Source organism: Phasianus colchicus, chromosome 8 (genome assembly GCF_987193195.1).
Source record: "Phasianus colchicus chromosome 8, bPhaCol1.hap1.1, whole genome shotgun sequence".
Lineage (NCBI taxonomy): Eukaryota > Metazoa > Chordata > Aves > Galliformes > Phasianidae > Phasianus > Phasianus colchicus.
Genome location: NC_143443.1, coordinates 16752897 through 17322572, shown reverse-complemented (window position 1 = coordinate 17322572; position 569676 = coordinate 16752897). Strand labels below are relative to the sequence as shown.

The window sequence follows — 569676 nt, the reverse complement described above, 5'->3', positions numbered from 1 at the left end:
CAAAAACAGTCGGCAGGTTCTCAATAGACTAAAGGAAAGAAAAGGGGCAGCAGTCAGCAAGACTTGTTTCTTTCCCAACAGAAATCATAGCAGACTGATCAGAATTGACTACAGAAAAGGCAGCAATTCTTTGCACAATGCTGTGGACAACTAACTCAGCTCATATTTGCTTGACACAGAAACAAAGACAAGGTGGCTTTCCAGAGCAAGCTAAATCACTGAGACACTTAGACCTAAGCTCTCCACTACAGAACACTTTGAAAGTGCTCACTGCAAAATTACAAATAACACTAACTTATTGTGCTATGAGAACTCACTCCAGAATCAAAGCTTCAAAATAAGGTATCACTGCCCCTCTGGCTGCAACCATTACTGTTTGAGATGGAAACTATGGCCAAAACCATTCTGGACATGTAAAGGTGCTCTGAACACCAGTTAACAGCGAGCTAATCACCTCCATATTCTTTTCTATTCCTCTTCTTTTAAACAAAGTGGCTATGCATAGCAATTGCAGTGCTCAGTGGGGACACCTGATCACCAGTGTGAGCTAGCTTGGGAAGTGGCAGAGGGACCTGGAGAAGTGGGCCCATGAAAACCTAACAAGGTTCAATAAGGCCAAGTGAAAAGTGCTGCACTTGGGTTGGGGCAACCCCAGGTATTTATACAAACTGGGAAAAGATCTCCTGGAGAACAGCCCTGCAGAGAAGGACCTGCGGGTCCTGGTAGACGAGAAGCTGGACATGAGCCAGTAGTGTGCGCTTGCAGCCCAGAAGGTCAACTGTGTTCTGGGCTGCATTAAAAAAGAGGTGGCCAGCAGGGAGAGGAAGGTGATTGTCCCCCTCTACTCAGCTCTTGTGAGGCCTCATCTGGAGTACTGTATCGAGGACTGGGGCTCCAAGTACAGGAAGGACATGGAGCTCTTGGAGCGAGTCCAGAGGAGGGCCACTAAGATGATCAGGGGGCTGGAACACCTCTCCTGTGAAGAAAGGTTGAGGGAACTGGGCTTGTTTAGCTTGGAGAAGAGAAGGCTCCAGGGAGACCTTGTTGTGGCCTTCCAGTACTTGAAGGGTGCATATAAACAGGAAGGGGAACAGCTGTTTACAAGGACAGATAGTGATAGGACAAGGGGGAATGGTTTTAAACTGAGTCAGGGGAGGTTTAGGTTAGATATTAGGAGGAAGTTTTTTTTTCACACAGAGGGTGGTGACACACTGGAACAGGTTGCCCAAGGAGGTTGTGGATGCCCCATCCCTGGAGGCATTTGAGGCCAGGCTGGATGTGGCTCTGGTCTGCAAAAGGCATAGTTGCTTAATTTTCACAGACCTAAGACTGCTCTAGATTCTAGTCTCACAACTAGATGGGATGCAGCTGGCAATAGCTGGTGCCTCTGAGGGCTTAGTCTAGTTGCTTCTACTGTGTAAACCTGTGTCAAACAGTTGTTTCACAGCAGACATTCCTTTCCTCGTGTAATCTGCTGACAGTCTCAAAATCTGCGATGCCTGGAGAGGATTAAGTATTTCATCTTTACTGTAGTGAGATGTGCAGGAAAAGGGAATCAAAAGCAACTCCACTGCTTGAGTGTTGAGGGTTTTGCTTTCTGTTTATTGTCTTTTAATAATCAAGCTGGTGCTCCTTCATTGCTACCAATGCAGGATGTGAGCAATATAAAAAACATCCACTTCAGATAATTCTGCTTTTCCGTACAGTTTTGGAACAGCCAAACTCCATTAACTGGACTAATTTGCAGGACTGTTCTCTTTCCACCATCCCTTTGAAAGATTTCAGAAATCATCTGTTTGGGCCATTTTACACGCATAGTTTCACTCTCTAGAGATCTTGTTCCAGCCCCACTCCTTTTTGTGCGTATGTGTGCGCAATTCGGCAAAACTCTGTTCTGCTCACTGTGGGTCTTGTACAGGTTCCAAGAACAATGTTGTAGACTTCTTTATATGTTTGACCTTAGAAAGGAATTGTTGAAATCTCCCTAGCACCTTCTGCCATATACTACCTACCAAAAATCTCAGGGGAAAAAAGTTAGGCAGATGATGTTCCACACAAAAAGATCTGGGCAAAAAAGATTAAATCAATCATTGTACCTTGGACTGTATCAGAAATAGTGCTTAAGTTCTTGCTAAAGGTGAAACAAACTGCTGATGTTATTTCCTGATCCCAATGAACGATTGAAAACATGTTTTTCTAACCACTTCATGCTGCACGGATGCAGAGCCCCTACACTTACAGAGAACCGATCACAAAACAGTCCCTCTTGGCACTGCATATGCCCTATAACCAAATATTTAATAACTGAAATGCATAAACTCACTTGGGAGTATGGATGATCACTGTCTTTACACGGAGATCTAAGCTTCCTCATATGAAATAGGTGGAATAAGCAGTTTTATATGAACTGCTACTTGTGAGTATGTAGGAAATACACTTATTTGGACTTGTGCAACAGAACTCCTACTTTCCCACACAGTTTTTCATTGCCTTCACCAGAAAACTCGGGACAGGGGCTGATAATTACCTACAGATACTGGTATAACTAAAATAAACCAACTATACTACTTAACAAAAGAAGAGAGCTCCAACATACTAAAAAACATACTTCTTTCCCCTCCTTGCAAACCTACCTCGCTGCTGAGGGCTGTAAACTTGCAGAGAGAAATTATGAGATTGTCAAATACATCACTGAGGCCATAGTGAGCAGAAATCATTGCACATTTCCTAGGGGAAGAAGAACACAGAAAACACTGTAATAACTTGGCAGAGAGGTCTCTGTACAAGACAGCAAATCAGACTGCCTCTTCGTTGACATTTTAGACCTTCCTCTCTACCAACTCGTAACAAATGCTCGTGTATAGAGTCCATTATCCATCATATAATCAAAATCATCTTTCAGTCTTGGACCGCTGATATTTGTCTGTGATTATGCCAGGATCACTTCCAAGAATCAAGTCCAAACAGACAAACTACTTGCAGCTGAGCCAATATGCCAAATTTCATGTCTTGACATAAGAAGTTGCTGACATTAAACCTTCAACTAAACCTGCTGTTTCCAAGAGACGGTGGCTACAGTAGCATATTAACAGAGCTTTAAAACTACACTTAAGGCATGGCTTGGTCTGCATTCAAGCACAACCAGGGTTTTTTTCAATGCAGCATCTCAAAGATAACAACATCACTGATCAGAAACAGGAAAAAGGTAAAAAAAAAAAAAAAAAAAAAAAAAAAAAAAAGCAAAAACAAAAAAGCAAAAACAAAAACAAACAAAAAAACCCAAGCAAACAAAAACCAGAAAGAAACAAACAATTTCTATCCCATCCAGCCACAGCAATGGGCTCATATACACAAGTTCATGAAAGGTTTTCTTGATATCCCAGGACTTTGTCAGCATCACTATGCAAGGTAGTAGTATTTTCCCTTCACTTTTAAGCAGTACAGCTGTGTCAGCAAGTCTTCTAAATGTAACTATGCCGGAATTTAAAAATACATACCCCAAAGCACTCAAATTTACTGCAACACACCAGTCAAACCAAGTGGCCAGTTGCACTAAGAAAGGCCAAGATGAGGCGAATCAACATTAACAAAAGAACAAATCCAGGAGAGCATAGGCCACAATTAAAAAATAATAATAATAATAAAAAAAAGCTCTTCAATTGCTAGGAAAAGTAACAGCTGGTATTCATTGTGACCTCTTCAGCAGACAGACAAGATAATAATCAAACTAAGATTTCTGGGTTTCACAAATGTTAAGACCTACCTGAAACCAGAGATAGCCTTCTGGATGATTGTTTCTTCTAAGCTCTTGTCAAAAACATAAGAAAGTGCTGCAATGGTTGGCCCCCATGTCATGGTGAAGAGATCATGGTCATAGCTTCCAGGGGGCACATGGAGAAATATTCCCTCATCAGTGGCACCACGATGCAGCAGGACATTCCAGATATAGTTTTCCTTCACCAGGCCCGTCTGTTCCTCTGGCATCACTATCTCATCATTTCTACAAGGGAGGAAGGCAGAAAGATTGAATTTTTCATTCTGAGCCAAACATAACATTTACACAGTACCTTTCATTACATGGTCCCAAAGTTAATTGATATCTACTCTGGAGTGATTTTACCAGTTCCTGCAACATTCTCTTTTCTAAAGCCTGCTTGCTTCCTTTGCCCCTCTCCAATACCTTGGATATAAAGTGTGGTAGCTCTCAGGAACTCTGGGTCACTACAGTGTTTAGTATGGAAGAAGCAGCTACCTCCTGCAGGTGGAAAATGCAACATATTCTGTAGTTAAATGTTGGAAAACTTCTGACAGCATGCTAGTGTAGCTTCACATTCCCCACCTCTCATCCACTCGGAGCACTATGCATATCTCATTGCTCTCAAATAAATAAAAAATTTGTTATACCACAGCAGTCAAATAGTATGAGCAACTTTGTATAGGAATAAGAATATTCAAATTATGTCAAAATTAAATATCAGAAAGCCAACAAATTCAAAACAAAGCAAGAAATCAAATGTGTAATGGGTGACTCATACCCAGGGTACTACAGCTCCCTACTCTAACTTGATTAAAACTATGCAATAATAAAACAATTATGATTAATGCCAAGTAGTACTTGAAATCTTGGGTTAAAATACATACTCCCTAAACTTGGGTAACATTGCACAAGAGATAATTCTCTCCAAATGACCAAGTAATTGAGGATAGTCTCAAATCTAGTCAAAATATTAGACTAGGCAATCCAAAAAACAGAGGTCAATCTATAGAAATAAAAAAAATAATGTACTTCAGTTGCCAAAGAAGCAATTTTCATGTGCTAACGGTACCTATAAAAGAAATACCTTGGTTTACGCATAGGAAATAAGCTCTTCTCAGTTTCAGGTAGCTGTGTTATTTTGACAAGAGCAATCATTACTGAGATTACACAGGAAAATGTGTTAGTAGTCAGTAGCATACTTTTTTTTCCAAACAAATCCTTTTTTTGTTAGTATTAACAGAAGCAAGTGAATGAGTTTTACTTGGAAGGTCTCAGGAAATTCTCTACTCAAAAGTGAAATGCTAAGATCCTGAAGAGATCATGTATTATTCCATACAGATTATAGTCTAATTTATTTTCCTAATAATACCCCTCAATTTCAGCTATGACAGTACGATAATCTCTTTGGTGTGGAGCAGTAGCCATTGATTTAGGCATTGATCACAATGGAAAAGCTGAGTTATTTGGTGAAGGAAGGATAGAAGCAGACTGGAACAAAGTCAGAATCTCACTGAAAAATATGACAATATTCTCAGGATACTACTAAAACAACATTAACAACACTCTCAGGAAAAAGAGGTCAATCAAAACCAGAACTCTATTTGATTGAAAGACTGAGTCAATTCAAACAATTTCTAGATAGTTGGTACAGGCAGCATCCCCATCTTCCTGGATAAGGCTCAAAAGAGAGGCCCAACATAAGTACCCTGTCCTGCTTCCAGCATGTCATTGCCTGCAACTGCAGATTGAAACCAGCTGAGAGTCAAGAGTTATATCCTGTCTCCTCAGAGACATAATCCTCTCAGCTTCAAATTTGCAGTGTCTGGATTTACTGATAGGGTAGATTTCTGAGTTATTACTAAAACCCCCCCTCAGAGTTACTTCGTGCCCAAAAAGGCTTCAGCCACCAGGAATTCTCTTCAAACACTGGTCAGAATGCCAAGAGCTTCAGGGATGGCAGAAGAGATTGGGTGTACAAAGTAGACTCATATGAAAAGCTGAAAAGCTTTTGAAATGAAATATGCTACTAAGACCCGGACAGTTATGTCAAGGCAACAGTACTGTCCTGGGGATGAACTGCTATCTCTGGCACTGCACAAATGTTCTGAAGAAATCTAAATGCCTGGCCTGGAGGACAGAGGCTTCTTAGTTTAAAATTTCTCATCTGTTGCTCAGCCATTATTATGCATGTTGAAAGAAGTTGCGTATTTTTTAACATTAGCTTAAGTGCTGTGGATTAAAATACCATGGTGAGAATCCAAAGATACAAGTCTATTGTAGACTTGCTTGTTACTCCAGTCCCACATGGAACTGGAAGGTGGTTTGAAGCAAATATGATCAGTGAGCCTCTCTCTGTGGTCACTGAAGATCTCACAGACCAAATAACTCCAAATAACGTTTTATCGCATACAAGGAGATGTCAGGTTGATTCTTACTTGATGGCATGGTACATGTCTTCCAGCATGTCTTGTTCAAAGTCCTTGCCTCCATTCACACCTTTCAGGTTTTTCCGAAACTCCTGGGGAAAAAAAAAAAACCAACACTGATGTAACTCTCCTAGTATCTCCAGATTGAACTGCTTGGCTTCATTCAGTACTCCACTTGCTTTCTATAGGACCAGAAGGAGATTTTCCTGCATTCTTCAAGATGCATCCTCAAAGTTCAAAGACAAAATGCTATTCTTAGCAGCATGGCAGTGCACAGCAGCTCCTGCCTCTACTCACCCTACTCTGAAAGAACAAAGATAACAGAACACATGCTTAGCTGAAGCTGGACATCAGTGACAGGTCTGTATTGCACACTGACAGTCATAGGACTTGAACTCTCTCAAAGCCCTGACTGTCGAGCTGTTGAAAAGTTCAGTGATCTTCTCATTCTTACTCTGTCTTAGTTTACCATTTTTTCAGGCACAGAAGCCTCTTGACTAACTTGCCAATCTGTCTTGCTAAGCACAAAGTCCTGTCCCACAGGACTGTCCCTTACCTCTAGCTCTCCTCTCCAATCATACTCAACCTCAGTGCTGTCCACCAGCTTACTGCATACATGAGCCATGAATACCAGGGGAAATAAACAAACAAAAAAACCTCTGAGAATGCCAGATATTTCTCTGCTAACAAAACAAGAGTAGACAGGTGCCTATGCTGCTAGCACTCACCTCCAGAGTCATTGGGACATTCTGCTTGCGGACATTATGGTTGTGCTGGTCAGTGTTCAGCATAATAACTGCATAGGCCAGGGCAAAGCAGGCATCACTATTAGCAAATGGGGATCCATTTGATTTCTGAAAGGCAAATACAGGCACAAGTCAGTTCTACAGTAACAGGGATATAACAGTGATCAAAATAACCATTTTTCTATCCACAGCACTAAATAATCTCTTGGACAAACTAAAAAATAAAAATAAAAAAATAAAAAATCAGGCTATGGTTATAGTTTTCAAAAAACAAAATGGAAATGCATGTACAACTGTTACCTCCTACAAAATAACAGCTACTATCTGCAGCACACAGTAAGCTTATATATCAGGCACTGGAATGGGCTACCCAGGGAGGTGGTGGAGCCACTGACCCTGGAGGTGTTCAAGGAACGTTTGGATTTTGTGTTGAGGGACATGGTTTAGTGAGTACTGTTGGTGATAAGTGGATGGTTGGACTGGATGACCTTGAAGGTCTTTTTCCAACTTTGGTGATTCTATATAGGCAGTCTGATTTGTCAGGTCCATCAAGGCAGATGCAAAAGAAACAGTGTTTGAGCTTTCTACCCAGCAAGTACACACCCTCCAATGCTCTGTGAAGGCTTCCAACAGTCTCTGGATTACAGGTGCCTCCCCTGGTAATCGGAAGGCCTCTAAATAAAGTCGTAAAGCTTCATCTAGTCTTAAACCTTGGAAGCTGAAAGTCCTGCAACAAGAATGAAATGCAGTGAGAAAATGAAATGGGACAGTAAAGACAGGATAGACTTACTGACTACAGTCTTGTTTGGTTCAACATCAGAATGGCAGATTTCACTGAAAATAGATAGTAAAGGAGGATGAAGAACAAAGAAAAATACCGTGAGCAGGCAAAATACAGCAAAGAACCACTAATAATTACAGAAATTCTGAATTATCTTGGTAGTCTTCACAAAGAATGGCCCTACTGAAAACAATTTGAGTGTCATACTATCATAAGCATCTCAGGTGTTAGCCATATATGAGAGATGTACAGAATTAAGGCATGCTAGTACACAGAGAACCAAGCAATATAGATCCCATGCCTCCAGGAACTACTGTTGTACTACATTTTAATTTATCACTGAACTCAACTTTCACTCCTTCATGATTAAAGAGATACATAAAGATACTCACCCAACAAAGCTTTCCAGTAAATCTATGTTCTTACGATCACTCACAAACTCCCCAATCATCTTCTTGTCCAAGCGAGGATTCTCCCGTAGCCATCTGGCCACCTCATTATTGTTGATGGGAGTGGCAAGAAGGTTCTTCTCCTGCAGGAACTGTATCCCTTTCTTTGGCTTTTGGTTGAACTGCTCTGTTCCAGTTATCAGGAGCTGAAGAAAACATTCTGACAATTACAGCCTTGAAATGCATTTCTTACTTTAGATTGTTCTTAGCATTTGAAGCAAAAGCATTAAGTAGAAAACAGATTAACCTTAGCATGATCAAGTTTATCACACTGTGTGAGTGGGAAAGGCTAACCAGGGACAGAAGATCTGTATTCATCACAAGAACTCAGCATCAAGTCATACTCAACAGACTAAATATGAAAAGCTTAGAAGTTTCACTGAGCAATTTGCTCTGCTACTCCAAATGACTCACCTACTCCAGTACATAAACAGTGCAGAGAAAGGACCTTAGCAAACATATGGGCAAGATCAGCTCTCTCCAGCTACATTGGAAGCACTAGACCATGCTCTTGTCCGTCCCCTTTGGCTCCAGGCTCTCACATTCTACCTCACTGCATGGCACGTAACAAGAGTCCTCAGTTTTTAATCAATGCGAGAAAGAAGTGCTACAAAAGCATAAGCACTAGACAACATTCTGCATGAGACGTGCTTTCAAGAACCATGCTGATGCTCTAGCATGGCAAGGCTACCTGGAGGCTGGAAAGAGTGAGTACATTTTTAGTTCAGAAGGGAATAAACCGGACAGTACCACAGTCAGTGTAATAGAACACCGGACTGAGAAAGGGTTAACTGAATTTTCTGTTGGTGTTCAGAAAAACCAAAAGCACAAATAACCGTATGAACTTTACTAAGGCACTAGAATAAATGTCAGTTCCATGTTAGCGCCTATCACGATCAAACTGCTAGTGATGACCTAGTGAACTAAACTCATGACCATCATGATTACTAGCTCCCCTGGGTTCTCAATAACTGAGAAGCCACCAAATTTTCTGATTCCTGCCTGTGAGCACGCCTGTGTGAACATCTTCAAACATCAGTGAAACACGTAACTCCTGAAGCAGCACAGACAGCACAAGAAACCCAGTGAGGGTGTAATATAATAATAACCATTACTGCCCCATTATGTTAGGTCTGAAGGGACTGAGGCACTAGGAGCATTTCTGCTCAGCAATAAATCCTGTAGAACAAGCCCCAAGGGTATTCTATTGTTATATAGAACGTAACAGAACTTGTTTTAAGACCATGTGAAAGGAGATCAAACTGCTGGCCATTTGCACTGCATTTATAATCACATCAATCCTACAGCCTCTGAGCTTCTGGTCACCGCCTTTGGAAAAAAAAAATAAACCATTCCATCCGATGCATAATGTGTTTTCTGCTTTTATTTAGCTTTCTCAGCCTTCCAGTTGTGGTAATTTTTTTTTTATTTTTATTTTTTAGTTAAAGGAAGCAGAACAAGCTAGTGCCATGTCAGCATCAACATTTCTTAAGTTGAACGTTGTGTATGCCCTGTTTACACACTTATGATGAAATCACTACCAGATTTAGGGTCAGAAAAGGATTTTCCTTGGGCAAACTAAGAGAGATTGTGACAGTATTTCTGCATTCTGCTGTAGTGTCCTGTACTTCTTCTGGAAGCTCCTGGAATTTTATTTAGGGAACTCCCAGCTATTGCAGGGACTAGCCACTGGCAATGCTCTTAATTTCTTCTAGCCTTGTTTTCCACTATACTGAAGCTGGAGTCTCATTAGAAATTTTCATTTAGAAGAGTAGAAGTACTATACAAGGTATCCCTCAATAACTGAATTTCACACAAAATTCATCACCAAGGCTGCCTTGAAAGCTAGATCTAAAGCAACACAAGAAGTTACAACTTAAACAGTAACCGAAATTAGCTAATGTCAAAACTCAGCAGTTCCTCTGAAGACTCTGCTGACAAGCATCTTCCCTAATGTGCTCAAGAAGTCATTTAGCATTATCCCAGAACAGCACTGCAATGTAGGTAAAGAACTAAGATCCTCAGCGCTGCAGCAAACTTTTTAGAGAGAAACCAATGACTTAAAATACATTCATATCTGGAGGCTCACAGAGTGGATCACAAAGTAGATTGGTATGCCATTAGCAAAAGATCTGTTGTAATTTCTTCAGTATTTGTTCAAATAAACTTAAGAGAATACAATCATCTCTGATCAGAGATGTACAGAGTTTAAACGGTAGCCTAGATTAATGAAGCTAAAAAAAAAAAAATTACATTAGACCAGCTTTACCACAATCAAGACAATATTTTCAGTCATCTTCATGATAAAACAAATATGAGACTAAACAGAATACTAAGCTAGCTAGCACTACTGCTACTGGCCTCTCAATATACTCCCCACTGACAACTTTGACAAGAGTAGGCAATGTGCCCTTTTTGATGGAATTTGCTGATTAACCCCATATAATGAAAATTAGACACAGGAACTTTCCTATCCAGAATTCAGGTGAATCTGCCTCATACACTGGGACAAGAAATTTTTCCTAAACTCCTTGCAACTCAGCACAACTAAGTAACAAGAACAGATAATAATCACTGCTGTCTCTGCAGTACAGTGGAATTTTCAGTAAGTTACTATTTAACTCTTACCAGCAGCGACTGGAACTCAAAACTTCTGAGACTTGACCAGTCATACAAAGCCTACAGGGCACAGGCAACAAGGAGAACACACCATAACACATCCCCAAACATACCTTCTTTTTGTTTTTAATCTGCATAAGCTCCTGTGGGCTTGGAAGGATGCAAGAAAATCGGGTAGGCTTCTTGGGGATACTCTTCTCAGCTAGAAGAACAAATTATGATTACAGTCAAGAACATCCCTAGAGAAACAAGACGCCCAACTGTCACATCACAGTTTTCAGTCATAGAGCCTTGCTGCAACATGCTGCCTTACAGATGGCAGTCACATTCCTACTATACAACTACTACACTGCTCTACTCACATTTTCAGCAGCACAGCTGTACAGTAGTTTCTTCTCCTGGACAGTTTTACATAATCATAAGAATTAACTTTTTGGCTACTGTGATTACTCACATTACTAATTCCCTGGAAAATCCCTGACTACCTTAAATTATAAACTTTGGGATGAACATCATCCATTTTTGCTCCAAAGCGGCCTACCAGATCTAAACCCTCTCCCAGAAGAAACTGAACTATTAGTAGGCATACATAGAACAAATATAAAACAAATAGTCACCAGTATATTTCTTTCCAGTTATAAGCACAAAATAGCTGCAGTAGTCTATGGCATAGTAAAAACAGCCAGCAAATGTCAGGACCACTCTCAGTATACACACACTCAGATTTAGGGCCCTGCAGAGTTTATTACCTGTCTCACCTCCTCCTTCCAATTCCAGGCCTTGCTTCATCTGATCAGCCATAAGGCAACCACTGGTGGGAGGACATGCCCCACTCGGCTCTGAGACTACAGTAGTGGATTTTCCCTCACTGTGTGCTCTCTCATTATCTACAGAAATTAAAAACAAAACAAAAATTCTCACAAATACATAAGCCAAGGAAAAAGATATCAAAGAAATAAGGAACTGACCACTCAAAATTGTGCTTATTTAAGAGATTTTCCCCTCTCCAGTAGCTGTAGCTACAGCAGTAGCTGTGATTCCTCAGTGTTCTCAATACTTTGTTTACATTAATCCCACAGCATGCTCCCCTTTTCTTGTGCCTGCCAGTTTTGGCAGGGCCTTTATATAAAACTTAATGAGGTGCACATTTTAATATCTCTGAATTTTATTTCCACCATATTATTTACTCAAACAAGCAAGACAGGGAATGGGTGCTGGGCGGCGTGGGTGCTAACCCAGGAACTAGATACCTCACTTCTTTATGTGAGACAAAATCATGAGAGACAAAGTAGTTTCATTGCTATCACTATTGTGATAAGCATCAAAGCAACAAACATAGCAGACATCTGTCTTATTTCCATAGGAAAATAAGGAAAAGAGCTTCTCAGTACACTAATGCTCAAACAGATACAAATCGAGGTCAAAGAAGAAGCTGGCAAAAAAAAAAATTCTAGTCTTATTCACAAGTACATATTAAGCAAAGTCAAGCTTGGTAATTCTTTTTTTCCACTCAGAGACATGAAAAAGCATGTGCTGTTTTGATCAATTAGCAATACAAAATTTAACTACCTGTTCTAGTTTCTTAATTTAACAAAAAAGAGATTTTTTTTTTGCTTAAGATTGTTAAGATTATTCCATCTCTAAGAGGTTTCTAAATCCTCTAAAAGGTAAGATCTGAAATAGAAAAAAGTATTAAATCATTCTCAAACAGTGAACTGAGGCCCTGTTCTGACAGGCAGGTTACAAAGACCAGAGGGTAGTTACAAAACATGAAACAGGAAAACTGAAAATATATTTATGAAGATTAATACACAGATTATCAGAATGAGATTCATGTGTTTAGCACAATATTAAGCTTAATATCGAAATATCAAGGAAGGGTATCTTACTATTGCTCGATTCTTTGGTGCTGTTCATTGTTTCTGGGCCTGATTTGGCAACTTCCTTCTCTTGTTGATGTACGTTATTCAGCACTTTGGCCTGGCAATGTGCCTCTGTGCTATCTATCACTGTTAGCAATGCCTCCATAGACAGCAGGTGGACTGTATACAACTGTCCAGAAACTGGAAAGGCATTCTGGGAAAGAAAATGCACAAGTATTAGACAACTTTTATATATATATATATATATATATATATATATATATATATATATATATATATCCACAATGAGGAAGGGACATTCCCCTTTCAGCTTTGTGAACCCTAGATCATACAATAAAACCCTCTAAAATTTCCATGTTTGATATTTACCTAATAAATATTTCATCATTTTCTTATGGTTTATCGGCTGTGCTATTATACATTTCATGCTTATTTTCTATTCTGCTCCCAAATATTAAATAGCATTCTTCGTCTCAAATTGCTCACTTAGAATCCTTCAACCATTCCTACTCGCAGGTTCTGCTTATATGTTTACCATGTTATGACTTACTGACTTTCTCTTCCACATACCCTTTCCCCTCCATGTTCCCCCAAGCCCGTGCAGGAAGCTAGCAGCCCAAGGAAGGCCAAAGGACAAACCAGACTGTTGAGCACCTTGGAGAGCAGCTTGGTGAGCTCCTCAAAGAGGTTGGCACAGTAGTAGTCACAGTCATAGTTGATGTAGAGCTCAGTCACAAAGCTGGGAATCCTCCACAGCTGAACAATGGCTTCCAAGGCCATCTCCTTCATTTCATAGGGCATCTTCGGGTTTTCCACAGTGATTATTTCCATCAACTTCTTGATATACATCTGCCAGAAACAGAGGGCAGCTCAGAGAAAGGAAAGCAGCACAGTGAATACTGTTGAGGTCTACAGAAACAGATGTAAACATTATCTTCCCACATGAGCTGACATTACCCTATACATTCAATGTTGGCTCATTTGGAAGGCATCTGTAAAAAGGTTTCATATAATTCTATTATTTAATGCATCTGAATCTACCATTGTTTAAAAAAAAGAAAAAAAAAAAGAAAAAAAAAAAGAAAAAAAAAAAGAAATGAAAGTAGGCAACTACAGTACACTAGTCTCAAAGATGCTTCATTATCTAACAAGACAAGGAATACCTAGCCTACCCCCATTACCCACTCAGTGGTTTTCAGACTGCAAATGATTGCCTAGGCTTTAACAAGCCTGAGGAACTATTACTAGGTACATACTGAAACACAAAAAAACTCACCTCCAGCTGGAATTTCAGATGCTCTCTCATACTCTCAAAGAGGAGAAAACACACCCTGAGGGAGGCAGCATACAGATTGAGCCGTTCAACACTCAGTAGCTGAACAAGAAAGACAAAAAGCCTTAAGAATTACAGAGGCTACACATTATGTGCTATCAGTACTGGTACTCATGACAGTCTTGAGATCAACACGTGGTCTCCCACAGCAAATATTTAAAACAGACAAGAAAAACAAAACAACCCCTTATTCAGCCTCCTGGTCTCATTTTTACTAAGGGAGAACAAATATCCTTAATTTCTTTCTGCTTGCGATAACGCTATTTTCCTACTACAATGGTTTTTTTTGCAAAGTCATCAGATTATTTTTGTGGAGAAGTAACCTGGGAGAAGAACTGCCTCCAAGATGGCCCTTGTGCTGTTACTAGCTAGGTACTGCAAAGGTTCTAACTACTACTAAGATAGTAACTTGCATCCATAATTACCTCAAAACCAACTATATCAATATGTCATTATCCCTAATGAACAGTTCATTCAAATCAGCTTCATCTTCCTCAGCCCTAGACTAAAGAAAATGGCTCACGACAACATCTTTGGCTTTGCAACACCACCGTTTCACTGGTGCAATTCAGAACTCTCACTGCAATACAGCAGAAAGCTTCTTTCAGATTGAGATCCATCAAAGCTCAGAAGCTATACTCCAATAGACCGTTTGATCCAAATTAGTATCTAACTCTCCAGTGCCAAACCCCATGCTAGCGCAAGTCAGACTCACTTGAAATAAATGTCGGCACAACTCTTCCTTCACAAGTCCTAGGAGAGACTGGCAGTTTGCAATGGGAGCAGACTCCAGAGCTACCGTTAGCAGCTGCAACCCCATGTGGATCATCACCTCAGAGTTGTGGCGATCAAGAGGGTTGGTAAGCGAGATAAGAAAGCGAAATAGTTCTCTAATACATGGCAATCCATAAGGGACCAGTGCTGCTCCTGAAGGAAAATGAGACACATCAGTGTTGTTAACAATTGTTCCTAATTTTTTACGTTATCTCACAAGAATTACAAATGAAATCATCACAGACCAGCCGAGGAACAGGAATTTATCACCTTCAGAGCAGAAAGTGACACAGAATAGTGGAAAGCAGAACAGACTTCAGCAACACTGCCATCTCTCACCTTCTTTTTGGGAAGACTGAGTAAAACGTACTCCTCGGGGATTTACATAGTCCATGTCATGAACTGAGGCAGAGTCAGAATGTTCTGCTACAGAAGTGCACTCCTCTAAAACCTCAGGGATAGATTCAACAGAGGCTGACTGGATCTTCTCCTCCCTCAGACTTTCATTCTTCATTTATATCAGTCATTCAAGAAGGAAAGAAAAAAACCAAAACAAATTAGAAGGTATTACATAGGATAATCTGCAGCCCTCTCTTTCCAACACTTTCATTTCCATCTAGTTCTTAGCTATTTTATTTTATTCTATTCTAGGCTATGAGACTAGAATTTGACTTTGAAGATACTCCCACAATCAGTTTTTACTGCTCCTGAGGCTAGGATTTAGTTCTTTTTTTTTGTTGCTTTAAATACTACTTAATCTCAGCATATGATTTCTATCTATACCTTCTTTGCATTTTTACCACTCAGAGCACCTGTAGTTCTAAAAAAAATATATATTTGTGAATTTACAAATCACTTATAGTGAAGATGTTTTACTCTGACCCTAAGCCTGAAAATACAACATAAACGCTGCGACCAAAAAAAAGAAATAGAGCGTGTGCGTATTAAACCCACAACTAATGATGCTGGGAGTTACAGCTCTTCCTTATCAGCAACCATATACCTGGAGTTCAGGCTGGTTTTGATTATCACTGACTTTGGCCTCATTTGAAGGCGTTCCTGCACGGAGCCCCAAAGAAGTGACTGGGTCCAAGTCCGTCAGGTCTTCCTTGGAGGCGGTCTGTGAGGACATTTCCAAACCGCTGTCTGTAGCAGGGCTGACTGCAGATGAAATATTTTCGGAGCTTCCAGAGGAACTGGGAGAAGGAGCATCTATGAAAGTAACTCCGCTTGCTGATGAGAAATAGAAGCAAAAAGATCAGCATAATTTTGTACCTCAGCCTCAAGTTCATACAGTGAGTACAGCAGCAAAGGCTTACTTTAATCAGGGCATCACACTACAAATTATCTCAGATACTTACATATTAATGTAGAGAACATAGAAAATTAATGCAGCAAGATTCTGTAAGTTCTCCAAATTAAAATACAGTAGTTGGAATCTAACAGACTCAGAGAATAAGGTAATTCATATCATTAAACAAAGGGTGCAGAGGGTTTCTCTCATTGAGAAGAAAGTAGAAAATAGCCCCAAAGGTGTACTTCGCACTCTGATAGAATTGCACAAGCACTTTAAAGACTTGCATCAAGTCTTTGTCATTCCTTCAAAGTGAGATTATTATTATTATTATTATTGCTATTATTGTTATTATTTTTAACCTTAACTGGAAGGAAAGATCTATTTCTTTAAAACACATAAAAGAAATAATTGCAATAGAATCCACATAAGTCTGAAACAGAGTAGTGAGTATTTTTACTATTTCTAAATGCAAGACAATGCTGCAAGAATCTAAGCCTCCCTTTAAGAGAACTTAATAAATAAATAAATAAACAAACCAAATATTTTCAAAGAGAAGATACACTCAAGAGCATGGTAATCAAACAAAGATACAAAGAAGAGTTATGTATTTACATGTGAAATGCATATGGCTTTGCATAGTGGGATGTTTATTGCTGACTTGATTTTTGGAAGTCCTAAATAAGTAGCAGGATGTTACTTAATTTTTTCAAAATGTAATGCATTAATACAATCAACTTTGCCATTTTGCACAATTAATACACTGTTAGCCCTACAATCATTCACAATATTTTTAATAGGTTTCTGCAATGAAATAAGAGTCAGAACTACGTATTTTACACAGCTATTGTTTCAAACTTCCTGTCTGCTTCCTTTCACTGTTAATGTTTATGTCTGAGACGTCAAAATGTAGAGCGCACAAGAAACAGAGTACTTTTCAGCCAGAGGGACTCATCCAAAAGAGAGGTTTAAACAGCTGTTACTATTTAGTCTATTACACAATAATAGGATATAGAAGTCCCCCAGCATTATGTTCTCAAGCTCACAGTACTTGTCACAGACTGCATCACTTCAGCAGGCTGAATTGAAGCACACGCCAAAGAATTAATGTGTACACTCAACAGTTTCCTGCACACAAACTCTTTCCATGTACTGTTCTACCTTTTTTTTTTTTTTCCTCTACATAACTTTTCATGCCTTTTTCTATATCATAGCCTCTATTCTTCCCCTAACAGTTTTAAGTGTCCCCATATTTCCCTGTCTCAATGCGCGTAGCCCTGTGACTTTTATTAAATGTCATGGATTACGGGTGCACACTTTCTATCTTTACACTTGTAGTGAGAAATATGTTCACTCACCTGTTCCAGATACGCAGATCTCTGCACATCCCCTAGTTCCACCTTTATCTCTTTCCTGGTCAAACTTTGCTCTTCTTTCATTACCATCACCCCCACCCTCTTTGATTCAACATTTAGTACATCCTTCAGGAGTACATGATAGAATATGCCTCTCAGACCAACAATCTCCTATTGCAGACAACTGCATCATACAGTCTTTTTAGCACTCGTTTCTCCCCAGATTCAACTCCCTTAGCTCACCCCTTTCCAGAGTTTTTGTTCTCAATTTCCTCACATACCTGAGGCAACCTCCATCTCCTCCATACCAAGTAGTTTCATACAACCTCAGCCTCCTTTTAAGGTCTCCTTTCCTTTCCCTATAAACTACTGTGAGGCTCACTAAAGGCAGAGAAATGCTGTCATATTAGCAAGGGGGCTGTGCTTTCTGTCATCAATGCATATTCTATTTCCTTCAAACTTTTTCTCCTGGACCTGAAGAGCTGCAACACATTTATTGCTACAGACATCAAAAACTGAAATTTAAAAAAGTATAATGCAGATAAACTTGTTAAGAGAAATTAAAGGAAGACATTCCAAGATAGCTCTGAAACAGATGCTGTCTGGTCTCTGGAAATGGATTTCAACCTACCTGTGACATTACTAGTGCTGGCTGCTGGTTGTTCTGTTGCAGGAGAGACCTTAGTTACATGTCGAGGGGGCCTTGGTGATCTCTTCTGCTTTTTCCATTTTGATGACTCACTCATTCCTCCAGCTCTCATTTTCAACTGAAAACCATAAACCATTAAGAATATCAGTAGAGCAAAATCAGACAGAATACTGAACTATACAAGTCAACCTCAAAGCTGTCTCAAAACTCTCAGACAACAGCAGTCAAACATACCACACAAATTAATCAACACAAAATCATGCAAACCAGCCCCTGACTCCCCACTATTATCCAACACTCTATGTCTGAAACAAGGGACAACTTACTGCACCTACTCTACTAGCACTTTTTGTCTCAATTTACTCTTCATCTTTGAGTAATTCCATGTTCTCCTTCTTCCAGCAACCTCTTTTACTATTACAAAGTGTTTATGTAATGTTTCATTCACTCCTGGTGCACGATACACTACAAATACCATTCTGATGGTTTAGAAATAAGCCATGTTCTCATTTCACCTCCTTCCATCATTACTCCTCTTCAGTTCTAAATCCAACTTAACCCACAGCTTTTTCATCAACCCAGTTGCTACTACTAGTTCTTACACAAGTATTGGGCAAACAAACCACAGTAAGAGCAATGTACACTGTGACACTTGTGGCAGATTGTGACAGTTATTGCAGGCATGCATAGATGTTCCAAAACTTCCTAACAACACTACAATATTTAGTTACACTGACAATAGCAATAGCAGGTTTGAAAATAGCTTCCTTCTAAAACAGTTTTGTCTGAGTGCAGGGAATACCTGCTTCTTACTCTTGAGTTTGGGTTAAAAGTCAACTTTTCTGATGCTGTTAGATCTCCTCAATTTGGTGGTGAAAATTTAAACACTGAATAAATTCCTTGCAGGTAGTGGAAACCATTCTGTAAGTCCCAGTAGCAGTCCCTACATGGTATTCCTCTCCAAAAAATTATTTCAGATTATATTTTAGACTATAAAATTCCTTATTTCTTATATCCTTAGAGTCAGATTTTTATTATCTAGAAGACAGCTGCAACCCTTACTCTAATCCTTTTTTCCTGAAATCTCTTTCTTTTCAACTACTACCACTCTTAAATATCAATATGCCTTCTAGATTCTGACACTGTTTTTCCCTCTCTTCTCTTTTTCCATCTTTACTTTTCTCTGTCTGTAATTATTCTCATTCAAACAAAGCTTGTGAAAATGTTATGTCCCAGTGTAGTTTACAATTTGTGTAACTTCTTTGCACCACAAGTTCTATTTGTTTGACAACTAATCCCTAAGTTTTAGCTATGCTACAGTTTCTTTCAGCTTATTAACAATAGATTCAGACCTACTTTGATTTTCTTCCAAATTTTGTAGCAAGAATATCCCTCTAAACTTCTAACAAACACTTACATAGCAAGCACACAGCCAAAACTAAAATTGTGTAGATTTGTGAATGTAAGTCTTACAGGTCACAATCTTTCAATGTAAAAACTGTCTGCCATCTCATCTTTCCTATTCACAAGCACAAAGAGCTATATAAAATACTTGTTATCATTAATTCTTGCCAGTTCCTACTACTTCAAGTCTATCAGTTTCACCTTCCATATTAAAATCTCCCCAAGACTTAAATATTATCAATAGCTTTATTCATAAAAGGCTGCTAATTGGACAAGATAGTTTTATTTGACCAACCAATTATTCTAGAAATTGCCATATTTAAGTTCCAACCTTTTTAGTAACTGATAAAAGAGGATCAGAAGCCTTCTATAGTCTATTTCACCAAACTGCTTCAAGTATGAAGGAAATACGGAATAATTTTATGTTAAACTCTTAAACACTTGTTTCACATAAATACAAAACAACAAAATTGCTTTTAACTAATTAACCACTTTTAACTGCTTTTAACTACTACATCCTGTTTATGAGGGTGGACAGTGATAGGACAAGGGGGGATGGTTTTAAACTAAGATTTAGGGGAGATTTAGTTCAGATTTTAGGAGGAATTTTTTCACACAGAGGGTGGTGACACACTAGACCAGGTTGCCCAAGGAGGTTGTGGATGCCCCATCCCTGGAGGCATTCGAGGCCAGGCTGGATGTGGCTCTGGTCTAGCGGTTGGCAATGCTGCCCATGGCAGGGGGGGTTGAAACTAGATGAACTTAGAAGTCCTTTTCAACCCAGGCCATTCTATGATTTTATGATCCTGCTGTCAGTTAAAAAGTTAAATGTTAATAAATAATAATAAAACAAAAAAGAAATTGAACCAGCAAAACAGCACCAAGATATTGTTCGGGGCTAAGCATGTTTGTACCATACCTTTTAGCATCAGCCATGCTCCTGAGAAACAACTTTTGAAACATCCTACCAGAAGGTCTGTGCTGACAATCTGAACACTACTGCCAATCTCCCCTTTCACACAAGAGCATAAACCAACTCAGATCAACATTAGCCCTTTTGAAAAGGCGTGTGCAATACACATTTATACTGAGTGCCATATGCATTGCACTAACTCCAAGATTCTTCCATTTGAGGTTTATAAAGAGCATATGTCCACTGGCTATCATTTTGATGAAGCTATGCATCTTTGGAGATGAAGTCACAACAGCCTCACACGGACATCAAACCATTTAGCCAGGGAAGCAAAATGGCTGCTTTTTTTCCCCATCCCAAACTTTCAATTAAATTTTAAAGCATTCAGTAGTAAAGTATTTACATTTATGTGCTTACAGACAAGCGCGATTACCAAGTAGGTCTTTTTTTATCTCACACCATTCGGTATTCTACAGCCTGCACAAATAGGTTTTCTGAAGATTAACTATCAGGATTACTTAGGGCTACTCCCCATATCTTTCTTTGGCCCCTCTCTTTTGCTATGCCACAAAGATAAGATAGCAAAACTACAGTGACAACTGGATAGTTTAAAAAAAAATTGCAGAAACATCACTTCAACAGAAATGTTTTGCTGATGTGAATTGACTACATGCTGCTTTAACAAACTCTAAGTTTGTAGATGCTAAAACAATACATGTATCATGTATCAAAAAACAGAAATAACATCTTCTTCCACTCTATATTTTGTATTGAATTAAAACGATCAATATCTTGCTTCTTATATTTATATTCTCCAGTTTCCCCTTGACCAAAGGAATACTTTTCTAATGCTCGCTTTACCTTCAATACCAAAGCATTTCCTGATTGTGCTAGAAAGCTTAGATGCATGTTAACAGGCTGAAATTATAAACCTAAGATTTCCTTCTTGACTAAAGGTTACAGGCAATGGCATTTAATAGATCATTAGAAAAAATCCGGATTTTAAACATCATCCAAAACCCTCCTCCTTTCTAACGCTCAGTCATACGATAGTTGCATATTTTTTTTTAATCAGTGTCCTTCACATTAGATTAAGCTTGTACTCCCACAATATATCCACTCTAAATCTGCATTTAAAATATTTTCCTTAGAAATCAAAGCAGAGTGCACGCTCAAAGTTACTGTTCATCCATCTTGGGATTCAGAATAGATTCCATTACATTTATCTTAGTTATCTTTGAATAAAGAAATATGTACACAAAATGCTAGAAGAGAAAAAAAAATACAAGACACAAGACTCCTAATGCTTTCTCCAGTAGATGAGGTTTTTACAGCAATGCTCTATCTCAAGGTGAGGGAAGTCAAAATGCAGTACTACAAGGTTCTTTCAAGGGTCCATGAGATTCCATTTTTCTACAAACCACCTTACCTGCACTCGTTTGTTTTTCCATAACATACTGTAAGCCTCAAGAGAAAAGGGCAGGGGCCAATGATTAGTAACTAAAGTGATTTATACTAAAACATGAGCTCATTCTAGATGCAGCATGGAACTGGTCAGCACACCAAGTAGCGTTCAAGACATGAAAGCATGCAGAGAGAACGCAGTCCATGATCCAAGTCCTGAATACACTAATGCAGTCATCATCTCACCTACTTGCCTGTACAACAACCACTAATCAGATTTATCTTTGGTAACTATGAACAAAAACCACTCCCCAGATCCTGACTCACACCTCAAAATCCAGTGTTTAGCTACAGTACCTTCCTACCACAAAGGGAAATGTTTCTCATCTTTTTTTCCATGTAACTGCATAAATCCACAAGTCTCCAGCCACTGTCTTTCCAAATCACCTCGGACTATAGATACAGGACAGCTAAACAGCAAAGACCTCTCTAAATCTTCAATCCAGCTCCTTATGGTCCAAATAGCATTAAAGGCAGACAAGAAATAAAGCTACATTAAGTTCATGAACCAATATAGAAAACTGAGAAAGTCTCTTCTAAGATAGTTTCCCAGGGCTTCTGTGACCAGCACAAAAGCAATCAGAACGCCTACAGTATTTCTTTAGAAATTTCAGAGGGGAACTGGCAAAGTCTAAAATGTTTCATAGTTCACTTTGGCCCCACTCACTCCCCATTAGCAAATGCTTATGCTGTATTTGAACAACACTAATTTCAGTAAAAAACATGACCAAAAGAAATGGAAAATGTACAGTAGGTTCCTTAAAAAAATCAAAACCAAAAAACCCTTCATAGAGCTGGAGTCTATAGCTTTTTGTCAAGTAAAAAAGCTCAGAGATTCACTTTGAGTACAAATGTCCAAGGCATGTTAGGTCGGCATTCTGTTACATCAATGATCAACAGCTAAAAAACATTCAAGCTTAAATGCAGGTTGCTATCTAAAAAAATGTTTCTTTTCTTCAGTTTTTCACCATCACAGAAAACCCAAACCTTGCCCATTCCATCCTACTCCTTTCCTTCAGAAGATGCCACAACCGTGCCTTAGATAGCACTCACCAGGGTCTTTGCCTCCCAAGCTGCAGCCACAACACTGCAAAGCAATCACTGCATGCATTCTCCCCAAAAGCCATGCTGTGACAAATGAGTGAAGGAAGAGTTGCTACACATAACAGGAGAATCTCTCACACGGTGTTTACAAGAGAAGGAAGAAGGGAGTAAGGTCAGAAGGGAGAAGGGAGGGAGAGACCTTCAGGTTCTTAAAGAGCAATACCCTCTCTAATTGGTTCAGGGCTTTGGGCTGTTCCCCACTACTTAGTTCCAGTTTGTTGAGGAGACATGAAGAGATCTGTGAAAGATAGGCAAATGCATGGTTTAAACAAGGAAAAATAAACTCAAAGAGACAAATAACGTGGCAGAGTGCTAGGCTGCAGGGAAGACTCCCGCCATGCACAGCAAATACACAGTACAAGGTAACTGCACAGATCAGACACAAGGCAGAGAATCTGAGCTTGGAGCAGCCATCCCTTGATAAGGGAAGCCTTCCCAAATTTAAGTTAACCTTCACATTAGACCCCTTCTGCACACAGACCATGACAAATTCTGTACCTGCAGTAAATTAAACTGATCCTTTTTAGCTTCCCTTAGGCTAATCTACCACCAGCACAGATCTAGTCACTTTTCTTCCACAGCAAAGGAAACAATCGTGTTCTCATTACATTACTACACAGGAACTAAAGCACCAAACTTGTTTTGGATTACTAAAAGTAAGTATTCAGACTTTCAAAACACAGCTATATTGGCTCCGAAATGTACATTTATGAAACACAGATACTTTTATCAAGTCATCTGGGAAAAAAAAAATTATAATGCTACAAACAGTATAATTAAGCAAAGTTTAAAGAGGCTTTTTCTTCTCTAGCACTTTTTTTCTGCCCAATTACTTTTAACAGTACAATCCTTTATATTTATTGACATTTCTTATATGGAGTAGAAAGAATATATATGTATACAAGTATACATAGAATTCCTTAATTGGACCTCCCTTCACATAACAAGCTGTTAGACTTACAAGCATGTGAGGCCACATTTACAGTATCTGTTATATTGAACCCATCTGCTAAAAATGTACTGGATGGAAGGAAATAGTGCTGATGAACAAACCCTGATATTTAACTTCAAAAAACTGTTGACTTAAGGAAAGGGGGAAAAAAAAAAGAAGAAAAGAGCAGTCTACTTTGATTTGCCTTCTAACTGAGATGGCATTATCCACCTGAACTAAGGTTTTCACTACAGAATGCTGCCCCTTCTAGAAGCTACCAAGGGTTTTTCCACAATAGCTCGATTTCATGCTGCTTTCATGCTGTTTCACCAGCCTCAAAAAATTCCTTTTTACTTTCCGGGCAATTATATTTTGAGAGCTCAGTATTAGACCTGTAGTGAATAAGAAAAGATGAGAAAAAAGCTGGAGAGAGAGCAGAAGCAAATTATCAGAAGACACAGGCATCAAGTCCCAAGATTCGTTGGGTTTTCTAGCCCATAGCAGCTATGATTGTTCCCACAAACCAGAATGACTACCGAGGCAGCAGTATACTTAATAAGATTCACTACTGGACCACGGGGACATAATCCTACAGACTTAAATGAATGCAGTTCAACATGCTCTTTCAGTGAACTATAGACTTAAGAGAATGAAGAAATACATAGATGAAAATAAGTAATACAGAGATGAGCACAAGCCCAAGACAAGAAAGAGCTGAACAGCCAGCACAACAGTTAGTCTTACCTTCTTCATGTTAGTTCCCATGTAGCTTTTAGGCTCTTCCTTAAACTGAGGCAACCTGAAAGACAAAAACAAGACAAAATACGTCAGTTTTGGGGGGTTAAGAAAGGAGGAGGAAAAAAACAACGGTCTTTCTAGTCACGCTGCAGCTAACTGAAAAGTAAAATTAGGTTTTCTCCACAAAAAAAGAGTCCTCTTGATTTCTTTTCCTGCCAAAAAATTTCTGAGGGGAAAAGCAGGGCTAAGTGAGAGGTGCTTCACATGCTATTTGGCTGTTTCTCTGTGAAAAAGAAGGAGGCAATACTCAGAAAGTAAACAGCCAAATCATCCTTTTAGGCACTGCCTTTGTCTTGCTTCTATCTCTTGATATCCATAGGCCTCATCACAAAGGACAGAGTTTTTACACATTAAGAAATGGAAAGCATTATCAATTTCACATAAGCATTTGGAGAAAAAGTGTTATGTTCTCTCCTCTTTGATAACACTTGATTCTCACTTGATTCTGCCCCACATCTATCCTGTGCATTGAACAGAGCGCAGAAAGGAAACAATACTTGAGAACTTATTGGAACTGAGTGTGGCAATGGAAAAAAAAAAACGTTATGAGAGCTGTGTTTCAGAAACAGTCTGACTGTAATCTTTTCCTACTGTGACTATTCCTATATCTGTATGTTTCAATTTTAGAATACCCAGAGAAAGACTGATTACTTCACAAGAGTGGATAAATAGTTTTTAAGTTAAATAACTTTCTTGAGTTTAGAAGAAGTAATCTCAATAATTACCTGAAAGTTGCTGAAAAAGGCAGAACATTTGTCCAAAAGACACATGATCTCAAGAGTATAAAATTCTCTTTGATGCACAAGGTCAAAACTCTGAACTTGAAACTCAACCTGTGACTATCCAACACTACATTATCCATTCTTTCTCCTGGAGAATATTCTCTCTCCTGAAGAGAACTGTATTTTTAGAGCACTTTCTTCTTTTTTTTTTTTTTCTTCCACATTTCTATGTCCTCAAAGAACTGGTTTCCTATTCTAAAGCTCTTCATTACTTAGCTGTCCATCTCTCCTCAAAGGACACCTTAAGCCGTGCAACCTTCCCTACCTCAGTCTCCCTGAAGTCTGACAGGGTCAGCCCAAGAGAAAACTGCCAAATCTTTCATCCCCTTCCACCTCTAAATAATGACCATTTGGGATGATTTTTCTGAGGGTTCTTAAGTGGAAGTGTGGAATCTTTCTGTCCTTAGAGGGCCATCTCAGCAATGCTGAGGCAAACACAAGCAGGTTTACCTTGTGAAGAGCAGCTGCACCATGTCGACCAGAGTGTGCTCTGCAGATTTTCTCAATAACTCTGCGAAGACAAAAACAAATAACACAGGTGTCATTACTCAGTGTGATATTATCAAGAGGCTTCTTCAAGCAGACTCCCCTCCGAGCCTTGTTTACAGAGATTACAGCAAATTTATTAAAACCAGCTCCAAAACTGCATTACTGCAAATGGGAATATAATCACGAGGTGGCGCCACAAAGCCGAGGAAAAAAAAGGAGTCCAAAGTTACACAGTGAACTCCTAACAAATTTTCCATGAAGCTGTAGAAAGACACGCTAATATAAAGCTCAGCAGCTTTCCAGGGCTGCATGTTCTGTAATAGAAGTAGTTAAACAATACTGAAGAAACCAGATCATTTCTTAGGAGTAATCGCAGTGAAAATACAAAGAAACTTACCACTGAGCCTCATTTCAAAGCATATGCGGAAACAAGACTGCATGATCTCACACACAGATTCATTGGTGAGGTGGGCTCCCACGGGAGTGAGCAGCAAGGTCCTCAAAACCTGCAAAGAACAGAGCATACACTTCAGATGGTACCAGTGACTCTTGCATGCACTTCCTAGAGAAGGCTGGCTTCCTCAAGGACTCACAGAATTACAAGCAGAAAACCTAAGGGTTTCAGCAGTCATTTCCAACTGACTGCTGTCCCCAAGACACAAACGGATTAGGAGACAAGAACGATCTCCCAGTCCAACTCTAAAATTAGAGACCTAACATGCTGCATGTTACCTAAAGTGTAAATTCAGCAACTAGCTATCTATCTATAACGAAATAGACCAAAACAGGTTTGCCTCTACGAATAATTTTTCTCAAAACTAAGTTTCTGGGCTCCATATGTTTAATTTATCCCTCACAAACGCAGGCCATCCACAAGGTAGGATTATTAACGCCACCGCACTATCAAGTGTGCTTGATTTAACATCATTTCATTTAATCATTTAATTATTTTCATTTGAAAAAGCTTTTACCACAGGTATATGAGCCATCTGTTTAAAAATAAAGTCTGTTGCTAAGCTCAAATAGAGTCAAAACACCGCTGCCTCCTCCTCATCTCCGTGTAACAGGATATGCCCCACCACAGGCAGCAGCCATTATGGTAATTACCTTTTCTCTGCACTTACCTGTAGGATCTTCATCAAGACAACCTCATCACTGGCATGATCTGTACCCACAAATCGGGCATGAGTGACAGCATCTGCCATGTTCTCCATTCCCTCAGCTGTGCCTTCATGGCTGGGATCTGAGTAACAGAACAAAAATGTAAGACAGGGAAAAGCCGCCTACAGCCTACCACCTCTGTGGGGAGACATCTACACAGAGATACTTTGCTCCCATCTGGTTCCTTAATTTGCATAACTCAGAGTGAGTTGCCCATTCAAGAGAAAAATTCACCCCCTAGTAAAAGAAAAACATTGTAATGGGAGCTTTCAGCAAGACTTTATCAAGAACCTACTTAGATTTGCAGAAACACGCAGCCTAACATTTGCAAATGTTTTTACAATTGCAAAAACATGTAATCTAACAAAGAAGAGAATTACAATTTAGTTTGTTTCTGGCTCCACATTTTTTAGACATTAACTGCTACGATTACCTCCCATTCCCTACAATGCAACACAATCTGCTGTTCAGTACACTCAGTTCTTCCTTGGGAATGAAGAGAAAACATTTTAAACACAGGGAACCTCAAATTTACCCCCATAAGGAGAAAATACCAAACAGGTTCCACTAGATTGAGAAGGAAAAATTGTCTCTTGTTCTACATCCCTCCTAAGGAAAAAAAGTTAGGGAAGGAATGGACCAGTGATTTTCCCCAGAGAAAACAACAGACACGATCACAGTTTAGATATCAGAGCTGCAGGCCTCCCGCTTCCATCATTCATCACAGCTCCTTCTCTCTATTTCAGTCTTTTGTAGCTACAAACAATGGTGCAGTTGAGAGAATGTTTAGGACAAGATTGTTGCTAGTAACCGTATCTTGTGCCACATAACAGTGGCCTCAGAAAAGTTGCCTCCGGCTTTGATTTCATTTTCACTTAAACAATACAGCACTGGGCAAGAATCTTGTTACCTTCCTACTTAAACAGTTGTTAGAAAAGAAAGACGACAACCTAAACACTAGTTAATACCTCATTAATTGGCAATGGGGCTTCTTGAATTCCAGCAAGAATGAAACAGACAGAGGAACCAAGTGAGACCTTGTACACTTTGCAGACTCCCTCTCTGACTCCAGTTGCATTCACAGTCACAGGCTAAACGCCACGTATTATAGAAAACTGCTCTTATTGTGATCTAAAGAGAGCAGCCTCTACCGCACCCTATGGGTTCTGAAGGGGTGTAGGATAAGAAACTTCTCGTAGTCACACAGAACTCAAGTTCTACCTGCGTACCTAAGAATTTAATTAGTCTGCACAGGAAGAACACTCTTCTTTCCTATGTCTTACACACCCCTACTGAGAACAGAGCTTGCCTACTGTTGACAAACTTCCGCATATGCACACAAATTTTGCATAGTTCAGAATAAGTTTGCCTCCTGATTCACTAGCTAGTCAAGCCTCAGTGACTTACAGGAGGGGTTGTTCTAAGACCAAGGGCCATTTTTACCTGCTTCATCAATTAAATGGGGCAGAAATCAGTGGCATTTCAATGCCAGCACGTACAATAGCATCAGTACTACAGTGGCAAAAAGTTGAGCAAGCAGTAGAAGGAAAAAAAAAAATGATCTGCATCAAGAAAAGTTTCCATATGCAGAACATGCCGAATCACTTCACTGTAAACTCTTCCAGCAGGTCTGCATTCCCCTAGGTATAGGGATATATTTTTAATATGTTATGGATATATAGCCTGTGTGAAAAGGCAATGCAAGCAAGTTGTACGTATGCTTCTTTAACAGACCTATGACTTTGCTGTTCTAGCCCCTGTATTCAATGCCAGTAAACACACTTCTCCCCCAAAACACATCACGCCTGACTACTTCATTCCTGGTCCCCTGGAACAGCTCTACAAATTCGGGTCAATTTATAAAGCCTCTTGAGTTCAATTAAAAGCACAGACACTTCCACTTTGCAGAAACAAGACAGAGAAAAGCTCAACATGCTTCTTTGTTCCCTGGTGAGAAAACAGAACGAAAAGATGCATTAATGCCTGCTCAGAATCAATAATACGAGAAGTTTATGTGAAGTAAGACACCCTTTTGAAAACTACAATGCAAAAGACCCCATATAGACTTAGATTGTTTCATATGGGGTATAATTCCACAACAAGTAGGGGAAAAAAAAGCAGAAAATTCAGCATCTTAACCATCAGGGAAATCCAGATGGGTGCTCAGTAAGACCTTTAATGCAACTGAAATAAGTCACTAAGGAGACAGAGAAGGCAGAAGGGAGAACAAACTTCAAGCTCCCCAAGCAGAAAGTCCTATTTCTGGAATCCAAGCAACACCTACTTGCCCACAGATCTATAGTCCTCAGGTATGTCAGGGAAAGTTAACTTTAGAAATGGAGCCAGAAGCTGCTGTGGACACACTAATAATAACAACACAAGCACATACCTTTTCTGCAGAAAATGCAACAAATAAAATTCTGAAATTCAGCCACTAGTTTTCCTACAGGTCATATTTGAGCTCATCAAAAATGCCTGACCACCAACTGTAGTGCAGAACTGCTGAGTAAGGAAATAACTAATCCAAGGGATACAATCAATAAAATATCGTATTGTCAGAAAGTTTTCTTGTGATTTAAAAGTTACTATGCCATTTATTGAATGTAACACAGCAGTAATGTAAAACAGCAGTACTTACTACAGAGTAGAGGATGATCTCAGTAATGCTAGCTACTCCTTTCAAAACACATGCATAGTTACTACAAAGTCATCCAATCTAACTAAACTGCTGATGCATGCTATACCACCAGTGAACTGTTGCATCCAACAAATTCAGAATAGATCTTTGCAATTCAGACTAATAGACATGTAAAGTCTAGAAGGCTACTCAATAATTATTCTTAATTTTAAGTAGTTTTAAAACATGCCTCTCAGCAATCCTGGCCTGGAAAGCAGACAGATAACCATCTGGTGACATGTGACACAATAAGAAAAACAGTGAAACAGCACACGGATTAGCCATGAAATGTTTTGGAAAAGGGAAAAGAAAGAAGCTTTAAACAAAGATAACCTATCAAAGGAGTTTGGCCCTTTCACTGCCAACTGCTTTTAGGCTCACTATGTGGAGCAAAAGCCATCCACTCATGAAACAGACACAGCTAATGACACTCTAGGAAAAAGTTCTGGTTTCACCAATCAATTATGCAGCATCAGAAAGCACCATAAATATCAGCTACACTGAATTTTCCTGACTGTAGTTCATGCTGGAGCTGTTTCTTCCTTGTTCTGTACAGTTCAAAACAGGTTTGTACATTAAGGACAGCTCTAAGCCTTTCCCATCTTTGGGCTTTAGACAGTCTTTAGACTACTTTTAGTGTTATGTTACAAAGAGAAACGTAAGACCAAAAAGCTTTAATTTAACAACACAACCCTAGCCAGATGTTCAGGCAGCACCACTAATCCCAGCCTCACTGGTATCTGGAACAGCACAAAGGACAAGGACACTGTGAATGTCACCTAAAGCAGGAACCGAGGTCTTCATTTACCAGCCCAGTGCCACAACAAAAGCCTGGCAGAAGGTCTTTCCTACTGTCTACTACAGACACATGCTCATGCACTGCTACAGAGATACACTCTTCCCAGAGTAATCTAATAAATAATCTAAAAAACAAGTATTCAAAAGATACAAATTCTTAACCACTCCTTCCTGTTTCTGCCTCAAATCAAGTATTTGTAACCAGCTGAGCATGCAGACATTTGTCATTTGACAAATGATGTGATATGATATCAACCTGACACCATCCAGATCACATCCAATCTAAAATGTTTACGTTACTGCTTAGTCCTTCAGAAAGATGCATTTCATAGGCTTATTTACTAAGATTCTTTTATTGTTCTACAAAGTGACATCAATATCTCATCATTTTGGTCATTTCCTGCCATTTAATTATACCCAACACTGCCCACTAACTCACGCCTTGATGCCAGTAAATGTAGTTAACAAATTCCTGCAAGATCCACCTTTCTTCATGCTTATTACAGAGAACAAAATACTTAAAAGAGGAGAGGAAAAAAATTCAAACATGTTCTTAAAACATAAGGGAGGAAAAGAACTAAGAGAACTGGACTTGAGGGGCAGGAGGAAGTGGTAAGAGATGTGAGATTATGCATCAACAACCATCGTAGATTGTAAATTCTGTAATTCACACAGGTAAGACCAAAAGGTACTGACAGAATTTACAGAGAAAAGTCAAGCATGGCTCATAGCAAAATGACACACTAAAGGCAGAGAGAAAGCAAGTTAATGAGTTGCTACAAGCCAGCTGAGCCACAGCAACTGACTACACATGCATGTTATTAGCCTTTCACAAACATCAAGAAAGATGCACACATCCCAAAGACCGTGGAAAAATAAAGTGACTGTATTTTACTTCATACTGGGACAAAGAGTATACATAAGAACCATTAACTGATACACTTAAGTCTGACTGGGGTAAAGGCAAGACTCTCTTTGCCACAACACTTACAGCAAGTTAAGAGTACTGGTACACCATTGGATAGGGTCCTGGACTGGGCAAAAACATCCTTACTCTAGAGCAGAAATGTTGGTCCACAAAATTAAAACTCTTCACTGCTCATGTGCTTGTAACGCTACAGTCCTTGGTGATGTTTTCTCAAGCCTGACCCTTTTACTCAGATTGCATCTAAAAGTCTGAATTGTACTTGGTGAATACCAAAGCTCAGCAGTGTGCTGTAAGCAGGTCTGCGTCAGGGCAGATCAGAAGCCGTGGCTTTGTTTCCAGCCTTTAGTACTGTAGTGCCATGAAAGATCAGCAGGAATAATATTGGGAAACTGCAGATGCATACTTCCCCAGTATTAACACCAATTTTCCTCATTAAGACTGCAAACACACAACCTGGCCAAAAACACATGGCAAGGAGATGCATTTGGCTGGCATTTTGGTAAACCCCAGGAAGCCACGTTACATACCTATCAGTGCATATGAGAGGAACTTATTCACAGAGGTGAGGGCCAATCCAGTTATAGGACCTGTAGTGTCTTCAGAACGGATCACTTCCAGGAAAGGCCGAAGAAAGACGTTGGGTTCAATTTCAGATAGCTCTATTAAAATAAAAATAATAATTAAAAAAAGACATTACACTTAACTCCTTAGATTTCATTTTGATTTCTTTTTACAAATCTACAGCAAGCCTAATCTATGAGGAAAGAAGCTTGCAAAAGCTTTGTTTTAGAAGACTGGAAGGTCAGGATTGATTTTAAATATTATATATTTCTAAAAGCAATGGTTTGGGAAGCTTGCTATTTCTTTCACAAACTGAATGATCTTCTGAACAGTTTTTTGGAGCCTTTTAAAACAAATCTAACTACAAGAACATTCTGCAAACACAGAAGCAGTGCTACCTAAATTTACATTTTAATTAATTGGCAGATACGCTTGCATTTTTCTAGCAGCTCCAATCATGTGAATTATGTAGAACCTATCCCACCCTCCGCCACTTCTGTAACATTCTACTATACGTACAAGCCCATACTAATCACATGCAGAATATAAGACCAAAATGGATCTCTTGCAACAATTTTCCTGAATAAAAATTGCATTTCTGTAACATAGCATGTTTTCTTGGTGAAGACAAAAAAAAAAACCATAGACAAACAAACAAACAACAACTAGAGTAAGTGGAAAAAATGACAGCACAAGGGATGAATATTGGACAACTCCTGAGGAGGACCTAGGAAAAAAAAGCATTAAGAAGGAGGTGAAGTCAACCACAATACAGCCAGTACAGAGGCAAAGAAGAGAGTATTGAAAGTGACACAGGTAATCTTGAGGCCAGAATTTCTGCAGTACAGATCAATTTAAGTACAAACACTTGGCTCAACTTGCTGAAACCTTTTATTCCTAATTTTATTATTCCTAATAAAAAAGTTATCAAGTCTAATGGCTCACAATATCAGAAACATTGGCTTTTACATTTTCAATGATACAGTATTTCAATTAGGTGTCATAAGAGCTTCTTTGGTACTGGGAAGAAAAGGCCTACAATTTCTGAATCGTTATGAGAGAAAGAGTTTGCAATTCCTGAATCTTTAGTTAAGTTACTGGTTTTATACTTGCCAACACAACCCAATAATTTTATCTGAAAAAAAAAAAAAAGTATAAATTATCTTAGAATCAAGAAGATTTAAGTTCTCTTTTATCACATTTCCTATTCTTTAAGTATCAAGGTAAAAAGCAAACAGAAAGCATCTCAACGAAGACCTTTGAAAAAAATATTGTGGGGAAGCAAAGGAGTAAGAACAAAAGTTTTGTTGATGTTTTTGTTGTTGCTAATTTTTTATGTTTTTCTGCTTTAAAGTGTGCTCTCCACAGACTTAAAAATGCAATAGTTTTGCAGTTAACTGAAACAGAACTGCAATTAAAAGAAGGAACCTCAACCCCTCACCTTCCAGCTACTAGTTCAACTCAGGCCAACTATTAACTTCCGAGAGGTTAAAAGGAATGTGATGATTCAATCTTTTTGGCTTAAGAACAACTCCCCCAACTCATCAGATAATATTCTGGTGTGGCATTACAATTGTGTCACCTCCCGATAGCTCACAGAAATGCAGAGGATCATAAGACATGCTTTCATCAATATTTATTTAAGTGTGCTTTGCAGAGCACTTGTCTGTGGTTACAAGCATTTGGACAACATCAAATATAAGAAGACAGTAGGGACCAACATTCAAACTCAGCCTTCCTTCCCCAAAGCAGATCCTTTCCATAGGGACTCTATTTTTTTCTTTCAGTTGGAGTCCTACGAAGGACAAGATGGATGTAAATCTTGTGAACTGGCTGAAGACCAGATTCCCCTGTAGTTAAACTGGAAGTCTCCTCTTCCATAAAGATCCACAAAATGGTTTGTCATAATTAGGGTATAACTTTAACACATGCTGTTGATTACACAGCAGCTCTGGCCAGCTTCCCTGACACTCAGAGACATCAGCTTTTATGGTAACAGAGCATTTTACATTAAGCTCTCTGAAACAGATTTTGCGCATGCTGGAAAACTGTTTCAGACTGGATAGTTGCTGCTGTGTCATCAAAAAAAATATCAAAAATATAATACACACGAAGAGAGTATTTGTAATGCAACATTTACCCACCAAAGAACTACTCTCTGAGAGTTCTAAATGTCAGTGAAATGCCGATCACATCGTTAATTCCATTTTGCCAAAGTTTTATCTAGTAACATTTCTCATAATACTTTGGTAATGAAGGAACATGTTCATTAAAATAAATTCTTCTATTCATAAGTTAAGACTACATGAAAGAGAAGCTTACAGGCATCTAAAGAGAACCTGCTAGGTCACATGAAATCCGCAGCTTTCTTAGCCATCTAACTTCGAAAGCAATGCAGTGCTCTCCTGAGTAAATACGTTTGCAAACAAATAAATTCAGAGATCTTCAGGAAGGGCAGTAGAATAATTGTAATTTTTACAATTCCTTTCCCAAAGCAAAGTATATGAAGTACATACTGAATGCCTGAAGTATGTACTTGAACTTTCATAAAAATTTTCCAAAAAAGCAGCTGATTTCTCATCGCATTGATTCTGCAATGTCAGAACCTAGCAGAGCAAGTGAGAAAACCACAACCACTGAGAGCAGTGCTGATAGAGATGCTTCTCCAAATATACTTTTCAGCAAGAGATATTTTGCAGTGTTTGAATTAGAAAACATGGGATGCTACTCTGCTTAGATAACTACATTTAACTGCAAAAAAAAAAAACCTACAAGCCTGACCTCAGCCTAAGATACTGCCAGAGGTAAAAATGAACAAGCATACACAGGAGATCCAAGCTTCATTAGAGATTCCTACAGGAAGCCTTCCTTGTCAATCCACTCTAAGCTAGAGAAAACAATATTAAAACAAAATCTAGTCTTTTATGAAGAGCCCAGGCTGTTTTAGGGACCAGAAGGAAAGCCCATCCCATTCTTTTAATATATGATCCATGGGCCCCTTCACTGAAATTTCAGGGAAGCCAGCAGAGACCAGCACCAAGACTGCGCCCCAAAATACTCGCTAACCCAAAGTACTGTGTAGAAATCAAAAAGTAGGGGAGGAATACCTTAAGCAGCATATCAGAAAGCCAACTCCAGGCTGGCGATTTTAATATGAGGACAGAATTCCTCAAAGACCACAGAGCTTTCCCTCCCTCAACCTATGGATTATTTGCGCTTAGGCACACATGTCTATAAAGATATTTAAACAACTAATTCATGTTTAAGCACCTAGCTCCCACCCCAGCAATCCCACCCAGCCATTCGGGCACTTCAGCAAACAAGCATCGGCAGACCTCTGGCGCTGCTCGCTCCTGAAGCACAGGAGCAGGTCCCTCTCGGAAAAGGTTTCTTATTGTTAGCACACTGTTGGCACATTCCTGATCTAAAATGCTCACACAAGCTGCTTTCTCTGGCAGTTAAACTCTTCACTCATGAATGACTCTTATCAGGATCGGCTATGCGTTCCGAATCAGAGTAAGTGAACGAGAAAAAATTGTTTATGACAAGTTATTTCAACATCATTTGTCCCCAGGACAGGCAACTGCAACTCAAACCGCATGACCTAGACTCCTCTTAGGCAGCAGCTGTTGGCCTTTGACGCCCAGCCTTCAGAAAGGCTGTTTGAATTTTATCCCACGCACCCCTCCGAAGCAGACGCGCTCAGACAAGAACGATGCTTAAGCACTGCCTATGCACTGTGCTGCACAACGAGCAGGCATTCTACTTCCTTCTCAAGATGAGAAAAAGACAAAAATAACACTAGCAGAAGAGAAGTCCAGCAATTCAGGACTTCTGCCTAGAAGCGTACTGAATTTATGGCACAGATAAATGAGGCACCCAGCAAGCATGTCACGGCTCACCTTCAAAAACATTTTCTGCAGACCCTTCTGGTCTTACACTCTATGAAGCTTATTCTTGGTTCACCCACTAACCACCAAAACTTTTTGTCTTTTTAGCCAAGGTGAGAAATCACTGCATTCTCTCTAAATAGGCTAAAGAAGGAAGTACAGTTTCAAGTAAAAAGGACAATGTTGTATTTGCCTTTTAAAACATAGGAAGGCAATCAGTAGCCATGCTCCTCAGACTTTCAAAAGCATTTCTAAAGTCTGACTGCTGAACTAACTTGCAGCTTATTCTCCCTGAGATACAAATGTAGGATCACAGAGCAAGCAACAACTCCTTTGACTGAGCCTTACGACTATCCATGAGTTAATTTAGAAATTACCAAATCTATCAAACAAAGTACTGTAACTCACTCCTTCCTAAAAATCTTCGTGGCATGAGTTTGCTGCACACAGAGTAAGTTAGGCAGCAGCCACAGAACAACATATGCATATCGGTTCTGGGTCCCTTGGCAAAACTACAACTTCGTCAGCTCTGCTGCTGATGAATGGGGGATGCACACATTTCACCACTCTGAAAACAGATTCTGAAGGCTGACTTGTTACACATGCCATTCTGCACCTGCAGTGAAAGGCACGCTCTGACTTCTTCCAGCTAGGAAGTTTTGTCCAATAGCTTATTCCAGTTAACCTTCATAAACTGGCCCTTAGTTAATATGTGATTAAAAAAAACCTAATCCACATTAATTTGTTCCTGGCCATATGCTCCCCTCCTCACAGTCTTGGTACAGACAAGGTTTCAAGTGAAAAGACATTTCCACCTTCCAATCAGAGCTTTTGCTGTTGTTTTGGTCTAGATCAGCCACTATTACACAATTTAAACACAATGTTTAAATTAGGATGAAGCACATATTCTTCTATAAAATTTCTCACTGCAAACAAAATGGATCACTACATACAGCTATCTGGCTACAGCCAGACCTAGCAGCTATTATGATTTAAGAAATTTATAGTCCTACTTCTGAACATAGCGATGGCAGAGTCCATTACGTTTTATGTATCAGGAGAGGTCATCTGACATCCTACAGAAACCCCGAAACATCACTGCACAGCCTCAATCTAGGCTCTTAATACACAGAGAGAACTGGGTTCTGCACCTGCCCAGGCAGACAGCTCGGGGGAAGCTGAAGAGCTAGGAGCCTTGGTCCTCATTTTCCAGCTACCCAAGTACTCCAGGCTGCTCTGACAGACCGCGGGGATTGCACCTCGCAACATACTAGCCCACCATGGGGACTTGTATCAGCTTGTATCTCTGAAAGCAATACTCTGTTGCAGTGTTACCACAAGTTCTATTTACAATAGAAGAAAATAATAAATACAAAATTAAAAGACATTCAAGCCAATGACAGAGAACTAACTGTTCTTTTTCATATGCCTGTAAAATAACACTCTTCAAACCTAATTCTCTGTGAATTAAAATGGTCATCCAGGACCACCACATCAAGAGGAAACAGTGCCATTCACAGCCACACGTGAATGCAAAGCTAGAATTACAAATTCAGTTTGACAGGGGGAACCCTGAGCTGCCAAGTCTGTTCTGTTTGCCTAATTTCATTACAATGGCACAAATGCTTTCATTTGTCACACTTCAGCTTCATGTGTTTATCTCCCTTTCATTAAACATGACTTTAACAAATGACTACTCCACAGTGCCAAGATCTCAAGAGCCCCTCAGAATTGAGATTTTGTTTTTCAGAAGGGTGACAATGCATACTGCGCATTTGGCAGTCTTGATATCCTCTGGTCAGGGTGACATAAACCCAACTGAAACTCTGTCTCTTATAGGAATTACTGACCTCTATCAACAAAGCAGGAGCACTGACAGTCCCAGCAGAGTTAGCCATCAGTTATCAGGGTTTTTAACTAAAGCCATAATCCAAATTCAGCTGTTCTGACCACCCATTACAAGTTCCTGGACAATTTTTCACAGCAGGTACTTACTCTGATATCCTCAGCCAAAATTACACTGCAAACTCCAACTGTGCTGCCACTGTTAATTCAAGTGCTTTTTACCCAGCCATAGTATTCTGCTCCAGAGGGAGATACACTTATGTGATATTATGAAAAGCAGAAGCTCACTTTATTCACAATGAAAACAAATGTCATCAATAGGAAGTCACAGGAATCACAGCGTGCAAACATTTGTGGTTTCCACTCAGATAAAGTCTAGAAACAAAAAAGATTTGGGATGATTTCCGAGCCCACCACAACAACTCAGTTTTCTTTGAATTTTTAGTACCAGTCATACAGACATATTCCTGCATGCAGAACTGAAGTTGTTGAAGCAGAGGTTTATTTCAAAAGTTGAAGTTGGAAGAATTTGTTTAATTCTGCTCTCATTTCTTAGCATTCTGGAGACAGCTGAGATTGGCCAAACTGTTTTTTTTTTCAATTGTATTTGACACATATTCAGTGTATGAACTGCACAGTAATATGGCACAGAGGTTGAAGGTCACTAGTAGAAGGCCTTGCTATGAATCCCAGAATGTTTCCTCTCACTCTGTGACCTGAATACCTCTAGAAGAACCCGACTGATAAAAGGTAACAAATCAATTATCCTATCCTACACAGTAAAAACCTATTGTTTCCATACTGGTCTCCACAAGAGTGCTTAGAGCCACTGTCAACAGTAACACCCACCTACCTCTTAGTGTAATTTCAATGCTAATCCAGGCCTGTCTTCTAGAAACTTTTCCTCTTACCTCATACTGGAAGATAAGCACTACGCCAACACCTGATTACAAGAGCACACTGCAGAGAAAGATTAGATCAAGATCCATGGTTTGGAAAGCCACATATGCAAATTCAACAAAAACTGACTCAAGTTCCTATGCCTTTCTGATGGGCCTTCTCCCATAGGAGAGCTCCCAAGCTCTGAACAACTTCCAGATGAGAAAAATTATCCTTCACACATGCCTAAAAGCAAAAGGTCCTTCAATAAGCTATATCTCAGTTAATTTCACAGGTAACTGGAAGTGCAACTTTTTTTAATAGAAAAAATATCCCATAGCAGTAGAATGAAAAGGCCAAGAAAAATAAATAAACTATAGTTTTTAAGACAACTTACACTCATTGCAAGAGTTTTCAGCATAACATTTTTGGTAGAAGACAGTACTGAAGCACCAGTAACTTCCCAGATGTCTGTAAAGGAACACCACAGTGCTCATAGCAGTTTTTGGAATCTGGAAAATATGCTAATCCCTACACAAAGATCCTCCTTTCTTCTAATAGGCTCAGCATAGCAATAGCTGCTGGTAAATAGCAAAGCTCTTCAGCTGGTAACTGAAGAAAGTGTCAGCTGCATGGCAACTTCTATCCCTGAGCCATGTGGAAGAACAGAACCACAGCTGGAGATGACCAACACACACTCCTCCAGCTTCACTCATGGACCTGCGTACTTCACTGTCCTGGCAGGAGGTTTGAAAAGCTATTTTTACAAGCAGATTATACTGCAGTTAAAAGAAACATGACAATACATGTGTGGATGAGATGCAAGTGTTATTTCACAATTCAGTAGGATCAGCAAAGATGCAATAAAGCAGCATCATCCATTTATTTATAATTCCCTTAAGTTGTTGCCAACATCTGGTGTCCTTACACACTGCTGACATAGAAGCAACCATGTTTTTGGACTTACACCTAGCTCAATTTTTTGAATCAACTACTTCACGAAGAACCAAATTTAAAGTTTAAGACTCACTGTTTATCTTTTTTAAGCACAAAAATAAACAAATCAGTATTCTATTGCTAAATAAAAGTCAAGGATTCATTCTGACAGAGGTCAATGCACGGCATAAAAAAATCACCGTCTTCTAGTATAGGAAACAACCAAGAATCCAAGTTACTGAGCCTAGTCCATAGTAGTTTTCTGTTAACAGATCTCAGACAAAGAACTTCCTCCTCCTCACTACAAAGACGACAGTATTCACCACACTAAGCAAGCAGCACCCATTACTGAATTGCAGAGAAAAAGTATTTAATTTACAAAATCTGCAATAAAAACCTTTACAGCTTAATGAAAGCACATCCCTGAAAGACTGGTAAGCTTCACCTTTTATCTCTGTTTAGAGCCAGATGAAATTATTCCAAAAGATTTCTTACAGAAAAATCAACACACAGGACACACGCCAGCTCTCGCGATAAACCTGCACAACCTCTGAGCTTCAAAACCCAGGGGCAGTCCTCAAACGTAGAGACATTCGACTCTAAATGAAATTACTAAATCAAACTAAACCAAAGTAAAAAGCAGTCATCCCGTGACAAATTCATCCGCCCTTGACCAAACACTGATAGTTATTGATCTTGCTGCTGTTGTGAATTAGAGGCAGGTTTCCCAAGGTTCTCTCCTAATACAAGAAAGAGAGAATGGCCACACTAACAAGGCCGACTAGGCTAAATGAAACCTACGGGGAATTGCATTGCACAGCCAAGTCCTGAGGATGGACTGATCTGTCCATCTTACTGACAGCACAAGTTTGATGTGTGTCATGTTTAAGCACTCTTTTTCCTCCCTAAAAGAAATTGGCACATGTCGAAGGAAGAGCAATTAGGTTGTGATACTTTACAGAACTCCATTCAGTCACCGTACTTGCTTTGCCATGGTATTTTATACACGTCTTGCACAGTACCAGGTCCAAACTAAGTAGACAATTTAAAAGCCCAAGAGAAATTAAAACTTTCTTCCCTGGTATTTTAAAGCTCAGAAATTCTCCACAGCCTTGTGGAGCTGCTATGAACAGCTTTCTCATTGCAAATTCACCATATTGTGTAAGGAAAAGCTTCTCTATTTCTAAGAGGCTGGGAAAAAAGAATTACATTTTTATCATCAATTAGCTGTCTGAACATTACCTCGCCCTGTTTACTCCTTCCTCAAGGGAAGCTGATGAGTGCCAAAGGGAAAAATTAAAAGAAAATCGAAGAACAACAAATCCCAAGCAAGCCAATACATTTCTCATGTTGCCAGAGAATCTAAAAAGCATCAGTGAAACAGACAAAATCCAAAGAGTTAAATGAAAAAAGCCTGAGGGGCCAAGAGCAAAGAAAATCTTTTAACAAAAAAAATGTCTCCAAGGTTTAACGTACCCTGATGTTATGATTTACACAAGTACTTCTGTCCAACCTGAACCAATCTAGGAGATATTATGCTTCATCTTGCTATTACCAGAAAGTACAATTTCTAAGTACTTATGGCAAAACACAGAATTCAAGTATCAATACCCTAAGTTGCCACTGATGAAAAATGGGAGTCTCAAGAGAACAGGGTTCAAGACTTTGAATATTAGTTTCAAACCTATAGTGACAGGAAAGAGAAGCAAAAGGAAGAGAAGACTCGCCTGTTGGCAGTCAATACCATTACTACCTTAAGACATCAGAACAACAAATACATTAAGTGACTTTTCATTTTCCTTCTGCAGTGCTGAAGCAAGCAGTGAACACATACAAACAAAAGTAAAAAAACAGATTGCTGCCTTTGAAGCACAGCTTAATTCCTAGAGCGATGAAAACAAGTGAATATTGTGTTCTTGAGGATGGATGGAGAAAAGAATTTATCCACACTACTCTGTGCAAGACTGGGTAACTTTAGTATACACTAGCACTACATCTTTGAAGAAAACAATGGTTCTACTCTCTATAAAGTTGCCAAATAAGCCTCTTTCAGACTATCACCAATATTTTTTGTATACTATATGCCAGTGCCAGAAGAAAGCATTAGAGTGCTTCAGAAGCTCAACTGAGCGACCCTGTCCTGGCCTCAATAAAGGCTTTTGCTGACTGCATGTTGTCCAGCACATGACCTGAAAGTGATAGCACAGCACAAAACTTTTATTCATACAGGTAAATATGACTGCTTGTTGAAGTCAACATCCTGCTCACACATTTACACAGGCTTCTTCAATCCCTCTCTCCCTCCCTTAGGACACAAAGCTGCCTGGCTCTCCTAAGTGAAATACCCAATGGTCAGTGGACACTACTCTGCTTTAACCTCCTATCTCTAGAATTTCTACTGCCATGACCTTTGGGATGGAATCATTATGGTTCCAGAGTGTTCCCAAGACCTGGTAAGAAGCCAGAGACAGAATAATTTTGTTTAAATTTCTTAAAAACCATAGAATTTGCTCTAACAGGATATAAGCACATACACGTCACAAATGCACTGAGCATCAGACTGGTGGCAAGCTTCTTGGCCATAGGTAGATACAGCAGCTTTACTCTCAGCCGCTGCTACTCATATCAGTTTCTCATTTTTGGGCAACTCACTTCTGCTACATCTCCTCATGGGAAAGGGAAAATATTTGGCCTTGTAAATGCTGTGCCGTCAGGTTACCTGGGAATAATCTCAACAAAGCAACTCACACTAAGAGTGATGCAATGAAGGCTTCCTGTCCTATCACCCCAATTTTTTCCCAGCTTAAAAGTTAACTAAGACCCTTGATGAAAGAAGCTACTTTTCAAGTTCAAATATAAGTTAGGAAAATATGGTGAGCACCGTACATCAGTGAAGACAGAAATAAATTGATTTACCACACAGAGAAACAGTAGCTCAGAGCTCGGTTTGTGACAACACATCAAGGAAATTAAGAGGCACATATTGGAGTCAGGACTAGTAATAATGTGGCAGTGCTGGGACACTCGTTTTTAATGAGGCAGTGTTTAGGAACTCTACCATAAAGCTTCAAATTTTAGGGGAGCTGATGAATAAGGAGGAAACAAACATTTTTTTTTCCAAAGCAGCAATTAAACAGTGAATTCTCATGGCCTCATCAGAACAAAACCACTTGATACAGAGCAGTATCTTGTTCAGCTTTGAGGCCAGCGCTTAAACAGAAAGTGACTTTAGGTAACAGAAGGACTTAGAGAGCTCTTCCAAAAACTTGGGATGAAATCCCAAGGCTCTGGGAGAGCAATGCAAGCACCTGTTTTCGTGAACAGTCAATTTTTTTACGCTGCATACTTCACACAGAAGCTGCATTATTCTGGAGAAGCTGCATTCCAGCCAAAAGTGCACAGTTAATGTTTTTTGCAGCCCTTAGCCTTCAGTGATGGATGACCATTTTATAATGAAATACTTTATGCTCAATCAACTTACAAATAACGGATGTTTTATCACACTGAATTAAAAAGAATGTTTTTAACAAAAAAAAAAAAAAAAAAGCATCAGACAAAGGATCGGTGATGAGCAGAAGCAAAAGTTATTCCTCTTAAGGGTGGCTAAGGGAGAAAAATCCAAGTGATATTTCACTTTAACTCTTTCACTGCTCTCCAGTTACATGTGGAAACGATGCATACAACAATATTTACTCTACTCTGAAAACACCTACATATAAGTCCTAGATTAGACTTCTGAGACATTAGTATATAAAGGCCTCTACAAAGAAGTTTGAGTCTGTGATGTATCATTCAGGTTTTCACAAAGTTAATGCTATTAACTAAGCACCATCTAAAGATAAATCTATTAAAGTACTTTCCTTTCTCATGCCTTCTTACCTCCATTCAGCATTACCAAAATCATTCCTCAGACAACCCTGAATTAGCTATGGTGTTCTCTCCTCCCAGCAGTGCTTCCATCTCTCAATGATGGTCAATAAAACAGAGAAGTACCCTGTACTCAAGACTACTGCCACTTCTAGGTCAAGGTTTAGCAGTAAACCTTCAAATTCAACTGATAGCCTTGTTCAAGATTCAGCGCTTGCTGTTAGACAAGAACTGTTGTTGATATATACTGCAAGTCAAGAAATCCCACAGCTTAACAAGAATACACTGGAGTCAATACTAGCCCTTGAAAAACCCCACAATGGAAGTCCTCATGCTTTCAAATAACTAGCACAAAAAAAAGTTTCCAAACACATCAGAATGTCTATTCAGCCTCCTATTACCTTACACATTTAGGAAAAGAGCTCTTTCTACTAGTAATAAAGCAATGGAAGAATACAGTTAAGTATGAGATGTGGTGGACACAAGTTGCAGTATGGGAAATAGTCATTAGAAAATATGAAAGACATTTTCTAAAAACATGTGGTTGAACACCACAGCAGTTTGCCCAGAGAGGCTCTGGGAGCTCCATCCCTAGGCGTATCCAGAATTCCTGAACACAATCTGACTTCCAGACTGGTCCTGCTTTGAGCAGAGGACTGGAGCAGATGACCTCCAGAGGTCTCTTCCTACCTATATTATTCCAATTCCAACTTCTGCTCACTGTGAAAGAAAGCAAAAACAAACAAACAAAGCTTTCTAATATTTTGCATTACAAATGCAGCCACTGCAACGTTCACCAAGCTAAAAGGTTCCCTTCCCAGGTCTTCTACTGGTTAGTACAGACATTAATTAAATACAAAATAGGAGCTTGTTTTAGAACTATCCAGGTTCCGGATCACAACTTCAGATTAGAAAACTTCCTTTAGTCACACTGCAACCATTTCAGCTTCCACTAAGTTCAGAGTCAATTTATGGAGACATTCCACTACTGTTTGAAGCACTGAAAATATCAATCAGTCCATGATTGCAGACATGAAGCCCAGCTCTCCTCCCCTCCCCATTCCTCAGCTGAAGGCAGGCACTCAGTGAATCGGACTAAAAGGAGAATAGAGTTTCCACCACCTGCTTCAGCTTTTAAGTATCCAACTGAAACTGCTGCAGTCCAGCGTCAGGCAGTCTGAAGGTGGCATTCTCCTGCTCTGTGAAGGACTGAATTGCAGTACAAGAAGAATCAAAACACAGAAATAAGTGTAAAGAACAGCAACGGACAAGGGATGCTACTTAATTTAATATGGACACAGAGAAAAAGAAGCTGAAGACACTGTGCTGCAAAGTACCACATCTCCCTTACAAGCGAGCATCTCATTCACCCTCTGCCTAAAGCTGAAGGCTATGGGCAATGTTGAGTATGCGTTATTTTCACTTTTGTGACATCCTTTCGAAAAATGATTTAAAATATGACTGCACATCACTGCGTGCTTTGGAATCACCTTATTACTGGAGTAATAGTAACAGTTACAGACTAGGGTTATTTACCTGAATAATGTAAGGATTTTAACTTAGCAGTTAACAGTTTAAATTCAGTCGATATTTTCCACTAGCAGAAAGGCTTATGGAGATATATAACAAGTTTGAAACTGTTTTAAAGAAACTAAAACACCTCCTCCATGCACCCCATCCACTCCTAACCTTACTTAATCTTATACCAATACAACCATCGATTGAGACCTAATTCTTCTTCTTCGAGCTCTCAAGTCTTCCTTGGCCACAGAAACAGCTCACTGAAATTTCACAAAATGTTGGAGAGCCAGAAAGCAGAGTGGAGAAAGGGTTAATCCACAGCTGGGAGAAAGTTTCCCTGGAAAATTGGAACACATGCTGTGGCTGTGACTAAATTTCACACTGGTTCTGTTGAGTACAAACATCCACAACTGTGTGCATTTCAGAGAGTCAGAGAAAAAGAAATGCTCCTTATATATTAGCTTCACCTGCTAGGTTCCTTCAAATTGATAATGACATGCTCTGGGGAACAGCAGAATCCTTCAGATGCACTTCACATTTCAAGCGGAGATGAGGCCAAAGGGGGGAAAAAGTTATTAAATTGAAGGAAGTAGTTCTTTCCTTCCTTGCTCCCACATTTTTTTTTTAACATACTGAAAAGCCAAGCTATGGTCTCTGTGTGGGCAGATTTCACCACTTAAGACTACATATGTCAACACAGAGTCACCTGAGCTGAGATTTACAACACATCAATTTTAGGCAAGAACATAAAGAGGAATCACACAAAGTGTGATGCAGGAAGTGTCTGTAGGAAGAACATTGCCCTAAGCCCAACTGAAATTTCTGCTAAAAAAATCATGACTGTGGGTCTCTTTAGCCCCTCTGAGATGGCTCCATGTGCACTCACATTTCAAAAAGAAAAGAAGTGTTGCTTAATGAACTACACCATTGTTTTTTTTGCCCCTATTTCTGAATACAATTCTGTTCAGATACATATGGACCATTTTCTAGCCACACCTCTTTGACAGGAGCTTGTATTTGCAGAGTGGTCTGATTAGAGTCAATCACTGTTTCAGTTTTCATTATCCATCTCCTCACATTAAAGTTTGCAAAAGACCCTCAAAGCAAGGAATAAATCACTTGCTTTCACCAAGGTTACATAACAGACTTTTCTGCTGTAATTAAGTACCCAGACTCCAAATTCATTTTCACTAATGGGCACACAACTCGTTTTTTCTAATTAAAAAAAAATCTTCCATCTTCCACTACTCTCTACTTCCTATAAAGCTAAGCAAGGCTCCAAGCAAAACAGAAAAGATTCATCCCTTAGTCATATCATGTGAAAATAAATGTACTTTTAAAGTTTATTTTCTTAGCTAAACTGCAACGAGGTGCTCTTTATATCCTTTTACACATCCTGACAGTGATTTGTACTTCCTGCCCCAGCTGTCTAGCACAGTACTCACAAGCAATATGTACTCACATTAACCTCTGAATTTCAGAGACTGAAGTACTGACCAGCTACAGACCTAATCTCATTCTATCACAGGGAAAAAGGCCGCCTACAGTATTACACTTTTCTATATTGGATGTTCTAAGTTATGCTGGCTCAGCTCAAAAATCAGGGTAAGTGCCAGGCAGGCCTCAAACAAAAGGGTACAGACTGAATTCAGTGAGGGAAAGTGCTGAGTCTGGAACCCAGGGAGGTGCAAACCCAGGCACCACAAAGGCTCACAGTACGGTGGGCTGCATTCAGCACAGCACTGCTGGCAGCTCGAGAGGTGATCCTTCTCTTCCACTTACTGCCAGGCCTGGTTCTGGGCTGTCCAGTATAAGACTGGAAGGTTTTATTTGTGGCTTCCGGAGCTCGAGGCCATCAAAAACAGAATGAGAGCTGGAGAACTCACTCAGCTGTTCTTTTTAGGTACCTCATGCTGCGGTGAGCAAGGAGAGGAGGGGCAAATTACTTCACAGTGTATCAGACTCTACAGTCTTTCTTCCTGCACTTACATGCACACACGGTGATCAGAGAAGTGTGGATGCCTGGCAAGACAGATATGAGATTAAAAACCAACCTATAATTCAAGACGTCAATATTTGTTATTAGCTATGTCACCTGGGAAAGCTCTAAAAGTATGTTTGATTTGAGGTGTGGTTCTTTTTAATTTCTGAGATTTCAGGCACTAGAGGTAACTCTTAGAAAGGAAAATATGGAAGTTATCTTAACTTTGAAATTAACTTTTGTACCACCTTAACTTTTTTGATAACTATTATCTCGTGAGAAGCAGTCTCCTGTATTTTCCAGTTCTCCTTGACACTGTAAGCAGCTGCCTTGCTTAGAAAGAAGCCAGTCTTCAGAATTTATTAAATCAATTAAAAAATGGTTTTAGAGCTTCCATAATTCTGTACCTGTTTGTTCAAAATGCTATCCACTGTTTACCAACATGAATTCATAGATATTTTGTTTACATCAGGAAATGTTTTGGAAGGCAGCATTTTAAAATACCAAGCCCTCCCTTTATTTAGGACTACACAAATTAACGTATGATGGCATTCCAACAGAATTCAGCCAAGAGTTCCATCAGCTCTAACTGAACTAATGGGTGAACATCAGTCACTAAGCTGTGCTGTTACCCACTGCATAGCTAATGCTGCATTCTATAAATAAAAGCTTTTGCTGATCTGTATCCTAAATAACTCCTGCAACCCCCGAACGAAACTCAGCACGTACAGGTGTGTAATATTTGGATGGCAAGCAACTAAGAGAAAATAAAGAAGTTTTGAAGACTAACAAATAATGATTACCATCTATTTAAAATAAATTCTTCTCAGTTAAGCAATAGTCTCAGAAATGATTTGACTAATGACTGAACAGCCACCAGATAACCTAACAAGCAGACCTTCCTGCCTCCACCATATTCTTCTTACACGTCACAATTAAGCATCTTATGGTGCTCTGCATGAAAAAATCAACTTTCTTGATGGAATATGTCCTAGTGATTTCTTTGCTTTCTAGTACGTTTTTAGAGTAATGATCAACTCAACAATCCAGGATACAAGAGACTTCAGAGGATATGAGAAACCTCCCATACAAACTGGAGCATCACTCTTCCAAACTCATCTTTGGCACTGTCCCAGTAGGCACTGAGGAACCGTGGCAGCACTGGCAGACGCTGAGGAGACAGTACCTCACAGTAGAAGAAAAAGAAGTGTTGGAATCTACAGTTAAAATCTCAAATCTAGATAAATCAAAACAACATGAAAACAATCGGATATGTCATTAAATTGGCAGCAATTAGCAATCTTACAATAGTGCACAGCGCAATCCTCTTTCAGAACCAATGCAAATACAGGATAAAAAAGACCAAATACATAAGACCAAAACACACACTTCAACAATCTTTGTGATTAGCTTATTTTGCATTTCCTCATCTACAACCAGATTTATTCTATCAGAAATTGTATATGGTCTCTGAAGAACTAGTGCATGACCTTGCATCCTTTATGAGAAGTCACAGCTGTATTCCCACATTGACTGATAAAGACAACTGAGCAGGCAAGCAGAGTCCCATCCCCTCTTCAAACCAGGCTAGACATTTAACTCACACTGAAAAATGATTTGCTGCCATCGCAATTAAGCATTTCTGGGTTTCTGTTACATGGTTCAAAACAGAACAAGCCCAAAGTGCCACACAATTTTGTACCACGATCCCAAGTGACAAGAGGTAACAACAGCACCTTGAGGCCTCATACACCACAAAACCAGAAGATTATGAATTTGTGCAGAAAGCTCAGCACCAGAAATTTAAAAAAGAAAAAAAAAAAAAAAAGGAAGAATAGATAGGAGTTGTGGAAGTAGAATAGCAGAGAATAGCAAGTTAGAAAGCTCAGGAGCACAAGGAAGAAAAATATCTTGTTGGAAGAACTTATGGTAAACATATCAAAAAAGCAGATACTGTTAGTAACAGACTGGCACAGAGTTACAAGGTGGTCAATAATTTATAATTATATTCAATTTTTCCCCTCTTGTCTTTTTACACTAGCACGACACCAACATGTATCTTCCAGTACTCTGCCCAGGTGAGCATTTCAACTTGCAATGCAATTTGCCATTCGTATGAACACTAACAAAGTCAGGAAGGCAAAGAGCAAGTCTGACTTCCACAAAGATCATCCCTATTCATCCTGGTACTCTCTAGATAGAGCATTCCACTTTTTTTTTTTTTTTTTTTCCCCCCTGTGGAAACATGGTAAAAAAAAATCGTAGTGAGAAATTGCTTCTGAATTTACAACAAATGCAGCTCAGCACACTATTCCTCACAAGGCTTTGCCTTTCCAGCCCACAGCCCCGCTTAACATATTTGCCCCTTTGCACCACACTCAGGAAGGATTAATCTGGCCACAACCCAGTTCACTTTCCACCCTGTTACACATTAGTGGCCCAGCCTTGCTGGGTCTGTATTTTCACCCTTTCTCTGACATGTGGGTTAAATAACCTTCTTCCAAGATTCTTTCAGTCTGAAGGAAAGCTTTATATTTCACATTTTTAACTAAAAAGACTGAAAGTACAGTAAGCAAATGATAGGCATCAAGAGCTTAAAATCTTTACATTTAAATCTTAGTCTTTACTTGCCAGCTTTGCATGGCCTCTTCAGTTCATGCTAAGGTAGCTTTTAGGATGAGTGAGGAAACCTGCACTGCTCACAGAGCAGCACTTGCAGCCCATCACCTCTAACAGGTGCTGGTCAGACAGATCGTTACCCCACCTCCCATCACTGCCCAGGTCCCCAGCTGACAGCTGCTGAGTATAACTTTTGATGCCTCGTTCCAACCATGTCAAAATGGGCACATCACCAGTGCTGAGGTGGGAAAGTTATCTCTTTGTGGCTACATACCCAGATATTTGTCCAGACCACTGTTTTCTGCTCTGTTCCTTTAATCACTTCTTTATCTAAGCTAGCAAATAACAAACCAAAAACTCTTCCGGAGACATCCATAATGTGCATATGAAAGAGAAGCTGTTTTTCCACAGCATTAGAACTGGAGCCTCAGTTATTTGGAATAGCAGATTAATGCTCATTAGCTTAGTACTAATTAACAGTCTTCCTCCTCTACAGCTTGGATGTTTGCAGAAGGGATAATAACTGGCACACCGCACTGGGAGGATCAGAACAAATGACTAAAAGGACCTACTTTCTCCTTGCAGAACTGCAAGGAGCCTGAGCACCAATAAGTGCAGTGCATAAATGTATCCACACTTCACCCAATCCCTTAATTCTATTTTTAAGCCTCATTTAGGTTGAAAATACTTCTTAGTACATGCTGCGTCCAGCTAGAAAAATCATAACTAGTAATTCAAAAAAGGTGAAGTCCATTGAACCATATGACCAGTATCCCTTGCTCTCCCTGTTTCTTCCCGGCTTGTCCTGCAATTGTGTCCCAATCTACCAGCATTAACACAGATACACAGCGGTATTTATTTGATGCCTATTCCACCAGGCTGTATTCACACTAAATCCTCCATGTGTATTTAATAAATCACACTAGTTAGGTGGGCAGGATTAGTTCCAAGTCACCTAATGACTATATCATGAGCTGCAGTATTAAAGGGATTAATATTAATCTTAGCCATTTCAATTCGCCGCGAGAGGCCAGTCCCTGCTCCAACAGGAGCCGCAGCAGGCAGCACAAGAAATTCTAAACAAGAGCACGAAGATTAATGAGGGCTTCCTCATTCTGCCTGTGAGTCTTCTATACCAGGATCCGGGGCAGCGAATCCCCAGCAAAGACAGGCTCATAAATAAACACACAACACCACAAATACTTGGAGCAGCTGAGCCCAGCATAGACTTGTTTTCACTCCCTATCTGCGTCCCCTGTAACCCACACCTCCGAGCACACTCAGGAATTTGAAAGGCTTGCACAGCAGCTGATTTGTTTTCTTTCACGTAAAAGCACACACCTCATTACTCATAATAAATTATGCTTTTTAAATGAGTTTGCAGAATGAGCAGCTAAAGCGAGCTGCCTGACTTCCACACTGCAGCAGGGGAATCTAAGAGGGCAGCTCGCAGCACTGAGGTTAAAAAGGATGTCAGCCTCCAGCGGATTTGACTTACTTTATTCCTGGCAAGAACAAGCATTACAAGCCAGAGGAGTTCTTAAGAGCTGAGAGAAAGTCCATTCTGTGGGGCTAGTATTAAACTCATACATAAAAATGGATTTCTACAGCTAAAGCTGTTTCTGTGACAGCGTGCTATATTTCATCATACCCCCAGCAAAGCTCCCAGACAAAGTAAGGGTCTTGGCCTCACTTTCATTGACATGAAAGAATATCAACTATAATCATTAGCACAAAAATTCCAGAAGTAAATCTTGGTCTACTGCAGATTTAGACGTAGTGGAGTGATGAAAAAGGATAAACCTTTTATAGCTCAGTTAATTCAAAATGCCACGGAAGCAACAGAAGTCAAACAGCTGCATCCTGGAGACCAGTTGGGAAAAAAAATGAAGAGGCAAAAGGAGGAGTTGAGTCAGCAATATTCCCTGCCTTCAATGAAAAGATCTAGACCCTAAAAAAATAGGCAGAGATCAGGTTAAAGTGGAGCATAAGCCTGTCACAAGCTATTAACAGCTCAGCAGGGCCTCCAGGCACAACAGCAGCCTCCAAAGCTGCGCCTGGGTACAGCACAGAGCTGAGCACAGTGCACCCACTTGGAAGCAAGCGGCTCACAGCAAGTGGGACAAGAACAGGCCATGGCAAAAAATATCTGGAACTTGTTGGACCACTGTGTAAGCGGTATAAGGGACTGGGGCGTCCAGGTTTATAAACTAAACATCAGCAAACTAAGTGGGGCTGCACCCCATGCAGATGTGAAGATAGGAAGGGATCCATTCGCTGCACCACCGACCATTCCAAGGCAGAATGGAGCAGGGATGGAGCTGACATTTCCAGTATTTGCCTTTGACTTTCACATGAGAAATCTCTGGCAGCAAGAAAGCACATACCTCAGTCTTACACCTGTTTTATTTTTTTTTCTTTAAGGAAAGCACAACAGGGGGGGAGGTGAGAGAGGGAATAAATCAAGATCCCATTAAGATGCAATGCACAAAAGTTTTATACTCTCCAGCAGCCCTGAAGAAGAACTCAAGTCCCAGCGTACCTTTTAAAAGGTGTGCAAAGGCTGTGCAGCTGACACCATTTCATATGCTTGAGGAAGGATTTTGTTTAGTGGGTCGTGCTATCTTGGAATGAATGGAACATACATCCCAAAGGGGCACTGAGATAAAGGTAGACTCTTGAGTGTATTTCTCAGCACAGGTAACCAGATAGCCAATGCATCCTTACAAATGTTTAACAGTTTTTAACTCCAGAGTAGCTACCTTAAAAACTGACAACTACCGAGTTTGAAATTTCACTTCTGTGAGGTTTTGAGTAAAAATCTCATGATACAAAATGGTTATAGAACATAACCTCTGAGGAATAAGATAGGAAATACCCATGTTTGAAGGTTCTAGGCTCATATTCTTAAATATCATCAAGTTTAGTCCAAAAGCAGAAGAAACACCTCCCAAACTTCTAGTGCTGCAAGAAGCTGGAGCCATTCACCTGTCTTCAGCATGCACTGTGATGCACACACACACAGCACCAGCCAAAAGAAACAAATGTGTATGCCCTATATTCCTGAGACTGTATGGGAGTCATAAGTCATTAATTTCGTTTCCACATTTGCTCTCACCCTATTTGAAATACACACACAAAAACCCCAAGACTGTATTAGCTCACTTAAAAAATTCTGGGCTCTCTTAAATGTGTCAGGCTTTGTCAAATGGACTTCTAACACACAGGTCTCCACAAGAGAGCCATCCAGCCTGCAGCCTGCCTTTTGAGCAGCAAGAGCTCTAACTCCACTAACTTTGCTGACACAACAATGTGAGCAAGAAATTGATTTCTACATAACAAGTTTTATTTCTAAAGGCCTTTGGTCTTCAGAACCAAAAATGATAAAACACTTTTGTATATTAAGCATCTCCTAGGCTGTTTGCTTTCTGGGGTGTTATGGCTTGGGGAGAAGCAGTTTGTTTAAACGAGGGAAGCAAGACGTGCAAATCTGAGCCTTCTGAACTCAAACCCCATTAGTACTGCTGAGTAAAACAAACCATAACTTTCACCTTATTTTACCAAAACAATAAAAGCAAACTGTGCTCACAGCTTCATAAGAGGGGTAGGTGGCACGGTATTTTTAGCACTTTGGCAAGGACAAAGACAGTCCCGGTACCAGACATTCTTGCAGTGCTAACAGGCTGCAAAAACCCTCATACGAAAGATGCTATTCAGACCTGTGGACACTGTATAAATATAGGCGTATGTGAGAACTATTTCTGTGCACGATAGCAAATTTTTCCTCCCCATGAAGCCCTCTATAGATGAAACCATTCTGCCTGCTGCTGTGTCCACAGTCCATTCTGCACAGAAGGTCAGGCCCATCCAGTGGAGCTGCATCAGTCTCCTGGAATGCTGAAGTCCACATATTTGCCATTCAACATGAAAACTGCTTTTCAAGTTCAATCAGCTATAAATGTTGCTTTGTTTTAATTTTCCACTGAACTTCCTGGAACCTATTATCAGACTGTCAGGGATGTATATTTAGCAATGGCAACACGGCCTCTTTGCCACTGCCCCACTGCTCATGTCACCTCCAATAAACAGAAAAACAATACCCCCAGCAAATGACATTTTTTGCAGGCTATTTACTGCCAGTGCGAGGTAGCGGGTAAAAGTGGAAGTGCATGGTAAGCCTTCATTCACTTTAAAATAAATAAATAAATAAAAATCAAGTGATCCCCAAGGACGGAAACAAAGGGAATATTAATTTACCACTTACATTTTAAATCACACCTACCTCCTTGAGCCGATATCCACGAGACTAAGTGAAAAATGTTAGCAGAGAAATGATGATTCAGTGAAACTACATACCTCACATCTGCAATTGTCTAAATTTCAGAATCCTTTAAAACAGTCATGCATGAAAGGACTGCATTTGCATAAACAATTATTGTTATGCAGTGTTGCTCAAGTGCCACCTGTAACCACAAACAGCCTCTTCTCCTTTCTCTGCTACTCAGTTGCATCAGGCCTCCTCAACAATCCTCATTCAAACCAAAGGACATAATTAATCATGTGTACATACAAAATTAAATCTGTTTCACAAACAGCAGAAAAAGTGACATAAAGTTGCAACAAAAAATGAGAAAATTAGCAGTCCAGCCCTCAGAAGCGCCACATATGCAAAAGCTGGCATCTCTAAGGCTGTGGCTACTGTAGGTTTTTCTTCTTCAGCCACAAAACTTTTGCAACTAAAACAGCCAGCCAGCTTATCCTGTAGAGCAGCACACTGAAGTCCTTCTCCCTACGGCTCACTTAGGAAATTCCACTGCCTTCAATGTAAGTATTTAGCCTAGTTTTAGGGAAATACCTAGCTTTGGTATAACTTCAGCTCCTCTTGGCTTGAATTTGTAGCTTTACACAATACCTCGAAAGACCAGGCCTCATTACTAACTGGGTTCATTGAATGGCGTAACAAATTAAGTGCTAAGAACATCCACCAAAATATACACAACATGGTACAGGAAGATCTATGTAAACATTCAGATCCAGTGCAACCAGAATAGTAAATGGAAATTCTACATGAACTCAGAGCGGAATCTCTTTCCACCTTTCAGATAATTTATAGCTTAATGTCAGCTAAACATAGTAACTAATTCCATTTGTCCACTGAAAGTAAATTCTTGGCTGCTCTTCCAACGTCATTGCAGACATTACTGTCAATCCCCAAACTGTGGCCTGTCCAATCAAAGTGTCAGCACTTACCTGCTGCTCAGCGCTCTGGACACATGGACTGTCATATCAGTCAGTGACTGATCAGGCGCAGAAATCAGATAGAGCCTTCTCCTGACAACCAGACTTGATTAGAGTGCAAGCTATGCATCAGGCTTCTGAAGTCTAACAAATGCACGCCGACTTCAGCAGAAGGCTGCTTTACTGCTTTTGACAAAGCCACTATCATTTTGGCAAACACGTGATAAGAACAACAGTAGCTGTAAAAAACACTCTCCTCTCCTTTTCTGTGTTTAAATGATTTAAGGTTGAAACGGTTTAAAACCCAACCCAAGGATCAGAAGTCCTCTCTATAATCATGGAGGAAAATAAATAAATAAATAAAAAGCCCAAGGAGACACAACAAGCATCCTGAGTTCGAATTCCCACTACAAAGTCTAAATACAGTGGTAAAGAAAGGAGTCATTTTAGGAGTAAAACTGATCTTTCTCCAAATATAAGTCAATTTACAAAGTACAATGTATCAATTGAAAAATACTACAGAAACAAAATGTTTTAATTCACTTTACAGAAGCTACTCAGTAGCTGAGTCTTCCACATACAACATTTTTTAAGCTACCTCTTTCCTGACCTGCAGATGAATTTCTTCAAATTCACACTTAGAATTCTAGATGCTGCCAGTCCTGTGTCCCTGTCAGACAGAGCTCCATACAAGACGTCTAGCGTGCTCATCTACAGGGAAGAGGACACAGACATCTTGTCAAGACACTGTTTCCTTGGCAAGTCCCTAGTCCCACAGCAGCACTGAGCAAATGCAGGCTAGGAAGTATGACACCATGCTATTTCTAGCTCACACCAATCACTTCAAAACAAGCAACATGGCCTCAATAAAACAGGTCCAGCCAGTACTAAGTTTATCAGTAATAATGTCAAAGCTCCACAAAACTTTTCTTCCCACCACAAGTGCAAAAAGCCTATGCCAGGATGACCTTAGATTTTTTTTAGCTCATGAGTCAAGTTTGCCCATTGCTGTCATCTTCTAATACAGAGCATGAGTCTGGCAGCAGGAAATGACTCCAGAAGCCACAGCTGTTGCTGAGTCCAGCCTGCATCTTCCAGCCCTGACAACTACTTCATCTCCTTTTTGATCAACATGCACAAAACTAACCACTAAAAAAAGATGATGCCCCAAACCAGCTAACAGCAAGAAATTTCCACCATTCACATCTCCACTTCAAAGACAGAGGAAGTCTATGAAAAAAATCCTGACTCCTCTATCCGTCTGATTTGGAGCTCAGTGCCTTTGGCACTTGCTTCTCTAGCACTGCGCATTCACAGAGCTGCACCAACGAACCATGCTCAACAGTCCAAGAGGCCAAGAGAAAAAAATCAGCTCAGTCCATCACAGCACTCAATAATAATTGTTTTTTTCCGGCAGAAATATTTTTGGATAAAAATAACTGCCTGCAAATCCCCACCGCCATAAAGACTCAATGCCACTGAGAGCGAGATTATCAAAGGCTTTCCAGCCAATAATCCCCCACACACATCTCCCCCAAAAGGAAAAAAGGTTACTAAAATCCACTGCCCACAATCACCTTCCAGTTTCCTTCTCAACAAAAAAACCATAACCTCAGTGAAAAGACAGAGTGCAGAAGCACATCCACCTGAATTTTGTTTTTACCTCCTATTAGCTCTCTTCGCAAAGTTAAAACATATGATAGAACTGAAAAGTCAAAACTGCTGGTAAAGAAATCCCCTTCTCATTTCCATTTATTTCAACGTGCCACACACAGAAAGCTGACGTTGCAGTCGAACATCAAATTAGACCCCCAAGAAACCAAGACAGCCTTCTTAGGTGTTTGTACCACAGAATTCCTAAGGAACCCTGAGGTTTTAGCTGTGCCTCCCCGTTCCGTAAGCAGCAGCAGTACTTCCTTTCTCTTTCATTTTTAACTGAAACATTTATGCATGCCCAAGATTTAAAAACAACTGGCCTAACTATAGGTTGGAGTCTCTGAGAACTACTGAAATACAAAGGGTATTATTAAAATAAATACATTACACAAGTAGATCAATTTAACTTAATCAATTAAGTTTAATTAGTCACCAGATTCCTGCAAATTCTTTTCAGTGAAATCACTGTTGGACATAGATCTGCACACACAGCAGCCCAGTAACTGTAGCTTTGCAGACCCCCAGTGTAATGTGAACAACAATCTGAGAACAGACCCAAGTACACTGCTTTCCAACCACTCTGCTCCCACCAAACTAGGAAAATCTGCAGAGGAGCCCCCGTGTGAGCAATAACTAGTTCTAATCAATCTGATCATCTGATCAATAAGAGGTAAAGATTCAGCAGCAACACTGCATGAATGTAAGGGAACGATTATCCACTTCCCAATGCCAGTTAAATTGTTCACACACTCAGGAAGGAAGCAATGAGTTCTCTTCGCCAACGAACGGATGTCAGAAGCAAGCATTGAGCATACAAATCTGATTACCCCCAAAACTTATTCCATTGTCTCCAATCTAAGTGAGAGAAAGGGAAACAGCCTAATGAATAAGAATGAGACATTCATTAGGCATCTATTTACACATTATTATTCAATACTAACTTTCAAAACAGACTATGATAAACAGGAGAAAGATAATCTATACTTGGTATTATGCAGAAAAATTGCTGTGCTTTAAATTCATCTCTTCCTTTAAAACAAATTAACATTTAAAGTATAGATAAATTTTTACCTGTGAGTAAAGTGATTGCTTACAGAAGGGGCTTGGGTTGGGGGGGTTACTTGCACACAGTACAACAACAGCAAAGATAACAGAAAACTGGGTATTTCCATGCATAAATAAACACATTATTGCAGTACCTTCTGTAAGACTTGCATACGTACATCTAATTTACCAATAATCTTTAAAAACTCAAGAAGAACTGAAAAAACAACACGTGTAGAATTCTAATCTGGGGACAAAAGTACATACCCAACTTTTCCATATTGTCTTTCATCTCACACTTTACCCTTCACTTACTTATTCTGCCTACCAATACACGTTCAGTGCTAAGAAACAACCTGTTGACATTTCCAAGACTAGAATGAAAACTTCATACTAATGCCCGCAGGCTGTGCATCGGCAAATCATCAAGCTCTGCCTAGCAAAAAAATGAAATTAGAAAGGCACTCTTAATCAGGAACAAGGACTGCTGGCCTCAGCCTCTCCTCCACTTCATAATGCCTATTATCTAACTGAAAAGGAAAACTTTGATCCTAATGGTTTCCGACACCTGATGAGAATAAAGAAACACAAAGGGACCTGGTGATGTGTTATTTAACGCATGACTGTTTTAATAGGGCTGTCTAATTTTTGGAGGCACGGGGCCCATATCCAATGCCCCTCACAGCGACCCATCAGCTATTTGCCACATTCCATTCACCACATCACATGACTGCGCTACTGGCAGTTCCCAAAGGTTAGTTTAATCTACTTTTCTATACTATTATAGTTTCCCGGGTTAGAAAAGGTTAATTAGAGGCAGAGCTGAGAGCAGAACAATTTGCTATATTGCAATATTATGAAATTTTTACTGTTCACAGAAATCTCGGAACTAAGCATGAGATCCAATCAGTTACACAACAATATTGTACTTCGCAAATCTGTGTCTCCCAATGCATTACAAACACTGGTGTCTTTTACCTAATTTTTCCATATATGAAATTTAAGACACACTACAAATGAACATTTATAGTTCATCTGTGTAAAAGCTGACTTAAAAAAAAAAAATTGATACATCTTCTGTTAGAGCAGGGTTTGTTCCAGTATGAGCATTTATTTTAACCTTGACTACCAAAACCCTCAATGCAACCTTTCACTAAGTAAAACAAAATTTCATTGTATTGCTCCAACTCCTTTCTCAAACACTAATATGTAGAGACACAGTAAGCCTAATTTGTATCCCACAGAAAGTACCATAAGCAGAAGGACAAAAAAAGCACCTTAAAAATTTCTGTAACCACAACTTTGTCCTCAGCATCACAGGAAAATGTTACATGACTGCTTTTTCTTTAAGTATCTTCTTTAAACCTAAATTCAGAAGCACAAACATAATAATGATAAAGGTATGGAACTAATGAATAGCACACGGGAGACCAAAGCTATCACTGATCTGAGTGCTTAAAAAGAAAGAATCTAGAATGATTAAGAAAATATTTCTTATTTTTTCCTTTATCTGAATGCTGAGGGCATGACTTGACATTATACCTAATCCAGTTCACCAGAAGGCTGCCACTGAAGGAGCAGTGCAGTTCCGCAATGCATATTTTTGCCACTTCTTTGCATCACATAGAGCAATCACATAATAATATAAAGTCATACACTAAGCTGATCTGATGATGAATGAGGACAGGGGCAAAACAGCTCTACTGTGTTCACTTCTGACAGGGATGCACGAAGAAGTATTCTGGAGTAGAAACACAAACAAACAAGAACTAGTAGGGACAGCAAGGTCAATTCATCTAAATATCTTGGTGCTGGATATACCAAAGATCCCAAAGAGCAACCTGAAACTTCTCCATGGAAGTTGGCTGTACAAGAGAAGAGATGGCTACCTCCACTGTTGTAGCAGTGCTCACCTCAAGTTTCTGGCCACTTATAAAGGACAACTTCTTTATTAGAACTTACTTTTGCCATTTGTGCCTGGGCTGCCTAGATTGTCTATCCCCAAGTTTAAAAAAAAACTTCATCTTCCATTAAAACCCACTCCGCTTGGGATAAAACCCCTGCATCTCCATTTTCAGTGTAAAGAAGCTTACTGATATATTCCCAGAGATCCATTTTGTATTTGAGATCTTACACGTTCACACAGGACATACTGATTTTCTTGTCACACAAGAAACTAGATAAACCCTAAGGTCCTGTATAAAATCTGTTCTTAAGTAGGGAACCAGAGCAAGTATTTGCTCAGATAAGGGTGAAATGCTGTAATTATTTGGTGTTGAAGGAGAAGAATAAAGACCCTGTTTCACTACACTGTTTCAACAGGGATCAGGATTACATCCACACTGATCTATATGACCACCAAAAACCCTCACAGCAGACCAACTGACAAACAACTGCTTGCAAACCCTAGTGGTCAAAGTTAACGCAGAGACACAAAGGCTGCAGCTCAAAAGCCAGTTTTGTATCTCACACAATGCTTCTGTCAACACTCCTGAGCCCTCAGCCTGATGAACGACATCTGTTTGGGACCCTCCATGCACCCAACATATTGCTGAAAGCTGCTAAAGCAGGACAACAGTTGCACCCTCCTTCACACTAGGTATAAGCCAAACCTGTCATTCTCTGTTTAAAGCACCATTAACTGGCCAGATTTACAACTTCTAACCAGCCACTCCAAGGCTGCTCATTGTAAAAACCTCTGGAAACTTGCAGACACTTGCTCCTTTAGTCTGGGCTGCATAGATAACAACACTGCATCCCAAAAGACCACCTCTCTGCCTGCAGCCACAAGTTGTTTCCTAGCCCATGCAGGCACCAGAATCACACATTTGTCTGTCTCTGATTCTGGTAACACGAGCAGCAGCAGGAATTATACTATCATTCTAACCATCTGATTTATGTGTAGAAATAAAGTTTTAACATATTAGAAAACCTAAACTCAAAAAAAAAAAAAAAAGAAAGAAAAAACCAAACCCTCAACAACATTGAAAAACACACACACACAAAAAAAGAGAAACCACAAACACACACCTTTAAAAATGTGACCTTCAGAGTTATGTGGGTGACTTTAAAGAAAATTCACAACTATTCTTTCTCCATCTGGTCATCTACCAGTCTGTGAATTCTGGAACATCATCGTTGTGTGACAATTTACACAGTGACTGCACTATACATTCTTCTTTACAGACATGTATTAGTAACAATAGAAGAGATGCATCAAATTAATCAAAATTTCAAAAAGGAAGAGAAAATCACAAGATGTCCTTCAAGTGCCTTTCACTGCTAAGTCATCTCTGAACAGGTAAGAAAAGTGACTGGGATGAAGCTGGAGCTGTCAGGTCAGGCAGCTGCCACTGGCCTCCCCTCCTACTCAAATACCAAGGAAACGGCCCCTGCACACATCCAGGGGGTGATGGCTGCTGGTGTCATTCCAAGCATTTTCCAAGGAAGACAACGAACAAAAGTTACTTGAAAGAGATAAATGTATGTAACTCATAAAAATAAATCACATCCCACTTTGTAACAAATTAACAATTAATTCTTTATGTTTCCAGACAGCTCATTAAGCATTTCTCTCAGCTTATTTCAAATCACATCTGGCCTTTATTATCAGCACAATCAGGACTCTGCAGGCCAGGTTATCCATACAAAAGGCAATTACCACTCATGTTGTTTCAATTTTATTCATGCCTTTTCAGTTAGCTGTTACCTCAATGCTTGCTGAATGCCCTCCCCCATCAGTTTTCTGAGGCTCCACAAGTTTAGGTGAAACATATTTAAATTCATCATTGGAAAGAAAAAAAAAAAAGCCCGATATACTGAAGTCTCTTAATGCAATCACCAAGAAGGACTAGCTTTATGCAGTTTGCTTCCTTTCCCTCTCATTCTGACTGATTAACTGCGACCTTACGTTTAAATTTGCTACTCGGGTCAAACCTTTTTGGAGGCCTGGCTCCTCTATAAAGCTCCAAGGTTAATCTTCAGCAGATTCCATTACAGTCCATTCAGCTATTCTAGCAATGCTGTTTGAACACGCTTTCTCCACAGTGCAGGTCTTTTTCCAAGGTGGTGTTAGCTGTCTTGTTATTTTGAGAAAGCAGACTATGTCCTTTTCTTCAGCCCCCATACCCACCCCTCCTCATCCTGGACAATACGGAGCCCAGCGCAGACTTTACTCACCCCAAGAATGAGGAGTATGAACAAAGCAGGATGGTTACTAAACACAATGACAAGCAAGCTTCCTTTTGCTGCTGTCAAGCTTGATTCATCTTTGCCCACCATATTTTTTCAATTTAACAGCAAAAAGCTGCTTGCACAGAAATGATAAATATCACATTCATGCAAGTGGTTGCCACAGTAGTTTTTCACTAGCTTTTAAGGGGACCTTACTTGGCTAGCAGACAGCATACCAAAGCTAACTTCAATGTTGGACCATCACCTTTCAGCTTAAGAATACCATATTCAAGAATTTAATTGTATTCTGGCTTTAAGGCCAGCAAGAATCAAGACTTTTCAACAGCAGCAAGCAAGCAGAGCCTCAGACATCAGACCCTAGGGCTCCTAACAACTGCCTGCTCCTCTCACACTGGGGCTAGGAGCTCTGCAGGGAGCAAGCAGCTTAGCCTGTACCTACCCAGCCAATGTACTCTGCACTGTACTGCCAGCCGCGATGGAAGGGAACTGTACAATCCAGGCCCTGACAGTGCTGCATTATCTGTGCTGAATGTACCTTGTGGAGGCAAAACCTAGCATGGCAGAAGTTTACAAAACTACTTTGTACATAAAACTCTACTCAAAATACACCACATAAGGAGAATGACTTCTAGACATCTAGCAATCTATATCAGAAATGTATATAAATGCAGTGACAACGGCTAGGGAACAGACTTCTTATTCACAACTAGCACAAGTGAGCTGACAGACATTAGCAGTGTAGGCAAGCTTGAGCAGCAAAAAGACTACCTCTGGAGAAACTGCTGTGATGAAAGGAGCACTCCATCCAGCCTGGCCCAGCCCCTGCAGCTGTCTGCTCCAACTTTCTCCAAAATTATCAGCTCCTATAGCAGATTTAAAAGAAACATAGCCACTCCATAGGCACTCCAGCATGAAGCACAGCAGATTATAAGGAGGCACAACTCCTAACCATTACTCTTATGTAGACATACACTATTGTTATGGATAGTTACACAACAAAAACTTCACCCTGCCAGCACAGTGTTTTGCTAACCAGAATGGTTTACAGTATTATATAAAGACCACAGCGTGACTGGCCAGATCTCATCTCTCAACTGCCTCAGTCAACAGAAGGTACCCTGAGCAAAGAAAAAAACTTCCTTCTCCTAAACATTTTCCCTTCACCCACACTGAAAGAAAGGAAAGGACAGGGACTTTGCAGCTAGCTCAGTACTGAATGATGCCTGGGACTAACTCTTGGTTGTCAGGTGAGCAAATTACTGCCAGCCCTCCCTGAAGAGAGGGGCTACCTCTCTCAGGCATGTGTCTATTCCTCTCCCAAAGACAGCAGCACATCACATTGCTTTTTCAAAGCTGAGCTGCATATAACTGTACTAAATAAATAAATAAATAAATAAATAAATAAATAAATAACCTGCATTAGCTTCTCAACGATTTAACAATGGGGATTCCACCACTTCAATGGCAGGATCAGAACAGGAGGAGCTCAAAATGAAGTATTTTGCTGTCTCGCCATAAAGGACTAGTGCCACGTGGGCAACTGCAGCATGCCCAGATATGACAGCTCTTCAGTCTGAGCCCCACACCGAGGGAGCAGCCAAGGCTCAAGGCAGCTCTGCAGTTGCACCATTGCAGGCAGCCTGATCAGTGACACAAAAAGATGCAACATGTGCAGCACTGTGCTGGGTTGCCCCCCCAGTATAGCCAAGGGTTAATATCCAGATGGCAGGGTTAGTCTTTCCAAGAGATGCATCACTGAATTGAATGTAGGTTAAAAAGGTTTGTACTGAGCTTTATGTGCCTCTGAATCCTGGGGTGACTCTTGCTCACTAAACGCCGATATTTGTATGAATAAAAATGAAGGGATTTAACAAATCTTGTTCCTGCACACAGTTGTCAAAAAATCTGACCTTTAGAACAGGAAAAAGAGAGGGGATTAAAAGGTTTAAAGAAGAGGCAGTGGCTGCCTCATGTATAACAAACCTTTGAAAAATTATGAAGCAGTGAAAAATCCCCTACAGGTCCCAACAAAATGTGCCCAATTTGCATTCCTGCAAGACTTCCATACGCACCACTCTGCCCCTGTGTGTACACAGGCAAATAAATCCCTAGGAATAATACAACTGGGACCTGAATCTGATCTCTGATATATTATTGCTCCAAAGCTCCATTCCAACTTTCATAAACGGCTTTTTTTTTTTTTCTTTTTGTTCCAGATAACTAAATCAAAAGCAGCCCTGATAAGCTTTCAAAGCAGGGAATGTGAGGAATGGTTTAATGAATGTTACAACTCAACCTATCACAGACTGCAGAGCGTTACAGAAGAGAACAGAGAAGAAGGAAAAAAAAAGCACACATGACACTCCACGTCTGGAAGTCTCATAAATTCAAATCCAGAAGCACCTGCCTTTCTAAGCCCCTTTATATTAAGCCCAACAAAAAAATCAGTGCTGACTGTGCAAAGGGACATAAAGAATGGGAAGTGAGAAGAACTGTGTCTGACAAACACAGGGGTTTCCAGCTGAAGAGTTACATTAGTTGTAAAATTTGACACAGAAAGATTATGGTCTTAATGGGCTTACACGGGTACAGATAAGAAATACATTACAGAAAGTAACAGTAAGAACATGAGCCACAGAAAACAAGCTGACAAAAATTTAGAAAAGTGTACTCTTTTTTCAGAGCAGCTTCTGTGGCATTTAGCCCTAGGTACTGCTTGTACACTATGAGAAATTCAGACAGATTTGCAGTATAGGACCTTAGTTACACATGCACAGAACATGCTTCAGAAGTCATTGTCCTCGTCACAAGTTTTGTCTTACTTTCACTGCTTTTTCTATGGCCAAACAAAAGTAATTATTTTCTCAAAAGCAATAAGGCAGCTGCAGCATAAATATTTTACACCACTCTCTTGCAGCTAATAAAGTTATGTGTAATTTAAATTTGCAAGCACGAAGATTAAGCTAAGCTAATATCTCAGGTGACTTTTATAAAGTGGAATTTCAGCTCAGAAAATAGCAGACACTAAGGTATCTCACAAAGGCAATGATCATCTCCATATCACCTTTTAGTGGTTCAGGAGGAAGAAAAAGGTTAAGAAGAAAGTACATTCCCAATTAGATTCTGTTTACCTATGTCTATGTCCCTCTTTGGTCCATTCATCACCTTCTTGTCTGCATTCTTGTAAAATCTAAAGATTCAGCATCAAACTGCTGTATTTTCCATCAAATTAAACAACTGACATATGATCATTTACTACCAGTAAATAAGGTGCAAGTACTATATAAGCTTTCAGTATTATCTAGACAGTTGCAACAGACTGATGTAGAAAGTAAAATAGTTATACTTACAGAGATTAAATGCTTCCTATTTACGTGACAACACCCGTCAACACAGCTAGATTAGAGTTACAAGCAATTCTACAGTCACACCGAATAAATCATCATGTGTGGACACATTCAGAGCAAAGCAATTTTTATTGTGGAAGAGTGGATCCTACAAGAAATCCATGCAGGAAAAAATGTTCCTCTAGAAGAATTTTAACTGTTCCAGTCACTTTCCTCACTGCAGCAGCTCCACAGCCTCCTGTCTCTCCAGAACTGTAGACTGAGCGTTCTTCTGTTTTTCACCTATTAATGAATACGTGTCTCTCCTTCTCTTCCAATTTTATCTACCACAAACTAACTACTGTTGTTCTTCCAGCCACAATTTCTGACTCACACCTTGTTCACTAAATATCACAGAGCATGCCATGCAAGTGATACGTAATAATTAAAAATAAGCAAAAGGACACTTGTACATTTTCCACTGCTTCAAAGACATTCAGTCAGCTTGCTGACTGACAAGACAAAGAAAATGGACTACTTCCCACAGACTACAAATGCTTTGGTTTTCTCTTCATCCCTCATGCTTATTTTCAAATTGACATCCTTCTTGTACACCTCCCAGTACTACTCCACATTTCATTGTATGATAATTTATAATTTCAAAGCTCACAGCAATTCATCTCTTTTTGCATTGGTCCTTCTAGATTTCATTCAAACCTCAGTAGCTGCAATTCCTTTTTTAATATCACCATGCAATTTATTTAATATGCTGCGGACAATCATAACTTTTTGCCTTAGTCCACAGCACAACTCTGTCATTTTAAAAGAAAATATAAATGTCAGGGTAAGGAACAACATTCTTTTATTAAATGCTAATGGACACATGAGCAAAAATAATCTTTTGCATATATGATATGTTTGACTTGGTTGCTGTTGTGCTAAATACATGATTAGAAAGTAGTTAACCATAGTACAAACTACTGACAGTTGATGCACAGAAAAGCAAACAACTATTCCCCAGTACCAGATAAGCAGATGACACGGGTATCATTTGACATGATATTTCACCTGCAATCACATGAAGTTCAAGCCTTTCAGCTTTATTCCAGGATGAGCCAGGCAAAAGACACACAAGCAAACACTATACTGAAAAGGCTTAAAAGGTCAGCACCTGGTCAGTCTGAAGAGGAACAGAGACTTCACAGGGGCAGACCAAATCTCAAGCGTTCAACACAGGAAGATGTAGGATAAGGAGCAAGAAAAAGGAACAGGTCATTAGAACAATAGTAAGATAAGCATTGAGTTGGCTTTGGTTTTGTTTTGTGGTTTGTTTTTTTGTTTGTTTTGTTTTTTAATGCACTGCTCAGATCCACCATTCCTTCAGCTGAGGTTTACAGCAGAAATAATAAAATAAACCTGATGGCTTGCAAGTATTTTTGAAGAACAGCATACATGGACAGAACTGTTACTTGATCAGCTACGCGGGTTTTATTCAGAAATTTGAAGCATAGAATTGTGTATTTTACTCTACTGCTTTGAACTATAGATAGTTTTCAGACAGCCTCTAGACTAAGTCCGCTGCACCCTGCAACAAATCAATCATTTCAATGATTCCAATATTATATTAGCTCTTCCAAGGATAAAACTGAAGCTCATTAGTTGGAATTTTGTAAAGAAGGTTTAAACAGACTCATCCGTGCTGAGAAAACTTCAGCATTCATGTAACACTTTCTAAGCAGTTATTTACCCCCAGTGTCCTTGGACACAAATTCCCTGCCTCCACATTTGTGTGGTATGTGGTGCACCTGTTGGCTGCTAACCCCACCCAGCCACAGCCACATCCCAGGGCTGCAGAGCAGAGCTGCAGGGCAGCAGCCCCCAGGCAGCGACGGTGTGCAGACCTGGCAGGGTCTTCCAGCTTTCCTAAGTTTTTCAGCAGGCAGACAGCAAAAACAGAAAACACTACAAAAAGTACGCTTCAAACAGTAGAGATGGAGTTTGTGTTCATGGGTGTTTTGTTTTTTGTTTTTTGTTTTTTTTTAATACTGTTGTTTCTCTCAGGTTGTTGTTTTTTTGTTTGTTTGTTTGTTTTGGTCAGCAGTGCAATTTGCCTTGAGAGCTGCATCATTATCACACTGGTTTGGGAAGCTTTATCCCTTTGCCAGTCAGCTTTTGCTGGAGAAAACCTTGTAATTGGCATTTTCTACTCCTATCCATCTTCTAAAAAGCAAATGCCCACAAAAGAAAAGAATTTCAGAATGGGCTTACAGCCTTTTTTTCCTCCCCCTCTGGAACCATGTGGGCTAAAAACAGTCATGTTTCTAAACAAGTCGGGATTCTTCTGTATTAACATGTCCCAAAATTTTTGAAGCTTTTCTTCCGTATTTGATGTCACGCAGGGAGATCTCCTCTGCCCTACTTTCAATAGGAGCTTACAGCAGAACAAACTTGTGTGCCACCATTACTTAAACACCACTGCATCAACTCTCTATAACTGCAATCAATAATATCATGTCTGGAAATATTGCCACCCAATGAACACGCAACAACAGAGCACAGCTAATATCTCAGACCCTGCTCATACGTTAGCCACACTGAAAGAAAAAGATAAGTCTCAGAAATATAGGAAATAGTTATTCGGACGAAAGGCAGACAACACTTCCTTTCCCAGAACAATCTGTCTCCTGCCCTGACAACCCGTTCCTGCTATATTTACCCAAGCAAATTTTGCCGGTGATATATTTCCAGATGCACTTGAGCCACATGTCGCTGTCAGTCAGCCCAAGCACAGAGGAATCCGGGCAGAGCACAGCTCCTAGAAATCACTACATGTTAATCCATGCTTCCTCTGTCGCTTGGCTTTTGAGTTAAAGGAGAAAAAAAAATGTGTAAAGCATTATTCTCAGTTTATTTTGGAAGCAGTTGTGAGGACAAGAGGTGCTTCATCTGATACAGCTATTTACTTCAACTGCTTTCTTTATGGCTGATAGAGACACCTGAATAGTAGAAAAAAATCTGAAGCATGCAGTTAAAAATAACTGGTTGTTTCAACCAATTAATACTGGTTGTCTAGAAAGCATTGTAAGGCTGTCTGAAAAAAGGCTGGACACTAAACAAGGAGCTTACAGCTCTAATCTGCTATGGGAGAATCAGCTCCTCACACAGGGAGAAAAAAAATGGTGCTGTCTTTGTTGGAGGAAAGCAACACAGATCAAGCGAGGAAAATCAGTTCTAGTTCAGACAGCTCAATTTAAAAATGTTGACCAGTTAAAGCAAGGTGAGTTGTGAAGAAATAAAAAGAGGTTCTAATTAAAAGCTAGCTCTGTTTCTTCTGAGCTAAGCCTCTTTGCTATTTTAACCATCATATTCTTCCTACATTCTACCATATACTTCTGATCTCTAATCACACAGCTAAGTTCGTATGTTTCAGTTTCATAGAACACCTTTATAGCAATTCAGCATGAGCCAAGGTAATTAAGTTCCCTGAAATTCTTTTGAACAAAGGTACTATCAAAGTCTTCTTCACATCTGTGCTTTTAAAAGATGCTCCTCACAGCTTCTGCCCCCTTCAATATGGCCTTAATTCCAAAGTGCATTTTCTGAGATTAAAGCAATGGGAAACAATCAAACAAAAATAACCCAAGTCACCTCTAAGAACTAGGAGAACAACTCGGTTATTGCGTTGGTATCAGCCAATGGGGACATGGTATTTCTCAGCTCTAGGCACTACGATTCTTCCAGAGAACATGGGAGCTAAATCAGTGATGCAGGAGGAAAGGTGAACTGAGGAGCTGAAAGGGTTTAGAACAGTAAATATCTTTCCTTTGGTTCCCTCCTCCCCTTTTCTGGAAAGCACAGACAGGCAGTTTCAACCTTTTCGGGGTTTATTTAACTGGCTTAACAGAGGGTCCTAACAGGTCACAAATAAGCTTTTTAAATAAAACGCACAAGTTGAAATAAACAGTGGATATATCAAAACTCACAGCCAGACCAATTTTATTACCTAAAGTGGAATTAAAAATCATTGCAGCTTTCCTTTAACAGCAGATTCACACAAGATCTCTTCAGCTAACCAGATACAAATAAAGGTTCCTCAGAACGATAGCAGTTTTGACACATTCATCTAAAACAAACACATGAAAAAACCACCTCAGTTTGTATCTAACACTCCTATTGCGTAAACATAAGTACATCCTTTAGAACAGTCTAAATTATTTGCTAGAGCATTAAACTATGAAAAATTTTTTTTTTTTTTTTCTAGAGACATTATTTCTGCTTCATTAAATTCTATACATTACTGTACTGTAGCTCCCTTTGCTTTCCAAATCTGCAACGCTTGAATAACTTTCAAACGTCTGACTGGCACCTCATATAAGAGGAGTAGAGACCAGCATGACAAGAAAGAAAATGAGGTGGTATTGAAAGACGTTAAGAAACACTGGCTGGTGCCGAGAAGGATCAAGTGAAATGTGGGCAAAATATGAACTGCATTACATTTTAGAGTTTATTAGCAGCCTCATACAGCTGCTCAAATTCAGGCATCTAATACAGGGATGTGAACAGCTGGTACCATCACCTGCTGCTCCTGCAGAGTGAAAGCGAGTGTGTGACCTTCCCCTGCAGCACATGGGTCTGCTGCATGTGAACAAGCACCAGCATGGACTGTGAAACCCAATAGCATAAAGAACCACCACCCAAAATGAAACTACAATTTAAAGGCAGCTGATAGAAAATGAACTTTGAGATTCTGAATGGATTGATAGTAAAGTGAAACAATAAGCAGCTTGCAAAACGTAGGTTGATGCTGCCTCTAATACAAACAAAAGTACCGAACACCCATGAAAGCAAGCATTCCAGGATGCTATATAATGGTCTCCCCCCATTACTTCACTCTACATTTCTCAAGCAATTTCTTTTTCTTTAAAGACAATGCTCTTTTTTCAATTATTAAACTACTCTGTTAGAGATGCTTCACTGCTTTCTAAAATGTCCAGATCTTTTTATTTCTTCCTCTCCTGTTTCCAACACTTTGAGAAAGTAAAATTAACTAAATACTTTCCCAAAGAAAACATTACCTTCTTATTGTACTGAACACAGATATTTCTTCTTTTACGCCCTCAGTGAATCAGAAGCCTTCATGATGCAAGCATTCGCACTCCTGCATCAAGCAGAGTAGTTCTCCTATTGTTCAGGACTGAATGCTAACAGTGCTGACAGAGAAGGTTAGTAGCATAAATTTCTTCCATTCACATTGATGAGGTCAATTGGAACATATCCAACTGTGGAAAAACAGCCCACGGTTTAATGTTATTTCACCTTCATTAAAGCACTGCTGTATCTCTTCACCAAACCAAAAGCTAATTTCCCCACAGTATCACACCACTCTCGTTCCAACTGAAAAAGCCTCCTCCTGTTGACCACAACAGCCCAGTAAATATTTGGGCAAACATACTTCCTACACCTTTGTGTTCATCACGAAGGCCACCATGGTGAATATTCCCAGCTCATTCTCCCAATTGCACGTATCAGTGTCAGACTGAGGCACAACGCATCTAAGAGAGGAGAACCACAGATGTAAAAAGTATAGTGCTTGTTAGATCTTAAGGCTGACTAAATACATTCGCATTTCAGTCTGTAAAAATCCGAATGTTTTAACAAAGAGTCATATACAAAAAGCAAAACAAAGTATTTCTAAGCAATGGGAAAACCCCAGACTAAAGAGAAAGCCAGTTGATGATGTCTCCTCCCAAGCTTCTGTGACAGCCATCTTAGTTATTACAAAGCCATTACAGGCCACTATAAACAAATCTTGCTTTGAAGAACATCCAAGTTCCTAAGTGCAGTTACTAAAGATGCTTACATAAGCAATCATATTCTACCACTGCCAAACTTTTTATTTCCAGAATAAAGCCCCACCCCTTGGCTATCCTCAGAACTCACAGACTCTCTTTCAGTACACTGTGATCAAGATGACAACCACATCTTGATTTACATCATCAATGCCTCTTATATTTACAGTTTGCCACATAATTACTTAAGCAGTTAATAAAGAGGTAAATGGAAGCTAATTCAACAGCCACTTGGCAGATTTCTTCACTGTATCAAGAAAAATGATAATTTATTGAAAAGTAACAGGAGTTTAACAACAAACTTCCCCCGAATTAAATTAAATCCAATTAAAAGTTAGCACCATTGTTCTGATGTCTCTCATCTCATTTAAATAACAATACCACAACACACACATCAAGAACTACTTACAGTCATGCAAGAAATCACACTCCTGCACTGAGAAAAGACGACATGCACATTCAGAAGTAGACTGCTCTGTTTGTAACCTTCTGCTAGCCACACTGAAACAGTACGGTAGTAGGCCAAGGAGAGGACTGAAAATTAGAACCTCTGCAGTGCTTATAATAGGATATAGACAGATGATCACATCAAAGTACCACCAACACTGAACAATTTATCCTATTCTGCTAACTGGCATTAATCAAGTGCATCCCTTGAGCATTACAGTTGTGTAATTGTGAGTACAGCGCAAAATATACTAGCATAAGCTATCATGGAAGTAGTTTATCTAAATGAAACTCACTAAAATATAGATTTTAACAGGAAAGCTAAAGCCAACATCACTATCAACTTCAGATCCATTGCACTTATGTCCAAACGCTCATCTAATATGTTTTCCTTTTGCAATTTTGCACAATTCCGATTGGTTTTTTTTATCAGTGTTTTCATCAGCTTTCACAGAGTTATACATCTCTTTCCACATCATGCTTGCATAAAGTAGTAGTTAGAAATGAAGAACTTCATGCAAAAAGCTCGGGCACGTTCTTTTCAGGAAGTTCAACTGATGCAGTTGTCCATCCATGTCCTTAAGCTAACCAAGAAACGTGCACATCTAATTAGGAGTTTAAAGAAAGAACGAGTTGCTTTAATACTTACAATGGCATTTCCAAGTCACATGAGCATTTATATTCTAAAATTTTGTGACAATTTATTTACACATAGGAAATCAGTCATAGTATATCTCTCTTAACAAATTCACTCCCAAGCATTTACCCTAGAAAGCATGTGCTGGCAACACCAACAGCTGACCGAGTGGTTGGCAACCCAGCCCAGGGCTGGAGCTAGATGGCCTCTGAGGTCCTTTCCAACCCAAGACATTCTATGATTTTATGAACACTGGAATGAATACATTTCAAACTCAACCATGACATGCAATCTGTTCACCTCAGAATCCATCACGTAACAAGACGTAAGACCCTAACTTTAAGCTACTACTTTATAGACAATACATGACAAACTTCCTGTTCTTTGCAACATTTAGAGGAGCTGTAAGGCAAGTCATTTATGTTATCCAAAAGATTATAGGAGTTACAGAAGGACTGGATGCAGCTGGAGATGTTAATAGTTGCTTCCACAGCTTAGAATGAGGAGGTCTAAATGAGAAAACATTTTTTCGTAAGTGTAAAAACTCTTCAGCGAGAATCTACTGCACAACACTCAGAGAGCAGACAAACAAGGCATGTTTACCTTAGAAAGAAAATCAGCAAGTTTACCAACAAACAGGTAAGCCTCAAACTGCACTACTTTACTACTAACATCCCCTAATCCATTAATTTGCTATTTTATGACCAATTTTATCTTTTTATACTTTGTTTTTATACTTACCTTTGAATCCCTCCAATTCAGGCCCTTTTTCTGGCTTTTATTTCCACAACTACTGAGAAAAGCACCGCATCACAAATCCCTGCACTACCCCAAGAACAGCACACTTTGCCCAATGTCTTATTCTTTCAAATCTCAAACCTCTTCAAATTCACATCTTGCTATATGCCTTATTAGGGGTCAGCCAACAATGGTTTGTTTGAAGGAGAAATTGAGGTAGTCAATAAGAAAAACCTTTGAGTGCTTAAAACCTTTGTATACTTAATGACTTCTCTCTGCTTCCACTTTCTAACGCTACAAACTTTCTGAGGCAAGGAATGTTTTAGTATGTACACTGTGTGTGTATGATCAAGACTTGGAAGTCCAATCACATATTACTTAACTACATAAACATGCACCTACACTTTCTGATGCAAGTTTTGGTTCCCTGAAGCTAATAACCTTCGAGCCACTCTTTTAATAGGTCAGATGACAGCAGTTTAGGGAAGAAAGGGGAAAGAAAACAGAAGGAAAGCTTCTAGATCAGGAGAAGAGCTATATATTTAATAAAGTCCTAGAGTTCAACAATTTCACATATATTTCTGCTTCCAGAGGGCTATTACTACCATGCAAGTAGCCTTACTGTCTCTTAATTGGCCAAAACCACTTTTAACTGGTCTCAAATGACCACAAAGACAGCACAATCCACAAAGACAACACATCAAAAACACCCGGAACAAAATCTCCATGGATGACTTAAGAGGAACCTTAACTTCAACAGAGCATCTGGCATTGCCTTTCTACCAAATCAAACTGCAATTTATTGCCCACTAATGTATGTACATTAGGCCATTTCCTTTATGGCTCCACTTCACACAGAAGCAGTAACTGAAGGAAATAATGGAGTGCCCAACAAGTGGGAAAATAATTGCTCAACAAGCGTGGAACAAGAGAGAGTCAGTTGCACACCGTGCACATGTGGCAGCTCTTCAGAGGTAACAGAAGGCTGGTGTTACAGAACAAGCACACTGCGGGAACTCTGCCAAGCAACAGCCAGGAGCGCTTGTCCATCTAAATCCTGGGGTCCTTAAGGATTAGGGGTCAGGAAACAATTCCTTCCAACAGCACCACCTCCTGCCTGTACCTGCCATTCATTAGCCTGGCATAGACAGTAGACAAGGTCCAACCTCTCATATAACACACACAAAGAACTGTACTAAAAGGAGGCTAAAGTGGTATTGCAAGACGGTGGTACAGGACAGTAGAAGGGACAGCCTGGATATCCTGGCTTGAAGAGAAATGCAGAAATACCTTATCTAAATACCATCTTCCAGTTTTTAGTTGTGGGTTTGTCCCATTCCCCCCCTCTTCCCCTGAAAATATTCCCAGAGCTGCTCCATTTGCTTGGATTTTTTTTCCTGCAAGTTTCTTAGGACTCCCAAACACAAAATAAAAGATGCACTGAAGTTCTCAAACTAAGGCTGCCACACAAATTATCAAGCCCTTTCTGCCCTATTCAGTCTTAATTATCTAGTCTGTTAAAAGCTTCCTCTTCCCAGGAGTCCCACCTCACTCACAAACTGATGATGAAGGCTTCAGTGAACAACTCAATGACACAAAAAGTATGGCTCCAAACACACTCTGCACAAATGCTGCCCCACAAATAACAAAAGAAAAAACCTTGGAAAAGGTTACAATGCTTGCCCTAGAGCATGTATAAGCTTCAAGAATACTAATTAGACAGTTATTTTTCATCGAGAATATTGCTCCTCTTTCTTCCTTTATATAAAAAATAAACTAAATCTTAAGTGAAAAGACAATGTTGGTGTTAGTTCTGGGTTTGAGAAGTTTCCATCTCACAGGTCTTCTAGTGCAGCTGCCCATTCCTAGGGCACATTAGCACCACTCTTGGAAAACTGTCTTAGAAGGTAAAGAACAGAATTAGCAATCACTCAGAAAGAGACTGGTTTATGACCACACCAGTAACACTAGGAAAATCTATGCCAAAAATATCAATAGAACTATCTGTGGGAAACTCAAAGACCTTAGCCATAAGACAGCCCTTTGATGCATCTGATGCTGCAAAGAGATTAGAAGGAAGATGCACCTCTCTCAGAGAGGGTACCTGGAACTTCCTGCAGCTTCAAAGCAAAAATACTGCATTGGTTTACATTCTCTCTGCACTTGGAAGGATGCCTGCTTTCACAAAGATTAGGAACTTGCTTTTAGAATGACAATTTTTACTGCAAAGCCTGAATACAGTACACAAGAATCAAGTAGTCTGGATTCAGTCTGCAAACAAAGCATCAGATTAAGAGTGTCACTATCATCTTCCTATTTTTTATAGAAAGAAGATGAGAGAAAACATTCAAAGAACTAAATTACCACTTCTGTACACCATGTTAGATCACGTGACATAGATTAAAATTGCCCTGCCACCCATTAATAAGTACAACTGAATCGAAGTTATGCAAGAAACCTTACTTTATCAACTTTTTATTTTTATTTTTTTTTAACCATTCTTGCACACTTTCCATTGGACTCAATGATCCTTGTGGGCCTCTTCCAAATCAGGATATTCTTAAAAAAATTGTGAACAATGCAACAAAAGCAAAATGTTAGCCAGAGTTGCTTGGTACTCCGAAGTACAAAGTTAACATGTACAAATACCTGATACTAAACAAATGAAGATAATTTTTCTTTTTAAAAAGTAGTCACAGGAACAGAAATAATCTAGGAGTGTAGATAGCCTTATAGATCTTTTCTTATGAAGCTGTCATTAAAGCTTTTTTTTTTTTTTTTTTTTAATTTCTGCTCCAGATAACATTGCAATCCTTCAGTGCAAACAAATGGACAAGTTTCCCAGATACAGTCAATCAGTATTTGCTATATGCTAGTACGTCCAGTCACTTTTTGCAAAAATATGGCAATGCTCTTAACTGCCAACTGCAAAGCTACAAGCATTACAGCCCTGTGATGATATCATTTATTTCCTATTCTTCTTTAAAAAGCATTAATTTTTCCAAATTTCTTCACTTAAATAGACTGCAATACATGTCTCAGAGTCTATTTAACTGCACTGAGAACACTACTTCTTAAAATGAGATCTTACAAGTTCAGACATTAATCCCAAATCAGGATAAAATTTCTGTATTTTTTCCATCGGAATGTCAGGTTTTCTCTAAAAACCATTTGCAGTGATCAGACATGAGAAAATGAGCTTGCAATCAAATCTACATTCCAGAAAACTGATGGCAACAGTAACAAGTATATTAAATCAGTACACTGGGCAAAGGTTCTCCTATGGTTACAGTCATTTGACCTTTAGCCAGCTCTTAATGCCCCAGCCAACCCTCTAAAGATGGAGATTTGCAGCAGCTTCTTGTCTGAAATAAGCCATGAAAAGATTCTTCTGAACCCACTATACAAGCATTCATTTAAAATGTCATGAATGTGCATGAAATCAGAGTGCTTCTAACAGCTTACTTCGCAGCTTCTGTTTAAATGCACTAACTCTGAACCACCAGAGGATAAAAGGACTCAAACCTTCCAGTCTGGCACTCATGGCCCTAAAATATACACAAGTACCTCTTCACAGGTGTGTTTACCTAGTTTAAACCTTATTTAAATAGACTCTTGATGCACACACTTTTCACAAACACCTGCTTCTCCCACTGCTGACTTGTACAAGGCTGTTGCATTCAGTCATCTGCTGTCCTAAAGCCATCCTACACACCAGCAAGCAGTAATTCAGTCATGACAATCCTGCTTACTGACTCATCCTTCCAATCAGGGCAAACCGCTACAGATGTACCTGCTTTCACCTGCACATCATATTAGAATGGTCTGAAGACTTCAACAGCCACAGCAAGATTTAAGCAAACTCAATCCTTAACAGATCATAAAAAAAGAGGCTTATGATGAATTTGTACTTCCAGACATCATTGGTTATAAAACCTCTCTCTGCTGAGCTTACATCCTAATGCTGAAACACTCAGGAAAGAGAAGATGCTTTATTAGCACTGGATGTCAAGAAGAAGCTTCCTCTTGTTGACCTAAAACCATAACAAAACTGACAGCACAAAAAGACTTCAAGATCCAGACATATCTTCTAGACTATTGAATATACTTTAAAAAGTAGTGAAATTAAAGTTGTGGTGGCAAAAACCCTAGATCCAAACTTGTATCAATTCTAAGGCCTGTATTAAATTTAAAATAACTTTTAAACCTAGCTTTATTCCGATTTTGCAAACATGAACAAAGCTTGATACTCATTGTTTGCACGCAGTCAGAACTGAGGACACCGATCCATAGTTTAACTAAGCTCTGGAAATATAAGATACCATTACAGACAGATACCATTACCATATACAGTGCTCATCCTAGTACAACCATTCAACTAATAAATTTATTTTGAAGTCATGCATACAACTCAAGATGAGAGTACCTCTATTTTTCTATTTCCATGCAGCTGCTATAAATAATAATTGAAATATATGCAGCATGTAAATATAAAAATGGTATTAAAAAAATGAGAGCGGATCAGAACAGACATGTTCATTTTCCTTTATAAATCTACACCAAGTTGCAACAGAAATTAACTTTCTCTGTAAGAATTTTAAAAAGCAACGTTATTCTCCAAAAATCCAAGGTCTTTCACTAGGTACACTGAATGGCAGAAGCGAAGTTATTCCTACTATAACCATGGGATTGTTTGTGCTGATCAAGAACACCTCTAGATGTTTCCTTCAAGTGCCCATTTAGATATTACAGTGGGATGGGATACCACTAGGTTGCAGGCAAGAACTTACTGGTTTTGGTTAATCAAACAAAACATTTGTAATTTACTTATTCTTGTGGAACAACACTTTGAAATGGGAATCTTTAGCTGCGGGAGGTATACGGTGCATCTATATACCCTTGACTGGGGTATTTCAGCACCACAGGCATGACAGAGTTAATACCCACTAGCTCAGAGGAGAACAAAAGGTACTCCACTGCAACATGCCTAACATTTACATTGCCTCTCTTTGCTCATTAAACAGGTTTTGGTTAAATAATGAACAAACTGTATTACAGACTCCGATGAGAATTCCAAAATTATAAATCAACTGGTAAAGCCCAGAGGAGAATGAAGGGAGTGGGAGGGAAGGAAGGATAATATTGACTAATATAAAGGGCGCAGCTTGACAGTGGATATTCCTGCCACACCTGATCAAACATGCTCCATGGGGGAGGGGAAGGGGGGGCGAGAGCAAGAGGGGAGATGGGACAAGGCAGCCTGAAATTTGCATCCGGAACAGATTAAAATGGGTTCTTGGGGGATTGAGAAAATACATAATATATATTACTATAAATGCAAAATTGTACTAAAAGCTAACTCAAATGTCAAAGATTACAGCTTGAATAAATTTAAATATAAAAGCAATGCGTTTCCATGAGCTAATGAAAGAGACATGAAAGGAAGGTCTAGGAAAGAAAAAAAATAAGAAAAAACTAAGTTTGGACTTTTCACTGCCTGAAAAATGAGGCAGGAGGCTCTATATCCAAGTATTGCTTGGAAAACAGCACATGTGTAAAACTGAAGAAAAAAAACACACCAGTGATGTCCTATCTCAAGCCACTAGTCTGAAAATAGCGGTCATTGAAGCTGAAATTACCTATTTAAAAGAATCCCATTTAATCAAACCACCATGCTATGATCATTATCATATATAAGCAACTACTAGCTCAGTGTAAACTTCACCTACGAGACGACTGAACTCACAGTCTCTAAGTTCTCAGTACATTAAACTTTGCTTTCTCTAACACTAGCAGATATTTGGCTTGCGCTTTCTCCAAACAAGTCAACAACAATATTTGCATCCAGGTTCTACAGATAAATAGCCAACCCTTGATATTTATTCATATTGCATTTAATCAAGCAACCTCATCTTCTTGCTACGAAGTGGTATTTGCAGGGCAAGGAATTTCAAGAGTCTCATCTTCAAGAGAACTTTATCTCACAGAAGGAAGAGATTTGTGCCAGGAAAACATCCACCCAAGATAACTTTGGAGATAGTATGCACATCCTACAGAATATGACTGAGCTTACAAGACATAAATCCAGCATGTCATTTAGTCTGTGGAAAGGCAGAGCATCCAGAACAACAAAGACACTATCCAGAAATACACACTGTGCAAGATTGTCTACAATGTAATGACCTGACAGATGAGGCTTGCCTATAGCCAAGGGAAATGCTTCAGGCAAAGGAGGAGGGGAAAAGGAAAAAAAGAAAAAAAACAAGAACTACATTTGTAGGCAGCCACAAAAGAGGAAGGAAAAAGGACTTAAATGCTGGCATAGGTCCTCAGCACTCCTGTTCTAGTAAATATTCTTCTTAAGGGATTCCAGGCTCACCACTGACATAGGAACAGGCACACTCCACAATCAGAAATGAAAAAAGCCCATCTCAAACTTACGCTGAATGTAGTTCTAAACACCCACTGTGATAATGGGATCAGAAATAAAGCTTACTTTCAAATACTGCAAATAAGAAACTCTGGAAAGAACCAGCAGCACAGTATTAGCTCACCTCCTGACTCTCAATATATACCAAGGTTAAACAGCTGCTCCTGAAACCAACAACAGAGGAAATCTAGATGGAAATGGAAAAGTGAACTGGAAGTGAAAACCTGGTCAGAACCAGCATCGCAGCCACAGACTCCACTACTGCAACAGTACAGAGTCCCAGGACTTTTTGGTGTAACTGGTCACAAAGTAAGCCATTCACTTTGAGATTCAAGAGATCCAAGTGGAAAGTGATCTCTATTCTTCGCTTGCTACTGGTAATGAATGATGAAACCCAACAAAGACTGTAAGGAGAAACCAGATAATCTGTTTGGCAAGGTGCCTCTCGTTTTCTTGTTGCTCAAAGATTGGAAAGCATAAACAAAACACAAGATTATACATAATAATATGCCAGATTTCCTATTATTATTATATTTCCTATTATAATATTATTATATCACTATAAGCTTCAGTATAAAGAAAAAGCATGCACATAGACACACATATATATACATAAACACAAACAATACACACACACATATACAAGTGGTACTATTTCTCTAGAAAAGCACATAGGTATTTGCCCTTTTCTCATTATTTGATATATCTGGATAGTAAATAAGACAAAATAGTATACCTGGACACAGACTGAAAGAAAAAATTTATTTGCATGTACTGAAGCAAGTACACATACCTGCTGATTTCTGCATAAGCTTACCTGTTATATTATTCAGCACTTCTTTTAAGACACTAAAGCTATGCAGCAAGGGATCTCTTTCTTCATCCTATAAGTTATACATATGAAGAAAGCCATTAATGAAGCAAATATACTTCTGAAGATGCATCTTAATAACGGGTACGTAAAGACCTTGCCTTCATACCCAGGGGAGTATTATGGGTTGAGTTTATCACTATCAGACTATTTACTCCATCAAGATCAAGAGAAGTATTTTTGTTTTCCTTCTAGCACTATCCTATGTTATACAGCTCAAATGTCAAAGAATAGGTTCAAGACAGTGAAATCCACTTTGGGTTTATTGTCCTTTGAAGTATTTCTGATTAGTCCTCCACTGTTCAATAAATTTCAGAGCAGATCTATCTCATACCATATTTAAATGGCTCATCTGGATTTGCTATAATGTTAATCTATGCAGATTGTAATGGGAACAGAAATACAATGACATTTGGTGCCATTAAAATAACCTGAAGAATGAATAAACCTGAAGAAAGGATGAATAACTGCATCCTTTAGCTTTATTTTATCTTTATGTTATTAAAGTAAGTTTCTCCATACTGTGTACATCCACAGCCACACCTACTACTGGGTGGCAGTGAGCACTAGCGAAGAAATGCCTGTTAGAAGGAACAAGGGCCCTGCCCTCTGACAAAATGAAATCACTATGCTGGATGACAGCCATCTGCTTATCAGTTGGCATTCTGAAGTGCACCACAGATTCAGTACACCACAGGCACACATCTTCACTGCGGAAGCCAAAAGCCGACTACAGCATTATTAGACTTAGAAACATTGTATTCATGACTTTTAACAAAACAGGTATGAAACTATAAGCAACTATTAAAAAAAGAAAAAAGACTTCTCTAAACCAAGCAGTTTCTGCCACAGCACAAATCAGTAGCAGCAACCCAAGGCAACTTACCAGGTGTGTGTGAGTGCTCCATCGGGCATTACGCTTGATGGCTCCCACCACTGCATTGATTTCGCCTTGTACAATGTAAATGTTTTTATCCACCATCTTGACAATCCTGAAAATAAAGATAATTCAAATCAATCTCCAATTCTCTTAGTCATTCCCCTCCTCAGACAAAACATCAAGATGGATCTAGTTAAGCAGGAGGCCTACAGAGATGCAGAACACTTCTACAACTTGGTTTTCTAAATGAAGACACGTACAGTTTTTGTCAAGAAGACGATGAAAGAAGAGCACTTTTCCACAGAACGCATTTTCAAGAACATCAGAGCAGATCGTTAGTTAGAATAGCAGCATGACTTCATCAAGGCCCAGCCCTCATTTTTTCCCGGTACATTTAGGTGCAGAGGAAGGCAGTGTGAGGTACCGGGACGCACTTCCATGACAATGCAACACCACACTCACTCCTGCACTTACACAAAGTCCTGCAGACCTACACAGAACACAACACTAATCTTGTACTGCTACATAAGCATCAGTGGCATAAATAAGGCAGCTAGAGGGAAACTCTTCAGGACTTTGACAAAATAACATCATGTATAAAATGCACTGATTTTCACACCTGCTTCATTAGAAAGGCTTGAAGAAAGAGAAGGAGGACAGAAAGCAAGGGTAAAGCCCCACGAAGAAACGAGAAAAAAACTGGATAGGTCACGGGGAGAAAAAGTGAGAAAAGTAAAAGGCAGACATCCACACTCATACAGACTGAGGACTTATAGAGAAAGTCTTACATCTGGTGTATGTGGAAAGAAAGCCAGAAAAGCAAAAGCATACAAGCAAAAGAGAAACGTTTTTAAGGACCTGAGAAAAAGAAAGAACAGTTTACAACAGGGTTATTCTCTCTATTCTAAGCCCAGACAAAGAGAAGCATAAACAAGTAAGAATGAAGAGGAATGAACAGACATGACTGCTTACAAAAAATAAACAGGACTTATAAAGAGACCAGAGTTAGATGAGACCATGTCTGAAGTACAAGAATACAAGAAATATTTAGTGGAACTGTATCTAATCATGAGACTTTTTTCAGAAGATGAGAAAAGAAAATGAGGAATCCAGTTTGAATTCCCAATAGGATGTCCATAGGAAAGCAGCTGAAACATTAATCACAACACTTCAAACTAGACAGGTGCACTTCCAGATCAGACAAGCACACTTAAAGGACTCCCCTGGGGTGGGGGAAACAAAGGACAACAAAGATTTTTGCCCACATAGAAAAAGCAAAGCAGGAAAGGACAGAATTTTTGTAATTACTCCAAGCTTCAGCAGCACCACAACAAAAATTTCAGAGCACGTTACTGGATATGAATTCCCATTAATTAACATGTTTGAGTTATCAACAACTCTTCAAATTTTCTCAGAGCAAAACAGACTACTTCGCTAGAGGACTCTGTAAACAAGAAAAAAAAGTACTGTAAAGAAGATGCCTTATCAAGGGAGAGCATCAGATTTGTTGTTCCCATTTTTTACCTTCTCAACAGGATGAATAATCCTACAGCAACACCATTTCTTTCTTTATTCCATTATTTAGAATAACAGCACTCCTAAGTGTTACACAGTAAGTTAGGGGCAAAGACAAAAACACTTCATAGCACAGGAGCTGTCCTAACAGTCCAGATCAGTGCTACCAGATAATTCAGAAAAGCAACTGTTTGTGCCACACAGTTTGCTTGTGCCCAGAAAAACAGTGGTTTATAACCTCCTTCCACACCTGCATCTAACACAACCACAGATATTTCCTTGTGATTTCTTCAGTGCTTGAGATGTTCCCATCCTTGACAGCTACCCTCCTTCATGCATCTTTTATGCAATATTTTTTTTCTACTTCAGCTTGTCACCTTTGTTTTAGTGTAAAATGGGAGATTTTGTCTCCCTTGGTGAATTCCTCACTCGACAACATCTTCTTTTTTGATACAACTATATAGGATGTTTCAGAGATCAACATTCCAGTCCATGAAGGTGCTTTTGAGGAAATACAACGTACACGCAAATCTGCCAAAAGCCAAGTTGTTGTGTCTTCACCGTTACAAGATAACACTGAGCATGTAAAGCCTGAAGTACCAACCCAGGCATTCAGCAGTGACTTCTAGAAGCAAAGTCCCCCCTAACCTGATTTGGAAAAGCATGTAAAGATACACCAAGCACTTATCACATGCCTTGCACACACACAGATGCTCAGCAGTTCTGCACGACTTTGGCATTTAAAACAATGCCAAAGCTTAAATGCTATTCTGCTACAGGAATTTGCCTGTAGTGCTGTTATTTCTCTTCTTCTACCTTTAACCTAAAAGAATAAAGAACAACAAGCTGGCTAAACTCAGTCCTCCCTGAATGTACAAAGTTTATAATGCTCAGCTTTCCACAAACCTGGTGCTACCTCCAGTCAGCGAAACATGAAGAGGACAGACAACTTTCCAGCACACACCTTTTCCTTTACACTTACTGTGAAATTAAACATGCTAATCCTTTCAAACAAGGGTATAAAAAAAAATCCATGTTGCTTGATATGACCTTCCTAACATACTACAATCCTGTAATACTTTTTTTTTTTTTCCTCCAAAGTTATCCTTTCATCACTAGCTATTTGAGAAGACTTGATCAGAATGCACTCTTATTTTTTTTCCCCTCACCATAGATTACATTAAATGCAACTTTATTCAAAAACTGCACACACAAATGCACACTTACTGGTCCAACACAAGTGAAACCATCAATCATGCTGGAAAACCCAAATTCACACTTGAAGCTATGGTTATCACACATACAGCACACCGCACCACAAACACTGGGTAAAGGTGGGAGAAACTTCTGCTTCATATTTAAGCTCTCCATTAACCAAGCAATATACAAACACGTTCCAAAGCAAACCACGTGCAACTGTCCTCATTCATGGCAGGGATCTTTGCAGCTGCGTGCTGGAGAATGAACAAGAAAACAGTTGCAGGGGAAAAAAAAAAGGCCAGAGCACTATTTTCAGAGAGATGCATCTTGTAAGCTTAATCTTTTGAACACATCAACCACTCAGCACATGCTTAGAAGTTTAATTCAAGGAATGGAAATTGTTTCTGTAGACTCTGTTCTTCCTGAAGCATACCCTTTTCAAACTGTCTGACATCTTTCAAGCAACAGCCGCTCACAGAGCTTAGAATTGGTGTTCTATACTAAAAGAAGTTTTCAGATTGAAATTAATGCTTGAATTGAATTAACACAAAAACCTATTTCCCTCTCACAAAGGATTCATACGCCTGCTGAAATCTACAGACCCGTCCTCTGATTTTGCTCCTGCTCAGAACTTCACCAGGCAGCTCCACACCAACACAGCTGACCATCATTCACAGTCCCCCTCTAAGACGGTTAGGAACTCAAAGAGTAGAACAAGGCAGACATCTAGGCATTTCATTGAACACCAAAGTCTAACCTTCACACGTGTGTCACTTCAGCAACCCTCTATGGACAGTGATGACCACTATTCTGAGACTCTTGAAATGGTATCAGGTGTTAAACTTTCACATAAAAACAGTGACAAGATTTACATCTGCTGATGTTATCTCACGTGCACTGCATGCTCCACTGCTCAGCCCTGAAACATACTGCCCCAACTTTTTCTATTGCCATAAGAAGTCACAGGTACGCTTCTAAGAAACTCTTCTTCCCTGACAGGGAAACGTCTGCAACTCTTCTGGAAATCAAGTTAGTTAGCATTAAAAGTGACACAGTCTGGCAGATCTCCATCACTTCACTTCTCCCTGTCACAAACTTCAGCGTTCAGCTATGCTAACTAACTCAAATCCAGTGAAATCACTACAGTAAGTTGCAGTAATGAAAAGTGCATACATACTATGCATACAGAAAGGTAGTACTTAATAACAAGCTTCTGCTGAGCAAAATCTGCATTGTTTACGATAACGCAGGAGTACAGCCTCTGACCTAGCCTCTGCATCGTGTCCCGACACAACATTCTGCTACCACAACAGGATACACAGCGCTTCCCAAACAGCAAATCACAAGAGCTTCTCACCCAGCTGCAAGCTCGCTCAGTTACCCAGGAGCCAGGTGACAGCAAAGCCTTTTCCTCCCTTCAAAGTGCCCACGCCAGTTACGTGAATCTCTCGCCAGGAAGTTAAACCTGATGTGTTTGTTTCTGTTTGTTTGATTTTTTCACAACAGCTGCCGTACAACGAACATCACAGGCAGAGAAGGTCGGAGAGCTGGAGGTATTCCTGCAAAGGCAGGTCTGGGCAGTTAGACGCGCGCTCTGAAACACGGCCAGCAGCGGCAGGGCAGCGGCGACAGCTGACAAAGGTGGCACCGGCTTCTGCAGGCCCGCGCCTTTAGCTGCGATAGCGCCAGGAGGAGACACCTCCCGCCCGGCTGCCAAAGCCGAGGAGCCGACCTGGAAGCGCGAAGGAGGGGCTCTCCCCTCGGCCGCTTCCTGCGCCCGAAGCGACGAAGCGCGGTGCCGGTAAGCTCGGGCCTCGCACCCCACGCCGCTGCGGCCCTCCGTCCCGCACGACCGCCGCGAGGTGCGGCCGCAGCTCCGCCGCGTGACCGAGCGCAGGGAGCGGGGCGCCTCGGCCCGGTCCGCGGGTCCCCCCCGGGCCGTTCCCGCAGCCGCGGGCGGTGAGGCCCGCCCGCCTCGGGGGTTCCCGGCTCCGCCCGAGCCCCCCGCCGCGGCCTCCCTCCCGGCCCGGCCCTCGCGTCGCGACGCTATCGCGACAGGCGCTCGCCGCCCGGCACTGACCCCCGCATCCAAAATGGCGGCGCCTGCTCCCCGCGGCGGCGGCCGCTTCACACATCGGTCGGGCGAGCGGGGGCTCGGCCCGGCCCTGCCACCGTCCGTCCGTCCGCCCGCCCCTTCTTCCCGGCGGCGACGGGCGAGGCGGCCGCGCGCGGGGTCCTCCCGGCCGCAGGCAAACGGAACCGGCTCGGCTCCGCTCGCACTGACGTGGAAACGGGCGCACCCCAACCCGCTGCCTGGTTACTGCGCCGACGGACGGCCCGCGGAGCCAACCCCCGCGCGGCGTGGCGGCCCGCTGGCTGGGTCGTCCAATAGAATCACGGGTTGAAGCCGGAGGAGGCGGGATATCCAGTGACAAGCCAAAGAGAACCAATGGCGGCAAAGAAGGTAGAACTAGCAGGGCCGCTAGCCAATCGTGAGGAAGTCCTGCCGCCGAGGGGCGTGGCCAAGCCTGCGGGGAGCAGCAAGGGCGGTTGACGGGAAGCCGGGAGGCGGGGTTGCCCGCGCAGGGCATTGTGGGCCGGGCCCCCCTCCGCGTCGCGCCCGAGGCAGTGCGGGCCTCCGCCTCACACCATCCGGCCCGGCCTCGCCCCGCCCCTCCATCTGGTCTGCAGGTAGCTTACAGTTTTATAGCGCTGGCAGGTCAGCGTTGAGGCTGCTGTGCCGGATATTGGACTGATCAGAGCACCCGCCAGCCTACAGCCAAACCTTAACGCTGTACGTGTAGGAAAGCACAAACTGAAGGTGAAGGAGAGCAGAAGGGCCAAACCGTGTCATCGGCTGTCAGACCTACAGCTTCATCTGCTGCGCTTTGGCTAAAGGAGCGGAGTGCTTCAGACAGAAACCTAAACGTGCAACAAGAACCATCCCTGGCCAGCCCAACCCAGCCGTGAGGTGGGCCCTATCTCCACCCTCACAGACAGCCTGACACCATCAGCTCCCTCCTGAGAGCACGGCCCCATGTTGGCAGGGATGCTCTGAGGATGGCCACCCCATTCTTCTTGGCCTGCAGGAAAAGCTACCCAAGTACTGCATGAGCAAGAATCAGAGCATCTGAGGCTGAGACCACACTCATCTCCCAGTTCTGTCAATCGGAGGTCCAGATATTTGCTCCAGCTGGTACTTACCTGATGATAGGCAGAGTTCAGAGCTGGAAGGTTAAGCTGTAATTGCAGTAAGCGGCCACATACATTCCTCAAAAGTGGAACAAGAAACTGCATGTTCTGGCAACAGAGGTACTGTCTCATAATTGGCAGCTTTTAGCTCAAGTTCCTCAGCTAAAAAACAGGTGGTCAGATACCCACTGCAGAAAGACTGCAAAAGCTACCAGGGCAGCAAGCAAAGGCTGGCAGAGCAGGATGTCTCTTTGCTCATGCACTTTCCTCCTGCCCTGCAGCAGCAGCAGCTGAAGTGCCCTGTAGCACCCACCAGCCATTGGGAAGTTCCCAGGGACCACTCACTTGCCCACCAGCTCCCCTCTCAACAAAGGGGCTGTCTGTGGCACAGGCCAGACCCCCTCCCAGCTAAGCCTACCTCCCCTGCCAGTGAAGGGGCTGCAACCTCTCCATACCTACTGTCCCTGCCCAGAGAGCTGCAAAGTGTTTATGGAAGCCTGTCACGGAGCTTGAAACCAAGCCAGCCAGGAGCCTTCTGCTTCACCCAAATGCATCTTAGTGCATTAATAAAGAGCAAACATTGCAGTGTGCTTTGCATTTTTACTCACGATCCAGTACTGCATTGTCTGGAAAGAAAACAATACAGCACAGCCCCATGGTGTCTGGGAGCAGCAAGTTCACTCGCATGCACCAAGCACTGTGTCATCCAGCCCTTGGGTAGTCCAGCACCACTCCTGCACTGAGGGAGTGCAGGCAAAGGATCAAGAGATGGGAAAGGCCCACGTTGTTTTATTCCCAAGGCACTGGTTCTTATACACAGCACAGGATAGTCAAACTCAAGATCAGAACAGCAAAACGTGCAAATCCCTCAGATTCCTGCAGTCTGGGCAGGAAGGGGTTTGACTCAGAAGGCAGAAGCAGTCACCATGGCTAGGAACTGTTTGCAGACGCTGTCCTCAGAGATGAGCATTCAAAACAAATGTCACAGTCGTTCCCAGCAGCTCCCCCTTTCCAGAGCAAGCTCAGGTAGGTACCAGCCCACAGCCAGCTGAAAGCTCTCCAAATGGAAACTGGTGTTCTGCATCTGGTACAATCTGCTCTCAGGCCAGGACCTACAGCTGGAGCAGCAGAGCTGAACTGAGACACTCAAGAACAATCAAACCCTTCTCTGGCAATCATACAGAACACAGTATTGAAGCTGCAGAGCAGCCTCCTTGAGCTGAAACATCCTCCCGGCTGTTCTACATAGCCCATGTCTTAGCAGCACTTCCCAGTGATGTGAAACTCCCAGTGTTTTCCATGTTCTCTGCTTGGCCACAAGCAGCCATGCCTTTTGGCAGGAGCAACCTAACCTCAGTTAGTCATATCTTTGTCACCTCTTGGCGAGGCTACAGCTATGTGATACACCTGGGCATGAGGCCCACAGCACTTGGCAAATGCCAGCTGGACAAGCACACTGCAGTGGGAGCCCTGACTACCACAAAGGCATCAAAGCCACTCTCTGCCTCTTGGCCCAAGAGGCCAAACCATAGCGTCACTACTGATCTTCAAGGCGCTTGATGACATGAATCCAACATGGCTAAAAGGTTAGTTAAGACACAAAGGTGGAAACCATGACCAGCACACTCTGAGAGCAGCAAAACCAGGCAGCTGCAGGACTGGATCTGCCTGTAACAGAGACAGGGCTTCCTCTGAGAACACACTCCTCCCAGACAGTAAAAAGAGAATTATACCTAACCTGCTTTGTGATTCCCTTCTTCTGCATGTCCTGTCTTTCTGACAGTTCAGTCTCAGTTTAGTTTGCTTTTACTTCTTTTTTTTTCCCTTACTTACTAATTAATGTGAAGTAGTAACATCTGTTTCCTGAGCTCAGGTGAAGTCCTTGGTCTCTTCTCCAGCAGTGAATCCTCCAGCTGGTGAGATGATATGAACTGCAGCTCAGAATGTTCGGCACCAACCACAAGAGCTGCTGCTACATTTCATCAGCAAATGGAGAGCCCTCCCTCCCAGAGAGATGGTTCCTGCAAGAGGATGGCTGCAGGAGGCTGCCCCAGAGAAAGCCTTCCTGTTCCCATATTGTCTTTGTGCTGCACTCCACAGGGAACAAGGCTGAGATGGAATGCTGGTTCTTATTTCCAGTTGCCCAAAGGAAATAGCTAAAAATACTTTTGTTTCATCATTACTTTAGAGCATAAGTACTGTCTGTATTTGTTGCAGGCTACTCACAGTGGAAGGCTTGGAAGTTTGAGAGGCGATTCACATAATTCCCTTTATTGCTGCAGACCATGAGCTGGGTTTTCTGCTTCCCTTAGGCACGTAGTGAGAGATACGGACTGTCCTGGGGAGTGCCAGTGCTGCTGTGCTGTGCCTGCTCCTCGGGGAGGTTAAAATCAGAGGTGGGAAAAGACGTGGTCTGGTTTGCCTTACTGGAGGCACAAAGCAGTGAGGCAAATGGGAACCTCAGGTTGCTACTATTAATAAATGTGGTAATTTCTCATGAGCTTTTCAACACTGACAGCTTCTGTCAGGCTTTCCCACACCCCTGCACTGCCACGTTAGTGTGTTTCTAAACAGCAATCCATAGTGCCGTGTGTTCTTAACCCCTCTTCACAACCGTGCATTTCCCCTACATTTTTATGTGCCACATGATGCATTTAGCAGGCTCCCTCGGTACGTCTCATAAGTCACCGGGTTAAAATCCACTCCTATTCTCACATTATTTCCTAATCTCTAAAACACGTCGGTGGAAGAGCTCCAGGCTGACCTTTGGCACCATAAGCCGGCGCACGGGTCAGCACCGAAGCGACCCGAGGGAGGAAACCCGGCCGCAGGACCGCGCATCTCTCCTTCCCTGCCCGGCGGCGGAGGCACGGCACCCCGCGGTAGGGCCTCCAAGGGGAAGCCGAAGCGCTCCGCTCCCGGTGCGACGAGAGCTGGGATGAGGCGGGCAGTAACTAACGTGCAATCTGCATTCCCGACAGCTGCCGCCGCGCCGTGCGGGGCTGCGCGCTCAGCAGTCGGCTGTGGGTCCAGACGCGCCGGCCAGCCCCTCCGGGCCGCAGAGCCGTGCCCACCGGCAGCGCCGCGCCCGAACCCCCCGCTCCCCTTCTGCGGGGCGGCCACGGCGGCGAAAGCCGTGCGGCTGGGCGGGGGCGCGGCCATCGCGGCGAAGGCGTGATCCAGCGCCCGCCTTTGCGAATCGGAGAGCCGGCGGGCGGCGGGATGCAGACGATCCGTGCGGGGATTGGTCGATGTGGAAGCGGGGCGGGCGCGGGGCGGGCGGTGATGGACGGGGCGGGCGGCGGCGGGCGCGCAGCTGGAATGGGGCGGGCGGGAGCGGGGCGCCCGGTGCAGCTGGCGGGGGGCGCCGGCCGCCGCCATAAAGTGAATGGGCCGGGTGAATGGGCGGCAGTCGGCCGGCGCCCTCCGCCCTCCCCGTGAGCCGCAGGCCGGCAGCGAGGCGCAGCGTGCCGGGGAGTCGCGGGGATTTACTTTCTGACAGCTGCGGAGCGGCCCGGGTAGCGGGGCAGGGGCAGCGGCGTCACCCCGTTCGCAGGATTAAGGCCGCCGAGCCGAGCCCGCATCTGGAGCTGCTGTAAGTGCCACTCCGTCAGACACTTCCCGGGAACGGGGTGGTCCGCCGCGCTTCCCGGGGCGCCCTCGGTGCCCGTCTGGGTGCGTCCGGAGCTGGCGCGGGGCGGGAGCATCCTTGGGGCGCTCCGCTCGGCACCGCAGCGCCGTGCCCGGGGCGGGAGCTGGGGGACAGCGGGCGAAGCGGGCCCTACCTCTGCCCTGCTCGGGGCCGCGGTGCTGCAGGTCCTGCCGTCCCGTTAGGCTGCTCGGGCCCCTCCCGGCAAGCGCTCCCGGAGCCCCTGGCAGTTGCTAAACTTAGGCATTTTCCACTGGGGCGAGCGGGGCCGGGGCTGTTTAAATTAGCCGGGGCTCGCTGTAAATAACGGCGCTGCGGGCTGCGGCTCAGCTGTCTGCAGGGTCCGGGGCAGCGGGACGTGGGGAGACAGCGCCTGGGAAAAGCACAGCAGCACGACGGCGTTCGGACAGTTGGATAAATGATATTTATGTAACGGGCTGGCGCCTGTTTACAGCAGAGCCGACCTCCCTGCAGCTCCGGGGTGAGGGCGAGCCGGCCCGTGGCTGCGGGTACCCTCCGGGACAGCGGAGCCGGCCGGGCTAAGGGGGAAGGAGCGAGGGAAACGCCGACCTCCGTCGGCGGCTCCGTCGGCAGCTGCGGGGGAAGGAACGGGACCGGGCAGCGCCGAGAGGCTCGGAGCAGAGCCGGCGTCGGGCTCCGGGTTCTGGCACGGGCTCCTTCACCTTCCCGGCGATGAGCGCGGCGCGGGGAAGCCGTTACCGCCGGGGGCAGAGAGCGGAGCGGCGCCCGACGGAGCGCGGCTGTTCTGCGCTCAACGAGAGCGGGCCCGGGGCGGGGGCTCCGTTTCCCTGCTCGCAGCGGGGCACGGGGCGGCTCGGCGGCGGCTCTGGGAGCGGCCCCGCGCTGCAGCTGCCGGAGCGGGCTCGGGGGGGTGGCGGGGCCCGGCCCGGTGCTGCCGAGCGGGGCACACCTGTCGGCCCCGCACCCCCGCCGCGGGACAGCTGAGCGGGACGGGACGGGCGGCCCCCCCGGCAGCGCTGCTGGGCTCGGTGCCGCGGCCCCGGCTCACTGCCGCCCGGCGGGCTGCGGGGGGAACTGGTGTGAGCTGGTGGTGCGGGAAGCAAAGAGGGCAACCCGGCGCTCCCCTACCGCTCTCTGCACCCGGCCTGCGGGATGCGGTGTGAAACGGCTTCGTCCTCGCTCCGACTTAGGGAGATGCTAAAAGCCGCAGCTCGGGAAGACGTCTTTCAAGAGCGTCACCCTTGATCGTGTCCTGCCGCACTATTGGCGATGGCAGCGAGGTCTTTCACGAGTCCCCTGGTCCCTCGAAGGGACGGACGTTTGCATAAGCTGCGTGGTGCCTTCTTACGGGGACAAAGAGCTGCTGCTGGCTCCGGAGGGATGGCGAGGCATGGAGCTGCTGCCGGACCTCACTGATATTTGCAGAAACGGGGCAGGAGGTGGTTTTTGTTACCAGATGGTCGCACTGTGCCAGGTGTCAGGCGTTGTGTGAGGGCTCAGGGCAGGGGCAGTGTTTTCGGTCTGCTGCCGGCATTGTACGAGGGCCAGCCTTCATGAAACACAGCTATATCCTGGTAACTGAAATGTGTATTGTCCCAGGCACTGCTTTGACAACTTGCAGCTCTGCTTTGGCAGAGAAATGTCTGCAAGCCTCACTTAATATCTGTTGTCTTTTGAAAGGGTTTAATTCTGGCAAATAATAGATGTGAAAACTACGCAACAAATTTGCTTGTGCACCTTATAGGAAGGTCAGCAAAAAAGCAGCATCTTTTCTGTCTGTCAGATGCTACCAAAACCATGAGATTGAGAGGTAAGGCTAACTTTGGAGGCTGCCAAGAAGAAGAAGAAGAAGAGGGGGGGGAAGAAGAAGAGAAAAAAAAAAAAAAAAAAAAAAAAAAAAAAAAAAAAAAAAAAAAAACAGAAACCCAATCTGGGAGAGCGCACCGAAAGGAAGATGAGATGTGCCGGGGACATGAGCTCTGTCTCGTGACCTGGCACATGTGCCCCAGCTCCGGGGACAGGGGAGGTCCTGGGTTGGGAATTAAGTCCCTGTAGGGATGGCTGGTGGCCTTGCACCATGTGCCCTACAACGGGGCAAGACTGCGGAGCTGGGAGCAGGAGCTGTGGCACTGCTGCCTGCCTGAACACAGGAGGCTGTGGTTTGCGTAGGGGCTGGCCACTGGGAGAAGGTCCCCGCTTGCCATGCAGTGCTGGGGTGCAAGGGCATTAAACTCTGCCAGCTCCGGAACCTGACTTTGGGCTGGGGCACGGTGCTGGGCTACCCACGGCTTGCCTTCCGTCTGCACTGCCTGCCACCACAGCTGGGGCCGGGGAAAATCCTCCGGCAGTGTGGAGCTGGGATGCAGGCAGCCGGAGAGAGAGGATTTGTGCGGCTGCACTGTGCCTGCTGTCCTCCCTTTGTGTGCCGGCACCCCTGCCCTCCGCCTGGCTCACCTCTGAATATTAATGCCTCTGGCAGATTGGATAATAATGTGACTGGGAATTGAATGAAGCTGGTTATTAGCTCTTAGTTTGCATGGGACATTTAAGGCAGCCCTGAGGCTGCTGCTGGAGGCGTAGTGGGTCAGGCTGTGCTGCAGCAGGGATGGCTCTGCACCGATTGGGACTGGCAGTGCCACCAGCTCCTGTGGGGTCTTTGTGGATAGTCCCAGGTGTGCTAGAAAAAGGGGACATGGCCTGGTGTCACAGAGGAGAAACCGAGCTCTGGCAGCGCTGAGCACCCTGCAGCCCTGAGCCAACAACACCACCTCACTATGATGCTCTGCACTATCTCCCAAAGCATGGCTCCACCAGAAAATAGGCACTTACACTCTTTTTATCCATGCACAAGAGGAGGGAAACTGGAGTTAAAGTGCAGGAGCTGCTATTAATTTTGTACATCTGATTCTTCAACCTTTCAAGGTATTCAGAAAGGCATTGAGGTGCTCCAGCTACTCGTGATTTCAGCTGGAGCAGACCTGCATTTGTCCAATTAACCCCTCAGAAATTACCATCCGAGCTTCTGTGAATGAGCCACCTGTTTGCAAACCCCATCCAACAAGTTCCCAGCATCCCAGAAGCCAACAGCCTCAGACTTGTTAGTGTCCCTAGAACAGAGCATGTACTCGGCTGTTTCTCACAGCCCTCCTCCTGCAGCCCCCTTTATTTAAATAAATGCCATAATTTGCTGCTGGCAGAGCCTCAGGGAGGGCTGGGCTGGAGGGCTCAGCTTCAGCAGCACTGCCTGCAGACAGCACAAAGGGGAACCAAAGGCACCACCGTCGGGGCTGGGAACCCTCAGCCTCTTCTCCCAGTACCAATTCTGCGAGGCCAATTTGTAGGAGATGCCGACAATAAGCATACAAAGAGATGCATGAGAGTTCAGCCATAAATCATGCTGACCTGTCTGTGTGTGGACGTTTTTATTTACTTGCCTTTCTGAAAAACAAATAAACAGAAAATGCCTCCCAAATAAACCAGCTCCCCGCTTGGATTTGAACACGCTTTAAAAGAAATCCCTTTTGTTTTAGCCATTTTTATTTCCTGTTTGTTTCTGAGCTTAGACTTGACAATGAAAACCACATGAAATTCCCTTTTTGTTCCATCAGTTTTATTTTTGGTGCCACAATATCCAAAACTTCCAGTTCTGCAGATTTTTTTTTATTTTTTATTTTTGGTGGCTGCACATTTATTGCAAGGTTAATTTTTTAAAGCAAATGCATGGGTTTTTTTGTTTTTGTTTTTTTCCCGTAAAATGAAAGCCAGGCAGTCAGGAGGACGAGGTGTACCAGGGTGTTAAAAAATACTCGTACATGTGAGTGATATTCGTTGAGCTGTAAGCGCCGTGCTGGTGCAGCTCCATACCTAACGGGAGCAATCCCACAGGCGAAGAGCGGAGCAGCGCACGACTGTGCGTCCCGTTAGATGCGTTTCACAGCATCGTTCTGGCAGCGGGCGCTGGAGCTCAGCTGCGGCGGGGCTGGTGGCTGTGCGGTGCTCAGCGCGTTACCCGATGCGGGCTGCCGGCGGATGTCGGGGTGCCGAGGTGTCCCTGCGGCGAGGGACTGCGACCCAAGCCGCTCGCAGAGCGCCCGCCTCCCCCTGCCCCGGCCCTTTGCTCTACACTGCTTTGATGCGATTGCCCGCGGGCTGGGCTGAATGAGTAATGACGGATCTGCAGCTTTCTTCCTTACCCACCCAAATGCCTACCTCCCAGGGCTCTGTGTGGGATGCAGCATGGAACAGATGGAAAAAACTAAGGATTAAAAAAAACAAACGAACAAAAAACACAGTCTTTGCACACAGTCCCCAGGCAGCGCGGTGCATCTCAGGACCCTGACATTCAGAGCCGAGTTTCGCTGCTTCCCTCGTCTCTGTGCCCACAGATTCACGGCACACGGCAATTTGCTGTGGAGCCCTGAGCCCGATCCTGCAAGCACAGCCGCTTGCACAAGGCTGCGGGGCTGGGGCCGGCCGTGTTTGCAGTGGGGAGAGCTGATTATCCCCTCGCTCCCCGCTGCACGATGTCTGGGTAAACAGGCTGACCTTCAGGGCATGGTGCAAGGGCCATAAAGGCGGGGGGGCAGGGAGGTGGTGGTGGGAGCTCCAGCAGCTGCCCAGTGTCTCCCAAACCAGGGCTAGCAGTTCTGCACATCCTTTCCGTGCTTCCTCAGGAAAGCACCCTGAGCTCCTCACTTGCTGCGTTCAGACAGCAGTGGAGCTGGGCAATGGGACGTGCATCCCTCGCAGCCATTCGGGCTCTGCCACCACCCCACCGCCAGCCCCAGCTCCGCACAGCTGTCCTACAGCAGCAGTCCAGCTGCGGCACCCAAGAAAGATTCTCTCTAGCTGCTGTTTTAGCTAAGTTTTGTTTATGGCCGAGTCAAACTTCTGCGGGCAGGATTTATGGCAGAAGCACTGACTGACGGCTTCACAGAGCGCCAAGGTCGGAGCCGCATGCAGGGTGCGACGTGCTGGCGGCATGGCCGGGCCTCCCGACCTTCAGCCCGCCTGATTAGGGGCTTTCTTCAGCTTGTTTACTAATTGTGAGAGCCGCTGACATCCTCAGTAGCGGCTGAGTCATCTGTTGCCCTCCATCTGCATACAAAGCTCCGAGGCAGCCGGAACCGCATTGCTCTGGCTGTCTCCCGGCCCACCCCCCCTTGATGGGCCAACTTTACAGCCGCACAGATACCCAAAAGCACCGGACCACCTCCCTTTAATTGCTGCAGCAATCACACCTGTACACACACTGAGCAGCGGGTGTGTAGGCACGCTGCTGCCAGGCTTGGTCACCACAGCTGCTCTGCTCCTGCACAGATGTGGGCAAACGTGCCATGTGCACAGAGACCTGTGAGCAGAGCCCCCTCCCTGCTCTGTCAGCTGCAAGATGCTCACTGCCAAATTTCTCCCCTAAATCAGCCTCTTTCTGCCCTGACCGGAGCAATCCATTTCTCTGCACCCTCTGACTGCATGCAGCTCCCAGCACTCCTGTGCTCGAAAGCTTGACGTTGCCAGCAACTTTGTGCAACTGCAATTTGTCATGGCATAACGGAGCCTCCATTGATTTATTTTGTTCCAGATGCCTAACAAACAAACGGAGCTGTAACAAAATGCAGCTTTATTAATGTAACCAAAGAGCCTGTCAGAGGGACAAGCACAGCCCTGGCTGATGGAGTCAAGGTGCTGCACCCAGGAAGGCAGCTGGACACAGCCCCATGCTGCAGCTCCTGCAAGAGTACGAGGAGTGCAGAAAAACCAGCTTTGTAGGAAAGCAGGCAGAGCTTCCCCCCTGCACTGTGACTCGTATCTGCAGCCCTTGGGTGCCATTTCAGAACCACAAGGTAGGCTAAGGGCAGCTCTGCTAGGGTGCCTGGCCATACCGCTTTGGCACGAGCTGAACGAAGGCACTGAGTGAACCCTCTTCTACCCAGAACAACCATTTGGCTGTTTTCCTCTGCTGCAGCTGGGGGCTCACCCTCACCTCGTGGGCTGACCCCAATCCCGCAGGGCACGTCAGGCAGTGTCCAGCAAGGCTGTATGTTTCCCTAGTAGCTCTTATCTGATGATCTATCTGGAAGAACTTAAAGGAATTTCACTTCATTGCCTCTCCCAGTTCAAACTGGCTTTTTAACATCATTTCTGCAATGAGGAATGGCATCCCAGAGCAGCTAAGCAATGTTACCTATATCACACACCAAATTGGCAGCAGCGCATCTCCCCATCTTCTCCCCACCCTGGTCTGAGTTATCAGAAACTTCTCTGGTAATGGAGAGAGAGGATGGGTATGGAGCAGCAGCCCTCACAGCCAGCCCACATGGGACACATGACAGCGTAGCATGCACTGCCCACAGCGCTCTTGCGGCTCAAATAACAAGTTCCAAGCAATGAGACACTGAAAACCTTAGGGACACCTGGCATATCCTGCTGATGAAATAGAGAAAAAAAAAAAATTTCAGGCTTTGAAGTAGTACACGCTGCTATGAAAACGCCTCACCCCAAAGCTCAGGGGCTAGCACCACACTGCAAGGAATAAATAGAAAAATTATGATAAGCAGTGACTCAGCAGTCAGTGGTCCATCAGTGAGCTCTGCACACCTGGAAGCACTCCTCAGGCAGCCCAGGTCAGGAGGCAGGTGGGCAGGCATGCTGCTCCCCTGTCCATAATGGGGCTGCACAATGGGTAACCATTTTGCTTCTGCTGTTTATCTTCCAGTGATAAACGGTCTTGCCTGGTTCCTGCTGCAATTCCATTAAGATTAGAGATGTAAAGTTACACTGTGAGGTTTAGAAGCAGATGACCCTGGTTTCCCTGTGGTCTCGAGAAAGAGAAGATTTACTCTTGTCTCACATTCCATCCTTGCTCTCTAGCTGCAGGAAGGAGCCCTTGCAGGCAGCACATCAGCCCTCAGTTCAGTGCATCGTTCCTGTGCCAGGTGCTCTCTGGCACTGGAGACCCTGACCTGCAGCACTAGCATAGCACTGTCCCTGCATGAGCACGTGGGTTGGGAGAGGACAGGGCAGCCCCAGCATCTTTCCCTCTGATATGGAACAGAGGCAGGGGCTGCCCCACTGCAGCTCAGCCTTCCTGGGACCCAAGTACAGCAGGCAGTTCAATTTCCTGACCACATGGGTAAATAACCAAGAGGTGGAGGAGGATGCTGGCAGCCCAGGCAGTAGGCTCTTGCTGAAGCACTGCACCCAGACAGACAGGCTCTCCCACAGGCAGACCTGCTGGGGCCTCAGCTCTGCAGGCACGTGTGGGGACACGGAAATCACAGAATCACAGAATTGCCAGGGTTGGAAGGGACCTCAAGGATCATGAATCTCCAACTCCCCTGCCACACACAGGGCCACCAACCATCCCACCTAATGCTAGACCAGACTGCCCAGGGCCCCATCCAATCTGGCCTTGAACACCTCCAGGGATGGGGCATCCACAACCTCTCTGGGCAGCCTGTTCCAGTACAGCACTCCTGTCAGTCCCCAGGCCTCCCACCATGGGCAGCACCCAAGGCACCACTATAGCTTCACTTGGCTTGCAGTCAGCCTTGATGGTTTCTTCCCACTCCTCCTCCTCAAAAAAAAAAAAATAAAATAAAATAAAACACCACAGACAAAAAAACCACAGGTGACTGAGTCTCTGCTCCTGGACGATGGAGCCACTTGTCACTGCGATCCAGGAAAGGAGGTGACAAAGACCGCATTTGATCTTTTGGGCTAAGTGAGCATGCCAGCATCACTGCCCCTTGTGCCTGCTGCTGCTGCTTCCTGCCAGCGGAGAGGATGCATGGGCTGGCAGCTCAAAGGAAATGCCTACTTTGTGTGAACTGGGAACCCGTATCTCAGGAGCAAGGAAGTACAGAGGTGGAAGGAGCTACAGCACAGGCTGAGGTCATAGCTTATTTTACAAAACTGAAAGCTCTGAGCAAGTCTGGCTCCATGGAACAAGTGCAGAAGGCACCCCTAACAGAATGGTTCATAAAGTGAGAAAGATGAAGGCACAGATAGAATCAAATCTGATGCTATCCAAAGACACTTTTGAGGTGCCAATTCCAGCAGCTCCCTGAGAGCAGATACACAGTTTGGTAGAAATGCCAGAAAGGCTTATCACTGACTTTCTTAATGTCTCTGCCTATAGTGAGATCTAGCCAGTATGGAAAGAAAGCTCCTTTAATTAAATCCAACAGAGCTGTATACTCTGGGGTAATATCTACAGCCTTTGTGCTGGCCCTGGGGAACACAGGTGAGAGGCTCTGCCCATGGCAGCCCTCCATGGCCACACTGAGCAGATCCTGCTCCCTTCTGTTTGTTGTACCCACAGCAAGATGAGAGGGCCCTGCTTGGTGCCACCACATAGGGCGCATGCAGTGGGTATGCAGTCACACACATTCAAAGTTCCCTCTCTGAAACTCTCCTAGTTTTAAGTTCAGTTCAAAGAGCAAACTTGCTCATGAGTCAGAAGCGCTAGTTTCAACCTGAGCGTGGGCCATGCTTTAGAGCCAGTGTTAGCCTGATTCCACAGCACATCTCTGCAGCAGGCCACTTGACATATCATGCCTAGTCCTAAATACCGCAGCTGGCTTACCCCAGGCCTGATGTCTCATATTGTCATTTACACCTCCACACAACCAGCTGTGAGGTGCTCCTCTCCTGGCTTCATAGCTCCAGTTCGCACAGATGAAACCTGTGCAAGACAAGCACAACACTTCAGGCACACAGGACACCACATGGAGGATGCTGTCCTGCACATAGAGCGAGGCAAAAGGCTGAATTCCTCCTTAAATCTGGTCCAGTGCGGAGTCAAGCCCTCAAAAAGAGGAAATTGTGCTTGACAGATGCAATCATATGCAAATGGCTGTAGAAGAGGGGAAATTATCATCTACAAACATTGGGCAGAAATTCCATCTGCCGCCGCCTCAAGAAGGGCTCTTAATAAATTCTGAGACAGCAAAGTGACACACATCTTAATCAAGACTTAATCCAGGGAATTAATTCACTGTGCGTTTCTGCATAATTCCAAGAGCAATGCTAAAAGCCATGGCAATATCAGCAGCAGATGGACTCCCCCTACTCCCTGCAAAGGTATTAAAGAAAACACAGCCCCATCACATCATGCTGTGTGCGTACACAGCACAGAAAGCAACAGGGTTGTGTGTACATGGTCTGCAACCAACAAAGGTCACCAAAGGCTGGGGGAAGTGGTGAGCAAGGAGCTGCTGCTGCACAACCCAGGACAAAACGCTTGCAGGAGGCAGAGCTCTGGAGAACTGGCGCTGGGTCCTAGGGAGATGCTGCTCTCAGGGTGTGTCGGAGCCAGCACCAGGGTTCAGGAGCAGTGGGATGGGGGAGCTCCAGAGAGCAGGGGGAAGCACTGAGGCTCTCACCTGCAGCAGACACCAGCAGGGTGAAGCACCAGCTTCCAGCCTCTCCGCAGTCTGGAAGCGCTTCACAGGTACGATCTGGCCTTGCCGAGGCCCCAGCAGCAGCCCTGCTCAGAGTGACAGGAGGCTTTAGACAGCTCTGAAAATACATTCTTAGTCACTGTCATCCAGCTCCAAAGGAGGTGCGACAGCTCTGTTATTAATCTCTTGTTTACATGTTTAAGCGCTCACACAGCCCAGCTGAAATGCGACCTTTGCTCAGTTTGGTCCTGGCACACGTGGACTTGAGGGGCCGTGCAGCCCTCCACCAGCCATTCAGTCTCCACCACTGCCCGTGTCCTTGTTTTAGAATCCCAAGTGCCCGGTCCCAGCAGCACGCACCTGCAGCCACACTGCGTCAGTGGCTGAGACACATCAGCATGAGGAGCTGCTGCAGGGCCAGGGACTGGAGGGGTGTCGAAAGATGCAGGTCCTGCACCCAGCTGCTCTTCTCCAGGCCTTCAGGAGCCATCAAACCAGCATGTCCCTTGGTTACCATCGTGCCACACGCAGCAGCATCATGAACTGAAACCTGGACTTCAGGACTTACGGGTCCAGCTCACTTGTCCAGCTGGCAGGGCTGGGCTGCTAGCACCTAACACTTCTTGCCTGCTTCTGTGAGCCCCCAGTGCTGTACTACAGGGAGAAGTACAAGATAAAATAATTGACCGTGGGACAAAGAATGATGAAATAGGGCAGTCGAGAAGCCACAGCAGTGGGGTTGGGGGCAACTCTCAGCTGGGATGCTGTCAGGTCAGCCCATGGACACAGACAGCACTGGGGAGGCCTTTGGCTGAGAGGTGCCAGTGCTTGTCCCCAAGCACCCAAGGGCATGTAACGCGACTCCCGTGTTAACTCAGGCTCCAGAGGTCCTCATTTACCCGAAACTATTCCACTTGCAGTGACAGAGCTCGTGGCAGCTTCTGCGCAGTTTGGCATGCCTTCCTCCTGGTGCCATGCAGTTTTCTGCGTGTGCACGTCTGACTGGCTGTGCCCATGGTATCAGGAGAGCCTCAGGGCCCTGGGCACTGCCTGTGTCTGAGCAATTTGCTGGGAAGTGAAGGAAGGCCTGAGGAAGCTGCAAAGGGAGGCTGGGAGAGCGGGATGTCTGGGGTAGGTGCTAAAAGCCCTTGGCTGGTCCAGGACCACTTCCTCAGATCTCCATTACACAGCATGCTCCAGCGTTGCTATTTCAGTCTGAATGTCACCTATAAATTGGAGGCTCTTTCTCTGAAGGCTGCAAATAGAAGTGTCACTAGATGATCTTTGATTTATAGGGGAGCTCAGCAGAAAACCTGGCATCTCCATTTTCCAGGAGACCCAGAAGGGGTCCAAGGATCACACGGGGATCCTCGGCTTTCCCTAGGCCTCTCCTCAGGGACTGGCCAGTCCCTTTTCACGCAGGCAGGAAGAGCTCATGAGCACAGATCCAACTCCCTAACCACCCTGTGCCTCTTTTTCAGGTTCCTCCTTCGCCACCACCTATTCCTGCCCCATGGATTTCAACCTGCTGGCGGATGCGGAGGCTCGCAGCCCAGCCCTGTCCCTCTCGGATTCTGGCACCCCCCAGCACGAGCACAGCTGCAAGGGGCAGGACCATAGTGGTGAGTGTGAGGCCCCGTGCTCCTGGTGGGCAGCATCCAAGGTGTGGGGCAGAAAGAGAGCAAGGGAGATGTGGGACAAGCATCGCTGTGCAGCAGGAGCTGCCCAAGTGCTTACTTGGAAACTTTCCATGCTTTGAGTTAACTCCAGGCTGAACTTCTCAGGTGCAGCCAAAGGGAGACAATGCAAAACTCCCTGTGCAAGGGGAGCCCGAGGGCTGGGGACAGCCTGCTGCTCCCTGTGTAAAGCCTCTGGGCTCACCCGCTTGCAGAAGCTAATCAGCGTAATGATGCAGATTAAAATTCCCTGGAGCGAGTATCATGGAGGGTGCTGCACCAGAATAACTATGGTCAGAGAACCCAGCCACTGAATTCCCTGCTGCACACGTACCTTAGTTGGGCACATCCCCAAGCTTGGCGGCTCCTCATCAGCTGCTGGGACACACAGCGCACCTCCATCCAAGTGACTTCCCAGTCAAGCCCTGCTCCCCACACAAAACTGCCAACTAGGGAGCAGACTTTTTTTCCATTAGCCGTGAGCAGCTAATTTCGGCTATGACTGCAGGAGTTTCATTGAGTGGGCGAATGTGCACGGGATGTATTTCATAGCCTATTTTAGGTCAACAATAAATGCCGGGTGCCTGACTACGTCACTCTTCACTGCATTAAACAGGCTGGAAATAAAGCGTCTGAGGGAGGCAGCTACGTGCTGGCATTACCTATGCACAGGGGCTGCTGCCTCCTGCACTCTCACCAGGCAGCCCTACTTACCCTGGGCTCCTCTTCCTTCATCTGCAGAGCAAGGAGTGGTGAGGAATGGGGTAGAAACCTGGTCTGTCTTAGCTCTCCAAGGTCCTCCTCATCCTCTGATGGTGCTGAGTGTTTACAACAGCCCCTCCTGTTAGGTCTCATCAGGCAGGAGAGCAAGGGAGAGATGTTCCATAGCCAGCTCCTCAGTAGGGACCCAGGGCAGCCCACAGGGACCTTCCTTCCCACAGGGTCCCCACCACAGCACACCCACTCTCTGCTCTCTTCACAGTACACTTTTCCCTACCTACAGAAGCAGCAGAAACAAAGACAACAATGAGCAATGCTCAGGAAGAGCCAAAGGCAGCAGGTGCAGAACCAGAAAGGACACCAAGAGGGAGGCACAGTTTCAGAGGTTTATCCAGACTCAGAGGCAGGTTTATTACAGCTGCCTGGGCTTCCTTCACAAGATTTAGAGAAAGCCCAGACCCAGGGGGCATGGAGGAGATGAATACAAGGTGCTTGCTTAGCTCTTCCACTAAGACTCAGCTCATTAGCCAGTGGTTTTACAGTTGTTGTTCCCTTTGGGTGTAATTTCTCCCTGTGGGAAGAGGGGCAGCTCCCAGCAGGAACTCCTGTTTTGGGCACAGCTCCTGTTTGGCAGCAGCCTCTTTGTAAACCCGCAGATAAGGGCTCCTGTGGGAACATACCCCATGCATGCATCAGGCTTTTAATTAACCCAGACTTAGCAGATGAGCAAACAAACCAAATGTTGTCACTTCATCTGTACTGTGCTATTCCCAATAACTAGCTCAAACATGGTGCCATCACTGCCTTTTTAATGTGTTTTGGAGATGAGCAATGAAGAAGTCTCCCTCTTCCAACTCTGGCTTAGAGCACTGAGCTAGAGAAATCAGACCTATCCCTTTGGCAGTAATTGCTATTCAAAATAAAACTAAAATACCAAGAGCTTCCAGCAGTCCTGCTGGAAGGTACTCCCATATGAGGATGTTCATGGTAGTGAATAGAGCACCATGAGACTATAGCCAGCCCCTACAAGTCCACTTTTCAGTTCTATGCCTTCTGATTCAGGAATGTGCTTTGAAATTCCTCATTCTGGTCCAGCCCAGCTGGAAAGCCTGCTGCACACTGGCAGTGGGAACAGGAGATCATGCCTTCCCAGCCAGCTTGCATTACAACGTACGTGGAGTTCCTGTATATCCAACACAAGCATTAAACATGCCACGGACCTGCAGGCAAAGAATGGGGAGCATACAAGAACTCCGCATTGCTTCAGTGTCTGCAACGTGTGTCCAATGTGTGCTCTACCCCACAAGGGGTGGGTGCCTCACTGACACACACACCCTGGGTGCCCTGCAGCTCCCTCAGAGGAAGGCAGGCACAGGGAAGCAGGACTTTCCCAGAAGCCACAGGAGAGGTTTCTGAGCTAACACACTGAGTGATCAACTGCTTTTCAGACTCTTTCTTAGGGCTTCTCTCTTCCATTTGGTTTTTATGGAACTTATTTTTGAAAGGCGCACATATTGGAGCTGAAGATCCCTTTCTTCTCACCTGGGTGTATTCCTGGCTCCTGTTTCCTTACCCTTCTACATTTTCAGAGGCTGTACAGGACAACTTCCATGTTAGGATTTTTTTTTTTTCTGGACTTTAAAGCCTTGTAAGCCAGCTTCCACTTAGAAAACCACAACCAAACAAAAAGTCCTTTTCATCTAAAATGAGCGGAGCAATGCCAGGATTTTTAAAAAGATTCTTCTCCCAAACACAATAGTTCTGCCATTGTTCACAATAATCTCAATTTGATTTTGCTGATATTTCCAACTGGAAAAGAGCATCTCCCTTCCCTGCTGAAAACCAAGTTCTCAGTTGGAAGTATCTCACCCTACTTCTTGTTCAGAATAAAGTGGTGGCAAACATCAGTAGCTATTCATTTTCTCTGGAAGAATTCTCTTCTATGGCAACTTCTCTTGGCTCCCGGTAGAACTTTTTCTAAGACATCAGCTGCTGCTTCCCTCCACTCACTGTTCTCCATTCACTGCCGAGAGGCTCAGCTGTGACATCTGAACACGGAGAACATTTGCTTGCAGGGTGCAGGCTGTGGCACAGAGAGGCACTTGGCGTGGCTGAGCTGCTCACCTCCATCCCAGCTCAGCACAGGCAGGCACACTGAGCTCCACACTTGGTGATGGCAGAGGCTGAGCTGCACTTTGAGGTTACACATCCACACAAACATCAATAGTTTCAGGACATTTGCCAGAGGGGCAGCAAAAGAAAGACTCAGTTGCTTGGATGGGGAAATCCAAGTGGGAAGACCAGGGGTGAGAAGACAGCAGATGCTGGAATAATTTAAGGGAGGCCTCTTCCTACTTTTTAAAATTAAGCGTTCTTAGGTAAGAAAATATCAGGATGGACAGGGGGAAAGGAAAAAAAAGTCCGTTCCTTGGGTTTAGTTAATTTAAGAGCTTCAACTTGCCTTCACTGGAAGTCTGCCTTTCCCCAAGCACTTCTCCGCAAAAGCGCTGTTTGATCTTTAGTTGCATTATGAATGACAATTTCTTTTCAAATTTTTTCTAAAGGGACCCTTAGGCAGCAAGATTTCAGCACAGTAAGAAATAGCTGGCCTAGGAAAGTTCTGCCACCACCACCCCTCATCAGGGTGACAGAGGAAACCCAAGGGCTGCCTGGGTGGCTGCGCCCATCCAGGCAGCAGTCATACGAGGGCAGGCTGTGAGGGGCTCCCCGAACACGGCCAAGCCCCCACGTTAACTCAGAGGATCTCTCCCATCTCTGTTTTGCATACAGATACCGAGAAGTCCCAGCAGAACCAGACAGACGACTCCAACCCCGAGGACGGCTCGCTCAAGAAGAAGCAGCGGAGGCAGCGGACTCACTTCACCAGCCAGCAGCTCCAGGAGCTGGAAGCCACGTTCCAGAGGAACCGCTATCCCGACATGAGCACCAGGGAGGAGATTGCGGTCTGGACCAACCTGACGGAGGCACGAGTGCGGGTAGGACTGTGGCTCTATGCACACCCCTATGGGGCAGGAAACCAGCTGTGATGCAAGCCACCAAGTTGTCCCCAAATAAGGAGCACTGGAATATTTCCCCACCTTGAAAGAACCTCACAAATAATGCCAACCGAGGTCTTATATTGCCACGTTCACTCACTGGCTGCGCCTTCCTCCCCAAGCACAAGCTTGCAGCAGTACAGGGGTATCCAGAGCCCAGGCTCTGCCTCACTGATCCTCCCCAGCCAGCTGCCCTGGCCCACCAGACCCCTTCCTGGTGGTGCCATCATCCCCAGCCTTGCCGGAGGGCACCCTCTGGGGCTCCCCAACCGCTGTGCTGTCACAGGCACAGCATGGCAGGGCTCCAGCTGGAATGAGAGCTTCTCTGTGCTGCTAGAATTATGAGTTAGCAGCACCATGAATAGCCTTCCAGCAGCTTCCATGCTCTGGGAAGTTATATTGTTTGAGTCCCTCCAACGCTAACAGATTTTCCTGTTAGAAGACAGAATTCTAGCGTTCCCTGAGCTGATGCTGAGGTGAAATCAAAGCAAGAGAGGTTGTTTCCTTAACTGAGCAGGCTCCAGCCACATCCCTGAACGCTTTGTTCCCAACCCCTGCTTCTGAGCTGTGCACGCTTGGAAATACAGTCTCAGTTTTCCTCCCTTTCCCCCCCCAAGAAGGGCATTTGTTAAACAGCGTGGGTCAGGCAACACACAGAAGGCAGGTAGCAGCAGAAGTTGTCTACTAGCCAGTATCAGGACACAGACACAGGCTTCTGACCTTTGGAGCAAGCCAGAACCAAAGCTGGGCCAGGCTCCTGGTCACTCCTTGATCTCCTCTACCAGTTAATGCCAAATGAACACAGTGCAGCTGCAGTGCCCAGGGTCCACAAGTCAAAGCTACAGCAGAGACAAGAAAGGCTTCCTAAGGCAGTTCCTGAACATGCTGCTTGTACAGGACCAGCACTACTGTCTAGCATCAGCATCCACACAGCCGTGCAGGCCTGCAGTAAGTCATGGGCACCACTTTAGATGGCCTCAAACACCTAGTGTTATTCTGTGCACTCTATGCATCTTGCTTGGGTTTTGATCGAGGTAGTGACTCCCCAGGAGATGATCCTGCAGCCCAGACACCTCACTGCAGTGCTTTGCCCAGTGCTCAGCATCCCTGGGTACAGACCCAGCTCTTCATCCACTCCTGTGCTGGGTAAAGAGGCCAAGGGACAGCCCAGGGTGACTCTCCACCTCTCTCCTCTCCTACAGGTCTGGTTCAAAAACCGCAGGGCTAAGTGGAGGAAACGGGAGAGGAACCAGCAGGCCGAGCTCTGCAAGAACAGCTTTGGAGCCCAGTTCAACGGACTGATGCAGCCCTATGACGACATGTATTCTAGCTATTCCTACAACAACTGGGCCACCAAAGGGCTCGCCACCAGCCCACTCTCGGCCAAGAGCTTCCCATTTTTCAACTCCATGAACGTCAGCCCCCTCTCCTCCCAGCCCATGTTCTCTCCACCCAGCTCCATCGCCTCAATGACCATGCCTTCGTCCATGGTCCCTTCTGCAGTGACTGGGGTCCCGGCCTCCAGCCTCAACAACCTGGGAAACATCAACAACCTGAACAGCCCGAGCCTCAACTCCGCCGTCTCATCCAGTGCCTGTCCTTACGCCTCCACAGCCAGCCCCTACATGTACAGGGACACATGCAACTCCAGCCTGGCAAGCCTGAGGCTGAAGGCCAAGCAGCACGCCAACTTCACTTACCCGGCGGTGCAGACGGCAGCTTCCAACCTGAGCCCTTGCCAATACGCCGTGGACAGGCCTGTATGAAGTGCTGCTCTCTCCTGACTGGGGACTTGACCTTAGCCTGACACAAGGAGACCTTTAGCCCTATAACAGCGTACATCCTGCAGAGTGAGAGTGGAAGTGAGAGAGAGCAAAAGAGCATGAGAGAGCGAGAGCGCACGGCAAGCAGGCAGATGGACCTCTACGAAGATTTGTCTAACTATCGTATGGTGAATTTTGACTGTCTTTCCCCTCCCAGTCTCCTTCCCTTCCTGGCCACCAAACACTTACCCTCCCTGTTGGTAAGGAAACCAAAACAGTCTGCTGGAAGCCCCATGGGGAAGCAGGAGCCCCAGCAGGCAGCATGTCTAGCCTGTGGGAAGCTGAGCTCAGCATATTTTGGCCTGGCCCCTCTAATCCCCCTTCCACAGCACAGCCGGGTGCCACCACAGTGGGATGCAGGGATGGGGTGACATGAGGCTGCTCTCCAGTGCTTGGCCAACCCCGTCCTTCTCCCCCCACAAACACAAGGGTTGGTGCAGAATATCTCACCCATCTGCTTATTAGGCAGCCAGTCATTGTCTTGGCTGATTGGCATCCAATGAGAGCACATCTATAGGCATGGCCTTTCAGATTTGAAGCTTTGAGGAACTGAGAGTTGTAAGGATAAGATATGTGCATGCATATATACCTATATATATACATACACATATATAGACCCATATATTAAAATACACCATTTTGTACAGGAAATAACCTGTGAAGTAGACCTTAAAAACAAAAACCCCATAAAGTAAGCATGTCCACCAAGGTGGTGTGCTGCCTGCCATGCTTCACTGCTCCACTCATTTCCAGTCAGACAGGAATACCTTTGCCAGTATACATCCAAAGCATCCCTTTCTGCAACAATCAGCTCCCCCTTGCACATCTCCATCCCTTCCTCAAATCCCATTTCAAAAAAAGGAAATAAAATAAAAGTTGGCACAGTCCCTCTAAGGCTCCTGCCTGCCTGGTTTTTGAGAGCATGACCCAGTGTCTGAAGATTCAAAAAGCAAGCACCAACATTGAGCCCAAGCCCAGGGTAGAAGCAGGATGAGCACTCTGTGCTGAGGCGTCCCCATCACACTGTGGGCCGGTGCCTCTGAGTCCCTGCAGCACTCCTGGCTCCAAACAGCACTTCCAGAAGGGGCTGCAGATACCTGCCCACCCCCCTGGCCCATGCTGTTTCTTTCAGGAAAGCTGTAAAACAGAGCTGCTCTCCTGGGAGGTGCATGCACAGCAGGACCTGTAGCTTCTGCCAATGCAGAGGGACACAGTGGGGTTCTCCATGAACTTAAGAAAGCTATGTAAGCAGTAGGTAGTGGGAAGTCCCCACTCACTGCAGTCTCCTTCCACATGGGGCACGTACTTCAGGGGCAAGCACAACATCAGCAAGACAAACCACTCCACATGGGTGAGTGGGACAGGCAAAACTGGGACAAACCAGGTTTCTGCAGCATCGCCAGCACACACACAGAGGAAGCAAACTCTGTTAGGAAGGGATCCTTGCTAAGAGACAAAGAGTGCAGCCCCTTTTGTGCAGCATATAAACCACTCCATCTTTACCATAGCCTGCTGCACAGAGAGCAGCTGCTACTGAAGGTATTGGCAAGCAGATGCTGAAAGCCATCACAGATGTCAGTCCAACAACGCTATAGCTAAACTATGCTTTGCTCTGAGCTAAACCAAAATGAAGAATCCCTGCATTGAAGCAGCTACTGCTGAAGCACAACTCCACCTGCAATGTGCATGCAAAGATTGAGCATCAACATCTAAAGCACGTAGCACATCCAAAACAAGACTGAACTCTTACCTTGCTGCTAGATGCCAGTGATACTGAGGTTGCTTCTGTGCCTCCACTATGCACACATATTGTGCTCCCACACTGATTCCCTTGCCTGCCCTAGCTCTCCTCCCAGAGGAAGGAGCAGAAGTCCAGCCCCTCTCATTCCCTCTCCTCAGCTGACCCTGACCCCAGCTGTACCTAATCCCCACTGATAGCCACAGCTAGGTGCTGCCACAGCTCTCTCCAATGCTGCACCAAGGTACAGGGTCCTTCCCACAGCTGCCCCTTCCCTGTACTTCCAGCACCTCCCCCACCACCACCACGCTGACTTGAGTCAGGTGGGAATACAGCACAGCCAGAATCACCTCTTGTGCAGTCAGTGCAGCACCACAGAGTGCCCAGACCCAGCGGCAGCCATACACTAACTCTGAGCTGAGAGTGCTTTGTACAGTGGTACCAAACAACAAATGCATCCTGAGGAAAAAAACAAACAAACAAACAAACAAACATAAAATGTGCGGACATCAGAGATGGTCAAAAACAAATAACAAACTGATCAAATTGGCAGCACTGAGCCTTAGGAGGGGTCTTGTGCCTTCCGGATACAACTTGCCCTCCTGGTGCAGCTGAGATCTGGCGCTCAGCCCCTCAGCACTTTCCTACCTGTGTCTCTGGTGCTGCTGCCCAAGCAGGCACATTCTAGAAGGCTCTTGCTTATTCTACAGGCTGTCACTGGACACTTCCCAGTCTGCAGATATAGCATGCACGTTTTCTCCTCCATCCAGATTGTTAATGGAAGCGTTGAACAAAACCAGCCTCGGGACAGATGTCCCTGAAATTCACTCACCATAACTCTTTCTTTCAGCAGTGAACTGCAGCTAACTCTCTGAGTTATCCAATGGGCTTTGCCCCCACCCAACATCCCACCTACATCACCTTTTAAAGCTCTCTCAAGAGCCTAGAATGTGACATAGTATCAAAGCCTCAAAAAAATCCACTTCAGTGGCAGCCAGGACTCTCCTTCCCCACGTCCTTATCTGCCATGGGAGCAAAGCAGATTATTTTGTCCGGGCTCTGGTCACTAGCAGGGCTTCTGCTACCCATCCCCTCTTCACTCTGCTTGCAGTGTGAATGGAACACTCTGGTGTCTTTGTGCCTGCTGAACCAGGTGTGAGGCATGCTGCTGCCACAAGCCAGCCAAGGCTCGGCTCTGCCAGAGCCCTTCCGTGGTGAGGGCAGCTGTGTACAGGGGCAAGAGGGCCTCAAGGTGGGGAGGGATCTGGGGAGCTGCAGGCAGTGGTGGAAACGCCCCACGGAGAGACAGAGCTCAGTGGTGCCGTGCTGTGGCTAAGCAAGCAGGATGCAGGGAGAAATTAGCGCTTCCCACACCACTCAGAACAAAGGCATCAAATACACAAACCCGCACACAACAGCGTTTATTTTAGTCATTTTCAGGCATCACCATTGCCATTTCCAGTACACCCAGAGAGGAGTTCTCAGACCCTTCTGCCTCCCACCCACAGGTCTGTCCCTTGGCAGGGTCCACAGGAACACCTGGTCTCACTCAGAGCCCAGGCAGCAGCTGTCCCAGTCAGCCTGCTCAGTGCTCTCATGGTAATAGCCACTGACATTTGTGTGATTCACTGTGTGACTGTAGGTGTAGCCTTATAGGAGGTGATGTTTGAACCTGTGTCAGCATGCCAAGCATTTACGGCAGATTGGGCTAGGCTAAATGCTTGGGCTCAGCTCAGAGGTCTGTGTTGCTTCTCAGTTGTACGTTCTGTGCTCTGCAAACAGTTGTGGGAAGAAGACTTGCTGCCACTCATTGCTTTCCTTGTATCAGCAGAGAGGGGTCTTCATCACCAGCAGAACCAAGAAGGACAGCAGATGAGCTAGAGCATGGCTCCTTCCCTCTCTACTTTGGCAGAGTGAGCCCAAAACTAGGCAGCATCATATGGGCCAGGAGCTGGACCAAAGGAATCTCCAGCTCTGACTGCCTCCCTCCTCCTTGCATTGCACATGGCAACCCATGCCTCACTCTGGCAAGTCCCCATTGGGAGGGAGACATGCTAAAGGCCAATGCACGAGTTAACCTGAAGGCTTTCATCCACATCCTCATCACCCCATATCTCATCGGGTGCCTGAGCTCCACCCAGAAATGAAAAGTTCCCCTTTCCCTCACCTGCCTCCCCCTTCCCAGCCTCCTCCTCCCTCCGCAGTTTTATTCTCCCTTCAGTTTCTGAGCGCTCGTCAGGTAAGACTTGGAGAAGAAGTTACAGAAGAGCACCAAATAACTGAGGTACATTAGCAATGAAAAGGAAATGTCAGGCCAAGTGCAAAGGCAGTCCTCATCCTCCTTCCAGAAGATAAGCAAGATGGACAGTATTACACCTATGGCCATCTGCAGAATCTGTGAAAAGGTGACTGCCATGGCAATCCAGCGGGGTAACTGAAAGCCCACTGCTCGCACGGTGTAGTAGAAGTACATGACTGTATGGATAGTGAGGTTTAGGGTGATGAACCAGCCGCCACCTGACAACATCTCCTTGTAGCAGTACCAGGTATAGATGAGCGTGAGAATGTGGTGATACCAGTGGAGGAATATGAGCTTCTGTTTCCGGAGAACAATGAACACGGTGTCACCTTGGTTGGAGGAGAGGTGCATCATCAGTCAGGCAAATCACAGAAATTATGCAAGCCTCCAGGTGAGACAGATGAGAGAGCTGTAATGCTAAAGTCATTACCTGGCTTGAGCCCACCAAGACTAGCTTCATGTCAAATTTACCCATATAGGCACCTGTGGTTCACAGGGGATAAACTTCCTACTGGCACCTTCAACCCTCTTTGTGTTGCTGCAAGCACTTCTGCTCCTAACAGACTTGACACTTGCCAATGGAAGTGTTGCCACAAACACTCCAACAGGCTCCTGCTCTAGGAAAGAAAGCTCTTGCAGGTTTGATGTGAGAAAACCCCATGGGGCTGCACAAGTGCCCCAGCACTCCCCCGTATGCTGCTGTCTTCCCACTGCAGAACAGCCTATTGGCTTGAGAAGGTGAAACCAGTGCAAGAACATGAGGCTGTACTCCTGCAGAGAGACTATGCATCATCTAGATTGAGAAACAGGAAGCAAGAAAAGTGAGTGATGTGCAAGGCAGAACAGTCCTATTCTGTGACAGAGACCTGTGAAGAAAAGCCTGCTCATAAAAGCAAAGGAGTTCTGAACACATTGCAAAAGGAGAGGTTTCAGACTCACCCAGTTCCAGGACTTTGCTCAGTGTAAATAAATAGACCCAAAGCTTGCAGACGGGGTCGACATAAAAGAGCTGATTGCACACTGACTGTTTAAATCCCACAGTAGTCAGCATGAAGACCATGTGCTTCCAGGTGCGATAGGTCCCAATGGCACTGCAGGAAAACCAAAGGAGATCTGAAAGCTGTGTCCAGTTCACCCTCAGAAAGCTTCTTTGCTATCAGCTTGCACATTTCAAGACGTCTTCAAATAGACCATGAGCAGTCATTCCAAGCCAACTTGTGCTCAAAGGCAGAGGTGCTCCTCTACAGTCAGAGCCTAGCAAGGCAGGAGGTTTGCTTTGTGCTCCCCCACCAGGCTGAAGACACATGGAGATGAGGGCAAAGTTGGCAATGTGAAGTCTACTTAATCACAGAGCACAGACTGCAGCTTTCTTGTGGTCTCTGTAGGAAACCAGTACCAAAAGACTGGACTGTTTAAAGCTGAGTATTCTAGATTGATCTTTATATCTTGCATGGCAAAATAAAATAAACAATCCAGAGCTAGAACTTGTCAGGTAGTGCCAGGCTAAGTTCTTACCTGAACAAGGCCAGCACCAGGGACCAGAGGGCCAGCGGCATGCGCAGATTATAGCCTCTCCTCTCCTTCATTAAATATTGGATTCCAAAGATCAGAATCACATAAGCTACAGAAAAAAGGAAGGTATTATACCTGCAAGAAGAGAAGGAGCAGTTAGGGAAAGAGCCAGGCTGAGTTCCTCTTTGCAGTGGAGTTCTGCAGCCCCAGCAGAGCTCTCAACAAGAAATAAAAGAATAAAATATCGCCCATCCTTGTGTCAGGCTTGGGTTTGGTCACAGGAAGCATCTCCTGGCAGTGAGCGAGGAGAAATCCTGGGATCACAGGTGAGAACAGGAGCTGCTCCAGCAGGCAGGCCCCTGTGGGACAAGGACATGACAACCTGCAAGCAGGATCCTGAGCAGACAGGTTGATGTGTTTTGTTGCTTTGTGCACCTGTGCGTTGTGCAAAGGAACAAGTTGCAGTGCGAAGGCTGAGCGGGGCTGTCCCCCTACGGTCTCCACCGTGCAGTGGGATGAGAAAGCAGTGGGAAGAGAACCAAGTAGAGCAGAGGACCTGGAGCTGAAACACCAGCACAGCTCTCAAACGCAGGGTGAGTGGCAAATTCCGATGGCCCAGTACAAAACCGAGCCCTCTGCTGCCCTGCAGGAGCAGGTTCGGCAGCCCGGTGCCCTGGGATGAGGGTTCCGCGCAGCGCAACGGAGCTCTCTGAGCAGGCGACCCCAAGCACTGCAGAGAGTCCTGCTCCACCTCCCAGCTGCTTGCCAAGAAAGCGCAGGAGGGCAAAAGAGATTTGCAACTATTCCAGGAGCTGTTACATAATCAAGCGTCTTTAAAAGCTAGTCCTTAGCAAAGAGCTGGGGCACATCTGCAGGAGCTAATCCTGCAATCGTTATACTGGGACAAGGATGAAGAGCAAAGCACCACCTGGTTTGGCCTCAGGCGTTACCGGAGCATAAGCGGCTGTTCAAACAAGCTGCAGTGACCTGACTTCAGCCAAGCGGTGTGTCAGCACCGAGGGGCTCCGGTGAAGGGGCCCGGGCTGCCGCCCTGCCCTTCCAGCCCTTTCCTCCTAGGAGCGGGGCACGTGCTCCGCTGGTCTCAGTCCTAACAAACCCCTGCCAGGGGCTCGGGAGCCCAGCCCCAGCCAGCAGACCCGCTGGCGAGCCACCCTCCGCGCAGCAGCGCCGCACATGCAGCCGGCGACTTGCTGAGACACACAGCCCTCCTCACTACAGGTCCGGGATTGTCCCCTCCCTGCTTTCCCCGCTCGCTACACGCCAGCCCGTCCCCTCAGACATTCGGTGCGCCGTCCCCCAGCGCCAAGTGCCGCCGTAACGACACACGGAGAAGAAGGGACTGGCTCCCAGCCCCGCCCAGGTCTCCCCTCGAGCCGCAGCTGCACCGGGCTCCTCGTGGCTGGGAGTCACCGCGTGTACAAGTGAAAAAAAGAAGTCAGAGAGGCTTGCTTCCTCTGGCTGAGAACAACTCCTTTTCTCCTGGCGCTCGGGAACCAAACAGTCTGTCCTCTGTGAAATACAAAATTGCACAAGAGCCAAACGTTGCTACAAAGAAGGTAGCAATTAGTATTTGTAGTCACAGAGAGTTAAGCTGAGAACACCTCGAGTAAACGCAAAGCCGCCTTCTTGCTCCAAATTCGTTTAGGTAAGAACCACTCCTTTGCTCCAGAAGCTGAAAAGCAGTAGGAAGCCAGGGTGTAATGTGGACAGGTTCTGAGGAAAGTACAGCAAACCAGTTACACACTGGAAGAAAGAAGGCGACTCGCTGGGGTCTCCCCTGTAATGAGCGGGAAACACTGAGGAGGTGCATTTATTAAAGGTATGAGGGCAAGAAAACTGTGGGCAGCAATGAGAAAAGCAAGTGAGATCTGCCCCTTGCTCTTCAAGATGTAACTGAGCTCGGTGTATTTCTTTATTCAGCTGACTTCTGTGTGAATGCGTAAGTGGATAAAGCGAGTTCTCTAAAGAGAAGCAGGAAGAAATAGCTTAAGCAAGAGCTCCATAGGAGAAGATGAGGCTACTCTCCAACATCATCTTTGAATCCAGTGGAGCAATTGCCCATCGAATAACATTTATGACTTCAAGCAACTGGGGATATTCTTGAGGAACAAGCTTGGCTATTCAGGCTGACGGTGCAGGTACCAAATTATTCAACAGCAGCAGTTTGCTGCAGGTTAGGGATTCAGCCTCACTGCAAACACAGGAGCTTGTGCTAGCAGACGATTTTCATTCTCACACCGCAGCTCGGTCAGATGGGGACATCTTCCAACGCAGGTCAGGACCCACAGCCCCTTCCCCAGTAGTTTCGGGCCATAATTTCCACTTTCTCCTTCCAGCCCTCCCGCCAGCCCCAGCTGCTCTGCCTCATCGCCGCACGGCCGCCGAGATGCCCCCCAGCCCCTCTCCCACGGCGTCGCGCCCAGCGCTCACCAGTTCTCCCGCATCCACCCGATCGCCTCCCGCTCGTTGAAGCTCTGCTCCATGTTCTCCACGGAGAACCCGCCGACGGGTTAAAGCCCAGCACCGCGCCGCACAATCCCGCAGCTGTCCGCACCGAGCCGAACCCAGGCACCGCCTCGGGACCGCCCCCGCCCGGCCGTCGTCGCCTGGGGCTGCTCGGCGGCGCGGAGAGGGGCACCTGCTGCTGGCAGCCCCCAACTTATGCAGATAAGTTTCGGGGTTAGTAGGCATAATGCGCTGAACACAGTACGCCTAGCTGTGCCTCCAGGCGCCGCTCCTCCAGGCTCCTGTGTTTCACCCAGGACTTCCACCTGGACACGCGTCACTGGGGCGGCCACCAGGCGCTCAGCTCTGTGCCGTGCGTACACCCCACCGGTAGCGTTTGCAGTCGAACACCACACAGACACGGAGCTCCAGGGCACCTGAGCCCTCTTCTCTCTGCCAGACACTCAAAGTCTTCACAATCTCTTAGACCGTTACCTGAAAACTGAAACATCATTTAAAACCACTAGGTTGCAAGACTCAGCATTTGCTCAGCAGGTGTAAAGGCAGGTTACATCTGTGCAACAGAGGGCTTGCTAAACTTCAATCTGTTGCACCCACAGAACTAACAATCGAGGATTTATCTGTCCAGAAACACAGCCAAAATCAGTCCTTACAATCAGTTCTTTCTTGCTTTCGAGAGCTGCTGTTTCTAAATCACTGCAGTCCGCTGCTATGCTGCAGAGGTCAGGGCACTGGACATAGCTGCTCTCTGCCCTGCTGTTGTCATCAACTTCTGCTCATGACCTCATGCCTTGGGGGAAAGCCAGTAACAGGAAAGAGCAGCACTTGGTCAGTGCTTGGATAACCAGCATCTTGGACAACCTTGTGCTATAACACACAGGCACTCTTCTCCTCTGTTGTTATCCCCGCCTCTTCCTCTTCTTCCCTGCCCGAGTGACAATTGCTTGCTTCTTGTGTCTTCCCAATTAAGAGATCACCATTACCATGGAAGCGGACTTCAGATAACAAAGCATTTGTGAAAACTTGCTCAGTTAAAAAGAAGCTCAGGTCTTACTTCTAACTCATGGAGATACAAGAATAAAACTTGTGCATCAGAGAGGCCAACAGGTGGGTCTGTTGAAGGGTTTGCTTCTCACTTGTCAGAGTCCCAGCCACGTGTCACCTGCCCACTTATCAAGACTCAGTAGATCAGAGCCAAGCATCACCTTCCTGGTTCAAATGCCTTCTTCCCAGAGCTGGAAAACTCCAAGGTAAGATAATAATTTCACCTTCAACCAAGGCTCCATAAATAAAGTAGTAGGAAAGATCCTGCCTTTCCTTATAAGGCACAAACCACAATGGCTTTTGTTAAGAGGCTTCAAGCCTACTTCAACAGGGAGGTGCCTGTAACACTTGTAGAGAACAGCTGGGCAGAAAAGCCAGTCTTTTCTACAGAAAGGTTCAAAATAAGGTTTGGGCAGAAAAAAAAACAAACCCACACAGCTGCTTCTTCTAACAGGAGGGAAACATTTGTCTGGATGAGACATTTGCTCTCTGTTCTATTGGGCAGAAAGAGTCTGGCACAAGAATGAAAATCCCCCAGTTCATTTTGCACCACCCTGATTTACTCCCCTCTTCCCAAAGGACTTGCAGGTTATTTCAGGAAAGCCAGCTTACAGGTTTCTGATCAGCAGTGGTTTTGCCATACCATGAAGGAAAACAACCACTGCAGAGTCTCATCTCCCTCACCCCCATGCTCTCTTCCCTTCCTTCTCCTCTTGGTGCCCTTGGCAGAACTAAGCTATAACTCTCTGCTCAGCTGTCCTGCACTCTAATCTTTAGCAGCCCTAGTCAAATTCTACTAATTTTTATTTATTTTTTGAAGAAGGGATCATTACAGTTTCCACAGAAAAAGAACTTCTTGCCTGACCTGAAAGGACACAGCAGAGAACATTGTGCATCAACACACTGCAATCAGGGCCCATGCCAGAGCTCCCCCAGCCCTTACACTTCCTGCTCCACTTGGGCCACTCCAAGAAGCTGCCTGGGTTGAGTGTTGCCATCCTTTCCCTCTGGCAGCAGTGATCTCAGCCATCTTTAGTGGAGTGATGGTGATGCAGTGGTTTCTAAAGCAGCCTGCCTTTGAGCTGAAGAGGGAACATTACCAGATCCAGTCCTCTTGTATGTTTTGGTAACCATAAAATCATTAAGGTCAGAGAAGACCTCTAAGATCATCTAGTCCATCTAGTGCCCACTAACCACATCCCTCAGTGCCACATCTCCAAGTTTCTTGAATACTGCCGGGGGTGGTGACTCCACCACTTCCCTGGGCAGCCTGCACATTACCACTCTTTCTGAAATTTTTTCTTAATATACAACCAGAACATCCCCTGGCACAACTTGACGCCATTCCCTCTCATCCTATCACTGTTACCTGGGAGCAGAGACTGACTCTCACCTCACCACAACCTCTTTTCAGGGAGCTATAGAGAATGATAAGGTCTCCCCTGAGCCTCCTCTTCTGCAGATTGAACAATCGCAGTTCCCTCTGCAAATTCCCTTCTCTGAACCTGCTTCAGGACCTCAATGTCTTTCTTTGTAGTGTGTTCCTGAGGTGTGGCCTCACCAGAGCTGAGTACAGAGTATGATCACCTACACTCTTTCTGATACATGACAGGATGCTAACATGGCCACCTGGGCACGCTGCTGGCTCGTGTTCAGCCAGCTGTCATTCAGCCAGCTGTCAATTAGCACTCCCAAGTAGCACTCTTTTCCTCTGAGTAGCTTGACAGCCACTGTCCCTAGCCTGTAGCAACACATGGGGTTGCTGTGACCAAAGTGCAGGACACAGCACTTGGGCTTGCTCATACAACTGGCCGCAGCCCATTGATCCAGGCTACCCAGATCCCTCCATAGGGCCTTCCTACTCCCTGGCAGATGGACACATCCCCCCAACTTGGTATCATCTGCAAACTTACTGAGGGTGCACTCAATCCCCTTGTCCAGATCATCAATAAAAATATTAAACAGTGCTGGTCCCAGTACTGACACCTGGGGACCACCACTTGTGACCAGTTGCCAGCTGGATTTAACTCTATTCAATACCACAGTCCGGGTCTGGCTTTCCAGCCAGTTTTCACCTGTCCAAGCCATGGGAACACCCTCTTCTCCAGGAATACTGTGGGAAACAAAATCCAAGTCTTTGCTGAAGTCTAGGTAGTCCCTAACATGTTGTGTGATTACATTCATGATGCAAAGGCTTGAGATTCTTATTGAACATACCATAAAATAGTACTAATTCAGCTATGAGCCAGAGATCTCCAAACAACCAATGCTTCTGCTTTCTGCCAAGGATTAAAACCAGCAATAAAATTACTTGCATAAGAGTGGCAGGACCAGATATTAGTATTTATTAGCTGGAAATAGACTCAACCCAACAGATTTAATTGCCTTGTGCCATCTTCCCAGCTCACAGAAAGTAGGACTTTGGTGCCACAGCTTCTCATGTTCTTAGTGCTGCTCCTGCAGCATCTTCCTTGTCTAGGTCCTCCCATCTGTTAGAAAAACAGCTTGAGCTGCACACTGTGCACCCTGTTAAGGAGCATGATTCTGTTGGAACAAAACTGCTCAGAAAGCCAAGAAAAGTGGAGGAGGCTGACACAGTCTTGTCTCCCAAACACCCTTCACCAAAGCCAACAAATAAAAACTTCAGATCCATGTACTGTCCTGATAAAATATTCAGTAGAACAATTCAGTAGGATTTTCAGTAAATACAGATTTGTTCAGAGTTCACAAGGAAGAAACATGCAGTTAGGATCATTATAAGTAACTATACGTTATAGCTTTGCACTTGGTTGTGAAGACTTCTCAGGTTCTGGACTTAAATTATTATTTCATCTTTATAGATTAAATCCATGTTACCCAAGGTGAACAGAAATTATATATTTCATATGGACCTCTGAAGTTGCCACATTTTGGAGTAAATCAGGATCTAGCTCCCTTGTAAACGTTCCAGGAAGGCAAAGTGAATGCAAGGCACATCATGCACTGCATGCAGTCACTGGCAGAAAACACTGAGAATTAATTCCTGAAACTCCCTCTAAACTAATTTCTTCTCCATCATCATTTGGTCCTGCTGTCCTTCCACAGGCCACAGTGACAGAAGATGTTGGAGAAATCACTCTGGGAGCAAGGTTAACATTCAACTGATGCCCACACAACCCTGCAGTGCTGATGTAAAATGAGTCCACCTGCAGCTCCGATTTAGAACGCAGGTATCCCAGCATCAGAGCCCAGGAGAGTATTGTCTGCAGCAAGGTCCTCTTTGGCCGTTAGAGGGGAGCAAAAGACCAGGAATGTACAGGGAGGCACAGCAAGCAAGAGCAGGCAGGAGGCTGCTCCTTCCTGAACCCTTCTCCCCTGGGAGCAGCAGGGATCTCAGGCCCAGGAAGAGGAGAGGATCCCTGCTCCCCGCAAGCAGACCCTCTCTGCCCTGCTTCCCCACTCTCTTTCTAGTGGCATTTCCTCACAAGTCACCCAAATGGGCTGATGCAGTGGGAGGCTCATACATCTTCTGCACAGTAACAGAGGAAGTAGTCCTTCCTTGCAGCTCCCTGCACAGTGCTGACCAGCAGGCACCACGAGACACAGCTCAACCTAAAGGTCTCCTTCCCATGGCAACACGCCACCGTAACAGGTAGCCCTCAGATCTGTATGTGGCCCTTACTGTGTTTTGGCATGGTTCTTCTGAAGAATGTGCACAATAACAACAAAGGTTGGAGATCTGAGAACAGTTTTGCAGAGAACTAGCCAAGTGTTGCCTCCTTGATACACGTGTTCTCCAAGTAACTGTGGTGGGGAACACGCTGGGCTGGATTGCCTCCCCCTGCCATACCAGAGGCTGGACAAAACAATGCAGATCCACAGAATGGGAAGAGAAGGTTCAGCAGAAGGCACCATTTGGAGTCCTTACAAGTGCTCCAAGTTATTTCTTATTCCCTGACCTAGTTACTCCTACCACTGCAGAGCACTCCAAAATTAATGTCAAGGATAGCTCATCTCCTAAGGCTTAGACAAAAGCGATGGTGACATCACTTAACCTAAAGATGCCATTATCTGCACAAATGCCATCAGAGCAGCTTCTCTGCTCCAAGTTAAGAGTTACAGGTTGCAAATCCCTCATGAAACACTGATTCTGAAAATCATCTCAAAGGAGTGCTCCTCCTGGTGGCATGGTAGTGGATACCATCTATGTTACTTTCTTTTTAAACCTGGTAGTAGTCTTGGTGGCACTTGTAATAGAGAGTAAGAAAAGTGAACTGAGTGAGCCAGTGAGATTTTGCCTGGAGTTGCTGTGCTTTTAAACTTCATTCTGGAAACAACAGCTGAATGCATCTTCAGAATCCAGAGAATCACAGAATCACCAAGGTTGGAAAAAACCTATAAGATCATCCAGTCCAACCATCCACCTGTCACCAATGGTTCTCGCTAAACTATATCCCTCAACACAACATCCAAATGTTCCTTGAACACCTCCAGGGTCGGTGACTCCACCACCTCCCTGGGCAGCCCATTCCAGTGCCTGACTACTCTTTCAGAGAAGTAGTATTTCCTAATATCCAGCCTGAACTTCACATTACCAGAAAGTTGGTCTGTTTAATTCATCACTGCCAAGTTCTCACAGCTGGAAATTCAAAGGCGGGGGGACACCAGGTAGGTCTGACTGCCTTAAAAATGGGGCAAGCTTGTGAGCCAAAACTCCTGTTGAAGGACTCTTGATCAGACTGTTAGCATCCTTTAAGCAACCTGTCAGCTGCACCTACATTGTAGAACTCTCAGAACAGAGGCTGAGTGGAAGGAATTCAGGAATGCATCAGTTGTATTTTCTGAACTGCTCATTAGAAAGACTCGACATTCAGTTCTTGTTTAAAGCACTGAGCGCGTTCTGGATGAAAAGAGTAAAATGAACTACATAGCAATGATAGGTTAATTAACCAAACCTCCTTGTCACTTGTTGCCTATATTGTTTACAGTGTGTGCCTTGCATTCTCAAACACTAAACACAAAACCTTCTCTTTGGCAGAGCTCAGAGTATTCCTCTGTGTCACTCACACAGCCAGATCTAGCCCACGGCCCTGCCAGCCCCTCTCTACTTCTCCATCTAGACATTTTCCTGGCTAGAACCCAAAATCTTGCACTGCCCCTGCTTGAACTGAGACTGTGCCACCCGGAACATGGCACAAAGGGCTCCGAAGCAGAACATCAGCTGAAGCCTTCGCCCAACTCACGTTTTGGTGAGAGACACAGTTTAACCTGCAGTGCTTTCAACAAAAGATAGATGTGTCTTTTTTCAATTCTTGATTCACTTTTCACACAATGGACATTAGATAGGGACCCATTAAGATTACATACCTGCGAAGGCTTTCCCCAAGTCCTTCAAGCTTCCTTGTTCTCTGATTTGATACATAAAAAAAAAAGTCACCTTGTTTTCTTTAAACTACTCTTAATTGATTCCACACACCCCCTTGGGCACAATTACCTCTACACAACTGAGAAGGGTCACTCTGGTTTTCCAGGACTTCCAGTAACAGAAGCAATCTCTACACTGCAAAGCTGCTATTGAATGTTAGTGACTTTTACATCAGAATATACTTCAGTCTTGTAACAGCCTATCTTACAGGAGGAGACAGGGATTAGATAGCAGCAGCACTATTCCAATTCTGATGCAAAGGTCGCCTATTAAATAATAATTCAGAGTTTCTCCTTCAGAGGATCACCATGAAGTTGTAACTACTAGTGCTAAGGCTACTTGCAAGAAGCCAAGAAGGGAGCAACCCAGCTGCTTTAGATTTAGATTTAGAAATCTCTAAAAGCAGCAGTGGAGTAGCCTGATTGGTAAGCAGGTTCAGCTGGATGGTGGGAAGCATGAGAGCAGCCTTGTTCTGATGTTTTAGGGACAACAAAGGCTCTAACTGCTTTTCTTTATTATTCTGAGACTAAATACCCAGATAGCTAAACAGTTAAATCCACAGCCTAACTAATGCTTGTGCCTGTTACTCAGCAGCCATAAAAAGGGGCTTCCCAGAAATTTGCTTCAGCTCAGACAAACCTGGCAGCTGGTTTGAAGAGGCCACTGAGAGGCGGATGAGAGGGAATAGATGGAGGGACAAAGTTAGAAAGAACAAGGAGCAAAAACCTTTGTATCTATTAGAGTACAGTTCCTTCCTCCATTGAGAAGGGAACATGATGTTTCTGTATCACACCATGGCTTGGCTTTAGGCTTGGAAACCCCCAGCATGGTGTTGCTGTGTGTCTGCTGAGGAGAAACCCCATGCCTCTGTGCCTGCTGCTGGCAGCTTGCCTCTGCTGGTTCTTCTATTCTGTCAGGGCTGGTGTTGGCTCCATGCCTCCCTCACCACCTGGTCTGTCCTCTGTGCACAATGAGGGATGGCACTGCTGGGGAGTGCAGCACTTCATTTTGGAGCTGACATCATGGGGGGATAGCTGAGATGAGCTGTACTGCCTTGGCCTAAAGCACCCCAGTCCCTGTGGCACAGCCAATCAGTCCCACCACTGAAATCCAACTGGAACATCCACAGAAACTTCCCTCCTCAAATGAATTACACTGGGGAAATTAGTGCTGATGTGAGAACTTCCCACGGGCTGCCTACAGGAGTGCTGCTGAAGGTGAGCAAGCCCTGCTGTGCAGCACCCCCTGTGGCCTTGATCCCCAAACAGGCACTGCTAGGAGCAGACACCCACAGAGCACGGGCTCAAGTGCATCACTCCAGGCTGGGGAACACAGCTCAGTGCTTCTCAGTGTCCCACTCTCTCTGGGCCATTCTCCTCCACACACCCACATCTGCTGCTTGCACAGATGCTCCCCAGACCTGGCCAAACGGGCACAGAAAGAGCCACAAATTGGTTGAAGGGAGGAGAACTCTGCCCTCTGTGCTGAGAGAGTCCATGATCCCGGAGGAGAACTTCTCATGGTGGATAAGATAGCCATAAATAACTCTAATGGGGAAGAATCAAAGGAAGGCATTGTCATATCCTCAAGAGGATCAACGAAGGGCATAGGGACAACCAGGGAGGGGCCCACAGGCAGATCCTGCCCTTGGTGAGCAAGTGGCTGTGGCTGGGCTGGCCCAGGCTCCCGCACCAGCCAAAGGGAAGGTTTGCTGGCACACAGGTACAAGGAAACTCTCTCATCTCTTGCTCATTGCTCACTGTCATTTAATGATGGGATGAGTCAAAATCTTGGAGCCTTCAAGGAGCCATCCTGGACGCTTTCCTCCCACAGTTGCTGTGATTTCACACTTGCCTGCAGAGGGAGACGGTTCCCCCTTATTAGCCAAATTTTGTTGACACAATTTGGTGCCATCACCTTCCCAGACTGGAAAAACCAGCTGAGGAGCTGACGTGGTCGCTGTAGGCTGAGGACAGGCTCTCCTGTTGGGATGCTGGCATGGAAGGCACACCAGGACCCTCCTGTGTACGAAGCACTGGGATTGATCAGCAGTACCTTATGAGCAGCTGGCAAATCCTGCTGCGCTCCTTCACACCTGCCTGTCCCCAGCCCAGAGTCTGACCCTGGAAAACACATTCATTTGCAGACCCAAGGTGCCTGCAAGTGAGGCCTGTTGGACTCGCACAGAGCAGGATCCCCATACGGCTGGATGAACTCACAAAGCCTCAAGTGTTTTCCCTGTGCCTCCCTGCCCACAGAGCCCCGGCAGGAGTTTGTGGGCAAAGGTGAGACTGCCAGCACTCCAGCTGGGCTCCCTGTGAACCAGCAGCAGTGGTGAAGTGTGAAGGCAGCAAAGGGCTCAGCTTTAGGAAAGTATTGAGTCCTCTCCAACTTCTCCTCGAGGGGGAGGATTTGTTGCCTGCTTGGTGCCCCTGTGTATGGCAGAGTAGGGCACACAGCAGCCAAGAAGGAAGAAGAGAGGAGGAAGCAGGGCTGCCTGACAGGCAGAACTCACTCCATCCCTTCCCCAGCACAGGTTTTGACCCTGCCTGTGTTTGTGACAGACTGCTCATTATTGGTAATCGAACCTAACAACCAGCTGAAAGCAGTGTTGTACTTTCCCTCTGTATTCAACACTGACAGATTAATGTGGAGAAATCCAAACAGAGAAAGCTGTGCCTTTAGCAGGAACACAGAACAGTTAAGGAAGTTAGGAATAAAGATGGAAAGCTAGGAGTCCTCTTTGACAGATAAATCCAAATACCTGCAGAGAACCACCCCGTTACTCAAAGAACAACTCCTGGCCATTTCCAAATTCATACGCTGCTCTACCTGGGGACAACTCTCTGGGGTACATTCTGAATAGCCACTGCCTGCTCATGAGATCCTTGTGCAGGGGTTTGTGCTTTACTTCATTAAAAGTAGCTTTCTCACTGAATTGTTGAAATCTCTTTTCATATGCATATTTTAACTCCCTGGCTGAATATGCTTCCAGACTCTGCTGTACATTTGGAAGTGAGAGTAGTCATGAAGAGCTTAAGGACATCACTGGCAGCAGACAAAATGCTGGTGGTGCCATACTTTTATTTTCTGCCTTGAATCTCTGAATCTGCAAACAGCAAGAAGGCAGCATTGCCAGCAAGCTGGAAAATGGTCTTCGGGCTCTTCTTTTTTTGCCTGCAGCCTCCTTGGGCCATAAAATTCTCCCTGCTCTTTCACTTGTAAGCAAAACAAGGTGCAAGTCTCCAGCCTCCACCAGGCCCTGGTGCCCCTGCTGATGACAAAGCCACCACATGGCAGCCTGCAGCCACACTGCAGAACTGGCACCAATATATTTCCCCCCCAGAAAATACCAACCTTGAAATTTAAAGTTGGAGGCAGAAAGGTGCCACGTGGCCAATGGTTCCACCATCCATGCACACTCCCCTATTCATTATAGCAGCTCACCTTGCTCTCTTATCCTCCACTGGGAAAAATTGCATTCCATGTCCTAATCTTGAAGCCACGTAGGCTTTGCTTTGTAGCAGCCCAGCAAATCACCAAGCCCATGACTGCCTGCAGCCAGCCTTGGGTACCCCAAGAGCTGTCAGAAATTTCAGGAAGAACAGCAGCAGTTTAGGGCCACAGCCTGTTCTCACTCACCCTAGACAGGAATGATGTCTGAAACCTCTACTGCAGCCCTGCTGCATGCTGAGAGCTGGGGAGGGAAGGCAGCACTGCCAAGTGTCAGCGAAGCACCGAGTCAGAGCTGGGCACTGCCCCAACCCTGGGCACCCCAGGAGCCCAGCCAAACCGCTGCTCGCTAGGTTACACGCTGTGCTGCACCTCAGCTGGAATGAGAAACACACACAGAAGCCATCAGGAGCAGAGCCTGGAAATGTCAGCAAGGGCAGACGTGGCAGTGAGGTTACTCTCAAGCTTCTGGCAGTTCTGCAGAGGCCTCAGCACAGGGCATCACCAGCAGGGCCGTGAGCCAGCGCTGTGGGAAGGTTGTGCAACTGCACCCAGGTGTGGGTTTGCCTCAGAGCCCAGAGTGAGTAAAAACACGTGGGTATCACTCCATACCACATCCCCGATGGGGACAAGAGCGTGTCTGCTCACGTTGAAATGAGAGGGACATTTTCTTCAGAATGAGCAGAGGTCGTTGCTTCTATGAACAGCCTGTGCATGGCCCATTGCCTGTGTGAGCTCCCCAAGCTACTGGCTGATCTTCCTGTGGCTCAAGCACACACGTCTGCTCCGAATTCTTCTTTTCCTACAGGATTAGAAGTTCTACAGTCATGGATGCGTTACAGGTGGAGTAGAATAGGCAGTATGAGAGCTGTGGGAAGGCCAAGATAAGCTGCTTACAGCTGTCAGTAGGGGCCCAGAGGTACATGGAGGAGTGGCAGTGGTGACAAAAAGGGAAAAAACAAAGTTCAGAGACTCGCATTAAACCAAGACTGGAGCACTGCTACATGGAGGAAAGAACATAACTTTATTTAAAAAAAATAATAATTTAGCTCAAACACAAAGAAGATTGCCAAGGGTTGAAAGAAGCAGGAAGAACGATATTTACCCACAGAACTTTAAACAGAACGATTTCATTCTCTTTTGGACAATACTTCCAGTGCCCCTCCGTGCCCACAGCTCTGCTCAGGTCCTCACCTGAAAGAAGGAATCCTGGCTCTCGGGGCTCCTGGTAACAAGCCAGAGGAGAAACAGAACCAGCCTAAAAAACCAAATGCTATTCCTACCTCCAGAGTTACCACAGAGATGCAGAAAGAGAGAAGAGCAACACCAGCATCTAAACCAACGCGCAGTAAGAAGGGAACAGCTCTTGCTCCTCCCTGGAAGTCCCTACCCATGCCCCACTCCCAGCGTCCTGGCCAAGTACTTCCACCCATGCCTGAATTCACATCCCCGCCCACCAGTACACAGAGGTGTGCACATCGGCCTTCGCAATAGTCCTCCCTCCCCCCGGCTCTTCTCATCCAGACCCACTTATCTCTCGCCTCTCACTGTGCCTGCGTGCCGTACATTTCTTGGCATGGCAGCAGCTCGTTTCACACTGAAGGGATGTGCCCTAGAACACACTGAGCCACTATTGTGATTTCTTCTGTTCTGTGAAGTGGCCTTTCACACAATTGCCATTCTGATAGACAGGGCTGGACGCCTTCCTCCTGCACCACACCACAGACTTGTAGAGGACAAATCCCACGCTGGCCAGGCACAGCAGGAGGAGAGCCAAGATGTCCAGGCAGAAGTACTCGTACAAGGAGAGATCATAGACAGCAGGGCGGAGATATGGCGCCCCGTCATGACGGAGGATGTACTCCAGCCAGTACACTGTCCTGTTGAGAGCATGCATCGGAGTGTCCAGGTGCAGAGCAGAGATGAGTTTAGCTGCTTTTCTGTAGCTGCAAGGGAAGAGGACAAGAAATTATTGTTCTGACAGGGGCTTCAGAGCTGAGAAGTGGCGTGATCTATTCAGTGGTGCCTTCAATGAGCGGGTGTTTCCTTGGGCCAGAGACACATTTCCTCCATGATTTTCTTTGTATGTGCAGTGAGAGCTGTTCTGATGCCAGAGAGCATGTTACATGTTAGCAAGGCTCCCTCAGTTCAAGTTCTTTAGTAGGGGGGCTGCTGAGTGGCTGCAGGCAGATCGTTGTTGTCTGAGGGCAGCCTGTGCCAGTATACCTCATTCAGCACCAGTCACATCTGGTGACCGGCCAAATCCTTCAGCCTGCCAACTGCTAACACCTAGCTACTTACTCTGAGGTCAGTAGTAGGGGCTCCTAACAGCTGATTTAAAAAATAATAAAGTTCTTGGATAGCACTTTAACCACTATTTGCTTCTGTCATATTAGGCAGTGGGTGCACTGTGTCACAGTGCCACAGCAAATCTCAGAAAGACACCAGCCTCCGCACACAATAAGCACCAAAGATGAGCTCAATTCACCTGAATACCTTACCTGGGGTCAGTGATAACCGTGACAACAGCCTGGTAAAGCTCCTCTTCTGTCACACTGTTCCAGTCCATGAGGATACCCATGCCCTTCGCCTGCACTCTGGTCATGATGTCAAACTGATCCCCATAGAATGGAAACCCCACCACTGGCACACCGTGATAAATGGCCTCAAATATTCCATTCATCCCACAGTGGCTGACGAAGGCTTTCACATTGGGATGGCCTGCAGGCAGAGAAACAGCAGCAGATCAGTGCCTTCTGCACCAAAACAGGGCTATCGGTGGCTTCTTCAAGGCATGCAGTTTGCATGTGCTTAGTGAAAGCCAAGCATGCTGAGCAGAGAGACTGAACATTAATCTTGGCAGCCCAAAATTTGCTGGACACAGTCAAGAGGAGGTGGGAGATATCAGCTGAGATACAGCTTCAAAACAGGTGTTAGATGAAGATCGTGTTATTTACAGATGATACATGCAACAAGTGAGAGATTTTGACCCATAAGGGTGCTGTTTTTCTTGTACATCTTTGCTGTAGTTTGGACTAAACACCAGGGATGTTGCTAGAGGCGTACACATACAGACACACACACACACACCTTGCCTTACCTAGCAGGTCATTTTGGGGCAGCCAGTCCATCATCAGTGTGTTCTCACCCAGGTTTCTTGGCTTCTGTCCGAAATATCTGTAGGGTGAAGTCAAGAACAAGTTGGGAAAAGACACACGCAATTACAAATTCAATCAGATCAAGAGAGGGAAAGGAAACTGTGATTTTCATCCAACTCAAGCTAAAAGGAATCCCTTGCCCTCCTCACCTCCACACCACTCGCTGTGGGAGGCGGGCAAACGCACCAGCCATCTTCTCCACCAGGTCAGTGGGAAGAGCTCGGATCCCAATGCCAAAGGAGACGACAACAACACCTGCATCTGCTGCTTCCACCCAGAGACGCAGATCCTGTGGGTAAAACACACACAGATGCGTCAAAATCTTGTTGGAGAAAGGCCCTCCCTCCTGCTGCCTCTGCCAGCAGAGAACAGCCTATGGAAAAGATGAAGCCAAATCCATCTCTTTTTAACTGGGGAAAGCAAGGAAACTAGGAGACATCAGCCAGCACAGCTGCTGTGAAGCAGATAAATTCTCCTATACGCTGAGCTGGGCACCTCTCACTATGGATTCTGTCTGCGTTCAAGTTCCCCATGTAGCAGCTCACCATCAGAAGCATTTTAGGGGAGTTTCTCAAAACGTCTTGGAATATGATACTTTCTTGAAACAAACAAACAACACATTATCTAAGAACACGAAGGGTAAAAAGAGCACAAAAACTCACCCCGTTTTTAAGGAGAAAATTGGGAGATTAAACCAGAATATTTTACTAGCAGAACCTACAATGTTGAGTATCATAGGCGTATAGGAGTTACAAAGCAGATTTTAGTGTTACTATCTGGGGATGTTTGCCCTTTCTCAGGTACTATGGGGACTTGAGTCTTTCTTTGCAGAAGAGCCCTAAACCCCATCAGCAGCCAAGAATCACAATGATTTCAAAAAGGGGGTTTGGTTTCTCACTTCTCTTGAATGCCATGTTTCCTTTTGGGCAACACAACTACTAGAACTATTAAGGAAGAGGAAGTACTAGCTTGGTTTTGCTGGATAGCACTTCAGTGACTCATGAGGCAGAGGATTACACTATCCATTATAGATAGGCCTTCACATCTGGCTTTCAGAAATAGCATTAAAGTTGCTACAAGAAGTAGGAGATTCTTAACTCTCAAATATATAGCTATATTCCACTGTGCCCTAATTAAAGGGACTCTCTACCATGATGTTTCAGATGAGGAAATAAATCCTTTAATTACGTAACCCAGCTCTTGCAGAGATGGGAAATTCCTTAAGCTACACCTAGATCTACCAAGGGCCTCTCTCCAGTTGCCATCCCATAACCTGGGCATGGATTATGGGATGCCGCCTGCCGCCACCTACCACCTGGCTCCGGACCTATCTCCATCATTCTTCCCTTGGATGCCCTGGGCTCTGGAAGCCATGAAGCACATGAGTAATGCCACAACAAACAACTCCCTTCTTTACAAGGCAGGCGTGTATGCGTCCAGATTGGACCAAGCTAATGTTTTGCAAGATCTGCAAGGCAGTCACTCTCTGACACAGATTTTGGTGCATCCTACATGAATTGCATTATCTGCACGCAGTGTCACACTGGAAAGAGTCATGTGCAGCCATACTTATCTTGAGGACTTCTGATTCAAAGCACCTAATCTCACTTCCTCCTTTTAACTTCAAAAAGGGAATCCACAGTCACAAATAAAGCTGCAATCAGAGTTCTTCACAGGCATTTAATCAGGTGAAACTTGAATCTTATCTCTATTTCAGTCTATTAGTTGGGACAGCAGGACAACCCAACTGCCTCAGTGATATTATCCAAGCCTATTTCCCCACACTGTTTGTAAAAGTGGTAAAGCAGTGAGAGGAATGGGAGACAGGTCCTTCTCCATTCCAATGCTGTCTTCATATGGAGGCTTTATGGGTTTGTCCTTCTTAATTTATTACTAGGGATATTACTAGGGATAGAGAGGTACAGATCAGGGAAAGCCTCTGGGATGCCTAGGGAGTTTTCCTCAGGGCTGGCACTTATGAAAGAGAGAACAATATATCTTGGTTTTGTATACTTTGGGAACTCCACAGTGAATTTGATAAGAAAATAAACACAGCTCTCCCTTATTTGTTCTTAAGGCTACATACTTGTAGGCAGAAACACCTTGTGAGAAACTGGATTAAAGAAGAAATTCTGGATTAATTTAAGGCAGTGATGAAGCAACAAAGACTGATTGTTCTTCCTACTTCCTCTTAAAATGTAGGAACAATTTACTTGTGAACTACTCCCAGAGACAATACTGCCATTACAGGACACATAATTTTTCACTGATAACATAGCTGACTCCTACTTCAAGGCAGACAACTCTGTACCCTTCCTGCAGACCCACAGTCGTCAGTGCTCCCAATCTCCTTACTGCGTGTTGGCACCAAAACAGCCTCACAGCACTTACATAGCTCTACAGAAGATTTGCACCAAGTATCTCCCCATGGTTAATAGGCAACCATGGCTCAAAGCTTTCCTGCACTTACCACTGGAAGAGGTTTCGCAGGCTCAGCAAGGATGCCTCCTGTGAAAATGACGTGGGGGAGCGTTGGCCGGGGAAAGTCCAGCACAACATCATTACAGAGGAAGAAGAGGCTCGATCCATGGACAAGGTCTAGCATGGATATCTTGGGCTCCACCCCATGCTTCTCCATGAGACGTTCAAACTTGGGCAGGATGACCAGCTTTGTAGCCACACGAGTGATCATGTAGACCAGGAGATTCCAAGTCCTACCAAAGAAGCTCATCCTGTCAGTCATCAGGGAGTTGAACTCAGGGACATAGGCAATGGGGGAAGTGGCACCAATCTCTGCTGGAAACCAGAAGCCAGTGGAGATCACAGCATATTTGACACCGAGGATATGAGCCAGGATAAAGCCACACATCTCATTGGGATCCACCAGCAGCAGGTCAAAGTGCTCATGCTGCAGTTTCTGCAGGAGGGTAGAGTTTCCCAGCACAAGGTCACAGTTTTCCAAGTACTTCTCCAAAAAGGAGAACATCTCCAGAGAGGTCATCTTCCCTTGGAAGACACGCTTTATCTTCTCCTGCACCCACGCATCTGCGCTCTGCGTGCTGAAGATGCCCCAGTACCTCTGCACGCGGAAGGCAGGCAGGTGGGCTTCTACATCCCGAGCCTCATGGAGCAGCAGCACGGGGTCATGGCCCCGCTCAGTCAGTGCCTCTGCCACGCGCATGAAGACTCGCAAGTGGCTGTCAAAGACGATGGTGGGCATGATCAGCACCTTGGCACAGCGGCACGGCTCCAGGCTGAACGCAGCCACTACGAAGAGAAGAGCAGCCGGGCACGGTAATACCTTCATCTTCTTCACTGCAAGGAGAGACATGTGCCATTTATATTGTATGAAAGGCTCGGCCACACGCTTGGACAGCTAACAACTGAGACTGCAGCCTGCAATCCAGAAGCTCCTAAGGTGGGAGAAGGGAGCAGCGAGGAGTTCACTAAAGGGAGAAGAAAGGAAAGAAAGCACAAGTAAAACCAACAAAAATGTCAGATACTAGGGTGTAAGATGTGTGTTTTCCAGAAATTCAGAGCCTCTTTTCTGTGCCCAAGAACAGGTGGGCTGACTGCAGAGAGGAGCAATCAGAGGGGTCCTGCTGGCTCACAGCACCAGCTGGGGCACCTGTAGCTCCATCCCTGTTCATCACTACAGGATCAGCACAGCTGGATTTCATTTCTATTTCTGCCTGCCTCCAAGACCTTGGTGGCCATGCACTCCCCAGGAGGCCTGCAGAGCCCAGCCAGGCAGCACACTCTGCCTTTATCATTGCAAACCACCATGCTTGGTGCAGAAAAGGCAGGAGAGAGCCCACACCTCAGGGAATACAGGAGGGATCTGGGTGGTGAGCTGCCCCCTCCCCAGTAATGGATCAGCTGTGGGAGATCAGTGGAAAAGGCTGGAAAGGTGAAGCAGGTGCTGGAATATCCATGCAGTGGGAAAGAGCAACCCCTGAAAGCAGTCCCAGAGACGATGTGCAACACCCAGGGCACACTGACGCCCCTTAGTCACACTCCTACAGCTGTCACCCCATTCCCAGTTTAGTGAAACACACAGCGTTTCTCTTGTGTAAGGGGTGTTGCTACATCACTGGAAGCAAATGCACCTCACCCACACCCCATATTATTTTGGGAGAAGAATTACATGATAATTATTCGGGAACAGTCAGAAGCAGAGCCATGTCCTGAGGACCCAGTTCAGACTTGCTGGGAAGGGAGTGGGGAAGGAGTTACAGCGGGAACAACTGTGAGTGGATGTAGGACAGCCCCACAGACTAAGCCCCAAAGAGGCTACGGGGATGTGGTGAAGCAAGATGTGAACCAAGAGAAGAACCATAAGAAAAGCATCCCATCCCTCTGTTAGCAGGAGCAGGCTGGTCAAAGCCAGCAGCATGGCTGCAAGCCCTGAGGCACCTCTCTGCACTGCCTGTGCCCAGAGAGGCACCTGTAGGCACTGGTGCAGCCCAGCCCTCCAGCTGCATGAGCACAACTCCCACAGCCACCACTGGACTGAGATCAAATGGTCTTCAACAAAAAACCACCAAACTGTGCGGCACTGGAGTGTAATCCTGCTGGGGGTGGATTCTCTGCCTCTGTGGTGTGGAAGTGTTGGGTTAAGGGCTGAATACTGTGAGAAATAACAATGAAAGGAAAGGGAAAGGTTTGCGAGGAGGCAAAATACACCCTTCCCTTTGCATGACAAATGTTCAGCAAAATCACATAAACTGCACAGTTATCACTAAGAGCCCAGGATGCCTCCATTCAGGCTGAGATCAGCTCTGTGCACTACGTTTGAGAGGGAAGGACTTCAACATTAATGGAATATATTATCAATGTAACTGAAGCAACCAACAGCCACAGCTCTAAAGACAGATGATTCTTTTTTGGGTGCTTTGTATCGGGCTGAAGCACTAAAACCTTCAGCAGCAAGCAGACCAGGTAGATGCCCACAAACAAAGGGTGATGAGCAAATACCACATAGCAAGAAAGCTATGTACACTTCTAATGAAGTGAAGAAGCTGTACACTTCTCCTTTCCCCTCCAGTATTTTGTATTGCCTGGTTCCTATTGCCTAGGAGTGGGAAATCCAAATGCTCAGGGCTCCATTATTTCCTCCTCTGCTTTCTAGTCTCCACCCCACTCTTGCCCACAGTATGAAGAAGTATTTTTCCCTGTAAACTTCTCAGGAATTAACAAAGAACCAACAGGCATCTTCACCTGAGTGCTCTAAACCAAAGTTTGCCTCATCTGCTGGGTGTAATCCAGAGAAAACAGCACTATCTGCCACTACCAGGCTGATGGCAGCCACTCAGTTGTGGCTAATGGATGGAAACACCAGTCCTATGCAGGGAGGCGGCTCGGAGCAGCACAGCTGCTGCAGGACAGCAATGTGTTACCAGTGGGAGCTGCCCTGGGGAATCTCTGGTGAAAACCTAGAAGATACAGTGCTGAATAAAGCCTTGTCTTGTTTTGTTGTTGCTGTTGTTTTTATAATGCTGTTCACCTGCAGAATGAGCAGTGTTCAAAGGGTCTCCTCAGAGCAACAACCTTCCTGGCATTTCCCATTTGACATTCTCACAGCAGCCACAAGAAGTTCCAAGACGGAGCAAAGCCCACATCTCCCAAAGATCAGAGGGAGAATCACACCAGCAACCAAGCTAACAGAGCAACCAGTGCCTTGTACCACTTCCACACAACAGCATCAGAAGCTAACCCTCTTCTATTTTGGATGGAGTGATGCAGTCCTGAATCAGGTTAGAACTTTTAGGCCCGGGGCCACTTCCAACAGCATTCCTGGGTCATCGAAGTGGTACAAAGGAAGCTGTGCAGGCATGGTGGGGATCCGTGAGCCAGCAGCATGTTGGCAGCCTGTAGCTCACAACAGGGAACCAAACAGAACAGATGATCCTTAACAACCAGGAGAATAAATTAAAGTCTGTGTGTCAGTTTATCAGGGCATCTGAAAACACACAGCTCCAAGAACTCAGACTACCCGGTGGTGCCCAGCACCAACACCTTTGCTTTCACTCTGACCATACACTAAACCTGTCCATGTGACAGGATAGGTTCTCCCACTCCATATGCACAAACTTCCCAGGTGCCACATGTCAGGATTGGAGCCACTCTGTAGCACTGCGTGCTGCACCAGCAGGCTTGTAGGAAGGCTCCCCTCTTGTTTGCAACACGGTTGCAAGACTAGAAGCAGCTGAGATGAGGCTCTTGGAGAGCATCAGGGACAGCCAGCCAGAGCAGTTCCCAAATATTCACGTGAGCCACAGATCTTATGAGCACACACAACAGCTCGGTGCACGCTTTGGGCTAAAAGAGGATTGTAGGATGCTCAGGTTGAACAGGTTCCCAAGGTTGGAGAGGGAAGTAGAGGGCCAGGAGAGCAGAGAGCTTCAGAGGAGAGGTCAGAGGGATGGGAGGAGTGAGAGCCTTCCCAGCACTGCTCTGTCATTTTGGCTCCTTGCTGCGGAGGAGCACCACATTAAAAGGAAGAAGTCATTAAGCATCCCAGGAGGTTGTGCAACCTGTGTAGGAAGCACCTGGGATTGATAAAGCCCTGCCAGACGAGTCGGGCCATGTTTAGCAGAATTACAGAGACAGAGAAGCTGGAGATAAGACTCATCTTCTGTAAAATCATTGACACCTTCACGTTAAAAAAAACAAAAACCAAAAAACCAACAAACAAAACAAGCAAACAACAACCAAAAAAAGCACAAACAAAAAGCCTACTTGGCTCTGAGGACACAGCAGGAGCGGAGGAATGGAACCTCCCCAAACTACCATCAACAAGGGCTGGACTGGAGGAGGAGGAAGGAGGGGAGGGAAGTTTGCCCCTGAGATGCGGTCCCCGAGAGGAAGATGCAGCGAGCGGCACTGAGGCTCAAGCGCCAAGGTATCCGGGCTCCCATCCGCACGGCGAGGCGGGCGCCCACCTCGCGCCCTCCAGCAGCCCCGTGAAGGCGGCGGAGCTCCCGCAGCGCCCCGTCCCTCCCACCGCCAGCGGAGCGCTCAAACACCCACGGCGCGGCGCCGCCCCCGAGGCTCTCTCCCCGCAGCCCTCCCCGGCCCGGCACCCACCTGCACAGAGCCGCGGCCCGAGCGGCACGGAGAAGGTAAGGGAGCGGCCGGCGCCCGCCCGCCTTCCCCTTTCATGCCGGCCGGCGGAGGGCGCGGGCGGGGCGGCCACGGCCCCGGCCCGGCCCCGGCCCCGGGGCTGCTCCGCTCCGCCACGCCCCGGCCCCGCCAGCTTGGGCGGGAGGAGCGGTGGGAGGGCCGTCCCCGCGGCCGCGGGTGGGCAGACATGGCGTGCGGGGGGGGGGGGCGGCGCGGGGGTTCTGCAGCCGCACGGGCACGCGGGGCCGGGAGCCCTCTCCGGGCTGGGACGGGGGCAGGATGGCGGCTGTACAGCAGGGCTCCCGTACCGGCACCGCACGTCCCAGGGGAGACCGTCCTGCCTGTCCTGTTCGACGTTAATCGCGGCTCCACCGAAGCTGAAAGCGGGCTAACCCGCGGGAATGGCGGCAGAGCAGAGATGTAGGCTGAGCCTGCCCTGCAGCTCCAGAAGCAGTCTCTCCTTAAGAGTGCCACGAAGCACTGCTCAGTCCGGTGTTCCAGCGGAGCCTGTGAGGTTCTGCGTGTGCTGCTGAGACCGCGGGCAGCGTTACACCATCTCCTCATACAGCACGTTCGAGATGGAGGGCAGTGGTTACGGACTGACTGATGGATGGCATTGATCACGGCGGGCCAACCAGCGCGGCACTTCTGCTCTCCCGGCCTTCCCTGGAGGTGCAGCACGAGGGGAAAACCAGCACTGCAGCACAAGACCTGCAGCAGGCCCTGCTCTTCAGGGCGTTTCCTTACCCTGCGCATGCTGTCACAGAGCAGGAAGGCATCAAAGGGAACGCAGATTACACTTTTAATAGGTATCCACGTTTTCCAGTTGCACCTATTGTTTCTTACTCCCACAGGTTTGAGCTACCTAACTTACATTGCTGAACACCTAAGGTTAGTCTGGCAGCAGCACTGGAGGAGAGCTGGTGCAAGGGGTCTCAAGAAGTCTAGGCTTGTCTTGACACCAGTAAATAACCTGGTAGTCCTCTCCAAGCTTGCTGCAACAGCACCCACTAGCCAGCTGCACAGGCACCACTCACTTCTGCAGGCCCTTTACATCCAGCTGAACACCCAATTCCAGCCATTAGAACTGGGTGCAAACAGATGCAGTCAGCTTTAGTGCTGCAGCTTTGAGATACAGCACCCACCCCCTCCCACATCCCACCAGCCCCCCCCCACACCAAACGCACACAGATTACAAAGGCAGCAATCTTTATTTTCAGAGACACTTGAGTGCCCACACATAAAATACCCCAAGCACGACAGTTTTTAAAAAGTGTCTTTCAGCAGCTACAAAGTGAGAGTTCAAATAGAAGAGGGCAAATGACAAACTAAAATGATAAACTATAAGCAAGGTTTTGTTCGCATCCCTAGCACAGGTAAAAACCCTTCCCACCTTCCTTTGGCCTCCAACATTGAATGCTGTGTGATATCTGCACCCCCCTTCCCCCGGCCCCTCTGCACGGTTGCCTAGGATCCAGCAACCAGCCCAGTTGTGCAAGCCCAAGGGGAAGCCCTGAAAATGCTCATGGAAACAAGTTGCAGCATCTGCAATTGGAGTTAGCTCATCAGTTGCAAGCAATGCTGAATTATGAGACATTGCCTTGCATACAACTGTGGCTTCCTGCAGCAACGGGGCTCTTCTTACTGGCAACCCCCTGGGAGGGCATGAAAACAGCCTCTGAGGGGCAGCGGTGTCACAGCATTTGGCAAGGCAATCTCACAGCCCACTGCCCTCTTTTCCCACAGATGTTCTACACCTTTCAACTCATACCGGCTATGTGCTCAGCATACTGCTCCATAGGCTAAAATTAACTTAATCCACCTAATGGAGGAAAAGGAAGATCTCTCAACAGCAGCAAGCCTTCAGACCATCTCAGTTGCTTATAAAATCTCACTTCCTGATGTAATTACTGAACTTGAGACTCCACTCACACTACACAACTTGTGGTGCAACACAACACCAAACTATATGCAATAAGGTGATGGGAAACTGGCATTTTGCTTCTTCAGAGGGACTTCACAAGTAGAAAAAAGCTGAAAGAGAGCAAGTGATTTAACCCAAGGCAATTTAAGGCATTAATGTTACATTCATCTCATCATTGATCAATCTGTGTGGCACATTATTTAGTAAGCATAAACTGGCACATTATATGCTCAGAGAGAACAGAGTGGTGCCATGCTGCAGTCAAAGCTTCTTTGGAGAAAAAAAAAAAACAAACCCAAATCACAGCAAAAAGCTGAGCTGGGTTAAAAAAAAACTAAAAATAAACAAAAAATCTCACTTTCTCCTCTTCCTTAAGCATTCCCGCTGAGCCAAAGACACTTCTTCCAATGACAGCAGAAACTGTTGACTGTATGGAGGCTATCTCCACTCCCTGGCTACATTCCCAATGTAAGCCTTACCAAAAGTGCCACAATAATACAGTAAAGACGTTGGCCAACTTGTAACTTCAAGCCATGTGATTCCTCAGCTACTGAGATGAATTTACTCTCCTTCTTTAACTACTCTGGCCAGTACCCTTAATAGGAATTGAGGGAAGAGGAAGGTTAGAGTTTATTGCAATATGAAGCAATCAGAAAATAAAAACCTGGACACACTGCAACTGTGAATTTGAAATGTCAGATATGGGTGGAGATTACAGCCACAGGATTCAAATGGGTCACTGCTCTTAGTGTAACCAGCCAAAGGCAAGTCACAGTACTTGCAACTTCACAGGTATCCAAGTTAAACTAGCCAAAAAAGAAACAGTGGGTTAAGTTAGAGGGAAATAAATTCTCCCTTTTACTAGATGACAGGAAACTAGAACAAAATAACAACAACAAAAAATTACTGTCTTTTAAAATAAGACTAGAAAATTTAAGTCTTGGAGGTCACCCTAGTGGTGTTTAACACCAGCTCAAGGATGGTTTCACATGAGGGGCCTAAATCAATATTAGATAGAAATGAAGGAGGGAATTGTCCAACCATTCTCCCACACCCCCATACTGAAGCTGCCTGCCCCACAGGGGGCTGTGGAAGGTTGCGTTCCAGGACGGTTTCATGTCCATAAAATCCAAGTGCCCACCCAAGTGATTCTGGTGAGCTGACGGTTTCACAAATTTTCAAGGAAACATTCTCATTCACTTTCAAACTTGACTGAATTTACTTGGGTTGATATAGTGCCTCCACAGTAGCTGCCTCGTTTTTTCTTGGTCTTCTCATGGCGAAAAGATTTGCCCTTAGTGAATTTCAGGATATTGTTAGCCTTCTCGCCCCAGTCACCAGCTGCTCCTTTCTGCGAGGGATGAACAGGGAGAGGAAGAAGAAATTCATATCAATATTCAAAAGAGTTGAAGCAATACTTTGCCTTTCATCCTGCCCAGTAAGTGCCAGTACAGAAATACTGGAGCCGACAATACTCTTGTGCACTCCTCCAGCCAGTGTATGTGCACAAGTGCTCATGCACCTCCTAACAGCACCTCCTGGTGGAAAAAGTTCCCACCACATGACTGCTCAAACATCTGCTCCGGAGACCTATATTCACACAGGTCAAGTGCTCCCCTCCCCCTCTGTGCACCACCTAACCATACCTTTGCATCAAAGGAGTTATCAGCAACACGGGCATCCACCTCAATTTCTTCTTCTCTTACACGTCGGAAAGGAGAAGCTGCCTGTTAAAAAAAAAAAAGAGACACGCTAAGCACATATTAGCACATATCTTCCCTTAGGGACAATCTCCTTCCCGCTCTGTCCTTGTATGGGTCACCTAAAATCTTAACAATCAGGTAGCACAGGGATGCTCCTGTGGAAGCACATCCAATCAGCATTTGCAAGAATAATATTATGTGTATTACCTAGGGTTCTCCAGACACAAAAACATAAGTAATTCCTATGGCTCGAGCCCAAAGAAAAAAGAAATCCCACAAAAGAATCCTATTATTTTAGCATGCAAAGATGATACCTCTCCTGCCAATCAGCAGCTTGCTCTCACTCACCCGTTTCACTTTCGGAACTGTATGTGGTGTTTTAGGTTTGTTCTTTGCCTTTTTATTGTCTGGTGTCTCTGACTCCTGAACAACTTCTCTCTTCTGTTTCTTCTCGACTATGCCTGTTAGAAGTAGAGTAGTAAAACTTCAAGTAACTGCAATGTACAAAAAGACAATGGCATCTCTCCCACAAAATGTAGTCTTGAGACACATCAATCTCTACATTATCCCACCAAAAAAAAAAAACAAAACCCAACAACCGAAAACCAGACACCAATAGCCACCCTGAGCAAGGATTTTGCAATCCTATCTATCTAAATGGGTGAACATAAATTTTATGTAACTGAGTACTTCTACATTAATGATTTAGTGAATTTAAGAAAGTTCTGTCAGTTAAAATTTGCCAATTCTTGGAGTTGCACAGTATGTACTTGAGCACACCTCCAGTTCATTGTAAGCATTTTCCCTCCTGTCTATATAAAACAGATTCTGCACTGGAGCTGTACCTGTGGTGATCCATTCACAATATTGAGGTCCCCTAGCAGTCTGCATAGTGTTACTAATAACTAATAAATGCACAGACAGCAACTAACAACAACTGTACAGAAGTGAGTTTCATGTCATCATAAATTCCACTGTCAGAAGATATGCAATGTAGACAAAAAGGAACAGTAAATCAAAAAATGGTTCTTCCCTTTCTGTACTGCACCAGATAATATAACATGACACAGAAAGTAGACTGAAAACCATTCAAGAAAGGCTCCCACAGATGTTTAACTCTGTAACATATTGACTGATGGTCCCACTTCCCAGACTGTAGGCAATACCTCCATTTGCTTTTCCTTTCTCCTCTTCAGAACTGCTTTCACTGCTGCTACTGCTGTCACCAGCTGGCTTAGACTTCTGGTTCTTGGCTGCTGGTGTGGATGCTTTTGCTTTCTCTGTGGAGGCAGCAGTCTGATAAGTGTTTTGTGCCCCTTTCCCAGAATTTTTGGGCTTCTCATCCTCTTCGCTGGAACTATCAGAAGAGCTACTACTGCTAGATGCAGCTGCTTTCTTCCCTATAGTTGCTTTTGCCGCCCCCGTAGATTTGCTGACTGGTTTCACTGCTGGCTTCTTTTCTTCATCACTGCTTGAGCTCTCAGAGTCAGAACTGCTTGCTTTGGGCACTGGGGTTGGTTTGGACACTGGCTTACTTGTTTTGCCAGCTAATTTAGCTGGAGGGGCCTTCTCCTCCTCAGAGCTGCTGGAGCTGCTATCTGAATCAGAGCTACTTTGTGCTTTCTTTGCAGTAGCTTGTGGCTTCTTTGCTGCAGGGGTTGCTGTTTTAGCTGCAGGCTTCACAGGCAGCTTCTTGTGAGAGCTATCAGAATCTAGAAGGGAAAGAAGAATTCAAGATTCAGCCCTATTCCTTCAACACGAAGTTAACAAACTCAGTGCTGTCACAGTACACTTCTTTAATTGATTGTACTGGGTAATCCCTATACAACTGCAACCTCACACCCTAGCTGGAAACACAGATTTCACAAGTACAACACACATACAATAATTATTTTTTCTCTTATCCCAGTACCTGAGCTGTCTGAGGAGGAGCTGGAGTCCTTCTTTGCTTGTCCAGGCTTGGCAGCTGCTTTTGCTGGTTTGGAAGCATTCTTTATCACAGGTTGTTTAGCTGAGAGCTTATTCCCTACCTTCTTCTCATCTTCAGAGCTAGAATCTGAACAAAAGAAGTACATTTCTTCAGTTAATAACCTTGGGGTACAAGTTACTTTAGTAATGACATGTACGTAACTCATGAGAAAATGAACAGTGACATTGGTTGTGGCTGTGTGTGGAACCACGGATAACTTGCAATGAGCAGCATCTGATGAACGCTTCCCAAGTGGGCAGGGGACAGCATTCATCTTTGCACCTATCTTCCCCCTTGGGAAAAGTGAACGCAAATAGAAATTTAAGCTATTTATTAAAGCATGCGCAAAAAAGCAGATAAATATTTGCTAAATAGGATTTATATGTTAAATATACATTATTACGTACAATTTATAGTAAGGGACTGGAAAAGAAATTACAAATATCACCAAAAACAAACTCAAGGAGAAGAAACGTTAAGAAAATAAGCAATAAAGATCAAATAACAGGCAAGAAATTAAGAAGGGAGGAACAGTGAAGAGGCAATAGGACAGTAGCTCAGTATTCTACTTTGTGTCAAATGTGCTTAGCAACATTCCACGACTGAGACTGGAGATTTCTGTGCACAATTACACCTGACAGTAACCTGGAATACTATGTCTGATCTACTCCAACCAACACCTCTGAACACTTTCTTCACAACAGCAAACAAATCACTGTTCATTTCTGAAAAGCTAGACAATAAAAACAGAAAACACAGATCTCCTGGCACTTGTTAAAGGATCACACAGTCTAGTGCTAGCTGTCTGCAGACAGACAGGCTGCTAACACCCACAACCCTACTGTAGCGTTACAAATGTTGAGAAAAACAAATCAGGAAACCTTTAAACAGGAGGAGAAAAGCATGGTATGCTGGGCTGCATTAGAAAGCAACTTTAGAATTTATGGTTAGAATTAAACTTGGTATGGTGGTAATAGGTTTTTATTTTATATTTTATTTTCAAAACTTCTCCCAAAGCTCATAAACAGAAAGTGAAAAGCTTAAGATATGAACACAAGATTAACCATGAACCTTCCTGGAGAAATGCAATGCCTCCATCCTTCCCACCTGGCAACATGGTCTCACTGGTGTGCCTCATGAGCAGGATGCACTCTGCACAGCAGGCTTTTTCTCAATTTCACAACTTGTGGAGACTGTGAAACTTTTAAGCTCAAAAACAAAAGGTTTTTCACAGATACACCATGGCAAACCACCTTAGCCAACAAAAACATCAACAGATAACAAATGATTTCTTGAATTACCTGAGTCACTGTCTGAACTGGAATCAGCCTTCTTTGCAGTCACAGCTTTGTTTTTTGGGGTAACAATTGTTTTAGCTACTGCTGCTTTGCCTGCAAGAGCAAGTCTAAAATTAATACAGGTCATATCTACACAAAATCTTTGTATTGAGGTTCAAATCTTTCCAGAAAGCTCCCTGTTCAGTATACTAGTAATTCAGCCAGCACTCTAGAAGCCAAGCAAGAACCTGGCCAGTTCCAGCAGTGGGCCTGACTCATCCGAGTGAAACAAGATCCCTATGACTTTTCAAACCAACGTGTGTAAATAATCCAACCTGCACAGTCATATACAGAGCTTATACACTGTGTTCCATATGAGATAGCTTCAAATTACTCAGAAATTCCAGAGAAGTAAATAGTAACATAGACCTGTCATATGCCTTTTTCATGGAATCCAAAAAACTGCCATAACACTGACTACACCATGTAACAATTCTTCTGAAGCCTCCTGCTCACAACGTACCCGTTCCTCCCTTTGGACGCATCTGTTCTTCCTCATCACTACTGTCTGAAGAGTCACTGCTGTCAGCCTTTTTCACTGGAGTCTTGGCAAGGACTTTCTTTGTCTGCACAGCTTGAGGTGGTGGTACAGCACTGTACTGACCTGCAGAGAAACGGCATTCAGATGCCCATATGATAACACAAGCAGCATATCTAAGATGTTATAGTTAGAATAAATCACTTCTGCTTCTCGGTTCCATTAACTCCTCCTTTTTATGTACAAAGATATCAGATGTAATTTGAAATGTTAAACTTACTCCACTGCTACCCACTACTTCTACTGTAAGTTTAGCTACCCTCTTAGGGAATACTAAGAGCACTATACTGTATTGAACAGAGACTCATTTAGTCCATCAGCTGGACCACAACTTAACAGCCCTGGATACTTCAGGGAAAAATTAAAACAATTTAAAAATTGCAGTTACAGGATAACCAAATTACAGACAAATTAATTTCCAAATTCTGACAGAAAGGAAATCTTTAAGGGCCTTAAAAGGCCATCTGAACAGTGGATAAGGAGACAAGTAAGCAGAGTCAGAACCTTCCTCAGTTTCCATCCTCTGCTGAGAGAAGGTCTGAATTTTAAGCTTAGCCCCAAAAGCACACATGGAAAAAGCTGCTATGTTTCTGGTTCACAAAATCAGCAGCACTTAGAAGTTTGTGTGCAGCAAGATTTGCCTTTGGCTGTCAGCTGTTAAATCCTGCTGTCCTACAAGAAGTACTCTCCCACACAGAAGCAATGGTACTTAGCATTTACCGGACTTTGGCTTTTTTTTTGCAGGTGGCTTTTCATCATCTGAACTGTCAGAAGAGTCTTCACTACTTGAACTTTCCTTGGCAGGTTTGGTTTTCCCTGGACACGACTGCGTGGCTACAGGTTTGGGCACAGATTTCTTGGGAACAGCCTTAACACAAGAAGGAAAGAAATACACATTAAAAAAAAAAGCACATACTATGGAAAACTTGGGCAGACAGTTGGATGCAAATCTCTAACTATCTGTCTCACTTAAGAAGCAGCAAATTTTGAACATAAAGGAAGAAATTAAAGAAGATCCTCACATGCAAATTCCAGGAAACACGTGAGTATTACGTCATGGTCGCTCTGCTGTTCTTTTCATCTGCATAAATTCTTAACTGAGAGCTAACCTGGCTGAAGAGCACAGGTAGCTAAGCACAGAAAATTCATGCAAAAACGAACGTACAAGGGAGACTACAATATGGTTAAATTATAAGGAGACATTTTCCTGTAGAAGTAGCAGAGGAAAGTCAGGGCACAGACAGGACATGTTAGGTCATGTTCTGTTAGGAACGTTACACAGAGGGTGGTGAGGACCTGGCACAGACTGCCCAGAGAAGCTGTGAATACCCCATCCCTGAAGGCCAAATTGGATGGGATCCTGGGCAGTCTGATCGGGTGGGTGGCAACTGGCCCACAGTATGAGGTTTGGAGCTCGATCATCCTTAGAGTCCCTTCAAACCTGAGCCATTCTATGATTCTATGGCATAATCCCACCATAAAAAGGAAAAAGCTGTTTAAGAGCCCCAAATACTTTACTCAGCTTCCATGCAGTACGTGCCCTACTCTATCTGTTTCATAGTCTCTGAAAGACAGAGATACATCCAGCCTTACTACATTACTACAGCATTTAAAAACTCTTTCAAAGTCCAATTTACCTTTTTCGGCACAGCCTTTTTCTCATCAGAATCTTCACTACTGCTGCTACTGCTGCTTGGTGCTTTCCCATTGACCACTTTGGTGGTTGCTTGAGCAGCTTTATTTCCTTTTGGGACAAGTGAAAAGCAATACTAGAAAATACGCTCTGAGAAATGAGGAGTCATTACATTCAGCATAAAGTATCATGAAGAGAAAAACACAGGAAAAAATAATAAGGAACCACTACGGTAAGTACTGTAAACTTTTTATTCTTACTCTTCTTCAAGCTTAGGGATGGTTTCCAGTAAGATGTCCACTCTAACTTACAAATACTTTCATGACCGAAGACTAAATATTGTTAACTTCCTCCAGCTCTGCACTTTATAGGAAGACATTGATAAAAGCACAATATGAGCAATGAAGGTTGCTGATTGCAGCTACTTATGCAACACAGCCTTTATGACTTGATGTTTCATTTACAACTTGATGTTTCATTTACAATCAGTTCTACGCATGCTCCATGTTGGAAGTAGACTGCTTGAGAATAAAAATGGCAGAGACAGTAGATTTGCAGACTGTGTTAACATGTACGCCTCACTCCTCTAGCTTTTTGTGCACACAGACTCACAACATGCAATAAAGGAGATACCTGCTTTAGGTGTCGCTGGTTTTGGTGGCTGTTTCTTTGGTGCTTCTTCATCTGAGCTGCTTGAGTCAGAGCTGGAGCTCTCTGCTTTCTTCTGAGGCTGGATTTTGGTTACAGCTGGCTTCGCTGCAGGTTTTGTGCCTTTCTAAATGAAAGGAAGAAAACTGAGTAGCCCTTGTAGCAAAGAAGAGAGGCTAATAAGTGGTACATGTGGAAGTTCAAACAGCTGGAAACCTCACAGTCTAACAGCTCGTGTTTGAAAATCTCTGAATAATGGTTTAGCTTCCAGCTTTGCTCTGGGAAGCCTCATAGAAGCACACAGGATATGTTCTTTACTCTTCAGTCTCCATTTCTTCCCCTTCAAAAGAAGGGAGATCTGGGTTCTCTTCTCTCTAGGAAAGTGACAAGTTCTAAGACTGAAAACATTGATGAGGCAACCCTAGTTTGCCTCTTCAAGTGTGATGCTGTTTTTCCCGCCTCTGCTTCTCAAGACCATGGCAGTAGTAAAAAAGGAAAAGAGAAAATTCTCTATTTATACATAAGCTGTAAATAATCTTTTTATTAAAAAAAAAAAAAAAAAAAAGCAAGCACTGATAGCCTTGGGAAAAGAGCCATGAGCATGAGTAGACATGGATGTGAAACAAATAGCTGTTGGACATGAAATGAATTTTTTAGAGGATCCATCTAAGCAGTATCCTGTCCATTGCAGAAACATCTTATTACATTGTATTTCCAGAAGTCCAGGTTCTTTGCAGTTTATGAAAAGCTCACTTTCAGTGAGAATTTTGGTGGTCAAATTTGCTATCATTCATCATTATCTAGCATGTAGTAAAGAGGCTAGAAAGGAAGGCTGACCTTTGCTGGCTTCTTCTCCTCCTCCTCTGAGTCTGAATCATCACTAGAGTCCTTGCTGCTGCTCTTTGCCTTCTTGGCTGGAGGAACTGTTTTTGTCTTTGTTACAGCTGTTGCTTTAGCTGCAAGTAAGGGAAAAAAATACGTTGACCAGCTAATTCACACTTCCCACACACACATATCCTGCATTAGTATTATATCATGTTAAAATGATCTATTAAAATCAGTAAACTATGCCTGAAGATTGTAACATTGACCCAGGCTTCTGTCTGCCATACACAGAGCAGTACAAGAATCCAAAACAGTTCTAGATTCATTCATCCCTTATTACTCACATATTTAAGAGCAGACTTATCAGCAACAACACCCCACATAAGAAGCACTCCCACAAACTGAGAGAATGTTGAAATTGTTGTCAGTGCTGAATACCTTCCAGCTTCAATAATAACCACTGCAGACTTCCAAAGGGAACCACCACAATGCTGTGCTACAGATTTTAACTTATACCTGGATAACGAGCTCATGTTCACTGGGAATGAAGATGTATCACAAACAGAAATGGGAAGCACAGGCAGCAGAGCTGTCACGAAGATTGAGGGATTGAGTGCATCCTCAGTTAAGTTTGCAGATGACACCAAGCCAGGAGGAAGTGTTGATCTGCCTGAGGATAGGAAGGCCCTACAGAGGGATCTGCATAGGTTGGAACAATGTGTTGAGACCAGCTCTATGAACTTCAATACAACCAAGCAACAGGTCCCGAGCACCGATGGCAAGAACCCCATACATCGCTACAGGTTTGGGGCAGAGAGACTGGCAAGCTGCATAGAGGAAAAAGATCTGGAGGTGTTGGCCAACACTTGGCTGAACCACCAACAGCATCCTAACTCATATCAGGAACAGCGCAGTCATCAGGACTAGGGAAATCTCTCAGGTAAAAGTGATGATAGAATGAGAGAAAACGGCCTCAAATTCTGCCAGGGGTGTTCAGGTTGGATATTAAGGAAAAACTTCCTCTCTGAAAAAGCAGCAATGCTTTTCAAGAAACACGGAGCTGTGGCACTGAGGGACGTGGTTGGTGGGCATGGGGGGAGGGTGTTGATGGAGTACCTGACTTTAGTGGTCTTTCCCAGCCTTTACGATTCTACAGCTCTAAGACCAGAACATGACTCTGCTCCCTGACAGCACCAGAATCTCTTCACCTCAGCCACAGGCACCACCCAGAGCAGGGTCAGGTTCCCAACCCAACGCGGCCCCTTTCCCCCTCACCTGGCTTCTTGGCAGGCGGGGCCGCCTCCTCCTCCTCTTCCTCCTCCTCACTGGAGCTCTCGCTGCTGCTCGAGGCAGCTGCCCGCTTTGCCTGAGGCCCGTTGGGCACGAGCTTCCTTTTCCTAGCGGCAGGAGACCTGCAGGGAGACAGACAGATGGACGGAGCTCCGGGAAACAGCGCCGAGCAAAAGCCCCCCCCGCCCCCGGGCAGCACTCACTTCACCCAGTAGCTGAAGATGTCCAGCAGCGAGGCGGCGTTGGGGTCCTGCTCCTTCTGCGGGGACACGCGGACACGCGTTAGCCACAAGCGCAGGGACACGCTCCGCATCACGCTCCCCTCCCTCACCCGCCCCAGCCCCGCTCACCGCCGCCGCCTCCTTGGCGAAGGCGCGCGCGGCGCCCTCGAAGCGGTTCTCGCGCAGGAAGGCGAGCACGAAAGGGAAGAGGTCGCTGGGCACCGCTCGCCGCTCCGCCATGCTGCGCCGCCACGTGCCGCCTGCGCGCACGCGCATCGGCGCGGTGACGTAACGACGTACTGCGTACGTGCGTGCGGCCGGAAGCCCGCGCGGCGCCTCCTCTGCGCTCTGAGGCGACGGTACGGCGCCATGTTGGAGAGGGGCGGAAGCGCGCGCATAGCGCTGACGGATTGAAGGTTTCAGTGCGGTTAAATTCGCTTTTTCCCTTTTCTTCCACGGATCAGTGCCCCCCCAGCCGTAGTCTGTTAGAAAGGGAGAGGTAAACAGTAAGGAGTAGGAAGTGCAGGCTGCTCTGTGAGGGACCGTCCTGCCCGTCAGGTGCAGGGCCGCGTGCTGGCGGTAGGGGCACCCGCACCGCCGGGGAACGTCACGTGTGAAGCAGGTCCAGCGTCTTCCTAGGGAGCGTTCGGAGCAAAAGGAGATGGGGCTAAAATAAATGCACCACTAAGCCCAAGGGAACTACTTATAAAGGGGAACTGAAGAAGGGACTAGAAATAGAAATGAGGTTACTTACAGTAGGTATGTAGAGGTTTGAGGAGTACATAGGAGGAAAGGTGGAAGATACATTTGAAAAAGATACGTGTAATAACAAAACAAACAAGCCTCTAAGTGTATTGAATGCCAAGGCTAGAGCTTAAAGTGAGCTCTGGGACTTCGGGAGTAAAGGGTGTGGGGTAGAAGTCACAGGGGCTGATCAGAACAGCTGTGGCCTGTTAGTGTGCTCAGGGCTCTGATAAGACATTTCATTCAGCTGCTGTATAGAGCTGTGGCTTTAAATTAGCTATTTCTCTTTATTATTAAAAGCTTTCTTGTCTGTAAGCCTTGAGGTATTTGCTAATAAATTGAATGTCCTCTTTTATTCAACTTGCTTTGCACTGGGGACTTTTTTTGTTGTTCTGTTAATATAAAGTCTGCTGAGCATAAGCGAGAGCGAGCTCGTTACTGAGAGCCCTAAGTTAGGGCTGCTAGCATTGGACAAGTAGGAGTAAGCCTTAATGCTCTCGATGGTTCTCCTGCCCTGTTCTGTGTTTGTAAGGCTCTTTAGGTCCTACTGTGCCCAACTGCATGTGAGTCTTGTCCCTCTCATGTGATTAGGTGGCGTTTGTTGTATGCAGGAAGATCTCATTTGCTGGTTTCATTTTCTGGAAGGTCTCACGCTTGTGTTGTGGGGAAAAGAAAGCACCTTATGTAGTGGCAGATACTACTGTAAGTTTCTCTAATCCTACTAGGGTACTGTTGTGCAGTTAGAGACAAAGGCAGTTCTATTTTACTGTTAAATAATTGCACTTTGTTTTCAGATTCTGATCTGCCCTTGTACATAGGATTGCTCAGATGTGAAGTGCAGAAGCTATTTCCAGGAACCATTATTTCTCCTGGTTTTTATTTATTTGAGACTGTTAAATGCAACTGCAAGATCCATCTGCAAAGCTCAGCACAGGTTGTGTGCCTCCTTTTGCATCAGTAAGGAAGAGGTGCAGCTATTGCTGGTAAATTGTCTTTATTTGAGGTTCTGCTATCTTAAGTAATTCTGCTGTGAGAAGCCAGGGAAATTAATGGCTGTATTCAGCAGCATGGAACCAAAAAGCTAAAAATTTGGATAGGTAAGGTGTGGCTAAGATTTCTTCTATTGCCTTTAAAGAATTTCAGAGCATCTTATGCAGCGAGATCTCTGAAGATTCAGAGATTTTACTGCATAAAAGGGAGGTGAGAGAAAATCTTTCCCATGTTACAGACATAGGGAGTTACATGTATGTGTCTGCTTTGAGGATCAGAGCCTGTCCTGTCTCCCTGCCAAACAAATCAAATTGCCCTTAACATCAGCAAACTGGTTTTGAGCAACAGCTCTAGCAATTAAACCTGCTACACGATCTGACCTCTGTGGTGAATTCTGTGAGACAGATTTTTGAGCAAGGAAAGCAAGTGACATATCTTCCTGTTGAGTGTTGCTTTAGTCAGTGCTGTGTTGGAAATGTGGTGGTAGGCAAAAGAGGAATCATAGAACTGGAAGCAAAAGGTCATTGGGTTATTACCCATAGGGGAACTGGAGGTAGTAACAGAAAACGTGATGAATTTTCCACCCTTGCTCTTAAAGTCCATGGCAAGATGGCTCTTACACTGTATGGTGGGTTAAGTAGTGCTGTTCCTGTGTGGAAGGTGCAGATCATGCCAATTTCTAATGAAAAACTGGCTCAGCAAGGCTCAGGTTTTCTTTGAATTAAAGTGGTGAAATTTGTTTTTCTTTGCACGAGCTGCTGTGCATGGAGCTGCAGTCTTAAATGAGGACTGAGAGCCTGACTTGCAGAGAGACAACCTGGCTCTTCCTCAGTAGGACAGTAAGGCATTTCTTTTGCTTTTTCCCAACCCACGAATTCTTTTTCCATGCATTAAAGTGAGACTGACACTTTTTGGTTCCTAGTGTGTGTAAAGCATCCTGTTGCAATCTGGTTTTTCAGGAGGAGGTTGTTGTGAAGTTTGCTGTAACAGTGCACTGACAGTTACTTTGGGGAGGCACATTAATTTTATTTTAGAGGCTAAAAGGATTTTACATTAAGTAAATCAAATAGCATCCCAGGTGACACTGATGCATGCGAAGAAAGCCCATGGATTCTCATTAAGCAAGAAGTTGCCAGCTGTTTATATGATGCTGCAAAGCTCTAAAGGGAGAAATAGTTTAAAAGCTTGTTTCGAAGAGCATGTTTAAATCCTGATCTGACACCAGAGAGATGATTTTGAGAATTTTTTTCACTTCTTATTCTGAGATTAAAGGGATTTGCAAGAGAAATAACAATAACTGTGGAATAATAATTATGAAGTCGTATACATGCTTATCCATCTGTTCTTATATCTGTTTCTGATTATATGAGTATTATTCCATTATATCAAAAAAATTAGAAGAGACTAGCTTCCAGCTGGTAGATTTTTGTCCATTATAAATGTAGATTCTGTAGCTGCAAATTTTTCCAGCACCCAGATGGCCTTTATTCTATTGTACATACTCAGAGTTCAACTGGGGAAGTGCTGATTTCTTTTCTGCATACCTTCACTTTCTCCTTTGTCTGTACCTTCAGGATTTTTAATTTGTTTGTCCTAATAATTATTGTAGGAGAAAACTGTCAGTTTTTGGAAGACAAGCTGTACTATGTAGTCATTTTGCAAGCTTAGAGTAAGTTTTAGGCAAAGAAAGGTTTGGAGGTAGCTGGAGAGTTTAGTTATGTTAGGAGATTGAATGGATAAGCAGGAAACAGTCTTGGTTCGTTACTGTGTGTGATTAGCTAACTGCTCTGCTTTGCTGTCAGTGCTCATGGCAGTGAGCTGCATACACAGTGTGCTCTACATGAGTGACCTTTTCTTCACTGGGAAACCAGATTGTAGGGCAGTTCATGTTTGCTTTACCTAAGAGCAACGATGAAGGCTTCACTGGTTCTCAGTAAAGAAATGTATTTCTGAATGTATAAATATATATATATATATATATATACACACACACAATGTGTTGTATTTATTTTTTTTCATTCAGGTTTGCAAGGGAGTAATCTGAAATAATTCTTTAAGCAGAATTTGTTGGTTTGTCTTAAGTGACAAACTAAATTGAGCCCTATTCTGAGCTCCAGCAGAACCTTTAGAACCTTTCTGCTGCTCTCAGTATGAGCACAGTCATGTGGACGTTGGTGAATCTAAGGGCACCAAGGTGTGTTCATCTCTTGTCCTCTCTGATTCTTATGTTTTCCACCTTTCCTGGCTGACAGCTGTGATTTTAACCACCGTACCACCTCCTTGTTATTACCACTTCACGTTCACCTGCTCTCTTTCCACTGTATCGGAATCTTCTGTTCCCATCCCTCCGGCCCCTGCGGAGCCGGAGCAGCTTTAGCTGGAAGGAGGAACAGAGACAGTTCGAGGGAATCTCGAAGAAGATATAAGTGGTCATCCTAAACGCTTGCTTTTAGGTAGCTCCGCAGCACTTAAGCACCCGGGTTTTAAAAGCGCTGGGAAGCGAAAACGAGCAGTGCTAGAGCAGGAAGGAAAGCCCGGGGCTCAGCCTGTGCCCTGTTAGCACGAGCCGAGGACCTGCCGCCGTCGCGGTAAGCCCGAGGGCGCCGCCGTCGGGGCCGGAGCTGCGCTCGGAGCGGCCCCAGGGGCGGTGCTGGCGGGCGGGGGGCGGGCTGCGGAGCGGGTCTCCGGACGGGCCGAGGAAGTGACCGCGGGACGGACGCCGCGGTGCGCTGCCGCCAGCCCCGGACCATGACGGCCTCCGGTAGGTGCCGCGGCCGCTCCGTGGGGACCGGGGGGAAGCAGCGGGGATCGGTCGGGGACGGTGCGGGAAGCGCCGGCTGCCGCTGAACGGGGCGGTAGCGGAGCGCGGAGCTGCCCCGGCCGCAGCCCGCCCCGCAGGTAGGGCGGTGCTGCCGGCAGGAGGGGAAGAGGAAAGGAGAATGCCTCCCGGAGCGTCGCGCTCGCTCGGAGGCAGCTAACAAAAGGCGGTGGTCACCGCGATTTCTACCCCGTCTTGCTCTGCTTGTCTTGTGGTCGCTGGCAGAGCTGTACTACTGAGGGAGAGCGTTCAGCCGAGTAACCTGGCCCTGCCGCGCACCGATCGCCTCGGTGGTCTGCCGCGATGTTCTGTAGAGAAGGCAACTCTTCCTAAATATCGCTTTATTCCCCACTATTTGCACGCTCCCCCTTCGGGGTACGATTTTGTTGCCTTTTGCCGCAGTGACACCGGTCACAAGGTGTGCTGGGTTGCCGTCCGTCTTAGCTGACATGTGCAGACAAAACTGATTAAAGTACACCGGCGAACTCCAGAGGTAGATGAGGTTAAGCCGAATTGTGTAAGTTCACTAGTGCCCGCTCTGCAAGTTCCCCCTTTGCGGGGAAGTGTGTGCGTCCTCTCTAAAAAAGGGAAAATGTGCCGTTCTCAGAGAGTGAAGTAACGGCAGCGTTTCACTGACGCGTATCTCCTTGTGATGTAAAATCAGCTACACGGGAACCTCTGGAGACTTGTGGGCAAAACTGCCTGTCTCCTTTAAGAGAGATGGTTTCACAAAGACTCCTAAAAGTAGAACGACTGTAAGTTCACCTATCATAATGCAAATCTCATGTGAAGGAAAAAAATATATCTAGTTCGGTTCTGTTTCCACTTGCTTGTTTGCAGCACATTGAAGTGGAAGATTTCTATTCTGGTCAAAGTGAGAGGTGTCAGTAGCCTGTTAATAATTATTGCATGTGATCACTGTTGCTTTGTCATGCATTCCAGCTAGGTGAAGAGCGCGTTTCCTCATACATGACTTAAATACACACATTGTAGACACCAGAATATGAAAGTTGCTTCTTTCAGTGGCCCACCAGCAGCTTCTAACATCCCTTGGAAGATCTCTCATTTAAGAATTTGATTTTTAAAGCATCTTGGGTTGAGTTTAATTGATATCAGAGATTTTTTTCATAGGAAATGCATCCTCCTGTATCAAGGAATTGGATGCTGCTGTTTTCTTTTATCTTCTGTACACATACATGCCAAAGCAAATTGATGATAATGTAGATAACAGACTACGTAGCACTTCTTCATTTTGTCAGAATTTGAGGCAGGCTTGATCTAGCAGATGAAAATCAACTTAGTTGACACAACATTCAGTCTTTTAAGGCAGTGGAAAAGATTTGTCTGTAAGTTTTTTACCTGTCATTGGTCTATGGACCCTGAGAAGGCATGGACTACATAGATGGGGGATACCAAAAAGCTATGTACTGTTAGAGATCTTGAATTTGCTTTACGAGGCAGACAATACAACAGAAAACTACTTACGGTCTGTGAATCAAAAAGGTTAAACATTTTGGCTGGTAAAGTGAAGCAGTGGTTGATTGAACCTATCAGATTCAGAAGTGTGAAGTGTTAAGTGGGCAGATGTGATCTTACCCAGCTCTGATCCGCTGACTTCCTGCAGTATGCTTTAGCATTTCAGTGCTAATCAGAATCTTTCAGTGCTGCCATGAACTGCTATCTCATGTTTATTCCAAACTTAAGAGTTTGTCACCTCCCTACTCCTGACCATGATCCGAAGAGGATTCATTCTCAAAGAGAGGCCATGAAAATCCATGAAACAGTCTATCCTTTAGGATGCTTTTATTCTCTTGCCACTGACTTTCTTAGATTCTGACTGATACAATTTATCCCTTTTTATTTCATGTGTGGTTCAAGAAGCAGGGAAAGCCTTTTATCTTGTTCTTTGTCTATGTCATTTAGTTGTGGGACTTCAGCTTCACTTAGGGATCTTAGGTATTTCTAGAGTGTTAGATCATAATCTCATCAGCTTTATATCATTACTGTTGTAATGAAATATACTGCTAAGCATCGAAGAGGGAGTTACAGTTGGAAAGGAGTGCAGAGGTTATGTTTTATCATTGCAAACTGCAACAGAACTGTACTTGGATGATTTTCTATGAAATAAATAATCAAGCATGCCCTGCAATATTGTTAATATAGCTGACATTTGGTAAGCAAAAATCATTTACCTACTCTAAACTTAGGAATGCATAAACAAGATATTGCTGATATTCAAACAAGATTGCACTTATGCATCAAAGATTTCTGGAACGGTTGACTGACACAAATCTTTCCTTGTCTTGCTAATGCACATACTGTTCATAGCTTTCTTACTTGAACTGAAGGCTTTCTTATGTTTGTTTTTGCACAATCAGGCTGTTGAAAGCACTGCCAAAGCATATGAGATCAGGATCGAAATACATGCTTGGTGTTCACCTAGGATTTCCTTGTATGTACAATAGGAAGGATTTACGTTGTGCTTTGAAGTGTGCTCTGCAAGTTCTTATTGTAAATGAGGTATGAAGAACCTCCTCCATAAATATGTTCTGTATTTCCTGCGTTGCACTTTCCCCTGAGGACTAGGCAGTAGTTGGTGCTGCAAAGGAAGGTATCTAATCAGACAAAAATACCATAACTGGGAAAGTGAGTCTTGTCATCTTTTATTTACTTCCATACTTAGAAAGAAAGGGGTGTTGTAATTGAAAACACATCTAGATTTTCCCATCTGCTGACCTAAGCTTACTGAGCTAGCTCTTTGGGACTCGCTTTCAGTGGTTTTGCTTATGAACTAGAGAATTGCCTTAGTTCTTAGCATGGAGTCAGTAATTTCATTTTACTTTTCTCCTTTTAAAGGCCATTGGTAGTGTATCTGAAGCACGTGTAAAAAGGGTACAGGATGGAGGCAAGAGAGCTTAGGAAGAACTGGCACAACTCTGCTGAGGGGAGCGGTGTGTCAGCAGAGCAGTGGTATCTAGAGGATCCTTGCTTTTCCTAAACTTCCTTGGTGAAGTTTGTTCCTATGTTGTACTTTGCTCTGGGTGGTGATTTCCTGGGATATAAATGCCATCTTGGGAGCTTGCAGAGAGTCTGTCAAGTTGGCATATTTGGTGTTCGTTTTGGGGAAGGAAAGCTTCTCAATGTACCCAGTGATCAGTGTTTACAATGAATGGCTTCCCAACTGCACCCACTCCCAAGTGGTTGGGTTCTTGCTGGAGTGAAAGCCTTTTTTTTTTTTTTTAATTATTATTTTACTGGATCCACTTTGGAGGTAGTTTAATTTTGATTTAATTTTAATAAGATGACTGCAAAAGTGCAATCTTCAATTTTAGTAAGCTCACTCTTTGCAGATGCTCTTCTTGGCATGCTGGATTTTAAAAGTTGCCTTCTACTTTAATTAGCAAAGTCTGCCTTTGTTTGCTTGCTTCTGAATGGAGGTAGATTGGAAATGCTGGTGATTTTAAGTTAAACTGCAATTAGAAGACAGTTTGCTCATAACATTTGAAATACTCAGCATTGAAATTTTCAATGGGGCCAGAGCCATAATATATGAATTTGAATATATTTCTTCATAGAAGAATGGAAAAATTAAACCTTGACATCAGCAGTTTTGGGGGATTTATAGATAAAGCACTGCATCATGTCATATTCCTTCAGTCTGCATGTGACTTTCATAGCAAACTGGAAGCAGATTTAGAAGTGCATTCAGTCCAGAACACAGAAATGCGAGAGGGAGTCGTTAGGAGATTTCTCTAGAGAGATGCTGAATAAGTCAACTGTGAGCTTATTTCAGGCTGTGTTATAGCCACCACTAATTGTACTAGTTCCTTCCTTCTGAAGAGGTGGGTGTTTTTTTCATGCCAAACAGGTCAGGAAACCTTTTTATGACAGTTTAGGGGCTCCAATGCAAGCTTACAAAGTCTCTGAAACCTGCATGGTAAGACTGTGCTGCATGCCCTGGGGCTGGTGTACCCTTTGGTTGCACACATACTTTGCAGACAGTTTGCTTTCTGCTGCAATGACAGCAAAAGTGTCTAAAACCATGGAAGCTGTCATGACTTCCTGTGAGCACTGAGATCTCATTTAAATGAAGGCCTGTCTTATCTTTGGTGTGCTGTGCTTAGTGTATGCTTCATTTGAGTATGTGGTGGTCTACAGTTGTGCTGCAAAACTTTCCTATTTGCCTGAAATGATTCTGATTCTCACCCAGAGGTGATATCTCATTTTCATGCTGAGTATTACTTTTTTCTTTTCTTTTCCCTACTGGCACGCTTTAAATTTGAAAATTTCCTCATGTGGCTTGTTTCACTTGAAACTACAGGAGAAATTCCCTTCTTCAGAGAATGTTTTTGAAAATAAAAAAAAAAGACTTAAATTATAGTGGAGTCAATTCAAGAAGGAATTCAACCATCCTTAGCATTGCTTACTTTGGTTATCAATATCATGCTTTTAAAGTGCTTTAGAGATACTTAGATGAATTGCAGGGTGACGTTTCTGTTGATTGTTTTGCTGTAAAACTGTGGGTCCATTCTTGCTTTGTGTTTAATCCTCTTCCCCACTGTGATCTTGCACTTCTACAGGAACCCATGGGGGATATGATGTGCTGATTCTGTATGCGAGTGACGCTGCTGAGTGGTGTCAGTACCTCCAGAATCTCTTCCTCTCTACTCGGCACATCCGAAAGCATCAGATTCAGAGCTACCAGCTGGAAGGAGAGTCTGCCATCTCTAACCAAGAGCTGGACATTTTCAGCAGAAGTCGGAGCATCGTTATTTTGCTATCTGCTGAGCTGGTGCAGAGCTTCTATTTCCCTCCTGTCCTGCAAAGCCTTCAGGAAGCTTTATGGCCCCCACAGAAAGTAGTCAAGCTGTTCTGTGGTGTTACAGATTGTGATGACTATTTGACCTTTTTCAAGGACTGGTATCAGTGGCAAGAACTCACATATGATGATGAGCCCGATGCTTACCTAGAAGCTGTCAAGAAGGCTATTTCAGAAGGTAAGGTAGTGACTGTGGAGCTGGGCTTTGTGGTCAGCAATTGGAGGAGGGATATTTGTGGTGCTGTTCATTCTTATTTTAACACTTGTAACATGTTTTTCTGAAACCAAAAACTAAAGTAAATTGGACAACTATTGTAAACTCAACAGTCTGCAAGCTGCTCTTCCTGTGCCTGGTCATTTGGTTCCTAATTCAAGAAAGATCACTTGTGATTCACAGAGAATGTTTGAACTTGTGTATTGTGTTTTTAGTTTTGAATGCAAATGGAAAATTATAAACTTAGCATCTTTAAATTTCTGCCTCTAAATATTGTACCCTGGAGTTTATTGATCCCAATCAAGAGAAAATTATCTTCTTCAGACTTTCTGTTACACCAGAGCCAAAACAATGTTTCTTAATGTGTATTCTCTAGCAATCAGGTTGAAATCAGAGGGCAAACCATTCTGGCAGAAAATGAGTTTGTTGTTATCCGTTATGGAATGTTACAAAGTAGTTGGATTGTTTTTAAAGCTATCAGTGCAATTCAAATATCAGAGTGTTCTCCAGGTACTCTGAAAATGATCACCTCATAATACACAGAGAAGCATTGCTAGCAGAGAAATGTTAACAGCTGGAGACAAGGGATGCCAGTTAATGGAGTTCTAGTCAAATCTGAACTTTCCTAATCTCTGGAGCAGTTTTTGGTATTCCCTTCTCACAGTATCTATAGAAATGAAAGTGAAGAGCTCCAGGGAGTCCAGTATTGGTTAGGATGTTCTTATGACACTGCCACAATGAGAGTTCCTGTCATCCTTAGCAGGATTGGAATTCCATGACTGCATCTTGGATTAGGATTTATCTGTGTTTAGCGGTACGAATGGAAAATATGAAGTCTTCTGATACATCTGCTGCTGTGTCTCCTTGATCTTTCACCTTACAGAATTAGGTGCCTTGGGACCAATTATATTGCTAGAGAGCTAATGCTGTACCTCTGAGGCTCCAAAGTGTGAGCAGACCCTACTTCCTGCAGCTCTAACTGCAGTGATCCTTTAAAATGTTGCTGCTGTCTCTTTGCCTTTTTGTATTTTCTTTGTCTGCTATTGAATTTTCCTCACCAGCATATCTCTTACTGTGGTCCTCTGGTCTTGTTTTGGCACTTGGGATGTTTCAGAAGCTGCAGATTGGATGGGAGATGTCTGTGCCATGTTTGTGATTTCTGCTTGCATCTTCAGAGGCTGTTTGGATATTCCAAAAAGAGGCATTATGCTAGAATAATGAGAGGAATAATTATGATGACAAACTTGTTGCAGTAAAAATAAATGTTGACAGTCATGGTCTTTGCCAGAACAAGTCCGCCGAAAAAACTTTGCTTAGAGGTTGTGTGAAGATGACGTTTTCAGGTGAATAGGTCACAACAGATGTTTCCTGGCACCAGTCTGTATTCCCTCTTTCAAATAACCCTGAACTGTGTTGGTTTTCCAATAGATAACCTAGGCCTAATGTAGGAGGCTCCTTTCTTTGGCCTGAAAGAAGACAGAAAACAATGGCTGAATTTTTATACTCTTTATACATTTAGTGTCTGGTCTGTATGTTTTAATTTACTTTTCATATATGCCTTTCAAACTTAGGTAAATATAAGCAATATCTCTCTGGATTATGTGTGGTTAGTAAACTTGTAATTACTAGGGACTAGCTGTTAACAGAGAACTGTTGGAGTGAAAGTGTGAAAGGATACTGACTGAAATGTCTTCCCAGAGCCAGCTCTCACCAGCCTCTTCCATTCCTTCGGCTGGTAGACTTCTTCTGCAGAGGTGTGATCCCTGTTGAAAGTTAGCATGTGCTTTAGCTACATGTAAATTGTGTTTTTAAAGAGAGATTGTGCTTTGGATTTCTGTTGTTGTTCCTATGTAGCAAAAATAATGCCGGTTGTTTTCTGTGTATGAAGAAAGGAAGGAGCATACATAGATCTTATACTAGCTTTAGTATATCTGGAAAATATTTGACCGTGAAAAAGATGAGATGAAAACAAGCTCTTATTTGCTATGGAGTCTTCTGCAGCATTTTCTAAATAGTTTGGTACATGAAAAGTCAGAATTTCTGGACTTGCTGTTAGAGAAGCTCTACCTGATGCAAGCTGTCTACTGCATACCAGTTGGGTGATGTCAAACAGTTTAATTATGCACGTTAGAGTGGTTACTAAGACAAGCAGTCTCCTGTCGCTGACTCCTATAAAGGAAGAATCTACTTCAAATAGGCTGGATTTGTGGCTGAAGCACTTGGATGAACATATCTCATTCTGCCACAGGGACAAGGTGACCTCTTGCACCCTGTGATTCTACAAACAAAGCTTTTGTGAATAGCCTCAAATGCAAATATGTCCTCTGGAGAGGAGACAACACCAGGTGTTGCCTTTTGGGGTGAAACTGCAAAAACTTTCTTGTTCGTACTAAAAATAAATCATTGTCTTCCTTATGGTTTGTTTGTAACTAATGCAGACATGAGAGGCTTGAAACAGCTCTCTCTCCCATAGAGAAACACAACATGTGCTCTGCTCCCACTGCTTCACTTTTAAGTTTTTAGACAAAGGCTTGGAAGTCAGGATGCCTCAGTTAAGTCCATTCTCTACAGCAGACTGTGTATTTTTCCCAAGAAAAGTATCAATTCCTCCAGCACTTAGCAAGGAAAGTTTATGACTGTGTTTGAAACAATTTATCTGGGTGTCTAACTCTGGAAATATTTTTTTCCACAGCTTCTTAGCAGCTCAGTCCTGAATGAGAGGAGCACAGGATGCAGTGGGATCAAATATTTCTCTAGAATCTGTATATTGGCCCTGTTCGGGTTATTCTGTTGTCTGCAATGCAGCTGTTAGACTGTGGTTTGTTTAGGGCATCATGGGAATGTGGCACCTGCAGACATCACACACTGAAAGCTATTTTAATTTTTATTAGTTTAGTAGAACGTCAGAAATGAGGAAGTGTTCATCTAGCCTTGTTGAGAACAAACAGTGTGGTGACACTGATGTTTGCTGCTTGGCAGGAAGGGCAGTTTTTACTCTAATTTCTCAATTGAGGCAAACTACAGAGGCCAAGAAGGTTTCTGTTTGCAAGCAGTCTGTTTGTGTTTCTCAGGCTGTGCACTTACTGTACTGAGGATGTGAAAATGCTTTGGATGGCGCTGTGCAAGTCAGCTTGATTCTGGCAGGGTGTAATCCCAAACTGGGTTTGGTGACCAATCTACTACTTAAGGCTTAAGCCATCTTGTCCAGCTGGAAGGTTGCTATTGGAGCCATTGATCTTCCTCTTCCTCCCATGGTGGCATAACGCAACTTACATCTGTTTTGTATTGTGCACATTAAGATTTATCCAGTTCATTTCAGCCCCTACCTTTGTCTTAATTTTTTTTTTTTTCAAAATGCCTGGCTTTACAAGTCTGTTTCCAAAATGCTTGCCAATTAATCAGTGGCCTTAAACTTTTGTATGAGAGCAAACTCTTGCAGATAAAATGCCAGGGAAGCCAACAGCTGCCTGAAATTGTTAAGGTGATGACCAGACAAAACAGCAATTATAAGCCAGCCTGTTGACAGACAAGTGCAGCCTTGACTGAGCATAGTACTCATGCAATGAGGTGGATGAGAAAGACAGATCAGTGCTAGCAAACTTCTTGCAAAACAAAAGGATCAGAAGCGACTGTTAGGAACTGTATGACATACCTGGAAGGAGATGCAAAGAAAACAGTCTCAGGGCTGGAACTTCATCTGTGTCAGTCAGAATCATGGGCTAGAGAAGCTTATGATATTTTCAACTTGTGGTTGTGTAACAGAAGCCTTTTTGGGTGTGATGGTTTTATTCCTTTGTCATGACTGTGAAAAGCCTAACTCACAGAAACTATTTGCCTGCCAAAAGACTTGTGGAAAGAAGAGATACTATAAATGGCTTAATTTATCTGTTGTGAGGGAAATGGTGTAACAGAAACCACACAAGCTATTATCATTCTCTCTCCTGTACATGACAAGGAATTGAATTAACTTCCTGGTTTTCTTCTTGCACTGGTGAAACCATGGAAGAACGTTGGGAACATATCATGGAATATTGATGTTGGAAGGGACCTTTTGAGATTGTCCAGTCCAACCTCTCTGTTCAAATGTAGCCAGATAAATCATGTTGCCCAGGACCATGTGCAGTCAGGTTTTGAATATCTCTGCAGAAGAAGACTGAATCTTCTCTGTGCAATCTTTTCTAGTGTTTGACCACTTTTACCGGAGGAAAAAAAAAAAGGAAAAAAGTGTTTTCTTTTGTTTAGATATTTCATGTGCTTTAGTCTTGTCAATGGACAGTACTGGGAAGAGTCTTATCCTTCTTTCATTTCCTTTCATCAGGTGCACGCTGATAAGATGCCTCCTGAGCCTTCTCTTCCACAGGCTGGAGAGTACATCTCTGATAGTTTGTATCTATTTCACAGCAAGCACAAAGAAATCCAGTGTTATCTGATACGCTACCCTCATGCATTAGGTATCTTTAGGAATGACAAAGCAAATATCACAACCTAGAAGAACAATCTGTGGCTTTTGAGGATAAATTTGTACACTTTCCCTTCTTTCCTACCTCTTTTCCCTTTTAAAAATATTAATTCACATTGAATGCTTTGAAGGGCAACTTTTCACTAGAAACCACAAAAGCCACTAGCCAGAACAGCTGCACACTAGCACATGACAGTGGTGATCCTGAGATGCCTCATACAACAATTCACTGAATAGTAGGTGCTCTCTGTTGTACTATGGAGCTCTTCTGACAGTACCTCTTTCTGACAGTAGTAGCTGTTACGCTATGTCTGCTTCTGGCTGTTAGTACTACTTTCAGCACCCCTCTGTCAGCCTCACGCGGACACTTGCAGGTAAGACAGTGGACAAAGGGTGCTATAAACTGGGAATTGCAACCTCCCTCCTTCTCCACAGGTTCATTCTGCTCTGTATGGGGATGCATGCCTACAAGAAGTGGCGTACTGAGATTTCCAGTGTTTGCGGAGCTTGCTGTTGCATGTGGGGGCAGAGCTAAACCCAGCTGCTGTAACAACTGTTCCCAGTGCTGCTTGACTTATTTCATAATGCTTGGCTGTTGAGCCTTGTTTGTAGGAAAGGTGGATGTGGAAGAGTATTCTGGCAGGAAGAGGCTTGATATCACCAAATAGTTCATGGGGAAGTTTTGCCACCCTCTTAAAGGACTAATCCTAGATACAAAGCTGCCAGAAAGAGCTGTGAGTTAATCTGACATCCTTGCTTGTTATTTTAGGGAAGGATCTTGAAGCCATCTACTGCACTGAATGTCTCTGTGAAACTGCCTCCTTGATCTTTCACCTTACAGAATTAGGTGCCTTGGGACCCAATTTCTAAGTTATATTGCTAGAGAGCTAATGCTGTACCTCTGAGGCTCCAAAGTGTGAGCAGACCCTACTTCCTGCAGCTCTAACTGCAGTGATCCTTTAAAATGTTGCTGCTGTCTCTTTGCCTTTTTGTATTTTCTTTGTCTGCTATTGAATTTTCCTCACCAGCATATCTCTTACTGTGGTCCTCTGGTCTTGTTTTGGCACTTGGGATGTTTCAGAAGCTGCAGATTGGATGGGAGATGTCTGTGCCATGTTTGTGATTTCTGCCTGCATCTTCAGAGGCTGTTTGGATATCCCAGGGATGCTAAAAGAAGCAAACTGGAGATAGGAAGGGAAAGGAGTTGATCAATGTACATACCTGAGGGACAGAGAGACAAGAAGTGGGGCACTACTTGCTATTCACTTCTGTAAATTGTCTGTGAAGGAGCATATTCTGAGCAGTTTTCTCACAGGGGATTACATTTAACATCTATTTCTGCTGGCCTACTGGAGTGGCCTTGCATACCAAAGGTAACAATATTACCTGTTTTATTGCAGTCTTTCCTCCATTCCTTGATCCTTTTTTTTTTTTCCCCTCTTTGAAGGGGAAATATTAAGTGAATTTTTAAAGCTGTGTTTTTCTCTGCTGAATTGTTTTGAAATAGAGGATATGCTTCCTTGACCCTGCTCTTTGAAGAGGAACAGGTGCTGCATTAGTCAGCCCTTTGAGTGCTGTGAAGATCTGCTTCATTCTTATGGGAGCTGGGCTGCCCAGCTGGTTCTCAGCCTGCCAAGGAGAGGAAACTGTGATATTGTTGTAGAGGAGTTAAGGTTGAGAGAACGTAAGTTCACATGCCCTTCCTTGCAGCTGTTGGTGTAGCTATAAATGACTGATGTTGGAAACATGCATTTCAGAGAGTGGTTTAAAGCAACTAGAAATTTTAAATAAGTCCCCAAGAGATGCTGAGAGAAATGCATTGATGTTCTTATCCATCTGTGGCAAAGAGAGCCAAGTAGTTGAAATAGCCCTCCCAGTTAAAAGATGGGAGTGGTGTTTATGAAGCACCTTGATACGAACTCATGACTTATACACATTAACAGCAATGCTTCTCAGCTTGTCTTCTACAATGGTAGGAGATTCAAACAGGGCTTACCTAGGTGTATATCAGCATTCTGGACTGAAGCAATGAAATGATGGTGCAGAACTTTTCAAGTACAGAAACTGGTGTGGTTAGGAAGCATCAGGCTATAATAGACTCCACGCAAATGCACACATTGCAAATGCTAACCATGTTTCTCTGTATTTTTAATCTGCCTGTGGGTTGCTTTATGGTAATGGCTAGGTTAATTTTAAATATCCGCAATGTGAACTGTAAGGCTTTAAAACATGCTTAAAATAAGAGGCCAGCCCTATTGCTGATGGTTTCTTCCAAGTTGAGACAGCTGCAAAAACTTTTCAAAAGTTTGTGGTCAGAAGAAGATACGGTATTGATCAGGTCTGAAGAGATGTGTGTGGCAGACTTCAGGTTGTCTCAAAGACCTCTGTTGTGCATTTGGAGAGTTGTATAGCTTCTAGGTTGTATTTTGCAAGATTCTGGTGGATCCATCATCACCATAGAAAACTTTGGAAGTATTTTTAAAAAATGACTGAAGGATACCAGTGGGTCTTCAGTTTCTCAGGTGGAGGTTCCATCGGTGGCAGAGGCTGACCTTGGCATAGATTGCTGTAAAAACAAGTGGTCTGCCTAACGTTCCACCTCTGTTCTGGCAACTAATTGAGAGACCTGGTGCAGCGTAGGACTGCAATGGTGGTATTCCAACGGAGGCTGTATGGAGAAGAGAGAGGGCATGACTGCTTTTTTTAGTAGTAGCCTGAAGGTGTGGTTCTACATGCTTCAGCTGATCTAAGTCCAGTCAAGTGGTGTTCTATGGGTGAAATGTTTTCAAAGCAGCTACACAGCTCTCTTAGAATTTCGGCTTTGTGGACTTACATGTGGACAATGTTCTCTGCTGTGCGAGTGCTATGCATTGTGCTTAAATTCAAGCAAGGGTAATTAACAAGTTGGATTTTCATGTTTCTCACATGTTGCTCAAGACCACTATTGAGTCAGCGGCTGATATAACATGACTTCAGCATTCTCATCAGCCATGCATACGTATACTTCCTCAGAATGTGTTGTCTCCTCCTAAAAACCTGTGCTTTTAGCTGGAGGAAGCGGTAGTATGGAATGCTTGCTACAATATAAATACATTTTGCATTTGTGTCAGGCTCTAGACATAGTAAGGTAAGCCATGGCAGATGTATCATATGTGATGTAAGAAGAACTGAGCATTTCATCCTTGAGCTGTCTGTCTTTGCAGTATTCAAGAGTGAGATGTATAGAAGTTCTTCCATATCCTGAAGGTCAGGGGCTGGCAGCTCAGTCTGAACTCCCAGTTCTCAGATGCTCAGGCAAAGATCCTGGGCTTGCATTTTGCTGACACAGCCAAACATGTTCTTTTCTGCTGGCTTTGTTGTGAGGGCTGCAATTTCTGGTGGAAATAAAGACAAGAAAGGGAAGCAAGGGTTGGGAGGAGGGCTGTAATGAGTGCAATTGTATTTTAAACTTCTGTAGCTTTTACTTTTGTGAACATCTGCCCTCCAGACAAGTGCAGAAGTTATTTTTTCAGCTTAACATACCTGCTAAGCCATGATTACTGTCTGAAGCAAGACATAAATTTGAGCCAAAGCAATGTTTTCTGGACAAATAACAGTGCTGTAAGGAAGTTTTTTACTCATGCTTTATTATGCAATAGAAGATGACACTTCTTTTCCACAACTGTGAAAGGTCACCTGTGGATTTCTAATAGCAGAACTTCACACACTGACTCAAAAAAAAAAAAAAAAAAAAAAAAAAAGAAAAATTGAGAGGTCTCTGCTGGGAAAGTATCTTTCTGTTACTGGGAAACTTGCTGGTTTCAGGCTGTATGCATTCCCTGAGCTCTTGCACGTTGTATCTCTAGGAGTTACCGTGATCTCAGATCCATCCAGTCCTTTACTTTCAAGGTCTACTTTCAGCTCAAGGCTGCTAGTGAATGAACAGTGCTCTAAGTATGAAAAACTAAAACACAGTGTTTTGCACACAATCCTGAATTGCAATCTACTATTTATTATATGATGGGATTACTTAGTGCTATCTTGTCATCCTGGGGAAACTGTTAAGTTTCTGTGAATCTCCCCTGTGCTTTGATCTTCGTGAATGTCAACTTGGTACAACCTGCAGTCACAGATCAGTACTTTCCTGAGCAACTGAAGAAGAGGGGGCTGCAAACCAATCCTGAACTACTCACTGTAGTCATCTGCAGTCAAGGCAGAGAAGGCTGAGAAGTGTTGCTAGGGCAAGTGAAGTGTGGTAGGCAGTTTCCCAGCTGTTCCTTCTGAGGCACTGGATTCAAGAGAAGAATTCCAGTAGCATGTTGATGTGGTTCCTAATTCCATCTTTTGCTGATGGAAGAGAATTCCTATAAAGGGCTTATAGCTGTGCTTTTGCACATAAGGAATGCCATCTGAGATGTGATTGGTTGTATGCTTCGGTCTGGTCGCAATTGCTTTGCTGCTGACAGTGCTTTGTCAGTCTCAGCTGTCTGAGATATCACTACGTGCCAGGAAACTGACTTTCTCCATCTGGACTTGGGATTTGATTGTAGCACTTGGAAGGAGAAATAATCAACTGTATGTCTACAGTACAATGGGATCAAGGTTGGGACCATAATGTAAACCCACAGTTTTCTAATTAGTGCTATATGCTGGTGAACAATTAAAAGCTGAACTTAGCACAAACAGCTGACTGGAAGTAACTGCTTACATTTTTTCCTAAACTGGAGAAAGGTTCCTTTTATACCACAAGATATCTTTCTGTTCTGTACTGATTTTCTGCCCGCTTGGGGTTTTCATTTTATTACTTTTTTCTAGACTATCATTTTTCTTATTTCCTTTTCTGTGTCCTCTCCACTTTTCTGGCTTTTGAGGCTTTACTTTCTTAACCTTACTGTTTCCAGGTCTACATGCCAGATTTCCTGTTCCTGCAACCCAGGTATGGGGTATGGTATTTGCTGGCCATTTTCTTGTTCTTACTTTCTGGTGTTTATATGAGTGATGTGGAGCTGTCCTTGACATTGTGAATAACTTTTGGTGACTTTTTCATTTCAAAGATTAAATTAAAAAATAATCTGCGAGCAACATTTAGGAATATTGAGACAGGAAAAATGAATAGATTGATTCACTTGGTTTAAACATTAATGAAGGTCACAAAAGCCTCTTGCACTCAGAAGGACATTTTTCTCTGTTCAGCTTCATGTTCATAGATCTATAATAATATAAAAGAAAACTCATTCTTCAAGTCAGGATGAAGTGGACTTTATAGAGAAATTATGGAGTAATGTGTCTTTTTTGAGGATGTGTGTTGTCTTAGTAAGTCATAAAGGTAAACACAGCCATAACTTCTGGCTTCTCACAGTTTGCTGAAGCACCAGTCCTGACCTGCTGAGATGTTGTGTCCTTAGTAAGAAATCAACTTCCCCAAGAGATATGTACACACTTGCTCAAGCAAATCTTGGTTTGATAGAACACAGCTTGTTTTCTTAATGGAGATTTGGAACAATGATTACAAATAAAATGTGACTGCTTTCTTTGTAGAATAGAGAATCTGGCTTTAGATGCTCTACACGTAGATTTAAGCAACAAGTTTCTTGCAAATGCTGCTGGAATTGCTTGGGTAGCCCTAATGTCCTCGTTCCTATTTGGAAGAGGAGTTTGGCCAGCTGCAAGCCTTGGCTGATAGCAGAAGCTTTCTGAAGGTCTTCTGCCTTGCTCTGGGCGCTGGGAGGTGAAAGCCTAAGATCTTATGAAAACTCCTCACCTCTGCTGGTGAGCTGGTGGGTGGATGACACGGGAAGTATTTGCAGATACGGACGAGGGGCAGTCTGCTTACACAGAAGCTGCAGGGACAAGTTGTTGCTCAGTTTGCACTGTATCTGGATGACAGAGTGGTCAGAGGGAGCAGATTGCTGACTCCAGCCAAGTGTTCACGTGTCCTGCAGTGTTAGGGCTGACTTCTGAGAAACCACAGATGTCAGCTCCATGCAGACATTCACAGCTTAGCCAGGAGGAAATGGATGACAGAGCGAGCTGCGTGCTGCCTACAGTAAAATATCAAAATAACTGGCTGCTTTGTGTTGGTCTCTAAGAGCTGCTAAATGGTCTGAGATGAAGCATGTGGCCATGCCCACATTTCCCAGGGTTTTCCTGGGTGTGAGTGTTGGCGGCCCAGCAGGGCAGCAATCTGCATGCAAAGCGATGCAGGACAGAGGGGCCTGTGTGGGGCCTGCAGTGCTGTGCTGCCGCTTCCTGTCGGGGGGCACGCTGTTCGAAGGGAAATGTGGTTGGGTTTCTTGGACCGCATCTCCTCCCCTGCTGTTCTCATGAGTGTTTCAGAGACTGTCAGGCGTGGCCTGAAGTAGCTTTCATTTAAAGAGGAATAGAAAGGGCTTCCAGTGAAGACAGAACCATCGGTAACCATGAGCTATTGACCTATGGCAGCCGTTCATGGAGGAACTCAATTCAGGTAATCTTATAACTTTCTGATGCCTCTGATCTCCTCAGTGATGGCCTGTCAAGCCTTGCTACCGTGACAAAAATATCACTGCTAAATTAATCCGCTGATTGGAGTATCCTCAATCTTGGTTTTCAATCAACGCCTTGATTATCATTAGTCAAGTATCCTAGTAAGTGGGAGGTTTGATTAACACATCACTTTAGAGCATGAATACTTTTGTATGTAATAGGATGGTTTCCTGATGCTTGCATTTTCACAATTCTGTGAAAATGCAATGTGCAAGACAACCATAGCATCACTCTGATACTTTTAGGGAAAGTTCATAATTCACAATTTCAGAATTTTCTGAATGAAGAAACAGATGAATAATTAATACCAGAAACTGCAGTGCTTGTTCCATCAGCTGTTAATGCAGTTACTGATTAACTGTGTTTCTTCCCATATTACCTAACAGCCCTGTTCTTACATATGACCTCCAGGCACTCAGTTCTGTTACAGAAATGCAGAAGTGCAACGTGAAATCCAGCAATGCCAGAACTTCTTAAAAGCTCAAGCGCAGACTCCTGCAGTTGTCCTTTATCTGCTAATTTCTTACCAGTGTTAAATAATGTCATTACAGCAGAGGCCTGAAGACTTGTTCTCTTCTTGCTCCTCTTTTATCCCTGCTTACTGTAGAAATATCTGAGATCCACAGCTGTAGGTTTTATTTCTTCTGAAATTGACCGTATGTTGGGCAAGTGAGGTACAGGTTACCACTCTACTGGCTCCATGTTAAGGTGTGGGGAATGATGCACTTAGGGTCAGAATCCTGGCAAGTGTCAGCTTGCACTTTTGGTTGAGGAATATTAATGCTATGATTTGGTTATTGTTGGTTCTGTTATTTGTGATGAGCTTAGTCTTTCTGATTTAGTCATACTGGAAATAACCAAGAGATTAGAGACTCAGTTCTAGTAACAGTTGCCTCTACTCCTCCAAAAGGGCGTGCTGTCTTGCTCTGCATGTGCCAAACATCTGATGCGATAGCTATCATGTAAAGGAAGGATGTGGGACTAGTGCTTTGATTTCCTCCTGTGTCACTGGGCTGCCCAGCACTCTCAGGTTGGAGCAGTCCACCTTTCCTCAGAACAAAGATTCCCAAAAGTGGGATCTGGTTCATGACTTCAGACAGTATCCATTATAATACTGAGTTAAGGAATTTATAACCTCAGTCTGTTTTCTGCAATGCTTAGTACTGCAGTCTGAAAACTCCAAAAGACCTTTAGTGCATAGCCTTGTCCCAGCAGTTTCTTTGTAGTCAAATCTGAAAATCTGTTTTGATGCAGTTTTAAAATGTCTGCCTTATCTACACATACTGTTCTAGGTTTAAGAAATACTGATATTCGTAGTGATACTTTACTTGAACTTTAGAGCTATAGTATTTCAGCTCTTCTCTTTCTACAGAAAATGTTAAAGCAATGGTGTGGTTGTACTTGTGAGTATTTGCCATGTGGAGCATTCACAAGCATGAAGTTATGTGCTGTTCTTTGTGATAAAACCTTCAGCTGAATAATTTGCTACACTTCTGTGGCTTAAAACTAGTCTCCTGAAAGCACAGTTGCATCTGCATAAATTCAGAGAGTCCTACTGAATTGTAGAAATTACAAAAAGTGTCAATCAAGAGATTAAAGATTAGATTTTAAAAATCTTTCTAATAAGTAGACACAGACTTTCTATTTCCTTTCTGTAGCTGGGAAAAGTATTTCCTGGCAGGGGTGTGAGAACTCTCAGCTACTTTAATTCTTGCTTTTCTTGCTACCGTTTTTTTTGTTTGTTTGTTTGTTTGTTTTTGCTTGTGTTATCAATATGTTTGCTCATCCATCAATATAAATATGTGCTGTTTCTGGGAGGCAGGAGTGAGAACACTGTTTTGTACGTGCAGATTGTAGGGTTACTGTAGATATTTACTTCTCTTGGCTCAGTTTGGGCAGAGTACTGTGATTCTTGCATGCAAAAGTATGTTTTGGTGTTTCAGATTCACTCTTGTATTCACTCTCTTGCTTGAGGATCAGGATCCCTTCAGACTACTGCCTTACGTTTTGCTTATAGACACAGTAGTGTACTCAGGAGTTGGAGCAAGCAGGATCCAGATAACTAAAGATACTGCTGATATGAAATAAAAGTAGGTTTCCTTCATTAACTTTAGGAGAGTAGGACTTCAAAGGCTGTTGCCCATTCTACAATGCACTCAGAGTGCGGCAGGAGTCAGATGAGTCCATTTGCTGATCTTTGTTATATGACATATTGACATACTAATTTTCCTATCCAACACAAGAAGGAAACTGTCTATATCATCAGGGAGTGGGTTTTTGGTTTTTTTTGTTTGTTTGTTTTGGGTTTTTTTTGGTTTCTTTGGGTTTTTTTTTTTTTTTGCTTCATAAGCATTTGCTGTGCTACTCCAGCACTTTTGTGTCTTTTTGAATTTTCCCCAGTTGTCCCCTTAGGGGAACGAATGAGGAAACTGTAGTTTCTCTTTCTTAAACTAGATCCCCTTTTCTAAACTTTGTTTTGAAAAGCGTATCAAGTTCTCCCCCACTTCTGTGCCTACTTCTCAGTGCTGATGTGTGTATATCCATGAATTTCCAGAAAACTGAAATAATTTAATGCGACTCTGTATGCTTTATTTTAGACTCAGGCTGCGACTCTGTAACTGATACAGAAACAGAAGACGAGAAAAACTCAGTTTACTCCTGCCAGCTTGCCATGAATGAAGAGCACAAATCATCCAAGAACACTGGGGAGCATCTGGTGGTGCAGCCTGATCACATACGCTGTGGGGTACTGTGTGGCCATTTCTTGGGCTATGTTCTTGTATGCTAGTGCAATGTGTTATGTTCTCCACAGTAGAGAGTTTTACCACCTGGGAAGAAGTCCCTAATTCATTTTTTGTTCCGTGTCCTCTCAGGCTCCCTCATTGTCCCTGCTTTATAAGCTTGGTTTCCTAGGCCAGGAATAGCTTGGTAACGTGCAGTATCACTTACTGATGGATAGTCTCACTGATGTGGTTGCATGTCCTCTGTCTTATGAAGCAAGTTCACACTTTTGACTCTTCATCTTCCATTCTGGTGAGATTTAATGCAGACAAGTGGAGTGCGGTGAAGGTACTGAGCAATTAACTCCAGAACCTGAATGCAATCTAGCATGGCAGTTCTGGTGCTTGTCCTGCAAATGACTCCAAAGAGCTTGGAGCTTAGCTTCCTATTTGAAAAACAGCTTTTCTTACTCTGAGATCCCTTCAGATGGAAAACACTAAAAATACCATGGATCCAGAAAGCGGGGTAAGGCACCAAAGGCTTTACCTCCTCTGCAGTGTACTTTTCAGTCACTGTGGCTGGGCTTCCATTGCATGGCTTTGTGATGTGGGGCACGAGTGTAGGAGGGACTGATTGTCAGAGGAAACTTCAGTGAACAGTTTAGCAAAGCTTCACGGCAGTGTTACTGCTGCTTTACATTACTTCCTCCTCTGTCCCCCTACCAGGAGCAGACTCATGCTCCAGTGCACTGAAGCAAAACTCGATGTTTTTCCCTTGTCCCATGAGTTGGCAAAACATCTGGATTGTAGTGCTTTTTCTTAAAGCACCAGTTAAAGCATGAATTCAGGCAACCTGTGCTTTTACTTAGAATCTGACCTTCATGCTTACAGGGAAACTTCTGACAGGAATGAAATCTCAAATTTGGTGGCAACAGTCTGTGTCATATCTTAGTAAAAAATTTTGAATGCTATGACCTGAGATAAGGCCAGATGTAAACTGTATACCATCATATGATGGGGAAGGAGGAATAACAAGCTTTCAGTTGACAAGTAGAGCTTCCCTTTCCCCTTGGCAGGGGCTGAGCACGATAAGAACAAAACTGTAAGTCTTATAGGTAGGTGAATGGATTTGTTGTGCAGTGTGTGTGTGTACCTTGCAGCATGCTGGATTTGTAGCATATCTGAGCATCTAACAAGAATCACAGATGTTTAGTGCTGGGTTATTTAGATAGTTCTCCCTCTGTCCTGGCAGTATGCTACTTTCCCCAGGCTGAGAGTAGATTATGTCTGTAATCTAAGGTACATTCAGAAACTGACATAAAGGATCAAACATTTTAGGAAGTGCCCTTGCCTAAACGTTTTTTGTTCCCTCTTCGGTGTGTGCAGCTTGATCACAGGATGTTTCGAGAAGTCATCAAACTGCTAAGCTGCTGCTAAGCTGATTTAAGCTTTTACAGAATTGATGAATTAAAACGGAGAAAACTGTATCTATGTGGACTTATTTATTTACTTATTTATTGCATCAATTCTATTTGCTTGTTCATGGGAATGGTACTGTTTCCCTTTGTATTTAATAGGCATCTGTTAGCACATTCACTTCATATGTGTCCAAAGCTTGGCTGAATATCCTGGTATCTTGACTTCCTTACTAGATGAACTTCTCCAGTGCTGGTGCCTGAGCCTACCACCACTAGGTGGCTGGTGGCAGTAGTGGTGAGAGATATGCCCTGTCCCTGGATGTGTTTGGGGCCAAGCTGGATGGGACTTTTGGTAACCTAATCTAGTGGGAGCTGTCTCTGCCCATGGCAAGGAGGTTGAAGCTGGGTGGTCTTTAAGGTTCCTTCCAACCCAAACTATTCTATCATTCTGTGATGTTAATAAAGTACCCTTTACAATGATATTAAGAAAGATACAACTCCTATAGCACAGCTTCTCAGTGTTTTAAGTTAAGGATAAATTCCTTAACTGGCAAGAAGTGGGTAGGAATGAACTCTAGAACTCATTGAAAGATACAGTTGTGGAAGAAGACTCCCCTCTGTCTTGGATCACTGGATCACTTGTTGTCTGTTGCTGCTGGGCTGCTTGCATTGGCCGAGGCAAAGTTTATTATGTTTAGCATAAGTCTGGGGCAAGAAAGCCTTTTCAGTTTTTTTCAGATTAGCTATTATAATATCCAGTGTAGTAAGCCGTGTAAATGGCTAAAAGTCAGGTCTTTGATCTTTAAAATCCTGAATGAGAATTGAGCAATATTACATTGGTGGCGTTAAAAGCTCCAAGGCATGACCTAGGAGATCTCCTGGTTTCCAGAACTGAGAATCTGTTCCAGAAATTCACTTTCATAATTCACATAAGTAGATATTAGACATGTTTCGGGCCACAATTAAAGACTTGAAATGTGATAAAATATTGGAGTTATTTAATGTCATAACTGACTTCTTAAAAGCAGAGCTGGTGAGAATTTTACAAACCTGAAATTTTAGTCTTTTAAAATTCAGGCTAAAGACACATGCTACAGGGTAGAAAAAAATAAGAGAAATTGGATAAAGCTCCTGCAAGTCCTTCAATCTCCAGAATATATTCATTTTAAGCTTCTTTCTTTGTTTCTCAATAGAACAGGGCTGTGCTGCTTGAAGGATGAGGCTGCTGTGCTTGAAACTAAGTCAGTTTTTAAATAGCATCACAGAGTTTTTATCAGCTTAGTGTCTGTATTTCTGTTACTGTGAAATGTAACAGAAGCCACTTGACCAGTTATTCCATAACTGGAAGATATTACTGAAAACCACTCGGGATTGTGGAAATTACAGACTAACTTATGTGTTAGTCATGATAACAACAAAATCTCTGGAAAATGGGCTTTAAAGTGTTCTTATGTTGTAAACCTGTATTTTCTAATGTCTTTTCTCTTAGGTACAGACCACTGTTTATATTATCATGAAATGTAGACTAGATGACAAAGTGAAAACTGAAGTTGAATTCTCTCCAGAGAACTCATCATCTGTGCGTGTGCTGGCTGAGTTGGAGAATGAATACACAATATCTGTGGAGGCTCCAAGTAAGATGGGCTGAGAGTTTCTCACTTCCCCACCCCACATTGCATCTCTTCTGTCCCAGCCTGCCTGTTCTGAAAAATGTCAGAGGGGTAAGGGTAGAGACTGCAATGTGGGGAACAGTAGGACCAGGAAATCTTGGACTTGTGTTCTTGTCTGTGATACTTTTGTGGTGTGGAACTGAGGAGAAGCTGCTTGAAGTCTGTTTTCCCAGCAGCAGTGTCAGGATTGCAGTATGGAAACACCTTAGTGGAAATTCTGCAGGCAGGTGACATCACATGAAGCGCTTTGAACTTAACTGGGTTAGTGTTATAATCATGTTAGCGTTCACAGACAGTAAGAGAAGATAAGTGCAGGTAAATAATTGCTTATGGTACTTTTTAAATGTTTAATGATCTCTGTGTGAGCTGAAACTGTTTAACCTGACTTGCCTTTTTATTCAGTTATGTTCTGTCACTCTGGATATTTATATTTACAAAAGCTTAGGTTGTCTAAGCTTTAGGTTCACTAAACTTTAAGGGCAAGGTTTTTGAGCCCTACAGACTGATAACAGTTTCCCAGGATGATTTTATTTAATCTGCTTTGGTCTGTCCTGTTGAAGAGCAAATATACTATGTTTAGGAATAGAGAGACTAATAATCATTATAGCAAAGACTCTTGTAAAGACTGTCAAGTGCGTGGCTTTAAAGAAGATAACCAAACTCACATGAAAATGTTTAACTTCACCTGTTCTAAATCAAGACTTTGGATCTAAACACCTGGAAACTAGCTTACATGGCTTCCAGCGTGGGAGGGATGAAGAGCTGTTGGAGTGGAGTGTTTCCCTTGTCTGTTCTTAATGATGATTTCTTCTCTTCCCTTTCAAAGATTTAACTTCCGGGACAGTGCCTCTGCATATATATTCAGGGGACTTGATGGTGGGAGAAACGAGTGTCACCTATCATACTGACATGGAGGAAATCAGCAGTCTGTTGGCTAATGCAGCCAACCCAGTACAATTCATGTGCCAGGTAAAAGCTCTAGCAAACAGCTGGAACATGGCTTTTCTCAGAAAGTAGATATGTGAATATAAGCAAAAGTGCCTGCCACAAGGTAGCCCTTTTGAAATGAAGAAACACAGTTTTTTAGGGACTTTCTTATAGCCCTGGTGTCCCTATTTAGACCTTGATTTGAGAAGATGAGAATGACAAACTTGATACAAGTAAAATTATTACAGATGTTTGGATATTTGAACCAAAGGGTTTTTGAAAAAGATGTGATGATAACTGATTCAAACTTTGTGAGTTAAGTAGGATAAAATAAAAGGATTTGTTTATTCTTAGCTCTTATTTATTTAAAGCCAATCCTTAATTCTTATATGACATTTTGCAGTTAGGATAGCTGAGCCCTATTACAGAGTAAAACTTGTACAAATGTGTTCTCCAGGTCTTTTGTGTTTACTCCCTGCCTGCACGTCCCTGTTAGCTGTGTGACAGAAGCCTATAGAATAGTGTTGATCACCAGCACACCTGTGCCAAAGAATTTGTCTCTCACTTCCTTTTAAATTCAACTTAATAAGCAGTTATTACTGGGCTGTGCTCCTACCTGGGGAATAGGCATACTCCACAGTCTTTGGCTAAGAACCAGTCAAAACCCAGAATGTACACCAGGGCAATTCAAAACTGATTTATTTGTACTTAAAGAAGTAGCAGTACTTCATTGGAATGGTGAGATTATATCCATCAAGGTAGTAGGAAGTAAGTCTTCTGTGCTTCCAGTTGTGTGAATGACTTTCTTGTACTCTTCTTGTGGAGTGCATAGTTCTTATCTGTTCAGATTAATGATCTTCTGTTTCTGGACAAAGAAATTCTATGTGTTTCTTGCTTATTCTGAACAGTTCCACCTTAAGTGTTTATGCTTAGTTTTTTTCCCTACATGTACTACATAAATAAAACTTAATACATAACCATGTAAATTTCATCTTAAATAAATCTCCATAATTCCACAAAATTCCACAACCAAAACCACTTTCCATCTCTCTCTAGGCCTTTAAAATTGTTCCATACAGCATAGAAGCTCTGGACAAACTGCTGACTGAGTCACTAAAGAAGAACATTCCTGCCAGTGGCTTACACTTGTTTGGAATCAACCAGCTGGAAGAAGATGATATGACAACAAGTAAGTTGAAAGATTTTCGCTTTATTTTTAAAATTCATATCTATAGACTGTTTTTACTTTGGAAAACCTGTAGCTCATGGTTCCTGGATAGGCTGTCTGAAAAAGTCTTAAATTTTAGCCAGGTAGCTAAATTTAAGATGCCTATAGAGGGAGGATTGCATATGGTTGTGTGACCCTTCTTCGTTACATATTGCATCTTATAGTTTGACAGATACGGCTATGTAGACAGCTTCAGCCACAACTGAAGTCAAAAGGTAGTGCTCCCCCGAATGTCTCACTTGTTCTCCTGATCCCATGTGGCATTTCTCCCAGTCCAGTCCTTTTCTAACCTTGTGAATCTGTTCTAAGGTGCATAGTAGGCAGTTGGATCAGTGTGTTACCATGATGTGGTTGCCTTACAGCAGCTGGAAATTAGTGGAATTATGATGTAAGAGATCCTTCCAAACCTCTGATCCTATCTACATTCAACTAATGCAGTGCCAGATTCCCTGCTAAAGATCATAGGATTCAGACCTGGAGATGTGCTAGATACCTCAGCTACTTCACTTGTGCAAAGTTAGCTCCGTCTTAAAAACAGTATATGTACTCCTCAGGGTTTCAGGCTTACTTCAGTCAGTGTGTTTGCTAGGATGTTTGTTTCTCATTCACCATCTTTGTTGCTGCTGGAGAAAAACTTAGATTCTAACAGGCTTCTGTTCTCACAGATCAGAGAGATGAGGAGTTGCCAACGCTGCTTCACTTTTCTGCAAGATATGGGCTGAAAAACCTTACTGCTTTGCTGCTGACGTGCCCTGGAGCACTGCAGGCCTACAGTGTAGCCAACAAATATGGTCACTATCCAAACACGATAGCGGAAAAGCATGGCTTTAAGGACCTCCGACAATTCATTGATGAATACGTGGTAAGAAGGAGCAGCATTCTTCTACATTGTCCTACAGCAAGTGTGGATATCAAGTTTGGCACTGGAAGTGTTGTGTGTGAGGAATGCTGAGGTAGTAAAGGGTGCAGGGTGATGTGGTAGGGTGTAGGAGGCAGATGTACAGCCACCATGAAAGCTTCTGTGCTTGAGGGTTGGTTTTATCTCTGGAGCTAGGAAAATTCATAGGGGAAAGAACAAAAAAAGATGGAATCTGAGCCTGCTATGCTGGGGTTCCTTGTCATTCATCCATCCAGTGATGTTTCTGCAGACACATGGTTCCTGATGTACATTTCTAACGTCCTGATCTTGGCAAAACTGCAGCCCCTTCCTCTCCCTCCATGTGAGAAACTTATGAGAAAGAGTTCTGCTGTCCTGTGAATCGAAAGTTGTTGGTATTACTTGAGCAGCTGACTTCTATGAGGTTTCCTGTTAGTTTCAGAGAAAAGGGTGGTCTGTATACTCCCACTAGGTGTTACATGCTACTGCTATTGCCAAAAAGCTGAAACTGAATCTAGTTAACAGAGTTAAAATTTGTTTTCTTGGAAGTGCTCTGCATGTGGCAAAACTCCCTTTATCTTAAGCTACGCTTACTCCAAAATAGCCATTGATAAGCCTTTGTAATTTTAGAATGAACTTTTCTTGTATTCTAGGAGTTTGTAGATGTCAAGTAGAAAATGAAACTGAGGGGCAGAAAGGCGGTAGTGGTTATTCAGAATGGGTCAGCATCTCCTTGTTTCACCTTAATTATCTGCCATTATAGCTTAGATCATGGAGACTGGCCCCAAAAAACTGTAGTGTGGATTTAGCTCCTATGAGAAGCCTTAGTCTTTGGGAGTGGAGTGCTCTTAGAAGGCTTTTTCCACTAGCGGTGGGAGAGTGATGTATTTTACTTTGTATTTATTCTCCAGATTCTTTATTTTTTTTTTTCCTCCTTGGACTTTTTTCTTTTCAGGAAACTGCAGATATGCTGAAGAGTCACATTAAGGAAGAGTTGATGCAAGGCGAAGAGGATGAGTCTGTTTATGAGTCCATGGCTCATCTTTCTACTGACCTGTTAATGAAATGTTCCTTAAACCCAGGTTCTGATGAAGAGCTTTATGAATCTATGGCTGGATTTGTCCCTGGTGCCCCAGAAGACCTTTGTATGTATAATCACTATGATATTCTGGGCTTAAAAACCTCAGCTGCTCTGTCTCTCTCATATTTAATATGGTCCTGGTTGAGTTTCAAGAGTAAAGGCTGGTTACAGTTTTTCCATTGTAAGGAAATCAAACTCCAGTTTTGATGTTGGCTGGTTGTAGCGGAAATGCTGAGTCACAGCTTGTAGCAGTAATTGAGCACCTGGTGGAAAGCAGGGCCAACTCAGGGGAGCTCAGGTGCATGCAATGCTCCTGAGTGACTGGAAGGGGTGGAGCCAGGATCCACCCCTTACAGACCTCATGTAAAGGTAGGCAGTGGAGGCCTAGGGTATCTCTTTGGAGATCCTTGCGTACCTGCAGCTTTCTGAAGGTAAGCAACTTCTTTCCTTTATTTCTGTGCCCACAGCTGCTGCACTTGAGCAAATCCACACTTACTGCAGCCTGCGATCCTGCTGCTCTGCTGTTATTGCTGCACTTTCCATCGCGTTACACTGGCTTATAAAATTGCTCAAAGGCTTCAGAGCCAAATTACAAGATCAAGAGCTGTTTCCCCATCTCCGAATGGGATTCTCAGACTAATTCTGAAGAAGAGAAAAATATGTTTAATACCACTAAGACCAACTTGTTGTCTTCCATTTCTGGGACATACAGAAATCCCAGAGACTGTGAAATGGGTATTCCTTTCTTTCATGGATGCAAATCACACGCTTTCTGATAGCCTAGTTGAAAACTGGTAAATTACAATATGATATTCTGTCAAACAAGCTACACTAAGTGTAACAGCTCAGGTAGAGATTTTCCTGCCCTCACTTACTCTGACAGATCTTAGAAAGGAATGTAGTTGGCATTTTGGATGGAGTACACCATGCACAGCATGCTTGGCTGATGGGCGTGGAAATGAAGAGCTAACACATGGCTGCCTATGGATGGGAAAAGTTGTGTAGTCAAAGCCTCGGTCAGGCAAGTCCAGGGTCTCCTCAGCAGGAAAGTCCAGCAGACTGCTGCTCTTTGAGGAGCCTTCTGCAAGCACAGGCACATCAGCAGGATGATGGAGGTTTCCAGGGTCAGCAACAGAAAGTTCTGGTGTATGCACATGCTGTAGGCTCTGCAGAACTAGTGAGACTGGAAAGGTAAAAACCCAACCTTGCCCCTGAAATAGGTATTTATGGTTTCTGTGCTGGAAAGTGCTGGGAAGTGCTCAATGAGTCTGTTTCAAAATATTGAGCAAGTGTTCTATGTGGCTCAGTAAGAGAAAGAAGAGTACCCTGCTTTTTCTGGGGTTCTCCCAGTGTATTGCTACTGTGGACATATCTTTATCACCTTCCAGTCAGGAGTATTTTACAGAAAATATCTGTATTTCTTATGTAGCCTGTTAATCTTTGCCTGATTAATATTTACAACTTATCCAAATAGTGCTTAAAATTTTACCTGTATCGTAACAGGTAAGTTTAAATTGGCACAGTGCTCCTGTACTAGTTCTCTCAAAGTGGGAGAGTTTCACCATTTTTTAGAATACCAGCAAAGAAGCAAAAGCCCACTGAAATTGGTAGGAGTGCTGATTAGCTTAGATCACAAATTAAAACTTCAAGCTTTTGTACTGACTTAATTTTGGAGGGATGGAAAAACTCCTTAGGAAATTGTAAACATCTGCTGCTGAAGTACTTTCTGCAGGTCAGAGTAGCCCTTATGTAAGTACTTATCGCTGTGGCACAGAGGACAATACTTGGGTTTTAAATATAGACATACTGTGGCAGCATGCCCATTTGTTGTAATTAGAATGTGGTTCCATGAGGTTTTTGGGGACTGATCAAAGAAAGGTTGGTAACACTCAGTTTGCCTAGCAGAAGCTGATTGGGAAAGAAAGAGCCATTGTAATGAGAAAAGTAGTAGCAAATACTTAGATACCAGAATGTTCTGCCAGTTCTTACATTCTTCATCCCACTTCATTTCTTTTAATGTGTTTTTGGTTTTGGTTTTCTGTCTGCACTTGGTCCTGGCGAAGCATTTGCAGAGAAACTGCAGAATCTACAAAAGGGCCAATTTTGTTTAAACTGATGCTGCAGAGAGTTGTGTGCTGCTGTTGAGTGGTCTCTCTAAGCTTTGTGTGGGTCTTAGTAGCCTGAGCAGTGCAAATCAGAAAGTAGTCCTAACCTGGGAACTTAGCAGTTCCTGCTGTTACCTTGTTTGCTGTTTTTTAAAAAAAATGAGATTGAATTGCCTCATTAAATTCCTTATCAACTGTAATCATTCCTACTTCAGAAGAGCACTTCCCTTTTATTACCCTTTTCAAATACTCACAATGTCAACTTTCTTGAATATGATTGGAATTTGCTCTAAGCTGGTGCAGATCACAGGTAAATATTGTTTAGCTGAGTCATTCACAGACTGTAACAAACAACAGCTGAATAACAAGAAGGGAAAGTGATCTCTATCGTACCAATCTTGTAGTACAAACTACAACATCAGATAAAATGCTTTTACTCTTTTTTCTGCTTCCCCCTCACCAGCATCTCCTGAATATTACAAAGTAATATTTGTGAGTAGTCTAGAGCTCAGCGTAGGGGAGGGGGATCTAAGTGCAAAGACTCTAGAAAATGCTGAAAACCTTGGTGATTCATGTGAAGATTGAACTGCCAGGTTTCTCTGTGTGTATTCAGTGTCTGAAGTACCTTGAGCAAAAGGATTCCCGCAAAGAGTACAGAGTGATAGCACTTATAATCTTCTCTTGCATTTCTCTTTGCTCTCTTGCATATCCCTTTGATAAGTCAGCTTAGTAGGTAGGGCTGCAGTTTGTTGTTATGCCATTTTACTTGAGGAAACATTTAGATTGCATTTTGTCTATGCGAGGCCAGTTGCTGACAGTGGCAAATCCTTGTGGGAACAAGTCCTGACTCATGGCATTTTTTCCATATCTATGAACTCTGAGGACATTCAAACCAAGAGAGTTTGAGTTTCATCCTTTATCCTTGGGAGTTTCAACCAAATAAAATACATTGTCCTGTAATTTGCAGAGCTCCAACACCTAAAAATTAGATAGTTGTGATGCCCTTGTTCTACTGTCCTATGTATCCCCTCCCTCCCCTACTATTTTTATTCTCTTAAGACCGAGTTTTTGACACGGTTCTCATTGGTTTTTATTTTTTTCTTCAGTTAATGCCAGAAACAGCAGCCTCATTGTTTTCCTTGAGCAAACTGAGGGAACTGTGCAGCAAAATATTAACTACTTGTAAAGTTCAGGGGTGTAATTTATACCAACACATTGAAACCTTTGTCTTACATAAAGGATAGCTCTGTGTAAAGAGGCAGCTTTCTTCATGTGCAGAAATACCTAACTCCTATTGTTTAAAAAAGTTTAAAGGGAGAAGGATATAACCTCTTGTTTACACGTTGTGCATGCTTATGTATTTTAGCTCTAGTAAGGGGTCAGTAGGTCATAATGCATCTTCTATACATTTCTCTATTACTTGAGTTGCAAGTTACTTGAACTCCCTTCTGAAATCTTAAGCCCTGCAAAGGGAAACTAAAAGTCTCTTTGAAGAAAAGTATTTTAGTTATTAAATTCTGAAGACTGACATCCAGAACCTCTAGCTCACTCTTTCCACTGGCCCTTCAGAGCAACATTACGTGCACAAAGAAATCTTTAGTGTCTGCTTGGAGCCTTGTCAGAAGTTCTCACCAAGCAATGTTAATCACCTCTATTTTCTTCAAGTATAAATGGCAGACTGCTGGCAAGGATTTGTGTGAAGTAGACTTCAATTATTTGCAATTTATATTAAAGGCAATTTATTGACCCTTTAGAGGCAAGAGTCTGGTCAGTTGTCTGCTATAGTTTTTGATCTTCACTATAAAATGAAAATCCAATCAGAATTGTCATTTTGTATTGGGCTGTTCAATGTGCTTAAGGACATAATCAACAGGCTCATTGGTCTGATTTTTCTTTTTCAGATGTAGAAATGCTTCAGTCCAAGGCAGACACTCCAATTTCTGGAGATGAAATCTCTCTAACTGTGAAAGACTCGATGCTCCGCAAGTTTTTAGAAGGTGAGACCTGTTTGGAGAGGAGGGGAGCAGCACAGATGGAGTAATTAAATGGAACTTGAGATTTGTTCTTGATCTGTTAAGAAAGGAGCTAGTCCTCACTATTTGACACAGACAGCCTTGCTTTAGTGGGCATAGATGAAATGTAATAGAACATCCTGTGAAGCTCGTGAGGTGACTTGACTAGTGTGGTTTGTGTCTTACTGTGAAAGTTGACTGACTTCTTGTCCAATCTCCGCTTATCAGTGAGTACAAGCACACAGTTGACATCTGTTCAGAAATGGTAGTCTTTGTCCTCATCTTTGTAATGGGAATTAACTCTGATGTCTTGATGCTCGTGCAGGTTCACCTCATGGGCCTGCGTATGAAGTGGAGCAGCATTAGCTAGTGATGAAATTTTAATGCGGACGCTTTATTCACAAGTCAGTCTATTTGAAAATAGCAGTCTGGAAAATGGAAAAGAAATTCTGGTTCCCAAACATGCTCTGGGCTATCCCCCTTTGCATGACTTGGTCGTCCAAGCCCTTTCCCAACTCACCAGGTTCCATTGGATCCAGACTCACTTTCATGGGTTACCCAGCTGCACTCAGAGCAACATTAAAACTGAGTCTTTTAACATATTGTTCTATTTCCCCTGCCAGTACTGATACTCTGGCAGTTTCATTGCATTAATTTAGCTAGGTGTACAGCAGCACTGAAGGTAAATAAGTCCAATGACTAGGTTATTCATTTATGACTTAGTAACAGTGCAGGCAGTTAGTCCAAAGGCGCTTGATTGTCTTGATCTTGAGCCGATTGTTTCCCAACATACAAATGTGTGAAACTAACTTTTAAATTAGATATGACATTTGATTTTGCAGGGAGGTTAGTGAGAACAGAATGGGGGTGACAAAGGTGGTGTACTAGGAGCTGTTTTTTTTTTAAGTGCAGATGCAAGCAGTCAGCTCCCTCTGAGTTCTGTTTTTTCTCAAGTCAAATAAACTGTCAGCTGGTTGTGATTGTTTCAGGAAAAAAAAAAAAATCCCTCTGATGTTCTGTAGACAACCACAAGTAACTTTTGGAAATCAGTGCTCTATTTGATTTGTTAACTACTGTCTGTTAATGAACTGGAACTTAGGATGTTCCTGGTTACCAGTGCTAGTATTAATTCTTAGACCAATTTTTAGACTTTCCCCTGTGGTTTCTTTACCAAAATACACAAGTACAAGCTTAGTAGCAAATGCTTACATACTACTAGGTATTAATGACTTTATGGTATCCTGTCTTGAAGGTCTTTGGCACTGTAATTCACTGCAAAACTGGGTATTTTTGCCTGAGAAATGACCAGGTTGGTAAAAATGTGATACATTCCACATCTGGAGGGATCCAATTTTCAGTGAAGTGGACAGGTTATTTTTCTTACAAGCCTTTCTATTTTGTAGGTGGTAGCATGGATGCACCAGATTCTGGGGAAGGAGTTTCCCAGCAGTATGATGAAGATCTATATTACTCAGTGGAAAAAGATACTTTTCCCCAGGAAATGGCTAGCAGACCTCCAGTTCCTGTTCCAAGACCAGAATCCAGCTCTCCTCAGCCAGACAATGAGCTGTATATCTCCAAAGGTGAGTTGGGTACCAGGATCTTTACCAGTCATCTTTAGAATGGCATTGACATAGACTCCAGTTAACAAATCCGCACCAAGAAAATCTACTCATTGTTCCTGTGACCCTTTGCTTATTTGTCTCTCAAACATAGGAACTGGATTACCTTTGGGATCTTGTTTCTGTTTTTCATTTTCTGCCTACTCTGAAAATGTGGAGTTCTTGTATCCTGAGATCTTGGCCTGAGATTGCTCTTAATGAAAACATTAGGATGACAGATTGCCCCTAGCCAGTATAAACAAATCCTAGCCAGTATAAACTAAACATGAAAGATTTTGGTACTGTGATGATATGATCAAGCTAATAAATTGAGAACTTGCTACTCTGTAATGGTATTGTTGGTTCAATGGCATTTACATAGGACGGTACCTCATTCTGGGGTGATTCCGAATTGAAACTAAGGAAAACTGTTCCTCTTAATTACCTAGGCCCTTTGTGAAAATTGTCATATTCTGCAAACACACTAACAAGAACTCTAGTTGAGTGTGGAAAAGTAATTTCAGTGACTCCTCCTTCTCACCATTACATTACTGTAGGAAGGTATTTCCAGAATTCTCTTAGAGGTGACTGGGCTAAATTCTTTGAATATGACAGAGGGGGAGTTTTACTGTAGAGCTCATTATTCTGTTTTCTCTAGAGGTCTTATTAGGGTTCAGTAGGAGCTTAATAGAAGTTGTAATGCAATGCAGAATTGAGAATGCTTACCTTATTCATCCTGATACTTGACTTCCTGACTTGTGATAAGTGTCTAAAGATTGTTTGTTTTTCAGTTTTTGCACAGAAAGCTCAAAGACCTGAGAATCTCTATGTCCCTAGAGGAAAGGTGAGGAAAGGTAAGTCAGAAGTTCATCCTGAATATCTTTCAAGTAATCCAAAAGCAAATCTGCTGAGGTAGTGTTGTTCAAATGAGATGTGTATGTGACAGAACAGACTGTCTCATAAGACTGGGGGTAACAGTCCTAAATTAATGACTTGACCTTATGTTACACTGCAAACTTTTACATCTGCAGAGTGTGAGGAGTACTCTTTTATCTCATACAGCACATATCTCCTGTCTCAGCGTTTATCCTCAGATGGGATTTTAATGATATTCAAAGTCCTTTTTTGTTTTGACCCATATTGCTTCATGGAGCTGATACTCTACTCCTGGTCTTGTGGATATAGTCACTGCCTGCTAATTGTTTTTTCCTGCGATTTGCACTGCCTCCCATTGATCTTTATGCTCCAAAATTATGACCTTGCTCTTTAACTTCTAATCCAGTTCATGATCAAAGTGCTAGGACCCATCTTTGATCTTTTATCTCCTGTGTTAGGTACTCCTTTTTTAATGTTGTAAATGAGATAAAAATAGCCAGCATCAGTAGGATGAGCTTTCAGCTGCTGGAGTTACACTGCACAGATTAAGAAGTCTAGCTTTGTGATTGCAAAGGTGAAACACTGTTTTATCAGTTACTGAGGGGGGAGAGATACTTTTGAGATGAGGAAACAGAGTGCTTTAAGGAGGGCCTTTTGTACTGTTCACTTAAATTTATTTTAAGCATAGAGATTATCTCTAGGACATACTTATGCACAGTGCTACCTCTTAGGCGTTTAGCCTTGATAAATGGTGTCAGGACAGCATGAAGACAAAACACTTCTGGTTAGTGAAACATACCTTGATGCCCTGTAATAGGGCATCAAGGCTGCTTGAATTGTTTTGTATTCAGCAAGGAGGGCAGATAACACAAGCTTAGTGATATTTTATTCTCTCTTCAGAAACGATGGTCAGGCCTGTTAGAGACCTGTCTCAATCAAGTATATACGATCCATTTGCTGGAATGAAAACTCCAGGTCAACGGCAGCTGATCACATTACAAGAACAAGTGAAAATGGGCATACTCAACGTTGATGAAGCTGTACTTCACTTTAAGGAGTGGCAACTGAACCAGAAGAAGAGATCAGAATCATTCCGTTTCCAGCAGGTACTGGTTTATTCCACGAAATACAAGAAATACAATGATTTCTCTAAGCATATATCCTAAGCATTTCTGTATAGGTACACTCCTTTCCAGGTTGGAGCAGGAAGACTCCTCACAGTCCCCCCCACTAGCATGGTTTTCTTCTGACTTTGAGAGGCTGTTTCCATGAAGCAGCAAGCAGATAGCTGTTTTATAGTTCTGTTTGTCTTGCAGTAATAGTTTTAAGATGGAGGATGCTAGGAATCAGGCACAAACCAGATCACTAAATTACCGTTCTTTCCACCTAGCACCTACTTGCTGGCAGGGACTTCTGTGAATGAACATTCAGGTTGTCAGTTGGTATCCATTTCAGATCAATGAAGACTCTGTCCCAGATGGTGCATTGCCATTAAACTCCTTTCCTGTAAATGGACTGATGCTTCCTCAGGTTATTTGAAAAGCTTTGTTTGATGGCTTTCATTCCTGCAGCATCCAGAACTTCCTGTTCTTTGTTGCTGGGCAAAGTCTAGTGAAAGTGCTGTGGTTGAGTTGAATGAGGAAATCATTCAACTGTTGGCAGCAGCAATGCAATGACTGGTGGAACTAGCAGTCACATTTTCAGGTTTCTGTTATCTTGTTAGTGTGGAGTTCCCTCTTTGAAAGCATTCCCTGCTTCTTTTGGAACCTTGTGGTACCTTGTGTTCCTTCTGCTTCTCTGTCTGTTCAGGGATTTTCTCACTTTCACATATGTATTTATTTCTCTGCTATAAAAGCTGTTTTACAGTAAGGAGTGGGGAGGTAATAAGGTGGTATGTGAATAAACTTTATTCCCAGTTATATTTACAGGTAAGCCCTCTTGCTTTATTGGGGGACATCCCAATTCTCTCAATTGTCCGTCATTCTCTGATGTGTGGAAATCTGTCCCCCCCAATCAAAATTATCTTTTTGTTAGTACGGAAAAGACTGCGCAGTTCCTTGAACCTGTGTCCTGTTTCTGTGCTAGTGTAACAGTGGAGACAAAATACAGGGATGTTCTAAATCCAGTGTGCTTCTTATCTGCAACTTTACCTGATCTGTGAACTTGATCTGAAAGTATACAACATCTGAAGAAAAGAACTTGGCTTCTGAAAGGCACACAGGGATTTCTAAAGAGAATAGATTAAAACTTGTTGACATAGTTTGGACTTCATCCAGGTTTAGCAAGCTTTTTTATGGATTGGTTGTAAAGCTAGCTTAAATATGTTACTTCATCATCAGAAAACTGTTCATCCTCCTTTGTCCAAAGCCCTGAGAAGAATATTTTGTGATCTTTTAGGAAAATCTGAAACGGCTACGAGACAGCATAACCAGGAGGCAAATGGAGAAGCAAAAATCAGGGAAAAGTGCAGGTAACAGTCTCTGATTTTGAAATTCTCTGGTAGTGAAGCAGCTAAAAATACTAACAGATTCTTAAGGCAGAAATGTCTCCATATTGTAATTATGTGATATATTGTTACTCACATCTGTGTGCCTGTTGGCTAAAAAAACAACGAAGCTGCTTTACTTCCCCGGTTTCCCAGGCCAAGAAAAGGATGTCCGTATCTGTGGAGTGAATCCTGATTCATACATGTACAATTACAATCATCTTTATGTGACTGTTTAACTTTGTTTTGGGATATGAAGCTATCTCAGAGGTTAGACCCAGTAGATCATTCTGAGCTCTTCGCTCTCATTTTGCCCTCCAGATCTGGAAATTACAGTACCCATTCGACGTTCTCATAATACTTTGGGAAAACCAGAATGTGGCATATATGAGTATACCCCAAGGAAAAACGTATTCCCACCAAAAAAGGAGCTAAAGCGAGGAGACTGGAAAACAGAAAGCACATCCAGCACAACAAGTAAGCAAACCCTGAGTGTCACCCCCTCACTGCAGGAAGGCTGGGCAGAAAATATTTCTCCAGCATGAGTCTGGAAGCCAGCTCATGAGTCAGGACTTCTGTTGCTGAATCCTAGCGCTGACACTGGCACCCTGAAGTATGCATGCCAACTGATTTCAAAGCAGTAAAAGCAACTCCAGATTCATCAAAGGATATGGGTACACATGTTGTGCATGACTATCTACAGGAGGGAAACATGAGAGCTGGGCAAAATGTTTCCCTTGAGTCTTCTAAAGAAAGGAATAGTCTCCAAAATCAGTTCTTAAAAGTAGATGACAGCTGCTTTCATAAGAAAAAAAAAAAATTATGGTCCCTTGCTGTTACTCCCAGCAGAAATGTGCTGTTCTGTTCTGAGGGATGTAGTCATATTGCAGGTTGGAAACAGATCTCTACTTGTAATTTTCTCAAATGTTATAGATAAAGGGCAGCATTTCTTATTGATTTATCTGGGACCCAAGCTTCTGAGTGATTTGGACCCTCTGGACATATTATATTTGCATTTTATGAAATTTAACCATGCAAATGAAATTCCTGTGTTCTCACAGATTCTGCAGACTGAGCACAGAAGGCTCATTCAGTTATTCCAGAAATTAACGTGATGATACTCTTAGCCATGTACCTGAATTGAGTTATGGACATGGGGACTGATAATTCAAATACACATAAAAGTTGAGTGTGTAACAGTTGTGAAAATATTTACCTGACTTGCAGTTTGATATTGGCACTGGACCCTTTTAGTTAGATTATGGCCAAGTATTTAACTAGAAGCCTGGATCTTGACAGTGGAGAAATCTGTCAAAGTTGCATCTGAAGGGTTTGGCCCAGTGATCAGTGTTGTAGGAAATGCAATTGTTTCAATCTTGAACATGTGAAAAATAACAGTGGAAACAACTTTATCTAAGCAAGTATTAAATCATATATGCAAGAGGTACAGATGAGGTTATGAGGAATAGCGAGTCAGTGGTTTGCAGTAAAATCACAAGGATCTAATAAACCATTTTTCTCTTGCTTACTAACCCTAGGTAGTGCAAGCAACCGCTCCAGCACTCGGAGCATATTGAGTGTCAGCAGTGGGATGGAAGGAGACAGTGAGGTAAGCTCTCAGCTACATGCACTCACTAGTCTTTAAATACACGGCTTTGTTTTTATATAGGAAAAAAAAATTTTAGGGATAGCAGTGTATTTTCATAAATATCAAAATGTAGTTGCTTCTTTCGGGAAGCTAATAAAAACCAAATTCTGCTGGTCTGCAGCCTGTTGTGCAACTCCTCCTCTGCTGCTTCTGTCCTGATTAGATGCTTCTGAACCACACTTCATGCCATTCGTACCAACCATTTTGATGTTCTGCTACCAAAAGTGACTGAAAATCTGTATCTGGGTCTAGTTTGTAATCTTATTTCACAGAATTCAGTACATAGATGCATTACTGATAGTACATCTGTCTTTGTTTTCAATTGTGTTGATCCTGTATCTGCATACACTAACTGGTCCAGTCCTGAAGCTATGTGCCAACTTGGACACTGAGGAAAATGTGTGCTTTAGAGGCAAATTGTTTCAGAAGCACCTGCATCTTGAGATTTTGTTGTTGGTTTCTTTTTGATAGGACAATGAAGTCTCAGAAGCAAGCAGAAGCCGCAGCCCTATCCATAGCCAAGCAGAGAGGCTGCCTCTCCCCCTGCCTGAAAGGCCTCCCAGAGTGCCCCCTCGAGGTGCAAGCAGGTAACTAAAGCTAACGGGGAGCTCAAACACGAGCTTTAAGTGAATCAGTACAGAAGAACGTCTTTTCAACAAAGTCTGCCAAACTGTTGTGTAAACAAGCACTTCTTAGTAACTGTAAGATTGATTCTTCCTTCTTGTCTGCAGTACTTGATGGAATGAGTTTCCTGTTGGTAGCCTGCCTATTGCAGTCATGTCACCGCAATTCTCACACATCCAAAGGTGAACAGTGCTACAGATGCACGCAGAGCTTGTCACAGTGAGACAGACCTAGCTCAACTAGCATCCTGTGCCTGGCAGAGCTGGGATACCTGATCCTCTTGAGTAGATCCTCTCAGAACAATCTAAATGCAAAGCAGGGGGAGTTCCCTTCCAGCATTTCTTTGAAGTTATTTTCTCCTTATAAATTCAGATCTGGACTTCAGTAATGCTGTTGATGCAGTACCCCACAACATCCTTCTCTACGAATTGGGAAGATGGGGATTTGATGGGTGGATGGTTCAATGGGTGAGAACTGGCTGAAGGATCAAATCCAAAGAGTGGAGGTCAACGGCTCCACGTCTGAATGGATATCAGTGATGAGTGGTGTCCCTCACGGGCCAGTGCTGGGACCGATATTCTTTAATATCTTCATCAGTGACACTGATGGTGGGGTCGAGTGCATCCTCAGCAAGTTCCCCAATGACAGCAAGCTATGGGGTGCAGTGGGCATACCAGGCAGATGGGATGCCATCCAGAGGGACCTGGACAGACAGAGTAGTGGGCCCAGGAGAACCTCATGAGGTTCTATAAATCCAAGCGTGAGGCCTTGCACCTGAATCATGGCAACCTCCACTACCAATACAAGCTGGGGGATGAAATGAGTGAGCGCAGCCCTGCTGAAAAGGATCTGAGTGTGCTGGTGGATAGTAAGCTGGATGTGAGCCAGCAGTGTGCCCTTGCAGCCCAGAAAGCCAGCTGTATCCTGGGCTGCATCAAAAGAAGCGTGGCCAGCAGGGCAAGGGAGGTGATCCTGACTCTTTGCTTTGCGCTGGTGAGGTCTCATGTCCTGTACTGTGTCCACACGTGGAGTCCTCAGTGTAGGGGAGATGTGGACCTTTTGGAGCATGTCTAAAGGAGGGCCATAACAATGATCCAAGGGATGGAATACCTCTCTTATAAAGACAGGCTGAGAGAGCTGGGGCTGTTCAGCCTGGAGGAGAGAGGGCTTCAGGGAGACCTGAGAGTGGCCTTTCAGTATCTAAAGGGGAGCTACAGGAAAGAGGGGAACAGACTCTTTAGCAGGGTGTGTTCTGGTAGAACAAGGGGGAACGATTTCAAGTTCAAAGAGGGTAGATTTAGGCTGGATGTAAGGAAAAAGTCTTTTACAGTGAGGGCGGTAAGGCAGTGGAACAGGTTACACAGAGATGTGGTGGGTGCCCCATCCCTGGAGGCTTTCAAGGCTGGAATGCCCAGGCTGTGAGCAACCTGATTGAGCCATGGATGTCCCTGTTCATTGCAGGGGAGTTGGAATAGCTGACCTTTTAAAGTTTCCTTCCAGCTCTGAGGATTCTATGATCTCTCCAGGCCATGCTGTTTACATTTATGATTTGCCTTGAAGTAAGAACTGAGCTCATTTGAGATAAGGTGTTGGGAAAGGGATGCGAATGCTGCATTGATTGGACTGGACCACCACAAACTTAAGTAATTTGCAGACGCTCCTCTCATCCAACCGCTGCAAGTCTGTGAAGTCAGGAACCAGAGGATTATATGAGTAGATTTTAACAAAATGCTCCAACTGCTAAAATAATTATTACTGATGTGTGAAAATAGTAAGTTCTGTGTTTCATCCTGCTTTAGGCAAAAATACAGCTGGAATTCATTTGTAATTAATTTAAAACAAAAAATTAAAATTTGAGGCCTTTGCTCTTTTCCTATTGCTTTTCAACTAATCTTCAGAAAAGAAGCTACTATACTGTACAGCTTTATTCCAAATAAGTATTGCACCATCTCCTCCCAGTAATGGTAGAATCACTGCAGCTGGAGAAGCAGCAGGAAAAAAAAGACACAGGAATGTGGCTCTAGTTCCTTGGCATCAGCTCTGTTGCTGGATCACTGAAGGCCTGTTTTTCCTTTTGTGTGACTACTTGCCCGTACTGTGTAATTAGGTACAGTGTTATTACATGTAATTTGTTGCAAAACCCTATTTTGTTATTTTTAATGCATTTATGTTCTGTTTTTTAATAGGCCTGTAAACTCTGAAGGCTTTTATCCTCCACCTGTGCCCCCAAGAGGTCGCTGAATCTCTCAACATCTGTGGAATATGAGATTTTTCTATATATATATATGTGTGTGTATGTGTGTGTTTGTACAGATATTTTTGGGTTGTCTTAAATTATTTATAAGGGGGAGCCAAATGTTTTTGTATCTATCTTCCTTCCTAAAGCTCTGGTAGCTCTGCCTATGGTTTTCACTGAGATTTTTTGGTCTGCTGTAGCTTTTTTGTTTGGAAGAATTCTGGTGCTTTAAGACTTCGAGGGAAAAATCATGGTTGAAAAGGAGAATGCTGATATGTCTTGGCAGCCCTGCACCAACATGGAGTTTCCCTTTGATGAAGAAAGAACACATCCTCTTAGAAATTAAATCCTGATAAGCATTGTCAAACAAAACTTTCAGTACAATGTACAAGGGCTTTACTGGAAAAGTTACTTAGAAAAAAAAAAAACAAAATTAAATACTTTGTTTGAAGAATTCTCATTACAGTAGGATCAGGTGCTGTGTTCTTCTGTTCAGTGTAACATTTTCTGTGCAGATATTGAAATTCCAGAAAGTATGGAATCTTTCTCCAGTAATTATTAAACCACTGGAGGATGAAAAGTTAACTTTTTACAAATGCATTTTGCTTATAATTTTGAAAATGCCTTTCCCCTTCCCTCCCTGGAGAGGATTGACATTAATGAGATGTGGGTGTGCTGTGTTTGCCAAAGCTCCCAAGGCAGCTGGCAAGCGATTTGCTGTGTCAAAACAGCTGTACGTAAGCCACTGTGGGAGCTGTCACTTGAAATCACACAGCTGACCTCTTAAATTAGGGGAAGAAAATGGTAGCACTGCTTTGTTCTTATCTCTATGCATGTTCACCGTAGCAGAATGAAAACCTTCCACTTCATGCTCTGGAATAATTCAGCACCTCTGCAATTTGAGAGGCACACACCTCACAGCTACCAGCTGCACAGTTGGCTGTTGCAGTGGAAGCAGGCATCCTGCCTGAGGCTTGCCTGTGCTTGCTCTGCTCTGGCTTTCTAGCAATGTGAATCAGCAACAGCTGTGTCCAGTTCTTCTTTCTGCCTGAGGACTTGTAAACTTAAGGACAGCTTCATGGTTGGGCTGTGTGTACCACATGTAGGAAGTACATAAAACAGAAGTTTATTTTGATTCTTCATCTCAGGGGGCTGGGATGATTAAAATAAGGTGGTTTTTTTTTTTTTTTTTGTTTTTTTGTTTTTTTGTTTTTTTTTTTGGTGGTGGTGGTTGTTTTTTCTTTTTTTTTCCCAGACCTTGCAATCTTCTGTGTGCCTATCCTGGCTCTTGGGGAGCAATGAGTATGGGGCTCTGGTTGCCCATGAGTGACACAGATGGGAATTCTACAGGATAGCATTCAGGGCAGAGCATTAAGCAGTACTGCCTGCTTGGCTTTCAAACGGTTCCCCTTCTTTCAGCCCTGAGTGAGATATAGGACATGTGAAGCTACCATCAGGGCATGTAAGCTTCCCTTGCTCCATAGCAGAGCAGGTGTTAGGATTGTACCCTGTTCTCTTGCAGCATGGTGAAGGTAGTACAGAGAGCTGCAAGCTTCTGCGGGTCTTGTCGGCATAGGCATAAGCTAAATGTCATCTGCATGTTAAAACCTGTAGGGTTTGATACCAAGTGCTGTTCGTACAGCCTGTACTCTTGCTACAAAAGGGCTGCGGAGTGTGTACTGCAGGTTGCTAAATGAAGCGTGAAGAGTTTATGTATTTTTGTTCAGGGTATCTCTGTGAGGTGGGAGTTGCCTTCCTGTGCCCTTCTTGAAACAGAATAAAATTCATAGTGTTAATTTGGTTAAATTGGAAGCAGGGAAGGAAGTTTTGGGGCTGAAATAAAGAGAATGATACTGTGGGATAAGTCAAGGAAACTCAGAAGTGATTCTTTTCTGCTGATATATGTGCTTTTGTTTGCACACAGCTCCCTGGTTTTGTTCAGCTGTTCCCCATTTCCATAGCGGTGACTGCAGCTGTGCTCCAGGGCTTGGAGCTGTGATGTGATGGATGCCAAGTATATAACATAAGGTAGAGATGTAGCACATGGGGAAATGGGGAAGAGCAGACTATGGGTGCTGTGCAGAACACTTCCTTTCAAAGGTGTTGGACTGAAGCAGTCTAGGGCTCTCTCTTCTACCAAATTTTTAAGTCCTCATTCCCTGCATGTAATAGCCAAATATGTTTTCTTTGAGAAAGATATATCTGAACTGTATCTGAACATTTGCCTTTGCACAGTCCTGATTATATGGCTGGAAGCTGGATTGTCACTGCTAGTCCTGCAGGAAGACAGTTCACAGCTGAAGAGCTGGAATGTGGTCCAGCAGTCTTGTGGTTGCTTTTCCTTTGCAGCTTAAATCTTAGTGTGACCTGACCATCATATAAAAACAAAGACTTTCACATCAGCAGAGATGCACCTTCTGAATGGTCAAAATGTGTTCCAGATTGGTTTGGTTTAATTGCTTTAAGCTTCTTGCAGCTCAGTGTATGGAGTCCTCAGCTGTAGACTTGAGTTGTGCTGGGTGAGCCACGATGTGTATTGCCACCACCTGAAAAACACACTGAAATTAAAGCTTGGAAGAGATTGGAGAAGCATTTGCATATGACCAAATCATTGATTAAGCACAAAGATGCTTGGGGAGGAGTGTGAGAAGAAAGCATGTTTCCGTGTAAAAGGACCGAGCAGAGAATAAAATTGCTGGTAAAAAGTCAACAGCTCTTCCACAGGCAGGGGCACCGAGCTATCTCCCAAACTTGGATGGCAGCTGGCTGGCCTGGCAGAATGTTTGCTCTTTGTAATGTGCCTCATGCTGTTCTCTGCAGCAGATGGCTCTGCCTGAGAGACGTGAGCACTAAATAAACCAGAGACACTGAGGCACTCTGTCTCCCAGAGGTATTCAGCTCTGCTTTGGACAGAGGTGCAATGACTGAGAAGATGCATATGGTGCTAGCAAAGTTGTCCAAGTTTTCCTTTTTTAAAGAAATAATAAACAAAGGTTTTGAATGGGTTTTGACAAGTATCTTTCTAAAAGGAACTTGCTGTTACTGTAACAGACAAGAGATTGGGAATATGGTATCATGAATGTAGAAGACCACAGAAGGAGAAGCTCTGACGATAGCGATGGAGAGCAGTGGCAACCAGGGAGCTCTTGGTTTGGAACTGTGCCTATAACGCAGGGGTGGCAAGCAACAGCACTGAGCCCTCGTGTTCAGCTCATCTCTTACCATCTATTTGTTGGCCTGTGCCATGCTTGAGATGGCACGGTTTCATTTTTGAATTATAACTAAGTAGCCTCTAAAACTTGGTTGCATTTAGTTTAGCAATTGTCTGGTCAGCAAACACCTAATGCTGGCAGCTCCTCAGCTTCCTATGTTCGTTCTCTGGACGTGTTAGTAGAGGCACTTGGAGGCACTTCATCTGCTGCCTTTGTCCGCGGAAAACTGAGCTGTTTGTCACACGGGAGCAGTTCGGCCTGCCCTGCCAGCCCGTGCTCCGTGTAAGGACGTAGACTTTTGCACTTTGGAACGGCACTGTGAGTTCGCGGTGCTTGTACGGGCGTCGCGGCAGACCGGACCAAGCGCGAGCGAATCTGCACGCTGCTCTGCGGCCGAGTTCTCCGTTCATTCGAAACGAAGGATCGCTATCCTAAGAGTTCATCGATTACAACGTACTTCTGTCGGTCAAAGTACGGTTCTGCCCCTCCGGGCTCCCCCTAACGCCGCCGTGTGTCACAGACCCGGGCCGCGCCCGCGTCACCGCTCCTCGGCCGCTCGCTGCGCCCCGCCCCCTCCGCCGGGAGGAAGCGCTGAGGGCGGCCTCGCGCGGCGCTCCGCGGCCCCTGCCGGCCGCCGTAGGCAGCCCGCTTCCGGCGTGCGGCCGGATGACGTGGCCGGGCGGACCGGAAGTGGCGTCGCAGGTCGGCGTTGGTGGCGGGGCGCGGGCCGGCTCCGCGGCGGGGCCTGCTGCGTGCGCGGGGACGCGGAGGCCCGAGATGGCGGCGCCCGGGCTGTTGCTGCTCCGCGCGGCCGCCGCACTGCTGCTCCTCTGCCTGCCGCCGCGCGTCCGCGCCGACGAGCACGTGCACACGGTGAGGCGGGCTCGGGCCGGGGCGCGGCCTGTCCGTGCCGCCGAGGGGCGTCGGTACCCGGGGCGGGCGGGAGGCGGCGGGTCGCGGCCTGCGGGGAGAGGGCGGGGGCCCGTGCCGGCCGCGCCGCTCGGGCTGCCGTCGTCAGCGCGAGAAGCCGGGAGCGGTTCCGGGAGCCGCGCTGTAGCGGTGCGGGCCGCGCGCTCGGGCCGCCCCGGCAGAGCGGGCACGGGGGCTTCTCCTGCGGGCCTTCCCGGTGCCGCCGGCAGCGTGGAAGCCGCGAGCGCTGCCGCCCTGTCCCGGAGCCGGAGCTCGGCAAGCGCGCCGCCGTGTTTGCGCAGCGCCGGGCCCCTCCTCCCGGCAGGGCGCCGAGCTCGGCTCCGGAACGGGCGGCCGCGGCGGGTCTGCGCGGGCACCGCCGCCACAGCGGTTCTCTGAAGCCCTCCGGCATCCCGCGGGAAGTAAATAGGTCGCATCATCGTTTTCTGTTCCGCCGGTGCGGCGGCATCCCCCGCGGTGCCTGCTGCGCCTGGGCGGAAGCTGCGCTTGTTGGGGTGTGAGCGTGGCTCGGGACGGCGCCGTGCTGAAGCTGCACGTTCCGTCACGGGAGGGCCGTGCTGCCCCGGGCTGGGCTGGGCTGAGTGCCGCCCCTGCCTGTAGCCCGGCCGCTACCGGTGTTCGTCCTTGGTGCTGTATGGGGAGCGCGATAAGTATTTTAGTGAGACGGCAGAATGACACCGATAGCGTGCACGCAGACAGTAGTGTGTGTGTGCATAATTCAGTGCCTTTGCGTGACTTGAACTTTGTTTAGGATAGCCTTTGTTTTTAAAAAGTGAATGGGATTTATTGGTGCTGCAGCTAATGACAGGAAAGCGAAGCCAGCATCAAGTGCTTCCGGGGAGCAGATGTGTCTGTCTTAAAGGCTCTTTGCTTTTGGGATTTCTTCCTTTTAGAGTAGGCAGCTCTATGGGAGAGGAGCACTTCATAAAGTTGGCATTCAGTTTTTATCACTTTTTAATTATTATTAATTTTTAAGAGCTCCCTCTTCAAAAGTGAATTCACTTGATGGCTTTAGGTCTCCTGAACAATCATCTAAGCAATTATTAATGGAAATTACAAAGTCATTTTTGAGTTCAGTCGACTTTTTAAAATCTAAATTACAGAGGTCTCCAAAATTGTATTTCTGTCCCCTGGGTTGGTATTCTGGTTTGTGCAATGTCCAGTGCAGGCACATCACGTGGCAGGTTAAGAATAGTTGGTGTAAGAGGACAGTTATCTTTTTTTGGAAGACTGTTGCCCTGCTTGGATGTTCTGAACCTTTAATATCGCATGAGATGTGGGGGTGGAAGCACTAATAGCACAAGTGAAACATTAAGAGGATTTTGATTAGCGTGCTGATTTTTGAGATTAAGAGCCTGAAGGAGGCATTCCTTAAATGTTGCGTGTTAGCGAATTTTCAGTGTTGAGAATGATTGCAGTTGGAAGATGGCTTTCCCTGCAATCCCAGTGCTGTATTACGTTCCAGAGGCTCTGCTTCCTTTTGGGAAGTGGTGGAGAAATAGCGGTGTACTGATTCAGGACTCAGTGGCTTTTCACTGACTTCAAGACCAACTCCTGCTGGGAGCACATGGCTCTGTGCCCACACCATCCTTGTTCCCCAGCCCCTGGCTGCTCTGCGTCAGACATGCACAGTGCCTGGAAGTACTGTCTTCCACGTTAGCAGGTTAATCTTCTGTTCCTTTATTGCTGCTGTAATATAGAATGTAAACATGGTAAAATGAAGTGTGTACTGTGCTGTGTTTTTTTGTGCATGGTGTTCAATTCGCTGCTATGCTTTATCTGTGTTGTTTATATTATAACCATAGAACTGAGGGAGCGATTACTACGAGAGTAGTAGTGTTTATGGAGATACTGTAGTGTTTATGGAGATATTGATTGCTGAATCAATAACATTTACAGAAGGTGTGCTATGTCTTAAGCGTGTGTATAGGGCTTTAAAAATTAGGGAAAGGGTAACATAAAGCAGTTACACAATAAAGACTTGGCTGCTTAAAATCAATAGAGAGTAGAGAGGAAATTGGGATTTGACTGCCTTGATGTTTCAGATGGCATCAGTGTAACTTCAAAGCACAACAGAAGAATTTATGAGAGAGTGATAACTTGCCCACTGATTCTTCAACTGATTTTTGTGCTTCAGAGCATGTGAAGTACCTGTGGTTTGCCTGCGTTCTGAGATTTGTGCTGTGTATTGATCACTGTGTGATGTGGCCTTGCCATGCTGCGACCCTGCGAGAGGCGAGGCGGTTGCTGTGGGGCTGCTGGGATGCCACTGCCACTTGGCTACTGCATCTTCTGTGACTTGGTGGAGCTGATGTTAAAATAAATCACAAAAAACTTATGAGATGTCCTGAGACTTTTGTCACAGGTAATGGTCTGGGGATTAGGTAGCACAGAATTGTAATGTTGCTTCAGTTCAGTTATCAGTACTTCATAAGCGTGGAAATAAATGACAGATATTGAAAAACAGATGCAAGATAGGCTGTACCTAGTAGTAAAGTTCTTCATTTGTAATGATTGAGAGGAGCGTTTTCTTTGTGCTTACAACCTGATACATTCAAGTCCTAGGATTGTAAAACTTGTTTAAAATAATGTATAAAATTGTGAAAATTGTGTAGTAGCTGTAAACTGCCAGCTAGATAAACACTATAGAATACGTTTCCATGTGCCTAAATACATCTTTGTCTACAAGTTGTGTGCAGACAAACAGCCCTGGTCCTTTTTGAAGTTGTTGTTGTTCCATTTTGAAGAGGTGAAGTAGATGTCAGGGAAGCAGGACGTGGTGTGCTGGGCAACCTTGTGCAGCAGGAGCTGAGGCTGTTGGGGGCCTGCTTGAACCGTGGCTCAGAACGTGTGGCATTCTGGTGAGCCCTGACATTCAGAGAGAAATGCAAAGACATTGCTGGAAATCACTTGCTCTGTCAGAAGGAGAGCGTAAGGCAGAAATCCATGGTTTAATTGACTGCAGATATGAGCTGTAGTTGCACATTATCACAGAGCCTGATAGAATATCTGTAAGATATGGGGGACTTGAAGCCTGGGATATTACTTGATGATTGAGTCTGGGTTGCTGCCTCTGTTCTTTCCTGTCCTGCTTCTGCAGTTTTGCTGTGCCAATAACAGATTAGATTGTTCCTTTTTCTCCTGAAACAAGTGCTAGTGCTTAAGTAGTGCTTTTTGGGAAGCCTCGCTCCAAGCTTCAGCTTGAATAGAGGAATAAAATTGCAGGGTGTCTGAAGGAAAGTCTTGTTTTGAAATCATCTTGCTGAATCATCACATAAAGTCTGGTAATTGTAATCCTCTGTATCTCCATCATTTTTTTCAAGGTGTTTTTAATGGTTGAAAAATATCAGTAACCTACCGATGTTGTGTCCTTTTTTGCAGCCTTTCATTTACTGGCTTAATCCAGCCTTTGTTGTTCTGTGGGGCAGTATGTTTATTTATAGGGCTGCCACACTAATGTCTACAGTTATACAGAGGCAACGTTGAATTACATCCTACGTTGCAGGTGCCTTTTTGAGTAATGACAATGAGAGTATTATGCCCTGTGCCAAAGATGAACTCGGTATTGCCATGCTTGAATTGTTTTAAAACCACGCATATGTATGGAAATTGTCTTCGTTTTAAGTTTTAAGTTGGCACACAGGCATGAGTTTTCAACACTTGCATGGTCAGCTAATAGAAGTCAACCCTTGGGTGGTGCAAACTGTGCTGGCTTCCTGCCACTTCCATGTTTTGCTGTGCACTTAAGCTCAGTGTGCTGCCTTGTTGGAGTGTGGGTAGGGTTTGGGTGGTTCTGTCTCACAGCCATCCTGTGGGGCCCTGGGATGGATGTCCCCAGCTGTGATGGGTGTTACAGCTGCTACCCAGTTGTGCTTGAGGCACTGGTTGGTCCTCCAGCACTGTGGTGTCAGTTATAGGGGAGGTTTCTGAAGATGTACCTTCCATAAGTCAAATTGTACTGGTGTACAGTAGGGAGGTAGGCAGCTTGTGTTGATGCTGTGACTTGTTTTTTGTCTGCCACTGTGCTCTTACACAGTCAAAATAGATCATTTTATGCTGAATTTGGTTACTGAAATTACTGAACTAATACTAAGCTTAACGCAGAAAAGGCTACGCTTACAGAATGAATGCTATGTTTTTCATAAGTTATAGGAAACAAAACATATTTAAAACTCCTTTGTAGTTGTACCAGCAGAGCTTTTTGACTTATAGCAGAGTGGAGGTTGCAGCATCTTATTTGTTGACCTTTTTTGACGTGGTGGCATCTGCTCAATTGCCTTGTCAGTAGCTGTGTGCTTAGCAGGGCGCTGGCTCTCCCAGTTCATGACAAGCAGCCTTTCTGCTGTTCAGTGCTGTGTGGACAATTCAGAAAAGAGAACGAAGAACAAAAAGGAGGTTTTGAAAGAGCTGAAATTCTAAAACACTTTAATACATCAAAATAAGTCTTTCATATTAGCAACATGTTGTAGTTTGTTTTCACAAAGGATAATATTGCACTGATACATAAATGTAACTGTAGATATTAAATTCTAATCATTCAAATTATCTGGAATCGACTTTGCAGATGGTAAATTGTGCTTCAAATTTTTTTTACCATTAGACATGTTATTTCATTATTTGTAAGCCTCAGTGATTTAGATACAGCTGTAACAGAAATCTGTGCTACAGGATTTTTAGAAAAGAGAAGATGATGTGAGTCAAGCAGTGACTCAAAAATCTTATTGCACACGTAATGGGAGCATGACATTTCCATTTAGATCTTATAAGAAGACAGAATTTAACTTGGACTCTTGACATGGATATTCTTGTACATTGCAGTTGGCCTCTTTTGTTTGTTCTGTGCCTCTACTGATAGAGAGCTCTTAGTATGGCAAAGGCTGTGCTGAAAATAATGTCTCTTGTTTTATTGTGGTGACCCAGAACATGAGAGGTAGATGTCGGGGGCACGGCAGTAGAGACTGAAATTTCCCACCAACGTTCTGTTACATTTTGTTGCTATGTGACAGATGGCAGCAGAAGGGCAGTCTGGCAGAATGGTATCTGACATGGAATTGAGTATCAAGCAAAGGTGTGTCATTGAATTCCTCCATAAGGAAAAAATGGCACCTATTGACATTCATCAATGCTTGCAGAATGTTGATGGAGACCAAATAGAGGATGTGAGCACAGTGAGGTGGAAGAAGGAAGAGAAGGAAAATATCACACTTACTGCTGGTTACGCCATTTTCATATTGCTAAATTACAGTTGTTAAAATGAGGTCATTAAACTGCCTCCTGTCTTATTCCATGTTTGTATTGACAATATGGTATTACTGACTTGCCTCTTAAAGTTAACTAACAGCTGTAGGATTTTGTTTTGCTCTGGTGCCTTCAAAACTCAAAAGATATGGTTGAACAGTTGTTCATCAGGCAGTATCAGAATAGAAAAAATAGAAGTTCAAGGTTCTGTTTATCTGGTGTTATCTGTGGCTGATAACTGATATAAGAATAGTTTCTTCAGTGTGTTGTTTCTGCCAAGAATGGAAGGTGGAGGTGGAATTTTCTCCCTATTTTCGATGGCCTCCAGCTCCCCACTGACTGCAAGAGGCTTCAAATACCCTGAAAGAATTTATAAAAGAGCTAGCAATAGCTGAAACCTCTGCAAGACTCGGTGAATGGGCTGTCTAAAACCTAATCTGTACTGATGGAGCATACTTGAGTGCTTTTGTTCCAATTAAACCAGATCTTTTTTATTAAGCAACTTATTTTCCATGATCTCTTTCCTGGAATGACATTTTTGCTGGAAATCATCATACAGAGGTGACAGAACAGTCTGAGAAGAGGCTCAATTTCTTTGCCTAGTCCAAATAAGGCTAATTTTCTTCTAGTGCTTTTGGTAAGTGCTTCGCCACTGCTACTTGTAGGCACTTGGACATTGTGAAGGCAGTCATGTTTCTTGGTATCACTGGGTTTCATAATGCCTAATTACCTTACCACTTAAAAAAAAGGCTTATAGAACCAGCCTTGGGAGTGTCTTCTTGCATCTTCTGACATCTGAAGAGTGAGAAAGTCTTATTGGGCTTCACTGGGGAGCCCCAATGACTTTATGACTGACTGTTGCTTGGTTGTTGAGGCCTCAGCAGCAAAGGGAAGATCTGTTTTATACAAAAGGATGCCATAAGGCAGAGGGTAGTTGGGAAAGGCTGGCAGTATGCATTCTGGAGAAAAACAGATGGACAGATTTCTGGTGGAAAAGCAGTGTAGCTCATGTCAGATTGTGCTGAACTCCTTGGGCTGAAGCACAAAACTAGGCTTAATTTTAAGATGAGATATTGTGACTGCCTGTATTACGGACTTCCTTGAACGAGTAGAGATGTTTTCTTCTATACATCTCTGATTATGTCTGCATTTTTGTGCTGAGGGAAGTTCGCTGCCCACAGCTAGGAACTTCAGCTGCTGTATGTGTTGAAGTTGGATTATATTGCTTGTGGGTGATTCGAATAGCTTCAAAAATACAGGATGCCCAACTCAGTGTGAAGCAAGGCAGAAGAAAATAGCTAAGTATAACAGTGATCAATGCCTTCTTTTTTTTTCCAGGCACCATTAAAAATGAATTTACAGACCTGAGAATGTTGTCTTATTCCATTAGTAAAGGCTGTAAAGAGACATAACTTGATTTGCATGTAAGCGGTTGCATTACAAGGGCTAAATTGATGTCTCTACAAGTTATGACTGTTCTGCGAAAGGGCTGTAAATGTGTCTTACAGCTGTTAGAGAAGAAACAGAAGTGGTGTAGGCATAACAACAGAAAGAGGTACTGACCAACTGGTCCCTGGCTATATTGGCAAGAACTGAAGGCAGCATGCTCGTATGCATTCTGCTTTCTGCTGAGGGGACTGGAAATAATTTTTCTTTCTTCCTTCTCTCCCAACATCTATTGGAAATTGGGCAACTGTACTGCACTAGTATAACCTTTCTGGTTGCTGGCAGAGAGGAGGAATGTCTACTTTCTCTTGCTGTGCTGTTTACTTTTTCTTTTCTCCACTGCTGATGTTCTTTATCCTTCTGAGTTCTTCCACTGTGTGTGTGCCTTCTGTGGGCAGTTATGTGGCACTGCTGACTCTTTGGCCTCTATTGCTGTTCAGAGTGAAGTTAGTGAGATATTTAGTATTTCTTGTGGGAGCTCACACATAAGAGAGTGTATTTTTGGAAACAAAAAGATAAGGCATGTGATTGAGGTGATGTGTCTGCATAAAGGATTACATTTCCCAAAATATGCTTGTTTAAATTGTTGACTTCAGCTTTTAAGCATCATATCTGTAGAATATATTGCATTCCAAGTATAGCTAATTATGTCTGAGTTAACATGTTAGTATGACAGTGGTTATTCAAAGTAAGTGCAGTTGAAGAACACTTCTTCATTTGTTAAAAAGGGAGCTGGAGAGCCATATTAAATATCTCAGCTCTACTCTATGAAAGAGGCTAATTAACAGTTGACTTTTGTTTCGTCTCTGGTGTGTTTGGTATTTGCAAATTGGCCTTAAAATAGTACTTTATTCTTGTGTACTGTACCAAACCAGGATCTGTACAATGAGCATGATTGCAGGCAGTCTCTGCCTGAGAAGTTAGATCACTGCCTCCCAGTCTACTGTAAAGAAGGAATTGTTTTGGAGGTGAAAGGCTTTGTAGTTATCTGCAAATCTAATCCAGGCTTCGCAGTTATCTGGTATCTAATCCAGGTACATTCGGATGCAGTGCAAGTAATGATTTCAAATCACTTAATTCTCTTGAATTTAGGCAAAGTTGGAATACTGATAGATGAATGGTGATAAGAACTTTTCTTAAACAACGACCAAAAAAGCCTAGTGGCTGCTAGCCAAGGAGTGAGTTTTGCTGGCTGACAGTAGCTGTGGAAAGTTGAAGGCGGTTCTTTCCACAGAGAATTTCATGACAGCCACCAGACTCATCGCCAGTCTGGCTTTTCAGAGAGAATGTTGGAGATATATCAAAGTAACAGTCCTTCTGTCTGACAGTTCTGTCTTTCGGCTCCTGTAGGTGTGTCTCTGTTGAGTTGTAGTGCTTCCTGTAAGGCACTGCGTGCTCCTGGTGATTCTGTATGTAATTTATACCACCACAAAAATGAAGAGGAGATGTATTTTAGGAAAGTGCGATGTGTCTGTCACCATGGGTTGCTTGCTAAGATTTTGTTTAACAAATTTTGATACTTCCTTTCTCTGAGTGGAGGTGCATGGAGTTTTGCTTTCAACTGATGCATGTTTCCCCAAAACTTGTAAAAAGTTAGTTTGCAGTTTCTGCTTTTCTCCAGTTCTTCTCTTTACATCTTCTGTTTCTCTTTCAAATTTGTGTGACACACCCCCCTCTTCTGATACTTAATGGTAGGCTCTTGGCTAAATCCTTTATTTCATTGGAAAGCAGGCTGAAAAATCCTGTTCTGTATCTACTGACATCCAAAAGATAACAGCAGATTGTCTTTAAAAGTAACTGTTTATTGTGCTACCCTGCCTTACTTGCTGTATGAATGGGAAAGATTCTAGAATGTTTTTATTCTGCTGGGATTCTCATCTAACTCAATAAACCTTATCTTTCAGTACCAAGATAAAGAGGAAGTTGTTTTATGGATGAATACAGTAGGACCCTATCACAATCGCCAAGAAACATACAAATATTTCTCTCTTCCTTTCTGCGTGGGATCAAAAAAAAGCATCAGCCATTACCACGAAACCTTAGGAGAAGCACTTCAAGGAGTTGAATTGGAATTTAGTGGTCTTGACATCAAATTCAAAGGTAAGCACGTGAAAGCACACACTTAAAAACAAGCAAACAAAACCACACAAACTGATAGGATTAGATTTTGAAGTTAAAAGAGTTGAAAGTTAGCTGCTGCCAGCAGCTGAGTGTCTTTCACGTTATTTCAGAAGCCCTGCAGGGTTGCCTGCTACTGCTGACTGTTCAGTTTACAAAGTTTCCATCTGTACGGGCCTTAAAGAAGGTGCTCACAGAAGATAAAATAAATGCTTCTGACAGAAATGATTCTATTTTATAGAATAAAAATAAGGTTTCTGCATATGAATGATTAAAAATATACTTACTGTGATTATTCTGTAGTTATCAATTCTCAGTATTTTTTTTTCTGTGGTGTTGAATACTTGCTTGTCCTTTGTGATTGAAAAGGAGAAGCAGGTGCTCAGCATCTCCTATGTTCTACCTAACACTAGGTTAGTTACCGTATCTGTCTATTTGCTGTCTACCTTTGAAATACCTTGGACAAATACTTCAGTTGTAACATGTTTGCTCTAGCTTCTTTTTGCAGATACGTTTATTGGTGTTAGTGACTGAGTCTTCTACCGTAGAATTTCTTTGAACTGTGTTCTTTGGTACCCAGTGTCCTTCCGTGCACTGTAACTAGTACTTTCAGAGCTTCATATAGCAGATTTCTTTTGTTTATATTAAATTTAACATTTGTGTTTAATCCAACTTGGAAATTAATGTTTGTATTGTTACATATATGTAGTGTTTTTATTGCATCACTGGTTCTTAACTGGGTAGAGAACTTAAGCACAGTGTCTCTTATCTCACCATTTGCCTTCAGAGGGGACTTATTTTCTGTAGTCTACAAATAATTTTATCCAAAATTGAAAATCTCATGATTATACTTCTCTTATAAATTGGGTGAACTAAATAAATAATTATGATTTTGTTAAAACCATACATTCTTCAGGAAGTTTTATATCACATAAGTGGTTGCATCTCAGTATTAGAGTTTGGAGTTGAATCTTTCATTGAAGAAATGAGGTGTGCCTGTATAAACACCAGAGAACTGTCCTATTGTTTCTTTGCAGTACTTACAGCCTGCTGAAAATTTTAATCAGTGTGAGGGAAATAGCTTTCCTGCCAAACCATGTAGAAAAGGTTCAGAAACAAACTGCTAAAAACAGAGAGGGCAACTGGCAGCAATTCAATGTGATTGTGAAGATTAAGCCAAGCTTCTGTTGTCTGAATACAATAACTATTTATTTTTACAGCCTCTTATGTTTAATTTTTACTCCCTTTGTCGCATCTCTGCAAAGAGATTGTGTTATTCCAGAGGCAAGCATATGCTCTAGATGATGCACCAGATTGAAAAGGCATAAATACTGTTACGAACGCGACTCTTTCTCCATCTTGTTTGTAAAACAAAATAAGGTTTATTTTGTGATTTTATTGCCCCCTCCCCCAGCTTGTTTTCTGAAAATTAGCCATGGTTAATTTATTCCCCTGTCATTATCAAATTTGTGCTAGTGCAGCCTAGGAGTACTGCAGCAAATTGTGCTGATCCTCACTGCTCAGCACTTCTCAGACCTGTCTTTTCCTTGTGGACCTGGAGGTAGTAACTTACCTATCTAGTCTTATAGAGAAAGTGCTGACATGATGTCAAGGAAAGGAGATGAACTGGCTTAACTTCAGCAGCTGGTTGAAATGCTTGGAAAAGTTTCTTCTGCAGAAGTGGAAAAAACCTAGAGCCTCTGCTGTCCCACAAGTATGTGCCCTAGTCTGGCTTAGGTTTGTGAAGCTTGTTGTACTTGGGAGAACAAAATTGAGGGCAATTTCTCTAGGGCTTATGGTGCTTATCTTCTGCCCAGATTATTTCTTCATGTGCCTTTTACATCTCTAATTGTATTGCTGGTCCGTACTAGTATCTAGATGCTCCGTTGGGGCATATTTTTCTATGGGGCATATTTTTCTAAACAGACTGTCCATATTGTCATTCAGAACAGGATCTGAATGAGCATACTAGAGAGTCGTAGTTGTTTACATTGGTTGGTTGTTCTTTTTTTTTTTTAAGAATTAATTGGATGTGTGATTGATAAGGTAGTGGTACACATAGAGAATTCTTCTTCTACTATGTCCTATATTAATATATATATATATTTTTTAACATTTATTTAGCAATCCATTTCTGCTCTTTGTTCATTGTTAATCTGTATGAGACTTGCAGTGAATTTAACTCCTAAACGAAGTGGCTACAAGTCAGATGTTGTCTATAAAATAGATGATATGTGATAGCTGTTTGATGCCTAAGAATGTGAGCACAAGCATGGAAGCTGTCCCTGTGCACTTCTGGTATTTTTCCTTCATATTTTGTGTCCTCAGCATCCAGCAGCTTCTGTATCAGGAGGTGGTGTAATGCTTTTAGTGTTGGATTTATGAAACGAAACCTGAATGGGAGTCAACTCTGTTTTACTCTCTTATATAATTTGTGGTTTTTTTTTTTTTTTTTTTTTTGTTTTGTTTTTTTTCAGCTTTATAGTAACAAGCATAAATTCATTGTAGTTATTAGGACTTAAGCAGTTGAACTGTCATCCTCTATACATTATTACATCAGAGACCTAGTGAATTATTAAACATACTGAACGTTGCCATCATAGCAACTTCAATTAGAAAATTAATTTTTGGTGTTGTCATTAATACAGTAGCAATTAGCAAAGGTGAGTGTAAAGAAGAAAGGATTTTTTTTTAAACACATTTAAATTTTGCTCTTATTTAGAATTGATGTTGAATAAGTGCATTTCTGAACGAGAACTCCTTGCCCAAGACTTCTCTTTTGTATCATCTCTGTGGTGGCTGTTCAGGATGATGTTCAGTGTTGTACTGGGAGATGGTCAGATACAAGATTTTGTATGATTTACACGTCTGAATGAAACTTAATTGATCAGACATTATAGAAAATCTGAAATCTGACATAAGGGCACCTCCTGGGTCTTGCTTTCTTTTCTTTAAAACTTTGTTACTGTGTTACTGATGTTAGTAAAGCTGTATTGTATAGCAGGTATACTTCAGCAGATGCTATTGTATAGACAGTGATATCGGTGACTACATAGTAGCTATCACTAAGTTTACATTCCTCTTGTTACCATGACTTGGATAAAAAGTATCTCAGAAGGGCAAAGCTTCAGATCCGGTGAAGGGGATGTAGTCTTCAGCTGCCCCAGTTGCTGAATGCTGACTTTCATTTAATCATTTCACACAGCAAACTTAAGCTTAGCAGTCTAATCCTGTTCTGTAACTAAGTTATATCTTCAGCATTCTCTTTTTAAGCAGGACTGTTTTTTTTAATGGCTTGAGAAAGGAGCACTTATCTTGGTTCCCCTTGCCTTTTCTTCCTGGAGGAATTGTTTTGGCAGGGGGCAGGAGGAACTATACATCATAGTGTGGCTGAAAGTGAAAGTATGCTATTAAAATCACACATCTATATGTTGTAAGAATTAACTAAGGCTCTTTCTAATAATTGTACTGGCTTTTGTGTAAGTGCACTGGATTAATTTGTGGCATGGTTGATGCATAGCTGATGGTTATGTCACTGTGAGGTCTTCTTGGTATTCTGCACACTGGGAGGAAAATCCCTAAAAATGGAGGACAGCTTTTTGGTGGCATGCTGCTGTCAGCATCAGTGCAGTCCCTTCCCTTCACGTGATACTTCAAAGTCTTTTTTACAGCAGCAGAAGAAAGTATTTATCTCCCAGAGGATTAAATGCAGAATGACACACTTCAGCACAAAAAGCCAATTCTGGGGTCTGATAGCCCGTGGAGGAACTTGACGTTAGATTATAGCCCAATACTAGATTTATTTTAGTTAATATCCACAAACAAAGGCTGTCATGTTCAGGCTAAAATGGGTAAGATCTCTAAACAAAGAATGTATGTGTAGCTCATGTTTTAGTTTAATAGTAGCACTTGCTCCTGTCCTTGTGTTGTTCTTCAATGGTGCTGGTACCAGTGCCATTTGTGTAGCCGTGTAATCAACCACACGGGCAAGAGAGACCTGCTTAAAAAGAACCTGGCCTCTTACCACTTCCCCCAGAGCAGGTTTCTGTGCTCTAGTGCTATGCAGTGCTTCATCTAACAGACTCCACTAGTTTATCTTTTTGAAGTACTTTCACCCTTATGTTAATTCATGGTATATTTTCATTGGACCTCTGTGTGTTGAAGAATCCCATGTGATTAGATTTAACATCAGAAAGGGGTTGTTACTGGTGTACAGTGTGGGACTGCCCAAGAGTGATAATAAAGTGCCAGGTGTTTTGGAAGGAATGAATCCCCTACTTAGCAACAAGTCCAGAAAGTAGGCATTTGCTTCTTTCTTTCTTTCTTTTTAATTGATGTCAAGAGGACTCAAATAATCAGCTAAAGTGGAAAAAAAAATGCCAAAAGAGGACTTTTTTTTTGTTGCCCAGAAAGTATAAGATCCAGCTCAGCAGAGGCATAAATGGAAACTGAGGCCTGGATTTGTGAGTCTGTTTAAATTGTGGTGCCAGTTTTAATGACTTACCTCTCCTAAATGTATATAGATCTTGGAGATGTAGCTCATGAGTGCTTAGTCAGAACAGTCAGAATGCTGAATAATGGAATGGTATTATTCTTCTCTTTGTTCCTGGCTAAGTGACTTCAAAGCAGCAAAATACTTGTTGCCTATTATGTCAATCTGGAAAGTAATTTTTGTCATTGTGTGTATGAGGCTTAGAATGCACTTATTAGATAAGAAACAAAAATCGAAAAAATAATGTTTCCATAAGAAATAGGAGAAGTAGCATCCAGAATAGCATACAGGATAAATAGCCAGGGGCACTGTTTTGTCCAAGGCTATAGGAAATGACTCCAACTATGCAGGACTGCTGTTAGTTGGTTTCTTGCTGCCCTGCTTCTCTAGGCTCTACATCAGTTTTGCTTGATCAGAGATACTGCCTGTACTTCTGTTTTCACAAATTGTTGTCATCAGAGGAACTATGTTTTGTATTGGAAATACTCTGCTTGTCACTGCTCTTTCTGTGCAGGTAATTCAATTTTCTTTTCAAGCTTTATGTTTCCGTAGCATATAGAAGAGCTCAACCAGGCTGAATTTCAGAACACAATAGAGCTTTACTTTGCGTATCTGCTAGAAATGGGTTGCTGTTCTCAGTGGTAACAAAAGGGGAAGCAGGAATTTGTTTACATTCTGTTTATTTTCTACTTCTGGAGAGTGAAAACATTCTCACAGAAGCAGCTGTCATTTTTTTTGTCTCTAAATCCATTGCTGCGTGAGTTCTTCTACATGTGAGCCCTTTTACTGCCTTTCACTTGAAATGGAAATGGAGGCGTGAACGCATGGTTGTTAACTGCATTACTTATGAATTGTAGACGCTGAAAAATAATTTTCTGGCTTCAAAGAATGTATTTATTTTATTTCCAAATGCAGCCTCTTATGCATTCTTTGCATTGTTCCCACTTCTGTTTTCTGCCTTTTTTCTTTGCTTCTGTTTCTTCTTGGAAATTGCTCAGAACTTTACAATACTTTATAATGATGAGTGTTCCGAATGCCAACAGGGACAGTCAATGAGCCTGAAAATACTAAAGAGAAGAGTTAATATCATATACGGTTTTATGTATTTGCTAATGATTTAATATTTCTTGTTAAAGTAAAAGTGTTCTCGGTATCTGTCCAAATAATGCTACAACAAAAGGATTTTGATCTTGTGCAAGTAAAATAGCATAGGGACACTTTGAAACCATTCCTTGTCCAGTCAGTGGGAAGCTTCTTTATTGAAAGGGTAAAATTACATGAACAATTGTGTAATTGCTTTAACAGTTCTGTTTCAAATGTCCTTCTCTGTTACCTACTTCAGTGTAGCCAAAGACTCCAGCAGTGCCCATTCCTCAATCTCTTGTCCATGTTCATTTTGAGCCAGCTCTTTAATAAATCATTAATAGTGCTTTAATTTTTTTTGCAGACGATGTAATGCAGACTACTTACTGTGAAATTGACTTGGACAAAGGAAGAAGAGAAGCCTTTGTGTATGCTATCAAAAATCACTATTGGTACCAGATGTATATTGATGACTTGCCAATATGGGGTGAGTAGTGCATTGCATTAACAACTAGTTACAACTACAAGATTGCAGCCCACTGTGCTAGTGGGTTTCCTGGAGTCATCAATGGATAACCTTCCTTAGAAGAATTTCACAAGCTTGTAGAATTTATGTAACCAACTAATACAAGTAAGTAAAAGGATTACTTCTTTGAAAGAAGAGTTGGAGGACCAATACTAATGAATTGCACTAACAATGAGAAACAGCTTTGTTTCTCAAGCATCTCTTTGATAGTACTAAGTTGCTAGGGTTAAATTCATCTTTCAGATATTAAAGTATTAAAGTATTTGGGTTGGAGATGATGTCCGTGTCTTTTAAACTCTCCAATTTTGTCCCTCCCTTGTGTCTCAGTCACATTCCTAGTAAAGATGTTTCTCTTGACATTTTACAGTGATGGCAAACAACCACAGTAAAAGTAGTGTTTTAGGTTCCTCATGGTTTTCCACCCTGGAAGAGCTTATTAATGTTAAAGTTAGTGTGGCGTATGCACAATCATTTTAAATTTGAAATGATCCTTAGGAAATCCTCAGAATATCCATATTCTACTTTACTGAAGTCCAGGTTAAAAACACCTTTCATTAACTGATTGTAACTAAATGTAATGACTTCATAAAGCTGTTTGAAGGCTTTGGAAGACTTGCACTTTTCAGGTCAGAAAATAAAGAGCAACCAGCTCTTCCTAAGCACATTCGGATACAATGATTCAGTTTTCTATTTTTGCCTGCATTGCTATCCTCCAGTGGAGTGGCTAGAAATGACTTTTTTCTGCCATCTCCCAAAGTATGTGGAGCTCTGTATGAGTTCACTCCTTCAGATATTGATTGATCACAATATCCTTTACATGGAATTTAAAGTTGGCATTCTCGTTGTTTTGCTGATACCATGGGAACAGGTGGTACTCCAGGTGTTAGGCTGTATGGCATAGGCACGAACTGGGGCTTGTTTTGCGTGTGTAGCACATGCAAGGCAATTCTAACTGATGAGCCTGAGTAAAATTAGAGCAGGAAAAATACTTCCTTAAAAATTAAAGAACACGTAAGTGCTGTTCCTTCACACACCTGCTTCTTTGTGAGACTGTTTTTCATATCCTTCACCTACTTACTCTCTTGCTGTCCTCACCTTTATATATATTCTTGAGAGAGAGATCCTTAAGAGCAGAAAGTGTGTGTTGAGGGGTCAGCTAATGAGAGCGTAATGAAAGCAGAGTTTTGTAAAGAAAGAGAAATGAATGGAGGGGAAGACTGAACAAGGTGATGGGAAGATACAGAGGTCCAAGGCTAAGTTGTGTTCAAACGTTTTAAATCCGTATTCAGATAGTTCTTTATGTGGCAAGAAGCACACATAAAATTAGAGGAATTGTTACTTCACGTTTCTCATGCAGCATTTATAGCTGTGTGCTGTGGTGTTAAAAAGCTGTTGCAAAACACTTCTTGTAGATAACTATGATAGAAGGTATAGTCCAGGTATTGCATTTGAAAAGCAAAACATAGGGTCTGCTGTGTTCTCTTCGGTATAGCAATATTGCTTTTTACCTGCCAAAACTTTAAAAATCTATATTTTTGAATGTAATTGTATAATATTTGAAAAACGAACTGTGACAGATGCTTACACTTGTTTCCTGTGCAGGCATTGTTGGAGAAGCAGATGAAAATGGGGAAGATTATTACCTTTGGACTTACAAAAAACTTGAAATTGGTTACAATGCAAATAGAATTGTGGATGTCAATCTGACCAGTGAAGGAAAGGTGAAACTGGTACCAAATACAAAAATCCAGATGTCATATTCTGTAAGTACTCTGATGATGCATATGTGAGGAGAAACTATATGGTAAAAGAGCTCAAAGGTAGTTACTTGTATACCTATGTATCAGTGTAAAACTGTATTAGAGGAAGATATCTAATTCCATTATTTTTATTCATTTCTGGAAAACCTTGATAGGTTTAAAGGCAGTAAAAATAATGATTTTTGAAATACTTTAAACATACCAGAGCTTGTGTAATCTGCAGAAAAGTGTTTTGTTAGGAAAGGAAAGTGTTGTGCCCAAAGACATGGAGACTAGAACTTTTGAGAACCCCCAAGCAGCTATGTATTTTTCCTTAATGCTTGGAGCAGTGACTTGCATATCACAGATTTGAGCTGGATTATGAACTAAGAGCAAAACCCTCTTTGAATGTTTGTATTTTGTAGGCAGTTGCTATTAATGCTTTTTTATTTTTCCAACTACAGTAGTAATTTCTTATTTATATAGCCTCAGCAGGTTTTCTCTGAAGCTTTCTGCTTTTCTCTTGAATTGCTATGATAAAAGGTAATGAATAAAGAATATTTTCTGATCTTTCCCAATGAGTGAGATTATTAGATTTTCCTTCCTTGTTGATTTGGTCCGTTAGACATTTAAGTCAATTCTCTCTTGTTCTCTGAATTCATATACAGAAACCAGTTCTTAATGCATTAGTTTTCTACTGTGTGTTAGCAGTAGGTGTCAGCATAAGATCCTTTGTCATGCTATATTCTTGCCAGTGTTACGTTTGTCTTATGTTGAACAAGTCATAGAGTTCAAAGTGCAGATAATTGTATTTATCTGTGCTTTCTCAAATCGTTTCTACTGCAAAATTTATAGTTTCAAATATTACCAGCATTGTGAAGTTTATATGTTCTGTTAATTTTGAAGTGGACAGCGCTGAGCAGCTGTCAGTAATTAGAGTGACATTAGATGTTCCTTTTAAATACTTGTTGTGTACAGAGCTTAAGACTTAACTTTACATCTCTTTTGGCACCACTGGGCAATTTTTGGTCTGGCATCTGTGCAGTGTGTAGTTCAAAAATTGTATGGGGTGGACTTGTTCTAACTTGTTCTAAGCAGTGCTTCTTGGTGGCAGACTCTTTAATGAGAGAAGCACCTGTTTAAAACAGTGATAACGTTAATGTTTTGAGCTATTAATCTTGATCCACTCTGTATTTTGAACAAAATAAAATAACACTAATATCATACCTAAGAGTGAGGGTAATACTGAGGTCTTGCAGTTTGAGTATGGGTGAGGTGAGTGATGGGTTATTGAATCTATATTAATAAGCACCCTTCTGTAATAGCAGGACAGATCTTCTAGAAAGGGTAGGTCCTTGTCATCTATCTTTAAATACTCAAAAGCAGGTTACATTTGTTTCACCATCACTAAAAATCCTGATGTTTCCTAACCTCAGCCTGCTTTTGAAAAACTCTTAGTGTAAATTTGTATTTAATTTCTAAAATCACATTTAAAAATTCTGATGAAAATAATCTCGTTCTACCACCTTAGCAAATTCGTCAGTGCAGCTGAAACTTCTAGATCCAAAGCAGTTCTCTGTGGAGCTTTTAGAGTCATTAGTACTAATTAGTACCAGAAATATTTGCTACTATCCTGTGATTGTATGGTCATAGGTGTTTACTTTTCCATCTGGTTAGAGTTGATCATTGGTGGATGAAGTGTTTATATTAAGACCATGTTGTTTTGCGAAAATTCTAGGTGGCTGCTTTTTAGCTTTTTGTTTTAAAAAAATGTAACTTCTATCTTTAGGTTCCAGCTTGATCCATTTTATCCTGTTCCCTTCCAAACAGTTGTATCTCAGTTTATGCACTTTTCTTTCTTCTTGGAATCTGCTTTACATTTCCTTTGTAATTTCCCTCACTTCTGCTGAACTACTTATTTTTTCCTTGATACTATACTCAGAGAATTTGAGTATGAGAAGATGGTGTCACTGAATACCAGTTTGAATGCATGGCAGCAAAACAGATACGAACTGCTATGGGGAGAGCAGAAGTTGTTTTAATTGCTTAATGCAAGGTTGGTAGTCCACTAGCCTCTTTCCATACAACTCAGTGCATGGCAGTGGTAAGAAAGAGAGCATGCAGTCAGCAGTCCTTAGAAAAATTCCACTGTTCTCTAGCACGTTGTACTTTATGACAGTTTTTTTTTTTTTATATCTTGCACAAAAAATAATTCAGGAAAATTAAGTTTTACCAGTATGTACTGTAGAAAACCATCAGCAGTGAGCTGTCATTTGACAAAACTGAAAGTAGAGCTGTTTGGACATTATTTTTGGCCAGTGTGGGTATCTTTGAGTGCCTTCTGTGATCATGAGAAGGGTTTGTTGTATTTGGCATCTGGAAGTTTCATCTGTGATTAGTCAGGCAGAGAGGACAGACAGCTGAGAAACTGGAAGGCTGATTATTCCTTGTTCCTAAACATGCCTAGGGAAGGTATGTCTATAAGGCAAGGTGCCTGATATTTGTTCTGTGCCTGAACTGTAGATTGCAGGCTTTAAGAATTCTGGTCTTGTTTTTGCCCAAACCTGTATTCATATTGAAGAAAATCTCTGAAGTATGTAATTTGAAAAATGTGGTTTGGTTTCTTTGTGGTTATAGCTGAATGCATTATAATAAGCTTCTCAGTTGTAAACTTTTCTCTTTAGGTGAAGTGGAAGAAGTCGGATGTGAAATTTGAAGACCGATTTGACAAGTACCTTGACCCATCTTTCTTTCAGCACAGAGTATGTACTCTACTAAGAAAACCTTACGAAATATTCCTCTGAAATGTTTGTGTTAGTTCAGAAGATGTAATGGAAATTTTTATGGCTGCCCCCATTACTGTTTTTCTATAGAGAAAATGTAGCGGGGGGCCGTTTTGAAGCAACCGGTATTAAACTTACCTCTATTTGTTGCATTTGTTCCCCCAGTGTCTTACAAGTATTATTTTTTAAAAATTGAGTTCTAATTTTAGGTTCATAAGTTGTCATTTCCATTGAAGCAGAGGTACCGTCACATGTTGTACTGTTCAGCTTCCTGAAATTGCCCATCACCATGCTGTTCTGAACGTCAGACCAGAGGCATGCAATTGTTAGAAACTGTACTTACTGCTTTTTTCTTTTTTTTAAGACACAAACGAGAGCTCAAACAGTCAAATCCAGTCATTAAGTGGATGTTGGGACTGTCTCTAAATATAATTTTCTGCAAGTAGTTTGAGTATAACTCTTTGAAACATTGGCCATCTGATAGCCAACAAAAAGCTTACTTGTGTTGGATTTCCTTAAATTCAATATTTTTGTGTGGTAAACTTTTTGCGAATTAGAAAATTAACTTAATTGAAATAACTTTCTAGTGTTTAAATTGCAGTAGAGTAAGCAGTATAGAAGCTTTCTGCATAGAATCCAGATGATCCGGCATAAAGCTACTAGCCAGTGGAAGACTATTTAAAAAAAAAAAGAAAAAAACAAAACTAAAAAGTTGTCAAGTTATTTCCAGTGTTTGTTGTTCCTTGTGTCTTTGATGTGGCCTGTAGGTCTAGGTCTGTGAAGTTTTCCTCTCAATCAGCAACTGTTAAAGAAACATTTTTCTCTACTAGGTCTTGTGAAATTTAATTCTTGTTAGTCTGCTATAACAATGCAGGCTGAAGCCTACTGGTACTGCAGTATGAATTGTAAGGTGTTCGGGGGCAATCAGGCAGCTCTAGGACTGTAGGTTTTAAGTGACAGTTCTGTTACTTAAATAGGATGGCTCCAGTCTTCTTAAGTGCTTCAGTAAACATCCGTGTGACAGTTTGAAGTGAGCTGCAAATACCATGGTGGTTCAGGTAAATGCTCAGAAGCAATCTAAGCCTAGAGACAAAACTGTGCAAGTCCACTGCTTGTCAGTTGAATAACTGCAGCTGTTTATATATACACTACTTGACTGAAGTAAATGGAAAGCAAAAGGATGATAGCACTTGTGATGGTTTAAGCCTGCCATTGCAGTTTCCTTTAGGGTAGTATACTGAGCAATGCTTCTTTCTGAAATCAGAAGATTTGCATTTTGTTTGAGCTTAGTAAGAAAACAGAAAGTGTGCTTGTTAGAGGCAGCATAATGCTGCAGCATGTTTTAGTCCTGTGCAGTGTAATTGTTTATTCCCTTGATTTTTTGTGACCTGTGAATGTATCTTTCACCAGTGCAAACCTCCTTAGTAAGGCAGGAGTACATTGTGCCTTTACTTTGCCCAGGGGAACATGCATAGACTTGTTCAGACTTTGCTGGTGCTTAAGTAATTTGTGATAACTTGGTTACAACAGTTCAGCTGTTGAAAAGCTATGTGTAGTGTTTCAGAGGCCAAGTTTAGTGGGACTTTCTACAAATGCAGTATTGCATACAATGTAGGCTTATTGTTGCTTAGCTAGCGCTGACAGGCTGTCTCACCAAGCAATATTTTATTTGTATTGAAACAGATTTCAAACAAATTTATGATTCTAAATCTTCAGGATATGTTTTCTTTTTGTAGATTCACTGGTTTTCAATTTTCAATTCTTTCATGATGGTGATCTTTCTGGTTGGCCTAGTGTCTATGATATTAATGAGAACTTTGCGAAAAGATTATGCAAGATACAGCAAGGAGGAAGAAATGGATGATATGGTAAGATCTGCATTAGCAATTTTATTTCAAGCTTAACAATTTCTCTTCATGGATTCATTGAGTTAGCTGCAATTGGATGGCTTTCTTCAGTTGTCAGAAAACTCCCTGTGGGTGTTTTGAAAGTGTTACTTGTTTTCTTTACAACATACTTGCAACCCAGAATTCTGTTTTGTTATTATGTTAGTGTTTGTATCCCCATTTAGATTAAATGAGATCTACTCTGAGTACATGCATGTGCTTCACTTCAGAGGATTTTAGAGGCAGGAAAGAAATCTAACAGATCTTATTGCATCCTACGTTCAAGTTGTATTTTTTGTCATTTCTCTCTTGAATGCATCAGATCTAGTAGAAAAGTAATACGCTTGCAATTGATTTACTAAATTAAATCTTTAATTTGTGCCTAGCTTGTGTGTTTGTCTAATTATAGTAATGTTTATTTACGATGAACAGACTTAATTCTTCTTGTTGTCGTTCCTAGGACAGAGATCTAGGTGATGAGTATGGATGGAAGCAGGTCCATGGAGATGTTTTTAGACCATCCAGTCATCCTCTCATATTCTCATCGCTTATTGGCTCTGGGTGTCAGATTTTTGCTGTGTCTCTTATAGTCATTGTTGTTGCAATGATAGAAGATTTATACACAGAGTAAGTATAATTGTTTTGTGTCTTTCACGTATAAATGCTTAAATGAACAAAATAATTAAAAAAGTGATAGTTCTGACTGGCTTGGAAGAAAAAAAAAAAGTGTTCCAGAGCCTATAGGAAATAATCAGTAGTAGTATTTTGGAGGAGTCTTGACTTCTAGTGAAAGTTTTCTTGTAATCTGACTGTATGATTTGGTCATCTTTAACTTCATGAATTCTTGCTTTTTTACATGATATATTTTGAAACTAGTTTGTTCTTCTGTGGTATTGCTGATAGATCGTTTGGGAAAGAAGTGATTGAAGATGCATGTCTCACTCCTGCTTTTATCTGGAGTGGCAGCGTATTACTGTATTAGACTTTTTGTTCCCCTCTGTTCTGTAAAGATTAAATTATGAGTTTATTGTGTTGTGAATAATTCTGTTTTCTGCTGACAGTGCATTAAGTCAGTCTAATGCACAAGTCTCAGGTTTGGGAATTGAATCTCTTACACTTTTTCAAACAGATGACAGATGCTGCTCAGCAGGTGTTGCATGCAGAACCTACAGTAGTAGGTGGTCTTTGGTCTTGACTGCGGAGAACTTTCTTAAACAGTACTCCAGTTCCAATTTAACATACCAATTTTGGTTCACCTGGTTCTCTTCCTTACTTTTCAATGTGCTTGAGTTCTTTTGCTGTTCTGGATTGTATTCCTTGGTTTCTGTAGTGACTGTGTTTTGAATAATGAAGAAAACTGTATTTCTTTGTGGTCTATTTTCCCTTATCTATCACCTGTCACCATTGGTTTTAAAAAGCTGTAGTACTCCTGATACACCACTAGAGAGAACTCTTGTTACTGAAGTTCACTGCTTTTAAATGGCATGTTTAAAAACCTACTCTGCAGTCAATATCTTGGCATGTTTTAATTTTTCATATGATGTCATTCCCCTTTGTGCCTCCTTGTCTATATTTCTGCATACACTTGTACACATTTGTAATTACACAACATGTTGGCACTTTAAGAGAGGGATTGAAGCAATTTCAGAATTCTTGTGCACTGTCGTGAAGCTATAAGCTGAAGTTGGTAACAGCAATTGTAAAATGCCACAGAACAGTAGTTTAAGAAAGTATATGAGCATTTAGCCTTTTATTGCAACAGGTCTTTATATTACTTTAAGTGAATTCTGGGAGTGTAATTGATGGCCTGACCAAACCTGGACCAGAACATTCATATGTAGAGGAAAATAGTGCAGTTTCAAAAATGCCATAAACCAGCAGTGTGGGAATGATTGCCTGTCAGTGTTCTTCAAGTCTGTTAAAACTGTTGAAGTCATGCACCTGATGCCATCTAAAAGCCTCTTGGTGAAATTGGATCATGCCAGCTATTCATTTATTAATAGTGATTTGTGCTTTGAGCGACTTTGCCGTTAAAGTATTTGAAACATAAGTGAGTAAGCTTGAGAATAAGAAATCTTGAGATTTTACTTTTAGATGAGCTTCTGCTGATCACTTTACAGATAACTTAGATTTACATGCATCACATCAAACTTCATAGTCTCCTGGGGTTTTGCAGTTTTCCAAGTTGGCTTAAATTAGAACAGCTGTTAAAACTGGTTTCTCTCTAGCTTTCTAAGTAGAAAATATTAGCTTTCTAAAATAGAAATATTATTTATTTATGAATCACAGAATGGCCAGGGTTGGAAGGAACCTCAAGGATCATGAGTCTCCAACCCCCCTGCCACATGCAGGGCCACCGACCTCCCCATTTAATAGTAGACCAGGCTGCCCAGGGCCTCATCCAATCTGGCCTTAAACACCTCTAGGGATGGGGAATCCACAACCTCTCTGGGCGGCCTTTATTAACAAGCAAATGTTAGTGTACTTTTCCTTTAATGTGTGTGTGACCAGCAGTTACATGTGCTTTGTTCACTTGTTCCGGTCATGGAAGCTGGTTGTATTAAAGATGACTTCTTTGATGAAGGCAGACATCCAGCAATTATTCGTCAGAAGGCAAATTACCAATAGTCTAGAATCTCTCAGAGCAGCAAACTGGCTGAACTCTTTCTGCTGCTTCTTATATCAGAGTGGCAGAGGGACATGGGGAAACAGTTCTCTTCACTGATAGTTTGCAGCTTGCTATTCTTAAGTATCACTTTAAAAATGTGTGCTGGGATGGCTTTTATAATTTAAAATTATTAGGTTTGCATGTAAAGTTTCAGAAAGTGTGCCAAGATGAATACTTCAACATTTAATGAGGTGATAATTTAGAAATGACCAAACTCGTCTGATTTGACTACTCTGTGCTGATTGTGGTTCCAGTATTTATAGTTTCTAAATACGCTTTTCTAATTTTCTCTAAGGTGAACATTTTTGGTCTTAAAAGTTATTTCCTGAGGGATGGCAGAAACATTTTTCAGAATCATAGTCAATTTTTTAAACACTGATCTTTATGTTAATCAAGGGGTAACTTTTATCTACAGTAGTTGAATCTTACATTTGATATATGACAGTTAAATATTATATTCACTAATACAAATCCAAATGCCAGAGTATTTTGGGCAGAGGTCAGATTTTGACTTGATTTCACTGAAAATAAGTGCACAATAGAAAAGAATTTTGTATGCCGGACCCATGTTTCCCAGATTGAGTTATAGTTGACCAGAAGGTTTGAATACAAATAGTTCTCATTTTTATGTAGACTTTACTTACATTTGCACACTTTACTATAATCTTTTCTCTAATACTGTTTGCTTTTCTATTTCATTTACAAAACCACTTCCTGTAGGAGAGGATCAATGCTTAGTACAGCTATATTTGTTTATGCTGCAACATCCCCAGTGAATGGATATTTTGGAGGAAGTCTTTATGCTAGACAAGGAGGTAAATTGTTTTTGTGTTTCAACATGTTCATTACAGTGTTTTATGAAGAGTGTTATTTTTATTTTCAGTGACATAGAAGTATTCTCACGGAGTAACATCATTCAGTTGGAATCCATTAAGATAGTAATTATTTTGAATGTATTTAAGTTTTGTGTTATTTCTTTATTCCATGTTAGCCCTGTTTTCTGTGTAAAAATAGTGAAACTGTGGTTAATTTGAAGATAATAAGTACATCCTTGCAGTTCTACCAGCTTAATCCATTCCTTACTCTGCAATAAGAAAGTAATCAGTATCTGTTATCTTATACAGGGCTTAGGAAAAATAATAGGAAAAATAATTCTGTTGTGATTGAAAGTATTCAGTCTTAACTGCATTGAAATCCATCATGAGTTTGGAGGTTAGACATCTGTATATGTGTGGCCTACATATTAACCTAGTGATTTCTAGGAAAGCAGATCTAAGTAAATCATTTACTGATCCATAATAGTGTTTACTGATCCAAAATAGTGTTCCAAACTCTGTAGTTCAGCCAGATTTGCATTTTGTTTCCAGTTCAAATGCAGTAGACTGAGAAATGCTATCATATTGGCTCATGGTGAAAATGCATATGATGGTCTTGAAAAACGTATGCTGTTCTTCTGACTGTTTTACATTTAGTGCACACTACAGAACCATGTATGTTATATACACTTAAAATATGTATGTTATTTAAGAGCTTTAGAAAGTGAATATATACGGTGAAAATTAAGGTATTGTCCAAGAGAAGCTTCGTTTTGAAGCTCCTAAGGGAGCTGTATATAGTAATATCTGGTAGCAAATGTTGTTCTTCCCCTTACATGTGGTCTTTAGGAATCCTTGTCCTTCTAACTTTTCTGCTACTGGAGAGATCCAAGTTCTGTTTTGCTGTATATTTTGCTTTACACCTAGGTTAGCTAGTTGTTTAATGCATCCTGAATGCATGAATTCAGCTTAGTTGGGTTGAGACAACCTGGAGCAGGTGCTGCCTGAGGATAGCTGTACTGCTGAGCTGGCCCCAGAGCAGAGTTTTCATGCACTGTAGCCATAACCCCAGGATGTGAGCAGGCTTTGCAGTGGTGCCAGCTCTAGTATCTCTGGCACTGCCCGTCTGTAGCCTAGGTACATGCTTATGTTTTATACCCCAGTTTCTTCGGCCATCTTTGTCAATGCATGCTGTTTTTGAGCCAGAATGTGCTCACACCACATCTGTTTTTCTTTTCATGTGGCCTAGTAAATTGATTAATGTTCTATCTCATGGAAGTTTCCGGAAGCCAAATAAAAGTGGTAGTTGGCTCTTGGCTCTTGTATCCTTGCAGTTTGTTGTTACTTATCTCTTTCATCTTTTTTGGGGAGAAGAAGTCAAATATCTAAATTCTGGAGAGCTTACTGGTATTTTTAAAAGAACTTTCTAAACAGATTCCATTGGAATATTCCTTCTTACAGGAAGGCGATGGATAAAACAGATGTTCATTGGAGCTTTCCTTATTCCGGCAATGGTGTGTGGAACTGCCTTCTTCATTAACTTCATTGCCATCTATTACCATGCTTCAAGAGCTATACCATTTGGAACCATGGTGAGTCATTTTAGTGGAGAATTTAAAAACCACTGTAGACATGGGAGAACTACCTTTTAATCAAAATACGGTTGTGAGCCATGGTTTCAGCTTTTTAGTTACAAATTTAATCTGGGAAGGTTTTAATGTGCTTCAAGTATAATTTCTTTTAATCATAACAGATGCTGATTTCCAACAGCAGGCCTCTCTCTGTTTAAAATGTCCCTTCTGCTTTGTGCTCGATCTTCATTCTGTAATAATCTTGTACAACACACGAAGTCAGCAACTTGAACGTTCAACTGGATGAGAAATGCCAACTGTTTATAAACTTAAGCATAATCTAAAAGGAATCCAAGTGGAAACCACTTGCAAATTACTATAGTCAAGCAGGGAAGAAAAAAAAAAAAAAGCTAAAATTTGAGACGAGAACTCCTGAGGAGATCTGGGCTTGAGAAAAAGAATCACTGTTTTTACTTTCTGAATAGGTATTTAGTATCCAGTTATGGTCTTGTGACTGTGTGTTAACCATGTCACTTGGAGAACAATGCTTGCTGGATTACTTTAGTATTTAATCAATGTAACTTTTCTTGTTTCTCATGGCTTTTGTGAGGGTTTTTTTTTGTGCTATTGTTGGCCCTTTCAAGTAACCTGAAATAACCCTGTGAGTACAAAATAGGAAATAATAACTTGGCACTTCAGCAGAATTTCTTTTTGAACTTACGAGGGGCATTATTTCAGAGGAGAACTTTTTAAAGTTGTACTACAAAATAGCTTTTTAGAATTTTATGCAGCAGTTTTTCAAGAAATACTGAAGGAAGATTTGTTATCTTTGCAGGATCTGTAGTAAATCATAGTATATAATTAGTAACCTTTGTCATAGCTCCCTTCTTTTTGCATCAGATTTAGTGAATTGTTCAATCAGAGAGATTTGAGTAGCTGTGGATTTCTTCTTAGTTTGTCTATTGCAGAATGAAGATTATTAACACAATTTTTATCTTATAAGTTGTAACATTAGAGAGATAATCAAACTCAATATATGACTGAAAATATTTCTGAAGAACACATTTTAAAATAATGAATGTGGTAGAAATCATAAATGGTAATTAAAATGAGAGAGACAATTCTCAGCTCCAGGCAAAGGCTTTCAATAACTTTTTCCGATAGAATGGTAATTACTTCTCATGTTTGTGCTGATTATAGTTCTTTATGAGAAGTATTTGCAATGTCCACCAAATTACCAACTTCTTGCATTGATTAATTGTTACAAAACTAAGTGCAAAATCAAGGTAAACGTTTTTATAAACCGTTCATTTAATTTTTCTGGTTTTCTTCTTGAAGAAGGTAGACTAAAATTTTCTTTGATTATGTTTGTATCAATCAGTGTGTGCCCCAGAGGGATATTGTAGTGTTTTTTCTTTCCTAAGCTTGCAGTCATGTACAGTATTGTCAAAGATCAATGTTATAAAACTTTCTGACATGTGCAAAGGGGATGTGTTTTACTGCTGAGCAAGCATTTACGATATCAGATTTCTCACTTTGTATTCCTATTTGGAACTCAGAAATGCTGAGGAAAGGGAATTCCACCTGCGCTGAAGTTTGTCTTGTAAATCTGTTCAGCTGATGTGTATTTTAAGATCATGGAAACATGGACACGCAAAAGCAGATGGGAATATAAATCTTCAGGGGTCACTTAATCAGGGATGTTAGGGCTCTTTATACAAAGTGATTTTAATAGTCTCAAGGTTTTATGAGCGTGTTTGAATCGTTATGACTGGTAATAAAACTTCAGTGGAGTTAGGGGACTTTTAGTAGGAGCAGGTTATGAAATGGAAACTTCATCAGAATCATCAACGCTCTAATGAATTCAAATTAACTCATGGAGCTGGTTGTGAAAGGCCGTGAAAACTGTTTGAAATTACTGTGTTATGCTGTGGTCTGAAGTCCCTGGGACGCTCTCTAGATATATGGATAAGATACCTTTGCATCTTGTCTCCTTTGTTTTTAGTGTAGAGAATCTTCCATAATTCTCTAATGTAAACTTGTTGCTGCTTCTTTTTTGTGGAATTAAAATCTGTCAGCTGAATACAGTCAAACTCAGAAATGACTTACCTATCCTGGGATATCTTGAGGCTACCCTCCTTGATTTAAAATTTCTGGCAAGAATTAACCACTTTTTCTTCAGTGCTGTAAAGCGGGAAAAGCCAAAACTGAATTGCTGAAAAGAATTTCTGGACTAAAAGGTTGCTAAGAGACTGTGCTTTAATATGACATTGCTACTTGCAAATGAACTGCAAGGTTCGCTTCTCTGCACCTTAATTCCTTCTTCCAGACAGATTTTTTCTGTTAACTCTAGGCAAGGGCAGCTGATGCTGTCAAAACCAAAATAAGCAAGTTGACACGCAGTTTCTGCATCTTTGATCTATCTGCTTCTCTGCATTTTGTGTTTAAGTACTCAGAATAATCGATCCCTCCAGGACCATCGTACACCTACCTCACTGTTGTTTTAGACTGTTTTAAACATCAAAGCCTTGTGCACCTTGAATATCTTTTTCTTGATGTCTGAGATTGCCTCGAAGATGCGGCAAGGACTAGGAAGACCACAGTTATTTTCTGCAGTGTTTCATCAGTGTTGGAACTCTGCCTTTAGCCCTTTTGGATGTTCATGCCAGCTATACTTGGGCAAATTTTGTGCAGTACTTGAGCCTCAGCAAAGGCTTAACTTCTTCACTGGGACATCCTTCAGTTGCCCTTCCCTTCAAAATGCAGCTAAGAATCTGGCAGATACTCAAATTTGAGAGCTTTTTAAAACTTGTCAGCTTAAAGCTTTCAGTACCCTTAGCATTTCAAATAGATGTAACAGTCTGTTTTTTCTTATATCTCTTCACCTTTATATGTGCTCCTTGGGAGATGTTCTACTCTTTGTTCTTTTGGAGCCCAAAATTGTTTTCAGTTTATGTTTGTTTGTAGGATCTCATTACTACTGAATGTGGAATTCTTCTGAAGCTGTTGTACATCTTAGCTGAACTTCCATTGATTTTTGAGTCTTTCCAGTGTATTAATCATTTTATTTTGTTGTGTTTGAATTATAAACGGAAAGTAGAGGGTATGGCAACTAAAAATAATTATAGTAATAGCAAATGAAGTGAGCTCTCTCTAGTTTTTGAAGGAGTATGATGGTAGTTCTATGCAAAATTACTAATTAATGCTGAATTTCTGGAGTATGCCATGGTAGAACCTCCTTAATTCTGACATTTCACAAGCTGTGACTGCTTAGCTTGTTCTGCATGTAATATGTAATTTAAAGGTTCCCGTTAAGGCTAGTATGACTAATGTAAGATTCTGACTGCAGAATCCAAGCAGCTCGAACTATTTAGGTTGTACCATTTTTGTTTTGTTTGAACGGTAGATTCCTGTGAGGCTAACATTCTAGTGTGCATTTTTAATGATTTAATTATATTAGGTTATTTACAAAGTACTTATCTTGGGATCAAGAAACTACTGTTTGCATCCTTTATTCTTTGTTACTGGGAACTGTGTTACTTTGAAAGTGGAAAGAAGTATTTTCTATGACAGATAGCTTAATCCAGGCTATAGCCATCCCTGACTGCTATGAGGTGAAGTAAGTGTTGGTTGCCACTGAAAGAGGTGAATGTGTTAGCACCACAGATTTTCATTCATTGAGCCAGATCAGGAAATGAACTGGCTGAATCAGACCTGCCTAAAAAAAGGGAAAAAAATCTAGTTATATGTGTTCAGCAGATTGCTCCCTTACATTTGCTTGAAAGTGACTGTGGAATCCTTGGTCAAAAACAGCATTTATGTTGAAATTGACTCAGCTTAATGCTTCTGGCTAAATTTTTTAACAGTTCTGTTTATTACCCGAAGTAACATCCTAGATGAGCAATTCAGTTGTTATAAAATTAAAACCAATTTATTTTGAAGCCTTCTTTTCTTGCTGTTTGTGATGTTTTGTCCAATTCCATGTAGAAAACTTTCACTGTGCGGATTCATTACCTCTACTGGGGGAAGGTTTCATGCTGTCTAAGGGTGCAGTTTTGGTAGGTGACAGGAAAGATCAAGCTGCTGCCTTGACAGTTAATTTTTATTGCTTTTCTCCCTTGTGCATTAAGCAGTCAAGGCACTACAGCCTGCCAGTTGCTGTTTAATATTAGATATGCCCATAAAAATTTTAATTATCACCTTCGAATGAAGTTTAATCTACAGTTGTCAGAAAATATGAAACACATGGTACTCAAACATAAATTATTTCCCCCTCAACAATGTTTCCTTTCAAATAAGGAGAAGCGAATTCTGTGCCTTCAGTCAAGGGCAGTAAATATTCTTTCCCCCTTAAAACAAACAAAGAAAAGGTGTGGTGTAGAAACAACACAAGCTTGGTGAGGTTGATGGTTTCTCCTGTGACAACTACAATCTGTGTACTAAATCACATACTCAGGTGTGAAGAAGATATGTAACAAAAATGCAGTAGCTGAAATAAGTATGTTATAATGCAATGTCTCGATAGAAAAACTCATGCTTACATTTATGTGAATTATGGAGAGTGTGTGCTTGTTTTTTTTATGAACTACTGTTTTTTCAGTTGTAGTGGATTTGCTGTTCACGTAGCTTGTTTTCTGAAGTGATGGTGAACACTGCTGAATGAATCTCTTAAAAGACTCATTAGGATGTAATTCTTGCATTTCTGCCTGTTGTGCAACTGCTGTTATTGCTTCTTATTAAAATTTAAAAAAATGAATAAAATTGCTGGTCCCTCTGGAGAGGTGCTTCTGTGGGAAAGCAGAGCAACCTCCATTGATCCTGCCTTCATTCCTTTGCACTGTTTGTGATGATAAAATGGAGGCCAGTAAGGGCCTGAGCTGCTTTTACTATTGTAGTGTATTGTAATCTCATTCTTTGAAACCTTCAAGGCAGAAATCTTTCTTTTTCCTCTTAACTTTGTCTGTCTTTTTTTTTCTTTTTTCACTCAAGAGCTGTTTTACCCCCCACACAAACTCTATTTGTTTCAGATTTGGCTTTAAACTCTCTTGAGTTTAGCAATTGCCTAGCCTGCATTGTAACTGCCTTGGTAATTTGTGGCAATAGGCAGAACGTGTTCGTCTTGGGAGGAGGCAATGTTTTCACCTCAGATCTGAAATAAATAGGATGTCAAAAGCTGAAAAAAAAGCTAGTTATTCCTGGTCATTTGTCATGTCCAAAGAATGTCAAGAATGAAGAAAGTAATTTTCAGCTAGCATCAGTCTACACAGGTAGGCTACCTTGAGGTCAGGCAGTAAGGTGAAAGTGAGAGAGAAGGTGCTACTGAGATTAGTGGTGTGTGTTGATCGTAAGCAACACTGGTTTTGCTGCTCAGCTTTCTAAGAACAGCAGGTTGCTGTCACTGGAGCACTGTTGTTTGAGAAGACTGAATATTCATGTCTTTATCAGCTGGTGCAACTTGTCAGAGGCAGGTGGAAGTGGGAGACATTGCTAAGCCTGCACTGTGATCTCCCCTTGCTCATTTTGTTTACCTGCCCTTGCACTGCAAAATTATCTCAGTTAATTTTTAGACTTCTTAGTGGCTCCAGGAAAAAAAAAAAAGCACTCTAAATCCAGGTGTTCTCAGAACATAGTATAGCATTAAGACAAGTGGTGCAATGTGCTGCTCAGCAGATTTCAGCAAAGGTTCAGGATGCTCAGTCTGAAATTCATTTGTTTTTCAACCAAGTAGAACAAAACATATTACAACATTGTCAGTCATGTTTTGGCTGATATGATAACAAAGCCACAAGCACTCGGGTTTTCTGATGGATGCCAATTACAGATGTGTTGAGGACAGGTTGGTAGGAAGCCATTATTCAAGGAACATTGGTCTGTCTGAGCTTGTTTTATGCAGATAATCATTTCTAGATTTCAGAGTTGTTGGTAGATCTGTCTCCCAAAAAACGCAACAGCCATGCCCAGCAGGAGCAAGTTGGGCCTGTTCCTTGCTCACCTGATCTGAAGCCATTCAGCTCTGTGGTTGTATCACTAGAGTATGATGATGCTGGATGACTTTCCTCATCTCTTGAGTTTGCCAGCTCTGTGGCAAGACCTTGGTTTCCTTCTCTGACGCTGTATTCCTTCCATGCAGATTTGCTATGGTAGATATTTTGTAAGATGGAAAATCACAAGCCTGTAAGTTTTCTTCTAGTGAGACTGAAATTCAAAGCTGTTGCTGGACAGATTTTCTGTAGTAAAGTACGGAGATGGATTTGCTTTCTATTGATATCCACAGATGAAATTTATTTATGAGATCAAGAACTGAACTGAAGCTACAGACACTTGATAACTCCGCCCTGCAAAAGCCAGTTGTAGTTGGATGAGTAGTACAGATGCTCGCCCATGGTGCCCCTGGCTGAGCTTCCTACCAGTGCCAAGCAGAAGCCCACCTTATAGCCAAATGTGGCAAGAACCACAGACAAAGGCAGCCTTCTGCACCCCGTATCCCTGAGCAGGCAGAGTGCAAAGCAACCTCGTCTTTCAGTGGAAATGATTTTGATATGGTCAGCTCAAATTCCTTAGAGCCTCTTCAGGCCTTAATTTTTGAATATGTTTTTACCCCCTACAGCTCAGACAAGCTGGGTCTTTTTGGTCTATATCCATTAGATCTAAAGTCGTTATTTATTTTTGTGGTAATGATGCTCTTGTCCTTTTAAGTTTGAAGGATTTTTGAAGTATTTTATTAAATGTAGCACTCAAGATGTTCTTTGTCTCAGATGGTTTTTGGCATTTCTCTCTCAAAATTCTCATCTGCTCATTCTTTTAGGTTGAGCAGCTTTCAAGTGCAGAGCCTGCATCCATTAAGTGAATTATATACTTCCATAATTCATTCTTAGTTGACATCAGTGTCCTGCCCAACGCATTGTGCTTGCTTACCTGTGTTTTTCCAGTAATGGAAAAGAAATGGGAGATACTAAATGTACGTCTGCTTTATTATTGCCAAGTGTAAATACTACTTAGTTTCCCCTTATTTACTGATGAAGCTTCTCATTTTAGTGGCTAATAATGCAGTGCTTTAATCATTTCTCCTCAGAGAGGTATATGAAGAGTATTTCTGCTTGTTGACTGCCTGGTTGGTGTACCACTTCTGTGAATTTTAAAATCTTGATCCATTCAACCATAGGCAATGTTTTCTGTCTGCATCTGGCCCAAGCTAGTGATACTGTGCAAATCAGTAACACAGGGATAACCCACTCACTCTGTCTTGTCAGATGCGACTTTAAACTCGTCTCATTGATTTAATACTTGTTGTACTGAACTAAAGTAGTACAACTCCTCATCCCCAAAAGTTAATAAAATGTTTAATGCTAATTCGTTTTATGCTAAAGGTTTGTGAGTATTGAACTTGTTGCTACACATTTTTTCTGTTTTGGAAAGTGAAAATACACTACCTTTCAGGAATAGTAGTGGAGATACATATGTATATTGGAATAATTGTCCTGGTAAGCTTTTAGGGAGGATGCCTCATTGGAAAGATCTGGAACATTAGCTTGACTTTGCATTGTGCTTAAACCTATTTTTTATATGTAAGTAGGGCCATTGTGCTTTTAAACTAAATATTTGTATATACCAGTGGTCATTTGTGTCTTTGGCCATCTGTGTTCTTATTTACCTGTATGATGGATAGCAGAGAAAATCAGACCTAATATTTTGATTGATAGTGTTCTGATGTGGTTTTGTAATTCTTGTTTAGGATTCTTGTGGGGATTGGATTTAAATTCTTGTACCCAACACTATTTGTTATAGATTTGTATGCAACTACCTAACTGCTAAGCTGACTCCCAGGGATAGCTGCAAAAAGTGAAAAGAAGCTGGCAAAGCTCCCAGTGATGAAACACAATTGAGGTTTCAGTTTAATTCCATATTGGTTAATACAGTGTTTAGAGGAAAACAATAAAATGAAGAATCTGCAATAGTTCTATAGTTGATGTAAGAAAATATCTCTAACACTTTTTAGTAATATCTATTATGAAGTTTCTCAGGGAATAAATACTTCATTTGATAAAATAGTTGTATATTAACTAATGCTTCTTAACCAAGAGTATGATTCTGCAGCAATGACTAATACAGACAGACAGGGTAGGTTGATTATCTTCTTTCATCTTTTTGATGTTTTTTTTTTTAATTATTTTATTTTACATTTACAGGTGGCAGTATGCTGTATTTGTTTCTTTGTCATTCTTCCACTGAACCTTGTTGGTACAATTCTTGGCCGAAATCTGTCAGGACAGCCCAATTTTCCATGTCGTGTCAATGCAGTGCCTCGTCCCATACCAGAAAAAAAATGGTAACAAAAGCAAACATATTAACTAAATGCATTTGCCTCAGTACATTTAAAGTGACTTATCAGGCATGATCACTACAGCTTTCTAAAGTAACTTTTCTGATTAGAGTTATGTCTGGAAGAGTACCTTTACTAAAATTTTATAAGTATGACTTTTTTCTTTTGAATGCAACCACCATGCACAGTTAATGGGTAATAGATAAAGCAGATTTTACAGTCCTGGATCACTGGTTTACATTTGGCCTGAAATGCTCTCCAGTCTCTTACATAAAAAGGATGGTTCCAACCTATTTCTGATATGGATGTCTTGAAACTAAACCTTAGTTAATGCCTCTTACAGGTTTAGGATTCAGTGTGCCTTGGAGGCAGAACTGTTCTGTTTAATGGTCTCCACTTTCAAGTTGAGACATTTGCAGGGTAAAAGTGGGGAAAAGCTTGTAGTGCCCTTCTGTATTTTTGTTGATGGTACTGAGCCTAAAATATTCTGAAGTAAATTGTTTGAATTACAAATAAGCCTTAATTATTTTTGCAAGATTTGTAAAGGAGTGCCTGGTCTCAAAGAGTAGACTTATGTGTTTTTTTGCAAAGCTTGAATGCAGCCACTTTTTCCTATTAATTTAACACAGAGATTGAGGCAGCAAGCTATGGAAATGAAAATATTCTCAGAGGATTTTTTTAATAGATTTTTCTTGCTTTCCCTGTTCAGAGGAGCACAGTGTGAAGGGGGCACTGAAACGTGTACACTCACAGTATCCAGGAAGTGCAGCACTCTTAATCTCTTGTTAGTGGTGGATTGTGCAGCTCAAATGCTAGGATTTGATTTATACTGTGGCCTGTATGTTGGGAAGCTGATAGATTTTGCAGGATAGGATGACATGACAAAAAAAAAAAAAAGATGCTTTCCATAAAGATAATGTAATTGCATGGTGTCAGTTTTGACAGTTCTCCCCATAAATAATAAAAGAAGCTCTAAATTAAATCATTGGTTACCAACTATGTTTGGAATCACTGCAAGTACTAGACAGATCACCTTTAGTTGGTGACAGGCTCACCTGTAGGTGGGTAAGTATTAATTTTTGGCCATATGCTTATGACTCAGTATAGCATTAAAATGAACACTGGTTCTTAATCATATAGGGAGAACCCCGTGGAATTTTCATTCCGGTATTTGCAGTATCTGTCATCAACAACAGCACTGAGTTTAATTACTTCAGTCAGGGCTGGTGGATGTTCTGGGGTTTGGTTGCTTAGGCCCTCTCCTGGCAAGAGGAATTCTTTCTGTAGCTGTTAAGGCTGCTTAGATGCATGCCTCTATGCTTGTAGATTGGTGTGAGTCTTACGTTTGTTTCATGTTTCCCCAAGAATGACTCCTCATTCTATCCATATGCAACATCCTTGGGGGTGCCTTCTTTCTAATATACTGGTATGAGACATGTTCTTGTTAGCATGCCTTTAAATAGTTTTCTGGCTTTATAAAGTACCTGGTTATGTGTTGTATTATATTTTTAGAAATATTATTATTGTCCCTAAACTGGCCTTAATATCTTTCAGGTTCATGGAACCAGCTGTTATTGTTTGCCTGGGTGGAATCCTCCCTTTTGGATCAATTTTTATTGAAATGTGAGTTTGACAGCTATTTGCCCATTTGATTAAAAACAGTAAGTTAAGTCGAATTGCAATATTATCTGTATATTTTGTTTACTCTCTGCAGGTATTTCATTTTTACTTCATTCTGGGCTTACAAGATCTACTATGTTTATGGCTTTATGATGCTGGTTCTGGTTATCCTCTGCATTGTGACAGTTTGTGTGACTATTGTTTGTACATATTTCCTGCTAAACGCGGAGGATTACAGGTGGTAAGTATTGTGGTGTTTGCATAGTTGACCAGGCTGAGAGTTTTATAGATCAAGAGTCTTGACAGGTCTTTTCAAAATATCCCATGTCCAGATTTTATCTGTAGGGAATAAAAGTGAGTTCCTGGATCCTTTCTACAGAGGAACTTTCTTGGTGAGCATGCATCTGGGCATTTATGTGTATATGCATTAAAAAATACATTGAGGTACAAATGAATATAAAGAAGGATCATCATTTGATATCAGCAGTTCATCTTGGTCTTGCAATAGCAGCTTTTGTCATGTGTAGCAAATGCAGATTTTGATAAATAACTGTAGAACCATGATGCTTTATTTTTAGTGCATTGTGCATCTTCTTGGGAAGCATTTTCACTAGATGCGTGATGAGTGTGTGTGTTTACTTTCAGGCAGTGGACAAGCTTTCTTTCTGCCGCATCAACTGCGATATATGTTTACATGTACTCCTTTTACTACTACTTTTTCAAGACAAAGTAAGTGACAGTTTTCTTACTTGAATATCAGGTTGCCAGTGAAGTTTATTGGGATAGACAGGGAAAAATACCTACCATAAATTTGTATTTTTTCTTTTTCAGGATGTATGGCTTGTTTCAAACATCATTTTACTTTGGTTATATGGCAGTATTTAGCACAGCTTTGGGAATAATGTGTGGTAAGTTTTAAATATATTGAAATTTTTCAGTCAATTTTTTAGATTGTTTTGTTTTCTCACTTTCGCTCTATGTTTTTTGGTGCAGGAACACGTATGAATTTTAAGGAATAGTAGTAGTATTTATGTATTGTGGAGTGAATTTCAGCTCCTCTGCAAAGTTGAAAGATTCAGTTTTGGGCAAGAATACAAACAAAAAGGAATAGGTTGTTTTTAGAGCAGACTAACTTCTTTGAAGCAAATTCCATGTTCGATTGAGTTCAGTATATTTTGTTAATATTTTGTTTTGGAGTTGTTAGTGTTGCCCTTTGCCAAACTGCTAGGTATACGCACTGAGGCACCACTGGTGTTGCAGTACTGATGACACTACCTTCTGTATCCTGTGATGTGTTTTTGTGTGAGTGACAGTTCAGAAAGGACTGGAACATCAAGGCAGCATTTATAAAATAATATTGGCATATTCAGAGATGAAGGATAATGCAGTGTGCACCCATGTTCAGCAGGATTTCATTGCTTTTTAAGATACCTGTTTTAACAGGTGTTTAGTGAAAAATAGTGCTTGTTATGGAAATCATCCAATGAAGCAGCCATGTATATTTATTTGTCTGATAGTTTTATTTTTATCCTTCTTTTTTTTTTTCCCAGAAAGAAGGTGCTTCTTGGTTCTTTTATGCATTATGTATGATCCTTATTTTATACTTTCCTTCACAGCAGTGAGTGAGTAGTCTAGACTCTAGTGGAAGGCTTTCTCTGAGTTAGATATTTGGGACCCATGGTGTCTTACTGGAGTTGAGTTTACTTTCTGTAAAGTATACATTTGCTGATATCTCAAGAGGATAAGTTCACAATGCTTTTTAAAAAGAGGAGAATCATCTCTTAACCTCTTTCCTCTCATGAAATCTAATCTTGCCTCATTGGGTTCTTGGCACATTACAAGACTTCCCTGCTGTTCTGGTAGTTTCACAGCCATTTTTTTTTTCTTTAATAGGCTTATACTTTTCAGCTCTAATCTTTTCTTTATAAAGTGCTCAGGCTGGTATTGATTAAAATGTCTGTGATGCAGAAGCTGAGCTTGCCCACCAGTTCCTGTAATTAAAATGTTTTTTAAAACATGGAAGAGTCAGGTTGTCAGATGTTTTCCTGTCATGGTAGTACTGTACTTGGTGGAATATTAGGACAAAATCTGATTTTTTTCAGAATCAGATAATACTTCTGTTATGTTTCATTTCCACACCTCTATTGAGATTTTTTTGTCTTTTTTAACTGTGTTGTAAGAGAAGCTGTGAGATTCCTTTTTACTGAGAACTCACATTTTCAGCATGGAGGGGGATGGCAAGTCCCCTGTCAAAAAGCATTTGTCCAGGAAGCTAGCACAATTCTCTACTGAGTGTACAACTCTTGTGTGATGTTTGTAGAGCTGTGGTTTGGATGCTTATGCAAATGGCCATGTTCAGTATCACAGTTGGCTATGAGATGAACTAGTTCAGACCAAGGCAGCCACAGTGTAAGTGTGCAGGCTAGTATCATCCAACTCTTTTTTTAAGTGCTGCTGATGATGCTTAGTTGTGGGATACTTTGATCCATTAAGTCTTTTGTCCTCTGCAGAGCACCCACAAGTTCTGGAACTGGACTGTAGGGAGCCAGTGAGAACTTTCAAATCTGTGGAGCTTCTTGTGCTTCCCTTTTACTGCCAGAGAATAAAACTGATTCCCCAACTCAGTGTATGTCTGTCTTTGTTTCAACTGGGTTGGAATTGTTTTCTTCAGAGTGTCTGATATGATGCTATGTTTTGCTTCTAGGAGAAAAGGGATGTTGACAGCACATCAGTGTTTATAGTTGCTGCTAAGCAGTGTTGTACTAAGCTAATGATGTTGCAGCTAAGGGCCCAAGGAGCTGGGAGGGAACAAAATTAAGACAACTGACTTAGAGTAGCTGAAGGGATATATTCCCTTCTGTATGAATTCTGTATGAAGGGATATATTCCATACTGTATAACATCATGTGGGAGTTTTGAAGGGAGTGACGAGTTCATCTCACCTTCTCCTCACTGAGGAGCTTGCTGGGCATCAGCCAGGGTGCACTGAGCAGTTGCTAGTGCAGCTCTTGTTATATACATTTATTATATAAACATATGTATAGTCATTACTATTTTGCTTTATCTTTTCTCTATCTTAGTAAATAGTTTTTTCTCAACCCACAAATTCTGCTTTGTTGTTTCCGATTCTGTCCCTCGTTCCACTGGGAAAGGGAGGAGCGATGAACAACTGTGTGGCACTCAGCCACCTGCCAGGTTAAACCACAGCAGTCATTTTGGTGCCCAATGTGGGGCGCAAAGGTTTGAAATAACAACAGATCTGACTGGAGCGTGTTGACACAGGGTGTTGTGGTAGTTTAATAATTGCTGGTCATTATATTAATTTTTTCCCTATTTATGGAGCTCTTTAAGAGTCTTCTCATCTCTTTAAGAGCTGTACTGAATAGCATCTTGCTTACTGTTTGTTTTCTCTGCTGTGTTGTTTGTTAGATTAATTTTTTTATTTTGCTATGCTGTGTGGCCTTGTCTTATAATAAAATAGGCAGCTGAGAAACTTACATTTTGTAGGTACGTGACATTGCAGTCATCTCTGGGCTTTGGGAACCACATTGTTGATACTTTGGTAATTACACTCTTTGCTTTGCCTCTTTGAGGAACCAGGCTACAGAGAAGATGGGAGGGAGAATTGAGGGAGACTTTCCAGTGGTCCGTCAACCTCCCTTTCTCTTTCATTTTTCTCTATCTTAGTAAATAGTTTGATCTCAAAAAAAAAAAAAAAAAAAAAAGGCAGTATAGAAAAGCCTTTTGCAGTACTACACTTTGGCATCCATGTAAATACTGTAAGTATAATTGTATGACTTTCTAAAAAACTTAGACACTTGGTCTCAGCTATAGTAAGTCCCAATTGACTTGAAGTAATAGATGGGAATTAATGCTTGATTGCTTTTCTTGGCTATTTGGATTCTTTTAAGTTCTGTTTATTTAAAGGCTGCTGTTCTACTGAAATATGCTTACAGTTTATTCCTGCCAGATCTATGTAGGCAAGTTAGGCACCTTATCAGGTGATAAGAATGTAAATAAATAAAGGAACTGTTTTGTTTTTTAATTTAATTTACATAAACTAACTGTTCTGCATTATTCTCAGGAGGACATTCTTTAATTGTTTGTCTTAATTGTCTAGTGTCCCTTGTCCACTCCCCCAACTTTTATTCACTACCTGTGAAGTGGCTTTTAGATTGAACCCCTGAACTTGGGCATGGTCATTAGTGGTACTTCACTGATACAGCTGCTGTGATTCAGAGTTGTGACTTGCTTATGGAGTTGAGAGCTGTACTGTCATGTGACTGCTGTTTTCTAGTACTCCTCACTTCTATTGCATCCACATATTCCCAAATGAAGCAGAATTAGTTGTTTGTTCTCCCAAATACCTTGTGGTATCTGGCATCACATCACCAGAGAGGCTCTCAAGGAACAAGTTCTGGAATGTGTCTGAGTTTAGGAACTGAACTGGACATTGGATCTGCTGGCAAAATATGATGAATCTTAGAACAGGAATTCAGTACCCTTATTTTGTCCATTTGCTGTCTGAGACAGAAGATTAGTGTCATTAACAGGCTACAGAATAGTCTACTTGTGCTTCTGTTTAACTCCAAGCTTATGTCATGTCTGCAAATCACTGCCTGGCCTCCCCTCTGCTGCATTCTCAGTGCATTTAATGCTTATGAGCAGCAGCCTGATCTTGTGTGTACTGTATTCATTTTAATGATACTCTACTTTGTCCAGGCTTGTAATACAAGTACTTCATTTGCTGACCAGGGGGTGACTGCCATATTTGCCCTGCTTGAAATGTCACGCAACAGCACAGGCTGCCTCTGCAGGCTCTTTATTATTCCAGTTGTTTTAGAAGTGATGCATCAGGTTTGTTTTATTCAGGTTTCTTGATTTTACATGAATGTTGGCTTTTAGAATTTGAAAAACAGAGTTTTGAGAAAGTTTAGTGGCTGGACTCATGAGTTATCTGAGCAGTCCCCAAAATTTAAAGAACTGTCATGGGGTCTGTGGGCTGCAGATATTGTAGGACAGTTGTGTTTACTCAGCCTGGCAAACTTGGTTCTGAGTTTTACCAGTAGGTTGCTGAATCTCCTTCTGAGGAAAGGTCTTGGTCTCATGTATTTCTTCATGTTTCTAAGTGTGCTTAGTCTTTCAGTATTTTGGGTATGGCATATACTGTTGCCCTGTTTTGTTTTTTTTTTTTTAAAAAAAAAAAAACTACCAAACAAAAAAAATTCAGTGACCTGTTCTTTTACTACTGCTGTGACAATTCGTAATCTGCTCATGACTCTTACTAATTTGAAAACCACAGGTTGCAATTTCCTTTAACTACTAACTGCTACTAGTTTAATCTCTTTGCACAGACCTCCTTGGAGTTTAAGACTCCTGGGATGGGGATCTATTATTATTTGTGCCTTGTGGGAAGAAAAAAGCCATCTGCCAATAAAACATTCATCCAGAAGGCATGCAACTTATAATAAAAACCTGCCCTCCCATCTACCTTCCCTGCAGCGTGGGTGATTGTATGTTTTTTACCCTCTGTTCAGAAAAAGGGACCCAGTTATTGGCAGCAGTAGGGGGGCTACTATATTTATCGAGGCCAAGTGAGCATGGCCTCTTGGTAAGATGGCTTAATGGATTTAGTTTGCTAGGCTAGGGGAGTTCTTGCCAGATGATTGCTGGAAGCGTGGATAATTGGAGAGAATGTTTGAGAACAACTATTGCAGATAAATAATTTTGTGTGCAGAGAGTGTGATTTTATGCAACTGTTTATTTCTGGTTTATTTTGATCAGCTCTCTAACATTCAGCGTTTTCTGTTTACTTTGCAGGAGCTATTGGTTACATGGGAACAAGTGCCTTTGTTCGAAAAATCTACACTAATGTGAAAATTGATTAAGGAAATAAGGAAATTGAACTATGGATCAGTTCCTGTTTTCAGGGGGATGAACTTGCACAACAAAAAGCGCGAGAAGAGATTTGGGTTTTAACACTGGGCACTATATGGGTCTCCATTTTGTGGATGGCTTAAAGTAACATCTATTTCATTGATCCTAGGTTCTTAATGACTGCTTTCTCCAACTGTTCACAGCAAATGCTTGGATTATATGCAGTAGGCATTACTACAGTACGTGGCTAATCTTCCCAAAAAACAAACAAACAAAAAAGACCCCAGCGCATTTAAGATGAATAGACTAGCTCTCTTCAGTGAAGAGGACAAACGGTTTATTTAAAGCATTTGTTCCATTCAATAAAAAGGGGGAAGCTTGGCTGCTAAAACTACTTGATCAGTAGTCTTCCTGGTACTTAACATTTCTAACTTATGTAAAAATGCTGTTCCAGAAAGATTACTTTTCTGATTTTTACTGCCATTGCCAGGATAGGAGGTATGTTTTATATTTTGAATCCAGGTGCTTTTTGGTTTATTTGCCTCATCGACTATACCCTACATTCGTTTAAAAATAATTTAAAAGTATATAAAAAAACCCACATGCATGTAATATATCAGCTCTCATTCTAGTTGGACCAACTTCCCTTTATTTATCTTTAAAGTAATATCCAGCTATATCTTAAATCCATCCAAAGAAAATAGAGTTTGAAGACGGACGTGTTCTCTGCAATGCAATTTACTGTACAGTTAGAAAGCAAAATGTTAAATGAAGAGGATTGTTTGTTTTTTAATAAACACTCTGAGGTCTAGATTAAAACAAAACCAACATTTTAACTGAATGTCTAAAGTGATTCTCCTTTTTTTTTTTTTCCAAGTTATTCTTGCTTTTTTGGGGGGGGGTTTGAATGAAGATTTTCCTTTAGACATTATACAAGGGGTAATAAGTGTATATAACATTAAATAATGTAACTTAGGTGTAGATCCCAAATGTATTTGGATGTACAGATTTACTACAGAGTACTTTTCTGATGATTCGGTGTAAAAATGTGTGAATTTGGGTGGCTTTTTACATCTTGCCTGCCATTGCATGAAAAGTTGGGTTTTCTTCACAATGTGTGTACGTCATGCTTTTCTGTTCTTTCCTTTCTCAAGCTCTTACAGGAATTAAATTTGTAATTTAGAACATTTTAATTTTTGTTAATCCTATCTGGACACTTGTGTAACATCCAAAGCACAGTTGCTTTACAGTGTTCAGAAAACTAAAATAAACTTTTCAGACAAAAATGTTCTGATTGTGAAAATAGATGAGTTGAAAATGTTGGAAAAGGCAGTGAATGCCTGTTTCTGTATATGACATCAGTATGTTTTTCAAGTATCAAAACTCCACACATTGAATTCAGAATTTCCTTAAAACTGTGTTGTACGATACAGCTCCGTTGTGGCTGATCAGCATCTTAGAGTTCTTTTTGACTGAACTGTTTGTGGAGGAATCTGTTCTGTGATGGAGCTGGTATGCTGAGAAGAAATGGGGTAAGCACGGACTAAAATGAACAGGAAAATAAAGGTTGCATCTTTCTAAGATGACTGTTAATTATGCACTGTATTTAGCTAGAAAGATCCTGAGTGTGTTTGTGACAGATTTAAGAAATGTTTAGCATGATGCCTTTTGGTTTTTGTTTTTCTGGGGGGACAGGGGAGCATCTGGTATACAGGGATGTTTTTATTGGTGTGACTGTCTGAAGTAGAGCATCTACCATGGAGAATGTGACTTCTTTAATTTAAAGAATGAGCAAAGTATTTGTATTGATCAATACTTTATTGTCTCTATGTAAAAAGTACAGATAATGCAGTAGCCACAATGAGAAACAATCCTGTTTCTGCGGGGGTGGGCTGGGGGAACTGAACTTAAAGGTAGTAATAAGAAGCAATGCATCTGGCTGTGTACAGCTTCTGTAACATATTTGAGCTCTCAGCTCAGATACTGTTGGCCAATTTTAACCAATCTGTCAAAAAATAATTGAGTTTTGCTTCAAGTGAATGGGTGGTGTCTGCAGTAGAGCACTGGCATTTAACAGAGTTGGTTTTTTTTTTAAGGTGCCGGCTGATTTTGAGATGGACTCATAAACTGGGTCAAGAATTAGTTTTCCTTTGTTCAAAAATATGGAGTCTTAAAGCAGAGAATGGGTTTTGTTCTAGTTCTTGCTAGTGTGTGAAGCCCTTTTTTCATCCATGTTCTAAATCTCAAGTGAAGCCATTATCTGTACACAATAAATACATAAAGTATTCCTCTGAGATGCAAGTTTAAAGGGAATATTTTTGATAATGGGTCTGTTTTTCTATTTAGAGCACTGCTATGTGATTAGTCTATCAGAAATGTCACCAAACCGTTTGTGAATTTCATTTAATCACTTTTTAATGCCACAGAATGGTGGGCTGCCTACTTGCTTTCTCTATCCTTTGACATTATTAGCTTTTGCATATCTAGATAAGATTGTATAGCTTTTAAAGTGACATTGAAAAGATACTTACTGCTCAGGCATTGCTTTTGTTTTTGCAAGCACATTCTTTTGGAGAAGTACTGTGTTTAAATAATTGACATTTTTATACTTTCACCTTAGAATATGAATAAATTGGGGATTTGCTTTGTTTTTCCCCTTTACTTTGGTTTCTGAAGGAATGCAAAATGCGACTAGTTCTGAACAGCCTGTCTCTGTGGTTGCTGTTTGGGAGTAAGGCCATTTATTTGCCCCACCCTCATCCCCCCTCTAAAAAGAAAAAAGAAAGAAAAGGTGGCTCTGATGTGAACCCATTCTGTTTAGTAGAATTTGGAAGCTCTCTGCTTAGATGATGTAGTCCTTCCTCTTTTATGGAAGAAATAAAGATCTTACAGCCAATACTCCTCTTTTCATGGTTGTTTCTCAGGAGTTTCTGGTTCTTGAATTGAAGCTTTTTGATGACTCCTCAGTTGGCCATCAGTGCTTCTCCTCTTAGGACTGGGGCCAGAGTATTCAGCAAGTAGTAGTGCAGTGATAAGTGTTACCCCCGGTACTTTCTTTATGAGAAGTGGACAAATGGATTGAAAATGGTGTGATGTTTGTTTACAGTCTCGGTTATGCTCTTTTCTAATGTCTAAATGTTTTGAAACAACAGTTGTCTATTAATTCCTCTCCAGTTTTACATTCCAAAGCGTGCATAAAGGGTGCACAAATGATTTTCTGTATGATTATCTGGGTGAACTTCTCACAGGTTTCAGCTGTTAGAAAAACAATACTGTTTTATTACTTACTGAATATTACGCTTTTGGTGCTATAAAACTGGATAAAATTGATAGCACACTTTAAGATATTTGTATAAAATGGCATCCATTAGCTTTTGTGATTTTTTTTTAAATTATTTTTATTTTTAATTAATGCAGAGGCAAGACAAATGGGGGAGTTACATTTTGCTCTGGTTACAACAGTAACAACATACTAAAGCTAAATCTGCCAACCAAAGATATGTAGGCAGCTTCACTGAAAACAGTAGACTTGCATAACTGTGACTGCATCAGCAATTACTGCTGGAACGTGTCAGAAAAGGGTAGGCTCAGGAAAAAAAGAAAACAAGCTTCCTATCCAGTCTGGATCTAAGTTATGGAGAGGTCCCCTTCAATTAATTTTTAACTGTGGCTTTTAGTTCATTTAAGAGTCAGTTGAAGATATAGGTTGGACAGAGGGGTGGAGGGGGGCATTTTGATATGGGAGAGAGAATAAAAAGCTGCAGAACCCTATGAATACTGGGTGGGTTTTTGTAGTTTTGATAAACTTAGGCGATTTTTGTACAGAATCACTTTAAAGGATGGAAGCTGAACTGGGAAAGGGATAAAAATAAAATAAAAAATACTGTTCTTTGGTGGAGAAGCTTCTAGAGAAAAACTTCTAGTTGCAGTATCTTTTTTACCCCTGACCTGTGTCCATTTCATTTTCATCAGTGTATTCACCATGGTGCAGGGTTTTTCCAATAGATGACATGAATTCTTCTGACGTGTCATAGGCAGATGAATGGGGGAGGAGTGGAGGGGTGTTGCAAAGAGTTGTGGCTTGTGGGAAGGTTGATTTCCTAGTAATGCAATGCAGATCAGTATGTCGTATCTCTGCAGGTTCTACTGTGCTAAGGCTTCATTCCTTATGGAAAGCAAACCTAGGAGAACTTTCTGAACATCCTTGACTGAAGCTTTCCTTCAGGAACTTGAGCTTGGAGCATTCCAGAGCATATCGAGTGTTGCAGCCCATGTCTATCCTTAGCTGACTTTGCAAGCCTACAGGACTCTGGAAAATAAAGGCATTTTTAGAGTTGGGAGTCGATGTGCAATAAACAAAGCACTAAATTTTACATTACAGCTTTTGTTGTTATGAAACAGCCTTGTAAATTCACTTTTGTAGTCTTGTGACACATACTTAACCCCTAGATGCAATAGCTGCCTCCATAGAATCCAGTTCACCAAATCACAGACACTGTGAACTTGAAATGCTGTGGCTGAATCTGAGCCAAAAGATTTAGGTAGTCTATCTAAAAAGCTGAGCATACTAAGAAAAACAAAATGCAGTAATTAGTGCATTGTGATTTTTCTTTCTGCCTGAAGACTGTGAGGTAAGCTTCTGGTGGCTTTGAGAAGTTCTGGGAGTTATGGTGATTGTTTCTGAGGAGCTTCCAAACATGGCTGAGAACATCATGCAGTACTGAACTCTGGGAGGCTTCTGCTTGTGGCTGATGATGCTCATTTCCCAAAGGCTTGAGTCAGATGTTTTGGAACTGTGTTAGACAAGGCATGGTTGTTTCCTGGGCTGCTAGCTATGTGATGCTCCCTCAGAGTTCATGTTACGCAGTTACTGGATCCTGAATTGCTGGAGTCTTGGTTTATCCGTATCGTTTTACTGGTATTAGTTTAGCCTGAGGCTTTTCTTTCTTTCCTAAGGAAGTTTCGCTACAAGAATAAGAAGGAAATCTCCTTGCTCTCTTCTGATGTCTGGCCTGAGGTCGCTCGGTGAACCAGCAAGTGTTATTACTAAGGAGGTTGTATTAGAGATCGGACAGTTTTACAGACACCCATTTACCTGTAAGAAACCAAGACAATGCTCTCACGTGCTTTTTACAATCAAATGCTGAAGAGGTGCAGTTAGGTTTCTTAACCGCGCTTTTTGGCTCTGTGAGATGACTTGTATTAGTTTTATTGCTTAGCTGTCTTTGATTTTGAGATTTTTTGCCCCCCGCTTATGTCACTACCAGAAAGTGATTGAAATCTAACACCCACCGTTGTTTGAATCTGAATTGTAACTTATCTCTTTCATTATACGCATAGCTAAATAAATAATGGCAAAGGAAACAGTATCCTGGTTTTAGTAGTGTAAAGAGCAGTGTGTAAGGTGAACCTGAAGTACCTCTTGCCTAATGAGGTGGAGTATCGGCGTGCTCTGTACCATAGCTAAGCGTGTGGTTTGGATGAAGATTTTACTGCAGATAAATCCACATGCAGTAACTGTGACTGGGAACCTTCTCTAAGGCATTTCTCCCTGAAGCACTGTTTAAGCTTTTTCTTTGAATTTTGACAAATTCCGTCATTCTGAACTCAACCTGTGCAATCAAGCTCTGCAAAGGATGCATGGGTGTGAGCAGGTAAATGCAGCTGTCCCATCTTTTGTCTCAGAGTGGACAAAAAGGAATTTTCCAACCACCAGTTGCTTGTAGCTTCTTGAAAAGATGTCACCGCTTGTGTCCGCTTTGGGCAGCGCTGTTACATTAATGCTTGACTGCTAATACACATGTGAAGGGCTGTGACTGCAGTGAGCACCTTTCAGGGCAGATTTCAGAGCCCTTGGAATATGTGTAAGCAGACATGCTGACACCTTCATAGGTTACTTCTGGGCAGTGAATCACATAAGCAGAAGTGAGCTGTTCGCTGGGCAGCAATGCAGTAAACTTGGAAAAAGAGCAGCTCGCCTCCAACCTACTGCAGGAGTGACTGAAGTGGGTTCTGGAAGGAAGGGTGGGAATCAGCAGTGACCTTCATGGTACTTTCATTGTTATCTGTTTGGGTTTGTCAATGCCATGGGCCAAACAGGGAAGACAAGGTGTCTTAGGAGGAGTAAGCTCTAGGATGGGGGGTCCAGAGCAATAGGCTGGGGAATAAAAACCTGATGGAGGAAATGAGCAAGAGGAAATAGGGTGAAGGTGGACAGGCATTGTAAGATGGGAAGCTGTGGTGATATTAGCAGACTAAATGAGCCCTGATAACAATGTCACAAAGCAGGAGGAAGGCGATGGCTCTGCAGTGCTCAGCAGTGCCTGCAGGAAGTGATGTGTGACACGTGAGTTAAAGCTACAGCAGTGATCATTCCCTGCTAAAAAGGAGGCAATTAAGTAAGCGGGAAGGGCGTTCTGGAAATGCAGAGGAAAGAGAAACAGGGATGCTATGATTACGGAGAGATCTGCTCCATCCACCCCTTATAGCGATCACATAAATAGAAGAAGAAAACTCTTTACGTGTTCAGGGAGCGAAGGGCAGGAGAGGAAATCTGTCATAAGCCTGGATAGAACTGGGGAATGAACAGTGGGATGGGCAGCAGAGTGCCTCAGCCACTTGGTTCAGTGTGATGGAGCCGAGTGTAGGCAGGCAGCAAGAAGCAGGTCTTGTGGAAAACTAACAAACGTGCGTGTGTGTATTTTAGCCTCGGGACGTATTGTGTGCAGAGATATTCCATCAACACTAAGTGGCTCCCACATAGCTTTGCTCATGGATGCTGTTCAAAACAAGCTGTGTGCATTCTTGCTCAGCGAGGCTTGAAAACACAGCGGATTTTGTTTGCATGCATTGGGCAGGGGGGATTCTGAGAGCAAAGCAAAAGAGCGCCTTTGACAGCGATAGATATAGATTGCTTTGTTTCCAGCTATTTAACTGTTGCTGTCATGAGCTGCGCTGCCTGCTTGAAACTTTACCAACTGTGTGAGCAGCTCCGATTAGAAAACAAACAAACAAAACCTTTCAGAGGCATTTTTTGTTTCTTAGTTGTGCTGATGAGGCACCTGCCAATGGAGATGACACGAACGGGTCTCTGAATGCTTAAAAGCAGTCACTGCCTTGTGTGCACTGCTTTGACTGCCAGCTGCAAAATGAGAGCCGCTTCTGGAAAGGCTGAGCTGTGCTCATGTTAGGGAATGGCTTTCTTGAAAGTGTCTCCTGGAGTGGAGGAATTTCCTTTGGTGGATGACAGTAATGAGCTCCTTTTTTAACCCTCTCAGGAGCTCATTCTAACTACGTGGTTAAAGAACCACCATTTACTTTGTTTCCTCCTTCAGAGCTGTAGGATGTCTACTTGTGTCCTGTCCACGTCTCTAACAAAGCTTCCACATGTAAAACTTGGCCTCCCAGATATGCAGTGCTAGCGTGAGAGAAGTTGGCACTGAAAAGACTTTGTTCTTTAGGTGGGTAACAGCCCACATCTCCACAGTGCTGCCGAGCACCCTGCCTGCTCTGCTGCTCTGTGATGCTGAGCAGGGAAGCTGTCTCCTTTCCCTTGCGAGTGTCTTGGAGTTTGATGGTACAGCCATGACTGGCTCAGCCCGACCTTTTGTGCAGAGAGAAGGGAGCCTCCAGCTCCTACCTTGTGGGAACTGGGAGCTGTCTGAACACAGGGCGCATTTCACATCCTTCTGAGTTAGACGAGAACGTGTACCCACGTGGGCCTTACTCTCCGTGTGTTTGACGTTACAGCCCCGTGTTTGTGCTGGGCAGGGGCAAGCGCGGGGTCCCGTGGAAGCTGAGATAATTAAACGGAAGGTGAGAGGGACAGGTGCTTTCGTGCCACTCGGTGCTGTCTTCCACTCGAGGTTCCGCACATCCAACTACCGCTTCCTAAGAGGCGTTAAGACCGCGAGATGAAAATTTGTGCCGCTGTCCGTGCTGGCGGTACGCGGACCCTGGGACAAGGCGTTTCTCTTCGGTACCCCCGTTCGAGGGCAGGAAGGTACCGGGCTCTTGCCGCCCCACCGGCGCGGCGCTGGCTGAGCGGAGCGGCGGCGCCCAACGCAGCGGCCCGGAGCGGCTCTTTGCTGCGGGGGCGGCGGCTCCCGCTCGCGGCACCTCAGCCCGCGGGGCGGGACGGCGGCGCGGGCGCGGTCGGGATTGGCTGGCGCCGCCCGGAGTGGCGGCGGAGCGGGCCAGCCGGGGCGGGGGCGGGCGGGCGGTACCCCCCGCGGCGGGAGCGGCCCGCGGCGGCGGCGGGCCGGCCGGCAGGGGCGGGCGCGGGGCTGCTGGCGCCGCGCAGTGCCCGCATCCCGGGCAGCCGCGCCGCGCCGCCCCGCTCCGCCGCCGCCATGGGCCGCGGGGCCGCCCCGCTCCGCCGTCTGCTGCTGTCGCTTCTACTTCTGCCCGGCCCGGGGCTGGCGGCCGGGGAGCCGGAGACGGCGGAGGAGCAGATGGAGTACCGCGACCCCTGCAAAGCCGGTAGGGGGGCGGGCGGGAGGGCCGCAACTCCGCCAGAAGTTTGGCAGTGGGTGCACGCGGCGGGACAGGTGGTCGGCCGGCCGCGCGCCGGGCTCACCTGGCCGCCCGGGGCTCCCGTCCCCGCCGCTCTCCGAAGCCGGGCGCCGAGCGGGGGGAACGGCGCTTGCTGTCGCGGCTGCTGCCGGCCGTGCCTCGCCGCTCCGCTGTCCGCGAGCTGCAGCCCCGCGCGTGGGGCGCGCGTGCATTTGTTAGAAAACGACGACGCGTTCGTCTCTTCTCCTCCCTCACCCAGCTGTCACCTGCTGCTCCCAAACCAGAGCTTTCCTGAAACGCTAGGGAAATGCCCAACGGGGCTTTGCGGTTTTTTTTTTTCTCCCATACGAGCGTTTTCTGTGCATTTTTGCAGCGCGTTGGCGGCTGTTTCAACTTGTCCCGCTGTACGGCTCTCTTCCCCGAGTTCTGGTGCGCGCCCCGAAGAGGCCGGACCGCACCAGCGCTTCGCGGGCTGCTCCCATCCCGCAGCTCTGCCTCCATCCCGCAGCTCTGCCTGCCGCCGCTCGGGCTCTCCTGGCGCTCCCCGCTCACGGGGAGGGGAAGGAGGATCAGAGTCGGTGAAAGCAGCCCCAGCTCCGGCTTCAGACATCAGCCAAACCTCCCCGCCTATCTGCTTGTGTCAGATTTACTGTCTCCTCTCTAGCAAGGCTCCTCTTGCTGCCTTCGTTGTTCTCTCAGAGTTTTTTCATTCCTGCATTGGATTGTGTCGGGTTGTTTCTGAGTGCATGCTAACTCGTCTTAAACGTTTTGATTTCTTCAAGATCTTCTGTCGTCACTTGCATCTCAGTTTGCAGGGAATATCGACTCAGATTTTCTCTTTGGGAAACTGGGTCATGCTCTTCATGTGATCGTTATTCCTTTTGGTTCTGGCAATCAGCTGATGTTTCGATCTTGTGAATGACTTGTCTGCTAGGAAATCCGTAATCAATATCTTGTTAACCGTACTCCATTTACAGATAACTTTGTGCAAAGTCTTGTTTTCTTGGTGCTATAGGAGGGACTTTCTTCACGTGTGGTGTTCCTGGTCCCTAGGCTTTCACTTAATGACAGCTTCCCTTGTTGCCAGCCGTCTTCTGACTGCTTTCAGGGTGTCTGTAGCTCTGTCTGCTCACACAGATGAACTCCACCAATACAACATCTGTCAGAGTTCCTCTCTCTGTTCTGTATTGCAGATTGTTTAGCTGGCCTTGTGTGTAGATTGTGTTATGAGTGGAGTGTTTTATTCCAAAATTTTATCTGCAGACTGTTGGTTGCAGAAAATGTTCCCTTGATCAGTAAGCCATTTGTGATATGTGTATCTATTTATTCATTATGAGATCTAGTCTACCATTACATGCTTTTACCTGCTCTGTGTCTGCCTCTTATTTGGTAATGAATTCACCTCTCTTTCTTTCCAGAAAAGCTAGGTTTTACTGATATGGCTGTGATTCAGACCTGGAGATGTGAAGTTTAATTAACTTACCAACATCATTTAGGGAACCTGTGGCAGAAAAAGAGAAAAAAAATCAACCTGTTAATTACCTGCCTCTGCTGCAGGTCCTTTCCTTTTCCTGCAGCTCCCTCATTTCCAGGCTCTCCACCTCTCACTTCTGCTCATACACAGAGCCTGCACTGAAGCCTCCCTTCATCATACATCATCACCTCCTCTTGTGATCGGCGTATAAACCTGGTGTGTATTATTCCTGTCAGTCCTCTTCAGTCAGGATCAATTCTCATTTCTCAGTATTTGTCTCTAATACTTTTCTAGTGTCTTTCCAACAGAAGAGAATGAGCGGACAAGACCTCTGGAGATCACACAGTCCTCTTCTTGAGTTCAAGACCAGGCTGGTGTTCGTGACAGTGCTGGCAAACGTCTGTCTTTGGTGGATGCTCTCAACCAACCCAGACCACCACTGTTTCAGCTTTCCTGTTGCCTAACCTGGGGCTCCAGGTACTGCACTTCAAGTCTGCCTTTCCCACCCAGACCTTATGGGTGCAGAGAACAGTACTTTCTTGAAGCCTTTTTCACTCGTGGGCTGGGCTTATTATTGTGTTTCTCGTGTCCCAGTCTACTTTTCTGTAGGCAGCATGACTCTTCCAGTCTGTCCTGATATGCTGTGTTTTCTGGCTCTCTAAGCCATCTTTTCTCCATGTGAGCCATCTCAGTCTAAACTGAAGTGCAGAGACCTTAGGCTGCCAGACATTTCATGTGCCTGTCTCTATGCACTGAGCAGATCCAGTTTTCGAAGTCTACCCAAAACCAAGGCAGGCAGGACTTTTGCCACTTGGAATTGTTAGATATCATCCCTCCTCCTCTCCTTGCTGTTCATTCACATGCTTCTTCCTCTTCCAGTAATAGACTTTTAACAGACCTAAGCAGGGGTTCTGCGCTGTAAACATCATCCCGAAGTATTGAAGTCCAACCAAAGTTACTGAACTGCACCTCTGTAAATGAGACTGCACATGAGAATGTGGTGAAGACACTTCTAACAGAGTTGGCCCTCTAAGTTGGGCTATACAGGGGCAATTGTCTGATGATTATGTAGGAAATCTGTCAAGCTCTGTTTCTGATGTGCTGTGACATTGACAAGTCTATTTAATTTCCTTGAGCCTGAGTTTCTCCACAAGTGAGACGCCATCAAGGTTTGCCTAGAAGTATGACTAGCAAGAGGGCAGTGATTGCAGATCCTGCTGTAAACAGCTCAGATGCTATACGCTTTATGAGGGCAAGTTTTTGGTTGTCTTTGAAGCTGGCACTGTGAGATCTGTGGTGGTATTCTCACTGTCACTGCACTTACAGCCTCCTGTGTATGGTTCTGTGGCTGCAGATTCCATGCAGCCTCTAGCCCATTGCAAAGACAGAGGCAGCTCCTCTAATTAAATGTTTTCTGAAGCTGTTAAAGCTATAGTGCTGTACTTCACTTCTGCAGGCTAATGGCTGTGACCTGAAGGACGTGATGGGTTCAGATCTGGCAGGTGAAAGCTTGTCAATTCCTTACCCTGCAGCTCATGCCCTGAGGGTGAGTGCAGGCTGTTGATGGTTCATCTGCTAGGCCCTCAGTGAAAAACCTGGCACAAGTTTCCCTCTGTTGCACTAGCTAAGGGTATGATAATATCTAACAGCAAGGTGAGACACAGCAGCACAGTGCAGTAACCTGTGAAGTCACTGCAACAACTGGATACAAGTGTAAATGTGTCCAGTCACCAGGACTCAGCTGACAATAACTCCACTGCCACTTAGTCTCTAATTCCAGCCATCCTCTGTTTCCTTTTCATAATCTATGGCTGCTTTCTTGCTTTTTGGTAGGGTAGGAAATGTCTGAATGAATGGTAAAGGGAGAACTGAGGCAGGGCTGCACAGTTGGTTTGGGTTGCCAGGGGAGATCACAGTGCTGACTCTGCTAGGTGGTTTTTGCTGAGTGTTGTGTCACGTCCCTGGAGCTTTTCAAAGGGAATGGTACAAAGGTTCCCTCTCAGATAGGCTCTGTAATAGGTAGAAAAATGTCATAAGCCTGACCTGTGCTTAGGATAGATCTGCTGCTCACAGAGTACAGCTGAAGATGTAGGTTCATAGAACACCTGAGTTGAATGGGACCCACGGGGATCACCGAGTCCAACCCCTGGCTCCACTCCACACAGGACCACCACCTAAAATTCAAACTGATGTCTGAGAGAAGTGTCCAAACACTCCTCAAACTCCAGCACTCAGGCTGTGCCCACTGCCCTGTGCAGCCCGTTCCGTGCCCACCGCCCTCTGGTGCAGACCCTGTCCCTACCCCCAGCTGCCTCCCCTGACGCAGCTCCATGCCGTTCCCTCAGGCCCCCAGCTGTCACACAGAGCAGAGCTCAGCGCTGCCTTCCCTCTCTGTAAGGAGCTGCAGCCGCCAGGAGGGCACTTCCCATTCTCCTCATGGCTGAGTAAACCAAGCCTGGCACAAGGTGGCTGCAAAACAGGAAGACAGCACCAGAATATTGAGTTCATCCCTGAGGATTTTGCAAAGTGCTGGGGATGTGAGCTCAGAGGAAGGGGAAGAACAGAGGCTATAGGTGTGGAGGGACTATTGGAGAGTATAACAGTAGCCTTATCTTCTGTTTATCTTTATCACTTGAAAAGCTGTTAGAAAAGAAATCTGGCAGTGATAGAGCAACTCTTCCTGCCAAACCATTGCCCTTTCAAAGATGGATGCTGTTTGCCCAGTCATGGGCTAGCACTGTGTATATCTCTTCCTGCTGGTTTGATCCACCAGATTCTAAACATCCCACAACAGAGGTCTTAAGCCTTGACTGAGTGCTGTTCAGAGTGAACTTCCCACAGGGACATGCAAATTGTGCTTTGCTTTTGTTCTGCTCCTCCTAGCTCTCCCTCTGTAAAGGCAGTGCCTTTTGTCCTGGAGGCAGTAGTGAATTTCACTTGAGTTGTGGTATAAAACTCAGAAGTCACATGCAGACATTTCTTTGGGGAGCTGAGCAGGTTACAGTTAGGAAAGCTGTGGGGGGGCTAATCGAATTGGAAGGAGGAGTTGGGAATCCGTGAAGTCCAGTTTTCATGACTATTACTTGGGTTTTGAGTTTTCTCCATTGAAGCACAGATCCATCGCATAAGCAGGGAAGCTTGAAAGTTCTTTGCAGGTGACCCAATGAATCCAGCTCACCCTGGGAGGGCCTGCAGTGGCAGACACGAGAATGAGCCTGATTCTTGATCGGGGCTTTTCTGCATTCTTGCAAGACGTCCTTTTTTGGGGGGCAATGGTTTGAGCACTGGCAGAGTATTTTCTAACCTGCCCTTTGCTTAGTGACTGCAGATTCCTGTGGAGGAATCTCATTTGTGTCTTAATGATTTTTCTATGAAGCCTCTGAGCCGGTGTGGAAGATCTAGGTGAGCTACCATGGAGCTGTAGTGCAGCTGTTGGTGTCTCCAGCTCTGAGTCATAGAAGATGGTGGGAGGTGCTGACTTACCCAAGGGCAGACAATACGATGGCATCAGTACTGGGAGCTGAATACTGATCTCCTTAAGCTATGTGAAGCTGTATGAACTTCCAAAAAATAAAGTTCCCTTCTTCCTTTTTTTTGACTTCTTACTTACTTGTACGTGCATACTTTACTTGTACTTAAAAATGTGCTTTGAGGTAAGAGTCTGGGATATAACCCAAATTATGGGCTTCTCAGTGCTGGTAGGATGTTTACAGACAAAGCAGCAAGCTCTCTCAAGCAACTGTTCCCCTTATATTTTTTTCTCCAGTAGGTCATAGCAAGGGTTAAATCCTCAAGGAGGATGTTGACTGAGTCTTTTTGGGTGGTCTGAGAAAGAATGAGAGAACAGACTATTAATTTACCTGCTTTGGGGAGGTGACAGCAATTAAAGGGAAAACAGGTGGGTGAAGACTACTGGGGACATTCTGTCTTTCTATGCATTCAGTGTTGTTGCTGTTTGCAGTTGGGGAGGCTGTATTTTGCAGTGGAGCAGAGTTGCGGTAGAAACTTCTGCCTTAAAGGAAAGGTAAAATGTCACCTTTGTTACAGTCCTAGCCAAACACAAACTGATGGTTACAGCTTGAAGTAAAATTAACCACCAATCATCTTCTTTATTGAAGTTCCCAGGCACAGAAGATATTGGTGTGGTGAACTTGAGACAAAATCTTATGATTTTGGGGCACAGGAACATTTAAAGTCTGTGTTTGGAGTCCTTCCAACATTTAGCTGTCTCCTTGGTATCCAAAAAACCATGCTTGATCTTTGACACTACTTGGGATATGTTGTGTCTACTTGTCCTGAGTGAGAGTTATATGAGTACATACAACTCAATATTTAGCAATGGGCAGGACAAGGGATGGGCAAACTTTGTAAGAGTATTTCCAGAAAGAAAGCTGATAGAGTAGGGAAGAAGTGTTTTGGTTGTCATGGACACTTCTTTGTAAAGAACTTTTAGAGCTTTTATTGAGCTTTATAGTCTTAGTGCAGTTCACAGGTGCATGCCCTTGACCATAACCTGTGCAGGCTTGATCAGCGAGGATAGCTCATTCCTCAGGTGTTCTGTAGCATGAGATTACTAAGTCAAAGAGCCCCAGCCAAAGGAATTTAGAAAACTATGCTGCGTATCCTTCAGGCTTCAAAAGCCCTCAGAGCGGAGAGCTTGGGCTTAAGGTACTTCCCACTTGTATAACTGTATTTTACATTCACAGTCCTGCTTGGAGTTTTCATTGTCCTCTTGTCCTAACCTCCTGTGTAGTGTTTATGCCTTGCTGGATGGCTCACCCTGGAGCTAGCTGCATCTTTTCGTTAAGCCACTTCTTTCTCTCTGCTAAAACTGTGCCCATGGGTGTTTCCCAGGTGAGCAGCTGCTGCCCCAGTCTGAATGAGGTGAATCATGTAACTACAGATTCCCACTTTAGTCAGATTAGACTCTCACATTCCTGCTTGGGAAATTGCAGGCACAGTGTGCCTATGTGTTAGATTTTCTGGAGCACTTTCTCTAATACATCCATTTTCTTTTTTCCCCCCTTTACGTGTTGCCTTAGCTGCAGAGACCCATGTGCTCTCTGTCTGCTTCACTCTGTTTCCTACAGCTTCATTTCTGGTGCTCCCTATCTCTGTTCTCCTGAAGCTCTCTTAAGTTCTGCCAGAAGGAGTTGCTCAAGTCTTACTCTGCTGTCTCAGGTGTTCTGAGATGCTTTCTCCATCAGTCTGTGTAAGGTGCTCTTTCTCTTCTCTCCTGTCCCAGCATTAACTCCTGCCACTCTCCCAGATGTCTGTAGGTTCTTACATTCTCACTAATCTGTGCAGCAGCCCTGTGCTATGTTGTGCATTTGCCTGCTGTGTTGCCTTAATGAACTGGTTCTGTGGAAAAAGCTGTTTGCTGTAGTAGGTGGTTGCTTTACCAATCTCCTTTCCCCCAGGAGACCGGAGGGAAATGATAGGCCTGGCTCCTGTGAATCCGAGTCCAGACCTGTCTGTACCAAATAATGGTGATGGGACCGGTGAGAGCATTGACCTGATGAGGAGCTTGTTTCTTTGCTCTTTTCAGAGACAGGCAACCTTGGAAGAAAGGAGGCACTTCTGACAGTGAATGGTCTTCTTGTCCTGGATCATGAATATTGTAGTTATGAACCTGCAACAAAACTGCTTTCACCTAGTGCTGAAATGTGCTTACACTGCTCAGAAAGGGTGGATGATTGATTAGAAACTGTTATTGTTCTGATTCAGGTACTTAGGGCTTCTGCTTTTTATCCCCTTTGTTATAGCTGAGCTCCCCAAAAACGCTGATCTCAATGGGCATCTGTACTTTGATGTTCAGATCCTCGCTAGCGCTTCCTGAGCAGGAAGGTTCCAGTCAATAGAAACTGCTTAAATGTGCAAAGAAGCATTTGATTAAACAACTGTCAATGTCTGATTGCTCCTTCTCAGCCAGTTTGTGTCAGCCCAGCTTGGGATGAAAAGAAACTGTTAACTGTGTGTTGAGAAGGAAATCCAGTCTAAACCCAATGGTAAATCACTCTCTGGTTTGATCAATACAAACTGTCAGAGAGGGGCAGCTTCTGTTGGTTCCTGAATCAGTTCAGCTTTAGATCCAAACAAAAATTCATAACCTCTCAAGGCATTTTGTATTCATGCAAATACCAGCATTCAAGCAAAAAAGCATCTGTTTCACCTCCCTGTCCACAAATCCCGAACAACTTTGAGAGCAAACCATCCCACTGTTAGAAGTTCAAGCAAAATTCGTATTTTGCCTCAATTTGATCAGAATTAGCTGTGAAGTAATGCTGTGTGCCTTTGCCTACTTATCACACAGATTGATGCAGTCCTGGACAATACTGAGAATTACCTTTCTCCACTTCTCATGTCATAGCTGTGGGTGTTGCCAGTCTCCCATGCCTCATTAGCACAACTTTGAATTTAAATAGCATTGCCTGCATAAGTAGCATTGCCTAATCAACAGTGTTTTCATTTGCTTTGAACTTTGCCAAAGTTTGCTGTTTTGGTTACTGTTTTGCATTCTGAATTTCAGGATTTCAGATCAGACCTGCTGAGGGTTTGTTGCTTTCAGAGAACAGAATTTGAAGAAGAGAGATTATGTGCAAAATGTGCCCTGCCTTCCACTAGCACTGGCTAGACATAATGGAGGAGGTGATCCTTGTTCAAGTGACACGTGTCTGCTGTGGAAGGAGAGGACTGCCTGCAGTGGTGTGTGTGGGCAGGGGGCTGTGTGATGAAGGCATTTGTTGATTGTTTTTGCTTTATATTTCTCCAGGTATACAATAGATGCACTAGCTTTGCTAAGTCAAAGCTCCCTCTTGCAGAAATGACAGCATCAAGTCTTCTCTGGGGCTTGTAATGGAGCTCCTTGAACATGAAAGGGGGACTAGAATTATGTTTGGCTGCACCAAATATAGGTAACAAAGAAAACTTTTGGATGCATTGCCTGTGTTTGCTGGGTAGAGCATAGAAAATGAGGCTGCAGAAAAAGCCTGGGTAGCTGCAGGATAAATAAATCTGAGCTTTGCTGGACTCTAGAAACCCTGGACTGAGAAGCAGCAGTTGGTAAATGATTCTGCCAAGCTAAGAAGAAAGTAGGCAGTGGGGAACTTAATATAGTGACCTATGAGTCAGGGAATCTTGAGATGGCTGGAAATCATGGACCTACATTTCCCTTACTGAGTATCTTGAGGCTAAGTAGGACCATTCCTTGGGTGGCTATTATAGTTACCACAAACTAGTCGAGGACAGAGGGGTGATAAAACAACAAAGTTTTTCAGCTGATTCATGGAGCCTGTTAGTAGGGCTCCAGGCAGTAGAAATTGCAGCTCAAAGTTGGATGCACCTTGCTTTGCAGAATCAGGACACTTGATACTTTAGAGGCCTAATTTAGATGTCTGTGGCCACTAGGTCTTGTACACTGCCGTTGTCCACATACTTCTACGTTGGTTTATCTGCTGCCAGTGCATTCTTGACAAGAGAAAGACAGATCTCTTTCACTAAAAGAGAGTTTTAAGAAATTTTGGCTGCTGGGCCAAGAACTGTCTGATTGATTTGTACAGCGTGAGTTTGAGCATGGGCTGTTTTTCATAGTGCTGTTGCAGTTACTCTGATTAGAGACCTGCAGTTCAGTTTGGTTTTTACCTGCTGATGCTACTGACCTGGGAAGGCAGAGGCACTCCAGTTCTTGGTGCTTACCTTATGGGGTTGCTTTTGCAGTGGAAGAGAAGTCTGTTGTTTGTAGTGATGTTGATATTGGAAGTGTGTTCTGCTCAATGACGCTTGGAGCTGCAGCTGGCCCTTGTATATTAAGCTGCTGATGTGTTGTGCAGTTGAACGCTGCCTGGATTTAATCTCTAACCTTTGATTGTTCTTGAAAGCATGTTCTAGGGATTGCATTCCCACCCACACTGCTCCTATGACCCTTTCCATTTCCTGGGTGTCTAAGTACAGAACAGAAAAGATTCATTAACCTGGCAAGTAACCTCTTTTTATGGGGGAAGTGATTTTCTGTCACGCTCTGTTAGATCCTATTGATTTCTGTTTTTCCCCTCTTTGCCCTCTTCTGCAATATATTATCTTCTTTGTCATGCTTCAGTAACAAGGTGATATGTGATATGCTGGTGTTTTGGTGTTGGTTTTTTTTTTTTTCTTCTTTTTCTGTTTCCTAGGCTGGGATCTCCTAAGGCCATTGCTGAAGTTGCCAAGGCTCTGCCTTTTCTTGGAAAGCTTTGTTGTTAAGGTAAACTGTTGTTTAGTAATGAGATACTGACATCAGGACTAAGACCTCTTGGCTGTCCTCTTTTTTTCTTGACACTAAAGAGCATTTTCTATCCTTTTGCATTCTTTTTACATTGTAAAATTATTAATCTCCTGGAAAAGGTATAAAGAGTTTGCCATGGAGTTTGTAACTGCGTGTGAAATAGAGACCCTCAAACCATCAAGCATGCCTGCTCTTTTTGTCATAGGCACTTTTGACTGCTGGGTCCTAATGCTTTTGCTGTGCCTGCTACATCACAGCTACATCTCTGATTCCCGAGCTGAATCTTTGCAGTAACTAGTTAGAGAGACAGTTTCCCTTCCAAAAGTATACTTGCACTTCTCCTACTAATTTTTTAGCTTTCACAATTACAAGAAGCCATATTCTGAAGAAATGTTTGGCCTTCATGTTGCCTACCCCTACTGCTGTTCAGGTTCAGTTGATCAGAATGAGGACCTCTGAAGGGAAAAATAACACACATTGTGGCAAGATTTGCCAACCAGGTTGGCCTAAAAGAAGATGCATGAAGAACAGTTACTATTAATTTATTAATATTACTCTTTTGAATATAAGTCCCCAGACTGCTGTGTGACTGGTATTTTTGAATTTATGTGACAAGGTGCAAGTAGCCCATGAAAGAGAATTTCTATCTTCTGTGCGTTTTCTTCTATCCATTCTGAAATAAATGCTGCTGACCCAGAATCCATGCCTTGGGTAGATCTTATTCAGAATGCACTAGGGACTTGCAGGCTTTCTCTTTGCCCAGAGTAATTCCTAGCCCCTTGGGTATTTTGTCTGCTTGTGGAATAGGAAGACTGCAGCTGAATTAAGTGATAGAAAGTCCTTGTGTGCCTGTGGGAAAGAACTGTCTTTGGAGGAGAAAGTGGAGTTGGAAGCCATCATTGCAAAACTGGGGAAGCTGGCAGTGTTAGTATCAGCAGAAGGTATCATCAAACTTGCAACTAATGGCTAGGGAGGCTTTAAAAGGATATTTGCTCTCCAGTGTAAATGCTTGGCCGGAGCTTGTTTACAAGTCCCTGCAGGGTGCTAGAATGTTCCTTCAGTCAATATGAAGACTAAAGGGATTGTGTGTAGGGGTACCTGTCCTTTGTGCATTAGGAGTGGACCTCCCTGCCCTGTGATGCTGCTGTGCGGTGCAGGCAACCACTGCTTCCTTGAGGACTTACCTGAGGATAGTTCTTCCTCTGGAGGGAGAAACTCAGGAATCACCCTGTCTTGGAAAGACTGGAAGAGAATGATGGGGCTGTGCTGCAGGTGGTGCCACTTCTCTCTTTCTTCTGCTACTGACAATGAAGTGAGTGTGACAGATAAACCAGCCAGTGTGTTGTGGGATTCTTGTTACTCATTATCAAAAACCTGCCAGCAGCCTCCTTTACACTGTCGCAAGCCAAGGTTCTGGCTTTGTCTCCAGTCCCCTGCTTTACCCCACGTCTTGCAAACGTACATGAATGCAAAGTCCTGAAATTCAGGTTCATGGTTCCAAAGTTCATGGTCTTGAGAATAAACAAAAAACTATTGTGATGGCTGCGAGCTGGGTACCCCATTAACCCGGAGTCATGAATATTTATTACACTGGATTACAAAAGAACATAGAGACTATATTGTATTTCCTATAACTTTATTTCCATGGCATCTTTTTCTTGCTGGGTCACTTTAATGTAAGCTTTGCTTATTTAGTTGCACACTTTAAGCCGATTAACTTTTTACTAATAAAATATGTGTTGACTCCCTTTGTCCCAGCTCCTGTTTGTTTGTACCTACACTCCTGTGACAAAGAGTCGCAGAGAAATGCTTTAAGCTTTGGCTAAATCCCCCTGCTGGAAGCTTTGAACAAGCTGAATGTGTCCGGGGGTGATTTCAGTCTTGCATTTTCTCTCTTGCCCTGTCACTGCCTGGAAGTTGGGCCTTGCAGAGCTAACTCTTCTGAACACCTCCTTCATTTCTGAAACCATTTGTGCTGCTATGGAGTTTGGCAAGAGCAATTCAGCCTGTTATTGTCACTCTCTGAGCTGGGTCAGAATAAAGCCAGCTTCTTACTACGAGTGATGGGGGGGATTGGGGAAGCTTTTCTGCCATGAAGAATGATCTGTGGCTCTTTATGTTCAGTAGTTTCCCAGCTTGTAACTGCGTTATTCCTTCTTTGCTTACAAACCTTCCTCTGCCATTCAGTGCACAACTGTTGGTTGTTCTCGGATAGATGATTACATCCTATTTATTTTTTTTTAAAGTTGCTCTATAAAAAATGTCCTTTTCCATCAAAGGCAATTCAGACCAGAATTTTAGAGTTGGTTAGGAGCCTAAAGAGATGGATAAGCATTTGGAAAATATTTTTTAAAACTTTTAATAAACTTGTTCTTTTGTGTTTGAAGCATTGTTAAAGCTGCAATAATCCCTCGGAAATTGTGTGAGTATTTTAAAATGGCTGATCTGTCTCCAAACAAATGCAATAGCCTGTTTCCATTGGGCCAGAGGCAAATGCTAAGGGAAGTATGGAAAAGCAGGGTAATGATTATGGTATGTTCTCTAAAAATCAGTTTCCTAAACTCTACTAGATTCTATGATCCCTGAGACAAAGTATAGAATCATTAAAATTGGAAAAGACCACTAAGACCTTATAGTCCCACCATCAACTTGTCGCCTGCTAAACCACATCCATCAGTGCCACGTTTCCACACCCTTTGAACACCTCTGGGGATGGTGACTGCATCACTTCCCTGGGCAGTCTATTCCAATGCATTGCCAGTCTTCTTTTCTCTTTCAGAGAATTCTTTCCTAATATCTGACCTGAACATCCCCTGGTACAACCTAAGGCCATTTCCTTTCTTCCTGTCATTCACTGTGGACCTGGGAGAAGAAGCTGATCACTGCCTCAGTACAACCACCTTTCAGGGAGTTGTAAAGAGTGATAAGATCTCCTCTAAGCCTCCTCCAGACTGAGTGACACCAGTTCCCTCAGTTGCTCCTCATAAGATGTGTGTTCCAGGCCCTTCGCCAGTTCTGTTGCATTTCTTTGGACATGTTCCAGGGCCTTGATGTCTTTCGTATAGTGAGGGGGCCCCAAACTGAACGCATACTTAAGGTGCAACCTCTCCAGTGCCTAGTAGAGAGGTGCAGTCAGTTCCCTGCTCCTGCTGACTACACTATTTCTGATGCAAGCTAGGATGCTACCGGCCTTCTTGGCCACCTGGGCACACGGCTGGCTCAAAGCCAGCTGCCCATGCTAAGGTGCTGCTCAAGTCTGATGAGCTGTGAGATCAGCTCGTGAGAAGTGACCATGAAAGTGGTCTCACTGACATCTTTTCACACAGAGATGTGTTGATGAGACTCACCACTGGTGGTAGGTGATGACCTGCGACCAGAAGGAAAAAGAAGGTAGGCAGGATGCAGAAACATAAAGAAGAAGGAAGGCTCTGGTTTGCAGCCCACTGCAAAGAGAAACAACATCCTCCTTGGGATGATCTCCCCTGCTCAGAAGCTGGTGATGACAGTGGTGCTGTAGCCATTGATTATTGTTCTGTGTTCCCATCCCATGAACTGGCTCTGCCTGGGTAGATACCCTATTGCTGGAGACATTCAAGGCTAGGTTGGACGGGACTCTCAGCAACCTTGTCGTGCTGTAGGTGTTCCTGTTCATTGCAGGGGAGTTGGACCAGATTACTTCTAAAGGTCCCTTCCAACTTTAACGATTCTTTGATTTGATGCAGACCAGCAGCTGCTGGAGCAAATGCCTGGGTGCTATGTTTTTTCTGATCAAGCATGATAAAAGTGTCCTTCTGCAATAAAAGAATTTCATCCCTTTTGTTACCTTTATTATTATTTTTTTTCCAGTGTGACCCTGTCTTCTGTAGATACCCAGGAGTTCCTCTGACAAAGTCTCACAGCTGTAGGAAACTGGAACCAGTTTGCATTTTTTGAGGCTGGAGTTCTTCCTGACATTGGTCTGCCTGGGGCTGGGAATTTTTTTTTAGATTCTGAGCCAAAAAAATGGCTTTTCTGCCTCAGAACAAGGCTAATGCAGAGAGACCTCTGCCTACTGGCAGAGTTAAATGCTGGCAACTGTCTCATAGCAGCACTCTCTCCTTTCCCCTTTGCCCTCTGCTTTTGTCAAACTGCAACCTCCCACTTCAAAGACAGGCACACTCCTGACACAAGACTATTTGCTATCCAGAGGGCACAAACATCTTGTCAGGGGAAGAAGTTGTTTACATTGTAGAGACAATTCATTAAGGCTGGGAAATGTCAAAATTGAAGTTGCTTTTGCACATTCAATCTAGCCCTGCTTATGTGTAGTGATAGTCACTAATTATACGATTGCATTACGCTGCTGCTGGAATAGATCCAGCTCTGGGGTGAAGCAGACTGATGATGACAGGAATCCTTTCTCTTCTCTTGCAGAGCCAGGGAGGTGCACAGTGAACAAGGATGAAAAAGCCTCTGTTTTTTAGACAGATGAGTGGCACCATGGCAGAGTGCATACTGATGCTGTGCATCAGTGTTCCTGCACGCTCTTAAGTGAGCTGTAGCACCAGTCTTTTCAAAGATTCTTAATACCTTTGTGGTTTTCTGGGTTTTTGACATGGGAGCATATAGATTACTTGCAAAAGTGCCAAGTGCTTGCTACCACAAAAGAGGAAGCTGAGATCTGACACAGAATGCCCCATGCTAATGTACAGGGCTCAGCTGGGGTCTTTCAGAGAGGGACGGCCAGCAGAAGCAGTGCCTGCTTGTGGTTGTGTATTTTGTGTAACCTTGTGAATGTCTGTGAAGGCCTGAGGTGAGTTATTCTGGGTGATTCTTTGTTTTCAGGACAAGGCTGGAAAGGAACGGATGGCCGTGCTGCAGTAGGAGGCCATCCTCTGGCTAGGGAGGGCTCAGCATCTGCTGTGTAAATCAGCTGTGTCCAGTTATGCTGCAGTTATGGCCACTTTATTCTGGTTTAAGTCTTGGCTGCTGCTGTCTTTCCTCCCACCTTTCTCCTTCCTTTTCCTTGTATAACTGAGCTTTGGGGAGAGAATGCAATCAGAGTCTGATCTGGTTGAGAAGTTTTTTATCAAGTTGGTTTCCACACAGACTGATTTCTTTGACTGGTGTTGCTTCCCAGTTTCATGAGTATTTGTAGCTCAGGAGTGGCCACAGAACCAAGAGGCCGCTAAAGAGGAAAGGGAGAGAAGAGAAAAACAGCTGGCTTAGGAGGGGTACCAACAGTTCTGCAGGCTGCATTCAGAGTGAAATGGTATTTTTGTTTTGCTCGTGCTTGTCCTGTTGTGATCACCTGCCTGGACTGTCATGGCTGTAGCTAACTGTCACTAAGAGATCCTCCAGTTTTCAAGTAATTATAGATTTTAGTTATTAGTGATCAAACAGGACTGGAAAGCACTAACAAGAGTGTGTTACCAGCTTATTGGAGGTGTGGAAGGTAGACCATACTTGCATATGCATGAAGGACAAGCCATGTTTAATGTTATTTTGTGCTGGATGGCTTTAAAAAGTTTCACTGCATGAAGAGGTGAAGCTATGTTTGGGTGTCTTCTCTTTCTTCCATTTCCAAGGATATGAAGGAATAACAGTAGCTCCTTCAAATTCCTTAATGCTGTGGTTTTATGCTTGTTCTTGACAACAGTTTTGATGTGATACTATGTGGTTTACCATGAAGGGCCTTCAAATGGTTAACAGTTTCCACCTGAGATTCTTCTGTCTTCAGAGCCTTTTATTCTAGTCTGGATGTTGGTTTGAGAATAATTATATATTTATTAATTATTTTCAAATGGCCATGAATTAATTTACCTCAATGCAGAATCTCCAGTGCACTGATTTCCATTCCTGAGTGTTCTCCAGTAATATCCTCAGAAGCTCACTGGATGAGACAGACTGTAATGCATAGCCTAAGTTTGTTTCTAGCACTTTCTGAGGGCAGCCATTGCAACTTCATGTGCCCCTGGCTCTGCAGAGATCAGGATAAGAAATATCTCCCATAACTTGGGCCCAAGGCAAGAGGCTGAACTGAAGAGGACCCTGTTACTGATGGAGAGAGTAGAGGTGACTGCCTATAGCATGCTGAATCACACAGCTTTTGCATTCATTTCAGCTGCTTAACAGGATTACATGAGGAGTGGTTTCTGCCTCCAGGCATTTAGTGCTTATGGAGATCTGCAGCTGTCTGGATCGGTTAAGTGCAAATCTGATGACTCCCCTTTATGCAAAGGAATTTATGAATTACAGAAACCATGTGAATCAATTGCATGAGTGATTTTTCATGTGCTTCAACCTATGTCAAATTTGAAGAGGACTTTCAGATAACTGTGTCTTATCCCGGACAGTTTCCCCCTTAAAGAGAGGAGATGTTTCAGGATGGCCACTAGGTGTAGGAGTAGGATAGTTTTGGTGAATCTCCATGCCCTGGCCAGTGGGAAACAGCGCAGTGTGCAAATGAACTGAGGTTGCTTGGTCTTCTGTAGCATGACTCCCTTTTGAAGTGACCAAGCCTTGACACTCTTGAGAGGGAAGGTAACTGTAATACGTGAGTGCTGGCCAGCAGCAGATGCTGTGTCTTGGGTATGGAGCACTGGGCTGAAGAGCTGGGGCGTTCAGCTCTTTGAATTCTGTGGTAAAAAAGTGTGCATTCAGGACATCCTAAGAAATGTATATTTGGATGACTCTTTGGGATGTGTTTTTGATGCCTGATTCACCAAGCTTTGTCTAGAGAAATGTGACACACTTTACAGTGCAGCACCTTATTCCAGTGGATGCAAATTCTGCACTGCACTTTTCTCAGAGTGCATATATAACATGCCTTTATTAACAAGCAAAATATTGTCATCTATGTTCTTTTCCCTTTCAGTTTTCTTGAATTCTTCTGATAACCTCCCCTGCATTTCCAAGTGGAGATATTTATTGTCTGCTTCCCTGACTGGATCTAATTTTAGAAGAGCAGTAACTCTGAGTGAAGCCCTTACCTATCTGCTCAGGCTTTTGATCCACCTGACTACAGACTGTTAGTTTGAATGTGGTCTAGATGAAATATGCTGTTGCCAGAGTGGAACAGAGTGGGAAGCCATAATGGATGCAATAAAAGTCAGAAGGCAATTTCAGATGTACAGCAAAATATTGAAGCATACATTTCAAAGATACATAGGGTACCAGAGCATCATTTGTGCTTCGGGGAGTTCTAACAGCTACAGCCTTATATCTGTGGTAATATCTGCATGGCAACTGGGCAAAAGTCACTCCTGTCCTAAGAGTAACTCACTTCCGTAGAACAAGGAACAGGGGTGGTTGCACTCTGTCACTTAGCAGACCTTCTTCACATGCTGAGGTGTTCATTACAGGTCTTCCATTTGTGAGCCTGCAAGTGCGATGCTGCAGGGTTGGGACCCCGGCAGGAGGCAGCATTTAGACCAGTCAGCAGCATTCCAAGGAGAGGGCACTGGGGGAGCCCAGACAGACCTAGAAACAAAGGAGCTGTTGCTTAGAGCTGCATGATGAAACCTTTCTCTGTGAAATCCGGACAATCTCCCCATTTATGTGTAAGTGGCATTTGGTCACAGTTTTTGGGCAACATATGGAAACTGTTTAAATTAACTGTATGAGCCATACGTGAAACAGATGCATATTCTTGAGTAGGCTTTTGTAATTTACGTTTGAGCAAGTGAAGGGTGCATCTGGCTTGCTTGGTGAGTGGCAAGCACATCCTCACCCACATATAGTTAAGTGCTTGAAGTGAAACAGAACCAAATGTTACAGGATGTATACTGATAAAGACCAACTTCTCACCAGCAGCTACTGCATAAATAAGATGAATAGATATAATAGCACTTGATCCTTCATTGCTTTCCTGACTGCTCACTGCTGGTACAGTGATTAGTAATTAGGGGGACATGAGACCTTGTTGAAGAAAGCAGAACTGCTGTGGCTTTTGAATCCTGATAGGAATTTCATATGGGAAAAAAGTGCACCCAAAAGTGTTGCCTCTAACTGGAGCTGTGATGACATCTGAACTTGTGGAGATCTGTACATTGGGAGGACTGTGTTGCTACACAGTCCTATGTGCTCATTGTGGTAGTTGAAACAAGACAAAATGGCTTTGAATATAAAGAGCATTGACTTTATATGTGCCAGCTGTTACGGAATAGACCAAGGTGATAGCTGCTGAAACTGTGGTGATGTTTGTTGTGGTTTTTGGGTGGCTGAGTTCAGCTGTGAGGCAGTAACACTGAAAGACAAGAATGAGAGAGTTTATGGCACTGCGTTCACAAATGCAGTAAAAGAAGAATTCTGAGATGAGTGCTTTTAGGGCTGACTGACAATGAAACAGATTTTGGAGCATCAGAAGGAATCATCCAAAGGCAGACCATGGCAGCGTATGAATCACTGCTACAGCAGCAACATGGATCTGATGTGCCATACAAGAATGTTTGTACAGCAAAGCATTCATTTCTGGGTATGTTGCTGACAGTTATGCCTCACCTCCAGCACTGGGTGCGGGTCTGAGTGCCACAACGTGAGAAGGACAGAAAGCTGTTAGAGAGCATCCAAAGCATGGCTATGAAGATGGCAAAGCATCTGGAGGGGGAGGTGTGTGAGGAGAGGCTGAGGTCCCTGGGTGTTTGCTCAGCCCGGAGCAGAGGAGCTGAGGGGAGCCCTCATGGTGGCTGCAGCTCCTCACAGAGATGGAGGGCAGCGCTGAGCTCTGCTCTGTGTGACAGCAACAGGACCCGAGGGAACAGCATGGAGCTGTGTCAGGGAAGGGCAGCTGGGGGTAGGGACAGGGTCTGCACCAGAGGGCGGTGGGCATGGAACGGGCTGCACAGGGCAGTGGGCAGCCTAGGCAGATGTTGAATTACCTACAGACGTCTCAGTTTTCAAAGGCGTTAGGCTTTGGTGGTTAGAGTGTCACCAGGCAGTTGCAAGGGAACTGTGTTCCTTCATAGTTTTGCTGCTGGTGGGTTTTTTTTCTTTTTTAATTTTTTTTTTTTTCTTAATTGTGATCACTGGACTTTATTCTTTCCTATCCCTCATCCGACATGCATGTAAGCTGTGCAGAGCTCCCTGGGCCGCAGTCTTGCAAATGTTTGCCATTTGCTGCCACTGCTGTTCTGTGAGCCCTGGAGTATGACTAAGGCGTGTTAGGGGTGCGCGTTGTGCCACTGCAGCAAGCCCTGGGGTTGCACTGAGCAGTCTGACTTTTCTGACACAGGTGTTGGCAGCACAAGAAAACTTTCCTAGATTCCCCTCTCCTCCTCTAGCTCAGCTTGGGGCTGAAAAAAAAGGTTCTGCAAACAGGTGCCTAGAATTCACTGCAGCACAGGTGGTAAATGTGTCCAAATGTAGAAACAATGTGTTCTTGTAGCAGAAATGTTGAGTCATGGCCTGAAGCGGTGACTGAGCACCCAGTGGAAGGCAGGGCCAGTCCAGGGGAGCTCAGGTGCATGCAATGTACCTGAGTGACCAGAAGGGATGGAGCCAGGATCTGCTCCTTACAGACCTCATGTAAAGGTTGGCAGTGAGACAAGGGTGTTTCTTCAGAGATTCCTGTGTACCTGAGGCCTTCTGAAGGTAAGCAATTTCTTTCCTTTGTTTTTGTGCCCACAGCTGTTGCATTTGAACAGTCCCGGCTTGCTGCAGCCAGTCGTTTGATGTCTTCTCTCTGGCAAATGTTGATGTTTTGGGTTGCAGACAGATGTAGGTGAAACATCTCTTGTGCTTTGAGCTCTCCTTCTCGTTTTGTTCATGCATTTCTTTGAACAGTTTTTGCTAGTGGTGAGACTTATCAGGAAGCATCTTTGTCACATGCATTGCTCTAGTAACGTTTTGCGTGTTGCAGGGGGTGGAGCGCTTCATTTTGCATATTTTTAACCCTTAAATACTTGTGGTGAGGCCAGTCCAAGATAGTGGCTCGATTCTTCGTGAGGAAGGGCTGTGCTCTGCTGTCAAGGTGAGCAGTTTCTACTCTACCTGCTTGAGGTGCTGCTATGATTTTCTGAGCATGGTATCTCCTTCAGATGAGTGTTTGTACAGTTTCATTTTAAAGGGAAAAGGGAGGGAAGGAGATAAAACCTGTTGGTCTCTTGGTCTCCTCTTCTGGATTGTTGTTGTTGGGAAGGAAAGAAGTATTTTTCTTGTAGTTTGCCCCTTATCGGTGCAGCATAAGTGCCATTTTTCATACTGGATCTTAGCTCGGCACATGCCTGGGATAGTGCTGGTGTCTTATGCAGCCAACTTGCTTGCTTGATTTCTCTTCTAAACTTGTGGTGTTAGGTGTTCTACTGGATTAAGCTACAACACACAGTCACTTGTTTTGTCTGCTATTACTACTTGCTTTTTCTTGACACTGTGATTTCATAGCTTGCAAGAAATTCAGTCCTGTGGGGGTGCCAAGCCTTCTGCTCCCTGGAGTGAGCTCAGTGCTCCTGTGAAGGTCCTTCCTGGTTGGCATTTGGAATGCGGCGTTTGCCCATTTCCTGAGATCTCATACAAGAACAGCTTTTTTTTTTTTTTTTCTTCTTTCTTTTTTTTTCTGTTCTGTTCAGACACCTATGTGTGGCTTAGGAAATAAATTCTAAATAAATTCTAGTATAGTCAGGGGGTGATTTGGGGTATATATTCCAGGCTTCCACAATGCCATTCTCTGTCTGCTAATCTCATTCTGATCTCTTCATTGTTGTGTTTTTGGCAACCAAAATTCTCCTCCCAGGCCTGAGAATTTAACATCAGCACATTTGCATGACTGATCAGATTTGTCTCGCTTCTATGATGACATTGTTTCTATGGAAAATTAATGGATTCTCACGTTGTACTTTTAATGGCTGAAACCAACTCCCTTCCATCCCCAAGCTCAGAGGGGAAGTCTCTAAACAGCTCAAATTAGCCATCCTCCGTAAATAGTTCCCATTTCTTTCCTACCTTCTGTCTGCTTTCTTTGCTTTTTTTCCAGTAGTGCTGCAACACTCCTCTCCTGGTGCTGGTGGATGAAGAACAATGAGTAAAATGAGCCAGTGTTTGCTTTTCTTGTCTAGCCCGTGAATAGATGTGATCTATCATGAACTACCCCCTTTCATCCAGCACTGTGGTTAGAAATTGTTAGCCTGTCTTTAAGTTTGCTCCAAATGGGCTGGAGTTCTACCTTCCTTTTTTTTTTTTTTTTTTTTTTTTTTTGAGGATATAGCTTAGCTAATGGTTCTGTTCCTGCTCATTTCTGTGATGAGCCTTTGTGTGTATGTGCACGTGTGTATTTTCTGCATGCTTGCTTAAGATCACCTGTTCCCCAGCTGCATTGTTTGGGGCTTCAGTCAGGTGACTGCATCAAGGAAAGAGGGCAGGTTTTGCAACAAAATCTGCCACCTGAAGAAGAACATCTATCTCCAAGTGATACAGTTTAAATGAGTTGTGATGGTTCACTTTACCAGTCATGGCTGGTAAAATGACTTTAAGGGGAGAAAATGCTTAGCTGTTGAAGTACTCTAAGTGAAGTTCAGGATTGCAGCAGTTTTAATTTTTCACCTACATCTCTAAGGTTGTTGTTCCTCAGCTTCATTTGAAAGAATGAATCCAGGGCAAGTCCCATGGTGTGTGAGAGTTATCTGAGGAGAAGAGCTGACTGAGATTGATTCCTACCAGAAGACTGAAGCTGATGGCCGAAAGGTTCAGGAAGTCTGTTTTGTGGGACAGCTGGTGAGGGGTATGCAGTGTTTTAGGTCAAGGTCTCCTGACCAATGGTACCAGGAAAGTATCATTGAACAAGGACCTGAACCTCAAGACATCAATTCATCTTTGAAATGGGGACTGTGTTCTTGGCCTCTATCCTGCAACTCTCACTGTCATACCTGAGTCAGAAACTGCTGTCATGCAGTCCCCATGCCTGCCCTTGAGGACACATTTGAAACAGGTCCACAAGACTTAACTCTCTGCCCCATTCCTGTCTTCTCCAGCGAGCTTGAAGGCACCCTTTGTGCAATCACACAGCAGTCAGGCCTTTCCACTTGCTCCTGATCCAGATGAGAAGGGCAGCTTTTGGGCAGAGCTTCTCACCCTGCAGCTTTGAGCACCTGTCTGTATGTGCTGGGGTATTTCTCCTGCTCTGGGTGTATGCGCTCAGCAAGAAGCTGATGGCCTTTGCATATGAGTCCAGAGAAGAAGAGATGTGTACTCCTTGCGAGACAGTGTCAATTCTGACCAAATGCTTGTGGAATTACTGACAAGTGGTGGAAGATGTCTCTGAAAACCAGAGTCTATATCTCTTACAAGGTGGAGAGGAGGGATTTTGAAAGGAACTTGTTTCACTTTGCAGCTGTAGAACTACACTTGCCTGTCCTTTTCCTAACCCAGACTTGCCTTGTAGACTTGTGTGTACTTCCTGCCAAGGATCCTGCTTTCAGCCCTACAAGTCCAAGGTGGGGTGGTGTGTCTCTTAGAAGGTAGGTGTGTCTGTTGTGAAACTCACCAAGCTGAACTTGGTGTTTTTGTGTTCTGATTGTAGACCTAGTTATCTGAGGTTAGAAGATCAGACTGCTACATCAGGCAGGAGGTCGTGTTTTCTAGTGAAATGTGTTTTGCCTTAGCACTTGGGTATTAAGGTGTGCTGCTACAGACAGAAAAGTACGGGGAGCATGATGTCCGAGTTAATTACAACAAAAATGTTGTCAGTAATATAAGTTAAAATGCTGAAGATATGGACATAAAGTGGTTGATTTGAATTCTTGTGGTATGGGGAGGGAAGGGCAAGAGTGAATCTGCTTTGTACTGACGGGGCCTGGGCTGAAGCAATCTACTGTGCAAAGTGTTACTTTTCTGGATGTAGTTGTTGCGTGAGGCTTTGGATTATATTAGCGAGGATAAAATGCCTCCAAGTGAAAGGCCACAAATCATAACTGGGCCAATAGGAAGGGAAAGGGGACTGTAAAACAGGAAATCAATTTAATACTCTGTGGGTGTTTGCAGCGTGCTCACCCTTCCTTCAAATTGCCAAAGGAAAGATTAATTAAAGTTATATCGAGCAGCAAAAATGATGGAGGGTGTGCAATGGGGCTTGTGTGGTATGGCCCTCTCCATAATTAATTGACAAAGGCACACTTGGATTTCATTATCCAGAACCTTGCTGTCTCCTTCTCTTAAAGGGCAGCAGAAATGATGCTGTATTTCCAGAGAGGAGCGTTTCATATGCTCTTGGGGAAGGTGAAGCAGGGAGGGAGGGGAAAGGTGCTGCCTCTTGTCAACAAGCACCTTTGTCAAGTGCCACTGTGCTCTCTTTGGAGACTATCATTTAGGATCGGAAAACAAAATGCATTTTTCTGTTGATGGTTTTGGTTCCTGGTTTCCACTTCCACCGTGGTTGACAGCTGTATGCACCATGAAGTGTAGATTTTGGCAGGGAATGGTGATGGCTGGACCCTAGACTTCTTGTCTGTCTGCTGCAACACGAAGCTGTGTTGTGGGAGGTTCAGATTGGGTTAGGAAACTGTTCTTCAGGAGAGGGTGGTCAGACCCTGGAACAGGCTCCCCAGGGCAGAGGCCTCAAGCCTGTTGGAGTTCAAGCAGTGTTTGGACCATGCTCTCAGACATAAGATTTGAATTTTGGGTGGTTGTGTATGGAGCCAGGAGTTGGGCTTAATGCTCCTTGTGGGGTCATACCAACTCAGGGTATTCTATGATTCTACTTTTTAAAATTTATGCTTGTTTGTTTTGGCAAGAGCATCTTACCAGTATGTTGGCTTACAGGAAAAAAATAATACAAGGTCTTTTTTTGAATGACCATTTGTTTTTCCTCTACATGCCTCTAAACTGTGTAACTTGGAGATTGAACAGATCCATCAACGCTAGCCCTATTTAAAAGCAGTTTCCCTGCACTGTCCTGTACAGACCAGGAAAGTGCCAGATGCTCAGCTGACAGGTGTAGGTAGCTAGTTAGCACTTGTGAACAAACCGGATCAAAATACATTTGTTTATGTGTCCACAGTCCCTTCTGGTCATCTGTTGTCTACCTACATGTGAAATGTGGCCAAGAAGTGCACTGCAAGCTGTGTACAGCTTGTGTGGGGGTCCATTTAGATATGAATGGGCAAAGCTGTCTTGTGTCAGCACTGCAATGGGATATGCATAGTCATCTAAAGGAGATAGCAGTGTGCCAGAATGTTAATTTGATCACATAACTCAACTTCCTTTATGAGAGGGTTTAAACTGGCCCCTTGAATTTTACACTCTGCGTTACAGGGAAGTAGCATCCTTAACCCTGTAAGTTGCTCCGAAGTATTACAGCAGACATCCTCTTGTAGCACTTCTATGAATAGATGGATGTTCAACCATTCAAGTGCCCACAAATGGAGCTGATCTGCTGCCTGTGGCATGGATTTTGTGCTCTGAGTTCACAAATGCCATTCTGCATCACTCATACTGGGAGTGGATTCATAGAACACCGGACAGAAGTGCCTACCTACCATGAGGCATGCAAAAGGTGGAAACCTTGAGTGAAGAAGCAGCCAACAGTAGTAGGAAAGTTATGAATATTATAAACAAAGTCTTTCTCCTAACCTAATTATGACAGGCAGTATTGCTCATGCCACTGATTTTTATTTTTTTTTCAGCTCCCAGTTAAAATAAGGCAGCATGCAGCCAAGAGAGGGTATGAGTTGTTCCTAAAGACAAATGTTATGTAAGCTCACGCATGTGCTTTCAGCTTTGGATGAATACAAGCCCAAAGTGTGTGTTTATTACTGCTTTGTCACCTTCAGGGAAAGGCATTCATTGAACGTAAATGCTGTCTCTTGCAGTTAACTTCCCAAGAGAGGCTGCTGTGGGAATGCTACATGTGATAACTTAGTTCAGATTTCTGCAGAAGTCTGAATAGGGCATCAAACGCAGATTCCCATGATGTTTTGATGCTCTTGAAATGTTTGTTGTAGTTTAGAAGCGGGCCATGTTAGATGTTATTCCACAAACTGACACTCTGAAATGAAATGTGGTTGTTGGGCAGGGAAACTTCTGCTTACTGAGAAGTGAATTGTTAAGTCTCTCTTGCTGGAGAACCATGCTTGTGCCAGACAGCAGGCTGGCTGTAGGCACCTTTGCTGTATGGGCTTGTTTGCAGTAGAGCCTTCAAGCCAACTTATCCTCAAGGCTGGCCAATGGGAAACTTCTGGTTGTTCCTACTGAGGAGAAACAAACTGATCCAGATTGAAGCATAATGGCTTAATGTGGTAGTCTTGATATTTTCCTCTTAATTATTGCTGTTGTTGCTTGTTTCCCCTTCTATTTTGGCTCGTGATCTGGTCTTATTTCCAAAGTGTGCGTTTAGGATTTTTTTTTTCTCTCTTCTTTCACTGATTACTGCCTTATTTTGAGGCTTTTCTCTTTTGTCACACAGTTGTTATTTTGCACAAGGGAATATCATTTTCTTCTGTAAGGTATGAATATTTGTCAGCACATTTCAGAACACTTTCTCACTGGTTCCTGTATCTGCAGGTGATTCAGCAACAACAGACTTGCATGTCAGTACATGAGCAGAAAGAAAAATGAATATGCTGGAAATTCACTTTGATCTGTTGATTTATTTATTGCTGGAGTGCGGAAGCCCTAATGAAAGTGTGGCCAGCCCTGAAAACTGAATTTCTAGCACACATACCTGTCAGGTTGGGAAGCATCAGCAAATGCTGAAAAGTAACTTGCAGGCTTTTGCTAGTGCATGAATAGTCATAGAATAACCCACCTGTATGTGCAGCCAGCACTCCTTGCCTACAGCTCTTGTTGACAAGGTGGGATGCTGGCTTTCCCTTGCTATTCTGGCACAGTACAGTCACTTCTGGAGCAACAGGAGTTGATGCCTTAGGATCTTTCCATAACACAGATTATGGAGAAGAGATTTGGATGGGGACAAACGCTGCCCCTTACACATGCATGTATTGTTCAGACCGCATCCTTTGATTGCACTTTCAGTCACAAACAGCTGATGTGGCTCATCACTTGAGTGGCAATTAGTCTGCTCCTTGTGTTACCAGACCGTTGCATCCATCTGGCCACAAAATTGGAGGTGCCAAGGTGCAAATGCTTTTTCCTTGGATGTTTTCTACTGACTCTCGCATGCTCAGGTAGTCAATCATGAGGCATTCCTTCTTGGAAGCTCAGCTATCATCTACACAGAGAGGTTGTGAACATCACTGGAAACTGAGATTGAGTCATGAATGCTGCTGAAACAAATGTGAGGCATCTGTTCGGATTCACATTGCTATTTGTTTTCCATGCTCGTTGCTATACTGTGCTGCAGGAAATCTGCCAGGCAGGAGTGAAGTCCTTCCAGCAAAAATGTGTTAAAACTACATAGAGGAACTGAAATAAAAGTCTGTCAGCAGGAGCTGTGCCAACTGGCTGCAAGCTCAAAAAAGATTCTTGAGCTGATGGCATAGACTAACTTAGCGTGCTTCTGTCCCCGCAGAAAGAGGGTTCCTTTGAATCAGCTGGTGGAGTATAGTCCTCAATCTAGGTTCACATCCTATTCACCACCTAAAACCTCTCCTTATTTAATCAAAGCTTCAGCCAGTGAGGCCCTCTCTGAGGAGGAGTGGGACGGAGGTAGTTTTCCGGGCAGGCAGAGCATGCCTGTTTCCAAGGTTGCTTTTTCTAAGAATCTATTGCAGCTGTTCCTGATGGGTGCCTCAGAATTCCTGCAGTCTCCCATGGTGTCCAGAGGCCAACTGCTTTGTAGCTTCCTGTCAGCAGGGTAAATCTATGGACTACGCTGATCTTTTAGTGCTGGAATGGAGCTTTCCTGTGAGAAATCATGACAGGCAAATGGGTGAAAGGCTCCTAGCCTTGGTCTGGAGGCTGAGATCAATTCAAACACAGACTTTGGTGATATTTTTCAAGTACAGTTATATTCTTCTGTTAGTATGCTTGTGTAAACTTGGGGCTGATGATGGTGAGGCTGAAAGACAGCTGTCCCTGTGTATTTAGACTGGAAGAGATAAGTCTGCCTGCAACAAATACAATGTTGCATTTTGTTTGGGTTCTTATTCTTAGGAGTAATGTTATTTTTTTTCTACTTTGTTGCCTTTGAGGGGAGAAAAAAATATAGAAAGGAGAGATGCTTTGTTAAAGGACTGGAGTAAACATGGTTTATGGGACATGATTTTAAACTGTTGCAAACACTTTTGTATTGACTGGGCATAAGAGACAGCGGGTTTTCTTCCCCTGAATTCCAGTTCCGACTTAAAGCTAGGGAAAGAAGATACGAGTAGGAAGAAGTAAAAGAGGGAGAAAGAAGTTACTTGAGAGCACTGTGGGAAGGAAAAGACCAGGGGGTGGTTTGCAGAGGAACGATTTTAGGAAGAAGATGCTCTGGGCGGTCACAGTGCTTTGGAGATAGAGACTGCCAGAGCCCCCCAGGCAGGTTACTGTGCAGTGCAAACACCAGCACGTGGCTTGTTCTACTGGGGAAGAAATGTTCTGAAAACAAGGACAGCTTGCAAGACTTTTTTTTTGGTTGGATGATGGATTTGTTTGTTTATTCCTGCTTTGCCTCAACAAACAAATGGTTTCCCATTGCACACACTGGGGAGCGGTGGGGTTAAACATTCTGAGTAGCTGATGCAGACTGCTAGTCCGGCGTGGAAGCAAACTCTCTCATATTAACTGCATCAACCTCAATAAGGGCTGCTCTGTTCTAACTATCCGGAGCGATTAATGCATCATCTTAAACAAAAGCTGGCACACTACTGCGCTGAGTGTTAAGAGTTTGCACCTGGCTGTACGCTACAGAGACTTCTGCCAAGAGAAATACTGCTTTCCAAGTTTGCTAGCCTGCTGTTAGGAGATTTTAATTTTTGTTTTTGTTTTCTCTTCTGGAAATCCTCCCATGTTAAATGAAAAAGGAGACGTTGGTAAAGGAAATCAGAAGGGATGCTTTCAGAGGTTTAATTCGCCAGAAGTCTCTGAACTTGTGACCCTTTAAAATAAAATACTTGTTCTTTCCTGTGGGACAACTCCGTTGGGGTGGAAGCAAGCATCTTTCAGGCTTGCATGCCTTTAGGAAGGAGCCTTTGACAGCACAGGAGAAGTTGCAGTGCAACATTCTCGGCCAGGATTTCCAGTGAGGAAAATTGCTTAGCTGGCTCAGGACTGTGATAAATTGTGCTTCCCCTTGAGCATGCTCTCTATAGAGAGCTGGCAATAAATGCTAGGGAAATTTGACTTTTGTAGTGGGCCATCTTTCAGGATGATGCATAGCTTTGTAACAGAAAGAGATTCCTGTGCTAGGGCTGGGAGAAAACTGTTTTCCATTGGGAAAGAAAATACAACAATTCTCTTTCTTTAAATCCATACCACAGCTTCGGCATGTACTTACTACCTTGTCCTGAAAAACAAACTATGCAGTGCTAATGGAAAAGAGCCCCTGAGAGCCTATGGTGGTGGAAATTACTCTGGGATTGAAATGGTACTGTTGATTTGTGTTAGGGTGGGGAATGCATGTCAGTCTGGCCAGTTCAATAGTAACCCACTGAATGTGGCTGGAGAAAGAATCACATGGCATGGGATGCTGTTTGCCACATTGTTCTGAGCAAGTCATGGATATCTGTATGGATAAAAAGTAATCAAATTGCAGTCAGAGGAGAATATCACCCCATTTCTTTCTCTGGCCATTCCCAATCAGCATGCTCTTGGCCAAGCTGGTAGACTTGTTAGTTGGTGGTGAGCTGATAGTATTTTATGTTCTCCTTTGTTCTGTATGAGGAAATTGGTTGTCAAGATATTGGGGAGAGCCTGAGTTGTGCCTTTTTTATAGGCTCTGTCCTTGTTTTAATTGATGTCGGTGCATAAATTTGTCTGCACTATGGAGTCTTCTGGAGCTGTTGCTGTATTTCTGTACTCTGGATTTTGGTAGTGCTGTTAAGGAGACACAGCCAAAAAGCTACAGTCAGTCTCCTCCAAGGCTGAGTCCTGCCTCCCATTCCACTACTATGGCCAGATAACCCCAGGCAGACAGAGGGAAAGGGAAACAGCTGAATCCCTGCACTCCTACCAGCTCAGCTGCTCGTGGCAGCTCTTTGATGGGGTGATGTGTGGCAGCTGGGATGTGCCCTGTAGCAGGCAGAGCTCCGTAGGAGTTAACTCTTTATAATTCAGTTACCACAGATGCAGTTTTCTGATGCGGGCTTTTGGTTCGCTGAGAAGCGAACATCCTGATATGTTTACTGACAAGACCAAATGAAACGCAAACTGATGAGTAAAACCTGGTGGGTACTTAGGCCTAACTTACTCTGATCAGTGATGCTGCTTGCTTAGCAATGGGACAATTTTTCTCTCCAGGAATGTAAATATTGTTGGTTGTGACTCCATTGCATCTGGTCACTATTGCTGAGAGCAACTCTGCATTGATCCTTGCCTGACTTACTGAGTTCTCTTGAGCTGTACCAGGAATTAATTTCTCTGTTGTTTATTTGGTGTGTTTTGTTTTCTTTTTCATCAACCCACACAGACTATGAGTTTTAACAGCTCAGTTCATAACCTTTTTGTTATCTCTGAAGGATCTGTTCTCTCAACTGCTTCATCATCTGCATTTACTTAGTTGCATTTTTTTCAATACAAACCTGTGCAGGGTCAACTGAACTCTTACAGGGTTATCTTTTATTTTTTAAAGGGTTTCCAGTCTTTTTTTTTTTTTTTTTTTTTTGAGCTTTGAGTGTTGAGGTATCACTTTATTTACTTGATTTTCATGGCTTCTGGCTGAAATTCAAGGATTTTTACAAAACTAAAAACTCTGAGAACTTCAGTCAGGGTAACTAATCCACAAGAGGACAAATAAATGACATTTCTTCAGCTAAGTGGAAATGGTAGGCTGGTTCTGTGGTTGGATCTAGGCCAGTTGAGCACTGTGTTGGTTGAACATGTGTATTAGGTCCCACAGGCTGACAGTTCACGGTTGTTCTATTTTATGCAAACTATTAACCTGAGATGGTGTGGATGCAACATCTGTCAGAATCTGAGCTGCACCTTAGCTCTCTCCTTCACACCGACTAGGGAAATACCCATAACTGCCCCTTGTAGGCTTTAATGGACAGTGAACACCACCTCCATAAAGTTCGGTTGAGAGTCAGTCCTGCAACAAAATGTAACACAAGGCATTTCAGCTAATAAGCTCCTTTCCGTGCACCTGCACAGTGGTTCAATTTTAATACTGTCACTAGCCTCCACCAGTGCCCACTGTCTCTGTACTTATAAACTGCTGCTGCGTATTACCTTTTTCTGGTCCATACAGTTGCAATAGTCTGCATAAGAATTATACTTTCCTTCCAAAATAAAACTAATTGCAGTTTGTTTCTCTCCAGCTGCCTTTTGGGGTGATATCGCTTTAGATGAAGATGATTTGAAGCTGTTTCAAATAGACAGAACTGTTGACTTAACAAAGCACTCAGCTGGCAACGCAAGACACACTTCAGGTAAGGGCAGCCCAAAGGTGACACTGCCTTCCCTTCTTTCACTTGGTTTTATTGTCAGATGGCAAAGAGTTCCATGTCATTCACGTGGCCTATTCTCGCAGGTAGGGAAATGCATACAGGGAGAAGCTAGCTATGTAATTGGGAATGAGAACCAACGCTGAACTTTGATAAAAACAGTCAAGATTTGCACTGAGGGCAATCATGGAGCCTTTCTGTTTGTTTGGCCTGAAGGAGTTTTGAATTTACAGCGCTGATTTCTTCCTTTGAAGAATTGCCTCTGCAAATTTGGAAGGAAATTTGATTGAAACAGGGACATTCAGCTTGGCATTAAATTTAACTATTACTGTTCTCCCCTCTTTTCTTTTAGTCTTGACGAGTTAAAAACTAAAAAAAAAAAAAAAATGCATTAACCTAGGTAAAACCCATGGATGTCTTGCACATCGGCTACCCTTGAAGATATTATGTACTTGTTACAGATTAACAATCTTGATTTTTTTGTAAAGCCAAGAGATGGGTAATATATGCTGATGTTACTTTCTGCCCCTACATAGCTCTTTCATATGCTCAGTTTTGTGTCAGACTGGACTAGTTTCTTGAGTCAGAAGCTCTGCTTTGTCTCCATCTCTAAGAGTATCTGAAACACTTTGCAGCTGGCTTGGAGAGTGTGAAGAGACTCCCTGCAGTATTGTAGCCTCTCATCCATTTTATGATGGTAGGAGAACTAGTTGGAATCTGAGCTTTGAGGGACACTCGTGGAACTGGACACAGAGTAGGTTGGGACAACCTTATTTTCTCTCTGCTGCTGTGCTTTTAATTTAGCAAGTAGGGTGAAAAGTTGAGTAGAGACTTGGATCAGTGGGGCAGACCTGATGTCTGTGCATCTCAGCTCATTTTGTTTCATTCACAAGGACTGGTAGCTGGTTCTGAATCTTTGTGACTGCCTGTCTTTTTTTTCAGAGTAAGTCCTATTCTGGAGTTTGGTGTTATATCTTCCTGTTAAAATAAGTCAGAAAGAAAGATGGCACATCCATCTCCCAACACGGATGTATACTTTAATGTCATCATACCTAATCTAAACTCATGCTGACTCTAGAACTCTGTGTGGAAGGGGTCTGCGCATTTCTTACTATTACTGACTGCTTCCTGTAAATGTGTTATTGTGTCACTTACCCTGTTAATGTTGTTTTGAGTGTAGTTCATTCTCGAGTGTTAGACTATTAGGAGTCAGTTGCCTTTAGAGCAGAAGGTAAGTCAGAGAATGAGGACCAAGTAGGTGGTCATCTCTTCTATGTCTCTTTGTCAGCTACCAGTTCATCTGTTCTATGTCTCTTTCTCAGCTACAGGAGTTAGAAGATATTTCTGTGGAAGCAAAGCCAAATGCCTGCTGTGGTGATTTTTATAGTTGTTGAATCTGAAACATTTTTCTGTGCTCAGTACTCGCGCCAGGCGTGAATGTTGTAACCTACATCTATACTATGTAAGGCAGACGGTGGTCTCTTGCAACCATGACTTGTGTTGTGTAATTGGGCTTTATGAATTAAAGCCCAGGCGGTGCTCCATGTGATGGGCATTAGGGGAATTGTGACTCTGTGCTCATATGGCAGTCTCCTCATCACTGGCAGACTTGGTTCCTCTCCATGACTTTCAACCCCTGGAAGTGCAAGCTGACAACTAGCCAGCTCCTGGGCCTGTCATAGCAAGCTTAGCTTTCTGCAGAGCATGCATAGAGGGGTCTCTGTATTCACCTGCTCTGCAAGGGGGCTCTCTACGGGAGAGGAGGAGTTGATTCTTCTCCTATGGGGCTTGCTTGACACTTGTGAATTGTAAGAGGGTGGTCTATATGGTGGGGATTGGGGTCCATTCTTCCCTGCGAGAAAGTCCTGCTTTCTGTGTTTTTTTTTTTTTTATTTCCAGTGGGAAGAATGCAACCTCTGTACAGAAATGGTCTAAGACCTTTTATGAGTGGGTCCCCTTGAATCATAACGTTTCAGAGTTTCCTAAAGCTGTTAATCGGATTAGTTGCATAGTAGGGGAAGTACTTAATATGTACATACACACAAGCTCTTCATATCTGGGAGCTGCAGTTCTGAACAAGCTATTAGGCCAGGCATTCTTCTTTTCTGTGTCCCCAAAAAATGCTGTTTGGCTGAGAGGAGTGGGAGGAGGGGTGAAAATAGTGCTATTTGACACTCTAGGGCTGTTCATAAATGCAAACCCTACTAGCTTGTGTAGAACATCTGCAGTTGTTAAGCTCCAGAGGAAGAATGAAGTTTCCACATTTGTATGGGTGATGGTTCTCCAGTGAACATAAAGACAGCTAGGGATGATTTCTGTAAAAGCCTTGGCTGATGAGAGCTGAGGCTGTCAGATGTGGAAAGCTTTCTCATTCCAACTCTCCTTCTTTACCTTTTTCCAGTCCAGTCTCCTTTCTAGAGAGATAGCTATTGCCCTTCTCTAGGCCCTATAGAAGGAGGCAACACACAAGAACTGTATCTCTTAGTTTATGCACTAAAATCCTTTTGGAATGCAGATATGACCTGATAGCCCTTATTCATGTGAACAGTCTCCTTTGCTCCAAAAGAGCTTCCTTTCCAAGTAGTTAGTGGGAAGAACAGAGGTTGGGCAGCTGAAAAATGCAGGAGGCATTATGAATAGTGTCTTGCATTCTCTGATGCTTTTGTAGTGCTGTTGAGGGAAAGGCAGAGACATCATGGCAGTCTACAACTAAATGCAGCCTATTTAATCCAAGCAGATTATTTGAGTTACTTATGCTGGTCTCTGTCCACTAAGTTAAAACTCTGAGCAGTATTAAGTAAAAACAAGAACAAAAACCTTGCAAACAGTACAGATGAACACTGTGTGAATGCTGGGAGGCACACACAAGGGAGCTCAGAACAGCCAACTAGTTCAGTTCTCATTCAAGCCCTTCCAGGATTTCCCTGCAGATATGTTCCAAAGTGTTTTCTTCCTATTTAAATAATTCCAGTAGTGTGATTTCTGTTCTCTTCACCATACATCTCAACCTCAGCTGTGCTTTTCCTGAAGGTTAGTTTTACTTTGATCCATGATCTTATAAAAACAGCTGTCTCAGGTTGTACATTTGACCTTTCTTTGAATTGAAGTACAATTTTTGTAATGTTCTAAAACTGAAGAAAAGTGTTTATTTCTCCCCCTCTCCCTTAGCTGCTCTTCATTGAACCTAAGTTCTAAACTAAGAATTGCTTGTGTTGTTTTTGTTTGCTGCTTATTGGACAAGTAGAGGTGCTGCAGGCCAAACAGTGTGCTCTGTATCATTTGTTCACCTTATTACTACTGCATACAATGCCACATTTAAAAAAAAAAAAAAAAAAAAAAAGCTCCAAATAGGAAACTTCCCCTTCCTTATTAATTTCATTTATTTATTTATGTGAAGAAACAGAGAGCGGTGTTTAAGTATTACTTTGCATTTAAAATGTTTGTTAGCTGCCTCCCTGCCTCTCCTTTTGTGGGATCAAGTTTACATGGCATATTTGCTATGAAAATCAGTTGTTCTCATACAACAGTGTTGAAGATGATTTCCTCTGGGATTTGGCTCAGCAGAGAGAGTAATGGTTCAAAACATAATGAAACAAATGATGAAATCCTTTAGAGTTGGAAGGGACATCTGAAGGCCATCTAGTCCAACTGCCCTGCAGTGAACAAGGACATGCACAGCTAGATCTGGTTGCCTGGAGCCTGATCCAGCCTGGCCTTGAAAGTCTCCAGGAATGGGGCACCCACCACAACTCTGAGCAACCCTCACCACCTCACCGTAGAAGACTTCTTCCTTTTTCCAAACGACATCTCCCCTCTTTGAACTTGAAGACATTTCCCCTTGTTCTAAGTGCCTGAAGATCTTCCAGTGAGTGCCATCCTCTGCAAGTCCTTGCTTCACCAACTCCTAATCATTTTGAAAAAGACCTCACAGTTTTTAAGTTTCTTATAGGTTTCTTTGAAGCTTACTACGTTATTTGCTTTTACAATGTCTATTTCAGTTCAGAAAAAAATTGGATTTAAACTTTAAGGATTCTTTTGCTGCTGAAAGCCTGTTGGTAGCTTTGAAATGGGGTGGAAACAAGAAAATCCACTGGCAGGCTGTGAAACTGCATAGTGTCACTCAGATCCTGAGTCCTCTAGTGCAAAGTGATTGTCTTTGCTTTATTGCTTTATTTTGCAAAGCATTAGCCACAGAGGAAGAAGACTTTTTCTTTTCTTGCCATAACTGTGGGAATTTTGTGGCTATTTAATCGCAACGGGCTTATTTTAAGTCTTTTGAGGCAATTTAGGGATTAAGAGGAATTTACTGATCCAATATGTCTTTTCCTGATTTCTGTATCACTGAGGCAGTTTCAATTCCTGAAAGGAACCTCTGAGAGTGAGAAGGGCAAGTTCATCCCTACTGTGTTGTTGCTTTGGCTTCGGCAGATGAGAAGACATGGGAGTCTGGCTGCCTTTGCTGCTACCATGCTGTGCTGGGCTTGCTGCTGAGGCAGTGACTCTGCACCACGCTGCCGCCAAGAATGCTTTTCAAGAACACTCAAAATAGGTTTTCTGTGCCTCTAATACTGAGAGATTTTTATGCTCATGGCATGAAGGCCTTGATAAAGCTTTCACACTCGCACAGATCAGGAAGGATTTACAGAACATCTCTATGAGCTAAAATAAGTGATTCAAATAACAGTGCAGTTGGATGTGTTGGATCCCAGAGATTGTACTGAAATTAGAGGGGGAATTGGCTTTGAATCATATAAAATATTTCATAACTGATGTGGGACGGAAGCTGCCATGAATGGCCAGAGGCTGTGGCATCAAATTCATGAGTCTAGTGCAAGAAAATTACTCTTTGGTGAATTAAGCAAAGAGAAGTTCTGAATTGTACCTTCTATTAATAAAAGTGGGGCGTTGGTTTGTTGGCATGTGTTGGTTTCTTGGGCAACCCCTTTATTCTGATCATGCTGTAACACTGCAGGTGATTCCTCTGCTGTTTCACCAGGTCTGCAAGAAGCTCATCTCTGCAACAGGCTGCTTTTCTGTTTTGCCTTTTGGGATGCCTGTGGTCACCTTGTTTCACAAGGCTTTTCCTATTTTCAGGATTTGCTCTTAGGTTTTATTTTTCTCCATGACAAACCAGGAATCTTTGATTTTTAATTATCACATGAACTGGGATTGTTTACAGGATGTTTTGCTGGAGTGCAACTCTTCTACTAGAAGATATATTATTCAGCTGTAAGCTGAGGAAAAATTCTTCTCAAGTGGCAAACTTGGCATTTAAAGCAGTTAGAAGCAGGACTTCTGCTGTCCCACTTTGGGTGAGATCGTGTAGTTTAGGATCTGTGGCCAGCAGTAGTGCTTTCAAGCACGTTTCTTTCAAGTCCTCTGCTGTGCTTCTAGTGTGGTTTAATTTAGTGCAGAGTGATTTCAACATTGCTGCTCAGCTTGGAGCATATCGTTTGTGCTGACTTAATCTGAGCTGCGTTGATCATAACCATCCAGGACTGATGCAGATAGCTACGTATGTGTTATATACACCCACAGCTATTAACTCCCCACAGCATCTGTTCATTCTCTGGGAAGTCTTTAATGAAGGTTGCTTCCTCTTACGTGGGTAGAAGAATATCTTTTTTCCAAGGGACCTATCTGAGGGCTTAGTCTGTCTGTTTACATACCTCTTTTTGATACAAGTTGTTAAGCTTGCTAGTGTTTGTCCTGGAGGGCAGATTAAAGGACATCCCAAGCAATAGGTGAACGTACTATCTGGCCCTTGCTGGAGCACAGCCTGAATAGTGCAACCCTACTACTTGCTCTGTGTTCCCCTTGGAGTTAGATGTTTGTTTTTCCCTCTTGGCTAGGTTCCTGTTGGCAACAGGTTGCATGCACACAAAGGGTTTTTTGGAAATGCACTGTTCCCTGAAATCAAGGTTTTTGAATGATAGACTCCCACCTGTCAAAATAAGTGATTTTATTCACCTTTACATAGTTTATTGTTTGTTTTTTTTTTTAATGATTTTAAACACTGCAATTTTGCTCATATTAAAATGTTTTCCACATTGTAATAAAAACTCCCAAATATTTTTAACTCTGCCACCTATTTTTAGTAGAAACTTTGGTGTCTGTCTTATGATAAACACATTTTTAATTCTTATGTTTCAGAAATAAATTAGGAAGCCAGTCTGATCTGATTTTGGCACATCTCTAGACTGCAATAGTTGCAGCATACAGTCTCTGCACATGCAGAGTCTGAATCCCTGCTGTTCCTTGCATGGCTTTGCCTCTGTCTTTGGCTCCCAGTCTCACAGATTTGCCAGTCCTCTAAGTTCTCTTCTTGGACAGGTCTTAGGCACCTGGAAGTTGGTACAAGAGGGCACTATTAACCATTTAGGAAGTACAGCATTAATAACATCTGATTTATGTCTGCGACTGCCTTGCTCTTGGTTGCTCTTAATTAAATTTTCCTTAGGTCTTGTCTACAGCTGGTTTAACACACTTGGAAGCACTTCTTTTTACTGGTGTCAGAAGAGCCTGAATAGTCTTTTGTGCTTAAGTGGAGGTTATTAAATAGCTGTATATGAATTAACTGTGATTCAGGGAACACATGGACAAATGCACTTGAGAAGATCAGTTTATCCATATGGAAATTGTCCTGGAAGTTAAATCCATTACCCTAATTGTAAAATTTGACAATGCTGAGCCAATAACAATGCAATTGCCTAAATCATGCATTTGTTTCAGAGCTGGCAAGGGCTTAATTTCCTTGAATACTTGCTTGAATGAAAAATTGAATTTGCCTCAGCTGTGTAGGCTGCTTTGTCAGTTCTGTGTTTTAGTAAATGAATTTGGAGGTAGGAAGTGGTTGGTGAAAGACTAAGAACTAAGAAGCTATGAGAGAAGTCACTGCAGGCTGGTGGCTCTGGGAGGCCAGCTTGGATGCTTTGGTTTTCAGGCTCTTTAAAGCAAGGATGTTCCTCTACCCATGAAATAAAAGTTACTCTTTTAGTGGAATAGTGGGCCAGGTCCAAGAAACAATCAGAAACCAAAATGTTTTGATAAATAATTGCAAATAACAAGTAAATTAGAAAAGGCTGTAAAATGCTTGTGGTCGATTGTGAACAGAAAAAGATTACGTCTGTGGAATAAATGTGTTTACTTCGAGCTGCTTGCTCAGGTCTAATTTGGAAAGAAGGCAGGCTTTTATAACTACAGTGGACAAAAAAGAACTTCACTGCAGCTCTCCTTTTCAAATGGCAAGGACAAAGTATTTATTCAGCTGTCAAGTGGGGAAAGAAAGCAAATTAGTTTTAGGCTGAAATGCTGTACTGTGCTTGCTGCTGTAGTTCTAAGGTCAGATGGCAACTTGAACAACCTTTAGGAACGGGTAACGAGTTTCTCCAGGACAAAGATCAGAGGCAAAAGGAAATATTCAGATTATCCTGCTGTTTCACTTCCTAGAGCTGTCCTAAAGAGAAGTGTGAGATTTAGAAGGTGGTGTCTGTAGGGGATTCACTACTCATCTTGAAACTGATGGAGCTGCTGAGTCCTAGATTTTGTGGCAGAGATGAGATTTGTCTCTTCCATTGAAATGCAGCTGTCCCTGGGCTGAATTGGGTAGTTTCTCTGCCAGAAGCTCTTGGTGTGGAAGTTTGCTGTGGCAAAGAAAGCTTTTTCCACTTACACCCCAACTCCTATGGTTGTTTTTTTTTGTTTGTTTTTTAATGACTGCAAATGATTCTGGCATCTGTTTCACCATGGAGCTGAAAGGCAGCGTGAGGAATGGGGTGACATCATGCATAGGTCCACTATGAAAATGAAGGTCTGTGCTCCTGAAGCAGTGCTGCTTTCCCCAGCACTGTTATGTCCTTGCTGGCAACTGGGGCTGGCTGAGCTGTGACCTGCTGAGATCCCAACTCCCAGCCTCATGTCTGTGGCAACAGAAACCCATGCCTCCATCAGCAGCAGCAGCTGGCCATGTGTTCAGACAAGATTTTGCTCTGGCTCGGGGCTTTTTTTGAGGCTTCTTTATCTGCATGCTTTCTGGACAGGGGTAATTTGTAGGGGGGACCTGGGAGAAAGCTGATGGCAGGAGAATGGTGGAGGTATGCTATATGAGGTCCTGCATGCTGCCTTACCTTGAGGGACAAGGGATCATACCTACCCTACCCAGCCATAGCCCTCTGGGAAGTCCTATATAGTCATAAGTTATATGACTACACCCACAGGCATTTACTTTGGGAGCCTGGAGGAAAAGTCTGAATGGCAATAGCTGAAGCTTGACCCATGTGTTCTGGATCCCTTCAGTGTGCTGAGAAGTGATATGGTGTTGCTGGCTCTACTGTTGCTCGAGCTCTGCTTGCTGCCTGTCATGGTCTCATTCCCCTTGGCCTGCAGAGCCTCCCTGGGTATCTGGTGGGAGGCTAATGAGGCTGAGCAAGTCCTGCTGTTTCTGTTCACATCTGGGGTGCATGCAGGGGCCTGCTGGATCCTGGGCCAGAGTTGACCTGAGGCTGCCTAGCAGTCATATTGTTTGTGCTCTTCTGAAAACTTTTTGAGCCCCACACCTGGCCCTTCTTGTGCTATCGCCTCAGTGCTGGCTCACAACTCAGTTTCCTTGCTGCTGGCAGTCAATTGAAATGTCCTTTAAATAAGCTGTGGTGGAACTGGCATGTAACTAAGCAGATGAGGTGTCTGCTGGATCTACTCAAGGTCCTTGGGTCTGTTACATATGTCACAGTCCTCCAGAGGGTAAGAAGGACCAAAAGCTCTCTTGGAAGCTCCAGGGCTTGGGATAGTTTGAATATCCAGCAAGGAAGAAAGTTATTTATGCTTGCACCACACGTTCTCTTTGAATGGAGTTTAATTGCATTCGATCATAATTTAGTTTCCAGTGTAGTGTGTTCATTTTGAGTTAATTTTATCTACTGTAAACAAGGTAAGAGGAAAACAAAAGGATTAGGAAAGCTCAGTGGGAGCAGAGCTGGCTGGCTGTGCATGGGAACCCACAGCTGGAATGGGGTAGGGGGATGCTGCAAGGAATACAGAAAGCTGTGCGTGGCTGTGCCTGCAGAGGCCCAGAGAGCAGTATGGCTGAAGCAATTAGACTGTGCAGGTCAGAGGTAAGGGGTTGTTAGCAGAGGGGGGGCAGGAGGGTTTGTACTGTTTGCACAGCAGTGGGTGAAACCAAGCCAGCTCTTACCTTTTCCTTAACCCTCCAGAAGTTCATTTGTTTTTCTTCTCTTTCAGAGGAGATGCAGACAGGAGAATGATTATTGTGAATCAAGAGAGGTGTCATGGAGAAGCAGATGCCTGTTAGAGCTTGATCTATTGGATGCACAGGAAGGCTAATGTAACATACCAATAGCTGGTGCTGCACATTGCTATTTCAATGTGCTGGGAGGGGAGAAGTTGCACTCCATATGTACAAACCTTGTTGTACAACAGGAACACAGACATGACCAAAGGACTTGTGTACTTGTTTTGGACAGATTGTGCTGGATGCCATCTCCAGACAACTGGAAGAAAAGGAGGTTATCAGGAGTAGTCAGCACGGGTTCACCAGGGGGAGGTCGTGCTTGACCAACCTGGTAGCCTTCTATGATGTTGTCACTGGCTGGGTGGATGGGGGGAGAGCAGTGGATGTAGTCTACCTTGATTTCAGCAAGGCATTTGACACTGTCTCCCACGACATCCTTATAACGAAGCTGAGGAAGTGCGGGATAGATGAGTGGACAGTGAGGTGGGTTGAGAACTGGCTGACTGGCAGAGCACAGAGGGTTGTCATTGGCGGTGCAGAGTCTGGTTGGAGACCTGTAACCAGCGGTGTTCCCCAGGGGTCGGTGCTGGGACCGGTCCTGTTCAACATCTTCATCAATGACCTTGATGAGGGGGTAGTGGCCACCCTCAGCAAGTTTGCTGATGATACGAAGTTGGGAGGATTGGCTGACACGCCCGAAGGCTGTGCTGCCATTCAGCGAGACCTGGACAGGCTGGAGAGCTGGGCAGTAAGGAACCAGATGAAGTTTGACAAAAGCAAGTGTAGAGTCTTGCACCTAGGGAGGAATAATTCCATGCACCGGTACAGGTTGGGGGATGACCTGCTGGAGAGGAGCTCTGCAGAGAGGGACCTGGGTGTCCTGGTGGACGACAGGTTGGCCATGAGCCAGCAGTGTGCCCTTGTGGCCAAAAAGGCCAATGGCATTCTGGGGTGCATTAAAAGGAGCGTGGCCAGCAGGTCGAGGGAGGTGATCCTCCCCCTCTACTCTGCCCTGGTAAGGCCTCATCTGGAGTACTGTGTCCAGTTCTGGGCTCCCCAGTACAAAAAAGACAGGGATCTCTTGGAAAGAGTCCAGCGGAGAGCCACAAAGATGGTGAAGGGCCTGGAGCATCTCCCCTATGAGGAAAGGCTAAGTGAGCTGGGTCTGTTTAGCCTTGAGAAGAGAAGACTGAGAGGGGACCTGATCCAGGTCTATAAATATCTAAGGTGTGGGGGGCAAAGTGGCGAGGCCAGACTCTTTTCAGCAGTGTGCGGAGACAGGACAAGGGGAAATGGCCAGAAGCTGGAGCATAGGAAGTTCCGCACCAATGTGTGCAAGAACTTCTTTACAGTGAGGGTGACGGAGCACTGGAACAGGCTGCCCAGGGAGGTTGTGGAGTCTCCTTCTCTGGAGATATTCAAGACCCGCCTGGACGCCTACCTGTGCGACCTGGTGTAGGGATCCTGCTTTGGCAGGGGGGTTGGACTCGATGATCTCTGGAGGTCCCTTCCAACCCCTACGATTCTGTGATTCTGTGATTCTGTGACTTCAGTTGTCACTTATCTCAGCACTGTAAGCAGCATCTTGCAGGACTCTGTCTCCGGGAAAAATCAGTGATATGATACAGACTGTAGGTAAATCTTTTTTCCTTCCATCTGTCCATTTTTTTTTTTCCCCTGGGGGGCAGGGATAGTTGTTAATTGCCTGCAGGAAAGACCTTCTGATCTTCCTAGTCCTCCCTTGTTTCCATAGAGTATTATTGTTCATTGATTCTTGCTTGAAATACTGGTAGAGAGGTTAGTTCAGGTTTTCACAATTCCTGCAACGTCTTATTTTTAAAGATGCATCACAGTGTAGAAATGATACAGTCAGCTCCAGAAAACCAAAGAGCGCAGAGGGAAAACAGGATGCTGGGGAATGATGCTGCCAATGGTCTCCTGCAGTGTTGGTACTAACATGATACAGAGGATGGCCAGTCAAGAGGGCAAGGTGCAGTAAGTGCTTTACAGCTCATGCTTTTTTGGCAGCTCTGCATTTGCTTAACTACGTTCACCTTTCTCTTGCAAGCTTTCTTTGCAGGCTGGTGTCTCAGTTCCACACAAGCATTTGCAGAGCTAATGCAGAGATGACACATCTGCTTGTCAGGCCTCTGAACCCTGGGACTCTCCTGAGTTATTGCAGCTAGTCAGCTTACTCTGAATGTGAAAAACAGATTCCTGCAAGGGATTTGTAGTTCAGAATTTTTCTCCTTAATTTATTTTTGTTTAAATTTAGGGAACTTCTGGCTATTTCACTGTCAGGAAATGCTAAAGGACTACCTCAAATAATTTGTTCAGATCTCTAGGGCCCTGGGGGTTATGAAAAGTTCTTGCTACAGACTCTCTACCAACTTTGAGAAACATCTGTTCTGCATTCTGAATGCATTTTCCCAATAGAGTTTGTTTTAATAAAATCATCACTTTCTCTGCAGTTAGAAAATCCAGTGCAATAAAGGGTTTTGACTACCCTAAAAAGTTGTTGACCCCTGGTTAATGAGGAAATTAAAAAGCAGAGTATAGCATAATTTGTCTAAGACAGTCCTTCCAGAAGCTTCTCTGATGATCACAATGTGACAGTTAACCAGAACTGAAGCTCTGAGAAGAGATGAGTGTTCAGTGTTACCTGTACTGCTTGCTTTCTTGTTGATGCTCCGTTGTAGTTTCTGTTTGAAATCCGAAGTTTAAGCTGTGGAATTTGACTAGCATGTATATTGAATGAGTCTACTAAAGCAAAGTACTCTGAGATACAAGAAGGTGAAGCTGCTAGTTTTTTTATTTTTTTATTTTTTGAATTTATGACACGTTCTTCCTTGGTTGTATTAAAGCCCCAAAATGGCTTTTCCTTCTTCATAATACATGCTTGAAGTCTTGCTGAGACTTAGTCCATGTGAGTCCTGATAATGTGCAGTCAAGTTGTTTTCTGCTGAATTAGAAAGGCAGGATAACCTAAGAAAGTATTCAGGTTTTGCTAATATGTCCTTTCACCTCAGTGGAGGTGACAAGCATCACGGCTGTAGCCGATGCCCATGTTCAGCTATGGTGCTCTTGTTCTATGAGAGAAGTAAGCAGGGAAAGAAGAGAGGTTTGCATGAATGTGGTGAAGAGTGCCTTCACTGTCCTGGAGAGAAAAAGTTACCCTGTCCTGGAACTGCATGGTAGGAAGGTTTGATTTTAATGGTATCTGGTCTAACATCTTGGGAAAAAAAAGAAGATGTTGGAAGCTTCATCCCACCCAATTTCCCCTGTTGGAATACTTTGTGTTTTTAATTTGCCAGTTTTCAGGCACCTACAGTTCCTTTTGACAATCATATGATTTTAAATTCTAGATAGGTATTCCAATATCTCAGGAAGGATTGTTTCTCCTGGGTTTCCAAGTGGATGACACATGGCTCCTGAGTTGTGCTTTCAGGTAAAAGCTTCAAGACAGATGTTGTTACAGTGTTTTAAAAGTTAGCTGCCTCTGAAGCAGATTTGTGGCATTGTGGGATGTCTCACAGTGTGCAAGGGAGAAGGAAGGTGATGTGTATTTCCAGGCCTACTACTTACATCCCAATTCAATGGCTGCTTGACAGCTTTGCCTGACTTTTCTCTCCTCTGGTAAACAAGAAGGCCCATGTGGTTTTTGATCAAGCGGAAGCAAGCACAGAAGCTTTATTTAGTGGGGGATCTGATTGCCCCCTCTTCAGCAGATCAGAGTGTTTGGGTTTTAGAACAAAAGAAAGCAGAATGCAAAGAGCAATAAATATTCTCAACCCTAATCTGCGTCTTGTATAGGACACGTTTACAAAAAAGTCCAATAAATTATTAAGGTGTTCTTGTCCCACCCTCTCTCATTTGTTTGAATACCATATGGACTCTGCTTTCTGCTGTTTCTTCAGATTGTCTTTTTGCCTATGCTAGTGGCAGAAGGAAACTGCAAACTGTATAGTTTTGATCTGACTCCTGGCACACTTTGTACTCTCTTTTGCCCTCTTAATCTGCTGTCTTTTATTTTGGTCCCAGCTGAGCAACTTGGACACCTTTAAGCAAAATTGGATTTTCATTTTTCTTTTCTGGAAGAGGTGAAGAAAATGCTTTCTTCCCAGCAATGCCACAGCCGGCTGCTTTCTGCTTCACTGGACCTTTACTTATCACCTCAAGCTGCCTCTGTAGTTTTTGCGAACAAATTGGACACCTGTTCTTTAGCCAGGACTGCGAGCATTATGGATTTAACTCAGATTTATGGTGCATTTAAGCTTCTGGGAGTTCCTTTAATCAGCCAAGCTTCCTTGACAATGCTGATCTGTGGGCAACAGAGAAACTGAGAGTTGTGGGTGCGCTCGAGGTAGAAGGTGAAATATTTTAGTCTTGATAGAGAATCTTTTGTCTTTGTCAAATTGTGCATGGAAACTGAGTTATCTAGTAAGGAAGTCCAGCAATGCCCAGCTGGGGTTGTAGCTGTTAATTCCAACAAATTGTTAGGAAAGATGGAATCATAGAAGTGTGTGAGTTAAAAGAGCTTAGGGGATCCAGTACTGCTCCCTCTGTAGAGGCAGGATGTAACAAAATTCATATCATTCCTTGTTGTGGGTGAAGCAGACAAATCTTAAAAAGTCAGGGTGGAGAGAAGCCATAACTAATCTGACACAACAGCAGGAAGTGCTGAGGATGAAAGTGATTTTGAAAGGTTTGTTAACTGATGGATATACATTTAAAAACAAACAAAAAACCCAGAAAAGTCAATCCTGTTTTGCTTGTGTTATAAGGTTACTTTAAGGCCTACCTTCTTATTGCAATAGGGACTTTTCACAGACCATTGTGTCAACCTGAAGATTTGCATTCTCCTTTTTAATGTTTCTAGTGAAAATAGGCCTGAATGCACGGGCATTCCAAGCTGTGGAGCGGTAATGGCTGGAATCCGCTACACTCTTTGATGTAACAGAATGGTCTAACTGGAAGGTGTGGTTTAAGGGACCTACTGAGGAAGCAACAGGTCCTGCACAATGCCTGCAATCTATGTGCAGCTGCTTTCAGATACAAGGTTCATTCCCTGGCTTCCTTATCTTATTGATAAGAGCATGTCAGTTACTTATCTTTGTCTTGCCAGGACCGGGCATTATCCTTCTCTTGGGATGAATCAGGAGAGAGGACTAAGTGTCAAGTTGCTTTAATCTTTGGGATGTGTTTAGATATCATAAGGATAGGAAATATCTAGAAGCCCATATGAATCAGAACAGGATCTTCCAAAAATCTCATGTGATTCCTTGTGGGAGAGAAGAGTGCAGTCACTCCCTGTCTTTCCTGCTGAGATTACAAACATTTGAAAACATGCGGTGTATCTGCCCACCAATATCTGGCCTTTGTATAGAGCTCTCCCTTTTCATGGGCTACAGTGAGACAAAATATGCAAAGATGTTTTAGATTTCATTAGTCACAGTAGTTTATTCAAACATCCCTTTTGCATAAGAAACCAAGGCTTGCACTGATCTCTGGGAAAGAATGCGCTCACAGCTTGGAAAAACAGTCTGCGCAAATGACACTGCTGCTCTGCGGAGGTCAGCAGCTTTGGTGCAGGAGAGGGGGCCCAGCTGTAGATTTTGGTGACATTATTTGCAATTCAATCCCATACAGTCCCCTTTTAGGAGAACAATTCACTAAATACGGAGTTGTTCTTTTTTCCTAATTCACCATATAATTCACCTCCCAATTTCAATTAAGAAGCAATCTGTTTGTGACTGCAAGCTGCATTTGTTTAGAAGTACAGAATTATCCTTTGCTTCAGCAAAGACTGCATCCCTTAATTCTGGTGGTGAATGACTGGTTAGGGTTTCCTTTAAATGGAGTGGCATGTTGTGTGAAGAATAGCATGCTTTGGGAGGGTGAAAAGTCCTGGGGACCTAAAATTTAACTGAGAAGCAACTTTTGTTGAGCTTGGGCTTAAGGAAGTGAGGAGAACTGGGCATGAAAGAAAACAAAGGGAAATGTTAGGATGGGACATTGAAGCTGGAAAAGAGTGATAGAGTTCAGAGCAATCTATCTTGTTGAATCAGGCTGGTTCCTGTTCACACATCTAGTGGCTTTTGTCCAGTTAAGCTCTGCTACATTATGCACTTCCTTTGAGAGACAATTCCCTGATTTAGTGAGTCTCTTGGACCACGAAGATTTAACCTATAGTCAGCTGAGAGTCTGGATATTTTATTTTCCCGTTTCATTTTATTGCTGTCTTCCATCATCTGTTTCCTGATCTTTTAATTAGTTCTAGTAATATAATGTTGGACAGGTTGGAAGAGGTATATCTAGCAATATATTTTTGGAGAGATAGAATTAGAGTTCCTCTCAGCCCTCTTCCCAGGTGTCAGAGATGTTGACCTGTGTAAAGGGCTAGTGAAATCTAGTCACCCCTTCCCTCCCTTTAAGAGCAGGATGTGATATCCCTGTCCTTGCCCACTTGGAGGGACTGGAGGAGATTTGCAAGAAGCCAGTTCCAGAGCAAGAGGAATGTTTTCCAGCTGGCAAAGCAAGATTGTTGCAAGGCTGGAAGGATTCCATCTCTCTTGAAAGTGGGACACCTCTCTTGGAGCTTCTGCAGAGCATCCAGAAGTGCTGTATGCATAACAGTTCTCATTCTGTATTTGGTAGTTGATCGTGTTCTTCCTGCTTTACTTTGCCACCAAGACTGAAAATTGCTGGTACTTTTTCAGAAATCAGCCCATTCAGCTTCCCTTCTCACAGGGGTATCCTCAATAGCAAGAATGGGATGGAGGGAGGGTGACAGCAGTGATGGTGCCAGAACCACCTTCTTAAGTCTGTGGACGTAGTCTTAAAGCCCATTTAATTTGTTATACATCTTGCTGCCTTGTAGGTTATGCTCCCTCACCCTAGGCATGATTTTTTTTCTTCCTACTGTGGTAATTGTGGAGAGCTTTCCTGCCAAACATATGCTGGGCTGGTTTTCTGTGTTGGTTCTGTGTTCAGAGGCTTGCTTACAGAGCTTCTATACTGCCTACAGTTCTTCAGCTTTGGTATTCCCAAGCTGATCTTTGCAGAATGGAAAACCTTCTCTAAAAGAAATGCTTTGCCTTTTCAGTACATGGGGAAAAGTAAAGCACAGGATGGTAATGAATTGAAAGGTATCTCTGTAGGCTGGGAAGAAATCCAGGGAAAGAGCCCTGTTTTATCAGGTTGCTAGTTACTGCTCCTGGAGGAGGCATAGCATCCAGTTTCTGTGGCCAGCAGACCCACAGATGGCCTCACTGCCATCTGTTGTCCTTCCTATGTCAGAGCTCTGCCAACATACAACATGAAATCTCTGCTGTTTTTCATTTGCAGGAGGCCTGGGAGAACAGTCTTTTGAGCCAAGAGAGAACACCACCTCGACCGATAGTAAAAAAGCAGTTAAAACGGGTAATGTGGTACCCCACCCAGACCTTTGGGTATCTTTTATTTACTTTTTTTATTCCCTGTAAAACAAACCTTTGTCCTGTGCATGGGTGTGTGCGTGCATGCCTGAGAGACTAGCTGTTCCCAGGCATCTTCATTTACTGGTGTTTATGAACTCTCTGCAAGGGTGAATTTGCCTTTTGTGATGTGGAGGGTTGACTCCAGCCAGCAGCCAGGCATCCATGCTTAAGCTCACTGGCTTTCCACCTCCACCAGTGGGATGGGGTAAAGAACAGAAAGAGAAAAAGCAAGACAATATTAATGACAGTTTAATTAGTAAAGGAAGTAGGGGGCAAGAAGTCCCCAAACCAAGTGATGTAAATGCACTCACTCATTCCCTCCCAGAAGCAGAACAATGTCCAGCTAGTTTCCAAGCAATGGCTACCTTAGAAGACAATCCTGCAGTTTTTATTGCTGAGTGTGATGTCAGATGAAATGGAACATCCTTTTGGCCCATCTGGGTCAGTTGTTCTAGCTGCATCCCGTCCCACTTCTTGCTTACTTAAAGAAGTAAAGGTGACTCAGAAGAGTGAATTAAGAAGAAGAAAAAAAAAAAAAGCCCTAATGCTGTGCAAGCACCTCAGCGATAGCCAGGACATGTGTTGTTAGCACTATTTTAGCTGCAAATTCCAAACAGCATCATGTGGGGCTGCTATCTATGAAGGAACTTAACCCAGACCAGTACACGTAGGTGGCCATGAGTGTTGCTGGGTCTGTTAAAACCATTTTACTCCAGAGCAGAGTTTTCAGTACTAGCTGGCTGCTTCTTGCTGCTGGAATATTTCATCTAAATTGTTTTGTACTTCTGTTCACCTGAAGCTGTGATATCACCTGGGCAAAGTTTTGCAATTGGTTTCTGCCACTCTTGTAGGGAAGGTATTGCTTACAGGAACAGTCTCAACTTGTGATATCACAGATATTTGCACGGTGTTGCCCTGTTGATGTTTACAACCCACTAATGTGCAGCAGGGGCTGATGTTTCCCCCTTGTAGGTCATCAGGGCAGAGGCCACACAGCACTTGAGTCTGTGGCAGGGGGTGTGTGTCTGCATTAATGAGTGCTATGTTCATAGCCCAGTGCTGCATTCCCATGTCGCAGCTGCTCTTATCTCCTGAACTTCTGGCAGGCCTTAAGTAATGGCACAGTTGGCAAGAACTCTTAAGACAGATACTTACGTCAGTGCTTGTCTGACTGTTTCCCAGACAAATGAGGTTGAGACCTCTGAGTGAGTTTCAGAGATCAACAGGGAGTGTTCTGTGACATGCTGCAGATTCAGAGTGCTACCTGGGTTGCATTCACTGTATGGAGTCTCAGATCCATAGGTGGTTTGTGGAAACCTCTGAGGTTGATGATGTTCATCATGGAGGGAGGAGGGAATGGATTTTGGAAAGAATCTCAGTTGTGTTGGGCTTAGCAACAGTACTAGTCTGTTAAAGAGACTATGCCCACATAGACAAAGTATTAGAAAACCTGCATAGCTTTATCTTCTGTTGAAGAAATCTTCATGTGTGCAACATGGCAGTGATTGAAAGCTGTACTTCTTAAAACATTCAATCTAGGTTTCTTCTATCCCCTGGTGATACTACAGTTGCTGTTATCTTCCTTTCAGTCAGGCTTCCTTAAGGGCACAGCAAATATAAGCAATAAAAAGCAGAATATATTAGGAAGTAAGGTGTCAAGAGCTAGGACTGCTGCTAAGAATTCATCCAAGAGGCTGTATTGTTGGTGAGGAATGGAAATGTTTGTGCTGTAGAAAGGCAGATCTTGCAGAACTCCTACTACACAACATGCAGGAAAGCACTGGGCAGATGACTCTTCATTTGTCTTTGCTGGTAGGAGTTGTCAGTGTGCAAATTCACAGGGATCTGTGGCAGCTTGAGGAGCAGTTTCTGACTGGGAGTTTCTGTCTATAAGACCATTTCTCTCTCAAGACCCTTTTCCTTCTTCCAGCTGTGGCCTTTTAAATGACCCAGCAGTACCTCTGTGGGATAGGTGAGTGTGAAGAAGGGGGGAGGACAGTTCTTATTCCATTATCCTCCCTCAACATTACAACATCTACCTTGAAGGGTCTAGCAGCTGGTTTGGGCATAGAAAAATTTCTGAAAGAGTGCAGCTAGCATGCTTGGGGAAGGTGCTCTGGAGATAAATGGAACGAAAGGCAAGTTATTGCTTTATCCCTCAGCTGAGGGTATGACCTCCAGTGGGATGGGCAGACCTGTATGAGGCAGGAGGAAGGGTTTGAAGTTCATTACTTCCTTCTCTCTGTACTACCTTAATTTCCTTTCTATTATTAAGGTTGAGGGATCAAAACAGTAATGGTTTACTTGCCCATGTTTCTGCTGAAGGGATGAATGGGAGAAGAGGCTCTCAGCAGCACATCTAAATGCAGGACAAAGAGTTCAGTGGGACTTGTTTTTTATAACCCTGCAACCCATGTCCCTAACTTGAGAATCAAAGTTGTAGCCGGTCTTGTTGACTTCCATACAAAATACCACAACTGCAGCTCAGCTCATTCCTCCTGGAGCTTCAGAAGGGCTTGCCAGCACGAAGGAGCCACTGCCAGCACTGTTGCTTTTTCAACTGAGAAAGGAGTTCCTGTTGATATGACTCTTTAGGCCAGTGCTCTCTGCCACTGTAGGAACACCTGTACTCTTATTTCCTTGCCCAAGTTCATTTGATGGGACAGCTTGGTGATACACTGGTGAAGAACATGTAAGAAGCACAGCTTATCAAATCCTTAAAGATGGTAGTTTAAAAGAAAAAAAGGTAGAATAAGCTGTTTTGAAATTTAGGCTCTCCCATAGCAAACATGAGGTGAACAGCCAGAACTACACAGAGTGAAAGGAGTTTTCTCCGGTGTCGGGCCCACACCGTATCAAAAGTGCAAATCTTGTAGGCAACTGCTACCCAAGCACATGGCAGCAACATAGACACAAGGCAAGGTACAGGGACTGCCTGGAAGCCTGAATGAATCTTCATTCAATCTCTGGTTATGTGGTCAGTAGAGATTAGAACATACCAGTTTGTCAGCCCCAAACATCCCTTCTCCAGCACTGTGTGATCCGTATGTTTTTCCATATCATTTGATATCTGGCATGTGAAAACAAAAAATTACATGTAATACCTTTTATCCTTAAGTGTAGGTTTCAGTGAAAGTGGCCCATCCTCTTTTTCAAAGGCCTCCTCACTGTGTTATTATTACCATCGTAAAGCTAGCCCTGCCAGGATAAGCCTTTCACTGCAGATCTGAATGGGTGCAGCACATTGAGAAAATGCAGAAACATTTGGATTTGTTTGACATCCATCCTTATGCTACTCTTAAAAGAAATGCTGTGTTCTTGTCTCTGAAGCTGCTATTTGGTACAGCGAGGTGCTGGATACAGCAGGGGTGTCCCTTCACACATTTCTGAGAAAGTATATTTGTGTAATGTGCAGTGATTCTGTACAAAAAGAAGGGCTAGGTTTTCAGAGACTGTTTCCAAGTTCCAAACAAATCACTGGCAAATCTGGCTATGGCTTCTGGCTTGGATTAACATCTTGCCTTTTCTGTTTTTCTGTTTTCTGAAGCTCTAGGGTGTATACCTGAGGGCTGTACCTGGAACTAAAGAGGATTTAAACAGTGTTGCCACTCTGTCTTGCAGACGGCAAGCAGAACACAACACTTGTGAGAAGCCTGAAGAAGAAGGAATATAAAGATGAGTCTGGGATGGATGCACGCTCCTCTCCCAGAGTGCGCAGAGCAACCACATCCAGGGCTGAGAGGATCTGGCCAGGGGGAGTCATCCCCTATGTGATCGGAGGAAATTTTACTGGTCAGTAGTGAAAATATTGCTCCCTGTTTGCTCTGGGGTGTCTCAAAATGTGCGGGAGATCTCTGGAGCAGTTTTCTCACAAACATCTTGGGTCTTTGAGAGCTTTTTTCCAGAGACATGGTGGTGGGCAATGGGGTTGTGCAAGGAATTGTGTACCATAGTAGCCTGAGACTAAAGTGTATGGAGAGATGATTCTTTGTTTGGAATTCAAGAAAACACTGAATGACTTGGCTGCTTTCTTGATTTCTTCAGGGACTAACATCTGTAAACTGCAGTCTCATCCTGTGTTTCCAGAAAGGGACCTTCTCTGCAGTTGGAAGAGCAGGGCAGTTTGATAACCACTTCTGTACAGTGTGGTTTTGCTTCCTTGGTCCTCCTCCTCCTGCCAGCTTAGGGCAATCCTCATGACCTGTTTAACAAGTTAACTGAGACCCTTTCCCATACTTGCACCTAAACTGCTGCCAGGAGTCTGTGGAGCCTTAGTGGAAGAGTCTGTTCTCCTTCTCCTCATACTAAAGGAGGGGTTCATGCACCCTAGCAGGATATTGCAGAGCCTGCAGGTGTCTCATGCATTTTTCATGAGACAGAACAGCTGCCCACATCCTTCAGAGTCTGAGAGAGTCTTCTCTATGTTGTGTGTGTGCCACTGCTATAACCACACAGAGTACGTAATGCCATCCTTCTGTTTGGGTGACTGTAAGAAGCAGCTCTCGTAATAGTGCAGCTCTGTTTTATATTCAGCTTGGTGCTTTGCCTTAGTTTAATATCCTCTTGGAACCTGTCTATTCCTTGCGTCTTTTTTATGTACTTCTGACCTTCTGCCCTTCTTCAGTCCTTCTTGAGAGTGGCAGCTTACTCTGTAGCCCTGTGTACATAAAAGCTACATGTTCTGTTCTGGAGCACCACTTTCTAGCTGACTGTATGACCGTTCTCAATGCAGCTGAGTGACCGCTGCAGGTATCCCATGTCCTGGGGGAGGTAAAGTGCTGTCACCTATCTTCTTGCTAGTATGAGCAAGGTGTAATACCCTACTTCCCAAGTGTCTCTCTAATAAAGTCCTGAGCTGTTCCTGAATTCAAGTACAGACCAGCAGTGTATCTCTGTACTTCCATTTGTATCTGTAAGACTTGTGCTTCTAGCTCCAATATTCTTTTTGTTACTAATTTTAAAGATAAAGCATCTGGCAGTAGTTCCACCTTAGTTTTGTGGAGCATTTATGTGAGATTCTTGGGCTTTGAAATCTGCGTGGTCACTGTGTTGCAACATGTGAGCAAATCTGGCATGCCACTGAATAGCTAGTACACAGATCAGAGCACCAAACTGCAGTGCTAGAAAAACATTTACCCAATGAGGGCCATTTATTATATGCAGAAAGAAGCATTGCTGTACTTAACCAGGTTTGCTATCTGTTTTAATTAGAGCTATTAATTCATCAAATATAGGAAGATAAAAGTATAATACAGTAAGTTAGCTCTACAGTAGGAAGATTGTCCCAGATTTTTATAGGTATCCACAGGTACAGAATTGACTATTGGAAAGACTGACTGTCCTTATAAAGTCATGTTCTTGAAAGTCAGGCTTTCACTGTTTGCTGTTCTTGGATTTCTTTTTCAGGAACCCAAAGAGCTATATTTAAGCAAGCTATGAGACACTGGGAGAAGCACACTTGTGTAACGTTTGTGGAGAGAACTGATGAAGAGAGTTTCATTGTGTTCACCTACAGAACGTGTGGGTAAGTGAGATGTACGGTGTCTGCAGCCATCAAAGTTGCAGGCATCTCTTTCATTAAAACAGCTTTGTAAGTCTAGCTCTGGCCAGAATATAACAACAGCCACTTGGGGGTATCTTTCTGTTTCAGATCTTTTTCCTAGGATAACACTTAAGTGTAAGCATGCATTTTTAGAGACGTGTGGTTATTTATATTTTTTCTACATATACACCTGTGTGTGTGTGTATATATACACTTATGTACAAACTTACATATGTAGTTATGTGTATGTAGATGTATATCGAAACATTTATACACACACTCAAATGGTTACACGTATAAATGCATATAGTGTATGAAGCAGGTAGCTTGTACCTGTCTCAGACTTTCCTAATTTGCTGACGAACTGGTTGGGTTTATGGCTTCTCTTTTCCAGATGCTGTTCATATGTGGGTCGCCGAGGAGGAGGCCCTCAGGCCATATCCATTGGAAAGAACTGTGACAAGTTTGGTATTGTGGCTCATGAGCTAGGTCATGTGGTGGGTTTCTGGCATGAGCACACACGGCCAGACAGAGACCAGCATGTCACAATCATCAGAGAGAATATACAGCAAGGTACTTCAGGTTATTCCACCTGGCTTTTGGATGGATGGCAATCTTCCTTACTGGGCTTGTGCAAAACTCTACTGTCTGTGAGATGGGATGGAGAAGAAATATTTCTAGACTTTGCCTAGAATAAGGGTAAAAATAGTTGAATGAATAGAGATTTGGGGCATCCAGCCAGAGTTGTTGGGTTGTAGGGGGATATTCCTTTAATTTGTTTTTTTCCCTTTGTTTAACATCACAGGTCAGGAGTACAACTTTTTAAAGATGGAAGCTGGGGAAGTAAACTCACTTGGAGAGACCTATGACTTTGACAGCATCATGCACTATGCTAGAAACACATTCTCCAGGTGAGAATTGTAGATTATCTGCCTTTAGACAGATAACTCTTAGCAGTTGTCATTAGCTGTGTGGGATACGTAGAGCCTAGGATGAAATCTGTGATCTATTACAGAGATATGTATTGGTTGCAGCAAGCTCTGAAAACATTTGAAAAAGAAAAGTGCTTAAGAGAGGTATGGTGGTCTACTGTATTCCCCTGCCTACTATATTCAACTTCTACTGATGATCTCAGAGACTATTTAAAGCTGTACCAGTATGTCTTAGAACCTCCACAGCCAACGTGTGTGTAAATCTGCCCTCCTGCAGGGGGATAAAGCTAAAATCAGCTTAGAATTTTGGTAGTGGTACAGCTCGTAGTTTGGAGTTGCAATATTGCCTTCTGAGTCCTCAGCAACTTTGCCAAGGAATTGGCGTCAGGCCATTATTTTTAATTACATGTTTTGTTTTTAATTTTTTAACTGTTTGTGTATGTGCTCTCGATCATGGCCTTTTCAGGCTTGTGATTCTGTGTTGTTAGGTTCCTCATGGAGAATTTTTCAATTCTGTTCCTGTCTCAACTGATTGGCTAATTTCTGTGTGGGCTGTTTGCCCTCGACTCCTATCTCTTCTATCCAGATGGAGCTCGTTTTCTGAGTAGAGGGCTCAGGAAGATGCGTATAGAGAGGGGGAAATGAACGTAAATTTATGCCCTGAATTTGCAGTAAGAACTACTAGATGACCAGCTCTATTTTGCTACATTATTTGAAGGTTTTTCAATAAATAAAATAGAAGCTTTCTTCCCTACATACCTCAAATAAAGGAGATGAGAAGCAGAGCGCAAATATTTACTCTGAATAATTTTTTTTGCTAATATTAAATGCATCTTTGGGGCCTTTAAAATCTTCTTATTTGCCAGTTGTATGGCAGTGCTAAGCCTAATGTTTTTTGCTTTTGTTTCTGAAACTTTGCATCAAGCATGAGAAAATATCAAACTTGCTGAAGTACTGCTTGTTATGGCAGGGAGAGATGGTGATTGGGCAAAGATGTATTGCTGCCTTCAGAGATTTCTTTGGATCAGATACCCAAAGCAAATGATTATATTTCCCTTGAGGCATCTGCTGGACTGCCCCAGCATTTGCTGGACTCTAAATAGATGGAACTGTCTTGCACAAAAGCAGGATTAAGTTATTACTGCCATTTATATTGTGGATGCCTTTGAGTCTGTCTCTCTTGAAAACCAGGGTCCTTCAGAACACTGCTGGCCAAAAAGGGATACAAATGGCAAGAGTCCTTCTAAATTTAAATTGATGCTTAATAGGATTTTTAAGTCTGTTTTCTTTAAGTCTTTTGTCTCTGTGACCCATCCTCACCCCAGTAGCAGTCTTTGTGCAGTAATTGAACTGAGCACTAAGTGCATCTGTGGGCTGATTGTGCTTTCAGAGTAAATAGGCAGTGCTGGGAACAGGCTTTTACTTAACCAAAAACCTGTCTTGAGATCTACTGCCCCAGGCAAATTGTGCTTACTCTGACCAATGAGCATGGATACAGATTTGTGAACGTGTGCATGTCTCTTCACCTTACTGAGTTTTGCAGGTGCTGGCCAATTGCAGCTAACAAAGACATATGACCCATGAAGATACTAAGTTCCAGTACAGTTCGTTATGGCTAATGGCTAGATATGGGAGACAGTCTCTCTATGACACTTCTAAGGAAAGGACTGTAGCAGGTGTGTGAATAGTTCAGCAGGCTACATAAAGTTCACATGGGGAAAAAAGATGGTATAAGTTCTCTGCTGGTGGAGAACAGCATGTGATGAGGACCAGGTGACGGAATTGTGAATCATATGGCACGAGAAGCTCTAAAGCTGAATCTGTGACTCACTGAAGCAGCTCTTACACTGCAGTCAGCACAACCTTGTTGCTGATAAGTTCTGGTGAACACTGATAACAAATCATATGGTATTTGACATTGTTAAATACTGCCCCAAATCCTAGGATGTTTTTATTCTTTCTGTCGTGGACATGAAGTTTAGGTACAGTTATTCTGGGATATGATGATCCCTACCAGTAGAAGTTGCTTTCAGTGGCACTATTGAGAATTGCTGCAGGAGTAACTTATAGTTTTCCATTCAAAGACCTATGTGGTCTAGGCCAGAAAGATTCTCTCTTGTTATCAGTTCTTTGTTTGTGAAATGATAAAAACTATATTTAGTGCCTCCTAATTTGGAGTCACGTTTGGCAGTAATGCTTGTTTAGGGAGTTGACGATTCAGTTGGTGGAAACTATAAAACCTGATATCTTGTTGCCCCAGCCCAGGTTACAGCCATCCAGAAAAAAATATTTGGCAGATAATTATCAATCACAAGGTAATTTGAAATTGAGTTGTTTGCATTGTGTGAGCAATATCCTAGATGTATACAGTGACTGGGAGGCTGGAGGTTGTGTATATGCAGTTGTGAGGGGCATAATAGTCAAAAGAATCAAAGGTTTACCTGTGCAGGTGGTTGTTCCTCTTACATTTTGTCAGTCTTCCCTGATTGAGCCTGGAAATCAGCAGGAAGCATTTCACTTGCCTCAGAAGTACATCCCTGCCAAATGTGAAGTTCTTCTCTGAACTCCCGAGGAGGCTTGAATATGTAACATGAGCAAACCAACCTGTCTCTGTGTTCTTGTTGCTCTTGGAATTGGCAGATTTATTTTTGATAAATAAATAGACTGAAGCATGCAGCTGGCATTTAGAATGCAAGACTGAATTTGTCAATCAAAATTTGATGTACTTCAGAGTTTGTGAGTACTGCTTTATAGTGTAGATCAGGAATTTTCTTACTACTGGAAAAAAGCCCCTTCCATGACTCTATTTATTTTAAAGTAGATTAAATTCTTTCCCTCCTATTTCTTCTGTCAATTTGCATATTTACAAAATACGTTTATCCATAAAGTGTTTAATGGCATTTTCTGTTCAAGACTGACAACAGCTTTGGACAGCTGTGATCCAAAAAGTCCACTTACAGTATTTATTTAAAATTAAAGCAAAAATTCTCACAAACTTTATTTTCCCAAGGCTCTCACTCAGCTGAGCAGCCCAATGAACCAAATTGCTTGTCTAGTTAGATCTTAACTCACACTTTGAAGACTCTTGTATCAGGACTTACAGCACTAAAATTACTGCCATTACTGTCTCACTGGGCTCTATGGACAACAGTATCCTTTCTGTCAGGAAGAAGTCTGCCTCATGGAATCAATACCAAAGCTTCAAAATCTCTGTTAGCATAGGCACTGTCAGGGTTGTTAGGCATTTAGGAGTGCAGTGAAATGGTTCCTATGGACTGGACAGCCTGACTACTAGAGCTTAGATTTTTTTACCAACCTGGCATTCCATTTTCTGATTATTCCCTCTCACGTTAGCTGTGCAGTTTTAATGATGTCTGTTGCGTGCAAGCTCTTGTTTGTGTGCACTTACTTTGCATTTTGATGGAAGTGAGGTCTGAACTTAAATCCTTTATTGGACTGAGATCAGAAGTGCAGTAGACAGCTCCTGAGTGCGAAGCAAGGGGAAAAAAGGCAGAGACAAATGGAGTTATTAGTCTGGCAACTCATGCAGAACAGAAGTAGAGCACTTGATCTATTTCCTGTCTGTAGCAACCACAGCCGTTGCCAGTTCAGCCTCACCTGCTACCAAACAAACTTCCTTTCCCTCTGCTCATAAGTGTCCAGTCTGCACTTCTTAGTCAGGCTGTCAGATGTGCCATGAACCTTCTGCATGAATATTTGTTCTCATTCATGGCAATAAATTTGTCCATTCTGAAACAGCAATCAGTGGCAATCCTGATATATCAAAGATTTGCTTTGCAAGGCTTGCAAGATCTGCCTGTATGTTTGGAAGCTATCTGCTGTATGACCACCTCAAGACATATGTTTATCATAATCTGCCTTACTCTTACTTGTTAGCATGGGGTATGTGCTCAAGGAAGACCTACAAGGATGGCTTTGTGTTCATCATGTCACTTTCCCTACTTCACTGCTCTTTGTCTCTCTGCTCTTCCCTTTAGAGGGGTTTTTCTCGACACCATCCTTCCTCGTCGTGATGACAATGGAGTCCGGCCAACTATTGGTCAGCGTGTTCGCCTGAGTCAGGGAGACATTGCTCAGGCAAGGAAGCTGTACAAGTGCCCAGGTAAATATGGCTTGCGGGAAGGGCTACAACTTTAGTGTAGACACAGTTTATCTGGAAAGCAATGAAAATCAAGAGCATCTTTGGTGAAAAGACTCAGGAATTGTAGGCCATCAAAAGCTTTAAGCCAAAGGTGTGGAAGAACTGCACTTGTTTAATATGTCTCTTGTTGGTATTTTGCTTGTATTCTTGTTTGGTTAGGGCTTTAGTTTTCTCCAGTGTTCTCTACTGAAACTTTGTAAGAGAAGTGTAGGGTAGCTGTAGTATTAGCATTTTGCTTGTGTTTTCTTATAAATTTACTGTCTAGAATTAAGGGTATAGGCTCTGTTTGTAGAAAATGAAATTGATATGTAAGACCACAGACAGCTGGTAAGCAGGAGTTAGCAAAATGGCAAAGGATTTTCTGATAGACTTAGGTCTCCGCACACCAACCCTCAAAATTCTGTCTTTCTATACAGGTGCTCTCCCAAGGGAGAGCTTTATTGAAACCTTAAATGATTATGGTGTGTTGCACTAATGCTTTGGGTATGACGTGGAAGCTCAAAGATGCAAGTCTAGTTGCTGCAAGTGGTTGCTTTGGGCTGCTCAAAGAAAGACTGTATCCCTCTTTCTGCTGCAAAAGAGGTAGTAGACTCAGAAGAGCTTTGGTAGACAACCTATCTAATTATATCTGACTACTGAAGACTGGTAGTCTGAGTCTTGCTTTATCCAGAGTCTGCAAAGATTAGCAAAATTTATCCATGAGAATAGAAGGATCCTTTTAAACTGGAGATGATAGACAGAAGACATTTATGCAACAGTTATGGATGAATAGATTAAAAAAAGAAAACTAGATTTCAGAGAAGTCAGCCAGACTTAAGGATGTGCAGAGTATGAAGATATAAACAAAGGATTTGAGGAATTATCACACCTGTCTAGCACCTGCGTCAAGGATTGCAGCAACTGAAAATGAAGAAAGCATGGAAAGTGTGATGCTAGGAGGGAGTAAATGTAGAAAGCACTGAGTTTCTGCTGGTAGTGGAACATCCATGAGAAGATACTTGATAATAGATTTGCCCTAGTTTTGCAGTATGACTCTAACATTTGTAATAATGTAGGGAAGGAAAAAAAGACTTTTGCAAACATTGCCCAGGAGTTTGGCCACCATGTTTATGACAAAGTGAAGCCACATAAATATTTTCTAAATCAGTGTATGCTAAGCAGAACAAAAGATTAATCTATGTGGAGTAAACATATATTAGGGAGAGGGGAGAAGGTGATAGGTAGGAGAGCAAGGTTTTACCAATATACAGAGGCACGTCTTAGGATCATAGAAACATCAAGTTTGGAAAAGACCTCCAAGATCATGTAGTCCAACTGTCCATCTACCATCCATATTTCCTCACTAAACCATGTCCCTTAGTATCATATCAAAACTCTTCTTGAACACCTACAGGGATGGTGATTCAGTCACCTCACTAGGCAGCCCATTCCACTGCCTGACTACTCTTTCAGAGAAGAAATTTTTCCTAATATCCAACCTGAACCTCCCCTGGCCCAACTTAAAGCCATTTCCTGTAGTCCTATCACTATTGGAGAAAAGGCCAATCCTCACCTCACCACAACTTCTTGTCAGGGAGTTGTAGAGAGCAATAATGTCTCCCCAGAGCTTCCTCTTCTTCAGACTAAACAATCCCATTTCTTTCAACTCATAAGACTTGTGCTCCAGACATCTCACCAACTCTGTTGCCCTTCTCTGGACACACTGCAGAGCCTCAATGCCTTTCTTGCAGTGGGGAGCCCAAAACCAGACACTCAAGGTGCAGCCTCAACAGTGCTGGGTACATGGGGATGCTCACTGCCTTGCTCCTGCTAGCTACACTATTTCTGATACATGCCAGGTGCCACTGGCCTTCTTGGCAACTTGTGCACTCTGCTGCCTCACGTTCAGCTGAACATTGACCAACACCCACAGGTCCATTTCCTACACAGTCTTCCAGTCACTCTTTGACTGAGTCAGATTTAATCAAATCAGGTTTCACACTTAATCTGTAGTCAGTTCTTCCAGCTCAGATTTCCTGAGGCAAACTGAAAGCTACTTTTGGCCTGAGGTTAAAGTCAAACTAAAAGCTACAAAGCAACTTTTTTTTTTTTTTTTTTAAATGAGGACCCGTCTGAGTCTCGAGTTTTCTGCTTGCAAAATAAAACATTTATACTCTTCTTTCCCTCCCACTCCCCCCCCCAAAACTTACCAAAGGTTATTGCTTCATTTCAGAAAATTCAGTTCAGAAAATACTTGACAGAATAATGATTGGAGCTTTAAGCCCTTTAAACCAATTTTCTTCAAATGTCTATTGCTTTATTTGGAATGATTTATAAACAAATTGCTTTTGAAGATACATGGTACAGTATTTTTGATGAAATAGACACTGCTACTGCAGTTTGAATCTGTAGCTTGGAAAAAAGTTCCTCAAAGCTTAGGAGTTAAAACCCAAAGGACTTCAGTTGTCTTTGCGGGATCTGGCTGAGATTTTTGGGCATGGAAACTTTGTTCAATAGCCAAACTGAGTATTTTTAGGTGAAACATGACCTCATAATCCAGAAGTTGAATGGCAGAAGGTTTTCCATTTAGTAGGAGTGTTTGAGAACCCCCACAAGAAGAACTAGAAATGATGTAAGAAGAGCTAGAAGTGTGCACTTGTATGAACCAGAATGACTGTTATTTATTAAAAGAGATGTGGCTCTCCAAATCATTAGGACTGTCTTAGCTTTTCCATTCTAAAACCCTGCTGCGTTAAATTGCTCTTCATTTCCCAAGGCTTACACCTGCTGGGTTGTGCCAAGCCAGGTGAAACCAGAGGAAATTACTGAAGGTATTTCTGAAAGGAAATAGCAGTAAATGCTAGTTTTGATATGACACCCCAGTTGAGGATTGGATGAATGTATTCACTCCAGAAGACTTTAAAATGGCCTGTTCTGGTGCTAAAGAAAACAGATCTGTGTGGCTCTTCTAACTGCACAGGGATGGTTAAGCATGTCATTGAGCGTGGTCATGTATTATGTCATCCCGTCCAATCCCCTGTGCAGTATCAAAAAGATTTGTCAGTAAGCTTTTGAGCAGGGAAAGTGCCTGTCTTTCTACTTCATTTGCAAGGGAGTTTTAATGTATTTGCCTCTTCCACTTTGGATTTCACCTCTGTTCCTTTCTAGTAGCTTAGATGTGCAACAGACTTTTCATCATATGTGAAAACCACCTCGGTTTCTTGGATCCCAGAAGCACTGAACTATAGTCTTATTGGACCCATCAGTTTATTTGATACTAAGAGGAGTAAATTTATATTACTTATTGATGTCCACTGCAAGAGACTATATTCTATGCTTACATGTACATTGTTCCTTAGTATTCTGCTCCCTTCTGCACATGTGGGCAATTGCCCTCCTCTGCTCTGGAAGTCCAGCCTCTCCCAGCCCGCATGGAGTGTCTCTGAGGCTAGTTAGGATAGTTAGGAAGGTCTCATTTCATGATGTTTTAGCAGAGTAGTATTTGGTAGTAAATATGTTAGCACCTTCTCCATAATTACACTATTACGCATTTTTGTCAGTTACTGTGTAATTACATTTAAGAGAACTAAGTCTGGGCTGAGAAACCTTCACTGTGGTTCAGCTGACTGTGGTATCTTCTTTATCATATGCTACTGTGGTAATATAGTGTATTTTGCAGTTTCCTTATAATCTTATGGGGGACAACTTTGTTTAGACTTTTTTTTTAGTGGAGAAAAAGCATGTGTATACCTTGTGAATTTTGGACTGGCATATCTTGCCAGATGTTGGCATTCCCAGAACAATCCTAGGCTGGTGGCCACTCCAGTCAGTACTGACCCAGTGGCAATACCAGAGGATCAGATGAAGAGTGGCTTGCTGCATGCAGAATAAATATGCCTGGGGTGATATGATAGATATGCCTACAGAGTGGCTGGAAGTCTGTGTAGAGGAAATGGACCTGGGGGTATTGATTGATGCTCGGCTGAACATGAGCCAGCAGTGTGTCCAGGTGGCCAAGAAGGCCAGTGGCATCCTGCCTTGTATCAGAAACAGTGTTGCCAGCAGGAACAGGGCAGTGATTGTCCCCCTGTGCTCAGCTCTGGTGAGGCCACATCTCATGTGCTGTGTCCAGTTTTGGGCCCTTCGCTGTAAGAAAGACATTGTGACCCTGGAGCACCAGGGCAGAGAAGGGCAACAAAGCTGGTGAGGGGTCTGGAGCACAGGCCTTATGAGGAGCAGCTGAGGGAGCTGGGATTGTTCAGTCTGGAGAAGAGGAGGCTCAGGGGAGACCTCATTGCTCTCTATAACTACTGAAGGGAAGGTGTAGTGAGCTGAGGGTCGGTCTCTTCTCTCGTGTAACTGGTGATAGGACTAGAGGGAATGGCTTCAAGCTGCGCCGGGGCAGATTTAGTCTGGACTTCAGGAAATACTACTTCTCTGAAAGTGGAATGGGCTGCCCAGGGAGGTGGTGGAGTCACCGACCCTGGAGGTGTTCAAGGAACGTTTGGATTCTGTGTTGAAGGACATGGTTTAGTGAGAACTATTGGTGGTAAGTGGATAGTTGGACTGGATGATCTTATAGATCTTTTCCAACCTTGGTGTTTCTGTGATTCTGTGGGATTCAGCTTTTTTGAGATACCATCTTTTTCCTGGTTGAGAGTTCTAGGAGCATCCTGGGAGAAGGAATTAGATCCCAGCAGACTGTGCTACAGACAAGGCAATAAATCTCTGGAAGATGTGAAAAGGAGAAGTGTGTATGTGTTCTGGAAATGTCCAGGTTTCTTCTCCTGTGCTGCGTGCAAGTCAGCATCTTTTACCACCAGCAGCTCTGCCCACCTGAAAAATAGAGATGGCATCACCTGCCAACCATGCTGGGAGAGTCTGGAGGAGGCATAAGTTATTACTGCAGAGTACTTTGAAATTAAAACTTCCCATGCAGTGCTTCTTTGTGGCTGGATAATGGTAAGGGGAGTTCTCAGGGCTCAAAACTGAACAGCGTGGAGGTTTTTGAACTCTCATTTGTTTGCTTCATCTCTTCAGGGCAGATGCATGTATTTTCCTGTCTGTTTTTTTGTGGGTTCCCCCCCACCCCCAGTGGTGCTTCTTTCTAGTAGTTTTAAGTACACTTGTCTTTTTTGACAGGAATCAATTTGCAATTTGCCAGAGACAGTGCTGCCTCAACTTATCCCTAGTAGTGGTCTACCTTCCAGAGCACCCGTAGGAACTGGTTGGTTGAGCAAAAAAATCCCTTTTTGTGTCCCTGCCTATTGTTAATCAAGTCTGACCTGTCAAACTGTGGGTCAAATTACTTCAGGGAAATTAAGAAGTTCTGGTCTACATGACTCCCTTTCCTTTTCAGAAGATACAGAACTTTTTGAATGGGACTGCTCTCTTTTCACCCTCAACTTCCGACCTGCCTATCTAATATGATCGTGGCTAAAAAAATTAATGAGTGTGTGATAGTATAAGGCAGAGAATCCCCTGGCATTTCCATGAGAAAGGGAGCCAGATATTCAGTTCTGTCAGATCTTTCAAAGCACTGCTGCTTAACAAGGGATTTTTGGAAGCTGCCTTATCATCACTGAGGAAACCAATTTGCAGGTCAAGGGGATCTTTATAAGCCAGTGGGTTATGACATTAGAAAAACAACCTGACTGCAGGCAAGCCAAGGTCCCCTATCTTTGGGACTGGTATTTGCGTGTGTCTAGTGAGTATTCTGACGGATGAGAATATAAGTTTTTGGTTTGTGTAGTTCTGCAACATAGCTGGTCAGCTTCTCTGGACATATGCGTGGTCATTCCTTGTTCCAGCAAGATCCTCCTGGCTCAGAACAGGAACTACAGTAGCTGCTGCTTTCCCACATTTTGGTAGTTTCCTGAAGGAGTGTTTGCAAACTGTTTACTTTCCAAAAGTGACACTGGTGTCTACTTTTCATCAATGACAGCAGGAGATAAACATGAAGGTGTAGAGCAGAATGAGCTGTAGTGTTCATATTTTATCCTGCATAGTGTAACACCAGGGTAGATGCTGGACAGCCAAAGATGTGGTGTCAGTGGAACTTGCCCTGCTTTTTTTTGCGAAGTTCTAACCTAAGACACTAAAGAGTAACTATGGAGAACTTCAAGTAGAAGTACTGAGAAGGGTGAACAGATTTGCTGGAAGCAGTCATGGGATTGCAAATTGGGGTGGACTAATGTTTTTTATTTTATTAACGGATAAGATATTCCTCAGTAGGACTGAAACTTTGAAAGTAGTGACATGTGGAAAGAAGATGAAGAAAGATGTGTGCCTCTTTAAAAGCAGTTTCCTCTGTGTCCTTGCACTGATAATCTGTCCCAGGAATCCTAAAACATTTCACATCACACCTTCTGGTGAGGCCTCAAGTAGCAGCTGACCTTGTGGCAGTACCATGAATGAACATTCTCAGAGTACGAGCTACCAGCCTTCTCGGAGCAGCCATGGGCACGCATTTTGTTAGAGCTCAGTATCCTTTAGAGAGCTGCTCCTTGTGGCTGATTTTTCTCCTGTCCTCTTCTCTCTCAGCTTGTGGAGAAACCCTGCAGGACAGCACAGGAAATTTCTCAGCCCCTGGCTTTCCAAGTGGCTATCCCTCATATTCCCACTGTGTCTGGAGAATCTCGGTGACCCCAGGAGAGAAGGTAGGTGACAAGTGGACCAGGTGTAGGTGTGGTCTTCACTCCCCTTATGTGAGTTTTGCTTGTGCTGCTAATGTTGACTGTTGCCAAAAAGATTGTCCTGCAGACTTCTGCATGCCTGGAGTGCAGGAATGGGATCTGTCCTGCCAGAGATGGGGTCAGGAATTAGTGGCTCTGACAAAAGGTAACACTGGAATAGAATCCTCTTGTAGGTCTGGACTGTCAGTTGATCCCTGATCCCTCCTCTCGTTTCACAGATACACTCTGCCTGGACAGTTTCCTCAGCTATTCAGCTTGCCACCTGCTAGCTCAGATTGAGCTGATAGCTGACGAAGTGTTCTTTCAAACCAAGTGCTGGTTAGATGAGTTGGATAAAATATACCGGCAAGATGGAGTCCAAAGGGAGCTGAGGAGTTGAGTGACATCAGTAGCCTGTCCCTGTCATGTGGGCATAATGCCTCTGTCAGGGGAACCCTGCTCCCAGCCTTGAAACACCAAGGCCTGCTGTGCATCAATCAGCTGCTCTGTCCATTTTTCAGCTCCTTTTGTTTTATTGATCTTCCCGTGGAAACAAAATCTGTCATTAATCCATAATGCCAGCCCTTCAGGTCTTTCACGTCTTACTGGACTGCAATAATACATGGCCTGACTTGGGTGCTTCCTGGCAGAACAGCTTTGCTGAGGACCACCCTGAAGACACACTTAGGACTGAGACTTGGAAGAACAAAAGAAAGTGCAGTTGTCTTGCTCCTGGACTCAGTTCTGTCATCTGCAGGCCTGGTCCTATATTGTACTGAGCTCCTGATGTTGGCTTCAGGGAGAGTTTTGCGAGGTACCAAGAACAGTCCAGGTCTTGGAAAAATTTTTGTGGCAAACAATATATATAAATTATTAAATGGCTTAAATCTTGCAAGGACAAAAAAATGCCACGAGAATATCCATCCAGTGACTTCCGTTGGTCCAGAATGAAGCATGTAATCCTTCTACAGGGGAAGAATGCTAAAGGGATAACGTTTTCTTGCTGAAATCTGCCCTGGAAAGCCTTTGAACACGATGTATGAGTGGCAGTATCAGAATGTGGAAACTTGTAAGACACAGCTACTTCTGCTGACTGGAGACGTTTGTATAATGGAATAAATCCCAAGCATCTCTATTTTTGGGGAATATGTGTCTCTATAATATTCACATTGATTAAAACTAAGTGTTTCATTTTTAACTTTTTTTTTTAAGAAGATTTTAGTTGCATTTTACTAACTATGAAGCAGTGACTGTGTGAATAACAAAATGGATAGTAAAATGCCATCTTCTGTCATGTACTGTATGGTATAATTACGACTCCTTGAGAAGTCTTTCCTTTTTGTTGAGGAAAATTAATTTGAAAATCTAACCTGCTGTCCACTTTTTTTCATGTATACTCACTTATGCAACACTGTAGCAGAGATGAAACAGACTGTAGGGTCTTGATTTTAAAGTAGCTCCCATTCCAAGGGTAAGCATGTGCCCTGTCCTTTCAGATCATGTTGAATTTCACATCAATGGATCTATTTAAAAGCCGCCTTTGTTGGTATGATTATGTGGAGGTGCGTGATGGCTACTGGAGGAAGGCTCCCTTACTAGGTGAGTAGCTGCTTCATCTTAATTGCTTTTTTTTTTTTTTTTTTTTTTTTTTTTTTTGTGCTTTTAAAGCTTATTTTGGGAGGAGAACAAAAAATATCCCACCACCATAAAAAAAAAAAGAAAAAAAAATTTCTTTACCTGGAAGTAACCTGTGTCCAGGCAGAGCACTGGCCATTAATGTTAGATATGTCAGCACGTTATATTTGCACCAAATGATCAATGCTCTAGTCCTCTAGTAGCAAAGACTTTATTCCTTCCTTTTCTAGCTTGTGAACTGCAGCAGAGAGGGAGATGAATGAAAGGCATGGCTGAGATTAGAAGTGTGGTCTCTGGAGCTTTATGATGCCTTTTTCATAAGATTTAAATGGAACTATCAGACAGTAAGAATGAAGAAGACTTGCAGCTCCTGTCCAAAGCTCCTGACCTTATTTCTTCTTAAGAATACAAAACAGAGAATAATAGAATAGTTTGAGTTGGAGGGCACCTTAAAGATCATCTAGTTCCAACCCCTGCAGTGGGTAAATACACCCTCTACAGGATCAAGTTGCACATAGCCCCAGCCAACCTAGCCTTGAATGCTGCCAGGGATGGAGCATCCACAGCTTCTCCGTGTAGCCTGTTCTGGACACAGCACTCTGTACTTTAAGCCTCTATAATTCTAGTGAGGAATTTGTCTCTGAGCCCAAGGATTACTGATAGTGCCTAGAATATAAAACTCTGCAAAGGCTCTATTGCTCCCGAAGATCTCAAAGTGCAGCTCTCCCTTTGTACTCTCTGTATTCATTTCTGTGTCTTGCTATCGTAACTGCAAGTTGTCTGCCACATAAGTGGGCAGCGAGAATTCTCACCTGCTTTTACCAGCTTTGCTACTGGCTCAGATCCTGACCCAGTCTTCTGACCGTCTTTACTTGCCAACACCTACTTCTATCTGAAAGTTAAAAATCAATCAGCTTCTTGCATCACCAGTAGAGCTGAGGTGCCCGGGCTGCAGCATGTATCTAGGCTAATGTGAGGTCAGTGGGGCAATGGAAGTTTAGGTGCCAAGCTCACCTTAGCTCAAGGGACATTCCAGCTGTAACACAGGATGAAGTTCTTAGGTTGGAACTGTACTGCTCTCTAGAGGTTTCTGTGGGGCTGTGTTTCAGTGTGGAGTTGGCAGCTGTTTTTATTACTTCCTGCCTGTTTTGGGGTTGGCAGCAATTATTGTTTTCTGTTACACATGCTTCAGGTAACTGCTGCTCCAGCAGCTGTAATTTCAGCTCTTGTTACTTATTTTTTTTTCTGCTGAGTAATTTGAAGGTATTTCAGAAGCCAAGCCACCTCCCTGTCACCTTCATGCAGGTAGACTTGTGAGTGTTTCCATCTGGAATGAGACACTGGTTGAAGAGGCTCCTGCAAGGGGCTGAGCCCATGAAATTAGCTCAGCAGAGGCAAACAGACGGCAATTCAGCAGGGGGCGGGGAGAGGGATTAGTGTGAATTGTGAAAGCATGGACTTCTTGCAGAGGAAAAAAAATAATACATGTGCACTGCATATTTTCCCAGGGTGAAAACCTTGCCTTTAAATGTATAACATTTTATGAATGGGCCCTTTATCACACTCTGAGGAGTTTGCTCATTCTAGTTCCTCATCTGTTTCCTCTCCTTGACACCCTTGTCAAACTGCAAGTCTAAATCCAGGAGGCAGTTGCTCAGTGACCCTAGAGGAAGGAGTTTTGCAGCACTGATGCTGTTTGTTAGTATTCTTTCTGGTAGCAGAGATAGGAGATACAATTGTTATGCCGTTTGCCTGTGTCACACTGCCCAAACAGTGCTGGGTAGCTTTGGCACATGGGCTAAGGATAGAATTGCCAAATACAGCTTGCATCTGGACTAATAATTGAATAAGGGATTCTACAAGGGGAAAAAATTTGGTGATGAAACTGCCACTGAAGTTCACAACTCACTTTCCATGCATTCTTATTTCCCTTTACTGCCTGTCACAGGGGCAGAACTCTCACATCCTTGAAGGCCGTGGGCGTTCTGAGGCTGCCAAGTGGTAAAGATAGGGTAAGCAGAGCCAAAAGTGACAACCATCTGATTGTAGGCAGATGACTACACAGGGGGCCTCTTGGCTTTTAATGCACAGAATTCATGTCAACCACTCTGCCCTTTGTATGTAGGAAAGCAGCAGCCTTCTCTGTCTGCCAGTAAACAGGACTCAAACGATCTGTTTCCTTCTTCAGTGCAGGGAGCACTTAATGCAGCCTGCTAATGTGGAACTAAGGTACTATTTTTGTCAGTAAGTGATTAACCAGGTTTTCACTCAGACAAGGATGTTCAAAGAAGCCATTCTCTGGTTTCACAAAGCCGGGATCAGGTTCCCTGTCACCACTGCTGTGACTGAATTTCTGAATAACTGCTCTCTGCTTCTGTCAAATTCCCCTGGGGATTCAGTTGGACGAGATGCCAGTGCCTCTAGCATGAAGCCCTGCTGGTGTCAGCTGAAGTAAAGAACCATGTTGGCAGCATGTGCTCACTGTGTAGTGTTTGCTCTGTTACCCTGAGGAGCCTCTGTCTGGGACAGGTAGAGAAACACCAGAACAGTTTTAGGGTTGTTGAGGTTGTTCAGGCTGCTCTGGTAGATGCCTTCTGCAGCTGCTCCATTCCAGTATTCTCCATTGCTGGCAAGATTCAGGTATTTACCAATGCTGATGCATACCAGGGAGCAAAAAGAGCACTTGGTCACAAATCTACTGAGTGAAAGAGACTGGATGACTGCAAAGGTTTAATCAGAAGGGGGTTTGGCTAGGAATAAGATCAGAGGATAAGGGATTTCTAGCACTAGCAACGCGATGAGCTTTGTTGGTGCTGTGGGGGATCTGCAAAGTCCTCTTTCCAGTATGGTTACATCTCACCTTCCGTTTGACTTGTACAGGAATTTCTGAGGCTTGATAGGTAGGAAGGACAGTTCCTTAATGTCCCATTTCAAAAGGATGGTGGATAGTTCTCCTCTGTCAGCTCATTTGTCCAATCATGTGAATCAAAACAGGAACCCCTTTGAATTTACTGAGGCAACAGAGGTTGTGTCTTTAATAACTGAATTCTGCTTCCAGCTGAAGGAAATCTTTATCAATTTAATAATTGAAGAGAATATACATTAATGGGGAGGAGACAGAAATTCAGAAACATGAATGGTAGGAGTGAAAGGGTGTCTTATACAAGCATTACTCCTTTAACCACAGACTGTCTTTGCTTTCTGGAGCCATAGGTGCCTGCTACCAGTGGCTGTACTGCCTGGAGATCTTGATCATTCTTTTCCTGCCTTCTAGGTAGATTTTGTGGTGACAAGATTCCTGAACCAGTAATCTCCACGGACAGCAGGCTGTGGATCGAGTTCCGGAGCAGCAGTAACATCCTGGGCAAAGGCTTCTTTGTGGTCTATGAAGGTACAGCCTTTAGCTAGTAGTGTATTGCATTGCATGGAGCAGTCAAAACAGGGTGCAAGGGTTTATGGGAGCAGTAGGACTTCTGCTTCACCATTTAGTTAAACACAGCACCTGCTCATGCTTTTATGGGGATTGGCAGAATCTGTGGGCTGTTCCAGCAGGTAAGATATGGCTCTTCTAACTGGATTATAATTTCTTTTGAGGAATAGGATGGCAGCACAGAGCAATGTGTGGCTTCCAATCATAGGCCAGGGTCCTGTTTGCACTAACCCACCTCTGCAAGCAGTGGTGCTCTGTATAGCAGGTGTTGCTTCTAGTAATTTAACAAAGTTCTGTTGCAGGTCTTTATATTGCTTAATGCAGGTATTTCTTGTTTCTTAAATGCAGAGGCTGCTCTTTGGTTTCTTGTGTGTTTTACTTACAGAATATTAGAAATTAGCATGGCAGATTTTCTGCAGATCCAGGTACTTTGGAAACTTCCATGACACTGGGATACTGAGACAGTTTTAGAGGAGTATGTCATTAGTGAATCTCATAAAGTAGTTCACTTAGAAGGGGCCTACAGCAATCAGCAAGTCCAATTGCCTGACCACTTCAGAGCTAGCTAAAGGTTAAACTGAGGACATTATACAAATGCCTCTTTTTAAAAATAGTTACTGCAGTAACTGAAAATTCCTGATACTAGTGCTATAACAGTTAAGTGCAGGTTAATCTAAAGCCTCTGGGACGTCTCTGTTGTCCACAATAAGAGTATGAATAATTATTTCCTTTCATTTAATGCAATAGCTGTGGTTACCAACACTGAAGTGAGTTTCAGTCCTATTTTCTACAAGTTCACCTGCTGTTCCCTCTACTATTTTTTTCACCATTGCATTGCACATCCTTAGTGTTCTTTTCCAGAACAGCTCTGTAGTCTGTAACATCCACGCTCAAATACTGGTAGGTTCTAACCTGTTCTCCATATATTTCTTAGGGCCTTTTACATTGATCTCCAAAGTGCATTCCTGTGCAAAGCCACTGACTGCATCAATATTAACAGTAGCTTTTGTTTTGGAATGCTCTAACAGTAAACGTTTTTTTACCCACTAATTTAAACATCCAATCTTTTTGTATCTCTTCCTTTCTATCAACATAGACAATACATTTTCTTGAAGTGGTCCAATGTTCAAATGAATATGATTGCTTAAAGCTATTTCCCAAACAGCCACCAAATCTGTCATCTTCTCTAAATGGCTGCACCGTGACTTCCACGGGGCTCTTCTCCCCTTTGCTGTTTTGAGCCTCAAAATCAGTAACACTTTTCTACATACACTTATTTTTGACAATAAAGATCTTAAAATATGTAAGGGCCTTCACTGTTCTCTGGACAACAGGCATTTTCTTGGAAGAATCAGTCATGAATTTGAATATAACTGTCCTGATGATACATCATCTTTCAGTAGCCACAGGAGCAAACATAGCATTGAAAATCCAGTACTGAGTGTCCAGTATACTCATGAATAATGATACTAGCAGAAGGAGGCAAAGAAAATGCAGGACTGTTGGGGAAGTTCAAATAAAGCAGACGAGGATTTCACAACCGTGTGGGGCTTTTCACAGGAGAAATATCTGATTTCTGCAGGATCTGCTGTCCCAGAGACAGAAGTATCTTGCCAGATTTTTTTTAACATTTCTCCTGAGAAGCAGCTGTTGCTGCACCATGTGGTTTGTAACACCCCTTTTTTGTGGGAATTTGTAGTAACCAGAATAGTGAGTTCCTAATAGACTTTTTATTTTTACCTATTGCTTTTGTGGACTAGTCAACTTAGTTCTTACCACTGGAGGATAGCCCACCATATCTGTTCTAATTTTTAAAGGAAAAAAAGCAAGGGTAGGACTGTCCTTGGGAAGACACATCTCTGTTCTTCATCATATGTGTTAATATGATATCATGTTTCATATTGATAAATTACACTGAAAGATTTTTTAATATTAACTATATTCCAAGATTTGAAAAACTTGTTTCTCTGGATAATTTTTCCTGTTTCTTGTTAATGAATAAATGACCCTTACAGGTCCGGTAAAGATGAGAAATACTTGCTTCGTGTAAAATCTGAGGAGAGCAAGTGAAAGTGCAGTGTGCATCTAGTTCTACTTTGTGTCCCTCTGATTAGTCATATTTGCCCTCTTGCTGTTAGTACAAGCATTTTTCAAGGCTTCAACTTCTTATGTAATTTTTTCCTGTAAGCAATTTCCCTTTAAAAAGGTAGGAAATCTGTTGCTAAGCCTGAGAGCAAGTACAGAGGATGAGTGGTGGAAGCCAGTTTGTACCACTGGTGGCCCATTTCTTAGTTCTTTTCTTAGCTCAGTCTTATCTTGTGAAAAGGATGGGTAATAAGATTGTTAGCATCTCTCCAAATACTTTATTTGCTGAAATGGGAGAGTTTTCAAAAATCATCCTTAATAACAATTTCCCTGATTCAATTGCATGTAGTATCTCAATTATTTCCTCCATTGTAACATAGTTTACTCAGATAATTTGTGACTTTTGTGTTTAGACAGTAAGTGTAATTTTTATTTCTAAGCGAGGCTGCCCTGAATTCTCTTTCTGTTAATTTTTGTCCAGAAGTTCTGTGTTTCTCTTAATTTGTCTTTTTTCTTTTGAAATCTTCTCCCTTACATATTGGAAAGCCAAAGTGTGTCTTAAGACTGCTTTTCTGAGAGCACGTGTAAACTCTTGTGTGTTCAAACTTTGCTGGGAGCTCTGTGGGCAGGGACTGATTTTGGGGTTGGTTTCCTCCAGTTCTTGACTCTAAAATTTTAAATAGATGGGAGGAAAGATGTAGAAGTGTGTAGCCGCAGAACAGAATTATTTGATGGTAAATCACATAAAGATAATGTAGTGAAAGTGTCTTCATTGTTCCTTTCAAGAGATTCAAGATGGAGAAGATGCTGGTGGCTTTGCTCTATAACACTGCTGGCAGCCCAGAATTTATCATTTCTGTAGACTTCTCAGGCTATGTCAACAGATTCATCCATTTAGCAGTAAAACTCTTCCTGTGTAGTTAAACACTCAACTGAAATTTAATGTGAACTATTGCAATGGGTAGAGAGAATATTGTTTGCTGTCTGTTTTATGGCTATTAAAAAATAGTAAGACTTGTCAGTTCTCTGCTCTTGTAATCCTCTTTCTGTTAGGTATGGAGGCAGTTCTCTGAAGGGTCATAGAATCATAGAATGGTTTAGTTTGGAAAGAATGTTAAATATCATCTAGTTCCAATCCCCACCATTGGCAGGGCTGCCACGCACCAGATCAGGCTGCCCTGGGTCCCATCCAACCTAGCCTTGAACACCCTCTGACTAAAGAATTTCTTCATCTAACAAAAATCTCCCCTCTTCTTGTTTAAAGCCATTCCCCCTTGTCCTGTTGCTATCAGACCATGTAAGAAGTCAGTTTCCCCTCCTGCCTACAAGCTCCCCTCAAGTACTGGAAGGCCGCAACATTGCCTCCCCAGAGCTTTTGCTTCTCCATTTGTGCACCAGAATGGCCTCCTGAATGTTGCTTGATGAACAGCTTAGCTTATGCTTGTTAATATCGCCATCTCGTGGCTGGATCACATCTGCAACAACAACTTTGGATTTTTCTTCTTCCCTTCTTTTCTTGGTCCTTATTGCTGTCTGCAAGCATTAAGCAGTTATGGAGGTGACCTGGAGTGTGAAACACACAAATCCACTGCATTTCTATGCCCCAGTGAGTTCACCTTGTAAAGAGGTTGTTACAGCAAGACGGGAGACACTATCAAAGGTGAAACGTTAGATTTTGGAAAACCTTCCATGATACATGTTGCTTTTGTGGAACAAGTACTACTGGTGCAGATTTGAACGGGGAAGAAGGCTATGTATGGAGTAGTTTTTTATGTAAGGAAAAGCTTGCAATCACATGGTTTTGTTGAATGTTTTTTATGAAGCTATTTGTGGTGGAGAAATTCGCAAAGATGCTGGCCAGATCCAGTCTCCTAATTATCCAGATGACTACAGACCTTCCAAAGAATGCATCTGGAAGATCACAGTTTCTGAGGGCTATCACATAGGAATCTCATTCCAAGCATTTGAGGTGAGAAATGTCATTGCAAGCACTTGAATAGGTATTGCTTCAGCTCTGTAGATCCTTTAAAATGAAAAAGGAATAGATGTAAAAAATTATATTCAAAACAAACTTTTAGAATAGTTCAGGACATCATCTCTCCTCACCAGAAGTTTGATCAGAGATTTTCAAAGCCAAATTTTAAATTTTCAATGAATTTAAAAATTAGGAAGAACTAGAATGCACAAAAAACTGTGGATGTTAAGTAAGGGACTCATGAGTCCTTAAGATTTCACTCTGGTCAGATAAAATTGAATGGTCACAATCCAAGCAAATAGCTTCATGCTGATGCTGCTGGTACTTCTGCGGATTTCAGCATGTTTGTGGCTGTCAAAATAGATATCACATTTTCAGATGGTCGATCATGAAAAGTTCAGAAAGTTTTCTATTGGTTATAGGATGGCATTCACTCTTAGATAGGTGCCCAGTGATATATTGTATAAATCACAGACAAAAGCTGATAGGACCTCGGTTTTTACATGAATCCTATCTAGCTAATTGATTCCTCTGGCTTGTGCACACTTACTGCACTTGTCCAGGAAAGAGCAGGTACCATACTTTCCTGCCAGCAAACCCAAGGCTATTTCTTGAGCCTATGCTTACAGCTTCTCATAAAAAGCGATTTATCATGGAAAAATCAGAGACTAAATTTCACTGGAAAGTAGCCAAGACATAGAGATATAACTGAAGTCTGTTTGAATGTGATTTCCGCTGCAGGAGTGAGAGCAGCAAGCAGTTAGTTGTGACCAGTTTCTTAGGATGCTCCTTTTGAAGCTGATTGCTGGCCAAAGCATAACTGGGTAGCTAGCCTGGTTCAGAGTGCTTGTGCCAATAATTTGCAGGCCCACCTCCTTCCATTTGCAGATTGAGTGGCATGATGCATGTTCTTATGACTACCTGGAGATCCGAGATGGCCTCACTGAAAACAGCCCACTGATTGGTCAGTTCTGTGGCTACGAGAAGCCAGAAGATATTAAATCCAGTTCAAATAAAATATGGATGAAGTTTGCATCTGATGCAACCATCAGTAAAGCAGGCTTTGCAGCAAATTTCTTCAAAGGTATGTGATCTGGTACCTCTCAAGGGCAAACTTAGGAATTGCTTATCCGATCACTTACTGACAAAGTGAAGTTACCATTGTATCTACTTCTAGTTAAAAGCTGTTAGACTTGTCTGCCAATGTAGAGTCTATACATGTTTTACTTTAAAACTGTAGAAGAGTTTGTTGCTGAGTCATGAACAGCACCTTACTCGTTAAGACAGAATCTACATCAAAAAATGTTAGATTTTACGTGCCGTTACTAGTGCAGACACTAACACCTTTTGTTTCACAGCAAGATGGATTGTGAACCCCATTTATGTACACCATGGATACTGATATTTTCAAAGAAGGTATACTACTGTACAAAGAGTGTCGTAAAATACAAAAAAAAAACACCAAAAAAAACCAAAAAAACCAAACAAAACAAAAAACCAAAAAAACCGAACAACCCCAAACCAAAAACCTCTCTAAGTTCTATCCCCCAAAAGAAAACTTTTGGAGAGGAAGTGATTTGCAATCTAAGTAGAATTTCAGGAAAAATTCCGGAATGCTTTTGGAGACAAATGTGTTCAAGTACTGAAATCTTCTTCAGGAAGATATGAAGGCTTTTTTTTTTTTAAGAGCTAGACCCAAGCCATTGTTCTTCACCAGCATCCTGGATTGATAGAGGCAGGAACCAAACATCTAACCTCTTGGGAAAATACATTACGGATTTGCTTTGAGGTAGTCAAAGTTCCTTTTACTTCTGTACTGTCATTGAAGCCCAATAGATACAGCTTCAATATTTGGATTAGTCCTTTATTTCTACTTGTGCCCTGCATCAAAATTGATTACCAGATTGCTGGCAAATACTGTGATTTTTTTCATTCCATTTCCTGGACAATTCTCACAGTACCTAGATTGCCTGTTATAAAATTCACAGGTTTCATATGGATACAAAGAGTACTTCTTCCTCACACTGGCTTCTTCCAGGAGTTCTGGCTGATTGTGCAGGGAATGCCTTCCAGTGACTAGCACTACCATAAGAATGATAGTAAAATGTTCTAGTAGTATGTGGAATCAGGGGTCAGAGTGAGAAGAGTAAATCTGGCCATGTGTATATTAAATTGTCAGCTCAGGTTGTTGAGATTGAGAACCTGACTACAAAGAAATAGAAACTAATAGAAACTAATGTGTTCCTGAAAATGAACAACTATTTCATGCACTCCCAACTCTGTTGCTGCACCCTGTTCAGTACGGTATGGCCTCCCACAGCTCCATGCACCATAATGGGCTGGTTTCTGGTAGCTCACGTCACTCGAGCATGAGGAATCAAAACAAAGCAGACAAACCCAAAACCAATTGGTGAATGAGAATGTAATAAAGCAAAGTCTTTACAAGGGACCTTTTTTTTTTTTTTTTTTTTTTTTTGCTTCTGTCTAGAAAAAGCACTCTTGGCTCCTGTGACTAGTAATTGCAATAGTAATCCTTTGAGTTTTTGATAGTAAGGAGTTCTCTTGTATTTTGAGGTCTGCTGCTGCACCTGCTCTGCATGCTCTGCTTGTCAACCAGAGCTCTAGTCCTCTTAGAGAACGCATTGCCTGAGGAATGTGAGGGGATTTGACTGGTTGGGAAAGTGTGACTTGTTCTCATTTCCTCCTGACAGAAATGGATGAATGTTCTCAGCCAGACAATGGTGGATGTGAGCAACACTGTGAGAACACACTGGGCAGCTACAAATGCACCTGTGAGCCTGGCTATGAGTTGACAGCTGATAAAAAGAGCTGTGAAGGTGGGTAATGTACAGATTGAGGCATCTACCTATCAGGTTGATACTGCAACCAACAGTGGGATTGAACAGGCTTGGAGACAATACTCCTTTCCTCTCCACGTTCATTTCTTTTTATCTGTTCTCCCATCACCTCCCTGTAAATTGTCAACATGTTCAATTGAAAATCAAGTTTGGAGTGAAAGACAGAAAGCATCCTTATTCTCTGCTGCTAAACACCTTTAAAAGCTGTTGCGGCCACGGATCCCTATTCAGACCAGATTTTGCAGTGGTGGCAGGAGGAATGTTGGAACCTGATAGTGGCCCAGAAGAATTACAATCCAAGGCTTATTTTTTAATAAGATATTTCTGTTGTAGACTGATATCAATGTTTTGCACGCAAAACAGGCATTGTCCGCGCTGAGGAGTCAATTATAATTTTGAAAAAAGCAATTCTTCAACAGAAACTGTTTCTGTCAGTGTGGGCAAATAACCTGCCCCATCCCAGACAGCTGTGCTGACTCTGGAGTGGAATGTGATGCTGTGTTGTCCCTCAGATGAAGTTCTGTCTCAGCTAAAACTAGTGAAGTGCTAAATGTAATAAGCAAATGGGTTGGGAAGTTTGGGTGAAAATCCAAATGCTTTGTGCACTTCTTGTTTGTCTGTTTTACTAGGTTCAACAAAACACTTGGTTTTGTATAACTCTGCTGTAACAAGTCTATAAAACACTTAAGTTAATATACACACTTGTTGCACTTTTTTGCTTTGAAGCTGTCCCTTGTTGATTTTGATGTTCTGGCAGGATCTCATTATTCCAAAGATATAGCAAGAAAAAAATGTTTTGTTGCAAGTAGAATCTTGCACCAGAAGAGCAAACCAAGGTTGACTCCTCTAAGGGAAAAGCTGTGTCCTCTCTCAAAAGAGTGGAGCTGAGATGTCCTGAATTTTTAAAGGAAACGAGGAAGTAAAGCTAAGTCTCTGGCTTTGCTTCGCATTTTCCCCAGTGAAAGTGCAGTCTACATGTAAAATTTGAAATTATAAGGTTAATAAACTGGGTGTGGGTGAATTTACCAAGCTGACGTTTACAACTGTATTGTGCATATTAAGTCAACAGGACTATAGTAACTCTAAGGCTTTAAAGTAGAACTGAGATCAATCTTTGGCAGTTCAAGCAGCTTCTGGGGTTTGTAGCCTGGCTGCATTTCACTGGTGATTTATAGCAGGTGAAGTTACTGTCTTCTCTGCAATTCCCAGCGTTTTAAACCAGCCCTAGAGGCTGGGATTTGAAGTGTGCCATCAGCCAGGGTCTGATTCATTTCCCAGATAACAGGGTGACCAATTTCTGTATCTGAAGAGAACCCAGTAAAACTTGTGTTCATTCATTGCCTCTCCAGCTGCCTGTGGGGGCTTCATCACCAAGCTGAATGGGACCATTACTAGCCCTGGATGGCCAAAGGAATATCCTACTAACAAAAACTGCGTCTGGCAGGTGGTAGCTCCAGCCCAGTACCGGATCTCTCTGCAGTTTGAAGTGTTTGATCTAGAAGGCAATGATGTACGTAACCAGTCCTGCATCTGTGTGATTATTGGCTATTTTGGAATTTTGTACCAAAATCCTTTGGGTACAAGGATGAGGAGAGTGGTCTCGCTGGTCGAGCTTCTGGTTGTTTCCTCACCCTTGATATAATAAGCTAATGGCAATGACTGTTCGTCTTCTCTATGGAGTAAAGGATTCAAGCTGTTCTGTTACAAGTGGGTGTATTTTCTCTACTAGCTTTGCAAAACTGTAGGTGTTCTCCATTCCTAATAGGTGTCCCATCCTATGCTTCCCCAGGGCTGCCTTCGTAGGGAGATAATTGGAAATAAACATAGAAGTAGAGTTTCTCAAGGGTTAAGAAAATAGAGAGGATAAGAGTCTGTTCTCTGCCCTGCCAAACACAGGATAGATTTTAAACAAAACATTTTCACTGTACTTCACTGTAAATGGCTCTTCCTTAATTCAGCTGGCTGCTGAAGTTCCTTCAGTGCTGTCACACACTTGGATAAGGTGGGAGTCATTATTTTGGATAAATTAAATGGAAATGTTGCTATTCTGATAAAAGCACAGGTGCTGTAAGTCTAGAATAGCAAGGGAAGGGGATGAGTACATTCACAAGAGAGAATCTGAAGAAATTGGGAGTATATTGGTCTTTCCTTTCCCTATCAGTCAAGTCTCTGTCCCCTCTCTGGAATGCTCTGCTGTAAACCCACTGCCTCTTCTCTTGGCAGGTCTGTAAATATGACTTTGTTGAGGTTCGTAGTGGGTTGGCTACTGATTCCAAGCTGCATGGCAAATTCTGTGGCTCAGAGAAACCCGAAGTAATCACATCATATGGCAACAACATAAGACTGGAGTTCAAATCAGACAACACAGTATCTAAGAAAGGATTCAAAGTCCACTTCTTCTCTGGTACGTAGCTGGTCTCCTCTGATTTAACATCTCATTTTTGGTGAATTGTCTTTAACCTCCTCTAAATTAGGCAGAGTTTGACATAGGTGCATCTAAAAAGAATGGTTGCTCTGTGTTGTCATCTTTCATCTTGTTTTCTCAGTGCGGTGTATAGTCCAGTTTCACAATGTGATATCAGCAAAGTGCGTAGATTTCATCAGTGCCTCCAGTCCCTGCACAGTGGAAAGCGATGGGGAACTTGGTTCTGGAACTTCTTTCTGTCCTTGGAGTCAAGAATAGCTTTTTCCTCTGGAACTAGGAGAGTTAGAACATTTTTAGAAATCTTCAATATAGTGATCCTTCCTATCAGCACTGTACATACTAGTGGAAGTTCTAAATTCTTTGTATCTCCTGGTTTCTGAACCTTGTTGGCTTTGGAGGATAACTGTGCATTGTATGAAAGTGGACATTTAGATCCGTGCTCTGTTTTCAATGGAGGCTGAAGAGTATTAATATTTTCAAAGAGCATGATCAAGCAAAATGACCTTGAGTTAGACCGTTGCAGAGTGGAATCAGGGCTGAGGTGTGGCTTATTAAATTCAACGAGGAAGGAAAGGTAAAGTGGCATACGTTTTGTCTAGAAATGTGTTAGGGAGTGAGGAAACAGGTGAGCATAATGAGGTCTAGGGTGTCAGAAAAAAAAATTGGAAATAAGCTGCTTAAAAATTAAATTGGACTGGAAACTGGGAGCAGAACTCAGAACATTGAGATTTAGGAATGTCTGTGAAGAGCAGTAGAGGCAGGTAAAATTCCATGGTTTGTTTTTTTGTTTTTTTTTTCTTCAGTTGGAACAGTTTGTCAAGTGAACCCTATTAGTGAGAGGGCACTAAAAACAAAGGCCTTCCACTTTTCCTTCTGGATCCTTTCATTGCTTGTACTGTGACCCTGAGTTTTTCTGAGGTGAATCTCTTGGATTTTCTTATGAGAAAGGTGGGACAGAAGTGTCCTTTATTTTCCCTTTTCTCTGAACCCTGCATGGGTCACTTGTCCAGTAAGGGTGAAAGAGGCAGGCTGTCTGTGGCCTTAGCATGGTACTGAATACACAAGAGTGAATATTTAGGGCATACTTCAGCTTCAGAGTACTGCTCCTACCTCAGATGCCTTTCTTGGTCAGAGCAGTTTACAGACAGAGGCTTATCAGAACATATATGAATTTGAAAATATAAGATTGTCAAGTAGATTTTTGCTTAGACTAGAGAATTTGTGTGATTCTTTTCCTGGACTGTATTTTAAAATAATAAGGCATTGCTATAGATTTCTTTTAGACAAGGAGTCTACAGTTGTTCAAAACTTGCATTATATCATAAAGCACTTTTGTGGTGCATCTTGTGGAATGAAAGACAATTGCAGAAAATGTATCTGGACTAAAAAGGGATTGGATTAATCCAGCAACGGAAGCTGGAGGTGTGTAGTGCTATCTGCCAGTTTGGATATAGCACTCACTGCTTGTGACTGCAGTAGTTTGTTTCTCACTGGCAACTCGGTATTTGTTGCTCTTGCCCAGACAAGGATGAATGTTCCAAAGACAATGGTGGCTGCCAGCATGAATGTATCAACACCTTTGGGAGCTACGTATGCCAGTGCAGAAATGGCTTCAAGCTGCATGAAAATAACCATGACTGTAAAGAAGGTAAGTCCTCTGTTTCCTGCGTTCAGGGAAGATGAGCTCCCATAGACACCATCTGAGCCAGAGTGCCCTATATTGGAGTTTGTACTTATCAGTATGCGACACTGAAAATGTCCCAGATAGCTGAAGAACTATTTAGGAAATGCAATAAGAGGGCTCAAGAACTTAGTTTTGGCTGGACCTATTTCTGAGTCTGGCCTTTTATATGTCCATGGGGATGAACAGGTTGGAGGCAAGAAATGAAAGAAGTAGTTATGGGATGTCACCACAGGCTACTCACTTCATTTAAGGCTTGGATTGGGTCAGAAGAGAGAGGCTGAGCTGGTACAACACTTTGCTGATGCCAAAAATACTTTTTTTGCTGCATGCCCACACCTTAGTGGACGCTGCTGAGGCCTTCCACTGAACAGCCTCTGTTACTTGCCTGATTATTCTGTGATTCAGTTTTTCAAGTCAGCAAAACAAAACTGCTTAAGGCTGAGATAGCACTGAAGTCAACATGGTGGTGGGGTTGGAATCCATGCCACTGAGAGCAGGACGGATGAGCTGGAGGAGCAGGAAAGTACATTTGAGAGTGAGGAGACTGATGAGGTTAATGAGGTCCAGGAAAATAAGATAGTCTTTCACCAGCTGATCAGTTAATTCAGCCAGCTAGTCTGGCTGCATCTAGGAATGCCAAAAGTATAGGCCTTTTTAGGGACAAACTCACCAGAACTAGGTAGTAATTCTAAAAGACCTTATTTGTGACTGAAGCCTTCCATGTTTTTGCCATAGCTAGGGTCTCAATGGGGAGGGACAAGTTTGTGGCTGCTTCAGTAATGCAAATTAGTGTATGAGACTCTCCTTAATGCCTCTGTCTTATGGTCTCTCTCAAGCTGGTTGTGAGCATAAACTGAGCAGTGCAGAGGGAATGATGAGCAGTCCGAACTGGCCTGACAAGTACCCCAGCCGGAAAGAGTGCACCTGGAATATCTCTGCAACACCTGGCCACCGAGTGAAAGTAGTGAGTAACCAGTGAGTGGGAGTGCCAGGGGAGAAGCATTCTCAGATTTATAAGCATCCTTCTTAATTTTCCTTATTTTTATTCTTACTGTAGACTTTTAATGAGTTTGAGATTGAACAGCACCAAGAATGTGCATATGATCACTTGGAAATGTATGATGGGCCCAATAGCAAGTCACCTATACTTGGCCGCTTCTGTGGCAGCAAGAAACCAGACCCTGTGGTAGCTTCTACCAACAAGATGTTCCTTAGGTTTTACTCTGATGCTTCCGTGCAAAGAAAAGGTTTTCAGGCAAAACATAGCACAGGTAAGCTGATTCCCTGTAAATATACCAGTATGATGAGATGCCATCAAATCTCACTGCATTGTTTACCAGTCAAGATTTTAGATATGCTTTTCTGCAGATGACTTTACCCTGAGATTTTTCTGTTTGGGAGTTGTGCTAACCATCTCCCATTGTTGACACCATACCATACATGCTAGCTGAGAAGCCTACTGATGTTAGATGTTCCTACTCACCTGTTCCTACTCACCTTCTGTTGTTTAAATAGGAGACGCTTGGTTGAGTGACAACCTCTTCTGTTCCTCATCAGTTCTCAGAAAAAGAGTGGATACAACTTAGTCTAGCAAGGGATGCTTTTCAGATATAATGGCCCACACATAATGAGCTCATACTAGACTGGTTATGGTGGAAGCAAAGACGTGTTGTGAGCATACACAGCAGGATTGGTCTTACATTTGTAACAACCCAGTGGTGGGTGTGTTGTACCAAGGTTCTTTTCTGAAATCTTTGCTAATGTAAATGAAGCAGACCTTGAGCAGCACTACTTATTCCTCATTAGCTGCAGAAAAACCACCCAAGTACATGCACTGAGCTATCTTGGGTGCAACGTGTGGGCAGATTATTTTGGAGCCCAGGTTTTTAATATGCTTCAGCTTATTGTTGGCAAGGTATTTGGGGTCAGAATTTCAGCTACAGGACAAGTTCAAAGAATATGTTAACAAAAGAGATTACATTACTGTTCTATAAAATAATATCTTTTCTTCTGGCCAATATTAACTGGTCACTTCTTTCTCTCCATGTTTTGCACCAAAAGAACGAGGCTTTTCTACACTATGTGGGTCACTGGATTCATGGATGACTGAAGAATTCACTCTTATGCTAGTTAGATGCAGTGGTTAGTAACCTTCCCTGCTGTTACATGTACTTCAAACTGAAGGTCGTCTTTTCCCACAGACAGCCCAAAAGTGGGATGGCAAATCTTTTGTGAGGTAGGGCCTTTGAGGAGACTGTGTTTTGTGCCCTTTTCTTCCTTCAGTGTGTGGTGGGCTCTTAAAAGCTGAAGTACAAACTAAGGAGCTGTATTCCCATGCTCAGTTTGGGGACAACAACTACCCAGGTCAAGCCAACTGTGACTGGGTGATTGTAGCAGAAGATGGTTATGGGGTGGAGCTGATATTCCAGACATTTGAGATCGAGGAGGAGGCTGACTGTGGATATGACTACATGGAGATCTACGACGGTTATGACAGCACCGCACCCCGCCTCGGACGCTTCTGTGGCTCTGGGGTAAGCCGTGGTGGTGAGGATTTCACATGGTTATCTGGAGGTGGGGAAAAGGATACTCTCGTTTCCTGTTTTTGGAGAGGGATATCTGTCACAAATTGGTATGAGAATGCCTTGTGCATCTGAGTCTTGCTGCTTCCCCTGCTGCTAGAGATCGGTCATTTTATGTAATATGCAAAGTTGGTCTAAAAAACAACTGACTTTCCTAGCTGACTTTCTGTTAAGTCATAACAGAAGCCATAACAGAAGTCATAAAAGCCCAGGGCTTTTATGCATCAACATGGGACTGCAGCACTGCTGTGCCCTAGCCCAGCTGAAAAATCATTGTGTGAATATGAGAAACTGCTTCCAAAATCTGGTTTAATCCTTAGTTACTTCCTTCTTGAAGCCAAGTTACATTTCCAGTCATGGTCAGGAGAGGATGAAGGCTGAAGCTGTTAGTTGTCTCCAGGATGGTGTGTTGTCTCCTAAATTGTTATCTAAGTCCTGATTAACAGATGTGACTCTGTTGGTATGAGCAGTACTGTGTGATATGTAAAGCCAGATGTTCTGTTTGAATTTCCTGGGACTCGAGCAATGAAATGGAGAAAGTGCTTACTGGATTTAAAGAGAAACAGCCAGGTAGCATGTGTCAGGACAGTCTATCCAAACTGGGGAAACGGTCTGGAAAACAGACAAGGTATAGCAGCTTGGTGCGAAGAAGTTCAGAACAGTGGGATAGTAATCACATATCTGTATGCTGACAAATGGAGAATGGTAGGGAAAGTTTCAGGAGAAACACAGAGGTTGTAGCAAGTCACAGCGGTGAGGGAAGCAACCAGAGCTTTGCTTGCACGATGCATGGGAGGGACTCAACTGCTGAACAAGGTCCAATTTGAACTGTCATTTCCTGAAAAGATTAGCACAAATCAGAATGTACTCAGAGGACTGGAACAAGAATATCCAGGGAGTCCTGTGACCAATCAAAAACAACTGGAAGAACTGGAATTGTATAGTGGACTGGCGTCAGTCTTCAAATATAAAAGGCAAGCATGCAAAGAGCAAGAGGAATATGCTCAGAAAGTCAGAGCAGGCGGTACTGAGCACTGAGTATTCATGTTTCCTAGCCTATTCACTATGAGCTTAAACTCTGGCACCACGGCGTGGATGATTACTTAGCATGCGGACTTGACCACTTTCTGCTGTGTTCTTTCCTTTTCTGCAGCCTCTGGAAGAAATCTACTCTGCAGGAGATTCCATCATGATTCGATTCCACACAGACGACACCATTAACAAGAAAGGGTTTCACGCCCGATACATAAGTACCAAATTTCAGGATGCGTTGCATATGAGAAAGTAATCTGACTGCTCCTCACAGACATTCCTTACCTGAAGATCAAGATGTTTAGCTGTGATTTTTGACTTTTTAAGCCTCTGCATCTGGCCAAAAGCAGTGTACAGTATTTTCTGTAACTAAAACTAAATCCAGTCACAAGGGTTTGCCTCTGAAATGATTAGTGTGACTCTCTCTTGTTAACATACCTAGGACCAAAAATTGTCTTCTAATCATACCTGTCAGGACATAATTGTTGTGTTTTGCATAGCTTCCTGTAGGGCTGAATGAAGACTGAGCTTAAACTGAGGAAGGTCTTAATCTGTTGAATACCCTGTCTCTAGATTATGTTTCCTAAGCATCCTGTACGAGCTGTCTGAATGCTTTTTCTGAAGCAGATGATGTGGGCAGCCACCCAGTAGGGTTTTCTCAGAGGACATTGTGGACTGTCTACTTTCCTCTGCTAGCCCAAGTTACTCAGTGCAATATGAGAACAACTACGCAGCTGGGACTCCAGATTCCATGACCCCTTCTGTCCCACCTATTTAGTGTCCTGTTTTTTGTGATTTGAGAAGTAGTTGGGGGCATGGGGATGATCTTCTTAGTTAGCTGCTATCTACTTGGACCACAGTGAACAAGTTAGTGGTCAGTGCCTGATCTGCAGTAATTGTCACACTACACATTGAATGGAAGTACTTTGACGCAGTGGTCAAGGGATGTGTTTTGATAGGAGGCACAGCATGAATGTGTAATGGTGGCAGAACTTAGCAGATGGAACACTTACAGTCTGCTCCAGTTACACTGCCAGGCAAGACAGCTCAGAGGGCTATAGCAGCAGTCCAGGCTTCATCTTTAATAAGAAGTCTCTTCTAACTCTACCCATGTTTGCTTTCTCAGTCATTTTATGCTTCTTCCTTTCCATGTTTCCATTGGTCCTCAGTACCACATCTGTGAGCCTTTCATTTTCATAACTCTCTATGATGCTCTCCCCAGAACTCCCCACAGCTACCAAGGGGTGCTCTTACAGCATCAGCAAGCTGGAGCATCTCACAGAAGGGCGCACTGAGTCAGAGATGGTCAGGATACCTTAGCATATTGTCGTGGTTGTTCCTGAGACAAAGAGAACAGAAGCTGTGCTACAAGTCAGCTCTGGTGAGCTCTGGGAACCTGTTAAACAGATGCATGCCCCAGGCATAGGACAAGGAATGGGAGAGTTCTGCTGGTTTGCAGTACTTCATTCTTTGCCAGCCCATGATACAGTCTATTAGCTTCATAGCAGTTCTGTAACCCTGCAGTGCATACGAGATGATGACTTAAGCACTTTGAGCTATAAGGCTGAGACCTGCTCTGCGTTGCAGTTTTTTATGCACATGGAAGCTATTGAACCATTGCAGAATTAACAAATAGCTTGGCACTTATTTGAGAGAAAGTAGGGAGAACTGCGCCTTGTGGGGAAAGTACTGTAATTGAGCTACTGATAAGGGAGGGGAATACAAGAAAAAAAAATCATTCAGAACTAGATCTATTTCATTATGGCACTCATGGGCAGTAATGAGCTAAAAGGTGAGATACGTTAGCTTTAATAAAGTATTTATAATCCAAGGATTACTATGTTTACATAACAAGTGTACTGTCAGGCTCTGGGGTGACACCTGCTCGTTGAGTGCATGACTGTGGAGAAATGTGGGGTCAGCAACACTGTCAGGCACAAATGACTTTTCTGGAGATGAGGACATTTCCAGATGGATAATAAATAGACCCAGCCTTCTCCAGGAGTTCTTGAACAGAATATGGTCCAAGTATTGTGAATACTAGGAGAAGCAAATGCATGAAAATATTTTCTTGCTTAGAACAAGAAAAATAAAATAATTTATAAAGACTATTATATGTATATAAAATGTGCATGTAGAAGACCAGTAGTCAAAGCCTTAATAAGTGTCATGTGAACAATACTGTGCCATGGACTATAGCTTTACTGCAGGCTGTATAAAACCATGTTATTTCTGTTTGTTTTTCTAGCTTTGTTTTTTCTTCTCTTTCCAATTTTCGAGGCCTTTCTACAGGCAAGGCCTTTAATTTCAAGCTGTTTGGCCATACAGGTCTGAGGAAGTGAGGTCTGTTAGCTGTGGTCTGCTTTTTTTTCCTTCTCTTCCTTGATCCCATTCAAGCAAAATTGCAGTGGCTCAGGTCTGGAAATAAGAGCTTGATGCTGGTCCCTGTGAAGCAGAAGGAAAGTAATAGGTGGCAAGCAGCAGTTCAGGTTTCCTGGCTCTCTAATGGGAGAGAAGTTACTATAGAAGTTTCCTGTGTACTTCAACATCTGTGCTCTATGTTCTGATAATTTCTTGTGTTCCTCAGACTTTGTATTTGGTGTTCTGGTTTGTTGCAGATGCTTGCAATGTGGTTTGATGGATCTACTACATTTGTTAGCATTCAAGCAGGTGTCTTTTGTGACAGTGTACTCACAACTGTTGTACTGTACATTTCAACTGATGATCTGTGTAGAATATTTCTGCTGTACTGACTGGGTAGTAACAGTCAATAATTCTAAATGTCTATAAGTTTCTTAAGTGAAAAAGAAAAAAATGTGAGACCCTCTAAGGTGTGTACATGTATTCCAGTCTTTGTGTGGTTTTCCATTTCACTAACAAAATGAATATTATAGGTGGGGAGGAGAGGAGGGTGTGGGGGCAATCAAAATGTACCTATGTGCTGAATGAGTCTCTGCTTTTATTAAAGACTGGATTCAGTTGCACATTCTATTGTATACATGCATGCATTCACCACTTCCTTAAGGGGAAGAAATTTCTGAACACATCTTTACTGCAGTCTTGTGATCTATACTCCCACTGTAGCAGCAAAACGTTCAGTACACAGGCAGCATCAAAAATGTTTTTCTTCCTCTTTCTGTTCTCTGCCTGATGCATATTCTGCTTGCTAAGGATCATTTCTGTGTTTTCCCCATCCACCCACTATTCATTCATGTCCCTGAACATTTTCTGTGGTGTATGTTGCAGCCACTCAAACTTCATGGTGTTTGAATTTCCTCTATGCTGCTCCTAAAGGCAGAGCAACAACAGAGATAAAGAATAAGTGTCTTCATACAGCCTCCTGCACCAGGATATGACTGCACAGTTTGACTCTGGAATGTGCCAAGGTGCTGTCAGTCAGGTCACTGATGGACATGATTTCCAAAATAAGGGCCAGTGAGCATCCAGTCATGCTGAGAATTATGGTCCAAAGTGATGCAGCCCAAGTAGAAACCAGTGGGAAATAGAAGGTGATATAGAAGATGGAATATAAACTAGTTGGAGAGCTGTTTGAGAAACACTGATGTGTGCAGGTACAGCAAGATATGCTATCACTGTTTTCATGTTCTATCTGGATGCTGAAAGCCTGTTTCATGATCTTTCACAGGCTTATATATTTCTTTCTCTTCAAGTAGTATTTTCCCTTAATTTCTCTTTCAACTTTGATTGCCAGTCTCCAGTGCTTTGTGATGTGGCCAGTTTCTTATTTCTAGAATCAGGATTTAATTTTCTAGAAAGTGCCCAAAGGCCATCCAGTCACCATCTGTGAGATGCTGAAGGGGATACCTATTGTCTGCTAGGAGATCTGTCATCCTTTATAAACATGAGTAGTCAGTGGTACACCAGCCAAGACAAAGAAAGATGCTTAGGAGCACACAGGCCCATTGATCTCAGCATCAGGCATGAAACAAGCCAGCAGGAATCCTCCACTTTGTTCTGGATTTCCCATAATTTTCTCTAGCAGACAAGGCGTTAGCCTTACAAAACAAAAGCAGAATTCCCCTCAACCTGGTACACCCTCACAGCCATAAACAGTTTTGTTGTTGTTTGGTGGTGTTTTTTTTAACACCATGAGGCAGATTAAAAAAAAAAAAGAGCTGCAGTCCTCAGTGCTCTGAAGCCACGTGCCAGCCACTCTGCCTCTGACAGAGGAGCTGCTTTATCAGGTGTACTGGGATTCAGTCAGACTCTCTGACTCATGCTGACGGAAATGCCCTTGTCTTCTTCCTCTTTACAGGTCTCCAGTTTCTTGTGTTTTGGTTTTGTTATTTTTTCAGCAGGAAGATAATCTTATTCTAAACAGAACGCTGAGCCTGCAGTCGGACAGTCAGCTGTTAATGAGTGGAGGGATTTCTGGTGGAGGAGAGCAAAATGGTGAGTGGAGCCGTCCTGTCTCAGTAGAGTCATATTTCGGTGGAACCTGGGGGAGAGGTCAGAGAGGCGAGGCTGTGGGATTATTTGGGTGTTTGATGTAATGCTCTTTGGAAGTGTTTAGCCATCCAGTTCCTTGCTCCAACCAACTCAGCTGGCACTCTTGTCATCTTTGCTTTTCCTTGTTGTGCAACAAATAGTTTCAGGTACCTGCTCAGATTTTAGTGTCTATCACAGCTTTTCTGTCCAGGAGATATCACCTGGTTTTGGGGCAGTTGCAGCAAAGTGGAATCAATGAGTGGTCCTTTCTTGAGGAAATTTCCTGTCCTGTGGAGTGGGTTCCTGTGGGATCTGCTGAAATGATCACACTGGAGCTGATGCTTGTATAAACACAGGAGAGGACATGGTCTCTGGCTGCAAGCATTCACGGTTTGAGCTAGTATGGGAACAAATGGGAGGGAGTACTTTCCATATGTTGGAGAATTGATGCTGAAGGGGTGGAAGCGTCTGTTAAATCTGTAATATAAATCCAGAGCATTTGATTTCTGGACTTGTGTTTTAACTGCATTCCTCCATCTCCTTGCTGCTCCCTTTGGTGAGAAGTTCTCTGTATAGAGCCACAGGCCCGCCAGTGCTGATGTGGGATGGGGAAGAGGCTTGTCTCTTCAGCTTCCAGTCTTGCAGGCTGCTGCGTGTTACTGAGTGGGGAAAAGGGAGCTGGAAAAGTTGCAGCATGGGTTTTTTTGTTTGTTTGTTTTTGTTTGTTTGTTTTTACTTCAACTGCAGTATACGGCTTTCTCTTACCCAAGATGTGTTCTTGGTAGACAGTAGCTACTGTAGTTAATGCTGCTGGGAAATGTACTTGACTCCTCTCACTGATGCTCAGAGCCTGGTAAATATCACACTGAGTAATCTGGACAATCTGTGAACAAAAGCAGGGACACTGCAGGGATGTGTCTGCAAATAAAGATAACACAATGCCAAATTGTGTTCGCTTTAGATATCAAAATTTCAGGGAGGGCTGGAAGAGAGCTTCGGTCAGGAGGTCTGGAAGTGTCCTTTCCATTCTGAAGTAAATATATTGGAAGTCAATAGTAATTTACATGTAAATGACATCCTTGTCTCTCCTGACGTGGCTACTGTACCAATTTGCATATTTATCCATTTTTGCAAGTGACTTGAAACAGTGGCTTTAAACTATTGTACACATTAAGAGAAACAGCTTTGTTCTCAGTATCTTGCTACAGTTTCCTGTATTTGCTTGGTTAGAGAATTCAGCTTCCAAATATGATAGTCTTAGTAAGATATCCTGAATCTTGTATTCTGTACATAAAAGAAGCTTAGTGAAGAACACAAATGCATAAGTTACCAGTTAAAAATGTAAATGTAGAACCAGGTTATTACTTTAAGTAAGAGCTCTGTGTTTTCTGTCCTCTAGTGGTAGAAGCTAAGTATGTATCCCTGGTCTAAAGCCATGACTAAATAAACTAGGAAAAACATTTCTACTTAAAACAATGGCTACCAATCAGATTATTACAGACATACCTGTTTCTGGCTGGGAATATAAATTTGTCAACAGTCAACTGCACATAGAGTTTCACAAATTCCTTGAGCACAGAAAGGTGAATGTATATAAAGTGCATTATTTATGTGGCCCCTTCTGCTCTGACGTTAATCTAACCTGCATGCACAGTCCTGAAATAAAGTCCATTAAGTGTATATCATTAACCAAGAAGGAAATAAATTTACAGCTTCAGAGAAGAGATAGGTGTGAATATCCAAGCTCAAACATTAACAGGTCAGCTGTGCAGAAAAGCACGTTTCAGTGAGGAAGTTTGAAGAATGAACAATAGAAAAGTTGAGTAAGAATGCCTCTGTAGAATTTCATTCCCAGCTGGCAACATGGGTTTAGCCATACCTGGGTCTTTGAGGAGCCTGAAAGAGATCCTTCTCACTTGGTGACTGATTGTTAACTGTGTGCGCTCAGAGTCATTTCCCAACACTTGCAGTCCCTAAGCTAGGTTGTTCAAAGGTTATGCTTCCAGTTCAATGTCCACAGCTTGCCTACAAAAGCCACAGTTCCAAACAAGCCTCTGACTGCAGTTAGGAATGGGAAGATGAATTCTGGATTGTTCAGTAAGCAGTATGATCCTTCATATCCAGCAAAGTGTCCTGCTCCCAGACCACAAGACTTAGACTGAGTTAAGACTGAAGGGTGAATCCTCTCATAACCTGCTTATGTTCTCAGCCTTCCTTCTCCATAACCTGCAGTATCCAGACTTCCTGCATACTTTCACTGCATTAACCGCCCTGACCTGAAATTCAGGGCATGGCAGAAGACCTTTCTGCGGTCAGAAAAAGCCAGCTTTGTGCTGGCTCACTATACTAGCTTTCTGAGGATGCACAGTGACACTTCCTTTCAGCCTTCTGTCACCTTCCACATCAGTTCAAATAGACCTCAGCAGCTTTGCTCTTTCACTCAATTCTTATTTAATTCCAGTGTTTTTATGGCTCTGGGGTTCAGCAGAGCTGCTGCATATGGACATGCTACTTGCTCCTGGATTAGAGGAGAGGCTCATGTGCTGCTTGTCCCCAAAACTGGGCTTCCCTTCCCAACACTGCCACTAGCACAAATCCCTCCAGTCATCTGCAGTTGCTGCAGTGCTTGCTGTGTAACAGACACGGTACCAGTCCTAGCAGCATGGCTATACCAGAAAGAGAAGTAGTTTTTAACTTTCCCTAAGCCTCCCAGAATGCTAATTTGCTTACCAGACAGGCAGGCAGCTTTCCTTCTGTGTGTGGAAACAATTTAGCCAGGAAAAGGTTAATTTCTTTCTATCTTTTCAGCTGTCCTTGAATCAACAAGAGCAGGAACATGTGATTAGTTTGCGGCTCAAAGGCTGCAGGTGGAAGTCCTTGCTATCTTACAAGCTACCCTGTACTTCAGCTTTGTCACCCAGCCATGGTGGTAATAAAAAAGTTTTGCCCTCTCAGTCGGGAGTTGGCAGAGTAAACCTATTGCAGGGTAAGGCTTTGTATGGTGTAAGCAATTCAAGCAAAACAGTTTATGTTTCCTTGTACTGCACTCTTAAATAGCCTTGTATGTTTTTTTTTCTTTTTCTTTTTTCTTTCCCTCTTGAATAACTGTCATGTTTCCTGTTCAAATCACATTGGTATATTCCCATGCCATCACCTCCAGACACTGCTGAAATATCCCTCTCCATTCCCACAGCTGCATAGGGCACCTACTAGTTGCAGAAAGTGTGATATTGTTTTTCTTCTTCTTTTCTAATTTCTCTGCAGGACGTGACAACATCTTTCATGCCCATTTACAACACGACTGTAAATTCAGTAAGTACACTGTGTAGGATGAAGGCCAACTGCCTAATTGGCACCATGGTATACCTTGGAAGTAGGGAATATAATTCTGAAAAGGAGGAGATGCTCTTATGTGAGAGTGGATGATTGGGATCCTATCTGACATGCTGTTCTATTGCTGCTAACACGATATTTTATCTATCTTGCCACTGAATGAAAATACACATCAGTGCTAAATCTTTTCTAAAAAGCAAGTATCTTGTCTCTCTTCCCACAAAAACTTGTGGATGTGCAAAGATCTGGGCTTTACAAACTGACCTTCCTGCTTGTACTGTCTGTATTCTGAGCACAGAACCTACCTGGCTTTGCTTCTTCCCAGCATTTTATTGCATAAACTGTCAGCTGTAGGTAGTGGGTCAGCCTGGGGGAAGGGATAACAAGCAATACATCTGCCATCATCACTTTGTGATAGGCTTTCTATTTCCCGGCTTCAACTGCCTTGTCACTTGTAACAGGTGTGATGTTTTTGCAAAGGCTAGAAAAAGCCAGAGAGTTTTGATATGGGGTACACATAGGTTTCAGCGTCCTTCTCTGCATGCCTTGCTTCTGTAAGCCCAGACAGGGTGTGCAGTGCTCTCCAATGATGGATGCTCCAGGCAGGGGCATGCAGGCAGATGCTGCAGTGAAAATGAAGAGCAGATTTGCAAAATCACATCATTTGTGGGGGCTTTTTGCTCCCCTTTTTGCTTCTTTTCATTCTGAATCCAACCTTCTATGGTATGTATTAGTGCTTATCTCTTGCATGTACTTTTTTCCAGACTCAAGCCCCTTTTTGAGGAAGAATATACATTCTTTCTATTCAGCCAGAGCCATTGTTGGGAGGAACAGAGCCTGGGTTCTTGCTTAGGACTGGCAAGCACAGGCCAAGACCTCAGGGTCTGGCTGGGTTCTCCAAGTGTAATCTACCAAACGCTGCTGTTGAAGTCTTGCAACTGATTAGTCTCTATCTGTGCTTGCTCTATATGAAGTAATTTTTTGTAAATTTCTATAATTGTCTTATTTCTAGATTTCTTCAACTGCAACAGCAAGCACACCTGTTGAGACAGATTGTTCTTATGGGGTAAGAGTTTGTTTCATTATTTAATTTGACTGATTGTATATGGAGTATTTCCCTTCTAAAATCATAAAATCTTTTGAGTTGGAAGGGACTTTTAAGATCATCTAGTCCAACACTTCTACAATGAATAGCTCGATCAGGTTGGTCATAGTCCTGTCAAGTCTGATCTTGTCTGCCTGCAGGGATGGGACATTCACCACCTCTCTGGACAATCTGTTCCAGTGCTTCACTGCCTTTGTTGTAAAAAATAATAATAAATAAATAAATAAATAAATAAACCCTTTTTCCTTATATCCAGTCTAAATCTCCCCTCCTTTAGTTTGAAACCATTTCCTATCACAGCACACCCTGCTAAAGAGTCTGTCTCCTTCTTTCATATAGCCCCTCTTTACATTCTGAAAGGCCACTACCAGGTCTACCCAGAGCCACCTCTTCTCTAGGCTGAACAGCCCTAGTTCTCTCAGCCTGTCCTTGTAGGGAGGTGTTCTATCCCTTGGATCATTTTTGCAGCCCTCCTTTGGTTATGGTCCAACAAGTTCATGTTTCTTCTCCACATCTGGATGCAAATCAAACTTCTGCATCTCGTTTCTATGCCAGTGTGTAGTATAGTTGGGCTTGATAGCACTATTGTGGCCCAGCACTGTAGTTTTGTTCATTATGTTGGCTATTCTTTTTGCATTCTAGGGCATGCACTTAGCTACTAAACACAGAATTAAAGGATCACGCTGCATGTGTTTGACCTGACTCTCTTTCTTTGTGAATTAGTATGAACTTTGGGTGGTCGGAGTAGCTGCAGGGATACCCAGCTTCCTGGCATTGGTCCTTGCAGTCATCTTGGCAGTGGTCTGTGTTTTCCAGAGGTCAAACTTCAGATGGAAACAGGTAAATACCTTCCTTCGCCAGAATGTCTTGCCACTTTCAAGCCTAATCCTCTATGTCAGAAGGCTGATTCATTCCTCTCTGTAGCTCTTGGAAAGTTCACGACTGCACTCCTAGGCACTCAAGGCTATCACTGTTTTACTTAGGAGTTAAAGGATCGTAAGGTTCAAAGAGAAATTTATGTGAAAATTCAGAAGAGGCACTTCCAGGTGGTCTGTTAACCAGCAGAAAACAAAATCTATGGCCACGGCTCTTCAATGGATTCTTCTCACCCAAGTAGGAATCCTCTAATTCCAAAGTGGTGTTATCTAGCTCCCAAAGCATTGGCAAGTTGTTTCGTAATAACTAGTTTTGTCAGCTTTTCTTCTGTTTCAGACTGTGGGTTGGGTTTCAATGCCCTATATCCACAGTGATGGGGTAGAGTCAGAGGTTTCTGTAGCACCATACTTCTTTCCCCTGAGGTGAAAAAGCATTCATATGCCCATGGAAAAGCCAGGAAGCACCATGGCAGCCAAATACTGAAAGATCTGCCTGAAATGGTCTGTTCCTTCCCCTGCTATTTTATAGAAGTTTTTAACCAGCTCTAGTTCTTGCATGGCTCATTCTGTTCTCACTCCAGACAGAAACCTATAACGGTACTAAAGGATGTGGCATCCCGTAGTTGTTGTTCATTAACATCTTTGTGTTTTCTTCTGCTTTTCTGATTGTAAATGTGCAAGTGAGGGTTTTTCTCCTGTATTAAATGATCATCAGAATTTGGAATGTTGTAGTGAAAGTAACTCTTGGACATTAAGTGATCCCTTCTGAAAGATGATTCTCATGGGCTGGCATCAAAAGGTCTATATGGTTGTCTCAAATGAAAAAAATCATTTTGACAGGCATCTTAAAATGTTAGTTTATTATCCTCCATGGCTGTTTACACACTGAGCATGTTCTGAGTTCAGAAATTGTTTAATAATAAAACGTTTTCTCACAGCTTTGTGCTCCTTGTACAGTTATGGGTGAGTTGTAGACAGATGTTCTTTTTCACTTGATTTTGTTCATTGCTTTAGACGAGTGAATGTTGTGAAGTGCAAGAAGAACATGAATATGAAAAATCTCCTCCCAGACCTCCAAATGTAAGTCATCATTTGACTGACTCTTAACATAGCACGTGTGCTACTGAGTTACTAAACGCAGGGGTGGCTTTAGCAGTAGTAATGGAGACCTCACGGTAAGCTCCTTTCCCTTGCTATCCCAGAGCTCCTATGTTGCAAGTATTTCTATCTATGTATCTGTCTGATGGAATCCCTGAAATGGGCCATGTGATGGGTTGCCCATGTTTTAGAGTACATGGGTTAAAGAGCTGCATCCAGCTTGGGCGAATTTGGGAGGGAGAGAGAGATATGAACCAGAAATGTGACCCGATGTGATATTTTCATCAAAATACTGCCAAACAGTTCCAAAGAGGGGCAGGAATTCTAGTGTTCTCCATTCTCTGCAGCCTGAATACTTAGTGACAGCCATCACAGAAATGATATTTTGCCTCTAGGATATATACCTGAATGTGCTCGAGGAGACAACAAATGTCTATGTAAATGAAGATCAAGGAAAACGCTTCGGAACAGGCATTCAAACACAAGCAAAGGCCCCACGGGTGAAGAAGCCCAGAAAAGAGCCACCTGTGACAGAATCCATTTATGAAAATCACCCTCCCTCCTGCTGAGAGAAAAGTACTAAGTGATGGCTGGGACCAGAAATAACAGACAGCATTTCCAGACACATTTCCATTTCCACAGCTGCGTTTCAAGAAGAAGAGAGCTTAGTATTTGTGTGTTCTTGAAATTCTGGAGGGTAGGACAGAGACATTGTGACGGGAAAGAACTTGATTGAGGTTCAGTCTCTGAGTGGCTCAGAGATACTCTCCTCATTTGGGGAGTATGAAAACTCTCCGGGAGAGGTGGCTTTACTGTCCTCCTATGTTTAACTTACTCCGTTTTAATAAAGAACATGTAAGTCCTCGTAGTAATACAGCTGGAAGAGAAGGACAGTGGCAGTGTTTACAAGAGTACCTATCACTCAGGTGCTTTTGCTTCTCCGAGCTGCCTGGGAAGGCAGCGAGGCACCCTTGTTCTCATTTGACAGGAGGAGATGAGACTGTAAGTGAGAAAGAAATCTGGAGGCAGAAAGAAACTCCAGCTGCTGTCCATACCCCCAGGGATGGCACTTTCCCTCCGTTCTCTGTGAGGGAAAAGCTAGGCTATAGCATGCTTAGTGAATAAGAGAGGACCCCAACAGCAGACAGAGGTCCCACCGAAGGGGAAACAGCATTGAAGCTCTGGTTAACTTCAGCCTCTGAACTGGGGGGAATGCTGTCCTCCAGGAGGGATGTTGCAGCTTTCTGTCAACCCCCTGTGGGCAGCATACTGGTGGGGATCCTTGCAGGCAGCAGCAGTGAGTCCAGTGGTGAAGCAGGCAGAGCATCACCCTGGGAAGGACAGTCCTGCCTGCATGGTGCTGCCCACATGCACTCTGATCTACTCTGCTGTGTGGAGCAGTGGCTGCAGGCACGGTCCTAACCCAAAGAAAGGAACGGCTCAAGTCCTCATAAACAGATGGTCTTTATTGGGTCATTAGCATACACATACAGCATAGCAATGTGGTCCCTCTGCAAAGTCTGCTGCTGCTGCTGGGACACATAAGGCCAGGGAAGCAGGAGATGGATAGCCATGGAGTCACAGGTGTGAGCAAATCAGCTGTTCAGTGGGACTGCTGTGCTCTTGGAGCATATGCACAGAGTGTCACTGCAGTAGGGTGCAACATCACCTTCTGCACTGCGGTGAGGAGGAGCAGATCTGTGTTTGATCTGCCTGGGACTTTGTCTGTGGGCTGTCCTCGTGGAGGCTTTGGGGTGGTGGGGCAACACTCCTGTCACTGGTTTGAGTCAGGGAGGTGTAAAGGAGCAGACTGGCTCAGGAGCACAGCAGTGAGGTTTTGTGCCCCTCAGCGGGGGATAGCACAGAGCTGGTAGTAGGGAGGAACATTTCCTGTCCCACTCAGTGTTGGGGTGATGCTGAGTTCCTCAGGGCTGACGACAGGCTTCAAGGTGAAGTTCTGCAGGATGGCGGTCAAGAATAAGAATATCTCCATGCGTGCCAGGCCCTCCCCAGGGCAAATTCGTTTCCCTGGAAGCAAACACAACCAGTAGCACTGAGCAGATGTTGTTGAGCGGCTCAGTGTTTGTACTAAGCCCATGTGTTATGTGTGCAGGTTCATTGACTAGATGCAGCCGCAGCAGTGAGGTGAGTGGAAGTTTGGCTGGGTGCGTGAAGGCAGACCAGGAGCAGGAGAAGTCTTGAACACAGGAGGAGGTGCGGAGAGGATGGGAGAGTGAGGTGATGCAAAGGGTGGTTGAGAGCGGAGGATTGGGGCTATTGGACAATGGGTGGCTGCCTGTGGCCCACTTGAGAGGAGCGTGGGAAAAGTGGAGCTGCCATGGAAAGACAGGTTGGTTCAGGCTGGCTTTGATGGTTGCATATGAAGGTGATGGGTACTTTAGAAATCCAGGGGAGAACGGGTCCCCTGCGTGTCATTCCATCAGCATCTCCCAGTGGGGCTTTTGAAAAGCTGTCAGACCCTAACCAAGGCATCCAATGTAGCTAGGGAAGAGATCAGCTGAGAGGAATTATACAGAGAGCAGTGAGCCCTGAGGGAGCGCTGGCGGGACTGGGCTGGGAGCATGTGTGGTCACCTGAGCAGGAGGACCACAGCTCCTGAGGGAGGAAGGCTGTGCCTTACCTGCTGAGAAGGGAATGAAGAACTCGCTCTTCCTAAAGGTGCCATTCTGGTTCAAGAAATGCCCAGGATTAAACTCAGTTGGGTTCGGAAACTCCTTGCTGTCATACAGTGCAGTACTGAGGAGGGGAAAGACTGTGGTGCCCTGCAGTGACACAAGAAGAGCAGAACATGAAGGGGAGTGGCATTGGGTCACTTAATCCTGCTGCCTGCCAGGCTAAGGCTGGACATAGTGATACGATCGTGTCAGAAGACATGAAGAAATGTGTGCACCATGGCCCAGGCTCTGGTGGATCGTGGTGAGCTTGGTGCCTGTGTGAGGTGACACAGCTATGTTTTGTTGTGAGCTGTTGGCCAGTCTACAGAGCAAGAGAGTAGGGGAGTTGGACAGAGCTAGTGTTCCAGTCTTGGCCCAGGGAGCAGCAACAAGGCATTGCACGGAAGCTACCAAAACCCTTGGGATGTGAGGATAGAACCTGTAGGAAGGCCTGAGTGAGGACAAGGTCTGGTCCCCGCGTTCTTGCTCCTGGTCTTGTATCTGACACCTGAGGGCAGTGGTGCGGCCACTCTGTTGCCAGACCGGAGGGAGCTTGCCTGCTAACCTTGGGAATGATGTAGTCTCTGAAGTGGACGTCTTTGGTGACAGCATGAGGGAGGCTCATAGGGATGAGGGTGATGAAGCGCTGGATTTCATGGACCACTGCATCTGTGTAGGGCATCTGGGTCCGGTCAGCCACACAAGGTCTTCGTGATCGTCCTACTACCCGATCAATCTCTTCTTGAACTTTCTCTGTCGTGAGAAGCACAGCCAATAAGATGAGTGCATAAGGCAAACCCCACCCAAGCAGGTTGTCCTAAGCAGTCCTCAAATCCCGTGGGTTCCATAGCAAATTAGTGATGATGGGAACATTTATGTTGATTTAGGTGTTGTCTGGAATGCATCTTCTCTGCAGCCTATTCCAAGAATGCCTTATAACAACTTAGTTAAATAGGACTACTGAGAGATAAAGATGTGGGCACAGTCAAATCCCCGGACATTGATGGCGGTTGCTTTTGCTGCTGTTACCAGTAAAGCCAGGAGATCTCTAACAGCCACCCCTGGGTGTGACAATGCAAGGACTTTGGCCATGGATGTAGAATATGAGAGAATAATGTTGGGAGAGGGAAATACTCTGAGATATCCATCAGACTCTGGCGAATAGTAGAGGGGAAAGGACTGTAGGACGGTACCTTGTATCTTTGGATATTTGAGAAGAAGCAGAAGCCCGTATCGTGTAGTGGTGCTTGTTGTCTCTGTTCCACCAATGAACAAGTCGAAGGTCGAGGTTATCAGGTTTGTCATGTGGAAGTGTGATTTGGGATTGTCTTTTTCCTAGAGAAAAGGCTGTGCTGTTTCTCAGGTTTTATTGAGCATTGTGGCCCTTCCAGAGCTGTTGCATTTTTCCGCTAAGGTGCAGCAGCCAGTTAGGACCTTGCAATGCTATTAAAAGGCTGCAAGCCGGACCCCATAGCAGGCATCTTTCCAACTGAATGCTGTGTGGTGCGCAGCTGTCTACTTGTCCATCGTATGCCACTTGCTTTCCAGTACAGGAGCTGGTAGACGCAATTGTGAGTGCCCCTGGGTAGTAGCTGGTGAGTTTATAGGCCACTAGCTATGAGCACTGTCAAAACTGATTATTGCCTCTGCACAGACCTGTTGTGGTGGTTGAGAATCAGGAGGGGTAAGTCCAGTGTCATTGTTGCTTATGAGAAGGAAAGTGATTCAGCATAGGTGTGTTTGAGAATGAGTTGTGGCTGCATGCTGTCTCCTTACCTCCTGCATTTTGCTGAGGAAGCAGTCAATGAAATCCTGAGGGGCACTGGGATCCAGGGAGGCTTGATGCAGCTTCACCTCCTCTGCAACAAATGCTTTTATGGCATCGGTTTCTATGAATAAATTGTTGTGTGGGCCTGGCAAATAATCCAGGATGTAGGAGAACATCTGGTATAACTGGAAGGAAAGAAACAGTAAGGTCCTCGGTGTGACCATTGCCCTAGCCTTTGTGATTAGCCAAAAGCAGGCAGGCTCAACTCCCTCAGCTTAGCCAAGTAGAAGGGCTGTGGGGCTGTGCATTCCATCAGAGCAACTGTGACCTGCTTGGTCACAGCATGAAATCTCAGAGTTATTGAATGGTTTGGGATGCAAAGGACCTTCAAGATCATCTAGTTCCAACTCCACTGCGGTGGGGTGGCAAGGGTGCTTACTGTCTTGAAGATATTCCCTTTTCTGCAGCAGAGTGTTGATGGGTCCTACTGTGAAGGATGAGATGAGACTTTCCTGTGAGGAAGGCCTCCTGCTCCCCTGACAAAATGTCCCCACTATGAAATATCTGCTGAATGTACCTGTCCCCAGCGGGAGTTGCTCAGTTCAAATACGTGGTTCATGTGGTTCATCAGGGACAGGAACTTTTTGTCTTTGTAGTCATATCGTTTCCCAAAGACGATGGAGCATATGACATTGGAGACAGCACAGCTCAGCTTGAACGTTGGGTCGAAGGGCATTCCTGTGAGTTCAGAAAAGTTACAATCTATAAATAAGTAAAGAAATAATTAAATAAAGCCTACGGCTACTGTGGGTAACATGAGCTGCAGTGGACAGTGGAATTTCACAGTCTCTGAGTGAAGCAGAGGGGTTCTCCAAAAGGAACTGTATGTGATCATGGCATTGTTAACAGCTTAACAGCTCGGGGACCAAATGCTCAGGAAGGTGCCCTAACAGACTCACAGAATCACAGAATCGTCGGGGTTGGAAGAGACCTCCAGAGATCATCGAGTCCAACCCCCCTGCCAAAGCAGGTTCCCTACACCAGGTCACACAGGTAGGCGTCCAGGTGGGTCTTGAATATCTCCAGAGAAGGAGACTCCACAACCTCCCTGGGTAGCCTGTTCCAGTGCTCTGTCACCCTCACCGTAAAGAAGTTCTTGCGCACATTTGTGCAGAACTTCCTATGCTCCTATTTCTGGCCATTTCCCCTTGTCCTGTCTCCACACACTGCTGAAAAGAGTCTGGCCTCACCACTCTGCTCCCCACACCTTAGATATTCATAGACCTAGATCAGGTCCCCTCTCAGACTTCTTTTCTCAGGGCTAAACAGACCCAGCTCACTCAGCCTTTCTTCATAGGGGTGATGCTCCAGGCCCTTCACCATCTTTGTGGCCCTCCGCTGGACTCTTTCCAAGAGATCCCTGTCTTTTTTGTACTGGGAAGCCCAGAACTGGACACAGTACTCCAGATGAGGCCTTACCAGGGCAGAGGAGAGGGGGAGGATCACCTCCCTCGACCTGCAGGCCACGCTCTTTTTAGTACACCCCAGAATGCCATTGGCCTTTTTGGCCACATGGGCACACTTCTGGCTCATGGCCAACTGTCATCCACCAGGACACCCAGGTCCCTCTCCGCAGTGCTCCTCTCCAGCAGGTCATCCCCCAACCTGTACCAGTGCATGCAATTATTCCTCCCTAGATGCAAGACTCTACGCTTGCTTTTGTTAAACCTCATCTGGTTTCTTACTGCCCAGCTCTCCAGCCTGTCCAGGTCTTGCTGAATGGCAGCACAGCCTTCAAGTGTGTCAGCCAATCCCCACAATTTCGTATCATCAGCAAACTTGCTGAGGGTGGCCGCTGTCCCTCATCAAGGTCACCGATGAAGATGTTGAACAAGACCGGACCCAGCACCAACCCCTGAGGAACATCGCTAGTTACAGGTCTCCAACTGGACTCAGCACCTCCAATGATGACCCTCTGTACTCTGCCAGTCAGCCAGTTCTCAAACCACCAGAATGGTCTTCTGAGAGGCCACCTTGCCCACTGTTCAAGCAGTGCCACCTAGAGCCACTGCAGACATTTTTTTAGTATCTCCAAGAAGGGAGGCTCCACAGCTTCTGCTAAGAACATGGGCACATTCCTTTTTTTGCAAATTAAAAATGGATCGTACTGTTTGTTTTTGTGATCTCTTCAAGCAAGTGCTCAGCTTCCTCCTGGATCCTCTCTTCAATGCTCCTCTTCCCCATCCCAAAGTTGCGCAGAGTGGTGAGAGCAAACCGCCGAACTTGTAACCATCCCTCGTTGTTGCTGAAAATAATGCCTGTAGAGGAAGAAGAAAGAGGAAAGACCTGTCTTGGGTGTGCTGGAGCTGTGCTGAGTGGAGGCTGCCAATGAGAGTGAGTGCTGTCTCTGCGGGGAGCAGTGACATAGCATTGTGTAGTACTGTGCTTTGGAGGCAACCTGTGGAGGTGCTGCAGTCCAGCAGCCTGCTTTTGGCCTTCTGCAAGACACAACCAACCTCCTTGTGAACAGTTCATCCCTTGCATCCACACAGAACTTCCCCTACTGCAACGTGGCTTCGTTGCTTCTTGCCCTTCACTGTGCACACATGAGACAAGTCCAGCTCCATGTCTCTCTTGCGCACTTCAGGTGGTGGAAGCCAGAGATTGAGGGCTGCCTGCCTTCCCTTGTTCTGGTGAGACCCACCCTCTTCTCTCTGACTGCCCTCATGCATCATTTGCTCCAGCCCTCATCTGCCATACTTGTCCTCACGCTTCCCTTTTCTTCAGGGGAAGCTCAGTCAGTGAACATACCTAATCCTTTGTTAGCCCGGTCTGCCATTGGCATGCGTCCTCTGGCAGCAAACTCATCCGCACGATCAATCAAGGCTTCTTTCACCACCTCATATCCAGACAGCACCACCACTGGAGTTGAACCCAGCTGCACTGAGAAGACCGGCCCATATGTTTCAGAGAGCTGTCAAAATGCAAGAGAGAGCGTGGCCATGCAGCAGGTAGAGAGGAGGGGTTGAGAAGTGATCAGGCTGCTGCCTCCTGCTGCAGTCTGTGCAGCCTCACAGACCTGCAGTGTTAAGTAAGGCCTGGTCCTCTCAAGACAAACATCAGTGAGCCATCAAGCCCTAAACAAGGGCAGAAGCAGCAAGGAGGCAGCTGAGATCCCCAGGGCTTTTCTGCTCCTTGCCCACTGCCACTCAGCAGGGTATAGCCACACATCGTCCTCATGCACTCAGCCCACACATTCCTCACTGTCAGCAGAAACTGAGAGGAAAGAAGGGAGTCCTTACCTTCTCAAGAGTTTTGGCTAAATTCTTTGGTTTCACCTGCAGTATGTTCCCTACAATGGGAAGGGGAGCTGGTCCCTCAGGCATCTTCCCCTTTCCAGACCTTCTTCTCCATTGCACGATGGAGAGCAGGCAAGCAACACAAACCAGGAGGACAACGCTCGCTGCTCCCAGAAGCAACATTTTCCAGGTGGACACCAGCTTCTGATTGTGCTGCTGTGGCTGCCTGTGCCCCTTTATATACTGAGTAGTTCTGCTTTGCTAGGTAAACACAAGTTTTCAATCACATGGCTAAGTTGTTTAATACTGCTTAGCAATCATTTGATTTTTGCCCCGTGTTGCAAAATCAGGACTTGTCTGACATGAAGTGTTTATTAAAGACACACCTTGTGTCAAACAACTGCAGAGGCCAACAGAGTTTAAGACATTTCATGTCTGCTCATAGGGCTACTTATTTCCCTCCAAGTTTATTGTTATGGACTGATACTATTTATGCAGTGTTCCACTTGAGGTGCTCCCAGAAATGGTCTGCTGTACATAACATTGTTGCAATAAGTGTTTTCTCCTATTCGGCATAGTTTCTAATAGTTCTCATTGAGGGGAAATCATCTGTGCTTGTTCCTGAAATCTTCCTGACACCAATAGTTGTGGTCACACTGCATGCAAACAGTGCATCAGACCAGAGCCAGGAGTATATAAGGAAAATCGCCTCTTTTCACGTGTGCACAGCTCCCTACTTATTCATCGACTGCATGCAGGGGACGGTTTCCATGCTTCCATGTTAGCAGCCTGTGTGTAGGATTTGAAGCAGTGACACCTTTATCACAGAGCGTTGGCACTCAGCTTTTTGCACTTATGCCGTGGAATGAGCAATCAGTGCATCAAGAGGGGGAAACACGGGGAAAAGAAGGCAGAGCTGTGGGACTGGCTGTGAGCGGAAGATCTCAGGGTGAGAGGAAGAGCTGGAAGGTCCTTCTGGGGCTCCAAAGTCGAGTGCACAAATGAGCTGCTCTCAGCTCTGTGTTATCAACACAGAGCCATCTCTTGACAGAAGCTCAGCAGAAGGCCTGTGGCTGATTGCTGGAATGGGTGCAAGCACACTATGATGGATTTGGAGGCAGCTGGGAGCAGTAGAAGGTGTTAAACTGGTGGGTTGGGTCCACCTGGAACCATCAGGAGTCGTTATTCCCAGCTGGCTCCACAGCTTAGAAGGTCCAGGCTAAGAGCAGGTGCTTCATGGTGCTTGGCAGGAGTGTAGGATGGGTGTTGTAGGGCAGGCCATGGCTGTGTTTGGAGCTTTGTCCTTCTTGGGGTTGCTTGTTCCCCTTGCTTTGGTTGTGGGGACTTGGAGTAGGCCTTTTGCTGACCCTGACTTGTTGGTTTGTGGCCAAGGGAGCTTGCAGCTCACCTTACCCCCAGGCTGGGAAGGGAATGCTTCCTTTGTGCTGACTGCTTGGGGTAAGTGAGGGTGATGTCAAGAGGAGTTCTGAGTGCTCCCTCATCAAATTTGAGCATGCATCTGAGCAGAGTGGTGTGGTTGATGCTCTTTAGGGCTAAGATGTTGTCCTGATGGACCTTGATGGGCTTGAGATGTGAATGCATCAGTGCCTCAGGATGCTGGAGAAAGTTGGCTCAGAGGTCCTGCACCTGTCTGGCGCAATCCCAAACACCAGAACAGACTAGGAGGTCTGCTCGAAAAGGAGCAGCCTTCTGGAGTAGGATTTGGAGGCATTGTTGTATGAAAGACTTGACCAGAGCTGACAGTGGGCCCCTGTGTCCTAAAAATCCAATTGTATCCTTCACTGCATTAAAGGAAATGTGGCCCATAGGTCAAGGGAGGTAATTCTCCTGCTCTATTCTGCGATTCTAAGACCCAGCCTGTAGTTCTGGGAGCTCAGCAGCTGCCAGGATAAGTGAAACGTGGACTTGTAGCAGGTCCAGAGGAGGGTTGTGAAAGGCCATGGCTGGAGCACCTCTCCTGTGAGGTTAGGTTGTGAGCTGTGTTTGTTCAGCCTGGAGAATATAAGACTCCAAGGAGCTCTTACAGTAGCCTTCCAATAGTTGAAGGGGGTTCGCAAGAAAGAAGTGAAAGATGTGTAGTGATGGGAGAAGGCATCATGGTTCTAAACTGAAAGGGGGTAGGTTTAGGTTAGACGTAAGGAACAAAATATTCACAGTGAGAGTGGTTCGGAGCAGAAACAGTCAGCCTGCAGAAGCTGTGGATGCTCCGTCTGTGGATGGTGTTCAAGGTCTGGACACCTGGATGGGCTTAGAGCAATCAGGTTTATTGGATGTGTCCCTTCCCTGGGCAGGGGTGTTGGATCTTGATGGTCCTTTGAGGGTCCTTCCAGCCCAACCATTCTATGATGCTATGGAATGAGGAACTCCTGCTCTGGAAGGCCCAGAACTTTTTACTTTCCTTTTTGCTTCTGAAAGGCTTTTTCTTGGTTCTTTGAATAATTGTATTGTCAGCAAGTTCAGACAAGGTTTTGATGTGCTTATCTTAACTGCTGCATAAGCTCTGACATTGCCACGGCAGTTTGTGAAAGTTCTTGCGTGCCTAACAACTTCTAGTCGGTGGAAGTGGAGTTCATGGATGTTTGCTTTGTGGAGGAGTTCATGGGAGTTTGCATTGCTACGCGGAGTATCTCTGCCACGGGTTCAAATCCCTGCCAGCTTTTCTGTAAACTTCATGGAGTCATAGAACGGTCTGGGTTAAAAAGGACCTCAAAGATCACCCAGTTGCAACTGCCCTGCTATGTGCAGTGCCACCAACCATTAGACCAGACTGCCCAGAGCCACATCCAGCCTGGCCTTGAATGTCTCCAGGGATGGGGCATCCACAACCTCCTTGGGCAACCTGTTCTAGTGTGTCCTCTGTGTGGGAAAACTTCCTCTTAATATCTAACCTAAACTTCCCCTGACTCAGTTAAAGACCATTTCTCCATTGTCCTATCACTGTCCACTGACATAAACACCCATTCCCCTTCCTGTCTATATGCTCCCTTCAAGTACTGGAAGGCTATAATAAGGTCTCCCAGGAGCTTCTCTTCTCCATGCTAAACAATCCCAGTTTCCTCCAGCTTTCCTCACAGTACAGATGCTCCAGCCCTCTGATCATCTTAGTGGCCATCCTCTGGATCCACTCCAAGAGCTACACGTCCTTCCTGTACTGGAGGCCCCAGGCCTGGACACAGTACTGCAGATGGGGCCTCACAAGAGCCAAGTAAAGGGGGACGTCACTTCAATCACTTCCCTCTCCTTCCTGGTCACCTCTCTTTTAATGCAGCCCAGAACACAGTTGGCCTTCTGGGCTGCAAGCACATGCTGCTGGCTCATGTCCAGTTTCCTGTGTACCAGGACCCCCAGGTCCTTCTCCACAGGGCTCTCCAGGAGATCTTCCCTCAGTTTATATAAATACCTGGGGTTGCCCCGACCCAAGTGCAGCACCCTGCACTTGGCCTTTTTGAACCTTGTTAGGTTTCATGGGCCTACTTCTCCAGCCTGTCCCAGACCCTCAGGAAGGCTTCCCTTCCTTCCTATGCATCGACTGCACTATTCAGCTTGGTGTCATCCGCAAACTTGCTGAGGGTACACTCGATGCCATCGTCTGTGTCGTTGATGAAGATGTTGAAGAGCACCAGTCCCCTGAGGAACACTGCTTGTGACTGGCTTTCACCCTGACAAAGAACCATTGATCATAACCCTAAACTTACCCTGTTCCTGGAGTGTAGGGTTCTCTTCTCAGTGCCACCTCATTCTTTGTGCCCTAATTCTAGCAAGAGCCACGGATCTAGGTCTACTTCCCAGGTTTTTAGCTTTTACCAGAGCGATCCCAGTGTTTTCCAAATATTCCCACCACCCTGGCGGGCACACAGGAGTTTATTTACAAGAGGGGAAAACTCATGAGTGCAGTCACTCTGACCTTTTCCTGCCAGAAGCCATAGGCCTTTTCATGTCACAACAGCACCCATGGCTTTTCCGAGGGTTATCTTCTGTTTGCAGAAGCCACCAGCAGACAAGACTGATTGTTCTTCTCCATCTGTGTGGAAGTCCAGGGAAGCGAGGCTCGGAGACCCTCTTTCCACCTTTCCCAGTTCCATTAGAGGAAGACCATTGCAGGCATATGTTTGGGATTTCCAAATAACAGGCTAGCAGTGTTGTAACTTGGTCTCATTTCTTCTGAGGTAAAACTCAAGCTTGGAGGAAATGCCACCTCTGTGTAGAATCTCCAGTAGGCTTGCTGTCTGCTCCTTCTCCTTCTGGACCTCGGTTCAGCAGGTGTCAGTGGCAAGTGCCACTCCTGCCCTCAGGGCAGCCATGGGATGCTTGGAGAGTGTATCCCCGCTGTCTGCAAATGCTGCTCGGACTTGGGGCTGGGCAGCGTGTCAATTGTTGCGTGTCTGTGCACAGTTGTTTTGCACAGCGTACCACATCCCTTGCATGGTACAGGGCAGGCACTCGGCATTCTTGCTGGAGGCAGTCCCAGAGTGCACAGGGCCATTTGCACTGCGTTTCACAGCGGTTATTGATGGTGATACCTAATTCCTCCTTTTCTTGCCAAAGGTCTCCAGAGAACTTCTCTGCAGGTGACCACATTTTTCCTGCCCTTTTACATGGGACCCATAAATTCAGAGAGAGCGCTGCATAGGATGAAGGTCAACTGCTGTCTGGGTGCCAGGGTGAACCTGGGAACCATGGTTCTGGAAGAGAAGGAGCTGCTCTGACGTGACGGCGGCTGGCTGTTCTGAACCTTCTTTGTCATGCTCTCCTTCTGCAGCCAGCATAAGACTGTATTATGTGACAGTCATCCCAGGAATGATACTTCGCCCAGGGTTGGCATTTTTCCTCCATGCTCTATAACTGCTTTCTCAGAGTGATATCTCACTCTCCGTTCCTTCCTCGGTGCTCCCAGTAAAGGTATTTCAGCTGACATGTGGAGTGGAAGTGTTTATTCTCCTATGATTTCAGCAGGAGACACCATGCGAGAAATGATCTCATCTTTATTCAAGGGAGGTGCTGAGGGGCGACACTGTCAGTCAGTGTTGTATCATCCAATGCTTCAGGGAGACAGAGGTGCCACAGTGAAGGTGCTCCCAGCCCTTACAGCCTGTGCAGTGGCTGGGCCATAGTGCGCCCAGTAATTATGGTGGCCCCCAGCAGCAGTCAGACGTCCTACCAAAGGGGAAACAGCACTGAAGCTCTGGTTAACTTCAGCCTCTGAACTGGGGAGAGTGCTGTCCTCCAGGAGGGATGTTGCAGCTTTCTGTCAACCCCCTGTGGGCAGCATACTGGTGGGGATCCTTGCAGGCAGCAGCAGTGAGTCCAGTGGTGAAGCAGGCAGAGCATCACCCTGGGAAGGACAGTCCTGCCTGCATGGTGCTGCCCACATGCACTCTGATCTACTCTGCTGTGTGGAGCAGTGGCTGCGGGCACGGTCCTAACCCAAAGAAAGGAACGGCTCAAGTCCTCATAAACAGATGGTTCTTTATTGGGTCATTAGCATACACATACAGCATAGCAATGTGGTCCCTCTGCAAAGTGTGCTGCTGCTGCTGGGACACATAAGGCCAGGGAAGCAGGAGATGGATAGCCATGGAGTCACAGGTGTGAGCAAATCAGCTGTTCAGTGGGACTGCTGTGCTCTTGGAGCATATGCACAGAGTGTCACTGCAGTAGGGTGCAACATCACCTTCTGCACTGCGGTGAGGAGGAGCAGATCTGTGTTTGATCTGCCTGGGACTTTGTCTGTGGGCTGTCCTCGTGGAGGCTTTGGGGTGGTGGGGCAACACTCCTGTCACTGGTTTGAGTCAGGGAGGTGTAAAGGAGCAGACTGGCTCAGGAGCACAGCAGTGAGGTTCTGTGCCCCTCAGCGGGGGATAGCACAGAGCTGGTAGTAGGGAGGAACATTTCCAGTCCCGCTCAGAGTTGGAGTGATGTTGAGTTCCTCAGGGCTGACGACAGGCTTCACGGTGAAGTTCTGCAGGATGGCGGTCAAGAGTAAGAATATCTCCATGCGTGCCAGGCCCTCCCCAGGGCAAATTCGTTTCCCTGGAAGCAAACACAACCAGTAGCACTGAGCAGATGTTGTTGAGCGGCTCAGTGTTTGTACTAAGCCCATGTGTTATGTGTGCAGGTTCATTGACTAGATGCAGCCGCAGCAGTGAGGTGAGTGGAAGTTTGGCTGGGTGCGTGAAGGCAGACCAGGAGCAGGAGAAGTCTTGAACACAGGAGGAGGCGCGGAGAGGATGGGAGAGTGAGGTGATGCAAAGGGTGGTTGAGAGTGGAGGATTGGGGCTATTGGACAATGGGTGGCTGCCTGTGGCCCACTTGAGAGGAGCGTGGGAAAAGTGGAGCTGCCATGGAAAGACAGGTTGGTTCAGGCTGGCTTTGATGGTTGCGTATGAAGGTGATGGGTACTTTAGAAATCCGGGGGAGAACGGGTCCCCTGCGTGTCATTCCATCAGCATCTCCCAGTGGGGCTTTTGAAAAGCTGTCAGACCCTAACCAAGGCATCCAATGTAGCTAGGGAAGAGATCAGCTGAGAGGAATTATACAGAGAGCAGTGAGCCCTGAGGGAGCGCTGGCGGGACTGGGCTGGGAGCATGTGTGGTCACCTGAGCAGGAGGACCACAGCTCCTGAGGGAGGAAGGCTGTGCCTTACCTGCTGAGAAGGGAATGAAGAACTCGCTCTTCCTAAAGGTGCCATTCTGGTTCAAGAAATGCCCAGGATTAAACTCAGTTGGGTTTGGAAACTCCTTGCTGTCATACAGTGCAGTACTGAGGAGGGGAAAGACTGTGGTGCCCTGCAGTGACACAAGAAGAGCAGAACATGAAGGGGAGCGGCATTGGGTCACTTAATCCTGCTGCCTACCAAGCTAAGGCTGGACATAGTGATACGATCGTGTCAGAAGACATGAAGAAATGTGAGTTCCATGGCCCAGGCTCTAGTGGACTGTGGTGAGTTTGGTGCCTCTGCAAGGTGACACAGCTATGTTTTGTTGTGAGCTTTGCATGTTTCCCCTAACTGGCCAGTCTACAGAGCAAGAGAGTAGAGGAGTTGGACAGAGCTAGTGTTCCAGTCTTGGCCCAGGGAGCAGCAACAAAGCATTGCATGGAAGCTACCAAAACCCTTGGGATGTGAGGATAGAACCTGTAGGAAGGCCTGAGTGAGGACAAGGTCTGGTCCCCGCGTTCTTGCTCCTGGTCTTGTATCTGACACCTGAGGGCAGTGGTGCGGCCACTCTGTTGCCAGACTGGAGGGAGCTTGCCTGCTAACCTTGGGAATGATGTAGTCTCTGAAGTGGACATCTTTCGTGACAGCATGAGGGACGCTCGTAGGGATGAGGGTGATGAAGCGCTGGATTTCATGGACCACTGCATCTGTGTAGGGCATCTGGGTCCGGTCAGCCACGCAAGGTCTTCGTGATCGTCCTACTACCCGATCAATCTCTTCTTGAACTTTCTCTGTCGTGAGAAGCACAGCCAATAAGATGAGTGCATAAGGCAAACCCCACCCAAGCAGGTTGTCCTAAGCAGTCCTCAAATCCTGTGGGTTCCATAGCAAATTAGTGATGATGGGAACATTTATGTTGATTTAGGTGTTGTCTGGAATGCATCTTCTCTGCAGCCTATTCCAAGAATGCCTTATAACAACTTAGTTAAATAGGAGTACTGAGAGATAAAGATGTGGACACAGTCAAATCCCTGGCCATTGAGGGGGTTGCGCTGCACAGGCAGCAAGTTTTATGAGGGTGCAAGGACGTTGCCCACAGATGTAGAATATGAAGCAGAAAAACTATTAGATGTCTCACAACCTTGTGAACAGTAGAGGGGAAAGGACTGTAGGACGGTACCTTGTATCTTTGGATATTTGAGAAGAAGCAGAAGCCCGTATCGTGTAGTGGTGCTTGTTGTCTCTGTTCCAGCAATGAACAAGTCGAAGGTCGAGGTTATCAGGTTTGTCATGTGGAAGTGTGATTTGGGATTGTCTTTTTCCTAGAGAAAAGGCTGTGCTGTTTCTTGAGTTGAAAGGAGAACCGTGTCCCTTTCTTGTGTCACCCCAATTGTTTTTCTACCCTGAGCCACTGAATTTCTCTGCTAAGTGTAGCAGCCAACTGGGAGAAGGCATCAGCATAGGTGTATTTGGGGATGAGTTGTGGTTTGGTGTCTCCTTACCTCCTGCATTTTGCTGAGGAAACAGTCAATGAAGTCCTGGGGGGCGCTGGGATCTAGGAAGGTTTGGTGCAGCTTTATCTCCTCTGCCACAAAGGCTTTTACAGCATCAATTTCCTTGAATATATTGTTGTGTGGGCCGGGCAAATAATCCAGGATGTAGGAGAACATCTGGTAAAACTGGAAGAAAAGAAACAGAAAGGTCCCCAGTGTGACCAATACCCTATTCTTTGTGATTAGCCAAAAGCTTAGGCAGGTTCAACTCCCCCAGTTAAGCCATGCAGATGGGCTGTTTGGCTGGTCAGTCCAATAGAACAGTGGAGCCCTGCTTGGTCACAGTACGAATTCTTAGAGATTTTAAATGATTTGGGTTGGAAAGGGTCTTCAAGGTCATCTAGAACCAGTAACAATGCAATGGGGTGGTAGTGGCATTAAACCTTCTTTGTCTGGCAGGTATTCACATTTCTGCAATAGAGTGCTCACAGGTCCTACTGTGAAATCTCACAGAATCACAAAATATCCTGCGTTGGAAGGGACCGAAAGGGATCATTAAGGTCAACTTCCCTGTTTGGGAGGCTTCCTGCTCCCCTGACAAAATGTCCCCACTATGAAATATCTGCTGAATGTACCTGTCCCCAGCGGGAATTCATCATCTCAAATATGTTGTTCATGTTGTTCATCAGGGACAGGAACTTTTTGTCTTTGTAGTCATATCGTTTCCCAAAGACGATGGAGCATATGACATTGGAGACAGCACAGCTCAGCTTGAACGTTGGGTCGAAGGGCATTCCTGTGAGTTCAGAAAAGTTACAATCTATAAATAAGTAAAGAAATAATTAAATAAAGCCTACGGCTACTGTGGGTAACATGAGCTGCAGTGGACAGTGGAATTTCACAGTCTCTGAGTGAAGCAGAGGGGTTCTCCAAAAGGAACTGTATGTGATCATGGCATTGTTAACAGCTTAACAGCTCGGGGACCAAATGTGCAGGAAGGTGCCCTAACAGACTCACAGAATGTTTCAGAGTCCTCTGAGAGGCCACCTTGCTCACTGTTCAAGCAGGGCCACCTAGAGCCGCTGCCGCAGAAGCACATGCTGACATCTTTTGAGCATCTCCAAGAAGGGAGACTCCACAGCTTCTGTTAAGAACATGGGCTCCCTTGGCACGTTCCTTTTTTTGCAAAAGTAGGCTATATGAAAAGCAGATCATACTGTTTGTTTTTGTGATCTCTTCAAGCAAGTGCTCAGCTTCCTCCTGGATCCTCTCTTCAATGCTCCTCTTCCCCATCCCAAAGTTGCGCAGAGTGGTGAGAGCAAACCGCCGAACTTGTAACCATCCCTCGTTGTTGCTGAAAATAATGCCTGTAGAGGAAGAAGAAAGAGGAAAGACCTGTCTTGGGTGTGCTGGAGCTGTGCTGAGTGGAGGCTGCCAATGAGAGTGAGTGCTGTCTCTGCGGGGAGCAGTGACATAGCATTGTGTAGTACTGTGGTTTGGAGGCAACCTGTGGAGGTGCTGCAGTCCAGCAGCCTGCTTTTGGCCTTCTGCAAGACACAACCAACCTCCTTGTGAACAGTTCATCCCTTGCATCCACACAGAACTTCCCCTACTGCAACGTGGCTCTGTTGCTTCTTGCCCTTCACTGTGCACACATGAGACAAGTCCAGCTCCATGTCTTTCTTGCACACTTCAGGTGGTGGAAGCCAGAGATTGAGGGCTGCCCTGCCTTCCCTTGTCCTGGTGAGACCCACCCTCTTCTCTCTGACTGCCCTCAAGCATCATTTGCTCCAGCCCTCATCTGCCATACTTGTCCTCACACTTCCCTTTTCCTCGGGGGAAGCTCAGTCAGTGAACATACCTAATCCTTTGTTAGCCCGGTCTCCAATAGGCATGTGTCCTCTGGCAGCAAACTCATCCGCACGATCAATCAAGGCTTCTTTCACCACCTCATATCCAGACAGCACCACCACTGGAGTTGAACCCAGCTGCACTGAGAAGACCGGCCCATATGTTTCAGAGAGCTGTCAAAATGCAAGAGAGAGAGTGGCCGTGCAGCAGGTAGAGAGGAGGGGTTGAGAAGTGATCAGGCTGCTGCCTCCTGCTGCAGTCTGTGCAGCCTCACAGACCTGCAGTGTTAAGTAAGGCCTGATCCTCTCAAGACAAACATCAGTGAGCCATCAAGCCCTAAACAAGGGCGGAAGCAGCGAGGAGGCAGCTGAGATCCCCAGGGCTTTTCTGCTCCTTGCCCACTGCCACTCAGCAGGGTATAGCCACACATCGTCCTCATGCACTCAGCCCACACATTCCTCACTGTCAGCAGAAACTGAGAGGAAAGAAGGGAGTCCTTACCTTCTCAAGAGTTTTGGCTAAATTCTTTGGTTTCACCTGCAGTATGTTCCCTACGACAGGAAGGGGAGCTGGTCCCTCAGGCATCTTCCCCTTTCCAGACCTTCTTCTCCATTGCACGATGGAGAGCAGGCAAGCAACACAAACCAGGAGGACAATGCTCGCTGCTCCCAGAAGCAACATTTTCCAGGTGGACACCAGCTTCTGATTGTGCTGTTGTCGCTGCCTGTGCCCCTTTATATACTGAGGGGTTCTGCTTTGTTAGGTAAACAAAAGGTTTTTGATCACGTGGCTAAGTTACCCAATACTCTTAGTCAAATTTCTGGGACTGTTCTGTATTGCGAAATTGGGGCTTATCGGATTGTTTATTAAAGACACACCTTGTGTCAAACAACTGCAGAGGCCAACAGAGTTTAAGACGTTTCATGTCTGCTCATAGGGCTACTTATTTCCCTCAAAGTTCATTGTTACAGAGTACATACTATGGGTGTGGTGTTCCACTTGAGGTGCTCCCTGAAATGTACAGCATGTTCCGTGTAGCTCAGTGCCATATTCAGCACAAAGAGCTGAATAGAATAGTGGATATTCTATTCAGCTCTTTATCTGCTCTCACTGGGAGGTGCCATCTGTACTTGTTCTCAACATCTTCCTAACACCGCTGGTTGTGGCCACTCTGCATGCAATATTCTGAAGAACATGGTGATGTATGGTCTTGTGTGCATAACAGCTACCCAGTTTCTCTCTCTAAGCTAAGTATGGCCTTGTTAGAGGGGAAAGGATAACAATCTCACATGAACAGAAATGTCTCCAGAGATGGCAGTATATTAGAAAGGACCTACTGGATGACACAAGAGGGACATAAAAAAGGCAAACTTGGCCTTTGGACTCTGATATCTTCCATTCTTAGAGGACAGGAAGAGATAGGAAAGCAGGTAAAGAGAGAACTGTAGAACCTGTGAGAGTCTCTGGCAATGGCTCTCCAAGCTGAAAAAGATCAGAACTTGTGAGAACAAGACTGTATCTTACTGCAACAAAAGAGAGACAAGGGCATGAAAAACTCAGGGAGACGAACCAGCAACTGTGTAGAGCCCCAGCACGGTATACTCCCTGGGCTGGACTATATAATGCTGACAGTGCTGCATAGATCAACCTTGGCTCCAGTCTTCTGAGTAGAGATAGAGAGTCTTTCACTCAGTGTGAAGGTGAGGAGATCATCTATGTGGCATCTCATGCAGAAATAATAGGGCATACCTGTGTACCTTCTCTTTCCCTGGTACCGGAGTTTCCACAAGCCCACTTTGGTAGAGTAGCATGTGTTGAGCACAGTGCTGGTATTATCTCAGCACTTCATGCTGATTTGATTAAAAAAAAACAAACAAGGAACACATCTGCAGCTGTCCCTACAAATCCTGTATTGTAAACAGTGCATCAGACCAGAGCCAGGAGTATATAAGGGAAATCGCCTCTTTTCACGTGTGCACAGCTCCCTACTTATTCATCGACTGCATGCAGGGGACGGTTTCCATGCTTCCATGTTAGCAGCCTGTGTGTAGGATTTGAAGCAGTGACACCTTTATCACAGAGCGTTGGCACTCAGCTTTTTGCACTTATGCCGTGGAATGAGCAATCAGTGCATCAAGAGGGGGAAACACGGGGAAAAGAAGGCAGAGCTGTGGGACTGGCTGTGAGCGGAAGATCTCAGGGTGAGAGGAAGAGCTGGAAGGTCCTTCTGGGGCTCCAAAGTCGAGTGCACAAATGAGCTGCTCTCAGCTCTGTGTTATCAACACAGAGCCATCTCTTGACAGAAGCTCAGCAGAAGGCCTGTGGCTGTTTGCTGGAATGGGTGCAAGCATACTATGATGGATTTGGAAGCAGCTGGGAGCAGTAGAAGGTGTTAAACTGGTGGGTTGGGTCCACCTGGAACCATCAGGAGTCGTTATTCCCAGCTGGCTCCACAGCTTAGAAGGTCCAGGCTAAGAGCAGGTGCTTCATGGTGCTTGGCAGGAGTGTAGGATGGGTGTTGTAGGGCAGGCCATGGCTGTGTTTGGAGCTTTGTCCTTCTTGGGGTTGCTTGTTCCCCTTGCTTTGGTTGTGGGGACTTGGAGTAGGCCTTTTGCTGACCCTGACTTGTTGGTTTGTGGCCAAGGGAGCTTGCAGCTCACCTTACCCCCAGGCTGGGAAGGGAATGCTTCCTTTGTGCTGACTGCTTGGGGTAAGTGAGGGTGATGTCAAGAGGAGTTCTGAGTGCTCCCTCATCAAATTTGAGCATGCATCTGAGCAGAGTGGTGTGGTTGATGCTCTTTAGGGCTAAGATGTTGTCCTGATGGACCTTGATGGGCTTGAGATGTGAATGCATCAGTGCCTCAGGATGCTGGAGAAAGTTGGCTCGGAGGTCCTGCACCTGTCTGGGGCAATCCCAAACACCAGAACAGACTAGGAGGTCTGCTCGAAAAGGAGCAGCCTTCTGGAGTAGGATTTGGAGGCATTGTTGTATGAAAGACTTGACCAGAGCTGACAGTGGGCCCCTGTGTCCTAAAAATCCAATTGTATCCTTCACTGCATTAAAGGAAATGTGGCCCATAGGTCAAGGGAGGTAATTCTCCTGCTCTATTCTGCGATTCTAAGACCCAGCCTGTAGTTCTGGGAGCTCAGCAGCTGCCAGGATAAGTGAAACGTGGACTTGTAGCAGGTCCAGAGGAGGGTCGTGAAAGGCCATGGCTGGAGCACCTCTCCTGTGAGGTTAGGTTGAGAGCTGTGTTTGTTCAGCCTGGAGAATATAAGACTCCAAGGAGCTCTTACAGTAGCCTTCCAATACTTGAAGGGGGTTCGCAAGAAAGAAGTGAAAGATGTGTAGTGATGGGAGAAGGCATCATGGTTCTAAACTGAAAGGGGGTAGGTTTAGGTTAGACATAAGGAACAAAATATTCACAGTGAGAGTGGTTCGGAGCAGAAACAGTCAGCCTGCAGAAGCTGTGGATGCTCCGTCTGTGGATGGTGTTCAAGGTCTGGACACCTGGATGGGCTTAGAGCAATCAGGTTTATTGGATGTGTCCCTTCCCTGGGCAGGGGTGTTGGATCTCGATGGTCCTTTGAGGGTCCTTCCAGCCCAACCATTCTATGATGCTGTGGAATGAGGAACTCCTGCTCTGGAAGGCCCAGAACTTTTTACTTTCCTTTTTGCTTCTGAAAGGCTTTTTCTTGGTTCTTTGAATAATTGTATTGTCAGCAAGTTCAGACAAGGTTTTGATGTGCTTATCTTAACTGCTGCATAAGCTCTGACATTGCCACGGCAGTTTGTGAAAGTTCTTGCGTGCCTAACAACTTCTAGTCGGTGGAAGTGGAGTTCATGGATGTTTGCTTTGTGGAGGAGTTCATGGGAGTTTGCATTGCTACGCGGAGTATCTCTGCCACGGGTTCAAATCCCTGCCAGCTTTTCTGGAAATTTCCCCTGTTCCTGAGAAGTAGGGTTCTCTTCTCAGTGCCACCTCATTCTTTGTGCCCTAATTCTAGCAAATACGCTGGAACTAGGAGTACTTCCAAGGTTTCTGGCTTTTACCAGGATGATCTCAGTGTGTTCCAAATATTCCCACCACCCTGGCGGGCTCACAGGAGTTTATTTACAAGAGTGGAAAACTCATGAGTGCAGTCACTCTGACCTTTTCCTGCCAGAAGCCATAGGCCTTTTCATGTCACAACAGCACCCATGGCTTTTCCGAGGGTTATCTTCTGTTTGCAGAAGCCACCAGCAGACAAGACTGATTGTTCTTCTCCATCTGTGTGGAAGTCCAGGGAAGCGAGGCTCGGAGACCCTCTTTCCACCTTTCCCAGTTCCATTAGAGGAAGACCATTGCAGGCATATGTTTGGGATTTCCAAATAACAGGCTAGCAGTGTTGTAACTTGGTCTCATTTCTTCTGAGGTAAAACTCAAGCTTGGAGGAAATGCCACCTCTGTGTAGAATCTCCAGTAGGCTTGCTGTCTGCTCCTTCTCCTTCTGGACCTCGGTTCAGCAGGTGTCAGTGGCAAGTGCCACTCCTGCCCTCAGGGCAGCCATGGGATGCTTGGAGAGTGTATCCCCGCTGTCTGCAAATGCTGCTCGGACTTGGGGCTGGGCAGCGTGTCAATTGTTGCGTGTCTGTGCACAGTTGTTTTGCACAGCGTACCACATCCCTTGCATGGTACAGGGCAGGCACTCGGCATTCTTGCTGGAGGCAGTCCCAGAGTGCACAGGGCCATTTGCACTGCGTTTCACAGCGGTTATTGATGGTGATACCTAATTCCTCCTTTTCTTGCCAAAGGTCTCCAGAGAACTTCTCTGCAGGTGACCACATTTTTCCTGCCCTTTTACATGGGACCCATAAATTCAGAGAGAGCGCTGCATAGGATGAAGGTCAACTGCTGTCTGGGTGCCAGGGTGAACCTGGGAACCATGGTTCTGGAAGAGAAGGAGCTGCTCTGACGTGACGGCGGCTGGCTGTTCTGAACCTTCTTTGTCATGCTCTCCTTCTGCAGCCAGCATAAGACTGTATTATGTGACAGTCATCCCAGGAATGATACTTCGCCCAGGGTTGGCATTTTTCCTCCATGCTCTATAACTGCTTTCTCAGAGTGATATCTCACTCTCCGTTCCTTCCTCGGTGCTCCCAGTAAAGGTATTTCAGCTGACATGTGGAGTGGAAGTGTTTATTCTCCTATGATTTCAGCAGGAGACACCATGCGAGAAATGATCTCATCTTTATTCAAGGGAGGTGCTGAGGGGCGACACTGTCAGTCAGTGTTGTATCATCCAATGCTTCAGGGAGACAGAGGTGCCACAGTGAAGGTGCTCCCAGCCCTTACAGCCTGTGCAGTGGCTGGGCCATAGTGCGCCCAGTAATTATGGTGGCCCCCAGCAGCAGTCAGACGTCCTACCAAAGGGGAAACAGCACTGAAGCTCTGGTTAACTTCAGCCTCTGAACTGGGGAGAGTGCTGTCCTCCAGGAGGGATGTTGCAGCTTTCTGTCAACCCCCTGTGGGCAGCATACTGGTGGGGATCCTTGCAGGCAGCAGCAGTGAGTCCAGTGGTGAAGCAGGCAGAGCATCACCCTGGGAAGGACAGTCCTGCCTGCATGGTGCTGCCCACATGCACTCTGATCTACTCTGCTGTGTGGAGCAGTGGCTGCGGGCACGGTCCTAACCCAAAGAAAGGAACGGCTCAAGTCCTCATAAACAGATGGTTCTTTATTGGGTCATTAGCATACACATACAGCATAGCAATGTGGTCCCTCTGCAAAGTGTGCTGCTGCTGCTGGGACACATAAGGCCAGGGAAGCAGGAGATGGATAGCCATGGAGTCACAGGTGTGAGCAAATCAGCTGTTCAGTGGGACTGCTGTGCTCTTGGAGCATATGCACAGAGTGTCACTGCAGTAGGGTGCAACATCACCTTCTGCACTGCGGTGAGGAGGAGCAGATCTGTGTTTGATCTGCCTGGGACTTTGTCTGTGGGCTGTCCCCGTGGAGGCTTTGGGGTGGTGGGGCAACACTCCTGTCACTGGTTTGAGTCAGGGAGGTGTAAAGGAGCAGACTGGCTCAGGAGCACAGCAGTGAGGTTCTGTGCCCCTCAGCGGGGGATAGCACAGAGCTGGTAGTAGGAAGGAATATTTCCTGTCCCACTCAGAGTTGGAGTGATGTTGAGTTCCTCAGGGCTGACGACAAGCTTCAAGGTGAAGTTCTGCAGGATGGTGGTCAAGAATAAGAATATCTCCATGCGTGCCAGGCCCTCCCCAGGGCAAATTCGTTTCCCTGGAAGCAAACACAACCAGTAGCACTGAGCAGATGTTGTTGAGCGGCTCAGTGTTTGTACTAAGCCCATGTGTTATGTGTGCAGGTTCATTGACTAGATGCAGCCGCAGCAGTGAGGTGAGTGGAAGTTTGGCTGGGTGCGTGAAGGCAGACCAGGAGCAGGAGAAGTCTTGAACACAGGAGGAGGCGCGGAGAGGATGGGAGAGTGAGGTGATGCAAAGGGTGGTTGAGAGCGGAGGATTGGGGCTATTGGACAATGGGTGGCTGCCTGTGGCCCACTTGAGAGGAGCGTGGGAAAAGTGGAGCTGCCATGGAAAGACAGGTTGGTTCAGGCTGGCTTTGATGGTTGCATACAAAGGTGATAGGTACTTTAGAAATCCGGGGGAGAACGGGTCCCCTGCGTGTCATTCCATCAGCATCTCCCAGTGGGGCTTTTGAAAAGCTGTCAGACCCTAACCAAGGCATCCAATGTAGCTAGGGAAGAGATCAGCTGAGAGGAATTATACAGAGAGCAGTGAGCCCTGAGGGAGCGCTGGCGGGACTGGGCTGGGAGCATGTGTGGTCACCTGAGCAGGAGGACCACAGCTCCTGAGGGAGGAAGGCTGTGCCTTACCTGCTGAGAAGGGAATGAAGAACTCACTCTTCCTAAAGGTGCCATTCTGGTTCAAGAAATGCCCAGGATTAAACTCAGTTGGGTTTGGAAACTCCTTGCTGTCATACAGTGCAGTACTGAGGAGGGGAAAGACTGTGGTGCCCTGCAGTGACACAAGAAGAGCAGAACATGAAGGGGAGCGGCATTGGGTCACTTAATCCTGCTGCCTACCAAGCTAAGGCTGGACATAGTGATACGATCGTGTCAGAAGACATGAAGAAATGTGAGTTCCATGGCCCAGGCTCTAGTGGATCGTGGTGAGCTTGGTGCCTGTGCGAGGTGACACAGCTATGTTTTGTTGTGAGCTTTGCATGTTTCCCCTAACTGGCCAGTCTACAGAGCAAGAGAGTAGGGGAGTTGGACAGAGCTAGTGTTCCAGTCTTGGCCCAGGGAGCAGCAACAAAGCATTGCACGGAAGCTACCAAAACCCTTGGGATGTGAGCATAGAACCTGTAGGAAGGCCTGAGTGAGGACAAGGTCTGGTCCCCGCGTTCTTGCTCCTGGTCTTGTATCTGACACCTGAGGGCAGTGGTGCGGCCACTCTGTTGCCAGACTGGAGGGAGCTTGCCTGCTAACCTTGGGGATGATGTAGTCTCTGAAGTGGACGTCTTTGATGACAGCATGAGGGAGGCTCGTAGGGATGAGGGTGATGAAGCGCTGGATTTCATGGACCACTGCATCTGTGTAGGGCATCTGGGTCCGGTCAGCCACGCAAGGTCTTCGTGATCTTCCTACTACCCGATCAATCTCTTCTTGAACTTTCTCTGTCATGAGAAGCACAGCCAATAAGATGAGCGCATAAGGCAAACCCCACCCAAGCAGGTTGTCCTAAGCAGTCCTCAAATCCTGTGGGTTCCATAGCAAATTAGTGATGATGGGAACATTTATGTTGATTTAGGTGTTGTCTGGAATGCATCTTCTCTGCAGCCTATTCCAAGAATGCCTTATAACAACTTAGTTAAATAGGAGTACTGAGAGATAAAGATGTGGACACAGTCAAATCCCTGGCCATTGAGGGGGTTGCGCTGCACAGGCAGCAAGTTTTATGAGGGTGCAAGGACGTTGCCCACAGATGTAGAATATGAAGCAGAAAAACTATTAGATGTCTCACAACCTTGTGAACAGTAGAGGGGAAAGGACTGTAGGACGGTACCTTGTATCTTTGGATATTTGAGAAGAAGCAGAAGCCCGTATCGTGTAGTGGTGCTTGTTGTCTCTGTTCCAGCAATGAACAAGTCGAAGGTCGAGGTTATCAGGTTTGTCATGTGGAAGTGTGATTTGGGATTGTCTTTTTCCTAGAGAAAAGGCTGTGCTGTTTCTTGAGTTGAAAGGAGAACCGTGTCCCTTTCTTGTGTCACCCCAATTGTTTTTCTACCCTGAGCCACTGAATTTCTCTGCTAAGTGTAGCAGCCAACTGGGAGAAGGCATCAGCATAGGTGTATTTGGGGATGAGTTGTGGTTTGGTGTCTCCTTACCTCCTGCATTTTGCTGAGGAAACAGTCAATGAAGTCCTGGGGGGCGCTGGGATCTAGGAAGGTTTGGTGCAGCTTTATCTCCTCTGCCACAAAGGCTTTTACAGCATCAATTTCCTTGAATATATTGTTGTGTGGGCCGGGCAAATAATCCAGGATGTAGGAGAACATCTGGTAAAACTGGAAGAAAAGAAACAGAAAGGTCCCCAGTGTGACCAATACCCTATTCTTTGTGATTAGCCAAAAGCTTAGGCAGGTTCAACTCCCCCAGTTAAGCCATGCAGATGGGCTGTTTGGCTGGTCAGTCCAATAGAGCAATGGAGACCTTCTTTGTCATGGTAGGAATTATTCATAGAATCATAGAAATGCTCAGATTCAGAATGACCTAAGAGATCATCAAGTCCAACTGCAACCTAACCATACTACCTTAACTCTAACAACCCTCCGCTAAATCATGTCCCTGAGCACCATGTCCATCCATGGATGGTTACTTAACTACCCCCCTGTGGAGCCTATTCCATTGCTTAGCTGCCTATTCTTATTGAGTGGCTTGGAATAGAAAGGACCTTCAAGATCATCTAGTTCCAACCCAACTGCCATGGGATAGTAAGGTTGAATGTTGTCTTGAAAATATTCCCTTTTCTGCAACACAGAGTTGATAGGCCCTACTGTGAAGGATGAACTGAGACTTTTCTGTGAAGGAGGCCTCCTCTTCCCACTATGAAATATCTACTGAATGTACCTGTCCCCAGCGGGAATTCATCATCTCAAATATGTTGTTCATGTTGTTCATCAGGGACAGGAACTTTTTGTCTTTGTAGTCATATCGTTTCCCAAAGACAATGGAGCATATGACATTGGAGACAGCACAGCTCAGCTTGAACGTTGGGTCGAAGGGCATTCCTGTGAGTTCAGAAAAGTTACAATCTATAAATAAGTAAAGAACCACCTAGAGCCGCTGCCGCAGAAGCACATGCTGACATCTTTTGAGTATCTCCAAGAAGGGAGACTCCACAGCTTCTGTTAAGAACATGGGCTCCCTTGGCACGTTCCTTTTTTTGCAAAAGTAGGCTATATGAAAAGCAGATCGTACTGTTTGTTTTTGTGATCTCTTCAAGCAAGTGCTCAGCTTCCTCCTGGATCCTCTCTTCAATGCTCCTCTTCCCCATCCCAAAGTTGCGCAGAGTGGTGAGAGCAAACCGCCGAACTTGTAACCATCCCTCGTTGTTGCTGAAAATAATGCCTGTAGAGGAAGAAGAAAGAGGAAAGACCTGTCTTGGGTGTGCTGGAGCTGTGCTGAGTGGAGGCTGCCAATGAGAGTGAGTGCTGTCTCTGCGGGGAGCAGTGACATAGCATTGTGTAGTACTGTGGTTTGGAGGCAACCTGTGGAGGTGCTGCAGTCCAGCAGCCTGCTTTTGGCCTTCTGCAAGACACAACCAACCTCCTTGTGAACAGTTCATCCCTTGCATCCACACAGAACTTCCCCTACTGCAACGTGGCTCTGTTGCTTCTTGCCCTTCACTGTGCACACATGAGACAAGTCCAGCTCCATGTCTTTCTTGCACACTTCAGGTGGTGGAAGCCAGAGATTGAGGGCTGCCCTGCCTTCCCTTGTCCTGGTGAGACCCACCCTCTTCTCTCTGACTGCCCTCAAGCATCATTTGCTCCAGCCCTCATCTGCCATACTTGTCCTCACACTTCCCTTTTCCTCGGGGGAAGCTCAGTCAGTGAACATACCTAATCCTTTGTTAGCCCGGTCTCCAATAGGCATGTGTCCTCTGGCAACAAACTCATCCGCACGATCAATCAAGGCTTCTTTCACCACCTCGTATCCAGACAGCACCACCACTGGAGTTGAACCCAGCTGCACTGAGAAGACCGGCCCATATGTTTCAGAGAGCTGTCAAAATGCAAGAGAGAGCGTGGCCGTGCAGCAGGTAGAGAGGAGGGGTTGAGAAGTGATCAGGCTGCTGCCTCCTGCTGCAGTCTGTGCAGCCTCACAGACCTGCAGTGTTAAGTAAGGCCTGATCCTCTCAAGACAAACATCAGTGAGCCATCAAGCCCTAAACAAGGGCGGAAGCAGCGAGGAGGCAGCTGAGATCCCCAGGGCTTTTCTGCTTCTTGCCCACTGCCACTCAGCAGGGTATAGCCACACATCGTCCTCATGCACTCAGCCCACACATTCCTCACTGTCAGCAGAAACTGAGAGGAAAGAAGGGAGTCCTTACCTTCTCAAGAGTTTTGGCTAAATTCTTTGGTTTCACCTGCAGTATGTTCCCTACGACAGGAAGGGGAGCTGGTCCCTCAGGCATCTTCCCCTTTCCAGACCTTCTTCTCCATTGCACGATGGAGAGCAGGCAAGCAACACAAACCAGGAGGACAACGCTCGCTGCTCCCAGGAGCAACATTTTCCAGGTGGACACCAGCTTCTGATTGTGCTGCTGTGGCTGCCTGTGCCCCTTTATATACTGAGGGGTTCTGCTTTGTTAGGTAAACTACATTTTTTTTTTTAATCACATGGCTGAGTTAATCATTTCCAACAGTCAGTCATTTGATTTTGCCTTGTGTTTTAAACCAGGTATGAAGAGTTGATTAAAGACACACCTTGTGTCAAACACAGCAGAGGCCTACACATTTAAAAAATTTGAAGTGCGCTCATAAGACTACTTATTTCCCTCAAAGTTCATTGTTACAGAGTTCATGCTGTAACAATGTGGGAGTGGTGTTCCACTTGAGGTGCTGAAGTTATATTTATACCCGCAACATTTCTTTAAGGTTGGCACATGAACACACAGCCTGGCCATGCCAGCCCTGCGGCCCTCCCTGCCCCGTGCCATCAGCGGCTCTGCCCACCGTGCGGCCCTGACCCAGCCCTGGGTGCACACCCATTGCTCAGAACAACAGAACACTGATGTGATGTTTACATTGTCTGGGCTGAAACTAGGGCACAGGAGGATGCAGTGCAGTTCTGGTTCTTGTAATGGCATGTAATTGTATGTGTTGTTATACAGTGGCTAGTTACAATCCTTTGAACGATAAATAATCAGCTGTGCTTTCCTTTTCAATAATGGAATTGGATTTATTTCCTTTAAATAAAGGAAGTGGCCTAAAAAAACATCAGTTCTTTTGGTATATTTCTGACTCTGTTTTCAGTCAACATAAATGCATTACCTGTGAATTTTCATATGGAATATAGAATTGCAATCAGACACTAAACTCAAAGAAAAATCGGATCATGTCTCTTTACCGGGCCTTCATATGCTCTCTTACCTGAGAAAACATCCCTTGATCCACAGTCACACCTTATTTGTGCAGTTGATTTTTGGCAGTGCATACATTTGTGAACAACTGTTTTCAAGGGTGAAGCACAGGAAGAGCAAAATTTCACCCAAAATCTCTGATATCTCACCTGAGAACTCTCTAGGAATCACAATTACTCCCATCAAACCAGACTGACGCAGTAGTTTCACAAAAGCAAGTTTCATAAAAGATAGTTTCATGTATCCCACTAATGTAAAAGTTTTGCTACTAACATGCATTAACTACATTATGTATTTCACAAAGGCTGCTCCAAAAGTTATGCCTCCTATATTATTATGTTGGTTCTGATATCAGAGTTGGATGTTGGTGGGATGGAGGTGGAGGCTGAACCTTCCTACCAATATCCTGTTACATTTTGTTGCTGTGTGACAGACAGCAGCAGACGGGCAGTCTGACAAAATGGCATCTGACATGGAAGTGCATATGGAGCAAAGGCATGTCACTGAATTCTTCTGTGCAGAAAAAAGGCACCCTCTGATATACATCAGTGCTTGCTGAGCGTTTATAGAGACCAAACAGTGGATGTGAGCACAGTGAAGCAGTGGTGGTGGATTTCAGCAGAAGTGATAGTGGGTCACCTCCACTGGTATAGATGTTTATGAGTGTGGCATGCAGGTCTTGTTCATCGCTGGTGAAAATCCACACCTAATCATTGTGACTATCTTGAAAAATACTGTTTTGTAGCTGAGAATTTGCTCAAATAGTATTACTGTGCTCTTTGCATCTGTTGTAGTTACCATGGAAATAAATAGGAGGCATTACTTTTGGAGTGTTCTGTATAGGTGTGGCCCAAGACAATTCCTCTTCAAGCCAAAAGGTTGGACACTCATGTTGTAAGGTGTGAGAAAACAGGCAAATGGATAAGGAAGAGGTTTGGGAACAAGACAGATCTACATCTTTCCTCTCATCAGAATTGCTTTCCACTGCTTATAACAACTCCCAAACAAAGTAGTTATCACTGTTTTCACAGATCTCAGGTGCATTTTACTTACCTCCCATCTCCACATCAACCAACATGGCAGTCATGTGCATGTACAGAGAAGTTAGAAAGCAACAAGTGAAACCATTCTCAGCACAGGTATTGCTGTGGTGGAACTACAGCACTCCCAGTGTTAGTTTGGGTTTGTTTGTTTGTTTCAAATAGAGCTGTTCTTCAAGTATCTGTAAAAATTTTTCCTCTCAGCATGAACAAACTACTGATGAATTAAAGCAAACTGTTTCTGTAGCTCCAAAGTACTTCATTTATTTGCTATTAGTTAGCCAATTATCAGCATAATAATGCTGCTAACATCTGAGAGCTATATGGCTGATGTGTGGCAAGGGCAAGGCTGCCTGTGTGAGAGGAGGAGAAATGTTGCAGTTACAGGCAGGCAAAGGGTACTGACAGGATAAACTTTCTCTGGGATCATGGAGGAGTCACTCTTATGTATGCCTCAGGCCCACCAATGGCTTCCCAAGAAAACCAGGCATCTTCTGGGGTGCAGGTCCCACAGAGCAGATGGCCCTGTTGCCCAGCAACCTGTCCCTGCTATCCCCACACACCTTGCACTGTAAACAGTGCTGCAGTCCAGAGCCAGGAGTATATAAGGGAAATCGCCTCTTTTCACGTGTGCACAGCTCCCTACTTATTCATCGACTGCATGCAGGGGATGGTTTCCATGCTTCCATGTTAGCAGCCTGTGTGTAGGATTTGAAGCAGTGACACCTTTATCACAGAGCGTTGGCACTCAGCTTTTTGCACTTATGCCGTGGAATGAGCAATCAGTGCATCAAGAGGGGGAAACACGGGGAAAAGAAGGCAGAGCTGTGGGACTGGCTGTGAGCGGAAGATCTCAGGGTGAGAGGAAGAGCTGGAAGGTCCTTCTGGGGCTCCAAAGTCGAGTGCACAAATGAGCTGCTCTCAGCTCTGTGTTATCAACACAGAGCCATCTCTTGACAGAAGCTCAGCAGAAGGCCTGTGGCTGTTTGCTGGAATGGGTGCAAGCATACTATGATGGATTTGGAAGCAGCTGGGAGCAGTAGAAGGTGTTAAACTGGTGGGTTGGGTCCACCTGGAACCATCAGGAGTCGTTATTCCCAGCTGGCTCCACAGCTTAAAAGGTCCAGGCTAAGAGCAGGTGCTTCATGGTGCTTGGCAGGAGTGTAGGATGGGTGTTGTAGGGCAGGCCATGGCTGTGTTTGGAGCTTTGTCCTTCTTGGGGTTGCTTGTTCCCCTTGCTTTGGTTGTGGGGACTTGGAGTAGGCCTTTTGCTGACCCTGACTTGTTGGTTTGTGGCCAAGGGAGCTTGCAGCTCACCTTACCCCCAGGCTGGGAAGGGAATGCTTCCTTTGTGCTGACTGCTTGGGGTAAGTGAGGGTGATGTCAAGAGGAGTTCTGGCTGTTGCTGTCTCTATGCAGTGGTGAGGTATGGCTGGAATGTGAAAGGTGCTGGCTCTGATATGATATGCTAGTCGTTTTAGTACCACTTGTGTAATCTGGGAGCTGTTTACCTGACCCAGCCTTCATGGATTTGAGTAGAATGCTGTGCCAGGATCTACATGGCCTTGACTGCTAGGTTTCCTCACAGTTTTCTGCTAGTGCTTTTGTGGGCTGAGATGCCTTTCTTTTTTTTTTTAACCAAACAATACAGTTGTAGTACACTCATGTCTTCAGCATGGGTTGCTGAGTACCCTGCTGCTGTATCATCTCCTCTTAGATACTGAAGGGAAGGCACATGCTCTGCAGAATGATTCTGGCTGTGGTCTCTGGGTATCTGAGTCTCCGGATGGCTCCTGGGTAGTGTCAGTTTCCTACACCAGCTGCTATGTCTTCGGATGGGTGAGTGACCTGGGGACCCTGCTGGGGCTGCAGTGACCACTGCTCTGGCTGCACTGATTAGTACCGATCTCTCCTAGGATGGCAATTACTTCATAATTGTTGGGCTGGAAGGGACAGATGCTGCTGGGCAAAAGGTTCTTCATGAAGAGAAGCTGTTCATGTGCCCTGCAGACCTTCCTGGTAAGACTGACCACTCCTGAAGAAATGCTGCCTGTCGCCATGAATGCCTTTTCTTGCAGTTCCTAGACCTCCTGTGGGGTGGAAGAAGTAGCTCATATCTGTACAGGTGACATCTTGGGGAATGTCAGCACAGAGGGCCTTAGTTTTCTGAGTAATTGCTTGTCAGCAGGCTTCTGTGTGTGCTCTGAGCCATGTTTGACTCTCACCTGAGTCTGTGAAACTTCCCTTGACTTGTATGCAAAATCAAATGAGTGTTCCCTGTGCCCTTGATCCCTGCTACTGTGCTCTTGCAGCAAGTTCCTCCTGTTTCTTGCAGCACTGGATGCTCCTAGCAGCAGTGTCTGTTCTGCTGTCCGCAGCCAGGACCGGCTGCCCTGTGCCTCCTTACCTATCAGCCAGGGAGACTGTGAAGTGCGAGGCTGTTGTTACAACCCTAGGGACAAAGTGAAGACTTGCTACTATGGTAACACAGGTGAGTGTGAATGGCTATCCTCCCCTCTGATGCAGCAGCTGGCTGGAGTACCCGCTTTCCCTGGCAGAGCAGGATTGGTGTACCAGTCATGCAGGTGGCTTAGGGCTGTGGTTCTAGTTGTCAAGGAAACTCATTCGTGTATCCAACCCATAATAAACATTGCAACAGACTTGGGTTTATGGCCAGAATCAGTATTGCTGAGAGTATCTAGTGCTGGTAGCACTTGTACCAATATTTCTACCTTGCTTTACTCAGCATATGCTGTGGGAGTTACAGGAAGGAGGTCTTGCTGCTCTTCTCTGTGCTGTGTTTGAGGCTGTTTCTCCTTGGACCTAAGACTGACTCTTTTTCTCCTCCCCAGTGACAGCGCACTGCACACCAGATGGCCAGTTTTCCATTGCTGTCTCTCGAGATGTGACCCTGCCACCTGTTATCCTGGACTCTGTGCATCTAGCCAGTGGGCGCAGTGCTGGCTGCACCCCTGTAATGAAAAACAATGCCTTTGTTGTGTATCAGTTCCCACTCTCTGCCTGTGGCACTACTTTTCAGGTGAGAGTTGCAGCTGAACTAGCTGAAGCTTGCTGATCTGCAACAACCTGATGTGGCTTTGACTATGCGCTGTGTACCCTATGGATTTCCAGAAGCCAACCACTGTTCTCCAGCCTGACTTCACTGCAGCCAAAATGTCCTGTCATTGCAGGTGACTGGAGACCAGGCCATATATGAGAATGAGTTGGTGGCATCCAGGGATGTGAAGATGGGGAGCCTTGGTTCTGTCACTAGGGACAGCACTTTCAGGTAATACCCTGGCGCAGGCACTGCTGTAACAAGCAGGAACTTGTCCAGAGAGCCTGTACACAAGTTCGGAATGTACAGCAGTCACCTGAGTAGGCTAGGTAGGGACTGGCATATTTCCAGTTAAAGGGAATAAAGCTGGTGCTTATCAGTGCCACCCTGTGGACTTGAATCTAAACTCTGAAGAGCGTTTTGACTAATTATGAGGAAGCACTTGAGAATATTCTGGAGATACAATTAACTAAGGCAGATATCAGTTTGTGATCTTGAGGAAAAGCTAGGCAATGCCAGAGTACCTATCTGCCTGACCTGGTGTTTCTGTCCCACCAGATTACAGGTCCGCTGTAGTTATGCCATCACTGGGAGTTTTGTCCCCTTGAATGTTCAGGTCTTCACGCTGCCGCCGCTCCCTGCTGTCTCTCAGCCTGGTCCTCTGTCCTTGGAGCTGCGTGTTGCCTCAGGTGTGAGAGGTACAGGGGACCTGGTCTGGCTTCTTGGTGTGGGGCTCTGTTCTCTGCTGGGTGATAAGGAAGTGAATCTTACTACTGCTTCTCTGCACTTAGGACTTGATGGCACAGCTATGTAGGATGTTCTCAGTTTATCTACCTGTTTATTCCTGCTCTAAAACAGCCTTTTTCCCTCACCCAGATGAACGATATAGTTCCTACTACACTGACACTGACTATCCCGTTGTGAAGGCTCTGAGAGACCCTATTTACATAGAAGTTAGGATCCTTCAGAGGACAGACCCTGACCTGGTTCTAGTACTGCACCACTGCTGGGCCACACCAAGTATCAATCCTCATCAACAGATACAGTGGCCTGTCCTGGTGAATGGGTAAGTGGCTTGTAAACAACTTTGGGTGTGGGGGAATGACTTGCACTCATTAACTTCTGGCCTCTTTCTCAGGTGCCCCTATTCAGGAGACAACTATCAGACACAGCTGGTACCTCTGAGTACTGCCTCAGGACTACTATTTCCATCACATTACCAGCGCTTCACCCTCTACACATTTACCTTTGTGGACTCTGCTTCCCAAGAGGTGCTTTCTGGGCTGGTAAGCTGCCTTCCTGGTTCCCTGAGTTCCTCTTGAATTGGTTCTTATTGCTCACACATTAAGTGGTCTCATCTCTTCCCTGAGGTGATTTTGAGTATAGGCAATGTATCAGTGGGGGAATATGATGGAAAACAAGATTACTGAAACAGCAGATCTACTTAAGTGCTAGTGTGCTGTCTAGGATGTGTTGAAATAGTTTAGGGCATGTGGTCCAGCTATACAGATCAAACTTGTCCTTTTAGCCAAAAAGTTTACTTGGAAGTAGGTTTCTGGACTTTAAATCTTGTGAATTACTGAGCACTTCAGTGATGAACTTTATTTCCTGTGCTATCTGTTCAGTGCTCCTGGATCAACCAATACTCCAAACTAGTCCTAGCTGTGTACTTAGTGCTTATTCAACTAAGTTAATTCTAGGAGTGCAGGAGATGTGCTGTAATGCCAGATATGATGTGGTTTGAAGGCTGTGTGGATAAGGTATCAAAGCTGCTATGTTGGCCAGGTTCAATGTACCATAGCAGGATATAATTTGTCTACAGATAGTGAGCAATTCAAGGCTGTATTGCCTTCTCTCTAGGTGTACCTGCACTGCAGTGCCTCAGTGTGCCACCGGTCTGTGCAAGAGTCCTGCACCAACACTTGTCCTGCTAGAGACAGTAAGTGTCTTAGCCTTGCTGCAGCTCAAGGGGCAGCAGGGCACTGGTCTCCCAGCCAGTGGGTAGATGCACAAGCTGTTCCTTAGTATAGGTTGGCAGGCATTTCCTGCTCCTTTCCTCTAAGGAAGGGCTCTTGCCTCCCTGACAGAAATGCAGGGATCACTGTAGGCTCCTCTCTCTGTTCTAATCCATCGCAGGCTTGTCTGAGGGTTGAGAAGGTGGCCAAAGCCTCCTGACCTTGAGGGCTAGGCATTTGTGTCACCTACAACTATTTTGCTGCTCCACAGGAGGTAAAAGGAGTGCTGAGCATACCCTTAAGGACAGTGCCTCCCGTGTTTCCAGCAAAGGCCCTGTTATTTTCCTGCAGGATGAGCTAAGACAAGTATCTGATATGGATGACTTCAGTAAGTGTGCAACTCAGTATAAGTATGGACCAGTCCCTTCCCAAGCTTGGTTCTCACTGGGGCTTCTCTCCTCTACAGGAGCAGCTGCAGCCTCTTGGGCTCTTGGTTTTGCTGCTGTGGCTGCTGGGGCAGTGTTGAGTATGGTGTTGGTGGCTGCTGTGCTGTGGTGGAGAAAGTGATGTTACTCATTACAGGCACCTGTGTTGCAATAAAGTGGTTCCCAAACACATTAAGTCTGTGGGATGCCTTCTCCCTCATCCAGAGCACAAGGAGTGGAACAGGAGTAAGCCTTGGTACTTTGTTTTGTTTTTTGTTGTGTTTTTGCGAGACAAAACAATCCTGGTGGCTGTTTTCCAAATGCCATTTATCTAAACTGATGTTGCTGTCTGCCTGTTCTGCTATGGGATTGGTGCTAACTATGCTGATGTCAAGAAGGAGCCTCTGCCCTGTCTTGGAAATCTGCAGGCTGAGCTAGGAGTGATGCTGGCTGGTGTCTGCATTTCTCTCAGATATCTTCACCAAAAAAAAATACTGATCTTGGCTTCTCTCAAACATCAAGCTCAAGAGCAGCAAAACCAATTAAGGTATTTTTGCATCTGCTGTCTCTTTGGGATATGTAGGGTAGCATGTGGCTATAAGGAGGAGCTGGGAATTGCCCATTGCCCCCGAGGACACTGGTTCAGTTGAGCCTGTGCTGCTCCTTCCTGCTATCTCCAGGACAGGATAAGCGCTACTTAGTCTTATTGTGTTCAGGACAGGAGCAGGTGATGCCCTCTGCCCTATCACGCGAAGGCAGGGGACTTCGGCTGGAGCCATTATCAGCTGAGAATAAGTCTAACGCCTCCCTTAAGGGAGTGCCTGTTGCAGCTAAATGCGTGAAGCTTATCTGGGAATGCGGGGCATGAATTCGTCTGCCTTCTGACCTGTCTTTAGCAGCCTGCGTTATTAATTATAGGGTAATGAGAGGAATAGTGCTGACCATGCCTCAGTAGGTCAGAAGCTGTCCTCCGGATCCGCTCTTAATCGTGCGTGCAGGCTGATAGCTGAAGGCTGAGGGAGCGCCCCGTGCCGGGCGGGCAGCAGCGCAGGGTGGGGGCGCGGCTGTTGGTGCCCAGCCGGGAGCTTGATGCTGCCCTCCGCGGGCTGGTGCGTGCGGAAGCCAACATTCAGCTTGATGAGGCTGGGGGTTCTGGGTGTGAAGGTGCTTAGGGGCTGTGCGAGACTGTGGGAGCTCTTTGGAAGCGAGCCCAGGGGCTGGAGGGGCAGTGACGCGTGCTATGGCTGTGCTGCGGCTGTGCCCTGTCGGCGCCCGGCTGTCTGCAGGCAGGGCCAGTGCTGGGCTCGGGGGTATTCTGTGGGGTACCACACCCCTAAAACACCACACTCCAGTCAGTCCCCTGTAGACAAGGTAGTTGAGCAGTTTAGCTGCTGCTAAATCTAGATCTCCAGAAGAACTGGTCCTGAGCACCTGTGTTCCTTGTCCTGGGTCTTTCCTCTTCCCTGTGGCAGTGCTGAGTGCTGCTCTGCTGCGCCTGCCTGCAGCTGTGGACACGAAGCCCAGTGCCGCTCTCTGCTATGGAGCTGCTCAAACCAACCTCTCCGAGCTGTGCCTGTGGGGCTCCTAGGGCTGTGGGGAAAAAGCAATAGACTCTAAAGGACTAACTGCTGCTCGGTAGGAGCTGAAGATGTTGGAAGCCCAGAGGTAACGTTTCCTTTCTTGATGAGCTGTGCTCACCTGAAAAATGTGCCAGCATTAACTGTACTCCATCCCTGGTCTTCATTAGTGAGAGATCTGAAACCAGTTATTTCATAAGTGATTTTATTATTAAACTTATTAAATTGTAGTACAAGCATATCTTAAAGTGGCAAACTATACAGTATGTTACAGGTTATAAATATAGTTTTGAAAATACATGAATATATTTCATATAATGCAGTAATAAAAAGAGTGCTAGTTCATCTTAATTTTAAAAACCATATAACACCTATAATGTGAGGAGAGTAGGGGATGGAAAAACACCAGTTCATGACTCTCTTGAAACCCTGCAAGTCCAGTTCTGCACTGATTCATATTCCTCATAGTGTCTGTACAGGTGGAGGGTGCAAGTTGAGGCAGGATTTTTAGCCCCTGGGATTTATGGAGATAAACAGACTATTTACAGAATAATCAAGTCATAAATATCTCTAGCTTTAGATGAAGCTAGCAAGATATACAGTGACTAACCAAGTCGTACAACAGCAGCTGTAATTAGTGACAACTGAAATATTAAACACAGCAGGGTACTAACTGTGAGTCAGCACAAACTCTTTTTTTTTAGATGCTAAATAACAGCAGCTACACTGAACTTCACCTGCAAATTATACTTGCACTGAGTAAACATGATATGTTGTTCTAGTGAGCAACAACTCTTTGCTTTGTGTTGCTGCTAGAACTGGGCTCAGAATTTCAGAAGAGATCTTGCTCTGCCTTGGAGGGCTCCAGCTGCTCTGAGTGAGTGAAGGGGAAGCACCTGCTGCTGAAAGGCTAAACCTGCTGAAGTTAGTGTGTTACTGTCATCTTCTGAAATCTCAGTTCCCAAGGGTAGACCAGAAGGGATTTTAAATAGCAAGTGCCTGACTGACAGTTATATTGTAATTCAGGGGAGTAGCATGCCCCTGTAACACGAGATAAAGTTGGCTTGCTCGAATTTTTACTCCATAGGTATAAATGCACCAGCTCCTACAAGCAAAAGAACAGATCACTGTGGCAGCTGCAGCACCTTTCAGAAGCAGATGCTGTCAGTTCTCTGAGCTCTGTGTAAACATGGCAGTAAGGCACCTATCAAGCATGGCTATAGCATTTAAAAAAAAAAACCCTCAAAACGGAGGTCTAAGAGAACAGTCCTAGATGCAGAACATAGAGGGTGTGCGTGACATCCTTGCAGCTCTGCTCTTCCGGAAGATGGACAGCACTACTTGGCAGAGAGCTGGGCTGCTGGATAACTGAGATGCTGCCATGGATGTACCTTCCCATCTCTATAATGACCAATTCTTGCAGTGCCGTTCATCATGTTGACTTCTGTGTTATGATGGCACTGAAATCAAGGAGTGTTTGCAGAAGGTGCAGCTGGTGGTAGGTTTGTGAATGGCCCTGAGGGAAAGCTTGGCTTTACGGACTTTTGTTCCTGTTGCATTTGATTAAAACTGCATAGCTGGCAAGGTGCTGCTGGGAAGGGAGGAGTGTGCTGAGGGCAAGCAGCCTGCAGCCCCTGGCCTGAGGGAGCAGTGCAGCCAATGGCCATCTCTGCACCCAGTAATAGATATGGTGCTCCTCTGGCCACTGTGAGGCTGAAGTTCATTTCAGCTGTAAGAGGTCCCCAGGAAGCAGTGATAATTTAAAAGCTTTGGTGATTCAGGTAGTACTGTTCCTAGCACAGATAGGAGGAAGAATTAATTATCAAGTCTCATTTAAAAGCCTCTCCTGGTTATGGTGCCAAGATGCTGGCTGCAAGTTTCTTCTGTGGCTTGTGAGTATGCGGCAGGTTCAGGAGCGAAGCCATAGGTAGCTGAGCATGCATCTATCCACAGACCTTTATCCACCTCCTTTATCCACCTCCCCTTTCCTTCTTTGCCTTCCAACATTCAAATCAGAGTTGCTTTGCCAACAGCTGGAGGATGCTGGGTGCGCAAAGCTGCACAAAGCACCCCTGGGCTCTTCCATTTTGTGTCCATCACTGTTCCCACTTCTCCTTCCTGAAACAAAAACACATGGTGAATGTGAGGGACTAGAAAGGGTTGTTCTGCATTTACCCAGCGGGCTGCATATGTTTCTCTTTTAGTTTTTATCATAAGCAGATTGTTTCCCAATATGTTTGCTTTATTATTTGGGAGTATTTGACTAAGACTGCAGATAACTGAACTTGCTGCTGCATTTCTTTCTGCATTGAATGTAACGCAGAATGCCTGTGTAATGCAGGCTAAATGGCTATAATTGCCTAAAATTAACTGTTCTTTTTTTATAAGAGGAGGGGGCAGAGTGTGTCGATTAACTCAAAGGTATATGGGCTGGTCTTCAGCTGGCATAAATCCATACAATTTGAACTTCAAGAATCTGCTCTGTGCCTGTTGGAGCACGTCTGGATGAGGCAACAGAAATGCATAATTTCTGTGCTGAGTGAAGAAGTTTTACTTACTTTACCTTGTCCCCTTTAACGTGGGTTTTCAGAAAGGCCATATGTTTTCATTCTTTGTATTTTGCCCCAAAACAATCATGGAGTTCCTCTCAGTTCTCTCTGCTTTCCTCAGCTCCGAAGATATAATATCTGGCCTAAATAAAAAGAAAAATGCAATTAAAGTTGACAGCAGTCAGCACACATGATGGTGTTTTTCAGCACTAACATGCTGTGCATATGTACCCACCATCCAAATAGCACCCAATGCTGCTTCCCCTTGCCAGTCCAGAATTCCAATCCACATGCTGGCCAAATACTTATGGCAGCATCCAAGAGAAACCCAAAACACTACAAAATGCATCATTTGGCATGATGTTGCAAAGAGAGAGGGAGGGATTGGTGGCTCACTGTCACAGGGTTAAGCACTTCTGGTCTTCAGTAGGAAGTGAGGAATTGGAAAGAACAGGACTAAGCTTGCTGCTTAGGCTGTCTCCAGCTTTGTTGTTGTTGTTCCTTATTTATTGCTTCCCACTGCAGTAAGTGCAGTGCATCCTGTTTGGTTGCAATGGCTTAGGCCTCCAGGACTTGGGAAAGAAAAATCTTTTGGAACACTTTGTAAAAATAGTTGCTGTTTGAGAAAGAGAAGATGTGTGGTGTGTTTTTTTGGTGTTTTTTTCTTTTCTAAATGCAACATTTCAAAGCAATTTAAATGTGTAGCAAATAGCTCATTGCTATCTTTGATTTGAAAAACTGTTCAAACCACGACTGATGTGATGCTGATTTCTATTTTCTAGCTACTTTTTTTCTTCCTAAATGTTGTAGTATTTCTGTTTCACTAATTCTTAAGCCTTTTGCAGTGAAATGGCTGAATTTATGTCTTGATGCTTTAGTTCTTTGGCTGCCTCTGCTCCCATGGGAGTAACTTTCCCTATGAAGAATGCTGCTCAGACCCAGGCTTGCAAGTTCTGGATCATGGGATTTAAGTCTTTGCACAAGGCTGTTCTGGACAGGTGCTTTGGCATACTGGTGTGGCACTGTACTTCCTAGCTTACTTCACCCTAACAACCAAGTAGTTGTCATAAAGATATAAGCTTTCAGTGGCTGTCAGATCGAAACGAATGTCCTTGCCCACAAAAGATATCATAACTTGAGGTTAGCTCAAGTCCACGTAGCTACCTTAGAGCTGCAACTCCTGTAGATAAATAGGTGGATGTGTCTGAACAGGAGTGCCAGGCTGGGGTTATCTGAAGTTTCCCATATTAGAGCCTGCCTTAGGAAGGGATTGCAGATAGCATCAGTAAAGCTCCTGAGCTCAATAGATTTTTTGGAAATGGCTGGGACTGCTTCTCAGCTGCAGTCAGAGCAAGCAGCAGGGGGCTAAAAGTCTCCCATGTACGAAAACGGTGCTGGGGAAAATAAGGGAAAAATATCTCAGAGGCATTTATGTGCTACTCCTTGTTCCTGGGGAGTGGTAGTAATGCCAACTTAGCTAGAGGCAGTTCCACGTGTACTTTATAATGTCAGATGGAGGGACAATAAATTTTTCAAGGTGGGCTCCTGCAGAACTTACAGCCCAGATGGATTCTCTCCAGTCAGTGTCAGTCTGCAATTATTTATTCAGGGCAAATATTTGACCTTCTGATGTCAGACTGTCACTTGAGAACAGTCTTCTGTCACTGGAACCAGTTCACAGTGCAAAGACAGTTTTTGTTGTAGGGGTCATTTGAGCTGGAAGTAAGTTCCTTGCTCTTTGTGGCGGGTACATTCTGCAAGGATTTGAGAGAGAAATCTACTTTTCTGCTATGTGTCAGGCTCAAGTCCGTATGCTGTTAAATTCATAACTCCATGACCAAGTTGTCCATCAGCCTCTTCTGGCCCTCTGAGCAAAACAGACTTTGCAGGAGTGAAAGTGCTACTAGGAAACAGAAAATAAAATGAAAACCTAAACCTGGTTGGAACAACATATGACAAACCACCAAGTCTTGTGCCAGTGTGTTTACCTTGGCAGGCTCTGTCTCTCCTGCTGGAAGAACCAAGTTCTCTCACTACTGTGAGAATTCTTTTGTGGACTTTAAAAAAAAAAAAAAAAAAAAAAGAAAGAAAGAAAAAAAGAAAAAACAGACAAAAGAAAAACAAAGCCACCGCCCTGAAGCAGATCATTCATCATAAACAGTGGGAGCATGAAAGGCGACTTGCTTTGACCTAGTTACAAAAACAAAAACAAACAGACTTTCCCTAATTGCCTGAATGACTCAAGTGGGCCTGAGTGTCAAAGGCAACAAATCTGTGCTTTTTCAGAGCTATATGTTAAAGTGGGGCACCAGGCTACAGCCTGCTCCAGTTCAAGACCTTGGAAGATGACTCTGAGTCCAAAGGAAGCCTGGGTAAGCAAAAGACAGCTAATTCTGTGTGCCTGCCTGCACAAACAGGATTAAGTGCCAGGACAAACATGTTTCATAAATTGTAACAGGGACAGTGGCTTTAAATGCTAAGACTATCAGGGCTTCAGTGCTTACGTTGCCAAGAGCTGCAGGCAAGTGAGACTTTTTTGCTTTGTTATCGTGGTGCTGCTGCAGGAGGGGCCTGGCTTTCTGTCCAGCAGCATTTGCAGAGCTGTCGCTGACTTACTGAGGCTCAGTGTTTTATTTTAAACGAGCCTGAGGGTAGCTAGGTACCTAAAATGCCCTAAGAGCAACGTGCCCAGCTTTGTAAGCACCAGCAGAAAGCCCAACATCAATGCATTGCTATTGTAGGATGTGTGCTAGAGAGAGAGGGTGAGAGCAAATACGGATAGGGTAGGTGAATAAAGTTGGAAAGCAGGAGAAGAGGGAATGGAGAGACTTCAGGGGTGTGGGGTATGGGCGAGGGGTCTATGCCCATATGTTAGAGAAAGCCATTGATTTATCAGCTACGGGAAGCAGCCTGGGCAAATCAGCATGCCAGGTCTCTGGGGCTGCCCAGTTTCAGTCAGGTAAAAGTCATCCCTTTAGCATCGCATTCTGCAGCCTTTCTATGTGTTTTGGTTGTTCTATATATATGCAAAAGTAGCTCTGGTAGGAGCTGTTGGGATGGCCTTTCAGTAGAAGAAAATGAATTTACTTAGGCTGTAATTCTCACCCAGGGAGTGCTGGCAGCATCCTCAGTGCAGTACAGAAAAGGCTGTGGGGGGTGGCAAAGACAGCACTTCTCTGAAGCCCACATGGGGTCTCATTTTTTTCAGTTATAGAGGGCAGGTTCACAAGAGTTTGTATGTTTTCCCCAGCTGGTTCGCCATCTATTTTAGATGGAACTGTTTGATCTCTTTCTGTTTGTGGTCCTTTCAGTTTCACAAACAATAGGAGGAAGCTTGCCTGTTACTGTGTGTTTGGGCCCCAGCTAAGCTTCTCCCAGCTGGAAAAATCAGTCCATGAACTACAGAGGGTTTTCTCCAGCTGTAATTACAAGATTTCCAGTTCCCTTGTGCATCTTGTAAAGTAGGTACAGGCTATCAGAAGGAACAACGGGATGTTCCTGAGTGATTAAACAACTGCTGTTTCCCTACCCTTGCCCCTCTGAAAACCTAAGGAGGGCTTAAGCACATCCGAGCTGTTCCCCTCGAGGTTACCAAGACCTCAGCTGAAAAAACACAGGGAGGTGCCCAGCTCCATCTAATACTCCTACTTTGGTAAGATACCCAGGCTCTTCCTGTTACCTGCTTATAGATGCAAACGCCACAAATCCACCAGACCAGCTGGGAGGACTTGACAGGCATGCGGAGAGGATCTGTGCAATGGGTGCTGTTATCACCTTGGATAGAGAGTGCTGCACACCATAGCTCAGACAGCAGGCTGTAGCCTGCCTGGCAAACTCACCTGAGGGACCAGCACAGATCTCTTAATAGATGTAGTAGTTAGTCACTGGAGTGGCCCTTGCTAGTTATGGCTGGATAGGCACCTCCTTAGGGACCCCAATGTTTTTGTTATTTTCACATGGGTAACATTGTCCAGTGGGGATCTTAGAGCACCTGGGCAAAGGACTGTACTGGCCAGGATGCTCTTACACAAGAAAGAAGGTAAGGAGGGTCTTCACTCAGAAAAATGTTCTCTAGTCACCACCAGCTGCACCAGCACTAAGTGAAACCTTCCCACAGCTCTGCCTTACCTGTACAACTGTGGGCAGGACCTCTTCAGTGCAGCAGAGGACAGCCCCAGCTTGCTTTGGTTTCTCAGCCTTGTCTTTCTCATAAGATCTCTCATTCTCCCCCAGGCATGGCTCTCACCCTAGGGTAGAAAAGAAGCTGTAACTGGGACCAGAGGTTGATTGCTGGCAGACCTCATCTGGCCAGCATACGATACTTTGGGGTACTCTAGGTTGGTGGGAAGAGCTTCCCACTCAGAATACATCCCAAGATAAAGGGATAAAGAACTGATATAGGTCTATGACTCCACCACAGTTGTACAGCTGACCAGTGCATACAGTGCTGTTTTGTGCTGCTTTATTTTGGACACATGGGAAGAGCCTTGGTTTTAGTTAGACCTAGCACTTCCCTGGTGAGTGCTGAGTAGCTGCCTAAAGACACTTTACACCTCATTGTTAACACTGTACTAAAAGAAAAGAGAAGTGGTTTGTTTTTCTACGACTTGCCTGCACCCGGGGATGGGGGCTTTACACAGCAAACCACGCAAAAAAGCAGCTTGACTCTCTTTGCCTTTTTATTAGGCCAGGTGCATTGGTATCAGCCCTTTTCAAGGTGTCATTTTTTTTGTGGCACATGAATTAGAAGGCACAAAGCCTTTGTCTCTATGGCTGCAGCTGTTGAGTGCTTTCATTTGAAATGCTAATGGTGATTATCAGGTCAGGGAGTCTCATGAGGTTCTCCTTAATGTCTGCTGTCTTAGAAAGGTCTCACTTAGACTTATTAACTTGGAAGAAAATGGTATCAAAAATGTTCAAGGTTTTTTTTTTTTTTTTCCTGTGTTGTTTTAAATTTCATAAAATAAGGGCTGGAAAACCTTGGGAGCAGAGGGAAAAGATCACGTCCAGGGGTAGAAATGTTGCTGACGCCTATTTCGGTGAAATTCTCTGAACTGCTGCCACGTTTTGGGCCTTGTCCTGAGCTGCCATCCCACAGTACCACCAGCAGAGCACGTGCTCCAGCACAGCTCCGTGAGCCAGGGCCATCTTGGCAGCATGACCTGGCAGCTGCCAAAGCAGAACTTATTGCAGTAATTCTTGAAGCTCTGCTAAATTTCCACTTCAAAACTTCAGATGAGGTCATGGGCTCAGCTGAAAACTGCAGCGTTTTTCTGTGCTATTGAATTAATTGCCTGTAAGTGAGACTGTTTACTCATGGAAATATCAAACCTTTGTGTTTCTTACTAGGATTAATGTGTGCTGCGGCAGATTTCTGAAGGCCTCAGCAGCTCTGCACTGTGGGAAGGCAGTCCCTGGCTGTGCCAGAGGTGTCCCAGAAGAGCCAGCACTGTTAATGCCATAAAGGCTGAGCAGTCGCCTGTTCCTGAAAGCTAGCTAGCTATTGCCTATTGTGGGAGTGGGATAACAATGGAACAAATGCAGTTAAGTCATAAAAATAGCATATGTGGTCTGTTGCTTTGGCAGAAAACCTTGGGGGTCAGTGAATCTCTTTTTCTATGTAAAATGCTGTGTGCATTGGGAGCTAGGTTCATGGCAGTGCAGATACAAGCAAAATACATTCCACAAAGGCAGTACTTACTGAGCAGTTCTTGCTGGTGTCCAAACCCTAAAGGCAAAGAAAAATAGACTGGTAAGTACTGTGACCCTGAGACCATCTCAGAGAGCTGAGAACAAGCTGGGCACTGTTTTCAGCTCTGCCCTGACTTCACCCATACCCCTTAATCTCTTTGTGATTCTGCCTTTTACATATGGATGGTAATCCCTTCTTTCTTTTTCTTTTTGCCTCTCTTCTTTATTCAAACTGCCAGTTCACATACCTACTGCATCTGGAATGGTGTGACAGGATTCCTATACAGCTCCTGCAGCTGTAGAAGGTAAAGGGGCATTACATGTCCACAGTACCAAATACATGAGTGACTATACTAAGATGCGGCGCAGGGAGACTGTGCTAGGATTCAGTTTAAGAAGTGTGAATTTCAGTTCTGCTGTGCTGTGAAATAAGTAATCAGGGCTTCCCATGCACTTAAAATAATGTTCATATCCAGAACTTTGCTAGACAAAAGTCACAGCACTGAGCATCTTTCAGGATATGTCCTTGACAGTGTTTATGGAGTTCATGCAAATGTTTGCAACCAATTTGCAACTTTACGTGGAAATTTCATGAGAAAGTCTTTCCCGTGAGAGACTTACTCCTTCCTCCTTCCTGTGGGGCTGGGAATACTCTGATTAGAGCTTCTGCACTGGTATTTCAGCACTTCTGATCCCCCCTTGGAACAGTAAAGTGCTGAGGCAGCCACAAACAATGGGAGAGAGAGAGGGAGAGGAAAAGCATTCCTTGCAGCTTCCTTGGAATTCAGTGATAGGGCTTCCCTGAAACAAGCTTTGAGGTCTGATGTATTACACTGATATGCTGCCAGTCTGGCAATAAGCTACAGGCTGACCCACTGAAATTGTTATTTGCAGAAATGAACATATGCTTGCTTTAATCTTGCTGGCAGTAGTACTGAAGGTGCTTAGAACTGACTTCATGCATCAAACTCTTTGGAGTTGGTACACACTAGGTACCTGCTCTGTGCCCTTCTTGCCATGTTGGCATACTGTCTGTTTGAGGCTGGGACCAGAAGCATACGGAGCACACTTTCCTGCATGCCCCAGCCCTGGTGAGAAGCAGACAGTGTAGGCTTGTTCTCTCAGTGCCTGACTTCGTATTTGCCTGAGCAGAACTCCCTGCAAAGATCCCATCCAGAGCCTGGCGCCAGGTTTATCACTCACCTTTCTGGTTGCAGGATCCTTTGGTGGAAAAGCCTGTCTTTCAGCCGTGCCACCACCTTCTCTGAACTCATTTTCCTTATTCCTATTGTTCGACAACTTCCTGAGCCCTGCTGTTGGATGGCTGTTTCCTGATTCTGGGTATCTCTCACTTCCTGCAATGAAATGCAAGGACTTATATTTGTACTCACATTTCTAAGTAATGTCCTGGTAGGAATGCCTGTGGACAGTGTTGCCAGCAATGGGATGAGTCCTCTTAGGGCTTAATGACTGACCGTAATCTTTTTGTCTTCATGCCACAGCTTGGTGCAAGGAAGGTAAATGATCCAAGCTAGTGCCTGACTGGGACAAACTTTCTGTTGGCTTTCTCATGGTCTTATTTTCCTCTCAATCCTGCTCTGAAACTGCCAATAAAGAGAGTTTCTGAGTGTTGGCACTAGAGGGCCCAAAGGCTGTTTACAGAGTGACCCAGTTCTGCTAGAAGCTGTGTTGAAGATCTGTGTTTCACAGGGTATAACAGGCAGGCTGAACTTGAAGGTTTGAAATAAATTGATTAGGCTCATTTAGTGTGGTGGTTCACATATAACATTTTATCTAGGCTTTTCAGCTGGCTTTACATGAGTAGGCTGAGTCCGGTCGCTCTCAGTCTTCTGGAAAAGTTAGTCTCTAGACCAAGCTTTGCAGCTGGGGTTTATTTCCTCTTGGTCTACTGAGTATGTCATCCTCCAGGAATGTGTTCTGTGCCTGCATGAGAGGGCAGGAGACTAATAGCAGGCATGAGGTTTCCAACCTTAGATAAAACCATATCTTGGCTGGGAGGATTTTAAAGCCACATGGGGGAGCTATACTAATGGACTTGTTCAGGTTTCCAAAAGAGAAAGGCATTTTGATAATACATTTGGCCCAACCTCTTTAGCCACAGCTACAGTGAGCAAGAAATCTGACTTCACGCACGTGAAGGAGCAAGTGTTCAACGTGTTTCAAAATGCATCTCTTAATGGGACAAAACCTTACTTAGGAAGCTGGCACCTTCCTATCTGTCTGTCCTAGGGAAAAGGGAGCTGCTGGTCAGCTTGTCTCACCAAGTGGTGACAAATGCAAGGACAGTTTAGGGGCAGCCAAACTCACCGCGGTAGTTGCTGAGCTTGTCGGTGTTTGCTCCTATTTCTGGGATGATTGAAAGATCAGAAGAGTTTCCAGTCTGAACCAAGAGGCTATGAGGTCTGCTCCTCCCTGCCAAAAATGTCTTCATGTCTTGGTACGAGTTGAGGAACACGCTGGCAGCTCCACAGGAGCAATGCTGCATGAGGTACTCCTACACCAGACAAGAGAAAGTATGCAGACTGTGAGGCTGCAGCAGCTCAAGGTAATGGGTCAGTGTGAAGGCGCAGACAGATTGCAAGCATTCCAGCCCTGGGATGCTCAGCCTTGTCCCGAGACCTGACAGGACCCAGATAAGGGATTTACCTCTCTGTAAGGCTGAGCAATCTAGAGTAGCAATGCAGATTTTTTCATGGATTTATTAGTGCTTGACTTGAACTGCTTGGTGTTCAGCAACTTTTGGAGTTCTTTCCCAGAAGGAGTTGAAGATAGTTTCTAAACACAGAGCTGCTCAGCTGAGGCAGTTGTGTAAACAAACATCCATTATAACAGATTCACATTTTATGATAATGTTATTTGTTTTGGACCATGCACAGACAACAATATCTTGTGTTTTCATTGATGGGAGGCCATAACTTGCTAACGTGTTACCAAACACTCTCCATATGTGGTGCTTTGCTGTAGCTGGTACAGTGAGAGGGAGCTTTTCAACCTTGCAATTGACAATCTTAATGTAAATCTCATTTGGATATGTTTTGCATGGCACTTTGCAGTACCTGAGCCTTTGGGGGTGCTTTGAAAAGCTGATGAAATGTGTTGCTTTTTGCCCGGGGCATTGAGGATCGTTTGTAAAGCAAAGGACATGAAGTAATTGTGTTCCCTGTGCTCCTCAGTATCAACTCTGTACACAGCCCCTGCCACAGGTGTGTCTAGGAGGTCTTTTGGTAAGTACGGACGTCGTTAAGATGATGAGATCTAATGGGATCGCAATAAAGCCAGAGAAGGATACCTCCTCTTTATTAGGATCCATGATGTTTCTGCCAAAAACTGTGTTTTGCATCTGCGCGGGGTTTTGCAAAACATTGACTGCTTCTCTGGCCATGACATGTTTCAAAGAGTTGTGACAAGGGTTTCTCAAATGCCTGAAGTCTTCAAGCATCCTATCTGGCAAAGGCTAGTCCTGTGAGCTACAGAGTGCCATCAGCATTCTATGCATAAGCTTCGTAGTGCTTTGTGGAATAAATACAGCTCTATCAACTTCAGGAACCAGCATCAGCTGAATTCTTCTGGAAATGTCATCAGTCTCTGTGGGATTGCATCTACAGCTCTCAAGAGCAGCAATGGGAGCATATATGCCATCCCCAGAAACGTCTCCTTATAGCCCCCTAACCCATTTCTATGCTGGGGGCTATGACTTTCCTTGACATGGAAACGTTTCTGTGTTCACAGTCTGCTTTGAGAGTGAATGTGGTTCAGCAAGTAGCCTTAAGATGACCCCAAAAAGTCATGTGTGTATCAGCTGCTATGTGCCATGGCAAATAGTGGTAGTAGTGTTTCTCTTCTATATTCTATAGAGAGAGAGAGAGAGAGAGGGCTTGTGGGACTGAAGAGGAAAATAGTGGAGAATTACTTGGATGTAGGAGATGCAGGCACCACAGCAATACCAGGAGAGCTTTCAGTTTTGTAGATCACATTGCAAGTGCTGAGTGTTACAACTGGGAGTGCAGTTCCCCTCAGAATATCACAGGACATATGCAGGCAAGAAGGCTGTGTTGAGAGACCTTGGAAATACTGTGAAGAGCAGTTTCAAATATTTACATAAATGCACAGTGCCTTTCATTTTAATGGGAGCTGGAGGATGGGGCACATACACCAGATGATGATTTGACCCTGAATTTGCAGCTTGTAAGGGTTGCTTTGGGCAATGACTCAGTTGTAGAGCTTCAGGAAACGTGCTAACAATTCCCAGGCTCTATGCAGGAGGCTGCATTCCTCTTAGTGTGAGAGATGAGTACATGGAAATGACGAGCCTCCCTGCTCTGCAACCTGACTCACAACTTGGCTTCAGCTCTGAGAAGAAGCTGGTCACCTACTGCAGATCCAGTCCCAGCAGGTGGGAGAGCAGCACCAGGGGAGGAATGACGGTGTCGGAGGAATGAAAGACTCATCACAGCGTGGTGGGAAGAAATAGCTGAGTGTGACAGACCCCTTGTGTTCCTTTGGGAGTGATAAAATAAATGAAAGGGGAGAAAGGGAAGGGAGGCAAAAAGGTGGAAAGCTGGTATGGTGGCCAAAGAAAAGGAACTGAGAAAAAGAAGTGGCGCAGAGCTGAACAAAGTGTTCAGGGTCTGAGAACATGCTGTGTGGGAGGAAGCTGAAATGATTTGAAAATTTAAATCAAATTCCACAACTAGGTCTGGCTGATTTTAGAAAAAAATTAATGAAAGAAAAGACAAATGGGAGCACTAAGATGTTTCAAGTCATAAATTCTGAATTCTTTACAGAGAGAGTGGTGAGGTGCTGGAACAGGCTGCCCAGAGAGGTTGTAGATGTCCTGTCCCTAGAGATGTTCAAGGCCAGATTGGATGGGGCCCTGGGCAGCTTGGTCTAGTATTAAATGGGGAGGTTGGTGGCCCTGCATGTGGCAGGGGGGTTGGGGATTCGTGATCCTTGAGGTCCCTTCCAACCCTGGCCATTCTGTGATTCTTCCTTTGGTAGCAGAGCAGAGCAGAAAGGGAAAACACAAAAAAACAAGCACGGATGTTGGGCAGTGCAACGCCAATTTTCTCTTCATTGTGTCTATTTTGTGGGAAATTCTGGGATTTTGACAACGTGAAAATAGAATGGAAAGAAAGAATTTGCAATTCAAAACATGTGATTGCTACAGAGGTCTGTGAAAGTGTTTTATTTTGATAACACTGTCAGAAGGAGATGCATTCTTGGGGCATTTTTGATTGCAGAGAAATGAAAGCTACCAACAGAGTTGGCCATGGCATGAGGTGAGGGGGCTCTTTTTAACTCAACAGAAGCAAGTAAATGGCAGTTAGGGCATCTGGGAAATAAAACTGGATAAGAAGAGTAATCTAAGCCCATCCCAAGAGAAGCTGGGCTTACCATGGAGAGCTAGGGCTCCCTAAAGAGCAGAGCACCCAGCCCAGGTAGTCAAGTAAAATTTGGCATCATCCCTCAGATGGGCTGGAGACTTCCCATCTGGGCCTTGAGTGTATCATTTAATGAAAGATTCTATGCTGTCTGCTTACCTCTTTTATCTGGCTCATCTTCTGCTCTTTCTGTAAGCTGCAGACTTGCTTTTGGAGCCGCAGGTTGTGCTCCTGCAGCTGCCCAATCTTCTCTATCAGTTGGCAAATGTGTTCCAGGTATCCCAGGCCAGATCCCAGGGCTTTGCTGTTCCCTTGGTTCACCTGCAATGACAAAACAGCCTGAGCCACGGATGGCAGAGCAACCCTTACTGGCCTCTGGGAGCCCAGCCTGCTCTTTGCAGCCACGTGTACCTGAATGGATCTGCATCTTGTGAACAGTATCTTCCCACTTTAGTAGATCCCAGCTGCCATTTTCTCAGATATTAAGAAAGTCTGCTGGCCCAAGCTTGCAGTATAGCTTTGTCAGGATATTCTGTAAGTGTGGCATCAAATGGTCTTAAAATGCTTTTATCAGAGCAGGGGCAAAAATGATCAGTACTGGAGAGAAACATTGCAATGCTGTGAGTTTTACTGTGCTGTAGTTCTTTTAGAATGTCGAGTTGCCCATTTGGAAATGTGTGCTTTCAGCTTGGTCTCTTTGGAGCTGAGCTCAAGGCACAGCAGCTGCCTGGGGATCGGGTGCTAGGAGGTGGTGTGATTTTTGATGAAGAGGATTGCCTGTGTGCTGTCCTTGAGCAGATGTCCGCAGTGTTTGTGTATCAGCAGAAGAGCATGGGCCACAAGCAGGCTGTACCGCTGCTCTCTTCGCACCCAGGACCTGCAGCGTCTCCCCATGCCCAGCCTATAGCCTCTGCCCCAGGGCTTCCCTGCGTGCGTGCAGGGCACTGCCGGATGCAGTGCTCACAAATGCACGCAGAGGCTCTCTTCCACCTTGGCGCTGCCTGCTGCTGTGCATCTGATATCAGTAAGTAAAATAAGCCTCGATCTTTACAAAAGCGGCACTGTAAGTTTACCTTACTTAAAAAAAAAAAAAAGTTCCCTCTACAAAAGCAGGAAGCCTACTCTGTCTCCTTTCCCACAACAATCTACGTTTTTGGGGAAATGCCAGCCTTAGGACTCTTCCTGTCTTTTCATTATGTCAGAAAGCTCATGGTGTGTTCAAAAATAATCAGCATTAGGATTTACTTCTTTTTAAACAAATGATGATACAATGTTGTTTATAAATAGGCGTTATTATGTCCAGATGTTTTTGTGTCTGAAGTTGGGACAGAGGTCACATGAAATGGTATGAAAATCCACGGTGACTCCAACTCCATCGGCCATTTGCCTTCCTGAGTTCTGTGTACCTCTCGGCAGCACCCGGAGGAGAAGTGGCAGGACAGAGGTCACCCATCCCAAAAGAAAAGAGGGAAAAGGAGTAGAGCACTTGCTCCAGGCCTTGGGGCAAGGGGGGGTTCACCCTTGTGGAGGAACTAAACCACATTGGATATGATATACTGGAGGATCCCATTCCACAGGCATCCCTCAGAGAGTGCTCAGATCAGGAACTTCGGGCTATTGAATAGCAAATTAATTTGTGTTTTGTTGCCATGATCCTAGCAGGTGCAAATGAGTGAGAAGGCAACCAACCAGGCAGAGCCTGCAGTGCTTGCCCACCCCTGCGGGGCCAACCATCTCAGTAGGTAGCACACAAGGGTAAGAGCTTTGAAGGGAGCGCTTCAGCTTTCGTGCCCTGCCACAAGGCCCATTTGCGGCAGGATTGCTCAGATATGGTGGGCATTCAATACAGAAAGTTTGTGTAACTTGGCAGGTTGCCCCCAAAAATGTTTGCTCAGAGAGGGCCTCTCCAGGGACCCTTCCAGGACTTTTTTTCCATGGACTGGAAACACCTACACATCCCTCACTATCTTCTGGCTGTGTTGCATGCAGTACAGAACCTGCTCTGTCACGTATTGGGATAAATATTTTCCTCTCAGCACCTATCAGAGTTTTGTGCTTGAAGTTGTGGGGGAGCAACCACAGGAAAACTGCAAACATTTTCCAGGAGGAGTCCCTTTCTGACTGTCATCTCAGATGAAGCTTCCCAAAACATTCATCTCACGGGGTTGAAATGTTTCCCATTCCCCACTGGGGATTGCTAAATAGTACTTGAACAAAAGCCATGTACCTATTTTTGGGTGCATAAAACCTGTGTTTGTGAGTATAAAGATGCAGAGGATCAGGTAGAACTTACAAATCAGAAGGTTAAAGTTAGAATAGGAAAGTAAGTACATAATTGTGCCAGCTTTTTCTTTTGGACATGTCAGACTGAAAGACACTCTCAGAAAGAAGAAAAGAATGCCAAGGTCTCAGACCCACTGTGCCGAGTTGCTCCCGCTAACAATTTGACCATGTGGATAGAAGGGAAACTGGAATGAGACCTCTGCCCTTGGGAGTGCTCACCTGAGTAGTTTTTGGGATGGGTTTTCAGCAGGTGTAGCCCTGCTCAATTAGCAATAAATCCTCACAGTTCCTAGCTCACAAATTCCTAGGGAAGCCTAAAAATTCAGGATCAATGCCTGCACTGGGAACTGCAGCTCTTATCTAGAGCTCTCTGGTCAATATTTTGGCTGGTGTAAAATCATGCTTTTCCTCCGAAGTCACTGGAGTTGCTCTATCTTATTGTACTACTGAGGTATGAAGGCCAGTGGGAGCTGCAAGACAGACAGTTGTTTACCAGGCTCTTTGCTTTCTCCTATGAACGATTTTGAGTAGAACAGTGCTCTATCCTTCCAGAAATCCCCATCCACTCTCCTCCACCCCATCAGCATGGTGAGCAAGGAGTAGCGTGGGGCTGTACGAAGGCAAAGGAATGTAATCACACGCTGCACATCATGGGCTTGGAGCGACTGATTGGTGACGCCATAGGCAGAGGGGGAAACATTTGTCAGTGGGAGCTGACAGCACCCTGAGGCTTGTGAATAACAGGAAAGTGAGGGATCACGCTGTATATTTCTGATCACTCCACCCTGATGTCCACGAGTGGTTGCACTGTTGATAGCTTCTGGTTTCCTGTGCGCGGCACGCACAGGCTACGGGCAGAGCATCACAGCTTGCCCTATCCTTCCCCTCAACCCTTCTCCTCTCCACTGACAAGTAGTTTGACTTCTTTGGACAAGGATAATTAGTGCTGTGTGATTAATGGGCTTTTTTTTTTTCATTTAATGACGACAACGTTCCCTCCCTCTCTCTTCTTGTAGGGGCCTGGGCTGACTTTAAATGTAAACTTTATGGAGTGTGAGGAAGTGTTTGCAAAGCAAAAGCATCAAAAGCTAAGTATCTTCAAACTGACCCAAAACATTTAATTTGGCTTAAAAGGAAATGCTTTTATTTAGGCTTCAAAGTTCTTTCTCTTGTTGTTTAACAGCTTCCATCCTCTTTCATCTTTTTAAATGTAGGCAAATTTCAAAATAACGCCAGTTCAAAACAGAAGATCAGAACGCTTTGTTTAAGAAATGCCAGACTGAAATGATGTGATGTATATTTTCAACCAAAACCATTCACCAAATGAATGCAAAGCATCAAAACATTTGGTCCTTTCCAGTCCCTCTTTTCCAGCACTTTCCCTCACGTTTCTCAGAAGCAGCCTCAGCAGCGAGGCTGGAGGACATCAAATCCTCATCCAGGGCTGCATCCTTGCTTGGTGGTAAGCTCAGAGCCACTGGCAATACCTATTTTTGGGTGCATAAAACCTGTGTTTGTGAATATAAAGATGCAGAGGATCAGCCGACTGGGCTGGGGAAACTCCAAGTGAATTAATGCATTAGGAATTAATTGCCAAGCAGAGTGGGATTTCCATGTACTGGCCTATTGTCTTTCAGATGACACTGACTGTGTTTTCCAGAGATGTCAAGTCTGGTGTGGTCTCAGGGACACAGACAAGTGTTGGCTTCGAAGTCACATTTCAGACAGGTGACAGGAGCATGTGAAAATTCCAGTGAGCATGGAGCAGGGCCTCAGCTGGGGCAAACCAAGATGCATCCATCAGTTGTACAGATAGATCACTGTCTGGATCACACACTGTCCTGCCTGCACTGCATGACAGTGAGGACGGGACAACATTGTGCAGGTTTAGCAAGGGCACAAAGCTCTGTCGTTGCTGTCCTCATGCTCTGAGTTTCAAATACAGCAGCAGCCCTGGTCTGTTGTTGCCCCAGCTAGCCCGGGCACTGCTGGCATCCCAGCAGTTAGCAGAGTGCTGCTCCTGAGATAGAGCAGCCCGGAGGTGCTCTGTGACGGAGGGCAGGCTTCCCCGGTGTCCAGGTCACAGCTGTATTTGTACAGCTCCAAAAACAAACACAGAGAAGTGCTCTGGGGCACAGAGCTTTAGCACTCAGCCAGTGAGGATATTAAAAAGGAGGGGAGATAAGCCACGAAGAGCTTCATTTCCTCTTCAGCCTCTTTCTAATTTATTCTCTTGTTTATTTAAATGCTCTGCTTTGGGAAACTGAGGCTCGGCTTCACAAAGGATTTAAAGGAATTTCATGGGCAGCCAAAACTGTCAGACAAGATCAAGCTGGCTGCAAACCCTCCAAAGCGACAGAGAATTTAGGTAACTTTATAAAAAGTCTCCTTGTATTCAAAGTCTGCTGCTCCAATCCTTTCTGAACTCCCAGCCAAAAGGCCAGGCCACTGTATAGGAACCATCAAAGTCACTCACCTCACAAAAATGTGTGAGGTGTCTCTGGTGAGGAAAAGGACACTCCATTTGGTCATGATTTGCTTGTGCTGCCCAGATGTGTATATTAAGGGCAGTGGTCTTGAGCTATGAGGCTATGTCTGACCTTCCTCACTGCTTGGGGAGGTCTGGCCAGGGAGAGGATGGCCAACTGATGAGTCTGTGCCTGGGCACATGGTGAAACATGCTTGTTACATGCACAGCACGTGTCTCTTGGCTCCCTCCTGCCTCCCTTTTCCAATTCATCACTGTTACCCAGATGGGAAGCCACGTGTGGACACACCATGGCAACACAGCCCCACATTCTGATGATATAGGCAGCATCCCCAGGCCTGGTGTGTGACATGAGATGACTGACTCTCTAGAGCCTCCAACACTGCTTTTGGGGTCCAGCTATCCAGAATTCCTTTTTAAAGGAGTCCAAGCACCTTGTACCTTCTGAAAAATCCCCAATACGCACTGTTTGATGACCTTCGGTACTTAGCCTGCCCTCTCCTTTCCTTCTGCCTACTGGGCTCTCTGTTCTGGCTCTCACTCAGGTATTAACTCGCAGTGAGAGTTAACTTTTTGTCACTAGCTCCTGGAAGCCACAATGGCAGGCAGGTTCACAGTCTGTCAGCGTGTCTGTGTGGGCTCTAGGCAAAGCTCTGGCCTGAGCACTTGCCAGTGTTCAGTGTGGAGCAGGTTGCTCAGGCAGCTTTTTATTCTCCCGTCCATTGCACAGTGCACCCAGCAATGGGAAAGGAGTGATTTTGAAGTAGCACGAGTTGCTGAAAAATTACTTCTTTGCAATTAAGTCAGACTCTAAACACAAGAATTTCCATCACAGCTGTTCCAGAAAAGTAAAATGGAAGCTCCCAGCAAAGATTTGGATTTGTGCATTAATTTGCTGTTCACTCACTACTTGAGAACTGACTCTTGAGCCAGATCCAGGCCTGGGCAGAATAAATTGTCCCTCAGAGAAGTTTTCTCCAAACTTTGGAGCCTCAACAGCCAGCCAGTTGTCCCCAGAAACAGGAATAACCTGACTTTGAAACCGTGGTCTGCTCCCACCCCAACTATGAGAGGTGGTGTGGCTCTGCAGGATTACTTACTTCACAGTTTTCATTTTAAGAACAGACATAAGCACATCCTCTAATCTGAAGTTTTTTGAAATGAATCTTACTGTTAGTTCAAATGGCTTATAATTTGTTATGGACAGCAAAACTAAGAGTTTTACTGAGATATTTAGACAAGCCTAGCTATAAGATACAGTTTAGGTACCTTTCTTACCTCGCTCAGTCTACAGCATTCATTCATGTATTCATCCAGACTGTCACTTGTGGGATACTTCTTCAGCTGATGTCCATGGAGCTGAAGGTCTTGTGTACTGCCAAAGGTCTCTGTGTAATTGTCAGCAATTGTTTTTGGCTCCTCTATGGGAACGGGGGTGGGAAGAGTGCTCTCTGTGGGGGGGTTCGTCTCTGGGGACGGTTCTTTTTCCAGAGATTGCCTTTCACTCTGGTCAAAATGTTCATCATGACTTTCTCCTTCCTGAGGAACACTGAAGTCTTCAAGGGAAGGTGTGGGAACCTGCACAACGTCTGACTCCTGGCTATAGAGCTCATCTTTCTTTTCACTCTCCACACCTTGGTGGCCAGCCTTCCTGGCACGCTCTTTACATGCTCTCATTATCAGGTGGTCAATTTCTGGAGAAGATGAGGTGCTAAGCACACCTGAGTCACAAAATGAGTCTCTGCTGTGAAGCACAAAGCTCTTCTCTGAACCTGTTGGCGTTGATGGAGAGTTAGCCCCGCTTGGCAGTTCAACTCCCGAGTCCTCAGATTCAAATTTGGAGAATCTGTGAAGGCGGCACTTGGACTCAAAGCTGCTGAGGTCAGGCAGTGTGGCTACATAATCTGTGCCTGCTGGGGCTTCTGCATAGTCTGTGTCTGCTGTTATGGCTGTGGCATTTGGACATCCCTGGCAGTCCTGTGGGAAGTTCGTGCTGGGGAGATGGGGCTCCTCAGTACAGCCTGCATCAGCAGGAGCCTCCAGTACTAGCCCTGGATTCTGAATTCCTTCATTGCTCAATATCTTCATATGTGTTAGCACTACTTTGTCCTCAGCAGGTGGACTCTTCTTACCTGTGTAAAGGAAAACAAGCAGAAGGTCACAAGAGACTGCAAACTCAATCTAATCTATAGCCCATCACCTGAGGAATGTGAATGGAAAGCTGTCTGCGGTAATATTGTAGAAGGGGGCAGCCCTGGTCTGGTTTGTTTTTCTTGAGCTATATACAGCTTTCTTGTACACTTTGCTACAACAAAAGTATTGTATTTCATAGACCTGAAATCCTTCAGGGGGGTCATAAATGCATACAGAGTTCTGATTTAGTAGGTAGGTAGAAAACAATGCATGTAGTCAGATGAATTTTCTTTTGTCATTAATTGCAAACAGACACAGGGAAGCACAAGATAGACATTAATTTCCTGATTAAATGTATTCTGAAGCAGCAGCAGGAAGAAAAAAAAAAAAAAAGGACAAAACCAAATCAATTTCTGCAGATTTGAGTGAATTTCTGCTTGCAACAAGTAATTTGCAAACTGTTTGGTTAGCAGTGCTCTGCACACGTACAGATGATGAAAAGCAAGTACTGATAGGAAAAGTAAATGAGGCACTATCGATCTTTCTCACTTTCTGTATGGTGTTAGCTCTGAAGTCATTTCTAAATGAACTCCTTCCTTCCTTATAAAGGGAAAGGATGTGGGAGTAGCTTTGTTCATTAGTTTTTGCACGTGAACAAAGAGGACTTATTTTCACGTTGTGATTATCTCATGCAGTGATGCGGATGAAGTGTAGAACAGTCTCTGGGTGAAAGGCTGATCTGCACAAGCTGGAGATCTGCCCCAGGTTTTCTTACTGCTTTTCTGGATCTCACATTTCAGAGTGCAGAGTTCTGCTTCACATTGGTGTCTGCTATGAGAGGTAGCATGAATGCTGAAGCACAAAACTTCAGTTTCTTTGATACTTTCTCCTTTATTACTTTGTGACCCAGGGCACCTCGAAGGGCTACCATGCACACACACTTGAGGATGTCTTGCTTCCTCCTTCATTTCCTGTAATTCCCCTCTGTTGCTTTCCTTCCTTTTCACCAAGCCCACAGCTGCTTCAGAAACTCACGCCTGGCAGCGTGGCAGTCTATAAGCAGGTAGAAGAGGTGGGGACCCCCAGCTGGAGGCAGTGAGGAGAGCTCTGCCGTGCAGCCTTCCTTCATTGCAATCCAGAAAAAACCCTGTTTCCAAAATAACCCGTTTTCTAGCCTTCCCTCCTCCAGCTCACTTTCTGCAATGTCTGCAGACAAGGGAGAATTCTACTCATTAATGCCAGGCTAGCAATTATGTGAGTCAATTTCTACTTTATTTAAATATTCCTTTTATTTGATCTTAAGAATTTCTCAGGACACAACTGAAACATGCCCTTCTCTGCTCATAGGCAGCCACAGATTTAATATTTTACACTGGATTTTCAAAAGGGCTAAGAGTGATGAAGGAACATATCTGATGGGATTTCTTTGGGACTTTCTATGGGTGTGTAGTGCTTTTAAGCCCATACAAAAGACCTTGTTTATCCAATACAGACTTGTACTCGCCTCCCTTGGCAGCATTCTCAGGCATCTCTCCACTGCAAAGAGCTGCATCTGAGACAGCACCAACCTGCCAGCCACACTACACCAGCACACTGCTGTGATGGGCAGCCAGAAAAAGACATTGCCCATGGAAAAGCTATAGAAAGCTCATCAGGAGCTGCTGCACTGGGCTGGGTAACAGAGCACCTCCTTTTGGGGTGAGCATAGTGGACCCTGAGCTGAGGACAAGGAGAGAGCAAAAACAATGGCAGTAAGGAGGACCTTGGTGCCAGGTCCTGGAGGGAGGTGCTGGAGCTGAGCCGTTACTGTTCCAGAGTGAAAAGCAACTGCTTGCTCAGCTGCCAGCACCTCTCTGCAGCCAGAGGCAGGGTGCAGAATCTGCTTGAAAAATAAAAGGCTTGCAGACTCTTCGGATGCCATCATTGCCTCCTGTGGCACAACATTCACTAAGAGTCAGGAGTAAAGCATTTGCTGTGCTGTGTTTTCTTTCTAAAAAGAAATAATGTAGCTGTCATTCCTGCCAGGAATCACTGTATGCAGTAGCAGACCATTCCCAGAGACGCTGACTGCCTTCACTTATTAATCATGCCATGCTTTCATTTGATTGGAGATCCTGTCACTGTCTTTCAATCTGCCTTTTTTTTCCTGCTTAACCGGTTCACTGTGGCCTGCACAAATATTTCTTTGTCTGATATCAGGAAGCAGCATATTAGCATGAGGTCTTGCTGCTTACAGAAGATATTAGATGCTATAATCCATATCATCTACGACTACCACGCAGTACCACAGAGTTTGATGAGGGCATAAGGAAACTAAAAAGAAATTAAACTCCTGACACTCAGTGAGAAGATCCCCTCAATACCACCAGCTCCAGAGCTGAGAAAGTTCTGTGGACAACATGGTGCCTTGCTTTTTCCATCCTGTAGCCCCTATACAAACCAGTTTCATAACAGTTTCTTGTTTATCTGGTATAGGTTGCAAACTATCGGTCCTGGCACTGACAGGTCCCAGTAACCACAGTGTTAGGACATTTCTGATTTATGCTTCCAGGCCCTTATGATGATTATGCAAAATGTTATCTTGCACCATGTGCTCAGAATGGATGCAAAGGATGGCTGGATTTTGCAAGACATCTAAGCAGCCGATCCTCATTCATTCAGTGATACTTTCCCATGGTCAGTGAGGTCAGCTGTGCAACAGCAAAGACATCATCCATGATTAAGGCAGCAGCCTGAAACTCAAGTTCTTGCTTCACCTCTCTTAAGGAATAGTCTCCTTTATTAACTGGCTTGTAGAGTCTACCCCATGGGCCTCCCAAAGTGTAGATTGTTTCTGCTACAGATCCTGAAAGAGGCACACAAAAATGCTCAGCTCCTTCACACACCTTGCCAACAAACACCAGAAAGGTGCAATTAATGTTCACCTGAGCAACTAAAAAAAAAGAGATCTCAGCTGCTATAAATTAACTCATTAGCGGGGGTCTTAATAACGTTGTGTCAGGTGCTTTGCCTCACCCTTTGTTGAGGGTTTAGATTCTGAGCGCTTTGTACAATAGCAAGCAGCAAACAACACAAAGCTGGGAAGGCGGCCTCCTGCTGGGTGTTGGTGGAGCGTGCTGCAGGGCTAGAGTTACAGAGCTGTGCAGCGATTTGAAAGAAGGTGTGAAGCACTTCAGGGAACAGAAGGGCAGCATTAAGACTGGTAAGATAAATTTACTTGTGCTGGAAGCCAGCCAGGTTTGATGCTGACTGCTCTCTGGGAAAACAGCCAAGGCTTCTTTCTGTTTTGTTTCCTTTGCCCTGGGTTGGTTTTCCACACCCTAGAAAAGGTGTGTGTGAGGTACCAGAAGATGCTGCTTTCAGACACGTGGCTGAGGTGCTGGTGTGCTAACGCTATGGGGAATGGAGCTGTGTGTGTGCTCAGAAATGATATGGCTTCCTGCAGCACCTTTGGCAATATTGCTGAAGCAGCACCCAGGCCAAATGTTGTCTCAGGTGAACTTGTGCTGTTTTCTTAGTAGCCCTCTCAAGGGGTTATATGGCTCTGTAATTGCACCAGAGATAAACAGGATTCCCTGTGTTGTAATGTAAGCCAGTAGCTGACAGTGACTGATGAAGTATAACCTTGGGCAAGTTGCTGGGTTTCCTGCAATGGAAGAGCTGGAGGATAAGGCTGCTTCCCACCTAATGAGGAGGTGGTAACAGTGTGCTACCCAATATCTGCAGGTAATTGGTAGGGAGAGAAAGGAGCTGGTGTATTTCAGCTGAATCTCTTGAATATTATTTTTCTATATTTCCAAATTGCTTTCTAGGATTCTCCTCTGGCAGATAGCAAAGCCTGGCAGAAAAGTTTAAATCCTCACATCTGCTGCTGTCCTGAGGCTTTCCTTTCCTTGGAGGTTTAAGTCCAAGTGCATTTTTCCTGTTTCATAATTACCAGCAGCTGCCAGGGCACAGCCTAGTACAGTAATACAGACAATCCTGACCTAAGGAAGGAGGATGAGTGTCTAAGCATGAAAGTGCTTTCAAGCATTTTCTTTAACCCAAGTGAGTTTCGTGCAAGAGAAACACTCGCACAGTAATCCAAAACAAGGGCAATCCCAGCCTTGCCCAGACTGAACTCCTGCAAAAGCCCCCACCCTTCTACTAAGCAGTCTTTATTTAAATCCCCATACTCGAAAGCATTTGAAGTCCAAGTCACGTCTTTTCTCTTATGATCTGTGTATTGGTCTCTGATGTACTGACTCGAGTACTGCATCACAGCGTTATCTGGTTAATAAAAGGACTGGAAGTGGAAGATACATTAGAGTGTTGCCAGTGGCAGCATGGAGCTTCCTGAGGAGCTGATGTCATGCAAATGCAGTACTTAATACGGTGCTGCCCTGTGCTGCTCTCCTCCCTTATGGTCTGTGTCCATCTATCTTCTCAAAACGTTCATTCTGATTTATGGGCAGCTTGGCAAGGGGCGAATCAGTTTTAAATGTGCACAATGACTGATCTAGCTGGAGCCAAGCTTTCCTTATCTCAATTGGCCATTGTGTTGCAAGTGATAGCAGCGTGAGAGCCACCAGAGCCCTCTGTTTGGCCCCAGAAATGCTGCAAGGTTCACATGCACAGTGAACCTGTCTGCTCCAAGTGGTGCTAGCAGGATTATTGGGGTGGCAATCCCAGGCAGGAGCATGACATGAGCAGTCCTGAGATGCTCAGGTGCCTGTTCCTACTACATTATGTACTACCTTGGCACTTTCTGGATTTGTGCCCAGAAGGCTGGTAGTCCCCAGCTGTAGTGTGCCACAGGAACAGAGCATTGGGAATAGAGAGCATCACCAGTGTCTTGGGTTATTGGAACAGCAAGGATTTTGCACAGCCACCCTTCCGAGGGAGGCTGAAGTCAAATCATACCATCGTGCCCTGAGCACAGGACAAAGATGTGCCTGTGAAACCCCATAGAAAGTTTTTTGGAACCACGTGGCTGGCATGGTGACCCATCTCTGGCTCCAGTTATGCCAAAGGTTCAGTTCTCTGATGGAATTGGGTCTCCAAGTACAGTAAGAAGTGATCACTCTATACAGACTTGTACAGAGTCACAAGACAGCAGTGACTAGTGAGCTGGAGTCACTCTCATGACCTAGAAGCAAAAGGCTGCCTCTCCTACTCAGCCCTTGCATTCCCTCATTTTCCTTCCTTCCTTTTTTTAAAAAAAAAAAAAAAAAACTCCCTCTAGTTCTGTTGCCTCTGTGTTCCCTAACACTGCTGGCTGCACAGCTCAGGTGGCATTTCCCTTTCACTGCAAAGAGTTTTTTTTTCCTTGCTGATGATGAGGTCTCAATTTCCCAGCATTTAAGAGAAAAGGGTCACTTCCTTTCTGAAACAATAGGCATTTTTTGCTGCTGACTCTTCCACCATGTGTTCTAGGGGTTAGGTTGGGTTGTCACCTATTTCTGAGTGCTGACCCTGCTGCAGGGTGCACGTGAGCTATTACTTTTGTAGCTGGGCAGTGGTTGTCCTGTACCTTGCACAGTCTCATGGGTGCGGAGGGCTGTTGCACAGAGTGGCTCCTGTGGTTTCCTATGCTGTTAAGACAATTCTAAGCCTGGGAAATTCTGGACAAGCTTATGGAGGTCTTCTGGTCTCAGTGTACCAGTTACAACCTCCACCTACAAGGGCAGCTCATTTTTTTTTTTTTGGGGGGGGGGGGAAGTGGGAAGGCAGGGGTTGTGAGAGGAAAACCCGTTTGCAGAGGAATGTGCTCCCATGCGGTAACTGGGTGTTTGCATGATAGATCTGTTTCTTAGAATTTGCATTTATATTCACCTAGAGAACTGAAATGCGTGTACGTATATATACAGCTGATTGGTTTGAAATGCTGGATGCAAAAGAAAAAATGTAACAAAGCTGAGATCTTGGACTGTCTTTGAACAGAAAGTTCTTGGATTGATCCAGAGTGCTCCCTGGTCTCACTGTCGTTTGTGTCTGAAGTCCCTCTGGATCACAGTTTGCTAATACAATGTGAGCAGAAATGTAATTCTTCTGGATAGTGGTTTGGTAATCTCATTTGACCTAAAACCCCAGAGCTGCAGCAAGTAATGATAATTCCATATAGAATAAATGCTGAGACAAAGATAACAAGGTTCAAGGACTCTGAAGAGGCATTCAGCACTTCAATATGTATGTTTTAGCAGAGAAGGAGATAATTATAGTTGTTTTCAGGCATTTAAGGTGCAATGGGAGGGAGATGGATTGTTTACTGATGGATATAGTTGGAAAACCATTTCCTCTTTAGTTTACCCAAGTAGAGAGGCCACTTGACACTTTTATTGCTTGCTTCTATTCATTCCAAGTGACCAGTGAAGTTTTTTTGAAACAGAGCGACAGGTCTGATAAATGAGTGACCTTTGGCAGAAAGTCGTGGGGCACGGCAGGTCCCCATAGACCACCTGGTTCATTGGGTGCTTGTATGGGCTGGCACCTGACCTTACTCATAGCACCAGCTAAAGAGCATCACCCCCTCATCGCTGACTTTTGCATCCTTAGAGCTGAGACAACCACCAATATGTCCTTTGTCCCTTCATGTAGGAGTGCAATGGAGGGAGCACAAGCCAGAATCCTTTACAGCAACATTTTATTATAATATTTTATATTATAATAAAATAATTATAATAATTTATATAATTATTTTTACCTCTGTATTTCATGAACAGCTGAGTATAACAGCAATCAAACTGGTTATCTAACATGCAGCATGCTAATGTGTCTGAGCAGAAGATGAAAACACCCTGGCAAAACTGCTCAATCTAGAAGTTACTTTCCTTGCTCATCTGATTTGCAGGCTACCTCATGTCGTAAGGTATATTCAGCTAAAAATGTGCAGGGAGACAGGAGGCCCTTTGCAGGGATGGAACTTGCCCCCCAGGGATGACAAGTATGCAGTAATTCAGGTTTTATTGCCTATAATAAGCTTGGATAAACAGTTGTTCAATAGTTCTATGGACTGAAGCCATTAAGACCCCAGTGCTTCTGCTAAAGTCAAAAGAACTCATGAATTCTGTCAGAAAGGTCGCCGGGGCTATTAACCTGTTCTTTGTGGGCAGTCATTTCTGTCCCCAGACAAAACCTTGGAGAGCTGCTTCAGTTCAAACAACGAAGAAGCAGACAAGCATGATTGTACTGATGAGTACGTCAGAAATCTTACATAGTGGCAATATGGGTGGCGAGGACTACTTATATTATTGCTCTCCTTGGGGCTGGAGATCATAAACTCATTAAAGTTGGGAAAGACTACTAAGATCAGCCAGTCCAATTGTCAACCCACCCTGACCATGCCCACTAACCATGTCCCTCAGTGCCATATCTCCATGTTTCTTGAACACCTCCATGGACTGACTCCACCACCTCTCTGGGCAGCCTGTGCCGGTACACTGCTACCCCTTCTGAGAAGAAATCCTTCCTAATTTCCATCCTGAACCCCCCCTAAAATGATGAGGAGGAGATGTGCAGACTTCTGCAGCTGCATTAGACTGAACTTGCTGAAACGATGTCCTTCCACCTGTTAAAACAGCTTTTCAAAAAAGGGAGTCAAATCCAGCCTATACCTCTGCTACTGAGCAGCACCTCTAAAAATATTGTTTGGTTTGTATTCTGCCTTGGGAGCTGCATTTGGAATGCAACTTCATAGTCCCTGCTGCAGAGCTTGCGAGGAACAGCAAATTCTTGGCTCTTTCCACTTTCCGCATGGAGCTGGGGCCCAAACCAGGATGCAAATAATACTTATGCTTCTTTCCAGATGATGTGACTAGGAAATGCCCTCACTGTTCCTAGCTGAGCCTCTTTTAATTCCTCTGTGCCCTGTATGGTAAGTTTGTTCCCACCACCAGGACCTCTGCCTATATTGCTTTGAGGAAACAAGTTTGCGGCCAAATAATGCACAGAGGAGGAAAAAAAAAAAGCAGTTTCCACTATTCTTTAAAAATGTACATTTTCAAACATTCTCCTCATCTTGTGGTGATGCTGGTGTGCTCCAGCAGCAGCACTGATCAGCTTTCTGCTAAAGCCAGCCCTTTGCATCGAGGTGATGCTGACTGGCCCTAGAGCTCAGTGTGCAGGTGGGAGGAGAAGACCCCTGGAAGCAGAATCACTTCAACACAGCGTCTTGCACACCTTTACCATCCCACTGTTGTACGGCACAATACGCTTAAACTCTGGAAAAATGTTTGCAGCCACCTCTGTGCCAAGCAAATGGAACCCGTGCAGTGATGTTAGTGTAGATGAAAGTCACAGGCCGTGCTTCCAGCTGAGGGGCACTCTGAGGTGCGAAAGGGATACTGCTGCCTGAGCTCGCAGTCTCAAAGCCTGCTGAATTGCTGCAGGGATATAACATACCCAACCACGCGTGTCTGAAACAAGCAGACTAAGAGCATACCAGCTTACAGCCTCTCTGCCCGCCTCACCTCGTCTATACTGAGCAGAAGGGAGCGAGCAAAACGTCTCAGAGCCGCGTTGGATGGGGATGCGCCAACCGCGAAAGCGAGGAGATGCCCATCGCCGGCACAGCGGCAGGCGCGCAGACCTGCTCTGCCTCACGTCCGTGCAAAGCCACAACAATACCCGCGGAGATGAAAGCGCGCACAGCCTCTACAGATGCTAATCCCCTCTTTCATCGCGAGCAGTTTGCCCCGCAGCCCCCCGCAGCTCGTCAGGGCTCTCCCGTCTCTCCTGCTCCCTCCCGAGCCCTACCGCGCTTACGAGGCGAGCCTCTTTCAGAGGGGCAGCGGAGCGGCTCCCGCAACCCGGGCCGCTCGCTGCCGCCTTACCTGCGTGGGGACAGAGGCAGCCGGAGAGCAGTGAGCGCAGCATCGGGCCGGGAGCGGGGCGGGCCGGGCCGGCCAGCCCTAAGTACCCTTAGGGAAGGAGGAGCGGGGCCGGGGGTGTGCCGCGGGGCGGCCGGGCTCACCTCTCTTCCAGGGCGCTCCCAGGGGAAAGCTCCGGTGCCAGGCGAACATCCCGGCGGCAGCGCGACTCAGCGCCGGTGGGGCATCGCCGCCGGACGTCCCAGCGCTGCTGCGCGTCCCCTGGGCCGGGTTAGGGCATGGCAGGGCGCGGAGCTGCGCGGGCTGCGGAGCGGCGCGCGGGCGGCCGGCGGCGGCTTATAAAGGGAGCAGCCCTGAGGAATGCATCTCCCTCGACTGATAAGCCGAGATGACTGGAGGGGTTTGAACTACCTTCGCAACCCCCAGAGGAGGGAGGGGGAAGAACTTTAAAAAAAAAAAAAAAAGCCGGAGAGCAGAAAAAGAAAAATATTTCAGCACTTGCATAATGTCAATAAACAACCCCCCTCTCAAGTGGCAGGAAAGGAAAGGCTGGAATGCTTTGGGTGGGGAGGAGAGAGCAGAGTGGGTCTTTTCCTTTCTTTTCATTTTTCCTTTCTTTTTCTTTTCCTTTCTTTTCTTTTTCCTTCCTTTTATTTTCCATTTTAAACCTCTTTTTTTTTTTTTCTCATTTCTTTTCCTTTTTATTTATTTTTTCCTTTTACCTTTTTCTCTCTTTTCTTTTTTTCCTCCTTTTCCTCCCTCCTTTTCTCTTTTTTTTTTCCTTTTCCATCTCCCCTGTTTAAATCTCAGGTTTTGTGCTCACAGTGAATACCTCTGCCTTGGTTACAATGGGGGCTGTGGGAAGTAGGGCAGGGGGGACAAAACAGGGCTGTTCCCAGCTCCATTTCCCACAGACAGGTTGGTGATGCCACCCCACTGCAGCAATGCACTTTGAGTTCTCAAGCTGAGCATGCAGTGCTGTTGCACACCCTGAGCACAGCTGCATGCACCGGATGCTGTGCCCATACTCTGTGTGCATGCATAAGTTACTTCTGGGCTAAATTTGGACAACGCAACCTCCAAACAGCCAACAGCTCCACAACCTTTACAGGATCTCTGCTTTGAGAGTGCCCATGCCCGCATTGCACTCCCATCCAGGCTTCTGCTGACTCCAGCACTGTCAGGAGATGTGCTGCTCCACCGGTTAAACCAGCCTGATGCTGTGGAAGGGACCAGCGGCCCCAGGGAGTCCACAGAGAGCCAGCAGTGCTACCTAAGGCTGGGTCAGCTCCATGCTGGCCCTAGATCGAACCAGCCCTGCTACAAATGCCTGCTGTAAGGAAGGCAGCAGGAGGGGAGCTGTCAGGGGAGATCCAATCCAGCTGCCCCTTGCTCTGCTCTCCCAGCAGTCCTCCCGCTGTGCTTCTGAAACAAACACCACTGGGCAGATATCAGCTGAAGAGAACTGACTTTTTGCTGCAGCAGTCACTGAAGTTTGCTGATTTGTGCCAGCTGCAATTTAAAGGCAGAATGTTAAGTGGCCCTTTCCTCCACCACATGGCTCTTGCATTTAGTTGTTATTTTATAGCTCCCAAGCTCTTGTCATCCAGGAAAGAGCATCCCTCCTCCTAAGTGTCTTTATGGCTCTCTGGGCACTCAGTGAGCATTCAGTGCCTGCTTCTGGTTCTCTGACAGTGCCAAAAAGGGTTGTGCTCAGGGCTGGCAAGAAGGAAAAGCTGTAAGATCCCTTTATAGCCTGGATACTGTTTTTGCTCTCTGAGCCCCTCTGCTATGGGCAGGTGTGGAATGTTTGGGTGAAATTAACTGGAAGGCCTCAGCCCCAGTGGCTTTCTGGAGAGACTGTTTGTGATGGCCTCCCCTCCATCCTGCCATGGGGTGTTCCTAGATCAGAGACTGTTTTACAGAAACAAGTGAAGGCAGAGTATTGCTATTGAGGAGATGTGAATGAATTTAAACTTTGGCTAAAAATAGCCTTGATAGCTACACTAGCTGGTAACGTGCCTTTTCCTTTATGGTATTTAGAGCAAGTTTCCCATTCTTTGGCCTCATGTTGCAAATGGTGCCAGGTTTCAAACGATTGTGGGTGTTCAGCACCCACTCACATAGTATGTTTTCCAGGATGAAGAGATGGTGTCAGTGTGCTGAATTATTACAGCAGTGGCAGGGTAACTCCCAGGTGCCTTAGGATATACGCAGTAGCGCTCTTAGCAGCCAGAGGGATTTGGAAGGCAAAGCATTACCTTCTCTTCCTCACTGCCCATGTACCATAGACCTTCCACAGTCCAGTTTGCACAATCTTTCTGCTTGCCAAAGAGCTTCATTCCCTTATACACTGCTGAGCATACTTCTATACTACCTTAGGGGGCTTTTTTTTTTTTTTTTTTTTTTAATGTTAACTAGTTTGGAGAAAGAAAAAAAAACAAAACTACTGTGCTGCTGTCTAAGCAGTCACAACTCAAAGTATTGTGGCAGGATTAAATGCTGAGAATAATTATTGCATAGGACTTTCCCTTTTTCATTGGCATGTAGACTACTTTTTCATCTCAGTGAGTCTTCTCTTGCTGTTCTCCAGGAGACGTCGCTTTAAGTCACTTTCAGTTCAGACCAAACCTGAGAGACACTGAAGATTATATCCAATATTTTCAGAAATGTCTCGTCATTTTGAAGCTGCAGTTATGTATTTTATTCACCAGATAATTGTCGCTCACTGGCAGTGAGCAAAAGGTTTGATGTTCTCAGAAAACCAGGTTACTAAGGAGAGAGTTTTAAGCTGCCTGTTTCAAAGCTCAGTTTACCCCTTTGTGTTCAGCAAGTGCTTGGGGCCAACAGAAGTGACTCTGTTACCAAAATATAATAAAGAAATGAATCCAGTGACTGTGAGCTTTTGAACAGGAATAGAACAACCCCTAGAGTGCACACCAGCCAAGTATTGCAGCCCTAGGCTAGGGTAAATCTTGGATGAAAATGGCTGGAAATGAGCACAAGATTTTAATGCTCTAGGTGTTCTTACAAGAGGGTGTGTTTGCATATGTGCAACTGATAATGAATACTGGAAGTGCACTGTGTTGACACAACAGTGTTCACTGTCTGGAGGGCCCTGCTGAGCTGTTGTTGGCTGTTGCGCATGGTTATTTTTGTCTGCACTTGGAAAGTTTTAGTAGCATAACTACACATGTTTTTTTGATTATTGTCATTTTTTTTTTTTCTTATATATATATATATTTTAGCTATGTATTTTACGTGTTGAAAAAATACAGGTCATTGGCTCTATTTGCATTAAGATGGAAGCAGCTGCTGGGACAGCTGGCTCTGAGATGTGAGGCTGTGCTGCCAGGTGAGGAAGCATGCTGGCAGCATGGGTGCAGGCCTTGTGCCAGGGCTCACTCCTTCCCACTCATCCGTGTTGTGGGATGGGTTCTTCGGATTGCAATCAGGCAGGAAATTCCCTCTCGAGCTGTAGAGGATGTAACGGGAAGAGGAAAAACCTCTTAGTCAGCATCGGCTTCATTTCTGATTGATGCATCAGTTTCCTCAGCCTTAAGAAAACTCTCCACCCAGACAAGTCCCCATGTGTGGAAAGCTGCTGTGTCTCTGCATCCCCTGGGCATACAGCTGCATCCTATCTCTCTGGTCACCTTTGTGAGACTTGGGACCAGTAGGAAGCACCTCGAGAGCAGAGAGCACTTATCTTCTGCAGAGAAGCAGTGTACTACGGGATGGAAATCACCCCCACTTCTACTATAAGCAAACACTAGTGTCCTTTGAGAGGCTCTGTGGATACAAAGGAGGATGCCTGTCAGGTGTGATCCTTGCTTTGAAAAACTCTCCGAGAGCCAAATTAAGCAGTATCAGGACAGAGCCCCGAGCATGTGCGGCTTTGCATGGGAGAGCCCTCCTGCCTGGGACAGGTGTTGTTCTGCTGTTTTGCTTTAGGCGAGTCCCTTGTGCAAATAACTTCATCTCCTGCTGCTGCAGCTTGTCTGGCAGAACAGGATTTTTGTAGGCAGTTTCAGGACTCATCTTCTTAAAGGTGTGCAGCCCCCAAATAACAGGATTTCTCATGTGTGCGAAGGGCCTCTCCACCTGGCCTGAGTTGTTCACTGTGAAAAAAAAACACATTCCAGTGACAGTGTTGCAGTGGTTTTCACACTGAAGGACACAATGTGATAACTGTTGCCCTTTCAGCTTATGTGTATCTCAGAGCTCGTTTTCCACCCTGTTCCCCGTTAGTTAAAAGCTGGATCTGAACAGGTTGCTCAATTGTGTGCTGCTTGGGTTTGTGCACCTGCAGCGTGGCACGAAGGGACCCTTTGCAATGCCATAAGCTCCTCAATGGAATGCACTGCCTTTCCTTTTGGTGCAACAAAAGTTTGGATGTAGCTGGCAGCAGGACGCTGGATCCTTGTGATAAGCTGAGGAGAAGGAAAGACACTAAAAAGGGGTTCCCCATCAGCAGAGGAGGGGCGGGGAGGGGGTGACCTGCCCAGCGGCTGTTGGGGTTTGCTGGGACCTGTCCCACTAGAATGCCATCAGGGACTGCTCTTGGCCTTAGGTTTCAGCTGCCTTTGCCACACACAGCTCATTGCAGCCTATGGTGCCTCAGCCAGCAGCCTCTCACACAAGGGCTGGGTTGAGGGCACCGTGGATGATCAAAAAAAAAAAAAAAAGAGGAGGTGTTTGAGGTGGAAATGCATGACACTTGTGTTCCTGCAGGCAGGAGTTTCCTGAGGACCCCAGCTTCCTGTGAAACAGTTCCCTGCTAACTTGGCAATGGCCTGCACATGTACAGCCTGCCCAGGTGAAGGGGTCAGAAGAGAGGAAGTTTTTTTTTACTGCAATGCCCTTATGGTGCAAAAAATAGCCTGCTGGAACAGATTGGCCCTCAGCTCCCTCGACAGTAATATGTTAACCCCTGCCAGCCTGGGCCTTGCAGCCACTTGCTCAGTCTAGATCCATTCACTGCTGCAGAACTCAGGAGCAAAGCCATGGCCTTGTTGTAAATGCTGCATTGTTTTAAATGCTGCAGTTGCTTTCATTTGAAAGCATTTCTTCTCATTTAGAGCCATCTGTTTCAGTGGAGTGCAAGAGAAGAGTTAGGTGTGACTTGCTAAACACAGCAGTAAAATCCATGAGATTCTGGGCAATTTGCATTGCACTCCTTTGGATACATGTACACACCTCAGTAGAACTAAATATTTTTCTCCTGTAGTGATTTAATTAGAACTGATTAAAGTAAACATGTCCTGAAGGCTTGAATATGACAGAGGCATTGCAGTATAAATGCCATTTTGATTAAATAATGACTTTTTTCCCTTGAGATGGATAACTAACCAAAACATGAGGGTGAAACTTTGGTTAATAATAAAACTCCCACCAACTTCAATAGAGCTATATTTCACCTTAATTGTGCTCATAATTACACTTTCACAGCCTGATTACGGAATGGACTATTTCCCACTTGGAGGGGGTATACATTGTTGTCCAAAAGAAAACTGGGAGTCAGGCGCTGTTGATCTGCAGTGTGTGAACCTGGAATGAGGCCTTTGGCTCTGCTCAGGGAAGTGATGGAGCTCCTGGCCCATGAGCATGGAGTTGCTGCATGGACTCTTCCACTGAAAAAGGTATGAGAAGAAGACTCTGGAACAGTGAGTGCTGATTTCTGCAGACCTGGCTACTCTGGTATTCAGAAGTAAATGCAGAGAGCAGGCCAACCTCGAGTGGGTTTGAATATGCTACACAAGCCTTCATCTCTTCTGGTTGAGCTGTGCATGTCCCCATTCACTGAAGGGGAGTTGGACTAGATGACCTTTAAAGGTCCCTTCCGACTCTTAGGATTCTATGATTCTATGATCTCCACTGGAAAATTTTACAGGGCTTCCCAGATGGAGAAAGACTGAAAACAACTGTCCTTGAGGGGAGGATGGTGTTCGGTAGCCAAGGACCTGTCTGGATAACCCCAGGACATATTTTGCAAATAGCTTCTGCTTCTGCAAACCTGCTATTTAAAAAATCTCTTGCCGAAGCCAAATCAGTGCTCTTTCGTTTGTGTACAGCCCTGATATCCAGTTCTTGGGTGTGTATTTCCTCTGGACATCCCGGAGGATATCTCTGGCTCCACTGTTTGTGAAATCAAGTCAGTAACGTGACTGTGGACCTTACGCCATGGTCTGTGTACATGACTGTGTGCAAGCAGCAGGTGTGTGCTGTTATGTGGCCCCACATCTGGCACCTCTTTCATGCTGTGGAAAGAGCACAGGAGCTCAAGTTTGGTACCAGTGCTGAGGTGCTCTTCCTCCTGAGCATGGCAGTCCATTGCTCTGCTTTTCATCTACCCTTTCATCTACTGAGTGACCACTGCTATCCAGAGTTACAACAGAAAGTTCATTTTTTCCCTTTTCAAACAAACACCAAAGCAGGGCTCTTCTCCAAATGAGGAATGCTGGAGCTGTCTTTTCTGTTCAGATCTGAACTAAACCCAGTGAAAGAAATGAAACGTAATCAAGGACTTTCAGGAATCTGGGACCATAGCTTTTGTGATTTTTATCTTAACAGTACTACCTGTGCTTCTGTTTATAAAACTCTACTTCTCTTTGTATTCCTGTTTAGTGTGGGATGAACGGAGACAGCCAGATATTCCACTGCAGACCTCCTGTGCTACTAATTTAAGATTGCTGTTCAGACTGAAATTTCCAAGTTGGCTCATGATGAATCCCTAGTCTATATGCAGCTCTTGAGAGATATTTCCATATCCTGAAATAACAGAAGACTTGTGATGCATCACTTCATGACCTTGCAGTGCTCCACAACTCAAAGGATGGAGGACTGATGTCACCACATTGTTGTACAACCTAACAGTCACTGCGCAACAATCCTTCATTTAAAGTCAATACAACTGAACTGAGGAGTTAATAAGACTTGTACCTTCCATGCCAGGTACAAATAATTGGCATATGTGTTTTTGTATTTGCATAAGGACAGCTTGCTTTCTTTGGTGCCTCCCAAAGAGTTGTTGGCAGTGCTCTTAACAGAAGAGAAAAAAAAAGAGAGAGAGTGAATACTGACCTCCAGGTGACCCAGCTTTGAATGTCAGTGAGTTGCAGTCCCAGAGCATAGTTTTCTTCCTCCAGATTTAGTTTTAGTATAAAGAAACAGGCAAAGATGCAATATAGTATTGCAAACCACATCGGTCACATTCCAGTCTGTCAAAATCAGAAGTAAGTGAGGGACAGACTTGCATTTGTCCTGATAGCCCATATTTGTACAGGCTCAGAAGGCAGCAGGAAACAAGGGCATGCTGCAGAGGGCTGCAGAGCAGACCTCAGGTACACTTGGCTGCAGCAGGCACCTGCCTGGAATCTGATTTTTCAACAAGAGCTCCACATCTAACTGTTTTGGGGATATTTAAAGTTGTGTTTTCAAGCACACAGCGAGCCCCCTAGAAGGAGTTGGCTGCTCATTTCAGTGCCCCAAAGTGCAGGCTGAGGCAGTTCTGAAGATCTAGCTCTGCTTGTGGACGCTGAACTGTTGTGAAAGCTGAACCCTTTTTCATATAAACACCAAACTGTCTGGTGTCAAGTCAGGTTTGCAAGATAAGATAAGGGTGCTTCGGTGAGGGATAAATGAAGGAGAGTTTATGGAAACAAAGTTATGGTAAATAGATAGCATCAAGAAGCAGGGAGGGTTATGTAGTGCTTTGCATAGCAAAGATGGATAGAGAGTGTAGGCAGGCAGTCTTCAGAGCTGTGGAAGATGAGAGGGAGGGCAGAGCTTCCACACCCTGTTCCCTGTGTGAGAGGTGTGAGCAAGGGGCCTGGAAGCTCTGGTACAGGGCCAGCGTGGGCTGCAAGCTTTGGGGCAGGCTGAGAGGAGGGCAGTGTGAGGAACCGGGATGTGATAAGGCTGAGAAAGGACTGCGTGAAGGAGGGGAAAGGAGCAATGTGGGAGAACGATAGAGTGCAGGAGGCCAGGAGTGCCCCTTTCCACTACCTCTCAGTGCCCCTGTCCTACTGGCAGCGCTGGGTCTCCCAGCTGAGTCAACAAGGAGCCGCTCTACCGAGAATGTCCCAGTTCCTCTCATGGATGCTGCTGGGCCCCAGCGGCAGGCAGAGGACAGTGTGCTGCCAGCAGCCACTTGCCTTGGGCATTAGCAACCTCAGAAATAATAAGTAGTGTTGCCATTGTCTCTGTGTTTGTAGGTGTTGTGGCCCAAAGCTGGTAGACATACACAAGTTGCTGTGGAAGTTCCTGTGCAGGCAGTACAGGTCTGTGGGATTGTGCCTCAGACACTTTTTTGTTAAGAGAGAGCTCTTGTTTTTTGGAAAGGTCTTCAAGGCTGTTTACTTTTCCTCTGGGTTGTTCTCACATCTGCAGTAACTCAAGCTAGAGTTGCTGTCATTGTGCTGCTTTGGGCAATGGGTATTTTAAGGGGAGATTTGGTACCTCTTTCACTGATGTTACTTGAGTCATACATGTGGAGCAGCGTGATGCCATGGCACAGGAAAGCTCAGGGCATGGCACGTGGTTACACTGCAGCAGCAGGGAAACAGGCTGAGCTGTGCTGAGCATCGCAGTGCTGCCGGAGGCCAAGGCCCTGTCAGAGCTGGTGTAACATTTCTGGCACCAGCATTAGCCCGAGCGTCTGCACATTCTTATCAGCAAGACTTACAGGTAGAATTACTTGTTTGTTCACTTGTAATAGAAATATTCCTTAACTCTGCGCCTCCCTCACCTCTCTTGGTGGTCAGTATACTCTACAGACTAATATACATCCTGACTTAAGCTTTATGCCTGTATAAATTCCTGCCTGCAATAGTTTACAACCTTCAAAATTCAGGAAAAAAAAAAAAAGATAATTAGAGGAAATCTATCATGATTCAATTGTACAAGTGAGTCTGTAACTCAATTATTATCCCCCATGCATGCAAGCTAATGATCAGATGTTTCTAAGACATGAACATAACCAAAGCTCTCTATCTGAACAACTGGGATTTTACAGTGATTTAAATCAAATTAGGATTTAGTAGCACAGAAACACTTTGAGAAAGCTCTAGGAGAAAAGAATGATCTTTAAAGCCGCGGGGAGCAAAACAGAGGGATGTATGACAGCCAAAGCTATACAGGTAAGGTAGTTGTAGTTAGCACCTGGCTGTGATTCTCCTGAGTTCTTAGGGGATGCTTTGATGTACATCCTAAACATTTTGGATCAACTGTTCAGTTTTAGCTTTCACTTTCATGCAAGCCAATCATACATTTAGCTATAAGAACTAGAAGGATTATGGTCTGTAAATTTCCTGGTCTCCCTGACCAGTCTTCACTGCTGGCACAGAAAATACTGAGTGGAAAGAATTGTGGTGAGGAAAGATTTCACAATGTCAGCAGTACCCAAAGGGAGAACGAGGTGGAGCTTGATGAGTAATGAGAACTTTGGTACCAGCAGGTCTGGATATCTCAGAAAAAAAAGTTCTGATTTCATCCTGATATTTGTATGAAGATCCGCCCTACCAAGTGTGCTGTGGCCACCTCAGTTTCTCCTCACAAAAGGGAGTAACCTCCCCTCCCTTGGGGTGCTGCCAACTGCAAAGCATTTGCAGAGCTGTTTTTACTCCAGCCAACCAGCAAACAGGCCTCCTGATCTTTGCAGTATTGCTTCCCAGGTGGTGTTCCAGGTGGTTTGGAAAGCTTCTGACTCTTCAAAGAGCCTATAGTTCTTCAAAATCCTCCTCCTTTTCCCCAGATCAGTTGTGTTTTCCCACTACGACCACACACACCAGCGATGCTACAGAATGTACTTATTAGTATGGGTGTAAGTCAGTGTAGTGCAGGGTCCCCACACTTTTCTGGGAGGCAGTACAAACTGCCGGTTAGGCGCCTGGGTCTGTCCCACAGCTTCAGCAGAAACTCCTGCTCTTCCAGGAGTGCCGACGCTGCCACATCACTCCACAAAAGGCAATGAACTCTGTTTGTACTGCGGCTGGATTTCATTGAGCTATTTTGATCTTAGGTAATATGATGTGCCAATGAAAGAGATGTGTGTGATTGGAGTGCTGATCTTGTGAGCTGGAGGAGAGCATGGCAAGGAGTCTGCATACATAAGTATTAGCCACATTTGGCAGAGGCAGACTCCTCTGCTGCATACTTGTTGCTAGAGGGCACAAAAATGTGCCTATTTGGGTGGTTGGGTGAGCTGCAGAGAGCATTGGGAAGCCGTATTTGCACTGAGATGGTGCAGGAACCCATGTGATGGTCTTGGGTAAAGGATCACACCAAAGCAAGAGGTGATGCCCATCTATTACATCTCCCTTTTCACTTGGAAATTGGCTGATATGAGAGAAAAAATGGCTGGCCTCTTCTGGGCAGGAAAACACAACTGTGATCACTGGCAGCTGCCTTAGAGATGGGGGCTGAAGAGAGGAGGGATATGCCAGTATATGAAAATGCCAACCCAGTAGCTTTGCAGAGGATGTCTCTGTGGTTTTTTTTTTTTTTTTTTTTTTTTCTTTTTTCTTTTTTTTTCTGTGAAAATACAGAGCTCAGGTATTGAAGGCAGAGGAACAGTTAGGGAGGAGTTGGATGTTGTAGGACTCTCAATTAACTGTCCCTAACACTTCAGGGACATGTGATAATAACAGTAAATGTGCATAAAGCCTCTGGCTGTCATGAAGAGCTACTGTAAACTAAAACAGAGATAGCTATGCTTCATTGCCCCAACTTTGTGACTGTTTTTCATGTGTAAGCAAGTCCTGTACAGGAATGGGGATTTTTTTCCTGTTTCCTTCTTTTCAGTTGTTGAAAAGTAGTGTTTCCAATAAAACTGCGTGGTATCAGCATAGTTGGCAACATAAATAACTCCCCCAGGCATTCAGGTTGGCGTTCATCTGCTCCAACCAAAGCGCTGTGGGCATTTTCAGTCATGTTCTCATGGACTTCAGGGTAAGATGAAATGTTACTTCAGCTTTTTTCTCACAAGTGGTTATTTTTCCCAGCACCACCCTAACAAAACCCTCCAGCACTGAGTATAATGGATTGTTAATCCTAAATTGATGCCTTTAGTAAAGAAATACTGGAATCGAAGTAAAGAAAATTTCAACACATCATTAAAAATATGTCACCTTCACTGTGGCATTGTAGGGCAGTTGACTTGAATTCTTATGTTTTTGTCTGTGGAAGGGAACTGTCATTTTCATTGCTAAAATATTTGTTCATTGGATGGAAATGATTACAAATGGAACAAAACAAAATGTTTTGATTAAATACAGGGCTGGTCTTGTTGTTTTTTTTTTTTTTCTTTTTTTTTTCCAGTAAATGTTAGATGTTTTCAGTTCTCTTCCCCCTCTTGTAGGGAAAATATAGCAGATATTTACGAATCACCTTCCATATCAGAGGACCCACGATTGCATAAGAATCACTCCCTTTGGCACTGAAATATTACTACCCATGGGGCAAGCACCAGTCAACCATGTAGCCCCTCAGGGCGCTTCCACAGAGCAGAGGAGTTTTCAGGAGACAGACTCCAGTTTCTAATATGTGCCAAACCCAAGAGCTGACATTGAAGTGTCAGAACTGGCTATCCCACGGCCAAGGAATGAAAACTGTCCAAATTCCAGGAATGGTGCTGAGAACAGCTGCAATGAAACCATGTCCCACCAACTTTGATCTTGGATCTTCTGCACAGGATTAAAGGGGTAACTGAGCCTGGGGCTGAGGCATAGGCGTTTGGGGAAGCAGCAGGGGGAGTTTCTTAAGTTTTCATGGGAGTTAATGAGCATATGATGATAAGGCAAAAATGACTCTCCTTTATTATAATGATCCATTTATTTCTGAGTGCTTCAAGACCCATACAGGAACACAACAGGGACACTGGCAGACTCTCTGTGCTCTGTGTAGTGATTTTTTTGTTTGGGTTGGAGAGGTGATGCTTTGGCCTGGATCAACTTTGTAAATAAGGATGGAACAAGATTTGTTTGCACAGATCCAAACACTTTACTTGTTCTTTCTGCTTTTCTCCAGGGTTTGATATGACGAGTTCACATACTTGTCACATCCCTGGGATATGAGGAGCTGCCAGAAACCCCTCTGGCTGCCATCAGTCCAGCTCAAGACACCTTGTCAGGAGTGGCTCAAACAGAAGAGAGCGCTGTTCGTAACAATACAAATATCCATTCAAACCCCACTGTTGTCAGAGCAAGGAATCATATTTCCCCAGCGCCTGCCCTCTGGGTAAGAAAAGGCAAACATATCATCCAGGTACTATGATAAGTCTGCTAGAGATGTCTCTGCAACCTCTTTCTCCTCCCCAAACTGGAATGTGCCTAAGCTCCTTCTGGTCTGGTTCTTTCTTTTTTTCTGACAGCCCTTGGGGAAGGCACCTAATACCTTTTAGCAAACATTATTTATGAACTCAGAACACTGAGAACGTGTCTTTACAAACAGTCTGTACAATATGTCCTAAGCTCTCCTGTCTGGCACCTAAATATTTTGGTCCACAATTCTCAGATTTCTTCGGCTTTTTGCTGCAAACCAGATCTACTGATCCTAGGTTGTCTCTACGTGTGCAAAGCACTGAAAAAACTGATCTATATGATCTATATGACCTATATGACTTGCATGGTAGGATCTCCATTGTTTGCAGCTCCTGTAGATTCCTTCTTAGGCCCTAGGTTTAATATTTTTGCTTGAGAAAAAGAGCTATAGGTCAGTGCTAGCCCTGAGTACCCATATTACATGGCACTGCACCTTAGGATGCCACGGAGGACTAAGTTCATCTACAGTGGACCATCTCATAACTATCAAACATCACGCTCTTCTTCTAGATGCATGTATAGGTCTTTGTGGGTACTCTGCTTATGTAGCCAGCACAGAGGTTAAAGAGAATGTTCAGTTCATACAAGAGAGGCAGCTGTAGATAAATTTATCAAAACCACCTAAAAAACTTCTCTGAGAGGAAAACCACTATTTTTCTGTCTTTTCAGGATCAAGACCATAGCACAAATCTCACAGAGAGAAGCTCAGTGAGTTCAGTCTCTTCTTTTTCTTATAAGAAAGTGTGAAAACATTCACTTTCACATCTATATAGTGCTTCCCATTTCCTATATGGAACGCTTTGTAGATTATGTAGTTCTTGTCTTATCATCATTAAAGAAAATGCCTTACTCTAAGTCAGGAGTTTGAGACAAATTGGAAAACAATATATCCAGCTGAAAAGGCAGGAGGTGGTCTGAGGTGGAATTTGATCTGGATGCAAAAATTAACATTGTTCAGTGAATACTATATGATCCTTATTAATTTAATTGCCTGAAAACTCCAGATTTCCATTCAAACCAAAGGGCGTCATCTCCATCATTGTAGGGCCTGTAGCTTATCCTGTGTCGTTCACATGTATAGGCTGTGCTGTACTGCACTGCACTGTGAGATGTGGGTGTTACGAAAGAAGGGTATCATTGGGCTGCTGCTTATTGTGGCTCGTCGTTTGCTCATCCTCTTATGTTGAGTCATGCATTCTTGGGCTGTGCAGTCCAACTGGATCAAAGCAGAAGCTTGCACAAACAGCGGACTCTAGAGGTACAGAAAATCTCCAGGGTGTAATCCTTGCCAGAAGTTTGGGATCACCATGTTTTGGTGGCCATGTGAGCCCCAGTCTGAGTCCTCACCTACAGCTACTCCTGTACCACCTCATGCCTTGGTTTGTCTTTAAGGAAGATTCTGTCTTCTAGACTGGTTTCTGAACGCTGGCAGAGAGGATGGAACTTAATGACTTCAGACGAGATGCCTAAGCACGCAGAGGGGACTCTACTGTAAATAATCCCTTAAAATTCATTTTAAAATGAGAAAGAAATGAAGGGAGGTAAAACAAAATACCCAGAGATGCTGACTTGTCCTCTACAGTCATCCTCCCTCACTGGTAATTAGTCATCTCCCCCCTTTGAGCCCAACAGACCAGTGACATCACATTCCTCATTTTCTTCATTGCTGGCAAGAAATTTGATTTTTGGCATGCCTTCTGTAGGATTCAAAATTCCTTTGTGCTCTGGTGAGTGTGAGGGAAGGGAATCTCACTTCTCTAAAGATATGCTAAAAGTATACATTATAGGTAGGGCTCTGCACCCCACCCAGGTTGCAGGGAGCCACTTGTGGCTCTCTGATCCCACAGCTCTGGCACCTGGTAAACTAAGCGGCCTGGAGGCTCAGGGTCTGTGTGTTTCTCTGCTTGCTCTAGGAGATCAGTGTGCTCTTGCAGGGTGCAAGTCCCTTCTGACTCATTGAAAAACTGAGTAAGGAGGAATCAGATGGAATGGGATTTCAAATGAGATAGCAGCTTTCCTTTACCATCTGCATTCTGTGAGTCAAGAGAATTTTGGGTCTTGTTTATGGTACTTAATTACATTATAAGTACAATTACAGGCAAGTCATCTACAATGTAGATTCCCCCAAAGACCAGTGTAAAGCTCCCTTTTTTACCAATGTAATGCTGGTAAAGAAGCTGTTTTCTGTGCCTTAGGAAGAGGATCTCAGTTGTGGCATTCAGTGGTCTTGCTAATGCAGCATTTCCTGGTATTTCTAATGACAATTAAATGGGTAGAGAACATTTTCCTGATTATAAAGCTTGTAAGCTAGCCCACTTCTGAAGGAATTGCAAAAGAATAAAACTGATCATCTCAAGTAAACCAGCTGTCTTGCATTGGGGCTGAATTACAGTGATCAAAAGCCACTAAAGGAGGAACTGGTTACTTCCCACGGATGGATGATGCTTGGAACACATTCTCATATGCTTTATGTGCTGGTTTTTGCCTGTACATGTGTGCCTCCTTTCTGTGCTCGCAATCTGTAGTAAATTCTTGACCTGCACGTTTGGTACATTTTGCTTACAGATGTTTGTGTTCCTCCTTTGCCTGACAGCAAACATTTCACAAGAGGTGTACTTTACTGAGAACTAGAGGTCATTGTCTCATATGACAGCTCAAAAATGTAATCATTCCTGATCGGAGCTGACTTGGACTGAAAAGAGAAGCAAAAGACTGGCATGTATGAATGTAGGTGAAGGCTCTCTCTGTAGGTTTCTGTGCGCAAGGGCAAAGTTGCACCCTTTGATCTCTTATCCTAATCCCTTAGAAACAGCAGAATCCCTGTGGATCACAGGCTGCAGTCAGCCATGCAGTGACCCCAAGGCTTCACTGGCAGCAAGCTGCAGCACAGCAGCTCTTCTTTGCTCTCCCTCACCTGTTTTCATTTCTGATAGCTAAAAGCAACAAGGTAATTTAGGGACCAACTGAGTTGGATGCATTCCAGGATTTGGAGCCAGCCATAAGCTCTGACCTCCATTTATGTTCACATCAAGTCTAAGCAGCCTGGAGTTTTGGAGCAGTAGGTTATCAGGATGAGGTCTGCTTCTCATACCATTGTGAATGAAGTTGGTGCCTGTCTGGATGTACAGCCACAAATCATTGCAGAGGCAAGCAGTTATGGTCAGAGAAACCAGAGAGGAATTTGTTAGTTACCTGAAGGTGACTCAGGAAATGCATTGCTGGCAGAGCATACACTTGAAAGATTTGGACCGGGTGATGGGCTGGATAAAACCACCATTTCTTAGCAGATGTCATATTCTCAGTTACAAATGAAAGTGCTGTAACACCCAGACCTAATCGTAGTGAACACAAGCAATCTCTTAAGCAATGTATGAATAGAAGGTTTATATTCAAATACCAGGTTAATTGCTGACTGTGATGATTAGACAAATGTAGTGATTTTTTTTGCCAGTTTTGCAGAAACTTTCTGAATACATTTCCTGGCCTCCAAGAAAGCTGCTTACCTGCTGTATTACACTATCAGTCCTTATCCCTAACAACCTCAGTCCTGCTCTGGCTTGTCTGAGCTGTGTGTTGCAGCAGGAGCTAGAAAACTTGGGATGTTACTGTACAGAATGGTGGGTAGTGTTTTTAGGTATCTTTGTATACAAACAAATGCAGCTGATTGAAGCTGGCTGCCCAAAGAGATTTCTGCCTCCATCTGCACACCCCACTCTTTTCTCAACAGTTACGGGGATTTCAAGTTACTTGAAAGGCTACACTGGAAATGGGCCTCAGGAGCCGCTTCACATGTAGTTCAGCTCCTGCTGATGGAAATGGAGCAAATGTGGAGAAAGGACACTTCATGCTAGCATTTGATGGTATTTGGTGGGATGTTTCAGTTCAACCATCAGCTGTATGGCATACCTTGCAGCCCTGGCTGCCAGCTCAGAGGAGGATTTGACTGCTTACTTATACAGAGTGGCTGGCACACAAACATGCTCCTGCTTCACTGATCAACACATTTTGCCTCGTATGCTTCAGGCCCATAAGCTACAGAATTGAGCCTGAAGGAAAGAGTAGCTTTTCAGAGTCTATGCAGCCATCTAGTGTTATTGTAGATATAGTACACCGGTTAACATCTGAGCCCCGGCTCACTGCAGAGCTTTCTTCCTGCACGTCTCCCAGCTGAATGTTTAACTCTAAGTTAAAGGAGATTTAGTTAAATTTCCTAATCCACTAATCCTGATGACCTCTGAAATTTTTAACCACCTAAAGGCTGTGCATATGGATGGAAGAGAGGCTTCTGCTACAGTATTTCTTTTAGACAGATAGTGCAGGTTGCTTCCCTCAGGAAGAGCAAAAGCAAGATGTTTTGGCTGCTGCTGCATTTTAACAGCACTAATTCTCAAGAAAAGAAAAAAAAAAAAGAAAAAAAAATTGAAGATTATTGAGTGAACTTCAGGGAAGCCACTGTTATCTGCCACTATGTGGGCTCCACAGTGCTTTGAAGACTTTCACACGTGTTCAGGAGTTGGAAGCCTTGTACATACATTGTAAATGAGTGAGACAAATATCCTGGCTGTATTTCTCACTTCTGTCGCCTAGAGAAAACCAGCTTATTTAAAGTTCCAGATTCCAACTTCAGCAGTCAGGGCAATTAGTACAAGGCACTGCTCTTACTGCTTGGAATAAATTCATTAGGAAAACTGCGTAGGCACAGAGCATGATGAAACAACACACATTTTTGTGTTGCATACCAGAGCGACAAGTAAATTTCAAAGGTGACAGCCCAGAGTTACTGTGACTTCACAGCAATCACTTGGCTGACCTGAGAACAGAACCGTCTTTGTTTACAATCTGCATTTTTTCTAACTCTTATCTACTCTCTTGCACTGTAATTTCCCCCAGCCCCCTCTATGCCTCTAGGTTCAGCCTTCTCTGCACCTTGCATTACACTGTACAAATGTCCAGGTGTTACAAGGGACTTTCATCTTACAAAACAAAAGGTGATGGACCAGGGACTATCTGCACTGCAGTAACAAGTCACTGCCTAGTGAGACTAAAGACATTTCTTCTAGATAGAAGTTACACATTATAAGCTGTTTGCTTTGGCTGAACAGTAAAACTAAAAATATGCCATGGAGATGCACCATCTTCTGGATCCTGCTGCACTTAGGGAAGATGCTACCAAGTCTGCACATTCAACATTATTTGCTGACTGAAGTGGCCCTACTCCAACCCCTAAGAATCTGCCCCGTGAGTATTTTACATAAGCATTCCCTTATTCACCTTGTGAGGTCAGACCATTAAAATCAAATATTAAAGTCTCAGTCTCAAAAGTGGTTGAAGGGGAGCAGTGATCAGCAGCACTAACTCATTCCATGATGATAGCTGCATATGGAGAGGAGTGTTGGCATCGTCCCACTCATGTGTGCTAAGCCAGGATAAGTACACTCATCTGCAAGGCTGGACATGAATCTTCTGCATATTCCCTGGTAAATGTCTGTCTCTGGAATGCTAAAAGCAGGCCACAGTGTGTGTCCAGCAGGCTCCAGGCCCAACTGTCTGATTTTGTACCATTTGCCTGGGATAGGTTTTTGAAAGATACACTTTACAAAGAGTCCTTTATTGCATGAAGTTTTGTGATTGGAGGATATCGGAATGTCACCAAAGAAAAGTCTGATTAACTACAATTTTGTCACTTATTCCTGCTGACCAACAGGGCAAACAGTATTCCAGCCCTATGTACTGAGTAGTTGAACATAAAAACATCTCATATACAAAGGAAAATACTCTTCTATAAGCTAAGAGAGCACTCTCCTGCTGCATCCCACAGGCAGGATTCTTGGGCTAGGGATGGATGCAGACATGGCATGGTGGGAGGGAGGATGAGGATTTGACAAGACAATGCAGTCTCTCCCTCCAGAAAGGAATGGCCATGGCCCCACCATGCAGCAGCATATCCCCCTGCCCCAAACAACTTGCAATCATGGTGCTGAGCAGAGCAGGAAATGGCTGAAACAACACTGTCTTATTCAAGATGTGCTGACAGAACAGATCTTTATTATTATTACTATTATTTTTTAAAGAAGCAGAGTTATTAACAGATATATCCCAACCAAAATCTTTGCAGTTTCATTTTCTCAAGCGCTTCTAAAGCTTAGTGACACCTTCACCTTTGCTTCCCACCTGGAACTGGTGCTGGCATCTAAGTCACCACTAAGTACTTTGGAAACTGCTTAGAGTCTCACACAGATAAAGATACCTTAAAAAATAAAAGTTTTCTTTGATTATTTATTTTGATGTCTTGAGACTGATTGAAAGTGAAAAAGAATTGTAACCGCAAAGCCAAAACCAGTAAACTTTATAAGGCAACCTTTGATAGTGCTGCCTCAGCTGCAGGTAGGACATCCAGGATGTAGATGAAGACATGTCATTAAGATACAAGAATGTAGTGGTCAAGAGCTATGAGGCAGATGTAAGACAAAAACAAGTCATCCCTGCCAACTCTGCAGTGCACATGCTTGAGGGAAGAGGTTACCAAAGGTCAGCTGAGGAAGACTATTGAAAAGGGGTCCTTGGGACCACCGAGAGAGACTCAGGACACCCAACACACATGCACAGAGGGGTGGAGAAGCATGCAAAGAACTTATCGGAAACAATATGATTGTTCTCAGAAGTATAATGCATATGTACAGCTTAAGCATGTATGTATAGCTACAGTCTGAAAGCAAGGCACGTGAAGGGCTTGGAGAACATGCCTACAAGGAGAGACTGAAGAAACTGGAGCTGTTCAGTCTGGAGAAAAGGAGGCTGAGGGGAGACCTTATTGCTCTCTTCAATATGTGAAAGGTGCTTACAGCGAGGGTGGGGTTGGTCTCTTCTCACTGGTGACAGGTGAGAAGAGAGGGGAAATGGCCTCAAGTTGTACCAGGGTAAGTTTAGGTCGGATCTCAGGAAACACTTCTTTACAGAAAGGGTTGTTAAGCACTGGAATAAGCTCCCCAGGGAGGTGGTTGAGTCAGCATCCTTCGATGTGTTTAAAAACCGTTTGGATGTGGTGCTCAGGGACATGATTTGGCAGAGAGTTGTTAAAGTTAGGGTAGTGTGGTTAGGTCATGGTTTGACCTGATGATCTTTAAGGTCTTTTCCAACATCAGTGATTCTATGATTCTATAGGTGGAGCTACCCCCAGTGCATCTGGTGGTGCAGTGAAGGAGTGCCTGCCTCTTGATGCTACATTGGTGTTAAGAAGCTTCTCAAGGCTGCATTCTGTTACCACAGTGTCAATAAAATAACTTTACTGGGGGTCAGTAACATTCTTCTCTGCTAACGTTCCCTCACGCAGATGCAGAACCACTCCGTGCCAGCCTCCAAACTGAGTGCTGCAAAACAGAATTGCTTTTCCATCAACCACATTACAACATCCAGAACCAGCCTCTGAGGCTTTGGGAATGAGAGGAATGCCATCCACCCCGGCTGTTACCAGACTTAGTTGTCCTTCTGCTGCTTCTCCCCCATCTCTCCCTTGCCCCAACTCTTTTTAAAGCCAGGATTCCAGTGACCCCATGATGTGGAGTTCAAAGCAGTGACCCACTGGACAGGCAGGTGGGAGCAATTACTAGTGCGGCTGTTTGTAGGGACCCGAGGGGACGGTATAAGCCCGGGGTTATTTTGACAGCTGGTGTTATTGGGGTCACGCTGAAGCGTTTGTGTTTTCAGCGCTAGAAATATTTACTTTAACACAGGCAATGTTTTGGGAAAGGCGGTCTTCCTTCACCCGAGTGATTCCAGCCCTCTCATCTTTTAAGCGTTCCTCTGCCCTCTCGTGGCGCAGAAGCACTCAAGGCTCTTGTACTGATGGCGGTGCCCCCACTATGCAGGTGCACATCCACAACCCCGGTTGCCAGGGCCGCACCTCCCGGGACAGCGGGAAACGGGAAGACGAAGCCCGCAGACCGCGGAGGCGGGGAAACGGGCATCAACTGACCGGACCCAAACCGGCTTCCGTGCGAGCCCGCCAGGGGCGGGCTGAGCCGTCTCGCGAGATAGACGTCCCCTCTCGCGAGACTCAGGCAGCGCGCGGTTTTTGGTCTCGCGAGGCGGGTGGCGCGTGGCGGCGGGCGGCCCGCGCGGGAGCTCGGCGTTGGCTGCGCGCGGGAAGGCGGTAGGCGCGTGGTGGCTGCGTGACCGCGGTGCCGCTCGGCGCCATGCCGGCCCAGAACGTGGCGAGCGGCGGCGGTGAGCGTCGGGCCGCGGGCGGGAGCGAGCGGAGGGCCGGGCCCGGGGGTAACCGCGCTGTGTGGTCGTTGCAGAGCCGCCGGGAGCCGAGATGGGGGAGCAGGAGGTGGTGATCACGCCGGCCATGCTGGCCGAGGAGGAGCAGCTGGAGGCGGCGGGGCTGGAGAAGGAGCGGCAGATGCTGGAGAAGGTGGGGGGCTGGGCGGCTGCGGGGCACGGGGCGGCTCGTGCTGCTGCCGGGAGCGTGCCGGCGCTGCTGCTGGTCGCGGCACTGCTCTGAGTGCTCTGCTCGGCTCTTGCCTTCGGGAAACGCGTCCTAAGGAGCTTCGCGTCCCCACCTCGCGGGGCACAGCCGTTCCTGCGTTTCGTTTTCCCCTTGCTGTGTGTGTTGAAATGCTGATGTTAAGCATGTTGGAGGCGTGTTGGAGCAGAGATTGCTCGTGTTGTTAATCCCTGGCATACTGTATCCTGGGGGGGGCAGCTGATGTTCTTCAGCTTCTGGGTTTTTGGAGGTTTCTTTGTTACTTTTGTGGACCCCTCGCCAGGTGAGTTGCGCAGTGCAGCAAAGGAGTCCCTTGTTCCTTCTGTGGGCTGATGGTAAATTACTGCTATGTAAGCATGTGAGAATGCAGCGTGATGAAAAGCGAGCGTCACGCGTCTGGCCTAGTCAGCATAACGGGTATAAAACCCAGCTTTGTTGTTGGTTTGGATGGAGTCAAAGGACGAAGTGATGCCTATTCTGGAGAAATCGTAACAATTTGTTATTGTTTATCGTCTTTGGGTTTTCTGTTTTTCCCTTGAAGTTGGTCAAGGGAAACATCCGTCAAAGGAAGTAATTAGTGGAATAAACAATTCAAGCCCTGCAAAAAAAATGAGTGTTAGCAATGTTATCTCTTGGCATTGCCATCTAGGGTCGGTCCTCCTGGACGCAGGTACTTCCGTTTGAAGGAGAGCAGAAGCAAATAAAAGCTTTATGGAGAATCACAGGAAAGCCATATCACCTCCAAATGACTCGTGGAAATGGATCTTCCTCTCGTTAAAGAGCAGAGTGATAGCTACTTTGTGATTGGGAGTACCGTTCTTGGAAAGTTAAAGGCAACATTTCTACCAGAGCTTTCTTGTCTTGCAGTTTTCCCCATCAGTCAGCTAACATCTGTAAATAGACTACTTGTTAGTCCATTTAGTTCCAGAAAATTCCCTTGTTTTGGTGTCCTAGTGTGCCCTTCCCCCCCCCTCCCCCCCCCCTTCCTTTTGAAGGCTGTAGCATAGATAAGGATCTCCTGAGGCTCTGCTGCTTGCCTTTCCTTTAGTTTCTCTTGGAGATGCTAATTCAGACATTTTCATGTGTTTGACATCTCAATCTAACCAGCAGTTTTGGGTGAATGCTTTTTTACTTCTTGGAGGAGGTCTTGACCTCGGTTTTAAAGATGCCTTGCAGGCTTCTAATTGCAGTATGGAATAAATTCAACGGGTGCCACTTTCAAAAGAGAGTGGCAGTTCAAGCACGTGTATTTTAAAAGCAAAGCAAAATAAGTTACTGCTTTCATACTGCAAATTCACTCGGCCTCTCTAAATTAAGCATTAATGGTTTAGGCTTTAATGATTAGGCTGTTCAAGTAGCTTGCTGATAATGGAAGCGTGTACCTTTTGTGCATGTGGTTTGGGAAACAGTTTGTTGAATTTTGCAAAGTTATTTTTTTCTTCCAGGTTTTATGAGCTGTGAATAAACTTAAATTACCTTCTTACTCTAAATCTGTAATTTGGAAAGTAGACACCTTTGAGCCCTTGAATGCTTTGTCCTACTGCACTGGAAGCGGTTGTACTCAGAGCTCTGTTTACATGTGGGAGCAAATCCAACCTTCAATTACATTAATCTGTGAGCACTCTGGGGAGAGAGAGAGAGATGTGATTGATGCACCCACAAATTGTGGATGTATTATGACTGAAAGAGAATGCTTGTGTGTTTATGAGACAAATGTAATTAACCTGTAAGAGAATCCTTCATTATCTTAAAGGCATTACATATGAAGCATAGAAGTATAAATACATGATGTCTCTGTGTTGGCCAGGCTCGCAGTGCTTGGGACAGGGAGTCAAGTGAAATGCGCTATAAGAGGCTTCAACACCTGCTTGAGAAAAGCAACATTTATTCCAAGTTCTTGCTAACTAAAATGGAGCAGCAGCAACTGGAGGTAGGTGTATTCTTGTCTACAAATGGGATTCCTAAGATGAGCTGCCACCTGTTTGGTTTTCTTGCCATCTAGCATTTTGAACTAAGGTGAAAATAATGTATAAATCTACTGAAGGTACTGCCCAAGGATGAGTGGTGCTTTACATTATGTTCTGAGTTTGTCCTTAAAATATAGAGATAAATCAGACTGGAAAGTGGTGAGACACAACATAAAGGGTAGCACTGATGTCTTTAAAATTCTTCTGTTAGGAAGAGCAAATCAGTATTTCAAATAGGAAATAAAGTTTTAAGGAGACTAGAAAACCTGGAAAGAGGATTAAAAAAAACCAAAACAACAAAGACTTGACCAACAGGAATTGTGTAGCCTATTTGTGTTGTTTACTGATGGCTGAGGATGAGGCCCGTTTTCAGTACACTAATGTGGGACAAATGTATAAATTGCAGTGATCTGAGACCAAGCTGTTACCAATCAAACTTCCATAAAATTATTTGATATTTTTGTTATTTTTGCTTTTTTTACTCTATGGGCTGCTAAGTTCACCCTGGCTTTGTGTCAACTTTATTAACTGTCCCTGTATGTACAAACTTGTGAGAGTTTGAGCTTTAGAGAAAGGAATCTCAGGAGAAGATGCAGGTTAATGTCTGCTCAGAAAAGTGACACTGGCAAGCCACTGAAAGCTCCTTTCTAAAATAATTCTCTAGCTTCTCCTGTCAGCTTGAATTCATGGTTACTGCATTGATAGAGTGCCTTTTTCAATATTACATCTTACATTTCTTCTTCTTATGATTACCAAGGTTCTTTTTTTTTTTCCCCAGGGTCCTTTTGCTTTCAGCAAGTAAAAATAGTAGATGATGTTTAAAAAAAAAAAAAAATCTTAGATTCATCAAGATATGAAAGCAATTCTTCCTTAAAGGCATTTTAGGGTACTTACATTGCTTTCTGTTCCACAATGAACACGAGTGGTAACATGTAAAAAGTTGAAGAGGAGCTGTGTACGTCGAATACTTAATGTAGTAAATGCCATCTCTTGAAGGAGTTTGTAATTGGGAATATCTTTGTTTGGAGTATTTCTAAATTACTGTATTTGAAAGTGTTTAGAGTAGTGACTGACAGACTGTTCAGAGCAGTTGCACTTTCTCACGTAAGTTTTATTTCATGATTTTTTTAAACAATGTCACTGTCAGAATAGAAGTTTGTAGTGAGACTGCACAGACAAGTCTATATGGTACAAGAAATCTGGATTACCAGTGGAATTTGCATCTGTTATTTCTATAATGGATAGTTCTCTTGTAGGTGTTACTTAAGTATCTCTGTCTTTTTAGGAACAGAAAAGGAAAGAGAAGTTAGAAAAAAAGAGGGAGATGATGTTAAAATCTGCCAAGGTAAGATTAGCTAGCTATTTTATGTAACTTTTCTGTATTTAAAGTCTGTCAAACTGCCATATCAATTTTGATCTTCTAGTCAAGGTAAAGAAGTTAGACTTGCCCAGTATTTAACTTGAAGATATGTCTATTTATAGAAATTTTTGAAGATAAAAGATTATTAAAGGATTTTGCTGGGGCCTGTCCTGCTCAATATCTTTATTGATGACCTGGATGAGGGCATTGCGTGTACCTTCAGTAAGTTTGCAGATGACACCAAAATGGCAGGAAGTGTCCATCTGCTTGGGGGATGGAAGGCCCTGCAGAGGGACCCAGACAGGCTGGATGTCTGGGCTAAGGCTCACAGGTCAACTACTTCTCCCCCACCACTAATGATGGGACAAGAGGAGATTCAGGTTGGACATTGGGAAATAATTCTCCAAGAGCAGTAAGGCACTTGAATGGGCTGCCCAGGGGTGGAATTGCCATCCCTGGAAGTGTTCAAGAAATGTTTAGATGTTGTATTGAAGGACATAGTTTAGTGGAAAATATTGATGACAGGTGGACAGTTGGAGTACGTGATCCTAGAGGATTTTACCAACCCTGGTGATTCCATGATTCTATTATACCATGTTTTTTAGCCATGGTAAAACTGTTCAAAACTGTGCTTAATAAAACCACATAGTATAGACTGTCTTACTAATGAGACTTTTTTGACTAATTTTTATTAAAGGCAATGGTATGGATTTGTCTTGAAAGCTGGTATTTTTTTAAGCAATGATTCAATGGTTACTTTTCTTAGTCAACTGAGAGCCTAAGAGCTGGCATACGAAAGCAAGGATGAAAAAGACTGGTGCTTAACTGCTTTTGCTATTTTATTTATAGTAAGCATACTTCAAAAAGCTTTCAAAAATAATGGTTTGAGTCTGATGACATATTCTTCATTTGTGTTGAGATAGATTATGAAACTCTTCCTGTGTTTATTTTCTAGAATCAAAGTCCAGCTGATGGAAAAGAAGAGAAATCAGGTAACATATTAGACTTTGTCTTTTGTCAGTACCAATGTTTTTAGTTCCTTCAACGTTTACTGTGTTGTATAAACTCAAATCTTATGTTTTAGCTACAAAAAAGAAGAGAGGTAGAGATGACGGAACATACAACATCTCAGAAATTATGTCCAAAGAGGTAGGCCACATCTGTAAATGGACTTGTTTGAACTCTTGTAGCACAAATTTTAAGTAATGTCACAATCACTGTATGACATCAGTATTTTTGTTGCAATGCATCCTTATACATTGTCAACAGACTGACAAACAGCTAACAGTAGTCTGTAAGATATTTATTTTAGCAAGGATCTACTTAACAAGCAAACCTATAGAATCAAAATACTTTTTCTTAACACTTTTGGAATGGCGAGATGAGAAGGGAATACATCTTCCTGTTGAATTTCCAGTTACCTCTTGTAATTGAAATGTTTGCTGATGCATGGCCTCGTTTAGAGTCAATTATGATGTATGAAAATTTGTTTAAAGCATGTCCAGATTCTCGAATTAAAAGATCTTCTGGAATACAAATTGTTGTAGCCTTTCACATTCAAAAGCATGTAAGTATAAGGTTTTTTCTTCTTTTCCAGGAAATCCTATCAGTGGCAAAAAAAAGTAAAGTGGAAAATCAGGTACGTTGGCAGATGTTGCTACAGTTTAAACATTTAGAGCCCAAAAGGAGAGGGGGGGGGGGGGGGCTTTCTAAACTTTTCCTGTAAATAAATCTGCTAGCTGTTGAAGTCCTGAGCTATCACTGTTCCAAAGCAGTAAAGAATACTGCCTATAAGGTATTGAAATTTTGCATGAATACATCTGTTTTTATGGTGGCATTAATCCTTAAAATAAGTTCTACTGTTTAGTTGACAGTTACTCAAAATAAATCTTTGTGTCAGGGGCTGTCTTGCTTCAGTACACTATAACAGACAGGTGTAGATTTAGCAAAGTTTTAGCACCTGGTAGAAATATGTCTTAGCTGGGTTTTATTAACGCATTCCACTTGTCACATGTTCCTTGAACATTCCTCTATAGGATGAAAGCTCTGCTGACAACCTGTGTCCAGAAGACCTGCAGAAAAATGGGGACTCAAATAGTGTCATTAAGGATAGATTGTGTCAAGCTGTACGACACAGTGCCAAGCAATTCCTTGATCCAGTGCGGAAATTTAATGGACAACCAGTGCCTTTTCAGCAACCAAAGATTTTTACTGGAGGTGTAATGAGGTGGTACCAAGTGGAAGGCATGGAGTGGCTAAGGGTATGGAGCAACTGTCTACAAAAGTGCATCTGTTGCTGACTGGGGACTGAAACAGAGGGAGAGAGAAACAAGAAGTCTGATTATAGTCGATACAGGGAAGATGAAGGAGGAGAGTTCCTTGTTTTTTTTTTTTCCATGATACGAGAATCTGGTGTTATTAAGTTGTTAATTCTATTGATATGAATTTAACGGGTGGGGAGGATATGTGAGTTTGTAAAGATTTCATTAGGCTTTATTTTTTTTGTGTTTTTCATCTATGTTCTTGTTCAACTCAACTGCTTTTTCAGCCTCTCCTTTGAAGTACTTTATGAAAGTCTATTCATACTTAACTTGAGGGGCAATCTTGGTGGTTTTCTTAAGGGCACGAGTAGCCCATAGGTATTTAGACTCAACTGCCTTGCAGGCCTGACACAGGTGACAGTTTTTAATTTTCTCTGCATTTTGAACACTTTACTAGTAGTATTAATGTAGTATTTTAAAAATGTTTTGTCTTTAAGATTTGAAATTAAAAGCGGGAGAAACATGCGATAAAAAAAAAATGCCCGTGTATTTATTTTCTCCCAGTTTTTCCTTGCAAGCCAAATGAAGATAACTTTGCTTTTTCATTATCAGATCAAGATAGAACTAACTTTCTGCCGCCCATTTCATTTTTCTCCTGGGTTTTCTTTAATTCTTCCAAGAAGCACATGTGTATCCTGTTCTAATAGGCTTTGACTCATCTCACGAGTGATTGCCACTAGACTAACTTGTCTGGAGGAATAAACAGCTTCCATTGTTGGACCCTTACTTATAACTTTCTTCATGAATAATAGAACAGTTAAAAGGCACTTCTGTGTCTTCCTTTCTATTCTGTTGTGAGAGGTTGCTCTTTCAGGTTTCGAAATAGACAGCGTTTGCAGAAAACTGCAAAAGTTGCATTGGTCAGGTACTCTACTATGCTGAAAGTGTTCCTGTAGAAGCTGCTTTAAAAGATAAAACTGTCTTGTTGTGGGGTGGTTGTTTTTTTTCTTCTAGTCAGGTATTTAATAGACGCAAAGCACATAAATGCCAGACTTCAATATATAGGTTTACAGGATGCTTTTCTTATGGAGAAATTTTACTCATCTGATGTGCTTAGTAGAGAATTTCCACTAAGAATTTCCAAATTTCTACAAATGTCTGTTGTTCCTAAGACTTCATGGTTATTCTGTGCTTATATGTCTTTCTTTGTGTGTGCAGATGCTTTGGGAAAATGGTATCAATGGCATTTTAGCTGATGAGATGGGGTTGGGAAAGACAATCCAGTGTATTGCAACAATAGCACTCATGGTGGAGAGAGGAGTCCCTGGTCCCTTCTTAGTATGTGGCCCTTTGTCCACGCTTCCAAATTGGATGTCTGAATTCAAGAGATTTACTCCAGAGGTAAGAGAAATGAAGATTTTTCTTCCATTTTTAATTTTTTTTTAATTTGGATTTAAAAGAGCAAATTTCTGAATCCTTACTGTAATTCTTAGCCATGAAACTTCATATAGAACATCAGTTGAATTGTGGTTGTTCACATGGTTACTACTATGTAACTATGTACTGTGCTGTGGCTTGCTATGTATTTACAGCCACCTTATAAGCAAGTTAATTATCATTGCTATCTCCGTTTGGGCTTACAGCTTTGAATGAGCTTAATTCACCTGATTTCTAAGTCTTTACTTCTTCAGATTCCGCTAATGCTGTATCATGGAGCTCAGCAGGAGCGTCGTAAACTGGTTCGTAAAATTCACGGGCGACAAGGATCACTGAAAATCCATCCTGTGGTCATTACTTCTTTTGAAATTGCAATGCGGGACAGAAATGCCTTGCAGGTACTTATTTTCTCACAAAAATCTGATAACAAGTGGAATGTCTCATCAATAATGGCAGTGCTTTTGAATATACATTTAACAGAACAAAAAAACTTCCTGCATGCTGCCTGTTCAGTGTCATACTGTAGCAGCTATGTTGGCATTCAGTTCTGCCATCGTCTCTTTCATTGGTGACTACTGATTTTTTTTTTTATGCTTTAAGAAGTACTTCAAATAGAATGCTATCCAAAACATGAAGTAAGCAGATAATTACAGCATTTACAGCTGCAGTTTATATATTGCAGCTTCCTTTTATTACCTCTGTGTAGATGATGGAGAGTAGAGACTTGGATATAGAAATATTATGATTTTAATATTGGAATGGTTAGTTTGGTGATGAGAGCTTGTAGTAATTTTGCTGTAATCACCAAAGCTCCCTATATGTGTTCATTGTGAAGTATTAATTGTTCAAGTCTGGCAAAATTGAAACACCACCAAATGCTGCTCATTGGCATGTTTTGATGGAGTAAGCTAAGATTTACTGAAATCTCCTTTCTACTTTTGTAGAGCTGCTTCTGGAAATATTTGATAGTAGATGAAGGTCACAGGATTAAAAATATGAACTGTCGTCTTATCAGAGAACTGAAACGGTTTAATGCAGACAACAAACTGCTGTTGACTGGTACCCCCTTGCAAAACAACTTGGCAGAGCTTTGGTCATTGCTTAACTTCTTGTTGCCAGATGTTTTTGATGATTTGAAAAGGTAGGTTGCAATTTGGTAGTAAAAACTTCTTTCTTTTGTTCTGTTTGGGCACTAATCTGACTCTTTAATTATTAACCTTGTATCAGCATTTAATGAGCTCTTTGATGCTATGGTTGTTGTTTGATATAATTATCTGATGGTAGAGGCTTTGAAATGTGTATTACCTTCACAGTTGTAGTTTTGGAAAGGAAAAGGTAATTGTCGGTTCCTGTTGATAGTAGAAACTCAATTCTGAACTAAAACATGAGCTTTGGGGGAGACAGGGAGATGGCTTCTAATCATAAGGTTTTGGTACTGCTTGAGATTGTGTGAGCTGTTGGAGACAGCTGTGTGAGACAGACAGACACGGGAGACTGATGCTTTTCTGGAGCAGCTTGGGGAGGTCAGGAACATTGCCGAAACAGTCTTGAATTTAACTGAACTTGGAAAATACTATAGACTATATTGAGAATAACAGCATAGTGAATATTCTAGCTTAGACAACTATTTTTATTTATCAGGTTTAAAAACTTAAGCATCCAAACTGACAGGTATGTATTAGAAACATACCTGTTTATCCTCTGTGTGATGGGTACGAGTGCCTTGTTTTTCTTAAATCAAAGTTTGAAAAACTTCAAAGTACACAATGAAGAAGAGTAATAGCTATGAAGAAAACTATTCCCTTTTTTTTTTTTTTGCTTTGTTTTTGTAGCTTTGAATCGTGGTTTGATATCACCAGTATTACAGAAACTGCTGAAGATATAATTGCTAAAGAAAAGGAGCAAAACATCTTGCATATGCTGCATCAGGTTTTCACTTTTATTCTTTATATTGTTTTTTCATGATTTATTTCAGATGTTGGCCAAAATCTTGTTAGTGGAGACAACTTATGGGTGTAAGATTCTTATTGTGGCACCTCAGGACTTTCCTAGACTTTTTTTTCTATGTTTACAGCATTTATAACTGCTGAAAGAAATAACATTCTATTGATAATACTTAGTTTTTGGAACCGAACTGAATTTAGTTAAACTTAATTGCGGTTGCTTGCTTTGGTTTGCCTGAAGATTTGATTGGTATATTGATCTTGTGAAAAGGTAACCTTGAGACAATTTATGCAACTCCAGGGTGCTGAACAGAAAACCTTTGGACAAATTAGTTTTATGATTTGCCTGTCTTCAAAGGCAAAACTAACATTCAAACTCTTTTTAAGAGGAAGAAAAGTAAATGCTTTACAAAACTGTTATTTTCCCCTTGTACGATGATGGTAGGAGGATATAATTGTTGATGACAACTTTATTTATTGCAATTTAAGGTTTATGGCTAGCCTGGAATAATTTTGCTTAACAAATAAAGACAATTAGCTATTTCATAGTAAGATTACTATCATTAATTGAAAATTATTTGAAAGGCCTGTAATGTAGTTACTACTGTTGTTTTATTAAAGACTTCACAATTTTAAAGAAGTCTATGGATGTAGATTTTTTTTTTTTCGAATGCATGTATGACCAGCATGTTTGTAGAAGTCTTGGAGTATCTGTCACTATTTAATAATGAAATATAAAACTCTATAGATTAAGTCCCTTAGTTTAAATTGTGAAAATAACATTTTATTGGTAGATGTTTGTTGTTGTTGTTTTGGTTTTTTTAACCAGTCCTGTTAAGAGCTCTAATAACAGCACAACCTTTCAACATTTCAGATTCTGACACCTTTTCTACTGAGAAGACTGAAATCTGATGTTGCTCTTGAGGTTCCTCCTAAACGAGAAGTTGTGGTGTATGCACCCCTAGCAAAGAAGCAAGAAACGTTCTATACTGCCATTGTGAATCGCACCATTCGGAATCTGCTTGGAAATAATGAGGTATCTGTTGATTTGGGAATGTGCTTACCTGTTTATAGTTGGTAAGCAAAACCACATTGACATGGCTTCATTGCTAGTGTAACTAAAAACCTTTTTTTTGCCTTTTTTGAGTCTGATTCTTTTGTTACTGTTAACGTGAACAGCCTCGGAACTATTAATATGAGTGTCAGTATGTTCTTGGTTACTTGTAGCTTAGCAGGAAAAAAAAAATTTCCTTCAACAGAGTTTCTGCTGTCAAGTCAGTGAAGTATAAATGCAGCTTTTAAAAACTCAAGCACAAGCTCTCGAAACCTGCAATTTAAATTTGGGCTTCTCTTTCTACTTAATAAAATTTTACAGCCCTGAATCTTAAGTGCGTTTTGATGGGGCAGATTGCTGAGACCTCTTTTCAGGATTGAGAATTCTTGGATGAGCATAGTTTAAAATTCAGAGGCCTGTCTACTGTTGATGATGATGATATTATTCCCTACAGGAAGAAGTAGTTGAATTGAGTCCAACAGGCCGACCAAAGCGCCGTAGTCGAAAACTGGTTGATTACTGTGAAGAACACAATGGCTCACCTGATGACTTGGAAAAGTTGATCAACAGAACGCAAGAGGAAGTAGTAAAAGAGAGGTGCCTGCCATAAAAGAATATATTTCTGTTACTGATACTGAGTATCTCCCTCTTAATTTGCCTCCAGAGCTTTGCTTATACATTTTTTTTCTAGGTTTTGCAAGCTTTGCAATATTACAGTGAACCTTTTGACTACAAAGCTCAGTTATGTTTCTAGCTTTATTGGCTCAAAGACAGGACATGGAATAGTCTTTGTGTGCCAATTACAATTAACTCCTGTGTTTTTGCAGAGTTTCTCAGGAATGCTTGGAGCAAAGTTCAGGCTTAGACTGGAGTAAAAGGGGGAAGTGGTTTCCTTGTTTGATTTTTCAAAAATAAATAAGCTGAGATCTGAAACTCAAGTGGCTAGCATGGTTCTTACTGTTATGGTGAGGTATATTGTCATGAAAACATGAAAAATGGTGATTATGATGAGAATCAAGGGCTGGGATTTGAGATAGACCTTGTCAAACTCAAGCTATTGACAGCTAACAAGTCCTTTGAGTGCAAGAAAAGCTAGGGCTGAGCTTAAATTTGGGCATTGAATCGTATTTGTTTAGCTAGATCTTAGTCCAATTTACGCTGAAGTAACTGATAATTAAATGTATGCTTTTGTTAGTTTTGTCACGCTTGGATCCCTTATGTTGGATATAGCTTATAGGTGTGGAAGAGCTAAATAGCTGCATTTGTGGTAGAATCCTGCAATGTGTACATGGGGCTGGGATGGGATAGGCTGAGAGATGATTTCCCGTGTAACAAAAGAAACTATTCCAGATATCTAAACACATCTTCCCAAAAGGGGGCTTGTGTCTATTTCCTTTAATGCTGGATGACTTACACAAGCTGTTGTTTTCCCATTTCTGATTCCTGCTTATCACCCTTTAATATTTTAAACCAGTAATGACAAAACTCATGCCTTCAGTGCTGAGTGTTGTACTAAAAGAAGCTTTGTCTGATAATACTTAATTTATTAACTGAGAGATCTAACTCAGAGATTTAGAGGAAGTTTGAAGCAACATGTGACCCTATTGCTTGATATTCTTTTTTTTTTTTTGTAACATCTAATAACACACAGTGACATTTTCTGTACTAATAAAATGACATCTTTTCAAGGCCAGTGGTAGAAGTGAGCATGCCCATGGATTCAGAAGTGAACCTTAAACTACAGAATATTATGATGTTACTGAGGAAATGCTGTAATCACCCCTACCTTATAGAATACCCATTGGACCCTGCTACACAACAATTCAAGGTACATATTTTCCTTCTTAATCTTTTTAAAATATTGTGGACATCTAGAAGTGATGGATTCTGTACAGCCAGCAGTGCAGAACAACCGTTTCAATGTATTTACGTATGCCTCAGCAGTGTGAGTGAATAATCATTTGCTGCTTCATGCAGCTGTAACTGCAAAGTAACTGTCCCCTTTTAGTCTCCTGTAGTACTTATTCTACATTATGAAGGTGTTTGTCTTCTGGAAGCCAGGTTAATGAACTGAAATAATACTGCCTTCTGTTTAGTTGAGCTGTTTTAGGATCTCCTTGAAAAGGCTTATTTTCAGAACTAAAAATGCTTGTGCTGATGAACTATTCATGATGTAAACTGTATACCTTACAAAAAGGTGTGGTGATAGTTTATAAGAGTGAGGTGTTCTAGGACTAACAATTTCAACTGCATTGTCTGCTTAGAATACGGCATCCTGTCTGCCTCTCAAAAGGGAAAAAAATTAAATAGAGGCCATTTGGTAGTTAATCTAGACAAAGCAATTGATAATACAGGAAAGTATTAAGTAATTTGAGTTGAAAGAATCTTTGATCAACCTGAAGTTGCTTGCATGTTCTCAGAGTAGGATTGTGCCCATGTTTGGTCACGTTTGCTGCTTAGTGTGTGATAACAGATTTGGTTGCACCATGTGGAAAAAAAACTGTCGAAGTCTATCAATGCAAAAGCAATGTGTAAAAGTAGATAACCTAATGCTATCCTGTAGGAATTAACTACAATAAAAAATGCAGGTGGCTTTATGCTTACTTGCAGGACCTACCACCTGCAACTTGTTCAGCTAGTGCTTCCTTGTCTCCAGCAGGTGGAAGCCTTGTGCATTGATTACCAATGATAGAAGCTGGGAAAGAAACAGCAGTGCTTTTCCATGTGAAAAGTATAGAAATGATGAAGGTTTCTCCTTCTGGGAGTGGGATGGAAGCAAATTGATTTTTCCCAAAATTATTTGGGCATATGAAATGCTGGGGTTTGATTTAATTTGATCGTGATTTAAATTATTCAACTTTGCAAAAATTAGTGTTGCTTCCAGTTTTACAATTTTTACTTAAAAAGGTGTGCAAGCTTTTTCAGTTAAAAACTTCCAATCAGCTTTTGTTGGTGTTTCTGATGAAAATCTTGATCTTCTTTCTTTTAATATGCAACCCCCTCTTCTGCGTTTTTTTTTTTTAAGGTTGATGAAGATCTAGTGAAAAATTCAGGCAAGTTTCTTCTCTTGGACCGAATGCTTCCAGAATTGAAAAAGAGAGGACATAAGGTAAAACAGATTACTTTTTTTTATGAGTTTGTCTCCTCGTGACCAAGAATGTTACTAAGGAATCTTCCTCATTACGCAGGTCTTGATGTTCTCACAAATGACTATGATGCTTGACATTTTGATGGATTACTGTTATTTGAGAGGCTTTAAGTTTAGCCGATTGGATGGGTCTATGTCCTACTCAGATAGAGAAGAAAATGTAAGTACCTGTACATGCCCTTTAATTTGATACTGAATTCTGCCTGTTACTGTGTCATTGGGATAAAACTTGAACCAGAATTTAGTCTTTAATGGGCAAAAGATATCTAACATTCTTGCTGCTGCTTAAGCAAGTAGAATCTTATTCCTCTCTAGTGAAAACTGCCAGTAGGTTATGTATAGCTCAACTAAGAATGAATGATCTCTGGGAATAAGGAGGTGAGTTAGCATGTTACTGCATTTAGTAACATGTATCCAGCAAAGGATGCCTTTAAAGGAAGAAAGCAATGCTCTCTTTCAAGGCACTTGGAAATCAGTTTCTGCATTATTCAAAGTGATTGGAAAGCTAAGAGGAATCTCTGTGTAGAAGGAAACTTGACTGTAGGTTGGTTCTTCAGTTGAACAGGCAAACATCTTGGCTTGATTAGTTTCCCAAAGCATTTAAGCTGCATGAACAGCAATAACTGAAGATGACATAGTGCTGGAACAGGCTGCCCAGGGATCTGTGCATTCTCATTCTCTGGAGATACTCAAGATCCACTTAGATATTTTCCTGCAAACCTATGCTAGGGAACCTGTTTTTAGCGGGGGGAGAGGGGGCTCAAATAGATGATAAAGGTCTCTTCCAATTGCTATGATTTTGTGGATATGACTCAAGAAAACCATGGGAGCAAAGGATAAATGCATCAAGCTTTCAAGGGCATCCAGTTTGTTTCTTTTCCTCTCCATTCCTGGTCTGAGTGCCCACCACAGTGTGTTGTGGGTGCAAAATGAACACATTTAACTGCTCTTGTAAGACCTGAAGGAGCTGTGCTGACACTAAGGGTAATCTTTACTTGAAAGTAGTCTAGATGCCAAGTAGGAGGCGTGAAAGTTATTCTTAGTTTTAAAAGGAGGAGGTAAACGTAGAAGCTGGAAGTAACAGTCAAGGTGGCATCAGAATTTTAGATTGCTGCTTTTGTCAGGAAGTGGAAATATTTTTAGGCTCTACCAGCTTTTGACTATGCTTGCCTTGGGGAATAAAGTATCCCTGAATGGTAGATTATGTGGAGATAAAATTGGGATTGGGATAATGATTGGGACTATGTCTCTATAGTTATATATGTATCTGTGTTGGATAGCTCACTTTAATAGAATCAGCAGGTAAGAAAGTAGTTGCTTTACTTTTTAGTCTCATCCTGCCCTAGATGCAGTTTTTAGAAAAGCTTTATTTTGGACTCTGACATTATATGTTACACTCTACGTTCATCTTTTTAAATTCCAAACATAGGTTGATCTTAAAGTAAAATATTGGCTATGTTGTGTTTGATCCACCTGCTGTTTTCAATAGCTGAATTCTCTTCCAGATGCATCAATTTAATAATGACCCTGAAGTATTCCTGTTCTTAGTGAGTACAAGAGCTGGAGGCCTGGGCATTAACTTAACTGCAGCAGATACAGTAATCATATACGATAGTGACTGGGTACGTTGATGGACTGTTTACCTCGCTGTGTGTCATAAAATGCTTTCTTTACTGCAGCTTTTGTTAAACGTTTAGTATGCTGTTATGGTGTAGACCACTTCTGTTACTTTAACGAAGTGTTTTTATATGATGACAACATAATCTGTATATGCAAATATGTTATATATTAAATATACAGTCTAATTTGAAGATGTCTTAGCTTACTGAGCATGATGTTAGAGTTGGTTTTCAAAACCAGTATGTTTGTCCCTGGGTTATACCAAAAGTAGGATTTTTTTTTTTGCTACTATTGTAGATGCACTTGTCTTTCAATTTATTGTTTGCTTGAACGTAGCAACAACCTCAACTAAACTTTGGATACAGAATGCCCATCTGTTGGAAAGGGCATGATATAGATCAGAGGCAGTCAAGCTAATTGGGCTACTCTGGCTGTGCAGTTACAACAGCAGGACTTGACAAGTTTAAGAACAAGTAGATGTAGAGTTATATTATATCATGACTGCTCTGTTTGCTTCTAATATGACTCTCAAAGCTCACTGATTGGAAATGCTGCCTGGGGAAGCATTAAAAAAAAAAAAATTAATGCATCTAATTTTATTTCCTTGTCTACTCAGAATCCTCAGTCAGACTTGCAGGCCCAAGACAGGTGTCACAGAATTGGCCAGACAAAACCAGTGGTCGTTTATCGCCTCGTGACAGCAAATACAATTGACCAGAAGATTGTGGAGAGAGCTGCTGCCAAAAGGAAGTTAGAGAAGCTGATTATCCATAAAAGTTAGTATCTTTCTCTTCTGCCTTCATGTGACCATATGTTTCTTAAACCTCAACAGATCTCTGCTATGCTTTGAGACTCAACATATTTTTTTTGTGTGTGAATAGTTTTATCCTTCCTGTAAGTGGCCATATAGTATCACTCTCTAGAATGTTCTTAGATGCATTGTAGATAACAAGTGAAGGGAAAGCACTTTTGCTTCTGCTGTTTCTGAGGTTACTGTCTTAAACTGATAGGTAAGGAAAAAATAGGGGAGATGGGACAGTGAGCCTACTTGGAATAACTGGAAGCAAAAGCAGATAAGGGAGTACAAGTATGGGGCTTATTTGGAGCTTGTTGGCAAGATGGTAGTTTGTTCAACCCAAATGTTTTAGACTTTCAAGATAGAAAATGTTTAAGCTGGTGGTAAATGACAAGTATGTGTTGACTGTTGTATTAAATCAAATTAAGTGATCCAGATTATAAATGGAAAAGTGACAGAATTATCATATTGCTCGCATTATGATTGCTTATAATAGTGTTCTTCATTTGAACCTACCTTTCATTGTGTGGAGCTCATCAGTAGGTTTTCCAGCTATGCTGGCAAACTTGCTTGAATAGCAAGCCTTCAGTTAAATCTGGTGAAATGAGCAGAGTCTATAGAAATGTGAAAATTCCTGCTAAACTTTATAGAAATTGCAAATCTTAAAGCTGTGAAATGATGGTAGCTGCTGTCTACATCTGTCATCCTTAATTTAAGAATAATCTGTTATAATGACAACAGAATAAGTCATCTTTTTGGAGAAATCAGCCAGTGTTCCAGAACGGAACAGCAGTCCTTGATTTCTTTTTTTAAATTTTTTATTTATTGTGTGTAGAACAGTGGTGATTCTTGTGATGTCTTCATCTAGCTGTTTGTGCTAAAATGTCTGTAGAAAATGATTGAGATGAATCTTCTCTTTTGGAGTAAATTTCTATTTTTTAGGTGCCATAGGAATCTTTCAGTAGCTTTTTCTGTGTACCATATTTGGATGCTAGCTCAGTGTAGCATTTTCCAAATGCTAAGCTCGTTCAAAAAAAAAATATAATTCTTGCAACTTCTGACAATAATTGGCCATATTAAACTGTTGAATTCAAGAACTTCTCATAGTATACTAAGGACCAAAAAAAGAACAAAATGAACTCACTTTTGAGAGGATGTAAAGGGCCTGAAAAACCACATCTGTAACTGTTTACTGCACAGCACACTGCTTGTCATGCCTAAGCTGTGGCTTGCCTTTGGGTTTGGATGAGATTGGCTAATCTTCGTTTGATAGTTCCATAGTCCTAGCTTTAGTCCTTTTGTTGCTGCTGGTTTGGGATTATTGCCAGAGCTGCCATCTGACATTTTCCAGAGGAGCTCATGATAAGTTTAGGTAAGAAAAAATGTTTTGTAATTATTTGTTATCTAGCCTGAAGATGAGTCCGAAGTGGCAAGGCCAGCCCACAAAACACATTTAGATGACTGCCATATATTGAACTAGCAGTGGGAACTAGGACTAGGCAATGTACAGGAAAGAAGCTGACTGGCAAGGGTCATGTCTTCAGTTTTGCAGTAAGCTGAATATTTATCTTGCTGATTGTAAGTGAAGCCTATCTAAATCTTGCAGCTTAAGTTGGGGTATCCCTGGCAGAAGCCTTTGGATGTGTTCTGTAGTTATAAAGGTAATTTATCAAAGTAGCAGAAAAGTTGATGAGTGGATGAGGAAGGGATATCATAAAGCAGACATGCTGAAGTCAGGCCTTTAGGTAGTGTCTATTGTAGGGTGTGTACAGTACAAATGCAGAACCTTAAGAATTGTAGTATCTTGCAAAGCCATGCTTTTGGTTGAGCTCAGTACCACATTGCACATTCTTTTCTTTCTGCTTTCTTTTGTTGGAAATTGTACGAGAAACAGCACAACTTTAAGTTAAATTAGTTGATGTCAGACTAATATGATGTGCATAAACTGTTATCAAACACGTGATGTAAGTCTGTCTTGTTTTTCTGTTACTATTACAGCCCAAGATCTCTACAGTGCTAATTCAAAGCCATGTAGTTTGTGAAATTCTGAAAACTCCAAATGATTAAAGGGGAGAGAGTGTATTGCTAACAGTGCATGACCTGACCTGGATCTTTTGAATCACGGAAGGAGATGTTAATGGGGAAGAGAATCCTATAGCCCAGACCTCACTGGCGCTTGCATCTGATTTGCACTTCTCAGAGAAACAGACAGGAGAATGGAGAAAGAGAGGGAGAGATGGGGAAATGTATAGGGAGGAGTTATGAAACTGAGATACAGGAAAGAATATCAGTGTAGGTGATAAAAGGGTATGATGAGAACTTGCTAATTAAACAGGTACATGTATTAAGAAAAACCAAGGAGGCTTAGCACAGAACAGTAGGGGCTGTATGTTTTCTTGCGGTGTACAGACTGAATTTGGCTTCATCCATGCTTAGACTTAGGTAACAACTTGTATATTTTCAGGATATTTTTACTGACATCCCATCATTTGGTGTAAGCTTAATCTCTTCAAGAATTCAGCCCATATCTGGTGTGTCATTTAGTTGTCTGTCTATCCGTATAACTGAGGGATTTTCTACAATGAAACCACGTATCTTTCACATATTTCCTGTCTTGTAGTGGTTAATACTGCTTACTTTGTTTCAACCAGCTTACATTACAAAGGGAACAAACTTCAGCATCCACCACCTAACTTTATTTGCAAACTTTTTACTGTAAGTAGAACTAATGGCTTTTCTGCTCTGTGTGTGCGTGTGTGCATGTTGAATTGGTGTTTCAATCAGTCCTTCTGCATAGTGTAGGTAGAAAGTGGAAGGCCTGCATGTAAACTTCACACGCGCCATTAATTTTCTTGATTGGTTAGCCTATTAGCTTAAGGTGTGTTTTACCTGAGGGCTGAAACAATTGAACATACAGTTAACTTTGCAAGAGATTTATTCCATCTATGCATCCAGCATTGGTATAACAATTCAAAGAGTGTATTGTTTCTCCAGTTAAAGTCTCTGCTTAAAATTTCTCCTTTCTACAGATCAGTTTAAAGGTGGCAAATCTGGTTTGGCACAATCAAAGAGTTGCCTGGACCCTCAGGAATTAATAGAATTGCTGAAATCCAGAGACTATGAGAGGTATGCAGATTTTAATTTTTTTTAACCATATTTTTATAAGTTACAGCTTGCAAGCAGCTGTCAATAGCTCTCTTGTCTTATGAAGTGTTATGTTGATCTTAAGAGTGAAAAGAATGTCCTAGGGATTCTACTATGTTGAGCAATGAGTTCTGTGCTACATTTACATGCTTTTTTTTTTATTTCTTCCTCAACAGGGAGGTTAAGGGATCTAAAGAAAAAGTAATAAGTGATAAAGATCTTGAGTTACTCTTGGATAGAAGCGATCTTATTGGTAAGTCAAAATTCTCATCTGTGTTGGACAGTGAATTCCTGGTTTTGTTTTTTCTAGACAGAAAATTCATTTAAAAAACTGTTGTAGCTTCACTTCCCTATGTCTGTGTTGACATGCTTTTTAGCCCTTTGCTGACATTGCCAATAGGATCTGCTGAAGATGATTTAAGCAGAAGTATTCCAGAGAACTTCATTATGTGTAGTATTCCCTGAGCATAGTGTGAAGGAAAACCAGATGCTCTGCAAAGCAACGTTTCCTGCAAATTGCTGAAATTGGCCAAAACATAAATCATCCTCAGAAAAGAATTTCAGCAAATCAGTTGGAAAATCATAATTCAAAATATAGTCTCACAGTACTTTTTAAAATTACATTGCACTTCCAGTGGATACCTGTGATTGCAAACATTAGGAAAGCCTAGACCATTGCATTTTAGAAAAGAATTTAGTGAAGCTCTTGTGAGAAGCTGTGTAGTTTCTTGCATTCTGTTTTGTTCTATGGGAGATATGACTTTTGAGAGATTTTAAAACTGCTCATTTCCCACTGTTTTTAGACATACAATGGAGTTTTTTCTTAAAGCACACAAACAAAATATTTTCAAGCACAAACTTGAGTTGCTGACTGTTTATGAAGTAGCAGAATTATGTCCTTGATGGTAACTTGTTTTCCAAATCCAGATGAAAGAACAGTACATTGAACTTTTTACTCTGCATTACTGTACTTGTAAAGAAAGGTTGCAAACAATTCACCTATCACTGTTGTGGGTTTTTTTATTCTAGATCAAATGAAAAATTCTGAAACAATTAAAAAGGAAAAAATGGGTGTCTTCAAGGTCCTAGAAGAATCACCAGGTTCCAATGCAGAATGTGTCTTTTAAACGTGCAGGTGGCCTGTAATCTCAAAGGACAAATGTGTGACATCTGTAAGAGACCGATTTCAGTCATTACACATACTGATCCTTTACTCTAACTCTTTATGGCCGTTTTTCAAACCCCTCAGTTCTTTCAGTGAATTTTAATGTGTTCTAAGGTGTAACATTTGATAGGTTCATGTTTGTAGCTTTGTTAGCCTATGATAAAGAATTGAGAAGATGAGCATTTCACGTTTTCAGTTAGCTTCTGTGTTCAGTGGTAAAAACTGGCCAAGTTGTGTAAAGTCTTCCTGTGGAAGTCCTAAAACACTTTTTTTATATGGTGTTGAATATGATTTTATTGGGAAGGGAAAGAACATGTTGCAAAGAACTGTGTAGCTTCTGGTTCTTGTTGGTTTTTGTAATTTCTGCAAATTATTTTGATAAATAAATGTTTGGTTTGTCTTAAGGGTTTCTTGGCTGAGGTTTATAAATAAGCACAGCTTGCATGATGTCCGTTATTCTTTATGTACTCATGTAACCCAATTTCACACATCTAAAAGAAATCCTAAGCTGTAACCTTTTCTGGTGTACAGGTCAGTTCTCTAGTGGTCAGAGTGCCCCTTCAGAAGCACATAGGGGGAGCTATGGGCACTGGAAAGGGAAAATGGACAATTCTGTCTAGAGAGTACTTTCTTGGAAGAGAGAGTTTGAAACTTCACTGGGCGCAGATAAATAGATATATTATGCAAAATCCAAATCACCTGGAAACTTGGTAGTAGATAACACAGCAGGTGAAGTATTTAATTTAGTCACTTTGTGAACATTTGTAGAAGGCACCTTCTATATAAAAACAGGTTCAGTGTCAAAGGAGTGTTACTTTCTTGCAGGTATGAAATTCTTGCTGTCCTTAGAGCAGTCTGTTACCCTGAATTGGAGATGGATCTGCAACTAATATGAAATGACTCTGTACTCTTATGGAAGCGTGGATAAACAAAACTCCGTTAATGAGTAGACTGACTTTGACCTTTGCCTATTGAAAGCCTTGTCTTGCTTCTAATTCTTCCTAAAAATGCCTAAACTAGCATTAATGCTGAGGGTAGCATTAGTGGATAAGAGTCGCTGTTGAGTAATGTGTTACTGAGAGAGAATTGTTTTGTAGAGCTGTGGTGTTTTTTTTTTTTTTAGCCCACTTTCAGAAGGTGAAAGCAGTGCAAGTTTTGCACTTACTGTTATAGTCAAACCTAATGCTCGCTGGTCAAAGCAAACAGTATTTTCTTATCATGACCTTGGATTTCTTGAGCCTTCAGTGAAGGATAGTTTTCTTACTTGTTATCCTCCTGAACTATGAAAGGGCAATCCTACCTGCGCTTCAGAGAAGGCCAGAGTTTGTGCACTTATTGTCTAAAAGCAAGGTCTGAGGCCTTTTCTGGTGTTTTGGAAAGTGGCCTCCTTTTTCACAGGTGAAGATGCAGAAGTAAATTTGGGACTGAGAAGGTAAGGATTCTTAGGCAGGGGTGGGGGTGATTGATGCTAACAGTTATAAATTGTTTTGGATGAAGTAATGACCCCTTTGTTGACCATCAGGAGGAAAACATGCTTCAGCTTGATGGACAAATTCTTGAAGCACAGACTTGAGAAGCTGTGCTCCTTGTCACATGCTGTGCCTAAGCACACTCAGCTATTGTTCCTCCACTGAGAGTGGGGGGGAGATGCTGGAGTTGTTAAGACCAAATGCAGAGGCAGAGAGCTGGGACCTCAGTACACTTGTTACTACAGTCTCTCTATATGCAGAATTTAGGCCATGTCCATGAGGAGTAGCAGGGCCCAAGCACCACCTGCTGCAGCAGGAGAAGAGGCAGATGCTGCAGTGGCAGGGAGAGGCTATAACCAAAATCCCAAGTAAGTCTGTGTTAAAAGTGAGTCTGCTTTGTGCCATGCTGCACACCCATGTGAGCCAGGCCCTTTTTGGGAGGATGCTTGCTGAGACTGCCTAGCACTCTCTTCAACTGGGTGAGTGAAAGTTTCTTATTTCTGACTTAGTTTTTTATCCTTCCTGAGTAGGCAGTTCAACATTGTTGTGGACTTGACCCCACTTTTCCTCATTTCTTATTGTTTACAAGCCTCAGATGCCACTTGCTAAACTCGAGGGGAGTTTGCCAATTACAGTCAAAATTGCAGTTGCCAAATTTTTGCTTTGTAAAAAGCTAGTGCGTTCTTTTTTTTCAGTAAGCTGTAACAGAGCAAAGTCCTCCCTGAGCAATGAATGCAAATTGCCTTGGTGAGCCTGTTTCCATAGTAATAAATTGGATCAACACTGGTATCTGCATTGGAAGCCTCTGCTTCCAGTGCTGGGGCACAAACCTTTTGTAGTTCCCGGCTAGTGCGTCAAGCCCCCCTCAATCAGTGTTTTCCCAGCAGTACTGCCAGCCCCCAGTGCGGGAGCTTGACTGGGTGATAAAGGGGCTGAGACAAAGTGAAACTTGTCTGTTTACAGCGAGGGGTTGGGGCTGGGGAAATACCAGGAATGACTCAGGCTACTCTGTCCTGGCCCATTGATGCAAGAGCTGAAGCTGGCTACATTTTGTTGGTAGGCATTATACAGTGGGGAAAGATTTTGTTATTGCACAGGGCCCCAGTTCTTGGTGTCACTGCAACACAGATGGAGCATTGGGGCCAGCATTTCTTCCGTGGTCTACAAACAAACAGAACTGGGCAGGGGCCAGGAGCCCACTGAGAAAATAGGGAGTGTGCAGTGCCTGGGGCAACCACAGTAGATGGCCCCAGTTGCTAATGGCGTTGGAACTTGGGTAGGACTAGGAATCGCTGCCAGCTACTGGTCAGAGGCTCCTTCCTGCACTAACAAAAGTTAATTGCACACTCAGATGGCCTTGAAAAGTAACATGCATTTCACAGAGAGATGAGAGGTTTGTGATTGCCTTTTATGTAACCCCAAACCAACCGTCTGTATGACAAACCCTTCCTGCCCCACTGATAAGACCTGTTACCCAAAGCTTTCTGTGGGATCTGAGCCAAATTCCTGTGCTCTTACCAAACATGTGAGCAGCATGTTCTTAGGGAACACGAGGGTGATGCCCTGCTCTTACCTGCCAACAGCATCCAGGAGGGCAATGCTGTGACTGACCAGGTTCCAGCCCAGCCTGCCTGTGCAGGATAGTGCTGCAGCGGAGAGATTATCACACTGGGAAAACATGCTGTTGAGGGAAGAGTAGTATTATCAGTGAGAAGGGGGTATCATACAAGCAGGCCAGGAAAAAAAAACTTACTCACTCACCTCAAAAAATAAAACTACTTGGAGCAGGAGCTGGTAGGTGTATGTATGTGTACATGTGAGGGGCCTGAGCAAGCTTGGCTTTCCCTAATGATGAGCTAGACAAGAATGCCAACTGAGCTATTCTAATAGCACTCCTCTCTTGTTCATAGAAGGAGCTGAGAAAAGGAGCTAAATATAGTTAGGTTTGTGCATTATTCCTGTTATTATTCTAGCCCACCAAAAAGCCGTACAGTGTGAGACAGACTTCAGCATTAGCTCAGCCTCACTTCCAGTGAGATTTGGGATGTTTTAAGGGATTGTTTATTCACTTCTGGAAAGGCAATATCAAGGATGCTTGCAGAGAAGCAACCACAGCTGTGGGGTCTGGCCTTTGCCCCATCCCAGTCTGCAGTTGCTACTTGTTGCATGAGACTGGTGTGTCTGCTATTTGGTGATTCCCTCCTGCTGCTCCCCCAGGGCATCACCACCACACACTGGGGATCCAGCAGCCCCAGTCAAGAAGAAAGTGGACACTTGCCTGTTGGAGTCACCCTATTTATTGGATGTGAACAGAAGACAAACAACTGGGATACAGGTGAGCTGTGATCTGACTTTGGCCGCTGATGTGCCTGTGCAATTAACACCTCGAAGGAGAAGGGAAAAAATAATCGTGTATTTAAAAAAAAACAACAGTGAAAGAAAAGAGAAAAAGAATGTTGAATGATTAGTGACACCTTGTGTGTACAGACAGAACTTTGACGTGGCAAGGAAATTCAAAGCTGTGCCTAGCATTCCTTATTGCAAAGGAGATTCGGCAAGGGGCAGGGCAACACTTTCTTGGCAGAGCAGCAGAAGAGGAACGATCCACGTTGACCCCACTGCAGCACAGGCTATTTGGGGAAGACAGTGACCACCTCATAGCCCTCTGGGGGCACCACCCGCTCCCGTGCATGCTTCTCACAGTAGATTTGATCTTCCACGAAGAAATGTCCTTTCTGCTTGAGGTTGGTGCCGCAGTCACTGCACACGTAGCACTCAGGGTGACGCTGTTTGTCCCGAATCTTCACAAACACCCCTCTGGGGAAGGAATCAGCACTCAGTACCAGCAGTTTGCCACTACAGCCCCCAGCCCAGCAACTCACCACCCTGCACATTAGTGTCCCCACCGTGTAGGTCTCACCTCTGCCCAGGTGCTGACAGTATAGAGTCATGAGAAGCCTCCTCTAGAAAGCATGTCCTAGCGAGGACCTCAATTCCACAGGAACAGGTCCTAGTGCTTGTGCTGGCATGAAGCACTGCAATGGCAGCAATAGCCAACAGCAGAAGGCAGCCAACAGCCTTCAAGCACCCAGGGAGAAATATCAGGATCTGCTTGACCATCAGGTGAAGTGCAAACTCCATCTAGGTCCCAAACAACCAGATTTTAGACCACATCTGGAAGTGACTGCCACCACCAATAGAGAGGCACAGCCAGCCACTGCCCTCTGCTAAGGACTGCCTGCTCAGAGCAGGGGCACAAGCCAACCGGATCCCGACAGGTCTCAGACTCACTGTCCCACCCAGCATGGACAAGTTCTGGCTGGAAACCTTCCCAGACTGACCCAACAAATCTAAGGAGAACTACACAGCAACTTGCAAACTACCAGCAATAGCAGCACAAGTTGCCAGCAGCATTTGTTCCATCTATATTTTTTATCATTCATTACTTTTTAAAGCTAGTCATAGTCCTGTGCTTTCTCTCCAGCTGTACCTGGCTGGCAGAGTAATTGTATGATTTGTCTCTGATTCACATTTACAGCCTACAGATTGCTTCTGCAACAACTCTGATAGTCCTTAGAGATGGAGGCATTCCAGGCCCATGCAACACTGCACCTAGAAACACTGCATGGTAGAAAGCTGAGTTCTTCCATAACAATGCAGGTGGGCATCCAGCACTCAACCCCTGGGGCTAAGTGGGTTGGTTGCAGTAAACGAAGGCTAAGTAGGAAATGAGAGTATATCAGAGATATCTATGTTGGTTGTGCTGTCACAGCAGCTCTATCTAGCTCTTGCTGCGCTAGAAGTCAGACATACCCCCACAAAACCAACAAAAATTAATTCTGCATAGATCCCGTGGGAGATGTGTGGTACTGCATTAGTGCAGGAACAGAAGGCAGCTCTCCAAACCCACTGCACCCAGCTGCCAGGGCAGGACACCGCTGCATGGCTGAGAGTAATAGGAAATGGAAATCATTAAACACATTGTCCCCAAATGGAAAGTTCACTTTACCGCTAAGTACTATTAACAGATTTCTGGTAGGAAGCAAAACAACAGCACTGAGGCTGGCTCAAAGGGACTTGCTTTGACATGGAACAGTAGAGGGAAACCCAATTCCTACCTCACTGCGGGGTTTGCAGGGTGAGCACTACCAAAGCTGGTGAGAACACACATGCTGGGCTGGACGCTGGGTGCACAGGCTCAGGTTGTTTACCCTGGGGACAGGCTTACTTACACAATGCCAGATCCACACTTGTCACACATGGGCAGTTTCTGGGCATTCCCAATCGATGAGGCCACCTTTGTGATGGGAGCCTTGACGCTCCTAAATCCAGATGGCTTGCTGGGATCTCCTGGGGGTGGAAGGAGAGTGCTTCAGAGCATGTGAGATGCGTGGCTCCAGGCTTCTCCCAAGCAGATGCTCTGCTAGGGAGGGGTGATGTCCTTCAACATCAGCTTTGAGGCAAAAATTCATGCATGGGAAGGAGGAAGGGACTTAGGGTGTGCAGGGAGGAGCGTGAGAAGGGACACAGCTGATCCTGTCTCCAGGAACCCAGGGCCTGAGATGGTGGGCCCTAAGATGAGATACTGCCCTTTCTCATCTTAGAAGCCCATCAGATATCAGTTAACACATCTTGCATGCACAGAGATTCAAAGCAAAAGCGAAGTCTCAGCCTCAGAAGCATCAGAGCCTGCTTGCCGTGTTCTGAGCACACACTCAGTCAAGCTGATGGCTAGATTTGTGTTCAGAAAGAGGAAGTGGGTGTCCCAGAAGTCAATGAGGCCATCAAAGCCTCTGTTGTCTGGTGTAGAGTGTTGTGCTCCCCTCACAGCTCCTTGGTTAACAAACTCCTTGTTTCAGGGATATTGAGCATGTGGCCCACTCCAGGGATGACAGTACCTCCCAATTGCAGGACTTTCAAAGGAGACATCTGGATGCCTACAAACATAGCAGATCCTAGATGCTGGATAGGAGGCAAACCTTTAAATATCTGCAGTCAAAAGGAAGCCTCTAACAAAATGATACCATTGAAACAACTAGCATTATCTATGTGACTTCTGCCTGTACCAGGCAAGAGGGGAAGAAGGGATGCAGATTCCCACGATGTCACAAGAGGACCAGAGGAGGCTGTTGAGCAGATACATCAGCCTCCCCCAGGGAGGTGGCACAAAACCCTTCTGACTACTACCAAGTCAAAGTACACCCACTGATCCTTTTGGGGTGGAAGAATCCTGGAGAGGCTCATCCCAGTAAGCTTAAAGCTGTTTCTCCTATACAGTGACATTCGGCTCAGGGGCTTGCACTAGCTCATGTTGATTGTGAGGTGCCCTAATGGGGACAGAAGCCCAGAGACCCTTCAATCACACCAGGAGGCACCTGGCTGTTATCCCCATCACTGCAGTGACCCTCGCTGAGAAGGAAGCAGCAATCACATTTTCAGGTTCTACCCTTTCCCCCTGCTTGCTCCTTCTGCTTTGAACAGCACTTTGTTCACATCAGTAACACTGACAGCACATTCTTAAATCTCTAAAGGAATCGGCTTAACAAAATGCCTGAGGAAACATAACTTGTTCCACTCTCTGAAACACCCTAAGCCTCAGCATGCAGGCTCAAGTCTAAACAGAGAGCAGCCACCATGCTTCCCCGCACCAGCAGCCACACAGACCCTATCCTTCCAGCTGGTGTGGCTCAGCACAGGCCATGCCTCTGGCAATGCCCCAAGGACTGACCCTGGCTGGGGAGACAACAGCTCTCTGCTGCTGCTCACAAGCCAATGCCTGAAGACAAGCTCAGAGGAGCATCCCACAGAAGCTGCCACTTATTGCCAAGGATGCTATCTCAGCCAGGAACAGTGGTGTGTGAGCCAGGGCACCATCTCCTCTGGGGCTGCATAACCTTGCTCTGCATGGGTGATTACAGCTCACAGCAGAGCAATGCCCAAGCCTATCCCTGGTCTGTGATCAAGAAGACAAACCTCATGCCAGAGAATCCCAGTAATGCTGCAAATCTTCAAAGACCAATAAACTAGAGAGGCTCTTGCTTATCTTCTTCAGCACTACTAAGCACAGGGGGGGGACCTCAGATGCGTGAGAAGTGGCTCCTCCACTCCCTTCCACACAGGAGCTGAACCCTGGGAGGTAAGCTGCAAACACTCATTCAGATGCTTTCAGATAGAAATTTTAACAGTAGATTAAAGACTCAAAAATCCTGTTTTCTTTCTTCCTATTCTTTCCTTACTTCCTTCATTTTACTGTTCCCTTATAGATCACTTAGGTCTAACAGCATTTGGCTGAGCTGTTTTCCTTTCTGATATCTCAGCACCACGCTTTTGTTGGAAGAAATTGAATACTCCACTGCAAGCCAATTACAGAACAGACAAAGTCTCAACTGGTTTAAAGAGGGGGGAAAAAGTCATTCCTGGAATTCTTTTCCTAATTATTTGTTTATTTTACTCTATTTAAAGGGAGAAGGGAGTATGATTTGGCTCCCACCTAAGTTAATCAGAGTTTTTATCTAGAAGTCTATAGCCTTGAACTACACACTGTCCAGATGTCAGATTAAGAGTGCCAAGCAGCACAAGATTTTCACAGGTTTAAAACTGCAAACTGATTGCTGTAACCTTGTTTCCAAGTTTTTATATTAGTTACAGAAGGGGATCCTTTTTCTCCTGTAGAAGGATGGTACCCAGAAACATTAAGACTCACTAAAGAGCACTATCTTGTGCTACCTGCTGTCATAAATCTAAGATCCTTAAATTGGTTAATATTTTCTAATAGGGGCAAAACGTGAGATAGTCTGGAAGGCTTTTGCAACTTCTAGAATTCCTTAAGAACTAAATGCAGTAGGGTTTTATTTCTTGAGCATTCAGTTAATGAATGAGTAACAGTATGCGCCCATAGACATCAAAACTAGCTGAAGAGAAGAAATTTAAGAGTAACGTCAGTGAAAAGGACCACAGTTTTTGTGGAAGCCACCTACACATACTACCTTGAAGAAGCAACAGCTAAGGAAGGAGAAGAAAGTTTGAGACATGACTCTGAGCCCCCAGACACAGCCCAAGGAACGGCTGAAAGGAAGGACGCACCCAGGCTGGGTGCACAGGAGGGCTTACCTTTCTCCTCCGACTCCAAGATCTCCTGCAGCACTAGGAAGGAAGCAGACTGCCTGGGTGGCTCATGCGACTCTTGGTTCTCCTGGAGCATCTTGTAAACCTCAGAGTCTCTGTCTATGGCAATGCTGCCTGAGGGATGGCTGTGCTGATCTAAACTGAGGAAGGAAGAGAAAACATACTTCTTAAATGGCTAAATGCTACAGCCAGTCCCTCTAGCAAAACCATCGCAGTGCATCACGTGACTGAGAGACGAACGTGCAAACAAAGGCAGAACAGGATGCCATGAGACTGAGGTGCCAGATGTGCTCGCAGAAGACAGCTGCAACCCCAGCAGGACTGAGGTGCTGGGTCACCCATGCACTCTGCTGTCATCAGGTTCTCACTCACCACCCCTGGCCAGCCCGCGCATTCCCTCTGCTTCCCAATTGCTGCTTACTCCAGAAACTGTCTTACTGTTGAGGATCCAGGAAAATAAAGAACACACGTGCTGGGACTGGAGTCCCACATAGTAGCTTCGCCACCACTGTACAGTCCCCACACACCTAAACCACCTGAGACTGCTACCTTACACTGCTGTGACTCTCAAATTCAATAAGCTTTATTCCCTGGAAAAATATGCATCTTTGCAGGCATGTTATGAAGTGGTCGTGAAGGCCACCTTCACACAGTAACAGCTGTAGGATCCAGATAAAGGATCCTCTGATTGGAAATAGTTCTGTGTTTCAAGTGGGCATTACATCCATTCCCTATTTGAGGACCCAGAGCCAGAGCCTATTTACAGCATTTCAGTGGAGTTAATGAGCACCTCAAGGGCAGAGAGAGATTTCTGCCTCCTAAGGCCTCGCTTCAGCTGCCTTCTGGGGTGCTGCTGCCACTGTAATGAGATTAAAATGTCTGGAAAAATGAGGCAGCCACTGACAAATCTCTGGCAGCTCAATTACATAATGCAGCCATATAAATGGAAATGCTTTGCTGGGATTCACCATTCCTGCACTCCATGACTGCCTGAAACATACCTAAACATCCTGAAGTTCAGAGGGAAATGTTTCTCAGACTTCCCAGGCCAATGTGCAATTGAGACATTTGGGAGCTGTTCTACACAATTAACTCCTCAAGATCAGAGGTAGAATCATCACACATGCTATAAAACGCTATTTCCATAAACAATTATTAAATAAAATGTTTCAAACTTTGGTAATTCTCACTGGAGCACAGCACACTAGACTTGCAAGTAGCTGAACCCTGGAAGTCTGAATCTCATTTACTGAAGCTTTACACCCTAAATAAAACAAGACACCTTCAATTACATAGACAATGTTCTAGATTACCCCAAATGAATCCACGGTCCATATTACATTCACCTTATATAAGCTGATGTACTTCTTTCACTGTCCACTTCCAAAATCATTGGGCAGGAAGGCAGTCCTTGGAGTGTGCATACTAACAACATCTCACAAACATGCATTCAAAAGCAAAGGCTCTATCATCTGAACGAGCAGGAGAGTCAAACAAAGCCATTGCATTTCAACCATGCATTTTGATGGTGTGCAAAACATACAGATCGGTTCTTCCAGAGATGCACCACAGATACGCTTGCATATACAAAGTTTCAGAAAAAAATATAAAAAACAATTGCTCAAGTTTATATTCTGGAGAGCGAAACACCTCCAGCTGTCAGGGCAGGGAACTACAGTACACACACAAAAACAAAACAGAACCCAACAAACAGCACATGCATCTTTTGAAGGGGCAAGGACACAGCACTGTAATGCCTGCAGGGTAACAGGTCTCCACACCAGCAGATTTATGCTACCTGCTGTCACAAAGGCACTTCATCTGCTGCAAACACCACCAAATGGTTCCCTTGCCCACAACAGCTTTGTAATGCACAGCTCCAACACCCCTCTCTACTGTACCTCCAGCCCCAACAACTATGACTGGATTTCAACGCTTCTAGTGCAGGAAACTTGCAATACTGATGGAATAACGCTGGATCAGTGAGCTTTAAAACTGGCCAGATGATGGTAATAAGAAGCCATAAAGGCAGTCTTGCGCAGCGTCTTCAGAAAAGTGTATTCATTACTAACATGATTCCACTATTAGATGCTAACACATTTTGTCAAGCTTATATAAAAGTCTTAAAGCTGGGCTACAGGGAGATTTTGTACTCGCTTTTGTTGTCCCCTTTGTTAGCAGCAGCAGCTGCCCAGCAAAGCTGCCCAGCCATGTGCCTGCTCTGGGGAACATAGGATCACCTACAGCCCAATTGGTGGCTCACAGCAAGTAATTGCTCTGAGCAATACCATGGCTGTGAATCCATTGCATCCTGCCATCACTTGGCAGCTATCACACAGCAAAGCCTGTCCATGGGAGCCTGTGGACCAACCTGCCTGTTTTTAAGCATGTGGTGCTCAGCCAAGGAGGGGACCATGAGGGCCAAGGAACCGTGAGATCTATGGGGTCACCTCCTAAGCACCTCTAAAGAGCTCTGCCTCAGTTGGAGGTGTTCTCTGCATACCTGCCACCCATCTGGGCTGCTCCAAACCCATAAGCTTTGCCAGCCAAAGAGGGAGACATGCAGGACATGTTTCACCTGGAAATTAAGCTCCTCACACACAGCCATGGCCCAGCCAAACTAAACCACAGCCGACCACATATAGACATATGTAGCAGCAGCCAGCTGCAAACAGCAGTCATTTTGGTTTGGGAGAAAAAAAAACAGCTGTTGGGATAAACACCCTCCCACAGAAAATTCATCCATCGCAAGTGGATCCTCCAGGAATATCCCTTAACTCCTTGCTGTATGCAGTACCAGACACATGGGCAGGCTGAAATGATGTTTTGACACAAACACAATGCAGAGAAAGCTCCTGTGAAGTCATGCACTGCCCTTGGGAAGGTGAAATGTGTTTCCTCATGACCATCCAGCACTGGGAGTCGCAGACAGGGACAAGGCACTTGTGGACACTGAGACGCAGATGAGTGGATGCTCTGTGCTGGCTATGAAGGTGGCAGGCAGGTTACCTGGGGAAATCAGGGCTGATGGAGGAGATCTGCCCCTGCAGGGAATCCATGATGTTGCTCTGCGAATAGAGCTGCAGGGGAGAATTGAACTGCACGTGTAGCACCTTCAGTCCTGGCACCTCCACCTCCACAGGGCTCTTAGGGCAGGCCTGGGCCACGTGCTTCAGTTGCTCCGGCCCCACACGAACCTGGCTGGACAGGGCACCAGGGCTGTGCCTGCCCCGTGCCTCCACACTGGGTGACTGCAGCGGGTTATAGACAGAGGCAAAGGGAGCCTGCTGCGCGCTCATCGGCGAGAGGCGGCTGTAGGCACACACCCACGTGCAATGAGCAGCACGGGTTGTGTTTGAGATGCATTTGGATTTTATGTGATGGAATTGAGGGAAAAGATGCAGAGGAGGAAGAAAGGAAAGAATCAAGAAATTAATGAAGAGCTGAATTAATACTCCAAGTGAAATAAACAATACTGTCTGTTGCTTGTGCCAAAGGGACACACCACTGTATACATCACTTTACATTAAAGGCTTTCAGCTGATGCTTTAGCCCCAGCCTCCTTGCTCCAGGTGTGTCCACACACAAAGCAAACCACAGCCACTCCACTCACAACAGCAATGAAGACATGGCAGCAGGGCTGAGCGTACAGACATGGCCCTGCTGTCCACCCTCACTACTGCCCCTCCCAAGTTGGTCCAGACACCCTGTGAGCAGCCACTGCACCTCCAATTCTAAAAGAGACATGCTCAGTGGCATGGCTTCTCCCTGTCCTACTCGCCTGCCCTGCAAGACCAAACTCTGCAATACAGTTTATTTGCCTCATTTACAAATTGCATCAAAACAGCCCAGGCTTCCAGGGAGTGCTCTCTCCTGGTGGGGACTCCAGACTACACCAGGTGGAATTTGACTGCCAAATGGTCCCAACATGTTAACACAAAGCCAGATTTCTTTTCTCCCTGCCATCCCTAACTCAGCCACTGAATGTGGACTGAGAAGCAAACACGCAGCACCTTGCCCACCAGCTGCAACATATGCAGCTTTCAGAAAGCTCCTGTTTTATGGCTTCCAATCAAAAAAAAATAACCACCTTGGACTTTTGGAAACAAAAAGTTCCCATGGTGAAGTTATGGTTGTTACTCAAGTACAACCACAAAGCTTTCAAGGTTGAGATCATTTTAAGTCCCATTCATAAAATTATTCACACCACTATGAAAAGTTTCATCTAGATTTTAAAGCTTGTGTGAAAAACTGAGTCTGATAATAAAAATAGAAAGGTCAAAGCCTGTCTGTGAGCACCAGGCCATTTGGGAGCCAGGATGGATGTTCTTCCTGCTCTAGCTGCACCCTTCCTGCCCAGCACAGCCACAATGAGATACCCGCTGTACAAAGAGCTCACAGTGAGCTGTCAGGCACCTGTTCAGACCAGCAGGCTTGCACGTCATGCTGAATGCACACGGAAACTGCGTCGGTCTCTGCTAAACAAAGAAACACAAGAGCGTTAATTTCATCTCTGCATCATGTAAGATGTTCCCCACTCCCAGGAGATCTCTGTCCCTGGGTGCTGCATCCACTCTTGCCTGTCTGCTCCGTCCACTGTCCTGAAAGAGAGCTGTTACATTTCCCCAGCCGGGAAGCTCAGAGACATGGACAATACTTACAGCTTGCTGGGCTCAGGGGGCCCAGGTGATGTCTTTGACTCCACAGCATTGTTGAAGGTCTGGATGTTTTCTGAGGAGTAGAGGCCCGCCGGGCTGTTGTACTGAGCAGTGATCACCTTGGGGGCAGAAGCCGTGGCAGCAGTGAAGGGGACCGCGCTCCGGTTGTGTGCACTTCCTATGTGCCTTATTTCCTGCATGCAAAGGAGCAAAGGCACAAGTCAGAGGTGCTCAGGCGTGCAGGGGGATGTGGCAGGCAGCCCAGAGCATGCAGCTGCTGCAAGGGTCACGCTGGTATGTGGTGGCACCTGGGAGCTCACTGTCCCAAAGAAGGTGAGTATCCTCAACATGTTGGCAGAGCCCGTCTCCATCCTGGATGGTCAACGTGGCCTCTTCAGGCTGGCACTCAGGAGGTTGTGCAGATGATGTGCCAGGAATGCAAGACCTCAGAAACACAGCCACAGTATGAGATCAGCTGCTGCACACCTAGCAGCTCTGCAAGGCTATGGTGAGGCACAGGACCCACCTTTTCATCTAAGACTACAGATTTAAAGCATTCTCTACAAATTCTGAAAGTAGGGTTAATTTCAACGGAAAGTGAAGATGATGGGCAGACAGAAGAGCACTCTTCAACAGAGCTGAAAAGCTGACTTTCCCAAGACAAGGGCAGACCAAAAAGAAGGAATCTGACATAACTGTGAATGTACTAGACCATGTCTGCTCCTCCAGCAAAGATTGATTTCACAGCATTCTTTCATGAACAACTTAGAACTATCTGAACAAAAAACACTGCACCAGAAGAGGTGGGAAGATGACATTGTTAACATAAGGACCGCTCACAGGCAGCGATGGCTAAATGCCTTGACAAGATCAGAGACCTCCTTAACATCAGAAGAATCACCCAGACATTCTGGGCTTGCTGCAAATTGGAGCTTCCAGAGGCATTAGTGGATAATTTAAGAGAAAATTCCAGACAAATACAATGTAAGGAAAGACAATTCTGAATCACGTGCAGCTCTAACAAAAACAGAGAAATTGGTAGCCCCATCTGCTATTCAGCAGGCTGGGAACCACAGCCCTACGGCAAAGCTAACAGCACCCAAGGCTTGTTCCTCCCGGAGAAAGAACTTAGCAAAAGCAAGGAAGGATCACAATGAGGCCTCAACAGAGAAGGCAGAAGAAAGTTCACAGGGATGACTGAAATATTCAGTACTGAAAGATGGCACTAAAACGTGCATTTTGAAAAGTGTGGGCCAGAGGCTGGGAACAGCTTCGTTACAGGGTTAGCACCCACTGGCACAGGATCAAACAGGGCCCTTCTCAAACACACTGGGCCCACATTTCATTGTCATAATTGGCACAACCGGTTTGCTTCCCACTCCATACACATGCTGACTTCTTTAGCAAGGAAGTGAGCTTTCACTGCCCTTTCAACGTCTCACGGCACTTGTTTGACAGAGCTATAGTTACAGAATAAACAGTCATTAGAAACAAGCATGATTAAATTCCCCTATAGAGCTTTCTTAAAATTGCTTTTATGCCCCAAGATTTCCTTATGCAGCTGGCTAGCGTCCTCGAACTGACAAATGGGAGTCACCTTGTTCCATGGCGCACACAAGGCACAGCACAGGACCCCTTACAGAACAGGAGTGCAGGTCCAAACACACTCACAAGATACGAGTCATTTGCAATCAGTGGGGTAGCTCAGAAAGTTCAGGTGTGGGATGATGAGACTGCTCTCCCACGGCTTTCTGGCCAACACAAATGGAAATCAGCCATGAAACTTTCCCACACACCAAAGGAAGAAAGACCCTGGAGTAATTAGCTAATCTCCTTTGTTACAATCTCTTTCAAAGTGCTCATAAAAATAGTCTTTCCCATGGCAGAAACTGTGGATATTAGCAAAAAATAATAATTACTTCAGCCTGAAAATCACACCATGGGGAAAAGTATCAGTGTTCTTTTATAGGCATTAAATGCATATGTTAGAACACCATTCTGAGGCAGCAAGTGGGAGAGAATATATGCAGACATGCGTATAAGTAGTCAGTTTAATGAAGGACAGAGGCAGAAAGTTTTAGGCTAAAGGAATTATACTCTTAGGTCACATAGGCTCAAAGATTAAATCACGTCACAATACGTACTGTGCAAACACTTCAGTATTAACCAAGAATTAGAGAAAAGGAAGTAATTTAGGGTTTTTTTTGTTGTTTTCTTTTTTTTAATTTCTAGTTTCCTAAGGAAGGTTTCCTTAGGAAAGTCATGCAATTTCCTAAGACATCTCAATTACATGCTCTGCATGCACGTGGACACGTTCACATTCCCACTAAGGACTTCTGAATCTGTCAACCAAGCTCCAATCAGTCTGACAGTGTAACAGAAGCCTGAAGGACCATTAAGCATCCACAAACAGGGAGCCGGGTAGAAGAAAGAGGTGGAAACCACATTAGTGCCTGGACTCAACTGTAAGTTCTACTCAGGTGCTGAAGCCACATTGGAAGTTTCTGACTACTTGCCACCAGGTAAGTTTTCTGCTGTTTAATAATATTTGAGTCCATAAACTAAGCTTCCAGAAGCATCAGGACATCTGTAGCAGTGCTCCTGCAGCTAAAATCCATGTAAGGGAAATTTTTAGGCTATTTATAACAGCCTAAATAGAGAAATCTGTGCTGAAGAGGATGTCCAAAGATTAGGTCAGAAAAATCCCATCTCAAGAAGAACACAGAAGATCGTAACCTAAAAGTCTACAGACAATATAGCGAAAGCAATAAAATTACAAAGAGCATTTGGATAGCTCAAATTCTCCATCACTTTGTCACACCATGCTGCTTTTTCTGCTCAAGCAGTGGAAGGAATTTGTGAAGAACAAGTGCTTTCATGTAGCAAAACCAAGATCAAAAGATAACCTGTTCTCCCTGTTAAATGCATTTACCTAGGGATTTGCCAGACCTACCCACCAGGCTCTGGGTTGGGCAGTTGCTTTGTGAAAGCCCCAGCTCCAGGAATTGTGCGTTTATGTGAGAGTCTGTGATTTAGCACTGGAAAAATATCAGAAATGAGGTAGTCCCACACCTGGTCACCATCAAGCAAAAAACATACCACAGTGCTTCAGCCTTTTCCAGGCAGGGAGCTGCCACAATACTAGCTGTGGTATGGGGAAAACATCCCCACACAAGAGCAGGAAGCGGCTCAGCGTTTCCGACCACGCCAGCATCGTGGGGAATTCTCTGGGAGAACAATGGCCCCTTCTTCCTGCTCACACCAGGCCATGCTTGGGGATGCCAGGCCTGTGAAATCGCCATGGCTGTGCCCTCCCCTGCGGCATGGCCAGCTGCCTACCCCTCAGCTGAATTGCAAGCAAAGTCCACCTCAGGTACAGCCCGAGGCTCCACGTTACGGAGTCCAGGGAACTGAAGGAACTCCTACTTGACGCTGCAAATTTAAACAATCGGCACCCAGACGCTGCAGCTGCAGGGAGATGTTCTCCAGCACCCCCACAGCCCCCAGAGTCAGCCTCACAACCCAGCCAAACCGCATCCCACCAGCCTGCAGAGATGGAGGCTTGGATGCTGGAACGCACGCCTCAAGAGCCACGCCAAGAGGAAACACGATTAAAATTTTCTCGGCACAAATGTTTACTCAGCTCGAAGAAAATGGGCCCCTGACCAAACCTCAGCAAAGGAGAGCGCCGTGCATGCAGAGGAGAGCACAAACCCACAGCCAACATGCCTGGCCCCATCCCCATCCCAGCAAGGCCACGTGCAAAGCGAAGGCCATGCTCGTGCCCAGGAGCACCGGTACCTCTGCAGAGCCTGTCCTCACAGCCAGCTCCGGCTGAGGGAATGTTTCACCAGCTGCAGGCACGAGGAGCGGTGCCTCTGCTTTCACCTCTCCCTCTGTTATTGTTTGGGGTTTTTCAGCTATGGAAAAATCTTTTGCAATGCTTTGAAATCTGATTAGAAATTAGAAAGGGTTCGGGGCTTTGTTATTGTAGGGGGGTAAAACAACAAGGCTGGCTTCCCACATCCTTTCCCTTCAAGTCCTTAAAGCATTCCACATCCATGCAGTAACACCTTTTAACCAAAAACAGCAGGTCACCATATATTGTTATTTTATATATCTATTGCTTCATACATTGCCCACGCACACTTGGCCTTATCAAAGACCAGGCCTACCGCACACCCAGTTTCTATAGCTCTGGCCTTCCTGGTATCCAAGGAGATAAAGTACACAAGACGGAAACAGTGACATCACCCAGCGAGGATGAGGATGGGGATAGGGCAAGTATTCTCACAAGAAGCCTTGGGAGGACAGAAGCAGCTGTCTGCTCTTGCCATCCCACATGTACCATGATTCACCTCCAGAACTCCCTCGCTCTCTCATCTGCAAGTCTGGACCTTGTTTCTTTCTTTATTTTTTTTTCCTCTTGTAAAGAGCATTCTTGAGTTTGAAAGCCCTTATCTTCTATGGTTAAGAAAGGGGTGATGTCAAAGTGAGAGCTTTCAGCTTTTTTTTGGAGACAGTCCTGGTACTGACCACCCTCAAAGCCAGTCTCTCTCAGTCACTTCCTACATGATCTCACTAAGCACAGAGACCTTGGCCCACTGACCTCACTGTCATACAAACACAGGAAAAAGCCAAACCTTCTCCCAGAAAGCCCGGGTTTAGCAAGGCAAGGCACAGACACAGAGATAACAATTTTACTGACAAGCAACACAACAGCAAAGCACACATGGCTCTGGAGCTTAATGCCTGGCTACAAGAGAGTATGGCAGTTCAAAATTATCCTGTCCTCTGGTCATACCACAAGCATCAATATTAGCTCAGTTACCAAAATAAGTTGTTCTCTTGCTTGCGATCATTTTTCCTAAAAAAGTTAAGCAGAAGGGACAGGCGGACGTGTTATTTTAATCTTTCCCACTGCAGTGCGGAAAAGCTCTTGATGGGAAAATGACATTGAGTGAATGCCCTCATGATCTGGGTGAGAAGTGCAAGTGAAATAATTGAGTAAATATACGAAGAAGTCTCCGTCATTTCCTTCCCATCATGTTGCCATGGTCACACCCAAAACAAAGCTAGCACAGCAGCAGAGCCATCACCACTGACAGGCTGCTGCACCTTTTGATGAAATGTGATTTTGTCATCACTCCTGCCTTGGCTTAAATTAATTTAAGAGGATAAAGATAACAATAATGAAATAAGGTTGTAGCTCTTTCATTTGAAAGGACTAGCACAGACAATGAAGTCAGTCTTGGGATTCAGGACTTTGGGGAATGCATGGGAGGTTGTGGAATGCCTTTTTTTTTTTCCCCTCCAAAGGCACTCAAAAGCATCTTGAGCTTGCATTCCAAGTAAGGGAAAATACTTGCACAGACAGATGCAGCATTTCACCAAGTGTCAGCCTCTCAAAAGACTACAGACATAAACAAAAAGCTTATTGCAAATGGTAAAAAAAAAAAGTACAAGCAGTGATCTTAGTGTCTAATTAGCCACTCCTTGACATAAACCAAAAACTATTTTGCAAGATCACTCTCAAAGATTTAACTGTACAAATGAAATGGGAACAGGCAAAGAAAGTGGCCAGATGCTGAGAAGTTTCAGTGCAGATAGCGAAGTTGGGGATCAATGTCAAATAGTACCTCATTTTAAGAAAGGGAGAAACTTATTTGAATAATTGCTCTCCAATCTCTACTGCAAAGACGTTAAAGCATTTCTTTTGCGTCTGAAGTAGCTCTATTCACATATATGATGGTATTGCTGCATTCAAAAGGCTGTGAGTGAATACAGTGAGAAGCATCTTCAGAAGACAGTGGATCTGGCCCTAATGAACTACTTGGACTCAGCATGCCTTATTTTCTTTGGTAAGGGACTTAAGAGCTTCGCATAAGCCTGCTGCCAAGGGAAGCACATGTATTGTTTTCACTGGTGAGGCAGTTAGATAAATCTAAACAGTTCAGACAGCACTGCCTCCAGAGAGTCAGCTCCGCTTATGGCTTCTACCAGTACTGTCTGAAAATGAGCTCAGCATCTTTGCGAGAACACTCCTACCAGTTTGCTACACTGGTATATACACAGCATCTTCTGCATGCTGCTGCTGGCTCTGGTGATACTGTAAATACACAGCCCCAGATAAACTCGCTGAGCTCTCACCGCAGATCTGGCAGAAGTCAACATGCTATGGTGACATCATCCTGCAAGCAGACAGCCCTCACCACAGATCTCTACTAGCTGCAGTCAGCTACTGAAAAAGGAAATGGGTGCATATTTAAAAAGGATTAAAGATATAAAGAAAAGAACACACCTTAAAACCTGATGGTGTTCATGACACTAGCCTTTGGCACTGTGAAACAGAAAGGGTAAATAGGAGCTTATGGTTTGGAGACATGAGCCGCACATATCACACTGCTAAATTCCCCCACTCCAGCCCGTGGCTGGACTAATCCATGTGAAGAAAAGCCCTGCACTCGGAACACCAGCAAGCACCATCTATTGCAAAGCCACTGAAAACAATTTAATTGGCTCTATTTTAAAAATAAAAAGAAGAAAGGCAAGACTTCTGTAGGAGCTTGAATGTCACTCCTTACACCAGGAAATAAAACTCTTCTGAAGTCAGTCACAGGGGCATGTTGTCCAGTGTTGGCTTCTAGTGCTAAATTAAAACAAGAGTTACTGACAAGAAATAGGGTTTGTAACAGGAATCTTGCTGCAGTCTTTTTTCTTTTTTGACAAATTCTCCTGCTGAAGTCAGTTAAGGATTAGTATCATAAATCCAGCTGTGCCAAACTTTGAGATGGCAGCAGAGTACCTATAGAGGGACCAGAGCTAGAACCAGAAACGAGGCTAAGATTAGGCTATGGTGGAGGTGCGCTCCATAACCCTGATGAATCCCATCTGGTCTCTGTGATGCCCTTTATCTGAACTTCAGGAAGGAAAGCAGAGACTTCCATTGCCTCACCCGTTACTCACATCCCTTCTAGTTCTGCACTGCAGTAGGGACCTGTGCATGACTGCAGAAGATGCTTTTTCCTCACTCAGTTCTGCTGGCATACTGAAATTAATGGAAAGCTTATCAGATTGGTTACTTAAAGTTTAGTTTTTGAGCTACAACTCATATCTCTGTCCAGACACAGATATCAGGAGATTTCTACAGCTGGTTCTTCCTGATTTTTTTTTTGCCATCATTCACCTAAGGATCACCTAGGAGAAGCAGGGCTGCAGGATATGTATATATTTAAAGCCAGCAAAGACTCTCACTTCAGTTTCTACTGGACAAGGTGAATTTTATGCTTCAGCTCACACATTAGGTACGGATGCTGCGGCTGGACCACCTCTCTCTTTACCATGCAGTGCTGCCCACCTTGCACTTCAGAAGCACAAATTTACCCTCCATGTTGGAGTTCATAGTCTTCCAACACTCACTGCAGAAGAAACCCCACAACTGACTATTAAAAATAAAATGTTTCAGTGAGATTTACTGAGTGGTGAAATCACACCATAAAAACTGCACGGACAGATTGACCAGCCACCACTAGGTTTTACAAAGCACCACAACAAAGTCTATTTTGTTCTGAAATGTAGTGCTAGGAAGGAATTAAGTTACCTTTGTGAGAGCACGAGATGAGGTTAATTTAAAAGACTGCGCATTATCCACCTTTCCAGAAACATGTTTTTTAGATAAAAGACCTCGGAAGCCTTGCAGGGGAGTCTCATGCTGACCCTGCCCTTCTCATTCTCCCAGTCCCAAGGTTTGCAGCAGAACAACTCCAGGGCAGAAGACACAGAGCAGATCTCAGCTCAGTGGTGTCATAGGCAGTGTCACTGCATGGCTCCAGCCTAAGTCCAAATGGCTCTGTTTCACACTGTGCTTTGGCTAAGCTATGAAATACCTGGAGAACACAGCACCATGCTCTGAGCCAAGCAACACACAGCAGCTTGGCATGAAAGAGAGCATGGATTGAACCCAAGTCAAGTCTAGGCAGGGCACTGCTGCACACACTGTTTCAGGTTCAGGCCCTTTCCATCCCAAAGAGACATATTAGCACTTATTTAATTGCCAAGTCAAGCTATTTTTCTCCCCTCTCATTTTGCTAGACAGATTCATAGGGGAGATGTACTAGGACCAAAATCCACTATCCTGGTGAAAATCCAGAAAAACTCTTTAATTTTAGCATAGCTGTAGATTTGCGCAGTATAATCTACATAAATAAATACTCTGAACCTAGCCTAGACAACATCCTTGCACAGGTCACTGATATTTACTCTATAGAAGCAGGAGATTGAGAAGGTAAGGCTACCAACAAGTTATAAAACCATCCTCCCAGACAAAACTTGCAAGATCTGACACACAGCTAAAAATACAAAAGGCTGATATGTTTCTCTTCTGCTTTCTCCACAGCTAGACTGCTAATGGTCTGTTAGGAAGAGGGGAAAAAACAACTGCATAACAAAAAGCAAAAAAAACAGAAGACACTAAATCATTTTCCTTCTGTCTTAAGATCTTATCTATGAAAATCATCAGGCTTAGCAATAGTAGTGATGATTTAATCAAGCCACACCTCCACAGTGCCTTCTGTGCACTTTATGACAGGTTTGAGCAAGTTTTTCAACCAGCTCTCCATGGCAGCAGGCATCTGACCACAAGGAAGAATGACCATCTCTGAAGGCAAACATGGGACACGCACTACCCAGTGTGACAGAGTGACACATGCTCAGCATCTTCAGGTACTTGGCCGGAAACCACTCCGAAGTCAGACAGGGCACAAGCATGCAGATACGCTGTTCCTTACCTGGGGCTGGGAGGCCAGATTCATCTTGTAAGGATGCGCCTTTCCCTCTTCATTTACAAGCGGTGACCAGACTTTTGACTCCGTTCTGCAACACACGAATTTCCAATAGTTAATCTACTTCCATTGCTGCACATCACTGTTGTTAGTAGAGGACTTGTTTTCAGCTCACAAACTTCATCTCCACCAAACTTTTGTATACAAAAGTAGGAAACCACACAGCTCATCCTTTGGGACTCCACTGATGACACAATAGGTGCGGGCTCCAACCCAGGCAGTATATTTAGGGGTCACCCAACAGCAGAAGATGGGAACATCCCTGAGATGCACACCCTTTAACTACGTGAGACAATTCAAATTACTGCATCTTCCAGCTTTTATGAGTCACGTGGAAATGAGATGATTCTTGCCTGTAGTAAGTATACATAGAAAACTGTATTCTTGAACTTGGGTTGCTGGAAATATTTCTCACTTGCGTCTCCAGAATTTTCTTATTCATACGGTAGAATCCATGCAGAACAGAGGCTTTTGGGAATCATGACAAAAAGAAATGGGTCAAAGTCAGCAATAAGAAGTGAGATGACAATGTGTCCAACAGAAAGTCTGCATAACCTTTGCTAGTCTGACCCAATTGCAGCAGCCTCAAACACAAACCTGTGACCAAAACCAGCTGCTTCTACCAACATCATTCCGGAGTTTTGTTGTGCCCCAAAGAACAACAGAAGAAGTAGTGAGGGAGAAATAGGAATTAAGTTTAGATTTGCTTGAGATTCTTTGTGGGAAACACATGCTATCTAAGATTCTCACATGTACAGCGAGCAGTTAGTTTTGAGGAGCGACCAAACACTGCTGCTTCTGCCAAAATTTGTAATAGTAGGGAATAAAGTGGCTGGAGTATCACTGAATGAAAACCATCATTCAGTGTTAAATGTTACACAATGCAACAACTAGACAGCTGATAAACTCTTTGGATGAGTTTTGAAATCCATGTCCTGTTTTGACAGGAGATCCTGAAACTCTGTAAATTCTGTAACTGCAGACAGATGTTCTTCCCAGATATCTGCGAGGTCACGGCCAGCTACAGTTTAAGTTCTTAGTTAGCAAAACAGGATTGTTTCCACTGAGAATTAACTGGATAGCTGGAAAGAGACTTTAAACACAAAAGGCTTATAAGGCTGACAGGGGTAGAGAAACAGGGTATAGAGCTACCCACAACAAACTCAATCTGGTCTACTCTATTATTCTAAAGGCCCTCCAATTTCAGTACATTTTTAGACAAAAACAATGAAAAAACCCTACCTGTGCTGCACACATCCATGATCTGTTTATCTAGACACTTACTGGATAAACAATACACCCAGACAGCAGCTCAGTGGGAGGAGATGGCAGGAAACCCACTCACTCTGGGAAGAGAAGAGTTTCTATAGGAAATTCATTCACCTGCTACTTCATCTATTGCACTCTGGACTTTACACAAAAGAAACCCTGCCTGAAGCCTGCTTTCTGAAGTACATCCTTTTGCAAGAAAGTATACAGGCATGGGTAACACCAGACAGCATCCTCTGCACACTTTGAGTCACGTACAGCAAACCTTTGGCTTGGGACTATTTCATTCTGTGGGAGCAGCTGCAGTGCCAAGAGCCAACAGCCTGCCCATCTGACCCCTGGCATCCGATGCACTAGGGCACAAACAGACTGAGGAGCACAAACATAACAGCTGCACAGGATCAGCTCTACAACAATCTAATAATTATCTTGCCTCAACAGCTGTTGTTACTGTGGATGTGCAACATACCCCAGGTGAGTGTAAAACAATTAGTCCCTCCTTGCTTCTGGTCACCAGTGTTTTAGGGGTGCCTGAGGAACCAGTTATTTTACCCACATCACAGCCACAGAGCGTAACAAAGTCACAGCCACCTCTAGGGTGGCTGTATTTTGCACATGAAGACCATATTTGCACAGAGGGGAACAGCCCACTGACCAGCACAAAGCCTTCCTCTTCAGAAGCATTTGGAGATCACGTGTGACCTCTGGAAAACATGGGGGCACATCAGAGCTCATGGAAACAAACACCTGCCAGCCAGGCTATAAGCAAGTAGATACTGGCTGGAGATGAAAGAGCTGTTCAGAAAGCATTAAACACTTCAGCTGATTTCTAGCATGAGGCATCCCTGGTGCCAATTCTCACTGGCCCTGATTGAAGCACTTTCCAAGAAGTATTTTCTTTTGCAGCAGTTTAATAATGCCAAGTTTCAGAATCAGCAAAAGGCCTTTCTCAATCTGCAGATTTAAGCTTGGAACAAGCCAATGTATATACACAGAGCAGAAACCTCTTCCCAGGGCCTCAAGGGGTTACCTTCATCCTACTGCCCGTGGCTTAGTGCATGAGATGGCACAGCACATTGGTCTCCAGTGTCTGGAAGATACCTACAGCCAGCTACTGTAGCCAACATGATTCTGGACAGATTTTGCTCCCTTTTTTTGATAGCAACGCAAAAAATCTCAGTTTGTTGCCCAGCCTGCTGCCATTCCAATCTGTCACTGCTTATAAATGGAAGCAGCAAAGTCACTCCAGGCTTTACTTTCAATCCAGTTTAGATGCTATCCAAACAGAAAGGTTAAACAGCCCGCACAGTTGTCCCTCTAAGGCCAGGAGAACAAAGCTTCCCTTTGTCTTCACAACAGCTGCCACAGAGCCCTTCACTTGCTCTCACAACAGCCCATTTATGGCCCCAGCAAAGCTGAAGATGAGACAGCTTTGCTTGGGATGCATTGCCTAGTAGGTCCAGCACAGCAAATGTCCCATCCCATCCCACCACCGCCATGGAAGCTGCGATCTGTGGTCATCGGTAGGACTGCAGCAACACCTGCTCTCAGTAAAGGGCTCCTACTGCCAGTGCCTGCACTTGCTCTGAAGTGAGAGAGAAATAGCACCCAGAAGTTCACCTTTGTCCAACTGCTGGCCCAGGACTTATCTTCTGGAAGGTTGGGAAGTATGGATACGAGGCACAAGTCAGCTGGATTGGTTAGACTGATCACATCTTTACCATAACTGCATGTGTATCACTTATGGGAAGCAGGGAATGGGCAGCTAGCTCAAATTCAAATTACAATATATTCTCTCCTATATACTCCAGCAAAGGGAGTGACACTCAGTACGGAAAGAGAGGACAGAAACATGACTGTCAGACAAACACAAGAACACCTGCCAGGAAAACTAATAGCAGGCATGCAAATATACAAACTTCATCACTTTTGTAGTTTACATTTCCATGCTGTTTCCTTACCACTCGGGAGAGGGCAACTAAGACTAGGCCAGGGAACAAGCCATGCATTTGCTGTTCCATCCAGGCAGAAACCAAGACCTGAGATAAGAATAGATGCTAGCCTGGATACGGCGGTACTGGTAGGAAGGATAGGAAGGAAATTGCATGCAAGTCAAGGCAAGAATCTGGAGATGTATTTGTGAAATTCATCATTTTTCATGATGTTTGGCTTGAATACAGTATAATGTAAGCAATCACAAGAGGCTAGATTTTGTTATCAACACTCTGCGTGCAGAGCTAGGCCATAGCTTCAAGGGAAAATTCAGTGCTGGAAAATGAGGATCTAATTCTGTTGCCAAGAATTGCGTAAATAAGTTCAGTAAGAAAGGCACATTTACATTCTTATTTCAAACACTGAGAGAGGCAAGTCTAATTTACCAGAGTAGTAATTGAACTCCTAAAAGCAGAAAAGTTTCTTCTAAAGGTAGAAGGCTCATTAGGTGAAAATGAGGAAAGACCTATACAATTCTTCTTTCAGAAGCTCCCAGGGTTTTAGATAAGTGGCAAAGGATAAGGCACACCTACTGTTTTCTGAACTAGTCACCTACAGAGTTCACAGCTTCCGCCTTGCCAAAGAGGGTGTAACAGCATAGCAAACACCAGGTTTGACTGCCAAAATGCCTTTGAAAGCACTTATCACTGGTAAAAACTGCTGAGAGAGCTAGGGAGCATGAAGGCAGCCAGGAGAGCGTTGAGCTGATGGAGGTGGCCGCTCCACATCTCCTTATATAGCTGTGCACAGCTCCAAGCTTCCCAGGCCACAGGCATTATTAGCACAATGACAGACCTGGAAAACTCTTGCTGGCAGGGAAGCAAAAAGCAAGCTTAAATGAGTCAACAAACTGCGGACTTCCTAGAACACAAACCCAAGCCTATTGTGGCTTTGTGCAGCCACAGCTGAACACGTGGAACAAGGATGGGGAGCTTCCCACTGAGAGGGTGCAACTGAACCTACCAAGTATGGCACAAAGGACATTCTGTCCATCTCTCCTCGCTTCTTCTCCATAAGCATTACACGATCCTTTTTGACAATGCATTTAACATCTGCTGGTAGCAAGTCTGACTTTCCTGATCTTAGCAGTTTTCAATAAAAAAAAAAATGCATAGCTTCATTCCTTGGCATCATTTTAGCAGAGTAACAGACTGTTTTGCAAACAAAAAAATGTATTAATATATCATACACTGGCAGCAGGGCTGCTGAGTAGGAGATTGGAATTTGAAGAAAAGGACAGTAGGAGCAGAAAACAAGATAGTACGTTTGCACTCTTTTCCACAAATCTTTTTTTCCTGTAACTACCCCAGTCTGCCTCCAAACACAAAGGAAGGGCTTCAGGAATATTTCTTCTTTTGTTAAAAAAACATAAATACCCAATTTACCTTGGATTTGCTCATGGCTGCATATGAGCACAGCTTTGCTACCCACCAGGTGACTACAGCCAATTCTTTAAGAGATAACTTACACCTGTACTGCAACTGGAATGAGTATTTGTCCACTTCTGCCCATCTGTAACTACTACTACTACACAGAGCTGTATACCAAATTCACTACAAGTATTACCACTGACATCAGTGATGCCCTGAACTCTGTGTCCATTGGGTGAGTTTTTGTTTCTTAAGCCTTCCTATCTTTGAGCGCTTTCTCATCCAATTGTGTTTCTTTCCCAAAACACACTGATTTTCCAGAGCAAGGTGACAGCGCTCTCCAGACTCCTGGACACATCTAGCTGCTCACCTCCATTAAAAGGCAAATTGGAGGTACACTTGGTAGACAGGCAGCCAGGGACAAGGCTTTGCTTGACCCTCAAATGTCAGTGCTAAGAGGTACACACATCCACTGCAGAAAAAAAAGAGCTCAAAGAATCAAGATCCCAAACTTCTTTCCTCCAATGAATGCAAGAGGCTTAAAACTCCACCTGTGAAGTTTCTCAGTTTAGCAACCAGCTGGTTTTGAGTTGACTGAAGTGCAGACTCCACTGTACATTGGTCTTCCTCTGCATATCAAAGAAAACCGTGGTGCAGAGCTTTGAAGACAGTATCAGAAATGTTTCCTTCATTTATTGGGAGCTATGTTTCTAAGAAAACTCTCTACTCTAAAAAAAAAAAAAAAAAAAGCAAAACAAATTAATAAAGGCTGAGAAGAGGGGGGGGGGGGCGCTGCTAGTCTTGTTAAGTCCAGCAGGAATTTGGTGTGTGTGCCAACACTGTAGAAGAACCACTTCCAAGGCTAAAGGCAGACCTCTCCAGCTCTACTCACACACCATGCAGCAAAGCACTTGACAGCGCCACATAGAAAAGCACGTTCAGAGAAAACAGTTTGTGACTGACTTTAAACCCTAGCAAAATCAATCGATTTCTGCCAACAGTGTTTGCCCCTTTAGGTGAAAAAAGCAGTCTAGGCACGTTCTCTCCTGCCAGTACTCGATCCTTTTTTTAAACAGTGACATGTGTAAGACAAAATTTCCTGCCTACAATCTGATCTGAAATATTTCTGGACTGTTACCATCATTTAGGAAAATATCGAAACAGGAAACATTGGAATGCTGTTGATATTCACAATCAAGTACACAGTACAAACAGCATTTCCTTTACCAGAAGTGTTTAAGTCTCTCTGGTTCTCTATATTTACACTTCTCTTAAATAATCACTAGTGCAGACAAAGATAGGGACATTTTAACCACTCAGCTACCATTAAAAGAGGGTTGCATAGATGCAGATGAAGACACATAATATTTGTTTAGGAGTGAGGAAGAAGCACAAAAACGAGATGAGCATAGCATCATACTTCCCCTAGAAGTTCCAGCATCCCAGCATCCGGCTTTTTGCAGCCTAGGGGGTTTCTGCAGCAGAGATACTATGGTGGTCTATACCGCCCTTTACAGATTTTACTTCTATAAATACATCCAATCTCCTCTTGAACTCATGTATACTTACAGCATTCACAGTATAGTCACAAATCACAGATCATGTCCCCACTGTCACAACAGCAGTTCCCTTAATGGAACTCATACCTCTGGCACGAGCTCCAACAAATGTTGGTAAAAATATCTCCTGGCACAACCCTGATGCTACCCTGAAGACAGATCTGACAGCACTTTGCACACAGAGCTCCATGAGCAATCATTTAAAATTAATCAGGTATTAACTTAAAAAACGTTAAAGACCCACAGCAACAGTTCCAGTTACAGAGCTGCTGCCCTGTCAGCCCAGGAGCCTTTGCCAGCACAGCTGCTTTATATGTGGATCCAGCTCATGAGCTATGACTGTGGAGCATGGAGAGCCAACCCAGGAGCCCTCTTTGTATCCAGGCAGCTGCTTAGAGAGAGCCACGTTCACAAAAAGATGCAGTTACAGAGGCTCAGGAGAAGACAGCTGAGGGCTAGGGATGAAATATCCTCATGAGAGAATGGCCAGGAAAGATGTTGTGTGATGCATGACTGCCTTTTGGCATTAAAGCAGTGCTTTTTTCTCTCTGAGAAAGCATTCTGTGGTATCATAGTCCCAAATACAAACACATCTCTAGCAGCTATCAAACCTCCAAAAAAGCAAGCAGTTCTTCCCTAAGCAGAATCTTAATCCCAAAGAATAAAGAGGACCCAAGACTTGAAGGCCCTTAGAGCCATCTAAAATGAATTTTATACAGAGCAATGGGCTACACTATTAAACCCTGGGGTGGAAGAGTAGTTAGATCATTGCTTTTCACTTCCTTGCACTACTGACACTCTCTTTGGCCATTTACTTGTCAATCAATACAGCAGCAGCAGTCTGTCACACACTTCATGATGTCTCATTTAAAGATGGCTTTGAAAAAGAGCTGGGCAGTTTCAGCTCAAAGCCCTACATGATTCCACTCAGCTGCTCACAGCTAGAAACCTGCCTCCAGGCAGCTTCCACACCCAAGGCTGATAAGGGCATGGGGTAGCTGTAAAGTTAACAGCTTGGTAATTAACATTAGCAAACACATTTTACAGACTCAATGACCTGTAAGACTAAGCCTGCTCAGCAGCTAAAAGAGCCCTGGCCACCTCTCCTCTTTCCCAGCCACAACCACACAGCACTGGCTTGCTAGCCAAGAAGCCAGACATTCTGGGGCAGTCAAGGAGCACTCCTCCACAAGAAAGCTGCCACGTTAAGGGCCAGCATGAGAAACACCAGAGCTCGCAGTCTGCCATGCCATTCACCACCCATTCACACCACCTTTGCTCTGCTCCTCTCTTCTCTCTGTGAATTTCCCTCAATGAATTACCAGGCATTTTTTGGCCAGGGCCCATCATTTCTTCCTGACCTGGGAAATAATGCTGAATTGCTAGCATTATGCAAGTTACAGTAAAAGACTTCCCATTATCATAGAAGGGTCCCAAACAACTGAACTACTGTGTTACTTGAGGCATGCTCTTGCACCTCTCCTGAATCTGCTGTGAAGTTGGTACCCACAGCTGCTGTTGAAACAAGGGTAAATCCCCAGCACCCCACCAGGCTCTGATACTTTTACAATTCAAAATGAACAATCTTTCTCAGTCTGCATGTCGCAAAAACTAGACAATTAATAGTTTGGACAGCACATAACCACGTGTGTTAACTGCTAAATTACTGCAACAGGAAGAAAAGTAATCTCTGGTCATACCTCTTCTGCTATGAGTGAAGTTTTCATGAGACCTGTCTTGGATTTCTTGCTGTCAGAGACCACAGAACAGGCTGACAGACTCTGACAACTTATCAGCCAATGACTGAGAATATTGTTTTCATAAGGTCAAAGTGCAGTAAATGCAAGCAGTGTTAGGATTAAAGGCTGAAAGGCAACACCCTCTTGCAAACGAGCGCCTGGCCTTACAAAGCAGTAAGAGGTCAGTTTAAACAAACCAGTGCTGCCAAACCAAAACACAGCTACTGCTCACTCCACATCCCCCCTCTCCCCACCCACCACCAGTGACCTACCTGCTGACCGTCAGGGTGAGCTCATCTGCACAGCCCTTGATTTTGTTCTGCGCCTCGAGGTGTGTCATATTGTCTGTGTTCACTCCATCAATGGCTATGATCTGGTCTCCTATACACAGGTTGGCTATTGCAGCTTTGCTACCTGGAGTCACCTACAAGAAAACAAAACAAGTGAGTGGGCCTCCCAGGGAGCAGCTTTTCAAGTAACATTTGAAAGACAGCTGGAACACTCCAGGCTTCTCTTGCTGGTACCTGAAAGCAAGGAGATAAAAACTAATCAAAGCAAACTGTGAGCAGAAATCTACCTGGATACATGTCTCTTAGCGCTCCTCTATGAATGTTATGATTAGGATTCTGTTCTGGCACCCACAGGGAAAGATTTTATGGGGGAAGATGAGTAAGTTACAAAATAGGACAAGGGGGAATAGTTTTAAATTAAGACAGGAAGGTTTAGGTTAGGTATTAGGGGGAAGTTTTTTTTTTTTTTTTTTTTTTTTTTTTAAGTCAGCCCTTAAATGGGGTCTAAAAGAGGTGCAGCCAGGCTCCACCCCTTTCGGTCACACAGATGAATTGCCTTCACCTGTGCTCCCAAGGCTGAGCTGTTGAGCTATTCCTTTCCCCAGGTGCTCAATCAGTGGCTCAGGCTGTGACTCAGCAGTTACCATACAGTAGTAGAGAGCAAAACACAGAGAACACAGTTCTACTCTTTGCAGGACAGAGAGGTGCTCTCCAGAGCAGAAGGTGCTGAGAACAGCCAAGAAGTTCTGGCTTCTAAGAACAGATAAACCAGAAAAGGGAGAGAGAATAAGAGTCAATTCCAATCATGAACACATTTGTCTGCATCATGATCTCATTTGCTTCCTCCTTTGTGAGAAAGACTTGAGCACAATATTTTGAATTGTACCTTCAACAAGCTGGTTTAGCCCAGGCACAGGTGCAACAGCCTCACTGATTACAGTGTGATTAATCCCAAAGAAGTGCTTAACCAACAAGTGGATAGGGAGGCAGAAAGGCATCAGAAAACTCATTTTTAAAATGCAATCTGACTATACTTTCCAAAAAAAATAATTAGCAGCATCCCCAGCCTCCTATCCTGACCTCACATTGATATATTCTTATATGTTAAATATCCCTTTTCTCTTCATGCATGATGCTTTGCTTCCCAGATACACTCTAGCACTGCTAAAGAGCAGCAGTGCTGTCTGAGAAGTGATGGATGAGAAGGAGCTCAGGGTGAGACACTATGCAGTAATCCCCCCAGGATGGTGCTCCTTGTGAAAAAAGAGCTCCCAGCTAAAACTTGGCATTTTCAAGCTAATAAACTGAGAAGCTCGCTCATTTTTTCCCCACTTCTGCTAAAAAGATCTCCTTTTAACAACACAACCTCTTTGGGCCAAAACTATTGTCTGGACAGAGGGTGAAGAGTGGCACATCTACTTGCAGCTTTGCAATCAGTATGTAAGATTTTGTGCAGCTTTAATGACTTCTGTGGGAGTTGTATCATGATTACTGTGACCTTTCATCAATTATTTAACAGGCAGAGGAAATGAGAAGGGTGGACTGCTCCCAAACAGGAGTACAGATTAAAACATGCCTTGCAGCTGGGACACACCTCATTTATGAGTTTGTTGCAACTGGTATTCATTCTACACATTCATGCTAGGTTTCAGCATGCTGGAAAGCAGCTGAGCAAACCCTGCAGAGCTGTCAGACATAAACAAACATTGTTCACAAGATTTAGAGTGCTCCTAATGCAGGACTGGATGGCAAATCATTCCCCCTAGGGAAATATTCTCCTCCCAAAGGTGTCACACATTAGCTGCAATCACTGTTTTTCCTGGGCTAAAAAATGCTCAGCCAACAGGAAAGCACTGATGAAAAGACCAGACAAGGCACCAGGTGGACATAGAAAATCTGCTTTAAACATGAGGATTACTGTCTGCCAAGCTGTGGCCCTCAGCTCATCAGTGGTCCATAGGATCAGCCAAGCCTGCTGCCACTCCTCCATAGCCATTGCCTCTACAGTTTTTTCCACATAAAATTTGTGACAGAGATAGCCAGCAGACAGGAAGAAATCTTGAGCACCAGAAGGGGCTCACAGTCCTATAGGATTTGGGAGCTGCTGTTCGACAAACCGTGAGACAGACCCCTGGGGACAGCATTACACCCAAGGGAACATGCAGGAGACATACTGTGGGTACTGCTCTGGGTGCTGGGCCTTAGCCCTAAGTCCTGAGTTTCTCAGTGTCTTTATCTGCCCTGGAGATGGGATGGGGGCACATTACTCAGGCCTGTGAGGAGCTCTGAGTGCAGAACACAATCAGTGATTCATTTTTGATCAGACAGGATTGCCAAATGGTCAAGAATTACAGTGGACTAACACCACCACAGGAATGCTGCTGGAGGTCAGCTATTTGGTTTGCATTTAAAGGCTGACAGCCTACGCAGCATTTGGCAGGCTGCTAGAAACAATCCTGTACCACAAGCAGTAGCTGAGCCCAAGCAGCCAGACTCTAAGATACAGAAATCTCCCAGAGAAACCCCAGGAGCCACCGGCACAAGAGCATGGTGTCTGCAGGGACATCTCAGCACTTTGCACGCTGTGCTTGTAGAGTCACATTCCCCTCCTGTGTCCACTCTGGAGGAATTTGAAATATGAGTGCTGTTCTTGGCCAGATAAGAGCTGCTGGCAGCACAAGGACAATTACACCCAGCAGGTATCGTGCAGACCTCTCCCCTAAGGGAAAGCCTAGAGGGTGCACAGTAATGAAGAAGATAAGCAAATCTGCCACAAGAAAACTTGCTTTAGAAACCAGCTCCTTCAGTTCTTGACATAACTTGCCCTGAATTGTAACCTTCCAGAAAGCATTTTCCCGCAACATCCATCTCACACTCTGCCAGCATCACTCATAGCAAACATGTTTGCACAAAGCCCAGTACTGCATGGAACCCATCCCCCAGCCCTTTAGGATGATTAATGCTACTAATGATGCTGCCTTCCCCCTCACCGTACAGTCTGGGTTTATCTCAGTGCCATCACTGTTGCTTTTGAGATACGTTCACCTACCAGTTAAGTCAGGAAAGCAGAAAGCATTCCTGTTTTCTGCTTCTATTTGTGAGGCATCCCTCCTCACTCTATGACAGCAGGTAGGGGTGCTCAGAGCACTGGAAGATACCGGCTAGCTTACACGATGCAATGAGAAGGACTCCAAAAACAAACAGCCTACAAGCTCACAAGCAGCCCACAGACTGCAGACCACCGTGGAACCTAGGGACTGGGAGGCAGCAGCTGGCACACAGCTGGATACAGCTGTACTGCTGCATGGGAGGGCGAAGAGGGCTGGAAGGGGCTGTGAGGAGCACAACCTGCAAGCACAAGTTTTACCTTGTGCAAAGGCAGAGCCTCCTGCTTCATTCAAGGCAGCTCCCAACCAGCTTGGGCTTCTCACACTGCATCAAGCAGCCTCTGGCAGAGGGACTGCAGGGCCTGAGGACACTACAGCCGAACGAATAGCACCGTGCATCCTGTAACATCACACCCTTAGGCTCCTTCCGGAAACAAGCCGTGCCCTACCTCCTGGCATTTGCTCCAAGGCAATTGTGTGAGACTTTGCTATTAGGTCATCTCACTGCTGAACAGACAATGCTGAGGCATGTTGAGCAGAACTGTTTGATACTGTATCCAAAACAGCTCCCAGAGCTGTTGTAGGTGTTGCCCACAGGGCCAACAAGGATAGTCTGTCTGGCTGGTGCAGGCACCTGGCCTGGGTTCATCTGCACAAGTGATTCTGTCTGTGTCAAGCAGCAACCACTAGGAAACACAAGCTCAGATACATGAATGTGCCCTGTGTGCAGGAGCAGAGCACAGCAGCTGGGCCAGGAGGCAACTGCAGCCTCCACATATCCACCTGAACAGGTGGGAAAGGCAGGAGATTGCGATGGATCTGCCTGCCCCATGTTACCTGTGCCACCACAGACATCTAGACACAGCCAGAGCACAAACCCAAGTCCCTGCCACCAGCTCAATAAAAGTAAGAATGAGCTCAGATACATTTGTCAGCTTAGGGAAGAAGTAAATGAATTCCATAATCCACAATTTCACTGATGCAAAGCTCAGTGTGTTAGACAACATCTAAGATTACGTGATGGATGCTCACCTGGGCCTCTCTTTTTACAAAGATCCTGCAGACTCAGGATTGGTGTGGCTAGAGGAAAAACCTACATAGTTTGGTCATACCACAAGGTGAAGATTAATGCTCGTGTGCACCACCTGGCCCTGCTCTGCCTTCCCTGCACACACACTTTGGACTCTGCCTTGCCAGTACAACCAGGAGTTTGCCAGGTTCCAGGTTTCTCACCACAGGTGGTTTGCCTGCTGTCATTCCCCTGCACTAGAGCCCAACAGCAGACTTGTCTGTGACACGTTAAGCTCTAAGCTTGTGTATTTGTGCAAGTGCATTTACACACTAGAAAATACTTTGATTTAGGAGAGGATGAGATGTATTTGGCTGCTTACCCAGCCCCAAGCCTTCTTTATAAAACCTCTGTCTGCCCCAGTGCTAGCCAAACAGAACCACACTTAACATCTGCTGCAATTAACTCTGTACATGCTCTCTAGCAAGCTTTGTTATTCCTCTGCAGGGACATATGGCGTCTCCTCTGTCGATGAGGATTCAAGAGGCACCATTGGGAACAGTAAGGGAAGCTGCTACCCACAGCAAACGAGGGAGGGAAAAGGTGGGAAGCATTTAAATGAAGAGTGGCATAACACAGCTCACTATGAGTCATGACATAGGCAGGTAAAGGTGCAGGTCCCTCTCTCTGTCCCTATCCATTCAGGAGCTCCCTCAGCCCTCTGCAGTTCCTCACAGACCCCACAGCCTCTGGCACCACCCAGCACTCCACACCTAGACACACACCTCGAGAAGAGATGAAGAGATAAGAAAACAAGAAAATTAAGAATAACAGTGTGGGAAGAGATCTGGATAAACACCACCTATCTGAGCTAGAGAGGAAAACCCTGCTGGGCCTCTGCCGGACCGTATAGACATGCAGCAACAGACTTATAAGGCCACCAGTGACAACAAAACATCCCTGATGATCAGTTTAATCCTCCCCACCCACACACTGCTGTCTTACCATGAGTAATGCACTCAGCACAGAGCACTATGCTAAGCAGCCACGGCTTCTCCCAGCGAAAGCATGTAGCTGGGTCAGCAGACTTCAGAGGCTATGAGAAAATGCAAGCAGGCATGTTCCCCACTGCTGCTCACTGGGGAGTGGAGGCAAGTTCTTTACAAGTGGATCTGGGATCCCCCTCCAGGCTGCAACTGCTGCATGCACTGCTGCAGTCAGATGCTGCCCAGTTTGGAGCTCACCCAGAGGATGAAGAGCAGGAAAACTCAGACACCGCGTGGGGAGGGCTGACCTCAGCAAGGCGATGCAAGATGATGGTCAGACTCCCAGCAGTACGCAGGAATAATGCTGGAGGCTGTACATTCTCATAGTTCACTTTGTAACCTGCCTCACATCAAAATACAAATGTACAGAAGTTTTCTTACAAGGACTCAAACGCATTACATAAGTTGCTCATCAGCTGAGCATTCCCTGATGGTTTATTCCATCCTCTAAATAAAACAACATGTGGTGAAATCAGCAACCATCTCAGATACTGTGTCACGGTCCAGAACAGCATCAATTGTTTATGCAGTTAAGGCCTCTCTTAATTTCCCTGTTTATACTGCAAGAAAAAAAAAAAAACCTTCCCTGTTTATACTAAGAGAAAAATAAATCCATTTGCTGCAGTGCTTTTGATGTAGCAACCTTCAAACATGAAGCATTTTACAAACTCTGCCCAGGGTGCCCACGTGGCCTGAGGGACATCCCTGCCTTGGTCCCACAGGGCAGGAGAACAGTTTGGAAACCAACAGATCTCCATTTCTGTGCTATTTATGAATTAAAATAGAAGCAGCTCCCAGTACTGAGAGGTTTGCAAGCAGTTCTGTAGGGCTAAACTTGATACAGCTGCTCCAGCCCTTGCTGGTGGGTGAAAACTGCATCCAAAGCAGCTGTGCCTGAAGCCACCTGGGCCACCTCCACCTAGGCAGGCCTGCAGACACACAGCAGATTGGTGAACGGACAGGGAGACAGCTCTCCCTTCAATGCATAGCATCAGGCTCTAGATATTCCTGCCAGATGCTCTCTGTGCATCCTCGCAACTTCTGGCTGGTGACTGTTGGGCCCTGAGTAGCAAAAAAGGAGAAGGCAACATCTCCATTACTGTCTCTGCCTCCCAGCAGCAGTGCAAAAGGCAGCTCAGGGAACACACCAAGGTGTGCACTGGGCAGATCATACACACATGTACCACAGCAGCCCAGCTTTTGCCGTAGTTTTGCTTCAAAAAACCTTAAACATTCCTGAAAATCCTACTCAGTCAGTCACGCATCTGCTCTAGCAGGGTGCTCCAGGCATCACCCAGGCCAATACTTGGCATCATGAATTAGGCCTACCTGCATCTCTTCATCAAGGTTTTGGGCCAGCACTGCTCCCTCAAAGTGTGACAGCTGAGATGTACTGTCTCCATGCCTGTCCCGCCCCAGCTTGTCCCACAGGTGGCTCAGCAGGGGGGCACCCCCAGGGCTGCTCCATCACACCTCAGCCAGGCCAGGTCCTCTTGGAGGAAGAATGTCAGTCAGCATCAAACTAACCCAGCAGCTCTTCACCGCAGGACGTTCAGCCCTACATTTGGATCACTGAGACTAGTTTTGGCACTGTCTTTAAAAGTAGTTTGAAGACAGCCTTACTTCTAAGTGGGAAAATGCTTGGCTTCATATGAAAATGTAAACACAGAAGTGCCCTGGCTTTGGCCAGTATCAGAGGTTATGACAGACACCTCTCCATAACGGGGCTGGGGGTTTCCTGGACTGATAAAAATCCTAACACAACTCCCCTTCAGCTTCATTTTGGGTCAGGCATTTCAGATCTACACAACACTAGTACAAAACATAAATTCAGCTCAAGAGCAGGGTTTATGGGACAGTGCCATGTATATACTCAACTGGAAACAGAAATCCACTGTGTTTATCAAAATAAAATGCAAATAAACAGGAAAGAGCTCGTATTACCTGAAGGACAGAGGGGGATGGGCTCTGTTAACCATGTTGCTTTATTGCATGTCTCCCCATACAGCACATTCCTTGCTTCCTCCACCAGCCCTGCTGGTCTCACAGGAATTTAACGGGAACCACCCTGTACAGCTCCACCATCACCATCATCCTGCAGCGTGTCCATCCATGGCTCAGATGGGATTTGGGAAAAGCTCTGCACTCATGACTCACTGCATGGTGTTATTGAAAGGCACATAAAGACAGAGGTCTTCCCTACTCCTGTAAGGGCATATAGCAAGCACTGGCCCAGGGGCCAGAAAAGCACACTGTACTTTTTCTGAACAAAGACAGTAACAAAATATCCACCAAAACCCTACAGTGTTTAAAAGAAAGAGAGACATCTGTAAGGCATCTCTTTGGAAAAGACAGGGGGTCTATGAGAGTCTCATGCAGAACACTTGTGAAATTCTCATGCTTGCTCTCACAGGTCCAGCACAACCCCAGAACCAGGAGTGTGCACACAAGAAGATGCTGCGATGCATCTGAGCCTGAAGCAGTTCTGAACAAGCTCAAGTGGAAGAGGGGTTAGAGCAGCAACAAGAGACAAGAAAAGAGCAGCTGTGGAAATATTGTTGTGTTTCATCTGCTACTGTCATCATACACAATCAGACATCAGTACCACATGGCCACTGCTGGCCAGGAGCTGGGGGGCAGAGCAGGCTGCTCTGTTGGCTCCATGCACACCACACCACTGCTTCTCATCCTCCTTGGCCCTAGGATTGAGTCATCGAGCTTGCTTTTACACCCCAAACAGTCCTGCCTCCCTCCCACCAGCAGGACTGAGAGAAGTCCTGCTGATGGCAGCCAGTGGTGGGGAAGACAAGACAGAAGCACAGCACTGAGCTATAATGGAGATGGAGGCCATAAATACTAAGACAAGCGGAATAGCTCACCCTGGGCATGACACTGTCCAAGGCAAAACCTGAACTCCTGACAGGCAACACAGTCTGAACATAGGCACTTAGCTTCAAAGAGAGGTGCAGGGCACCCAACTCAGGTCCGTGACCAGAGGGACCAGTAGAAAGATTGATAGCTTGAAAGTCTGGAGGATGAATTAAAAGCACCAGAGGAACTGCCAATTGCCAAAAGCAGAGAGGCTGTTCTATTACATTTCAGCCTCCAGGGTCACAACTGGTTTCTCACAAGACAGTTATTTCAGCCACTTCGCTGATCTACATCCCTTGGTATGCAACCACAAGCACTGACAAAGACAGCCAAGGAGAAGAGGTGGGAATAGCGAGGTAGGGCTGCAGACATACTTCTGCCTGACAGTCTCACTGGAAGGAAATGGCAACAATTACCAAAACAATGCAGTAAATATCACTTCCCTTACGCTAAAGCTACTTTCATGTCCAGAAAAAAAAAGCTTTACAAGAATGTGGCATTATTATTGCAATTGAAAGAGATTAGAGACAAAATTAACAACAGCCCCCCTCCTGTGAATCTGACAGCACTGCTGTCCCTGGAGCCCTGTGGCATGCAGGGACCGCCAGCAGCAAAGAGCCCAGGGTGGGGGGCATTTAGAAAAAAAAAAATAATACGTTTTGCCACCCCGTTTCTCCAGGAAGGATTCACAGAACAGAGCAGCCTGGTCCCACTGTCTTCAAGGCTGGATGGGCCCTGGGCAACCTGAGCTAGTGCTTGATCTAATGGTTGGCAACCCCACCCGTGGCAGGCAGTTGGAAGTGGGTGGTCTGTGAGGTCCCTTCCAACCCAAACCATTCTGTGATTCTACGAAATCTCATAGGCCCCAGCTGAGGAAGGGCCGTGGAATATCAGATGTACTTGACATTAGCACAGCATTGGATGGAGATCAGCGGGCAGCCCAGACAGATGCTGAGCAGCACACCTCTCACCAAGTGATGGGCGGCTGGGAGCAGTTCATCCCGCACAGGAGGAGACGTCCATGCACACCCTGCTTCTTGGAGGTGCCTGACGGCAGTGCGGGGCAGGGCACGGTGACGTCTGTGTGCAGGTGGGTACCGGGACAGAGGGAGCGAGGCCACAGCCCAGCCCTGTGCTTGGCAGGCAAACACTGGAGTAGAGATAGGCAAATCAAGTTACGCCAATGTAATCGCTTTGATGCGAGGCTTTAGCCGTCATTTCCTAACTCATTTTCCCTTAAGTAGAGGGTAAGGGGCTTAAAACAGAAGGAAGGAGAGGCACTTAACAGACGTTAATATGGCTTCGGTAAACAAAGGATTTTCTATCTATACATGGCAAGTAGAAGCAGACGCGCGTCCCTCAGCAGCGCGGCACGGTCGGTCCTGCGACGTGGGCTGCGGCGCCCCGACTCGTCGGGGAGAACGTGGCACCAGGCAAACACACCTGGCCGCGGAAACAACTCTGCCCTGTGCCAGCAGCCACCTGCCGACCCTAGCTCGGCTCTCACGGACGCACCCGCCGCTTCGCTTCGTTCCGCGCCGAGCCGTGCCCGCCAGCAGAGCGCACGGCCCCCGGGCAGCCCCGGCGCCCAGCACCGCCCGCCCCAGCCCCGCGCAGCCCTACCCGTGAGATGGTGAGGGGCTGCTCGAAGTCCCGGCCGCCCACCAGGCGGAAGCCCCAGGGCCCGGGGCCCGTCAGCACGATGCGGTGGGTTCCCATGTGCACGGCTACACCTCGCGGCACGCCCGGCAGCACCGGCTTCGCTCGGCACGGCTCTTCTCCGCTCGGCACGGCCCGCCTCCGGCCCCTCCCCTAGCTGCTCGACCCACAGGGCTGCCTGCGCGGCCCCGAGAGGAGGATTGAGCCCTGCTCTGTCCTGGAGGCGGGGCAGCATCGCTGGCTGGGCTTCAGCAGTGGTAAAAGTTCGGGAGAAAAAAAAGGCAAAAACCGTCCCGCCATAATTTAAAGTGAGATTCTTCCTACCGCAGTTTGCAGGGCTGAGCACGTTGCGGGGCGGTCTCGGGCTGCAGAAGCGCTGCTTGCCGGTCCGAGCACAACACGGACGGTTCCGTGCGGGGAGCGGCACCGCCGGGGCGCAGCTTCGGGCAGCGCGGCTGTTAATGCAGAACCCAAGGGTAGAGCTAAGAAGAGGTTCCAAGGGGATCCTGGGAAGAAAACCGCCTTCTCTCTCATTTATTTCTGATTCGTCGTCGCTGTAGGCAAAATTTTGCTTTTTTTTTTTTTTTCCTGATGCCCTTAGGGGCAGAACCAGAAGGCAAAGAAAGCATTCTTCCTACCAGCTGGCAGCAGCTAAGGTAGATCACACAGGTGCTGCTTATCTTGCTGCTGGACACAGGTGAGAAGGATCTGCCCCCTTTCTGCACACATCTGCCCTTCTGCAACGTTAATCACTTACACCCCCTCATCCTTTCCAGTGCCTAGCAGGCTCCCAGCCTCTCCTCACAAGATGTGCACCAGGCCATGACCATCTCTGTAGCCTCTGCTGAGCTCTCTCCAGTGATTCTATGTCTCTTTTGTACTGGGCAAGTAGATTGGGATGGAGAGGGACACCACAGAGGTCTGGAAGCCTTTCAGTGGCTGTAGTTGTCTCCTTGTGTCTAGGAACACATGTACGTCCCCCCATGTCTTTCAGCACCTGCTGAAGATAGCTGCTGCAGTCAAACCAGGGTACCACATCCCTTTCAGCAAATGATGGAGCTTTCTGCCTGCTCTCCTCACTGGGGCCTTCTTAATACCACAGAGCATGGTGGGGTGCTCTAAGGAATAAGCCTCTTGCGCAGGTCACAACGGGAGGTGGCGACTTGGTGCCCTTTCTCTCCCCCTAAGGCAGTGGTTTCCCCACACAGAGCCCCAGCCATGCCCTCAGGGATGTCCATTGAGGAGGGTAAGACGCTACAGCCAGGTTCCTCGCCCACCCCAGGCACAGCAAAGCAAGGGTTGGGATGGTGGGAGCTGCAGCACAGTGATGGCAGGTGCTCTTCTGCTTTTTCTGCATGGTAGCCTGCAAAACTGAAAAATGTTCCCACCCCTGCTTGGAACAGCCTTCCTTCACCCTGCTCTGCAGGGATGGGTTGTTTCTGTGAGACAAAACCCAGAAGTCCCAGCCAGCTGTTCTGCCAGAGGGCTGGGAGCTGTGGTATGCACACCACAGACTGTGCCTTCGGTTAGCGCTGTGGCCAGAGCTGCCTGGGCAGAGTACAACTATTTGGCAACCCGAGGGGCTGCAATGCGACACCATCCCTTGGTGGGGTCTGTGTGGACGTGAGTCTCCCAGCCCTGCTTCCCTGAGAGTGACCAAGTACAGCACACGTCAGGTTTAGGCTGCACACAAAACCAGGGCAGTGGGATGAGGCTGGAGGAGAGGCAGTCGCAGGGAGTTAATATCCTGGAGAGCAATCACCCCATTAAAGATGCCAGTTACTGACTCTTGGGCTTGGAGTCCTCTTCACACTACAGAACTACCACAAGAGCAGCAATGAGCACCAGAGGTCAATAACTGAACGCAGAGGACACAGCTGCCACCTGCCGCCCTAAGAGAGGGCCAGGGGGTAAAAATACTGGCAAAGGCACCTATAACCTATAACTTCTGCACAAGGGCAGAGAAGGATCAGAACACTATGAAGTTTCCGCATTGTTTCACCTTTGCAAAACACTGGGCTCAGGTGTGCTCCTGAGCTCTCACCCTGACCTCATGTTACTGAGGGATCTGGGTGTAAAATGTTTTTTTCCTCTGCTTTTACACCTTGTTTTCTTCAAGAATGAGCCGCAGCCTGCCTGGCTCATAAGAGAGCCCTGTGAGGTAAAGCCAAGGTGAGAGTAGAATCTGGAAGCACGGGATGGCAGATGTCTACAGCTCAGAATGGCCACAGCCACTGAGAGCCACAGAGAGCACTGGTACAAACGTGCATTGCTACAGGAATATCGGGAACAGGCTTTATTTAATAATTTGTACAACAAACACAATAGTAATTCAATACTTCCATTTATTAATTGCCAAATAGTAATCCACTGCAATAAGGAACAAAAATCAACACAAAAATAAGTTGTGATGTGTGTGTGTGTGTGTGTGTGTGTGTGTGTAACTTTAAATGGCAAGAGCGAGAACAGAAAATAAACCTTTAAATGAGTAGGTTATATACAGTCAGTATTATTGTGCTACTCTGCTGGATAGATTAATTTGGTGCTATCCAATCTTAGCAACAGGCCTACATACTGCTACAAATAACTGGAAGAAAAAACCAAAGCAGAAAAAAATATGAATAAGATGCAGAATTAATGATATCTCCTATAGAAAAGAGACAGTGGTGCTTTGTGTCATACCTGAAACTCTTTCATAGTGGATATTTTGTGCTGAAACTCTTTATATGAACACACACGGAATTCCATCATTTAAATAAAAGTGGAATAAAATCCCAACCTCTGACAACTGCCTTTCTTTTTCTCCCTTCACTCAATGCGTTTAAATTATTTTTCTATACAAGGTAAGTACATTGTCTGTACAAAGTTAAATATACATATTTACAGTCAAACTTCTGAGACACTGAGTCTTCTCCTCCGCAGACCGAGACGGAAGACAAGCCTACTTGATTTCAAACCCAGGAGCATGGCTAGTTTATCAAAACATATTGCAAGTCGTGCTAACAGTTAGTTGTAGTTACTCTTAATAAATCTGTATAAAAGCATCAGCATAAAAATAGGCATTTTATATTATTAAATACGGCTTATGACAAAATAGCAATCTAACCTTTTGCTATTTGTATGGTAACTGTAGGAAGCAGAGTCTGATAGAACCGGTTTTGTATATACTTCTTAATAACAAAGTGTCTATCAAAAGAGTATTTGTAGTGGATTTACAGGCAAGCCACGTTTTTTTCTCAAAGAAATACAAATCTCTACGACTGGTAACAACCACTGTAAAAACGGCTTTCCAAACCGAGCAGACTTTTTTGTTGGACTAAGGGCCAGTCAAAATGCAGGTGTTTATTGGAGCTACCATCTACACTGTAAGGACAACAGAAAAAGGCACCTTCAATGGCATGTTGCTCAGACTTATCAGAGCCTCTGACATTTAATGATGAGAGAGAAGCAAAGCCTTCATCCCAAAGAGCATGCTTCAACTGCTTCTGGGCCAACAAGGGGGAGCAGAAAAAGTGAACAGCCGTAGGACTCATAAACAGGATTTGCTCTCATGGATGTTCTGTTTATTGGTTTTATTCTTTGTGCAGATAAGTGTCAAAGCCAGGTTGATTACTCTTTAAAAAAACGTTACTCCGTTCGTTTTGCTGCACACAGTACACTCACACACACACACACACACCCTGCACGAAAGAAAAACCCTTGCAGAAGTGGGTAATGTGTTAGGAAAGGGTTTGGGCTTTTTGCGTGTCTGCAGTATGCTTTGGCTGACATCTCTGGATTAAACTACCAGTCCCAAACTCCTTCTCAACAGAGTTCTGCAGTTTAACCACATTGGCTGTCCTCTGCCCGTGCGGGGTCTTAAGGTGCGTGGCATGGAGGAAGGGAGTTCTATGGGAGTGGAAGGCAGAGCACAGTAAGTCTTCAGCAAGGCAGGAAGCCTGGCCTCCCTGACCTCACCAGTGAAAGGAGCAGCTGCAAGGCCACGTACTTTCTGAAAGTACTGTCATATCTTAACACACAAACAAAACCTATACCTTTTGCTTCCCTGAAGCCTTCTCAGAAGTAAAGTACTCCATACAAATTAAGGTTATCACCAGAACTCTTGTTGGGGAGGGGGGAGGAATACACAAAGGCAGCACTGTAAACTAGAAACTGTCTCTTCTTCAGCAAAACAAATCATACCCTGAATCAGTGGAAGCAGGGCTACACATTCAACTCAATACTGTACCACATAACCACATCCTCCTAACACTTTTCATCTCTTGTCTATTACATTCATAAATTGTCTCTTTCTTCATTGTTTAAAAACACCATCTGAAAAACAGCTCCATCTCTGTCACTGTGGGATTACTGTTACTTTACAGGTACAGAAGCTTCACATAGTTGCCCGGGAAGGTGCCGAATTGCCTTGTTCTCCTGGATGTACCTATAGCAAAATAAAAGACAAGGAAGCCAGAGTGAGATGGAGCCATGCAAGGAAGGCTTAGGGGTTTAAAAGGTCGAGATGGCAGCCCCTTCTGCTTGCATTCATTGTTTTATAAAAATAAATAAGAGTCCTGGTCAGAGGGCCTTTTGGTATAGGAGGGATCAGAATTAGTCTGCTAATAACCATCTTTGGTCTTTGGTTTTAACAATGAAGAAGGTGGTGGTGATAGCTCCTGGGCCTGTACACTAGGAGCAAACTTTGATCTGTTCAAATGATCTCAGCTTCCTTAAGAACCGAGGACAAGCCTAGATCTGCACTGTTGAGATGGAGAGCGCTGTCCAGACTTACATTACTTGAAGCTACAAGACTACATTTAGCTAAACAAACATGTAGAGCCGAGGCTGGATTTCTAGAGACTGCAACTCCAATACAAGTGCTCCTTCTGCCCCCTACTTGCCACCTTCTGTAATTTGTCACGACTCCTTTGGAAAAGACACAGAAACCCGCTTTTCCTTGATTCTCTCTGTTGCTCTGCAAACTGTGTGAGCAAGGAGGATCAGGAGGAAGAAAGGAATATGGAAATTAAAAGAAAAAAAAAATTGAAAACCTGGACATACAGGAAGGAAAACAAAGTTCCACTACCCTGCACCCTAATTTTAATGTTCTCAGTAGGAGAAGATGAGAAACCATCAAAAAAGTTATGTTGATTTTTTCCACTCTGTTTCAATCCTGCAATTGAAAGCAGCTTCTAGATGCTCTGCAAAAATACTCATCTGCATCTCAAAGGGTCCTGCTGCCTGGCAAGCATCACACTCACCCACAAACCAGCCATCATCACATTTCTCCATGACATCAACAATATCACCGTCCCTCAGTTCCAGCTCATCATCGTTCTGAGGAGTGTAGCTGTATAGAGCTTGGTAGCTAACTCTAGAATAGAAAAATACCACACGTTAGTCACTGGATTTTGTTCAATACAATCTGGACCCGTATTCCCCATTTGAAAGGTGAAAGCCACTCATATTAGATTGGCTGTTACCAAGCTATAGCAGGAATCAGTGTCACACCTGCACCACAAAGGATGCACAGAGCACTTTTGTTTCTCTATTTCCATGTAGACCATAGACTATAATGACTGCAGCCTTCCTAACATGCTACACCTAGAGACCACACACCCTACAAATGCAGGCCAAAACCTGAATACACTCATTACTTGTCTAAATAAGACTTCAGTTCCCTTGCCCAGGCACACAGGCAGGGCCATGAACAGCCAAATGGCAGAATGAGGGTCTTGAGAAAAATATACTGCCTTGTTTACTGCACTAAGGTTGGATAAATCCTGGCTAAGGAGCCACAAAGTTTTAGATTGAATCCTGCTCTGAGATAATTATTGCCCCAGAGGCACTCTGTAATTATCTGAAAGGAATCTTATGAAGTGGAAGAAATCTCCAGGCAAGTCCAGATCCCCTGGCTGTGGGGAGTGAAAATATAGTGGACGCAAGAGTTTCCTTTCTGCATAAAGATAGGGTAAAGCAAAGGCTCCTTTTAGGAGCCAACTGACACTGAAACCCAGTACAGCGCAGGCTCCTATTCTCAAAACCAACAGTGAAATGTCCTGCTGAAATTAATGGCAGCTCCAAGTTTAAACTCAACACAGAGCTTTGAAGATCTTAGCCTGGCTCTCTCATATCATTCAGCCACTAATTCTTTTCTGGACCTGGCCAACAATGCACAGTGACCAATCTTGGGACTTCTCACTATGCCATGAGAAGCTAAGAACAGGGGTGAACATGCTGACCCATGCCATATGAGCCAGATTAGTGCATGTTAATTCACCTCCAGCTTCAGATACAAAGACACTGAAACAGTCTCCGTAAGCAGCACGACTGAAATGCCCAAAGGAGACCCAGTCTTGGAGCATAAGGCCATTGCTCCACATGCTATACAGACACAAAGGTCCCATTTAGATAGACTTCTCACTATCGTGAGGCTATTTTTGTTCTGCAAAGAAAAGCACTAAGCAGTCACTTTTCCACAATCTGAATTTAACACCTGAGGTGCTGAAGCTTTCACACATCCCCATCCTCACCACCAGTATAAGTCAAGACCCCAGGAAGAGATGGGAGCCAAAAGGACTTACATGTCTCGTGGTGTTTGACTTCTGTCAGGGCTGGTTCCTTGCTGCTGTGCTTGAGGTTGCTGAGAAATGATGAGAGATGGTTTATGGTCATTAGAGGTCACCTTGTTGCGAGAGTCAAGAGGCTGAGAAATAGTACTGCAGTAATGCACAGACTTTTCTGCAATGTTTATGATCTCATTGCAAACAGCTTCCTGCGTGGTAGGCAGCATTGACATCCAAGAACACCCAAAGAACAGTCAACAGGGGGGGAGGGAAGGGAAAATATAGACAGGAAGAGATGGGACATTCCAGATGCAGTACATAAGTCCAGTAAAAAAAAAAAGAGTTGTAGATCCAGGTAAACATCCAGGTAGTGGAGTGCAGAAGGGATCCAGGTGTAAGCATGGAAAAACAGGTGAGATATAGAAGAATTTGGCATTTAGTTTGAAGATTTGTAACAAATACATAGACATATATTTTAAAAAGCAGCAGCATAAGAGGTTGCAATTAGTTCTGCAGTGGTACTATTACAAATGCAATGAAATCAGTTCAAGAATGCAAGGTGGGCTGCTCCATTCATGCATTTGGCTTCGTTTAGCTTATATCCAGGGACTGGCAGCACAATTAGCCCAACTTCCCATTGATTATGGCAGTTTTTCTGAGTGCTACATTCCCTTTTTCTATTGCAAACAAAACAACATATTAATAGGTAAATATATACCTATTTCACAGCTAAAAATGGTGCTGATATTTTATAATCTACTGAGATGTCCCTGTCTTGGTGAAGAAAGGCTAGGACTACACATCTGATTGAAACAGTAGCCTTACCACATAGCTCTTTTCAGACTCTGTGAGATCTGGTCCAGCTCTCAATGAATGGAGGGAAGGCTGTGTGATCACCAAGCAGATGATAAGGAAGACATTTTAGCAGATGTGATACTGGTCAGAATTTAAAAAAAAAAATGGTGTGCAGACAACAAAAGGAAATGAACAACTCTTCCCCTCCCCATCCCAGCACCACTCTTTCTGGACAACAAGATCTTTCATTTAAACAAGACATTAGGGCTACAGTAATGCAATTGCACTGCAGCGCACAGAATGCTGCAAAGAGAAGGACAGCAAAACAGAAGCTTAGAGCACAGAGTCAAAGGATGAGCTAGAAGATCATGGGCACGGCTACAACCAGAACTGATACATAGCGTCACATTGCATAACTGTGGTTGGGGTGGAGGGGGGGGAGGACAAGTACAGAAATACATACTTGAAGGCATGTAACCCACTGAGAGGAATCTGCTGCTGTTTTTAGCTAAGTCCTTGGTGACTTTGACACAGGAAAGAAGAGTAATTTGCTTGCTTCTTAAAAAAGACCAGCTCAGGTCCTCAGGAGGCATGATGCAGTGTGGCCCCATCAAAATCACTTTAGTTTGTACTCCACAAGGATCTGAGCTCCTCCATCAATTCCCAAAACAAAGCAGAGTTTCAGGTCAGAGGAGGCTGACTGAAAGCCTAGCTCCAAACACCATCCATGAAGCTTCTGGATTCCTTTTCTCCCCATTCAATCCTCTTCACAGGAACTCCCATATCGCAGGTCACACAGATATCCAGAACCTGGTTTTTGCATGTTTCTGCATGTTCAAACGCAAGAAGAATGCTGTGTGCATGCTCTAACAAATGAGATGCCTGAATGAGTGCAGTTCTGATAATCCAAGCAGTACTGATTAGAACAGGTAAGATACAGAGCACTGCCATCCTCTGTGATAATCCAATACAATATTTATCCCAAACTCCAAATGCCTCCATTTTTATGCTTTCCCATCCTCTTCATTTATTTCATCAGTGCCCTTCATTCTGCTCAAAGACGTGGCTCACCACTGGCTTAGGAAAAGGCTTGTAAGCTCATAGCATCCTGAGGCAGAGCAGAAGCAGAGGAGAAAGACGACTGACACTTTCAGCTCAAGCATGCTCAAGAAGTCTGGAGAAGTGTAAGGTTATGAGTGGTATTTCCCATTCTCAAAGCTCCTCTGAATCACCTCTTGGATCTCTAGGACTGTGCTCATCACTGTACTAAAGAGAACTGACTCTCTTGTCAAAGACTGTGATCCACCCTATGCCAATCCAACCCCACAACTCCTTCTCCTTCATCAGCTGTGCTGTCTTGGGCTGGGATCTGGGTTCGCTGCCCTAAAACACAGTGCTCTATAACCATTTGCATTTTTACAGTGAGAAAATAAAATGTAATTTGGATGGGCTAAATGGGGAGGAATTTGCCTTCAAAGCATTTACTGTGGAGCCTGAAATCACAGCAGAATATACAGAAGTCATTCCTGTCTGCCTATCATCAGTTCTGAAGCGCTAATAGCATAATTAGAAGTTTAAAATTAATATTTTGCAAAGCAACTGGATATAGTGCATCAAATCTGATGAGATCAGAGTTAACTCAGGTGGTGAAGTATCTGGAAAAAACAATTTCCATCATGAGGTGAGAGGTAGCTGTAAGAACGACTTCTTTTTAATTCAAGGAAGTGCTTCTTTGCTCCTCACTAATAAATTGACTGCTGCAACTGCTCCATGAGCACCTAAGACCACGTGGTCCATTTCTCATTGATTATTTGCGACCTCCCAGACCAGCTTTTCTCTTAAAAGCATTAACGATTCTGAATTAAATTAGTTATTTGAGAGCTAAAGAAATTAGCACTACCTCTGAACGTTCCATAATCCATCAGGGCCACTCAGCTCTCACCCTCTCAGTCACACTATGTGCTTTGCTAACATGTGTTTCTGCCTCCATCCTACACAAACATGTGGTACAGCCAGTTCCAAAGCACAGCTGGCCACTGTTTCCACCTTGCACAGAGTTTGAGGATGGATCTAAAGAGCATCACAGGTTTGTAGAAATACCAGAAAGATGTTCTATGTAAAGAGCCTAGAAAAGTCCTGAAGTACGTTTTGTACTCTTAGGAAGAAAGATCCTGGGAAGACTCAGCAGCACTTTCCCTGCTCCTAGCAGAGTCATCAATGTGTCCAACCACTGCAGCACTTGTTTGTATGTCTTCTTCCAATATGTTTCAGGTGTGAGTCAAAAAGACTACATGAGCAAAGGGAAAGCTAAGCAGAACAGACTGACATGACACACAGAAAGAAGCAGAGACACTGGCATCCCTTCAGAGATGGGCATGCAGTAGGGCTGCTCCTGCACATGGATGGAGAGCCATGAGCAGGGAAGACTGCCCAGCCCTCCAGAGTGAAGGAAAACCACTGCACGTCAGATCCCAGCTCTGGTGGGAATGAAGGGAAAGCTGGCCCAAGAGCTCTCACAAAGGGCACTGAAAAGCTTGCTGTGCACTGCAGCCAGGCGTAAAGGCTGGCAGAAACCATGGAGAGCCTCCTTGGCCACTGGGTTGGGAGTTAAAGGCTCACAGACGTGCTAGCACCACTGAAAACTCATTTGACATTTAATATCAAGTTTCACTGGAATACTGAAAAAACATCTGTTAATTACACTTGACATATTTTTCACATGCTATGGGCTTGCTCTTTTATCTTTTCTTCTTATTAGTTTGAACTGTGAAACTAAAGAAAAGGGAATAATTTCATAATATTTAGAAGAGCCAGTGCTCTTTACATTACTGCTTAGTGGAACAGGCAGGAACACAGCCCTTAACCCAGCTCTGCACCTAAGCAGTCTTAAAACGACAAAAAACCTGGGTTTGAATTTCATAACCTGAGAGATTATCTTTTACGAGCAAAATATGACATTTAAAACAGTAAAATACCTCAAACCCCAGGGACAGACAGTACTGGAAACAAAGCCAAATGCAATGGCTCGCTTCCACATCTACTAAATGCTCTTCTCATTTAATTAGATTCAATGGAAAGAAGATAGATTTTGAAAATGCCCCTAGGTCTGCTGAAGCAATTGGCCTCTGTATGGGTCATGCAGGTAATGGCAACTCATTATATATGTATATATGTATATACACACACCACTACTGCTCCCTAAATAACTGTAGGCCCAGAGCTGCAAGGAGGTCAAGGCTGGCGGCTGTCAAGCACAGCACTAACTTGACACTGACAATGGGCTGACTGTCAACGCACACAACGTATAAAATGTGGCTTGACTTCAACTCCAAAGAAGTGCTACAGTGTCCCATTACAACCAGGTGCAGCACCCAAAACAGAAGTGCGTTAGAGTCAGCATGGGACATGAGGAGAGCAAAGGTAACAAAAATTTCAGAATTAAAGCCAGATCTCAGTCTCACAAAACGTCCATGAAAATAAGAAATACTGGCATCTACTTCCCACACTCACTCAGCATGGACATGGTTCAGTGATGAAGCCAAGACTGCTTCCCCCAAAGCCACCACTGGAACTCAGCCTGGCTTTTGCTGCGAGCTTTCTGCTTCATACACTGCCATCGTGTGGGGCTGTGGGGAAGGACTGACAGCCTCCAGCAACGAGCACTGCTCCCTCAGCCGGCAATGCTGCACAGACACCTCTCCGTCCCTCTCTAAAGATGACTGCAGGTGTCACAGAATCACAAAGTCATCACAGTTGGAAAAGACCGCTAGGATCACGTTGTCCAACCGACAACCCATCCCCGCCATGCCCACTAACCATGTGCCTCAGTGCCACATCCACCCTTTGCTTGAACAGTGATTCCAGCACCTCCCTGGGCAGCCTGTTCCAATGTGTGCCACTCCTTCTGAGAACTTTTTCCAAATATCTGAACTGAACCAGCTGGGAAGGCTGAGACAGGTCCCCAACACAGTGGATATCAACCTGAGTTGTCCTATCCTAGCTCTGAGACACTCAGGCCCTGAATCCTGATCTCAGAAATTAAACAAAGCCTGAATGAAAGTACCACAGGTGATATTGTTCCTGCTAACAAGGAAGGCGCTGATATTGCCTTAGAATGAAATTAAGCTGTAGAAACACAACGTCAGAAGTCATCAGCAGCTGAAGTACTAAAAATCTGAGCTAATAATTCGGAGGAACAGAAAATCAGATCTCCAGCTGGTACAAAATGGCAGAAACTCACTGACCCGCAGTTAGGTGGATTTGCACCAGAAGATTTTGCCCATACCTGCCCTTCTGCACAGCCTGGAAACTGTTTAAATTGCTTGACTTTTTTTTTTTTTTAAATAAAAATGCTTAATTAAATGACAGGAGAAATGCCGTGTGTAGAATCAATGAATGGATAGACAAGCATATGATAAAACAATGGCATGGCATGGAAACAACTGTAAGCAATGGAAGAGTAATCAGCAAAGATGATTACCTGTGGCTTATTGACTCTACGTGTAAGTCTGGGAGGTGGCTGTGTTGTGACAGTAGAGGAAGAGAGGGCAGAGGAAGAGAGAGGAGCAGGTGAAGAGAAAGCTTTTGAGTCTGCAGTCTTTTGAAGAAAAGAAAAGTTGGTCAGCTTGGCATATACACTCTTATCACAATCATTGGTAGTGATAAGAATATCTGCTATGCTGTAAGATTTGATGCACACACAGCAAACATAACTCCATGCAAGGGCAGATGCAGTTTCCTAGTGGTTTGTTAGACCTTAGCACCTCATTCTGCTTAAAACATGCAGGTTATGCCCGTAGAAAGCACTGCTAAAAATATATGCAGTCGATAAACAGCATAGTCTTAATACAGCTTTCAATATGCTTCTAGTTGTGATTCAAGCAGAAATCAAATAAGTTGTCATAAGATTTCCCAGTGTGAAATGTGTCATCGTAGAAATCACAGTCCCTCATTATTTATCACTGGCTAGATGGGATACGTCATGGAGGCAATCACATTCCATTCGAGAAGCTGTTTGCAACACTATGATTTTGAGCTCCCCGAATTCTCACTCCTGTCCAAGTTGCACAGAAGTGTTGTAATGTAGTTTGGATGACTGTAGCCCATAATGGACACTAAGACAAGTGAGAGCTTCAAAGTAAGGCAGATCTCCATATACCAAGACTGAGGACAGAAAATGTTGCAGAAGCTACTAGAAGGCTCCCTTATCTTCCTTCCTGTAACATATAACTGCATATAACTAAATACTCTTGGGAGTATTACACATGGAACCCTTTCATGCAATTTTCAAAATTTAAACTTAATATAAATAAATTCCACTCAAAGCACAGATAGCAAACAAGCATCCCTGACTTAGCCATGCACATCCCAGCCTGAGGATCACTAATCCACAGTCTCCAGGATCATCCATCCTGTATTTCCCCAACAAGGCATAGCTTTTGTGATTCTAGAAACCAGGCTGACAATTATAAGATATTTCAGTGCTTGGCTTTAAGGGGAAGAAATAAATCCCACCACAAAAGATGGTGCATTGCACACTGGAAAATCTTTAAATAGCAAATAATTGCCTGTATTCTAGATGGTGAAGTACATGAGCAAGAGGCATGTATGACCCTTTCATTTGACTCTTTTATCTGGTAATAGCCATTGCCTGACATGGTCACCTTGTTAGATATGGCCAACTGAGTCAATTCTGTGCTACACTACTCCTGAGCACTCTTCTGAAGGTTTCTGATCTACTGCCCAGGGAACGCCACTGTGAACCTTGGAAGGTCTTAGGATCATTAAAAGGACAAGTGGCAGCCACTGGCTCCGCCTGGCTGGCAGAGTAGCACAAACCTCAACACACCAGTAAAGTCAGGCATTCAGAGTAGTGCACACACATGCAGAAGTACCTTCTTTTCCCCGCCTTGAAACTTTCCCAGATCACCTCTCCTCGTGCCTCTTTTCTCTGCTTTACCTCCCTGCACAATAGCCATTAGCTCCTGACACAACTGGTTGTCCTCAGAGGAACTCACAGGTCTCCTTTCTGGGCTTGCACGCATGTCTAGCTGGGATGGTTTCAGACAGCGCTCCACAGAGATGTTGGGAGCAGCATGGGAACCCTGCTCAGGGTTGCTGCTGTCCTCTCTAGTCTTCTGGAGCCAGGCCTGGCTGCCAGGGGTGCCGTGCTGCTCTGTGAGGATGCTCTCGGGGCTCCTGCCTGCCCAGCGAGGGCAGGGAGAAGAGGAGCCACCAACCTTCTCTTTGCTTTGGGGAGCAGCCTGGTAGTAACTGCGAGCAGAGGGCTGAGGCCCAGATGAGTAAGAGGGCAAAGGGGATTTAATGGACCTGGGAGTCGAGGTGCCAGAGAGATGAGAATGGGGGAGGCTGAACGAGGGGGAAGGGCTGGCTACAGTAGGAGGTGAGAGAGAGTCAGTGCAGGAGAGGGAGGCTTCAGGCAGAGAAGGCAATGGAGCACTTAAGGCAGGAGTGGTGCTAGGAGACACTCCCACGGTCAGAGCAATCCACTCGGATGTGACTGCCTGCACCTCTGGAGACAAGGCACGGCGCGAGAAAGGCAAAGGCGGAGGAGTTGGTGTATGGAGCAGCTCAGAACTGGGAGACTTGAAGGAGACAAAAGCAGAAGAGAAAAAGAAAGAAATGAACAAAAATAAGAAAGGAAAAAAACTATCGAGCAAAAGTAAAAGGAAAGCGAGCAAGCATGGAGAGGAGCAGATCTATGACCAAGCACGTGCCTAAGTTTTCCATGGACAACTGTACCCTGCTGGAGAATCTGCTGTCCACAGCTACTCCAACCATAGAGTCCTGTCCATATCTGTATCGGTAATACCTTTCTCCAGTCTTCACCAGGATTCCAGATGTCTTGTGGAAGACCTTATACTTCTTACTGGTAACCCTAAGTACCTTAAGGAGTAGCTAAAATCACCATCCATGATGGCAGCATGCAGCATTTGAGTCGCTTGGCAATAAAACCTGGGATTTGGCAGCTCACTAATGGAATCAGTCAGAATTCAATGAATTTTGAGTTTATCCAACTTTACACTGAATAACATCCACCCCTCAAGAAATTTGATTACTGAAGCTGTGGAGAAACAAATTAAAAACAACCAACAAACAAACAAAAGAAAAAAAAAAAAACAGCTATGGCTACTTGGTCTTTGGCTGATTAAAGTCCTGTGTTTATAAAGGCAGAACACAGGACCAAAGTCTGCCCTTGGCTGTTTCCATGAGTGAGACCAGCTATATGTACAGAACTGATCAGTGTTTCTCAGTCCTCTGCCATGTCAGGCAAAAAAAGTAAGGAAGAGAACTGCTCTACTCTGAGGGAATCAAAAGGATAGTTAAGGAAACCAAAAAAGGTTGGATATAATCCCTTCCATCAAAGGGAGAAGCTTGCAGAGAGCTAGTGGCAGACAGGCCACTAGGTTTAATTCCTTGCAGTCTTGACCTCAGAATGGCCTTCCATGGTCCTGTGACACATCAGAATCTCATGGCCCCACTCCAAACACATATGCTGACCTTTAAGCATGAGTATTTGCAGAATGAGAGCAAAACATACAGATTTAGAGACTCACTGCCTCCCCAGTACATATACCATGGCAAATGTTCTGGGACTCTTACATTTCCCATGCATTTATCTGTTGCCATTTTGATTTTTGGTTTGAACTGTAGTAGAGCTTGTAGTTAAGCCAGTATTCATGAAAAATCCCAGGTCAGCTTGCTTTCTAAACTTGAGTTCACTTACTACCAGTCACAGATAATACAGAACACTCTCATGACTGTCTCATAAAACCTCGGTCCTGGAACACTTTGGAGTAAGGGTCCAGCTTGATTCAAGCTGTTTGCAGTCAACCATAATAACTTTTACAGACCATAACAGTCTGTGATGCCTTGGAGGTCTGTAAACACACACTGAGAAGAAGCTGGATCACCTATACACTCATTCCATTTCTGGCAGTGAAACCATAGCCATTTCATTCTGGCCTGAATTAAAGCTACAGATAAGTGAGGAAAAGCTCAATCTCTAAACCCCTAACTGACCCATTAATTAACCTTTCTGGTAAATGAAACGTCACCTTTTCCTGCAGGGAGCACATAGGCTTTACTGCAGAGAATACTAGTGTTAGCTAGAGCTTTTGCCAGCTATTTCTAGCACAGTAATGGCAACATGCCCCTGATCTGCAAGGTGCGTTTACTGGCTGCATCTAGTTGAAATACCTGTGGTGAAGCTGTCATGCTGCGGTTAGGGGAGAGTGACACAGGTGGGTCTGGATAATCAATGGCATTCTTGACCACTGGCCGTTTGAGCACTTCCACATAAGTTACAGGGAAGATGCCTTGGCGACTGGTGCCAGAGATTCTTCCTTCATACCAGTTCTCATCCACTCGTCGAATCAATGTGATCCTTTCACCCTGTTGAAAGAGCAGCAATGAAGTCAAAACAGATTACATTTTTAATCTTGCTGCAACTGACTTAAAACAATCTGTGGCTCTCAGATGATGAGGGTGAATCCTTGACAAAAAGGTTGATCTTACTATCATTTGGACAGTATTCCATTCATTCGGAAACTGAAAGTTACCAAGCATTAAAAAACTTTTGTCTGGATTCAATTCATCAGTGCAACTTAGGTCTTACCTTTCTGAAAGACATTTCTACTTGTGTATCGCCGTTGAAGTTGAACTTAGCAATAGCATCTCCATATTCCAATACTTGCAATGGTAATGGCTTTTTGGGCTGAGCTTTCTCAGCTGGTGGGAGGAGCTAGAATGAACAAACAAAATCAAGAGAGTTGCATAAAAAAAGTTTATGAAATCATCACTAGCAAAAACGGAATGGGCAAAGAGAACACCTCAAGGGTAAGCAGCTACCTCTATATAGGATCGTGGGAAGATGCCAACTCTGCCATGGTGTTCACCTTCATACCAGTTCTGGTCAATCTGCTTGTAAATGTAAACAATATCTCCTTTTTGCAGAGGAAGTTCCCTGTTAACAACACAAGTACTCCATCAGAATTACACTGGAGATTAGATGGGTTCTTTTTCTGTTCAGCAACTCCTAAGTAATAAAATCTGCAACGTCCTTATAGATACATATCATGCTCCAATCAAAGTGAAGGCTACATGTTGAGAATGACCCTGTTCACACCATCATGTGCAAAGAACTCTCTTGCTCTTTGGGTATTCTGTTAAAAAAAAAAACAAAAACAACCAGACTTACGAGAGCCCTACTGACAACACATCCTCCCAGCAGCAGTGGGGTCAAACTCAAGCAAAAGGTGCCACTGGTTGCTCTCAGTTCCTGCTTCAAAACTGGTCATGACACAAGAGCCTTCCAATATGACACATGATTTTAATGGAAGGTTGTTTAGTGATTAGATGAACCCTCAAATACACAATAGTTGATTCGGTGAATATTGCACTTTGGTCAGCCAGTGGCTGTGCAACCACTGACCTCATGTGGGATAACAATTGGGATTTGAACCCAGAGTCTTCGGTGCTAGAATTGTGAAAGAGGAACTCACATTGTAGTCAGCTTGTACTAGGCTCATCAGCCTACTGTGTAGTTCCCCATAGAAAAACAAGCAACTCAGACTTTCCTATCACAATTTTCACAAGCTTTGCTTTACTTCTGTCTGATACCTCATAGTTCTCCTCAAGCAGAAAATCAGTCACTCATTCACTGAATTCTGCTCTTTCTTCCTAGCAATGTTAAAATGAGAGCCTCCTCTCAAGGCTCGTGCAAAAGTAATATTCCTTCAGGCCCTTTTCTTCACAGCAGTGTTACGAAAAAAAAAAAGAATGAGTAAGGCTCTACGACTCACCACAGGGACTTGAAGGTACAATGCCACCACAAACATCTGCTGGTACATTCACAGCTACCAAGGGAACAGTGACCAGATTGCATCCTTGCAGGTTCAAGGGCCCAGGTACATGCTTAAAACTAGGTATGTGTTCAAGTCTCTTGCTGACACTAAGAAAGAAGATATTTTCCTAAAGATCCCTTACAGGCTACAGCCTGCAAGATTCATATTATTTTTCCCTGCCTTGCTGCAGACACCTTGCTTGGGCTGAGTTGTGAAATGTGAATCTAATTGTATGAAATTTCATAAACACAGCATCCTAGAGGAAAAGACAGAGGAAGAACAGTAAGAGCAATAGGAACAAGCTATACTCACTTCAGAGTCTGCGCTTTGAAGTCAAACTTGGCTCTAGCAGGTCTCATCTAGAGATCAGAAAAAAAAAAATCAACACAAAGATAATAATCAGGTTTTCCATCCTCTTCTGAGGAATAACACACCAAACTTTTCTACAGCTAGCATTAGTCTATGGATGGAAATGAACGCAGGTATTCTGCTACAAGCTTATGTGCAACTGGTGCTACAGTGTAAATATGTTGGATCGGTCAACGGGCCTTTTACCAGGGCAAAAAGTGCCAACTTGTGGTATAACAGCACTTAAATGAGACTTAACAGCAGCAAATTTTAAAACAGGACCAATGCTGGTGAATAAAAGCTGCTTCAGTAACTACAGTTACGGAGGCTCTGGGACTAAATTCCCCTCATGGAGAGAATCGGTGTGCAAAATTCACCAGCTGGCAAAAGAAAAAAGTAGGATTTTATTTGATGTGGCTCCTTACTGCTTAATCCTGCAATGTGGTCCAAGTATGAATTGGTAGGAAAGAGACAAAGGTGAGGAGGAAGTATGAATAAATAAAGTGAATTCATTAGAAATGTCTTCAGTAGCTATAAAGCCAAAGAGGACACACTGAGAGCAGGCTTAGGCTTTAAAATTTCATTTATCTGGCTCATTTTCTAATTGCCACAGAACATTTAGACAATTTTAAAGTCATTCTGGTAATGAAGCATAAAATAAGTAGTAGTTGCATTTATGGAGTGTTTGAAATGACATAAACAAAGGGCAGAAATATATAACCTATCCAAATGGTGATCACCTCGCTCACCGCCACAGTGCACCTCTAGGGAAACAAAGCAGCTGTAAGAGCCACAGGAGCACCCCATAAGGCAGGAGATAGCACCTGGCCACCACACCTGGCCCAGTACCCAGCCAGCCCCAGGGAGAAGTGGCTCAGCCTCACAGAAAAACCATCCATCTCCTCCTTTGTCTCTTTCAGAAGACCGACCAGGTTGCACTCAGTGAAACATGCTGAGCCTTTTTTCCAGTTGTTTCCCCAGGACATGAAGCATCTTTTGATAGGAGATGAGGCAATCTATTTCTAACAAAAACTATGAGACAGTCACATGGCCAAGGTCAACAAGACATGAAGTTTCTAAGCATAAGGCACAGACAGAAGGCAATGTAGCAATATGATGCAAAGGATGTAGAATGCCTTTGATTCACTAAAAGTAGCTGATATTTAAAGGCATGCATCACAGGTGTGCACCAGCAATTCTCAGCAGGCATGCTTTAACATATGCAGCTTGGTATAGAGATACCTATTAATTTACCAGGCACGAGAGTCAAAGCAGTTCTAAATGAAGCCAGAATGGGAAAAGGGAAGGGGTAAAAAAAACGAACAACATTCTCTGAAGAGCTAATGTCGGCCTAAAGCACAACGTCGTGAGAGGCAAATATTGCTTTGGGTCAAGCAGCAGACTGAGGTAACTAAAACAGACCTCTGACCCAGATTTCCTCTTTGCTGTATCGTCTACATTTAGGAGGTCCCCAAATCGCTCATTAGTGATAAACTGATGGTGCGTTGGAATGACCCCTGTGTGCCTTCTAGCTGCAATATCAGCTTCTTCTTGCTCACGTTTAAGCCGTCTCTGGTCCTCTAAAAGTTTCTGCCATAAAATTGCATAAAATGGGCAGTAAATCATCTAGTTAAGGCCATTTGAAAGCTGCCACAAACGTGACTTTAATAAAATAGCTGGGACTTAACAGTTCAACACAGAATACTGATTCTATGAACTACACAATAGCATTAGATTTAGCAGGCACAAAAGTACATTGCAGTAATGGCATAACGGAAATCCAGCTCATAGAGTGGATCTGATCCAAAGCTGATAGAAGTCAATGGGAGTTTAACTAAGTTTGGGCCAGGCTCTGAGAGCTTATTAGATAAGGGGAGGCTGCAGATAATGCAGATGGCCGATGCAAACCCTGTACAAACAACAAGGAGTTTCTCTCATTGACATCCAAGAGACCTGGATCAGCTGCACACATAAGCTGAGGCACCAAGCTCCCTGAGCTCTGAAAGGAGCTTGGGAGAGTGCCTAACCACACCCAGGTCCCAGATTCCCCCATTCTTCCTTTGGGGTCAATTAATACATTTCTGTACTGCTCTATAATTTGAAATCAGCAGGTCTTAGTGAACTCAGAGTTTTGCTCTTAGATAAGTTTTCTTGCTGGATTTTGACACTGGGAGAATTACTAACAGTTTAATGGGAGAAGACAGCAAAAAAATATTGTTTACATGAGAATTTACCTTTTACCCATATTTCAAAACACACATAAACATTATTTGAACTCAGAAAGGTAATACAATTCTTCATTAAAAATACTACTTGGTTTTATTTCATTTTACTATTATTAATTACTTTTGCAAACAGCTTTCTGGAAAACAAACAATTTAGTTCTGTTTGAGTACTCCCTGTGCTGACAATTCTGTATTGCTTTCTTATTATTCAGTTTGCCCATACATTATCTAGCCATTTTGAAAAGGACTGACACATTCTGTTGACAATTTGAGACATCAAAGAATTCTAGTTTGCACCAGGGAAAAAGCTTCCCACTGATGGCTTGGAATGCCTTACATTTTCTATTCAAAATCTGAGGGCTCCCACAGGAAATGAACATTCTGACCAGTCTGATTAATACTGACTCAGGTGGCTTGCTTGGAGAACAATCAAAAATTAAGTCACTCGTAGAATAACCTTTCATCTTTATCCGCAAGTCCTGAGGTGTTGCACCCCATCTCACATACTTATCCAACCTTTTTACATTCCTTATAGCCCCTCTACATCATTCTGTGCAACTGACACAAACTGTTAGGTTCATCTTAAGCAAAAGGTAAACGGGACTATGCATCACACAATAAATCAGCAGTAGAAGCAGTATTAAAACTAAAACATTCTAGTTCCTGTTTCTTGTTCTAACTTCCAAGATACATATCAATCACCATATAATTTGTCCTTTAAAAAGGGTTACAGCTGTATTTCTTGGGTCTGGAGCTGCAGTAGCTGTTATAAGGCCATAGAAGAAGGCATTACCTCTTTATCATCATAACGCCTGCGGATAATTTCTTCTGGAGTTTCCATGTAATCAACTGGTGCAAAATGCCTTGGTGATTCTGAATCTACTTCGAAACAACATAAGGAAGTTAAAATACAGATGGATTTATCTAGCATAACCAGAAAGGAAAAAAATAAATATTTTTAAACAATTTGCTTTCATTAAAATAGCAAAGGTTCTCAATCGCCATTAACTAAATTGCCAATCAGATGTCAATAATTTATCTATTTTCATTTTTTTCCCTTTTGGACTGTACTTGTTAAAAAAGATCTAAAAACAGGGAGAAAATAAAGGCACGGGAAAGAGTAAAAACATAGAAGGATTTTTTGAAGAAAAGATTTGCTGCCATCAAAGTATGATTTGGCATTTAACTGCAGAGGAAAGTTCAACACATACACACACACACACACACAACTAGACCTTGAGAAACTGCTCCTTAAAGCAAATCATCTGGGTTTGTTTTATACTCCCATGTGTGCAAATGATACAGGACTAGAAATCTCTCATGTTGAGATTCTTGTATCCCAGGAGTTGCTTGAGAGACCAGCTGAACCCGGTGTGATTAGAAAGGCAGCAGTAACCGTTTCTCAGAAGTGCAGCTGTTTACATGTCCTGAACAAAAACGCTCAGCAAGACACGCAAAGGATGTAAGACATACCATAAAAAAAACAAAAAACAAAAAACGGGGAGAGTCAGCAGATACAAAGGTGGGGAGTAAAAATGCATGGGTTGTGAAAGGAAGGGGAGGGGAAGGGAAAGCAATACAGATGAAGGTACACTGGTAAAGAACACAAAAAGCCACCTCCTAGGTACGTCCCAAGTTCACTTTGCGGGTTGTTGTTTGTGTCCAAGCTGTGATAGAGGGCATATGGAATTGGGTTCCCATTGTGTAAGGAGTCAGGAGTGTCAGAGCGGCCCATGGAGCTATCTCGGCTAGATCCCATGCTGGGGAAGTAGCTAAGCCTCTCCACAACATCAAAGGAAGACAGGCGCCTGGGGGCTAGAGGCCTGCTTCTGGAGCACAGCTCATGCTGGGAGTGATGACTCTTGTCTCCTACACTCCCTTGCAGCTGTATGGGGTCATCTGGGCTCGGGGGGCTGGGCACTGCCAGGGCTCCGGGGCAGTCTGGGGGTGGAGTCCTGCTGGACTTGTGCTGGAAGGGCTTTTTCACTCGGAAGGGAAGTGGGCTCATTAGGTAGACATTTCTGGGGAGCGTTTGTCTGTCCCCATAGATTCCTTTGGAATCAGTGCTCCTGATGGCTTGCTGCTGCTCATGCCTTCGGATGGTAGTGAACCTGGTGTAGGAAGCTGGGCATGTGCCTTTGCATCTGTTGACTTTATGCTTCTGAGGCCCATTGATGTTGCTGCTGCTGCCACCACTGTCATTGGATGCATTTGAGAGGAGATCTATCTCATCTGTGCAAGCTGAAAGTGTGTCCATAGGGATAGCATCACTGACATCTGAAGCTGTGTCCTCCACGTTGCTGCAGGAATGGGAGGATTTGTCTGCCAAGCTGGCAGCATCCTTCTCTTCTTGGTTTATTTTTGGCAAATCCAGAAGAATCTCTGCGGAGTAGGCGGAACCTAGACAAGCTTTAGACTGGAGAGAAGTAGTGAATTTGCTTTGTCCAGTGGAAAAGTCAAGCGCGGGCATCGATCGGGATCTCTGGATCAGCTGTTCAAAGGCACTGATACGGGAGGAAACAGTGTCTTTGGGGATCTGCTCTGAATCCTCTCGACTAAGGCTGTGTTCCATCCTGTCCTTCGCTTCATTCTCAAATTGAGATGCAATGTCCCTCACACTGCAGGAGGAGACCGTGCCCAACTGGATCCTGGACCGGTTGATCTGGTGCATGTCTTTATACAGCATTGTAAACTCCATTCCACTCTTCCTGGAGGCAGGGAACAGGTAGCCTTTCCTAGAGTTGGTGCCATACTCCTGTAGGCTCATGGTACTGCCAGACTTGATGGCATATTCCTGCTTCGACTTCATCAACATGTTTTCTATGCTTTCCCCTACGTCTACCATAAAAGACTTTTTATTATCAAACAAGGCAATGGAGCTACGAAGGTTTTCGCAGCTTTGAGCTTTCTCATGAGACAGCAAGATACCCTTCTTGTCCTGCCCAAGAGCAGCTGGAGCTGCTAGCTTGGGTTTGAATTTAGAAGGGAGGATTTCAGTAATGCAGGCTTTTGCAGCTGATAAGGGCTTCTTATGTTTACATGCGTGACCTAACATACCGGTATGACTAGCGTTAAAGGTTCGGCTATTAACTGAAGAGGGTGCAGTCATATGAGCATTCCCACCTTTACGATCCACTGGTAAGCATGCAGAATAAAATAAATACAACCTGTTAGCTTAAGTGCTAGAAAGCTATTGAGAAAGGAGAGAAAACATGCTTGGATTTCGTAAAATGCACTTTAAAGAAACCACGTTCCAAAACATAAAGAAAAGCAGGAAGACAATGCACAACAAGCCGCGCTCACAGGAGTAGGTGAAGTGCTGCTAATAGTTCTAAGATGAGAGGCTCAGCCAGAAACAGGCCTGCTGCACTTTGAAGGTATCATCCTAAAAAGTGCTGAGCGTCATTGGCTTCCAGGGAAGCTGTGGCACCATGGAAAAGGGCAGCTGAACTCCGGGCGGGATCAAGGTGTCAGCACGAATGCACAGGCACTAACATTGCAAAAATGGCTTAATATCAAGCCTGTAATCACACTATGTTCTCACCAAAGCGCTTTCCAAAAAGTTAACTACTGAGAGGGAGAAGAAAATCAAGGGCTGACTGTGCAAGCACAAGCAGGCTGCATCAGCTGGCCTTGCCCAAGAGCCAGGTTAGAGGTTCCCCATGCTTTGAGCAAACTGAGCATGCTTCAGAGTGGTGTGAGCCATGTTTGCTTTAAAAAATCAAGGAGTCAAATGAGGACATTTTCTAACATCAAATCCAGTCTGGTTTCAGCTGTGACTGCTGTTTCTTTGGTCTGTTTCTGATTTGAGTTCAAATTAAAATGTCAAAATAGCCATTCAGGCTCTATTGCAGTTTGGAGAACAATAAATGTTTGAACAGATTTTTTCTGTTCAGCTCCAGTTTGACTCCCTGCCCCGAAGGCTGGACATAATGCTGAAAAAAACAGCTGGAAGATGGAGACAGAGACCTTTTTGGTGCGAATGCACTATTTTTAGGAAAAGCAGTTCAGAAAACCAATGCATTCTTTCCCCAGTCCTCTCCTCATCTGAAGCCATTTTTAGGTTGAAGTTGGCTCAGAGATACATTCCCCAATACAACTCCCTGATGGGAGCCAGCTCTTCCTTGACCTCATCTTCTAGAGAGCCCACGATGGGGGGAGGAATGGGGAGGTGAACACAGCAGTCTCTGCTGCCTTGCTGCCTCACAGACTGCAGGACACTGCTGGCTCAATGTCCTGTGCATTCTCTGCACACCCCTCAGGGAGGAGGCTGCGGAGCACATGGTGCCAGCTACCCCAGGGCATCTGGGCCAGCAGACATGCTATGGCCTGCTGAGAGATCCAATAGAAAGAGCAGAGAAGGCAGGGAAGGGCTGTAGCATGACAATGCAGGGAGCAGATGGACAGCAAGGCCAGATTGAGCAGCCCAGAGGAGCGTGAAGGTGTGGGGTGTGGTGAAGGTGCTGGACAGAGGGAGCTGGTCCCTGCTGTGATGAGGAACCTGGATCAGGTAAAGGCATCATGAAAAATACTGATTGGTGTGGGTTGAGGGAGAAAAGAAAGAAAACTAGAGATGGCAAAGAGGAAGGACAGAGGAACCCTCAATTGGCTTGAGCAGGACTGTAAACCCTGCAGTACTTTGCCCCATATCACCATACTTTTGATACACCGGACAGAATGGAGGTCAGGTCCACACCCTGACAACCTACCTTTTGTGGAAGCAGAGCTAGAAGGACGCTTGAGACCGCTCAGCCCCTGGAACGGGATATCTCCGCCTTCCAGCACACTCTTGTAAATCTGTCTCTCATTCTCCAAGCCAGCAAGGTCCCCCAGTGCTGGTTCTGAATCCCTCTTCGCTGCGTGGTAGTTGGGTGAATATGTGGAGCTGAAAAACAGTTTGGAAAAAAAAAGGGGGGGGAGTAGATGCCAGTAGGTCACTCGCATTTGTTGAAAACTTCATGCAGTGAAAGAGAAAACCACACCTGTAAACCCCAGAATAGACTGTACATAAAGAACTGATGCTGAATGAAGAGGTTATGAATATACTGCAAAAATACTTCAAGCTTTGTGCTCCCACAGTATGCTCAGCCTGAGGGAGCTCTCCTAGCTCAGACTCCCGGAAAGCAGGTGGCAGGAAAGAACTCCTCCTTTACAACAGGATCACAGAGGAGATGCACGGTTCCCTTGCAGATGAACAGAAATTCAGTGGCTAGCTGGAAGTGGCACGTTTATCTTCCAGCTCCAGTCCTCTCTCCTCAGTCACTAGCACTTCCTCTTCCCTGCTGCAAAGAACAGCTGCTCAGGAATCCATCAGCACTACGTCAGCCTCCCAGCCAGCACTACAGGCCAAGATTCCCAGAGCAATTTTTCAAGTCATTCAGTGAGGGACTATGCGGAGAAGGAACAGCTTTGGGCTACAGACACTACTGTTTTAAGAGAAATTTCCCAGATGTGCACGGTTCTGCTCAGCTTTCCCTCAGACCTGCACTACAGAAAATGTCATGTCCCAGACTCCAGGCCTGCCTCACAGAACACAAAAACAAAATGCTGAATTCTGAGGCAGATGTAAAAAACAAGCACAACCGTAATTTCTTAGGCTCTTAAGTATTGACAATTTATTACAAATTCCTTTCCTTGGTCATGAATCTGACAGCCAGTACACCCCCATATTTGATATCTAGATTTCACTGTTCTCTCTCTGAAGAAGACAAGCAAAAGAAACCCCAAACAACAAAAAACATTTCATGATATAAAGGGCCATTCCAGGTGCAAAACATCTGCTAAGCAATCAGGCAGATTGTTTTCCTAAAAGCTGAGCTGAGCTCATCTGATACCAGTGTATGCATTCTCAACCAAGCTCTTCAGAATAAGATGCAGTCTCATACATAAAGCTATTCCTAGGCCAAAACTTGGTTGCCAGAAAGTTAAAATAATAAGAATTTTAAAAAACAGCCTTTTGCCAATTCACAGAAATGTTCTGATGATTGGTTTGCATCATGATATCCAGGGGCGATTCAAATGTATGCAAGTGTGGAAATGCTTGTGGTTAAGCCTTGTGCTTGTTATGGATAAATCTGTACACAATCTGGTTATTTTGGATGGATGCTGTAGTTACGGGGCAAAGAGAAAGCTTTCATACACATCAAAGGACTGCCTATGAGAGTGGAATTACACAATGTCTAGAACAAAAAGAAGTTTTTTGTTTCTGGACAAGGAAAACCAGGTCACATGCAGTCCCATAAATTACTTTTCAAGTTTTCAAGGCCTAAAACAACTCCTACAACCACCAGCGCAGCTTGTGCTACCAGACTTCAGGGGGAACTGGGACGGGCTCCAGCAGATGACATGAATGCAGGAGAGCAAACCTGGCCTGCTTACCAAAAACAGAGGTAGCTTTGGTAACATTTCAGGGACAGTCAGGAACTCAAGATTCTTATCAGCATCTGTCAAAAGTAAGCTATTCATTCATGCTAATCTTGGAGATTTCCATTTATTTTACCTCTCTCTCTCTACCAAAAGAAAACTAAAAAGTCATGGGAACAACAAACGACAATGTCAGTTGGATGCCTGAAGGAGAGCATGCCTTTCCCAACAACCCACGCACACCAAGGAGATCCTTGGTCCTTTGGGAAATGCCAAGCAGCAGTCTGGTTACAGGGAGCAGCAGCTTCACAGGAGGAGGAACTCAGCACAGCTCAGCATTTCATCTAGGGATTTTTTTTCTTCCTCTTTCAAAGCAAACCAGCTCCATGTACCAATCAATTAGCCAGAGTTAATATTTAAGTATTCTTCCAGAAAACCAGTGCCACGTTCAATCTCTGAGAGATATTGTTACCAGTACTAGTTTTCCCTTCCTAGAAGCTAAAAATTACTGCCTTTGAAAAATATCATCCTTTTCCTCTGGTGTGCTTACCTGGGAACATCTAACAGGAGACAATCTGACAAGAATAACAGAAATAAATTTCTTTTTTTTTTTTACCAGGCAACAAAATTGTTGGCAAATACATTATATCTTAGTGTAAGCTGCATCACGATGGAGTTACAATTCTGCTTGTTTTTTTAAAAGTTTCTGCCTAGCACAATAGCAATTCATATCTAAGCAGTGCCACCACTTCTGTAATCACTACAAAATTCATTCAAGACCAAAGAGAGGAACTCATCTAAAGTACACGTAGAATTTTCCTGGGACATGCATCTGCCTATATCCATCACCAAAAAACAGAGCCAGCCCATTTCCAGCACCCTACATCGTGTCCTACATGCTGTCAGACTGTAAAAGAGACATCAAAAAGCAACTTGCAAACTTACTATGAAGAATGGTCTGTGGAAGTTTCCAGAGGAGTAACACCTGCTGTATTCTGCAAAAGTCCAAACAAAGGAGTCATTGATACACACTTACATGCCAGGAGTAAAAAAAAGGCTTGCTTAAGTCATTTTCCATCGCCCAAATATTAGCATTTACGAGACATGGAAGTTTAAGGCGAAATGCAATTTAAGCTGCCGATATCTTTGCAGAAAAGCAACAATTTTCCTGAATTCCTTCAGGGCAGTGACAGGTTTTTAGCACAGCCAATGCCTTTCTGCAGCGCCTATTCTTTTGTCTGCCAATGAGTCATTGTGCATAAAGCCAAAAGCAAGAAGAGATAATCAGCTGGGCCAGGACCAGGAGAAACATGCTCATCATTATTTCCCCAAGCTTTCCCCCCAACCAGTCACTGCCCAACGCTGCTTTAAAGGTACATTACTTTTCTGCAGCACAATACATTCTTAAGCATTCAAAAAAATACCAAAGCGCTAACAAGAAAAGCAACATTTCAGTTCCATTTCCTTACTTAAGAGAAGCAATGCGAGCTGCACAAGTTCAAGAGCAAAAGCCAGATCTTATCCACTTGCTTTAAATCCATCTAATGCTGCCTAGGCACATTACTGAAAAAATGGAAGGCAATTTTAAAAGAAATGCTGCATTTGGTCTCCCTTCATCTACCTTAGGATTCATACATAGGAAGAAAAAGCAAATCTTGGGTTTGAAAAAGCAGCTTGTTCATGTCCTGCTGAAATGCCGCAGTTTCAAAGAGAAAAAAAAAAAAAAGCCCAACAAAAGAGAAAAATGGCGTGTTACCAATTTTATCTATCATTTCATGGTTCGGGTCCTGCAGAGCCTCGGAGCAGCAGCAGCTGACCTGCCCTGGAAGGCCACGGCAAGGCGCAGGGTTGGGAAAATGGTGTAAAATCTCTGGGGAATATCCAAACGTTGGGCAGCACACGCTGCTAGCAGGGAGCAGCAGGGCTTGTGCAAAGGGAGGGTTGATGGCAACACGCTTGAAAGGCACGAGATGATGACGTGACGCTAAGCAAGAATTTTAAGCTGATTGCTGCTGCCTATTCATGTGAAAAATAGAGAGGGTTTGTTGTTTTTTTTTTTTTTTTCCAGACACTGAACTCAAAACCCTAAAGGGGGACAGAGGTGGGGGTGAGGGGTAGCTGAAAGGGAATGGGGGGAGAGGAAATCACTGTTTCTGAAAATGGATTTCAAGCCGGATTCTCAGCATCACATTCTATTATTTCTGACAGCGACACAGCAAGCCATGCAGTCAGAATGGTCAGAACCATTATTTATCCCAACCTCATTTAATAATCATCCAGCAGCGAATAGATTAGAGCAGAGAGTTTGGAAACAGGGATTGGCAGCATGAAAAGAATAGGAAATACCTTCTGTGGCTTTTTATGTGGTGCTTTATAAAGCTTCTCCATTTTTTCTAAATCTGCCTCTAACTCAGTCTGGTAGAGGTAGAGGTCTTTTTCTAGATCAGTCTGGTTAAAGAAGGAGAAGAAGAATGGGAAAATGATGCTTAGGGTTAGGGGATATCAAAGGAATGTTAATTCTGAAAAATAAATAAGCGAGCCTTTTTAATTGAAACAGTCAAAGATGGTATGGACAATAAACAGAAATTCACTAGTAATTAATTGTGTTTCAATCGTTACAGAGGAAATTAATTTAGGCATTTAACATTCAAAATTAAAAGACACGCAGGCCTGCTAGGATCTAATTCTAGAAACCATAAAATTATAAAACCCACCTGTAAAAAAAAAAAAAAAAAGGTACTGTAACAATAGGCAATAGGCTGTTAGTATAATTATCATTGCAAGTCAAGATAGCAAAACCACCACTCTAAACTACTGCTGATTATGGTTTAAGAATTGTTTATTAAATCAAATTACTAACTACTTGTTAGGCAAATGAGCTCAAGCCCATTTAAAAAATAAAATCACTCACAGGCACACAAAACCCAAGCAATGTTACAAAAGAAATCCACATACACACACACATACGCAGTAGATGCTGTAGTACAACGTACGTGAGACACAATTACCTTTCTATCCTCTCTAGTAAGGATAGAGCAATCTCCAGGAGTATAATCCCAAATCTTTTTTGGAGGCTGATGGAAAGCAGAGGAAGGAAATGAGGAAATGAAGATAAGGAAGACATCACAGAGAATATGGAAACTGGATTAGAACAGAGCGGGAGTACAATAGGGGATTTGCGTCAACACTGAAAAGAAATTAAAAACAAACAAACAACAAAACAGAGAAAGAGAGATAGAAAGAGGGATAAATCCGCTCTAGCACAAACATCGAGAGATCACAGGAGGTAAAAGGGAGCATACATGCAGTCTGGGAGGAGCTGCTTTCAGTAGTATTTGGGGACAGCTTCATTACTGCGAGGTGCTCTAAGGGATTTAGGGCTCTCTAGGAGGAGCTCGCAGCTGTGGTTAAAGCATTCTTAATATACACACACAAAAAAAATCACAAAACAAAATGGGGAAAAAAATCACACAGTCATAAAAAGCATTTGTTTTGCTCATTCTTCTTTTCAAAAGGAAAGGGTAAAACAAGGGCCTTTGGTAAAGAAAAGGGAGATACCTTTCCCACCCCCACCAGACTCTGAATACATACCATGTGAACAAATGGCTGAATTTCCAGTGTTGGCATTGTGGGGCAACGAGAATGCAGAGTTGTTATTTGCTATTATTCTCTTTTGGGGGGAGGTTTGTGGTGTTTTTTTTGGTGGAGAGAGTAGGGCACAGGCAAGTTTGGGAATGACTTATTTATAATTTATCCTACAAATAAAGGCTATTTCAAAATACAGTTTTTCCTATTTTACGTTCGTGTAAGTATCAGGGAGGATTATTCAAAGTGAAAGACCTTTGTCCTACCCAAATAATGCTGTACCAATATCCTTGTCTCACCAGACGTGCACCTCACTGACATGCTCAAACACTTTGTTCTTACTTCATAAAATCAAAATACTTCTGCTCTGTTTGCAAACAAAGTAATCTCTGTTGGTTGACAAACTCAGCATCATCCTAGGAGTCCGTACTGACTGACAGAACTATATTATCAAAGTATCTGATAGGGAATCATGAAAGCATGATTGAACTGCAACATTTGAGTCTTGGTCCAAATTCCGTCAGGTTTCCAGACAGCCTGGGTCTGTCGTCTGAATCAGGCTCACTTCTAAACTTGGACTGCAACACTAGGGGATGAGCTCAGCAGCCAGTAGGCAAGATGGTGCTGTAAAGATTTAGGTTTGAGACATGGAGAGAGGAAGTGGAGGAAAGGAGATAAGAAGGCAGGACATGCATGAACCCTTTTTTCAGCCCTCTGTTCATAGCAAAGAGCAGATTCAGGGGCTGGGAGAAGTGTCCAGCGTCCATATGTGTGATCCCACAATCCCAACAGAAGACAGTGGTGCTCTAGACTGACTGGCCATCAAATTTGGCTGGGGGAGGGGGAAGTGTACCATGGAGTGTGAGGTCAGAGGTTGGGAAGAAAGAAGGAGAACGTGGGAATTCAGTCTCCGCAACACCCTGGAAAAGCATCCATGCTACACAGAGCAATCTTCCTGGATGCTCTCCAGGCACACATCAACATATCCGCCTAGAAACATATCTGGGATATTGGACCAGCAGAGCACCACTTCAGCTGCCCTTAGGAAGTGCATAGGCTTTCCTCAATGCAAACCCCTATTCTGGTCATTCTGGTATGTTTGGAGAGCAACACCACAGCTTTGCAAGAATCCTGTGCTTCCTTCTACCAAGGGTGTTTACTGTCCATGTTCCATAGCCGCAAAGGGTGTTTACTGTCCATGTTCCACAGTCACAATTAAAGCCATAAAAACAGGGGAAAATATGCTTTTACAAGTATATATTACCTGCAGCACTAGGCAGGGGAAGCTTGACCAATCTAAATGGGGCTTAGCCACAGCTAGTCACAAAAATCGGGTCCTATCATGGCTAAAGCGAGCAATGATACATGAAGACTACTATTTGGCTGTGGCTGCAGGGCTCAATAAGAGCTTTGCTAAATTTGTCTTGTTCAAGAGCAGCTATCAGTAAAAGTCTGAGATAGCATCCTCAATTAAAATGCTGAAGCACTATGTATGTAGTTCCACATTCATTTTCTGGTATAATTTACCTGGGTGCACACTCGTATGTTTTTGGAGGCAGAGGAAGTTGACATGGGCAGTCATTTAAAGGCAAACTGTAAGAAAGCAGGCCTTAACAAAAGTGCCCCACACAAGGCAGGGTACTTGCTATCAGAACAGATGCTCTGTTGAATAAGAGATGGGCTGTTGGAGATGCCCTCTTCTGATGTACGGTCAAGGCTGCATGACTGAAAGCATGAACATTCACTTCTAAGAACAGATATACCTCCAATTCTAAAAAGATCTAAGGGCATAAATGCTCTCCTTTCTCTGACACACGTTCCACTAACTTAGGCTAAGTGGAAAGAAACTGATCTCAGTAATAACAAAACTTCATCCCCTGCAGGAGCCCATGAATACTAACTGTACAGTAGCACAGGATGGCAGCTTTCTTTTCACTTTATGCCATGTTACTGTGAAAAATGTAAAGGGATAAATCTTTAGAATGACATCCTTTTAAAGCTCCGGTGAGGAGAGATGGAATTCACCTGATGTTAGCTGCCTAAAAATTAGTGGAGGGGTTCATCTCAAACACTTTTGAGGCCTATGTAGCATACGCTGGAAGGCTCTTTGCTACAAAACACAGTTGCCAATGACAGAATGGACAGCCCAGCCACTGATCATGCCTGTTTTACAGCAGAAATTATACTATTTCTACTAATATTTCTAGAAATATTAGTATATTTCTATAATATACTATTCTAATAAGAATAGGCACCCACCCAAATTCAGACATCTATAATCTGCAGAGGGATTTAATCGTATCCGTGAGAACTGTGAGCAACGCTTAGGTTTAAAGAAAACCTGCCCTCTGGTGTCCATGTGCAATAGGCTTTGCAACCAGTGCTGAATGCTACAACACATTTGCTTTATAATACATGGATGGAAATCTCAGCAGTGCTCAAAAGTGGCGTGCGTGGGCATTTGACAATTTCAAAGAAAAAGAAGAAACAACCACTGTACTTGGATAAATGTGAGAGACTGATGCTGACCCTCTGGTGCAGTAAGAGTAGCTTATTAAACAGCATTTAATGATGAGGTTCATTGTGTTTAATCAGTGAGAACCAGTTTAATTGGTGAGAAAATTATACAGACCCTATGTTTTTTTATTTTATTTTTTTTGCTGGCAGTCCTAATCACTGATGTGCTCTTCCATCAAAATGTCCTTTGTCCTATCTAATAATTAAGCTTTGCTTCATCCTTTTCCAGAGTGAGAGATCAAGGCTTTTTCTTTCTTTCTTTTTTTTCCCCCCATACAGAAAACAACACAGCTCCACTTGAAAAGGAAGTACTCTGTTCTCAGATTCCTTCGCTTTCAGGGAATGGCCAGGGCTATTCAACGCAGCCTGATGCACATCATTTGGGCAACAGGCAGCTACATGCATAAGGAGAGAATCAGGAAACGGGGTCATAATCAGTCATGGATAGCTGCAAATTATTGATCCATAGTTTGCAAGGTGAGGCCAGGAATAAGTAACTGATTTACCTAGATTTAAAGCTACCTATCAGCGATCCTAAATCTTTTTGGGAGAAGATGGAAAATTGAAAGAGGACTCTAAATGAGAACAGGGCGTTACTTCTACCATTGAGAGTAAAAATGCAGTTTGAATTGTGGTGTGCAAAAAAAAAATATTGTCTTGTTGGTAAATACAGCTGGAAGGTGGGGAGTGTTTGTAAATGGTCTCAAAATACTCTCAGCAGTCACAAAAGGACTGTTTTACATCAACACCAGGGTGGTATGATGAACAGTCATTTTTAAATGAGTAAGGCAGCTGTTCCAGGTTTAGAGCCTAGCAAAGAGATGTGACAATAATTAAAAAAAAAAAAAAAAAAAAAGAAAAGAAAAGAAAAAGGGGGAAAAAGGCAGGTTGATTTGATTGGTCACCGCAACTATCAAACTTACCGGTTTCCCAAACTCCAATTCCGAAAAGAATTTATACCAAGGTTCATTCTTTAAATCTATCTCTTCTGGGCTTATATCCCGAGTCTAAAGGAATTGGTGATAGGGGAATGGAAGAAAGAGAAGGATAACATTATGCAAAGAATACACAGAAAAGAACTGTTAAAGATGCAGATTCCATAGTTTCCATTCTAAAATGTCGATATTTAGCCTCATAATTTGGAATTTCTGTAGCATCTCTCATGAAAGCTATGAACTGCTTTGCGAACATCGGTTAAGCATCACTGTGAGATACATGAATATGAATGAATTGCGCTTTACAGATCAGGAGACTCACACAGAAAGAAATTACGCAGCTTGCCCAGATTCACTGGAGGCTCACTGGAAGGGCTGGGAGTCACTCAGTCCCCCACTGCTACTGTCAGGCATTTCCACTGAGACCAAAGCACATGTACTGGTTGCATCTCTTTAAACCATCATTTGGTTAAAACAAACAAAAAAAGTGAGATTCAGTGAGACTTGAATCAAACATAGCAAAATACTGCATCTTTAACAGCACATGAATATGCGAGAAACCCTGTTCTGTACATTGCAAACAGGGTGAAAGGTGGTTTTCTAGAACAAAGCGGACACAGGTCAGAGAAAGCACATTTCTGAAAATTCTCTGATAAGATGGATACAGAGAGACAGTACTACTTGTTTCTTCACAAATAAAAGTTAAGAGAATCAGACCGAACTAAAATGAAGGAAAATCAGACAGGACAGAAAACACTACAGTTGAAAAGAAAATTTCCTTTTATTCATACAACACCAAGTGTATCCTGATGCAAATCTTTGTGTGATGGGGTTACTGAGGCAGGGACAGTTCCCAGCATTGCTTGGCACTGCTGGATGTTTCAGACTGCCACAGCCAACAGGCATCACAACAGAAAAAAAAAAAAAAAAGAAAAAAGAAAAAAAAAAAAGGCTCTATGGAAAGAGCATACCACTGATTCTGAAAGAGGGGCAACACTTCTATCTGAAAGATAAATGGTTACGTTTCTGATCCCTTATAGCCTGGAGAAAGATTTGGCCATTTCTTAAAGGCAGAACAAAAGCAATGCCTCCATTTTTTTCCATTACTGCACTCTAACTCAAGTACTCATCTCATTATGTAACTGCAGTTACAGAAGATAATAAAAAAAACCACTGACGTAAGTGGGAGGCTCTTCATTGCCCTGCAATGGTCTTGGATTGGGATTCTGATAGTCACGGCTCCTGGTGTGATCACCAGGAGATATTCACAAATCTCCCGCTGTTTCCTCAGAAACACAAAGATAGACCTAGTTACTAAACAGTGACTAGTTACTGTTGTACTTAATGAGACTGATGTAGACTGTCAAGTTACTATTTCAAGATTCTCCTGTGATCCGTGGCTTGAAATTAAAGCTCAAAAAAAGAAAAAAAAAAAAGCATCAAAAGTAACACAGCTATAGCGTTCTTCTCATCTTTGGTGATCTTAGTACAGTTTTTCTCAATTGCACTGAATGATGGCCCTGCTTTTAGATTCTGATTAAACAGCTTCATTAAGTAACTTAAGAAGTCTGAATGCATAAATAGTACCACTGGTGATGTCAGACCTTTCTTAAGACTTAAGTATACAGATGATGCAGGACTTTTGTCACAAGGTTTAATCTTGGCTATTTATCAAGAGACAAAATTGCCACTGAGCTCAGCAGAAATCTTAATCCACGATGGACTGAAGAAATGGCACTGTCATACCAAGCTCAAACTACTCCTGCCTGGTGCTTTCTCTATTGGGTTGAGCCAACTCCCAGTACAATCGAGAGCCATCCATTGCCTAGTGGACCAAAAGGCCCCAGATCATACACTGATTGGGGTGACTGTCCTGAAGTCAGTGAGGGACAGGTGTGAAAAGAAGTTGGTTGCGGGATCTTTAAGAAACTATGAGTCTTGATTGTACTTGGAGAGAAAAGAAGAAAACCCACCAAAACAGTAAGTAGTAACACCAGGGCCCAAATCAGATTTGATTCTTATGTTTCTATTGATTTAAACTGCTGTTCAGTGCTTGTGTTTCAGGATAAAATCTATAGTGTGCTTTTCAGGACCATCAATCTACTTACTCTATGTTTGGATCAATGTTTGAACTGTTAAGGCATAGAATGCAGTTTACATTTAGAATCTCACCTGAAATTAGCAATTCCAACCAAATCCTTCGCATTAATGCCTATACAGAACAATTACATGTTTACGTACCAAACTGTTTATTCACTAATAACCTCACTCAGTGTCTCCTAGCGCTTTCAGAGTTGCGCTTGAAAACTGAAGGACCTTAAGTGGGTAGAGCTGATTTATGCAGCACTGACTGAGGTTAGCATCACCTTTTCTCCCTGTTGCTTGCCAGGTCTTCTCATCCAAGCCTGCAGAGTGAGATTTTTGTATTTGCTCTAGTTGTCACAACTCACAGCTTACTAATTCAAACTAAAATTGGTAACAGTTCACTTAATATTCCAGATCACACACTGGTGTAGCTGGGGGGTCAGCTCACATTCAGTTCTGCCATCCCTGCCATGGAAGTGGTGAGATCCAGCTGAGGAAGAAAGTAGCCAAGGGGCTGTGTCCTAAAGCACCTCAGAAGCATCCGCTGAAGCACATTACTGGCATTCTAAAAAGTTGTTTAGTGTTTAAAGCTAATGACATCAAAAGAATGCAGAAACTGAACCAGGCTGCTTTGTTTCATAATGCTTTCAACCCTACTGCTGTGCCCTAGAAAAAGTACAGCTGGCGACACAGCTGCTGCAGAGGTCAGTGTCAAACATGGATTAAAAACTAGGGTTAGTGATCCATACTTAACACAGAAAACAACATATCCAGAAGTAAAGCAGCCTCTCAGTCCTCATGGATTTTGCTTTATAAAGAGAGACAATGTTAAGTTATGCAAAACAGTTTTCAAAACAAAATATAACAGAATACATCACACGAGCACTGCGATATAAACATAAGGAATCCTATCAGAATGGAACTGGACAAGCACTCAGGAAGTATATCACATTCACAGGATTAAGGCACACTCTAGGAAAAGGTAAACATTACCATCTTTTCACTGTTCAGAACTGATGACTTTCCTGGCTGATAGTCATAAATGCTCCTGGGCTCTGCACGGTATTTTCTAGTGTCCACCTTCTTGTCTGGAGGCTCCCAGTCCGTCCTGGGAAAAGAAAGATCAGTTAACACAAATCACTGTGGTTTCCATGGAAGCAAGTACTTCTTTTTACAGGCGCCTTCCCCTGCTAATCCTGGTTTCATTAGAGTACTTTCTTCATTCTGGATAGAAACGTGCTGCAAGAGGAGCAGTTCAGACAGGACTCATGATTATATATTTGTTTTTCTACAACAAGCAGAATTTGACACAGCTCAGATGCTGAAACCACTGGAATACGATGGAGTGGGTGTCTTCCTCATACTTTCAATGAAGTGTCAGACTTTCATGTCTTTCCTGACTGAAAATAGTGTAACGATGGACTTCAAATTAAGCTCACAAATGCCAACGCGTCCAAACTTGGAGGAAAACTCAGACTAAATCTCTCCTGCTAAACCACTCCATTTTTGCCATGCCACTGAGCTCTCACCTCATCACACAGAACTGCAGCATCTAACCGAAACTACTGCCCTCCAGGTTTGCTCCCACTTACCCTATTGATCCGGTTGACAATAGGAACCCCCCACTGAGATACCCTTCTTTCTTCACTGATTTTGGAAGACACAGGCAAGTAAGTTCTCTTTTAAAGTAAGGCAAGATGATAATCAAAATGACTGGACCATCAACACTGTGCAAACTTCCACAGTGTTAATCATTACTGCTTGGAATTAACTTGATGGCTTAAGATTCCAGCCCCAGAGAAACTTTGCCCTGGTGAAACATTGTTTCGTTACTAGATAACAGGAAGCACTACTTATCATAACTCTTTCATTTGCAAGAATTTTTGCAGAGGGCCAATGTACTATGCCTTCAACTTCTGTGTAAGGAGGGTTTTCCATCAGTTCTATGGCCTGAGATGTTTACCAAAATAGTGCTCTCAAATCACAGCATTACACATTTGAGGCATCAAGTGAAAAACATTAAAAGCATGAGGAAATTAGTGAAGGAAGGAGGAACAATTCAAAAGCTGGGAGAATTCCACAGGACATACAATATTCATTGCCCTTTTTGCTTTTCCTTCATTTGGTAAATGCATTCATTATTCTTAGAAAGAGTTTTTAAATGCTTAGTAACAAACAAAGCAAAAGATCAGGACAGAAATCATCTTGAAAGCTTACTAGTTATCATGAAAGCTAACTAGAATTTACTTCCAGTAAAGTCCATATGGGTGAGGTGACTCAGAGAAGGGCAGTATAAAAAACTTTTACCAAGATTCAGCATAAATTCACTTCTTGCCCCTCTGCAATTATTGCTGCTCACTTGTATTCTGAGGCACCTTTACAGTGTCACACTAAGCAGAGACCTTCCACTGTGCTTCTGTGCATAGACAATACCCTAGGAAACACTCCTCACCCCAGCAGAAAACTACCTACGTAACAGTGAGTGTGATGCCTGCTCAATAAATGATGCAATGAGAGAGCAAGCTGCAGCAACAAAGGAGTTCATTAGTGTCCTCCAGACGAGTCAGAGTTAAAAGTACACCTCCGCCTCCCCAAAAACAACTGGAGTTGTGAACTTAAATCTTCCACATTTGTTCTCTTCCTATTCACAACTTTCAAACACTGCCACTATTGATCCAAACATATCTTAGTTCGCGTCACCTTTCTGGGCTGGATTTCAGCGATGAAGTACGGTTTGGTAGGGGCAAAGTGGCAGACCTCTTAAACACCTTCTCTGAGTCAATATGGTCCATCTCACTCTTGGAGCGAGGAACTGAAGGCTGGCTTCTGGCTGTAGAATAAATCAAATACAGGGATGTTGGTGAACTGGATAAGAGGCCAACAAATACATACTCCATATACCCCCTTATGTTTGAAATATTATACAAGAGGTGGGAATTACTTACTGTCCTCGCAATAGGAATAACGAGGAGAGTATGAATCAGAATCTTCATCTGAAAGACAAAAGCATTTTGCAAGTGAGCTGAAAAAGCCCTCCAAATGAAGCATCAGAAATCCTTTTCATTGGCATTCTTACACTGGCCATAACTACAGAGTAATACACCCAATACCTACCACAGAGAGGATCCTAAAAAAGAAAATGCCAATGAGATTTAAATTGCATTTAAAAATGCTTCCTAGATTAGATATAAATATTAATGTAGTACTTATACTAATACCTTTCTCCAGCCTCTCAAAGCACTTTAAAAAACAATCACTTTTTGTCACAAAACGCCTCCAGAGCAAGTGTTATTAAATCCACTTTATCAAAAGCTGAAAGATAAATTGAGAATCTAAATGCTGAACTGTATGCCTAAAATAACTCATTAGGTGCTAGACACAATAATAGAGCTGAGGAGTCCTGTTCTCAATCACACACAGTAATCACTGGGCCATCTTGCTAGTATTAAGTAGCAAACCAAATTGAAGTATGTTCACTGACTCAGATTATCTTTAAACATTGATAACATTCCTGGCACAATACACGTATGTATACTTGCACTAAGAGACTGTCCTTGCTCTAAAGAGCTTACCTTTTGAATAGAAAAGATATATCTATAGAATGCAATAGAGGGGTTCAAGCAGCTCTACAAGAGCTAGCAATGACAGTCATGATTGTAGTGCTCAGGGCAGGTGCACTCCTAGAAGAGGCGGGAGGATGGTAGCATCACTGCCCACACTCTACAGGTGACGTCCAGAGAGCAGCTCTGATTATCAAAAACCTAGAGGTATCTTTTTCACCATACTCAGCATGCTTTGGAATAAATCCTCAATGAACTGCAGATAACAGCATGAGAAGCTAGGATCAGAACTGGAAACTGGATCCATAGACCCATCATCTTTCTCTACCAATGAGGGTTCCAACTATCAGGGAAGTATACTTGAGATATCTGAGAGACTTCAAGGCAAAACACAAGAAGATAAAATGCAACGCCTGCGAAGAAAATCATGAGTAAAGACATTACTAACAGCTCTGTGAATAAACAACTGAAATAGCCAGATAAAAATAGAGAAAAACAGAAATAGATGAAGAAAAGAACATGCTGTACATTTGTCGCATTAACTTAGTGATGTCAATCAGCAGACTGAAACAATTTGTAGCTTCTCTCTCAAGGAGTAGCTTCTATATCCAGCCTCATCTGCTGGAAAAACAATTTGGCTAATACAGCTGACCTGAACTTGCACTCGTCGCTTAACTGAGCTTTTCAGAAAGGCTCAAAGAGGTCTTAACTCTTAGCCCCGCTGCTGAATTTCTCTTGGTGAACGAATTAGAAGGTTTAAGTTCTAAATACAGTTATTGATTTCTGGTATGCTTATTATAGCCTTCAGGCAAAAAAAAAAAAAAAAAAAAAAATTAAGGTCAATTTTCAGGCCTATTTCCATGTTTCAGACTAAAACGGCAGAGAACAAATGTTGATCTATTTAATATCATAACAGTGAATTATTGAAAAAGTTGACTGCTATTGCTATATAAAAAGTGGGTTTATACAAATACCAAAATACTTGGTAAATCTCCATCTGCACATACAAACAGATACAAACACATCTAATACCATCTTCACATCCATTCAAGCTCTCAATATTATTTAATGCTAATGAACAATCAAAAAAATTGATCTACTTACTCAAAAATAAATGTCAATACTCATTAGGTATCATCGTTCAGGCAGGAAAAAATAATTTCAGATAAATGCTAAGTTTCCAGTTTCAAAGATTTTAATAGCTAAAGTAATGAGGAAGAAAGTGATAATGTTCTGAGAGAACATTTCTGAGGGAGAAAACACAGGCATTCTTCTATTTTATAGCAATGAAAGTAAAACACAGAAATCTGGAATGACCCCGTGAAGTTTAAATCAGAGATGAGCAGGATCTCCTGGCTCTCAGAGCAGCATCCTATCTATGCAACAGTGGAGCTGGGCACTGCCAAATCATACTTCCAAAATCTGATTCTTTTTGCAAAAAGTGGCAGTTCCCTGGCAGCTCCAGGAGAATCTATGGAGTGCTTTGTTGTTGCTGTTTTCTGCTTTTAAGGTTGGCTAAAATCCCTAGATTTCAATATTCTCAGACTTTGAAAGAATTTTAGAGAAGAATCCAATCTTCATGTCTTCAGGAGATCTCACACAACCCAGAGCAAAAAGACTAATACTCAGAGTGTATGCAAATCTAAAGCTTGAGGTTTCAACCTATCTCTGTATAAGCCCTTTGCAGTAGAACAGAACATTTTGAAATGTATTCTGAATATGAAACATGGACTCCAACACAGCTATACCATCATAAATTCTGGATTCCTCATCAATAAAAGAATCCAAGCAGGTATTTGAAAAACATTTCCCAATATATTGTAAATAATGAGCAAATATTTGGTCCAATAAAGTATCAACCACCCAAACCAGCAAATCACTCTCATCTGCATATTTGAGGTACATAGAGGAAATTTGTGAGAAACCAAACTCTTACTGCAGTAAGTTCATTAGCTTTACAAACTGGTTTTGTTAAGATAAAGAGCAAGATGGATTTTCAAACTTCATTACAAAAGAAAAAATTAATTGCAAAATTTCCAGTTACTTAGGTTCTGTTTCTCATTTGTATCAGTATGCCATCCTGCCAACAGAAAATAATTTATACTACCCTGTAATATGCAAGACAAGACTTTTCACCTGCAGGTTTCACCAAAAATTAAGTATCTTAGATATCTGTTTGACACTAATACGCACTCATTTTCACAGTGAAATGCAGTTTACATCTCATCTTTGATCATTTCAGTTGGAACCCAGATTCGTACACTTTTCTTTTTATAAAATTCCCACCAAATCCTTAATACAAATACTGAATGAAATGGTTAATTAATAAACTCACCAGGGCTGGCTTGAGGCACAGGCTATGTAGGCAAGTTCCTAAATGGCAGGGTGTTAAGCAGTACCATAACATGAAGCAAACAAGGCTGTCGCCACCACCACACCTCCCTGATCAGTAAACACCTGTATGACCAATGCCTGCAGAGGATTCCAATGTTTCTAATCTATAAGTGTTTTCATATATATGCAGACAATTGTAGGATTACTACTGCAATAAATACAATTTTGCCATCCCTGAAGCATGACAGACAAATCTAGTTTATACCTGAAATTTAAAGGAATCTCCTGAGCACATGAAGAGGCCAATGTAAAGACAGTGATGTAAGTTACAACATGTGCTGATGACCATCACATTCTGCCCTTGCCTAGATATGCTAGTGCACCTAAGGCCAGCCCTGAACCCATGTTATCAGGTTATATTTATTTTAAAGGACTTCATTGAGGGACTGATCCAAAACCCACTGAAGCGAGCAGCCAGTTCACCAATAGACTTCAGTGGCATTTTGGTCTGGCCCTAATACTATGTTAATATTCAAAATAAGAAATAAATAAATAAATGTGTTGATCCAAAAGAAAAGCAAGAGAAATCTGAGTGAAATCACATCTTTACATGTATATCAGCATTTTAGGCATGTTAAGTAATCACTGCACGCATATGGCTAAGTATAATTGGTAAGCGCACAAAACCAAGCAAACCTCAGGTCTGTAGCATTAGTCAACTACTAGTTAGAAAGCCAGAGGAGCACTGCAAAGCCAAAAAGGCATCATACAGTCAAGGCAATGCTTACAGTGCAGCAAAAAATTACGAGGCAGCATAATGTTCAGCAACTAGAAAAAACTCCAGGAAGAAAATAAATGAACAAGGCAGCATTTGTGCAGAAAAATATGGATGGTCCTTCATTATTACCTTCAGAGATAGGGCTAGGAGTAGACGCAGGAAACTGGTATGTAGGAGAATAAGGATTGTCTTCTGCAGCAGAGAAAAGCAGTGGATTTTGAGGCTATCCACAGTGAAGTGGAGGTTCTGCTTCATCCCCCAACTTCCTACCACCATTTGGCTTTATTGTTATTTTAATAACACTTGAGTAAACATCATCACTCTTTAAAAAAGGATTAACGGATTAGCAAAGTTTTAATTACTTTATACATTACACAAGAAGGTATATTGGGCATGACTAGACCTGAATCTAGTTACTATTATGGTGCTACAGTACAGTTAACTCAAAGCACGAGACAACACATACTCTGACTATGCTTCTGGTACCTTCAGGTTTTTGCTGGATTTCAGGAAGTTCAGGAAATATGTAGGTAGGGCAATAAGGATTTTCTTCAGGAGTGTCTAAGGAAAGGAACACGATTTGAAAAAAGAATAGAGAGTAAAGATTTAAAGGGGAAGAATGGCAAGACAAGAATCCACACAAGCTGCAGAACAGTTCCTCGTGTGCTGATCATACAGCATGACACTACCCAGATGCCTTCTTGGGCCCTGGGGGAGATCCTGGAAGCAGAAATAACTGAATTTATTCTTCATATTCAGAAGTACTGGCTCTGGCTGAGCTAAAGAACCTCTGTTAGGAGCACTGGGGTAAGGAAATGGTTCAACTCTTTCTCACTCTATTCAATACAACACGGTGCCTAAATATGCGTAAAGCTCATCACGACAGCACCTGCAGTGGCATGCAAAACTGGAGCAGTGTTATGTAAGCGCAGTTCTGGATTGCATTTGCCTGCATATGAGCCTGTTCAGACACTGCAAACACTGCTGCAGCCATTTCTCACACAGAAGAAAGAACACGGATGTATTACAGCCAGGCACTGAAGGGCCTCGAAGTAGTAGAGTCCCTCACCACGATGAAACTTTAATAGAAACATGAAACGTCACGTTTGCAAGAGCTTATTACAGTTCTGAATTATGAATGAAGAAAAAATTGAAGTTTTGAAGAGCAGAATTCAGATTCTGAACTGCTCAGAATCAGTGGAAATCATTCCCATGGTATCTGTGAGCCTCAAACCAAGTTCTATTAAGCAGGTACTAAAGCAAAGTTGTTTCAGTAATAACTTAATATCATTCAAAAGTGTTGGGTGGGGCAGCTGCTAATACTGGAGTTCAGGGATCTGTTTCTTAAGTATAGATTTAATGGCAGCCTTCTGTACACTCAATAGTACGCTTGATTTCATGAAGGCACTGCAGTAAACCTCTCAGAACAATCAGACCTTGCTTTGGACTTCACTGCTTTCTTACCTTTGTTTTAAGAGATTTTAAATACACTGGTTGAATTCTGTGGTGCAGAGTAAAAACTAGTTAACATTTCTATTGAATATCCATAGTACGATTTTTCACATGCACTAAAAACGTTGTTAAGGTGGTCTTGTAAAGTTAGTAAAATGACCCATTATACAGTACCTCTGTTTAGCTTGTGTATCTGTTTGAACATTGTCTTGTACCAGTCCTTTGATCTGTCTGTATTCTATTGGAAATAAACACAGCACACAAATAATAATCACAAACATGAATTCTACCAGTCTTTCAAAGTCTTTTTTTTATCTTATCATATTCACCAAGAAGTAGACACTGTGTAATTTAATCATTCGTGCTCTGTGTCCAATGGGCACATGAAGTGTTCAAGTCTCTCCAGACACTAGTTGTTATGGGTGCATTATTCTTTTCACTGTAATTTCACTTGATAGTTGAATGAAATTAAACACAGTGTTTAGAAGAGATAACTGCCTTTAAGATGGCTAAAATAATGCAAAATTAATATCCTCCTTCACTGCTAGCAGTGAATGAACAATGTTCTCCAATATGATGAAAAGAGAGACTCATATTTACTTTTTTTTCTCATGATGCTGAAATTGAGTCATTGATAGAAGAGCTCATAATAATATGCACTGGAACTAAAATTCTATCTTCTCTTATATCTCTGCAGCCTCTGTATCTTCAGCAAATTCCCCAAGCTTCAAGACAGGCAGAACCCAGCCCAGGTTTTTGCAATGGTCACTTTTCCATTGTTGCCTTACCCTCAATGGAATGCCAATGTCATCAACAGAAGTATCAGCCATGTGCTGCGGGCTCTTGACAGTTCTTCTCTTCTCCTCCAGCAGCCTCCTCTCACTCGGCACTGGCTCCTGGGCTGGCTTGACTTGTGCGAGTGCCAAATCTACTTTATCTGAAATTATTCTGTCTGGCACAGAATCTGGAAACGAAAACAAGGCATTCTTTCTTCATCCCAGCATTCCATCACCTCACCATATCCCACTCTTTTAAGGCAAGAACCCTGGCAAATAGTTGATGAGACAGACTGTGACCTTGCCAGCTGTGGCTGGCACATAGGCTGAAGGAATCTAGCAAGAATATGTTTGACACCAGCAAAAGCAGGCTAGCATTTCTTCACTCATGACAGGCTCAGCTGCTACATAAGACAAAATTTTTGGTTTTGGAGACTTTTTTGGGGTCTAATCAGTGATTCTGCAATTTCATTCTTAATCAGCTACACAGTAGTAGGGTACCACTTCTTACTGCTTACACTCAACTGCCTGAAAATCTCATTTGTTACAGTCAATAGGATCACTTCTGTGTCCTAACTAGAGTTTGTAAACAAAAAATCCCACTATAGTTGGGTAGCATATATATGATTCCTCTCTAAGTGGGGAAAACAACTACTTGCTCCAGACTGCCTTGATTCTACCTGGCATTCCTTGATGCTGCCTGGCTGACATCCACATGCAGCACCACTGAGCAAGGAACCAGGGAGCTTGGACTGCTCTGAAGATCTACTATGCTCTGGAAAGCTGCAACACGACCTTTGTGGCTCTGCTAAGAACTCCTATATGGATTTTCTGGAGAGAAAACATCAGTGATTTTGCAGTCTGTCTCATCAAGGATTTGCTGGAGCCTGTTCACTTTATATCACTGCATGCATTGAAGATAGAGGTTTGTTCACATGCACATCAACATGCTGCCCAAAGCCATTAAATGTGAAGAAATCTGAGAGGGACAGTTAGCAGAGGAGGGGCTCATGCACAGCAAAGCACTGGTACCCTGAGCAAACACAGTTCTGGCCTGCAAAAATCAGTACACGAAGAATTTGTGTTTGAGTGGTTTCTCTTCTAAAAATAATAATAATAATGAAATAATGTTTATAAAAACAGTCATCATACAGCAAAGCATCAATTAAATCTTCGTCTACCTTATCCCATTTTGTTTTCTCTCCATGTCAGTGCATGTACACTGTTTTCTGGTCTTTTTTGTGTTTCTGGTGCAAAAGGTTATTCTGTAATTGGTTCATTTCCCTACATCTGGGAGAATTAACAGCCGAATTCCATACTGGAATATTTGCCACTCTCCTCCAGATTTTTAAAGCACTGCTGGAGGTACAAACCAGGCCAAGGTACTCAAAAACATCAAAGAGCCAAACCTGGTGCCTGGCCACATAGATAACCACACTGCATACCCCATGGCACCTTCAATGTCAGCAGCAACATGGGGCTGCACAGCAAGAGTTCCACTGCTGTGAGGAAAAGGATGCAAGAGAAAGGGGATGAGGTGGCCACCTGTATCTCTGTGGTTATTCTGACTCAGTGAGAACAGGTGCAGGTCCAGCTGTGCAAAATGGGACTCACTGGCAGGCTATGGGCCATTTGGGTCCAAACAAGCCACAATGTGAGCTATCTCTAGTTTGGAAAACAAAAGAGTTCCTGATCATGAAGGGAAACACCTTGTGGAAGGAAAAACCAATAGGAAGGAAGCTTCTGTCTGCAGGACACACAGCTGAGCTGAGTGCACTGAGGCACCACCAAGGAAAAGAGCAGGGAGAAACGTGCAGCCTGCCACCTGAGCAGGGCACAGCAGAGAGCAGCAATTGGTGTGGCACCAGAGGAGCTGGCTGAAGGCAGCTGGACCTTGGGAGTGGGAACAGGAAAATAACTTCTCTGTCAAGGAGATGCTCACGAACCTGTTGCAGGGGCAGATACAGCTGCAAGGGGAAAGAAGGCTGGCAGCACTTCTCCACGCTTGTCTGCTACAATTTTATCATATACTTCTTAGGAATTGGCACAAATACTTCTGGTCTTGAAATCAACACTGATTTTTCTCTCCCCATCCTATGCAAGATGGACTCTAATGGCTATGCAGGGAAACTTGAGAATACATCCCATGTCAGTAAACCTAACGGCTCGAAAGGCAACCAAACCAATCAACAGGTAAGTACATCTTACAAGTTAGGAGGAATAGACTACCAGTTCTAGGAGTTAGGTAGGTATATCAACACAGCCACACTGGCAGCATGTGGAAGAGAGACTGAAATCAAGCATTTGGTGACCTGGACTAAGCCAGGACAAACATTTAAAGTCTTTCTTTTGCAGTTCCAGGGAAGTGTGTTTGCTCAAGGCACTTCACAGCTAACAAAGCAGCACTTTGCTCCAGCAGAGGCAGTGGGTGCGAGGCAGCAGACCTTTCACATCATACCTGCCAGGCTACTAAGCCTTTTTTGCTGTTCTGTGGTAAAGAAAGAAACAAAATAAAGAGAAATACAAAACAATTGGGTGAGACAAACAGCAAGTGCTCTAGTGCTGCATTTCTGACAGGCAAGAAATACGCTGCAGACAGAATGGTAGCAGCTGCTGGAGAGAGTCTGTTTTCAGATCACTGCTAAAGTGACAATCCACAGCCCCTTCTCCACACAGCACCCATGTGGATTACACAAATCTCGTGATGCAGTGCCCAATACATTTGTAAAGAGTATTTTTTTTATTATTTTTTAAACACCAGAGAGAATGAAAAAAGCTGGACAGGAGATAATTTTAAAAACACTGAGGACTCAGAGTCAACCAACTTGATCAATAACTGCTATCATTAACGCAAAGTGCATTTTAAAACAATAATTCAATAATTTCATAGCGATAAAGGAAAGTATTGAGCTAATGTCGTGCTGAGTCTCAGCACATACTAACGAGTCACAGATTGAGTGATCAGCCCACAGGCACAGGTTGGGTAAGGCAATGAGTTTCAGAGACGTCACTTTGTTTTTGAGCCTTTCATTACTGAGTTACATTACACAGACTAGGACATCTGTGGTATCTTCTGGGGTGTTTCACTGTCCTTATAAGTTGATAGAGCTGCTTTCTAAGGAGATGTCCAAACAACGTGCCTGAGTTGCGGCTGGGAATAAACCAAGGATTCTTAGCTGTGTTCTTTGCTCTATCCACTGCTTAGCAGTTAATCTAGTTATTTAATGCATGAAAGCAATTTGAAAAGAATAAACATTTTACCGACATACAAAACGCAGACACTCTTGAAAGCTCATGTGGTTAATGCAAAGACTACAAAACTTTATACATATTAATTACACCTGTTAACTATTCATAATAAATCATGCCATGCACTGCTTGCCCAGGAAATAATCGTGCTTCGCGGTGGCATGGGAGACTTGCCAAGCAACACTGCAGTAGGTAAAAATTCTCCATCCGTATGTTTGTTAGCAGAATCTGCCTTCAATGGATGTTTGTATTAAACGTACTAACTTTGCAAGGGAGACCAGTGTTTTTCTTTGCTAACAAAAGCTTCCTTACTAGCAGAGCAGAAGTGCTGTTTCTTTTTCTTTTTGCTGTTGTTTTGTTTTTGCTGTTGTTGTTTTGGTTTGTTTTTTACATGAAGGTGATGTTATCTTTCTACTTGTGTTTCAGACTAGGAAAGAGCTGCTGATGGACAGAAGCTGGGGACGTATCTGCTATCTCACTCTCCCACCTGACCAGAATCAGCTTGCAGCCCCAGGCACACACTAAGCAAATGAGGATTTGATCTTTGATCTTGCGTTCTGGGACTGTAAGCAAAGGCCAAAGACTTGTCAGAGTCTCAGAGGAAGGGCTGAGCAGGGGAACACAACTGCTGGCAAAAGGGAAGGAATGATTAAAGATGCCTTCAGAATTCCCAGAGGAGCAACAGAATAAATGAAGGCTTGAAACCAACAGAAGGGGGAGAGGAAATATTTCAGTATGTTTGCTGCAAAATTAAGATGTCAGAAATAAAACGCATCAAACTAGACACCAACAAATGTGAAGGGAATGAATTCTTACTCTAATATTAGGAATGAACTAGAGGATCTGAAATGACGTGCTTATAGGCATAAATGTTACTCGGTGATACTGAAATCTGGTAGAAAAAAAAGCTCTGAGATCTCTCCTCATGACTGAGCAATTGTATTTACTATGTTTCAGATGTCATGACCTGTTTCTCAGTTTAGCAGCTACACAGCAAAAGATCTTAAATGCTTGCAGATTAATGAACCAGCAAGTAAAGTATAAAATAGGACAGTAGGTAATGTCTGCTACAACAGTCACTCCAGAGAATAAGATAACTAGCTCCTCAAAGAGCAATCAATAAACCACTGAGGAGAAAAAAAACCACATTATCCATCTGGAAGACTATCTGAACTACAGGAGATTTCAGATTGCCAGCATTAAAATGACCTTGAAATTTCTTCCTCAAAGGATATTCACAGCACACAAGAGGAATTTATATTAAACCTCATCTTGACATGAAGGAATTTATTTCAGAACAAAATATAATTAACTATTGCAAGGGAAGGTGGGCCATAATCCAATAACAATGTTATCTGCCATGAGACTAAACCAGCTTTGAATGGATACGGTCCAAAAAGATGAAATCAAATATGAATCAGTCAGCCAGGAGCAAAACATAAAAGATCGCTAAGATGTGAGAACTATTTAAAAACACCACATCAGCTACATTACAGAAATATTACAAAACACTACCAAAAAACCTTAATACTACACTGGGAGTCTAGATGTGGGCAGAAGCATAAGGAACTGTAAGAAATCCCCAACATACAAAGCAGATAGAAAAGAAAGAAAACATACCTATGAGTAGATAATACATGCCAGGAAGTAGAAGAAAACTATGATGGAGGAAAAAGAATTTACAGAATGTCCCAGAGATTCAAAGAGAGCTTCAGAATAAACAGACCTAACAGAAGACTTCATATTTTACCAAATAGGCACATTGAAACTGTTATTAAGAGGGCAAAAAATATGACACATCTAATCACTATTTCCATTCTTTTTTTTTTCACCCCTCATTAAATAAAAAGCCTGACGTCCTAGTGCCTGATGGAGAAATACTTTCCACTTCAACAGTAACAACGGACCATGCTGAATGACAGCAACTGAGGTCAGAGATTTGATAATCACTGTGCTCCTATGAAATGCACTGAAGAATTTTAGACCAGTTTTTTTGCTCTAAAGAAAGAAGTTTCAGGAAGAGCAGTTTGCTGGACTGTTGACATTCATCCTCAGTATGCCTTGCAATACAAAGGAAACTCTACAGGATGGGAAGAAAGATGCTGTGACAACATTTGAAAAGCACAAATGTGATGGCTGGAACATCTGCCTGACAAGTTGACAGTAACCCCAGAAAAAATACTGTAATGACTGATATGAGATTTTTATTATAAAAAACAGTGCAGCACGTAGCATCAGTTAGTACAGACTGATGATGAAGACGTGTTCTCAAACTAGTTCAATACGATCCTTACAAATTACAGGTTTGATTTCTAAGGACTGGAAAACATGTTTGAATAGGATATTTTATAGACTCAGTTATGCTGCTTAACAAGTTGTGACCTATAACACAGTCAACAAAGATGCGATTATAAGGCTCTCCAATACATCAGCCTACAGTATTACGAGGCCTGATAGGCAGAGGCAAGAGATGTTCAAGACAGAATAAAATTGTTGTCAACGAAGGTAATTAATCAAGTGAACAACCTGACATCCCTTGTCTCAAAGCCAGAGTGTGCGGACCATCATATTATACAAATTTGTCATGCTCTTAAAATCTACATAGAGAAAATATCCTTGGGAGGCACACACTCTAAAATGCTCCAGATTTATAATAAGAACCCACTAGAATTAGTAACCCCTCTTAAGGAAGGCAACAAAAAGCTTTGAGAGAAAAAGGTTGTTTCAGATAAAACATTTGGGAATCCAGACATCCTCATTCAGGAGAACAAAAAGTTTCTTCAGATGCTGGAAGAAAGGAAGAGATATGACCCACTCACATGAGTGATACCATCAGCTAGGCTACAGCACAGTAACTAACTCTGGAGCTAAAGACAGTAGTCTGTTTAACAGAGGCGCTGAAGAAAAGAATATACATGTTGTCTGCAAGGGAACAGAACAACAAATGCTGGTAAGCAAACTGATATAAATGAGTGCCAAGTCTTGCTGCCATTTCCTGATTTTCCTTCTTCACAAAACAGAGGTTTCAGCACTGCAGATGAAACTCCTCCTCCTCCTGTCTTGGAGTTTCCCAAGTACACTAGAAACCAAAACAAATTGGGACTGCATCTGTGTGATGCAGATTACAAACTAGCCTTTGGTGATGCAAAACCAACTGGGAGGCTGACATAATGCCAGTCATCAGGAGAACTGAAGAGAAGAAGGAAAAATTTTCCTCTAACACCAGAGATAAAGAGATATTACCATCCATTCAGAAGAAGCTGTGGTGAGGTGGAGAAAGATTTGTATGAGCTGCCTTGTGTTTATTAAGTTGTTTTGTTCATACACAAACCTAGGGTATACTGCAACAAGGATCTGAGTTTAATAAGTTGTGGAGGGAGGAACAGACTGCCAAATTCAAACATACTGGCAATCGGTTGATTTACTACTGGGTAGATATGGCTGCTTCCACACTGAAGTAGCTGAGAAATAGCTCATCCTTTTTCCAGTACAGTAGGACCTACCTCAGTTTATCTCGATTGTACTGACAGACAACAGTATATAGCCTTTACACCACAACAAAACACCTAATGAGGGATAAGCTGTTACCTGCAATAACTTAATACTTCCCCTTAGAAACATCTTCCCCAGCATCTAAGTAGCTACTGATCCACATGTACTAATTAGAAAAAGTAAGCATTGTGCCACACTTCTAACCTGTCACCTGTGTGCACCTGGAGCACGCTGCAGTCCCAACACTTCTTGGAAACATCTTTATTACCCATTAGTAGTATGGACTTCATTGTCCATGGCACAGACCTTCCTTAGTTCCTTGCAACTTTAACAGGTTACTCAGTTCGAACCTATATATCTATCTGGAAGTCTCCTTACCTCGATTGTGCTGCAAGAGGACAATAGTGGGATTGACGATTGTGGTAGAGGGATAGGCAGAAGATGACTTGTTGATTGATGTGAAGGAAGTTGGATAGTCAGTGCCACTGCTAGGCTGGGTCACTTCATTTAGTGCAGGACCTGGGTCCTGAAAAGGAGAGCAATACATTATCATCAGCATGCAGGAAATCTGCAGCACTGGGAAAATCTGGGAACAAAAAAAGCCATTTGAGACTGAATAAGAAGCACAATCATAGCAAATTTTAGTAAGAAGGCATAAGCATGAGCATTACCTTGCTCCATGTATGTACTCTGCTTCTTGTTAATGCAATTAGTTTGCTAAGGCAGTTGTATAATTCTTTGGTGTTGGGTTTCATGACTCCAACCCCCCAAAAAAAGGCACTAGATTAATCCGGCTGGCTCTCTAGAGCAAACACAGGGTGCCAGAAACAAGCAGCTCTAGTTGTAAGAAAAGAGGCAGACATCCTTCCCTTATACATACACACACAAATATATTTTTTTTTGGTTGTTGTTTTAAAACAATTCCTCTCATAGCAAGAATCAGGCATGCAAAACTCATGCAGTTCTAGAATGAAACATTACTCTAGCTGCTTTGGTAAGGAAGGTCCAAGAAATAAGGTTAGCACCATCACTCAGGAGACTGTGACATCTACATGGTAAAAAGTCATGAAAAACAGACAAATGACAAACAGTAGGACTCTACTAAGGAAGATACTCAACATAACTTTGTTGCTGGAACATGGATAGCAAGCTACTCTTGCCTTCCTAAAGTAGCAAGCTCCGTTCTTCATGAATTTCAAACCCACCTTTGGTATCACCACAGCTCTGGTTGTTCTGTAGAAATACAGGCTGGGCCCACAGGGAAACTTAAAAATTAGTTCATCTTTGAAAATTCTCAGTCAAAGGATATCAGGCTCTCTCTTTACCTTATTGCCAACAAAAACAAAGGGGTGATGGCCTAAGAATGTGTGCAGCAGTTTAGGCTGAGACTTTTTTAAAACTTCTCACGGAATTTAGATGCACAACTACAATTAAAGTTAATGGGGAATAAGCATCTAAACAGAGTGAACGTGGAATTTCTGCATTCTTGCTGCTCCACTGTCAGACTGGAATGCTGCAGGCCACTGATCTGTAAACAGAGCTGAGCATTCAAACAAGAGTTTAAATCAGTACTGAAAATAAATAAATACACAGACTATTAATCCAGAAGAATCATCTCTCCGGGTTTTTATGGCTAAGTGCCCTCACACCCACCAGTGTCAATGGAAAGGGCTTACAGGATAAGGTAAGGGGCTGAGGAAGGGCCAGAGCTCAAAAAAGTAATAGTGAGAACTGGCCATCAACAGAAGCACCATCTACAGTTAATCTAACCTAGAGGGGAAATAGGGCAAAACAATCCAGTTCTGCTGGATGGAAGTGTTCTTCCTCCAAGAATCATTCTGATCAGGCCATGGACAACTCATAAGGACAGAACAGAAGGTTCTCCAGAAACAAAGGTCTCTAAGACAGAGACCTAACCCCATTTTGCTGGCTTGGAATAGAATTCCAAGCAATGCAATTTGGAAGAAGGGCAGAGGGAGTTAGAGAGAAGTAGGAGTGATGCATCTGAGCTTAATTTTGATAGCTAATGTATAAAGAACCTAAAAGAAGAAGGGTGTCAGGTCAAGTCAGCCTTAGGAGTCCCAGCTAAGTCATCAAACTGGGTGAGCAAAGAGCACTAAAATTACTGAAGAAAACTGCTCTGTGATCACAGAGCATGCATAAAAGTAAAGTTTCAAAACTCTCATCTCATGAAAATCATGTAGACCAAAATTTCCACTACTACCCCAGTATTTGGATGTCTGCTGAATTTTCCTAGTGCCTGCAGATTGGCTCCAGAGAAATACTTTCACTTTTCACACACTGTTCTCAGCAGTAAAATTCCATTAATTCCAATAGAAACAGAAAGGCCAATGCCAAGAACTTTCTAAAGTATCATCCTCAGTTGTTTTTTTCCTTTTCCCCCAAGCCCCATATGCCTGTTTGGGGCACCTGTTTGACCTCTATAGAGTCAAAGGCCAAAGGAAGTGCCATCATAAGAGATGGAGGTTCTGCTGAGCTTCTTGCTTACCCCATGAGAAAGCATATAAAAAAAGCTGGTGGTTTTAAGACTTCCAGTATCTGACCCCTCCTTGTACTTTTTGTTTTTTCTGAAACTTCAACTGAGAGCTATTTCTCCTCCTTGTTTGGAAGGACTTTTTAATAGAAGGTTATGAGTTTAAAGAGAAAATATCTAAGCCAGGAAGACCACAATTACAATTATTGGAATACTTTTTGAAAAATTTGAAGAATTCAGTCAAAGACAGGCAACTTGGTACTGAAGAGACATTCTGATCCTAACCTATCCTGTGGTGCCTACAAACTTGGAAGAGTCTCAGCCAAGTAACTGATAGTATTGCTTGTAGGTCATTGGATATCAGCAGCAATCCTACATTGCCTTCAACAGGAATTTCTGTAGATATCATACAGTCTTACGGCTTCAAGTGGAACAGAAAGCCAGCCCTAACCTTTAACTGGTCTGCTATTACTACTTCCACTGTTGTTCAAACGCAATTAATGATGCTATTAAAAGAACCTGAAGAGATCAGTTAGTTGCAGCTATTCTGTTTACACAGAATTAATTATTAGCAAAGGCTGGTGAAGGCTCCTAAAATGTGTAGCACCTAGCAGAATGGATAGAGAAGTAGACAGTCAGATGCTGCATACGAGAAGTCAATAAGAAGTCCAAAGCTGCACAGGGCAGGCAATATGCATGCACTAGCACAGGACGTAAACAAGGTTTCAGTTGTCATGCTGCTAGCAGGGAGTGAGTCATCACTCCTCTCAAGTTTAGTATGCCAAGGAGAAAGTAATTTTAATCTGGGAATACAAATTTAGGACAAGAGTGAGAAGGGTACTTGGCAAGCTTACTGTACGTGAGATGACTCCAGTGATTTCAGGCTTCAAGCCCCTGTGCAAAGCCCCCGTAACCGGAGGTACAAGTGAAGGTGGTGTTGAGAAGAATGGAAGTTTCGGGTAAACAGAGAGTGATGTGCCAGACGCAGAGGGTGCTTGGTTATGGTGGGAACCCCTCTGGAGATGTGGGGGAATGAAATCATCTAGAGTCGGAAAAGTCAAGGGTGTGCCAGGAGGAACAGTCTCAGGGAATACGGAGCCTTGCCCGAAAGGAACCAGAGGCGGTGGAGGAGTGCTGGAGCTGCCTTCTTGCTGTCTGTCTGGATTAATCTGGACAAGGGGGACTACTATAACCCCAGGCTGAGTTGTGGTGGCAGTGGCATCCTGTAGGAAACAAGGTGTTGTTATGCAAAGGGGAAGATTGGAACTTTAGTCTAACGCAGCCATATAGTGTCATGCAAGGATGCACCCCAAATAGTACAAAGCCCCAAAAGACTTTCTTTCCCTAGAGAAACATATTTCTTCAGTCTTTCAGTAATGGCCTCTGTAAGCACACACACAGCTTTTTACCAAAATAATAATAATAATAATAATAATAAAATAGCATCTTCCATCCCCTCACCACCCCTCTCTCCTGTCATTTGTAGAGAGGCTAAATCAAACCACAAAACAGTGCTGCACTCACCCATCACTTGAGAAGCACTAACCAACACGTAACAGAGTTAGCTTCTTTTACACCTCCCTAAAATAGCAAGATCTTAGCCAGTCCAACCCATCCCCCTACAAACAACATGCACACAACAAACACACAGATCAATGTTGGGGAGACATGAGGTGTTAAATATCATGGAGTAGAGGACCACAAAGGCTCAGGTCGTGTATCAGATGCTCAGAAATTAGGAAGGATGGAGACAAAGCATTAAGGAAACATTATAATGAATTAAAGAACCATTCAAATGGCTGAAAGAAAACAAGGTTACGTAGAAAACATGTACCATGCTGCGTCCCACTGCCTTGTATGGCGGCTGCCGCTGCTGGGTAAGGTAAGGCTCTTTTCTCATTCTGTTCTCTGTGGCAGCTGTGCTCTGGGGCTCTAGCACTCTGTCCCTCAAAGCTTGCGGAGGTGACGACTGAGTCCAGGAGGGCTGGCCCGGATCAGAACTAACTGCGTCTTTATTGAGGACAATGTAAAAGTACGGCCTGGGAGGAATAGGAGGAGGAGGAGGAGCAGGAAGAGCTTTTCCCGTTGCAGAGAAAACAATATCGGTGGCTGGTGCCTGAGTGACCTCAGCTCCCAAACTGGTGCTGGCTGATGGGTCATGTGTGGTGCCAGTGGAATTTTCAGACGTGGCCGAGCAAGTGTTGTTAGATAAACAAGCTACATATAGTTTGCTGACCTTTTTATCCGCCTTCGTCTCATGACTGGAATTCATTCCAGCCTTACTACTGGGATCTGCCCTGTCAGGGTTGCGTTGTAAGGATGATGCATTTGATGAGGAGCTACTTTCCAAGAGTGGCTGCCCAACATGCACCATATCTCTGGGACCTGAAGAAGGAAAATGCCCTGCTGGCAAGCCTTGCTTCCCGCTGGGGACTGCCCCATAGGGGGTGGGTGATGAGAAGTAACACCGTGCGCTGGCATTTAGTGATGCACGCTGAGCAGAAGGCTTGGGTGCATTCAGGTACACGCAATCCATGATGGGCACTGGCAGCAGGTTGGTTGCTTTAGTGTCAGTGCGAGGACGCCATGCAAAGCTTTCCTCCTTGGGGAGAGGAGGACGGGGAGGAGGAAGGGCCTGACCAGGCAGAGTCAAGAAGCAAGAGAGGGAGAGAGGAAGCAGCACCAAATGAAAGGAAAAAGGAGGGAAAAATAAATTGGAAGAATGAATTTGGTCATTAGATTTGGGTTAAGCAGGTTTTAATACAGCAAGAACAAAAAGTAAATACAGTATCTGGAAGGCCAGTACAGAACTCACTCGCATCATCTCACAGAGCCTCTCCCAGCACTCCTCACTGCAGCACACAAACATTACCCGGCTCTAAGTCCCTGCCTACACATTTCCATATTAAGATTTAATATCCTGCCTAACTAAACCCAGGCATATGTCAGTGTAACCAAATACTTCCCAGCACAGAGTTCATCTGAATTGCAAAGCCAAATTCAGAGCTCTAGACCATCTCCACTTCTCATAAAGTGCACTGCCAAAAGATGAACATGACGAAGTTTTGCCAGTGCTAAGGAAAACAGATGTGAATACAATAGACTGCAGTTGTCCAAGTAAGAAGTCAGGATTTATTGCTACTGAAAAGCCGGTCCTTGAATTTTTTTCAGGATTTTTTCAGTCCTAAAAATGCTTTTGACAAAATCAGAATAATTGAAGTTTCCTGAGGAATTGAGTTAATAAGAATTTGCCTTCAAAATTAAGATTGCTACAGAGAAATTCTCTTTCCAGTGAATTTTAAAGGAGTGGGAGAGCTGGAAACAAAAATAAGCAGCAGACAGCATTACTGGTTTTGGTACTTTGCAGCTAATTGCAGCTCCAATTCCAATCACAGTGAATTTTTGCTGAAAGTCAGATTGTTTTGAAGAAAAATAACTGCAGAGGAGAGGTTTTGCTTTTACTTGGCTGCCAGTTGCCAAAAATGATAAGCTGCTGAAAAGAATAAACTAAAACACCAGCCTACTGAACAGCAGCTCCCTGCATTCTTGCTAATTAACCCTCTGGAAACTATAGAAGTATGTTTCACACATACATACCACTGCTGTATCTTTATGGGCATAGAGTGGCTAAATCACTTCTGAAATAGTCACAATCAGAATGAAGATTCCCTAACAGCTCACAACAATAAAATATGAAGAAGTACCACCTGTAAAATTCATCCACACATGACAGGTTGGGGTCAGCACCTAATCTTGTTAGATGGATACATATCTAAACTATTTTCATAAAATTACAGCTACTCCTGTCCTTGTGCTGCTCCTCTTTCACCTTCATCCCCAATGAGGGAAGATTGAAGAAGTGCATTGGGAAGTGCTTCTTCTGAAGGGCTTCTGGTTTTGGAACAGGATCATCCTCTTTTGGTTCCTTATAGAAAGTAGCTTTAATGCAAAGAAGTCAGCTCCACAGCACTTTCCTGTATTAGGCTCACTTTATCATTGTATTGCTATACAGTGAAAAATGAGAAAATTATGAGAAAATACAAATTATCTACTCGCAATTGCCTTTTCTCATTTGGTTCCATTTCACTTCAGTTTGGACAGTAGTCCTGGCTACTTCTGTAAGGAATACTACATGCTTAAGTCTTCTCTCTGTTCATCAATAAGATCAGCAAGTGACTAGAGTACCCACTGTAAATGTCAGGCAGAAAATAGGTCTCTCTTTTAGGATGCTGCTCCTTCCCAAGTCTTCATCTGAACTGTGCCATCTTCCACTTAAAAATTTCAGGAACAGTGTCTGCTCTGTGACATTACTACAGGTTGCTGACGATGGGAGCAGTCACCCTAGCAGGGGACAGGGCTTTCAGTGGCTCTCCATTTCACATAAGAAAACAGTTTCTAACAAAGGGCTTACTTATCAGCATTCAGAGCACCTGTGTGCAGACCATTCACTCAAAAGGATGAAGTTACATCTTCTTTTAATTGATTCATTTCACAATTTATTCTAAGGTACAAATATAATCTTTCCCTTGACAGCCTTAAGAGGCTTGTTACAGTTACAGTATTAAAACTGAAAGGCATTTCCCCAGTAATGTCAGGCCCATCCTAAACAACTTATTTCAGCTTGCTCAACCTTTAGAAAACACAGAAGACAAACTAACAGATGGCTACTTCACCTTTTTGTTGCAAGCAAATAGCACTGTTGTCCTTCTTCATCCACCAAGGAAACACTGTGGTCTCTCTGAACACAAAAGCTCCACAGCACTCTGCTGACATCAGTGTTGTTCCCATTTCACAGGAAGGAAAAGCTGATGCACAGTAACTTACCCAAGTCTGCAGCAAAGTCTGGAGTTCAACCAAGGACGTCTGCCCATGAATCCAGTGCTTGAACCCAGAAGGTCACCCTGAGAGTCGCAGAAGAAAGGCTTACCTGTGGCTTGCTGTCTGAGGAAAGGTTCGGACGCACACTCCTATAACCCTTGGCAGCCAGAGAAGATGGTTGGGCATCCCCGTTGGCATCAGTGTTGGGTGATGATCTCCAATCATCTAGAAGGGAAAGAAAAAAAACAATTCAGATGACAGAGAATTCCCTCCAGCTACAGAATTAGTGAAGGGAAGGGATTTTTTTTTTCCTCCAGACAAAAAGAAATACTTCCAAGAAAGTAGCAGAAGCATCAACATAAGTAGTCAATGTTTGTACCTGTTTCTGTGTTTTCTGGCTCCAGACCTAAGCATTTCACAGAAAAGAGGGACGGAAGGGATGGGAGTAGAGGGCAGGAATAAAGGAAAAGGAAGGGAAAAAATAAAAATAAACTGTTACATTTACAGACAACATGTACCGATTGGAGTAAAGAGTTGAGTTACTTCACTTCAAACATAAAATGCTCTCTGACTTGGCTGCCTAATTACCATAGAGACCAGCCCCAAACACGATGCCCTCCTCCTTTCTGACCTTTGTAAACACAAGGCAATTCATTCAGAGCAATGAAGAAACAATTGTTCATTGACATTCTTATTTCAGAGGCAAAAAGGCAGCCCAGCTAGCTACTTTCTAAAGCTGCAGCTTCATGTCCGAACACCATACACTACTGGGAACACAGGGACTCCATATTCAGCTCTGATAAAGCTGATGAAGACATTTCTACCCTTGTCAGCGCCACTACATATGATTAACTGGGACAGAGGACTGTCAACAAACAGATCAGGTTTTGCACACTAAGTGCATGCACGTGAAAGGAATTTAAAAACAAAACAATGTCACTTTACAAGCAAGTCCCTGCATATGGGTACACTGGTTTCATCATCTCTTTACCCACCTTCCACTGGGCTCCTCCCCACTACCTCTCCCCTGCTAGTCATTTTGCTGTTAGATACAAAAAGCTCTTCCAGCTTCAAAGTACATTTCATAAAGTGATTGAGAGAATAAGCAAAGGAAGTATTAACGACCTCATTTCCATAGTAATGGGCTCGCTGCCATTCAGGCTGCTGGAAATTTATGAAGCCATCAGCAGTGGTGAGAGGCAATGGTGGGGGGCAGGAGCATGAAAAGAGGGAAGGTCAAGGGTAAAGCAGAAGGGGAGGAGAAGATAGAACAGAAAGTGGCACATTGGGGCTGGAATTAATGGAATCACCCTTCCTATAACAATACATCCAGAAATGATGTGTGCTTTGCTTTCAGGAGCAAGTTTGACCCCCCATCCCCCTTAACAGCATCTTGCCTGTGGGAGTTCATCCTCTCTGCCAGACCCATTACACTGGCCAGGTTTATTATGCTTTGCCTGTCTCCTACAATTAAGTAATTACACTTCTGCTATTGAATGATGGCAAAGCTCTGTGGCGACACTGTCTGTCTGGGATGCCACCCCTGCTCCCTTGACAACCCAAGTGAATGCTGTGGTGGCAAGCAGCACCACTGGGCCTTTTTCTAGTTCATCTTGGCTGGGATAAAAGTCTGCCAGAACAGATAAAATAAAACAGCCAACCAATCACCACAATAACAGCTACAGGAGAATTCTTGGTGCTCCTGGTAGCAAAAGGGAGCTGTAAACAAACTTAAGTTGATGAGAGAGCAGTCATGCACTGGAAGAGAACAGGAGTCCATCTCTTCCCTTGGAGATGTAGAACCTGGTCTAGTTTTTAAAAAGAGATTTCCAACAGCTATAGGACCTCAGGCTTTAAATTTTAGTTTAAAAATCAAACAACAACAAAAAACACAGCCCAAGACCCTGAACTGACTTCACACAATGTTACTACAAGGTAACATTTTCCAGTTAACTTTGCACCCACTTCACTTACTTTCAGGTTTCTCAGAGTCCTGAGGACATGGCGAAGAGATTTTCTGATTCTCTTCAGAGGTTGGAGATACCCATAGGGTCACAGCTCCTTTTCCACTGCAGACTTTAGTGGGATCTGTTTCTACAGAAAATGCACATGCACAGAGAAGACACATTGAAAGAGATGATACAAAGCTATTAGGAACCATCAGAGCTCTGTGGAGTAACTTTAGCATGGCTGTCTCCGAGTGAATCGATCTAGTAATGTTTATGTTGATGAAGATTAGCTCTGGATTTAAAGCATTGAGTATTCAAAGCAGTTTTGTATTCAAGTAACTGATGAATGTAGAAACAAGTTCTGTGCCAGTGTAATAGAGCTAAGAAAGCAGGAAAAAAAGGATGAGTGGTTGAACCAAATTTCATGGGTCCATCTGCTTTATTTGGCCTGTTCTGCGTGTAAATACTGTATCAGCAGGACAGCATTACACCTGTGTCTCTTCAGTTGGGATATCCCAGTGGTATACAGCAGCATGATTTGTGTGCTTAAAAATGCCTTTTGTGCAGGCAAAGAAAGAAAAAGTCTTATGCTTACTGGAGGACAAAACCTTGTAACTGTGAATATGATCTGCAAGTCACCTCCTTGCCAGGTTCCCCCATTCCATGATGGTGTTGTATCTGTTCAATGTAGGAACCCAAATGCCACAAAGTATAAAGAAATTTAACAGATGACTGTGAGCCAAACACCAGGTCATGTCAGCTTCCTTGCTAAGGCTCATTCAGGACAGCTTCCGTCCAGGTTTACCCTCGTGCACTTCAGTCTGTGGATTTGGGTTCTTTCCTCCTGTCCCCTTATTCAGCAATTACAAAACAGAACTTCAAGGCTATCTTCCTGCCCTTATTTAAAATCTTTCCGGAGAGTTGTTTCCTCTAAGATATATGTAGAAACAATAAGCCTAAAGAGACACTTACTTATCCAACCTACTTCCACAGGAAAACCCATCACCTCCCTTTCTTACTACCAACTACCGCACTGCAGCTGCCATCGGCCTTTTCACTTTGACCTACCTCAAGAGAGGTGCTAGTCCTTCCATGACAATGCACAGGGAGCCTGAAGGGGATCTGAGGCTGTGCCATGTTGCACAAGTGACAACATGATTATTTTTTATATTTACAGGTAAGGAGTTAAGTTCCCTCTGTACTGGAGGGATGGAGCTCTTCTTTGGGAGCTGTTATCACAATGACAGTTACGCCTCCAGACTGAAAGGAAAGGCTAGAAGCTGCTGCTCACTGCCCAGATAACAGCTTGTGCTTTGCAGATCAGCATCCACTGCCTAATTCCAGTAAGACACCATTCATTACATCCACACCCAGACAGTGCCTACAGACCACAACAATGCCTCAGCCAAGGTTGCAAAACACCACCACAACACAACGAAGCATCAAGAGTGACAGATGGATAAGAGCAGTAAGTGGGAAGACTCACTGCATGTCAAGCACTTGGTTCATACTGGAAACCCTCAATGCTGAATCTCCACGGTTCACGCTTTTACTTGGGCTTACAAAACTTTAAGACCTTCCCCCCCAAAAAATTGTTTCAGGTAGCACATCCACACGTATCAAATGCTGCTTAATACTTAAACAAACTAACTTAACAGTCACATCACATAACAGATCATGCTTTAGAGTCACCCATGCGGCTGCTGAAATAGAAGCTGATTTCTCTGACTGAGAAGCATTTGGTATGTCTGTGTGATAGTCCTTCCCCTCCTAGAGGTTACTTAATTTGTGGCATTGAAGCAAAGACAGAACTGATGGAAAAAAACATCAGACTCCCTCTGTATTCCACCTCTTCTCCAATACTGAGGGTGGATCTGCTACCTGAAGCTACTCTTCGTGAGAAAGCCCTAAAGCACCTGATGCAGAATAGGGTTAGGAGATTATCTTGTCCAGGGCTATTATGGCTGTCACTTACATCCAAACAACACAACATGCAGCCTCAGGACTCTACAGATTCATGTTCAAACCACAGCAACAAAGTTTACGTTTTGAGGCTCCAGTTTCAAGAGTACTGTAACTATGAAGCATAGACACATTGTTGGGAGTTACCAGGACAGAGAGTGAAGGATTGTCATTCTTCTACACTCACAAAAACAGCTAGAGCTTAGAGCAGAAACACTTCTATTATACAAGAGGAGAAAGGTCCTGAAACTGTTCATTGCTCTCCATGGACTGTTGGAGTCCAACATCCAGCTTAAAAGTAGTTTTTTGAGAAGAATCTTAAGCTAAGTGTAAGGTTCAGGAGACATTAAAACCCTTCACTGAGGCCAGATCTTAATAACATTTTTGAAGCTTAGGAAAAGTATATCAGCATCTTCTGAAATCCAGGTTCTAGAGATTGCAATATGGCTGGTTCTTCTTTACTCCACAGCCTCTTCTTGAACCTAGGCTATTGCAAAGTGGGCAAGAGGAGAAAACTTCAGCACTTTCTGCTAAAGTTCTCCTTACTAAACACTTTTGTTCATTCTTTTCCCTCCTCTCCCTTCCAGTCAGCATTTTGATTCTTGGTCATTAAGCAGATGAGCAAGTGAAAAAGTCTTTCCCAATCATTTCAGCAAAAATAAACAGTGCACCTGGAGCAGAGTAAGAGCATGCAGCCTGGGAGAATAAGGCCTAGAATTAACAGAGATGGCTCTAAATGCTGCAATACAGCAGAGCACACACCTTGCACTGCACACTGACGTACCTCACTTCCAAATTAGGGATACAGAAAATCATAAGAGGAAAAAAAACTGTAAGTGCTCTATGCTTGACTGCTCTTGTGTGCTCCATTTTAGATGCAGAGGTTTGGGTGGCAAAACCCTTAATGATACAGGAAAGTCTTGGGACTGACACCTCTGCAGAGACGTATGCCAAGAAACAGAGAATTTTCCCTACAGTTTATTTTCATACAACTTATTCCAAACGTAAGCCAAATCAAAACAGTAGGAATCACTGAAAAAATGTTTTGAACTCAATAAAATCAGAGCACTTAGAAAAGAGTTGAAAATAAAATTGACAACGACAAATGTCCTCAGAAATTTAGTCAAAATAGAGAAAACAAAGATCCAAATTTCTCATTAGAGGGATCCAGCAGATGGTACCAAACACAATGACATAAGCTCCTTACTTAGTGCTTGTGTGTGACAGATCAGAAGAGACGAGCAGTATCAGCTAGCCTGGTACGACTGCCCAAATCCAGCAAAGAACAAAAATAATCTTGTACTTCAAGCAGGAAAACGTGTTAGGGGAAGGGGGTAACAGAGAGCCTGACATCCTTATTTATCACATAAAGTTTCTCTAATGTCAGCGTATGCACTGAATAACAAAACCATCCCACAGAAGTTGAACTATGCTTGAACCTGTAAAATACCACCTCTGATGTCTATTTACTTTCATAAACACTAAAGTTACGCAGGAAGCGTTCTCTGGTTCATCAGGAGTTTGGTTCAAAATGAGTCTGTAGTAACAGCATCATTCATAACCAAGCACTAGAAGAAGAGCTTACAATGATTCCAGATTCAAGCAGACGCAATTATGTCTGCAGAGAAGCAGCATAATTGAGAACAGTGCACTGTGCCATCAGGAGCTAACTTTATTACTTACTGATGAAGTCTACAGCTCTGGAAACAGTGAGAAGGATGAAGCTGAAAGCCAGCCAAAGCACATGGGTGAAGCAGAGAGGAAAAAAAGAGAGAGAAAGAGGGAGAATGATGGCAACTAATGCACAGCAGGAGGAGTAAGAAAAAGATACCTGTAGGCAGCACTAGGTGAGGAGAACTTTTCACTTTCTTCACAGGGATTATTGTAACGGCAGAAATAGAGCGTGTGTATAAAGGGACGTCAACAGCTGCAAACACAAAAGTGTAAATGGCACATCCAAAAGGGAAGAACAGAGTTTGGAATCATGCCACTAAATTTTCTAATGTACTCAGAGACACAATAGCAGGAAATTTCAAATACAAAAGCAGTCCAGAGAGCAGTGATGCAACCACTAAAAATATCCCTGTGCTTGTCCTAATCCAGGATGCGTCTGCTTTACACCATGCACAGAACTGCTTACTGAGTCAACTAGCTGCTGACCACCACTATGCTGCAGGGGTAACAAACCTGGAAGCATTAGTTTTTAGAAGCCATAATTTTTATTTTTTTTTTAGTGTGACCATTCAGCTGCGATACACTACATGCAAAAATAGAAATGTTAAGTCAATTTTACAGTGGCTCAGTTAAAGTGAAAAAACAGGCAGAGGGTCAGAGAGAAACATCAAAAACTATCCATACTACAGGAATTCTGGATTTTAGGGCACATTTTATAAGTTCAGCAACAAAACAGTACAGAAATATTAAACAATCCTGAAGAGCAGTTCCACACTGAAGCGTAGCATCAAATATCTGGTCCAGAAATATAAGACATCTATCAAAGCAGTAAATTAAAGATTTTCCCTGCACTCCATCACTTAGTATAGTAGTTACAGTATACATATAGCTAAAATAATGTAGGGGAAAATCATAGGTAGCACAGTGCAAAATTCTAGTGGAGGTTACAAAACTCTCCAAAACCGTTGCTACTTCCTTTCCATTTCTTTATTGCTGCTAATGGGGAACTCCATTACAGATGAAAATAAAAAAGGTGAAACTACATATAGGTGATTCTCAATAGGATCTGCCAAGATTAACACCATGCAGTCAAAGCTCCACTAGAGAAATGTGAGTTGTGCTGTTGATTTCTGCAGAGCCAAGATTTTCTCCTTTAGAATCTATTAGATTTCTGCATGTTTTAGCTGGAAAGTGGCAGGTGTCCTCTTCACTCCACCTCCTTCAGGCCTGAAAAAATCAGGAGCAAGAGGAACCACATCTCTAACACTTCTCACACCACCTCTGAGCACTGGGTGAGAGTGAGAGAGGTACTGACCTCAGAGCACTGTGCACATCACCTGGTGGCAGATCCGTCTGGCCCCAGGCAGAAGTGGGAAGCATGACTTCCATCTGGCAAAGGGCTCTCAAGCAAGAGGCTAGAAGAAGAGCTCAACAAATTTTTTCAAACCACAGATAGTTGTTGATTTTTTAGATTTGACTGCATGGATTGAAAGCCATTTGCCTTAGAGCAAACCAAATCAAACTCTGTTCTCCACGCATCTCCCTGAGCATCCTGAATTCAACAGATCTCTCAACTCCAAAGAGTCTGCGGTTTAGGAAACAACTCTAATGCTGTTCTGCTTTGCAACTGACTGAATTCAGTCACCCACAATGCAGTCAAAATACTAACCACTCTAAAAAGGCATCAAAAGAAAAGAAAGGAAATGAACCCTACAGACAACCAACCCATACAGGCACATGCTTTCACCCTGCCAAAATACACACCATCACTATATAATACTGAATGCTATTTTATGCTTCAAGTCTGTTGATGTTAACATGAAGGCTGGTTTGTTCACATAAATTGGGGCTTAAAAGCCTTGTTGCTAATTACACGTTTCTTTATTACATAAACAGTTCCAGCTCTTTAATTCTGGCTCAGAACTTCATCTTCCACTGAGGTTAACAGGGTTCACACACAGGCACCCGAAAGTCCATGCTGCTTAAACACATCAAGATACTGATACACAGGTGCACGCAAGTACTAGAAGTAGTGTACTGCTTTCTTCAGAACAGCACAAAAAGTACGCAAAAATGAAAACCCAGCCTGCCGCCTTTTGTTGCTTAAAAGACAAAGAGCACTTGTTCAGCTAAAAAATGCTGCTGCTGGCATGCTGTAGCACAAGGACTTTCTTGTATCAGTCACCAGGCAAACTAAATTTGGAAACACTGCTGTGGTGCCCAGGGAAACCAACCACATTACTCAGCTGACATGCAGGGGGAGCTGCAGAGGTGGCTCTGAAGCTCTCAACCCACCTTTTTCTTGTCCGTTGCTGCTCAGCCCATTGACAACAGTTTTTGCAACATCAACTTCTTCACGTTCTGCAAGAAAACCAAGAAGCAGATTACTTTCAGGTTAAAGCATTTGCAACTGAACTTCACATCTGAATATGAGGGCATGCCATGGGTCTGCAGTACTTGATTCTGGATATAGGAAGTATTCCTACCATCTCAGGCGGTGTTATTTGGAGATGTAAATCTCTCTTGGATGACAACTAGGTCTCTCTTTGCCTTTTGTGGATTGCAGCCTCTTTTAAAAACAGAGATTGTCTCTGTATGTATAGATGGCACACAGCTCAATGCTGTTTTCATTTTTGGCGGGACATAAACACCCTGGGAAAAGTAAATGCTCTTTGCTACCGTGTCAGCCAGACATGAGTACAAACCCAAAGATAAGAGAGCTGGCCCACGCTCCCTAATTTTCCAGCTACGTGCCGTGTTGGCATGAATCAAACTGGGTTTTGTGAAGTTCAGAGAACACAGAAGACAGCACTGGAAAGGATCTCCAATGGTTATCTGAAGCCATGTTCCTGACCCACAACAGAAACATACGTATCTACCTTTGTAATTACTGACATGTGTTTGCCTAACTAGTTTTTACAGCATCACCCTAGAGCAGTTTATTCCAGTGTTTTAAAACATGGAAGTTTTTGCAACTTTTAAGTCAAATTCCCAGCTCATGCTTCTGGTTAGTCTTCTGGTATTCCTTCATACGATCTCCAAATGGTTCTGTTTTTTCTCAAAATGCAGTGCTAAAAAGTGGACACAATACTCCAGCTGAGACGTGCTAAAATCAAGTGGGGATGTTATTCCATGGGTTCTACATACGGTACTTTAGCATGGTATCTACTTAAATTTTTTCAGTCTTACTCTATTACCCAGACAAACCCAACAATTGTCCTTTCCCCAACTATCTCCATTTCATTTACCCTCATTTTTCTTTGAAGAGCTAATTTTTCCTATCCAGATGTCAAACTTTGCACTCACCTCCATTAAAACAGATTTAAGTCTTTCAGATCTCATTCCAGACTACAACAAGCTAAAGTGACCAACTTTGGCTCAAGATGTAGCTGGTTCTCAGAGCTTTATAGGCCAATTTGAAACAACAGAAGTCTAGCCAGGACACTACTACAAAGCCATTCCACTCTTTCTCCAAAAGTCAGAATCCCTGAGCCTTTCCTCAGAGGACTGGAGCAACTGTGAAGAGGAGCTGAGGGACTTGGGGTCATTCAGTCTGGAGAAGAGATGGGTCCAGAGAGATCCCATAGCACTTAAAGGGAGCCAAGAAGAAATCTACGGAAGGACTCTTTATCAGAAAGTGTAGAGATAGGACAGGGAATAATGATTTTAAACTGGAAGGGGGTAGATTTAGACTAGATACTATAAAGAAATTTTTCCCTATGAGGTGGGGAGGCGCTGGATCAGGTTGTCCAGAGAAGCTGTGATGTTCAGACCCTGGAGGTATTCAAGGTAAGGCTGGATAGGGCTTTGAGCAGCCTAGTGTAGTGGGAGGTATCCATGCCAATGGCAGAGGTATTCGAGGGATTTTTAGGTCCCTTCCAACCCAAAACATTCTGCAATGCCAGGGCTTTGCCTGAGAACCAGGATGCAAAAGAGTCAGAAAAAAAAAAAAAAGTAATTGGATCCAAAGGATAGAAATAAGTCCAGCAATAGTAAGGTAGGTTAATGAGAACAAGCAGGAAACAACACAGACTTACCAGAGCTCATTGTGGCGGAAGGAATTGCCTTTTTCACTTCTGGATTTTGTTTATCTCTGTTTAAAGTGAAAGGTAGAGCGGTTAATTTGTTTAAAATCTGCTTAGACAGCAGCGTATCTAATGCTGAACAATCATCACAAAAGTTAAGGTAAGAACTGCAAGAATTTCCTCAAGAAATTGAGTTTCAAAATCAAGATGTATTTATGTCAGTCAGCAGTTACCATTTTTGTTGATAATTATCAGAAATTAAAGAGTACTTTCACATAATATGCATACAACTTTCCAAACTAAAGATTACACCAAAGAAAGCATGAGAGTTTCTATAGAGCACACTGCAAATCTGGATAAGCTCCTAATATACGAAAAACCCATCATCTTTGATTAAAAAAAAAAAAAAAAAGAAAAGAAAAAGAAAATCTTAGTGAGACCATCCAGTTTTAAGCTAAAACTCTCAAGCTTAGCTCACTGCCATATTTCAAGGTAATCTGTTACTCCTACCAACACTAGCTCCTCTGGTGGAAGACATTAGAATGAAGAACAAGTATTTGTAGAAATGTTTATTAACTTCTGCACCAACCATTTCCAGTCCTGTTCCTGGTATCATCAGGAACAGGGGGCAATAGGTGAAACTTAACATTAGAAGCTTTAATGCTCCTGGGATCAAAGGCAATAAAGTTACCAAATTGAGATAAAAGATCTCCAACTGTGAACAGAGATGAAAAAAAGTCAATTTTCACAGCCACGAGAAACTACGAGGGACAACTGCAGAGCCTGGTAGGGCTTGGTACCTACAAACAGTTTTCAACGTCACTGCAGAAGTTGGTCTGAAAAGAGCAGCATTTCTACAGAACAGTCTATGCTTGCCAGGACTACTTAACTCTCCCGAGGTCTAGGTTGATAAAAACTCTTTAATTTCACGTCTCATTCTCCCTCCCACTTCCCCCCCAAAAATTAGCACTAAATAGAGCATGAGTGATTCCAGCTAATTAAATGTTTTCCAGGGCACAAATAGAAATAAGTATCACAAGTTGTGCAATTGTGCATAAACAAACACCCTAATCTGAGGGAATACTACACCTTCTCTTACTTCCAGGCTACTTGGAGAAACAAGGTGGCAGAGAAGACATTTTTTGTTTTCTTGTTTTCCTGTTATAAGAAGTAGAGTCAGTAGCAGGGCAATCTAAGAGGTGGAAATTTGTCTTCAGGGAGTTCAGTTTGCTCCTTGCCTGAAGCATGCCCATTCTCAAGCAGCATTCATTCCATACCAATCAGAATATAATGAGCACATTTGATAGACAGTCAAAAGGAAAGTAAAGAAAATTAAGCTGGCAAATAAAATAAAGGATTCATCCGTAAAACTAGCTGATACCTGGGCTTTCAGGCGTATCACACCAGCAACAGCTGCCAACACTTAGTTATATTATTCATTAAAATGCCCACACAGTGTATTACGTTGTGGGTTGGAGAAGGCTCAGCAGGGCACAGCCTAACTCCAAACTGATCCCAGCAAAGGAGCAGCGGGCGCAAACTAAAGCTACTCAACAAAAGCCGAACACAACCAAAAGGCCTGCCAACACAGCACCCACCTTTTGTTCCTACCATTTCATATTAGAAGCAAGAGCCCTGAAATAGGAATGGTTGACACAGCCTGAGAATTTGGCTAAATGTATTTATTAAAAATGATCTTTCTGATCTCTGTAAGCTTCAATTACAGAAAGTAATTACCTTAGTTGAGGTAAAGGATAAATAGATGAGCTAAAATTACAGATTATCAAGGCAAAGGATGAAGCAATATCACATTCTTCTAGCTATGGAAAACTATTATCAGTTAAACTTACTGGAAAAATACTTCACAGAGCAGGGAGAAAACTATTGCAGTTAAGTCTCAATTCAGCTTTAGGAATAAAAACATAGTGAAACTGAGGAGACTGCTAGCACCCAGAAGTACTAGCACAGCACTGGCCCTCTCCTTGGGATTTGAACAAGTCAATAGGACATTTCCTCTACACTGAGTATCCCCAAAAGGTTGCATGTCTTCCTCTGCTATCTAAGATTTAAAAAAGGCCCAACAAACTTCAGCATGCTACCCTTCTGGCAGGATACACACAGCTCACACTCGGGCAAAGGCCAGGCTCTCAGCAATACGGTGGTAGAGCACATTCCTCAGTAGCAGTATCTGAGCAAGTACCTCTGTGACCCCATGCCTCACTCATTTTGAAGTGTCTCTTCTCCACTTAGAATAAGTGACATCACAACTGCCAGGAAACTCTGATTTTAGTGGTTTCTTTTGTATTTGGGAGTCTTGACGCTGGTTATAGAATAAAGCACTTGCTTCACTGTGCTAAGAAAGGCATTCAACAAAGAACTCACACACAAAAACGCTCAATTATTTGGCCTTAAAAGAACAAATTACTTTTCCACAAGAAGCGATTTGAGATCAGAAACTCAGTAGTAATTAAAGGAATAAGTTTCCTAAATTAAATGTGTGCAAACTCATTAGAACTAGATCTAGAAAAACGACTACACCCATATACTCACACTTAGTTGCAATTACAGAATCCAATTAAAACAACAACCATTCAGCGTTCATTAACCGTGAAACTAACCAGTATTATTCAAGCACTCATGAACATATACTTAATGTAGGTTCCCATAAAAAGAATAGGTTTGGAGTGCTGAAGGTTAGTGTAAGCAATCTAGAGCACTTTAACTACTGTAATTCTGGACATTCCATTTTAAAATTGATTTAGGTCATTTGAGGGTCTGTATGCAGACTCACTGCATCCTGGTACAAAAAAATCTGCTGCTTAGATTGAGGAAATTACAGAGTATGTTTGAAGTTGAGAATGTACCTCAGTGCCTTTTGCACCCTGTTTTCCATAGGCTTAACCTAAACCATTGACTGAAGTCCTGTTATGCTTGTATTTTATGTAGTCTAAGGCTGTTCTCAGGGCCAGATTCTGTTCAGTCCAACAGCACATCTGGCCTGGTGCCAGGGTGCATTGCCCTCTGTAACATTTGGGAACATACATGCTGTAAGTCAGCACACTGTCTGTGTTTGGGAGAGCATCCTGAGGCAGAGCTGGTTGGACAGGCTGCACATGGGCTGCAGAGGCAGGTGGACCTGGGAACATCTGCTGCTCTCGGTTCCTTCAGACAGCTTCCTGTAGAAATGGTCACACAGACCCACAGACATGTGCAGAATGCACAGCCATACTTCAAGACTGAATCTTTCGGAGGAAATCAAAGGTTGGATCCCTTGTGCCAGTCTTCGGAACTGAAAAATAGTACCACCAAATTGGGCAAAACAAAAACCGCTCTCCCACACAAAACCACCGCAGTGTCTCCTCGCTCCCTGCTGTAAGGAGCAGACCACTGTCTCCTTGCCAGGTCTGAATTTATGCCTTTCCTGAAATGTGACAGACATAGCAACAAAGCTGCAGACATTCAAAACACAATGAAAGGTGATGAATTCCTAAGGGCGTAAGCCAGCAGTTGTAATGCTGAAGATGCCAACGCCTGTACGTAACATGCAGCAGCTCCTTGCCAGCTCCGTACCTCTAGACGGGTGTTCAGCACTCCTTCCTCCCTCTCACCCCCAGCACATCTCTCCCAGGGCCGCAGCTCCTTCCCTACTTGGTGTGGAAACGGAGCACGGTGGATTTAGAGCCCTATTTAGGAGGAATGCAGATAAGTAGTGACTACTGCTGCACAGCATGTCTCTGGATTATCTCACATGCTCTAAACATTCAAGTGCTCCCCCTGCGACGGTCGGGGTAACAAACAGCTCATTAATTGTCCCGAGTAAGGACGCACGCTCTGCAGCCACCGGTATCTCTGCCGGGAGTCGTGGGTGGTGGTTATTTTTGGTGGTCTAATGTACGTGTGGGGAAATGTCATTTCCTCTGCTTTCTTCTCTTGCTGTTACTGATAGCCCCGATGACTTACTTAGAATTTAAGAGCTGTTGCTAACCGTAAGCATTCAAAACTCATCAGGCAGGCCTTAAATTCATTACTCAGATTCCTGCTTTAGCTTCTCAGTTCTGAGCTTTCACATTCACAGAAGTTTTTCTTCACACACAAGAGCTTTGAGTGTTTTGTAGCATACAAATGAAAAATCAAAGTCTTGTTTATGTAATTATAGTCTAGCTATTAAGGCATTTAGAAGAAAATTGGAGATTTTCAGATTTAAGAGATGACGAGCACTCACAAATGCTATTTTTCACTTGATCAGCCCTTGTACATTACTGCTGGCACCCACTTCTTTAGCCCCTGGCTCAGCCCCTCTCTCAGTGCCACCAGTGCTCCTGCCCCAGATGCTCCGCTCAGCCAGCAGTGCCAGCACCATGTGATCCCAGAGCTGGACAGGGGGCAAAGGGCTGTGCTGCTGCCAGCGTCTGCTACTAAGAGGCTCCTCTGCTTAAAGCAAGCCACTGGAGAACACAGCTGTATTTCTTATGCTGTACCACATAAAAGGGAGCAAGAGAAAGTAACTTGGGAATATAAGAGGCAGAGCTCCAGGTTAATCCAGTCAATCAGCTCTCTTCTCCAAGTATCACTACTCTCTTATCCTGAAATACTGACAGAAATATGTTGCCTGTCAGTTTTATTTTAAGGGTTAAAGAATGTCCTGTTATTCCATCGGAAGATATGATGCTCCTAAGAATAAACGTCATGAAAGGACTGTGAAGAATCATAAAATGGCCTGGGTTGAAAAGGACCATAATGATCATCTAGTTTCAGCCCCCATCACCAACCACCAGACCAGGCTGCCTAGAGCCACATCCAGCCTGGAGTCCTACCAGCTCCGAGCAGCTGCCTCCCCACATGCTTCAGCAAAGGTTCACACAGCACTGAGCAGTGAAGGCTCAGCTAAGTTCAACAAATGGCAGCGCTACACACAAGCTGGAATAGCATGTTCTTATAAATAATTGAGCTTACAGCTGTTGGAACAAACAAACATAGCACACTGCATACACAGTACTGTTGTCTTTTTTTATTTTTTAAATATGGTGCATGTTTGCTTCCTTCCTAATGAGCATATCTGGGGTATGTGTGCCAGTCTGGGTACAATTTAACAGTAACGTGCCAGCCCATCAAATAAGAAATGTAAACTAGGAGATGTGACTTTAAGAGCTCAGAGATGCCTTCAGAATGAAGTTATCCTTCAGTCACCAACTTCAGAGTAAACAACGCTTACCAGCAACCTGAGTTAACTCAGTTCAAGGTCACCACTTTCAAACACTGCCAAGAAGGATCCGTGGGGTCATCAAGCCTACTCCCATGCTATTGCAGGCATCTGTGTCATACAATCCTGGGCAGGAACATTTCAAGTTCCAGCTTGAAACTGGTAAGGTTTCCTGCCTCTACAGCTCCTCCTTGAAGCCAACTCCTTCCTTCTTATGAGTAGAACATCGTTTCTGACTTGCAGCCTAAATTTAACTGATGAACAGCTAGCACCGAACTGTTTTGCACCAACATCATTTTTCTGTTTATGTAAGCACCATTCATTTTCAGAAAGAATCACACCTCTGTGTCTCCATTTGCAAACCTGTAAACAGACGTTTCCAAAGCCACTGGTCTACGTGCTGTCATCCATCTCTGAAATCCAGCAAGCAAACAGCATACCTTTAAGGCTGAACATCCAAAGCTTTAACTCTGCTCAGTGTCACAGAAACAGAGAGCAAAGCCTGAAGGTGAGATGCCCAAGAGCTGACAAGCAAGGTTTAAAAGGCAAAGCAGCTTCTCTGGCCTATTCTAACTCTGGCCTGTCTTTGAGAAACAATTCCATGGTCAGTGGAACTTCAGAAAATGATTTGATGCCCACAGGGATCTCCCATACAAAGAAATAGACTGGAATACTGTCATCAGCCACTGAGCCCTCGTGATGATGACTTAGACGCATAGAGTTGTGGAGCTGGAGGTGTCTCCTGCTCAAGCCATCAGCAACCTGCTCTGCCACAGGCTCAGGGCTGGGAAAGCAACAGCTTGGCACAAGGCAGGAAGGAGAGCGACGACGCATGTGGTGGTTCCCTGCTTCCCACAGGATGAGTTAACTACTCTTATCAGTAACTTTCCAGTCAAAAAATAGACAATAGATTTTAAATGCACTGTAACTGGGCTTTGACTTCCTCCCAAGTCCATTGTGACTGCCTTTTGTTTTTGTATTTGATGGCTGAGATCACGGTGACATTGGCTGTGCCCCATGTATCATGTGTCTGCTAGAGAAACAAGTGCCTTTGTGCAACACCTATACACCCAAGCAGCTCACACTGTAAAGGTTCAGAAACTTCTAGAGTATTTTGAATAAAATCCTATATTCAGTCACAGCACCTGAGAGCATTAGAGGGGGGAGGTGGCAGTTTCTTCTCAGCTTTATCTGCAATACGTATGCTAACACCTCACAGACAGAAGCACTCTACAGACAAGCGGCAGTGCAGCCCATGCAAGGCAACTCCCAGGGCACAGCTCTCAGACTGCAGCTCTGAAGGAAAGCAGTAAACAATTTAGCAGCTCACCACCACCTGGGACAATTCAGGATGCTTAACTGAGACTTACATAAGAATTCAAGCAGGACTCACACAACTACTGAAATTGCCATTTACTTACAGTTAATAACAGGCAATGAATTCAACACTGTCAGATTTACCTTTTTGCAGATTTACCTTTTTTGGGCCAAACAGTAGCAATTGCACCTAGCCTAGAGCATGCTGATTTTATACTTCAACTGGAACAAGCAGAAGATTCATTTAGTTCAAGCTGTTTTGGGACTATCTGTACCATCCATGCAGCTGGGGTGCTCTGTGTGCTGCACTCAGCTGCATACACCTCTGACACGGGGCCACTTGTGTCTGCAGAAGAATTACTGTAAATTAACAGACCCAAATTCCAGAAGCCCTAATTACATATAACAATGGATCCGTTCAGCTGACCACAGGACAGAGGGACACACACAAACACTACATTGCATTTAATACAGTGAATGGCATTCTGTAAATACAATCAATTAGATCATCTAAACAACATCCAGCAGCTTCTCTTGCATGATTTTGTACAGCACAGACTATAAAGGCTGCCTTCACTGCTGTCATACGCTCTCAAACAGCAAAGTAGTAAATAAGTGGAAGTTTCATTAAGTAGAAATACTAATTAGCAATTGACTGGTGTCACAAAGTTCAGATTCTAATTAACCCAATTTTTGTGAAATATTTGTAGAGGAAAGATTCTTGTACACCTCTAACATTATAAATAAATACCTTAATATTACAGATCACCTTCTACCATCTCAGACACATCCTGAGATTCCCAGCTTTGCAAGGCAGAGGAGTTGCTCTGGTTTTAAATCATCACTCTGGCAATTATATCAGACAACTGTTAATCATGACCTCTGTTAGCGCTAGCTGTTTTCAACCTCTTCACAAACACTCACTAAGCAACATTTGGCATAGAGATGGAAGATTCAAGCCTCTGTCCTATGTATTGTCTGAAATTAACTGAGCCAGAACAGCGTAAACAAGGTGTGTATGTCAGTCTTTGAGTGTTTTATGATGCCTTCAGAATAAGCTAAGCCATTTCAAAAGTTGTTCTCATTATAAACACAATTGCAGCGATCTCCAGGAGATGACAGAACAAGCTAAATCTAGCCAATGTATGAAGGAAGTAAGCCATACCCCTTCTTCCAACACACCTCTGATAAGGCTGAGGATGCATGGTGTTGGACAGGGCTGTTCTCCTCAGCCTTTGGCACTGCTACTCTAGAGAAATTTCCCTGGAACCAATTCATCTGCCTGAATATAGGCACAAGAAGGCCCCAGCAAAACCCAGAAGGCTGGCTGCTGTAACGTGTCCAAGGCCAGACAGCAAAGCCACACCTGCCAGGAATTCAGGCTAAAGTCCTGGCTGCTCACCTTGCTGCTTCTAAAGCTACTTACATGCTGGAATGAAGAACACAGCAACTGCTCCTCTGCTTGGTACTGAAAACATTCTGAGAAAACTGAACTTCTGGGTTAACAATGGTTTGACATTTGAAACATCTCCAGAAATAGAAGAATGCCAAATTTCAGAAACCAAATCTCATCTTCGCTTCCCTCTGACTCCTCAAGGCTCAAGTGACATATTGCTGAGAACTCCACATCCACTCTCCTCACTTTCATTTTAGCAATAGACTTGGACTCAGCTCTCAGGAATAACTCTCAACCACTCCTTCACATAAAGTTAGTCAGAAGAATGATGCAGTAATTTGGATACAGAGACTAGGACCTGCTAGTTCCCTTATCCAGGACACAAGCTCACAAAACGATTATTCTAGATATCTCCTCTCTTTTCAAGCAGCAACTGGAAATACCCACCCATGTGAATCAAACAATTTCAAAGTTAGTGCGTGGAGCCCAGCAGACCTACCCACTCACTGCACATTAGCAGGTGCCAGTGCCAAGTGAACTGATCTCCCAGGGCTTTACAACAGCTCCAGGAAGGCTAGTTTTGACTAACTAGGAAAAAAATACAGCAGTGTTCTTACCTTGATTCAGACTTTTCAGTTAATGGTGCCATCTTCTTAGCCCCTTAATTTCATCCCATAAGAGGATAAGAGTTAAGGAAGCCTTTCACTGTGTTGCCCACCCACTTGGCTGCTGAAGTGTACCAAAAAATTTGTGGAAACCTTTCTCTCTCTCCCTGACACCCTTAAATACTTTGCTCCTCCTCCTCCTGTGCTTTTATTAGCCAGTGGGTTCTTAGTCACACCATGCTGTCACTAGGCTTGCTCATCATCAGCCACCCCCACCCAGCCTGCTTGTCACTCGCCTGCCACTGTCATCAGGCCAGATGCTGGCTCTTCCTGCAGCTCCGGAGCTGGGGAAGGGAGAGAAAGTTGGGAGATGACGCTGTGGTAGCAGGGAGATGGGATGCACTACAGAAGGGAAGCAACAAGCAAGCCTTGTAGAAATACTTGATTAAAGCATAGGGGAAGTACTTGAAAAAAGAGCTTTTTCCTCTTTCTTTTTCATAACCAGAGAGTATCTGCCTATCAAGGAAGGAATGTTTTCATTAGCGGTAGACATGGTAGATCCTATTTCAATGGGTAGGAGCTGAAGGGTCACAGCTAAAGTTTCTGCACTTGGCAGCTGAGATTCCTCACATAAATCCTCATGTGTCACACAGGGAAACAAACCACTTTAATGATTACTAGATGTTATATGATGCCCACGCCATGGGTTTCGTAGCTCACATGAAGGGATGTTTTAAGTCACAAGACATACTACAGCGTCCCACACCTGAGCACTTCCACCACTCCACAGCCTTGTACTGGGGTGGAAGCGGTGCATTCAGGATGGCAAGGAGTGTGGTCTGCCCGCAGCCTGATTCTGGATTGTGATGCCTCAAATGCACACATACGGGCACTGACCTGCTGACAAACCAGGGGACTGAAAAAATGTACTGAAAGTTACTGCAAGGCAAGCATCTCCTAGCAAGTGAAGCCCAGAAAGCAACACAGGTGTCCAGAGCTGCTGATTGCAGAAGGGCACAGAGCAAAGGTTACTATGTGGGTCAACACTTACACTAATGTCATACTCTACATAAAACATTAGCAAAGAACAGAACGAAGGACTCCAAATGCTACACATGTAAATACACACCAATGCACTGTGAAATTGTGATTTGCAGCATGCCCCCGTTTTAATTCCTGCCCAGTGTACATTCAGCACCCCGATATTTATCTCTCATCAAATGAAGTATTTAACTCTTGGCCAATAAAGGCACAGTTCTGACTTGGCACACTGACTAAAGGGGCCAGAAGTGGCTGGAAAATTCTGCTTCAAAAAGACCAATCCCCATTCCTAAACACGTACTTTACAGTATCTGATTACACTAAACAAAGGGTTCCCATGCCCACAATTAAAGACTAATTTCACAGAGAGCTCAGATTGGAGTTTTGGATTCTTTGGTAGAAGTATCTACATTCAGAAGAAGGTATCAGAGGTTACTCACAAAATTCAGGTTGGGATTCAGGTTCTAGCCCCTGAAAAGTCAGGTGTACAAACCTCCTAATAAAACAGCAAACCAGGAAAGCCAAGGAAAAATAAAGAAACCAAAAAAAAATCCCACACAACATTGTCCAATGAAAACTGTACAATCATCACCTTCAATTACTTGAAGCACACTAGTTCAGACAACAGTACAAAACAGGAGACCTCTCTCACCACCCAAAGATATCCTCCTTTATCTCCTTCTCAAGTCTGCTCTGGAGCCTGATCACAGAGTTTTCTGGGCAGAAACCATACTACAAAAATATCAGCTAATGAATGAGAGAATAGCACCTATGCAGAGGCAAAGTAGGGAAGGATGCAAAACAATCTGCACAACAAAGGAAGCATTTGGCATAACAGAGACAGATCCCAGCTCTAGGACATTCTAGACCACTGCTCTAGCCCTTGGAAAACCTACCCTCATCATATCTGTTTGGCTGTCAAATCCATACACAGACTTTCTCATAGGAGGGAGTGGGCTACTCTTGCTATAAGCTACTCCACAAATCATGCTGTACAATCAGTAGGGGTGTTTGTTTGTTTTGATACAGCCACACAAGTTATTTTATGCCACCCCAATATGCCATAGGACAGTGAAATGCAGTCTAAAAAATAAGGTTCTTCTGGAAGATCTGGGAGATGCTAAGTAAAAGCTATGAAGTTTCTGCAGAACGAGGAAGGTGGCAAGTGCACTTGCATCATGTGTTTTTACCTCAGTTTCCTCTGAGTACTGGGGTTTGACTCACAAAACAAAACTCAGCCAAAATAACATGCTGTTGCTAGAGTTACACCCAGCACCACGATTGAGAAAACTCACTCACCCAGGATCCTGGTCCTGCTGGGCTGGAGCGTCTGCTCTGTTACAAAACAGCCACCCAGTTCTGGTTGGGATACTTCTACAGCACACTTCTGCTCAGAGATGAGCCCTAGCTTGCCACAAACCTCCAACACCCTGATCCTCTGGGATGTTTCAGACCTGAGCATGAACCCCACAGCGCAGCCCTCCCCAGCTGAGAGCTATGGGAACCAGCGTCACTGCAGAGTGCAGCAATGCAGCCAGCCTCTGCTGCTGGCCAGGCAGTACAGTGCAACTACACAAGGACTCAGGAAGCACTCACACTGATCCCTGTGGCGTGAAAGGGCTCAAACTGTCACCAGAGACTGAAGAAGATTCCATTTAAAGATCCATACAAGCCTTTTAACAACTCTGGATAAGCACATAACCTCATAGTAGGAGCAAATCCATAGGGCTAATTAAGGGCTAGCAGAAGACCCTTGTAACAAGCAGACAGCCTGTTAAGTGGAGAGAGAGAAATAGAGAAGCGTAGGCTACAAGACAAACAGCTAGAAATCTTTCTTAAACAGCTGAGAAAAGCAAATGCATGATTTGGCTTCCTTACTGAATTGAGGAATTCTCCCAGTGTCCCTTCTGGAAATAAGAGAAACACTGTAGACTGTTGATCTATCATTTAAAACAACTAAAATTACTACCTGGTAGGGTTATGATTGATCAGGATCTGAGGTCAACATCTTCAGAGACTTCAGCTGGAGACATAGGTTTCCATTGAACTAAGAAGTGAGCAGGAGCTGGGAAGCAATGCCTCATGCTGACACAGGCTGGGAGCGATCAGCTGTTCAGCAGCCTCCTGAGCAGCAGTTACCCCCAGCTGCTAACTCATCTAAACTCTCAGACTCGAGCTGTTAGCCCATCTACACTCTCACACGTAACAAAAAGTATAGCCCTACGTTGAACAGTTGCTGTCTATGGTCCAGGAAATCTTGTAAAATTAAGGGCCTGCTAAATAATACTGCAGGAGGAAAAACTTAGAACTGTCATGTTTATCCAAGTCCTAAGGAAACCAATGGTAGTTACACCAAGCAGTCAAGCATACATCCTCACCTGCACACCAGCAACTCTACCCCTTTACAGCCAGCATTGCCACTTATACTCAGGTAAAACAGAAGTAAAACCTGCACAGTGTGATTTTTGGATTAGATTCATCGATCACCTGCTGCACACTGTCTAGCAACTGCAGGATCTGCTCCACTAATACAGAAAACAACTGATGCAAATTCTTAAAACAAGCTTAGCTTACCAATATCCGATCCTTAGTGATCCAATCAGTCTGTAATTCAGTGAAAGGCACTCCTGGTTACGTAAGTAACTGAATACAACCTAATAAATATTAAAAGCTTTGTAATAGCATTAGCTGGTTACCAGCGTTTTACCAACAGTTACCAACTTTTGAGCTGTAGAGGCTTGAATTAACCTTAAGGTACAATCAGGAGATAATCATGCAAATAAGCTGCTTTTTGGTAAAATTCTCTCACTTTTTTTAGATGCTCAAAATACTAAATATTTGTCAGTCTCTGGGCAAGCAGTTGAGCTTACTAGCTATTCCAACAACAGTGGCTTAAGAAGAGATAAGAGAGCAGTAAAGAAGGGAATTAGGAGAAGCAGCCACAAAGAAAATTCAGGCTGTTCTGTCTATTCATCTCAGTATTTTCCTGCAATGCACCTCTCTGCGCCCTTGCTAAAGACAAGCCAATATAGAATCACAGAATCCTTAGAGTTTAATGGCCATCTAGCCCAAAGCCCTGCAGTGAACAGGGACACCTGCAGCTTGATCAGGTTACTCACAGCATGGTCCAGCCTGGTCTTCAATGACTCCAGGTACAAAGCTTCCACCACACATCTGGGCAACCTGTTCCAGTGTCTCATCACCCTCACTATAAAAGGCTTTTTCCTTACATCCAACCTAAATCTACCCCCTTTAAGCCTGAAACCATTTCCCCTTGTTCTATCACCACAGATCCTCCTAAAGAGTTTGTTCCCCTCTTTCCTGTATCTTTTAAATATTAAAAGGATCTAATATCAAATCAGACTGCCCTCTGGTCCTCTGTCCTCCAGGAACAAGCTATAAGCCAAGAGGTAACATGTTTTCCAGCAGAGAAATTTGTGCATTCACAGAAATAAAGTCCCAGCAGTCCTGCTTACAGCACTTACTGTATATGCAATTAATAAATATCCAGACTCAAAACATCAGGCAGAGGAGAAATGTGGATTTGACTAACTCAGCCAGCTGTCTGGGATCATCAACCAGATACATCTGTAACTATGAAAGCTAATGAGAAGAAAAACAGATCTCACAGCAAGTCATTGCC

At 43.6% G+C, this 569676-nt stretch overlaps 17 protein-coding genes, 1 long non-coding RNA gene and 1 pseudogene across 63 annotated transcripts in view; 8 read left to right on the top strand and 11 right to left on the bottom strand.

Moving 5' to 3' along the window:
- The window catches only part of GBF1 (golgi brefeldin A resistant guanine nucleotide exchange factor 1), a 97660-nt gene extending 11650 nt beyond the window's left edge, over positions 1-86010 (bottom strand). The window contains exons 1-24 of one of the 4 annotated variants that reach the window (XM_031602088.2): positions 85720-86010; positions 80931-81036; positions 79991-80057; positions 32043-32174; positions 27076-27194; positions 26349-26457; positions 25913-25973; positions 24627-24681; positions 18049-18184; positions 15772-16001; positions 15108-15276; positions 14710-14921; positions 13938-14036; positions 13316-13510; positions 12668-12854; positions 11528-11665; positions 10892-10980; positions 8103-8305; positions 7533-7656; positions 6912-7037; positions 6193-6275; positions 3764-4000; positions 2634-2727; positions 1-28 (exon numbers count right to left, since the gene is read on the bottom strand). The exon at positions 1-28 is cut by the window's left edge and continues 149 nt beyond it. In XM_031602088.2, the coding sequence (XP_031457948.2) occupies positions 1-28; positions 2634-2727; positions 3764-4000; positions 6193-6275; positions 6912-7037; positions 7533-7656; positions 8103-8305; positions 10892-10980; positions 11528-11665; positions 12668-12854; positions 13316-13510; positions 13938-14036; positions 14710-14921; positions 15108-15276; positions 15772-16001; positions 18049-18184; positions 24627-24681; positions 25913-25973; positions 26349-26457; positions 27076-27194; positions 32043-32174; positions 79991-80057; positions 80931-81036; positions 85720-85727 (3007 nt within the window). In that variant the 5' untranslated portion in view covers positions 85728-86010. Of the gene's footprint in view, positions 29-2633; positions 2728-3763; positions 4001-6192; positions 6276-6911; positions 7038-7532; positions 7657-8102; positions 8306-10891; positions 10981-11527; positions 11666-12667; positions 12855-13315; positions 13511-13937; positions 14037-14709; positions 14922-15107; positions 15277-15771; positions 16002-18048; positions 18185-24626; positions 24682-25912; positions 25974-26348; positions 26458-27075; positions 27195-32042; positions 32175-62514; positions 62567-79990; positions 80058-80930; positions 81037-84996; positions 85328-85719 lie in introns of those variants that run through there. The other 3 variants (XM_031602089.2, XM_090145105.1, XM_090145106.1) reach the window with 3 other exon arrangements.
- Positions 86011-90176: 4166 nt separating this feature from the next.
- PITX3 (paired like homeodomain 3) lies at positions 90177-108018 on the top strand. The gene is made up of 4 exons (XM_031602112.2): positions 90177-90426; positions 101348-101488; positions 105053-105258; positions 106521-108018. The coding sequence occupies exons 2-4, from the start codon at positions 101380-101382 to the stop codon at positions 107082-107084; spliced, it is 879 nt and encodes a 292-aa protein (XP_031457972.1). The 5' UTR covers positions 90177-90426; positions 101348-101379; the 3' UTR covers positions 107085-108018.
- Positions 108019-110283: 2265 nt separating this feature from the next.
- Positions 110284-121601, bottom strand: ELOVL3 (ELOVL fatty acid elongase 3). Of its 2 annotated transcripts, XM_031602126.2 has the most exons (5): positions 121568-121601; positions 115142-115658; positions 112694-112825; positions 112118-112269; positions 110284-111507 (listed from the first exon to the last, which is right to left on the bottom strand). In XM_031602126.2, the coding sequence occupies exons 2-5, from the start codon at positions 115192-115194 to the stop codon at positions 111086-111088; spliced, it is 759 nt and encodes a 252-aa protein (XP_031457986.2). In that variant the 5' UTR covers positions 115195-115658; positions 121568-121601; the 3' UTR covers positions 110284-111085. The 2 variants fall into 2 exon arrangements, with proteins under 2 accessions (XP_031457986.2, XP_090000739.1); XM_090144613.1 differs by lacking the exon at positions 115142-115658 and having other exon boundaries at positions 121568-121591.
- A 4489-nt stretch (positions 121602-126090) lies between these two features.
- Positions 126091-135447, bottom strand: LOC116234480 (2-hydroxyacylsphingosine 1-beta-galactosyltransferase-like). 5 transcript variants are annotated; one of them, XM_031602114.2, is made up of 6 exons: positions 135326-135447; positions 130707-131551; positions 128386-128525; positions 128179-128255; positions 127580-127799; positions 126091-127024 (listed from the first exon to the last, which is right to left on the bottom strand). In XM_031602114.2, exons 2-6 carry the CDS (start codon positions 131541-131543, stop codon positions 126709-126711), a joined length of 1590 nt encoding a protein of 529 aa, XP_031457974.1. In that variant the 5' UTR covers positions 131544-131551; positions 135326-135447; the 3' UTR covers positions 126091-126708. The 5 variants fall into 5 exon arrangements, with proteins under 5 accessions (XP_031457974.1, XP_090001229.1, XP_090001228.1 ...); XM_090145103.1 differs by having other exon boundaries at positions 130707-131546; positions 135326-135433; XM_090145102.1 differs by lacking the exon at positions 135326-135447 and adding an exon at positions 135080-135283.
- Positions 135448-136553: 1106 nt separating this feature from the next.
- On the bottom strand, positions 136554-147738 carry NOLC1 (nucleolar and coiled-body phosphoprotein 1). Of its 2 annotated transcripts, XM_031602119.2 has the most exons (14): positions 147579-147738; positions 147432-147487; positions 147214-147350; positions 145951-146069; positions 145099-145240; positions 144470-144576; positions 143553-143700; positions 142758-142898; positions 142259-142348; positions 140901-141044; positions 140155-140700; positions 139337-139449; positions 138932-139012; positions 136554-138636 (listed from the first exon to the last, which is right to left on the bottom strand). In XM_031602119.2, the coding sequence occupies exons 1-14, from the start codon at positions 147723-147725 to the stop codon at positions 138478-138480; spliced, it is 2130 nt and encodes a 709-aa protein (XP_031457979.2). In that variant the 5' UTR covers positions 147726-147738; the 3' UTR covers positions 136554-138477. The 2 variants fall into 2 exon arrangements, with proteins under 2 accessions (XP_031457979.2, XP_090001226.1); XM_090145100.1 differs by lacking the exon at positions 142259-142348.
- Positions 147739-148077: 339 nt separating this feature from the next.
- PIK3AP1 (phosphoinositide-3-kinase adaptor protein 1) lies at positions 148078-193369 on the top strand. 4 transcript variants are annotated; one of them, XM_031602116.2, is made up of 17 exons: positions 148078-148208; positions 156582-156998; positions 170595-170743; positions 173625-173769; positions 174632-174774; positions 175789-175921; positions 176626-176822; positions 177793-177982; positions 181925-182020; positions 183439-183618; positions 184428-184490; positions 185413-185618; positions 186910-186982; positions 187319-187474; positions 188536-188606; positions 189117-189232; positions 191456-193369. In XM_031602116.2, exons 1-17 carry the CDS (start codon positions 148190-148192, stop codon positions 191508-191510), a joined length of 2409 nt encoding a protein of 802 aa, XP_031457976.2. In that variant the 5' UTR covers positions 148078-148189; the 3' UTR covers positions 191511-193369. The 4 variants fall into 4 exon arrangements, with proteins under 4 accessions (XP_031457976.2, XP_031457977.2, XP_090001224.1 ...); XM_031602117.2 differs by lacking the exon at positions 148078-148208 and adding an exon at positions 151790-151944; XM_090145098.1 differs by lacking the exons at positions 148078-148208; positions 156582-156998 and adding an exon at positions 161309-161867.
- Positions 148675-150216, top strand: LOC149917040 (uncharacterized). Its single transcript, XR_016468782.1, has 4 exons — positions 148675-148756; positions 148839-148895; positions 148988-149176; positions 149939-150216. It is a non-coding gene; the product is annotated as an uncharacterized LOC149917040 (long non-coding RNA).
- A 2014-nt stretch (positions 193370-195383) lies between the features above and the next one.
- TM9SF3 (transmembrane 9 superfamily member 3) lies at positions 195384-238670 on the top strand. Its single transcript, XM_031602120.2, has 15 exons — positions 195384-195590; positions 204236-204431; positions 210389-210511; positions 212153-212313; positions 214974-215051; positions 216809-216940; positions 217419-217585; positions 220347-220441; positions 221903-222033; positions 230199-230338; positions 231887-231955; positions 232047-232193; positions 232598-232681; positions 232784-232860; positions 237773-238670. Exons 1-15 carry the CDS (start codon positions 195384-195386, stop codon positions 237838-237840), a joined length of 1875 nt encoding a protein of 624 aa, XP_031457980.1. The 3' UTR covers positions 237841-238670.
- A 7510-nt stretch (positions 238671-246180) lies between these two features.
- Positions 246181-330503, top strand: TLL2 (tolloid like 2). Of its 6 annotated transcripts, XM_090145089.1 has the most exons (21): positions 246181-246310; positions 276402-276512; positions 293122-293196; positions 296874-297044; positions 298659-298776; positions 299189-299367; positions 299600-299705; positions 303725-303849; positions 310411-310526; positions 312038-312140; positions 315451-315567; positions 319515-319660; positions 320555-320750; positions 322378-322503; positions 323874-324034; positions 324748-324928; positions 326472-326597; positions 327470-327597; positions 327691-327904; positions 328917-329167; positions 330369-330503. In XM_090145089.1, the coding sequence occupies exons 1-21, from the start codon at positions 246181-246183 to the stop codon at positions 330501-330503; spliced, it is 3015 nt and encodes a 1004-aa protein (XP_090001215.1). The 6 variants fall into 6 exon arrangements, with proteins under 6 accessions (XP_090001215.1, XP_090001218.1, XP_090001217.1 ...); XM_090145092.1 differs by lacking the exons at positions 246181-246310; positions 293122-293196 and adding an exon at positions 275235-275309; XM_090145091.1 differs by lacking the exons at positions 246181-246310; positions 276402-276512 and adding an exon at positions 287332-287409.
- On the bottom strand, positions 316275-316808 carry LOC116234485 (fas apoptotic inhibitory molecule 1 pseudogene; annotated as a pseudogene).
- Positions 330504-334574: 4071 nt separating the features above from the next.
- On the top strand, positions 334575-342507 carry LOC149917039 (uncharacterized). Its single transcript, XM_090145097.1, has 6 exons — positions 334575-334660; positions 337961-338008; positions 339042-339095; positions 339858-339974; positions 341024-341089; positions 341503-342507. Exons 1-6 carry the CDS (start codon positions 334658-334660, stop codon positions 341674-341676), a joined length of 462 nt encoding a protein of 153 aa, XP_090001223.1. The 5' UTR covers positions 334575-334657; the 3' UTR covers positions 341677-342507.
- Positions 342508-342560: 53 nt separating this feature from the next.
- Positions 342561-349085, bottom strand: LOC116234486 (cytochrome P450 2C9-like). The gene is made up of 9 exons (XM_090145088.1): positions 348853-349085; positions 348362-348524; positions 347719-347868; positions 346128-346288; positions 345559-345735; positions 344976-345117; positions 344348-344535; positions 343749-343890; positions 342561-343135 (listed from the first exon to the last, which is right to left on the bottom strand). Exons 1-9 carry the CDS (start codon positions 349030-349032, stop codon positions 342954-342956), a joined length of 1485 nt encoding a protein of 494 aa, XP_090001214.1. The 5' UTR covers positions 349033-349085; the 3' UTR covers positions 342561-342953.
- A 5231-nt stretch (positions 349086-354316) lies between these two features.
- On the bottom strand, positions 354317-359589 carry LOC149917038 (cytochrome P450 2C9-like). The gene is made up of 9 exons (XM_090145087.1): positions 359371-359589; positions 358880-359042; positions 358236-358385; positions 357654-357814; positions 357028-357204; positions 356706-356847; positions 356129-356316; positions 355514-355655; positions 354317-354900 (listed from the first exon to the last, which is right to left on the bottom strand). The coding sequence occupies exons 1-9, from the start codon at positions 359548-359550 to the stop codon at positions 354719-354721; spliced, it is 1485 nt and encodes a 494-aa protein (XP_090001213.1). The 5' UTR covers positions 359551-359589; the 3' UTR covers positions 354317-354718.
- A 4976-nt stretch (positions 359590-364565) lies between these two features.
- On the bottom strand, positions 364566-369728 carry LOC149917037 (cytochrome P450 2C9-like). 2 transcript variants are annotated; one of them, XM_090145086.1, is made up of 9 exons: positions 369502-369728; positions 369011-369173; positions 368367-368516; positions 368016-368176; positions 367277-367453; positions 366955-367096; positions 366378-366565; positions 365763-365904; positions 364566-365149 (listed from the first exon to the last, which is right to left on the bottom strand). In XM_090145086.1, exons 1-9 carry the CDS (start codon positions 369679-369681, stop codon positions 364968-364970), a joined length of 1485 nt encoding a protein of 494 aa, XP_090001212.1. In that variant the 5' UTR covers positions 369682-369728; the 3' UTR covers positions 364566-364967. The 2 variants fall into 2 exon arrangements, 1 of the variants encoding a protein (XP_090001212.1); XR_016468781.1 differs by having other exon boundaries at positions 365070-365149; positions 365519-365904.
- A 2979-nt stretch (positions 369729-372707) lies between these two features.
- On the top strand, positions 372708-377276 carry ZP4 (zona pellucida glycoprotein 4). 2 transcript variants are annotated; one of them, XM_090145096.1, is made up of 12 exons: positions 372708-372940; positions 373291-373412; positions 373490-373592; positions 373909-374064; positions 374426-374613; positions 374765-374862; positions 375190-375329; positions 375508-375697; positions 375770-375917; positions 376492-376570; positions 376858-376974; positions 377053-377276. In XM_090145096.1, the coding sequence occupies exons 1-12, from the start codon at positions 372742-372744 to the stop codon at positions 377151-377153; spliced, it is 1641 nt and encodes a 546-aa protein (XP_090001222.1). In that variant the 5' UTR covers positions 372708-372741; the 3' UTR covers positions 377154-377276. The 2 variants fall into 2 exon arrangements, with proteins under 2 accessions (XP_090001222.1, XP_031458953.2); XM_031603093.2 differs by having other exon boundaries at positions 375190-375320; positions 377053-377272.
- Positions 377277-378801: 1525 nt separating this feature from the next.
- Positions 378802-408339, bottom strand: LOC116235105 (uncharacterized). Of its 3 annotated transcripts, none has more exons than XM_031603079.2 (9): positions 408085-408339; positions 398280-399133; positions 392390-392551; positions 389157-389343; positions 388032-388183; positions 386839-386865; positions 385266-385384; positions 381147-381280; positions 378802-380706 (listed from the first exon to the last, which is right to left on the bottom strand). In XM_031603079.2, the coding sequence occupies exons 1-8, from the start codon at positions 408131-408133 to the stop codon at positions 381175-381177; spliced, it is 1656 nt and encodes a 551-aa protein (XP_031458939.2). In that variant the 5' UTR covers positions 408134-408339; the 3' UTR covers positions 378802-380706; positions 381147-381174. The 3 variants fall into 3 exon arrangements, with proteins under 3 accessions (XP_031458939.2, XP_031458938.2, XP_031458940.2); XM_031603078.2 differs by having other exon boundaries at positions 378803-380706; positions 381152-381280; positions 408085-408338; XM_031603080.2 differs by lacking the exon at positions 408085-408339 and adding an exon at positions 407945-408078 and having other exon boundaries at positions 378803-380706; positions 381152-381280.
- Positions 408340-428289: 19950 nt separating this feature from the next.
- Positions 428290-450518, top strand: HELLS (helicase, lymphoid specific). 2 transcript variants are annotated; one of them, XM_031603076.2, is made up of 22 exons: positions 428290-428410; positions 428559-428674; positions 430554-430676; positions 431999-432058; positions 433029-433065; positions 433158-433222; positions 433671-433712; positions 434110-434334; positions 435553-435735; positions 436026-436169; positions 436716-436912; positions 437604-437700; positions 438589-438750; positions 439223-439365; positions 440458-440596; positions 441794-441877; positions 441957-442076; positions 443422-443538; positions 444153-444312; positions 447362-447458; positions 447653-447729; positions 448506-450518. In XM_031603076.2, exons 2-22 carry the CDS (start codon positions 428576-428578, stop codon positions 448601-448603), a joined length of 2469 nt encoding a protein of 822 aa, XP_031458936.1. In that variant the 5' UTR covers positions 428290-428410; positions 428559-428575; the 3' UTR covers positions 448604-450518. The 2 variants fall into 2 exon arrangements, with proteins under 2 accessions (XP_031458936.1, XP_031458935.1); XM_031603075.2 differs by having other exon boundaries at positions 428332-428484; positions 448506-450517.
- Positions 450519-452391: 1873 nt separating this feature from the next.
- PDLIM1 (PDZ and LIM domain 1) lies at positions 452392-489193 on the bottom strand. Of its 4 annotated transcripts, none has more exons than XM_090145084.1 (8): positions 488609-488805; positions 478935-479086; positions 470680-470764; positions 461652-461713; positions 460245-460547; positions 457221-457375; positions 454343-454460; positions 452392-452927 (listed from the first exon to the last, which is right to left on the bottom strand). In XM_090145084.1, exons 1-8 carry the CDS (start codon positions 488702-488704, stop codon positions 452741-452743), a joined length of 1158 nt encoding a protein of 385 aa, XP_090001210.1. In that variant the 5' UTR covers positions 488705-488805; the 3' UTR covers positions 452392-452740. The 4 variants fall into 4 exon arrangements, with proteins under 4 accessions (XP_090001210.1, XP_090001209.1, XP_090001208.1 ...); XM_090145083.1 differs by lacking the exon at positions 461652-461713 and adding an exon at positions 461897-462087 and having other exon boundaries at positions 488609-488803; XM_090145082.1 differs by lacking the exons at positions 460245-460547; positions 461652-461713; positions 488609-488805 and adding exons at positions 461897-462087; positions 488969-489193.
- Positions 489194-492185: 2992 nt separating this feature from the next.
- SORBS1 (sorbin and SH3 domain containing 1) lies at positions 492186-565939 on the bottom strand. 21 transcript variants are annotated; one of them, XM_090145056.1, is made up of 36 exons: positions 565005-565939; positions 556487-556542; positions 554745-554810; positions 552607-552702; positions 548839-548958; positions 547244-547270; positions 546974-547089; positions 543881-544681; positions 542901-543269; positions 539931-540078; positions 535270-535299; positions 532824-532999; positions 532210-532273; positions 531070-531144; positions 530713-530775; positions 526857-526904; positions 526612-526741; positions 524905-525019; positions 521815-521898; positions 517798-517863; positions 517136-517237; positions 515735-515784; positions 513136-513311; positions 510044-511561; positions 509220-509305; positions 507624-507791; positions 506166-506212; positions 504859-504973; positions 504626-504751; positions 504208-504402; positions 501882-502592; positions 500468-500584; positions 496018-496077; positions 495211-495269; positions 493888-494000; positions 492186-493070 (listed from the first exon to the last, which is right to left on the bottom strand). In XM_090145056.1, the coding sequence occupies exons 1-36, from the start codon at positions 565034-565036 to the stop codon at positions 493003-493005; spliced, it is 6393 nt and encodes a 2130-aa protein (XP_090001182.1). In that variant the 5' UTR covers positions 565037-565939; the 3' UTR covers positions 492186-493002. The 21 variants fall into 21 exon arrangements, with proteins under 21 accessions (XP_090001182.1, XP_090001177.1, XP_090001178.1 ...); XM_090145051.1 differs by lacking the exons at positions 500468-500584; positions 501882-502592; positions 510044-511561 and having other exon boundaries at positions 509220-509308; positions 565005-565427; XM_090145052.1 differs by lacking the exons at positions 500468-500584; positions 501882-502592; positions 510044-511561 and having other exon boundaries at positions 565005-565422.
- Positions 565940-569676: the final 3737 nt, after the last annotated feature.

Coding starts and splice junctions, on each gene's coding strand:
- NOLC1 (XM_031602119.2), bottom strand. CDS start 147,725: ATGCGCGTGCGCGCAGGCGGCACGTGGCGGCGCAGCATGGCGGAGCGG. Junction 145,241..145,950: donor AGGAGAAGAAGCCAGCAAAG/GTCAGCCTTCCT, acceptor CCTTTCATTTAG/AAAGGCACAAAACCTGCAGC. Junction 140,701..140,900: donor CTCCTCCTCAGACAGCTCAG/GTACTGGGATAA, acceptor TTTCCCTTCTAG/ATTCTGATAGCTCTCACAAG.
- ELOVL3 (XM_031602126.2), bottom strand. CDS start 115,194: ATGGAGCAGAGCTTCAACGAGCGGGAGGCGATCGGGTGGATGCGGGAG. Junction 112,826..115,141: donor GGGTGGATGCGGGAGAACTG/GTGAGCGCTGGG, acceptor CTCTTCTTGCAG/GTATAATACCTTCCTTTTTT. Junction 112,270..112,693: donor CTGGTGCTGGCCTTGTTCAG/GTAAGAACTTAG, acceptor GTTTTCCTGCAG/TGCCATTGGGACCTATCGCA.
- LOC149917037 (XM_090145086.1), bottom strand. CDS start 369,681: ATGTTGCTCCTGGGAGCAGCGAGCGTTGTCCTCCTGGTTTGTGTTGCT. Junction 367,097..367,276: donor TCCTCAGCAAAATGCAGGAG/GTAAGGAGACAC, acceptor CCTTTTCTCTAG/GAAAAAGACAATCCCAAATC. Junction 365,150..365,762: donor CTTCATTCCCTTCTCAGCAG/GTAAGGCACAGC, acceptor GTTTGCTTCCAG/GGAAACGAATTTGCCCTGGG.
- LOC149917039 (XM_090145097.1), top strand. Junction 339,975..341,023: donor CAAACTTCAGATGGAAACAG/GTAAATACCTTC, acceptor TCATTGCTTTAG/ACGAGTGAATGTTGTGAAGT. Junction 341,090..341,502: donor CTCCTCCCAGACCTCCAAAT/GTAAGTCATCAT, acceptor TTTTGCCTCTAG/GATATATACCTGAATGTGCT.
- LOC149917038 (XM_090145087.1), bottom strand. CDS start 359,550: ATGTTGCTTCTGGGAGCAGCGAGCATTGTCCTCCTGGTTTGTGTTGCT. Junction 355,656..356,128: donor GAGACTACATCATTCCCAAG/GTTAGCAGGCAA, acceptor GTGTCACTGCAG/GGCACCACAGTCTTTCCCCT. Junction 354,901..355,513: donor CTTCATTCCCTTCTCAGCAG/GTAAGGCACAGC, acceptor GTTTGCTTCCAG/GGAAACGAATTTGCCCTGGG.
- TM9SF3 (XM_031602120.2), top strand. CDS start 195,384: ATGACGTGGCCGGGCGGACCGGAAGTGGCGTCGCAGGTCGGCGTTGGT. Junction 204,432..210,388: donor TCTTGACATCAAATTCAAAG/GTAAGCACGTGA, acceptor TTTTTTTTGCAG/ACGATGTAATGCAGACTACT. Junction 230,339..231,886: donor CCCATACCAGAAAAAAAATG/GTAACAAAAGCA, acceptor AATATCTTTCAG/GTTCATGGAACCAGCTGTTA.
- LOC116234486 (XM_090145088.1), bottom strand. CDS start 349,032: ATGTTGCTTCTGGGAGCAGCGAGCGTTGTCCTCCTGGTTTGTGTTGCT. Junction 348,525..348,852: donor TAGCCAAAACTCTTGAGAAG/GTAAGGACTCCC, acceptor GCATTTTGACAG/CTCTCTGAAACATATGGGCC. Junction 343,891..344,347: donor GAGACTACATCATTCCCAAG/GTTAGCAGGCAA, acceptor GTGTCACTGCAG/GGCACCACAGTCTTTCCCCT.
- SORBS1 (XM_090145056.1), bottom strand. CDS start 565,036: ATGGCACCATTAACTGAAAAGTCTGAATCAAG. Junction 504,403..504,625: donor TAGAAATGTCTTTCAGAAAG/GTAAGACCTAAG, acceptor CTCTTTCAACAG/GGTGAAAGGATCACATTGAT. Junction 500,585..501,881: donor TTCAAGGCGGGGAAAAGAAG/GTACTTCTGCAT, acceptor TTTCTTCAAAAG/ACTGCAGACTCAAAAGCTTT.
- LOC116235105 (XM_031603079.2), bottom strand. CDS start 408,133: ATGTTCGCCTGGCACCGGAGCTTTCCCCTGGGAGCGCCCTGGAAGAGA. Junction 392,552..398,279: donor AATGCTGTAGACTGAGCGAG/GTAAGAAAGGTA, acceptor TTGTCATTGCAG/GTGAACCAAGGGAACAGCAA. Junction 389,344..392,389: donor AGATGAGCCAGATAAAAGAG/GTAAGCAGACAG, acceptor TGTCTGGTGTAG/GAGTACCTCATGCAGCATTG.
- ZP4 (XM_090145096.1), top strand. CDS start 372,742: ATGGGTGTTGTAGGGCAGGCCATGGCTGTGTTTGGAGCTTTGTCCTTC. Junction 374,065..374,425: donor TTGCTACTATGGTAACACAG/GTGAGTGTGAAT, acceptor TCTCCTCCCCAG/TGACAGCGCACTGCACACCA. Junction 375,918..376,491: donor AAGAGGTGCTTTCTGGGCTG/GTAAGCTGCCTT, acceptor CCTTCTCTCTAG/GTGTACCTGCACTGCAGTGC.
- HELLS (XM_031603075.2), top strand. CDS start 428,454: ATGCCGGCCCAGAACGTGGCGAGCGGCGGCG. Junction 433,066..433,157: donor TGGAAAAGAAGAGAAATCAG/GTAACATATTAG, acceptor CTTATGTTTTAG/CTACAAAAAAGAAGAGAGGT. Junction 436,913..437,603: donor GTTTTTGATGATTTGAAAAG/GTAGGTTGCAAT, acceptor TTGTTTTTGTAG/CTTTGAATCGTGGTTTGATA.
- PITX3 (XM_031602112.2), top strand. CDS start 101,380: ATGGATTTCAACCTGCTGGCGGATGCGGAGGCTCGCAGCCCAGCCCTG. Junction 101,489..105,052: donor CAAGGGGCAGGACCATAGTG/GTGAGTGTGAGG, acceptor TTTTGCATACAG/ATACCGAGAAGTCCCAGCAG. Junction 105,259..106,520: donor TGACGGAGGCACGAGTGCGG/GTAGGACTGTGG, acceptor CCTCTCCTACAG/GTCTGGTTCAAAAACCGCAG.
- LOC116234480 (XM_090145103.1), bottom strand. CDS start 135,400: ATGAAAGGGGAAGGCGGGCGGGCGCCGGCCGCTCCCTTACCTTCTCCG. Junction 128,526..130,706: donor CTGCGAAACCTCTTCCAGTG/GTAAGTGCAGGA, acceptor TTTTACCCACAG/GATCTGCGTCTCTGGGTGGA. Junction 128,256..128,385: donor CCACAGCGAGTGGTGTGGAG/GTGAGGAGGGCA, acceptor TTCACCCTACAG/ATATTTCGGACAGAAGCCAA.
- PDLIM1 (XM_090145083.1), bottom strand. CDS start 488,704: ATGGGAACCCACCGCATCGTGCTGACGGGCCCCGGGCCCTGGGGCTTC. Junction 457,376..460,244: donor ATCAGCCCTGATTTCCCCAG/GTAACCTGCCTG, acceptor TTCCTTCCTCAG/TTTAGATCAGCACAGCCATC. Junction 452,928..454,342: donor AAGTGTGGATCTGGCATTGT/GTAAGTAAGCCT, acceptor TTCCTTCCCCAG/AGGGGTGTTTGTGAAGATTC.
- TLL2 (XM_090145089.1), top strand. CDS start 246,181: ATGGGCCGCGGGGCCGCCCCGCTCCGCCGTCTGCTGCTGTCGCTTCTA. Junction 297,045..298,658: donor GATCGGAGGAAATTTTACTG/GTCAGTAGTGAA, acceptor TTTCTTTTTCAG/GAACCCAAAGAGCTATATTT. Junction 329,168..330,368: donor GACGCTTCTGTGGCTCTGGG/GTAAGCCGTGGT, acceptor CCTTTTCTGCAG/CCTCTGGAAGAAATCTACTC.
- PIK3AP1 (XM_031602116.2), top strand. Junction 170,744..173,624: donor CTGATCACATACGCTGTGGG/GTACTGTGTGGC, acceptor CTTTTCTCTTAG/GTACAGACCACTGTTTATAT. Junction 175,922..176,625: donor AGAAGATGATATGACAACAA/GTAAGTTGAAAG, acceptor CTGTTCTCACAG/ATCAGAGAGATGAGGAGTTG.